This window comes from Lycorma delicatula, chromosome 4 (assembly GCF_047948215.1).
Source record: "Lycorma delicatula isolate Av1 chromosome 4, ASM4794821v1, whole genome shotgun sequence".
NCBI lineage: Eukaryota > Metazoa > Arthropoda > Insecta > Hemiptera > Fulgoridae > Lycorma > Lycorma delicatula.
The window spans coordinates 91,534,785-92,020,241 of NC_134458.1; the positions used below are offsets into that span (position 1 = coordinate 91,534,785).

The window sequence follows — 485,457 nt, forward strand, 5'->3', positions numbered from 1 at the left end:
TTGTTTTTCCACTGTCTGCGTAGATATAAAGGCTATCTGGTTTGCCGACTCGGGAACACGCACATACATGTGCGTGTTCCGCCATCCATGTGAGAAGCAATCCGCATCTAAATCTAAACCACACAATTCTAAAGATTGACCTTGAGCTTTATTTATTGTGATTGCAAATGCCAATCGAATTGGGAATTGCAATCTTTTAAATTAAAATGGTGTATCGGTCGGGATCATGGGTATTCGAGGAATGAGGACATCTTCACCTTTGAAAGGCCCCGTTAAAATCGTTGCTTCCACTACGCTATTCATCAATTTCTTAACTGCAATTCGCGTGCCGTTGCTGAGTTTTGCCTGATTAATATTCCGTAACAGGATAATTGGCACACCTATTTTCAATTTTAATTTATGTGGTGGCATCCCTGGCAGACCAAGTGAGTTTAAAAATTCCGTTGGATAATTAACTACTTCACCTGCTTCCACAACGGTGTCTATCGACTTATATGTAATTTCCTCACTTTGAATGCTGGATTGAATAACATTATTAAGTTGATAGACATCTTTATTCTTTGCGGCAAGGATAGCTCGTTCACTGAGCCAATCGTGATTTCTATGATTAATTTGAATATATGGAAATGATATTCGTCTAGACGTCTCATCTACTGGCAGCTGTCCGTTTCCAGTGTCCAGTAACTGTCGTGAGAATACCTCAGCTGATGGATCATTCTGCAACTGGACACGCATATTCGTAGTCAACTGCAATGTACGTACGTGTCGCCACAGTGTTGAATATTTCAGGCAAGCATTTATTTCGTCTGCTGGTGTCGATCGAGAAATTACAGGCAATGTTTGCCTAAAATCTCCTACGAGCAATATCAAAGCATTCCCGAATAGTTGAACGTTTCCACGCAAATCTCGTAACGATCGATCAAGAGCTTTAAGCGATTTTTTATGTGCCATCGTGCATTCATCCCAAACAATGAGTTTACATTTTTGTAATACTTTTCCCATACAGGATGCTTTGGAAATATTGAACGTGGGGGTCTCGATGATTTGCATGTTTAATGGCAACTTCAGAGCTGGATGCGCAGTCCTTCCACCTGGTAAAAATGTCGCAGCTATTCCAGACGAAGCAAGAGCTAAGGCTATGTCATTTTTTGACCGAACCGTTGCTAGAATCAATCTAATGAGGAATGTTTTCCCAGTTCCTCCTGGCGCATCCAAGAAGAAGGTCCCCCCAACTCCGTCATTTATCATTTGCATTATGCGATCATAAATGCCTTTCTGTTCACGCATTAATTTGGGAATATTTGATTGGACATATGACTGAAGATCACCAATGTCGTAACCCTGTTCACGGCGCGTAAATCCACATCAAATGAAGCAATCGCAGCTCGGGTGGGTGCTGGCATTCCCAATTGACTAAGAACTTTATTCGCATTAGCTAAGCACTTGTCTTCAATATTTATCAATGCTTCGTTGTAAATGCCTTCTGTAAATTCAGACAAAAGTGAATATTTAACCTAACAAAGGATTTTTTTGGTCATTATGTAGGGATATTATTTTCTGTGTATTTGGTTATTTCGACTTTTTTTGTTTGCATAGTCTTAAGTCTATCTGGGCTATAAGAAAGTTGGGTGTTGTAATTTAATTACTGTAAGTCATCCTTCTTGGTGGCTTTTCTTTTTGTTTTGGTGTTTTTTTTTTAAAAATAAAATAGATGTTTTAGCTGTTAAATATAATTAAAAGAAATTTGTTACTTAATCAGTTGTGATTTTGTTTACATTGGCAACGGCCATACGGGCTCTTTATGATTGGTCGTTGTGTTTGACAGCGGCCATCTTGCATTGATATGATTGGCTTTCCTTTGTTTACATTTCCATCTGATTTATTAGCCTCTTATTTATTAAAAAACTGTACAAATTAAAATAGATAGATAGATTTATTAAAAATAGATGAAAACAATCTTTGATGCGGGTTATATATCGTGCTAAAAATTTTTTTATCATGTTTTTTTAATAAAATACAGATGTTTTAGCTGTTAAATATAATTCAAATAAATTTGGTCGTTGTGTTTTACAGCGGCCATCTCGCATTGATCTGATTGGTTTTCCTTTGCTTCCATTTTCAAATTAAGAATATACAAATTAAAAATAGATAGATAGATTTATTAAAAATAGATGAAAACAATATGATAATACAACAGGGTATCTACATCACAAAAAGTAATTACATCTGGTCACAGAAAATCTGAAATTTTAAGTCATGACTTTCTAGAATAAGATACTATTTAAAATATTTAATTTTTTTCTATACACATTTATTTTAAGCATTCTATCACATTTTTAAGGTTACCTTTTTTATTGCTGTTTTTTCACCTAACTGTATCTTCACATTCATCTCACCAGATTAATTTAATTTCAATTATATTTTATTTTATACAATGATTATATTTTTCAAATGGATTCAATTGATGTCTTTTATTTAATAGTTGCTATTTTTTATTAAAACAGAAGAAACATTCTGACAAAATAAATATTTTCATTATCCGATGATGTTAAATTCGAACGGTGTATATTGCACATGAAGAAAATGGTGACAAAGAATGTTGGTTTAAAGGACATGGTGTAGCTACACTTTTTGAATATGAAGTCCAAAATAAGCCGTAATAAAAAATATCCAAGAGGAATGGTGAATAGCTTGGCTTAATTTTGGAACCATCTCTATGAAAGACTGTTCCAAACATCAAAAGTCACATTAAAATCTGCATACTGTATTCATCCAAGTTAGTGGATCGTATTGCCGATCGTAATAATTCGAACAAAGCACATGTATTAAAACTTCATGATCGAGTGAGTAGTGAAATATTATAGACTTTGAAGACACGTTTTGTCATATAATATGTACAATGATGACAATAACTTGTCAAATTAGTATAGCAGCAATTGATTTTAACAAACATTTGATGGGAAAAAATCAATCAGATATTCTTCATTAATGATCCACTTTGAAATATTGAACCATTTATTGTTACTCTTCGTAGGTGATACAAATGTATGTGAAGATAACTAATTAAACAGAAATGTTAGTAGTTAAAAAATTATTCACTGGATGGATTTTAAATATTTAATTTTAAATCAAAATGTAAAAATTTTAATTGCATGGATAAAATTGACATTAATGATAACGATACTATTTTTTTTACCAATATAGCAAAATTTCTGGGAATTTTATTAGATAACAGATTCTCTTGGGATGATCAAATCTGTTTGCAGCAAAATGAAACCTTACTGTATTAAATACTTACATATATTACCATCTAAAGCATAGTGTAATTTTGTGGCTATCGCAATCAACAAGTTTTCAAGAAACAAAAACAAGCTGTCAGACATTGTTTGGCAACCATAAATATGAATCACGCAGACCAATATTTAAAAAATATTAACTTATTCTTGTGTTTCTATTTATGAATGTGCAAACTTTGCTAAAAATAATGGTTGGTTATTTAAAAAAATAATATCCAACTCTATGAAACCACACAACAGAACTGTTTTTATATAATTCAACATACTACTTCGGCTTAGGGCCCATCCTGTTGCACTTCCGTTGGGATTTTTTATAAATTACCTATGAAATGAATTACATCATCTGAATGAATCACCATGAATCTTTTGCATCTCCATTCAACGTGCAGATAAGTGTGTATTCAAATAATTTTTATTATTGCCTTCTGAACTATGAACTGAAATCTGGTTGTTATTTTATATATCCAGTACTTTGATGTATTTATCTTAACGTTATATATTTGTATTTTAAATAAGTAATACAAACTTTAATCTCATCTATTTTTTATTTTATAATTAATTGTTTATTTGATGTACTGCTCTGATCAAGGTTTTACCACTGTTTCAGTTGATCAATCCAGACAAATGTTAGGGCAGTTCCTTTTTTAAATCGCAAAGTAGTATATCTACCCACTTCTGACTTCATCTATATAATTTATTATTATATACCAATGTGAATAAAAGTTTTAAGTTAAGTTTAATTTAAGTTTTGAATTGATTTTGGTATTTATTGAACTTATATAAATAAATAATGACAGTATTTATTTACTTTATTCTTTTACAAATATGGAAATAGAAATGTTTAGAAAAATTATGTTGTTATTTTTTTCTACATTTGCTTATTGTGTTTATGGAGTTAACTAAAATGCTCTGTAAATTAAAAATTATTAGAATGGAACCACTCAAGGAAATAGCTGTTAAATAATCTTTATGTTCAGTCCAGTTACAAGGTTTTAGATATTATTACCAAACGTTTTCCCATAACATTCCAGTATTTTTGGTTGTGAATTGTCTATTTGATTAAAACGTATATTCTAACCTCTAATCATGTGCTCATTAATAATTTTACAAACAGTCAATTTATATATATTTTTTTTAATTTCTCTTAAATCTCTTTGTTATTATAATATCAGTTTGATGTATCAGATAGTATTGTTTCCGACAGATAAACTAATGAATGCGGAGTTAAAGTTCATGTCCTGGCCTTGGTATAGACCCCAGAATGATGAAATCAAATTGTTTATGAAGGCCTCTTAACCTGTAAGTCATGTACTTTGAGAAAAAACTGGGAAAAATTTTTTTCTTTCTCCTCTTTAACAATAGACAATAATTTTTTTTTATATTTGGGTTTAAGAGTATTAATTATTATTTTTCATTTAATTTAATGTAATATAAATACTTTAATTTTATATAAATAAAAACATTTTTTGAAATTGATTGCGTAAAAATTTTGTCAAAATAGTATCTTAATTACTTACTCTTAGTTTATGGTTAGGTCATATCAGAATTGGATTTAGTCAGATCAGAATTATATATTGCGTAGATCCCATCTCGAATGGTAGATGTGGTATACTATCCCACTGATAACAAAAAGGAACAACTCCAGCAGTTTCATGGAAGGATCAAGGAAAACCAAGGAAATATCTTGATCAGTATGGTATTCTTTTCTTTCTTAAAGGGGATTAGAAGGCCCAGATTTATCCAGTTGGTTTTTTAGCCATTAGACTTTTGTGAAGAAAGGATAAGGGAGTCTCCGAGTTGATCTATACACAACTTTGCCACCAAACCCAAAAATGCGCTCGCCCCTCTGAATGGACCAAGGTCCAGGTGAGGTCCAAGTGAGGTCAGACCTACACCCACAGAATCAATAATGATCAAAGGGATTAAGGATAAAGAATATGGTAGTTTGTGAAAAGGATAGTTTAAATCTTGCCCAGGAATGTTTAGCAGTTTAACAAAGTACAAAATTAATAAAAGATTATAAATCTGCTTACCAACAAATATTTGTATAAATTTACATCCCAGCGCTTTAAGAAAAATATTTCCATCTTCAGGGACATATTGTAACTAATTATGCGTATAATAATAATAATACTTTACATATTAAATGAGTTAGATAAATAAAAAATTATTTGTATAAATATAAGTAATGCTACAATAATGCTTATGTAGCAAAATAAGTTGTACGATAATTATTAATTCTTATGCTGGCCAAACTGATTTCCTTATAATAAACATAACAGTTGTGACCACCACACTGACAAGATGCATTACTTGATTTTAATAATTGATGATCAGTTGTTATATTTATCCAAATACTTTTTTATTTATCTAACTCATTTAATATGTTAAGTATTATTATTATTATTATTATGTGTATAATTAGTTATGATACATCCCTGAAGATGGAAATAATTTTCCGAAAGTGCTAGGATGTAAATTTATATAATTATTTGTTGGTAAGCGGATTTATAATTTTTTAAATAACATTTATACCAACGGATTATGTTAGATAAAATTAAAAAAATTAATGATTAAAAAGGAATACTAACTGGTCCATATTAATACATAATAAAACTGTGCAAAGATAACAAATATCAATAAAAATAAATTATACTAAATGAAATTAACAGTTTTGAGAGGAATTGATTGCTCTCAAGTTCATGTTAAATGAATGTGGGAAAAATCGAGGTTTATTTTATCATAATTTAAAAATGTTTCAACAGAAAAATATTGTTTCTGTTAAAGAAAATTATTCTATTTACTTTTAAATGAATTTTTCTAAAGATCTATTAGAGCAATAAATAATTTAGTAAAAATGGTAAACAGAAGCATAAAATAAGGAGCTTTCTTCTCATAGCCTGTATTATTTTGCTGTGTGACTTGAAAATACTTATGTTATCTTGTTTGATAGTATTGAATATTGTTTTATTTATTTATTTTTTATTTTTTGAGATTAATAATTCATATATATTTAATGAAGGAAACATGTCTGTTGTGAATGTAAACACGTGGAAAGTATCTTACACCTGTAGCAAAAAAATGTTACCATGTGGGCAACAGAGACACTATTATCATTAGTCTGTGCAATTAGTAATGGTACATCTTCCTGTGAAACATATTGCTACATTTTTATCCATATTTAGAATTAATGGTTATAATCCATCCAGTGAATGAGCTTTTTACCTTTGATTATATTAAATCATACTTAAATATGATCAGTTTTAACCTACAAATCACATTTTCTATATTTTTGAATTGGATTCCACATTAATATTTTTTAATCTTAACTGTTAAGTCTCAAAATTTTATTTCCCTCACTTTTGACTTTTAAATCAGTTATTATATTTTATAGAAGAATTAACTTACAGTTAATGCAGCGTTGAATAGTCAAAAGCTATGTAGATTCAGCAAACATAATCACTCTTATGCCATTGATGCAACTTGAACTCTTCCAAAAATATAACTCCAACATTACTGTATTGTATCAGGTTAATATTTAGTTACTTAGAAATTATTATTATGAGTAAAGACTCTTATAAAGTAAGTTACTGTGGAAATTTTAGTATCAGGCTATTGCCCATTAAATAGTGGTACAGCATTATTTTGCATAGGACACCTGTCTGATGGATTAAGAATAAGAAATTTATTGCTTAATTAAATTTACATCTCAGAAATATCGGACAGTAACGATTGTAATATAAAGTAAGGTACCATGGGAAATTTAGTATTGGGCTGTTGCCCATTAATTAATGATAAAGCAGTATTTTGCATAGGACACTTGTGTGATGAACTAAGAATAAGAGATTTCAGATCTTTTCCATAAGTTATAAGTTTTTAAAATTTCTGTTAGAATAATTATGAAATTAATATAATATTTATGATTATTATTATTTTAACAAAATAAATAGATTTTTTTATGCTTTATTTAGGTAATTGCAGTTCTGAGAACCAATTATTCATCGGTTGTACCAATGAAGAAATGATACATAATGATTCACATACATGTTAACATGTACCAGTGAGAAATGCTTTATTAATGTTTCATCAACTGTTAGCAGTTAGCTTAAAAAAGCTGTTTTTCTGGCTCATGTTCTCAGTGAACTTCACTAATTTTTATCTGATCAAGTAAAATATGGCGCAGAGATGCAGTTACATTCCTAGAGGAACATAAAATTTTACATAATCCATTGAAAACATGCTTAAGACCATGGAATGAGTGATTTAGCAAACAGGGTAGACTTTTACCAAGGTGGATATAATCTAAATTTAAAAGGTCATAATAGGGATACTCTTATCTCACCAGATTAAGACTGTTTTATCAGAAGAGATTATCCTGCTTATTTATTGCTGAGAAATACATCTCATGTAGTTACTTTTAATTATGCAAGTTTTGTTGCTTTTAGTAGGTTCATTAACTCCTTTGGTGAATTTTATTCCTGGTTTGTCTGCTTGGTTGATTTATATGTGTGTCACCACATTTCCCCATTTTTTTATACTATACAAAATTATTACATTTAAAAATAAAAAATGTAGTTAAAGAAATTAATTTCAAAGTTAATACAAACATTTAATTATTGGTACTCATTTCATTTTTCTTCGGTAATCACATCTTTTCCACACTTAATTTTAATTGTGAGGGGGCACAAGGTATTAAAAGAAGAAAATGGGACTGATTAGTTTTCTTGAAAGATTTACTAAAATTCTCAGTTGTATTATTTAATTAACAATAATAGTGATTTTATTTTATGGCAGTTTTTTTAATGAATTATGATTCATTTAGAACAATTTTTTTGTCAGATTTAGTAATCTAATTTAAATAAAATGATGATGAGCTGTACTCCTTACTAAACTGAACAACTTAATTACAACTAAATTACATCAATGATTTAGCTTTAAGAGATGATAATAATTTCTTTTTTAGTGATGAAATCACTATAGAGGTAAGTGTAAAGTAGTTTGCATATATGCTCGCATATCTATGATTACTGCTCAAAATCAGATTCGGAGTTGATATTAATGGTGTATTGAATAATTATAAGAAAGATTGCCGATATACATGAGCTGGACCTGTTATAAATGCAGTAAAAACATTTCCGATGACATCTTGACCCACACAGAAAAACTTGTTTATGGGGGTTATTGCTTAACAGAGGTTTTATTATAGTCAGTCACTTTAAAGATGATTAAATAAATTTACAGGATCCAGGATACATTTTTGGACATGTATTAAAATTTTTATTATATTTTGCATAAAAAAAACTATTTGTAAAGTGAACATGTAATTGAGCTAAAATAAAATAAACATTCAAACATATTGCTCCTAATTTTGCACTTAACATGAATCTGTTGTTAAATATGAAAATAAATAATTTTTTATTTGGTAGGTACTTGCATATCAGATTGGCAAGTAACAATTTGTGCCTAGCCCTTCAATTACTACTTACCAAAAAAGGAAAATAAAAACATTTTAATTAATAAGTTCGTTGAAAAACCCGTGACACACAGAGCTTACCAAAAAATTCAAAATTGAACTTCTTAAAATTTGTTTTATTAGAACTCTTGTATAGCTTAAGTGGTAAGTGAGAAAAGAAATTGCAATTTTTGTATTGCTGTTGTGTAGTCAAACATGTGTGTCTTACTATAAGTAATATCAGTTCACCTGATTAATTACCAAAAATGAAAGATTTATAAAATTAATGAAAGATTTACTAGAAAAAAAAAATTGATCTATAATTAATAATACCATAACTATATAATATTCTATAATTAGCATTATTAAAATGATCAGAAGCTGTCATGACTCATCTTGTGTCTTAAGTGGGTAGCCACAATCAGAACAAGGAAGTACTTTCAGCCGCTTAACGAATTGACTAGTATGCTCACTACACAATTTCAAAATAAATTTTTGTTACAATACCCTGCAATGTTTGAACATTAAATGGTTCACAAACATAAATATCATTCACTTTTATCGTTTATTACATTTTTTTTAATTGTAATTACTTATTACAATAAAAAAATTTATCATTTTGTTTTTGTTTATTTTGAGACACTGACAAGAAATAATTTAACTGGTAACTGAGTTGAAAATTAGATGTAATGACATCTCAAAGAGGTTTTGTGTCATTTAAGTCATACCATATACAGATATAACTGAAGAGTCTAGTGGAACGCTAGCCTTTAATTACTTTTGAAGGTCATCCACAGAAACTTTTCCATTGTTACTTACACAATCTTTCATAAGGTGTATTATACGTGTTTTGCTCAGTGGTGATAATGTTATATGTCTTGATTTCCTTGAAGCTGTAAAAGTTTGAATTCATTAACTCCTAATGTACATTTTACAATATTAACATTAACTGTAGAAAAGATGTCGGTAATTATATGACATCTCATCACAGCGCCCAGTTTTTTTTCCATTGTTGTCCATGCACATTTATACTTGGTATTACATAGGAGTCATTTTATATTGAAGGAATGTCACTGAACAAGGAAGCCAACTTAAAATTAGTTTTATATATTACTAAACTTGCAAAATATCTTTTTCTAATCTTCCGTTATTTAATTCTTCGTCCTTTCTCCTATAATTGTATGTAATCACTGTTTCCTTGATATATTTCTTAAGTCTCATTTCATGTACTTCCTAATTCAGAATTTTCAGTGTTTGTTATTTCTTTATTGGTCTTTGTTAAATGTTCAAGCACCTTAGTTTTGTTCTTCCCAGTCTGTATAATAAGCTCTATATTTGTTATTTTCCACATTCCATTCCTTTTACCCAGTTTACACACATGATCTCTCCTTGTCTTACCTATCGTGCTTCCTTCCTAGGAATTACATTTCCATAGCTTCCAGAATGCTTTCTTATGTTATTAAAAAAATACTACCCACTAAAATTGTACTATACTCATCAATATATTCATGATTGGGAACAGTATCAGATCTTCTTATTATTTGGCTGTAAACCAATAATCAAAAGTTGTTAAGCGCAGTTGATGGGTTATACTCATATACTAGAAAAGAAGAAATATATAGCATTATTTAATTCACCAGTGCATCATCAGGGTTTTGTATGCTCATCTACATTTTCTGGTATTGTTACCAAAAAACCAGCCAGTTCAACATTGATGACCGCATTAGATCTTATTTTAAAGTGTTTTCCATCTCTTTTCAAATGAAATGAAGTATCATCTGAAAATTGATTTATACTGGTTATGAAACTTGATCGAAGATAGATATTTTTCAACTCTGTAAATTCTATAGAATAAAAATGTTTAAGAAAAAAGTATTGATCTTTTTTCTTGTTACAGATTTTTTTAACTGTTTTAAAAGTTAACGATTATTGTTTTTAGCCATGATTGTTCTAGTGGCTGGGCAAAGGTAATTTGCCATCACTTTCCAATTCACCTTACACCAAACTGTAATCTGCCGATGGAAGGAACAGTTATTATTGTTTATACATATTTTATGTCTTATTCTTTTCAAACAAGTAATTTAAATTCTTATTCACAGTTTGCATACTTGATTTAATTTGTTGCTTACTAAATCTATCTTCTTATGGTTATTTTATCTTTTTACCATAAATTGTATAAGCTTGTCAAAATTTATTTAAGTTTCTGTGTCAGAGTGCCTCTAACTGGATAATACTTTATGAAGATCAAACTGGATATATTCATTTCTATGCTGAGCATTTTTTGTACTTTATTTTAGACATTCATTGAGATAAAATGATCCGTGGTTTGTGAATGGGCTATTAATGGTCATAATGGGTTATTTATGTAGAAGAGAAATTTTTATTAGCATATCAATGAATTTGATGTTGGTATTAGAAGCACTGATATGTTTGTACAAACAATTTTTATTGATAAATTAAGTATGTAAAAATGTTTCATGCATCATTAGCTTGTTTTCAAAGTGAATAAATAATCATTTTTTGTGTTATTTTATACTAAATGAGAAAGAGTTGTTGGAATTAAATATTTGGGCTTTGATACTTACTTGTTTATACTATTGTAAGTAGAATTTCTGTTATTAAAAAAAAGAACTGATATGGAACTGTTCATTGTTTTGCGTTAAACATACTGGTAAAATGATAACAGATTTTTTATTACACGTTACTAGCTATTTAGGTATCAATATTTCAAATCTAGGTTGTAATTTTGAATACATATACATCATGTAATCTTATCTCAGACCTTCAAATTATATTGATTTATGTGTTGGAGTTTTCTTCTGAATCATTACTAATAAAATTGTAATCAACATTTAGCAGGTTTGTTGGTAACTGCTGCCCAAGAGACATAATATCTTATAGTATAAACATAAACTAAATTTAAATTATTTGAGAATTTTTTTGTAATCTTGAAGTGTTTAAGGTTTAGATTTATTATTTTAATTCTTAATATTTTATTATATCGTGTTTTATTACACGATAAAAAATAAATAAAATTTTTAGGTTCCTGATATTTTTTACAGCACCTCTGAAAGTTATTTGTTTGAAGATAGTTATGTATAAAGTAAAAAAATTATACATTAAAAAAGGTGACAAAAGTTGTAATACTTTTCTGTTATTGGTATTTATTTTTATACAGTTGATAAATAATTATACTTGAAAAACATTACGTATGATTTCTTTTTAGGGGAGGGGTAATTATTGGTGAAGTTTTATTATAAAATTTATCATTATGTGTTTAAATAAACCAAAAAAAGTTTTAAAAATTCAAAAAATCAGTATCTTTTTATTTTTTCTGTCCCCCACCATCAGAATCACCTTCCAAGAAACTTTTTTGATTTATCTGTTTTTACTATGATAAATGGAAGATACTAAAAAAAATTCCACAAAAAATGTACCGCCAATAAAAAGTTACCAAGATTTATTTTTTGGGGGTTGTGGTGAATTATGATGAAATTTTTTTTAAAAATAGGTTTTGAAAAATTCAAAAAATTAATATTTTTAAACTTTGGTTGGCCCCCCATCACCAATATTGCCACCAAAGTATTTTGTTTGGGTCGCTTGCACTACTACTATGCCTAGAAAGACATTAAAATAGATTTGGTTAAAAATAAACAATAAAAAGATCGCTTTTTTAAATTTTTGGGGAACGTGGAATTTTGGCATGAAATCTTTTTAAAAATGGTAAGATAAACATGTGTACACATGTACTGAGCTTAATATAAAGTGGAGTTATGTTTGCAAACCTTTGAGAAAATTGACTCTCAAAACCCTTCAAGATACTGACCCAAAATTTTACCAACAAATTGCCCCATATACATGAGTCTACAAAATTGGTTTATCCAGTCAAAAGTGTTTAAGCTTCAAGCATGCCAGCACATGTACATACATACAATTATCCCCTTTTTGTTGTTTTTGGGGGTTCCTGGGTCATGAAACATCGAGAAATGCAATAAAATCCATACCCCATTTTTTGGCAGATTACCATGCTTTCCTCCATGATAATACTTGCTGGTTATCGGGACACCACCTGTTTTTTACCCTTTTTTTTTTGTCAAAAACTGCCATTACAACACATATATAACCTTTCTTTCTTTTTTCTGTGTAGCCTCTGGGAATTACCATTCAGGTATTACTTCAGAGGGTGAATGAGGATAATATGTATGAGTGTAAATGAAGTGTAGTCTTGTACAGTCTCAGTTCGACCATTCCTGAGATGTGTGGTTAATTGAAACCCAACCACCAAAGAACACTGGTATCCATGATCTAGTATTCAAATCCATGTAAAAATAACTGACTTTACTAGGAATTGAAAGCTGGAACTCTTAATCAGCTGATTTGGGAATACATGTTCACCACTAAACCAACCCGGTGGGTTACACATATATAACCTAAAGATACTGAACTGAACCTTACAGCATTTCTACTATCACCTTAGTATATTAAAACTTAACTTAAACTTTTAAGTTAATTTAATTATCTAATATAATATCAGTAAAAATAATAATGAAGATAAAAATTCAATACCCGCCAAACAGTGTGGCATCCAGATAACTGACAAGTACCCAAATTTTTATTACAAATCAAACCGAATTTATTAAATATAGTTAATGCTGTCTGTTGTCTTTTAAGACTGCAGTTGTTCTCGCCCTGGCATCACTTTTTTTTTTTTTTTTTTTTTTTAGTTAGGCAGACATGTATTTAAAATGTAGTCAAAAGTACTTAGATTTTAATTTTCTCTATTCATGTAGTAAATTTGTGTGTTTTAAATATGAAGGTTGTTAATGTTGCTGGATGAGTGGAAAATTTTGACTCAATTTTCTATTGAGGGGTTTTAATTGTTCATTGTGTTTTTGTTTAAAGCTGATTCCAATTTGACCAGTGTGTAATATTTTGCAATTGGATCAGTCAAGTTTATGTATTTCAGTAGTGTTTGTTTGTTGACTGCATTTTATGTTACGTGGTTTTTTTTTTTTGTTCTGAAGGTTGCACTACATCCAGCTTTTTTAAATTTCTGATCTTCTTTCTCATAGTGTACTTAACTATGTTAGTATGATGTATTTTTTGTTTTGTTTATCAATGTTTTTATTTATTTTGTGCAGGTCTCAGAGTACTGTTATATCCATTTATGTATGTTAGGTATTTTATAGTGTGTTAATTTTTCCAATAAACATGCCCACAAACTAATACATCAGCTCATTTATGTTCATGATTTTATCTTGTACCAAGATAACAGATAATGTGATAGGCAACACTAAGGCAAGATAATATGATAGAAAAGAGAGTTTTTCAGAAGATTTGAACTAAATTTCTATAATTACCTTTTTGGGTATTGTGGTGCTGAGTAGAATTTCTGGAGTGGGTGGAACATGGTAGAATTAAAAGCTAACAAAAAACGTGAATAGGTTTTGCTTTGTCATTTTATCCCCATAACAGTTCTTTTGAAAAAAGAAAAAGATATTGTAATGTTATATTATAGTAATGTATATATCTTAGTAAATTATAATATTGTGTTTTGAGGGACATTCACAGACAGCCTAAAAACTTTGAAAATTCATAAAAAAGTTATGTACATGAATATATGCATAACGTTCTTGCAGACAAAGTTTTAAAGGTTTTAATTTAATGACCCCTTTCATGTTTACTTGAACCAGTGGCTGTATTTTTAAATAAAAACTTTAATATCCTAACTGTATTTTTAATAAAGTCACTCTGATCACTGAAGATCATGAATATAAAGCTTCATAGAAAGAAAACATCTCTTCCAGAACCCAGTACTTTTGAAAAGCTAACTGTATTTTTAATAAAGTCGCTCTGATCACTGAAGATCATGAATATAACGCTTCATAGAAAGAAAACATCTCTTCCAGAACCCAGTAATTTTGAAAAATTGTCTTGTTATAGAAGCATATGCTATTCTAAGATTCTTAACTGTATTAAAAGAATAAATAACTTTAATGATTATAAAAATAAAAATAAAAAATTGGAAGAAAAAATTTGTTTTTCAGTACAGAAATTTTTTTTAAACACTTATATTGCATAATGAAATCAAAGATAAATATACCTTGCTGAGTAAAAGCAGTGTATAAGTTATTGTTTCACAACATGAAGGGATACATTAATTTATTGTTTATACATCTCTGCCTGTCTTTCTTGTAGTGACACATGTAATCTACTTGAATTTAAAAAAAACGACACCAGAATTTGTTTCTTTGAGTCAAATGATGTTCATTACTTGACCAAGCCCTTTGATGAACTAGTTGAATGTATACCTGCTTGTGCAGTTGAGTTTCAGCTACACTACAGCGGACTTGGCTTGCTAATAAGCAATGTATATTTGGCTCAGTGAAAAAGGCAATGAGAAACCACTTAACTCATTATTTTTCTTGGCAAGTCTGGCATGAGACTTATTCATGAAAATGGCCGTTATATTTTTTGGAATGACATTTGTGATGACTCGTGCACATTTACTTACAACCAATACGGTTTTGGCATTTTACATACATGAACAGATATTTAAAGTTATAGGTTTTTAAAACTTCTGATTGGTTGTCTTGAAACTAGGGTGACAACCTGTAAAAGATAAAGTGAATCATATTGCCCTTTATTAAAGGACAATTCTGTTTTGTAAAACAGGATTTTTGATGTGTTTTGTATTGGCTTATCACTTTCCCGGCCACTTAGAAATAAGGTGTTATAGAACTACTGAATAAAAGTACATTTATTTAAAATTATTAATGTTTTATACATTCAGTAAACTAAATTTAATAAATGTAACATTTTCAAAACTTAGTTCATAGAATTTTCAGTCATTATTGTAATCATCTTCAGTGACTGTTGTCCTGTTGTTTCCACCATGGTGTCAATGGATGTTACTGCTAGTAGCTTTTTTGGGTTAAGTAGACCTGTTTAGAATATGGTCAAAAAGTGAATTAGATTGAAATGGTATTTATTCATTTAGAATATCGTTGTTGGGTTTATGTATTTCATATTGTTTGTGTGTATACAAGTAACAAACACTGTAAAATACTTAGAACTCACAAGTATGTACGTGCTGCACAAAAATACCCAGAGTACACAAATAAATAAACCTTTACACGCAAAATGTCACTACCAAAACAAATATAGGGATATTGTGCTGAGATCGCACAATATTTTTCATTGGTCAGGTGAAATGCAGCTTCGTAGAAAGATACATAAAAGCCCTGTATAACAACACTTAACATTTTTCAGCATCTTATAGATGCAAATAACAGATCCACCAACATTAATAATATTGACTTCAGTATTATATGCACACAAAAATGAATTCTTCTTAACACACTCAAACATTAAGACAAAAACATAATGCAAATTTTGAACATATATTCATTAATTTTGTTTAAATGTTTATATTTTAAAATAATTTTCATTGCCAATTATCAAGAAAAAACAAAAAAATATATTATAAATTAATGATATTTTAAAGGTGATATCTTTGTTTATGTAAGCCTTTATTACTTCATATATTATCCTTTATTTATCATAAATAACTAAAATCAAAAAGAATAATTTTCACTAATACAATCTGTACTGTTTAAATTGTTGAAGTTTTATGTTAATTATGTATATAATTCTTCGTTCGATTAATAAATTGCTTTGACCTATTTGACAAAATGTTAACTGTTATTCTTTATCTACATTGATGAAACATATTGAAAAGTTAGCAAATTACTGTATAAATTACTCTTTATTATCTATATCAGTCATGTTTTTTTTTGTAATCTTGAATCTCATTTAAATTGTATCTTATTTTTTAAATATCATATTATACCATCCTACATAAATATCTCGTGAAATATTTTGGCTTGATTTCAAATTATTTTATCATATTTTTTAATGTATTCATCGGTTAACATTTTTTAATTTTATTTTGTATGTTGTTATTCAACTATATATCTATCTGTCAACTGTGCTATGATTTTTTAAAACAATTTGATGAGGATATAGTACCTCTTCTTCAAATGAATATAATTACTTTTTTGATAATTTTAGCTTTCCTGTTTTGCATAACTACAAATCATAATGCCAAAATTGATGTGTATTTCTTTGTCAATTCTTTGCTACATGATATATAATTTATAATGTATATAAATATTATCAAACTTTTTTCCACTGTATTGAATTATTATAATTTAATCTATAATTAAATTATAAAACCAAAACCACCAAATACAATACATTAAAAAATAAGACACCAACTGTAGTGCTTTCGAAGTCAATATTTCAGTACATCATCATCATCATTAGCAGTTAAAATTATAAATTACACATAAAAAATATACACATATAGTGCTTAATTGTATACTACTTTTTTTTTTTAACCTCCAGGACCACTGTTGGACCTGACCATCCCAGTCTGTGGCATGACATTGAGTGATAGTTAATTCTATTTGTTTATTTTTTAGTTTATATTTATTTTTAGATTTACTAATCTAAAGAAAGATATTATATGAAATATTGAAACATATTATATTAGTAAACATAATATCTTTCAAGCATATCAATTTCTCTATTATTATTTATTTCTACTATTTCAAAATTATTGTGTACATCAGTAATTGTATGTTTGTTTTTTAGAAGGTGATCCATTACATTTGAAAATTTACTATTACCTCTTTTATAATTATTGAAGTGCTCTGAAAACCTCTTAATGAAAGATCTGTTGATTTTTCCTATCTATATATATACATGGTCACACTTATTGCATTTAATTTTATATATGCCAGAAAGTTCAAGTATATTTTCATTTTATTGAAAATTAAAAGATATATTTTATAGTTTTACTTGTTTTATATGAAATATATTGTTGATTTTTTAATATTATTTTTTTTTATATTTAAATGTAATATATTTTATAAGTTACATTCATTTTTATAGTTGTCATTATTATTATTATTATAATTTGTGATTTTAAGTATGTTTTTTCAGATATTTAATTGTTGTTTTTATATTTGCAATTTCCTTTATATATTCAATTTATCTATTCATTTTATTCTTATTTTTATTTGTATATATAAATGCTCTATGGATCATATTTTTATAAACATTCATTCTGTGTATACAAGGGTGTTTGAAGATTTGTGAATTATATGTAATAAAATATCATTAGGTTTTCTATAAACTTCAGTTAAAGTTTTTTTATTATTATTTCAGTACTTATATCTAGATACTAACAGTGTGATTTATTTCACGTTCGTGTGTAAATTAAAAATGTTTGTTATACATTTTAATTTATGTACATTAATAATATTATGTTCATTTTTTTTATTTTCATTATATATCACTAACATCTCATCAACATATCTCTCCCATAATAATATATCATCCATATACATAGTGCCATATACTATTATTTACTCATAGTGTTGAATGTGTATTTCAGATAGAATTGATCATAAAGATGAACCCAAAGCAAGACCATGTGTCTGGAGATGATATTTTCCTTCAAATGCAAAATAGTTTTGTATACATATTATATATATATATATATGTATACAAAATGATGGTTTTATTAACATTCTAAGTTTTCCTATTTATATTTTTTGTTGTATGTGAATATAGCATCAAATTCTGTGTTATCCAAATTATCTAGGCTTATTTTTGGTAATTTTTTTATACCTAATTAAAAAATGGTGATTAAAGTCTCACTTTCATTTGTCATTGATATTATATTTATCACAATTCTAGTTGAGATAAGTTTTTTAATTAAATTTAAGTTTTGTATTAAAATATCTTAGCAAATAATATTAATGGTAATAGAGTTGTTACTTTTTTCTGGTTTGGTTATACTTGAAACAACTGTGGTTAAAATTACTTTCTTGTAGGAAAAAAGCATTCTGGTAAGAAACATTTCTATGAATTAAATACATTAATAGGAAAACAAAGGTTGAAAACGCTTTTTTTGTATTTTGTAAATTTGTATGATTATATACTACGTAATTTTGTTTTACCAATTTATGTTTGATCAACCACACATTTCTAATTGTGGCAATGTTTAAAGTTTGCAATGTTTTGACATATGATAAATTATTGGTCAGTGATAATTTTATATTTTAATTTTGAAGTATATGAAACCAGTTAGCTGAAGCTGTACAGCATACGAATTTGTTTCTTGGAATATTCATTTGTGCACTACACAAATATGTACACTATAAAAGTTGTTTAATTGGTTGTCATGTACTATCATTTTGTGTAATTTTTACCACCAAATTTCACAGGCTAAAAAACCTTTGAATGATTTTTAATCATCAAACATAAACATTCACAGATAATAACTTCATGTATTGTTAATCTTTGTATTATTTTAATTGACATAATTTATATTAATTAACTAAAAAGAGCACTATGTGAGTTTTAATCTAGAGTAGCTTGTAAAGGTATTTTTTCATATTTTTTCCTTATTTTGGGAAGTCTTGGATTTTATTGTTATTAGAAATGAATTTTACCCATCACTCCAAATGGAATTTACAGTTTTTTTGTTTAAATATAATAAAGAAGGATTACATGAATCACAGATTTCTATTTTTAAGATGTGTCCTGATGTGGAATACTGACAAAAATTTCAAAGCACAAATTTTGCCCATGTTTTTTGGTTTTAACAAACTAGATGCATATTATTAAAAATATATGAATATATATTTTTTATATGTATTTAATTCACATTTCCATAAGTATTAGCAAAGAGGTTTTTGTAGCTGGATACTCCTCTTCTTATATATATGACAATATGCTAGAGCATTCAGTACTAGATATAATAACAGTTGTTACATACTGCTACCCACCATTCATGCTGGATAAATAGGTTTTATAATGCCAGAAGAGATTACTTAATGCTGAGTATAAAAAATGAGGTATGTCAGTGTAAATATTTTTCTCATAGAATATATATGTAGTCCTATTGTGACTAAAATTTTTGTATTAATGTAAAACCAATTTATTTTGAATTTATTTCATTGTGCTTAAATATCAAAATCAGATAAATACATATGTTTTAATTAAGATTTTTTAAATGTTTATATTCTATTATTTAATATTAATTTTTTGAAGTTAAGTATAATATTTTTTGTACTTTGTAGAATGACTACTTATTTTCACACTTTTTCTTTATGAAATCATTTTTATTATATTACTTTTTTATAATTTTTAATCATTTTAATACAGTTTTTAGTAGCAGTCATAAGTCAAGCGACTACTCTCCAAAATAAAACAGTGCCTATGATATTTAACTTACATGATTGAGGGGAACCATTAATTGCTTAAATTTTTTTTAATATAGTTTCCAGTTTGGAAACTTTATTCATTAAAATATAGCTGGTCACACTGGGCACAAAAGTGTTATCCTCACGCATGAAAAGTTGAAGCACAGATCATTTCCACCGCCGTGACACACTTAATATATGACAATATTTCAAGGATATGCACATACTGTTTATGGTTAGAGAGTCAGATAAGTAGTACGAGTATAATTTGGAAAATGCATAGTAACTTCAAAAGCATAAATTAAATTTTCTAATTCGTTTCTATTTGTTATAATAAAAATGTATCGGTATTTAAAACAAGAGCCTCTAAAATAAAGAATAAATAAAATTAATTGACACTGGCGATAGAATCCTGCACTTGATTATAAAAGTGCATCTGGTGAAGTGTTGAGTAAAATTCAAAAATCAAGTTAGAAAACTGTTAAAAAGGTGGGAGTGACAAAAAGTATTACAATTTTGGAATAAAGAGTAAAAGAAATTTGTATGCAATTGTAGATAGTATAACTATGTCTTCAATCTAGACAAGTTTATTTATTTCATTGTACTTGTACTACGTTTTATATAATTTTTAATTTTTCTCCTTTTTTAAATTTAATGCTTTCTATGCAAGTGTGTATTCAATGTATGGACTTATATTATTTATATTCATTTGTATTACTTTTTTCTTTTCTTTATTAATTGCAGTATTCTTTCCGTATTGAGTTCTTTTAAAATATTTATTGTTACTGTTCATTTTTATTTATTATATAAATTTATTTGCTTTTAATAAAAAAAATTTCATAAAATATATATGAACTGCGTAATGAAATGTGATCATTTTTTTAAAAAAAGCATTTAAATGACTTTCTTCCTTCAGAAGAAAGGTAATGACATTTATTTTATACAAGCCAGCTCTTGTAATAAATAGATTGAAGATCTTATTTATATAACTGAATGTTTTGCATTTCATTTGGTTGATCAGTTTGTAGTTTTAAATATTCTCATCTGTGAAGAAAGCAGTCAAATCCATTTATTCTTCAATTTTTCTGATATACCCAATTTCAGATGCTTGTTATTCTTTAACAGGAGCTCTTAATTTAACAGAAAATCATTTTAACATTTTTTATTCAGCTCCTCCATCAGGCATTATTATTAATGGGTCAGTTTTGAAGTAGTTAATAAAGACCATTAGTTACGTAGCCATATAAACTAATTGATAGCTGTTCATTTTATTCGTTGTTATTGGTATATTTAGTGTTTCTGTAAATTTCCTTCTGTTCAAGTGTGTTTTGGTATGTACAAAATTTGCATCCTTTTAACATCTTTATTTGTGTCAAATCTTTGTAAGGTGATTTGGAATAGTTGGATGTGCTGTCATTGAATTAGCTTCTAGTCTGCCTGATCTGATATATGTTGTAGTAAGTGAAGTTAGATTTGTTTACTCATGGGTTAGTATTAGTGTTGTATCTTTTTTGATGTAGTTTTGAAACTATTGTATTAACCACCTTTTCTGAAAACGCTTGCAATTTTATGTGATTTTTTGTTGATTTTATGTCACTAGATATGTTTTTGATTATGTATCGTGCTTAAAATGTTATTGCGTAGAATTCTTCATAACATATTAATAAAAAATATACCCACATTTAATTTATTGGTTTAATACTTTTTTACTTAAAGTGTTATGAATCATATTTTATGTTATGTTTGGAATTTTATTTTCTATTAAAACATATTTCACATATAAATAAATGTAACATATCTGTTACATAATAGATGTTATCAATCTAAAAAAATTAAAAATATATACAAGATCATGCTTGATTGTGCTTAGAGTAAAAGTAACCTTGATCTATTTTAAACCTGTTTAAATAGCGATAAGAATAATTTTCAGTATTACTGATTTTGAATAAAATGATTACATTATTTGTCAAAACTTTGATTACTTCATGATACAAATGTTAGTCGTCCGCTTTTAATCTTATAAATTTTCCACTGCTGAATAGAGGCAATGTTTATGTAGTAATGTGTTTCATAAAAAAAAGATAGGCTATATTACTTGTTATTTTACTTCTTTGGTCTCCATCTCATTATAGCCATGATACATGTAAAACTTCTGAGGTAAAATAACCACTAATTAGAATTATTTTCTCAGAGGATAATGATGTTTATTTTATTCAAGCTAGCCCTTGTATTAAACAGAATGGAGGTTTCCATTTGTGGAGCTGATTGTCTTGCACTTCATTTTGTACTATTAAATATTCTATCTGGTGAAGAAAGCAATCAAAAATCTATTTATTCTTCAGTTTTTCTGGTATGCACAACATGAGAATTGATTTTTGAGCAATAGCTATGCCATTTTTTAAAATATTTTTGTCACATATCCGGTCATATATATGTCAATAATAGTTAGAGAATCTAATTTTAAAAAATTAGTTATATTTTATTTTATATCTATAATTTAATTCATCTGAAAACCATTTCATATGACCCTATCAAAAAATGTTATTATACTGGGTGGGTCCATTTAAATTGAGACACATCATATAACTACACATTTTAGGAAAAAAATGTTTCCTATTAAAGTTTTCCATTTCAAGGGGGAAATATGTTTACAACCTATGTTGTCCTTGATTAGGTCAAATAAAGGGCATTTCAAGGTCAACTTAATTTTTTTAAATATGAACCTATATTTTTTATTGCAGAATAGAATTCTTTGCAAAAAAAGAATCAAAATTTCATTTCAGACTTTTTTTTCCAGAATCGATACCTTTATTGTCTTGATACTGATTGTCTTGCACTTCATTTTGTACTATTAAATATTCTATCTGGTGAAGAAAGCAATCAAAAATCATCTTCAAATATACTGTAGATGTATAAATTGGTGTTTTTAGTTTCATTAGGTCTAGCCCAGCTGACGAGTTACATCCAATTGATATTAAATTTTAAATAAAAGAAAATTAAATTTTAAATAAAAAACAATTGATTAAAGGATTAACCTAAATAAAATCCATTTACAATTTAATGAATTTTTTTAATCAAATAGTACATACCGGTATGGTACATAGCCTATATGTATTGCATACTGGTCAATTAAGTTATTTCAACTCTTTGAAAATATTTGGTTTAATGAATTACTGATACTTTAAAGTTTTTTTTATGCCCTTTATTTAAAATGATTACAAAAACTTACTCTATGTAAATTACAGCAACAAATGTCCTTCTACTTCTATGCATTTTTCGATACGTTTTAAGAATGACCTATGAACATTTAATAGAGTTTCTCTCTTGATATCTCTATAGATGTTTGTTATACGCTCTTTCATGTTTTCGAGGTTAGTTGGTACTTCTAGGTAAACCTTTTCTTTAAGGTAACCCCATAAAAAAATGTCTACTGAAGTAATGTTGGGGGAACTAGCAGGCCAATGAACTGGACCAGCTCAACCAATCCAATGATCATTGTATTCACAGTCCAAAATTACTCTGGTGATGACTGAATAATGTGCCGGACAGCCATCATGATGAAATCACATCGTTCTTCTCTTCTCCAAGGATAGTTCATCAAGCCGTAAAGGCAACTGATTTTCTAGAAAATCTGTGTATTTCTTTCTGTTCAAATTTACATAGAAAAAATGTGGTCCGATTAATGTACAGCCTATGATTCCATACCAAACATTGACAGACAGTCTACAGACATTGATGTTCTAATTCCCTTAGCCACAGTGGATTTTGCACTGACCAATAATGCATATTATGTCTGTTTACTGTTCCATGGTTAATAAAACCTGATTCATTGGAAAATAGACCATTAAGAAAAAAATTTTGATCTACCTATACTTTTTCCAGCACCCATCGACAAATTCAATTCAACTTTGAACTTTTGACTTTTTTTTACTTTCCCTTATGCAGTGAAATGTGGTGCGGATGGAATTTCAGGAATATTCTCAGAACACTGGTTTTTGATATCCCAGATTCACGCAAAATTCTTCTTGAACTAACATGAGGATCTACAGTGACTGCCACAGCCACCACTATTTCATTGTTTAGTGCTGTCACAGTATTTTGATGGTTCCTATTTTTGGCCCCCCACAATTCCAGCATCAATAAACTGTTTTCAAATTCTGTATACAGAAGCACGACTTGGATTATTTCTACCGGGGAATCGTACAGCATACTATCAGATCAACATGTTAGTGGCATTCTCCGTAAAGCAAAATTACCTCCGTTTATTCTGATTGTAAATCGTTCCATAATTTCCAATAAATAAACACTAACTAATTTAATTGTTGGCGAGTAACAAAGTAATAAAAAAATTAATTGAAGACACTGATAATACGTTCACTTAGACAAATGTCGTTTGCGACTTGAACTTTACTTTTAGGCTATTTTAAAACGTTTGCTGGTGTTTAGATGCTTAACTTCTTTTTCTTCTTCTTCATTATTGATTGCTTTTATTTAAAATTTGACTGCAGCTGGATGTAACTCGTCAGCTGGGCCAGACCTAATGAAACTAAAAACCAATTTATACACCTATAGCATTTTTGAAGATGAATAACTACAACGGTATCAATTATAGAAAAAAAGGTTTGAAATGAAATTTTAATTCTTTTTTGCAAATAATTCAATTCTGCAATAAAAAATATAGGATCCTATTTAAAAAAATTAAGTTGACCTTGATATGCCCTTTATTTGACCTTATCAAGGACAACATAGGTTGTGAACGTATTTCCCCCTTGAAATGGAAAAACTTTAATAGGAAATATTTTTTCCTAAAGTGTGTAGTTTTTGAGATGTAGATGTGTCTCAATTTAAATGGACTACCATGTATATGTGTACCTATGTACATAAATAATTTATTAATCTTATAATTATTTAATTCGGCAAGATAATAAATTTGATGAAACTCACTTAGGTAGTGTTTTCATAGTTACTTACAATATGAAATTTGATTTATAAAAATATATATGTTGAAGTAACTCTATGAAAATGCCTAAAATAAAATTGCATCAACCATTGCTAGAGACAGACTGAACTGTTAATTACATAAAATAAGCGTACCTATATTATTTTTACTTGGTTATCAATTTACATTTATCTTTTTGTAGTTTATAAAATAATTAATAATTTATAAAAAACACAAGTAATAAGTAAAAAGTACAACATGGAGCTTATAGAAATAAAACAAAATAATGGAGAAATTGATTGTGTAAAAAGTACTGTATGTATAGATTTAAAGATTAGTAAATTAATAAAACACCAAGCAAGCGTCAATTATTATATCTGTATAAACTATCAAGACTATAACATAGGTAAGCCTATTTTATTTAACAGTTCTATCCATCTCAGGCAAAGGATTGATACAGTTTTATTTTGATAAGGTTTACAACAAATTCTTTTAACCTATCTATGTATTTTTTAAAATTGATCTGATGATGTTTCAAGTGGAATCAAAATTGCTGTTTAGGTTAGTGTCATGATTTTTACTATCATTATTTAATAAATTAAATCAATACATATCATAGGTTCAGTATTTGTAATGTACAGAGTTGTGTAAAAATTTTATTATATACTTTGACTTTTAGTAGATGTAGAAAGGCGTTTGACATATCATTGCGAAGCTCTTCATTAGAGCTGTACTCAGGGGGTGCTGAAAATGTAATAAAAGTAGTGTTCTGAAAATTAACTAAATGCAATTTTTCTCCTTTTTATAAGTAATCATATCACTATTTTTTTGATTTCAAATAATTTTCATTACAATGGTATTTTTTTGTTTTGTGTTTAGGCCAACTGTAGACCAAACAAATATAGTTTCTTCTGTTTTTTTTCTTTTCTCCCAATACTCTTCCATTCTTTCTGCATATTTGGTCTTTCTCTCTTGCTACCGTTTCACTTTGGTGTGATTCTTTTCCTTCTTCATCGTTTCAAACTCATCTTTGTGTATTTTTTGTCTGATTAGCTTTCTATCTTTCATTTCCTATTCTTGGATCCCTAGGTTCTGTAATTCTTCATTTGTTATAGGTACCCATAGTTGCTGTTTTGTTCCCAGAGTTTAATGAATATTTGTTTATTTAGTCTCTGTTCATCCATTCTTTAGACACAGCCCAGAAATCTCAGTCTCCTTCTCATCGCTTTTTCTATGTCCTCTATTTCTTCGTACACTTCTCAGTTGGATTTCAGCTTATGCCTTTCTGTTGTTTTCTTGATTCGTACAATTGTTCTTGGAGTTCTATTTTCTTTAATGTTTCCAGGTCGGTGAGGTGTAACGTTTCCCTTCTATAAAATACTACCAGTCTCATCACTGTGGCATAATGTCTGAGTTTGGCCCTTTATGAGAAGTCTTGTGCCTTTTTATTATGATAGTTATTTTATATTTTAATTGCAAACACTTATAGAAAGTTGAATTTTTGAATTCATGATGTTATTAGGACTGCTTGTTTCATCATAGGAACTGAAATTTAAAAAGCTATTTACCTAATATTTTAATAAGGTTAAATAAAACTTAGTTCTCGTGTACAGAATGTTCAACAAAGATCTATAATTTACTCATTTTTCCCAACATTTAGGTATTAACAATCCTTCACTTCAAAGTTACTTCAAGATCTGAGAGCCAGCGTTGCTTATCCAACAAAATTGTAAAAATATCCTACAAAATGATATATCTTACATAATTTTATTTTTGCTCTCTCTAAACTTATCCTTCTATTACAAATCCTTCCCTATGAATTTTTAATCCATAATATTTATACTGCTAATTTTACATTCTCAACCATCACAAAAAGTCACCTTCTAAAACAAATGTTTTTATCTTTGAAATCTTTTTTTCAGTTTCATGAGTTAGAAAAATTAAATCGTTAATATATAACTGGGCTTAAATAAATTTTTTTTAGCTTACAATTAATTAATTTTTATTATTATATTAAATCATGTACATTAGTAGTATTATCAAAATTAATTGTAATTAATTTAAAATATCAATTTAAAAAATAATGTAGTTTTGCTTTTTATGGTTTTTTGAACACCTGTATATATATATATAAAGAAGTAAATTTTATGTAATCCTAGTGTAAGATTAGGCAAATAAATAGCTTTTTAAATTTTGATCGAGTGAGATTTTATGAATAAACAGGACAATGCAAAACACTATGAGTTAAAAAATTTAACTCCCTATAAGTTAGTTTGTAATTAAAATAAAAAATAACTATTAATAATCAAAAAGACATTGCAATGAGTACTAATTGAAATTAAAAGAAAATAGTGATGTGCTTATGTTTGAAAAAGTAATAAAAAACTACCTTTTCTTAGTTTTTGGAACAGCTGAAAAACTCAAATAAAGAAGTTTCCAACATCATATTAAACACTTCATTCATTAATTTAAGCTGAGATAAAACATCTCTTTAGCCCAAACCTTTATCTTGAACATATATATGTACACACACACACATACACACACACACACAATACTTGTGTGTGCGCACGCGCACATGCGTATATATATATATACACAAGTATAATATGTATTTACAAATGTGTTTTGTAATACATTATTTATTTAAGTGTTTATTTTCAAAAATATCCCTTCAACAAATTCCATCATAGCTATCCTTTGTTACTTTATTTCCACTTCCCATGTTTGTAACATTGCATATATTTCTCATTGTATTTATAATGTGATATAAACATTTAAATGTTTATCTGCTCCGCCGATCTCCTTGGTGGAGTGGTAGTATCTTGGCCTTTCATCCAGAGATCCTGGTCATGCGTGGCATTTTTCATACACTACATAATTTCATTTCAGTATCCCTCACAGAAGCTCATATATATTACTCAAAATATCTGTTCTAATATTCATTTAAAAACATTCTACCGCTTTTTTTTATTGGTTTTAATTTTTTCTCGCTAAGAATGTTCTGGGAAAAATTTTTAAATTGAAATTTAGTGTCTTTTATCTGTAGTGTGTATGTTTATGAGACTTATTGGAATTGAAGCTGCTCAACATTTTGATAATTCCTAAAAAAACGTTTTCCTGTTTATCCTGTTAAAAAACTAATGATTCTTGACTGTTACAAACTGACTTATAGGAAATTAATTTTTTTGAATTCATAGTGTTATTGTATCGGCCTGCTTCTTAATAAAAACTCACTCGGCCCAAATTTAAAAAGTTATTCACTAATCTTATAATAGGATTAAATAAAATGTACTCCTTTTATGCAGATGTTCAAAAAAATATAGAGTTCCAAAAAAGCTAAATTGATTTTTTAAATTGGGTAATTATTTAAACTATAATTTAATCTGTTGAATAAATTAATGCCTACTACTAGAGCCCTTAGCCGCCCTTAGCCGAGCTCATGTAGGTCGAAGTTGAACGTTTGGTAGAACTTCGTTTCTAAGGTCGTGTACATTTATTTTTTTCTGGCATTGTCTGAAACATTGCTTCAAAGCATTAAGCAGGTGATTGAGCTGTCGTTGTCTAGTTGTTTTGCTTAGACATAACATTACGTAATACATATTTAACAATTTACAAAAATCTTTGTAGGAATCTTTTTTATATGATAGCCTACCTGGAACAACGTATTTAAAAAAAAAATAATATTCCCATCTAATGTTCTTTTGACATGAGGTTTATGAGTTTTTCTTTCATTTTTAATAAATGTTACAATGAATATTTGATCGAATAATATTATTCAATAATAATATAAGAATATTATTGAATATTTCATCCTGCATGATAATTTCAACCACGTTTGTTTTTTTAACAATAGGCAGACGTGTCATAGAATACAATTGTGTCAAATTCACTGTATGTCATTTTTATTAGTGTAATAATACCGAGGTCACATAAGAGCTGCAACAAAGGTGAAGGTTAACCTTTAAAACGTTTAAGATCCTCATCCCTCCAAGCAATGAGGGGACTCAATTTCCCAAATCTAGTTACCTTCTTTTCTGTTGCAGTCCAGGTAAAACAATTTTTTTATTTTTCGGAAAATATGGTAATTATCTTCCTTATCTGTCCATCGAAAAACATTAAAAAATACGGAGAATAGTCTCATAGCTTCGTTTTCTTATTTAATAACATTTTATGTAGAGGATTTTTCTCAAGCAGGTATAAATAATAATCGAGATAAATACCGATCTCCGTAACAGATCGGTAGTATTTCCTTCTTTCATCCAGAAGGTCTTGAATTTTAATTTCGGTAAAGCATTCATTTTTTATTCGCCAAAGAATTTCCGTTCTATATTCCCGCGCAAGCTGTCTGGTAAATTAATCCAAACCAGTAAAATCTGTCAGATTTCAGTCTTTAAAAAATTACAATAGTTTCAAAAAGCTCATCGTTATTAAATATTCATTATTTTGCATATATATTATATGTTTTTTTAAGGGTCTTCTAAAAAGAATTGGTGAGGTTTTGAACATGGATTAAATTAAAACAAAAATACTTACAGTTTATTTATTGAATTTTTCATCTGAAACACCTTTTTACATAACTAATAAATTTCAGTTTGTGTATCATTAGTCGCTCGGCAAATTTCCAATCGATATTCAGTTTCTGCCCACACCCGAATTAACATAACTTCTGCTATGGTTACAATTGCTTCATTAACCCTTTCCCTTAAGTGACGTAGGTCGCGTATTTTTTGCGAATAAACAATGTTTTCTTATATACCTCCACAAGAAAAAATCGCAGGATGTCAGGTCTGGACTTCTTGGAATCGATGTCCAAATTTTCCGTTCAAAGCCTGGCTGACAAATGCATTAAAGTACTGGGGTGCGCCATCTTGTTGGAAATGAATTAGTTGTATCATTTTGCGTTCATCCAGTGAGGAAAGCAGTAATTGTTTAACATATCAAGATCAAAATTTCCATTAACAGTCTTTTCAGGGAAGAAAAAAGGCCCCCCGATTAAACGATTTTTCATCACACCACACCAAACGTTAACTTTAGGTGTGTCGCATCATTTGTCAAAAATTACATGTGGGTTTTCAGATCCCCATATTCGTGAATTGTGTCTGTTAACGCACCCATTAATATGGAATGTAGCTTCATCCGTAAAAATGATATCGTGTAAAAATGATGCGTTTTCATTAATTTTGTGGGCAATTTCAACAGCGAAATCGAAATGTTTTTCTCCATCATAAGGTTTCAATTCCTACAGTAGCTGAATTTTATATGCGTGTAAGTTCAATCTTTTGTGTAAAACTATATGAATTGTTTTCAGAGTATCTAACTCGAGGCTTCGTCGAGGAATGGATTTGTTAGGACTTCTGATCGCAGATCGTCTAATTCGTCTGATACTCGTGGTCTGCCGGTTGTTGTTCCTTGACAACAGATCCAGTTTCTTCGAACTGTTTGAACCGACTTCATATATTATTTTCTTGCTGTGGTTCTTTTCCATATTCATGTCAAAAGGCACGTTGAACTAAAATTACTGACTTTAATTCAGCCTGCCGCAAAATACACTTTGTTTTTTTCCTAAACAGTGAACATATAACGAACTAAACACACCTCAGCAACGATATAAAAACTGGTATGGTGGTTTGAACTACTACAACACAAACTTTTGGGTTGGAGGCTATCAGGGCTACCGACATAACCCTACTGCTTTGAGGCTAATTTTCCTACTTCCTTGGTCTTCTTTCTTTTTCCTGTTTAGCCTCCGGTAATTACCATTCAGATAATCCTTCAGAGGATGAATGAAGATGATATGTATGAGTGTAACTGAAGTGTATACAGTCTCAGTTCGACCGTTCCTGAGGTGTGTGGTTAATTGAAACCCGACCACCAAAGAACACCGGTACCCACGATCTAGTATTCAAATCCGTGTAAAAGTTACTGACTTTACTAGGATTTGAACACTGGAACTCTCGACTACCAAATCAGCTGATCTGGGAAGACGCGTTCATCACTAGACCAACCCGGTGGCCTTGATCTTCTTTCTTTTTCCTGTTTAGCCTCCGGTAACTACCGTTTAGATAATTCTTCAGAGGATGATATGTATGAGTGTAAATGAAGTGTAGTCTTGTACATTCTCAGTTCGACCATTCCTGAGATGTGTGGTTAATTGAAACCCAACCACCAAAGAACACCGGTATCCACGATCTAGTATTCAAATCCGTGTAAAAATAACTGGCTTTACCTGGACTTGAACGCTGTAACTCTCGACTTCCAAATCAGCTTTTTTGGGAAGACGTGTTAACCACTAGACCAACCCGGTGGGTTCGGTGGCCTTGATCTGAATTACAGAAACCCCACCATTCTTTTATGAAGACTCTTTATGTATCATTTTCGCACTCCTTCAAAAAAATTCTCACATGATTTTATATTAAGGAATGCGCTTAATTTCCTGAAAATAGAATAAAAATGATAATTTATCCTAAAAAATAACTATTCACCTTTATGAAACCCAGACAACCAGAAGCGATACGCTTCGCCTACGTAGGATTGTCTTAACAAATATTTCTCGTTCTTAATAAATTAATGACCTATTTAAAGCATCTTCCTAGAAACAATTTAATTGAAGAATTTTCTTAAAAATAAAAACAATATTATTCTATTAATGAGTATATTAATTAATTATAATGGAATTTTCTGTGTACTCGGTAAGTGTATAAGAATTTTATTTATTTTTCAAATACGTGCACGAAAGAAAAATACATATGCACCTGCGACCTACAGTGTTTATCTACATACTGTTGGTACATTATATACCAAAGGTATCTATGCGTAGGTCTGGATGTAATTCATTAAACAGTAATTCATAATTTTAAATTCATAGCTTACTTTCATATTTAATATATACTATATAAACATTAAGGACAAAGATGGGAGAGGCGTACGTTTAGTAACTGAGCCTGATTTCATTGATCAGTATTTAGTTTATTTAGAAACCAGTGAAGAGTTATTGTTATATAGACACTAAAATATATTTATAAAAAGCATTCAAGTAATTTCAATTATTCTCTTTTTTGCAATCTTCACTTATTTACTATATATTTCAATATTGTGTATTAATATGAACTTAGGCCGTTCTTTTTTTAAATTATTTTCCATTTTTTGTCGCTGCCCTCACAAGCCTTTCCTTAATTCTTCATAACAAATGCACGGACAATTTCTTACTTTTATCCCTGGAATACCACAGCTTGACGTGGTTTATGTAGTGTAATATGACAAAATAAAATATCCTTTTTTTTTAAAAATAATTTGTTTTTTTTAAATTCAAAAGCATTCCCGAATAATTTATCCCAGTGGCGGCTCGTAGCTAGAATTAGTGGGGTATTTTCTGGGTCTTTTCAAGGCCATAGTTAAAGTTTTCTGTAAAATAAAAGAACTAAAAAAAAAAAATGAATCAAATATAATAACTGGAAGCAGGATAATAATGTAATTCTACACTTTATCACATTCAAGAATGTGGTATTCGGTTTAACCGAGTAATTAAATAAAATGTCAATACAGATAATATTTTTTTAGTATTATTAGATAATAACTTAATAAAATGTCCGCTTAAAAACACTGTAGTCCAATGATGCTTAATTAAAATTTTCGTTGTACACAAAACAAATACGTAATTAGTTTTTACTAATTACCTTCTCTTTCGCTCTTCCAGCGTGTTTTTGGACAGATTTAGCAATCAAAGAGCCCTTGCTTTCCGCCACCTTCTGATCATTACTGAAAAAACAACTAAACCGCTTTCATATTCCTTCCACCGACTAAACTAGAAAAGGGAACGAACATACACACGCGGAGTAAAAACAAATTACCCTCCACCAGCACGCCAGGGTCGGCTCTGCGGGAACGACAGTGGTCTCTCCCTCGCAGCCTCGCGTGCAGCTTCCTATGTGCGCATGCGCATAACAGCCAAAAACCACGCTGCTGGAACTGTGAAGCGCACAGTTCCATACAAAGATTTTTGTTTCTTTTTCATAAACTGAGGGGGGGGGCTACTGACAGTAAGCTTAAGGATTATATATTGTACAAGTATAAAGAAAAAAGGATTCATTATATTAATTGTTATCGATAATATCAAGTGGAAATAAAGGGTGTTGCAATTCCACAGTGCCTGTACACGAGCCGCCACTGATTTATCCAGAATTATCAGATTTGGAATCAGGGAACAAACCGCCGTGTTAAGTGACTGCAATATTCAGGTCTTTTTATCGCGTTTTCTCAAAAGAAATGATTGCCCAATTTTTCTTTTTCAAAGAAAAATAATTTTTTAAGGTGTCGAATTTTTTACCGATTACCTTCTACGAGAAAACGGCGGAAAACTGGAAATCAGTACATTTTCATGATTTTTTTTATCAATAATCATTTAATTAAAATGAAAAACATTTAATTAAATGTTTCTTAGATTATTATCCTTAGGAATTAATAATAATTAATTATTGAATTAGTTTTCAAGAATTTGTCCCTTCAGCAATTTACTGGAAATGAAATGAAATTTTTATCTATAGAAAATTTGTGTCACGGCCTAAAACATCGTTTCTTCAAGTTAAATACTTCGGGAATAATAATGATGGGGAAATATGTATTTTACATTAAATTCCTATATGCTGTTTGCACTATCTTCAATTGGAAATCCTTGACGTCAGTATTTTTTCAACATTTTTAATTACATGGACTTTTTTTTAGTAAGAATAAATTAAGCTTACAGGCTGCGTAAAATATACGAATACTACAAAATCTTTTTTAATAAAAAAAAGAGTAAAAAGATAAAAAACAGTTTTTTAATAAAAAATAGTTTATATTTTTAATAAAAAATTACGCTAGAAAAAATTAAAAATCAAAAGAAATGTTTTTTAACACCAAAAAAAATTACAAGAAAACAATTTCAATTAAAACATTTAATTTAAATGGATTTTGTGTACAAACTACATGAAAAACTCATTGTAGTTTCTGTGATGATTATTTAAATGAAATGACATAATTACGTTTTACCCTAATTTTTTTTTGTTTTTTTTTTTATTGCCCATTTAACACAGTTAGTCAAACATTAAAAACTGGGTTTTTAACCCAATTTATTGGTTTTTATCCCAGATTTCTCAAAACCTATTACAAATATGGTTCTGGGACATACTTTATTCGAGTTTTCAGTTCAAAAACCGTACGAAATCAGTAATTCTGTTCCTTAATTGCCCTAAATTTCACTACGACCTCATTTCACCAGGGTAGCTGAAATCCGAGCGAAATCTTTCACTTGTCATAACTCGCAAACGAAGCATTTTAGGATATATGAACTTTTTCCATTATTTTCACGAGTAAAATGGGTTATGAAAATCCAGGGAGAACTTCGTGATACATTGTGTATACACAATATATATATATATATGTGTGTGTGTGTGTACAATCGCCGCCAAGTAATGGCGAGCTTGGAGTGGCGATGATTATTACCCAACGTATTATGCATCATGTTTATGCTACACTTTGATCTTAGCCAAGAGGCCGAGAAGCGATCATCATGTTTATGCTGCTAAGAAATGACTAATCATAGTATGCCATTGTTTCAGAGAACAATAATATAGCAGTGACGTGCGGGCTGATCATCCAAGTTCGCCATTACGTGGCGGCTACTGTACGTATATATTTATATCCTTAGGAAATAATGTTACATGTACAATGATTAAGTTAAAACTATAAAATGTGTATTATACATCACTCGTTTCAGTTTTGATAAAATTCATTTAAGTTTGCCATATTTAGATCGTTCTGTGAGAGACAGTACAGGGCTAGATAAATATCTAATCTATAAGTTTTGTTTTGAATAATTTTGTAAAATAACATCACGTCTTTGCAGCTATATGATCTAATCCAATTAAATGTTAATTTTACAACAATAGTTTCTTTTTTGTAATGAGTAAAAGCACATACTTGCTACCGGATATCAGATTTTATCTAGTTTGCCTCAAGATTCACGGGTAGATATGATTGTTTGATAATTAATTTACACCTTACGTTATAAATCTCCATCTAAATTAATTTAGTTATATTTTACGTAGAAATAGTAAAAATAGTTTAAACAGTCAATTGATTTTAATTAATATAGTATATTTTTGATATGCCAGATTTAGGACATCTTTAAATGCATGGTAGGCGTGGATTTTCATGTCGAATTGTTTTATTTGGAAGAATTAAAACGTACAGATACTTTATGCGTAATTAGATTACATCAATGCCATTACTATCGCTCTTGAGTATGGATATTTTTATATGCGTAATTAGATTACATCAATGCTGTTACTATCGCTCTTGAGTATGGATATTTTTATACCGTAGAAAAGATTCGTCCGATTGCCAGGTTATCGATAAATTTTTATATACAATTAACATACGCTGTTTTCATTGATAATTTGCCTTTTTAAATCGTTTTATTATCGTGTGGTGTCCCTATTGCTGGTATTACCAGCGCTTACTACAGAGAGAATCAAAATAAATGATATAGTAATACTAAAAAAAAAACAAAAAAAAAAACAACGTACTGTGATTTATTACAAACTTTTAAGTATTATTAAAATTAGATGTTATAAGAGTATCTTCACGGGCTGGTAAAAGAAAATTGTATTAATAGATTATATGAGTTTTACCAATGAGATGAACTATTATTTTGGCATTTATAGAGAAAGTTTTTTTTATTTAATCGTTGTAGAAGGAAAATAGCTTTTATCTTAATCTTAAAGGTAAAGCACTCACTTGTCTCCAATGATAAACGGAATTGTCTACATTGGCCAACTGATAAAAAAGCTTTATTTATTTGCTGAATTTTTCGACAACGGGAACAATTATAACTCCGATTGAAGTCTCAAATAATTGTATTTGTAATTAGGCTTATTTATACGAGTCGGTTACCGGTATTACAAAGCATTTTACCGGTATTACAAACTCATATGAAAATGTTTGTGAGTATAGTTTTATAATTATTTTATATTCATTTTTGGGCCATTTTTTAAAGAACCATAGTAATTTCTACTTAATTTTTATATCATTTTTTTTCAAATTTGTTATTTTTTTAATGATTTTCCGATTGAAATTTACTGTCGGACAGAAAAAAATAAAAATTTGGTTGGAAAGAGTCGTACATGAATGATACAAAGGTGATGAAGCGATGGTGTATAAATGGTGAACGTGTAAAGAATAGTTATTCGAATAACATTAGATAGATTTTAATGATATTTCTTTAACATCGCAACTTCTCCTTCTGATTTCAAACGCTGATTTTATTATAATTCACGAACACGTTTGTATGATGTAAGAAATGAAATTGCTATTCTAAATAAGTTGTCTAAATTGTTTTCTACATTATACTTTGCTGATGAGGTGCAGCTTGTTTTATACTAGTTGTAACCTATATAATTCCATTTCTTGAAAAAAGTAGAGAAATACTTTAAAAAATACTCTTTTGTGACATGTTTTCAACTTTTTTCGTCTTATATCCTTGTGAAATACGAAAAAATATTTAAGATATCTTCCATAATTAATATTTTGCGATTGGGCTGGCTCACACTTTAGACTTTTTTTATTAGTCCGACTGTTAGCAATTAAAATTAACCATTATTTTGGCGGGGACAAAGTGGTATTTGAAGAAGAAAACAACTTTTTTTAACTTATTGTTATAGGGAGGAAATTATTGTAATTATCACGTAATAATAGACTGTTTAGTTGCAAATTTATAATTATTACTTTTTATAAAGGAAAGCATAAAATAATAGTTTTCTTACGAAAATTACTTCACAGATGCGATACACTTTTAGTTAAATTTTCATTTACAAGAGTAATTTCATCTGCTACTTTTTTAAAATTACAGTATAAATATTTTTTTCAGATATTTAACCTGTTTTTTTTTTGTTTTTTTTAAAGCCGACAACAAAATTTTTCTAATTACCTGGCATTGTTTATTCTTATATGTTGGAAAAATAATGAACAAGAACAAGTTAACTAAGATTTCTTTTTTAGGGTAGGGATAATTTATGATGAAGTTTTATTATAAAATTATCATTACATGTTTGCATAAAACAAAAAATAAAAATTCCAAAAATCGTAATTTTTTATTTTTTTGTGCTCCCCACCTCGAAAATTACCTTCCAGGAATTCCTATTTTGATTTTTCTACGTTTACTATGTTAAATAGGAAAAACTAAAAAGAAATTCCACTGAAAAATGTACAACCAATAAAAAATTACCTAAGATTTCTTTTTTGGGGATATGGGGTGAATTATGATGAAATAATATTGTAATAATGTTATTGAAAATTTAAATAAACCAAAAGAAGTTTTAAAAAAGTCGATATTTTTAAACTTTGATTGGTTTCCCCACTCCTAATACTGCATCCAAAGATTTTTTTGGTCTCTTGCACAACTGCTATGCCTGGGAAGACATTTAAAATATATGCAATAAATAAAAAGATTGATTTTTGGGGAAGGAGGAATTTTGGGTCAATTTTTTTGAAAAATGGTAAGATAAGCACACACGCATGTACCGAGCTTAATATAAAGTGAAGTTACGTTTGCAAAATTTGGAAAAAATGACCCCAAAAAGCTATCTACCCTACCCCCTGGAGATATTGACTCCAAAGTTTTACCAACAAATCGCTCTGTTTATACGAGTCTCTAAAAAATTTCATCAAAGTCGATGATCCAGTCAAAAGTTATTAAGCTTAGACACGCCAACAGACGTACATAGGAACATTACCCGCAATTTTGTTTTTCATTTTTTGGGGTCCCTGGGTCATCAAACGTCAAGAAATGGTAAAAACCCAATTTTTCGACCGATTACCATACTTTCCTTCTTGCAGCATAGTTCTAAATCTATGATGCCAGAAAAGTAATCACCATTCCCGACTGAAGTAGTTATTTCTTAGCTAATTAAATAATCGATGATTAGAAAGCTGTTGATCCAAAAACGCCATCGTTAGGGATTATGACTGGATTAAGATTGCTTATTAAACAGTTAATAGGATAGATTTTTACAATTTTTTATTTTGTATATCATGTAAAAATAAATCGAGTTGTAAATTTGCTATAAAGGGTACTTTTCTTTAGTTCTTGAAGTTATATTTCAGTAGTAAAATAAAATTTTATTCTTAAAAAAAATAATTTTGAATAAATGAAGATAATATGGGCTGTTTTATCTTTATTATGAAGCGAGTAATAAAGCTTCAAATAAATCGGAAAAAATGTAACGTGACTAGTATAAATATAAACCCTTAAGATATATAAATATTCCCTTAATGTATTAATATTCCCTTATGTATAAATATTCCCTTAATATATATTTGAGTAATAATACTATCGCTGTATTTTTTTTAAACTATTGTATATACACACTGTGAAATATAAATATTTCGGCTAAGAATTTTTTTTTTTTTTACACAGAATTGCGACTTCTTTCAGACAAAAAGTAAAATATTTAGCATTAAATGTTAAAATAAAATCACACTATTGTAGAAATGAATTTATGGAGTTATAATATTTTTTTTTTAGTAAAGAGAAAAGTAATTTAAAATAAATTCAGTTCAGATACCATCAAGTTATTAAAATGTTAACGTTATTAGACGCTTTATTAAAACGATTAAAGCTGTTAGGAGTTGACAGACACTTACAATACAGTTAACTCAGTTGGCTTCGTGAACGTAAAATAGAGGTGATCTAAAATAATATGACATTTAGCTACAGGGGTGGGGATGATTAAAAGTTTGAAAAATAGCCTGGTGTAAGCTATGGACTATTGTAGTTGGCTTACTTTAAAGCAAAGTATTTAAGTAAATGTGTGTGTGTGTGTGTGTGTGTGTGTGTGTGAGAGAGAGAGAGAGAGAAAATTACAATATGTAAGCATAAAAATCCTCGTTTAGCTTGATTATTGTACGTATGTTGGTCCTGACAAGATATAATACGTGATTAAATCCTCGTAAAACTAGAATACGGTAGGTAATAACTTTTTCGTATGATATGAGACGGCGAATACAAGATCCATTGTCAGTTCGGTCGAGTTGATACTGCGCACGCATCCTGTTTACTGCTTGGTGTACGTAGTCCGACGTTAGCGGGGACATCGGTGGTTGGCGGGGATCGTGTGCTACGATACGTAGGTTAGTGTGCTCGCGGATCGCGGACGTTTCGTTTTATCAGCCGCTGTCGGTTCAGTTCGTTTTTCAATCGCTTACTGTGTCGCGTCGCGCGCTCGTACCGTACGATTCGTGATCTGTGTTTTCTTATCTTTCGTGTATTTTTTTTACGGTAAGTCATTTATGATTGTTTACCTTCTTATTTATTTAAAAATATAACTTTTAGTAAACTATGTTGATAGATACCGATATATTTACGTATTTTGCACGCACCGGTATAAAATTTTAAAAGCTTTTATCACATGTAAGATAATTAAATATCAATTTTAACATATTTCATTAAACTTCATCGGTTTTGTTTTTCATTAATTTATTATAACGGTTTATCTAATGTTACATTTTAAATTATATTCAAAAATGTTTATTTTCCAAAATGGACAATTTTCAAAAATGTTTTCCATTTACATCTTTAGATAGGAAAATCACTCACGTTTTTTAATGGAAAAGTAATTTTATTAAATGAGATAAACCGTAAGGTTATGGATTTTTTTTAAATTGTGAGCTATTAACTTACGAAAAACTAACTTTCGTTAATTTACGATCAATCTTTTCTTTTATAAAAATAATATTATAAAATTTTCGAAGGTAAACAAGTATATTTTATGGTATTAAATGGAAAAAAAAACTTACTAAATTATTTTTTGTAGCGTCTACTATTAGTTTTTAGTGTTTTAAAAGTATTTTTTTACGTAGTTAAACTTATTGTGTTTGTCAGGTAGAACGTGTTTTTGTATGTTAAAATTCACTTCATGTAAAAGTATTTTTTTTTTTTTTTTGTGTCTGATAATTGTTTTTTTTTAAAGAGACGAAGTATTTATTATTTCGAGTTTCTGATACGCTGTATCTACTTTTGAAGTATCTACTTCAGTACTACGCAGTATCTACTTATATAACTCGATACCATTGCTATTAACCAGTGTTTATTTGCTTTTTATTTTTGGATTAAAAATATACCATAAAATGATAAAAAAAAAGGTTTGATTTAACTTAAATATCAATGGAAACTTTACCGACATAACAGAAAAAATGTTTGAATTTTTACCATTAACTTTAACAGATTCTAACAAGAACAAAAAAATTATGGCTTTTCTCTTCGAGATAACGTTTTTTCCATATCTTTTTGTAAAATTGTTATTAATTATTAATTCACAATTAATGAAACGATTATGTTAAAACTATTTCAAAGGCTTTTTTTTAGCATTCTTTAAAGTTGATTGTCGGCTACATAACTTGGTTTAATTTGTGTAAAAGATATCCGTAAAAAAACATAATTGTAAATTTATTGTATATTTAATGAGCAAAAAAAATTGTTTTTTTTTTCAGAAAATTATAATAAAATTTTAACTTAGTTGGTACACACACAGACACACACACACAAAAGAAACTGAATAAGTCATAGTAGTATTTACTTTTCTCATAAAACTGTATGATATTATTACAAAATTCATTCGTTTTGTACAGATTTCAAAACACAACATAGATGAATACGTTTTCTCTAGCTAAAATTACTTGGAGTACCTTAAAAACAAGAGATCACAAAAAATTGAAATTTTATAAAAAAAAAAATTATTAATTAAGAAAAACAAAAAAAAAACTAAGTTGTATAAACTAACTTTTTTTTACTTACCTGGCATCATAGCTGTAGTGCTATGCTGCAAGAAGGGACGTATGGTAATCTTTTAAAAACATAGGCTTTTTTTGCATTTTTCGACGTTTCATGACCCAGGGACCCCAAGAAACTAAGAGTAGTAATGTTCGTACGTATGTGTGTTGGCGTGTTTGAAGCTTTTTATTCCATAAACCAATTAATTTTGTATAGACTCGTTTATATGGGGTAGTATATTGGTAAAAACTTTGGGTAAATATCTCCAGGGGGTAGGATAGATAGTTTTTTGGGACCAATTTTTTTCAAAATTTTGCAAATATAGCCCTATCGTATATTAAACTCATTTCATGCATGCATGCTTATGTTACCATTTAAAAAAAAAAATTGCTCCAAAATTCCCCCTTCCCCAGAAATCGAAATATATCTTTTTATTCATATTTTTTAACCGAATCTTTTTTTTGTTTCCTAGGCATAGTATTAGTAACCCACCGGGTTGGTATAGTGGTGAACTCGTCGTCGCAAGTCGAGAGTTCTAAGGTTCAGATCCTAGTAAAGGCTTTTATAACGATTTGAATACTAGATTGTGGGTACCGGTGTTCTTTGGTAGTTGAGTTTCAATTAACCACACATCTCGGGAATGGTCGACCTGAGACTGTACAAGACTACACTTCATTTACACTCATACATATCATCCTCTGAAGTAATACCTTACGGTAGTTCCGGAGACTAAACTGAAAAAGAAAGGCTAGTAGTAGTGCAAGAGACCCTAAAAAAAAATTCTTTAGGGGCAATATTACGGGTGGGGAATACGACTAAAGTTTAAAAACATCGATTTTTTTTAATTTTTCAAAACTTTTTTTGGTTTATTTAAACGTTTTGAAATAATAAATATATATTACAATAATATGTCATCATAATTCACCCCTTACCTCCAGAAAGAATCTTAGAAAACCTTTTATTAGTAGTAGATTTTTCAGTGGAATTTTTTTGGTTCCTTCCATCTTACATAGTAAACATAGAAAAATCAAATAATTTTCTTGGAAGGTAAGTTTTGGAGACGGGAAGCAGAAAAAAGAAAATACCGATTTTTTAATTTTTTTAACTTTTTTTTAGTTTATTTAAACATATAATGATAATTTTACAATAAAACTTCGTCATAAATTACCTTCCTTTCCAAAAAAGAAATCTTAGGTAACTTTTTTCATGTATAGTTATTTTTCCACAGTATAAGAATACATAACCAATGCCAGGAAAATATTACAACTTTTTATTACGGCTTTTTTATAGTAAGAACTGGACATTGCAATCAGTTTAAAGCAACAACCATAATTTTGGGAACCAGTTTACGAAGCGTTTAATCTAATTTTTTGTTCAGTAATTTTTTTTGAAAAATTAGTACGAATTTAAGAATATTGTTTTCAAAAAAATAAATAAACATTTTGTGAGCCGTTTTAAGAAGTTCTGTAAAAAATGTTTAAATATGTAAAATAACAGTGTAATTAATTCCTTTAACTTTGTAAAAATTGCTTTCTGGGAAAAAATTGACATAATTATTGTTGCGTAACAATAATTATCATCTTAATATACTATCAATATCGTATGAAATGTTTTGGTAAATTCCATTTTTGCAGTTGTAAGTAATGATGCAATTTAAAATAAATAAATTTTCATTTAGAAAGTGCTACATATCTGATGTCAATAGGCGCATTTACAAAAGAACCTTCATAATTCGTCATTATCAAGAACCATAGGTGACTAAATGAGAAAAATGAATTACTGAATTGTTAACCGTAAAGTATAATTATAGTAAGTATAGTAATTATTATAGTAAGTATGTAATTATAGTTACGTTTCATTTGAAAAAAAAAACACAACAAATGTTAGCCTGTGTAACCTAATTGTATGTATAAAAAACAGAATTTTAAAACTATAGTATAATTATTTTATATTAATATGAAAGGAAATCAGGTTGATGGATTCTTTTTTCAAATGTAGAATTAAAGATCGCATTTAAAAGAACGTACGTAGTAAAACAGAAAAATTCTAACGTAATTAAAAAAAAATCTCATTTTGTCTTGTATATTAAAAAAATTTGGCTAAAAACCTATTTTTAGTTTTTCTGGGTGTTCTACTAGACGGATCGGGCTGATTTTTTTTTTATTATGCTCGGAATGACCCGCAGATATGTATGTCATCAAGCATTATCGAATCCAAAACTTGAGTCTCTTCTGAGAAATTCTCAAAAAAATCGTCATTTATTGTTTAAGGAACTTTCCGTGGCTATTACTCACAGGAAAATCACTTTGAAGGTCCACCGATGAGTAATAACATATCTGCGGACCATTCCGAGCAGAATAAAAACAAAATCAGCCCGATCCGTTCGATAGAACGTCTGCATTAATTGGAAATATGTTTTAAGCACGCATTTTACCTGTAGTAGAAAAGAAAAGAAAAAAGCAAGGCAGTTGGGGGTGATTCGTCTTGTAAATGGAATAGATTTTTAACCGATTTAAAAAAAATATATAACTACTTTGTAATAATAACACTGCGGAGCAGCAAGGGACCACTAGTATATTTACTATTTTTTTTAATTTAATTTCTTTCTTCTGGTTTGTCGGTGTTTTCTTGAAGAAAACGATTATTTTCTTTTGCTCCAAAGAATCTTTTTTATCTCTGCTGGAAGTTAGTTAATATATTGTAATGCTCTTAACCTCATTAATTTTGCTCCTTGTTTCTCGTTCCATCCGATCCATTTCATCTAGTTCCTCTTATGTTACACATCATTTCTCATTCAAAATTCGCGATCTTTCTTTATAATTTCTTAAGTTTTGAACATCAGCAACGATCCTTTTTTATTTCAACTTTCGTATTCAACGTCATTAGAATATTTTCTACTCCAATTTGTTAAGTCTTCAATCGACATGTTTTCAGTTCCAGGTATATTGCTTTCAACTCAACTTAAAAATAGGTATTTCCTCCCTAATAGAATATTCATGCCTTTAAAAACGAATTAAATAGTCGTATTAAACGGTATGTTAGTCTTAATTACTATCAGTAATGACATATTTTATAAAGAATACATAAAAAATATTAGTCAGAAATTTTCGCAATATTGTATAATTCCGCTAGGATTATCATAATTGACTTGAGTATTATTTTCTGCCCTTCCTAGTATTATCACTCTTAATATTCGTTGTCGACGAGTTTCAGAGTACCTCCATTCTCAAAACTGCTTTTAGCACCGTGTCTTCCCGAGTCGGGATCGTCGAATAACTAGCAATGTTAAGCTCCTCCCACTCCTCACCCCTACTGTATGACCTCTTCTGTTTTGTCCCTCCCGCTCTAATAGTTACACAATATCTTAAAATTAATCCTTTCGATTCTTCTTTTTTAACAACAATTTTTAAATATTACATCGGATCGAATGCTTATTTCTTCATTAATTATCTCCTGTCCTTTTAATTTTAGTTTTAGTATTTCCATGCTTTCTGTAATATTTAAACGTTTTTCTTTTTCTGCATAACGCAGGAAAACATGTCTATTTATTCGACGATACCAACTCAGGAAGACTCTGTACTAAAAGTAGTTTTTAGAATGGAGATACTCCGAAACGTATCGACTACAAATAATGTTTTAGTGGCAATGCTAGGAAGGCTAGAAAATAACACTCAAGTCAAATATTAGTCAGCATAACATTGCTAAACAATAGTTGTTATCGGTTAAATAATGGAAGAAATGACCGCAATAAATTGTACAAAATTAAGGTTAATAAGTAGATTTATTCAGTCCAATATATTCAATAAATTTAATCCAAAATTGGTGCTCGTACCTGTCGTACTAAGTTGTTACATTCAGTTTACCATTTTTTTTTTTTTTTTTAATCTCTCTTGTAAAGAAATCTTACCGCTATTTATTTGTGAACATTCTATATTTATCGATAATATTTCTTATTCGGCTTTCAATACAGGGTTATCATAAAAGAATGGTGCAGTTTCAGTAATTCATAGGAAGATAGTAAAAAAGTCGAGTTGTGGACTGCACGGTGTGTAGACGTGTCTTTCTAGAGCTCCGCGTTTTTTGTTGTTTTCGATTGGTTTTTTGGTTTTTACATTGATGTGGTGGACTGGAACTATAAGTGGATTGGACAAGGAATACGGACTATCATTTTTGAGTTATTTGGTTACGGATTTATCAAGTTTTTATAGTTTTTTGTTCTCATTAGTTAGATCAATATTTTTGTGTTTTTTACTCGCTAAATCTTAGATATTATAGTGTGTTAAAGTGTTGGTGACTTTTATCAATAACGAAAAGACTACTAGTGTGTATAAAAAGTGAGTAAACTTATTGTACAATAACTTTTTAACAGTTTTTTTGAGGTTATAATAGAGCTTATAATAGCAAATTATTCTAAGTTATTCGACAGGCTAATACCAGTCTGAAATTAATTGTAAACAAGGACTTAGGACATTTTTTCGTGTATTAGTAGTTATATGAGTGAAATTTTTCTAAGTCCTTAGAATAGTTTTTATTAGGGAATTCTTTGTTCCTTAATAATTTCTGAACCACTCGTCCTACATCCCTCATCCCAAGTTATAAATCCATCCCAAAAAGTTTCCTTGACGCAAGTCTCGTCCCCTTTATCAGTTGTTACGCAGGCTACTCAGACGGACCCTATAGTTGTGGAAGATGAGATGGAGCAAATTCTTACTAAGGAACTGACAGATGAGCAAATAATAGATCTACTGCCCAAAAGGTGGCCAAATAGTTTGCGGAACAAAATTAGTTTGATTAATGAGTTGCCTTCTGAGGTGGTGGACTCTTGTACTGTTAGTGATTTAAGTAAATCAAGCCAAGGGGATGAAAAAGAAGGTATTAGTACAAAATACAAAGTAGGCGACATTCGTAAAGATGTACAATCAATTCTTGAAGACTGTGACGACATTAAGAAAAGTAAATACAAAATCTACTATGATGGTAATGCTACTGAGAAGAGCACAATGGGAGCTATATTGAGGGCTTTAAGGAAGATTATTCCTCAGGCTGGTAATTTAGTTTTTGTCGTCCCCAATAATAATATTGGAAACTATATGAAGAAATTAATATCTTATTTGCGGAGAGACGAGGAAGTAGCGGTTAAAGTGCTTACGATCTCAGTTGAAGGTAAAGCTATACAAGGCAAGTCTGGACAAGCCCATATTAAAAAGTCGACACCACCGGCAGTTGACAGTCGTACTGTGGTTATCAAAGCAGCTGGAAAATCCTATTCTGATTTACTTAAAACGATGAAGTCTGCAGTAAGTAGCGAAGATGCAAGAGAGGTCATCTCCTTACGTAAGGGCAGGAATGAAGAACTCCACGTGAGAATTCAGGGAGCGCAGAAAGCTGCAGAGTTTACAAGTAACCTACGAGATAAGGCGGCATGTTGACCTGCGTACAAGAGCGGGAAGGCGCACAATAGTTCACATCAGGGATATAGAATATGACACGACTGAGACAGAAATTTTTGCTGCAATTACTGCAAGAGTAGGTACTGATGAGGACATCAAGATATCGTCAATTAGAAAAGGGTACACCGAGACCCAAAATGTTACAGTTATCACCTCGTATAGGGCTGCCTGTAAGCTGGTGGAACAAAGGTTGAGGATTGGCTGAGTAAATTGTCGGGCATATATTAGGGAATCAGAGGAAAAGTGCTTCAGATGCTGGAATACTGGACATCGTAAACATAAGTGCAAGGGCCCTGACAGAATGGATCTCTGCTTCAATTGTGGAGGCAGAGACAACAAGATTGCTGAATGCCGGGAGCATAGTAGCTGCCTGGATTGTGGGAGCCAAGAACACCGCACCGTTGGCTGGGGGTGCTCAAAACATTTAAATGCTTAGGGTGATAATGGTTAACGCAAACAGAAGCACCATGTCTCATGATTTGGTTAGTGAACTGGTCATAGAGCAAAGGGCTGATTTACTGACAATCAAGGAGCCGAACAAGTACCTTGTTGCTAGATCAGGCTGGATGGTGGATACAAATGGTGACGTGGCAATTATGGATGTAAGTGGCAGGATAGCATGGAGATTGACGTCCAGATCTGGAGGCATGTTGGCGGTGGAGTCGGATTCATTACTAGCGATTGGTGCCTATGTGTCTCCAAACTGTGACATACATGAATTTACTAGAAGACTAGACATAATACAAGGAGTAGTAAATAACGCTAGGAAGAAAGTCATTATTCTAGGTGATTTCAATAGTAAAGAGATTGCAGCAGGGAGCGCATACACCAATCGCAGAGGTGAGATCCTTACGGATATGATGGGGGCAATTAGCTGTCATTGTGTAAATGATGGCACCCCTACATATGAGGCGAGAGGACACTCGTCAGTCTTGGACTTAACAATCATAGACGATAGATGGAGTAGGGAACACTGGGATTGGCGAGTGTTACCACATGATGTGGCGAGTGACCATCATGCCACTATGATTACCATAAAAGGCTCAGACTATGTGACTAGAGAGAAAATGCCCTATAGTAGTTTTACAACGGAACAGATCGAGATCATAATCGATAGAACGGCCGAAAGGATTATCAACATAGAGAATCTGACACCAGTTGCCCTGACTAACGTTATAAGACAAGAAATGGGCAGAGTAGCTCACAGAAGAGCTAATAGACACTCAGTGTATTGGTGGAATATGGAGATTGAAACACTGAGAGGGCTCCTACAATCGCGCAGAAGAAGGAAGCAGAGACTCAGAATGCGAGGCGGACAGGAGTACGAGGAGGCATCTCTGGCTTATAAAGAGATCAGACGGGCCTTAAACAAAGCTATTCGTATGTCTAAGAAAAAATAATGGCACAGAATCTGCGAGGAGTTAGACGGAGACCCCTGGGGACAGGCATACAAAATAATCACTAAGCGATTTGGAAGGCGTCTGCCCGTATTAAATAATGAGCAGGTAGAACAACAATGTTTGAGACAGGGTTAAATTATCATATCACGCAGTTTTTTAGAGGTCATGGCAATTTCAATGAGTACCTCCATCGTGTTGGAAGAAGGCCAGGTCCAGAATGTATGTACTGTGAGAGAATTGACAATGCAGAACACACATTTTTCTGCTGCGAGAGGTGGGCAATTAAAAGGAGGAACTGTGGCATAATAGGTATGAGCCCAGCAGAGGTCCTAGAGCACATGTTGAGGACTGGAAGAAGGTTACGGAATTTATAGTAGCAGTATTAACAGAGAAGGATATAGATGAAAGGCGACTAGGTTACTAGTGTAGAATAGGGTAGGGTGGACAGCCTCAGGGGTGAGAGACGGCACGCTGAGGTGTGTCGTTCTCAATGATCCACTGAGGACTCCAAGGGTTTAGATAGGTTCTGATGAAGAAGAGTAAGAAAAGACCCGGTGCCACGTTACGGCTATTCCAGGTATGTCGTGGTTTCCAAATGGGCAAACAGAAAATCACTCAAAAGAGCTGACACCGGCGAGCCGACCTGCCATGCCGGACGTTCAGCCGGTAGGGGAGAGGCTCGTTAGAGTTTACCAGACACTCCCCTGGGTGGCGCAATACCAACCAGTCGGACCGGCCCAGGGGAGTAGAGTGAAAAAAAAAAATAGGAAGATAGTAGGGAAATTTCTAGGTGTTATATTGGTATCCCTGAAAGCCTCCAACCCAAAAGTTTGTTTATCAGCAGTTGTAACCACAACGTCAGTTCTAGTATTGTTGTTGCGGTGGGTTTAGCGAGTTACTATGTTCTCGGATAAAGACAAAGCAAAGTGTGTTTTATTGATATCTGAATTAAAATGCATAATTTTAGTTCGACGTGAATTCGGAAGAAATCCATCACACAAAAATAACATAACACGTTGGTTCAAACAATTAGAAGAAACTGAATCAGTTAGGAAACTGAAATCAACCGGCAGACCAAGTGTACCAGACGAAACGGATGAACTAATTAGACAATCGGCAATTAGAAGTCCTGGGAAGTCCATCTCCCGTCAAAGCGTCGAATTAGGTATTCCAAAATCAACAGTTTACAAAGGTTTACATAAAAACTGAAATTACACGCTTATAAAATCCAGATACTGCAGGAATTGAAACCCGATGATGGTGTAAAACGTTACAATTTTGCTGTTGAAATGTTGGACAGAATAAGTGAAAACGAATCATTTTTAGACAATATAATTTTTACAGACGAAGCTACATTCCATGTGAATGGATGTGCTAACAGACACAATTCACGAATATGGGGGCTCTGAAAACCTACACGCAATTATTGAGAAACAATGCGATTCGCCTAAAGTTAATGTTTGGTGTGATGTGATGAAAAATCGTGTAATAGGGCCTTTCTTCTTTGCTGAAAAAACAATTAATGTAGTTGTGTATCTTGACATGTTAACCAATTATTGCTTTCCTCAGCTGGATGAACTCGTAAACATTCATCAACTTCATTTCCAACAAGATGGTGCTCCCCCGCACTTCAATGCATTGGTCACGGACGCTTTGAACGAAAAATTTGGAGATCGATGGATAGGCCGGCAAGGACCCATACTTTCGCCTCCAAGGAGTCCAGATCTGACACCTTGCGACTTTTTCTTGTGGGGATACATCAAAAGCGTTGTTTATACACAAAAAATTCGCGACCTAAACCACTTAAAAAACAGGATTAATGAAGCAATGACAACCATTAACGAAGAAATGTTAACCAATGTTTGGAGAGAAGATGAGTATCATTTGGACATTTGTCGAGCGCTAAGGGCGCACATATTGAAATTTATTAATTATGTAAAAAAATGTTTGAGACGACAAATTTGAAAAATAAAAAACATAAACTGTAAGTAATTCTGTTTTAATTTAAACCTTGTTCAAAACCGCACCATTCTTTTATGATAAACTTGTACAGTGTAGTTGAGTTTATAAGGATCTCGGGAATGGAATGATACATCACAAAGTATACATCAAAAGCTTTCCTGTTAAATATAACTCACCGAGCTGGTCTAACAGTTAACTCGCAGTCGAAAATCGGTTGTTTAACAGCTGATTTTCGAAGTTGTAGGTTCTGAGGTTCAAATCCTTTTTTTTCCTGTTTAGTCTTCGGGAATTACCGTCAGGTATTACTTGAGGATGAGTGAGTATAAGTGTAAGTAAAATGTAGTCTTGTACAGTCTCAGGTCGACTATTTCTGAGATGTGTGGTTAATTTAAGCCCAACCACCAAAAAACACCGGTATCCGCGATCTAGTATTCAAATCCGTATAAAAATAACGGCCTTTACTAGGATTTGAACGTTAGAACTCTCGACTTCCAAATCAGTTGATTTGCGAAGACCCGTTCACCACTAGACCAATCCGGTGGGTTTGGGTTTCAAATCCTAGTAAACTTTATTTGCATTTATACGGATGTGAATACTAGACAGTGGGTACCGGTGTACTTTGGTGGTTGCGGTTCAATTAAACACACGTCTTAGGAATGGTCGGCCTGATTCTGTAAAAGAATACATCGCAATTATGCGTCATACATATCTTCTTTATCTCATTGTCCGTGGGGAAGTTGCTTATTGTTTACTTTTCTTTCTTTTTCCTGTTTAGCCTCCGGTAACTACCGTTTAGATAATTCTTCAGAGGATGAATGAGGATGATATGTATGAGTGTAAATGAAGTGTAGTCTTGTACATTCTCAGTTCGACCATTTCTGAGATGTGTGGTTAATTGAAACCCAACCACCAAAGAACACTGGTATCCACGATCTAGTATTCAAATCCGTGTAAAAATAACTGGCTTTACTAGGACTTCCAAATCAGCTGATTTGGGAAGACGCGTTAATCACTAGACCAATGCGGTGGGGTAAGCTTATTGTTTACTACTTCAACAAATTGCAACGTACACATTAGGAAAAGAAAAAAAAGAAATTGCGCTTGTTAAATCCCTTTAAAGTTCTTTTGATACTTTATTTAAGATGGTTTTTTGTTAGGTAACAATAAAAAAGAATTATAATTTCGTAAAGTCCTCACTTTGGATGATTATAAGTTGCGAAATCCATGACAAGATTGTTTCAAATTAGAAGTATTATTTGTTGTAAATGGATCTCTCTTATCACAAATTAATATCTTTTTTTAAGTTTTTGAATTTTATACTTTTTCTAAATGTTTGACATCACAATTACTTCTCGTAAGGATACGGGATATACTCAATGTGTTACGAATTCAGTAATATAAATTAGATATTGAAGTTAAGTTACAATGAGAACATTTTTTTTTTTTTTCATTGCGCGCGAGGCGGGAAAGAAAATGCAACGTCGCCTTTGTTCATATACTTGCAACCGAGCACTTTCTAACATTTTTTCATCATTGCTAAATTAATGAGTATTAAAAAAAATATGTTTTACATACTTGTAAGGTAATTTTATCCATTACTCATTAACAAATATTGTAAAATTTTTCTTATGTAACGTTTCATATTATAGCCTTAATTATTAAATTACACATAGTTATTATTTACTTTTGTTTTAATCCGTAATTTAAAAGAGTCATTAGCATAAAAAGAATCATGTTTACGAATAATTATCGATATACAACTCTAAAAGCACCGTAAATATACTGTGTACAAGCTTGAATCATTTATTGCGTCACGTGCAGTTTTTAATTTCTGTTTGGAATTGGGTCCATGTATTTTGCGACTGCACGTACGCAGTTGTAATTTGTTTAGTACGCATTCTTATTATGGATATATTTAACATTGGTTTTTAATTTTTTTTATAATTTGAGCTGCTGAAATAAATAAGCTATTTGTTTATTTTTACTAGATTTATTTGAAATTGCGAATACTATTTAATTATAATTTATAATTAAATAATCATATATTTATTATATAACAATCATTACTGCCATTAAAACTTGAATAAATAACAGATTTTATTGAAGTAAATAAAATGGGAAAACTACCTTTCGGCGTTCAAGATATTGAAAGTTTTAATTATAGCTTTCTATCTTTTTAACGACCTGGTTTTGCCGCGTGAATTTGATTGAGACTCTAGTTTTGTTTATACAGATTTTCTTATATCGCTTAAGACTATAACCGCTAACTTCCTAAGGGAACGGAGATCCACACGGATCGCCTTTGTAGTCAGTGACTGTGTTAAATAAAAAATAGTCGGACACAATCAGATTTTAAAACAAATGACTTGTGCAGGATTCGAGATTTCTTATTTAACTGATTTCTTATATCGTTACTAATACTCCAAAATCGTAACAAATTTTCGGCACAATTATTTCAAATTTAAAAAATTACGCTAGCGTCGACATCGTTGTGAAACTTTACAAAATTATGTCAGTACCTACTCTTTTTCACGACAGTGCTAAAAAAAAACAACAAAAAAACCAGCACGTCCAGACGGCTGAGATGAGACTTTTAAGAAGAGTAAAAGAATAAAAAAATTAAATATATGAGGGATAAAGATATTAGAAATTAGCTCCGAACAGGAGCCGTAATGATGTCGTTAAAACGTACAGAAATAATCATATAGAGATAACTGATGATTATACGTTGCTATCGCTTGTCCTTCATTATAAAGCTGTAGGGAAAAATACGTCGGAAGACCGAGGCTACGATGGCAGGAACAAGTATAGGATTAAATCTCTAAAGCTATGTGTCGAGTAAATAAACTCGTCATCAAAACTTAAAAGTTAAGCGGATCGAAAGTAGTAAGTAAAATAACTTTTTTATTAATTTTTTTTATCGGAGTCTGCTAAATTAATACGCTAATGTACAATATTAACAGGGTGTATTTATTTTGTTAGGCGTCTAGATCTTTAACAGTACTTTCTCCGGATTAGCTGATGTATAGAGCTCTGGTTTCTGTTTACATTATCTAATAAGTAGATTTTCAGTAATAGAGTGTGTAAAAAAAAGTTATTTTAACTTTTAGTAAAAGGTTATTTTTTAAAACCTGTAATCATAAGTTTCATTGAACCGTGTCGCTTCGGACGTATAAAAATAACAGCTTGGAGGCAGATCCCGTATTTATTCGATTATTACTCGTGTTTTTTCTAGGAAAATAGGTATAAAAAATAATAGCAAAAAACTTACATCGTTCTTGTGATTTGTAATGATTATATTAGATGAGGAATCGGTTTATAAATATTCATTTAAAATAATACCTCTAAATGAAGTAACAGACTTCCTAAATTTATCAATAGATTTCGAAAAACTAGTTGCTGTTTTCAATTTCGCAAATAGGGAACATCAAAATTATTTATAAGTGCCGTTTTACTAAACCGGCAAAAACTACGGACCAGTAAATGCATAGTTTTTTTTGACATCCCACATCATTTTACCTTACAATTTACGCAAGGTCATCGGGTTGAATTGTTGCTTCTTTGATCAGTTACATGGTAAATTATCGTTTTGCATAAAAGTAACTGTTCAGCTGAATTACATTTTAAACCGTACTGTATACCGTTGAACGAGACAGAAAAAAATTGCTTCATAAAATAAGCCAAAATATAACTGTCGGTATAAATAAAAACTAGACGTAAAGGTCATATTACTATTTTAGGGTGTAGATGACTACCCCGACAGCTTTTTAATTATTATTTTTAAAATAAAAAAGTTAATTTATATTCAAACTATAATATAATAATGGATAAGCTAAACTTTAGAATTCGTTTAGATAAACAAGTGTAGCGTACGCGACTCGGAGTTATTTTACAACTTTTCCGATACGTTTGTGTCGACAGGTTTTTGAAATGATTAATACTTGTTCAAAGTAGATAAGATCGACTGAATAATTTCGGTCGGGTTGAAGTTAATTTTACAGCTACCGGATATTTATATGAATAAACCCTTTCTAATATGGCTCTTAAAAAGTAGTATATAACGCGTTTGATGAATGTCGAAAATTACAAATTCACAACAGGACCGATCGAACGCTTAGGTATAAAAAAATCTCCGCACGCCTTAGAAAATAGTTTTCTGATGCCATTTAAATGTTAATTTTGTTCAAATATTGGCGTTTATACAGTTTTAAAAATCATCGCTTGTTTTACTAGTATTTGAAATAATATGAAGTAAAAGTTTAGAAGGAAAATATGTCTTTAAGCGTAATAATAATTGTTTTAAATTATGTTATGTAACGATCAAATTTATTATTTACAACTAGCAGTTTTGTTGAAATACACAAGTAACGTGTAAAAATAGATTTTTCATGTATTTAAAGAATTGTTATGCCTTATTTTTTTATTTCCTTGCCCTATTTCTCCCCCCCCCCCCCCTAATTAGACGGGTGTACACAACACTCTATAATGTCTTATCCTGAGCCTGAAAAATTGGGCATATGCTCGTACATGGTGGTGATTTAATTAATAAATTTGTTTAGATATCAGAAATAATAGTGAACAATTTATCGCTTATTAACTAAATTTGTGTGGCATAATCGATTGCAAGTGATCCCGGTTTAAATTAAAAATTTTAACACTATAGAAAATGGTTGAACTATGAATGCATATTTGCTTCGTGAAGCTTACAAAAGTAAATGATAGTTATAAATTTCAGTAGAAAAAAGGTTTTGCGCAGTTCTGAGCCAGAAGGCAGACTTTTTGTTATTTTATTTTGTTTACATTTGAAAAAAATCTTTGAACCCTATACACAAGCATCAAGTTTCAACTCGCTCGCCGCTGTGACTTGCTGCATAAGCGCGTATGAAAGATACACCACATAACCCTTAGATAAAAAATACATACCCCAGTCATCGTGACCCTCAAAGTAGGTAACGCTACCTAAATACGCCGAACAATATTACTAACAATAGATAACGCAAATAGAGAAACGTCAACGTTCCGACTTGCAGCATCATAACGGACCACGCTTCTAACTTGCCCCCCTTATATTTTCTGTCAGGGGTGCCAACTTAAACGTCAGACAGTTCCAGTTTATTTATTAAATAGTTTTTCTGCTATAACCGTTTGTTTCTTTAATTATTGAATGATCTTCCTCCCCTCCCGTATATCATGTTAATATTTACAGATTCGTCAAAGTTTAGAAAGCTCAGTCGGCGCATGGATTACTTGGCCGGTGACTGGCTTCTTGCTATGTACAACGTCCGGTTGTGGTACACTATGTACTAATAGCAGTGTCAACACTACTTTTAGTGTTACACACTTGCTGGAATTACTGGACATCTGTGCATTTACGTTTTCTAATCTTTGACGAGTAACATATAATGACGAATTGTATGTTTACTTGTACATATATTTTATAAATTTGGAATTAAGCGACTATAAAAGCAATCCTTTTTATAACCGACGTAATTTTATTGCGGAAGAATTTGAGGTACTTGTATACATTCGTTTGTCGATACAAAAACCTTATCGATATAAAACGTACAGTTTAAAAATGGTACTCTACTTGTATCGCTACAAAAGTATCTGTTTAGTAGTCCATTGTTCTCAGTTTAGTAATAGAGATGTTCTACTCGGAAGTAATACTCGTATTATGCTGTGAATGTTATATTTGTTTTTATGAATGTAAAACTACTTTTAGACATTTGAACGAAGGAACCACAATTTATTTGGGAAGAGTTAAAAGGAGAAGATAAAACTAATGTTAAATAGTAAGTTTGAACGATCGTTAAAAAAACCGATAACAAAAAAAAAAAAGATCAGGTAGATGAAGGATAAAGGACTCGATCGAGTATCCACAACCCATATTAAATTTAACAGGATTACATTGTAATGGGTACCATGATTCGACTTCCGAAAAATTTCGACATATCTTCGCGTTTCACATCCCCCAGACCCCAAAATCACCGTCAGCTCAAAAGTTTATATATACATTTATATATATATATATTTTTTTTTTTTACTTTTTTGTGGACACGTTAACTGCCGTAATTTTGCGTCAATCACTTTCAAATTGTTCCTTAAAAGTAACTCTTCCCAAAATCTCGGTCGAGTTCGTTAACAACGAAAAAAGGACTATGGGGGTGGCTTTTTCGAAAAACAAAATATCGCTATAACTTTCTTATTACGTAAAATACCAAATTCATTTAAAGTTCCTACTATTCTTTGGATAAGGGCCTAAAACTTTGTAAATAAATTATATACATATATATATATATACACACACACACACACATACTTAAAAAATACTTATAAAAGATAGAAAAATAAAGGGAAAACTGTGAAAATCCTTTCAAATATCTAAATCCGACAGATTAGTATGAACATGTTTGATTTTTTAAACGTATAAAAAGAATTATTTTTTAAAAAGTTTGTATCTTTGCAAGTTAATTTGTAATGAAATATAGCCTGCAAAGAGATATTAGATAAATAAAGGAATTTCCTATTTAAAACGGAAGTAGTCGTCGCTATTCTAGTCTGCTATATTAAAATCCTTAATACATAGTTTTAGTAAAATTTCGTGACGTGGATACGAATTGAATAAATTAATTTTTTTTATTTTTATGGAAGGAAACTTTTGAAATTTTTATTTTTATTAATGTTGCATAAAGTAATTAAAATATAAATAAAATGCAGTCTCCGTATCGATTTTCTTTTAGTTTTGAATTAAAAGATTATCTCCTTTTTTTGTTAATTGCTAATGGATTGGAATGAAATCGAATTGAAATTGAATTGTAACTGGAATTTCCCCAGGTAATGCGAATTGTGCGCAATTTATCGCACTGTTAGTGGATATGGGTGGTGTAATAGTGGTCTGAAGGCGTTTTAAATTTCAAGTTCTACTAGATTCATTTTTAATAATTCTTTTGATTTTTACCAATTTCGCTTAGAATCTGGCCGAATAGTTCTATATAGTTTAACTTGGGAAGTTAAGAGATTATCCTATACCAGACGTAAAGAAAGTTTTTATTTATAAATCACTTAAAAGACGTCAAAAACGGATTAGATCAGGTTGTATCGATAAATCTTGAATCACCCTATGGGATGACGTCACTTGGCAATTTCGCACTGAATTTACAATTTATATTAGTAATTATTAGCATAATTTATTGACTAAAAATTAACCCTTTTGAATATAAAAATTTGTTTTCGTTTTTTAATTTTGTGATTATTAAACCAAAGTTATTTTTTTTTATTTTTAATAACATACTCTTATAAAATCAGTTAATACTTTTTTAATAACTTTTGGTTTAAATTTATGTTATATATAGATTACTAATTAGAATACGAAAATACTCTTCTTTTTTCTGCCGTTGGTTACAGTTAAAATTTTGTTAAAATAGTTACATAATACTTCGCAGAAGGATACTTAACTCGGTAAGAGGTAAGCGATGCGCTCTAAGATTACATTAATATCTTTAAGCATACTTTATAACTATGTTAAAATTATTTTTAAATTAATTCAAGAGTACTAAAAAAGATATTAGAAAAAAATCTATGATTTAGCTTAAAAAGTTATATATATATATATATTAATTTCTACGTTCTGTTTATGCTGACTTAACTACTACTTTTTAGCCGTTTTAATTTTCCAGTGAAACGTTTGTAGTTTTTTCAGGGTACCTTTTCCTTAATCACCGCATTTAGAATCAATATCATTATCATTTTACATATTTTTATTTATAAAATAAGTACTTAGTTTGGGAAATTGAGAAAAATTTATTTTTTCCATAGTTAAAATACTCTTCTACAACTTATTTTTTTCTTGAGTTTACCCTGTAAGTTCTGAATCAAATACACTTTACAAATAATAACCTACTCGTTTAACGGTCCTATCGATTTACCTTCTGATAGATTTGACATCCACAAAGACGGTGATAGAGAAATAACTCCTGCTAAATTTACGTTCTGCAAATTTAATTTGAGCATAAATAAAATAAACGTAATGAAATGTTAAATAATTTAGAATATATATATATATATATATATATATATATATATATATATAATAAAAAAGGATAATGATATTATATAAAAAGCGGAGTTTACTTAAGTAGAAAAATTACAAAGAATCGATTAGAAAAGATTTCCAGTATTACTTTAAGCAAGAAAACATACAAAAAAAAAACAAAAAACAGTTTTATCAGACATAAATGTAGAGTTAGAAAGTTTTTAAAAAAAATATTATAGATTGTAACTTTTTATGACAGGCAAATAAGATGTCACAAAAAGCTTAAATCTTATTAAGGACAATATGAAAATGGCAAAGAAAAAAATAACGTGAACTTTTTGAAAAACGTTGGTGGAACTTATAAATAAATGTACAGAATGTACAAAAAAAGTCGGTGTTTTAAAGCTATTTTTTAACCTTGAGTTACAGTAATGGATTACAAATAAAATGAAAGAGTAGCTGCTACAGTTTATCTTTAAAAGTGTTCGATGTTAGTATCTTTCGTCACGGCGGCACACATCCAACCGATAGGAAATACGTTCCGTACTTTAACCGGCATTTACGGAATAATAGAAACGACAGATGCTGTAGTCCTGCGCCTCAAATCGGATAGATCAGTAGATAGCGGACACGTATTCAAAAGATCGTTTAAAAAACCCCAAAGGAAAAATTCATTTGGGGGTCAGATCGAATGACCCTGGAGACTACATAAATCAATTTCTTTGTTATCGGGTCCGTGCCGACCGATTCGGCATCGGGAAAACCGTCATTCATCCACTCTCGTAAAAAGTTATTCCAGCGAGGAGGCGCACCATCTTATTGTCGAATAAAATTCTCTGGTCCGTCTTGCAGTAGAGAGAACAGCCGTCTACGCAACATATCCAAATAACGAACTCCTGTTACGCTAGCTTCAGTGGAAAATAACGTTAAACTTTTAATTTTGGGGATTTCCTTTCGTATTGTGAAAATTCATAGGAATTTTTGACTTTCCCAGATCCTCAGATACAGTCGTTACGTGCGTTATAACTTTTCCACTAAAATGAAATGTTTATTCGTCGCCGAATCAGATACGATCCAGAAAATCGTTGTCTTCATGCTGTAACATTTCGATCGTGAAGTAGACACGCACAGCATAGTCGGTAGGTTTCAAAGCATGTAACTGCTGTAAACGGTATGGATACATATGTTAGCGTTTCTTTAAAACATTCCACACTGCGTCACGGCATTGCTAATCGGCAACTGGCCTTCCTAAAAGATTTTTTTAGACTACGCAGGAAAAACTCCCAGACACGTTTAACACGTTCATCAGTAACCGTGGGTAATTCAATACTCGGTGTACGTACTCGTGTATGTCTGTTGCTATTATAATAAAGGTTGTAGATGATAAATACGAGATATGAAACAAACCATCTCGAAAATTATAAAGCCCTTCTTAGACATAAAAGAAGCATATCGTGCCGAGTTTAATAAAGAGAATGAGGAGCGAAACGGTATCCTATTGCCTTCTGCGGTAAGCTGAATATATTTGTTTTATATATATATATATATATATATATATATATATACTAGCGTATCAAGATCATCGAAATGCTAGTGATATTCAGCGTTGCGAAGGACGCTTTCCTTTGTTCACCACTGAGACCGGCTATATAACATCACTGATATCAGAGAACCACTTTTTGTCTTTCCTATTCTTTTTTTTCCTCCCAATATTGTTTACATTGTGTGCAATCTATTGTAACCTCTTGTGTTTCTATTTTGCCTAATAGTTTTTGCCTTTTTTTCCAGCCCTGTAAATCCACTTGATTGTTTAGTTCCAAACTGATGGAGGCTTCCCGCACCGTTGCGAATTTTAGCCACTTTCACAGGCTAATAAAATGATTCATAACTATGTACTGAGACAGATATTGTAAAATATATCCTGTTTTGTTTTGTAAAAAGGGGAATATTTTCCAACAAAAAAGGTGTATTAATCAGACATAACTGCAACACATTATATATAGAAAAAATCGAATTAAAATAACTTCTTTGCTTTTTTTTACTGTTTTAGGTGATATATATATATATAAATTAAATTAATGTTATATATATATATATATATATATATATATATATATATATATATATATATATATATATATATATTAATATTATATATATAATAAAATTAATTAATATATATATTATTGTGTAATTTGATAATTATAAGTAGATAAATAGAAATAAAATTTAGAATTTTTATATGCTACTAAAAGAATTCCAAGACAAAAAATCTGTAATCATTTAAAATAGGAAGTTTCCAAATTATAAATCGTTGTAATAATGAAACAATATTCGTAACAGGTTCATCACATATTATGAATTATCTGTGTGTTCATTGTATCAGAATGTATGATAAAACGACTTATTTGAACAAAATTGCAGAACCTTGGGAAATGTGATGTAATTTTTTAGTATCGATTCAATTTTATTTGGTAATAGCTAGAAGACAACATATATTATGAAGTTATTAAAGTTTGTTTATCAACTTCGTAAATACACTTACTGGTAATTAAAAAAAAAAACTCCTATGGTTATTGAGGTTAATTTATAAATAGAAAAACCGCTTACAAACCGTTTACAAAAAAAATTTAAACTGGATACACATTTCTAGTGATATAGTACAATCATTTTCAGTAGAATCAAAGAGGAAAAAACTGTACTAATATCCTGTTTCTAATAATGATTTATTTAACTATCAAAACGTATTAGTAATTTTTTTTTAAACGGTTTTTATATTTCGAAATAATATTTATTTCTATTTTAAGTTTGATGTGAAAAAAAGAATTTATACAGAATGATTCAGGAGGAAAGGGAAATAATTTGGGAAACGATTCTAGGGCTTGAAATATGGAAAAAAGTTCATACAAACATATGTCTGAAAAAGCTTTGTTACTGAGTTAACATTTTGTAAATTAATACAGTAAAAACCACGGTGAGTTTTCTTTTTTTTTTAAAGTAAATTAAAAGTATTTTAATTTTTAAAAGGTCCAAATTTATTTAATAAAAACAGCTGTAGATAACAAATAATTTTCAATAAATGTTCAAAAATTCTTCCGTTGTCATCGATGCGCTTTTCAACTCGTTTCCTTATATTTTCTTTTGTCAACCTAATGATATCTTCGCGTTCCTTGAAGGTAGCAGCATTGGGAATGCGAGCGAGCAGTTCATATACTTGTGTCTACTTTTTGTTTGTATACCTCGCGTTTCATCCACCCCCGTAAACAGTAATCTAAGGCAGTAAGGTCCGGTGATCTAGATGACCGGTTTACCGGCCCTCTACGTCCAATCCGTTTACCAGTAAATTTCATCTAAAAATTGTCTTACTTTATTCGAGAAATGTGTCGGTGCTTCGTCAAGTTGATAGTTCATTTCAATTCGTTTCTTCAGTGAGAAATTTTCAAGCGCTGTAAAAAATTCATTGTTTAAAATTTCCAGGTAATTTCTCCTCGTGACACGTTGTTCCGGTATGAAAGGGCATATTAATTAAAGTTGTTTTTAATTTTTACAAGTTCATAATATTTTTCTTGTTAAGTTTGGTTCTGTTTTGTTCTTAATTATAACAGTTGATATGGTTTTAGTTTTCCAAAGACTTCATTACATACATCGTTTTAGAATTAAATTCTCTACAAGTTTTGAAATAAGATTTACACATTTATTAGTCATTTAACAAAGCTGTTGTATTTCAAACGTAAAAAAAGCGTTATTTGATTTTCACAAAATTTATTTGAAAAACTATAACAGCTGTTTCGGTACACAGTACCTTCCTCAGGTGTTACGAACCGAATACAAAAGCTAAAAGTATATTACAACGAAAAGGTAATTACAAGAATCAAAAGAGATAAAATTCATAAAGACAGGTGTAACAAAAAAAAGAAGGTTTTTCGTTCTTGTATTTACCTTTTCGTTGTGATGTACTTTTAGATTTTATATTCTGTTCGTGACACCTGAGGAAGGTGCTGTATACTGAAACAGCTGTTGTGGTTTTTAAAATAAGTTTTATTGAAATCAAATAACATATTTTGTTTATTTTCTTTTGTTATGATGGATTTTCATCAAGTAACGGCTGCATCCATCGTTTATAAAAAACGTGTTTTTCATCACCGAATTTTTCTGTTTTACGTTTGATATGAAACCACGGGAGATACAGTTCTGGGACCTTTTGTATTAGATTTTTCAGGTCAAAAAACATAAGAAACCATCAAGTTTACCTCTTATATCTGAAACTGAAATCCGGGTGAAATATTTCGCTAGCTGTAACTTCATAAAGCGTTATCGGACATATGTATGTATGAACCTTTTTCCTTATCTCAAACTTTAGAACAAGTTGCCAAATTATTCCCCTTTCTTCATGAATCACTCTGAATATTTCTGTTCTGATATAAAAGTGAGGGATAATTTTCAGTTTTGGAAAAATTCTTATAGCTTTACTTCGATCTCATTTTATTCGATTTAAATGCTCATGTTCAGTTGCAAATCGGTTACTTATAGTGGAGAACGACATAAGACGTTTATTCTATTTTAACTAATCGATATTTTTAGCGTTTCCGGTTGACAGTAAACTTTTTATTTTCGTTACAAAAAATTTTTTAATTTATATTTACCAAATGTTTGATAAGTCAAACAAAGAATGTTTGAATGTCATAAGTTTATTTTATTATAATTACATATTATATTAATTACTATAACAAATTATAAAAATAATATTAATGTACAGATAGATAAATAGATAAAATTAAATTAATAACCGAGTCAACAGATACTCAAAAAGCCTTAACCTCGAAAAAATTCACTACAGCAAATAAATTATTGGAATGGGTTCGGAGAAGTATGGACGTGAAAGAATAACTATTTAGTTTGTTTATTAACAAATTAAGGGAAACATTTTAGTTTTTCGCCAATAGAGGCTTTAGTTTTAATCGCATTTAAAAATAAAAAGCACCAGCAGATAGCTGAGGAAATTTAGCATAAAAAACCTTACGGGTACTTTTTTCTACTAGCAAAACTAAGGGCGTTAGAGAAATTTACAGTAAACACCAAAATCGCGCTGTGGTAGATTAGCCTAGAAACTGGGTTCCTTCTCGTATACAGTAAGACTAAATGGATAAATTAATAATTTATTAATTATTCTCATAGAAAAAAATGTTAAAGCGTTTAAGCACTTAGTAAAGTGCGTAGTCTTAGTTTACTACTGGTGGTATTTATTTTTCATAAGATTAAAAATAAGTATACTAATATTTACTTCCTAAAACTCATTGAAAAATTAATGCTTTTGAAAAACCATCTCTGGCTTATTAAACTACATGTTTTACCTTACAAATAACAATTAAAATATTTTTATATTTGAAAAAAAAATTAATAATCATTGGTTTTGAGCGTTAACCAAGGTACCAAAACACGCTTTTTCTAAAAAATTGTAATTTCCAAATGTGATAAATAAACAATTAAATAAGATATAGAGATATCCGGTAAGGAATGAGAAGGTAGTAAGCTCAAGGACAGAATGCTGTATTGATTTTTTCATTTTTTTGCAATTTGTTAATTATTATAGGGGTGTTTTATCAGCTTTCAAATTTTCACAGTAGATCCGGATTAACGAGCGATCAGAAATGAAAAATACTTCGAAAATTTGACTCATTTATAGCCTTGGTTCGTATGAATTCTTACCTTTTTGAATTTTTTAATAATCTCTAATAGGAACAGATTTGTGGAAGTTTATTTACTGTGCGCCCTCGAGTTACACTACATATGTATGATACATCGCTATAGTGCGATTTTGGTGCTTATTGTAAAATTCGCTAGCTCCCTTAGTTTTTTTCGTAGAGAAAGTATCTGGAGGTTTTTTATGCTAAATTTCCTTATCTATTTATTGGTGCTTTTTATTTTTACATGGATTAAAAATAAATCTGCTATTGGCGAAAAATTAAAACTTTTTCTTAATTTGTTACTTAACAAATTAAATAGTTAACCGCTTATGTCCGCTAGGGCACACTTGTATTCTACATACCTTTTCGAACCCATTCCAGTAATTTATTTGCTGTAGTACATTTTTTCGGGGTAAATATTTCTATTGATTCTACTATAATGGACTAAATGAAATAATTTAATCTATTTAAATCACAGTCAGATTTAAAAATTTTATCAAACACCATATTAGTAGGATATTAAAAAGCTATTGACTAACTGAATATAAGGTAACAGCCACTCTTCAAGTAGCTTACTCTTCAAAGTTTCAAGAAATTATTTTTATTTTTGATCGGCCTGATTACACTGATCTGCAATGATTTTGTTAAATAAGATTGATTAACTGATTCTTATACTATTTTTCATGCTGATTTCAAATACGAGATCAAAATTCTTCTGTAGCCTTAGCTTTTTTTTAACTACCATTCTTATTTTCAGGTAGTATCATGCGTGAACTCCATAAGCATAGCATTAATTTATTATATTATTTATCAGCTAAATAGCTTTTGATTATTTATTACAGTCCCTTAATTGTTGTCACATTGATTTGTTAGACATTATTCGTCGTGTTTATTATTTACACGCTAATTAAAATGAACAAGAATGTGACTCTTTCTTCCTTTTTCATCTTACTATAAACATATCCACTCATTAGTTATTTCTGTCGTTATTATATTTACTTATAAACGTTCGCGCAGAATAGAGAAATATTTTTAATTCTCATTCAAGTGCGAGTTCTCGTGTGTAACATTCAATTTTGTATTTTCTTTCGTTTTTGTGTAACATTCAATTTTTGGCTTTCGTATTTGCGGGTATATGTTGTTCAGTAAATTGAGTGTATGTTTATTAAATTAGTGTGCTTGTAAAGTGTTTCTTTTTAATCGGTATTAGTTTTTAAGCTTAGTTTAATAACTGTTCTACTTCACATTGGAAATATATACCCATCAATAAACATACGCTGTTCACATGAAGGAGTTTTATGAAAATATGAAATTTGTATTGAGCAGGATTCAGTATGAGAAATATTTATGGTATATTTGTAGAGATTTGAAGGTAATAGCGCTTTTATTTGGACTGCAACTTGGATAGACTAAGTTCTATTGCTGTTTGTGCGAGTGGGACAGCAGGGATAGGAAAAACCATCACGTAAAAGAGCAGTGGCCAAAGAGTACTGACTATAAGTGAGAGCAATGTTGTTTATCAGGCATTAGTAAAACCATAAAAAGTTTATCTTCCGCCACTACACATTAAGTTAGGTTTATTCAAAAATATTGTTAAAGCAATGGATCGTAATGGTGCAGGGTTTCAGTTTGTAAAAAAAAAATCCCTTATGTAAGCGAATCTAAAATAAAGCAAAGTATATCTGTTGGACCACAAATAAGAAAACTAATGAGTGATCCGGCGTTTGAAGAATGTTTGAAAGACTTAGAGATTGCTGCATTGAAATCATCTCAAAATGTAGTAAAAAAATTCCTTGGAAACCATAAAGCCAGTAATTATACAAAACCTGTGAATGAACTCCTTCAATACAAAGAACTTGTATGTAACATGTCGCTCAAGATTCATTTATTACATTCGCATTTGGATATTTTCCCTAACAACCTCGGCGCTATTAGTGACAAACACGGAGAACGCTTTCACCAGAGATATCTACAATGGAAACACGATACCAGGGAAAACGAAATCCACACATTTTAGTTGATTACTGTTGGAATCTAAAGAGGGATCTACCTATAGCAAATTACAGCAGGAAATCCAATAAAAAATAGATTTTAGATGAGTACAAAATGCATGTAATGTATTGTCATATTACGTTCACCATACATTTCTTATTTCAAAAGAAATTTCAATTACAAAAAAATACTGAGCTCGATAGAAAAAATCTATTAAGATATATGAAATTAGCATAAAAGTACTATAAGAACCAGCCATTCACTCTCATTTAACAAACAAAAATTAAATTTTGTTGACCAGTGTTATTATAGATATTATGCTATAAATATTTACCTGTTTTTTTTTTTCTCGAAGAAATTCGTTTATGTTTCAGGATCTGATTATTATGAATTTTTGTGACGAATTGTTTGATTATGATAATCACTCTCGTTCATTGTAAATATTTAGTTATGTATTAAACAAAATCAATAGGTGTGTTTGTACATATTCAAATTTACAATAATAATTAGACAAAAAAATTCAATACTTTAAATCCTTTAAATATATCAGACAAAGATTTAAATCTCATTTGGCTTTTAAAGACAAATAAAAATAAAAATGTTATAAATTATCATATAATAATAAACAGGCGCTACAGGTATAATATTTTGTTCTAATTCACTACTTATATGTTTTTTACTTTGTTTTTATTTTCAGTTTTATATTGAATATCCTGTTCTTAAAGTCACAATTTTTTTATCTTGTGAATTTTATTTAATGTATTCATTATTTTATATGATAATTTATGCGTGTTTGTTAATTGTTTAAAACATTGTTATAAAATCGACTGTTTTTTATTTTTAATTTCTATAAAAATAGGCCTGCTATTAATTAAAGAAAAAAGAACAAGGTTTTACGAAAAAAGGCATAAACAGTGCTTGTTTCTATAATTAGTATTTTTCATACAGCTGCGTATTTAAAATAACATCTAGTGAATTATTAATATAATCAATACCCAAAACTACTGAACATAAATTAAAAAAAAAACAGCAAAAACTACTGAAGATAAATTAATAAAAATTTGTATGCATGATCTTCTCGCGGTGGAAACGGACACTAAGAAAGGGTTTTAAAGGGTTAAAATGAATAACAATGAAATTTACTATTCTTTGAATTTCTCGGTAATAAGTGTAAATATCAACTTGATTTTTGGTATCTTTAATTTTCATGTAAATATCAAAAAACCAATTTCTAAATTTTCTCAAATTCCCAGTCTAAAGAGTTCAAATGAAATTTTAGGTTTTGTTTGTAACCCGGCTATTTTTTTTTTTATTTTTCTGTAAAAATTAAAGATTCAACTTGATTTTTGGTGTTTGTACGTCATGTGAATATCTAAAAACCAATTTTTAGATTTTTAAAATTTGACTTGAAAGAGGTGAAGAAAGATAAAAAGGGTTTGAATAATGATTGAAAATTTTCCCCATTTCCGACTATATTAAACGATGTATTCCGTAAATTTGGGCTTGGACTCTTCAAATAAATATATAAAATTCATTTTCGAGTTTTTTTTAAATTTCGATTTTTTAAGGGATGCGACGGTGTACAGCACGGCGGCTCAACCAACACAGCCACTGCCACTATTACTGTGTGTGCGAAGCGACTAGTTGTTGTACCTGCCTCCGGTGACTTTACTAAAAAGCATAAAATACTGATATGACCTTGGTTGGACAGAGTTCCCCTGGCTAGACTGGCTAGCCCTACCGGCTAGACATCCCCTGACCGCTACGGTAAACGCAAGTAACTATATAGTGTGGGTTTATAAATAAAGTTAGAGTATGCTGACAAATCATACACCTACCATTATGTATTTACGTATACATTTTCCCTTTTTTTACAGAGTACCTTTTTCAGCTCATACATATTTCCTACTGTTTGTACCCTTTTCTTTTTAAATTACGTTGTATTTTTGAGTAAATGCTCATTTTTTGTAATCCAAAAAATAAATTAAGCTTGGCGTTAAGGAATTAATTTGTGTATTCATGTTTAAACTCTATGTATTTCGCGAGCGAAACCGCGACGGAAAGTGCTAGTGTATATATATATACTCTATGTGTGTGTGTGTGTGTGTGTGTGTGTGTGTGTGTGTGTGTGTGTGTGTGTGTGTGTGTGTGTGTGTGTGTGTGTGTGTGTGTGTGTGTGTGTGTGTGTGTGTGTGTGTGTGTGTGTGTGTGTGTGTGTGTGTGTGTGTGTGTGTGTGTGTGTGTGTGTGTGTGTGTGTGTGTGTGTGTTTTGTATGTACGCACATATACATTTTTCTAATATTATTTTTTACTTGTAAATAACTTGCAGTTCTCCGCTCTGGAATTCTGTTAGTTATCCAAAAATGTTGTTATTGCTAAACGGATTTGTAACTTGTTAATGCTTGGTATCATTTTAAGCAGCTTCCGGTAAATTATATATGATGTACTAAAATTAACAGTGTCATTAAAAATAGCTGATGTTGAATTTTAAACTGTCATCTTGCGTTATTTAGTCGTTCACGAGTGATATATAAATATATATATAAATTAAGCTTTCTCAATATGACGCCGTTGATATATTATATATAATATATAATATATAAATAATAATTAAGTTCATCTTACCAAGATATAAAAGTTTAATTCATCCGAGCGCTTTTGGATTATTATCCACCTTCAGGAATATCCGATCAATTATAGGATGTGTAAAAATTCATTTAAAATATGGTAAATTAAGTAAAATGTTATATATTTATAACAATTGATCGTCATGGTAATAAAATTAAAATTCATACGTTAAAGTAAAACGAGTCTTGTCAGTAAAGTAAAATATTAACTAATAATTAATATTAATTAACTGATAATATAAAATAAGAGCAGTTTGGCCAACCCGATAATCATTAATTAATGTTAACAATTTGTTTAAATAATATGTTATTCTGGAATTAATTTGTTCGTTCATCAGTTTATTATTTAAATAAATGTAAAATTTCTCAGAAAATATTATTTTTCTAAAAATTGTTAGTATATTCTAATATATCGAAGAAATCGTTTGGATTTTTATTATGTTTATATTCCAATACATATTTAGAAAAAATAGAAGAATCTCTATTTCCTTTATTTTTCAAGTTAATATGTTCTTTTATCCTAACTGAACATTTTAAGTTATATGCTCCTTGTTTGTCTAAATTATATTTGTTATTTTACTTTATTGTATTGGAAGGATCTTTATTATTTATTAGTTGTATTTAATTCAAATAATTTAAATATTTTATTAAATGTCTTTAATTTATATTATATTCAATTTTAACGTATTCTTTTCTTGTAATGTAATTTGGTAGTCTTATTTTATCTTTTATATATGTTTTATTTTTTAGTTCGGTGTATAATTTGTTTATTAAATTTGCATTGTATCAATTTGTTACAGCAATAGTTTTAATGTTATTTTGTTCGTTATTTAGTTTTATATTATGTTTTAAATATTTTATTGCTCTATAAAGTAAAGAATTAAAAGTTGCAGTTTTTTTATTCTGATTCATATATATATATATATATATATATACAGTTACGGACTTCCTATTTGTTATTTCACATCACTACATTTTCATCAAAGAATTGTGTTGCAATATAGTGGTGTAAAACCAACTTCATCCCGAATTATTTAATTTGAAGAAATATTAAATATTATAAGTTAGCCTAATTTAAGTATCATTATATCTTTGCCAATGTACGTATTGAAACTTCAATTTGTTTCACAATCTCAGTAAAAGAAAGAGATATCGCTTTATTCCCCAATCATTCTGTTAATATATGTAATTTTAAATTATTCTAAATTTTTCAAAAAAAAAAAAAATAATAAAATTGAAGGAAAGTAATTTTTTTGAATACTATCATTTAACCTTGTTCGAATGTAAAACCCGCAAAACGTTCTTTATTAATATATCCTACTAACTACTTTTTAATTTAATCGGTTAAATATTGTTGACGATAATCGGATAATGGTTTATGAATAAACTTGTAAAAGAAAACAAAGAGATTAAGCTTTCTGCCAACCTATGGTTTCATCCGACTTTTCACTTTTAGTACTTTTGATTTCAATTTTTTGAGAAACTGGCCCGACGAACACTAACCTTGTTAGTGGGGGCGCCATTTATATGTCCAGGCACTAACCGAAAATAAATTTTCTGTTTCTCGGCACTAATTTATTTTACCCATTTTTTCTCCGGAATCGGTTAATTTTTTACTTGGCTTACCAGGGGTTATTAAATACTAAAATGAAGTCATCGGTGATTCTTCTTCTCATGTGTGGGAGCTGGTGACCCGAATTCATATCCCGCTGACAATTTCCCGCCGTAGCTCACGGTCCACCGCCATTCGAATCAATGTGCCTAATGTTTCTCCAGCCGCCTCTTCAATTTAGTCCAGACATCTTTTTGCCGGCCTTCCGCGTGAACTGATGCCCTCGATTTTTTCCTAAACGACTGGCTTCACAAAATTTTAGCCTACGGATTATATGGTCAAAAAAGTGGAGCATGCGCTGTAAACATATTGCAGACAACCTCCTCTGTATACCCAGTTCGTTTATAATCGAGTTGTTCGTCCTCTTTTCCGCTCGTGCGACTTCGAGTGTTCTTCTGTTGGCCGACTTTTCGAACGCATCAATTATCCTCAGGTCTTCCACCTTGATTGTCCAGGTCTCAACGCCATGAGGAAGGTTAAGGAACTTAATTACCGAGTTTTGTTTTTGTACAATAAATATGATAGGCTTCATTACAATTTTTCATTTACATTTTCCAGAACCCTACCTCCTCGATAATCTCCAAGGGTCCATCAAGATTATAAAATAATATAAAAATATAAACAATATAATAATGGTAGAAGAACTGTTTACCTTTTGCAGATGATATGGCACCTCTAATCCAAAACATAGAATCGAGAGAAATTAAATTTAGTCTTCTCAAAGAATAGTGGAAAAGACCGGTTAACAAATCTACGTGTAAAAAAAAATTAAATTCATGATAAATGTAAAAAGGCTAACAATAAAGGTGTAATAACTCTCATGGCACTGGTTTTTATTCTTATATAATGTAAAAATAATGATACATGAAAAAGGTTACCTAAGATTTCTTTTTTGAGGTAAGGGGCTGAATTATGATGAAATTTTTTTGAAATATTATTACTAAAAGTTTACTATTTAAACTTTTAATACCATTAGAAATTAAAATAAACACAAAAAAGTTCTGAAAAATTAAAAAAGTCAATATTTTTAAACTTTGACACCTCCCTCATCTCCAATATTGCCCCCAAATTTGTTTTTTTGTTGCTTGGACTACTACTACACCTAGGAAGACATTAAAACAAATTTGGTTAAAAAATATGCAATAAACAGAAAGTTAGCTTTTTTCGTTTTTTTGGGGAAGGAGGAACTTTTGGGCAAATTTCTTTTAAAAATTGTAAGATAAGCATGCATGCATGTACTGAACTTAATATAAAGTGGGGTTATGTTTGCAAAATTTTGAGAAACCTGACCCCACAAAATATCTATTCCACCCCATAGAGATATTGACCCCAAAATTTTACCAACATATTGCACCATATACAAGAGTCTCTGCACAAAATTCCATCAAAATCGGTTTATATAGTCAAAAGTTATTATGCTTCAAACTTGCCAACACACATACGTACGTACGAACATTATCATCCCCCTTTGTTTTGGGGTTCTTGGGCCATGAAAAACTCATACCCCATGTTTTGACCGATTACCTTATGCAAGATAGCTATATATACTATAGATATGTATATATATTTATGTGGTTGGTTAGAACAAGTATGGAATATCATTTGGAAAATGTTATAAATGCTTAAACTACCTTACACAAATATACATATACAATATAAACTTATTAAATGTACATATAACACACTATCACTAATCAGCTGCAGTGATTTATTAACAAACTTTTATAGTAGTTGGATTTTAATTTTAAAAAATTCACATTAAAAAATATAAATTATCCACTTTTATGTACACAATATTAAAAAATTATGTTATTAAAAGTTTAATCATTCATTCAGTACGAGCAGAACAAAATAATAACCATAAACAGAATAAATTAAAATTACATAAATAAAACATTACTTGTTTTTGTGAAAGAATAATGGAACGTCTATAGAAATAATAATGTCTTATTATTTTATAATAATGATTATTATTAAAGAAAAATGCAAATTTTGCTAATGCTAAATGTTTAAATTTTCATTTACTAAGATCATAAAACAAAGACATTAATATATTTTACTGAAAAACAGAAACTACTGTTAATATAGATTATTCTTCATAATATGATACATACTATAATCAGTTAATTATTATAAAACAAATTTTTTTAAATATATTAAAAGATAATTTTTACTGCCATTGAAGAATTAAATCTGTTAAAAAAATAAAAGTAAGAGTGTACCTATTGTAAGTTTACATAATCTTTAAAACCTAATTTGAAAAAAGAGATTATTATTATTATATGTCATTAAAAGTTCAACTTGAAAATAAAAAACCTAATTACTCTTTAAAAATACATTATACTGACAAAATATTCTACTATAAACAAAAAATAATTAGTCTTCATCATTATCTGAATACTCATCAACTAACCCTACATCTTGAAACTAGTGAAGATGTTATACTGTTGTAAAATGCATGGTTTATAAATTGCGAAAATGCTTAAGATTCTTTGTGTTTAGCATTGTCAACCTGTTACCTTTTGGATACAAAATCTACAGATCTGTTGGTTCATTTCTTTTCCTTTTTGAAAATTTGCGTTATGAAGTGGAATTCTTTTATTATGGGAGTATTTTTTAGAAAGTTTCACTAGGATGATCATGATGGATATAAATCCACTGCATTTTCAACTACTGAACTTTGTCTTTCTGAGTATTAACTTTACGATTCGTTATGTTGTTTTGCAATTCTGTTGATGATTTAAACATATTCTGTGTCATTATGATGGTTTTAAATGGATTCCTCTTTTGTGCGTGAGCAATAACCTTTTGCCAATCATTTGGAACATAAATATCTGTATAAAAACATTTTTATTTTTCTATAATATCAAAATCATGGTCACATGCTAAGTACAAATGGCTAGATACTGAGAATTATTACACAAAATATTTATCAGAGAAGGAAATGTAAGTACAGAGAGATACTACTTTTATGTTACTACTCTCTCTTTCATATTGCTACTGCATGTTATCATTCATTGTAGTTACATAATTCTGTACAAAATGCATCAAAAAAGAGTGTATTTCTTGTGGACCCATGGATGCCTGAATTTTATTCAGCACGTACAAGTTTACATCAGTGTTACTTAAATTATGAATCCCGAGGCAGTAAATCCACAACTGTCTTTTGCAGTCCGCTGTTTCTACAGAAGGAACTGTAAAAGAACTGAAGGCAAAATTTTCATTAAGTTGAATGCAATGATTGTTATATCAGGGTCTGCTTTCCCAAGTTCAGCATCTGGTTTCGTGCAACTTCTAGCAGCTTCTACTTTTTTCAGATGAATTTATTTTTCAGTCATAATATAGTCCATTTTTTCTTTTTTAGGTGAATTTATTTTTGTTTCAAATGCATCATACTTTTTGAATTTTTGCTGGTGTCTGTCAGCAGAATGAGAAACAAAAGATTAAAATCTGTAGTAAATATTTTTCTGAAAATATACTATGGCACTGGATCAGAACATTCTTCAGTGTAAAGTTTGTATATGGTAGATTTAAATTTGGAGACAAATATTTTATATATTTTTCTGTGCGAGTTATTTGGTGAATGGTGTGATGTATAAGTAGGAAATTTTATAATAAATTCAGTACTTACATATTAACGCCACCGCAGCTACAACTTTATTTAAAAACAAAGTAGTCAATCGGATTTCGGTGGGAAATGAACAGTCTCTTTATTAATTTTAATAAATGGCTATTTATATTTATTTATTTCATAAATAATTATTTAACCAAACTTAACCTACGCTCGCTTCACTCGCTAAACTTGACGAATTAACACCATAATTTTTTGAGTATTTATTTAATAAATTCAGTAATTATTGCAATTATTTATTATTTAAATATCAAAACACGCCTGTTAGTTAGTCAAGGTTAGCGAGCAAAGCGAGCGTAGGTTAAGTTTGGTTAAATCATATTTATAAAATAATTAACCATTTATTAAAATTAATAAAGAGACTGTTTTGAATCTATGTTAAACTCTATATCAGCCGATTTTCCACCGAAATCCGATTGAGTACTTTGTTTTTAAATAAAGCTGTAGCTGCGGTGGCGTTAATATGTAAGTACCATAAATTCTTTTACTTGATTGATTTTTTCTTCAAAAGTTTTATTGGGGCAAGGTTATTTACCTGACTTGTCTGCAGGAGGTGTAGTGCCAAATGGTTTTACAACCAGAGCTCTTGTGAGGTAACCATCTAATATTCCAAATGTAGCCTTAAAGAACAACTTGCAACCTTTAATACTATTTTCATTAGATACATAATAAACAAATTAATGTTGCTGACTTTGTTAAGGATTAGCAACAAGCACAACTAGACAGTATGATTTAACTCACAATAGTTCTGCAATACAGATGTTTCCCACAGTCTTGTGGCTTGGACCATTACTGCTATTCCCAATGAGGCAAAAATAGCAATTCAATTACAAACGTTAGCTGCCATCTAGTGATAAAATTGAACAACTCAAATGCATAAATAAGACATTATAACGCATTAATTAAACACAAAAGTCTTTATGCATTGAATTCTTTAAACAAAAACAATAAAGAAGAAATGAAAAAAGAGAAAAAATAATCTTATGAAAACTTTAGAATCCATAAAAGAAAATGAAATGGAGGATATAAAAATAATTCCAAAATATACCAAAAAACTAAAAAAATTCCAAATTCGATGAGAAAGAAAAGATTAATGTTTTATGGGCAAAAATAGATCAACAAAGAAAATATTTGAATTCTTTAAAAACAAAAAACTGAATAAAGTTGGTCCTCAGGAGTGAAAGACTTGAGAGTAAAAGAAATCTGAAGAGGAAATCCAATAAATGGAAATTTTTAGAAAAAAATTTAAAAACATTAGAAGATTCCTGAGCCTAAAAAGCCACTAACCAAGATACAGTGGTTTGAAGAAAGAAATGATACAGTGTAATGATGAAGGATTATTGGAAAAAGAGAAAACAAGAGAATAAGGTGAAGTGAAAGTTGTAATGAAATCCATAGTGGCAAAATAAATAAAAATTGATAGAAGAATTTAATGGCGTAAATTTGTGCTCCATCTTTTTAATCAATAAACTGTTAATTCTGTAAATCAGTACCTCAGTTTTACTATTATAACAATTCATTAAAATCGTTCTTTTAAGATTATCATTATTTAATGTATAACAATGAACTGCTTATTTTTATTGAAAAATGTTGAAGATAAGGTATTCAAATTGAAGAGTTTTATGTGGAATCTGACAAAAAAAGAAGCTGCAGAAAATCTCACTAGAAGAGCTATGTAATAAAGAAAAAATTACTAATGCTTTCAGGATTAGCTTATTTGACGAAGGAAAAAAGTGTAAATGATGTAGAGTAAATTTTTTATAAATGCTTAAAAGTAAGATGTTGAAAATATAAAAAGATTACAAAACTTGTACAGAATAGAATGGAATGTTAAAGGCTTTATAACGAGTCAGAAAAAGATATAAAGGGTACCTGATGTACAAAAGATTGCTCCTATGTATTAAATTTTCCAAAGTTACATAACTGATGTCAATGTCATAAGCGAAGTGTGTTTTTAAATCACGTATCAGCTACAATTTTCAAAAGAAGATTGTCAAGGCTAGTAGGGGAATTTGTTGTTCCCTTAATGTAATGTATAACAATAAATTATGATCAATTACTAAATCAACTTTACAAATAAATGACGTCACTACTTATACTCTTATATGGCTACTACTTCTTCAACGACTTCATACCTCTAATATGCCTAATTGATAGTTGTGTATTGTATTAGAGTGGGTGTTTTTCTTGCTGATGAGATAAAATTGCATACAAAGAAGATTGATTAATGAATATCATATGTATATATCCTAAATTAATGTTGATCTTATGAGGTAGTTGTCACTATTAAATTACTGTAAAAGTGGTCATCATTTATTTGTAATGTTAAACTTAATAAAAAAAATATTAATCTTAAGGAATTTTTTTTATTTCTAAAAAAATAATGAATTTCCTTTGTAAAGATAAAATCATATGTTACTTATATTTTTACTTTTATTTAAACATTATGATTAAATACAGTATAATAAAACATAAAACTTTTAAAATGTTAAATTTGTCAGTAGTAACTACTCTTTGATCTTAGCCAAGTGGCCGAGAAGCGATTGTCAGTAGTAACTGTAATCATTGACTATATAATGTTCTTCATTGAATAAGAAAGCAGTTTTTGTTTAATCAGCTGTTACCTGTTATCTTTAAATAACAGCTGAATTTCAGTAATTTAACACACCATTAATGTTTTAATTTTTGATTTAGAGCTTTGAAAAATAAAGTTAAATTTAACCTTCCATTCCCTACCATTCTTATAGTTTATAAAATATGCTTCCAGAAAATTTTTATAATTATTTTCTAGATTTTTTTTATGTGCAGTAGCATCGAGAAGCGGCTTTGAAAATATTTTAAAAATGATTGCTTAAAAATATTTGTTCCTTCGTTTGTAATTATACAAAAAATATATTAATATATATATTTTTTAGGTTTGTGGTCTATTTTACACTCTTCTTTGTGGTAGTTCACTTTTCAGTCTTCATTATTACATCCATTCTTTATAATTTTAAGTTACAACCATGAGAACTATATTTTATTGTTATGGAATTACAAAAAGATTATTGAAAATGTTAATTAAAAAAAATTAAAAATTATTTCAAGATTATTCATAACAAATTTAGTTATATTTATTGACACACACAAATTTAAGGTTTATAGTAAGTACTCTACAATGTGTTGGTATAATATCCTACTGATATTTATAAAATGGCAGCTACTTTAAACTGAAAAAATTCTATTCCTTCCAGATGTTAAAAATATGCGAACCTGTATAGTAATTAATACAGAAATAAATAATTAAAAATTAATTGTTCTACAACATGACAAAATATGATAACACCTAAAAATGATTAACAATTATAAATAACTAAATTTTAAGTTATATAAGAATAATTCTTCTAGAACATTATTTTAAGTTAATTAAACAATCTTTTTCTTAGTAGTATTACAAATGGCACTGTTATTAATGTTACCCATCATAAAGCAGTTAGGTAACCCTATTGCTACTCTGTCAAGGAATATATTTCATCTTCATTGTGTTTGTCAGATTTAGCGTGTTTATAAATTTCACATTGTTCAAATTTTTTGAAATCTTATTTTTTATGTACTTTTATAAAATTTGCAGGTTGTAGTTATTTTTTTTTATAAGAGCTTATTTCTATTAATTGATTTGCAATAGTAAATTTTTTTTTGATGTGTAGCATTTAAATGTATTTGTATCTTTAGGTAAATTGTGTCTAGTCTGTCTGACACAGTATCTAGTGCAGGATTTCAATTTATGTTATGTGTTACATAACATAAATTGAATTGGGATAAATGTGTTTGTTAATACTTGTTTTATTAGTTCACTATATCATCTGTATTTTTTTTTTGTTTTAGTTTTGAAAGCAATATATTAGCCTTTTTTTCCTGAAAATGTAGGGAATCTTTTATGACCTTTAATTGACATGTTATGTTGGTAGTTTGTATTTTTCCTGTATTTATGCAGGCTGTTGTTAGTAAGTACAGGTGGGTAGCCTTATGTAAAGTTCTTTATCGTATTAGTTGACAAAGGGGTGTATTAGGTGCTGTAGTGTGTTTTAGAAAGCTGTATTTCTACTCTGTGTGGGATCAGTAGACATGTTATGAGTGGGCGAGTCAGTTGTAATGGGTTTTCTATAATATTTATATATTTTAAAACTTTGATACCTGTTTTGGATACAGTGAGGTAAAGAAAGTTAAATTATTTGTTTTGTTCATATTATCCAATGACTTTTAAACCGAGGTATATTTTGTTTGATCAAAAAGAATATAATTTATGTCAATGTGTCTTATTTTTCCTTTATACAAAAATAAGATGTCATCGGAATCAAAATTTCAGTGTAATATTCTGGCTGTGTGTTTCTTATTTTATAATACATTAGTGTTTTTGAAAAGTTACAAAAATATTTCAGCCAGGAGACTTAAAATGGGTGAAAATATTGGTAAGCCTGGTTGAATATAGCATTTGTTGTATGTAATTTTATTCTGTAGTTCCTTGTGTTCAGGTTATAATTTCAGTTACATGTTCTGGTTGTGCAATTTTTGTTGTGATTCATGAAAAAGTTGATGGTTTTGTGTATATATACATTAGTATAAAGGTCAGTAGTACGAAAGACACAAGTTTCAAGTTCTATCGAGTTGTTTTTTCAAGTGTTAAGTATAATTTAATTATTCTGCCTGTACATCTTGGTAGTTTATGTGCAAAAATGAAGCGTTATTGTTGATGTTATCATCATCATTGCAGATTAATTGTATCTTCTTTGCAGATTTTGAGTTGTGCTTTTAGTGCAGTTTCAGTCAGTGTCTTTCAGCAGATATATCTATCTTCCTAAACAAAATAAATATCATAGAACACAAATAAAGAATAAAATCAAAATAAGCTTAGTGACAGAAAACAAACAATGCTAACATACATGAGCAACAATTGTACAAAATTGCTTACATTTTCAGAAAAGGTGATGTCACTTTCAATACAGTAAACTTATTCATAAAATTTTAGAACAAATTAACAAAACACTACTGACTGACATAGTAACCTAGGATTATATAATCTGAAATAAACTCTAAACTTCATCATCGGACAGACTGGACACATATTTGTCTACAAAGTACACATCCATGGATTACACAAAACCGTAGAATCAAAATTTGGAAATTTTCTCTTTGAAACAGAACATTCATATACATAAATTACATTAACAACCGTACTTGAAAATTTTACTCGAAACAGATTTCAGCATATTTGAATATGAAATATAAAAATGCATTATTCAACATATTAAGTGAACAAACATAAAATAAATTGAATATTTTATTATATACTAACCAGTGAGTGTTTCCCAACACTTTATAATCTACATCATTAACATATTAATATATTGGGTAATATGTTATCCATGACAGCATGCAGCAGTTAAATACACTGGAAGGAGCTAAACATTTAACTACAAAAGCTCCTCTTGAAGGACAATTTCCATGTAATTTGAAAGCAAGTCATTTGAACTTTTAAGTAATTTTAAAATATGGTCAATCCTTTACAAACTGCTTTAGAGAACTTTGACTTTGAAATTTCTGTAAAAATAAGTGATCTTGTATGTATGTTAAAGTAGAAAGTTGAACGTTCAACTTTTGTCTGATAGATTACAATATGCTAATTTTCTATTTTTTCAATCTTCTACGTTTTTTTTTTGTTAATAATCAGTTTTTTAAATATTATTTCTTTAATTTTGTTTAATTTCTTTTCTTTTACTCTTTTGTTTTAGTTTACTTTCAATTTTAATTTCCCTTATCAAATAAATAAATAAATTTATACCATTCGTTTATTCATAGTAATTTGTAATGAAAGAACACTATTATTATAAAATTAATATAATCATTTGTTACAAATTTGTCCTTTGTTGGCGCTATTATTATTATTATTATTATTTAGAAGTTGTTTAATAAAAAAATCTTACGAATACAAAAATAAATTAATTCTTTTTTCTTTTTTTTTAATAAAGCGCTGTACTCTCAATTCAATCGGTTTTCGTCACGTGATGAACTATTAATTTAAATAATTCGATACCATTACCGATAGATCGTGCTGTGATGTGTATTGTACAACTGTGTTTTGCCGTTTAACGAAGTACGTTTCTTGTTATGTTCCCTTTATGAATTTACTGGTAACATTGAGGGTTTATTATATTTAAAATTAAATAGAATTTTGTCTAGCCGTTGTAAAATGAATCTGGTACTAAATTCAATAATATATATATATATTTGTTTAAATAATAAAAGGACCACTTTTTATGTACTTTTATTTAAATAATTTGAGTGACGCCTGAATTCAATAATTACTGAATTTAGAAAATTATTTTTCGATTAATAATTTGAAACAAAAGATTTTTAATTTATTCAACATGTATAAGTTTTAGAATTGTGAAAATTTTATCTCTTTTTTATTCAAAAATTTAATACATTTAAAATCGGTTAATATTTCCATCAGAACGATTAGACTATAGTTGCTTGAATGTTTTTCTGATCTAGATGGAATTTTCTATGTAACGTTATTTCATATACTGTATATCCTGTCAAATTTGAAGACGTTTGAAGATTAATGGTAAAAAAAGAAATTCATTGAAGAAAAGCGGTTTTGTGTTAGGGCCAATTTTCGTCGGCTTAAATTTTCTTTTCAGTCTTTAATTTTTTTGACTTGCTTGTGTTTTTTGGAGTAACAATAAATAGCTTCTGTTACAGTAAGTAACTTTATTCTACGTAAAATAATTATTTTTAATATCCTAAAAAGTTATTATTAAAAACAAATGAAGCATTATTTATATTTTTAAAAAAATATTTTCCAAAAGGGGTTTCAAAAGAATTTCAAATTTCCTTTAAACCAATATATGTTCCTAATAGATCAGTTTAAGTTTAAAGGTGTATTTTGCTTACCGGTTACGATTTTAACATTTACAATCGAATAAGAAAAAGCATATCCTAAAACAAATTAATGAACCTAGAAAATGGAGTATTTACAAAATCAAGATGGTAATGGTTAAGTTAAAAATAAATAAAAAATCAGGTAATATTTGATTATATATCGATTAAATATATTTTTATTTACTTAATATTTTACTTTAAATTAACTGTTATCAAGGTTGGAATTGGTTTCAATATATGTCGGATGATTATTGGGTAATTTACTGGAAAATAAAACCAAAAATGCAAGCAAAAGAAACGCTTCAAATCTTTTTTTGTGGACAAATTTTTTTTATTTCTTACTTTATAGACTATTTGATATGTAACAGAGAAAAAGTACTGCTATCAGTCAAAAATGGATATCTCTTTGAATTTTTGTATTTTATGATGTTTTGATGCCTGCGAGTCCAAATATTGTAAGATTTTGATTAAAAAAGTTTTACCTATAAGCAATTACGCGTTTATTTGATTTTATGTCTCAGGAACGATTATTTTAACCTAAACCTAATGTAATTTAGTTCAGTAGCATCCTATTACGGGAACTGATTCTATTAAACTTTTCAAATAAATGGCATGGCGGGTAAGAATACCAAAGGAATATTCTATTAAGGAAAAAATAAGAATCTGACTTCACCCGATAAATATCAGCCCCAGGATGGGCTTTTTGAATACTTATCGATTAGGATATCGATTCATCGTACAGGTCTACAAATAAATCTGCCTGCATCGATGTAAAAAACACAGTAATTCAAAGAGGTCTCCATATTTAACACAAATTCGACGGGCAACTAATAAAAACGCTCAATAAACAAGCAGAGAAAAGTTAATCAAGAATAACGGAAGGGGTGAGTTTTAATAAAGGGACGAATCCTGGAACGGAACAAACAAAGAACTATCTCAGGTTTCTTACTTCTAGGAGGAAACCTGAGAAGTAGGACACCTCCTGGAAGTAGGAAATTTTAGTAGGTCTAAAATCCCACGGGAGATCAGGTATATTTACCCGGAATGAGAATAAAGCGTCACGATCAAAGATTTTACCTAGATTAACAACAATTACTTCTCCCTCAGGTACTGCAAACCCGCCAGAGGTGAGCTCAGGCTTACTTAAGGAAAACTTTCAACTATCTTTAGAAGAATTATGTACCGTACGTATTTAACTAAATTATATTGACCGTTCAGCCTGATTCCTTCTTGAGGTTGTATTGAGGAAGTATTGTATCGTATCTGGAAGGGATTGGATTTATACAAATCTTATTCGTTCGTAATTTTTAGTCTATCTGACTAAAAATTATGAAATTAAGGATTTCAGTTGAAATTATTCATTGAAAAGTTTTTGAAAAAAAAATTCATTCCTCCTGTATATATTTTTTTTTAATTTTCCTAAATTTTGACAAATTTTTATATATCGATTAAATATTTTTTTTATTAATATTTTACATGAACTTAACTGTTATCAGGGATGGAATAGGTTTCAGTCCTTATCAGATGATTATTGGGTAATATACTGGAAAATAAACCCAAAAATGCAAGCAAAAGAAACACACCAAAGTTCAATTTTGTTATTTTTCATATTTCAATAAAAAAAAATGAAGAGAAGTACTTTTCAATAATTTTATAAAATTTGTTTGCTAGTGATAAAAATATACCTAAAATTATAATACTGTATTATTTAAAAAATATATTTTTATTAAAATTTTATCGAAATCGTTCATACAGTTTTTTAAAAATTCAGTTGAGAAATTTTCCAAACTATTCGGTGTGTATAACGTGCGTAAGTTATAACTTTTATGCTTTATTTAGATCGATCCAGTTATTTAATTTATTATGTAATTTTTATTACGGTCTTAGTAAGGGCCGTTTTAGATTTTGAAAATTATTCCTATGAAATTTTTACTACTTTTATCGACTTTTGCTTTTGTCCTACTGATTTTTTGTAGGCTGTTGAAATCTTTAACATGATAACCAGGATTATGATAATGCCGTATTTCTTATACAATTAAAATCATTTCGGTGGTTTGTACCAGGAAAAAACGAACAAACGGAAACACCAACGAAATTATAGTGTATGAGAAAGTACGTATAAATATTCAACATTACATGAAAAGGCTAAATTTGTTGCTTTACATTTTTTTATAAAATTTATCTTACGTCTACGATGAATATAAATCACTTCAGGTAAAAATATCACTCGTCAACGTTACTTACTCTAAGAGTAATGATGCCCATTATACAGCCAATCCATGTAGTTTATTGACTGAAAGTGACGTTATTTTTAGGGATGAATATAAATTAAATTTCGGTGAAGTTAGCGTGCTAGTTTGCAACGTTAGGCTCGATAAAGAAGGTACGGGAAATCACTTCACTCCTTACTTTCCCCAGTTAGCCTAATGCTGATATATAATCAGAACAATTTAAAGTTGTGAGAACTGTATAGTTCTGTACGGCGCATGCGCCAACCATTCATAAGTGCCGTCCTTCTAACATTGTCCGGTCATTGAACTTTTTATTAAAGTGCAGTACCGTTCATATTTTCTATGTTTTTTGTTGTGTACGTATTTTGGCGAGCTTGGCTGCCACCCACAGACTGTCCGGTCTGACCGCTATCAATATATAGTATATTTAATGGTTGTTATATTTTTAAATCTACGCTATTTTTAGAAGCGATCTCATGTTGCACATGCATTTATTCTCGTTTGTTTTTGTTTTTAATAAATGACAAAAAGTGTTTATAATCTATTAATTAAATCAGTTAAAATTTATATATATATATTTTTTTTTCGATTATATTTTTCTTTTTTTTGTTCTGTACTAAGCTTTTTTAACCTTGGCATATTTACTGCAGTCGTATTCGTCATTTATCTGTATCGTATATTCCAGTTTTTATCGCACTCTTCTGTTTTTACCTCTCAAACGTCCTTATATTAACAAATTAACTAAATCTGGACGTTTTGTCTTTATGCATGATCTATTAACCTAGTTCGTATCTTTATAAGATTCTGGCACAAACTTCTTTCCGAATCGTCTTAAATTTTCTTAACTTTGTATATTATTGATCCGCTTATTTTCAGCATCCTTCTGCAACACCTTATCTTTAAGGGCTCTGTTCTTTTCCTTCCTGTTTTTCGTATCGTTTATATTTCACTAATGTAAAACGCTAATCTTTACACAAATACTTCCTGTAACTACTTTAAGAGATTGTTATTTACACGAAAGATCTCCATGATTATAAATGCCATTGTGCTTTGATGTTTACATTACTTCGTCCACCCCTTATGATTTCAGTAATTAAACGACAAAATTTTCCTGCTTCTGGTATGTTTTATTTCCTTATCGTTAATTTTAATTCTTCGTTATCCTCCTTCCGGTCAGATTTCATTAATTTATTCTAGTTTTCTTTATTTTTAAAGTAAATGTTTGTCTTAAGTTATAAATTTATGCCGCTCAGTATTGCTTTTACATTGTTTCTAGTTACTGCCAAAAAACTATGTCAGCGGATTTTAACTTCTTGATTTTCTTTTCTTGGATAATTACTCTACTCTCAAATTCGCCCTGTAACACCTCTATTGATTCTCTTGTAAACATGTTGAAAAGTAACGGGGATATGCTAGATCCTGTGTTACTCCTTTCTAAATCAGACCTCATGATGATTATCATATATGTTTTATTCCAAATGTTTTAATGTCTTCATTATTAAATGATCTATTCAGATTTACAAATGATATGAACGTATTTTTTAAACCTCCCCTCTAAAATAAATTTTAAAGCTAGAATTGCCTTTTTTCTATCCTCCTTTCTGAAATCGAACTGGTCTTATTAAAAGGTATTTAACAGTTTATTATTTTTTAAGGGGGAATACAAACATTAAAAATTTCTGTAAAATGTAAAAATTAAATGTGAATAGTATATATTTAAAGACTATTTTTATTGTACGACATAAGTAACCCGTAAGTGTTCGAAATTTACTTAAGTCGATTTATGTGTTCGGTAAAATGACTAAATTTGTGTAATAATATTAATTTAAGAACAAAATCGCTTATTAAAAAAAAAATACTTATATAATACTATACATTATTTCATTATACGCTTTTGAGATGTAAATTTACGTAATTAATTGAGCATGTTGTAAAATGAACAATATTTCGTAGTTGCTTTAAAAAGATTTTAATTATATAATAAAGTTAGAGAATTGTAACTTAATAAAATCATTAGTTAAAAACATCACTTATTAAAAAAATAAAATAAATATTAATTTATTTGTCACATTTTTTAAAAATATTAAATTTTTATAAATAAGTCCGAAAAAACAGTGATAATGTTGCGTTTGAGGTTGATAAAGATAGTTTTTAAGTGCTGGTAGGAAGTCGTCCTCTTTTTTGAAAACGGGTATATTTACATGGCGGCTAGGTTTGACAGAATATTAATTGATCTTTAAAAGCATTGTTTTTTGTTCCTAATAAACTTTTTATATTAAAGTTCTGAACGGCTTGGTTAAAAATAATACTTAACGTGTACAATATACGAAAATTTCATTTGTAACCGAAATATTGTTCAGTCTCCAACAGGAATTTTTTATCCTGTTTTAGGCGTAGCTGGCTATAATACAAATTGTATTAGAGTGTGGTTCCGAGAGTCGATTTGACTAGCGTTGGAGTTATATAATACTATACAGCAAGTATATTTTGCCTCTTAACTCTATGCGCCCCATAAAACATTCCTTTATATATTATAGAATTTTTATTAATTTTTTTTCGTATTTTTAATAACGTTCTAACTTTTAAATTCTTGTCATAAATTATTTAAGCTTTATTAATTTCCGATTGTACATTTATATATGAAAATTCTTTTGTAATAATTATTAGTAACAATGTTTACCTACGGTTATAAATATATCTCCAATTAAAATTTTGAATAAAAAATTTGTATTTTTTATTAAAAAAAATTACCTAAATTACCTTGCCTAAAATAATGTTGGTAATTTTTAAAATGTTCTATTTTTTTAGCATCGTACACGTGAAGAAGTAATTGGTTCACTAATATTACCAGACAGTAGAAAGTACTAAATATAGCGTGTCTTTTCTTTGGTTAGCAGTAAAAAATACCTTTTCCTAGGGTTCTGACATAGTCTAACGAAAATTTTGGCTTTAGCAGCATTTACTTTCAGTTTTTCGAGATCCACGTGTAATGAAAATAATTTAATGGATGTTTACAGGGTTTATGTAGAAAACCTGATTCGACGTGGGCAGTTCGTTAGAAAAGGTATTAAAATATGTATTAACAATAACTCTCGAACTCAAACAAATTCTTATTAACGAAGATTAATTTACGAAAATGTAAAAAACTTTCAGGATATGTCTGCTGGTGAAAATAAATAAAAAAACTTAATACAAACGCAAGTTTGAAAACGTTTCGTTGGCGATGGTCGTTTGACGAAAGATTTCGCCCTAATTTCTGCGCCTTCGGTAAAATTAAGCCAGACTGTAATTTATAAGAATCCAAATTAATAGTTAAAATCAGTGCTTTTATATAAAATCTGGCCTGAAACACTGAAAAAAAAAAAAATAGGTCCAAGAACTGTAATTTTAGTAGTTTTTGAGAAATCTGAGGTAAAATATAAAAGATTGGGGTCGAAATCAGTAGTATATGAACAAAAGTGTAATACAAGAGAGGAGTTATTGAAACTCTCAAATACAAAACAACCCTGTTGAAATACGGATAGCCATCAAAAACATTGTTCGTCGGGCAGAGTGCTGTAATCGCTGTGGTGGAGGTCATTTTCAGCAGTTTATTTATTTGATTATGTTTGTATTTATTATTTTTCTAAATAATTCTTCTATTTTGGAATATTGAAAATTTTGTTTCGTTTAATACCTATCTGCCGCATTTTGATATGTCTTTTTAAGATATAAATTTCAAAATTCTTACGTATCTAGTTTTTATGGATATTATTCGTACCATTTTATTCAGAGTCAGATTTTCTACAAGTTTTGTTTAAAACTTTTACGTGTCTATTATCTATTTAACAAACTTATTTTACGCCAAACATAAAATTGTGTTTTTTAACCCCAATCGTTTGTCTTTTACCCTAGATTTCTCGAAAATGACTAAAAATACAGTTTGGGATTTTTTTTCAATTTTTCAGGTCAGATGTCATATAAAACACTAAATTTATCCCCTAATTTGGATCCCAAGAACTACAATCTCGCTTATTTTTAATGAAATCGCAGAGATGAAATTATTCGCCAGCCGACACTCGCTAACGAAGCGTTTCCGAATCTATGTTCATATGAAACTTTCTCCTTCATTTTCACCAGCTGATGGAAGTTTATTACATTCTTCGTGAAACATTCTGTATATAAGCAGGAAACGATTACTATAACTCTGCGTATCATTCATGAACTCTATACGACAGACTAATACAATGTACCATCTGGTATATATATATGTATATATTTAGAAATGATTTAAGTTTTCCAGTTCGTAGAACAACATTTTTCGAAAGAAGTCCTTTGTTTATTGTAATTCGATTACAAATTTCTGTCCTTTTTTATGAAAATACCGCTTCAAAAAAAAAATTAACTTCTTGAAACGATTTTTTACTTAAGCATTTTACTTGTTTTAGAAATATTTGGACCTCCAGGTCTAATTTAACAATTTACAATTATATTAAGACAGTGATATTTGAATTAATGGATTGAAAGTTTTTCTTAATAGAAAGTAAAAATTAGCATACCTTCTAACGCTTATTAAAGAACTGGTCTTATTATTTAAATTTGCATACGAATATTATTAAACAATCAATTGCAATACATGATTATTACATTATTCCGTTTTGTCTCTTTTACGTTTGGTGATATATGCTACGCAGTCTGTTCTAAAAAAAAAGTTATAAATAAAATTATTGGAAGAGAGACCCTTGGTATATCAAGATCAAGATAGGAAAGAAATTAGTTGCTTTGATAAGAAATTAAAAAAAAGGATTAAACAAACCTGCTTTCGAATGACTTAGCTCTTTTTTTATAACCAAAAGCAGTGATAAATTTAATTTTAAAAAAACGGTCTGTACAATTCTGTTTTATATTAGATGGTTTTGACTTTGGCAAAAATTGTATTGATATTACAGATAAGTATAGTATTTTAACTGCCCAGTCCCTTCTATAATTCAAATTCAAACAAATTAATTCTAATTCAAAGAATTCGAAGCACTGGAATCGAGGTGCACTGGTGGATTTGGGAGAAAAATATGTTGCGAAAATTTTAATAAATTTACGATTAAAAATCCTTTATTTTTAGGAATATTTAAGAACTGTCTAATACAACCGTAAATTATTTAATTACGTTAAAAAGAGTTTACCTGTGTGATAGAGCGTTTTCTGAATTAATATTTTTTTGAAATATAAATGATATACAGATTATTTTAAAGGATTTAAGGATTGTACCAGACTTAAGTCGTAAAATATATTTATTTACTCCAAACCTAGCGATTCTATCTACATATTAAACGTTATATTAGTCGTAAATTAAATTAGTCGTGTGATATATCATACAACTTCTTCTTCTTTTGTTTTCATATTATATTTTTTCTTAGAATAAAAATATAAAAAACTTAATTTATTATTTGTTTACTTTCAGTTCTGTTACGTCATCAGCAATCCTAATAAGAATTTTGAAAAAGGCTATCAATATAAATTCATAAATTATTTTAAGATACGCGTATTTAACAGGTAAATAATATTTACTGGATCGTCATAGATAATTTATTTTGATCCTCAAATAAATTTAAGTTTGGGAACTACACCTCAAAATTTCTATTCCGGTTGTAGAAAGTAGCTTGTGACTAATGTCAGTGAGGTCGCCTTCAACCGTTTGGTTGTGATACGTAACGCATAAATCCTTAGGAGTAATGAAATAGAGAAAGGTTTACATCGTGAGAGTTGAGGAAGTAATGGGCGCTGCTGCTAGTTATTTTTTATATTAAAAATATAAACGTTTGAAATCGTTCTCCAATTATTTTTTTAATTATGAAGATAAACATAATAATTTTTTCTTAATTAGTAACAAACAGCTTATATAAAATTGTTGTTTTAAATTTTATTTGTGACGTAATATTACGTCACGAATAAAAACACTTGATATATAATATTGATGGTTTTTTCTTTTGTGATTTAAATATTTACTGCTTTTTTACGTAAATTTAAAATACCTTGAATATCTGGTATTTCATTAAGTCCAGTTAACTCACTTATTTTTTTAATTAGTATTTTTATTCGTATTATAGTTAAAAGTTATTTATTTTTGCTGTTCATTTTTTACCGGCCATTAATTATGCGAAAAAAATATATTGTTAAACAGTTTTATGTAAATATAAAATTGAAATTATTATTTCCTATTTTGGTATTGAAATATAGGAAAAAATTTTTTTGTTATGTGTAAAATATAATGATATGAATAGAAGATAAAAAAGACAAGCTTTTGATTCAGAAAGGAGTAATACAAGGGTCTAATATCATCTCTTTTCTTTTCAGTTTACGTTTAGAAGAAGCGATACCAGAATCGAAGGGAAAATTTGAATTCTTTTTTTTTTGTTATATTCTAGTAAAAGTATTAAAATTTTTTGGTGATATTTTTCTTAATACAAAAATAAGTTAGATGAAATACTGAACGATATGATTTTATTTGTACGAGAGAAATTTATTTATTTTTGACAATAAATAAAGCAAATGTAATAAAATTTCCTATAAAGGAGGAAAATGAGGTATTAAATATTATAATAAGGAAATGAAAAATAGCAGAAGTTGTTTTTTGTTTTTATTTTGGTCGTAAAATTATAAAGATTGGATGAAGTAAGGTAGACTTCAAAAACAAACCCACCGGGTTGATCTAGTGGTGAACGCGTCTTCCCAAATCAGCTGATTTGGAAGTCGAGAGTTACAGCGTTCAAGTCCTAGTAAAGCCAGTTATTTTTACACGGATTTGAATACTAGATTGTGGATACCAGTGTTCTTTGGTGGTTGGGTTTTAATTAACCACACATCTCAGGAACGGTCGAACTGAGAATGTACAAGACTACACTTCATTTACACTCATACATATCATCCTCATTCATCCTCTGAAGAATTATCTAAACGGTAGTTACCGGAGGCTAAACAGGAAAGAAAGAAAGACTTCAAAAACAGACTGGAACAAGCAAGGGAGCTCTTTTATCTTTACAAGATGTCTAGTAACGTCACACTTAGATTTAACAATTAGAAAGAAAATATTGAAACATTTTAGCGAAACATCGAAAATAATAAGAGAATACAGGCCTTTTGAAATCCAATGTTATAAAAGGATATCGGAACAATATCTGATCGATCGTATTTTGAATTAACACATGTATCCGAATAAAGAGGCGGGAGTCAGAGTTGTTTTCTAGGAGAGTTGTGATATTTATTTTTGAACTTTTTACTGGAATGAACAGAATAAAGGGTCATTTAAAGAACTGTATTTTGTGATTCATACGGTTCGAAGTGAAAGAGGACGTTAGACTAATTGAAGAGAACAAAAACAAGTGAAAAAATCGTATTATAGAAATAGAAAAACTAGATTAGTGATTGTTTACTAAGATATACAGATTTAATTAATTTCGTTATAATGGGATGCGTATAAAGGAAGACGAAGATTGGAATATGTGAAATAGATAACTGAAAATCTATGATGTAGTAAATATGTTTAGGTTAAACCAGTGATTCTCAAACCGTGCGTCGCGGCGCCCCGGGGAGCCGCGACCTCTTCACAGGGGCGCTGCGAAATATTGTAAAAGCTTCATAATTAATTGAACCAAGACATTTATAAAATTATTAATATAATGTTAATAAAGTAAAAAAAAAAATAATGAAGATACGAGTTTTATTTATTTGTATCTCTTACTTACGAGTAGTCATACTTTTACTTAGGGTAGGGCGCCATGGAACATTTTTATTTGAAAAAAAGACGCCGTGACTCGGAAAAGTTTGGGAACCACTGGATTAAACGTTTAGCTCTGAACAAAAAGAAATGCAGATTATCGGTTCAAACTAGTCAAAGGACTAATGTTTCCTGATTTACTTTAAATTATTTTTTATTATACTACTGTTTGTCAATTTGTCTTTTTTTGCCGGTCGGCCATTAAACTGCGTAATCGTAATAAGAAGATACGTCAGTATCAGATGTTTATGGGTAAGATTTACTCATAGAAAAGGTAGGCTATTTTAAATGTTTCAGTAATAATGGATAATAAATTAAACAGGGTAGCCCTACGGAATATGTAATAAAAATTTAAAGAATTTAATACATGAATATTGAAACAAATAACTGAAAACCAAGAGGTACTCTAAACAGCTATTGGAATAAGTTAAGTAAAACATAAAATAAAATAAAAATTACTAAAAAAAATCTAGAACTAGATGGTCATTTCGTTAAACAATTATGTTTAGATTTTTAGGTAGGTTTCATAAGAAAGCTACCTATTTTAATGGATACCATGATTCAACTTCCGGAAAATGTTGATATATCTTCGCGTTTCACATCCCCCAGACCCCAAAACCACCGATAGTTCAAAAGTTTATATATATATATTTATTTCACTTTCTTGTGGACACGATAACTGCCGTAATTTTGCGACAGTCACTTTCAAATTGATAATAAAATATAACGACCCAAAATCTCGGTCGAGTTCGTTAATGGGCAGAATAGGACCGTGGGGGTGGGGAAATAGGAGGGCTTTTTTGAAAAAAAACAAAATATCGCTATAAATTTCCTATTAAGTAAAATATCGAATTCATTTATAGTTCCTACTATTCTTTGGACAAGGGCCTAAAACTTATATAAGTAAAGTTTTTTGATATACCCAAGGAGTGTCCCAGGGTTTGGAAAAAAAGGAGTTTCGAACACAAAAAAAATTGTATCTCCCTTAATAGGCACAGTATCGAATCGGTTTATAGTGATCGTTAGTCCCCTAAACATTACCTAAAACCTTCGTCTGAAACAATTTTTGGTATGACCAACCCTTATGGCAAGGAGTGACCAACATTTTGCTGGAATTTTAAGAAGATGCGGCTTGTCGTATGCTAAGCCAATGTATTGAGTAAATTTGAAGTTTTCCTTAACTTTAAGGTTGAAACATTTTTATCCCCTCATTAGCACCGATGTAATCTATCTCCGCCTTCCGGCGTGCCGAAAAGGACTTTTTTAGAAAATAGTTTATAAAGAAGTACATTTTTTTTTTGGTCTTCAGTCATTTGACTGGTTTGATGCAGCTTTCCAAGATTCCCTATCTAGTGCTAGTCGTTTCATTTCGGTATACCCCCTACATCCTACAGTAACAATTTGTTTTACATATTCCAAACGTGGCCTGCCTACACGATTTTTTCCTTCTACCTGTCCTTCCAATATTAAAGCGACTATTCCAGGATGCCTTAGTATGTGGCCTATAAGTCTGTCTCTTCTTTTAACTATATTTTTCCAAATGCTTCTTTCTTCATCTATTTGCCGCAGTACCTCTTCATTTGTCACTTTATCCACCCATCTGATTTTTAGCATTCTCCTATAGCACCACATTTCAAAAGCTTCTAATCTTTTCTTCTCAGATACTCCGATCGTTCAAGTTTCACTTCCATATAAAGCGACACTCCAAACATATACTTTCAAAAATCTTTTCCTGACATTTAAATTAATTTTTGATGTAAACAAATTATATTTCTGACTGAAAGCTCGTTTTGCTTGTGCTATTCGGCATTTTATATCGTTCCTGCTTCGTCCATCTTTAGTAATTCTACTTCCCAAATAACAAAATTCTTCTACCTCCATAATCTCTTCTCCTCCTATTTTCACATTCAGTGGTCCATCTTTGTTATTTCTAATACAGTCCATTAAAAAAAAGAAGTAAATAATTAAATGAAAATAAGGAAATAATAATAAATATTAATTAATAAATAAAAAAAAATGGAAATAGTACTTAAGAAATAATATAAACCGAATATTTCTGTTTATAGAAAAAAAAAATTATATCCAACACTGTTAGTCGTATTTCACCGTATTTCTCGTTTTAGTGTTTATTAAGATTTGTTTTTAGTTTATATTTATTATTATTTTGTTATTTTTATTTACGTTTTATCCTATTTTCTCAGTAACTACTGATGGTGATGTGTTATAATCAAAATGACAATCTAGTTATAGATATTTTTTTGTTCTGTGATCAGTTTTTTATCGATTTTTTGTTCATATTTTTCAATTTAAATACTTTAACACTAAACTATAAAATTTAATAATGAAATCACTTACCAAAACACAGAAATAAATCGGGAAATATTTTCCTATTTAAGAAAAAAAAACAATACTTTAATTAGACACATAACCAGGGTGGTTATCCGAGATGACTTGACACCTCCCAAAAAAAGAAAAAATATATGTATATACGTACCTATACATATACAAAGTGTATCACAAAGTTCTCCCTGGACTTCCATAACTTATTCTACTCGTGAAAATATTGGAAAAAGTTCGTATAAACATATGTCCTAAAATGCTTCGTTTGTGTGTTACGGCTAGTGAAAGATTTCGCTCCGATTTCAGCTACCCTGGTGAAATGAGGTCGTACTGAGATTTTTAGGACGTTAATTAAGGGGCAGAATTAGTCGTGAACTCTTATTATCTGTCTATCTAAAAATCGAATAAAATAGATACGAGAACCATATCTGCAGCAGTTTTTATAAATCTGGGATGAAAATCAATAAATTGGAGTAAAAAACCCTGTTTTTAATATTTGTCTTACAATAACTTTTTGTTAAATGGGTAATAAATACATAAAGGCTTTAAAGAAAACTTGTAAAGAATTTAATCTCGATTAAAATGGTGACGATAAGTTGAATAAAAAAAAAAGTTAGAAAAATTCGAATTTTATTTAGAAACAGTATATTACTACATTTCTAGAAAAGTCTTATTTAATGTAAAAAAAACAAATTTTTTTTAGCGTTGTGATAAATTTGTAAAAACAAAGTTTACTGTTAATAATTGCTGTTAAACAATTTAAAAAACTGGAGATTACACAACTGTAAACTAAAATTGCTTAGATAATAACTTTTATTTATTAATGACCGAAAAAATTATTAAATCACCGTCGAATAAATGTAACAGCATTTTTAAAAAACAATTTTCCTATAGGTAAAAAAGATTTTCATGCACATTTAAAAACACGATAAATATGGGGGCTATACAATTAACTTAATTTTAAAGATATAATATTGGATGTTTATTTTCACAATTTTATCAGTTAAAAAAAAAAGTAAACAGTAATTAACTTTAACCACTTAATTTAATATTTGTTTTAATCGTCTTCTCATCTAACTTTAATTTCTAATGAAATTGTGAGTCATTGTCAGAATCACGACCGTAGTCGGTTGCCTAATAGACTCCGTTCGAGTCACCGTGATTCCAGGGATTTAAAACCGTCTTCCGCATTAGATAAACAGTATTTCATAAATGATTTTTAATTTCCTGGCATCAAATCTCTAGAACATTGATTCTCAAACATTTTCGCTCATCGCCCACATTGAGAATCAAAAATTTGCTAGCGCCCCCAAAATTTTTAAACTTACAATCTGTTAAAAATAATAATTGCAATCGTTTTTAAGATGCGCTCTTAACAGTTGTTCCAGTTATTGTTTTTAACCTTTATATTCTATTTCTGAGATGAAACTTACATTTTAAATGAGAGCATTTAAAACACATACTTATCGTATTTGGAAGTATTTTTATTAAAATTGCTTTCAAAAAAATTACACTTGTGTCTATATAACAACAATAGTGATAGCATATTCAATTTAACAATACAATAATTAAAACAAAGGTTTCAATTGGAAAATTACACTTGCATTAATGTGAAGAAGTATTCAAGGTTTAATGTTTTTTTATTCGTCTCTCTAAGCCTCTCGGTTGGAAAGTTAAAGTAGTTTGAATACAATAATTTTTTATCATAAAATGTAGGTGTCCCTTTAATTTTTTGTACTACTGTAGTAGATATTTAATTTTAGTTTGAAATATCAGGAAAACATAAGTTTTGCCTTTTTTTAATCAGCCATCTCCTTCCTAGACCGCCTGAACGCCCCCAGTTTTCTGTGGGCCTCCTACCTCCCTCCCCCTGAAGACCTGCAGCGCCCACATGAGGGATTTATCGCCCGCTATTCTGCGAGAAGGAAAGTATGATAATCAGTCAAAAAATAGGGTATGGTTTTTTGGAATTTCTCGATTTTTATAACCCAGGGACCCCAAAAAACAAAAAAGTGGAGGTAATGTTCGTTGGTACGTACGTATGTGCATGCGTTGGCGTGTGTTTGAAGCTTAAAACTTAAAACTTTGGACTGGATAAATCAATTTTGATAAAGTTTTGTACAGACACTCGTGTATGTGGGCCAGTTTGTCGGTAAGATTTTGGGGTAAATATCTCCAATTGGTGGGGGTGGGTTGGGGGCCAATTTTCTCAAAATTTTTCAAACATAACCCCCGCTTTATATTAAGCTCAGTTCATGCGTGCATGCTTCTTACCATTTAAAAAACAAATTGCTGCAAAATTCCTTCCTACCCCAAAAATCGAAAAAGCTATCTTTTTATTAATTGCATACTTTTTAACCGTTTTTTTTTAATGTCTTCCTTGGCATAGTAGTAGTGCAAGAAAATCAAAGATTACTTTAAAGGCAATATTGGGGGTAGAGGAGCGGACCAAAGTTTAACAAATTTATATTTTTTGGAGTTTTTAAAACTTCTTTTGGGTTAATTTAATTTTTAATAGTATTAAAAGCTTAAATAATAAACTTTTAGTAATAATATTATAATAAAATTTTATCATAATTCAACCCCACCCCAAAAAATAAATCTTAAGTAACTTTTAATTGGTTGTACATTTTTTAGTGAAATATTTTTTATAGCATCTTCAATTTAACATAGTAAACATAGAAAAATCAAAAAGCTTTTTTGGAAGGTAAATTTTGAGGAAGGGAGCAGAAAAAAGTAAAAAATACCGATTTTTTAAAATTTTTAACACTTGATATATTTAACAAATAATTATAATTTTACAATAAAACTTCATTAGAGATTACCCCCACCTCAAAAAAGAAATCTTAGGTGACTTTTTTCATATGTAATTATTTTTCCACTCTATAAGAAGAATAAATATAAATAACCAATGCCAGGAAATTATTACAACTTTTTTGTCAGATTTTTTATGATTTTTGAAGGCAATTGTTTCCATGTTCTCCAAATACATTATGACCAATGCCAGAATTTCCATTTTCCATTATCAATTTAATGTATTCAGACATATGGCTGTAAAAGAGGTTTCACGAAACACTTTTATTCGATAAAGCTCATCCATCAAGTGTTGGCAACATCACACATTGCAACCTATTCTGTAATTATTTCGTTATCATCTATGCGCAGTTTTTTAACTCTATCAATTACATATTATTTTTTCCACTATATAAGAAGAATAAATAACCATAAATAAATCTTCGTTTGGATCTATCTTTCTATTAAGTATTATAAAAAGATTGTAGTATATTAATATTGGCAATGAGATTTACCTTAAAAAATATTTAATAGCTATTGTTAGTATTGTTTTTATTGTTATTAATCATGGCTCACGGACAATGGATAAAAAATTCGAGCTTTGTGACAGCATTAATAAAAAATTACTATTGATAAATTTGTTTAGGTATTTAAAAAAACAAATCGGAACTTTCCAAATAACATAAAATATTTTAAAAAACCATTAATAACAAAAATTTTAAATGAGTTTAAAGGTGTATTTATTAATTAAATATTATGTTATAAAAAGGAACATTTCTAATTGCTATAAAGTATTTTCAGCAGCGTTTACAGCTGGAAATCGCGTTTCCAGTGTAAATCACCTTCAAAACTATTTTATTTCTCCAAAGTACGACACAATTTAGATCTATTTTTAATATTTTCTGCAGAAATTTCTTCCAAACCTTGAATATCAAATTCAAGACTACTGTTTTCCTTCATTTTTTTTTTTTTTGTTTCGTTTTACCCATCGAAGTAACATTGTCGTCGTAGAAGGACATCCAAGCGTTCTATTCTTTAACTATAAAATCTGTTTTTTTGCAATTGTCAAGAATTATCCTGTCAAGAATATTAAATTATTATTATGTTTTTAAATTTCTTTTTAACTGGTTTATTCAAAAATCCTCTATTAGAATCTCAAAAAGCTGACAAAGTATTAGATGACTTGACCGGCATCAATACCTTGCAGAACTTTTTCATTGCAAATCAAACATTAAATTTCATTTTCATTTCAATTCAGACATTAAGTTTTTATTTGAAAAAAAAATAAATAATTTAAATAAAAATTGTTAAAATATTGAAAAAATAAACTATAACTTTTGTGAAAGTAATGAATAAAATTGTTTGTCATTTTGGGTCCGGAATGTAATACAGGTGCCAAAGCTACTTTAATTTTAATATACGTTAAAGTGAAGAAAAACATTTTTAATAATAAAAATTAAAAGAATTAGAGCCAAAAAAACAAAAAAATAGAATATTTTTAGTGGTAGGTAATAAATTTTAAGAAAAGGTTTTGTAAAAATATTCATATATATATATATATATATATATATATATATAGGTTAAGCTTAACAAATTTTCTTAAGGAAAGTTTTCTTTAAATCTAATACCCCTTGTCAATAAAGGTTAAAATAAAAAAAATAAAACTTTTAAAAAACTCTTCTGCGTTTTGGGTCCGGGATCTACAGTTAAAAAAAATTTTAGGCATTTTTTGATAGCACTATATATGATGTATAAAACAAAAAAAAATTGTTTAAAATAATAAAACGGAAGGGAGAAAGCAGAAGAACAAAAAACATATATTTTAATTTTAAGAGGTGGGAGTTGATTTTTTGGTTTATTTATTTATGCATTTTAGGTAACAAATTTGCTTTAATAAAGTTTTCTCTGAAATTCTTATGAAGAAAATCGAAATTGTTTTTTTTACGATATCCCTAACCCCTAGACGAATTAAAAAAAAGAATCATTATAATCAATACCCCCTATATAGAAATATTTGAGCCAAATTTGAAGAAAATCGGTGTGGTCAATCCTGAGATATAAGGCCAAAAGCAGTGTGACACACATTCATGTTTTTTGGTCATTTTTTCCTGTTAGGCCTCCGGGAATCACAGTCAGGTATTACTTCAGAGGATGATGTGTATGAGTGTAAGTGAATTGTAGTCTTGTAGAGTCTCAGGTCGACCATTTCTGAGATGTGTGGTTAATAGAAACCCAACCACCAAAGAACACCGCTATCCACGATCTACTATTAAAATACTATAAAGTAACTGCCTTTACTAGGATTTGAATGTTGGAACTCTCGACTTCGAAATCAGCTGATTTGCGAAGACGAGTTCACAACTAGACCAACCTGGTGGATTGTTTAAACGTATGCTAATTACTTTATACATTTCAAAAAATTACTTCTGGTTCTTCCTGAAGAACCAAAAAGTGTTCTCGTAATTGACAATGCCTCTTACCAGGACGTTTTAATTGAAAAGGCACAGACATCTAACACCAAAAATGAAATGATATCTTGACTTAAACAAAAAAGGAATAGGATTTTGTGAGAGCTTCCTTAAACCGCATTTATATGAAATAATAAAGTCAAACAAACAGAGATTCGCGCGCTACCTTTTGGATGACATGTTAGAAAAAAAAGGCCATAATTTATTACGTCTGCCCCCGTATCATCCAGATTTAAATCCAATAGAAATGATGTGGGCAGAAGTAAAACACCATTCGCAATCGAAATACGGAATCTAATATTGAAAAAGTGAAAAGCCTGTTTAAGGAAAAAACCAATTTAATGGGACCAGAAGACTGGATACTGAAATGCGATCACGTGATAGACATCGAAAATGAATATCGATCGCGAGAGCCTTTAATAGACAATGCTTTAGAATCCTTTATAATTAGAGATAGTGATAGTGACATTTATACGTCTAGTGGTGACGAATCATCAAGTGGTTTTGAAGAAATCTGACGGATGTCTCAGACATGCAAGGTAATTAGATTAAAGTAACGGTAATAGCTATTTATGTTAGTAATTATAATTAGTAATAATAATTACATTAGTAAATTGCAAAAACAGTAATTGTATTGTTGTTTAAATTATAAAAACAGAAAATGTTTAAAAAACAGCAGTTAAGTTAGTATACGTTATTTTCAGGATCGTTAATAGCGCGGTAAACCAGCCGTCAGCCTATCTGCACAGCAATACTCCGTCCGCTATACAGTATGCACAATGGAATAAACCTTTTTTCTGTTTTTCGGATTAACACTGTACTTGCATAAGTTTTACCAATAATAATAATAATTTAAAATGCTTCTCTATTCGCATACAACTACGTTGATAAAATAGGAAACAAAATTAATTTTTCAGATTTTGAATAACATTTAACACATTTTCAGTTAAACTTTCTTTTTCCTGTTTAGCCTCCGGTAACTACCGTTTAGATAATTCTTCAGAGGATGAATGAGGATGATATGTATGAGTGTAAATGAAGTGTTAGTCTTGTACATTCTCAGTTCGACCATTCCTGAGATGTGTGGTTAATTGAAACCCAACCACCAAAGAACACCGGTATCCACGATTTAGTATTCAAACCCGTGTAAAAATAACTGGCTTTACTAGGACTTGAACGCTGGAACTCTCGGCTTCCAAATCAGCTGATTTGGGAAGACGCGTTCACCACTAGACCAACCCGGTGGGGTTTTCAGTTAAACTGATTTATCTCAGTACAAATAAATAAATACATGTACGAGTATAAAAGACTTTTCCCTTTTAGTAATTGAATTCTTCAGTTCGTCTATAACCGTACTTCCAGGCGTATTCATAATAAAAACTTAAAACTTTCCGTTTTTCTCTATTTAAGTACTGCCTTAGTTCGACTAACGTTGGACTTCCTCTTCGATAGTATATTTACATAAGTTCTGTTGGCACGGGGGTTCAACTAAAAATTATACAATATCTTTTTCCTTCGTCATGTTAGTGAGGAAACAAAGTTTACATTAAAGATAAGCGAATATTTATTTAAACCAACATATCCTAAAGGTTTGATACATTCTTCTCGGTATATACCTTGAATAACCGACTATATACAGACTATACATAATGAAATAAACGCTTTTTTGTTTTTCGCACCAGCACGGTAATTACATAGTTCTTGCTTTGTACTTATTCTGTTCTCGCTTTGAAATGCCGTTTTACTAAGATGTAAGTCTTGACTATCCTGTTAGTAATTCCCGTACTCTTTCAGATTCGGATAAAGTACCGACCGTTTACTATTTATTAATTTAACTTTATAACCCGTCTTTAATTTATTTTCTACCTTATCTAGTAAATTATTGACGTCTAAATTTCCAGTCATAAAATTCCCCAAAGTTATATAATACAGGGTTTCAAGATCTTTCAAGTACAAAAACAATTTACGTTCAGTTAGTTAATTTAAGAGAAAATTTGAATAACATTGAGCTGGTAGGTTCACTTTTTTTATTTTTATAAAGTGCAGTTTTAAAGTACGTATAAAAATAGGGGGAAACCAGTTTCAAGATACAACATTTAATGAGAAACATCCATTTACAAATTAAATTTTTTTTTTTTTTTAAACTTGTTGGATCTTTTCGCCCATTTTCACTTGCAAAAGATGGAATTTGGAAATTAATTAAACAGATCCACAATTATGATGTTCAGAAATGGCGGTAGGATTAAAATAAAAATAGTGGTTTGACGGTAACGAAATCAAAGTAATAAATAATTATAAGTATCAAAGAATAAATTTAACTTTCAAATTGTTGTGGAAGAAACATTATTAAGAAAAGTCTTCTACAACGAAATTAGCATTAAATTCTTTTAATAATTTGCTGTTGAATTTTTTACAAAACTACGAATTTTTTATGCGGTTTCTAAAGCCATGGTAGGTGGTCTGAAAAAAATATCCGGAAATAACTAAAATGAAACAACGAACTAGAGATAAATAGTAGAAAACACGACTGCAAAAAAACATTGTTCTTTAATATAGTATAATTACTAATATAGGATAATTAGAGAGCGTGCGGGTGACAATTTTGTATATAGTATAATTATTTTTTTTTAAATTTATTTAACATATATATATATATTTATTTATTGATTTAGCCTGACAATCCCAGTAACGTAAGGATTCCAACGTGGATCATACTTCTCGGTTCAGCCGTTGAGCTGCTACGGCGGAACAAACATACATATAATCAATCATACACCCTAAATAAGAACTACCGTGCGACAGGACGAAGAACATCACTTAAATCAGTATAAATAGTTATTATTATGCTGAATTAAGTCTTTTTTGTCGTCACTAAATCTATGGATATAGTTTTATCTTAGAATATGCTTTCACATTAATTTCTAGTAACAGATGTAAATTTGTAAACAGTACATTCGTATGTTATGCTGCGTTAAATAAGGCCCATTTCTGATTATATCGGTTAATTTTTGTTCCGGTTTGGTTTCATCGTGATTTTGTATTATACTAAAAAATATCCCGTTTGAATTTTGAAAATCGGAAGGTTGGTCGCGAAAATGTAACATTTCCGAATAACCGTGATCTGTTAGATCGAGAGTGTACTTGATGCGTGCAAAAGTTAGCCTTCAACCTACTAACATACACCCCGTTTGAATTTTGAGAATCGATTGTTTGGAGAGACATTATAAGAGCAACCCATTGCATCTTCTAAAACAGCGCCTCAGGGCACCCCATTTATTACCTGTTATTGGTGATCGGTCTAGCCTCTCACGAAGTGCTCGCATCACCTCACCGCTCTAGCCTCACACGCAATCCCCACGAGAAGCTTTATTACATGAGTCCCGCACGGTATCTTTTAAGTTTTCGGGATTTTAGTTTTTATAGTAAGCTATCCCATAAAAATCAAATTATCTTTTTCTCGCAAAGCATTTGTAACCTTTTATCCTGTTTTAACAGTTCCTGACGAAGTTCATTATTTTCTTTGTTAGGTTTTCAATCTTTTTGTTTTATTCGTCTAGGAAATACAAAATATTTTTGTTTTAGATATTTACTTATCTCTTTCCTGACCACTTTCTCCGTATTCTCTTTAATTACATCTTTCAGTTTTTCGATCTGTTCAAATAATCGCTTTAAATCCGTTTTGTATTTAATGAACGGTAGAAATAAAACAACATTCTGTAGATTATGGATTATGTACTACGTATTATTATTACTCTTTTACCGCTACTATAATATTCGTAGAAATATTATGTCATTAGAATTTTCAAAATGTTTGTTATGAAACATAGATTTATAAACAGAATATAAATGTAAAGCGATAAACAAATTTGCCAGACTGCTTACTCGGTTATCAGTATAAACGTTAAACGTATCCGGCAGTTTGTGAAATTGGATTTATTGAACGGTCCCAGGAACTAAATCAGATGAGGATAACGCGTTCTCTCTTTTAACCAGTATTAACTTTTAACCAGACATTATAATCAGTAATAAAACTATAAAAAACAATTTGCCGTGGTTTTTTACTCCTTATAAAGATACAAGTAAAGAAACCGGAAGTAAGATCGCCCACGAAAACGACACAGGAATTGATCTGACGTAACAAGATAGCAATGTGTTAATGACGTGACTTTCTCGTTAACAACATAGCAGAGTAATACATTGTCTTGTTTCGAAGCTTTACAAGATTTTTGTCATCCTTTACATCTTCTGGTGATTTCGCTGTATCGTATTTAACGTTGATAAAAATAAATAATTATGATAGAAGACGGCGCTATCGGGGGTGTATTCGTATTTGAAAGAGATGGGCGAGAAATGTTGAAGTTTCTTTCGCTATAATCTGAGTTTGTGTTATACAAATTAAGATGCCTTTCTACTAAAAATACAAATTTTACATAAAATTAATGATCTCTTTCATTATTTTAGGCGCAGTATCTTATTAATAGCTGCACATGAATTATTAACTTAAATTATTGAACGGATATACAATTATTTATACAAAACGGAGACAATACAATGAAACGGTAGGTAATGCAATGTAATCTTAAAAACAACGCATTAGAGACAAGAAACAGAAACTGGAACGCATAGTACTGTTGCGACAGAAATTCAATATTTGTTGTTCGTCTTTCGCACGTATCATGTTAGAAGCTAACCTTCATTCTTCTAAGCGACTTCACTCTCTTATTACTGATCACATCACTCCAGTGGCCGCTTGGCCAAACATTACCCTCTGTTAAAAACAGACACAAACACGCCCGTCTTCAATCTAACATCTAACTCGATTCCTTTTTTCCGTAATTATGAAATCTGATGATGAAAAATCAATAACCTTTCATCATATTTTTTTTATAAAACTTCCTGCTAATGATGAATTAAACCGCTACGCCGTATGGTAAGCCTAAATCGACCCGTTCTTAGTCTTAAAATCTCCTTTTCCGAATTTTAGTAAACAGACATTAATTTTACATGACTTCCTATGGCTTCTCCAGTTACCAGAAATCTCTTATTTTTCATATTTCGGTAAAGTAATTTTAGCGATTGCTTCGATAAACTTTTAGTAATTTTAGTAAATATTAGGATATTACAAATAAATAGCTGAGTAAACAGAGACTCAAATAGGCCTTAACCTCGAAAAAATTCAGTACAGTAAATAAATTATTGGAACGGGTTCGGAAAAGTATGTAAGTAATTCGCTAGCGACCTTAGTTTTGCTCGTAAAAAAAAGTACTTTAAGGTTTTTTGTTCTAAACTTCCTCGGCTATCTACCGGTCCTTTTTATTTTTACATGCGATTAAAAATAAAGCCGCTATTGGCAAAAAATTAAACATTTTTCCCTAATTTGTTAATAAAAAAATTAAATAGTTATTCGCTCATATCCGCCAAGGAACACTTTTATTCTACATACTTTACCGACCGCATTCCAGTAATTTATTTGCTGTAGTGAATTTTTTCGAGGTTGAAATCACTATTGGCAGCTAATAGGTACTTGATTCGTTGTTATCTGCCCGATGATAGTAATTTCATTACCGATAATTAAAATATGAATTTTTTGTATTTGTAAATGTTTGTTATAACAAAATGTTTAATTTCGAGACCTCGTGGGGTTTTAATATGTAAAGAAATATCAAACCATCTCGGTTTGTATATATCACACTCGTACATCGGTTCAGCGTAGGTTGTACGAGTCCTTTATACTCGTACATAGTATAAAAACGATTCCTAATTTTCAATAGGTTCACGAAAAAAAAGACTCGCATTCAGTCAAATATGTATATTGTATTTATTTTTTAACATAATCGGGATACGTTTTGATTCAGTTTTTCCTAATACATGGAATAACTGCTTTTCCTTTTCTTTTTCTGTTTAGCCTCCGGAACCACCGAAAGGTATTACTTCAGAGGGTGAGTGAGGATGATATGTATGAATGTACATATGAAGACAACATGTCTTTAAAGTCTCAGGTCGACCATTCCTGAGGTATATGTTTAATTGAAACCCAACTACCAAAGAACACCGATATCCACGACCTAGTATTCAAATCCGTATAAATAACTGCCTTTACTAGGATTTGAACTTTAGAATTTTCGACTTGGAAATCAGCTGATTTTCGTTGACGAGTTCACCACTAGACCAGCCCGATGGGTCTATAGAATAATTTAATTAAATGCTGCTAAAAAAAATCCTCGAACGATTCTGTGTTATCAGAAAGATACTAATGAGGCCCTTTTAAATAAATTTTCTATATTTCAGATTAGATTGTTCTGTGTGCTATTTAGTAAGTTACTTAAAAAGATATATAAAATTATATAAATAAAATATTTTTAGTAATAACTTACTTATAAACGGTTTCAGTTTTTCTTGATGCGACTTCACTAAAAATGATCACAAAAGCGAATGGAAATATTTTGAAGTAAGTTATTAAAAAGGTTGCATTTATAAAATTTGGTTCGGTCTGTCGTTTCTAAATTTATAATGTATAAGTAATATTTAGAACCGATCGTCCTAGAGAAAAAAGATAATAAATTTTCGAAGTTTCTAGAACCATTTCTTAATTCGGGACTCGTAGGCGCTACGTTCATTTCTCATTGAGGAATTGAAATCGCATTACTTGTCGTTAGACGAATATTTAAAATTAAAGCTGCTTCATCAAATATTTAGGAGGTACTTCACGCAAGAATGTTACAATGTCTGGGAGGGGGAGAAACATTATATGGAACGAATCTTTCTTTAACTCGTTTTTATATTGTACATATTTTATAGTGATTTGACTGAGATGTAATGATTTTACTTAGGATCAAATTCTATATTAATTTTTTTTTAAACTTTTATGTGTTTTTGTCCATTTAACAAAATTGTTTTATGCTAATCATAAAATAGTGTGTTTTTCAACCTCAATCTTTTGTTTTTTAACCCAGATTTGTGGAAAAAAACTAAAATACAGTTCTGTAGCCTATTTTATTTTTTAAATTTTCCACTTCAGAATTCAATAGATTTACAGATTTACTTCTTAATTTAGTTCCCAAGTCAGGCTTAACTATAGCGAAGGCGCAGAATTCAGAGCGAAATCTTTCGCCGGCCCACACTCGTTAACGAAGTGTTTCCGAACGTATGTTTTGTGAAGTTTCTTTATTCTCAACAGTAGAATATGTCCTGAAAGTTTGTTACATTCTTCGTGAATCACTTTGTTTAAACAGAATTTAATAAGTTCATAAGTACATAAACAGTGCATTTTATACAGTACCTCTATTTGATAATTATATATCGATTTAATTGTACTTAATCTTATTTCATTTAAAATATGAATTCCAGTAACCTTTTTATTTATTTTAAATTATTCTTGTTATTATTATTGACTGTAGTTTTTATATTTATGAAATAAATAAATAATAACGCTTGTCAGAATGTACGCGGTGTACGTATGAATTTTCACGACTGTAGAACGGATCGATTGATTTTATTTATTTTATTTTAAATAATATTTAAATAAATAAACAGATAAATACCCGATTACCATGATCGATGAATTTCGAAGCGTATAAAAAAATAACAAGCCTGATCGAGATTAGAACCCGTTTATTTCCGAATGAAATGGAAATACGTCACCATTCCGCCAAAGAGGTTGATAGATTGATGTACCATTTCCTACTAATTATGGGAGTTGTTTTTCCTTAAATTAACATAGACTACAGAGATTATACATATAAATAACTTTTTATAAGGATGTGTTTATTCTAGTGTTCAAAAAGTGACAACCTTATGGAAGAATGTTTCTTTCATTTGTTGCATGTTTAATAGAGGAAAAATGTGTTACACAATGCAGCAGAGAATTTTCATTGTCTTCCAGTACATTAGATATGCCAGTTATGTCCGGACCCAGAATGCCTTCACAGAAAGGTACGGTGTGGATGCACCAAACAAGTCCTCCATCAAGCGGCTATACAAGTTCTAATAGACAGGAAATGCGGCAGATGCAGCCAAAAGCGGTCGATCGAAATTGCTAATACCGGAAAAGTTGATCGACATGCAAGCTCCATACTCTGTTAGTCCTATTCGACGCCTATCTAGCCAGTCTGGTCTCTCCGTCGGTAGTGCCCACACGGCATCGCGTAAGTGTTTAAAGATGCATCCGTACAGAATTCGTGTTGTTCATGATGAGTTGTTATCTGCAGACACCGGAAAACGTGTAACTTTCTGTCAGCGTTCATGTCTCTGTAACGCCAGATGGAAGAATTCGAAATCGGTTTCGGTCTGATGAGGCATTGTTCCACCTCCATTGATACGTGAATGGACAGAATTCACGCATTTTGTGTACGGAGAATCCACATCAGCTACCCGAAAAAAAAGTGGGTGTTTGGTGTGCAATGTCGCGTAGGCGAATCTTCATGGCACAGTGAACAGTGAGAGCTACTTACAGATGGTGCAACAATTTGTAAACATTATACCTGCAGACCGGCTAGAGTACACATGGTTTCAGCAGGATAATGCTACGGCTCATACAGCCAACTACACTGACTTTCTTGGATTAATGTTTTCACGGAGAAGTGATTTCGAAGGGGTTGTGGCCCTCTCGATCTCCTGATTTATCTCCTCCTACTTTTTCTTGCGGGGATACCATAAGGATGCTGATTACAAAACTCATCCTCACGTTCCCGAATTGCAGAGCGAAATCGAACGATGTCGCTGCAATCCCTCAACAAACGTTTCAACATGTGTTTAAGAGCAGATAACATTGTATTCAGTTATGTGAATCGCATAATAGAGGCCATTTTCCACTCCTATTGTAACATAATCATTTTCCCTTAAGATTGCATCACTTTTTGAACATCCTTATTTTAGTTTTAACGAATTTTCTCTACTGTAATTAAAAACTTCCTGTTGTGTAACTAAAAATTGATTTAGATCAGTTTTAATCCTACGTCTTTTGATTAAACATTTTTTTTATCATTTTTATATTGAAAAATTCATTCGTGTGCGTATATTTTAACCGTTACTAGATTTATTTTCTCTTTTAATAGGAATCAGTGTTATCTCCATTTCTTTTAGGTCACATTATTTATTTTATAAATTATAATATTCATAATTCTTTACCACAAAAGACTTCCTTTTCCTGCCTCTCAATCACTCTCTCTCTCTCTCTCCAGTATTTCAACAACCGGATATCGTTACCACCATACTAAAGTAACGAATGTGAAAAATCGCATTTTGCAGATTCGTCAGTTTACGACTAATCTGAACATCCTGCTTCTTGTGGTAGATTATATTTAATAACACTTTTGTAAGATTTATAAAATACTAGCAGACCCGGAAATGCTTCGCTATTGCTATAATATATATATATATATATACACACACAGAATAAATGAACAAAATTGAAAGTTTGATAAAACATTAAAAACTGAACATTACGGATCTCACAAAATTTAATCTTTCACATTTCCCTTTTTCCCCTTCTCCCTTTCTCGTTTTTCCCCTGTTCCATTTCCCTTTATCTCCTTTTCCATTTCTCGTCCTCTTTCACCTTCCCATTTCTATTATCCCTGTTTCCAATTTCCCCTTTTCCCATTTCCCCGCGCGTAAATCGGTCAAGTAGTTTTTTTTCTATAGTGAACATTAAAAAAAATTGACTTTTATATACATAGAAGAAAAAAGACAGTTTATATATTTCTTTCGTAATTACCTTGACACCAGTGACACCTAGCGAGTCCATTTTTCGAAAAAATACTTATTTTCACGTAATTAATATATATTCTGAATATGAGCCAAATCGGACCATAAATGCAATTTTTCGCAATATCTCGAACCCAGTGCCACCTAGCGGGTCCAGACTAATTCAGAAACCTCTGCGGGCGTGCGCACAACATCTCACCAAAGTTTCATCGCAATCGGATGAACGGTTTTGGAAGGCATAAAAGATATACAGACAAACAAACATTCATTTTTATATATATAGATTAAAACGACTAATTTGTAAAAAGATATATACATGGTTTTACCCGACTGAAAAGTAAAGAATTTTAAATATCGTAAAATTTTATTTTAATTTTTAAACGAGAAACCGATATAAAAAAATTTCTTTTATTAAACTAGTTTTATTTGATTACTTACAATTTCTTTGTCAGTAGATAGTTGCACGGTGTTAAAATTTAAGAGTTAATAACCATAATTGTCAATGACTTATAAAATTTAAAAAAATGGCAAAAAGGTTGCCGACTTTTCCGGTTTTTTCCTTGATAAATTTTTATTCTAAATACGCTACAAGGATTTTAAATATTAATGACTAATTATGCAGTATTTAGAGTACAGTTACAAAAATATCAAAGTTTTCAGTAAAACATTTGAGTCCGATTTAATTTATTTGATCCAATGAACGTTTTTACCTTAACTATTTATTATCCAATATCAAAACTATAATTGAAAAAAAATCAAAATTCTTAGTAAAAAATTTCAGGTACCAGCCGACCCTCTTACTTTGAATGACGTTTTTATCATTAAAATTGATATAGTGTTATGATTTAAATATTTTAAACTACTGTATTTAGACTACAAATGAAACAAAATTAACATTCTAAAAATGTTTAAAAATTTTGTCTGAACATATGGTATCATCTTTTTTTTTAAAGTTTCCATTTCTACATCAGTACTACTAAATACCGTAGGATTTTCAATTTTGAAAAGTAATGTTTTAAAAAATTGTTATTTTAAGTACGGGTCTCATTCAACCGTCTTATTTTTGGGTTTAACAATGCATTTATTGGAATAATTATTTATTTCAGTAATTTGGCCTGATTTGGTGTATTGTTATTCAACAAGCCTAAAACCGTTATTGCTTACTAAAAAAAATTGGGTATAATGAAGCCCCGTTGAACAGTGGGGTGGTCGAAAATCAGTCAAACGCTGTTTACAAATAACGTTGAATATATCCCTAATCCTTAAATCTGAGCGAGTTAAAACTTTGGAATTTTAAATAAATTAGCTTTCATTGTACTAAAACTCAATTTTCTACGACTATTATAAAAAAAGCAAAATATTAAATATTTCGAAAACTGCTAGAAGTTAGAGATAATAACTTAATTAAAAATGAATTAATAATTGGGAGAATAGTAATAATAATTATAATTTTCGTTCGGGGAAGTATTTCTAGACTTTTCATTGGTAGCTCATCTAAAAATCCACTTAACCAAGTAAATCATGAACAAGGCAGTTTTTTCTCCAAATTAAATTTTTTTTTTATAGGAATGTTTTTCAAATAATATTTTTTGGGTGTTGGGTTATTTGGTATTGGGTTTTGGGGTAATATTTTTTGAGTTTTTTGGGTTTGAAAGTTTTTTCTATAATAATCCTTCTTGAATATGTAAATCACAAAAAATTCCTGAATATGGTTAAAATTTACGTTTGAAATATGAAAAAATCTAACCTCAAAAATTATCAGTACATCAATTCATATTTCCCTATTACTAAATTAAAAATTAAGTTTTTATAGTTAATTTCAGTTTCATGTTTTTGTACCAGAAAAACGTTTTTTTTTCTTTTTTTTTTTTTAAACGAATTACCGAATCACCGATCTGATTGTTATATACGGTAATTATTATTTTTATATTCCCAGCAATAATTTTATTGCTGCTGTAGTAACAAAGTTATAATGGGAAATTACAGTGGTCGGACAAAATTGGGTATCGGAGTTCTTACAATTGGTTCCCTTCAGTTCAAAAAACCAAAAGATTGTAGAAATTTACAGAAAATATATGTATGTATGTTTATGTGTATGTGTCTTAGTCTGTATTTTGATAATATCTCCGTACTGATTATAAATTTTTTGAAAATAACTCAAATATTTTTATATATGAGACACTAATGACGTTAAATTCTGAACAGATTTAAAAAAAAGAGACATTTTTGCGTGTTTCAAACAGGTGTAAATCGAGTTCCTTTTTGTTTTGTCTGTTCAGATTTGTTAAAAGCTTAGCCCTGATGTGTTTTGTTTTTGTTTAAGAGTTTTTTAGTATACAGTAGTACACCGATGGGAATGCCACGTGTGACATTCCCATCGGTGGAATCCTGATTGAGGAGAGATCAAGGTTGAGAGATGCCTTTGAAGATGACTTCCGGTAAAGCCCATAAGGGCTAGGTACGGACGGGGTGGCATGGCTACCGAAACTGTCACATGGTAGGTGTCTTCCCCTACGGGATCAGGTGTAAACCGAGCTAGGTTAACATGTATTGAAAAAAGAGCTTTATTCAAAGTACTTTTCAGTAATTTTTTTTTTAGTGACAAATTTCAGTAACAAAACTGATACAATTAGCAGGAAAATGTTTTGAAATAAAAATTCTCTATTCGTCTTATCATAAAAAGAGTTTTTACTTGGTGACGGTATAATATATGTTGTCTACACTATGTAGTTTCTCAAACATGTATCACATGGCTCAAAAGAGTAATCTTTTTTTCAGTAAATACTGACAAAACGGATTTCTAATTCCTTGAGACATTTCTTAGTCTCTCCTTTATATTATGATTCATTGAAAAGGCAGTAAGTGACGCAGACTAATGAGTAGAGTAAGATCGCACACTGAAACAATGATCAAATGTTATATATATATATATATATATATGTGTGTGTGTGTGTGTGTGTGTGTGTGTGTGTGTTAAATGTATTACGAAATCTCCCAGGACTTTCATAACCTATTGTACACGTGAAAATAATGGAAAACGTTCACATAAACTGATGTTCTAAAATGCTTCTTTAGCAAGTTACACCTAGTGAAAGATTTCGCTCGGATTTCGGCTACCCCACTGAAATGAGGTCGTACTGAAATTTTTAGGAAGTTAATTAAGGGGCAGAATTAGTGATTTCGTATGAATTTTTAACTAAGAAACGAATAAAATAGGTCCCAGAACCGTATCTGCAGTAGTTTTTGAGAAATGTAGAGTGAAAACAAATCCCCCAATAAGCCTTTAGATTTTTGCGTCTAGGAATAGATGAATAATACAGTATTGTATACAAAACAAAAATTCTTTCTCGTGAGGAATTGATTGTCAGCAGTATGGATGAGGCTGAGCAACTTAAGGACAACCCTGCAGAACTGAAATGAGCAAAAAAAATTAGTTCAAAAGCGTGCCAAGAAATGTGTTGAAAATGGTGGGCTCGTTTTTGAACTTTTATTATAAACTGGCACGTATACCACACTAGACATTTTGGTTTAGTCTACTGTTTCTAAATAATATTTGAATTTTTTAAAAATCTTTTTGTTTTGTTGAATTTATCTTAAACCATTTTGTTCAGAATTAAATTTTCTACAAGTTTTGTTTATAATCTTTATGTGTTTATTACCCATTTAACAAAGTTAACATAAAAAAACAGGGGTTTTTACCCCAGTTTATCGGTTTTCACCTTGAAATTTCTCAAAAACTACTGCAGTTACGGTTCTTAAACCTATTTTATTCGATTTTTCAGGAAAACCCCCATAATAAAACACTAATTCTGTTCGTTAATTAATGTCCTGAAAATTTCAGTATTTCCTCATCACCGTGATAGCTGAAATCCGAGCGGAATCTTTCATTAGCCGTAAACGAAGCATTTTAGAACATGTTTGTATGAACTTTTTCCATTATTTTCACGAGTAGAATAGGTTATAAAAGTCTCGGGGGAACTTCCTTGTACACTCTGTATTTATTGCAATATTAAAAAAATACCTTTCGTTACTCCGGAAGGTGGAGGTAGACTTCACTGGTACTAAGTAGGGTATAAAAAATATTTCCACCTTAAAGTTAATAAAAACTTCAAATTTACTCAATACGACAATGGTTGCATTTGAAAAACGTTTCACATGTTTAGCATACGACAAGCTCCATCTTCTTACAATTCTAGCAACATTTTGAGCATCCCCTTCCATAAGGGTTGGTCATATCAAAAATTGTTTCAGACAAACGTTTTAGGTAATGTTTAGAGGACTAACGATCACTTTAAACCGATTCGATACTGTGCCTGTTAAGGGAGGTAAGATTTTTTTTGTCTTCGAAACCCTATTTGTTCCATCCCCTGGACCAATGGTTGGTGATATCAAAAAACTGTACATAGATAAGTTTTAGGCTTATCCAAAGAATAGTAGGAACTTTAAACGAATTCGATTTTTTACTTAATAAGAAAGTTATAGCGATATTTTGTATTTTCGAAAAAGCTTTCCCCCGTTCCCGCCCCCTTAGTCCGATTTTGCCCATTAACGATCTCGACGGAAATTTTGGGTCGTTATATTTTATGTATCAATTTGAAAGTGATTGGCGCAAAATTACGGCAGTTATCGTGTCCACAAGAAAGTGATATATATAAAACTTTTCAACTGACGGTGGTTTTGTGGTCTGGGGGATGTGAAACGCGAAGATATGTCAAAATTTTCCGGAAGTCGAATCATGGTACCCATTACAATAGGTAGCTTTCTGATGAAATCTACCTAAATGAACTTAGTTGAAATCATCAGTCAGCTGATTGATTTTAATGTTTTATTTTCCATTTTATTATAAACTAATCATTTCAACTTCATATTTACCGCATTCTACATCCTTAATTATCTCTTTCATATATTCGAATCTTGTTTTCCTTTGCAGTTTTTATCTTTTATATATCTCTTTATTACCAGATTAATTAAAACAGAATATCTTAATACAGGATACATCAGTTTTATTTATCTATTTGATAGATTTTGCCATAAACTTCTTTCCTTTTATATTCATCTTAAAACCTCTTCATTTTCTAATTTATCTTTCTGTAACACTATTTCGAAGGCCTCTATATTTTATTATGTTTTTGTTTTCCTGTTGTTACGTATAACGTAAAACGTTATTCGTTTGAAAAAATTACATATTCAAGTAACATATTCAAGATTTTTTTTTTCTAATTTTTAAATTTTTATTTGATACAGGCAGATTTTTTTTTGTATGAAAGCTCACTATGATAAATAGTCTTTTTTATAAATGCATTACTTTGCCCGTCGTTTATAATTTTATTCCCTAAATAATATTACAAACGATGTAATTTATCCCTATTATCCGCTATTACCTATCATCCTTCATTATCCCTATTTCTGTTATATTTCTTTACCTTTGTTTATTCTTATCTATTTTCATATTGAAGTTATCTTTAGCAATAACTCTATGACATTTAATATTTTTTTCTAATTTATCTTTGGTTTCTACCAAAAGAACATTTTTATTTTTTTTCTTGGATAGTTACTTAATTCTCTAAATTTTACCCTTCAATCCCTGTATTGCTTCTTTTGTCTTATTAGTAGTAACTCTATATAGGTTATGTAATGTTATGTTTATGTAATTATTGTTATAAATATAAATACGTAACTATAAAGGTTTCGTAATTAATTGATGTAAGGATTTTTCCATAAATGTTGATTGACAATCGAGGCGGGTGATTGATCAGATAGGCCGTCACAAGTTAGTTTTAGAAGGCGTATACTTAAGTAAAATTATTCATTTTCTTAAATTTATTTTTTCGTCTATGATTTTTTATTTAAATTCAAAAATACATGTACCGGTAAATGAAAGCAAGTATATGACAGTCCTAAAAACAATTATACCGTTGTGGAGCCGATATTATATTAGATTTATAGACCGGTACTATTTATTTTTATTTACCATTGTCACTTTCAAATATAATAAATTTGGGTGTGAAACATGTAGTCAGTGGTTATTAGGTTAAGGTTGCGTATGTTTTCTTTCATTTATTTGCATATTACAATTAATTATGTAAATCTATTGTAAAAACGCCCACTTGGTTTAATTTCTGTGCTCTTTCTTAATCGGATTATTTAATTATATTTCCAAGATATAATTTAAACGCGTTTTATTTATTTAATTTTAATGCGTGTAACTAAACTAATCGTATTCATAAACGTCCCTTTTGAAAACGATTAAAATAACAGAAAATCTCGAGTCATTAAATCATCAAGTAACGCGGAACCGTAGTACTAATGATTTACAACAGTAGAAATAATGACGGTTTCTCAAACATTCATAACTGTGTTATTTATTATAATATTAAAATGCATTGCAGAATATTTATAAAAATTTAATTACCTTATATTTATTTTTACGTGAATTAGTTTTATTAAGAACTTATTTCTTACACGGACATCTCTTCAAAAAATTTTATTTAACTAAAACCTAGTCGATGATTATTTATATTTACGTTCAACTTTGGATTTTTTAACTTCCAATTATTTATTACAGGTTAGTATTCCTTAAGAAAGAAAAGGCTTATCTTTAAAGCAGGAAAAAGAATTTCGATTATAGGTTTCGTTAATGTAGATATAGTCTTCCTAGAAAAAGTACAATCGCTTCACATAACCGTAGAACATAGCTTACATCTCCTAATCTTTACGACTGTTTAACTTCGAATTCGTCCTATTCTCCAGCACACGGCCTAGATTTCTGACGGTTTTATTAGAATTCTTTGCCCATCCTTTTTTCCATTCCATTTTTAAAGTGAAATTATGAAACTGTACGCACAGTAATAATTTGTTAAAATACATAGTTCAATGCAAACAAAAATTTCCTAGTTTCATCGAATGCTGAAATAACTTGTTTTTTTTTTAATTTTTAATGGCCGCTGTATTAAAACCTACCATCAGAAAAATTTGTGAAAAAATTCTTAAAAGAATGATAGAGCTCTGCTCTTAAAAATATATTTAAACGCTATTTTTTTTATTTTTTTATTTTTTAATATAATTTATCGAAGTTAATCTAACAGTTTACTTCAGCAAAGAGTAAATAAACAGCCAGGAAAGCTTGTAAATAAATTTAAAAAAAAAGTTAGTTTATTAAGAGATAACTAATAAAACTATTTCTCTTCACGTAATCTATGATAACGATCTTTAATTACTCCATGTTGATTAATAGTAAAACCATATATCGAAAGTTAGGATGGGCTCTGCTGTGAAATAATATAGGTAGAACCTGTAACTTGAATCAGTTGTTTTAGTTTCTATCGGGGATTTTTGAACGGGTTACGTATTCAAGTCGGTGGATCCAGGAAGGTATCTTTTGGTGAACGAATCTTACCGCTACAGGACCTAACGTGTTCTTTTCCATCGTAAATACTTTATTTGGTCTGAACTTCTTTGAAAATCAGGAAGAAATGAATATGCCGTTAATTCCAAAACTTACGGCTACTGAATAATAAGTAGAAAAATTTCTTTAAAAAATGTCGCGCTTATATTTATTAAACTGTATTTATGATTTCTTGATCGTTGGTGACTTAGCCCGTGACAATTTACTGACGAAACTCCACATCTTTATCCCTTTACGCGTTCACAACATAACATGAACAAAACATTCAACATATAAGACGACGTGGCAACTACCCAGACACCGTTTCGAGCTCAAGGTTAGTTTTAGGTCATAGCCCTGGGTTTATGCCAACATGTCGACCAGGTGCCAACCATATTTTGACAGGTCATTCGGTCGGACGAACATATTTCAATTTTCGTATTATTTTCGTTATTTATCTAACAGTTAGTAAATAATATTAGCTACTCGTTTGGTACGATTAAAGTCAGATTTTTTGTACTTACCTTTGAAATTCAACCACACTGTTTGGTATTTGTGAATCTCCTACAATAGACTTCAGTGAACGACTTTTAATCCTTTTTTTAATGGTTAAAATTTCTTTCAAAAAGTAAAAATGTTATCTATTATTTTTTTATTTAAATTTACCGCAATTAAAAAAAGATATTGTCTATAACTATTTTGCGTAGGCCGTCACTAGATTTGCTGGATTTGGCCAGTAAATCCTAGTGAATAAATGTTTTACTTTATTAATAAGTAATTAATTTCGGGTAAATTATTAATTAATTTTTTTGTACTCTTGCTTATTGTAATCCGTAGTAGGATCGATTAATCTGATTTTAGGACTAAGCTATAGTGCAAAATATCTAAAAATATTATTTAACGGGGTCGATTTAATGAAAACTTAACTTTCCCTAAAAGTAAATGTTATTTAATAATCTTTTATATCGTTAGGAAATATTTTCTCAACAGAAGTATATTTTCTGGCATACTTTATTTTTATTTAGTTTTTTTTTTATTATTAAACGTATTTCTGATAGGGTAAAATCTCTCCGTTCTTAACGGGGATTATAAGAATAATATTTTTAATTTATCTTCGATTTTTTTGTTTTTAAATATTACATAAAAAGTATTTTCGAAGGCTTCAACTAATGGCAGCGCTTCCCCAACATATTTTATACATATGTGTTTTATACAGCGTTGGGGACGTCCTTGCGGTACGCATCTACCGAAATTGCACCGATTTATCCTTTTATCCCGGTACTGACTTTTTTCCTTAATGCGACCGATGTTATTTGTTTGTTGGATGTTCATTTGAGTTTGTATTTCACAATTTATTTTCGAAATTTATTAATTTCGAAAATAAAATTTTATTACCTTTTAAAAATATACATCGTGAATATATCTACGAGTAAAAAGGACATTACTACATCTAGTAACTCGTATTTTGATCCCGATTAAAAGTATTTTTGCCAACAGATTCGATGGTTTAATATTTCGTTTCTTTAAATATAATTTACATTTATTTACCAGCATTTAATATAAATCTTAATATGGGATTTAGGCTTTGTCATCGTACACCGAATCAAATCCTATTATAAAATATCTTTACTGAAAAAAAAAACATTAATTAAACGTTTTCTGTCATCTTTGCGATATCCTCAGTGACTATTGCTGTAGATTTTTCCCTCTCACAGAAAAAAAAATAAAAATCTCATTGTAATGATAAGTCAAAATAAGTAAATACTCGCTGATATGTGTTATCAGAGGTATTGAATCACTACGGTTAATGTGGAACATTGTGTTAAATAAATCGCTTCAACTCATCAGCGGAGTTAAATAAGAGATTTTTTTAGGATGATTCTTTTTAGCAGTCCAGTCAATCGGACAGGTAATGTAATATAACGTGGTTTTAGTGTATACTAAAAAGAGCATAGAATTATAAGTAAAATGTTGTACAAATACTTAGGTTGCGTTTAGAGTTGCCTAGGCTTACAAAATAAACCCACCGGGTTGGTCCAGTGGTGAACACGTCTTCCAAAATCAGATGATTTGGGAGTCGAGAGTTCCAGCGTTCCAGTCCTAGAAAGGCTGTCTGTTACCTTTATACGGATTTGAACACTAGATCGTGGATACCGGTGTTCTTTGGTGGTTGGGTGTCAATTAACCACACGTCTCAGAAACGGTCGAACTGAGACTCTACACTTCGTTTACTCTCATACATATCATCCTCATTCATTCTCTGAAGTAATACCTAAACGGTAATTCCCGGAGGCTAAACAGGAAATAGAAAGGCTTACAAAATAAAAAACACAGTATTTAAAATACATATTATTGTCTGAATATAATACATTATATGAATCCAACCGAGAATAAAATGTTATTATTCTACTGCATTCATTGGGTTGTCAAGAAAGTAATTTCGGTTTTGTAGTGTGAAATAAAACTCGGTTTTATTTGATATAAAGAATGAACTTTAATCGATTATATATTTTACATTTTGTCCGTTAATCTTTTGTCATCTTTCTGGCAACTTCATGATTACGTGCTCGTAGAACTTCTGATCCTTATCGGTAAAAAATTGAATCGAGTGCGATTTCAGGTCATCGTTATTAGTGAAACTTTTACCGCTCAAAGAATTTTACAAACTTCAGAATAAATGGTAATCTGACGGTACAAAATCAGGGCTATATGGGGAATGAGACATCGCTTTCCGACCGAGCTCCAATAATATTCCACGAGTTATTAAAGATGTGCCAGGCCGTGAACCGTCTTGGTGGAACACAATTCCTTTGTGATTTGCCAATTCTGACGTTTTTCATTTCATTACTTCCTCCAGTTTCATTAATCGTTGATAGTAAACAACTGAATTGATCGTTTGATTTCTCGGAAGCGGCTAAAAATACACAACAGCTTTGTAATCCCACCGAATGCACAGCATGATCTCTTTTTGATGCGATTCAGTTTTAATGTGGCTTGTGCCGGTTCATCACGCTTGGGTCATGATCGTTTTCGATTGTTGTTGCAAACGACCCATTCATCACCGATGATTTGTTTCTAGAAAGGGTCGACTTCATCGCGTCTAAGATGTATATCGCAATTATGATTTGTCGTATGTAGTGAATCTTTTTCAATTCATGCGGAACCCAAATATCGAGCTTCTTAACGATCGTTGTGTGCGATACATTTAACCTCTCTGCGATCTCTCGCAGTTATTCGACGATTCGATTTACTCTTCATCTATTTCAGTAGGTCGACCAGAATTTCGGTCATCTTTGAATGAAGAATTTCCAGAACGGAATTTTTTAAACCGATTCTGTTAGGCGATCAACGCCATAAACTTCACATATCTGTCTGCGAATCTCAGCAGCTTTTTGCCTTTGCGGAAAATAATAAAAGTAAAATATGTCGAAAATGTCCGTTTTTACACTCTAATTTAAAATTGACCGTAACCTAACGAGTGCAAACAAAATTACGCGAAATTTGCTTAAGTATGCTAAAAGTAACGACTATCAAATGCAAAAGAAAAAAATCATAACATTGACAGATGTCCTTTAAACAAACATGCAGCTATCTTCTTGTAAAATCGAAATTACTTTCTTGCTAACGTCAATAATTTTATTCGTACTTATTTATATATTTTTTACTAACTTTTTTATACGCCCATTTGCTTTGGCTGCCAGCGTTTCCTATGTTGATGATTTATTTACTTTTCACTTACTTAGTAGTAGCGGTTGTATACATATTACTTACTTTCTTAATTCTTTTTTTGTTCGTTTAGTAAGACCGGGCAAAGATCTTGAAGAATATGTGTGTTATTCGAGCGATTGTGTGAGGAGTAGGGTGAATTAGAAAAAGATAAATCGAACAAACTATGAACTACCATCATCCGTTAAAAATATCGAATATGCTGTATATGTTTGTTTTTACGCATCGAAAGAGGTAAAGAGACGCATATATTCACTCCTGTTCTCAGGCTGCCCGAAAGCAGTTCAATAACTAGGTTAATGACTGTTGAATAGAATTAAATAAGACATCTTTTGATTTAATCCATAAGAGTAGTTATTTTACTTTGTTTTATCTTCTTATACCACTAGGTGTTGAGAGTTCTCCAACCTTGTAAATCTTGACCCTTCTGTCCCGCTTCACTCACAACCTTATCCTGATCTCCTCCCATTTCTTAAAAGGCCTTCCGCGTCCTTTTCTCCTGAGGCTATACTCGGCCACTCTTCGAGGCGCAGTTTTCCTCACAGGACATGTCCCAACTTTCGTAAGTTGTAAATCTGAACGAGAAGCATTTTATTTGAAGCCGCTCTTATACTCGGTTTCCGTATGCGTTCCCGCCTAAGTTTCCGTATCGTATCTCCGTAACTTATAATTTACTTTTATTTCGTTGGATATCCACGTTTCACCCGTTTAGATTAATTTCGAAATATATGTGGATCTTAAAGGTGTCATAAAGTAAAAGTGTATTTAAAAATACTTTAAGGTTTTTTATTTAAAATGTTTTACTCTATATACGAGACAACGAATATTTAAGAAAAAAAACTTAATGTAACATGTAAAGATGTCGTATAGTGTATGTGTTAATATTTTATCGAAACCCTTTTGTACTGCATGAAAAAAATTCTTCGAAAATTTATTGAGTTCAAGTTGCCTAAAACTCATCGTACAGTATATTCAAGTTAAACACCGATCGAGCTACTAACTGCACAACATTTTATCTATCTAATACACAGAAATTTATACTTTTTCCGTCGCCAGTCATTAGAATGGCTTTCTGCTATTCCCCAATCCTATCAGGTGCTAATGTTCTAACTTCAAAGTCATTTCTAAAACCTCAGTTATCTGTTTTATGATCTTTGCCTTCCGCTGCATTTTTTCTACTTTCTACACAACCCATTATTTTCAAAATGTTGAAACCGGAATGTCTTATAACATAGTCAACGAATCTAGTTCGTCTATTTGTAGGATTCTTCCGTAAATTTATATCCTTTAAAATCTCTTCAGTTCGTCCTTTATCAACCCACCTAACTAATTTTCAACTCCTCCTTTAACATAGTATTTGAAAAGTCATTATTTTCTTTTCTAATTTTCCTGTTGTCATATTTCGCTACCAAAATTTCAGAAATATTTTAAAGGATCTCTTTGCACTTCTTAGATCTTTATGCGATACCGGTAATATTCCTAATCTCATGATAGATCTTATTCGAACCAGTTTGTTTTAGACCTTTACCCAAGTATTAATATCGTCAATCGAAACCTTTCCTTTTAATTAACAAAATTCTGTTATTGTATGTTCCTTTGAAAAGCCATAGGGACAAACTGCAATCCTTGTCTCCTTCCTTTTTTCATCTTTAATTACTGATTTTGTTTTAAGTTTCTTTCCCTGTAATTCATTACAGTTTAACTTAAAATTGTTACATTGTGGAATAAAAAACTTATGAGAATATTTATATGCGTTTCATTATTATTAAAAACTAAAAGTAAAATATTTTTTCTCGATTTACGTCCTGTTTAGTATCTAAAAAATATTGTATCCCGGTATCCCGTATTTTTTTCTGAATAATACCTTTTAAAGGTATAATTTTTTACAGCATAATTTTACTTGTAAATGAATACCTCTTCGTGGCGAAGAGGTAGAGTCCCGACCCTTCATTTGAAGATCCCGGTCAGGAATGGCATTTTTCATACGCTAAAAAATTTCCATTTTCATATTTCCACGCACAAGCTTCGAGCTTATTTGGTGAATTAATCCATCAAGAAAAAAAAATGCCATGCCAAAAAAAGTTAATTGCACAAACGTACTTGTCATCCTTTGTTTTTTTAATATTTTTTTCATAATTTACCTGACTGTATTTACTGAATCGTTGTACATTTCAGTATTAAATTAATAAAACTAATAAACCAAATCCCTACCATTATATTATTTAAAAAATTTATATCAAATTTCAGTTGTTTTTAATTTATCTAAAACAATTTTAGTCATAACTTCGGTGACCGGATGATAACCGGAGTGTATTTCAATGTGGTACGGCCATGTTAGTAATACGTATATTATATACGAATATATAGGAATTTAAGTTACTAAAAAATTAAATCGTTTAATTTTTGTCTTCATTTATTAGGAATTGTATTTTCTTAATTTATTATATACAATAAAATATATTCTCTTGATTTATCTTCATTAAATTTAAGTCCAGTTACACTATACGTCCTTTTTATTATAATCGTTTTCAATAAATACCTACACCAAGGACAAAAAGTAGAAATAAAAAGGTACTAATTTTCACTTAAATGAATTCAAATACAATATCTACTGAAAAATTAATTTCTTTATTATTTCAACGATTTTATTTTTATTTATTTTATAACTCGTAATTTTATTGAAAAACAACAACAGATTTCGGAGGAGTCCCAGGGGTATACTATTATTTACTATTTATTTATTTTAAAATAAATCTGAATTTCTTAACGGCAAAGACAGAGTTGTTAATACAAAATAGTGATAAGAATTCAATAAACTTTAGGTGTAACTTCAAGAAAAGGACATTTAATTTATTATTAAACATTAATTATTAATTATCTTTTTGTAACTCCAACTATTTTATTTATATATCTATATATATATTTTTTTTGTGTGCGTGTGTATGAAAGTGAACTCCTCCTAAACGGCTGGACTGATTTTGATGAAATTTTGTGTGTGTGCAAGGGGATTCGAGAATGATTATATTCACAATTTGGTCCACTGGAAAATGCTTTTTAATTAATTTTTTATTTATAAGTAGTTGTTGATTTTGGAATGTTTTACATTGGATCCGGCAGACTTTTCCACCGAATACTGGATTAGAGAGTGGTGTGAATTAAATCCGATAGGTAGTGCTGTTGTTTTGCCATTTGGATTTATTTACATTCTGACTTTTATAAAGTAAAAGGTTAAATTTTGTTAAATTGCTAATGTTCAGTTTTTTAAGGTTTTATGAAACTTTCAATTGTTGTCATTTAATCTGTATGTATACTCAGATCTAGCAATAGCGAAGCATTGCCGAGTCTGCTAGAATTGCGCGCTTATTGAGAATATCATATTATATTATTATTTATTGAAATAATGTTTTAAAATTTAATTAAAAATTGTACATTGTGCAAATTTGTAAGGTGCAATATTGAAGTGAGTATTTTACATGATTTTTCATGAATTTTAATGATGTATACACGTGCGTTCAATAACAATCAACTTAACCTACAAATTTAAATTGTCAGTTCTCATTTGATTCTATGCAACTTATGAAGTATTGAACGACTCTTTGAAAATAAAAATTTAAGTTTGTAAAATAAATTATAACATTTATAAAATTGAAATATAAGTTACTTATAATATAGTTTAAAGTATATTTAAAAAATTTAATTTATAATGTTTTAGCTGATTAATTTTATAAAAAGATTTCTAAAATTATTTTTAATTTACAATTATCTAAAATTTGGTAAAATAGATGTTAAAATCAAGAATGAGAAAAATCTCTACTAAAATTTTAACTACGTTGCTTTTTTACAGTGCTTTAATTTTTTTATTGATTGATTAATTAAGCTGTTACATGGTTATGAAACATCAAAATTATTAAATTAAAAAAAAATATGTAGGAGGTACTTTTTTAGAATGATGTTAAGTGAAAATTAGTAGTAATGTGATTGAAAATGTATTAATTACACTAATTATTAATTTTACGACGTTTCGATCTTTTAATTCAATTTTCATCGGACATCTCAATATTTAGTGAAAATAAATATTAACGATACTACACATAATTGATCAATAAACCCATTAAATAATACAACAATCACAAACTGATAATATCATACTAATAGTCATTTTAATGAAATTTAGAACACATTTCTGCTAATTTTAACTTAATTAAGTTACTTATATTTATGTGTGTGCATTTATTATTACAGGATAATGTCGGGTCAGGACAACGTCTGTCGGGTCCGCTATTTTATCTGTAAATTTTCATAAATAAATATTTTTTTTTTAAATATGCAAATTATATTTACCTGTGGTACAATAAAATTATTCAACACATACTAAACATTTTGGAAAGCAGTAATTACTATCTTAATTCACGAAGTTCGTTAGAACTTCGCCGGTAAGAGTCCGCAGAACTGGATGGCCACGGCAAAGTCAACGAACTATGTTTACAGTTCTAAACATTACCTAACCTAAAAGTGAAATGAAAACGGGGGAAAAATTAAAAAAATAAGCATGAAAACGTTATATTTCAGTTCAATTGATTTGTAATAAAAAATACTTTCAAAAAATACCTCGAATTTTGTTAGACAACCTTTTTTCTTCCATTTGATGAATGTGTGGTTAATTGAAACCCAAACACCAAAGAACACTGGTATCCACGATCTAGTATTCAAATCCGTATGAAATTAACTGCCTTTACTAGGATTTTTTACGGTTTTTAACAAAATACTGATATCAAAAAAGATAAGAATACATGTTACATATATGTAATAGACAATAGATACACACTAATAGATAATAAACAATGTTTAAGCGTTCCATATTATAAGCAAAAAATAGAAAAATTTGTAACAAAACACTTACCGGCTTGATTTCATATATTAAACAACGAATAATCATAATTGTATTATTTTTGTAAATGTGATATGTACTACATATAAATGAAATCGGGCCGGTAAGAGTTTTGCAACAAATTTTTCAATTTTTTTTCTTATTATATGGAATGCTTACTACATAAATTTAACATGTATTTTTTTTTTAACAAAATTCTAAATTAATAACAGATTTTGATAATAGAAATATAGTGTCTTACCTTTTTTGAAATCATTATCATTTTGTTAAAAAACAGTTTTATTTATATTATAGATTTTTTTTTTTTGTTTTTTAAGTGGAAGAAATGATATTTCTTTTTTTTCCTGTTTAGCCTCCAGTAATTACCGTTCAGATAATACTTCAGAGGATGAATGAGAATGATAAGTATGAGTGTAAATGAAGTGTAGTCTTGTACATTCTCAGTTCGACCATTCCTGAGATGTGTGGTTAATTGAAACCCAACCACCAAAGAACACCGGTATCCACGATCTAGTATTCAAATCCGTGTAAAAATAACTGACTTTACTAGGACTTGAACGCTGGAACTCTCGACTTCCAAATCAGCTGATTTCGGAAGACGCGTTCACCACTAGACCAACCCGGTGGGTTGAAGAAATGATATCTGCGTGACTCTTACCGTACCGTTTACAATTTCATTGTAATTTTTTTTGGATATATTTACTCACAGGCAACACCTGTTTTACGTCCTCTATGAATTAATTAAATTGTACGGTTTTGTTTGATTTACTGTACCTATTATTTTGTGAAGTTTAATGTACTTTTATGGACATCTTACCTTTATATTTGCATTATTTTTTCCTTTTTTTAGGGAAATCAAAAACTAGTTCTAAGTTTTATGTAATGCCATTTCTCATATAAAATAGACTGTTACACACATATCGGTTGTTTCTGGAAGTGTCTCGGTTCATTAATTATTGCAACTACTTAAAAAAAAATATTGTACTTAAAAAAAAATATTTATTCAAAAAAGAAGTTTGTTGATACAAAATTGTTCAAAAATAATTTTACGCAGGCTGTTAAAACAACAAATATATACTTAAAAAAAAGATAAAAAATATTATAGTTTAGTGCTTATAAAAGAAAGTTAAATCATGATATTTTGATAAATTTATGTAGAAATCTCTGTTATACAAGAACAAATCTTTGTAAATAGTATAAGTATAGGAATACTTCAGTAACTTACTGTTTGGTCTCTTCATTGTTTAGCATTTCCCATGCAATATTATTTTGGTAAAAGTTTAGCATTAATTGTGGAACGTATCTTTTGGCTATTGCGGCGGGAACATAACCCAATTTTTCACGACCCTTCCATTTTACCAAAACGACCATGTTACCCGTTTCTCCCATGATGCATCCAACAATTTTCTCTGCTTCAAAACCTTTCTCGAAACCAGTATCGTCGATCGATTCATAACCAGATCTCCCTTCTGACAAACAAACCTTCATGATGACGCGTTCGTCCGACTCATCAATTACGCCCCTTCTCGGCGGGATTTCCGTCTTATCAGATTTTGGTGACGGTGCACTCATTCCGTCTTCAGATTCAGGACTTTCTACGATCCCGTCCATCTCTTCATCGTTATCAAGTTTAGGTTTCTTCGTTTCTAAATATTCTGAAGAAGAGTTAGAACTACAGGAACAGCTTCTCTTTTTTCCGTTATCATCAGATTCATCTGATTTCGATGGTTTATTTCTGTCGGCGGAAAAATAAATATGATGAAGATAATGTTCACATTCAGGACAAATCCGACCGGAACCAGGCTTCTCCAAAAAACGTTTGATGTCTTCTTCTTTTGGACCTTTATTTCGATTTTCGTAACGTTCATCCCTGAAACCGTGCATCTCATTACTGTTTAAACCGGCGCTACTTATCGCTGAAATCAGAAAAATGTGAAATCTGTTTTTATTATCTGTAATTAACATTGATTAAACTTAATACAAAAAATAATTAGAATTAAAATTAAAAAGTGATGATATCTAGCAGGTTATTAAGCCTACGCCCACTATGATTTGTTTTATCCTATGTAAAAGGGGTATTAAATTAATAGTTTTCAAAAGGACACTTCCTTTTTACCTTCCTCCCTGTAACACTATCGGTTCTATATATCAGAAATAGCTATAAAGGGAAAATATATAGATCGGTCCAATTTTCGATATCGGGATTTTTGCGAATATCGGATTTTTGTTTCACGACCGGAAAAATATTTTTAAAAATCACAGAAATTTCTGTAAGATGTGTGTTGGCTCGTATTACTATCTTGAGACTGGCTCAATTATAAATTATTCGAAAATGATTCCAAACATTTCTATATATGAGGTATTCATTTTTTGAAAAAAACTAAAAGAGGGGAGGGGTAATTTTCATTTATAAAGTTTTTTTGACTACCTGGATATATTAGTCGCAGAAAAATAAAATTTAGTACTAGGAAAGTATTTAGTTATTTAAAATTTTAAGTAAATCGGAATTAGGGGTGGTTGGATATTCAACATTATTTCTAAAGCGTTATAACCTCATATCTCGTAAATCCGTCGACTACAAAAGTAGAAATGTGTCTATATCCAGTTTTGACCTAATTTTCGATAGGATATGGGCACATTAGGGTACCCGTATTTTTACCTCCTGATAGGATGTCCCGGGAGGTGTTGGCCAAACTTAGAGACTAATTCAGACATCAAAGCAAACAAAAACGTTGATGTGAACGAATCCCTTTATTTTCCCCTTTTTGCAAAAGCTATACGGGGGAGTATCCTTGGAGATGTTGGGCAGACTTAAGGGACTAATTTAGGGCATCAAAATAAACAATAAACGAAACTTAGAAAAGTTTCACGATGATTTATCAAAAATTAATTTTAATGTTTTAAATGTGAGCGCTTGTTTCAATGTGAGTTAACTTTTCAATAATTTATTAATTTTTTACTCGCGTCTATTTGATGAAGTAGTCATTTAGAAAAGAACTTGAAGATGATTTTATAGACACTTGTTTCTAATAATTTATTAATTTTTAATTTCAATTTTTTTTCTAGGGAGATATGAAGGAAGTACAATAGAAAACAGAATTCCCCAGTGTGAATACAATGAGGGGATATGCATTCAAAAAACGAAGTAGACATGGTTCTCTCTTACCAAACACTATTAGATGTAGAACTATTAGATAGAATATAAAAACAAAAGGATTATATATTGGGACATTTTTTAAAAGTTTGTAAAGTGTAAAAATTCCATCAATTCATACAAATATCGAAATATAATTTCAAAGCGACATAAAAAGTTTAACTTTTCTGATACTCAGAAAAAAATAATGTTGAAAAAAGGATATGCTGAATATGTTCAACCTTCAATTATTTGTGCTGATAATAAAACGTTATCTTTTCCTTACAACTATAAACCAAATAAATTATTTTATTCTAATGAAGAGGAATGATTATTTTCTAAATTTTTAAAATGTATGCAAGTCTTTAATAGTTAATTTTTTTAGTTTTATTATTATTTTTTATCTATCTATTTTTTTTTTTTTTTTTGGTAATTAATGATTGACAGCTATATAAATATCATACAATTATATAAACAACAAAAGGATTATATAGTGGGACATTTTTTAAAAGTTTGTAAAGTGTTCCATCAATTCATACAAATATCGAAATATAATTTCAAAGCAACATAAAAAGTTTAATTTTTCTGATACTCAGAAAAAAATAATGTTGAAAAAAGGATTTGCTGAATATGTTCAACCTTCAATTATTTGTGCTGATAATAAAACGTTATCTTTTAGTTGGTTTTATTATTATTTTTTATCTATCTATTTTTTTGTTTTGTAATTAATGATTGACAGCTGATGAGAGAGACGATTCCCAATTGACGCCATTTACTAATCATGTGTTATAGACATGTAAAAGATTGGGGATTCCCCATTGACGTCAGTTATTTTAATTCTTTAGTAATTAATGAGTATTGTTTTATGAAGGAAACAGAATTGTGCTTACTACACTCTTTCATGGTGAAAATTTAACTAGAAAGAGGGGGTCACTCTCGTAAAACAAAACCTGAGGTTCTAGGCCAGTGGCTCGGTGCTCAGGACTGATTGGCCTGTCCTAGAACCTCAGGTCTCTATACTACTAGTATTTTATATAAAAAAAAGTAACAACATCCGCTTATATTAAACCATATAATTTTAGAGTTCATAACATACAAATTTGGTCTTCAACGACCTTCTATTTTACTATTTTATAAAAGTCAGTTACTTACTATTTACACTGTAGCTTCCAGCGGTTTCCTCCTCTTCATCAGACAAAAGCAGCGGATCTGCTTCAACTTTATGGACCCATTCATCAACACGTTCTTTCCAAGTTTTTTCCATCATCTCTTCGACTGATATATCATCGTTTTTTATATGTTTATCGATACCAAGTTTAGCTTTCTTCGGTTCTAAACATTCTACAGAGGAGTTAGAGTTCATGAAAAAGCCTTGTTTTTTACTATTATCATCAAAATGGTCTTCATCAAATTCCTGTGATTCCGATGGTTTATTTTTATTGGCGGAAAATGATGAATTACCGTGCAGATTTTCACATTCATTCGAAGTACGGCCGGATTTCAATGAAGTAGTCTTCAATAAACTTTGGTAATCCTGTTTTCCATCTTCACTTGGGATTTCGTTGTGTTTATCCTTGAAACCGTTGACCTCAGTCTTGTTTGAATCGGCTCTACTCATCGCTGAAATCAGACAAATGGAATTTTTTTTTAAATATTTGAAATAAACCCTGTAGATTTAAAAATTTTCTTCTACAACTATATTGAATTTTATACAGAAATAAATTTATTTAGTCTATATATAATGAAAGTAGGTATCTTTTTTTTCCCCCTACTCTCCCCGACCGGATATCCATTTAAGTATACTCAGTCGGGGAGAGTGTCCTTCTACTCAAAGGGGGCGTCCCCCACCCACCGGCTTTACATCCGGCACGGCAGGTTGGCCCCCCCCCGGTCTTGGATCTTTTGTTTTATTTTTTGCCTGCCTCTAATTCCCCGCGTTAGGGCCAAGGTCCGGCGATGCCGTCCCCCAGCCCCTCCGCAGGGAACCGGGTCTCGGTCTTTATGCCTATGCCTCTAACCGACGGTACCCACCCCACAAAGCGCCTAGACGCCCGCAGGGAGAAACATCGCCGGCCGGGACTCGGTCTTTTCTTTTATTCCCATCACCCCTGGAGTTCTCCCCCTTCGCAGGAACCCGCATACCAGGGCATACGGGCCCTCCACGGAGAGACTGTCCACCCTTCCCTACTTAACTTAATCACAGTCAAAAAGTAGGTAACTTAATCAAAAAGTACTACTTAACTTAATCAAAAAATAGGTATCTGGATGTTCTATAAGATTAGCGTACTATGATTTGTTTTATCTGATGTAGAAGGGGTGTTAATGGTTTTTTTTTTAGATAAACATTTCTGAAAATTCTAAAAAGTGAGTTAATAACCCCTATTATGATGGATAATAGAGAGGATTGACAACAAATCCTGAATCCACCATTCAGGTGAGTTTAGTAGAAAGGATACCAGAATTATTTCCCGTAGTTTCCTTGTTTTAAGATGAGCGGATTATAATTTTACTTCAGAAATACGAACTAGTTTATTATTCATTTTTAACATAAGTTGTGTTCCACTTTTTAATTAATGTTGTAGTGTTTGGGAATAGCAGACCTTTTAAACGGAGAAGTTTTAAAAAATCACTCGATTGGGAAGAGAAAGTAAACCCTTACTTTACGTTCCCTTAGTTAAGGGAATGTATATCGCAGGAGATACTTTAATCCATTCTAATTGCGGTATTACTGTGAATTTATCCTTACATTCTTTCTCAAACATTATATCATGTATTTTAAATGTTAGAATTATTATACCGGGTATATGTAAGGACCAAGATTGATTCCTTATATTTCCACTTAACAGCACTACTAACAAATATGACGACTCCTGGACGGAAAGGCTTCTATGTTTTGCAATTTTCTAAATGTAAATCTGTCGTTACTGTTCAATACACGTTCTGTAGAAAGTTTAAATATGATCCTCCAACTGACAATAATATGGAGACTTCAAAGTGAAATTTGAAACGACCTAATGACTACGGTAAGGGAAGAGCACGGGACGACCAAGGGTGTCTGAAGAAAATGTTGAACGTGTCAGCGAGTCTTTCATGCGCAGTCCAAAAAAAAATCTGTTTTAAACGCCGACCGCGAACTAGTAATGCCCCGGCGATAATAGTGTGAAATATTTTAAGAAAACGTTTACATATGAGTCCGTACCATTTACAGCTGTTACAGGTTTTGAATCCTGTCGACTTCGCGATCGAAATGTTGCAGAATGAAGGTTTATGATTTTCTTGATCGTTTTGTTTTTAGTGATGATCCAACATGTCATTTTAATGGAAAAGTTAACTCGCATAGTGTCCGTATATGGGGTCGAAAAATCCCCATGAACTCTTACTATATGAAAAGATCTTTCCAGAATCTTTCCAATGAAGCAAGCGTAACAGGAGTTGTTTATTTGGATGTGCTGCTTACACAGCTCTTTCCTCAATCGCTAGGTTAATCAGAGAATTATATTTGGCAACAAGATAGTGGGTGGGCCTCCTCACTGGCATAACTGTATATGGAATCGGTTTAACGATGTTTTCCTCAATTGCTAGATCGTTCGGCATGGACCCGACACAGCTTGTTTGCGGTGGTCTCCAACGTCATCCGATCTGATTGCATTTAATTTTTTCCTTAACGGTTTTTTTAAAGAATCTTGTGTATATGCCTCCTCTCCGCTACAAGATTGAAGTAGCTGCTTCCATTACTCCAGATGTTCTGATACAGTACAGGACAAACCCTCCTATCAGTTGGATGTATGCTGCGTTATGAAAGGTGCTCACATTGAACACTTGTAGAGAAAAACTGTTTGGAGTTACTCTATCATGTTATTTGTGGTCCATTTCTTTACATAAAGTTAACAGATATTAAATAGCTTTAATTTCCCGATGTATATTTTTTTTATACAATCTTAATTATCATTTATCATTGAAAAATTATTATTATTAATTTAATTAAATTATTTTTATTAAGGTTCTCTTTGGTTTCGGCCAAAATTATTGCTAGATATTTTCTAAATTACAGTGTCATGGATAGAAGATGCTGATCAATTGTACGATTGGTTTTAAGTATGAATTTTTTATTCTTATCACTTTTAGATGGTTTTGTATATTCATGTACATTATTTTTTAAATTCAAGAATTTAAAGCACTTTTGTGCTTATGCAGATTTTAAAAGATTAATGGGAAGTCAAGGTTCAACTTCGATCAAAGCATTACACCTCAAAATACGCATTTTTAAAATAGATAATAGAAGAGACTAAAATCCAACAGACTCTATTTTCCAGTTAGGGGTTGCCTTTGATATCGATCTCAAAATTTCTTTGAAAATATCGATGTACATAATTTCCAAAATGTTTATTATTATAAAAATAATAATTATAGAGATGCAATAATTATAATAACCTCTATTCATTTTTATTTCTCGAGTAAATCACCGTTTTATACGATGAGTTCCAAGATTACTGCTGTTTAAAAAAATGCTCTTATTTACTTAATAGAGACAATTTTAATGAACTAATTCAAATGCTATCCTGTTCTCTTATTTAAAAGACAAACAGCAATCTGTTAGCAACAATCAACTCTAAACAAACATAAACTGAAAGGATCTGAGACTTTTTTTATAATATGAAAATAATTTTTGATCCTTATATAAATAAATCTTACCGTTCTGATTGATATGTCTTTTTTTTCTTTTCTTTTTTTTTTAACCTTAATAAAGGTATTGCTTCAGAGGATGAGATGTATGATGTGTAGCGTGTGTGAGAATGCCATGCCTGACCGGGATTCGAACCCGGGACCTCCGGATGAAAGGCTGAGACGCTATCACTCGCGTCATGGAGGCCGGCGATCGATCGATATATGTCTATAAATTCTGTAATCTTAGTGAGAAGGGACAGATATTCTACTTTATGAATAAAACAGAGAAATACCCCGACATTTGTCTGGATATTTATGGGAAGTCAAGATTCAACTTCGATCAAAGCATCACACCTCAAAATACGCATTTTTAAAATAAATAATAGAAGTGACTAAAATCCATATTAATATTTAAAAGTATAAATACATGAAATAATAACATTAGTAAATGCGATAAATATAACAAATAACAACAAAATAAATGACGACTCTGAAAGCATAAATCATTTTGATCGCTTATTTTATTGCACAAATTTAACATAGCTATAAGAAATTCAGTTTTTAAAACTTTTTAATTAATCGAGTAATTTTATTAAAAATTACAAAATTTAACAATCGCAAAGGAAGCACAATAAGCCAAATTATCGTGTTGTGTTAATAAAAAAACATTTCTGTTGTTTGGTTTGATAGGAGTAGATAATAATATTCTTTTAAGAATAATGTACTATTCTTTTTAGCAAAAGATGCCCATCGATAACATAACAACATAGATAGACTAAAATTTTTAATTTAGTTAAAATCGGTCTACATTATTCATAAATATAGGTCATACATGATCTGATAGCACATTTTTTTCTCTTGATTTTATTGCAATCAAAATCATCCAAAAGAATTTGTCAATAAAGCATCCTGAAATTTCTCATTACATGCAACAGAAATTCTCTCATCATTTATGGGAGTTATTAACGCAATTAGCAATCCGAACATCTTAATAAGAAGCACAATGCAAAAGTTTTATCCATATTAAAACTTAGATTCTCACTTTGCTATGTGAATCGCATACCTATATAGTTTAACTGAACTATGGTTTTTAAGTACTCTCGTACTTAAACACACGTGGGTAGAGTAATGTAAGTCGGTAGAGTAATTTAAAATCCTATTAAAACACATATAATCAGATATTTAAAAAATAAAAAGCGTTTTGTTATTTTAGAGCAGGAGTTACATTTTTCTTTTCTTCTTGTTCAGGTGAAAAGATATTCTTACATAACCGTTAGCACGTCACTGTTTTTGAATTACAATATATTTTTTTTTAGTTTTTGAACTTACAAACACCACCACTCGGTTTTGAAGACATCACTGTTCTTACATTTTTATAGATCTCCTTTACGGAAAATATAAAGTTAATGATTAGGTCGTCGGTCCCTGCCCACAAACCCGATCAAGGAAATATTTTACTCTGAAGGAAATCACCGTATTGTAATTGACAAATTAAGAATACAAATTTCCTGAGAAATAGGAATCTACAGCTGTAGTTTTAAACTGCTTCAGCCCATCGGTACTCAAAGTAGAATATACTAAGCTTTAATTTAGTTTATATAAGTGATTAATCGGGTGGTGTAGGCATTGAATATTTAAAAAATAGTCTTGATGCTTTCAGGAACCTTTTTCTGAGGTCTCCATAGAAATCTTCATGTTGTGGTTGTTATTGAATCGTTGACAAGCGGCTTCTTAGAAAAAAAGAATGTTTCCTCGCCAACAGAAAATTATATTGATCATCTTTACGGTTTTGTTTTGTGTCTATTTCATAATAAACCCAGTGATATAAAGAGTTACACCCACGAATCTGAAGCGCAATTATCAGAAAACCTTAATTGCAAAATTATAATTTTGTCTTTAAATATCAATGTATGTTCAGAAAGACATTGGATTCTTAAAAGATAACAGTATCCACTTCTGTGAAAGAAAATTCAGAAATTTTTTTCATTTTCTTAATTTGTATTACTTAAAAATTTAAGGACAGTAATATTGTTTCTGTAAAAATAATTTTTTTATATTATATTTTATATAAATTGGTCGGAAGATTTTTTAAACGGTTTAGTAATTTAACAAAAATGGCAACGTAAGCGTAATAAGGTCAAGGACCTTATTACGCTCGTAAACCGAAGTATTGTGTTGAGTTATACCAAAATAGTTCCGTTGTCGGTTTCGTGAAGGTGGATATTGTTTTTTTTCTTTTTTTTAAGAATAAGCGACTATTCTTTTTAACAAAGATCGCACATTCATAAATATAAACGCAAGTTAACGTTTTTAAGCTACTAAAATTTGGTCTATACGATTCATACTTAAAGTTGCCGACCGATGATCACAAATAATCCATTTATGTAACTTGTAAACTCATTCTGACTTTGAGTCAGCCCCAAGAGATGATATTACATATAAGCATAATAAATGTTTAGTAATGATGACAAGCTTAGGATTTTATTAAAAGACATCCAAGCAAAATAGTACGGCTTGATTTTGTTGCGAACATAATTTGTCATTTAGTAAAACAAAAAAAGTTTCACGCTGTGGGTAACAGAAATCATTTGTTACAGTTAATGGGTACTTTATCGACACAGTTAGCAATATTACGTCTTCATGAGAAGTGCAATGCAATAATTTTATATTTATTTAAAGAGAGATTATTACTTTCGTATTTTGAATTTCATACCGTGATGGCAACATTTCTTTGTAGCTAAAGTAATATAAACTAAATAAACTAAACTAAATAAGTTAGAAAATTATCCAAATTAATAGAAAATTTTCTAATGCAATTCATTAGGCCAACAACCAAACAAACAATCAATAAAAACAAAAACAGAAAAAGTCCTACATCTTAGACGAAACGTCGAGGTTTTCTGCTTTTGTTTTTGTTGTTTTGTTTGGTTGTTGACCTAATGAATTACATTACAAAATTTTTTATTAATTTGGATAATTTTCTAATTTATTTAGTTTTTTTTTATATTTGTCTAACCAAAGAATAGAGGTTAGTTATATATAAAATATACGATTTCTAAGTGCTTGCTGCTGGTAGTATTACACGGTTAATAAAGATTATAATAACAAATTTTCTTAATTTCTTACCTGCAGAAATACTCGATGCGTTTTTAGTTGAAAATTAACACAGTGAAGCTGAGCAGAGGTGAAATAAGTCTTGGTTTAGTTGTCTTTCAAGAAAGTATCAGTCTGTAATTAAAACAAAAAAAGTTGTTTGTAATTATTTCACAGATCGGTAGTCTATATATATATATATATATATATATATATATATATATATATAAATGAATGTTTGTTTGTATGCGATCCTATATCATTCATCCTATTGCGATGAGATTTTGGTGAGTTGTGCGCATGCCCGCGAAGGTTTCTGAATCAATTTGGATCCGCTAGGTGGCGCTGGGGTCGAGATATTTCGAAAAATTGTATTTATGGTCCGATTTTGCTCATATTCAGAATATATATTAGTTACATGAAAAGAGAAATTTTTGCAAAAACTATACCCGTTAGGTGGCGCCGGTGTTGAGATATTTACGAAACAAATATACAAACAAACTTTCTTCTTATATATATATATATATATATATATATATATATATAAAAGACAATGTTCGTGTGTGTGTCCTCTATAGACTAAAAAACTACTGGACCGATTTACGCGCGGGTTTTTTCAAAATGGTTCGCATTGTCCGAAAAAGGTTTAAAGCTATTGAAATCCTCGATCTGATCAGTGGAAAGTTAGGGGTATTTTGAACCGACTCTGTGTTTAGTGAGTGGTTTGAATTAAATCCGATAGGTAGTGCTGTTTTGACAGTCGGATTTATTTACATTCTGACTTTTATAAAGCGAAAAGTTAAATTTTGTGAAGTTCCGTAAAGTTCAGTTTTTTAATGTTTTATCAAACTTTCAATTGTGTTCATTTAATCTATATATATATATATATACTCAAATCTAGCAATAGCGAAGCATTGGTGGGTCTGCTAGTATTTTATGAATGTTACATTTATGATAATGCTCTTAAAATTATGAACAATAAATGTATGATTAACTAAAATTTTGTATTTGAATATAAAAATATAAAATTGAAAAAGCTGCAGTTTTAATAAACACATCGGCAGTATAAAATTTTCACAAACATCTGGAAGACTGGATAAACACATAACAGCAGGAACAAAGATAATACTTAAGCAAAACAGAGAACAAAGTCAATGTTTTGCAAATCACATTACAGAAAAAAGATATACATATAGCAAATTTTATCTGCAGTGTTCAAATTTGACACAATTTATGAGTCGGCTACCGATGCACACTTCAGCATATTAAACGACAAATACAACACGTTCAGATTAATTTTTTGTCGTATACTATAAGGGCTTCCTAACCATTAATATGTTCCATCAATAATGACACAAAAACTAATAATGCCGCTGATGAAGACACTATTCAGTTTCTTTTTTTAAAAGGTTTGAAAATATATTTTGGAAGAACATTTTTTATTCACATATAAAATTGATTCATCTCATTTAAAAAAATCTGAACATTTCAACACCTATAACCGCTGGAAATGTGTAGCAATATATAAATCCACTGTATCACGGGACGACCAAATAAAATTTGTTTGGAACAACATAAATTTTATTGTATTGCTTTGACAAAGTTAAATAAATCCCTATTCTTACCGTCATTTTTAACATTAATTATATTATTATTACTATTAAAATTGCTAAGGCATAAAACTTGATTGCCTGCAGAAAACAAGTACAGGTACATAAAATATACCGATTCTCATTATCACTAAACACACAATCAATTAAAGAGAAAAAAAAAGAAGTTGTTAAGATCCATTTAATATTATTTAAAAATATAAATAAATGAAATAAAATTAAGAACATATGTGGGTGTACTATATATAAAAAGTAAATATAAGTAATAATTATGAAATAAAAAAAACACAAGCAACAATCCAGTTCACTTACAACCCCATTCCAAATGTTTGCCTAACCGATAAAGTTCAGTCGACGTTTCAGGATGTGAACGAACGGCTGCACCGATTGCAGAAGACGGCGTCAGAAGCGACTAAAAGCGTTATGAGAGTTATTAAAAATGAAATGTTTAATAAATTTATTTCAGTTTATTAATTTAAAAAAAAAAAAGGTCAACAGTTTTATATAATTTAACATTCTTGGTGCAGTGTCTCGGTCTTTCATCTAGAAGGTTCTGGTTTTAAATCTTGTTTCCATGTGGAATTTTGTTATGCTTAAAAAAAAAGTCCGTATCACATTTCTACGCACAAACTTTAAGCTAAAATGGTGAAATACGTTACCGATCTTCGTGGCGGAGTGGTAGCGTTTCGACCTTTAATCCTGAGGTTCCGGGTTCGAATCCCAGTCAGATATGTCATGGCATTTAAAATTTTTCTATTTCGCATTCCCACGTGCCATTTTCGAACTTATATTGTGAATTAATCATAAAAAAAAGTCTGTATCATATATCTATGCACAAGCTTTAAACTAATTTGGTGAACTGCTTATTAATATTAATTCCTGAATTACATTGTAATTTAAATGATCTAAAACATTTGCCTACATTTAATCATATAATGACAAAAATATCAGTATTAATGAATCTTTGTTTTTTTTAAGTTACTTAAAGTTAAGCGATCGCAAGACACGAGGTATGATCAATCATTTGAAAAAAAAAATTTAAAATGAATTTAAAAAAAAAACAAATTTTTTCATACCTTGCTAGATAATATTCTTAATCAAATGAACTAATAAACTTATAGTTTATATTACTTCGAAGTTTTAATCGAAAAATGTTATCGTTAAAAACAGAAGTATTAGATATTGTTTGTTATGAAACGCTCGTGATATTATGTTAATAGTCTTTTATCCTTAGATATTTCTTGGATCACTGTGATAACCATCAGAGAAAATTACGTATCAATTTGTTCGTCAGTCATCGTTGGACAAAAAACATATATAAATTGTTTAAAAATTATTTCTTTTTTATGAATATGCTTATAAAATATTTATTCAAGGCGTCTAGTAAAATCAACGTGGAATATTACTAATCCTAAAAAAAGTATAGCTTCTCTTCACAGTGTAACATACAACATATTGTAATAAGAAAAATTAAAGAGTATTTTTTTACGCTGTTTAAATTCAAAAATTAACTCAACATTAATCTATTTACAAATCGGTTTTGCACATCTTATATATTAAAAAAATTGAGCTGAAAACCCATTTCCAGTCTGTGTGGGCGTTCTACTGGATGGATCGAGCTGTTTTTTGTTTTATTCTGCTCAAAATGACCCATTTATGTCATCGAACTTGTTGTCGGGCTCCAGACTTGAGTCTCCTCTGAGAATTCCTCAAAAATATCCTCATTTATTACTTGAGGAAATTTCCGAGGTTATTACTCACAGGAAAATCACTTTGAAAGTCTCTTGATCTTTGATGACATATCTGCGGGCCATTCCAAGCAAAAAAAAAAAAAAATCAGCCGATCCGTCCAGTAGAACATCTCGACGGACTGAAAAAAGGTTTTGAGCACGCATTTTATCTGGGGTAACAAAGTAAGAAAAAAAACGAGCGGGTTGTGGTGAGACGGTTGTGAATGGAATAGGTTAGCCGATTTAAAAAAAAATATATTGCATTGTAATAACGCTGCGGAGAAGCAAGGGGCCATTAGTTTACCTTATTTTCTAGATTCTTGTCTATTGTGAACGGTTGTTAATGAAAATTTGATCTGATATTAATTATATTAAAAATAGTTTATGTTTAATTCTAGTTAATTTCGATTTTAAGTTAAAAAATTAACTTAATAATTATTATTTACAAACGGTTTCGTATATACATTAAAATTTTATACATGAGCATTTTTATTTTGTTGTATTTTTTTTTAAGTTTTTACCATTCACGACCTTACATATTCATATAAATTACGATTTAAAAAAAAATTATTTTGATAAATTTATAAAAGATCAGTATTTTAAATCTTTTTACTTATTACAAAAAAAAGATAGCCGGCAAAAGAACATGAGAGATCCTTCTTAATTTCTATTACATTACAGAATTTTGATAACTATTCCAAAATTTGATTAGTTTTACTTTAATTTTTTTTCAGAAATCAACGAAAATCTAGAATTATTTCATATATTTACTATGAATAGTTCAAACAAATCTAAAAAAAAAATTGTCAATTACCTAATTATCAATTTCCAATGAAGATCACTTCGGAAACTAACTGAGCACTTCTATCACTAGAATGAAAACACAATTTTTTTCCTCCGCCAAATTCCGGTCAGGTTGACCAACACCTCTTCTACATGTCTACCAACTTCAATTTTATGAATGATAGACCCTTTCCCATTTATATTGTGGTAAATTTCAGCTTTTATTACTACTTAATTATTATCTCGAAGAACTTTATGTATTTTTTAAATAATCCTCATTGCTGTAGTACGTTAGTAAAATGGGATATCGAACACTATACAACGAAAAATCTAACGCATCGTACCAACGTGTAACACAGAAGGTCCAGTTGATGTACCGATTCATAAAATATTGACGATAAAATGTTTAATTTACTCGAAAAAAAAAAATCGGTAGATATTACCGATAGTAGTTTTTTGAAATTGTTTTTACTACTCCAAAGAAGTATAATATAACGAAAAAATATTTCACAAATTATTTTTTGCCTCTCGAAGTATAAATGTCCATATCAACTTCTTTGCTCTAATCGATCAGGCGCCGCTTAATCAGTTTCTCAAACGTTGTTTGTACGGTTTTAATAGTTTAAATCTGTATGGAATATTAAATTTGTGTCCTAATGCACTTTCCACAGTATTATTGAAAATCCGTGTTTTACCTTCATTTTAAAAATACTGACAGAAGAATTTTTATTCATGCGGTATGTAGTCCACTATTTCAATCCATTAAACAAAAAATTTATTAAAATCTGTTTGAGAAATTGTAAAAACAAATGGATATAAACAGATTTATCAATTCTTCATAGAATATCAGTAAAATTTCTGGATCATCCACAACTATAATATCCGTTTTGTAATTGACTAAAATTACTTTTTTGTGTCTCCAGTATTACTAGTCGCCTCTCATTGTTTTGTATGATAAATTATATTTTAGTTAAACTCGTATCTCGTATACTGCGTTACCATATTTGAAAGTCAGTACACGGTGTAGGTATGTTTATTTTTTCACCTATTTTGGTCGGGTATCAGTCAGTTGTTTATATTTCTGAGCGGGAAAGGAACGTGACAATGCCCTCTTAACTATTTGTTTAGTATACCTTACGAAGACGGATAGACTTTTCGTAATCGGTGGAAGCACTGCTGAGAATAAAACTCAACCTTATATTTAGTCACTCGATCTGGTATTTGTGGGGTTACTATTGTTTAATTAGTATATTCATGGATTACTGTATTTGTTTGTGTATGTGTGCGTGCTATTAGTTGTTTGCAGTTTTGAAAACGATATAGCGACCTTCTTTCTTGAAAATGTAATGACAGTAGATGTGTTTTAATGTCGTTTTCTGTCACTAGAATTTTTTATTCTGTACGTTATACAACGCATAAATGTACTACGCCCATAACACATAAAAATCAACATCACGCTTTAACAAGGCCAAATTCAGCATACTTGAAACAATATGAAACTTTGTGGCCACTCTGTAGAGTGGCCACAAAGTCCCTTTCCATCAAAGAAATAAACATGAATTGTCTGTTATTAGTTTTTTTAATAAATTTAAATGTAAAACATAGTCTAAATTACAACTGTATGTGCTCCTCCATTGTCTGCACACAGTTTTATCAGTTTGCCAAGTGCGTTTAAATATTTTCTTCCGTGTTGAGGGATCAAAGTTTTAAAAACACTCAGAAAGCAGTTTTCAGCTCATCAAAATTTCTTAGTCACAAATGGGAGCGTTTTTCTTTGATTATGCTCCAAAGGGAGACGTCAAAAGTTGTTAAATTTTGGATCCAGGCAACCACTGAATTCCAAGTCTTTACTGATCCACCACCCTTCAAAATCTGATCCTATCAAATGTGTTTTGGTTATCACTGACCACATCATTACAAATGGTGAGTGGTGTATGATAGTCTCATTATCTCATTAAAGTGGGAATTTTTTTTCACCAAAAATACATATTCTGAGATCTAGTTCTCAGGTAAATGGAATACTTGTTAGAGAAGAAATCTGGCTTCTGTGATTGAATATCAGGAAAACATCATAGAAGAGCTTTGTTATAAATTTCCCTTATAACATGTCTCAATCTGAAAACTTATTCACATGAGCAGCCTTAAATACTTTGAACCAAAGTTTGAACTAAAGTGTTGGGGGGAATATTTAGCTCTGAAGACTTTATTCTGGTCGACTTTTAAAGGAAGTTGTACACAGGAAACCTCAACAATTTCAGAGATAATCAATTGACTGGAAGGACATCTAGATTGTTTCAAATCAAGGACTGAGCCGGTGGAAAATCTTTTTTCTAATTTTTTCTAATAAACGTACCACTTTTTTGAGTAAATGAAAGCATCTGATTAATTTTTACAATCACCTGATGACAAACACTGTTATCAGCCTGTATGTTATGTCATGGAAAGGGACTTTGTGGCCACTCAGTAGATTTAACAAAAAAAAACAAACTAAAAAGGGTCTGTCTTCTTTTAGAAGGGTAATAAAATTCTCACTAGTAAATGAACATCAAAAAGAAATTCTAAGTGTATAATTTTCATATAATCTTTTAAGAAAATTATTGGTAATTTTTAATACTTTTAGGTAAGAACAGTTTAACTCTATTAAGGCTATTGACAAAGGTTTATTTTTTAATTTCTGGTTCTTTGTATCTTAGTCAAACTTGATCAATTGCTGAAAAAATCTTATGGCTTTTTGTTAGCATAATAACTATCTCAAAGTAATTTCATTTTTTTAAGGTTCTGGATTTTAAAAATTTCCCAGTGATAATCAATTTGCATTTTTTTGTTTTCATTTGTTAATATTAAATAAAAAATTTTTTATTCTGATCATTACATAATGTTAAATTAATAAATTGTATCAGGAATCATTAGGTGTACTACTACTCCATTTATAAAAAAAGAGCTGTCCCAGCATTTGCTTGAATGGATCAAGGGTGACAGTGATAAAATCTTGATTAGAGCTTCATTAAAAAACATGCAATTAATATAAAATAAAATATGAAAGCGGTTAAAGTTCATATTAATAATTAAAAATATAAATATAACAGATATTAAAGTACATAGTTAAAGATGTTAATTATAAAAAAAATCATAGCTCAGAAGGCATTATTAAGAGTTTATGTATACTTGTACTTTACCGACTAAAACTCTTGTCTCACTGATTCTTCCCCTCCCGGGGCCAGTTTTGCTACCAAGCATACTTGGCCCCGAGTGGTGCCATTGAGCTCAGGAGATCCAGAGTTCCTATGCATCATCACCAACCAATCACCAAACCATCACCATACCATCACCAATTTCATTCAAGGATGAATGAAATGCTCCACAGAGGGCTGTCCATCACCCCGTCGCTGTCTGGTCCTATGCTTCTGCCTCAAACCGAGGGATTCTTATCAGTCTATCTTCTGAGATATATTTGTACATATGTTAGTTGTGTGTGAATAAAATATCATAAAATAATACGTTATACCATATATTTGTACACATATTAAATGTTGATACAGAAAATCCAGTTTTTTGTTACCTCTTAATTAGTATTATATGTAAAAATCATTGACTGAGTAATATTCTTTCTGCAAAAGAAATCTTTATTTTATTTTAAATAAATTGGTGGAAAGATCTTTTAAATGGATCTATCATTTGTTAAAAATGGCAATGTAATAATGTTAAGGCCCTTTCTTGTGCGTCAAAGTGTTATGTTGATTTGAAAACAATTCTGTTGTCCGGTTTGATAGAGGTGGAAGTTGTTATTCTGTAAGTGTAACTATTTTTTTTTCTTTTATTTTAGCTAAGTTTCTACATTCATAAATACTGACATATGAGTTTTTTTAACATTTTTAATTTACTTAACATTGTTCTTTATGATTTATATACACATATAGTCACCAAACAATGACCTTCCCATTTATGTATCTTGAAAAATTGTTCTGACTTTTTGTAGATGGAATATATGATGACTTTTTGTCATCATATATTTAATAATGATGACAAGCTTAGCATTTTATTAAGGCACTTTAAAGCGGAGCAATACAGTCTGATTTTGTTATAAAAATAAGATCAGTTATAATAAGGCATAGTTTGTTGTAATTAAAACAAGTCTATAATCTGTTATTTACTGTATTTTCCATTTTGTTATTTTTTTACTTTAAATGTATCGTGGTATATGATCAGAAAGATATTGGTTTCTTAAAAAATATCAAAATTCAGCTCTCTGTCAAAAACCAGATAACAGAATTTTGTTTTGTAACTCAATGCAATACTTTGGATTACAAGAAAGGGCCTTATTATTCTTTTGTTCTTATTTTTAATAAGTTACCAAACCATTTAAAAAATCTTATCAATCTTTTTAGTTTAAGTGCGATTAAAAAATGTCTTTTACACAAACAATATTACTGTCTATGAATTTAAATAGTTCTAAGTACAAAAACTTTAAAAGCCTGAATTTTTTACATCCTGTTCAATGTGTACAGTAATATATGCTCAAATAATTTTCATTAAAAATTTTTGAATTGTGAATTATTTTCTACTTATTTTTTATAAGTAGTATTTTCATGTACCTTAGTACCTAAATTTCATGTGTGTTTTTTATTATTAATTAATGTGGACTTAATCACATTTATTTTTTATTTTATAATTAATTACATATTTTTTTATGCTGCTCTTAACAAGATTTTTACCATAGTTTCCCTCGTTTCATCCAGATAAATGCTGGGGTATCCTTTTTTTTTATCCATTGCATATCTATTGCTGTTGAGATCTACCTCTCTCTTGCTGTTATCAATTCATTTATAGCAAGTTTCCAAAGTTTTTACATCCTTGTATGAAGTAAAGAAAGTATTGTAATCGCAAAAAAATCTAGTTATCAGATTTCAACAGAAATATCCATTTTGGCCATCCCTAAATCCATCTTGACTAGTTTCAGTGTGATGTCTGTACGTACTTATGTATGTATGTCACATAATTCAAAAATGATTAGCTGTAGAATGATGACATTTTGTATTTAGGACTGTTGTAATATCTAGTTGTGCACCTCCCCTTTTGATTGCAATTGACTGAGCCAAAAATGTGTATACAATCAGACCTCTAAAATAAATTTGGATTTTGGATTTTTTCTTAACTGCAGTAATAAGCCCTCATTGAGAGCTTATCAACGATATATCATAAGTGGTACTTATTTTCATTGGTTCAAGAGTTATAGCCAAATAAAATTTTAATTAATGTAATATTTGGATCTTACAAGGGGAAGGGGCATTGGTTTGAATCCGACTTCATATACATATATTTTTTTAACTTTTTTTTTTTAATTTAAATTATTGATTTATTAATAATTACTAACCTCTGATTGAAAAAAAAATGTTAAAAATAAATAATAATTCAATAATAACAATACAAAAAAAATATATTAAAAAAAATCATAAGTTATTAGTGAAATAAAATTTTATGTACTTTTCATTGTAATTCAAAAAGTTTTACAATCAGAGGTTAATAATAAATCAATATATTTAAATATAAAAAAAAAGTAAAAAATATATAAATATATGAAGTCGGATTTGAACCAATGTGTGCATGGATACTGATCTGACACATTCTCACTTACACACATATCTATTTGAGCAACGTGAAACAAAATTAATACATAAACTAGTATAAGATGCTGATACGGAGTTTGAACACATGCCTTAATACACCTTTCAGTATTTGAAGTATATGCCACTGGTTCAATAATACTTTCAAATAAATACCCTATACTGTGATTAATTATATATTTTTTGTAGTAGAATTAGGTACATCTTATTTATTTTATATTCTATAGTATTAATAACTTTCATATCATTAGGTTATTATTATTATTATTATTATGTATTCACAATTTAAATTACATTTTATAATATGTTTGAGTCCTTTTATATAGATTTACTTTAACATTTTATAAGAAGTGAATTATTTTAATATATTTAAGAACTTATTAGTTTTACATCTTAAGAACTGAATTGTTTACTATATAACATTTTGTATTAGACTGAAAAAGCTTTAATAATTACATAAAAAGAAGTATATTTTTACAATAGATATAATATGTATTTCTTCTTATTATAAAACAGCTGTAGAACTAGATTAACATATATAATATATCTTACATAAGTAAGAAGAAAGAGTTGTATAATTTATTTATCATAAATGATGAGAACATGAAAGTGAATATAACTGTCCATCAAAATCCCGAGGATTTTTCCTTTATAAATTTAAATGAGATAATTTTAATAATCTGTATTTGCAATCTTGACAAGTTTAACAATATAAATATATAACATGTAAAGTAAGATGATTTAGGACGCTGTATAATAACGTGATAATTATAAGATAATAATATGAAATAATGATTCTGTATAAAATATGACATCAGTGAAAGAAAAAAAAAAAATTATACATATCATTTACAGTTACATTATTGAATTAATAATTTTAAATTGATCACATCTGTTATACATAATACAGTTATAAATATTAATGATTAATAATAACTATTGTAGAGCTTAGATACAATAAATTGCTTATCAGCAATAATTCATTTATAACAAATAAGTGTATGCATTATTTTATTATTGTTTTCTAGAAAGTGGGGTAACCTGTTAATGTACCTATACCTGCTTAATTACACCGGGTTACACACTTAATGTATGCTGGGTTTGTGTTTCTAACACACTAAACATACATCGGGTAACTGTTAAATGTACCTATAACTGCTTAATGTACACCATGCTACACGCTTAATGTGCACTGGGTTACATGCTTAATGTGCACTGAGTTACACACTTAATATGCACTGGGTTACGCGCTTAATGTACACTGGGAGTAACATGCTAAATGTACACCAGGTAACCTGCTAAATGTACATGTATGTTTGTGTTTTATGTATGTATGTATGCATGTAATGTATGTTTGTACGTGTATGTAGTTGATAGCCGTCTGTAAATTCTATAAAGTAAAGAGCAATATGAACATAATGCAATAGTTACATTAATATGTATCTAGCTTGTAACAATAAATTAATTAACAGATTAAATCATAACATGAGATTACAAATTGTAACATGAAATCATAATGTAATCCATTAAATCAAATAATATCTTGAAATATCATCATTTAAATTGTCTAATTATTTATTTACATAATAAAATTTATATTAATCCTTAAAAGTTGGTAAAAAACCTAATTTATGTATAAGTCTCCTTAGTGACCCATTAGCTGTTTGTAATTCTACAACTCTGACTAAATTTTCAGAACCCAGATAAACCTGAGTTACAACTCCATGCTTCCAATGCTTGGGTGAAGTATTTTCATCGGTGATCAGAACTATATCTCCAACCAAAAGGTTATGAGTGGGAAAACGCCATTTGTTGCGTTTTTGAAGATAATGTAGATAGTCCTTTGACCATCATTTCCAAATGGATTGTATAAATTTTTAGAGCAGTTGCCAAAGACCTAATTGAATAATTTTAACCTTTTGATAATTGGGTTCAGGTAAAGATGTGAGAGGATATCCAATGTCCTGGAGAAAGTGGTACTGGATCTCGATAATCTATGAAAATAATAAAAATAGGGTGAGAATTAAGACAAGCGTACGTGATATGTAGGAGAGAACGTTGAAGTCTGCCTCCTGCATGGATTAGACCTAAATCATCCAAGAATAGATGTAGTGAATTAAGTACTTTGTTTATCAATGACCTGATTGTTTTTAAGATTCTTTATCTCATTATTGAAATACATGGACTTTAATTGACATATAAAAAAGTAAATAGTATGATCTAATTCCTTAATAGTTAAAGTACTAAAATTACGTTCAAATTGTTTTGATTTAATATTGTGAATGAATCTGAAACGGAAACTAAATGTTCTAATAAAGTGTAATTACATACAACATTAGACATATATGAAGTTATCATAGATTTACACCTTTCTAATAAAATAAGCATTGTGGATTTAAATTATCATCATTGAACGTAATATTACGATCCGTAGGCCAATGGGAAGAAGATTGTAATATCCAAGGAGGACCATGCCATCACAGTGAAATATCAAGTAACTTGCTTGTTGACCAACCTCTAGACAACACTTCTGCTGGATTATCAGAGGATTTGATGTAATGCCAATTGGTAATTGAACTGTTTTGTTGAATTTTACAAACTGTATTACCTATAAATACCTTCCAATTCAAAGAATGTCTTCGAATCCAACAAAGTGCAATGGTTGAATTCATTTATAAGTGTATCTCATCAAAGTTTATCTTTAATGCAGTAGATACCTTCAAGAATAAAAGTGAAAGTAGTAAACAACCACAGAGCTCAAGTCTGGGTAATATGATTTGTTTTAAGGGGGCTAATTTTGATTTAGAACATAATAAATTAGATTTAATTACATGGTTGGAGTATAAAGTGCATATATAAAGGCAACAAATGTAGCCCTTAATAGAGGCACCAGAAAATCCATGTAACTGAATAGAATGAATTTTACTATTATTATTAAACTTAATGGATCTACTTGTGTTAAATGACTCAAATAAATGTAAATGATTATACAGTGAAAGCCATTGTGTTATTAATGATTTGGGTGATACTTCATCCTAGTCAATTTTGAGTTGCCATAATGATTGCATAAACTGTTTGTATGAAAATATATTAGGGCCAGTGATTCCTAGAGGATCACAGACACCTGCTATGATGGAAAGAATATTCCTTTTAGGATAAATTTTAGAATTATTAGAATGAGTGATTTGGATATTTAGTGTATCTGATTTGTTGTTCCATACAACTCCTAGAGTACATATGTTGTGTTCTTGATTAGCTAGTATGGATGAATTGTGATTAGACATAGAAATACTGCAGTAGTTTGAATACCATGTGTAAAGCGAAAAGCTATACTGTTGTAATAATTTGGAGATATCATCCTTTAATTGAATGATTTCATTTAGGTTATCTGAACTTGTAATGAGATCATCTGCGTAGAAATAATTTTTAATAGCCTGAGAAGCTTGTGGAAAATTATTTTCATTTTCAATTCATATTTGAATGAGACATCTTGTGGCTAAATATGGTGTTCAAGAGGTTCCATAAGTTTCGGTTCATATTAATGTTTTATCTCTTGTTTTGGAGAATTACACCAGAGAATCCGTTGTAAATTAGAATCACTGGATTTAACTAGTACCTGTCGATACATCTTTTTTATGTCTGAGGTATTGACATAATTATGAATTCAGAATCTAAACATTATAGAAAATAAATCTTGTTGGACAACAGGTCCATCTAGTAGAGTATCATTAAGAGATAAACCGTTAGTGGTTTTAGATGAACCATCGAAGAGCTCTCAAAAGTTTGATTGTTAGAGTAGTTGATTTAAATACCGGATGGATGATGGGATGGGTAAATAACATACATTTGATTTGTCAATTAAAAAATCATTGGAGTTAAGTAATGACATATGATTCAAGTCCAAATATTCTTGTATGAAAGTGAAATAGTCACATTTAAGATTGGGATCATTGTTTAGCCATCTTTCCAATGATAAAAATCGTTTCTTTGCATTTATGAAAAAATCGCCTAGCCTTATATTGTTGGGTTTACATGGTAATGCCATTATAAATATACCTTGATTGTTTTGAATAGTATTGAGTTGAAAATGTTTTTCACAAACAGAACTCTCATTAAATGGAGTATTAGTATTAATCTCCTCAATTTTCCAGAAGTTCTCTAGTGCAGTCGAAAGATTTGTGGAATCCTTTTGAGAAATAAAAGATGTAATGGTATTATTGCTCTTATGGTTAATAGGAAAACAACCACGCAGAATATATTCCAATTTGGTCTCTTGGAGAACAGGCTATTTAAAGTTTCAAATAAATTTTGTAGGTAAAATAAAATTCAAGTAAAATTGTGTTCCAGTAAGGATGCAAATTTTATTTTTTATATTAAATTCAAAAAACAGATTATGAGTTAAATTAAAGTGCGAAATATCAAAAGTACATGTCGGTAGGCTATATGTTATTTCTGTTAAAATAGCACATTGCAATTGGAATGAAAAATTCATATATAAAGAATACAGTGTCAGTTCAACACTATTCAGAATGAGAAAGTGTATTATTTATTCCTAAGGTAGGAATATCATTTTTCATAAATGGAAGTTTTAGTCTTCATATGAATTCAAAAGTACAAATGTTCGCTTGACTGCCAGAGTCTAGTAAAACTTGACATGTTTGAGAATTGCCATGTACATCATTGGTAATACATAATGCAGTAGATAAAATTATGTTTTTATTTGAATACAATTTAAATGATGTGTGATTATTATTCTCAGATTTATTGTCTTTTAATTTAGAATTAATATTATTTATATGAATAAGAGTGGTATGTTTCTGAAAACAAATCTCACGTACATGTTTAGAATAACATTTGTCAACTGAATACCTTTAAATAAACATTTGAAACAACAATTATGATGTTTCAGAAATTCCTTCTGTTCATCAACAGAAACACTTAAAAATTTCTTACAGCAATGTAAGTAATGATTAGAATTACAAATTAAATATTGCTTATAATGAAATTTTCAATAAGAGCTAAAATTACTAACCTTATATTACTTATCATCATTTATATTAAAACATTTAGTTTAGAATTTAGTTCCATTATTGTATCGTTGTCCCTTGGAAATATGTCTTGTTGAAATATGTACTTATTTGCATTAATATGTTCAAGCATCTGTATTCTAAATTCAAGAAATTCTATGAAATCTTTGAAAGTGGGAAATCTTTGAGTTGAAAGTTTCTCCTTCCATAATCTGGAGGTATTTTAACTTGATGTTAATAATTGAACAACAATATATTCATATGTATTGATTGGATCATTCATTATTTCAAGAGCATTGACATATGAAGATACTTCAATGATAAATTTGGATAAATTATCCAATGATTCTCCCTTAATGGAATTTAGTTTACAAATACAAATACAATCTGCATTATAAGATGCAGTTAAATATTTATTGTCAAAATGCCTTTTTAATAGATCTAGTGCAAATGTATAATTTTTATTCATAACTGGTAAATTTTTAACGATACTAACACTTCATCCTTCAAGGAGGTATGTAAATAATGAAGTTTTTTTAAATTACTTAAATCATTTCTGTTATGTACTAAATCACTAAATAAACTATAATAATGTTACCAGACAAGAATATTACCTCTGAAAAATGGTAAATTAATCGGTTGTAGTTGTGTTTGCTTAGTTGCTGTAACTACATTAATTTCTGGATCAATGGTCATTTGCTTAACATTATCCATTAAACTTTGTAATCTACACTCAAAACTGCATAAACCTGTACAGGATCTCCACAAATACTCTCATCATCTTTCATTTCAAGTTGCATTTGAATGGTATCATATTTGCCTTGCAACTCTTGAAGGTTTCTTAATTTAATTCGTAAAAGATGAATATCAGTATCAAGTTGAGAAACATTATATTTTTCTATAAAAGTTCCGATTCTTGTTATAGAGGATTTAATTGATCCTCTCTGTCTAATTAATTGTTCTCTATTCATTACAGTCGTTATTAACAATGATAAATATAAATAAGAATTAAATGAGAAATAATTAAATTAATTACTTGTTGATAATGAAGAAATAAGTTGTAGGCTGCAGATAATTGGAAACCACAAAACCACATTGAGCCATAAATTTATATGTTGAAAGATTTGTAAGACATAACCTTTCTTCTTTTTTCTGTTTAGCCTCCAGAAATTACCATTCAGGTATTACTTCAGAGAATGATATTGTATGAGTGTAAATGAAGTGTAGTCTTTTATAGTCTCAGTTCGACCATTGCTGAGATGTGTGATTAATTCAAACCCAACTACCAAAGAACACCGGTATCCAAGATCTAGTATTCAAATTCATATAAAACTAACTACTAGGACTTGAATACTGGAACTCTCGACTTCCAAATCAGCTGATTTGGGAAGACGCGTTCACCACTAGACCAACCTGGTGGGCTGTAAGACATAACCTGGTCGGTCTTTAACTAAAGAATACCAAAATAAATTAAATCTTCACATATCCATGGCATGGAGGACAAAAAAAAATGTTCAAACACATGCCTTAACACACCTTTTAGTATTCAAAGCATATGCACTGCAAACTATGCACTGCAGAGCAAAGCACTGGTTCAATAATACTTTCAAATACTTTACTGTGATTAATTATATTTTTATTGTAGTAGAATTAGGTATATCTTATTTATTTTATATTTTATTGTATTAATAACTTTCATATCATTAGGTTATTATTATTACTATGTATTCACAATTTAAATTACATTTTATAATATGATTGAAGGCCTTTTATATAGATTTACTTTAACATTTTATAAGAACTGAATTGTTTACTATATAACATTTTGTATTAGACTAAAAAAGCTTTAATAATTGCATAAAAAGAAGTGTATTTTTACAATAGATATAATATGTATTTCTTCTTATTATAAAACAGTTGTAGAACTCGATTAACATATATAATATATCTTATATAAGTAAGGAGAAAGAGTTATATAATTTATCATAAATGATGAGAACATGAGAGTGAACAACGGACACCACAAACAAATTGATACAATGTGGTGTCCACCACAATGCAATTGTACAACTGTCCGCTTTATTTTAGAATTGGAGGATCGTATCTCACTTTCAAATGAAATAAGTTTAAATGAAGTGCAGCAAAAAAATGTGTATATGTAATTTAATAGGCATAGAAGGAAGGCATGTGGTGTCCACATCAGATTTTCTATTCCGTGCTTTTATTTTAAATTTTTGGTAGCTTGAGCAGCTAACTATTATTATTAGTTTTCCTACCATTATTTTACCAATACCTCTCTCAACATAACTTTCTTGCTCAAAACTACTTTTTGTGTAAATTGACGTTGATGTAATAGACGTTTTCAACAAATTATGGTTAGAATGGAACCAGTTCAGCTTGCTGTTACATTAATGTTTTTCCCAGTTAGTAATCATAGATTCAGTTTTTGATGTTCCTAAAAATTCTTCTTTAATTATTAGATGAACTGAAAGTAGATTTTTTCTAGATGTCTATTATACCACACCTTGTGATACATATAATCTTTGCTGTAGATTGATAGTCTGAGAAAGCAGAGTCCTTTCTTAAACTACGGCCAGGTATCAAGAACCATTTTGTTATTGCTTGGAAACTAGGATGTTCCTCCAAAAGTTATTTTAAAATTAAAACAATTTTTATGTTTTTGCTCTAGCCCTCACAAGTGTGTTACCAAATTACAAGATATTTTGTGTAAAAAGGAATGTATTGTAGTATACATTTTTTAAGGCATGACCAAACTCTTAGACTCATTTGCATACATCCTCCTCCACTATGAATAACAAAATGTAGAACACTAGTTCCAAGACGTTCAAGTCTTGGACCTCAAAATTATATAACCACAATTGTCTCTTATAGAAGACTATATTGGTAGGGATTCTTGGAAAACGTGAATTTTTCTCCAAATCAAATGAAGTGCACTAATAACTTTCAGCTTCTAGAAAGTTGGTACTCATTAATTTCCTGGCATACTGTCCCTATCTTAAGTGTAAATCATGGTTCTTAAAATTTTCACATTCTCATCCTACTAGATTTTTAATTTTTATACTTAATGTGTTGTAGACATTACAAGTATTCTTTTAAGGCCTTTACATGTAAGGTTGAATTTGGTTAAAGATATTTTCTATACATAATAAAAACAAACAGATTCATCACATTTTTGGCAGTAAAGATCATATATTACTTTAAGTGTGAATTCAATGTTTAAATACTGAGCCTTTAATTGTTAGTGATCGTAATGTGATTTATATTTAGGAAATATTCAGTGACTGTTTTGATTTTAATATCTGGTAGTTTGTTATGTCCTTCTGCACTTTTGCATCTGTCAATAATAATAATAATGTCTTCTTTATACTTTTTTAATTCTTAGTCAGCAACACAGCTAAACACACTTAATATCTCTGAAAACTGGTTTACACACTTTTTCATTTGCAAGAAAATAATCCCTTGAAGCAGTTCTTTTATCAGATTCAGTGGTGGCTTGTAGCTAAAATTAGTGAAAGTGCTGCTCCAGAAAGTTTTTTTCTGGGCTTTTTCAAGGCCATGGTTAAAGTTTTCTGTAAAATAAAAAAAGAAAAAAAAAGAATCAAATAGAATAGCTGGAAGCAGGATAATAATCTAATTCTACAGTTTATCACATTCAAGAATATGGTGCACGGTTTTTAAGCATATTGTGCTTAAAAACAGGCAGATTTGGCAATCAAAGAGCTCTTGCTTTTCGCCATCTTCTGATCACTACTGAAAAAACAACTAAACCACTTTCATATTCCCGCCACCGGCTAAACTAGAAAAGGGAACGAACAAGGAACGTTCCATCCATATACAGAGACAAAACTACCTTCCACCAGCATGCCAAAGTCGGCACTATGGGAGCAACAGTGCTCTGTCTCCCTCGCAGCCTCATGTGCAGGTTCCTATGTGTGCATCCACATAACAGTCAAATACCACGCCGCTGGAACTATGAAGCGCACAGTTCCACACAAAGATCTTTGTATCAGTTTCATAAATTGGGGGGATGGCTAGTGACATTAAACTTAAGGATTATATATTGTACAAGTATAAAAAAAGTATTAAAGAAGAAAGGACTCATTATATTAAATGTTATCGATAATATCAAGTGGAAATAGGGGTTACTGCAGTTCCACAATACATATAAGCGAGCCACCACTGATCAGATTCCTTTTGAATGCTTAGTTTGAATACTCTTTGCCTTGACTGGATTGACCAAAACTTGACACCTGCTTCAAGCATTCCAAAAATGTGTAAATATTGCTTTTCTTTGACCTTCTGTCACTTTTCTGTCCCACATAAGTTTGCTTCTGTATTGATACTCTCTAAATTATTTGAAAAATATGAGTTCATCCTTTACATTTATTTAATCTTTATTAAAATTAACTTTTTTTTTTTAAATTAACATTAATTTTTTTTGGAAATTAATTTTAATTTTGATTAACAAATTTTTTGTTTTGAAAAGAGATTTTTGTTTTCTTCCCTTTTTAGGCCGGCCTTCTAAAATTATTGGCATGTTCAAATGAGTGACTGTTGCTGAACACTTTCATTACTGTTTTAAGTTAACATCAGAAATGCTGATTGTCTCAGTACTATTGTTGAGTACAATTTCTATACGGTATTGTTTTAATACTGTTAGTGCTTATTTCTAGTTTTTCATTGAGTTTCCTAATAGTAATTTATTGATTTTCTCTAATAAATTCTTAAATTTAATTTTATTTTGTCTTGATTGATAGAGGTTCTTGGCCAACAAGCATGTGGTTCATTCTCAGCTCTTCCTTGGCTGTTTCTGAATGAATTATACCACTCATACAGTCTTGACAGAAACAGCCATCCCAAAACCGACTTTTAATATATATATTTTTTTATATGTAAAATATTGTATATGTGTGTGTGTGTGTGTGTGTGTGTGTGTGTGTGTGTGTGTGTGTGTGTGTGTATATATAACATAGCTTCTTTATTTACCCAAATAATCACAGAATATAAGATCTTTTTTTTCTTATCTTTTATTTTTATAAAAAAAATAACTTATTTAGCACCCTTCTAAATTTAAACCAAAAAGCAGAGCTATAAAAATCCTTAAAGTGGGGCATACACACTCATACAATTTCAACAATTAACCTAAAATCAAATCCTTTTCAGTTTAAGTATATGTGAATAGAAAACAAAAGTATCATATAATTTAGTCAAATGACCTAACTGTAACATTAAAGATTTTAACTAATGTATCATCAGTATTGTTTCCAACAGCAAGTATTTATTAATAAGTTTACCCCTAAAAATGATAAAGCAACTCAACTTATCTGGTAAAATATTTTATCAGGAAAAATATAATCAGGCTCACCCAAAGAAAAGAGCCTGCAAAAACCATTTTTGGAAAATTTTAACTCCCCCAAAATAAAGACTACTGAGATGCCTATAAACTTCACTTTACTTACTTTTCAGTAAAATGTTTTACTAACCAAATTATTTTTAAATGAGACCAACAAGGACTGAAAAATCCTTTGCACTATCGGTAGCCATTGTGAAAGCCAAATATCATCAGGCCCAATAAAAGACAACTAACTGAATCCAAAAAACCCAACTAAAATGCTTCTCTAAGTCTTCACTTAGATCCCTTAAACATTAAATAAGATTTCTTAGCGAAAATCATCAGGCTTAGCGAGCAGGACTATTCACCATCATAATAATTTCATACAGATTTTATACATATGGATTCTGTCAGTCTTGATTCCTGATGTATATATCCAGTATATTCCTTAGCAGAAGTAATAGTAATTTAAAAAATTTCAATTGCCCACATTCAGTTATATTATGTAATCCCATATTCCACCATGTACAAAAGTAGACTTTCAGAAATAGAATTGTTCATATTATCTTGGTGTTCTGGTTGTCAGACTTGCATGCCCTTAAAAGAGGTAAGATTGAGACAGTGACACCCACATTCTTGGCAAGAAAATAATTAGCTAACTTAATAGATTATGCTGAAGGTAAAAAGAAGACTCCCAGATTTACTAGTTTTTCAGAGTTCACCCCCCCCCCCCCAAACAAGAAACTAAACAGCAAATAATATTATAAAACCACTGAAAAAGATTTTCTGAATAACTTAGTATCAAATTTATCATAGACTTTAAAATTACCAGTCAACAATTTATAAAAATAAGAATACAAAAAACATGACTGCTCCCTATTACTGTGCAACATTTCTATTTACCTCTTGCTCAGTTTGCTGTGATTAACAGGAGAGAAAGAGCACAGATTAATTCAGACTTGCATGTTTTTTCAAATGAATTATATCTACCTTGTAATCTTTTTTAAGAGCAGTATATTAAAATCTCTATTTATAGTTGAATCTCGTTTGTAAACGTGCACATGTGTAAATTTACATGTTTTTTGTTTTTTTTTTATTCACTGATGCTTCTTATTTATATTTATCCAGTGCTATCAGTTTCTTGCCACTGCACTTTTGGTTTGGGAGTTTTACCGTGTACTCTAGTGTTATTATGTTTTCAGACTAGATTACAAGTTCTTGGATGACTGCTCTGTCTACCTACCTGTAATTGTTCTCATCTTCATTAATAGTGAATTAATCAATTAATTAATGAATGAATTAATTAATTAGTAAATTAATCGATTGTGGTTTTGACCAAAAACAAGATAGATGTTTACATTTCTGTCTACTTCTTTTCCTGTGTGTTTGTTATCCTTTCAATAAATTAAAAAATATTTTTATTCTTATATGATACAAGGTACAAGTACCCATGCATAAGATGATTTACAACAATTAAATAAGGAATTAGACTGTATATGAAAAATTGCCTCAAATAATGTATATAAAAAGTTATATTAAAAACTATGTAAACAGTGACAAATTTAATGTTGAACAACTTAGTATATATAATTACTTTTTAACATCCCTTAGAAAAGATTTGTATTATAAATATTGTAATTTCAAAATGAAGAAAATTATATATATATAAATAATGTACCTTTAGTGTTTAAACCATGCAACTAAATAAAAAATTAAATGTGTTTTATGAATTCTAAAAGTAAATATGACAAATGATGCATTTATTAAATTATTTTGGAATGATGTACCACATAGAAATTATCATGACAAATGGTTCTTTTAAAAGCAATTTTAATTTACATTTAAATACTTTTAAAAATAGTAGTATTAATATATCCCTATCCAGTGAGGCAAAATACTTTATTCATTACAAGCTTATCTTTGATAGATTTATAAATTTTAAAAGTAAAAATAATGGCTTGGAACACCTAAAAGTTTTATACATTCAGTTACAAAAATGAATGTAAATTTATGAACTAAGAGATAAATTGTTTAGCTATAAGTTTTTGTAGTCTGTACTATTATACTGATTTGAATAATAATGGCATTTTTTACTGGACCATATTGAAAAACAGTTTTTAATTTTCACATTAATTTTATACAAAATGTTTTAAAATTTTATGTTTTTTAACATTTATAATTATTTCTGAAGATGATCATGCTATAAAAAATTGTTTAAAATATTTAGTCCTTATTTAATTGCTGCCACTGCAAACTACATATTGATGATTCTTAGCCGACATGTAATTCTAGAACATGACTATTAAAGTAGAACAATTAATTAAGCTCAGTCTTAGCTTTTCTTCTGTATTTACAAAACTTAAAAAAAACAGTCTTGTGGATAGCAGTGTTGCCAGATGTATTGTCATAATGCTGAATTATACTTGGACGAGTGTAGTGTATAACATGGTGAAAGGGATGATTTGTTAACTAACTACTTTGGAGCGGCCAGATACTCTTTTTGCTAACATACATATGCATTACATCCGATTTCAGAACCTGACATATTTCATAAATTTAGTCCATCACTTTTTTGTGAGAGTGAAAAAGAGAATAAGAGTTAATTTTGGCAACAGCAGGCATAAAATAGAGTATTGTCATAGTGCTATTTACTAAATTTTGCACATAATATAGGCATTTCAACAATAAGTACTATATACTCTCTATTTTTACCCCAAAAAAACTAGTTTTTTTGGATGACAATTTTAATTCTTCTTTACTGTAAAGCAACTTCAAATCTCCATCACTTTCCAGTGATGAAAAGACAGTTTAATGGCAACTAATTCCAGTTATATAATGTTGTCAAAATGAAGTGTGAAAATATGTCATTTTGACTCATGTATTTATCATTTAGACTAGCCTATCAATCGAAAGGACAACTTCGTAAATTAAAATTATGGTGGTATATCTTATTTAAAGATGTAAATAATTCAGTAAAATAAATTACAAAAAAGAATAAGGAACATTATTTTTTGACTTTCCTGGTGTGTGTGTTTTATACGTACATATATATATATATTTCATTATGATTCTTACAAACTCTTAAATCTATTTGTCTGTGCAGTTTTGAAATTGTAACTGGACAGCTCGATCTAGAGATTTGAAAGTTTACATTCAGGTACATCTGTGTAGAATGCTGTAAGAGCATTGGGATTATAAAATTGTTACATTTCTAAAAATATGTATTATGTATTAAATTTTATATATAAATTATAATTTTGGTTGTGGCGTGAAATAAAATTGTTACATTTCTAAAAATATCTATTATGTATTAAATTTTATATATAAATTATCTTTTCTGTGGGTGACATTATCTTATTTTGCATGCCACATTATGCTGTTATTTTCAATGTACAGACTACTAGGATCTCGCATACTTAAAAAAAAATATCATGAAACCTAAGTTATCATTTTTAGCTAAAACCACTTCCACTGTTTCCTTTCAGTATACCAGTAGCAAAGATACAGTCGGAATATCAAACAGAAGAAGTAAATACGTACCACCAGGGTTTTTATTTTGTTGTACATTAATTAGCTATTACAGTCCAATTTTACCAGACTATTTGAATAAAAGATTGGTAACTTGTCTACTTGTATATGACAATCAAAAAATTCTTTAAAAATTTTTGGAATTTAGTGGATTTTACATTTTTGGAACTTAATGACAAACTATTTAACTGGAAATAAAGCTTCTTTGTGCCCATGACAGTACTTATTTTTAGTTTTTTTAAGGACTCAAAAATGTTGATATGAATTTCAAAAATTTTATTTTTTAAATGTACTTTAAAATGTCTTGTCCTTTAAAGGAAATTTACATAAAATGATTTTGCTTAAAGAAGTTGAAATCACACTAAGGATGCACTAAATCTAATGGTCCCAAAGCCTTAACTTTGTACAATTAGACCTTCACTCACAGTACTCAAAATGGGAAAGAACACAAGATAAACAATCCCACCCAGAGAAAAGTGCTAGGTCCCCTCTCTAGATAGTGACCACAATTGCTTGGATTGTTCAGATATTTTTTACTGATGTAGTAATAGCACATTTCTGATCAACATTGATTTTGCATTGACCAGCTTACATATATGATGTAACAAAAATTGAATAGTGTTGTTTATTATTACTATTTTATTGTAATATTTTTTGTTTTACAAAAGTTTTTTAGATTGTGCTTTAAGATTGTTTTCTATCAGTTACTATAGCAACAATAATAAGTTTTTACTGTATTGCTATGCAAACGAGACAAAGACAAATTTCAAATATGATTTAATAAAATAATGTTAATGTCTGAATTATAAGTTAACGGTTTGAAAAGTGACTGATATTACAATGTTTTTCTTATGAAATTTATTTATTAAATAATATATACTCTGTGTATAAAAAATATTTTATTTGTACAAAATTTGCGATTACCAGTTTTTTAAAGAATTTGAGATAACAATCGAAAAGAATAACTGTTTTGCACATAAGATTGAAATAATCAAAATATAGGTCTGACAGGTGTCATAACTAGAATGGTTTTAAATGTGCCACATGAAATAAGAGTCACTCTTGAAAATAGGGATATACTAAAAATTTGAAAATGAAAAGAATAAGTGTTACCAAATTACAAGGAACAAATTTTATTAATAATTAACATTTTTGAACATTTATACAAAATATAATTAATTTTTATTATTATTGACTGTATAAAATAAAACACCACAATAAAAACTGTAAAAAAAGCAAAATAAAAAGTATACTTTAGCATTACATTTCTTTATATAAAATTTTTTACTGTCAAAATGTATTACCTTGATAATGCAGTTGTAAGTTTAAAAATAATCCTTGTTGCTTGAAAGAGAGCTAATGATGTAAAAGTAGCAGTTTTCAGCTTTTTACACTATAATAATTTTTTTTTAATATTCTCCACACCCCTGGTAGGTTTTTTTATTGAAAACAATGATTTTAACTACATTATTAGCAATGTATTTTGATCAACCTGATGACAATTCACAATGGGAATTTAGTGTCAAAACCAAAGGGGTATGCAATCAGGAGAGAAACATTACGACACAGTTAATTCAAGAAACACATCGCTCACCAGACATGAAACGGCCATGTAAAACATATTATTTCACAATTAACAATTACCAAGAAAATGTTTTCTGTTTTTTTTCTAGGAATCTGAAGTCCACTGCAGTCTTTCTTCGTAGAATTTTATTACTGTCTGTGGAATCCGAATATTAGCTTGTTTCGCTTCAACTAAATCAGCTTCATCACTTCCCTTCCATTTTATTAAAAATAATAATTCACCTCCAGCATTAGTTGCTCCAAGTATCTTTTCTACTTCAAGACCTCTTTGAAACCCTCTAACTTTATGTTCTTGGTTTGATTTTGATGTCCCTGGATGTAGTTCAACGTTTTCTTTTTTAGAATTAGTTTTATTACAATGTTTGTGTTTTATATGGTCATCATCTTTCGATTTTCCTTTACCGTCATCATGTATCCTGTTGTTATTTATTGCAGTCTTGTTCTGTGAAGTACCAGGTGATAATGAAAGAGAGGATAGAGAAATAGTTGAGTCTGAATAAGTAGAAGGGTATGGTTGTGAACGATTAGAACTTTCCAGCAATTTTTCTTTTTTTTTTCTTTCCTCAAAGTCAGCTATCAGTTTATCACAGGTCACATTCTCTTCAGGCTCCCATGTACTTTCCTCATAACTATAACCTTTCCATTTCAAATAATATTCCACTTTATCGTTAACAATTCTTCGATCAAGAACTTCCTCGACGATATATACGCCATCTTCTTGTTCGTCATTTGAACTAGATGAAATCTCTTGATCGCTGCTCATGACTAGATTAAAATCGCACTCATTTCTGAAATCAGACAGATAAATTTTATTATGTAAATGAAAAGGTCAATTCTGAATGTTAAATAATAGAAATATAATTGTGATAGGAAAACATATAAATGATCGGTCAGGCTTAACACATATTGATGACTTTCAGTTATTAGTCGTTAAAGAATAAACTTATCAAAATACATGATTTAGACATCTGTAATGCCATATTTAGATGAATGACCATATATTTTTACAGAATTGATCATTAAAATAAGTTCTCAATGAGCATTACGCCTTATTATTATACAATTAAAGTAATAATTACTTCAAATCAATAAAGCTTGATGAAAAAACAAATAATATTAATTGTTAACATTACGCAGTTAATATCTTAACTGCCTAGATAATATAAATTAAAAAAGAATCGTACTCTTAAATAGAGATTCTACAAATTTTTTCTATGTTTTAAATGGAAAAAGTTTTTAAAAAAAAGAAAAAAAATCTATTTACTTATTTTAATTTGGCAAATTTATAAGATTTATTTTAGGTTTTGTAAAATTTATTTACTTTATGTTTTCATAGCTTTCTTTAAGAATATAACCAAAAATGATCATTAGTACATTTGTTATATACATGAAAATTTTATTAGGGACTTCAACTTCTGTGATGTAAGCTAGTAGCTACAATACTTGTTACCAATAGCCATTTGCTGCACTAATATCTATTTTTAATTTATATTTGTATTTGCCATTGTGGATACAATATTTGTGTATGCAATGGTATATTTTTCAGTTAAAGAATGTAGTAATGAATTTAATTTATAATATTTTCTGAACACCTTGAATAGTGTTTTTCACTATCTCAGCTTTATAAAAAGAATACGATTTCATTTATAGGTACCTATAGGTGCTGCTAAATTTATACAAAATATTTGCGGTACTCAATTTAAAAAGAATGGTAGATTCCAAAATAAAATCCTAAATTTAATGTTTAACAAAAATAGTTTTGTAAATATGTTAAAATACTTACTGGTCATAGAAACCAAAAATTATTTTTAATTATACTATTACTATATTTTTAATTTTATATAATATCATCTAAATATTTTGATTTTTATAAATAATTATTTATACATATATTTTTTTTGTTACAGGTAAGTGACTATTTTATTTGAAAATTTATTTCTTCATCTTTCAGGTATTCTTAATTTTACAAATTCTTCTAATTAAATATTTATTAACTTTAATATAAGGTAGCTGTAAATAATTGTTTTATTTCTGACAGCTCATAAAATGAACTCTTACATTCTCAAAAATTTAATTATTCAGTTTCTGTTAAAAGAACTATTTAGTGTTCTAAATTTTCCTACTTTTTCCTCAATTTTGATAAAATTAAAGAAGAACTAAACAGAAAACTAATTATGAGTTCTTATCTAACAGCGTTGGTAATGAATAAGAAAATTTCAGTGTTTGTAATGAATGTTTTATTGCTTAAAATTGTATACAAGCAAGAAATATTTCAATGTTTAAGTCAGAGATTATTTCAAAAGTCTACATCTATTATTTATAATTTCGATGGAAGTATGTTTTGTTCACCCATAACCTTGAAAGAGAGGTTACCTACCATCTCTGGCTAGTGGTGTCCACAGTTAATGATATGTAGAGTGTTTAGATGGTATGTCTGTATTTATCTGCCTTATCTGATGACAGACATAAAAGTATCAAAATGCATATAGTAATTTATAAATTTTTAAAAGAAATTTTACAGGATTAAAGTTCATATTATGTGTGACCCACATCACCGGGCAGAGTGTGTTACTAGTGAAAGGAGAGTACATTAGGTTATAGTAATATACTCTGCATATGACAATTAATTGAAATATTCCTAACAAAAAAATGATAGGATTTTCTGAAAGGGCATTTGTACCATTTATGCTGCATTTCACACCAAAAGGATGGTGCAGTGTTTTCTGTTTAACTTTTGTTCGTTTTAAAATCAAAAATAATTTATCCAGGTGCTTTTTTTTCATTCATCCCTTCAGCTGAGTTAGCAGTTAAGGCTGCTGAAGTTAATACACCTAAATATCTTTATTCAGCATTATTACAGCTGTGTTGATCTAACAAAACTTTTACTATCTTCTATGCCGGTCAGCACTTATTAGAAATTTTTTTTTATATCCTGCAAGGAGTGTAATGAGAGGCGACTGAAAAGTCTTGAGTGATTTTGTTCTCTAAGGTGTAGTTGTATAGCACAACTGTCCAAAGCAAACTAAAAAACTAAACAATTTCTTTGAATCAATTTTTTTTTTTTTTATAGATTAAAAAAAAGTAGATTATGTAAAAGTAGTACTTTGTCATTTCGCTTTTAGTAGTGTTTACTGAATCGGCACCATCAGCCTTAAGAATAAGATAATCGTTGTCTAATACCTTGCCAAAGAAATTAATATCAGCTATAAATTAATTCCTATATTTTCCTTTGTTTCTATGACGTTTACAAACTATTAGGTAGATTTCATAAGAGAGCTACCTATTGTAATGGGTACTATGATTAGATTTCCGGAAAATTTCGATATTTCTTCGCGTTTCACATTCCCATACCACAAACCACCATCAGCTCAAAAGTTTATATACATATATATATATATATATATATATATATATATATATGTATATATATATATATATATATATATATATATCACTTTCTTGTGGACACGATGACTACCGTAATTTTGCGCTAATCACTTTCAAATTGTTCCCTAAAGAAAACTTGACCCAAAATCTCGGTCGAGTTCGTTAACGGCCAAAATGGGACCATGGGGGTGGAGATGGGTTGGCTTTTTCGAAAAAACAATATTGCTATAACTTTTTTATTAAGTAAAATATCGAATTTGTTTACAGTTACTACGATTCTTTGGAAAAGGGCCTAAAACTTATGTAAGTAACGTTTTTTGATATCACCAACCATTGGCTCAGGGGGTGGAAAAAATGGGGTTTCGAAGACAAAAAAATCTTACCTCCCTTATTAGGCACAGTATCGAATCGGTTTAAAGTGGTCGTTAGTCCTCTAAACATTACCTAAAACTTTTGCCTGAGCAATTTTTGATATAACCAACCCTTACGGCAAGCGGTGACCAAAATGTTGCTGGCTGGATTGGTAAGATGGGACTTGTCGTATGCTTAACAAGTGAAACTTTTTTCCACATGCAACCACTGTCGTATTGGGTAAATTTGAAGATTTTCTTAAATTTAAGTTGGAAATTTTTTTATCCCATCCTTAGCATTGGTGAAATCTTTTTTCAACTTTTTTTCTAATTTAATTGTATTTGATTTATTAATAACTATTAACCTATGATTGTAAAAAAAGTTTTACAATAAATAATAATTCAATAATAATAATTTTAAAAAAATATATATATATATTTGAAAAACAAATCAGAAATTATTAGTGAAATAAAATTTTACGTACTTTTCATTTAAAAAAAGGAAATGAAGTCGGATTCGAACCGATATACCTTCCCCCTGGAAGAACCAAATATTTCATTAAAAATTTATTTGGCTGTAATTCTGGAACCAATGAAAATAAGTACCACTTATGATATATCGTTGAAAAGCTCTCAGTGAGGGCGTATTACTGCAGTAAAGAAAAACTTCGAAATCCAAATGTTTTGAATTTTGGGTTTTTTGGAGGTTTTGGTCAAGTCGATTGCAATCAAAAGGGGAGGTGCACAATTAGATGTTACAACAGTCCTAAATCCAAAATTTCAACAATCTACGCCTAATCGTTTTTGAGTTATGCTAGGTACATACGTACATACAGACGTCACGCCAAAAATAGTCAAAATGGATTCATGGATAGTCGAATGGAAATTTCAGTTGAAATCTGAAAACAGTAATTTTTCGCTATCACAATACTTTCTTTACTTCGTACAAGGAAGTAAAAATCGAGATTTATAAATGACAGTTAATTATTTTAATTGGTCCCAAATTATTTTTATTGGTAACTGGTCCCTGGTTATTGAATTCACTGCTGCAACAATTCGATTTCGCAGATCTTGAAGAGCAGCAGGCTTAATTGGTAAATCTACCGGGTTGGTCTAGTAGTTAACTCGTCATCACAAATCAGCTGATTTCGAAGCCGAGAGTTCTAAGGTTCAAATCCTAGTAAAGGCAAGAATAACTTTTTTTACGGATTAGAATACTAGATAGTGGATACCAGTGTTATTTGGCGGTTGGGATTCAATTAACCCCACATCTCAGGAATGGTCGACCTGAGACTGTACAAGACTACATTTACATTCATACATATCATCCTCATTCTTCATCTAAAGTAATATCTTACGGTAATTCCGGAGGCTAAACAGAAAAAAGATAATAACCCTGAAGTAAAAGGTTGCATATATATATTTGTTGTTCATATTCTAATGTCAACATATTACAAAATAGAATTATAAACGGTTTAAAGTAATAAAACATATTATTACATTTGCTTCTTAGAAATTAAATTATCTATTTAAAAATTAAAGAGATAAAACATTTCATTTAATAGAACGTAATAATATTAAAAATGCCTCATAAAAACAAAATTTATAAAAAAATACGAGTAATACACGTGTAATGAATGACACGCTTATAATAAATTATAATATGAAAACAAGTTTAAATTAATTATTATTTTATATTATAACACAATACGAATAGGATAGGGCAGCTTACATTTTAATATCAACACATGCCTTTATATTTAAATGACTTGAAAAAAATGACTTTATATTTAATAATTAAAGGCCCGATGTTTACTCTAATAAACGAGGTCATGTTTTTAAATGGACTTTTATTCGAAATCAGTAAAAGATCTTTAATAATTAAAAATAAATTATTGTTTTTATTTTTACCTAAAATATCTATTTTTCAAACCGAATGAATAATCCCGTTTTAAGGGTTGTAAATGGATAAAACCCCCCAAATTACAAAATAGTTTATTTCATTATATTTTTGGTCAATCTTATGTTTTAGGTAGATTTCATAAGAAAGCTACCTATTGTAATTGGTACCATGATCCGACTTCCGGAAAATTTCGACATATCTTCGCGTTTCACAACCCCAGATACCAAAACCACCATCAGTTCAAAAGTGTGTGTATGTATGTGTAAATATATATATATATATATTTTTTTTTTCACTTTCTTGTGGACACGATAACTGCCATAATTTTGCGCCAATCACTTTCAAATTGATACATAAAATATAACAACCCAAAATCTCGGTCAAGTTCCTTAATGGGCAAAATCGGACCATGGGGTGAAAATGGGGGGGGCTTTTTCGAAAAAAAAATATCGCTACAACTATCTCATTAAGTAAAATATCGAATTCGTTTAAAGTTCCTATTATTCTTTGGATAAGGGCCTAAAACTTCTTTCAGTAAATTTTTTTTAATATTATCAAGCATTGGCCCAGAGAGTGGAAAAAATGGGGTTTCGAAGACTAAAAAAATCTTACCTCCCTTAATAGGCATAGTATCGAATCGGTTTAAAGTGGTCGTTAGTCCTCAAAACATTACCTAAAACCTTTGCCTGAAACAATTTTTGATATGAGTAACCCTTGCGGCAAGGGATGACCAAAAAAACCGTACACACTACAGCTCTTTTTTCACCAATCTCTGCAGTCTACCAGTATACAGGCCTCTTTGGCTGTCTATTCGCTTTAAACGTGTCCTGGCACACTGTATTAATTGCAGGACGCCAAGTCCTCCGCAACCCTCGGACATACCTGGTAAATCCTATCGATTGACCTATCTTTAAACCGCCGAAGACTACTCTGATTAATCCGCCATCGTGCCGGTCCTCCAAGGGCTTGGGACTTCCCAACACGACACTCAGCCCCCGATGATCACTGCCAAGTTCAGCACCTAAAATTTCAAATTCTGACGATCCCGCCAATGAGTCAGAGGCATACAAGTGTTCTATAACAGATCGCTTACCACCCCGCCAAAAGGTTGGAGTTCCATCATTCAGACTACTAAGTCTTTATGAGGCCGTCAATTCTGCCAAACCTTCACCTCAGCGATCAGTTACTGCACCACCAACCTCCGCAATCTTCGCATTAAAATCGCCAAAGATTAACACAGGGCAATTGGCCCGCCTAACATCTTCCCTCAGTTCGTCTAGAAACTGAAGATAATCATCCCACGTACAACTAGGGAAGACATAACAACTGTAAAGGAACCGTTCCTCAACCTTGATGCGAACATATCCCTCACCCCTCTTCAAATCTGAATAGGCAAATCTGCCTGAAAGGTTCCTGATGGCGGCATCTCCTCTGAGATCCGTCCAGCAGTCATCAGCTCTTACCGTAAATCCATTTGGCTCCGAAACCAGGTCATAATCCACGCCCCCTGCAGAAGCAGACTCCCACAGCAGGTCGTGAACCAGCCCACTCCTATTCGCATTTATTTATTATATCTCCATTCTGTGGACCGTTGTTTATCCTGATTACAATCCGAACTACCAAATCTGTGCCCTTGTTGCCCACATTTGGCGTATTTAGCCGCCTCACGACAGTCCCTACTAAAGTGCCCAGCCATCCCACAATTGTAGCAGGAATTCCTTCTGTCAGATCCCCTATAGCCTCCCGCAAGATGCCCCTACTTCCAGCATCTAAAATAGCGAGGAAAATCTTCCCTAAGAGCGACCCTACAGGACAACCACCCTATGTTGATATCCTGTCTTTTGCTAAGAGAATATTCGCAGCCTTCCTTGGTAATATGACCGACGCATTTTGCGTCTGGCCATAAGCCGGTCGCACAGAAGACACACGAAAATCGTGTCTGTCCTCATCAGGAAGAGCCTCTTGAACAGTTCGCAAGACATCCTCCTTCGTAGTTTCTCCATCCATACCCCTAATATGGACTACAACAGGCCTACCTAACCTGCCCCCAGGAGTGATCAACGCACCCTGTACACTCTGTTGCACCTTTTCCGTGAGAGCTTGAGCCTCCCCAGCACCATCTCTGATACGAAATTCCAATGCCTCGCCTCTGTCTTTCCTGGCAGCAATGACTACACCAGGTGCAATCTCTCCCGTCCCTACCTTAACTTCACGCAGAAGTTGAGCATAAGTGAGCCCCTTCCTTTTTAATAATAACCGTGGGTTCTATCGACTTAGACCTACTCCTGGATGTCTTATCTTCCTTCAAGAGAATTCGATTCGCACCATCCCTCCTTGAACAGTATTCATCAGACGTCTAAGTTTATGCGATTTCCTAAAAATTCTGGATTTTAGGAATATTATGCCGTACGCTTTTGTAATCTGTGTAGATTATGCCAGGAATTGCTGCAAAAAGGCAGTGGTCTGAATTAAAAGACTGGAACATTTTCCCTTCTCAAATTTTTAACTTTTTTTTGTTAAATTTAAAATGGATCTCTTATGAAAATAAAATATGCGCAAGGCAAATAAATACCTATATAAAATCGAAACACACTAGATATCCATCGACTACGGACATACAACCAAAAGACGGTGGTAACCTCTTTAACATGATTGAGTGAGCGGAACATGTTTCCATCAAATTCATAAATAGACCTTTAGAATAATTTTTGCATTAAAAATCTGTTTGTGGACCCCATGTCACGTATTATTAATTTTGATAGTTTGATATTAGCTAAAGAAGGTAGAATTTTCCAAAATATCTAAAAAGTACTGCTACTTAAATATAAGATTTTATTTGTCTTAGTAATAAGAAACGCTTGATGAAACTAAATTTAACGTATAAATAAGCTATAATGTTTTATTTCCAGTCTTTGAATCGTGTAGAATTTAAATACATAAATGAAATATTTTAATGTTAGGCTTTTGTATTATTGTTTTCCAAAAGTTATCTTAAAGAAATCTTATGCAGTCACTCTTAAGTACCTTACTTAAAAACAAATTATTACTTAAAGAGAATTATTTGAAACGATGAAATAAAAATTATATTTGTCTTGATAAACTAATACAGTAAAACCTGAGTTAACGGAACCTGGATTTAACGTAATCCTGTCTACAACGGAAAATTTTCCTGGTCCCATGAATTTTTAATACTATACATAAAGTACAGTACTAAATTTTCCCACAATATAAAAAAGAATATGTATATTGTACAGTACTATACAATAGTAATGGGAAGAATCGTGAACGAGTCGTTCCTTCGATTCGATTCTTTATACTGAACGAAAGAATGATGAATCGGTTTGCCGGAAAACCCCATTCTCTTTATGATTCTCAACAATGAATTGGATAGGCGATAGAAAATCTTTCTCGGTTACGATTCGGCTCATATAAATCTGTCTAAGGAGTCGAATAAGAGTTGAAAAGGAAGAATCGAGGACATTTAGTAGGTATGCATGAGATGAGTCGGAACAGGATTATGAACACAGATGAACCACTAAACATGGGCGAAGAAGAGAAAGAAAGCATGCGCATTAGAGTTTACACTACTGGTAGTGGTGGCGAGGAAAATAATCGTTGAATCTGACGAACGATTCTTTTTTACAAATCGTTTCTGATAATCGAATCGAAAGAAACGATTCCTGAAAAAGAATCGTTTATCCCACCGCTACTACACATAATGTATGCAGTATACTGTACTACGCTTTGTTACAAATTACCCTACATAAACGAAAATAAAAATTAGTCATGTCAAAGTTGAAACTGATAAATTCGCATTTAACAGTACAAAACTGTTTACATTTTCATTACCTTGCCACTCATATTAGGGGATGACAGACAGACCTTGAACAGGCGACGGCATACAGTCATCATTGATATTTACTTTCTATAAATTAGCGTTTATGCCTACTGCCCTGTGAATCAACACACTCATCTTTCCTTATCTCGAGTCACAATTTTTATTTAAATTAATTATGTAATGCCGCTGTACGTAACATATCCATGTGTCGTTTTGTTAAAATGCATACACACACACGCACAATAAAGAAGAAATGCTTTATTGTGTGTGTGTGTGTGTGTGTGTGTGCATGCATTTTTATTAGACATATAATTATTTATTTATTAATTTACTTATTTATTATTTTTATAATTATTTATTTGTATTTTATTTATTAGACATATAATAATACAAAAATCATACGTTTAGAAATTTGTAACGTATTCAAATACATATATAACTAAATATTCAGCAATCATTAAAAAACAATATAGATTTAAATAAACAATACGTAAAAAAATTAATTGATATGATTATATTATGTTGCGAATGTAGTTTTTTCACTTTTAATAATCAATTTTACAAACAACCATTTGCTTTAGAAATGGATGAACCTTTATCGGCAATTATTTCAGAAATATAACCGCAATTTTTAGAAGATTTCTATAAAAAACAATCTTAACCCGACATGACATTTTATACAAACGTTATGTTGATGATACCATCATTATGTACAACGAAAACGATCAAAATGAATCGTTTTCGGTATACGTTACGGGTAGTAAATAAGTTTAATAAAATTGATATTAACATAAAATTAACTATGGAAACAGAAAATAATAATTATTTAAATTTTTTAAACATAAAAATATACAACAATAAAATAAAATTAGAAATATTTAGTAAACTTTCTTCAAACAACACAATAATTAATTACAATTCATTTCATCCATGGTCCCAAATGATGGCTGTTTTTAATGCACTCTTATATAATGTATAAGCAATACATTATTTAAAATATGATAAAGTTACTCTAAATAAAGAAATTGAAATAATTAAAAATATTGCCCATACAAATGGATATAATAGAAATACAATAAATAAATTATATAAAAGAATAAATAAATAATGGATATAATACTAATACAATAAATAAATTGCATAAAAGAATAAATAAATAATAAAATTAATACTATAAACAATGAAAAATTACCAGAAAAAACTGAAAAAATATATTAAAAAAATGAATACACGCCATATGACAAAAAATTGAAAAATTTTACAAAAAAATTAACAATACCGGTTTATATTACAAATAATAAATTAATGAAATATATTAATAATAATTATAATAAAACATTAGATAATAATGATTCTAAATTGAATAAACAAGGAATGTGTATATAATCTAAGTTGTAAAGATTGTGATATGATATATATCGGTTTGACCAACCGTAAATTTTCCATGCGCACAAAAGAACACATTAATAGTATTAAAAATAACAAACCCGAAAATTCTAATTTTACTAAACATATCTAAGATAATCATACAATCCAAATGATTTTATTAAAATTTTGAGATATTCCCTATAATTATTTTAATACACATAACTTACAAAAATTTCACATATATAGTAACAATAAAAATTTAATTAATGAAGAAACATTTTTTAAAGAAGATTAATTATTTAAATAAGTCCTAAATACAAATATAAAGAGTAAATAATCATAAACAACTAAAATATTATATTTGATAACATGGTTTCCTTTAATTCTATTTTATTTCACCAGAATTACTTTTAATACCTTTTTCCTGTTTAGCCTCCGGGAATTACCGTTCAGGTATTACTTCAGAGGATGATATGTATGAGTGTAAATGAAGTGTAGTCTTGTGCAGTCTCGGTTCTATCATTCCTGAGATGTGTGGTTAATTCAAACCCAACCACCGAACACCTGTAACCACGATCTAGTATTCAAATCTGTTCAAAAGTAAATGCCTTTACAAGGACTTGAACGCTACAACTTCCAAATCAGCTGATTTAGAAAGACGCGTTCACCACTAGACCAAACAGGTGGGTTGTATTCAGTATACTGTTGACATTCAAACGGTCGTGACTGTGTACTCATTTTAATTTTTGACTTATTATAATATTTTTAACGTCCCTGATGATGATTTGAAAAAACCGAAAATTCTTAAGAACATATATATTTTTTGCTGGTAAGGTAGTTAAAAAATGTTTAATTATTTTTTTATTATTAACATAAATCAGTGGAAACCATGTTTAGGAAATCTACAAATTTAGTGTTTAGAATTATTTAAGAACAGTTTAATTTCAGTTTTTATATAAGTAGTTTAATAAGTTTTTTTATCTTCTGTTTGATATTATTTCGAATTTTTCTGCGTCATCCAACTCACCCCCCCCCCCTCTCACCGCAGTGCGTCGAACGTCATTACCCCACAATTTATTGTTGCACGTATAGAAGACTGTATTAATAACATTTATAAGTCAAGTTCATTGTCATTCCTGCTTAAATATTATTATCTAGCAACATTATTGATTCAAGCAATTTTAGAAGATATTGCCACTTTTTGCCCCACTCAATAAATATTTGTGTTCATATATAAATAATCAATATTTCAAATATTATTACCTCAGTTTCATCTTCCATTAATTTCTATTAAATCATTTTAATTAGCAAACAAATAATTTGCAATTATTTACTATTTTTTTTAAGTAAAGTAACAATTTAAGAATTTAAAAATAATTTTCCCGAAATGCTAAGTAATTTTCTGCCATAAATACGCATAAAATAATTGGGGAGGGGTAGTACAACCTTTTTCTTATGTTGAATTCAATACGACGGCCTATACCGGTCCTCCGTAAAGATCTACCAGGTCTGAAACATAAATTGTAACAATATACATTATTACGATATATATAGAGTGATATTAAAGTACAGAAACGGCTTCATATTTCAAAACTGAGGGATACTAGGAATTAAAAACAAGTACGGATCTACATAGTTATAAAATTACTATTTTATGGTGTGTTTTTGAAAATCTTCCGCCATCTTGGATCCGCCATATTGAATCAATTTTTTTTTTAAATAATAGGAAACTGGACTTGTGATAGATGATTTTAATGTAAACTTTTACAATTAAACTATGAGGAAAACTGTTTCCCGATAAATGCCTTCGTTTTCGAGTAAAAAGCAAACAAAGTTGCAAAAACGGAGAAAAATCGCGGTAGTAATAAAACGAGGTAAAACGATGTGTAAGTAACTGTTTTATTTCGTATTATCTTCAGAATTACATCCAGTAGCAAAGTATAAACAGTTAATTTTGGAATTAATGACCCAAACGTTAGTAATAACAGCCTTCACAATAAATAATAATAATAATACACAATAACTAATAGATTACAACAATATAAATTAAATGGCTGAAAAATAGCTAATTTCATGTTGGGTAACGGTTTTCCGAATCTTTGAATGAAGGTCCTAAACAAACGTCTGCAAAAGGTCAATTGATTTTGTATCATTAGCGGCAGTTTTTGGTCTTCCGGTGCGAAGACAATTTCTTACAGTACTGGTTTCTTCAAATCGTTGTACTGTCATATTTCAAAATATGACCTAGATATTTAATTCATAGTGATAAAAATAGTACAAATTTAAATCATGGTATTTAAAAATCATTACAATATGACAACCTAAATCTTGTCACAGTCGATTTAGTTATCGGTTTTCTGTTTTGAAATCTGTATTAAATAAATCACATGTAACTTTTCTAAAAACCCTACTCTAGCACCCTGCCCGTACATCATCAACAGTTATTTTTATCGGTTTTAGTTAAAGGGTGTATTACATGATGAGACTAAATGAGTAAACAAGATGATAATAATAATAAAATTTGCACTTAGAAAAAGGATTGAACCACTAAAATTTAATTCTCCAATACCTAATTGATTAGAGACAACCAAAAATACTGTACTTGTATGGTGAAATATGAAGCTAATATAAAAAGTTAATCACTTGCACTGACGTAACGTAATATTAATTCCACTGTTGTTAAGTTACAGAGGATTAACTTTTCTAAATTTGTGATACATTTTTAAATTTCAAATCTTTTTTCACAATTTATTGCATTAAATATAATTTATGGCCTAAAACATTTAACTAAATTTTAAAATTAAATATTGTCATAATTAAAGTAAATAATATTAGTCGGCTACAAAATAAATTTTGTAGTAGTATTGCAAATTATTAGTTACTGTGTAATATTATTAATGTTGTATATTACTGTGAAGGCTTCTAATTATAGTGTTTGGGACATTAATTCGAACATTAACTGTTTAAAGTTTGTTATCAATGTATTTCTGAAGGTAATATGAAATAAAAAAATTACGGAGTTTTTGCTTCGTTCTATCGCTACCGCAATTTTTCCGTTTTTGTAATTTTGATTGCGTTTAACTCAAAAACGAAGACGTTTATCGGAAAATAATTTTTTCATCGTTTTTCTCGTAAAATTTTACATTAAAATTATGTATCGCATAATTTAAATGTAACCCCCCACCATCCTATTTGAAAAAAAAGTTTGTTTCAATATGGTGTTTCAAACATAACATTTCAAACACCATAAAGTAATAATTTTATAACTATGCACATCCGCTTTTATTTTTACCACCTAGTGTCTCATTTTTGAAATCCGTTTCCATAGTTTAAGTATGACCTGTATACGGTTTCATAATTTCAGTTAAAAAGGTAATTTTCCGTAATTCGTCTAGGGTTTTTCTCACCCAAAAAACTGAAATTCAAAATAACGCATAAAAGGTTATACGTAATAAAAAAACAAGAAATTTCATTCAGATAAATTGTATTACATATGAGAGAAAAAGTTAGGTTAAGATCCTTTAATCTAATCCTGAGCAATAATAAGGTTTTTTCGTTAAAATGTACGTAAAAGAAGTGCGGGTAAAACAAAATTGTTTCTTAAGTGCCCCAAAAGAAAAGAATTCTTTTAATCAGCGACTGGATTTGTGTAAACAGTAATTTTGATATTATTAAAAGTATTGTTAAAATATTTACTTACATAGTGAATCGCAGTTAATCCTAAACCTGCTGGCACTTTTTACACACTGTTGTATTAATGAGGTCGGTCGGGTGGTATGACGTTATACGAAACGCTATCTGTCGTTAAAACTTTGTACTACAGAGAGTAGTTTTGTAATGATTCTGCACTGAAATTATATTACCGATAACGCTGTAATTTAATTTCTCTCTTTTCCCCCTTTTCAACAGTTCATATAATTCTGTCTTTCATCGTTTTATTCGTATCAGTCGCGACAGAGGCAGTAACTATTAGTTTTAAATACAATAATTGTTTTTTTTAAATTTATGTTTACTTATCTACGTAATTTATTTAATATTCTTAGATAACGTATTATCCTCTAACTAGTCCAAATTTTATTTTCGGTTACACTTTCATTTTTCTTTTTAAATATTGTATCTAGAGAGTATTCTACGATTCGTATACGTAATTTATTAGCTACTGTACGGCCGTAGCTTTGTTCGGGTGAGAGACCTGTTACAAGCAGTCTATCACTTGGGGGTACATTTTCACAGACCAAGTAAATATTTGTTCAGCGAAAAAATGTATGTACATTCGAATCGAAACTCTCTTTTATCCGATTTACTTCCTCAATTTATATCGTTTACCGGAAACGAAAGATCGTCGCCATAGAAGTTGAAGGATAAAAGAATAATACTACTAGAATAAAAAGTCATTATGATAAGTTTATTAATTAATTTAATTAATTAATGTTTATACAAGCACACACACACACAGACACGCAGAAGTAGTTAAAGCATGATCGACTCTTTCTTAGGTTTTGTAAACGGAGAAATCTTTTAGGGAAGGAAAACAGATATTTTCTTGAAAAAATTTTATGATCTCTAAAAGAAGAGCCTACGAAAGGCCTCTTATTTACTAAATAAAAATTCAATTACCGTTTTTTGTGAGCGTTAAAAATTAATTAAACTCTTAATTCGTTTTTCAGATTATACATATTTATATACACTTTTTTTTTTGAAATACAATGGTCCAAATATATTTTAATCTTTAAAATCAAACTAGTGTCCATCATACGTAAATCATCGTATAACATTATGAAAGCGCGTGTTACCGATTATAAAATGCAAATTTTATGCTTTTATCTTAAAGGTATTTTCTGTTTGTGATAAAAAATCACGTGAGGTATAGTTAGAACGTGTAAAAATCGCGTAATTTCCACTATCAAAGATAGGTCGACTGTCTTTGTGGGTTCCACATCTCACCCGGTACTGAAAGGATTAAGATGCACAGACGTTACTAGATGGTCGAGCGGTCAAAATTTCGTGTATAATGAAGTAATACATTTTTTTATTAACCGTATTTATGTATAAATTTTGAAAATTGTTTATTTTCGTTTTTCCTGTAGCTATAAAAATGTTTTTATATATTTTGAATATAAGAAATTTTATATATTCGAATAAAATCAGAATAGTGGCTTACTTTTTATTTCTGATTGCAGAATATGGTAACGGTTTGTTGGTCTTTATTGAACATCTAGAAAATTGTTTAATATGTTCTATTATTGATTTTAACGATAATTTTTTTTCTTATATATTTGCCTAATTTTTGTTTGATTTTTTACTCTCGTCTGCCGGGATGACTGTTTATTAATATTTATGAAGAATTAAAACAAACAGCCTTTTTTAAAAATTGATAAAAAAATTAACAGTAATTAATTTCTTTAATTTTTATTTCATTCAGTATGTCGGTTGATTAACGTGAGTGAAGTGTACTGAATATCAAAATTAATATTCATTTTACAAAAAAGATCTACATATTTTTTTTACCCTGGATAATCATTATTTCAGGCGGATAATAATTTCTGATAAGTAGATTGGGTGCAATAATAATGTATTAAAATTAAAAGATAGGGTGTTTGAATGGACGTCGTCAGTTGGGAGCGCCTGAAAAAATCTCGGTCAGTTGCATCCCTCATAGTAAACTTTACCTGGTCGACTCCGTCCCTCATTGGAAATTATACCTCGGTATTTCGTAAAATTGATCATAATAATAAGTTCAGATTCTCATGTTCGTTCGTTTGTCTTCTTCTAATCATTTGTAGTTTAAATATACCAGTGAATAGGTAAAATATATTTCACACTTCTTAATAATCATCACCTTTAGATATCCTTTGAAAGAAACTACAGTATACGTTTTGTCTAGCCACTTATAACAGTTTTATCAGTCTTCTATGTTACATTTTTTTATTTAATTTTTTTACTGCTGTTTATCTAACAACTTAAATTATAAATTTTACCAGTCTTCTCTGCTACTTTATTTTACTGGTAACCGTTTCATGCAGACAGCCTCTACATACTGTATTCGATAACAGATTTTTCTGGTAAATTTATTCATTTGTTCCCGAAGATAAATTTTTTCTCTTCTATCCGTTTATATTTCCCTAGATTTTCTTTGTTTCTTAATTTGTTGATGTATGTATCAACCTGGAGATCTCTCTAAACATCAATTTCATTGCATATGTTGGATGAGAAGTGTAGAATGCGTTTCATGGATTTAATCGAGCGTGAAAATTTTTTCAGTCGTTCTCTTACAATTGGTTGAAACGCCGAAATCTGCTCATATTCTTGGAGGAAACGTAATGTCAGGAGAGATGTAATTATCGAATATGTAATCTGTGAATATTCGTAATGCTTTGTTTTCCGTCTGGTTGTAAAACCATTAGATCGTCTGTGAAATAGTCTTCCAAAAAATAATTTCAAAAATCCCGGAAAAGGTATAAATACAATAACAAGCGGGTGGGGTGAGGGTGTTGAACAGTTCTTATTGTTAGCAGTAACGGGGACGCAATTGACCTTGCTCGGTATGAATTACGTCGTAACTTGTTTTGTTTTAGTTGTCATCCTGTGAACCGTGCTGTACAGGAATTATTGTAAATTAAAAGAATATTTCTACCCAGTAGAAAATAAAGTACGAAACAGCTGTTACCTATAAATAGAAATTGTATAGTTTCCGGTTCAGCGATCGTGTAAAGATTATTTGTAACCAGTGTTCCCTCTTAGTTGTGTGCGTGTGCTCGCGGACATAGATTTTAAACATAGCGCGCACAAAACATTTTTGCGTGCAGACGATTCAAAAATTAAAAATTTATATGTTTTAAATTCAAATTAACTGCCAACTATAAAGTCTGTCAGCAATTGTCAGTGGTGACTGATGAGGCCTGGAATAGTGATTCTCATTTGAGAGCTGCGCAATTAGTTCTGGAAATCCCTGTCACGCTTATGGCGTCATGTGTGCATAAGATTGCATCAATGTTTAAGCTAACATCCTGTTTATGTTAAAATCATAATTATGTGATTTCCGACTTTTGTTATTAAATATTAATTTTTCAGTGTTTCAGTGAAATAATTTTATTAAAATAACCGGTATAATAAATAATAAGTTTTAAATATTAAGTGTTCGTTTAATAATAACCTCTGGGTTCAAAGTTTGTTAATAAATTAAATTAACAAAACCCTAAATTATCGCGTTAAAAATGGAAGGAAGTTTTAAAAGAAAAAAAAAACGGCCTACGAATTAAAGATAAACTGTTTTTGTGGAATAACCCGATTAAAGACCAGACCTGCGATTCTTCTTCAATCGTTTCTGCAATTTCTTTTTTTAATTTTTTAATTTTGTTGAGAACCAGATTGGATTTGTGCATTTCTGACGCAAAGTGATAAAGATATTGAAACTGTGGTAAGGATTGTAATTGTGGTAAGGATTGTTTATACTCTATTCTCAAGATCTACAACGAAGAGAAGTAAATTTAATATTATTGATGCTTCTAAAAATTAATTTACAGCTTTCAAGGCCATCGATGAGGTGAGGTAGTTATCGAGGCGATTTGCTGTAAAGACAATAATTAGTGATTATGAAGCATTATTTGAATACTTCAATGAAGCACTATTATGAATCGGTTTTGCTTTGTATTCTGACGTACGGTTTTTGAAGGCGGATTGTTAACGGACGTGTGTATAAAATTTTAAGTGATTTGGATAGTGGACTGATTAGTTATTAAGTTGTTTCCTGAAGTATAATATATACTCCATAAGAACAATGAGCAGCAGCAGCAGCATAACCTGTTGATTGAAGAAACATTTTTTAAGTTAATTTAAAAGATTTTTCTAGTTCAGTGAGGTAACTTGTTTACGCTTTTATGGACTTGGAATAATTTCTATAAATCCTGGTTAGCGAAATTCTTTCTAAGTGTTTGAGATCATTGTATAAGGGATTCCTTTTTTACTGTTTTTCCCGTTATTTTCCATTCCCCATCCAAATCCTCCCGGTTCTGTCCGAACCGGGACCTTTCCTATCTCCTGACTCTCCTCAAAAAACCCTCCGACCCCCCTCAAATCCGACCTCGGATTTGGCCCCCCTCTAAAATTGCCCAGTGGGTACTCGATTTACTCGGAATCGAGCTCTGAGCACGTTTCTGAAGTCAAAATGTTTTAAAAACATTTTTGTGACGAGTTAGAGTAGTTTATATGGAAGAAAATCCATTAAGGCTACAACAATACTGGAGAGGTCGCCTGTAAGGGGGAAACGCTCTATCCACGGCTCCTCATCATCGCTAGTAATGGAGCGAGAAGAGACTGGTGAGAAAGTAGTACTTCCGACCACTCAGAAGAGGCAGACAGCTAAACGAATCCGGGTAGCTTCATCAGATGAAGAGGAACGGACTGCTGATTTACGAACACTTCTTGCTAATCTTGAAGTACTTGCAGACGACCTGAGTAGTTTTATCGACCGCGGCATGAAAAGGAAGATCAATTTACTGGATAAAGAACTTAGATTGTTGGTTCATGATTTTTCCCAACTGTTGGAACAATCCCCTCCAATAGGTAACGTTACGATGGCAACATAAACAGAACTTATTGAAGAAAAATTAGAGAGAGGTATGACTGAGGAAAAATTGATATCTGTAGCTTCATGTAGATAGCCGGTATCAACTATGGTAACAACCGAGATAATTAAACAGACTGGAGGTACTGATGATATAGTACGGCTGATAGATTTAGTTGAGGAGAACTGTGTTGACACAATAGATAGGCGTTCACTTAAAGGACTGGCACTGGCTTTACTCAAGGAAAGCAGAGCAAGAAAGGGTCAGGTTATAAGAGACAAAATAGAAGTTTCCATAATACTTGGAGAGGAGATGGAAATGCCTGAGGCACTGAGTTATGTATTCTTCAACTCAAAAGATGAACAAGAAGTACTGACTGATCTATTGAATGCATATAAGCTTATACTCAGAGATGTTGCAACCCGGTTTTTTACCCGCCAGCAGATAAAAATGGTCATTCTGCAAAATGTCTGCTGGCATATCATAGGGGCGAAGAAAAATCTATAAGAATTTTTTTCTCCAAATTGGAGAAGCCGGTACCAGGAGGTAAAAAGACCATAGAAGTAGTAAAACCAGTGAATCAAGAGGGTACAATACTGGTCATAAAATCAGCAGGCCGTTCGTACGCAAAGTTATTAAAATCAATGAAAGAACGAGTATCATCTGACGAAATCAATGATATCCTTTACTTAAAAAAGGAAGCCAGGAAGAAATGTACATTAGGGTGAAAAATATGAAAGCGGCAGAGTCAGTTAAGGAGGTTTTACACGCAAAGACCGAAGACTTACAAGTTTCCATTCGATCCAGGGCAGATCGTCAGACAATAGTACATGCGTGCGACGTTGACGATGATACGGATGAATTAACAGTTAGAAGGGCGGTAGCTAATGTTATAGGTCACGAGGAAGAATTCAGGGCGGCATCACTTCATCCTGCCTACGGTTCGACTCAGAGAGCCACCCTGATTATGACATACAAGGCAGCTAAAAAATTTACAGAACAGAGGGTCAAAATTGGGTGGATTTCATGTCGCGCATTTATAAGAATAGATGAAGACCGTTGCTATAGGTGTCGGGCCTCTGGCCACGTTTTGGCCAATTGTAGGGGCATAGACAGAACTAAATTATGTTTTCGTTGCGGCAGAGAAGGGCATAGGTACGCGCAGTGTGAATTCCCCAGAATATGTGGTATATGTGGTTCGGAGAGCCACAAAACTGTGGAATGTAATAAAAAATAATGAAGATACTGCAATTAAATACTAACCGGCGTAGACAGTCCGTTGTTTTGACTTGGGAAGTGGCGCTCAGAAATAATGTAGAGATTATCCTGCTTTCCGAACCAAATCGAGGGGCTGTCACTGGACCCACATGGCTCGTGGACAGATAGGTGTATACCTATCTTACTACAAGATAAAAGAGGCAAAGAAAAAAGCATGGAAAGAATTGGAAGCTGAAGTTGACACAGATCCCTGGGGAAGAGGGTACAAGGTAGGAACAAAACGACTTAGTAGAAGATTGCCGATACTTACAGAAGAGAGGGTACGAACTTGTGTGGCTGTCCTATTTCAGTCGGCTCCTGAACCACAGAGGGATTTTATAGCCGTCGAAGAGATAGAGCCTTTCCAGATAGAAGAACTATTTGCTGCTGGATGTAAAATGAAATTAAAAAAGAGTCCAGGACCAGATGTCTGTTGAAGTGATCAAGATTATCATAGAGATAATACCGGTGGTCGTTCTTGAAGTAATGAACAACATATTAATAAGTGGAGAAATTCCAAGGTCATGGAAATAAACCAGAACAGTTTTGATCCGGAAACCTAATACTGTGGATGCACCCGAAGCCTATAGACCGATTTCGCTGGCTAACAATACATGCAAACTGCTAGAAAGAATGATAGCTAAATGAATTCTTGATGATGTAGAATTCTTATATGTAGGTCGGGTGTAGAAAACCGTATTGGTTTTCGTGAAAGTTGATCGACAATTGACGCGGCAAATTTTATTATTGAAAGAGCAGACCAGGCTGCTGCTGGAACACAGAGGACCAGGCGAATACCTGTCTTGGTTACATTAGATGTAAAGAACGCTTTTGGCTCCCTTCGTTGAGAGTCGATTTTCGCAGCCGTCAGAGATAAAAGAATACGAGGCTCTTTGCAAAGACTGATCCAGAATTATCAATCCGAACGTTTTTCAACCTATATGATAGGGGGTAGGATAATAAAGTTCAAAGTCACGTGTGGTGTTTCTCAAGGGTCCGTTTTGGGTCCCATATTGTGGAATATGATGGTGTATGATGGGTTACTGAGCACGGACTTCCCGGTAGGAGCTACGGTCTTAGCTTATGCTGATGATATTGCTATACTGCTTACAGAGAGGACTGAGAATGAAGTAAATAGGATTGCACGAGAGACAGTGACGAAAATCCAAGACTGTATGAGAGGCAAAGGTCTTTGTCTGCGTCCAGAGAAAACGTCCTTGTTACCCATGACAGGTAGGAGGAGAATTCTGGATATTGATCTACAAGTAAACGTGCTCCGGATGGAAGTTCGGAATGCGGCTAAATATCTCGGGATCTGGATGGTCCTTTACGAGGCACACAAAAGAGGTATGTCTACGAGCAGGCAGTCAGAGATCTAAGTAAATTGATGGCGAATATCACTGGTCCGCGTACATCTAAGCGGCGTCTATACGCATATGTTGTTAATTCTATTCTCTCATACAGAATACCAGTGTGGCATAGGGCTATCAATATAAAACGTAATTGCCGACTTCTGGAAAGTATGCAACGTCGAATGGCTCTAAGGGTAGCAGCTGCATACAGTTCAGTTCCAACCGAAGCCGCTATGGTGATTGCCCGAATGATATCGTTAAAACAACTTGCTGAACACCGTAAAAGAATTTATGATTTGGAAGACAAAATAGCAATCTTTTGAGATCATGATGAATGATTGGCAGACGAGGTGGGATGCCACTGACAAAGGTAGATGGACCCACAGACTAATCCCGCATATTGCGCCGTGGTTCGGGAGGGAGTTTGGAGAGCTGCGTTATTGGCTCTCCCAGCTTCTAACTGGCCACGGGACTTTCAGGACGTATTTATACTGGAGGAGAAGAGCAGATAACGAGGAGTGTCCTTACTGTTCAGAAATTGACACCCCTGAACATGTAGTGTTCCTATGTAGAAAATGGTGCGACGAGAGACAGGAATGTGAAGCGTCCGTGGGCCCACTTCAAGTTAATAACATAATCTCCAAAATGTTGGACAACGAAGAATGGCTCGTCACAATAGCAAATTTCGTGGCTAACATCATACGACAGAAAGATAGACCGTAAGGAGATGAACAGTCATGACCTGACGTTAAAAACGTCCTGAGATCAGGGGAAGAGCTGGACCGGAGAGCGAAGGGGTTATAGACAGCCCTCTGCGGAGCCATCGTTTGTCTGCGCCTGTGCGGATGGGCGATGGTGATGAAGCACGGGGACTTTTGACCCCCGGAGCTCAAAGGCACCCCAGGGGTCGTGTAGTGCTTAATTACTGATCCGACCTCGGTGGGGAGAAACGCTAAACTAGGAGTTTTAGTCGGTAAGGTGCGGGCACACATAGGCTCTTAATAACATCTAGTCGAACCCGTACGAGTCCGACACTCCCCCATTTATGGGAGGTACGTAACTGGTATTTCTCCGCAACATCGATAATATAAAAAAGGTATCAATAAAATTTTCCTATTTTTTTCATTCGAATGTCTTAACAGCTTACTTAATGCTGATTTAAAAATTTTAATTTTAAAATTACTAGTATAATTGTAATTTTGAATTATATCAAATTTACCGATGGACGCCACAGAGCTGTGCGTTAAGTGGTTAATTGCATAGGTATTTGTTGCGTAGTAATATTAGACTACTCTTGTTTTATCTTTTTTTTTTATGTCGTATGCAAACATTTTTTTTAATTGCTTCACAAAAAATTTTTATTTTTGAAAAACCTGCACACAAAATAATGCGCACACAGATCACTTAAGATTAGAGGGAACACTGTTTGTAACGTATGATTTAATTACAAAACTGCTTTTATATTCTTACGGCGAATCATTCATATATTTTTTAGACTCACAAAACAGCGTGACTGGATCTATATTAGTTTGAAAGTTCCTGATACAGGAACACAAAAGCAGAGCGCTGGAGAGATTCGTACTTAAACGAATTCTATGAACTGGTGATAATGTAGTATATTTAACTATTATGTTAACAAAAAAAAGGCGGAGGTAGATTTCACCGGTGCTAGCTAGGGGATAAAAAAGATTTCCACCTTAAAAATTAATGTTTAGAGGACTTACAACCACTTTAAACCGATTTGATACCGTTTCTATTAAGGGAGACAATGGGCCAATGGTTGGTGAATTTGAATGTGATTGGCACAAAATTACGGTTGTTATAGTGTCCACAAGAAAGTGAAATATATATATAATGTACTTATAAACGTTTGAGTTGACGGTGGTTTTGGGGTGTGGGGGGTGTGAAACGCGAAGATATATCGAAATTTTCCGGATGCGAATCATGGTACCCATTACAATAGGTAGCCTTCTTATGAAATCTACCTAAAATAAATTAATTCAAAGATAACTGATAATATTTGTACTTCGGTCACAAAATTAAACTTATAGTAATTTTTTGAAGTAAAATACCGGGTCTAAGATTATGTAATTAACAGTAAAGAAATTGTTGTAATCGGTGTAAACCTTATTTTTGTAATACCCAAATTAAAAAGCTTTATTAAAAAAAAAAAAAATCGGCTGTTTTATAATCATTATAATGAGATGTCTTTTAAGGGCATAAAACTTTCTTCGTGTTTATTATATTCCTGTTTGGCCTTGCTGACTCGTTTCTTTCTAGATTTTCATATACCGGTTGGAACTTTCGTGAGACTTAATGAAAACTTTCTAGTTGCTCGTGCATAAATATTGAGTTGGTTAGGTAAATTAAAATTTTCTGGAATCAAGTATTTAAGCGTGACATTTCAGAAAAAAAATCGTAAAATAAAATGTAAATTAAACGAAATTAAAAATAAATAAGAATAAAGTAAATAGTAATTCCATCTGGACTGTTGGACACGTTTATACTTGAAGAAAATTTACTCTTTTTTTTTTTTTTTTTTGAAGAATATATAATAAATTTTCTCCTGTCTCTTTATTTAGTTTTACATATTAATTAAATACATTTTGCTATTATTAATAATTATATGTATCACTTTAATTAAGTAGAACATGTTTTCTTTTACTGAAACTTATTTTATTTCTAGTAAAGAAAAAATGTGTGTAATATTAAGGAACAAACAAAGATTTTTCTGAGCGTTTGTAGCCACACGTCCATATGAATTAAAAAATACTTATTTTTACTTACAAAATTGAATTGTTAAAAACATTAACAAATGTGTTGTTAGATAAAAATAATCTTATCGACGTCATAGAATTATCAATCGGCTTAAATTAACAAGTAAGAGATTAGCGAGTGCATTAGATTAACATAAGTGTATTTTTCCTGATAAAATGAATTCCATAATGCACGTGATCAAGTATTGATCTCTTAACATATCCCTCACCAAGTAATTTTTCCGTCTATTTTTCTCATTTTTACTCCGTTGTAACTAAATAACGTCATTTTACCGTCTACTTTCCTTTATTCGATAATTAATTAAATTTATTAATGACATAAATGTATAACTTTCTCTTTGGCTAATATAGTTCGTAATTAAAATATACCATTATTAAAAGTTTTTAGTGTAAGTGTTGTGATAGTACGTCATTATAAATGAGGATGCTAACTTGCATCTATTCTGTCCTTTAAACTAGGCTGTTGCCTACGTGTTGTGTATTGAGCGATCGATGATCAAACGTTCGCTGATTCATTGATACAGAGCGTTAGGAAAGTTGCTGTGCACTAGAATTACGGAAGTGTTATGACGAGACTTTCTTAATTAATACTTTGTAGTTTTATTTCATTATTTTATAGAAACGGATATTACAATTATTGGGATAGTTTATATAAAGATGTTGAAAATTACTTTCTCCTACATCAGTAGAACACTGCACGTAACACTTTAACCGGCTGATGTACTGGAATTGTCTCGTACGTATGCAGTTATTGCGGTTTTTAGTTCGTGAATCGTGCGTGGTCTGTTGCGATACACTGCTTGTTTCGCTAACTCTCTTAGAAAGAATCTGTGGCAGTCACATCGGGCGATCGTGTAGGCCACAAACCGCACGAAGTGGTTCGTTAATCAAAGACATTTCGTAAAACGTCATCTATCTATTAGCTGTGGGTGTTGTGGCGTCATCTTGTTGGAACCGACCGTGATTGATTTCCAGTTCTGTTAACTGACTTATGAGTTTTTTAAAACAGCACGATAACGATCACTAGTAACTGTATTTTCAATAAAGATTGAACACACAATGCGCGTTCTACTAACACCGACCCGGACTCCAATTTTCGCTTGGAGTAAAGATTGTCCGTGTAATTCATGGGGATTAGTTGTTGACCACCGTCGTATATTTTGTCAATTAATATACCCTCCTATATGAAACCACGCTTCAGCTGTAAAAAACCGTAATGTTGAGGGTACCTACGGAACTTTGGTCAATAAAACATTTAAACTGTGGAAGATAGTTTAATCTTTTGGCATGATCTGTAGATTTCAGGTCTTGAACACGCATTACTTTGTAGGGGAAAAGTTTCAGTTCATTTCTTATAGCTTTACGTGCGGTATCAAGTCCGATAACTTGCTGCTGTGCTAACTTATGCATCGACTTTGATGGACTTTCGGCCGTAGCGCCCGAAATATCAAGCGCTTCTGTTCGTTTGGTTTAGGTGGTCTTCCAAATCGATCAGCGTTTTCGACAGAGCCTGTTGCCTGAAACTTTTCGATAAGGGCAAAGCGGTGAGGAACAGGAGTATTTGGAAACTTTTCAGAAAATTTGTGCTCCACTAAATTAGTGTAATTGTCACCTTCACGAAAGACGTGTTCAACGAGAAAAATGCGTTTTTCTACCGAAAGAACCATTACGTTTGTCGTTACTATTGATTCCGGTAAACAAAACAACACGAAACGAAACGAAGCACGTTCAATCACAAATCAACAACAGAAGTCCTGGTTTATTACTGAGCGGCGCCCAACGAACCCACAGGGCAACCAACCTAACGCCGAACAGAATGCACCACATAATTTTAAAGTATACTGCCCAGCGACTTTACGAACGTACTGTATTTTCAGATCCGTAAATCGAGATCACCATTTGATTATTTTTTGTAACTTTTAAAAGTTACTATCTTAAAATAGTTTTTTTTTTATACTTCGATTACATACATAAAAACTGAAATAAAACTTCGACATATGCAGAAGATAAAAAATAGAAATATTTAGTATCAGTACTAGAAGATGTATATTTAACGAAGCTTGTATTGAGGTTGAGGTCCTAATCGTAATTTCAGTACATTGCTTTCTTCTTGAATTCCTACATTCTAGGTTGAAAAATTTTCAGTTTACTTCTTTTGTGTCTCCTTTCATTAGTTTGATCAACGAGAGTACGGTTGCGTTGCGTACTTTGACGTTTTAGTTGAACTTACTGTTACAGTGTCCATTGGATCATTAGTCTGTCTTCAAATATCTTCTACACAGATATCGATAGACATTAGGGAGCTACAAGTTAAGAGAGAATAGTGAAGAAAAGGCGTTCTTCATTTCAAATTATTTTTATATTAATTCATGTAATTTTACGATTGACTTTTGATATATAAATATATATATGTTTTGTTTTTAATTAACTTCGAAATTCACACGTTTATATTTAGTTTCTGTGTACTTTATTCATACTATTTTACAATTCTCTACAAGTTTTGTTTAAAACTTTTATGTGTTTATTACCCAATTAAAATTATTTTATGACAAACATAAAGTAGTATGTTTTTTTCGACCCCAATTTTTCGTATTTTGATCCAGATTTCTCGAAAACTAGGACCTACATTTTTTCAATTTTTCAGGGCAGATTTCATATAGAATCCACTAAATTTACACCTTAATTTGGGTCCCAAGTATTACAGTCTGACTTAATTTTACCAAAGACGAAGAAATCAGGGCGAAATCTTTCGCCAGCCGACACTCGCTAACGAAGCGTATCCGAACTGATCTTCATATGAAATTTTTTTTAATTTTCACCAGTAGAACATGTCGTGAATGTTTGTTACATTCTTTGTGAATTACTCTGCATATAAATGTATACAAGTTAAGTTTCAAACTCAACAAGTTCTGTTTTAAAAAAAAACACGTATGTATTTATACAGTTAGTATACATGTAATCGTAAATAATTAACTGTTAACATCATTGTTCCGTACATGCTAAATGATGAATTGAGTAGGACGATATGAATTGAGTAGGACGATAGAAGAATTGAAAAGCGACTTAAATGGTAACAATTGGGTGCAGTTGAGTAAATAATGTAAGAAATCATGGCTAGTTTACTAGTTTAATTTGATACAAGAGTACAATTATTAGAGAACTTTTTTTAATTTTATTACTAGTTTTTTATGAACTTATTGTTAGTTTTGTATTTCCTATTGATAATTTTCTTTATTTCTGTTAATTAGGAACTAACTGGTATTTTTTGAACTTCATATTAATTGTTTATAATTACGAACTTGTTATTTTCCGTATTTCGTATTATTTTCGGTAAATTTATATTTATTACATTTTGCCAATTACGTAGTTGTTAATTTCTGTTTTTATTATATTTTACTAATTATGAAGTTGTTGTTGCTTTTGTATCTATCATTTTTTACCAATTATAAATTGCTTTTGTATTTGTTATTTTACTAATTATTAAACTTTTTTTACTTTATCTCATTTATTTTTTGGTCTGATTATCATCATTTGTACAACTCATTATTTTTTATTAATTATGAATATTTTCTAATTCTACAACTCCTCTTACGGTTGAGAGCACACGTATGTATGTATATTTATACATTTATATATATATATATATATATATATATATATATATATATGTGTGTGTGTGTGTGTGTGTGTAAAACAACATTTCATAAGTGATTCATAATTAAAGCCCAGCAAAAACTACTGAAGATGAAGATAAATTGATGGAAAATTTGTAACACGTTCTTACGGTGTAAGTGTTCACTAAGAAAGGATTTTTTAAAAATTTTGTTAAAATGGAGTAACAATGAAATTGACTATTGTTTTTTAATTTCTCGGTAATAAATGAAGATATCAGTTTGATTTTTGGTGATATAATCTTCATGTGAATATCTAAAAAAAATTCTTAAATATTTCGGAATTCGACCTTGAAAGGGTTGAAGAATGGTAAATAAAATAATTACGAACAATGATTGAAAATTTTCCCCATTTCCGACTACAATAAACGTCATATTCAATAGACATGGACTTGCAAAAACTCTTCAGAGAAATATCTAAAAACCATTTTCGGATTTTTTTTAAATTTCTATTTTTTAAGGGGTGGTCGGTATACGACGCGACGGTTCAACCAGCACGGCCACTGTCACTGTTACTGTACGTGCGAAGCGACTGGCTGCATCTGCCTCCGGTTACTTAACTAAAAAATATAAAATAAATAAAAAAAAAAAAAAAGAGAAGCAAAATACGGTTACCTCCGTATTATGTTTGTCGGGTAACGCTAAGAACCGGGAAAAATAGTTTTTACCCGTACAAAGAACGGATAACCAGCTGTAACTACTATTTTTAAGCTAGTACTAATAATAATACTATTATTTAAGAGGCCGACTAATTTGAAAAACCCACATTATTCAGATCACTCAAAGTTTCGGGTTCTGTACAGACCAAATTGCTTCTCTGAAGAAATTACAAAACACTGGTAGTTTTTATAAATTGAACAGGCTTTAATTTTTATCTCAGAAGCATGAATTTAATGAACACAAAGTGTCCAAGGAACAGAATCCTCTGGCTAGACGGGAAGGGCGAACGAAGCGAGTCATTACCATGTAGCACGGACAAAGCCGCGACAGGCTACATATACATATATATATATATATATATAGTAGAAGTCATCCTGCAAATATTATTACGTTAGTAAAGGCAATTATTATTATTATAAAACAATGAAAATGAAAATTCAGATTTAACTATATACTCCTCCCCCCACAAAACAAAGTAGAACAATGATACAAGAAACAAATTTTAATTTCATTTCTGTGAAATGAGGTCGTACTAAAATTTTTAGGACGTTAATTAAGAAAAATTCATATCCCACTTCTTGATAGTGGAAATCTGGTTTTATTTACAAAAAAATGATATAAAATCTGGCCTTATAAATTTAATTAGCGAGTAAAATATAATTACCTCTAGAAGAACGTGATTTCATCATAAACTAAAAAAAAACCACGCATTAAAAATGTTTAAGTAAATAAAAGTAGTATATAAACTTTTAAAAGACCGATTACAAATGAAAGGATTTTTTTAAAGTAATAAATTGTGTTCTGACTCTGATCGGATATGGGTAGATGTGGTCATGACACGATAACATTGGATAGGTTTTTTGTGGTGTAGAAGACATTATGCGAACGACTGTTAAATTTCTAGACTTATCTAATCGTAACCTTATGATATAAACCACACCCTTGCAAAGTGTATTACACACTCGATGTACTTAACCGTTTCTTGAATATAAAAATGTGAATCGTTAAGATTACTTGAATATATTGCTGTTAAGTAAAATACAAGTTAATATACAGATTGTATATTAACAGAAGTTCTTCTTACTTTCATAACTTATTCTACTCGTAAAAATAATGGAAAAAGTTCGCATAAACAAATATCCTAAAATGCTTCGTTTTAGAGTTACGGCTAGTGAAAGATTTCGCCTGGATTTCAGCACCCCGGTGAAATGAGGTCGTACTAAAATTTTTAGGACGTTAATTAAGGAACAGAATTAGTGATTTCTTATGGTTTTTGATCAGAAAATTCGAATAAAATAGATCCCAGAATCTTATCTACAGTAGTTTTTGAAAAATTTGGGGTGAAAACCAATAGATTAGGGTAAAAAACTCTGTTTTTATTATTTGACGTACAATAACTTTGTTAAATGCATAGTAAACACATAAAACTTTCAAACAAAACTTGTAGAAAAGTTAATTATGAACAAAATGATTTAAGATAAGTTGAATAAAGCAAAGAAATGTTAGAAAAATTCGAATTTTATCTAGAAATGGCGCAAAAATACATTTATCAGAAAAATAATTTTTTAATGTAAACGTAAAGCAAATTCTTTTCTGTTGATATGAAAAATTTTAAAAACAAAATTTACTGTTAAAAATTTCTGTTAAGATTTAAAAAAAAAAACTGAAAATTACACAACAATTTCAAAATAAAAATAAATAAATAACATTTTACTCAGATAATAATTTGTTTTATTAATGACAGAAATACTATAAATTATTTGAAAAACTATTATTTCATAGCTGGCAATAAAATAACAACAGCTGATCATCAATATGCAATACTGTTAGTGTTTAAATCATTATGTAAGATACATTAACTATACGGGTACTGTGAACTAGCACAGTCGTTAGTGAAGGTTTTCTGTGAATTTAGTTTGAACGTGATCGGTTTGTCATTGAATTAATGCCGAACTTATTTACAACAGAGAAATACGCTATGTGGTATTCATTTTGGGTGTGTGTAATGGTAATGCTACAGCTGCTGCAGCAGAATTTAAAATACGTCTTCCGAATCGCAGGATTCTAGATTCCAAAACAATTAGAGTGACTTTTCGCAATCTTCGGGAAACAGGTTTACTACCTAGTATTCGTAACAAATAAGATCGATCTGTCCAACATAACGCTGTTATTGATGAAATTATTATCGATGCAGTTCACCGCAGTCCAGGTGTCAGTACACGACTCACCGGATTGGTCAAGTGCTTAACGCGTCTTCCCAAATCAGCTGATTTGGAAGTCGAAAGCTCCAGCGTTCAAGTCCTAGTACAGGCAGTTACTTTTATACGGATTTGAATACTAGATCGTGGATACCGGTGTTTTTTGGTGGTTGGGTTTCAATTAACCACACATGTCAGGAATGGTCGAACTGAGACTGTACAAGATTACACTTCATTTACACTCATACATATATCCTCATTCATCCTCTGAAGTAATACCTGAACGGTAATTCCTGGAGGCTAAACAGGAAAAAGAAAGGTGTCAGTACACGACGTCTTTCTAAGCGGATCGGAGTTTTGCATTCAGCTCATTTTTGAACATTTATTTTTAACTGGTACGTACAATGCACTTTGGTCTAGTGAACTTTTCCTAAATGAAATTCGAATTTTTCTTTGTTTTATTCCCTTGTTTTACACCATTTTATTCGGAATTAAATTCCCTACAAGGTTTACGTGTTTATTACCCATTTATTGAAGTTATTGTACGCCCAACATAAAAAAACAGCGTTTTTTACCTCAGTTTATTGGTTTTCACCCCGTATTTCTAAAACTGTACTACAGATGCGGTTCTGGGACCTATTTTATTCGACTTTTCTGGTCAAAAACATAAGATCACTAATTGTGCATCTAATTCACTAATTCAACTTAACATCACTAATTCTGCCTCTTAAAAACGCCCTAAAAATTTCTGTACGAACTCATTTCACCGGGGTAGCTGAAATCGGAGCGAAATTTTTCACTAACTCGCAAACGAAGCATTTTAGGATATATTTTTATAAGCAATTTTTCCATTATTTTCACGAGTAGAATAGGTTATGAAAGTCCCGGGAGAATTTCCTTGTACACTCTGTATATATCGTGATACTTTATATTAAAATGAGCATTGTTCAAATCATTAGTCAGCTGACTGATTTGATGTTATTCTCCATTCTGTTATAAGCTAATTGGTTATAAAAGTTCCGGGAGAACTTCGTGATACACTCTGTATATTCGTGCCCTCGAGAAAATTATACAGTTAAAAATTTTGGCCTTCTTGTTTTGGCTTAAGATTTTTTTTTAAGAATATAATATACGAAAAATTATTGGTTCGATAGTAAGTAATTTCGATTATTTATAATTTAATTTAACTTCCTTATCGGATTAGGTTTTCAGCACCGATAAAACTTCAAGGTATTATGTAAAATTGTGTAATTTTAATAAAATTACCGAACCGTTAAAAAAAATCTTCCCGTCGATTTATTCAAAATACAATTAAAAGATTTTCTTGTACACATAAATCATGTGTTTATATTTTAAACAATTAATATGATTTATGATCATATCGACTTCTTACCTTATACTTAAATTGTATTCTTTGATGCTGCTCCGATCAAAGTTTTTATAATGGTTTCCCTTGATTCGTCCAGCTAAATGCGGGGGCAGTTCCTTCTTTTATTTATGGAGTAGCATATCTACACATTCCTCACGTGATATATGTAATGTATTATTGCGTAACGATCAGAACAAAATATTTATTGAATTAGTTATTGGTTACATACGGTCGCATAGTTTTATTTACTTAAGAATAATAACGTGTTCTAAATTCTTTATTTAATTTTAATTAAATCCTTTTTTCAATCTTTTGCCTCCATACCGTGATAATTTTACGGCATAAAAAATGTACTTTTTGTAGTTCTGTGGGCGAGACGAGATACACTTATCTCGTCTCGCTCATTTTGAACAATTTTTTTGAAATTGAGCTTTAAACGAAATTGAATTAATAAAGTGAAAATTAAAATTAAAAAAAACGGAATTGTTAATAGTAATTAATTGTTGATGGTTTATCCAATCGTAAACGAAATATAATGTTACCATTAGCAGTACCGTTTAATATTTCGGGGACATCGGATGATTGAGGTGAAAATTCTTTCACTGTATCTCCCATGGTTTTTTTTTGTTGTTGTATTTTTCAAAATTTTATTACGTTTTTTACAATATTTTTTTTGCATGTAATCATTTTGAAAATATTTATTTTCTAGTTAATGTTTTTTTCGTTTTTTGTGCCTCCATTGATAAGTTCTTTAGCAGAGATCTCTCCTATTTTTAAACGGATTTTTACTTGTAAAAAATCAGTTAAAAGCATTTTAAAATTGTAACAATTAAAATAATAGCGTTATTTTAAAAATGTAGTTATTCTTTAAATTAATTTACTATAATAAAAAATCGATCTCTGAGAAAGAAACTCATCAACGAAGTTACAAAAAAAAAGAAGAAAAGCATAGTTAAATTTTTTTTTTTTTTAATTGTTTAAATTAATTTTAATTATGAATTAATATTTTCTGTTATTAGGATGAATTTTTTTTAGCTATACGAGGAAATTTATACGTAAAAATAAATGGACCCATTACTGGTTACTGCTATTTAATTACTACTAAATAATCCATTTTTCCTCATTTTTCTAACAGTTAGAGCATTCTTAGACTTTATCTTCACTTTTTGACCGATTTTCAAGTAATAGCCATATTAGGTTAGGAATTGTTCATTCGAGATAATAATTTTACGGTGTTTTACTTCACTTTTGGGAATTTAGTCAGGTTTTCAAACGTACAAGTTCTTCTTTTCAATCCGTTCTGATTGAAATAGGTTTCTAATAATTTTATCAAACATGGCTCGTTGGTATGATTATATAATTAATAATTAGAAAACCCACTTACCAACAGTTCTTTTATATATACGTTGAAGCGCTTTCAGAATAAAATTACATCATCAGGAATTTAAAAAATGTATGTTATAATCTTAATAAAACTAAAAATTCTTCGTCATGTAAATTTGTTTATGTAACGTAATATAATATAACAGTAGTCGTCAAATGTTTAAAATTATGTCGTCTTAACGTCCTGTCATTATGAATGTCTCCACCGTAGCATTTGACGATTACTGTTACGTATATACGTTACATAAACGTATATAATGTATATTACGTTACATAAAGAAATTTACAAGAAGTTTTAGTTTTATTAAGATTATAACATACAGTTTTTAAGTTCCTGATTTTTTTTTTTTTTGTCTTCAGTCATTTGACTGGTTTGATGCAGCTCTCCAAGATTCCCTATCTAGTGCCAGTCGTTTCATTTCAGTATACCCTCTACATCCTACATCCCCAACAATTTGTTTTACATACTCCAAACGTGGCCTGCCTACACAATTTCTCCCTTCTACCTGTCCTTCCAATATTAAAGCGACTATTCCAGGATGCCTTAGTATGTGGCCTATAAGTCCGTCTCTTCTTTTAACTATATTTTTCCAAATGCTTCTTTCTTCATTTATTTGCCGCAATACCTCTTCATTTGTCACTTTATCCACCCATCTGATTTTTAACATTCTCCTATAGCACCACATTTCAAAAGCTTCTAATCTTTTCTTCTCAGATACTCCGATCGTCCAAGTTTCACTTCCATATAAAGCGCCACTCCAAACATACACTTTCAAAAATCTTTTCCTGACGTTTAAATTAATTTTTGATGTAAACAAATTATATTTCTTACTGAAGGATCGTTTAGCTTGTGCTATTCGGCATTTTATATCGCTCCTGCTTCGTCCATCTTTAGTAATTTAACTTCCCAAATAACAAAATTCTTCTACCTCCATAATCTTTTCTCCTCCTATTTTCACATTCAGTGGTCCGTCTTTGTTATTTTTACTACATTTCATTACTTTTGTTTTCTTCTTGTTTATTTTCATGCGATAGTTCTTGCGTAGGACTTCATCTATGCCGTTCATTGTTTCTTCTAAATCCTTTTTACTCTCGGCTAGAATTACTATATCATCAGCAAATCGTAGCATCTTTATCTTTTCACCTTGTACTGTTACTCCGAATCTAAATTGTTCTTTAACATCATTAACTGCTAGTTCCATGTAAAGATTAAAAAGTAACGGAGATAGGGAACATCCTTGTCGGACTCCCTTTCTTATTACGGCTTCTTTCTTATGTTCTTCAATTGTTACTGTTGCTGTTTGGTTCCTGTACATGTTAGCAATTGTTCTTCTATCTCTGTATTTGAACCCTAATTTTTTTAAAATGCTGAACATTTTATTCCAGTCTACGTTATCGAATGCCTTTTCTAGGTCTATAAACGCCAAGTATGTTGGTTTGTTTTTTTTTAATCTTCCTTCTACTTTTAATCTGAGGCCTAAAATTGCTTCCCTATACTTTTCCTGAAACAAAATTGGTCTTCTCCTAACACTTCCTCCACTCTCCTCTCAATTCTTCTGTATAGCATTCTAGTTAAGATTTTTGATGCATGACTAGTTAAACTAATTGTTCTGTATTCTTCACATTTATCTGCCCCTGCTTTCTTTGGTATCATTACTATAACACTTTTTTTGAAGTCTGACGGAAATTCCCCTTTTTCATAAATATTACACATCAGTTTGTATAATCTATCAATCGCTTCCTCACCTGCACTGCGCAGTAATTCTACAGGTATTCCGTCTATCCCAGGAGCCTTTCTGCCATTTAAATCTTTTAATGCTCTCTTAAATTCAGATCTCAGTATTGTTTCTCCCATTTCATCCTCCTCAACTTCCTCTTCTTCCTCTATAACACCATTTTCTAATTCATTTCCTCCGTATAACTCTTCAATATATTCCACCCATCTATCGACTTTACCTTTCGTATTATATATTAGTGTACCATCTTTGTTTAACACATTATTAGATTTTAATTTATGTACCCCAAAATTTTCCTTAACTTTCCTGTATGCTCCGTCTATTTTACCAATGTTCATTTCTCTTTCCACTTCTGAATACTTTTCTTTAATCCACTCTTCTTTCGCCAGTTTGCACTTCCTATTTATAGCATTTCTTAATTGCCGATAGTTCCTTTTACTTTCTTCATCACTAGCATTCTTATATTTTCTACGTTCATCCATCAGCTGCAATATATCGTCTGAAACCCAAGGTTTTCTACCAGTTCTCTTTATTCCGCCTAAGTTTGCTTCTGCTGATTTAAGAATTTCCTTTTTAACATTCTCCCATTCTTCTTCTACATTTTCTACCTTATCTTTTTACTCAGACCTCTTGCGATGTCCTCCTGAAAAATCTTCTTTACCTCCTTTTCCTCAAGCTTCTCTAAATTCCACCGATTCCTCTGACACCTTTTCTTCAGGTTTTTAAAGCCCAATCTACATTTCATTATCACCAAATTATGGTCGCTATCAATGTCTGCTCCAGGGTAAGTTTTGCAGTCAACGAGTTGATTTCTAAATCTTTGCTTAACCATGATATAATCCATCTGATACCTTGCAGTATCGCCTGGCTTTTTCCAAGTGTATATTCTTCTATTGTGATTTTTAAATTGGGTGTTGGCAATTACTAAATTATACTTCGTGCAAAACTCTATAAGTCGGTCCCCTCTTTCATTCCTTTTGCCCAGCCCGTATTCACCCACTATATTTCCTTCCTTGCCCTTTCCAATGCTTGCATTCCAATCTCCAACTATTATTAAATTTTCATCTCCTTTTACGTGTTTAATTGCTTCATCAATCTCTTCGTATACACACTCTACCTGATCATCATCATGGGCGCTTGTAGGCATATAGACGTTAACAATCGTTGTCGGTTTAGGTTTTGATTTTATCCTTATTACAATGATTCTATCGCTATGCGTCTTGAAATATTCCACTCTCCTTCCTATCTTCTTGTTCATCACGAAACCTACTCCTGCCTGCCCATTATTTGACGCTGAGTTAATTACTCTAAAATCACCTGACCAGAAGTCGCCTTCATCTTCCCATCGAACCTCACTAATTCCTACTATATCCACATTTGTCCTACCCATTTCCCTTTTTAAATTTTCTAGCCTACCAACCTTTTTTAAGCTTCTAACATTCCCCGCTCCGACTCGTAGAATGTTATTTTTTAATTTTCTGGTGACCCCTTCCTTAGTAGTCCCCACCCGGAGATCCGAACGGGGGACTATTTTACCTCCGGAATATTTTACCAAGGAAGGCGCCTCCATTATTGCTATGTGAAAATGCAGAGAGCCACATTTTCTTGGAAAAAACCAGCTGTAGTTTTCCATTGCTTTCAGCTGCGCAGTACTCAGAGGACTGAGTGATGTTGATACGGCCGTTTAAGTCATTGTGACTCACGCCCCTAACAACTACTGAAAGAGCTGCTGCCCTCTTTCAGGAATCATTCCTTAGTCTGGCTCTCAACAGATACCTCTCCGATATGGTTGCACCTTCGGTCCAGCTACTGTGTATCCTTGAGCACTCAAGCCCCCTCACCAACGGCAAGGTCTCATGATTCATAGAGGAGGAGTTCCTGATTATGGAATTTTATTCTGAAAGCGCTTGAATGTATTTACAAAAGAATTGTTGGTAAGTGGGTCTTTTAATTATTAATGAAATAGGTTTCGCTTAAAAAACACTTTATAGCACTGAGTTAGTACATAAACACCCGAATCAGAAAAAACTCATAAGAAATGATTGATGATTAGGTGTTTTACAGGATATGTGCGTGTTTCATCCGAGCGTAAATTCGAATTAGATTAAAAAGTAATAAAAAAGGGTGATTTTCTCTAAGGGTTTTTAAACCACCCTTGGCTTTTACAGTTATTATGAAGCGAGTTGTTAACTTACAGATTCAGTGGCAAAGATGTAAAGCAACAACTATTTCTATCAATAAACTCTCTCTCTCTCTCTGTGTGTGTGTGTGTGTGTGTGCGTGTGCGTGCGTGCGCGTGTGTTCGCATTACATAGAACATTTATAACAAGCAATTGAGTATGTTTGCCAAAAAAAAAAGATTCAGACATAGATGAGAGACCACACGGTATAGTTCATGAAATGAAAACTTGGCTCAAATTTTTGAAGGCCTTTATGTTTCAAACACTTGTTCAAGTTGTGCAAAAGTGTAACACAGATAACGAAGACTGATTTCAAAGTCGAGACTTCCAACGTTCAAATCCTAGTAAAGGCAGTTAATTTTATACGGATTTGAATACTAGATCGTAGATACCGGTGTTCTTTGGTGGTTGGGTTTCTATTAACCCCACATCTCAGAAATGATCGACCTGAGACTGTACAAGACGACGTGGCACTTACACTCATACATATAATTCTCATTCATCCTGTGAAGTAATACCTGACGGTGATTCCAGGAGACAACAGAAAAAAAAAACGAAGTCTAAATGAAATTGTCTTTTAATTTATGGGACATTAGTCAGTAAAATTATTATTATTTTTAATGGTGACTAAACATGCTCTAAAAACATATCATAATAAATAATCAGTGTAAATTTTGGTAACAAAATTTATGAACTGATCACAAAGTAAATTTAACGTGACATAGTAAAGGCGTGTGTGTATGTATACATTTAAACGCAGTATACTTATGTATGCTATAAATTCTTAGGCGAAGTGGGTCTGTCGCTTAATCTGCTCTTATTTATGACAAAAATACACTAATGCCACGTCCAATGGAAAGTCAAATTCATAGAACAATAGCTCCTTACTTACCGGTCATGAATGACAAGCACCAAAGATATAGTGAAAGTTGTTTTTAAGGTAGTGTCTTCAAATCATATTTTTACAGGTAATAAATTATTACCATGATAACTGCAATATATTTACTTATAAATGTCAAAAGTTTATTGTGTAATCTGCATCTTATATTTTTGTTGCATACGATAAAATTTTTACACGTGTGTCTTTAATTTCTTTTGTGAATTATGTTAAAATGGCATTATTATTGTTATTAAAAGGTTGAATTTTAATTACTGTAATTACTATCAGATGTCATCACCTAATTTTTATTTAAATAATTAGAAAATTCGCTAATTCGATCAGAAACTATTTTATTATTTAAAATCAACGCCACTCGCACACCTTATTTCATTAATAGATCTAAACGTTTTTAGACAATCATATATTTTACCACTTAACACGCGTAGTTTATTTTTTGGAATGCGGATTCTGTTTTTGTTATCAACCAGTCGACACAATCGCTAATGAATCTCGTAGTGCTATATCCGTTGGTTTGAAAGATAAATGAATCAAATAGCTGGATCAACATTATTAGTTACGTGTTTCTTGTAAATTGATTTACTAGTTCTAAACAAGATGGACCTAAGGTTATAGAATAAGGTTATTTCATGTTTTTCCTTTAATTCATTGCTTAATGTTATGAACGAATTTTTTGTGTATAAACAATGCTTTTGATGTACCCCCACAAGAAAAATCGCAAGGTGTCAGGTCTGGACTCCTTGGAGGCCAAAGTATGGGTCCTTGCCGGCCTATCCATCGATCTCCAAATTTTTCGTTCAAAGCGTCCCTGACCAATGCATTGAAGTGCGGGGGAGCACCATCTTGTTGGAAATGAAGTTGATGAATGTTTTCGAGTTCATCCGGCTGAGGAAAGCAATAATTGGTTAACATGTCAAGATACTCAACTCCATTAATTGTTTTTTCAGCAAAGAAGAAAGGCCCTTTACACGATTTTTCATCACACCACACCAAACATTAACTTTAGGCGAATCGCGTTGTTTCTCAATAATTGCGTGTGGGTTTTCAGAGCTCCATATTCGTGAATTGTGTCTGTTAACGCATCCATTCACATGGAATGTAGCTTCGTCTGTAAAAATTATATCATCTAAAAATGATTCGTTTTCAATTATTCTGTCCAACATTTCAACAGCGAAATTGTAACGTTTTACACCATCATCGGGTTTCAATTCCTGCAGTATCTGGATTTTACAAGCGTGTAATTTCAGTTTTTTATGTAAACCTTTGTGAACTGTTGATTTTGGAATACCTAATTCGACGCTTCGACGGGAGATGGACTTCCCAGGACTTCTAATTGCCGATTATCTAATTAGTTCAACCGTTTCGTCTGGTCCACTTGGTCTGCCGGTTGATTTCTGTTTCTTAACCGATCCAGTTTCTTCGAATCGTTTGAACCGACGTGTTATGTTATTTTTGTGTGGTGGATCTCTTCCAAATTCACGTCGAAACGCACGTTGAACTAAAATTACGGATTTTAATTCCCCCATCAATAAAACACACTTTGTTTTGTCTTTATTCGAGAACATAGTAACTCACTAAACTCACCGCAACAACAATACAAGAATTGACGTTGTGGTTACAACTGCTGATAAACAAACTTTTGGGTTGGAGGCTTTCAGGGATACCAATATAACATCTAGAAGTTTCCCTACAATCTTCCTATGAATTACTGAAACCGTACCATTTTTTTATGATAACTCTGTATAATAAATGTTACTTTATTATCGGACTAAATTGTTTTTATGTGTATTACGATAATAATACAAATGTAGATAATAACATTAAATTTAATAAATCGTATAATAATTGTCTGAAGAAGTCGGTTTTAACATAGACAACGATCGATATAGAGATAACTATTATCGATATAGGCAATAACGTTAAATTTAATAAAAGAGGTTTTATACGTTTTTTAAAATTAATTTATGATTTATCAGATCGGTGAGGTTTGGACTGTGGTAAACATTTCGGGGATCATAAGAAAGTTGTACTTAAAATTTCGTATTGATTGGTTCAGTAGTTTTCACGGTTATCGATAACAAACGAAAAATACGTCGTTTCTTTATGTAGTAGTGACATAAATAATTTTGTGAAATCTAAGTCGAGATAGCGACCGCAGTCAAAATGCTTAATAATATTTTCTTAATATTAAATTTGTTTTTTCTCCTTTTTTGTAGTTAATTTTCTAGTCCGCTTGGCCAATCTAGTGGTAAACACGTTCTTGCAAATCACTTATTTAACAGCTGATTTTCAAAGTCGAAGGTTCTGAGGTTCAAATCCTAATAAAAGTTAATTGTTTTTATACGGACTTGAATATTAGACTATACCAGTGTACTCTAGTGGTTGGGGTTTAATTAACCACTAGTCTCAGGAATTGTCAGTCTGAGTTTGTAGAAGGCTACATCTCTTTCAAGACATACATATCATCCTTATCTCACTGGGCCACGGGTAGTTTATTTTTCACTAGTTGAACAGATTGAAACGTACACACTAGGAATAATAAAAAAAAATGTTATCTTTTTACAATCTGATAAAGTTATAAGTTATAATTGTTAGCCTAACGGTCGCAGTTTAATATCACGATCTCATAACTTTAATTTACTTATATTACCAAAAATAATTAATAAACATTATTTTAACTAACTGTTTATTATGACTAATTTTTTTCGTTATGAAAGAGTGGACATCAACAGCTTGACATTGATCATTGTCATGGTCATTAGCCCGGTGGAAATGGTAGCATTTGAAAAGACACTATACCTGACCCGGATTTGAACCCGGGATCTCTGCACGAAATGCCGAGATCACTCTAATGCCAAAATTACGTTTATAATCGAAATAGCTTTAAAATTTGAGGCAATTTTTTTCATTATGATTTATTCTGTAAAATTGCCACTAGTAAAGGTATTAATTAAATTCGTGGAATTTTATCTACTATGGTGTTTGAATGACAGAAATCAACTTTTTTTTAGAAGTAAGGATATAGCGTGTAGTATAAAAAACGAATTGTATATAAATAATCAAACATCCAAAAATAAAAATAATTATAATATTTTTTTAAATGTCAAATTGTATTTTAACGACTATTCATGTAAGAAAAAGAAAGTATTTTTAAATCTACTGCAATTAATTTTATTTTAAGATCATTTAATTTTTTCGAGATTATTTGATTGTTGGAAGAAAATTATTCCCGCAAGTAGAACTTAGACGTACTGGAAGTAACGTGATTTTAAATTTAAAGTAATTTATATTTTTGAATTCCCCATTGTTTTTTTTTTTAAATTTAGAATTTCATTAATTATTGTTCATAATTGGGTTGAGTTGAAAACTTTTAACAAATAATTATTTTATGTTTATGGATGCGTACTTTTATAGAAATCGGTAATAAATATATTCGGGTGACGATTAAGAGTAAGCTCTGTTAATAGACATTTTATTAAAAGTTAAGTTAGTATGTGTTGTTGCTAGTAGGTAGCGTGTGTGGAGTATTTATGTGGACAACGTTTAGTTTGTAATAGTACATTTTAAAATATTACTGTTGTTAGTTCTTGTCTGTATTAGTTGCGTATTTTTGAACAATAGATGGCGTTCGCAGCCAAATAAGCAATAAACGTAGTGCAGTTATTTTTTTACGACGACATTCCTTCGCGACAGGACTGAAAACTTCCCCTAAAATGTTTGTTTAAAGTCGTTAAAGTAACTAATTAATTAATAAAATACCGTAATAAATTATATCTGTAAATGTCTACAATCACATTACCATAAAAATTTATACCAATATTACTTTTACTACCTCGTTTTTGTTACCGGTACCTGTTTATTATACCGTAGAAATGTCCTTGACGTTTTACAAGTTATGAAGCTGGAATAATTCTTTTTATACTAAACGATTTATAATTATTATTTATATACATATTTTTTTTAAATTACGGCTTGATATATTTTTATGTTTTCATAGTTAACTAAAATAAGCCGAAATAAAATAAATATTACTTATATATTTATTTTGGTTCCATAACCAAATGTTGCAAATAAACTGACATGTGCAGTTATTACTGAGAAAAAAAAATTACAAGTGCAGGGATTATTTAGGAATAGGAAAGCGAGGAGTGATTCCCACTTTATTTATTTTCTGTGACGGTTATGTATTGTTGCATATTAGTGTATCTATCATACACAAATGTAGGTGATATCAAGCCTGAAATTGACACTTTCCGAGGGATCTTCCTATTTAATGATTGTCATTGTCATCGGAGAAAGCAACTCTGATTAGTACCTTTTTTACATCGTACGGGTATTCTAAATTCGTCACAGTCATAAGAAAGACTGAAAAAGATAGTATAAAGAGAAAAACGTAAGTGTGCCCCTTTTTTTTATTGAGATTTGGCAAAATATAAATTTCTTCTTCTCGGTAGGGGAAATTAATTATTTAATTATAAAAACTAATGTATTTCTTATTATAATTTTATCAGACATGGTTTTTATAAATTATTATTATTGTATTTGTTATAATATGAAACATTTAAAATTATTATATACATCGCTTTAATTGCCGGTAATTCTGTATCGAATGACTGTCCTTCAGTACTGTCTCTGCGATAAAAAAACACTCTCTTTCAAACGTCCTGTAATCGACTATAAGGTGACAAATTCATGATTTGTCGTTGATCCTGATACCATATAAGACGTGCACCTGGAATATACAAAACAGCATAGCCGCCAGGATTAAAGAGCTTAGGCCGATGCAGTATTTTCATTTTATAAGGTCATCAATATAGTATTATTTCATAATATGCCATTTATGTATATATATATATATATATATATATATATATATATATATATACATATATTCATCGTCCATTCTGATATCTTATCTTATCTATTAAAATTTATGTGTATAAATATTGCAATTATAAATATTGCTTAGAAGTTGCCATTTAAATATTTATAATTTATTATTTCATACGTAATTTATTTTTCATAATAATAATTACGATAATTTTAGTTCATATAGATAAAGAAGAGGTCATTGGTTCATCCATAATAAATATTAAAACATTTTTAGATTGCGATTTAATAGTTATTTTTTTCACGATAATTTTTTTCTTTTTTTTAGAAAGATTAGCGCTGTTATCTGTAATCAAATTAGCAAAAAAGTTGAAAATAATTTAAAACGACGTTCTTGAGTCTTTCATTTTTTTGTTGGCGAGTAGAACTTGATTTTATGTTTATATTTATAGATAAGTGATAGATTTCTGATAGTCCTACCAAGCGGGATTTTTTTTATTACCGTTTCTCTAGAACAAAAATGATATTATCATGAGATCGAAAGTTATGCGTGATACATATGTGTTTTTTTACCGAATTGTGTTTTATAAGCTGAAATATTACGAGATCCAGTTTTACCCATAAGTAAGGGCTCTTTCAAATTGAGCGCAAATAATTGAGAATGTGGTGGCGACGTTGATTTTTTTTTAAATTATTCAATCGTCATTTATTTTCAGTAGTTCATGACAAATCATCATGGAATACTACACGCCTCAACAACGTTTACAAATCGTAAAAATTTATTATCGAAATATGGAATCGGTTACAGCTACGTATCGTGCGCTTCGCTGTATTTATGGTGTGCATAATCGGCTAAACAAAAGCACAATTCATCGTTTGATTAAAATAGACGAAGAGAATTTTTTCTACTTGACGTTGAAACACCAACTCGCAAAAGAAATGCAAGGAATCAAGAATAGCTGTTGTAAACGCAATTGTTCAGGAAAATCGAAATTTATCGATTTTACATCGTTCATAAGAGTTACGCTTTTCGTCAACAATAACACGGCAAATTTTGCGTAAAGATATTGATCTACACTCGTATAAAATTCAACTAACTTAAGAATTAAAGCCACTGGATCATTTGTTGCGTAGACGATTTGCTGATTGGACAAAGAACAGCTCGAAGCGATCCAAATTTTCATAAAAAAATCTTCTTTTCAGATAAGACATTTTTGGCTTGATGGCTTTGTGAACAAGCAAAATTGCTATATTAGGGATGATTCCAAAACACAAATGATTCAATAATGACCGTTACATCCGAAAAAAAATCACTGTTTTGTGTGGTTTATTAGCTGATGGCATCATTGAATCATTCTTTCGAAATTCAGCAAGGAAATGCTATTATAGTAAATGGTAAACGCTATCAAGCTAAGAATAGTGACTTTTTGTTTGCAAATTTGAAAAATTTTGATTTGAATGAGATATGGTTTCAACAGAATTTTACCGCATGCGATACAGCTGCTGAAACAACTCTGCTATTGCGTCAAACGTTTGGTGACGTCATTTCAAGAAATAGTAATATAAATTGGCTAACAAGATCGTGTGATTTAACTCCCTGGTCGTTCTTCTCTGGGGTTATGTTAAGTCACAGGTTTATAGCGACAAACCACGAACAACTGATGACTTGAAAGCAAATATTCGACTCGTTATCAGTGGAATTCAATCTGATTTGTACGAAAGAGTCACCCGCAAAATTTTGTTCAGAGACTTGAAAATGAAGGACCCTTTACTTCAGTTATTAATCTTTCCACTAGTAATAAAGTTTTCCAGAAATTTTCACTGTCTCCTTCCTCAAAAAACCAAATAGAAGGTTCTCGGAATTTATTTTTCGAGGTTCCACGCAAAGAACACAAATTGGAAGGATGCAAGGACAAGGAAATCGACGATACATTAAAAAAAGTTACCTTCTCCACTTTTTTTTTGAACCTCCGGGACCAGCGGTAGGTATTGCTTCAGAGGATGAGATGAATGTTTTGTAGCGTGTGAAAAATGCCATGCTTGACCGGGATTCGAGCCCGGGACCTCCGGATAAAAGGCCGAGACGCTGCTACTCGCGCCATGGAGGCCGGATACCTTCTCCACCTGGAGGATGATTTCAAGGTTACTTCCAGGCATCTACTTCCGATTCCGCGCGTTACTCGAGGATGTTTAACCCACGTCCGGAGCTGTACGTCTCTGATCTAGTACTGACGTGTCAAATATATGAAGAAAAAAAATTATTTTCTTACAAGAATTAGAGAGTTATCCGAGAACTGATTTGTGATTTCTAAAGGAATATGTTGCCATCTCATCCCAAGAACTGTGATAGTAACTGACGATTATTTGAGCATTTGACTCTACTGTAAACTGTTCAGCTAAACTTTCATCTGAGGTTTCGTTCTTTAATGTAATTAATATAACATATTACGTAAACAATAAAAACTATTCACTTCTTTAACGAGAAACCGAACGAGATTTACTCTAATTAACTTTATTTTTTTTATCAAACCGATTTAATCACTCTTACGGTCTTTTCATATGATACTTATCACTGGTTTTTGCGCTATGGAACTCATGAACTACTATTATGGAGCATAATTTTCATTATTATTATTTCATTTTTATTATTATTATTTATGAAATGTCGGTCAAAGGCAACTTGGAAGCTCGGCAACAAGATGTGAAAAATTAAAGTTAGTGTTAAAGCGGAAATTGTGTATGCGAGACAATCCCCTTGAAGGAATTTTCCTTAGTCGTTTTTTGTTTGGGGCACAACATGCTAACACGTAGATTTTCCACGTCATCTGGCGGTGCTCCAGCATTCCTTTTGGACGAATATCTTGTATCAATGCGTCACATTTTCTTTGTACGTTACGCGGCATTGCGGAACAGAATCTAATATAATACACAGAATTAACATATTTTAGGTGATGGTGTGATTGAATTGACCATGTTTTTCCACAAACGAAAAAATGTTTGAAATCTTTTAAAAGTATGTTTGGAATGTAATATATTTTTAAGTATTCGTTTATTTTTATAAATGTTAAACATTTAATTTTTTTTATTTTTGTGCTTTTTTTTCTTTTAAAAAATGTAGATTTTTATACTCGTCTGTATTTAATTTTTTCGTCCTTTTGTTCGATTCCTTTAGAACTGTTTATTGTTGCATTTGTTAGCTATATGCCCTACTCAAAAAATTTGTTCTATGCTCTTTTATATTTACATCTGGCTGAGGTTTTCTTAAAAAGTTTACATAAAGATTTTCTTTTATATATAAAACACTACCACCGTAACACCACCGGATGTAAGCGAGTTTACGCGAGTCAAAAAATCATTTCGAAAATAACGCAACCATTCTCAAGAATAATAAACATTGCCTATCTAATTATGAAAATCTGGAGTGAAGTAGAGTCCCTTGCCGTTTTCACCGTCCCAAATATGTAGTTTCATATCATCGTTTTCCAAGCGCAGTAAAATACATTCGGCTTTACAAATTACAACTTCACTCGGTTCACCACAGGGACTGGATATATAATGAACATCATTATTATAACAGAAAGCTACTTTGATCGGTGAATTTTGTATCTTGGCTATTTTAAATGCACCATGGCCATGAGAGAGACTGGGATAAATATTATAAAGGAATAAATTTATTTTTTCTAATGCGATTGCTTCATTTCAGTAGAGGAAAATATTTTCTTATAGTTTTTCTAATTCACCTAAAAAATGTGTAGCTCATGTTTTTTTTCTGTATATAATTATCTGGTTAAAAGGGGAAAAAACAAATTTGGTGTGATTCCAGCTAAATTTCTTTATAACGGTTATCGTTTTATTAAGACACTTCAGTTTTATGTACGATAAAAAGCGTTAATTTTGCTTATGTTTTTTTTTTTCATTCAAAGATATTACGTTTTCTATACAATATTTTTTAATATCAATTTACGTTGAGATGTGGTTTTTATTGGTTCTGTATATGTATGAAAAAAATATATATATATATATATTTTTTTTTCTAGTAATGTAAAAAAAAAATCTAGGTTAAACTTAGTGTAGGCTTATTTCTTATTTTGATTTTATATCTACATAAGGTAGCTCGCAAACAAACATTAATATTACTGTAAATTGCATTAATATGTTCAATATAATTTATTTGAAGAAATTTCAAAATTTTGCACGTAGAACGATTTACAATTTGAGAAGTGGTTTTTTTTTTATATATTACTGAAGGCGTTTTGTAAAGTGAATGATTGTTTGCTTCGGATCTAAACGCTCCATTTTATTTGTTTATTTTACTAATTTAAAAACATTTTTATAGTGTCTGTTTCTTTATTAGAATAATCTTTATTTAGAAAAAAATCAGTCACTTTTATTTTTAAATCTGACAAGGTATAACTTCGCTTCGTTATTGTAACCTGTTGATTTTTTGTTAGCTAAATAAACGCAAAATTGGTAATTTTCTATTATTTCTCAGGTATCATCGATTTACTTTTTAGATGTACACGTTAACATGATTTAATGAAGATATAATACGTTTTATTTTTCATCGTCAAGGCTTCTAATAACTTAGTTGTTTTTCTAGTGTTTTTACATTGTTGAAAAAAATACCTTGAAAGATTCATTTTAAGTAATGATAATTAGAATCGCCCAGAAACCAATCTGAATAAAAATTAATTGTTTTGAAAACTATTTTTAAAAAGAGTTGAGAAAAACGTAGTTGATGTTTAATAAAAATAAAAATATATATAATCTCTATGTTAAATAAATATTAATGAATCCGTCGGAAGAAAAATAGTATTGATGTAATCGTGTTACGACATCGAGGAAAACAATTATTCTTTATGTAAAGAACATATAAGGTACTCGGTTATGATAATGAGTAAAATCACTTAAATCTACTTAATGAGTAAAATTTCTTATAATTATTTTTTTTCATATTTTATTTAAAAGATAATGTAAGGTTTCTATCTTTCCTGTAGATAATATTCCATTAAATCGTATGTGTAGTAATTTGTTGAATATTTTTATTTCCTTGTTTTATGTTATTAGAAAAGAATATTCCAATAATCTTTTTCAGAAACTCACTTTTGTAAAGTACGTAATTGTAAGCTGTTAACATCTCTCTTTTTCTGTTTGCCTCCGGAACCATCGTAAGGTATTACTTCAGAGAATGAATAAGGATGATTGGTATGAACGTAATGAAGTGTAGTCTTGCACGGTCTCAGATCGACCGTTCCTGAGACGTGTGGTTAATTGAAAACCCACCACCAAAGAACACCGTTATCCATGATCTAGTATTAAAATCGATATAAAATAAACTGCCTTTACTAGGATTTGAACCTTAGAAGTCTCGACTTCGAAATCAGCTGATTGCAATGACGAGTTCACCGCTAGACCGATGGGTTAGCATATTAATACCTGAAGAGATAAATATTTTCTTTTGATGAAAGTAATAGTGGCTATTAGACGCCGTAACCAAACGATTGTAGGCGACTTAATAGGTAACGTAAATCTTTTCCTTACTGTACTCATCCTTAAAAGTAACAAGAGTCCTATGTTGGGTTATTGGGGAAAGTAGGTTGAAGTAGTTTCCCGTCCCTTTTTTCACTAAGCTGAGTACGCCGATGCACTTCAACATGTCAAACCCATCACAGTGTGGTTGGTATTCGATCTTGAAGATAAGGCCTGCTTTTTTCGATAGGAACTTGCAGTATAGTGAACATATAAATCGGTTTTCTGTCTTGAACTATTATATCCTTTCGATTATGAAACGATGCGTTCTAGTCGCTAGGAGAAGAAAATACTTAACTATATAAATAAAAATGTAAATGTTCGTTTGTTCAAAATCTTAAACCTGCGAAAGTTCTTCACCAATTGCTTTGAAATTTTGACACAACGTTGCATTCGAATACACGCGTGTTTTTATATACCTACTATTTATATACTTAAGATGTCACACCTGTGACAGATAAAAACATTTTTTTTTTATTAACAGCTCTATCTGTTGAACGTAAAAGCAACGCACGCTATACTATATATTTTACGATTCCATTTCAATGTTTCCGATATGTGTGTCCGTTATAGACTAAAATAAACTACTGGACCGATTTATGCGCGGGGAAAAAGCAAGAAAGGGAAAAATCGGAAAAGGAAAATCGAAAAAGGTAAAAGGCAAGAAAAGGAAAACGGGTAAAAGTAAAAACGGGAAAGGAAATGGAAAGGGTAAAGGAGAAAAGAAAAGGAGAAGTGGGGAAAAGGAAATAAGGGAAAGAGAAATAGGGGAAGGAAAGGGTGAAAGGGGAGAAATGGAATATAATAAAGATTAAAATGGGAAAAGGGGAAAAAGGGAAAGATTAAATTTAGTGAAGTTCCGTAATGTTCATTATGTTAATGTTTTATCAAACTTTCAATTGTTTTCATTTAATCTATACATAGACTCAAATCTAGCAATAGCGAAGCATTGCCTGCTAGTATTTAATATGAATCTTCTTTTTATCTAGTATTATACGAGGTAGATTTTTCCAACTTTAATCCATTTTCATCATTCTCTCTCCTAGGTTTTCTCAAGTATTCTGCCTCCTCTTTCAGGTTTTCTGCCGCTGTATTCATTCTTCCCTTTTTACTTGAGTCTTCCGTCTTTCTTTACACCGAAATCTTTAACTTCCAGACCTTGTTTCCAACGGATTTCTCTTTCGTTCCTTCCGAACGATCAAACCTTTGCAGCGTATAATCCTGTATGTTTTTATCCATAGGATCTACTTTAGCCGTTTTTCTATTTCTTCGCATCTTATTAATCCATTCATCCATTTCAGTACACTTATCTTCTACACCTCGACTTTCTTTACCTCTGCCTTTGTGATTGTCCATATCTCCGAGCAATAGTTTTATTCATTTTTTCATTAATCTTGCTTTTTTTTAATCTTTTTACTACAAGGAATCATGTACGTCTTTTTCGATCCGTCAATCAAATTTTATTTTTGTAAGCCTCTACTTTCCATCCTTCTCTAAGTTAGATCCCAGGTGCGTAATTTGATTTACTACCAGATATTTTTCCCCCTCTCGTTTCAATAGCCATCTTTACTCTGATAATTTTCATCATCCCGTCTTTTACATCACTTTCGTTTATTCCTTCAATATATTGTTACATTTTTTTTCTTATGTTTAGCCGACAATTCACACGATACAATATCGTTTCACCAATACATCTATTATCCGACTGAATTGATACGAGCTAAATTTGATCCCTGATATATCCTAACTTCAACGATAAACACTACACTCACCCTACCCTTTACCTGAATTATCGCTCCTGTTTACGTTTACTTTGCAATTTTACCATTTTAAGTGATTTCTAATATTTTACCGGATCGGTTGATGATCGTTTCGTTAGTGGAACCTATCGTGTTACACTTGTCAAAATATATTAAGATACTATATTTAGCTATTTTAGCACACCATATTTGGGTACTAAAAAGTAAAATAATTTATTTTTTCATTAATTATTTTTAATTATTATTTTATTTAGGGATTCAAACAATTAATGGCTTAAGTCTGCGATTGCCTCACGCGACTCAGTGCTACCTAGGCCTGGCCCTTGGAAAAGATGTAAGGGCTCAGATCTACGACGGCTCTGTCTAGGGTAGTCCCTTGTAGTTCATTCACCGTCATAGACCAGCACAATATTAGTGGCAGCATACGCCGTTCCGCATTGCCCTGTTTTCCCTAAAACATCAAATTCGACAATAGTGGGCTCAATCCGTTGCTGACAGCATTACCTCTAATCGTACTTTCACAAAATTCTACAAAGACCGTTTGTGGGAGTTCGCCGGGCTCAAGCTGGTCTCGGCGTAGCGCAGGCCACTAGACCTTTCTATGTGCATCAGTTAATTTTTGTTCTGGTTTGTTTCCATCTCGATTTTGTATTATACTAGCAAATACCCCGTTTGAATTTTGAAGATCGGACGATTCTTTGCAGAGATATTATAAGACCACCCGATTGCATCTCCTAAAACAGCGCCTCAGGAGTATCCCGTTTGTTACCAGTTGATGGTGATTGGTCTAACCTTGCACGAGGTGCTCGCATCACCACACCACTTTAGTCTCACACGCACTCTCCACGGGAAGTCCATTATTATTATTAAACGCAGTTTTTTTAAATATTTATTTAATATTATTTAATGTAAATTTAATTATATTATTTTTGTAATGTTATTCATTCGATTGATTTGAATCATTCAGTTCAAACCCATCCAACACAGTGATAGAGGCTCACAGTTCACAGTTCATTAATTCAGTTCACTGAAGTTTGTGTTTCAACCGGCAAATCTTCACTGCTACCGGAAACGTAAGGATTTCAACGCGGAGTCATAATCTAAATCGGTTCGGCCGTTGAACTGCTAAGGTGGAACAAATATACATGCATATATACATACAGTCTGAAAACATTATACTCCTTTTTGGGCAGTCGTGTAATTAAAGACATAGTAAAAGGATTAGGATATTGAAAACTTCCTTTTTACCATCAACCATTAGGCATCCCTGCCTGTTGCGGCATATATTATTGAAAATTTATGTGCCTTTACAATCATAAATCTATTATTTAAATAATTTAAAAAACAATATCATCGGACTTAGTCGTAAATGTGTTAAGTTGCAATGGAATCCATGTTTACTGGATAAGACCGTAAATTATGTAAATCGATCGGATGATAGAGTTCTGGCGAAATTAAGTCAGTTTATGCATAAAGATGTAAATACAATTTATGTGCATCGATTGCCATGTGAATCTTTAATATATTTGCGTCGGTCGCCGGAATTCGAGTTCGTAATAAGTGTTGTTTTATATTAAAATGAGATGAGCTAGATAAAATGCAATGAGTTAGCGATAATTTATTAAAAGTTCGTGAATCGCGAGATAACGATGTAATAAAAACGATAAAGTAATTCACGGGTTAGTAAAATTAATTACACATTCTTGAAATGCTGTATTAGTTGTTTTTTTATGCAGAGAATTATCATTACTATACGAATTTTACTAGCGATAGGAGCCGGTAATCTCATATCGTTAACGTTCATCTACTGTAAATCACAGTAAGCAGTTTAAGTATAGTTTAAGCAGGTTTAGATAATTTATCGTAAATTATATTTTGCATATATAATTCTATTAATTTTATTCTGTAATCTCCATTTTAGTTGATGAAGAAACCAGACAGAAAATTGTTAAAAAAATAATACACTACTGGACTCGGAAAACCATTATTAAAACAGTTTTCGCATGGACTAGATCATCTCAATATCGCAAACGAAATAATGACATAATATCGAGAACCGCTTTCACACCAGAAAGGTCGTCATATGTTATTGACATTATTTTTTGATAGTATTTAGTTAACTATAGTCATTACTTTTAAATTTATATTATTTAATAAGTAATTATTAATGCCTTGATCGTGATAATACATGAGTGACAATCTGTATTATATCAATTTTTTAAAAGGTATTGTTTTTTCCTAATGGTTGTAAAAATTTGACGTTATTTAACAAAAAAAAACCTTTGAACAATTTTTCTACAGCAAAAACCGATAAATGCGAAGTTTCAAACTAAAGAAGTGATTTTTGTTGAATAATTTTGTGAAAATCTCCTAAAGGAGTAAAAATATATCCAAAAATGTTGTATTTTACGTAATTTAAAGCTTGTTGAAACTTAGTGAAAATCATTAAACCTTTTTGATAAATTTAGCTTAAAAAGTTTACAATAAGGTTTTCTGTCTTGCAATTTTTTTTATTGGATTTGGCTTAGTTTTTTTTGCTTTTATGATGCTTATGATTGGGTGTTCTTTCACAACACCCGAAAGGAGTTCAACTCTTCAAGGAATTGCAAAATTTATGTAGGTCGTTTGATTGTTTAACGATAAAAAAAGAAAGTTTTTATTCAAATATATTTCTAGAAGGATATAATATTCTGGTGACAAATTTCCTTGTTTTATTTTTCTTAAACATTGTTTCAGTTCCCTTATTTTCAGATATTTAATTACATTTCGCTTTCTGAGTAATGCAAAATAAAAAAGATATACACAATTTGCACATGTATTTTGTTTCGCTTGGCGATTCCGCTGGAATATTAAACAGAAAGGTTACGTACTGGTAAGGCCGGTTGCTTGTTTCAACTCTGTGAAATTTTCACCTATGACGCAGTCGAGAGATGAATATATCAATTTTTTCCCCTGTTTGGTAGATGCGTTTAATATATTTAACGTTACTTTAGTGAATCTAGTCAGGCTACGTCATTAATAAATAAGAAACTTATTAAGTGAAAGCTATAATGTCTCCCTTCGAATTAAGTAATAAAGTCAAGAAGTGTTATATTTTATTCTCCGGTTACTTTTCTGTTAATCTCTGTAATTTCATATCGTTACTATAATTTTTGAATATTTTTAACATTAGTCAATTTATGTAAAATACGAGCTAATTGTAACCACCTAATAACTGATCATTTGGTCAGGAATGATTGCCTACAAAAATTAAAGAAATAATTTTTTTTATAAACTTAATAAGAAAATGTGTATAGGTAATTTGATGTAACTTACAGGGATGAATTTTACTTAGCAAAAAAAAAAAAATGTAATTTTAAAATAATTGATGGGAAGAAAAAAAGGTAAATATTTAATCACGTTACTGTTTTAATGTAATGCGTAACCACGAGAACTGTATTATTTTTTTCATAGTTATTGGGCATCGACTACCAAGGTCATTAGGCCTTGTCAATTCCTAAAACAAAAACTACGAATAAAAGTTAACACATAAATAAAAGTATAAAATAACAAAAATTATGCAGACATACTTGTATAATCACTTAGTCGTTGAGAAAAACTCACACAACCGAATGGGTTGTAAAAGGTCCCATTCAGTACAAAACAAGAAATAAAACAAAAGAAAAGGAACATCTAAATATCCTCTCTGGACATAGAAAATATTCCGGAGACATTCCTCTGAAAATTAAATTTAAATACAGTAAATTTAAGTACAGGCTGCATAAAGAAAAAACAGCAGGTTTCTAATAACACATTCGTTTCTCAAAATTTTCTTTACTCCTACTTCCATTTTAAATTGACGACGCAGATCCCCATGTACGATGCAGTCTTAATAGATTACTTCCAATAAGTAGACTGAGTAATCTTGTAATCTTGATCTTCCAATCAAGATTACTTCTAATAAATATGTGAGTGTCAACGGTTGCTGACACTCCTCATAAACCGGTTGATTGCTGCCAGTCAACATATAATTCGACGTTAGGTTCGTGTGTCCTATTCGCAACCTTGTTATTACAATCTGCTCTCTCCTATTGATTGTAAATAGAGTGGTACAGTATAGTAAACAGAGTGGCAAGAACAGTTTTTCACAGCGTTAAGTTTCGTTGTTAACCCTTTCCAAACTATGTGCCATTAACGTCTGACACAAACAGATACGTGACACTTACCATTGCCAGGTCTGACGGGATTTTCCTCGGACTCAGGCGCGTCATCAGCCGCTCGAGTTGCTTCATCCGCAGCCTCGTATCCAGCAATACCGGAGTGTCCCGGGATTCAAATCAGTGTGCTCTGTTGCCCCTTTTTGCTTAGCACGGAGCAGTGAAAGTATCACTTTCACCAAGGGGTCTGTTGAGAACGTATCCTGCAGTGCTTGAATACCATTCGTTGAGTCGCTGCAGATCAAAAAGGATGGTACATGATAGTGCTCACAATACATCAGAACTTGCCAAATAGCATACAATTCCGCAGTATAAACAGATGCAACAGCCGGCAAGGACCACGAATGACTAACGCCCGCACAATGGAAGGTACTGCCAACCCCGTTCGCCGTCTTAGAGCCATCCGTGTACAAAACTAGCCCCTGGTTTGTTTGCTCACAAGCTTCCGAAAACGATGAATTATTTCCTGAGAATTACATTACTTAAAAGGTGCTAAATCCCTTCGAAAAAAGGCCGATGGAAGCGGCCGCCGTTGCCGCTTCGGATTCACGGTATGTGAATCACCACCGTGGTGATTCACATAGGTGGTGATTCACATACCGTTGATTCAACAACTCTTGGAAGCACAATGTCGTACTTGTCCATCAATTCTCAAGCTCTGATTCCGGCCGGCCTGGTATAGGTCTGACGCCGGTTGTAAGCTTTTTGGAAAGGATGTCTTATGAACGCTGGTCAATTTACATGGGGCGGTGATGACGTGACGTTGACATAGCGCAGTAACAGGATGTTTTTTTCGAAAATGTAGTGGAGACAATCCTAATTCACATATAAGACTGTCGATGGGACTGATGCGAAACGCTCCAGTCGCATATCGAATTCCGGCGTTTTGTACGATGCCCAAGGCTTTTAGACAGCTCTCTCGAGCCGAGGAATACATAACACAGCCGTAGTCGATTCTTGATTGCATCAATGAAGTATACAGACGTAGAAGAACTTCTCGATCCGATCTTCAATTGATATTCGACATAAATTTGATTACGTTTAATGTTCGTTTGCATTTAGCTGCTACTTGACGTACATGAGAACGCCATGTAAGACCTTTATCGAAGATTAGTCCCAAAAACTTGACTTCTTCTTCATCTGGAACTTCAACACTCTTTATTGTAAGTCGTGGGCTAGGGTGTGCTTCTCTAAAGCGACAGAAATGTACGGCGCATGACTTTTCGGTTGAGAACCTGAAGCCACACCTTTCAGCCGTATCAGCAATATCATTGGTTGCTCGTTTTAACTTATACCGGACCATTACAGTTTTCGTGCCGGCATAGAAGATCGCCAGATCGTTTTGACATACATACATTTACCAATTTCCACTGTTATTGGTTGTAGAACCCTATTGACAGCAATTGTAAACAAGGTACCGCTAAGAGGTGATTCCTGCGGAATTCCATTTTGTAATCGCCTACTTGAATAGATGTTGCCAACGCGTACTTTTATAGTTCGCTGAGATAAATATCTGGCGATAATCATGGGGAGATTTACACGTAGTCCCCATTCATACATTTGTTTTAAAATTCCATACCTCCACGTCATATCAAATGCGTTTTCAAGGTCAAAAAATACCCCTACGAATTGCTTCTTGTTAATAAAAGCATTCTGTATAACGTTCTCAAGAATTATCATATTACCAATTGTAGAATGACGTTTTCTATATCCGGTTTAATACGGTAAAAGAAGTCGCTTTCTTTCTAATAACAATACTAAACGAGCATTTATAATTTTATTTAAGAGTTTGGCTATACACGATGTTAGAGATATTGGTCTGTAACTCTTAATGTCTAAAGGATCTTTTCCTTGTTTCAAAAGTGATCACTGCTTCTTTCCACATTTGTGGATATGAGGCCGAGATCTATATTCTATTAAGTAAGTGTAATATCCACGCTTTATTATCGTCGTTAAGATTTTTGACAAATTCATATGGAATATCATCATATCCAGATGAAGTATCACTGGAGTTTCGTAGAACATGATTGAATTCGACGAATGAAAAGTACTGCTTGCTCTCTTGAGATGCGAATGAAATTGATGTGATGATTTTCATTGCTACTCACAGTTTCGAACTGATCGGCCAACAATTCAACTATAGCTTGTTGATCAATTATGACGACACCGGCTTGTTTAAGCGCGTTTAATGAACGACTGTCGGACTGGCCAGCTATAGCTTTAACCTTCTTCCATAATTGCGTAGCAGGTGTTTTGCTATCAATGGAGGATACATATGCCTCCCAGGATGCTTTTTTTCTCAGATAATATGGGGCGTCTGGCGTAGGCACGATGTTTTTTTAAAAGATATTAAATTCTCCTGGGTAGGACATTTCTTGGATAAATTAAATGCTTTCATTTTCTTACTAATTGCTATATATATTTCGACGCTCTACCACGGTACACTGGGTTTTGTCGACGTTCCGGTGGTTTTAGGAATGTTTTCCTCCGCTGAATTTAAAATTGCCCGTGTTGCTACTTTTATGTCTTCATCGATGTTTCCAGTATAACTTTGGCATAACGACGTTGTTTCTGTAGCCAGTCCAATCGGCACGTTTAAAACAACATCGCCGAATAAAATTTGGTGCTTTTTTTCGTACATTTGTTTTAGTTATAATTGGAAAGCGGTCGCTTCCATGAAGGTGTTCCTCAACATTCCAATCCAACGAAAGCGACAATGCTGGACTGCAAAATGACAGATCTATCGCCGAAGTTTCACCGTTTCGTATGTTGAAAAACGTTCCTGTACCTTTGTTTAACAGGATTAGTTCCTGCCGAAAAAAATTACTGTTTGGTGTGGATTATGGGCTGATGGCATCATAGAATCATTCTTTCGAAATTCAGCAAGGAAATGCTGTTATAGTAATTGGTGAACGCTATCAAACTAAGATTCGTGATGTTTTATTTGTAAATTTGGAAAATTTTGATCTGAACGAGATGTGTTTTCAAAAGAATGGTGCCGCATTCCAGATAGCTGCTGAAACAATTCAGTTATTGCGTCATAAGTTTGGTGATTCGATATTTCTCCGGGTTATGTTAAGTCGTTCTTCCCTAGGGTTTTGTTAAGTCACAAGTTTACAGCGACAATCCGCGAACGGTCGATGACTTGAAAGCAAGTATTTGACACGTTATTAGCGAAATTCAAGCAGATTTGTTTGAAAGAGACTCTTGTAAACTTCGGTGATAGACTCGGTTATATCAACCAAAGCTGTGAATGAAATTATTTTCTAACATAACATTATAAATTTCATAAAAAGTTTTTTATGGTTTATATTACACATACTTTTTGTTTTATTGCAGATATACTTTTTGCGTTGAAATTTTTTCATTATATATCGCTTCAACCTAATAAGAGGGCCTATCGATTGATATATAGATAAAACTGTAAGATAACATTTTTGTGAAACAAATTTTAAAGATTATTATTTAGAACGTATTTACGAGTTAGCTTTCATTATTCTGATTTTTTTTTTATAGATCAAAATATTCGATTTTACAGATAGACGTTAATATTTACCCACTTGAGCCATGAACTTTTGAACCAGGAACCAGGAAATAACAAATATTCACCTGTATGAGTTAATGTGTGGGTGTGTATGTGTATGTATATACGTACGTGCGCACTGACACACACACACACACACATTTATATAGGTTTGTATGTTTGTTATTTTTCTTTTATTTAGTTGCGATCTATCATGTATTATACTCCTAGCAGACTAATCGAATCGGTTCTTTTTCAGTTGAATTGTTTGTATTTTCTGTTGCTTCTTTTATAGTTTAAAAATGATTGATCGATTATGTCTCTTGTCCTGGTTATGAATATTTCCGACCTAAAATGACAGGATATGGATGGACCGCCCTTGGCCAGTTGTGACGCTTTCCAATAAATTATCCTGACAGGGTGGTTTCGGTACAAGGACGCCGTCGCGCGTCGCCTTTCTGTGCGAGTGACAGTATGGCGCTTTATTGTTTTAGTGGTCGGGTTGTTTCACCGGGGACAATTTGTTGGAACCAATGGATTAACGAGTCGTTCCAAGCTTCTCATACTTTTCCCTAATCGAGCAGGGTGATGTTGCCGTTTATATTTTTATTAAATAAGTATTTGTAAATTTTATAAAATAGCCTTCTATTAATACACTTTTTTTAATGCAATCTTATCTTTACACGAACATTTTCATTTAGTATTTGGAACATATTTTTGGTAATATTAACAATTTTGTCGTATTTATTTTGTAAGTACAGTATTGCACTTATGTTAATTTAAATTATTAATAAATTTGTAATATTTTTATACGAGTATATTATACCTGGGTGTTAAAAAGTTCTTTATATTAACAAATTTTCTGACAGTTTATCCTCAAATTAAAATAAAAAAATAACTATCTATATTTTTTATCTTTTAAACCGTATTTGAGATAACTTCTATCAGCCTTTAAAAATATATCGATCGGTTCAAATATGTTATAAAAAAATCTTAAGAGATACTAACGATCACTCGCTGAAACTGAATTATTTTTTTTTTTTAGTTTGACAATGGTTTAAAAGATTATTACTATTGGTATCGATCTAAAATTTTTGGAAGGAAAAATCAGAGTTAAAAAAATATTTAACGCTTTATTGTAATTGCGAATGTTTCTTCAACTAAAAATGATTTTACTTTTATTTTTTATTTTTAAGACGTGAATTATCCTAGTATTTAATAAGATATCTCAAAATGTATGTAACAATAAAAAATAAATATTTTGTAAATTCAGCGCGATCAAGACTTAACTCTAATCTCTAAAATAACTAACCTCATATTATTTAACAAATTCAATAAAGAAAAAAATATTTTTAAACATTATTTAGTAATTAAAGGATTTTCGAAACATTTTAATTTCTCATGTTCCAAGCAGATATATATGTATTTATTTATAGAGAAAGAAAGACTAGAAATGAGAGATCCTTTTATCCAAAAAAATATGTTTCAAATATATATATATTTGTTTAAGGGCCTCTATATATCCTCACATCCTATACCATTGGAACTTCTGTTCATTTTCTGTATTAGGCATCAGTACTCAGTGCTGTGCATGATTCTATGACTGGAAGCCAACCTTTTTAGACCTTACTTTAAAGTAAAAATTAAAAAAACAGAAATAAAAAATGTTTTTCTTAAAATGGCTTTTTCTTGTTTAATATGAAGTAGCTAACCAAGAAAATTCTAGAAGAATCGCGTTTTTTTTTTGTAAATATATTTTTAATAAAGTTTATTAACTGAAAATCTGCGTTCTAGCAAAATTATTAATAAAAATAAATGATAAAAATCACTAAAAATGTTATGACAATGTTTTATTTTTAAAAATTTATTTATTATTTATCTGTTAGTCGTAGATTTTTGATCGTTGCTTTTCATTTGCTTATTAAGTTCTGATATTTTAAAGCACGATCAAAGTTTTTATTACATTATTTATTATGTCGATAATTTAATTAATACATTTGTTTTGTTAATTCACCCGATAGAATCAGAAAACATTGGTTTTTATCTTTCCTTAGAAATGTAATCCTGACCAGGAAAAATAGCATGTAATTCTGAGTTGAAATAATACGACTACTGTCGTAGAAAATTACGACACTTAGTGCTATATACTTCATACAACCGCCTTTAATATATCTAGTCCAAATTCTAGATGGATAACTGATACGCATTACCTTGTACTAGCTTAAACTTGCTCTTAGCCAGTCACTACTCACCAAATGGTATTAATTATCAATCAGTAGCTGTAAACAAATTAACTAGTTTACCTCTTGAACAATTGCTACCTGAAGTATGTTTCAGTGTTAACAAAAACCACTGGTTGTTATAAAAAAAATAACCATAAGAAATGTTAGTTTATATTTTAAAACGAAACTAGTTTTATATATGGTAATTACTTTATCTCAGCAATTTCTGAAAAATAAAGTATGAAACAATTTTCTTTCTAATTAGATATTTAAAAAATTCAGATCTGTGTTGCGAAATTCTTCATTTTACATCGGGATTAACATAATTAATGCGTATTTGGATTTTCGTCGTTTTTAATCTTTCTAATACGTAAAATTTGTAATCCTTACAAATGTTATTAACTTTCACTTGCATTAAACGAAAACTATTTACACTTTGATAACATTATACAATATGCACATTTATGATAATTACTTTACGACAGCTTTATTTTATTAATAAAGTCAAACAGTGGTTATACGTAAAAAAATTCCTTACTGAATGAAAACATTGTGTATAACGGTTATTCAATCACAACACGGACTAAAGGGGTAATTTACGTTATCTAATGTAGTCCTTATTATAGTTTTAACGCAAATAAAAGATATGTGGTAGAAGCTGAAATAGGTAGTATTGCTTTCTGTGAAAGTAATGATGTTCATTATTAACCAGTTTTTCTAATGAACAGAATGAAGATATCATCTTTAAGGCCTAACATCACTTCAAACCTTAAGGGGTAAATTCCGCTCTTTGAAGAATGAAACTGAAAATCACTTGTTAAACACTTCAGTCTCCCTAGTAAACCTGGCATGGGATGCTTATTTTTCTTTGTAATAAAATAACTTGTGTCTTTTGTCGGGTTATTTACACCTGCTGGATTATTTTATCGATATACGTGAAAATTGTTTGATAGTTAAAAAGGGTATCGACTCTTAAAATGATCAATAAAGGTCGGTAAAATAAAATAGAAAAAGATTTTGGTTATGAGGAAGTTGTACAAAAAATTCAGAATAAATTTAAATAGTTACAAAAATACTGAAAATAGTAATTGTAGAATATTTGTTAATATTTTATCAAAGAAAATAATGAGACGTAAAAGAACTATTTTTTAAAAATCTGACAAGCTTAATATACTCCTGAAATCGGTCATTTATTCTTATATAGTTGAAAAGAAATTATTCATGACAAAAGTTACCAAGACTTTTTTTTATTGGAAGGGGGTAATTTTTGACGAAATTTTATTATAAAATTATCACTGTATGTTTAAATAAACGAAAAAAAGTTTTAAAAATTCAAAAAAGTCGGTATTTTTTTATTTTTTCTGCTCCTCCTGCAAAATTTCCTACAAAGAATTTTTTGATTTTCTACGTTTACTATGTTAAATGGAAGACACTAAAAAATGTACAACTAATTAAAAGTTAACTAAGATTTCTTTTTTGGGAGTGGGGGGTGAATTATGATGCAATTTTATAGTAATATTATTGCTAGGAGTTTATTATTTAAACTTTTGATAGTATTAAAAGTTTAAATAAACTCAAAAAAATGTTGAAAAATTAAAAACTCGACATTTTTAAACTTTGATCAGCTTCCACACCCCAAATATTTTGTGTCCCCAAAATATTTTTTTTTTAGGTGTCTTACACTACTACTATGCCAGGAAGACATTTAAAAAAAGTCGGTAAAAAATGTACAATAAATAAAAAGATAGTTTTTTCAATTTTTTGAGAAGGGGGAATTTGTTGAAAATTTTTAAAAAATATGGTAAGGTAAGCATGCACGTGTGTACTGAGCTTACTTTAAAGTGGTGTAATTGAAAAATTTTGAGAAAATTGATGCCAAAAACTATCTATCCCACTTCCTGATGATATTGACCTGGCGATGTGGTATCCTAAATACCCTCAATGAATGTGGAGTAAAGGGCAACACGCTGGCTTTTATAGAGGTTTCTTAAATGACCGAACTTTCCGTGTTCGTGTTGGAGATTCTCTACCGGGTATCGTCACTTTAGAGAATGGAGTCCCTCAAGAAAATGTTTTAAGTGCCACTTTGTTTTCTATAGCCATCAACAGTATTACTGATTATGTGCACCCATCTGTTTCATGTTCGTTGTTTGCTGATGATGTTGCCATATATATTACGTCCTGTTCAACAGCCACAGCAAAGAGACTACTACAGAATACAATATTTCGCCTTGAAGCTTGATCCAGGGTGACCGGCCTCACATTTTCACCTGAGAAAACAAAATGTGTAGTCTTTTCTCGCTTGCGATTTCATCTTCTCCGCCAGTTTTTCTCAACGGAGAGCAAATTACTATCACTCCTGTTATCAAGTTTTAGGTTTGATTTTTGATAACCGTTTTACGTGGGTCAAGCACAACAAAGAACTAAAAACAAAATGTTCCAAACTGCTGGATATGCTACGAGTAAAGTTCGAACACCAATTGGGATTCGATAGGTCACGATAAACGTGACCAACTTTCAGCATCTTACTTTGCCCGTCTTAAAGGGCAACTGAATCACCTGGTTTTTACCGCAGTTCTTGCGAATCCTAATTTATAAAGATGTGAGGACCATCCACGATCCACTGCACCTATGGGTGTACCTATCCGGCGGTTACTACAGCTTTTAGTCGTAGACATACGTGCTATTTTTTTTGTATGTCTAATGTCATATATAATGCACCAACATGCGTACGGTGCAACTGCCGCTTTACTGTGCGCCACATTCTGTGCGCCGGCATTGCGTCGTAAATTTAAATTGCCCAGGACCATTCGTCAAATCCTGGGCAATAATAAGGAAGTTTTGGACCGATCTTTTTATAACTTAGGTGTATTAATATTTTACATACCTTTTAATACTGGTTTTCTTTTTTTTTACTGTTGTATGTTTGATTTTTAATTATATTTTCTTCTGTTATCCGAGAAGGAGCCTTTTACACTCCTCTCGGAGTTTGATAAATTTATTTCAATTTTATTTTGTATATACATATATATAGTTTTTTATATATATTTTTAAGTTTTGTTATCTGTGATAGTAGTTATATTTATTTTTTAGTGATATTAGTTTTAAGTTTTTAGTTTTTTTTAATGATATTTTATCTGTTATTAATTGTTAAGTTTAGCCTTTTTTATTTTACGTTTTTAACCTAGGTTTAGTTTTTTCTTTAATATTTTTATTTTTAGTGTTCCCGTTACCCAAGTTGGGCCATTTACCCCTCTCTTGGACTTTGTTAAATTCTTTATAGTTTTAGTTTGGTTTTACGTTTTTAATTTTACGCTTATTTATAATTTTAGTTTTAAGACTGTGATACTAGTTTTAAGTCTCTTTTAAAAACGAAAGTTTAGCTGTGATATTAGGTATAAGTTTTGTTTTAATTTTTTTAGATTCAATATTTTAGTTTTTTAACTATTTATTTATTTTTTCTTCTATAAAATTTTATATCCGGGCGATGATAACGCTAAGGCGTTTTTCACCTACAAAAAAAAACTACGCCCTAGTTTTCTAAAGGAGGAAAATATGAAGATTTATCTTGACAGACGCAGATAAAAACTTTCAACCGTTGAAAAAATATGTCTATCTATTAAAAATGTAGGCAAGATAAAATTAAGTATTTATTATTAAACAATAATGTTTTTCTCTATCATCGTAAATAAAATGTACTTATCAAACTACTTACTTTCATTACTGCTTATTACAATATTTTAATAAAATTAAATCTAATAAATTTATTTTATGGAAAAATAAAACAGCGTTGTCAATTTCTTTATTTTTATAAGTGTACGATGAGTGAATAGTTTCTTTATTCTTTCCCTATCCTGAATTACAATTATTTCTTTACAAATTGATTTATAGATGTCTGCTTTCTTAACCGGTTTAGTTTTACGTTTAACTTTTCCAAGAGAAGATTCTAATTTCCTAGAAGTAAACTCAGTAACGTATATTGTAAGTCTTATTTTTATTAAAATTGAAATAGAAATAATAAATAAATATTGGTCATTTATCCTGTTCATTCTTTTCTATTATTCGTATACAACTTTTTTTCTTTTGATATCTTTTTTTTCTGTAAAATGTGTTGTCGATTCTTTTACCGATTTCTCTATTAATCCTTTAAATTCATTTATATCTTTGGTAGAATTAATTTCTTTGTGTAAAATTTCAAACCGATTGTCATCCGTTTTGCCCTGAAACTCATAGCATTCAATTCATGTTGAATAAAAAGGAAAGAGATGTTATTTTAACTTATGATCGCTCTCAATTATGACGGATAAAATCAACAGCTGAATAATAATCGGCGGTTATACAAACTTTTCTATCGCTCTTTTACTTCAAAATTTGAGTAAAAAATAATTCTGATGATATTCCATTTTTGTCAATCCATAGGATTTTGAATTTTTAACAAAGCTTTTTAAAGGATTAAATTTACCACAGTTATAAAGAAAGATTTATAGTTAATACTTATTGAGATAAATTTATAAATAACATCTCAAAAAACCATTTACCAATAAATAAAAATTTAAAACTAAGTTAGGAGTTTCATTATTATATCATCAGAAAAATGATAAATTTAGAGAAATTAACAAAGCTAAAAAAAGTAAAAGTGAATAAAATTAAACATTTATGAACAAAAAATCAGTAAATAAATGCTAATAAAAATAATGAGTAATAAATAAATTACCATAACGCATCAAACATAAAATAAATATTTATATCTTTGTTTGTAAAATTAAAATAAAAAAACTTTTTTTTTAATTTTCTTTCTATTGATTTATTAGTTTATTATTATCAGTAATTATATTTTGATTGTAAATTTTTATTTTATTAATCTGTTAATATAACCTTGCTTCCCTTGTATGTAATTGATGATCATCATTTAACATTCGAAATGCGCAATTATTTAAGATTTTTATGTATTTTGTATTATAATTTTTTTTTTAACTCTTTTCTGTTTAAAAATTTTTAAATGGATGATGGTTCTGGCGGCTTTTTGTTGAATTATTTTGTAGAAATACTCGAGGCGTGATTTTTTTCCCACAAACATACGCTAATTCTTAGATTCAAAAGTTTTACGATACATCCGTTATCTAGATTTTTGTTTTTTTTTTTTGTTAAAAAAGCGTTTACGATTTTAATAGGGTATATTTTTTTCCACGTTACAGAACGGTTTTTTAATCTCGGTTTTCTTTTTTGAGATATGTTTTTTAATTCTTTTTTACTTAGATTACTATGGAATAATTTTCATTTTTATAATATAAATCTTAAATATCATTTTTATGATATAAATCGATTGACTTTGCGAATGTTTACAAATAGAAATTCATAAGCTAGAAAGTTATACTACGATACTACAAAATAGTAAGTTGCCCGGAAACCTTATATGCAAGCGGGTGTTTAGGAAAGTTTAATGAAAGAAATTTTTTAAAAGAAGAAAGAAACATCGTAAGGAGGATTTTTGGACTGAAAATAATAGAGGAAGGCTTAAATCTAACAAAGAAATTTTCAAAATAGAAGATTTAGAAACGGAAATGCGGAAATGAGGTTTTTCGTCCGTATTTATAATAACAGACTTACAAACCGTTATTTAACTTCAACTTTTGCAAAGATAGAAAACTGAAAATAAGGTGGCACTGGCAGGTAAAACAAGATTTTGGAAAACTAAATGAAAATTAAAAAAAAATAACAGAATAGAGTTTTGAAAAACAGTTGAGAATTTCAAACTACATGAAAAGGAAAACCAAACAAAGGCTTCAGAAAATTTAGAGAAGAGCACAAACTAGCACTCTTAAAAAGATTGAAAACTTACTGGAAACAACGGAATGAAGAGGGAAAGAAGAAAGACAATGTAACGAGGTCTAAAAAGGTCTATTCGAAAGTAAAAGAAGAAAAACTGAAAGTATTCAGTTAATTATATTTAAGGTTTTTTTTAACATCTAACATAGTATTATATAATCTTAATTTGGCTTTTAAAATAGTTAAGTGTAGAAAAATATTATCAGGGACGTTAAATATAGTCGTCCAAATCACTTTTCGGCACAGTGCCTCTGAAAGGTTGCCAATCCTGACACGCTTTTTTAGCATGACTTAAATTTGAGTGATAGATGTAATTCTTTATTCGTTCTTCTGTACACTAACAACATTTTAAGATGAAAATATTTATAATCTCTGCATCCTTAATTATTTGTTTTATATTTTCTCACTTTTTATTTCTGTAGCGAATTTAGACTCTATTAAAATTCTGACGTGGGCACCACATGACTTCCTTGTACTCCTATTAAATTACGTATACACATTTTTCGCTGCTAAAAATGTCTTTAGCATTTTGTATTAGTTTATATATTAATTTTGTTTTACGTCGTTCAAGTAGATATGTGGTGTAAGTGAAAAAGTGTCGGATCCGTAACCATGCACATATCGGTTCGAATCTGACTTCGTATATTATTTTTTAACTTTCTTTTTTTAATTTATAAATACAGAAGAAAGACAATGTAACGAGGTCTAAAAAGGTCTAATCGAAAGAAAAAGAAGAAAACTGAAAGTATTCTGTTAATTATATTTAAGGGGGGATTTGTTTATGTTGATTTATTAATAATTATTAACCTCTGATTGTAAAAATTTCTGTATTAAAATGAAAAGTATATAAAATTTTCTTTCACTAATAACTTCTGATTCTTTTTCATATTTTTTTTTGTACTGTTACTATTGAACTTTTATTTATTGTTAATTTTTTTTTACAATCACAGGTTAATAAATATTAATAAATCAGTACATCTAAATTAAAAAAAAAGTTAAAAAATATATGTATATGAAGTCGGACTAGAACCGATGTACCTTCCCCTTGTAAGATCCAAATATTTCATTAATGAAAATTTTATTTGGCTATAACTCTAGAACCAGTGAAAATAAGTACCACTTATGATGTATCGTTGAAAAGCTCTCAACGAGGGCTTATTGCTGCAGTTAAAAAATAATCCAAAATCCAATGTTTCAAAATTGAAACCCCGCTTTATTTAGAGGTCTTGACTGTATACACATTTTTGGCCCAGTCGATTGCAATCAAAAGAGAAGGTGCACAACTAGATGTTACAACAGTCGTAAATACAAAATTTCAACATTGTACGGCTAATCGTTTTTGAGTTACGAGAGATACATACGTACGTACGTACAGACGTCACGCCGAAACTAATCAAAATGGATATTTCCATTGAAATCTGAAAACCTAAATTTTCCGCGATTACAATACTTCCTTTACTTCGTACAAGGAAGTAAAAATAATTAATTCTTAATACATGACTCGCCCCACCAATTTACCTGATTTTACGAGGATCCATCACAATTTTCTTTATATTTTTATCTGAAACAGGAAAATTTATTGAATCCGACTCGGAGTTTGCTGTCTATTAAGTTTATAAAAATCTGGCGGTTTCTTTGAGTCTGTTACTCTTTCACGCAAAAACTACTCGACCGATTTAGCTGAAATTTCGCTTGAACATAATTTTTATATCCGGAAAGAACATTGCCGTTAAGAAATGTTTATCCGTTTCAAGATGGTAGCCGTTTTAATGGCTTGCGATAACAAACGGATTATGTTCCTTGCCGATATTCAACTTTACTATGGTCAAATCAAGTTTGGATACCGCTTGCAGTATTTAAAATGAAATTTTCTACAAAAAAGGTCTCTTTTTTTGTTTTTTTGATAATTCTTTTTCGTTATCGATAAAAGTTACCTTTTAAGATGCGATGATATACGACAAGGTGGCTCAACCGACATATCCACTGCAAGTGTTACTGTTGTGGCAGTGGCTATGTCACTGCCACACACAAGCAGGTTCAACCAGTTGTATTACAACGCGACTGGTTGAACCTGCCTCCGCTTACTTGACTAAAAAACATAAAAAGTAAGAAACGAAGTACGGTCACCTCCTTGTGTTGTTTGTCGGATAACGCTAAGAACGAATAACGTTAAAAAAAATACTTTATTTTCAAAGTTTCCAGTCCTATGCTGATCAAACTGTTGCTCTTTAGAAATAACAATAGACTGATAGTTTTTATAACAGGCTTTAATTATTATTATTCATCAGTATTATTCTCTCAAACATGAGTGTAATGAACACGGTGGGGGTCTATAAGGCGAACCCTCTTGGCTAAACGGTATAAAATCTGTCTTCCAAAAAATATGTAGGTTATCGATCGTATTTTCAAAAACTGTTTCATATTATTTACGTGTAAAAGAGACTGCAAATTTGTTTAATATCATAATTACGTTCTTGTAAAAAAACGACATTAACCAGAACAGTGTTAATCGAAGCAAATTTCTCTGTTAGAACAAAAGTAATATTGATTGGTTTAGTTGTATTATAATGTTGTTGTGTAAATTGTTTATTTAACTGCATTACTATTAAAAAAAAAAACAAAAAAAAAAAAAACTAAAATACCTGCTAATATAGAAATTAATTCGGCAGATTTTTTTTTTCACTAATCGTGGAATGTTGGCTGTTTGGTATTGCTTATAACTTTTCACTGTTTGGTTTATTGTAGCAAACTTAAGCTGTCTTTGACGGCCCACATTGCATTCTATTCTCAATTATGGTCTTCTGATAAACTATGCGTCACCATCATAAGTGAGGTAAAAGCTAAATACTTGTACATATCTTTCTTTTTAGAAAAAGCCTTTTAAGCAAGTTTGTTTCATTTACTTCCTCAAAATGTTATGTTAGCTCTTATAATTCCTTATTTTTTCGATAATTAATGGTAGACCGTTTTAAATAATTTCGTTAAGTTATATGTACTTTCCTGTCATCATAGTTCTAGACCATGCTGCAGAAAGGAAAGTATAGTAATCCGAAGGAAAAATGGAGGATGGATTTTTTTGCATTTCTCGACGTTTCATGACCCAGGGACCCCAATAAAGCAAAAACGTGGAGGTAATTTTCGCACGTATGTACGTGTGATTGGCGTGGAAGCTTAGTAACTTTTGATTGGATAAACCGATTTTGATGAAAATTTTGTACAGCGAGTCGTGCATATGGGGGCAATGTGTCGGTAAAATTTTGGAGTCAATTTTCTCAGTTTTGCGAACATAACCCCACTTTATTTTAAGCTCAGTATATGCTGTGCATGCTTATCTTACCACTTAAAAAAAAAGTTCTCCGAAGTTTCCCCTTTCCCAAAAATCGAAAGAAATCTCTCTTTTTATTTATTGTATATTTTTTAACCAAATTAAAAAAAAGTCTTCCTAGGCATAATAGTAGAGCAAGTGATCGCAAAAAAAAAATACTTTGGGGGCAATATTGGAGATGGAGAAGCCGATCAAAATTTAAAAATATAAATTTTTTTGAACATTTGAAATTTTCTTTGGTTTATTTACATTTATCATTATTTTTCCATTATATAAGAATAAATAACCAATGCCAGGAAAGTATTATACGTTTGTTGTCAGCTTTTTTTCACGTTAGGAACAATATTTTTGGTAAACCCCCCCCCCCCTCCAATAAAATGTGGGTCATAAGCTTTGTCATTATTTTATTTACTTTAAGTGGTCTTATAAAAAACGAGATAAAAGGGAAGGCTGTTAAAAAATGATTATGGCATCTACAAATAAAAAAGTACGTTTTCAAACGAGAGTTTTTGTTACGAGTACGTTAGTGCTTTAATATACATAGATACGTGTGCGGACACACATATGCATACATACATACACAACACACACAACAAAGACAAAGAGCTTCCCGTATTAAGGTTAAAAAAAATGTTCTGTTTTACTTTCAAATCCGATTATACTATTTCTATAAACAAACTGCTAATCTCATCGTAATATAGGTAATCATAAAATAATACATGCAGTCTGTTCTCTATAATAGTATTTTCAGAAGTTCTGTGAACCTTTCTTATTGATAGCGCGTATTAAAAAAGTAATTTACCTCTTTATATCGTGAAATATTACGTTATATATACTACCTTTAATCAGTAGAGGAGAACGTTAGCTTCAATTAAGACCTTTTAGGTAATCTGATCCTGATCTTGCAGCAATTAAACCACCTGTTATTTTCATCGAATGTATTATGCCGCTTCTATTGACAGCTTGTTTCCTATTAATGTATTGATGTTCCTATTTTGGAGTTGTGAAAAATTTGTTTTGGTAAAAACTAAAGAATTTATTGAAATTCATTTTAAAATAGGTAAGATAATAAACATAATTTTTATTTAGCAGACAAACATCAACAGATATATAAAACGTGTACCGAAGTAAATAATTTTCAGTGGTATTAAACGTTACAAGGTTAACTTAATACAACAAGGGTTTTTCTTTTTACTAATCAGTAATAAAAAAATGTATGTACATATATCATAAAACAATAATATTTAATAAATCTAAATTAATTAATTTATAATAATTTTAATTATTTGTTTTTTTTTATTATTTACATGAAAGGTCAGAAAGATTTTATTGAGGGATGGTCAGGAATTTTCTCTAGACAAAGAAGGTCTATTGTTGTATTGACCAATGTACAAATAAGTTACGTAATAATACGTTATTAATATTTTTATAATTTATCAGTTGCTTTTAATTAATATTATCATTAATTAATTTAATAAATATTAATAATATTATTGCAATATTAATTTATTAAATTTAATCTAATTAATTTACAAGAACAATGATTAAATTTATTAAAAAATTGATACATTTTTTATTTTGTCTGGGATTTTAGAACACACTTTGTACTTTGACTGAAAAACATTAAAAGGTCTTAGCTACAACTTGTTTCACAACTCGTATCTCAAATAGTCACATTAATTTTGTGCATGATAATTTGATAGCGTAAAGTTGTTACCGATTTCAAAAAGATTTTTTATACGATTTTTCTTTTAAAAAAATAATTTTGTTTAAAAAATTACTCTTTAAAAATGAGTTATGACATAATATCGAAGAACGGTGGACTAAGCCTTTTAATGATTTCATTTTTTGTCGGTTTCTTCTTCACCGCTAATTTTGCTATGAATATAATTTACTTAAAATTAAATAAATAATATTTAAATTTTCTACTGAATTAGTTAGATGACTTGTTTTGTTAGTTATGAATGAATTATTTAGAAGTTAATAAGAAGGCGGTTTAATAGGTAAGTAAATGACGCATAGATAGCAGTATAATTGACAGCACTCTTTGTCATTTTTTTTTTTCATTTTTGAAGCGATTTAATCCTAAATATCAGTTCAGTACGTGACTTTGTGTTTTATTGTTAGGTGAAAAAGGAAGTTCTTTTGATCATAAAATTGTGTATTTTGATAGAAAAACGGACCCAAATAAAAAAGAAAAGTCTGCGCTGTTACTTGAAACCGGTGATACGTAGATCGCCGAGTTTAATGTGAAGACGTCCAGACGATTGATAACGGGAAAAATTATAAAATATTAGTAAAATAATTTTGGTTGACCGTAAATTGAATGTTAGTAAAATACGGTAAGCATCTCGACTGAAAATGTGTTGTAGAGCAACCTAGACGAACATTTCCGTATGAAGAAGCTTTGCACGCGACAGCTTTTACGTTTTCTGGCATTCAAAAAATATTGTTATGTTGAGTGTTTCATGACGTAGTTTAAAGTATTTCAGGTGAACTCCAAATAAATATCTGCGTCTATTATATCTTGATTGATCATTATACACCTGAAACAAAGCAAAAACAGTAAAACAATAGAACCCCCAAGGGATGATTTTGACAGAAGGGTGGAGTTTTGTGAGAAGTTTATTATTGTTTTGAAACAGACCTGAAATTCTCACTAATATGGCCTGATGAAGAATACTACTAATTGAATTGCCCTGTAAATTTTATTCACAATTATGTTTGTGGTATGATGAAAATCCTAGTATAATTTTGAAGGACATCAATGTATCTGAAATTCACGGTTGATGTTATATCAGAACGAAAGGAGTTTTGGGATTTTATTTTTTTGTTTATCAGCGATTCATATATTTAGATGTTACAAGGTGTTGTTATACCCGAGTAAACAATCCTGTGTTCGAAATCCCTATATTTAGCAGCAAGATGGTCCATCATCTCTATCTCTCTTTCTGCTCTCTTTTGAAGTTAGAGGCTACGTAGGTCAAACATTTTCTCAATGGATAGGACGCTGAGAAGCAGTGGAATAGCCACCACGTTCATACGATATCTTCTTGTGATTTTTAATTTTGGGGAAACGTCAAGTATGTGGTACTTTCTTTAAATCTAAATGATTTGAACCGCCTTGAGCTATCGATAAAAATACAGTTCAGTCGATGAAATGTGTAGTTCAATGGTTAATTGCTGTCACGAATGCAAAAGGCAGAAGGACAATACTTTGAACACGTCATTTACTGTGTTTAAACATATAATAAAATGTTTATTTTAATTAGTAATTGCAGAATGTTTATGGATGTGTGTGTGTTTTATGAGGTCGCACACTAACTTACACTACGCGCGCGCGCGTAGTTAAGTTAGCCTGCTGTTTTGGTTATCAATATGTCTATGAGATCAGATAACACCAAATGGAAAAAAATCGCCCTAACTAGTGTCTTTCTTTTAAATAAAAAATACGGCCGTATTTTAGCGTAACAAAATATTTTTTTCTTTCCAACACCTGTTGGTCAAATATGAGGAAAATTAAATCCATTATATTAATATTCATGTAATACGTACAACCAACTTTTAAGAAGTCCACTTTGGTCAAGTTAATTGAGTAAACGCGTTATATATTTCATTTAAGGTTTTATATTGGGACGCTTGCTTTAAAATAAATATCGACAAATTTTAATTTTTAATTGTCCATAATTTATATGGAGAAAACAAGATGAAGCTAACAAGATAATTACAAGACTTTTGCTTAATTTATACTAGTAGTAATTTTTATTTAATTAAAACGAAAAATTAATTTTCCTGATTTGTTACAAAGCTGTAAAAAATTATCATAATTGCGTAATATTATTTTTAAATTAATATAATGTTGGCGTAATATATTTATTACAGATACCTAATTATTAAATATTTCAGTATTTTATTAATTTAAAGCTTAAACACGAATAAACAAGGTCACACAATAAAGAATGTAGTGTAGGTACATTGTGATAGAAAGAGTTCGTGAGGCATATTTTTAAGGACGGCAGGCAGTTTACTACTAATGTTAATAGGTATGTGAGAGAGGTACTTTTATAAGTTTTATGTAATTACAATAATATAAAAAATCCTTAAAAAAATTCAAGGTTTAACCGAGTTACTTCCTGTAATCGAGCAGGCTTTAAAAACTCCTAATTTTTTGTTGTAAATCAAAAATGATTAACTATTTATCTACGTATCTATATCTGTTTGTAATATATTTTGAATTTCCGGGTATAGATAAAGGTTGTGGATTGATTTATTAAAAAAATAATTGTTACCGTTACCTTATATCGAACAAAAAGATCTTACTATTTGATAATAACTAACGTAAATCTTTTCTCCATTTGCTTCCAATCTTTCCTATTTCTGTTCACCGAGTAATGAATTTAGCACTTCCACACCCGCTTGATATAACATGAAATCTTTTTACAAAATTTACGTGTGATACATTTGCAATGTAAAAAAAATTAATACAGTAAATCTTTAATTCATCAACCGTCTCGATGTGTATTTTTTTATAACCATGCCCGTACATAAAATATAAAGTATTAATTTATTTCATTTGGTAATAATTATTATAATTTATTACGCCTAATTTTTTAATTCAATAATTAATAACAAATATGTATTTACTAATGCTAGTAAAAAATATATCATTTTTTTATAAAGTATCATCTTCGGGTTTATATTAAATTCATGAAACATTTAATAAAATTATTGTATTTAACTATTATGTTTACTATTTTCCAAATACGTGTATATATGTTTACAAAAAAAAAAAATATTTTGTATGATAATTTAAGGGTATCATAACTTTCCCGATTTTATCCTTGACAGATTTCTATTTCAAATATATCAAAGGGTTTTTAAATGTTAATGACTTCATTATGTAGTATCTAGAGTACTATAACGAAAATTATCAAAACGTTTAGTAAAAAAATTTGGGTTCGATTTGACCCGCTTGATCAAATAACACTATCTTAGAAATTACGCAGAATTAAAAGAATAATTGAGGAAAAAAATTCCTAGTAAATTTTTGGATACCAGTCGACTACCTTGACTAAATTACGTTTTTACCATCAAAATTATGCTGAATTTTAGAGTATAATTGCTAAATATAAAAAGAAGATATTCTAATAAAACAATGCGGGTGCCGTTTTACCTTCTTGCTCGATAACTACCTCATATTATTTTTATGAATAACTTCAAAAACAGATAAAGCTATAGAAATTATAACAGATTCAAACATTTAAAAAAAATTATAAGTCGGGGGTCTTTTTTTAAAAAACTTCCACGTCGTCTTCATTAATACTATAACAGTATTAATTGGAACAGTATAGTTGGATTTTCAGTCTTGAAAATTGAAGTTAAAAATAAAATTGATATTTTAATCACGGGTTCTGTTAAATTTTTTGAGCTTAAAAGTTTATTTATTGGCTCCTTTTCGCTTCCGAAGAAACAGGTTCTCCAAGATCACCAAAAATTTACAATAAATTGCGTTGCAATTTCTCAGTAGAGGTCTGCATTAAGATTGTTCTCAAAGAATATGGGGCCGATTATTTTTCGCCTGGAAGTTGCAAACCACACACCAATTTTCTGTGTCTGTATAGGCCGTGAACGGATGATGTGAGGATTGTTGGAGCTCCAATAGCGATCTTCCCTACTATTAACGTAACCACTCAAATGAAACCAAGCCTACTCTGTAAAAAATACACTATCCCACACATTAAACTGATTAAACCATGACAGTATTGGAGCCTAGCAGCATAATCAACCGGATGTAATTAATGTGATACATGAATTCGTTATGGTAATTCATGTGTTACATGAATTTGGTATGGCTTTAATTTAAGTAGCCGGGTAGCTTTGAAGGCACTGTACAGAGATATTCCTTTTTGTTGCTCAAGTTTTCATAATGATTTGTTAGGTAAGTTTAGAAAGCTTACCCTAACATCTTCCATTGTTTCTTCATTGAGTACTGAACGTTTTCGGCTATGCCTGTGGTCGCAAACAGAACCAGTCGCTCTATATTTCTTTATCAAACGATGAATTGAAGATTTATTTGGTACATTCTACCCGGAAACTGCAATCGAAAAGTTTCTTGGCAAAAAACAAAATATTTAGTTGTTAAATAATTTTTCACAATAAAAATCTTTTCTTCCATGTTCAAAACCATTTCTTCTTAACAAAAAACAGAGATAGCCAAAAGTAACTAACTGTTCACAAAAAAGACATAAAAATTATATCAACCGATTATAAAATAACAATAGGCAGTGCTGTCACTTCTTCATCCGATATTATTGTATTAGCTTTTCTAAAAAATATTTTGCTTGGGTTGCGTTTTAAAACACTCTGTATGATTTTAAAGGAAATTTCTTTCGTCCCATACACGTGAAAGCGCTTCCTCCTCAACCCTAGCAACAACATATGTGATACTTTGTTCATCCAGATATTTTTGGAGCTCCAGATAATATGAAGCTCCATATTGTAGGATAATTAAATTCTTAGATTACAGTTCTTGAGTTGAGGTATTAGCCATTTACTTAACACGTTGACACAAATTCCTCCAGTAACTTCTGTTTGTATAAAAAGAACTGTCAGTACATCTTTTCGCAGGAAAAGACTTTATCATCGTCACTTAATCTTATTCTTTTGACACCGCATGTGTTCCAGAACTTTTCTTTTTAAATTGGCAATCTGTGTTTTCTAATAGCTTTTTCCAATCAATCGCCTTGTTACTGGTCATTAACTGTACTCTGTCCTTAAACGTCTCTGCAAGATAGCGCAACCAAGTTTATTTTTGCTAATTCGGATAACACAGAAAGCTTTTTCTACACGAGTAGGATTCATCTTGCCACACTGATTATGTGACACAATAGTTAATGTTGATCTCAACAGCTGTACCAACTTTAAAACATTTCCCGTAAAACTATAATTAGTTACTATATCTTTACATATAAAAGTTATCTTTTTTTTAATATTTCATTTAAAATCAACCTGTATATAATAATAAATATAATATTATTAATAATAAGATAATAAATATATTTATATATATTAATTATCTCATTAATATAATACAATTAGAGTATAAATAATCTTATACGTCCTTACATTTAACTTCAGCACAAAAACCATGATTGCAAACGATGGTCCTTCTTATATATTTTTTTTGTATAATTACTTTCAAAACTTGCCTTTCACCAGATGGACCGATTTCAATGATTATTTTTTATTTTGAGGGGAGTTCTTCCTGGTAGTCCCGTTATAAACTTTTTCCAAATGACTTATGGTGAATTTTATTTTAATCAAAAATTTCATTAACTGTTTGAGGATATTCATATTTAATTTTGTAATTATTTCTTAGTACTGTATTTTTATATAGTATAATAACGCATAGTCTAAAATCATTCTTTTATTTAAATTAATTTTCACAAAAATATTCATGGAAATTAGTAGGAAAATTTAAGGTAAAAAAATATTAAATATTTTTGCATTCCGAATAGGTTGCTCAATAGCAGCCTCTTTACATCGTTTATCTGCATTTTTCTTCATTTTTGTCAAAACTTTTCTTGAAAGTGTTTTCCTTTTTATAAAATGGCACAAACGAATTTATAGCGACTTACAGGGAACGTGAATTGAATTGCGTTTATTAATTGTAAAATGTAACATTAAACGAAGACTTATTTCATTTTTTCAAGAGTAACGCTTTACGGCAATAAAAGACAGTCAAAGAATCTGAAAATTTGTAGTGTTATATAATATAATTTTTAAAGTTAGGTGGTAGACAAATTTCGAAATGATGTAGTTATTAAATGAATAAAGAAAATTGTGAAAAAGTCTTATGAAGAGTAGAATCAGGTCAGTAGGCATACATTAAGATACCCGAGGTTAATCGATTTAGCTACTTTAGATGTGTTAGTTGATAGAAACTGTTGGACGGGACAGAAACTAGAATACAATAAAATTAATAATTGACAGTGTAGGATACTAAATATATCTTCTATAAAGTACGTGCAAAGCTAAAAGGAATTAAGTAATCGATAAATTAACCGTTGACTAAAAAAATTGATGCAATATTTTTATATCTAGTGGAATGACATTAGTAGTAAAATTGACATTAGTAATAACTTCCTATCTTATGTAAATCCAAGGATTTGTTTTTTAGACGTTTTTACAATTGCTGTATAAAAATTTACATACTTGATATTTATATACTTTGGTTAACATAAACTACTAATGTTAATAAAATATATGTAATTTAAGAAGTACAAATAAATATATGTAATTCAAGGTGAGAAGAAGGCTCATGTTTATTTTTATTCATCAGAAGGAAACAAATATATAATTTCCAACTGGTAACTCCAGCAGAAATAAAATATTTTTGTTCTCCAATCATATTTTATATCTACAAACGCGTATTTTTTTTGTAGAATTAATTATTCGATTAAAATAGATTATTTGACAGTAAAATAATGTAAGCAATAAATATTGTCTTATTTATTACAAAATTATTTATTATTATTTTATTAAATATAGATGTACGAGTATGTCGTGCTAATTATTGTAGGATTGATTTAAATTTACAATTTAAATCAAATTAATCAAATTAAATCAAAATTAGTATTCCTAAACATAAGAATGTTTAGGAACACAAGGAAAATTCACTTTGTATAAATTTATTTTTTATTTAAATAATTATTTTGTTGTTCAGTGTTTATGTGTCTTTCAAGGCTATATTTTCAGTTTGGTTATTTATTTATTTTTTTTTGTGCTACATCTATAAAAGACATTGACGTAATATTGCGTCCATTTTCTAAAATTAATTTTTAATTAAATTATTTTTACAGTTGGGGCTGGAAACATTTAATTTTTACTTCGTTAAGGTTTAAAACGATAATTTAATATATATTTTTTTTAATAAGGTAAAATTATTTCAATTTTGTATATTCAAATTTACTTACCAGATTTTAGCAGCCGTAAGACTTAAGAGCGCGCACGCGTGTGTGTGTGTGTGTGCATACACAGCCGGTCGGGGCTTAATTCTCTCGCCCGACCGTCTAGCCAGTCCAGGGGTCTGGCAGAATTTGACGGGGGAAACTTCTGTTGTCGTGGTGACAGAAATTAGTTTAATTTTTAAGTATTAATTAATTATTAATTTTATTCTTCTTTAACAAATATAATTAAAACTTCACCCCCAAGGAGTCTAGGGCCTCCGTCTATGGCTTACCTGGGATAACACAAATGCACTCTGCAAATTTGAAAGCAATCAGTCGGTTGGTTCTCGCATGATGCGAGAACAAACAAACAAACAGACGGACAAGCAAACTTAGTTATATATATATATATATATATATGTGTGTGTGTGTGTGTGTGTGTGTGTGTGTGTATGTGTGTTCCAGTAGCAAAAAAAATCTCGTATTTAAAAGGAAGTTCATTTCCCCATTCTCGATAAATATCGTAAAATTTCCTAGAGCATTCCAAATTATTGTAAATTTCTTTTATTTTTTCCCCAGATTATTACCAAAACATCAGTAGTTTTGCGTAAAAATACTCTTCTACTAGAATAATGTATTGCTCTTCAGAAAATATACTGAGACAATTTTTCGCCCAGAAGAACTTTATGTTTGAAAATTTCTTGCGGATACTGTTATCCACATAATAGCTCATAAAATGAAGTTATCTTTTGACTACGAGTTGTTAAATAATTCGTAAAATTATACTCCAATACGCTTTAGCATATTTTTGATTTGCAAATTGTGACAAATGTTATAACAAACAATATTTATTTTAAGATTCATTAAAATATGATATTTCCGATTACAAAGTTTTAGAACTTTTTTTAAATTCATCTGTAATAAAAACATATTTTTTTTGCATTTAACATAATTACTGAATCAATCTTTAATATTCCCCTATTTAATCGGGACAGTGCACAAGATACATTGTTTTTTAAAACAGAAATAAGTAGATTGATTTGTTAAATACGCTGTCGTTCTCGATTTTACTTATTGCTGTGACGCATGGAAAGTACCTGCGGTATAAAAGGTACAAATCAAAAATTACTTTGTCTGAAAATAATGATATTCATTGCACGACCAGTGCCGGATTGAAAAGAGTGAAGGTACCAGTTGTAGGGCTGAATATCTTCTCTAATTTAACAGGCTTGGCATACACTGATGTGCCAAGGTAAAAGTCTATGATAAAGCACAATGAAGAAGAGAAAGGGATAATTTCTCATTTATTATTTTTGGAATTTTAGGGTTCATTTATGATAGATAATTAATGTTATTAAACAAGATTAATTATTTACCAGATTAACATAAGAGTGTTTGTAATTATATATTTCAATTAAAAGAAATTTAAAAAAGTGCTTATACCCTTGATTTAAGTTGTAACATATCTTGTTTTGTAAATTAGTTTTTTCATAAGTAAAAAAAGGCTCTATTGTATTATTAATATATATTTTTGAAAGAAGAGAGAGTTGATTGAACGGATAGGAGACTGGCCAGTGAATTATATATGAAGCAAAAAGCAGCTGTGAAAATAAATGAGAATCTCACAGTTTGGTTAGAATTAAGCAGAGTGAGGCAAGACTGCTGTTTATCACAAACACTGTTCATCCTTTATGTTGAGCAAATATTGAAACAAATATTAGATGGTCAAAAAGGAGTAAGCATAGGTAGAAGAAATATAAATTGTGTCAGATTTGTTGACGATCTGTTGATTGTAGGTAGACACTCAGATAGTAAAAGGACTAATAAAAGCACTGGAAGTAGGGATGAAGGAATACGAGATGAAAATAAATGTGAGAAAAACGAAAGTTACGAAGATGAATGAGAAGGAAAATATGGGTGTTGTAACGGCAGAGGAAAAAATTGAACAAGTAAAAAGATAAAGAAAAGATATCTCGGGACATTACTAACTGAAGACTGAAAGAGTAGAGAGGAGACTAAGCGAGAATTGTAACGGAAAATAAAACCTTTTTAAGAAAGAAAAACCTATTCTGCATCAATATGGATCTAAACCAGAGGAAGATATAGGTAAAATGCGAAATTTTGGAGAATATTTTTGTACGATAGTAAAGCATGGACGATGAGGAAAAAGGAAAAAGATAAGGTGGAGGCTTTTGAGATGCGGGTCTGGAGAAGGATGAAGAAGATAAAATGGGTGAAGAGAGTGAATAAAGTAGAAGTATTAAGAAGAATAAATGAAGACAGATAAATATTGCCCACTATCGGAAGGAGGAATGGAAACTGGATCGGGGATATAATTAGGGGAAAGGATAATAAATACAGTTCTTGAAGGCTCCGTATAAGGTGAAAAAGAAGAGAAAGGAAAAGGCTGAAATTAATAAATGATATAAAGGGTAGTGAAGGTTATAATGAGACGAAAAAAAACATGAGACAGAAACAGATGGAGACAACAGTGGTGCCAGAGACCTGTCAACAGGCAGAACACCGCATCATGATGATATTTTTATACAAACACTTTTTGATAGTCATGTTTCATACGATTGTGATTATGTTGAAATTTTGTTCAGTAAAAATCAGTGTTAAAAAAAAAAAATCAAAGGTAATACGGAAAGAATATGTAGAAATTTAAAAGATTTATCTACTAGAAGATAGAAATATCTCAAAATTAAAGATAAAAATATGTCTTTACGGTATCGATTGGTTTTGTTTTTTTTTTAAATACTCATTCTGTAATATAAGAGAATCTTATAACTGCTGTTAAATCGATTTACCGTCAAGTATTACAATTTTCCCCAAAATAAAACTAATTGTTTCTTATATCACTATCCCCCCTTAGGAAATTGTAATAAAATTTTTAAATATATTTTATTTATAGAATAAAGTTTTATTTTTTTGTTTATTATCCCTTAAAAAGTCATTGAAAATCTTAAGATTAGCTTTGTTTCATGTCCAATATCTTATTTTAAATTATTTATTGTATCAAAATCGACGTTTATCGCAACGCTACCAGTTTATTGTGATATACTAAATACTGGCAATGTTAATAAGAATTTTTTTTTAATTTAAAAAGAATTTCAAGAATATAATTTCGCTAAGTAGAATGTAACAGTAATTACTAATGTATAACGAAAAATATATCATGATGAAAAATAATTAGTTAACAATGAAGTATTCTAATGTAATTTAGCTAGTTTACATATTGTATAATGTAAAAAGGTTTTATAAAATCAAGATTATCATATTGAATACAGAAACTATGCGTCATTTCAGTTTTAAAAACAAAAAAAAAATAATTGTTTAAATTAATTTAATCTGTAAGTAGCTTTGTTTTAATTCCTGCATTAAAACAAAGCTGTACGTGATATTTGTTTTTTAGTCTGCGGGAAGTAACGAAAAATCCTATTTTTTGTTATGAAAGTACATTCTGTATTAATATTATATCAGGGTATTCTTGGTAATTTTTTTATGTTTTCCTTTGAGTTAATGTAACTCAAAATCTTTGTTTTTAAAAAAATTAAAATTTGTCTCCATCTATTTTTCTATTTAATTTCTGTAAACTTCCAAGATCGGGTTTTATATGTAAAAATCGTTTTTGAAATTTCTTCTCAGTTTATTTTTCAATATTTTCTTAGTCATTTGATATAAGATTTATATGTATGTTATCAAATAAATTTTTTACGATTAAAAAAAAAATGACATCACTCATATTTTGCAAACGACTCTCATATTGCCAGTTTTTAAAAGTGTCGTATTTAGAAACTATTATTCATAACGTATTCAAACTTTCGCGGCATGCTAGGTAATTTTTTGCTTTATAGAGGGAAATTTCATTCTTATTTTCTCTGCAACCCTGATCTGTTATAAACAATACAGTTTGCTAGTCTACTTAGCGGTGATTTTTAGGTTTAGTCCGTAGTTTCCATGTTTATTTTTGTTTATAAGTTATATTGTAGGTTGGTGTATCGTTAAAATATCGAAAAATATATTAAAGTGACAAAACTAGAGGGCGTTTTTAAAAGTAAAGTGTTCAAAGCAATAAATACATAAATATCAAGAAGCCTTCTACATCGAATGTTGAGGCTAGAAAACGATGTGCAACTCCATTTCAAGAAAGCAGTTTTTCATTCAATAAACTGTCTCCTTATATTGAAAAGTGTAATATCCAGTAGTCCTTCTGTAAATATTATTGTTGATTTGATTGTAGTTAGTAATGCAGTTAGAAATGTAGTTGTAAATATTTTAGAGTTGCTGAAAGTATGGTTTTAAAGGATGTACAAAAACGAATATGGTTGTAGAAGAAGATGTACAAAAACGTGTACGGCTTGCGTCAAACATTTTCATAAAATATGATTCTTGAAATTTTAATACGCCATTTAGTAGACCAAATTAAATACGGCCATTTAATAAGACTTCTAGTAGACCAAATTTGAATAACTATATGAAATAAATACTAGAATTTTATATGGATTATTATATGGATTATGTTCGATAGGCAAGGGATTTGTAGGCGGTAGAATATTCTCTAGCTTGTTAAATTTACTAGAACCACCACAAAGATTTAGAAAATTTATGAAACTCTACTTCCTGTTGTGAAAGACGTTGGTGCATTGAGTACGAAAGGAGCTGCAAGTGCAACTCTCATAATCGTACCCTTGTATACACCCTTCCATCATACAGTTGAATGATGGTTCAACAGATTTGACAGTAGCTGTAGATGGAAGTTGGTAGAAAAGAGGCCTCACATTTTTGAACGGCCTATGTCTGTTAGTAGTGTAGATTCTGGAAAGATAGCAGACGTAGATATTCTCACCAGTACTCCCAGTTCTGTAAAAATCTTAGAACAGAAGCCCATGAAAATGGTCACAAAGCAAATTATGTTGGAATCAACGGTGGAATGGAAGTCGCTGGTGCTACATCATAATTACACAGATCACTGCAAACACGAGGCGTTCGATATGTTTAAGTATGATGGTGATAGTAGAGGATATACTAGCGTAGTAAATTGTAAGCCATATGGGGGTAGACTGTGAAATTAAAAATCTAGATTTTATAGGGCATCCACAAAAAAGACTAGGTTCAAGACTACGCAAGTTAGTGACACAAATTAAAGGTAAAAAGCTGGATGATGGAAAAGTTCTTGGTGGAAGAGGTAGGCTATCACAGGTAGAAATTGATAAACTGTAAAAATTATTATGGCTTGGCCATCAGAAGAAACACGAAACATTTACAAGGAATAAAGCAGGCCATCTGGGCAGTTTATTTTAACAAATTGTCTACGGATGAATATCCATGCCATGGGGTTGTGTCCTAAAGGAGAAGAATCGTGGTGCAAATATAATCCTGCAATAGAAACTGACAGTTCTTATTCACACAGAACTTCTTTCCCAATGTCTGTTCTTGGAACTGTAAAGTTATTATTTCAAAGTTTATCTAATGAAGATTTGTTGAAAAAATGTCTCCATGGACAGACGCAGAACTCCGGGTCTCTCAACCACATAATTTGGAACCGGTTGCCAAAAAATATTTTTGTGGAAAAGGAAATACTTGAGTTTGTAGTACGCGGTGCAGTGTCAACATTTAATAATGGAAGCAAGTGTGAAGTTCTGCAGCATCTTGGAATCAATCCGGGTCTTAATCCCGTAAAAATTTTTAAAAAAATATTGACGAGAAACGGGTAACCTAGATGGAAAAAACAATTAAATGAATTCAGAAAAAGACAAGATAGACAAGCAGAAATTAAAAGCTTAAGCTAGAAGATCAGGAAGCTAACACTGATAACCCAGACTATGAAGCTGGGCAGTTTCAAAACAGGTAACTTAAAAAAAACCTGTTTGTGTAATTTTTAAATCCCGTTTTAAAAAAAAAATATTTGTCTATATTTATGACCCATTATCTTAGGAACCACTGAAGATAACTTGAATTTTTTTTATCATTATTCTATATGTATGTATCTTTCAGTAGATCTAGAATTATGAAGATGTGTAAACGTTAAAAAAAAAACAGTTCCTAAAAAATTGAAAAAAAAAAAATTATAATTAAACTATATTTTATAAGGGAAGTGGTTTATATTTATAATTCTAGATGGATCTAATCTGCTAAGAATACCAAGTTTACAGAAAAAAATGTGAAGCCTGTAGCATTAATAATTCCTGAGATAATGGGTCTTCAATATAGCTAAAATTAACATAGCAATGGTTACGAGTGCCCTTATGTTTACTATTTTGGTCATTTTTTTAAGTTTTCCTTTGATTTAATGTAACTCAAAATCTTTTTTTTTAAATTAAAGTTTCAACATGTTTTTCTATTTAATCCATGTTGACATCCAATACTGAGTTCAGGAGTTAAGACTAAATACATATAATTTCATGAGACATAGATTATCTCATCGCACAACACTTTCGCCCTTTCCTTGAATCCTCAGTGATGATTTACTGGATATTGTCATCTGGCTATATTTTTTCCTTTAATGATAGGAAAAGATGAAAATTTGATGGAACCAAATCCGACCTTTACGGAGGATGGTTTAATACATGCTACCGAAACTTTTGAAACCTTTCTGCCGTGTTTTGAGTAACGTGAGAAAGCGCGTTATTATGAAGCATGCCCACCTTCTTAGTGATTAGTGATGTTCACTAATAATTTCTTAAACAATATAACTAAACACATCAGGAGAACTCATATTAAACTAATCGATTGTTATCTTCCTGTTTTATCGAGTGTTTGTATCAACAGTTCACAATTCTTTGTTGACAACAGAAGGGCGTCCAGATCTTTCTTCATGATCTGTGTTTTATTCTACGGTCGTTAAATAACCGAAACCATTTCGGCATATTTTCTTCGTTTATCTCATCTTCTCCGTACATTTCAACTAGGTATCGATGATTTTTGGCCGGGTGAATATGTTTTTGCATCTAAAATGAATTACCAATCGCATCTCGCAGTCGATAGGACTCAACGATCGATATTATTAATGAATCGTTACAGAAAAATAACATCTAATGCAACTGATAACTTGGATCGATTTCAGCTAACGACCTGGATGGATTCCAAAAGTCAGCTTGCATTCTTTACTCGTGCAAACGATTGCTAATTACAAATTACCCTCGCAGTATAACAAAATCAAAAAAATACAGTTAGTTATCGTAATGCTAAAAATGATCTTATATTTAAACTAATCTATATTAAATTTTATTTGTGACTGTCTCTACAGTAATTGGTGTTATCCCTCCTGCAAGAGATGTAGCGTTTATCTATCTGTATTTTTTTACGATATTTATTCTTAAAATGTTCATATTTTAGTCAGAATTTTGCAAATTTAAATTTTAAAATACGTAAGGAAGTATTTTGATACAAACAGAATGTATCGTGTTTATTATAAACCAAAATTCAATGGTCGTATGTAAAATGTTCTTTACATTATAAAAAGAACATTAATATTTTAATAAACCTGATTAAAGAACCTGAAACAAATTATTTATGATGTATATGTACGTGAAGTCAACTTTAAAAGAAAACTTTCCAAGGAAACTTTAAAAGAAACATTTTTCTTTACACGCTCGTAATGACTATAATAGAAAAAGGAAACCTTTTCTATCTACTCCCCCCCCCCCACGACCGGATATCCATTTAAGTATACGCAGTCGGGGAGAGTGTCCATATACTCAAAGGAGGCGTCCCCCAACCACCGGCAGCACGTCCGGCACGGCAGGTTAGCCTCCCCGGTCTCGGATGTTTTATTTTCCATTTGCCATGCCTCTAATCCCCCACCTCATGGCCAAGGTCCGGCAACGCCGTGTCCCTCAGCCCCTCGTCAGGGAACCGGGTCTCGGTCTTTATCTTTTGCCATGCCTCAAACCGGCGGCACCGACCCCACTAAGCACCAAGGGACCCGCAAGGCCGACACCACCGGCTGGGACTCGGTCTTTACTTTACCCCACAGTTCCCCAGGAGTTCCCTCCCTTCTCAGGAACCCGCACATCTCAGCATGCGGGCCCTCCACGGAGGGACTGTCCTGCCTTCCCTACTTTAACTACGACCCCCGTCTTCTGTTCGTCTTCTTTAATACGGAGAATTTCCCCCGCGAAATTCTTGAACCAATTTTCCTGACTATACACCATCTAATTAATTAAATTGTCAGGGGTTAGTCTATTAATTTAAATTTCCCTTCTATTATCAGCCCATCTGGGACATGCAAAGATGGTGTGTTCTACATTGTCGATCTCCTGACAATAAACGCATAGTGGGGTGGCCCTCTTCCCAATTCTGAATAAATATTGACCAAAACAACCATGACCTGTCAATAGTTGCGTCCTATAGAAGTTCACGTCACCCAGTCTCTTACCAACCCATGTATTTATGTTGGGGATTAGCCTTCTCGTCCAATCCCCAACTCTTGAGTGCGCCCACGCACTCTGCCAATCTTGCTGTATTAGCTCTATGGTCTCGCCTCTGGGAAGTCCCGTGGCTCTTAATGTCCTCTCTCTAATTTGCAAATCTATAGAGGGAACTTCTGTTATTATACACAACGCATCATACGACACTGTTCTGTAGCCTGCAGCCACCCTAAGCAGAGCGAGTCTATGAACACTTTTTAGTTTAGTTTTATTTCTCTGTGTATTTATTGCATTTTCTCATACCGGGGCCGCATACAATAACGCCGATGTGGTGGCCGCCGTTATCAGCCTCCTGATTTCTATCTTAGTTGTGCCATGATTTTGAAATGCCCCCTCAAGGCCTTAATGGTGGGGGTAACCCTGTTGCAAATCATATCGACATGTTTACTAAATTTTAAGCGTTTGTCTAGCAGAACACCAAGGTATTTTGCTTCGTTGACTTCGATGACTCTTTCTCCTCTGATGTTTATATTTATGTTTCTGATGGGTCTTCTACCAGCAAGAACCATGCAACAAGATTTCCTAAGGGAAATCTGCAACTGATTTCTTTCCAGCCACTCGTCAATTAGACATAGCGCTCGATTGGCTTTGTCCTCTACGATATCTACATTTCTATCTTCCACTAGAACCGCTATGTCGTCCGCATAGCCGACCACAGATACCCCTTCCGGGTAATTTAATCTAAAAATCCCGTCATAGAAGACGTTCCACAGGGTAGGTCCAAGCACGGATCCCTGAGGAACGCCTCCAAACACGTGATATATAGCTTTACATTCAAGCGTTTTAACTTCGATAAACCTAAGATGGAGGTAATGATTAATCAGATAGTCACTTACATGCATATTTTGTTGGGCCTCTATTATAGCTATCCACGGTACTGTGTCAAAAGCGTTTTTGATATCGAGCATAATTATGAAGGGAATTTTCCTGACTCTCCAGGATCCACTTCTAGTTGTTAAAGCCCAGTTTTTAACTCTTTCAATAGCACTTATAGTAGAGCATCCTCTCCTAAACCCGTACTGTTCTGGGTGTAAGCATTGCCTCTCCTCAATTTGTTTCCTAAGCCTGGTTTCAATAAGTCTTTCTACGACCTTCCCCATATTGTTAATTAGCGTAATTGGTCTATAACCTCCTGTTTCATTGGCTGGTCCTGCCTTGGGGAGAAAGACCGTCCTGGCTGCCTTCCAGCAGTCAGGAAAACACCTGTTTTGTAGGCCAAAGCTGGCAATGTCCACCATTTCCCAGGGTATTATTTTTGCAAGACCTTTAATGATGGCAGCTGTTATGCCATTAGGCCCTGGGCTTTTTTTATTCTTCAATTTGCCGATAGCCTCCATTACCTCTTGCTGAGTAAATCTGCCGCCTTCGCAACCAATCAATGATCTGTTAGGATTTTCCGCTCTGGGGAAAATGGGGAATGTTTTTACTAGTTGTGCCGACGTTTCATTACTCAACGTCGGCACATGCCTGCCCAGACGTTTAGTGATGATTTTAAATGCCTTGCCCCAGGGGTCAGCATTAAGTTCATGGTACAGTTCCAGCCATTTACTTCTTTTCGCTTGTTTTATAAGAAAGTTCAATTTCTTTCTGGCTTGTCTGTAGTTTTCTACAGCTAGATTGCCTTTCTCTATCATGCCGTTTCTAGCTCGTAAACGTTGTGCAATTCTTTTACACCGTTGCATTATCTTCCTTTGGTCTTCTATTTCCGGTGACCACCAGTATACCGGAAGGTGTCTATTGTTGTTTTGCGGTATCTTGTCCATTTCTTCCTTGATGATGTCTTGAAATATCACCGGGTCTATTTGTGCTCTATTTGTGATTTCCTCATTGAGGACTGCGAAATCAATTGTAGTAATATTCAACCTGCCGTCAACTAAAACTAAGTCTAAGATCGATTCATGTCCTCTCGCACAGTACGTGGCAGTCCCTTCATTCATGCAGACGCTCCGGTGGCCTCCAGCAGTTCCTCAAGAACTCTTCGCCTAGCATTGGAGGTGGTGGCTCCAGCCAATGCAGTCCTACAGTTAAAATCTCCCAACACGACTGTTCTTTTACGGGAGCGTGTCATAAGTTGTTGTAAGCTAAGTAATTTCTGCTGAAAAAACTCCATGTCGCAATTCGGGCTGATATATATTCCTATAATTATTATATCATTTAGTTCTATGGCTACAATGCCATCTTCTCTATGGTATAAACTATGATCCACGTTGCCTACGATTCTCCTAATGGCCACGTCCCCGTTTCTGTCGGGCAACCATTGACCCCTGGCCACCGAGTACACGTTGGGTTCCGTGGCCACCAGAAAACTGAAATTGCCTCTTGTGGCCATCTCTACCGACAGCTCCTATTATTATTGATTAGAAATATCTTACACATGATTTTTGTTACAACTTGTATTAGCAGTTCTATGTGACGTAGATTCGCAGTCAAGGCATCTCGTTGCTTCTTTGCAATCTTTAATAACGTGTCCCGGTCTGCCGCAATTGAAACATAATTCTGAACGATCCGGACCTCTACGTTCTCTCCTGCCATGCCCTGTATTCCAGCAACGATAGCATTTCTCGACTTCTGTGCGTATGTATGCTCTACAGCACACCCAGCCAACCCTCAGCCTTGATGCAATGAGCTTAGTAGCGTTTCTTTGGTTAGTGACCACAGTGGCATTTTTTGTATTGCCATATGCCTCTCTTATGGTTGTGATTTGAAAACCTTTCTATCTACTTGGGAAAAATCTAGTCTACGTTGTTGAACTGAAACTGCGACTTAAAAAGATTTAACATAATTTTACATCGTGGAAGTTAAAATGAGTGATATTAAATTAAAATTAAGTTCGTAACTATTTATAATTTAACGTTAAATTAATATTTAAGCCGGATCATTACTAGAATTACTATCAATAATTATGCAACTTTGTTGCAGATTATTTTTATTCGTGTGACCATTTTCAGTTTTTAAAGAACTGAGATAGTGTTAAACATATTAAAAACCTTGAAATCGTATTGTAAATGACAATTTTTCATGAGGTATTTCTAGTCAAGGTTATTGAAGGTTGTTATTTACAATTACTGGTTTGTAACAGGAATATATATACTTTGTTAATTCATTATTACGAGTTATTACGTTGTAATTCAAATAATAATTTAATTATTTCTTACTAGTACTTTATATTCTATCTCTTTGTTATCAATTACTGTTTCAGCTTAAGTTATCTACAACTGTGCTCTTTTATAAAGATGCAATTTTATATAAAGGAAAAAAAAATTGAATATTTAAATTCGTATTTAAAATTTCTGTAGCCATGTATCATTTTTTGTTTAGACCGATTTTGTAATTTTTAATTTATTTCTTCTTCTATAAACTGTATAAGGAGCAGTTATATATATATATAAGTACGCATATATATATGTCGGAGAGGCGAGGAGATTTGTCAGGGATTCAACGTTTTGTGCTTCACTCATTCCCACCATTACAAGTGGAGAATATATCAGATTACAATAAAGTTCAATTAATAAAAATGAGTAGATAACTCGTAGAATGAAATAATTACAAATGATAATTATCACTTATCAATAACTCAGTAGCACACGAATTACAATATAAGATTAATTCAATTTAGAATTCAAATAATATTAAAACAACTTGCGATAGACCGAGGCTCAGGGAAACAACGAATTCGCGATCACCAGGACGTCTGTTCGATCTGGGTTCCAAAGCAAGACTACCCTTTCTCCATATTCTCAAATAATATACCTACTGCATATTTCCTTTTCCTTATTAATTTTATGATACCCCTATCGTCCTGGGATCCCGACTACGTTGACAACCATGTGCCTACCTAGCCTAAGCCTACCGCAATAAAACAATTTAAACCTTATTTTACAAAATATTACTAGTAATAATACATTTCTTAAAACTACTAAAAATACAGACATTCTAAAGAATATTCTCATCGTTTTGTCGGAAGATACTCCACTGTACTTTATTCTCCGACACGGCCATTCTGACAATCACACGCCCTCGGGTGTATCTAAAACATTGAGTTACAGTGGTATTTTAATTTTTGTTTTCAACTGACCTCGGTCATTATAAAGCGTTTTACAATAGTTAAAGTACAAAAGATAGATTCAGAAGTCCTCTCGAGTAACAGAAATCCATTAATTATTCATTATCCTAAATAGTCATCGTACAGTACTCAAGAGATCGAAAAGCCATCAATCATTATTCCTTATCAGTTAACTGTCAAATAAGATTTTATTTCCTCCACCAATAGACCTCTGCACTATCTCTAGGCTACCCTGTATGCCACATACAGTATCATACATATTCTGTAGTTGCCACAACTACCTGCCCGACACATCATCAGGTGCCCATCGCGCCCTGATCAAACTAACATTAGCCACTAATTTAGTTTGCAGTTACGACTACACACTGATGCATGTGCGAAAAATAAAAATTCCAGGTCCACGACCTGCTGCCAGCCATTAGTGCATTGCGTCATTGGTGGTCTCTTTTTAAACCATAGTCCCTGTTTCAGGACCAACATCAACAGTCTCCTCGGCACAACTTTCATTGTCCGAGGAAACATCCAACTCATTAGGAATATAATTCTCAGGCATTTCTCTCAACTTATCATGACTATACTTATAACTTCTACTACTACTTAAAGATTTTAGTGTGTACCTGTCGGTACCAAGTAATTCTGTTACTACGAATGGACCTCTAAATTTCCTATCGAGTTTCGTTTGATTACGTTCTTCGTTCTTAATCAAAACGTGATCTCCTATTTTAAACTTATTAACCTGTTTTGGTAAATCGGACAAAGGGTTTCGAGAGAAGAAATCCGCGTGCGACATACGTTTGCCTTCTCTATAAACTATATCGAACTGAAAAGCCTGTAAATAAGCCCACCACCTATGGACTCTATCATTAAGATCAATCTTATTTTGAGAAGATTTCAATGAATTACAATCAGTTACAACAGTAAATTGTCGTCCATGCAAGTAATGCCGAAAAGGTTTAATAGATTTAACAACGGCCATAGTTTCGAGTTCGTAAGAATGATACCTGGACTCGGCTGGGCTTGTCCTTTTACTAAAGTATTCAATAACTTTATTTTTACCGTCTACTTTATGCATGAGTATTGCTCCGTACCCATCGGTATGCAGTTCTATAGGGTAATCCGGGTCAAAGATAATTAAGACGGGTTCGTTGGTCAAAGTATGAATTACTTTTTGTCGGGCGTTTTCATGTGTCTCAGTCCACTCAATATATTTTTTACCTGAGGTAAGAGCATATAATGGTTTCATGATTTGTGAAAACTTAGGGACAAACCGTCGGAAATAAGATGCAAGGCCAATAAACTGTCTAAGCTGAGTAACGGTCCTTGGAGCGGGTAACATTGTTAAAGAGTTTATTTTACGACGGTTTGGACGAACTTGTCCTTCTTGAATCTCATACCCAAGGTATGAAACAGATGTTTTGAGAAAAGAACATTTTGAAAAATTAAATGAGAATCCCGCATCTATAAGAATTTTAAATACCACTCGAAGTCTTTCAAACGCTTCTTCTATCGTATCTGCAATTATAAAAATTTATAATTTCGAATTTACTACATTCATTTACTACTTTAGATTTACAGATTTTAAAATTATTTTGAGAAATATTTACTTCAAAACCCAAGCTCAAAATTTCTCGACCAATTAAAATATTATAACTCAAATATTCATCTGGGACAACGTGAAAAAGAATCTCTAATGTAAACAAATCCATAATCACAATAGATAAAATTTGCATGCTACAATTTACTACAACATTTCCGATGCCTTTCAAAATTATTAATTCATTAATTCTACGTCCAGAAAACTTAATCGCTATCGATTCCTTTATTAATGAGCATTCCGCTCCTGAATCAAAACAATATGGAAGCGACTCACCAAGATGGTTTAGAATACCAGTAGGGGCTGCAACTGTGCAAAGATTCACACGGCGTTCGACGCTACCATTCTCCTTGTTGTTCCCTGGACCGCTACGGCTGCTGAACCTTCCAAAGCTTTGCTAAGCGCAGATATCAATTCACTGCCTTGAAGAGGATTTTCTAATAGACACAATTCTGCTGCAGAGCACCAAGCAACAGAATCCGATCCCGCACTCTCTGGATTAAATCGTGGTAACGCAACACTTTTCTTTGTCGATAATGGCTTTTGCATACAACACTTCATAAACTCAAACAATGTATTCCAGTGATCAGGTGATGGACCAGATGGAGACGATCCCACTTCTGATGTCGGAGAGGCGAGGAGATTTGTCAGGGATTCAACGTTTTGTGCTTCACTCATTCCCACCATTACAAGTGGAGAATATATCAGATTACAATAAAGTTCAATTAATAAAAATGAGTAGATAACTCGTAGAATGAAATAATTACAAATGATAATTATCACTTATCAATAACTCAGTAGCACACGAATTACAATATAAGATTAATTCAATTTAGAATTCAAATAATATTAAAACAACTTGCGATAGACCGAGGCTCAGGGAAACAACGAATTCGCGATCACCAGGACGTCTGTTCGATCTGGGTTCCAAAGCAAGACTACCCTTTCTCCATATTCTCAAATAATATACCTACTGCATATTTCCTTTTCCTTATTAATTTTATGATACCCCTATCGTCCTGGGATCCCGACTACGTTGACAACCATGTGCCTACCTAGCCTAAGCCTACCGCAATAAAACAATTTAAACCTTATTTTACAAAATATTACTAGTAATAATACATTTCTTAAAACTACTAAAAATACAGACATTCTAAAGAATATTCTCATCGTTTTGTCGGAAGATACTCCACTGTACTTTATTCTCCGACATATATATATATAACATAGTTATAATAACTGCTAATGTTAAGCGCAATTTTGATACATTATTTTAACGAAGTTTATGACTTCTGACTTTTTTTTGTTCTTTACCAAGTATCTTTTTTTATGCTGGATTAGGTCCAGTTGAACATAAAATTCTTCAAATTTTCTACACTTTTTTTTAACTCTCAACGTTTCCAATGTTCTTCCCAATTTTTTATTTCCAGTGACCACAGACATCTGTGCATTTGATCATCTAGGTTTCTAGTTCTGAGTCTTACTTTTTTTACAATGTGGTCGATATGAACATTTTTTTTCTCTTCCCATATAATCTAGGTATCCCGACCATTCATGTTCTATTATCATTTTCTAATCATTTTTTATCGATATCTAGGTCCTTGTACTTTCTTGGTCTCAAATGTCTGTTTTGAACCAATCCAAAATCGGTTTGCTTATCTTCCAAAGTATTTGCTCTCTGTGTGAAGTCCAAGCTTGTTTATTTTATATATATTTTTATATTTATTGTTTTTTTCTAAAAATAACTTCGGAATACCTTAACGGACTTTAGTAAAAGTTTGTAGGAATTTCCCTTCAGCCTTTTCAAGAATTTAACTTATTTGAGAGAACATTTTATTTGAAATTGGATCTCTTTATTAGAAAATAGTGATCCACTTCTTTTGTCAACTTCTATTTTTGTTGTCGAGTTTTCTTTTCTGTTTGTTTAAAGTGGAGATTATTAAAACGAAAATTAAAAATAATTCAAGGTATTGTAATTTACCAAAATTTCTTTCACGTCTTGGAAGATATTTAATAGCTGGTATTACAAAATGAATTCTTCAATCCCAGTTTTTTCATTTTCATTATCAAAACTCTCTACTTTATTGTTAGTTAAAAATCAATCTATTTTTTTTTTTTTTTTTACCGTGCGACATCCACGGACGTTTGGTTATACGACACCGCATTAAAACGCTCACGTTAGGATATTAAACTTTTTCTAGATAAATTCGATTTCGTTTTCCAGGATTTTAATACGCCAGGCACTTAAAACTGTCCCTATATTTTTAAGTATTCTGATTTAAGTTTCTTACCTAATTCATTTGTTACTTTGAATATATTTACAGATCTTTTCCGTTAACAGTCAGTTTTGTACTCCTGCATGAAAGTACCGTGCAAGTTTTCCTATTCTACCACACAATCGCCAGTGTAATGTAATTCCCATAGATTTTTACTCCCGGTCTGCTATAGATTAATCTCTATTTCCCACTCTTTAATCAAAACTTTTTATATAAAGCAGTACGGCGAGACACACGCCGATCAATGATTTCATTCTACGCCATTGAATTTTGATAACAATATAATTATGTTGTTCTTTCCGATTAAACAGTAGCCTATGTACGGTAGAATTAATGCTTCCTCAATAAATTCACGTCTATTAGAATTTATGATATTAGAAATGGGATGTCTTTACCCGAAGTAAATTTATCAAGTAAATAGTAAAAAAAAATTAAGATTAAAAAATTGTTATCTTGTAATAGTGTCTTTTTTATTTTTAATTATCATATCATACGCTATTTTATAACTCCATCTTTCCGTTTCTGTAATGTACGTGTACTTGCATCTTTTGTACACTTCTTACATTTTCTACGATTAACATAGAAAAAAAAAGTAGATTAATTGACAGAAAAGTGAATTGTTAGCAATTAAATACGACCACAGACATATACGATTAATTTATTACAAATCTGAAATATCTATGTATAGCAAAATTAATTTTTTGATAGCACGGCGGCAAAACGTAATGGTAGACATAACTGAACAATATGATAATTTTACATGTATTGTGCACTTGTGAACACCTCATTTACAATCTATACATCATTATCAATCGTTAGGAATATATTATAAATAATTTTAATGAAATTCCTTTGCATTACTAGATTGCTATCTTCTTGATTACTATTTTGACAGCCCGATTTGCCTGGTACAGTAATGTAATATAAAAACTCTTTTGTCTTGTTCTTAGATCGAAAAGTTAAAAATTAAAATAACACACTATATTAAGTACGTTGTTAAAGGATCTTTAAGGATTTTAGCATATTATTTCTTGTTATCTTTTTGAACTGGATACGAATCGGGAGATTCTTCTTATATTTATTTGCTAAAGACAGCAAAGCCGAGCTAGGCAATACATTAATCTACAAAAATAAATAGAAATGTAATTAAATTATTTTTTTTGTTTCGTCAACTTTTCATGAAAACATTGCAAAATACTTCCTAAAATAGTCCTTTCTTGCCACGTCAACTACTATGGGATTACCATTACGGTACTAAACTACCACTACGGCATAAAATGAGAAAGTACCGTCTACTACCTTTGAAGAGGTAATATTCATCAATTTTGTATCGGAGTTAGTGATGCGTAGTATAACTCATGTAGTATGTGAAAACACATTTCTACAGTGTTTTGGTAGTATATATCTATCAACAAACATTATGTGTGGAGGGAATTTGTGAAGTAATGTATGTAAATGATTTTTCGTTGTTTGTAGATTTTTCAAGAAACGTATAGTTAGCTGGTTTTTTATAAGTGGTAATATCCCAATTTGTACACACACACACACACACGCAGACACAAATATATATATATATTATTTCAGTTGTTTATATGTAAATTTAAAGAATAATCTTAACATCATTTCTACAATAAAATATTATATGTGATCGAGTTTTGCTAGATCATAGTGCAACTCTTAATCAAATTTTTTTTTAACTACTAATTAAGTAAACAAGTTTTGAAAACTAAGTAAGCCTTGAAATTAAGTAAATAACTTTTGAAAACTGGTAAAATTCCAAGAAATGTGTACTTGACAGCTCAATTATGTAAAAATTAGTTTCATCGGTTTTATTAAAACATGTTGTGCTTAATTTTTGCAAAACAAGGTGACCACAAAAAAAACGGGAACTTTTGAAATGCGTAGTGGCAACCATGTACAGTTGGCAGCGCTGCTTTATGCAAAGTCAACCTGCCACTCGGTCATCATGGAGCAGTGAAAGGATCAGCAACGTGCTTTCGCCATAAAAATGTTTTACAAAACCAGTGATAGTTCAAAAGTTTCCGTTTTTTTGTGACACGTGTATATGCACCACATCGGTACATTATTATTAAACAATCAATGCTTATCAAGAATGGTTAGATGAGGGGCTCTGTGTAAATAAAAAGGAACTGCCCTGGAGGATTAAGGGGAATTGGTAAAAACTTTATCAAAGCAGTATTACAAGATACACAATAAAAACCCTTACAAATGTTAAATCCACATTTATATATAAAAATAAAACATATCTGAAATCATAAAAAAAAAATATGTGATTTTTGATCGTCAGAAGATGTATTGTTTTCTTTCCGTTAAAATCTTAAATGTACTCTAAGAAAACGTGATTTTATTTTTGTTATCGATAGAAGAAAAATAAACAAATTATTATTATAAATTTACAAAATCCTGATAAGGTTTTTATAAATTCAGTAGAAAAAAAATCTGCAATACAATATTTTTCTAATAAAAAGGAAAATCGTATTGCAAGTTATACCGGCTGAACTTAAAACGAAATACATTACTTTATGCTACGTTATGCTTACTTAGTTATGTTACAATGTTGATATGTTGTTAGACATTTTAATATTCACTGAACTAAAACAATAGTATGGTTATTTAATATTCTATTGTTTTTTTTTTTTGTTGTTTTAATTGCACAATATCATCTCAAGTACATCTGTAACATCTTTATCGTATTATATTGTTAATTTATTATTAGTATTGGTATTATTGTAATTACTACAAACAAATGTGACCTCATTTATTTGGCATACTTGTTACATGCTCATTGCTACCTTAAAATAATTCGTTGATTTTTTTTTTTTATAAGCTTTACAATAAAACTTATTGAAGGAAAGCAATAAATTTTTATATTAAAACTGCCGTCTCACTGTGTATTGTTGCTTTCAATTTTATCTGAAAATTGGGGTATTTTTGCTGGATACAAAATTTTGATTATTGAAGCCTTAATTCAAAAAATATTTATAAAGCATAATTGTTTATTAATTTAAAACACTGTAATTCTCAGATAATAATATTAAACTGAAACATTTGTGAGATAAATATTTTACATCTTTATTATTTTCCCGGATGTAATGAGGTCAGCATAGCTATATAAAGGGAAGCAGTATAGCGATCGGCCAAAATTTTGGATATCGGGGTTTTTAAAAATGATATGTTTCAAGACCACCCTTAGTCCAAAAGAAGCACAAAAAAGTTATACAAATTTCCGGAACATATACGTGTATTGGTTAGCCTGTTTGTTTATTAATATCTCGAATTGGCTGAACATAAATTAAGTTATATTTTGCTATACATTCGGTTAGAATATATATTCCAATTTCGGCATGATTTTCGACACCTCCCCGTTGGGCAAGGGGCTATTACGGCACCTATATTTTAAAAAACTTTCATTTAAATAAATTATTTTTTGTACTCTGTTGAATAATATTGCAATGAGTCGTGCAATTATTTTATTTAAAAAAAATACTAAATCGTACTTTATTGTAGTAAATAATTATTCCAATAAATAAACTTTTAAGCCCTCAAAAATAAGGGGCTGAATGGGAGCCGTACTTAAAATATAACTTTTTTAAAATTTATTTTTCAACATTGAAAATTCCACTGTATTTTGTATTAATGTAGACAACATGAAAACATTTTATTAAAAAGAGTTTCCGGATTTAAGAATTTTAAAAATATTTTGAATTAATTTTAATTTTAGACTTATCTTTTTTTAAATTTGTGGCTGTTATTAAAAATGTTATACGAAGTTTTTCTTAGGTAGCCTATCAAACATTGGGATTAATACATGAGCAGTTATACTACATACTTTTGATGATAAAACATCATTTGGGTCAACTGGGACCCAACCCTTTTTATTAAGGATTTTGATTTTTTCTCAGTTATACTTTTAATACTGCATAATTTTTAAGGTAAAAATGTCATTGATCAAGAGGCCCAAATCGAACCCAAATTATTTTGCAGAACATTATTATATTTTTGTAATTGTGGGTCAAATCTTATTCTTGTACCTGGCTAGCCAAACCAATAGAAGCACCATTTTCACTATTATTATTATTAATAGTATTAATAGTAATATTCACAATTTGTATTTTTTATTTTATTTAATAAAAATTATTAACTTCATGGCTCTAAATATTATTTGATTTTCCTTTGCTAAAAGCCAAATAATATTATTAAAAATTAAATAAATTTTACTTAATTTTATTGTATACATTTTAAAATTTTGTTAAACATAAGGAAATCGCTAGGAGAGTTTTGCAGTTAATTTCCGCCCTTTTATTTACTTATTATTATTTTCTTTTTATAATCAGACAGTCAAAAGGTCTGATACTATTTTTCATTTCTGCATTCTTATAATATTATAATCTCAACACGTTTACCGCAACCTACATCCTAAATTATCTCTTTCATGTATTCTAATCTTTATCTTCTGCGGTTTTTACCTACTACTTATATCTCTATTAACTTAACCAAACCTGTATGTCTTAGTATTCGACCTACTGAGTTCTTTGCAAGATTCTTCTGCAATTTTCTCTTTTCTTTGTTCATCTTAAAATCTCTTCGTTTCGTATTTTATCGACTCATCTTTTTAAACACCCTCGTGTAACAGTACACTTCAAAGGAGGTTCTTCTTTTCCTTTCTGTTTATTTTTCTTTTTCCAGGTTTCATTACCGTAAAACGCGACACACCACACAAATATTTTTTTGAAAATTTACTTCTAATATGTCTAATTCCTTTTTATTATTTAGAATAATAATTAAAATAATTTAATTGTTTTTATAACTACGTCTGAATGTATTCTGTACAATTCAGTATCTCCGCTAAATTATTATCACTTAACGGTGACGCATGCGTACGATTTTGTAGAGCCATAAATCAGAACCGATGTACAGTTTATCGGAACTACTGGTTAGATATCGGAAAAAATCATTGCGGTAAGAGCAAAGGACTTGTAGGTTTGTACTAGAGCGAATTCATTTGACGTTAGCGTGACAAAAACGTTAAGTAAAAGTACGTTTTGTTATCGCAATGTACCGGTCTCCGACTTAAATGCCATAATATTAAATTACGTAATTATTAAGTTTATAAATGATTTACTTCAAGGATGGTAGACAGATAATGAACGATTAAGGTCACTACAGAATATAATCTCTGACACTTTCTCCCTCCATTTAAAGAAAGTTAAAATTGTAGCGTCCATGCTTTTCAACCAGAAGTTTCTGGGTTTAAATCCAGAGCAGATTTAACCCTTTTTCACGTTATATTTTTCTTACACCTGAATCCTACTTTCACGCACAAAAAAAAATATTAATGATTGGTCCGTAGGCATATAAAAATGTACATAATCAATCGATCATTAGCTACCCAGATTTACAGCTCCGATATTTTGTTAATAATTAATCTAAAATTTAATTATCAGAAAAATCTGATTTACAACATTTTATTCCTTTTCTTATGACAAGTCGGGAAAAAATAAATTTCAGTTTAACACGTTTGAATTAAGCTTTTTCTTCATGATTCATGTACGAATACGTTTTTCGTCGATCTCGTATCATTTTTATTCGTTCAGCAGTCATGGTAATGATCGTATCATGACATCGTTTCACTTTTTCGATAAGACAAATTATGCGGGTGAAAATATTGCGTATCCAACGGTTTTTTCTGACTGTAAAGGTAAAGGTAGAGAGTATTGTTTTAATATTTTTAGGGAGGATAATAAATTAACGTTTATTTAGCTCATATGAGCTAAGACAACACAAAGACTATTGTGTTGTAGTTTAATTTATGTGTGTTTTCGTGTATGAGTATTTGTCACTAATAGTTGTTTATTTTCTTTATCTAATCTTAAGGAACGTGTTGTAATAAATTTATATATCTTTCTTTTTAGCCTTGATCAATATAATACTATAATTGTTTGATTCACTATTTTTTTTTTAAAGAGATAATATATAGGAGAATAAAGTTACTTTTTTTTATACCGTTAATTTGATCGGTGTGATAAAATGATTTACCCATGGATTGATTATTTTACGGGTTCACTGAACTTAAGAGAATTATAATTTGGCTTTATGTAGCTGTTGTGCAGAAAAATGTAATACATTTTTTTAATTGCATTATTTATTAACATTTTCGTTTTACCTTTCTTAATATGCTGTTTGATAATTTTAAATTTCTTAAACGGTAGGTTTTCTGTTTCTGTTTTTTTTTCTAACAATTTTACTTTTGTAACAGTCAGTTTAAGTTGATATTAAACTTTACTTCCGTCAGTCACTGGACATTCAGTACATAATGTTTATGATAATTTTGACAAAGTTTTATCGATCGGGAATCTGTGTTAATCCGAATTTTTCTTCAGTATAGCGTTGGAGTTAATATTAAACATTTTTTTAATACAAATTTTCGTTCATTATTTCTTCCTGTTCAGTCTTAAGTGAACACATTGTAAAAAAAAAAAAAAAAAAAATAGTAATATATAAATAATAAAAAATACTTATATAACTACCTATTGAACGGATTTCACATACATTCACCCGCAGTTACGAAGAACCACGTACAAGCACCGAACTCGTCAAAGTTAACCTTAGCAAATCATGTCATAAAAACTGAACACACGGATTGAAAGGTCCGCAACATATAAATTTTACATGTAATGACTTTTACCTCTCTTTTCTTTTTCCTGTTTAGTCTCCGGGAATTACCGTTCAGGTATTACTTCAGAGGACGAATGAGGATGATATGCATGAGTGTAAATGAAGTCTAGTCTTGTACAGTCTCAGTTCGACCATTCCTGAGATGTGTGGTTCATTGAAACCCAACCACCAAAGAACATCGGTATCAACGATCTAGTATTCAAATCCGTATAAAAATAACTGCCTTTACTAGAACTTGAACCGGACCTCTCGACTTCCAAATCAGCTGATTTGGGAAGATGCGTTTACCACTAGACCAACCCGATGAATTAATGACTTTTACCTAAAAGTCACGAACTTAAGAGACCCGAAAAGTACAAAATTTATAAAAAAAACCCCAACTATTTGACGATAATTATAATAACATAAGTAAACCAACCAACACAGTGTGAATTTCATACAATATTCACTAAATGAATTTTATAATTAGTTTAAATAAGCAAAAATAATAACAGCATAGTTTAAAATTTCACTGAAGGTGATGCTGGATCGTAGTTTCGAAAAGATCTTGTGGTAGTATATTTTTTGGTATTTTTAATGCGAATCATGATTTTTATAATTTTGTTTATTTCTACTATCCTGGCATCATAGCTATGCTGCAAGAACGAAAATATGGTAATCGGTCAAAAAATTGGGGTATGGGTTTTTGTTTACATTTCTGGATGTTTCATGACCCAGGGTCCCCAAAAAATTAAAAGAAATTAGGGATAATGCTTGTACGTACGAATATGTGTGTTAGCGTGTTTGGAGTATAAAAATATTTGAATAGATGAACCGATTTAGATGAATTTTTTTATAGACTCGTGTGTATGTAGGAGTCTTTTGGTAAGATTTTTGAGTAAATATCTCCAGGGGATGGGATATGTAGTTTTCTGGGGTCAATTTTCTTAAAATTTTGCTAACATAACTCCACTTTATATTAAACGTGTGCAAGTTTATGTTAACATATTTAAAAATATTTTTCGCCAAATTACCCTTTCCCCAAAAATTGAAAAAAATACTATCTTTTTATTCATTGCATGTTTTTTTAACCGATGTTTTTTGTCTCCCTGACATAATAATTGTGGAAGTGATCAAAAAATATTTTGGGGGTAATAATGGGGGGAAAGCCGATCAAAATTTAAACATATCGATTTCTGAATTTTATTACACTTTTTTTGGTTTATTTTTCTACTGTATAGAAAAAGTAACGATGCCAGGAAAGTATTACAATTCTGTTGTAAACTTTTTTATTTTTTTAAAAGCGTAAATAACATCTCGTTAATCTAATATTAAATCTGAAAAAAAAACATTCTTTTAACGTTTTTACAAAAATATTATTTATATTTACAAAAATATATCTAGGGCTAATATTTTTATCATTAAATCTACACTCTGAAATAAAAAAAAAATTATAAATCTCAAGAGAGATACCTCAATGTTAAATTCATTTAACTGATCCCAGAATTCATTTCATTTGCAGGTATTGGAGTTCGTATTATTTTAATACATTTTTATGAGAAATCGAATGCTGCAGTCTTCAAAAGGTAAATTTATCTTTATTCAAAATATATTTAGTAATGATCGTTTAAAATAAGTAGTATTATTTCGAATAGTCAAGTAATTAGACTGGTTTATTTTTGCTAAAGGAATAATTTTTTTTTTAATTTGTTATAATATATAAATAAATTTTATAATCGAATAAAAAATTCAATATTTTATTAACGGATATTGTTAAACACTGAGAATGACATACGTGTTACATTTTATTCTACTTTACTTTAAAATATTTGTCCCAGTTTTACTGACGGTTTTGATGCGTGTAAAACCACTTGAGATGCAGGAGGTATCAACGAGACTCGTTTTCTATGATAATAATGATACTCACCTTTCAGCTAATCCCTGTAGTGAATAGAGTGAAAGTGTTTGTTACTTACTTAACTAAATAAAACTTTCATTTTGGTGGCGGTGTTCGCCACGATTTTTTTTCTTCTACCTTCCGAACTGGATACCGCAGGATTAAGCTTAGCACAGATCAGGAGGTTGTCCTTTTAACTCAAACGGGCCTTCCCGTCCGCTGGAAGTTCGTCTGGTACGACAGGTCAGCTCGCCGGTTTGGATATTTTATTTTTGCTTGTCTCTAACCTTTGAAATAAGGTGGTCAAGCCCAACTTGCCGTTTCTGGGCCTCACCCTAAAGGCCGGGTCTCGGTCTTTGTGCCTCACGCCTCTAACACGTACGTTCCCTAGAGAGCGCCGTGGCGGGTCTGGGTCTTTTCTTTCCCGCAAGGGGTTTTGGGAGTCGCCCTTTATCTACAGTGTGTTATTGTGTCTGTAGGGCTATCCCTCATCCCTCGCCATTTCGTCCTCCCTGGTCTTCTGCTGCAGGATTTGTGTAGTAAGCCCTGCAATGGCTTTAAAATTCTCCTCGTTGTTCAGCATGGTTTCAATTAAAGTATCAGTGGTGAAAGGTCCGGTTTTGAGTGCATCGACAACGCTTGTCGTCCCACTGTTGACAGTCGAACATGACATGTTTAGGGGTGTCTGTTTCTCCATAGTAACGGCAGAAGTCATTTTCTGCCCTTTCTCTTCCGTATAGGTGCGCCCTGAACACACCATGTCCTGTCAGTAGCTGGGTCAACCAATAGTTCAGTTCTCCGAACTTACGCTTGACACACGGATCAATCTGTGTTATATGGCGATGAGAGTCCATCGCCCTGTTGAAGATTGGTCCCATCGCCCTTGCCACTCCTGTAATATTTGCCTCTGTCTTGTCTGTTCCTTCTTCCACATTCTTCCTCATGTGGGCCATCTGTTGAAGAGGAGGCATGCCAGCCAAAACTAGTGTAGCCTCAGTCAAAACCGAGGAGTACGTGGAGACTACTCGTAGAGCGATCCGTCGCTGTACCTTCTAGTATATGCTTATGTTTACTTATCTCTAAGACCTTCCCCCATACTGATACTCCATACAGTAGTATGGACGATGTGGCCGTAGAGCTTCTTTTTGCTCGTTCTGGGACCCATGACGTTTCCTAGTAGTCTGCTGAGAGCTGGCACTGTCTGCAGCTTTGCCTGACACTTGTTTCACATGTGACGAGAACGACTTTCTGTGGCCCAGCCATATCCCCAGGTACTTAGCTGTTTCGACCTGGGTCATTAAGGCGTCGTCAATCCTTATCGGTATGGCCGGTACTGGCCGTCTTTCATCCAAGCAGACGATGGTCGTTTTGGCCCCAGAGATGGCTAGACCCTTGTCCAACAACCGCATCTGTACTCGCCTTATGGCCTTGTTAGCCGTCGTTGTCACTTCTTCAATTGTTCTTTCCGAGACCACAAGAGCGAGGTCATCTGCGAAAGCTACTGGAGTCACTATCTCAGGTAATTGAAGGCGGAGGACATAGTCGAAGACGGCATTCCAGAGGGTGGAGCCTAAGACTGAGCCTTGTGGCACCCCGAATGTGATGGGAATGCGGAGCCTCTGGTCAACGGTGTCATACAACAGATACCTATCCTCCAGGTATCTTTGTATGAGCCGTTTAGTTCCGTTATCGATCCCCCTATCCTTAAAGGTCTGGAATACGGCCTCCAAGCGCAGCGAGTTGAATGCATTCTTCACATCCAATAGTATGACCACTGGAATTCTCTTCGTGCGCCTGGATCCTGCTGCTGTCTCTGATGCCAGACTGAAGACTTTTTTCACAGCGTTTGGGGCAGATCTCCTTTTCCTAAAGCCGTATTGGCTGTTTGAAAAGCCTCCACTGTTTTCTATGCCCTGTTTCAGCATGACGTCTATCATCTTTTCCAGTAGCTTGAACAATGTGTTAGAAATATTGGGCGGTAAGCATCAGCTGGAGCTCCTGGTTTCGGAAATAGTACAAGTCGCGACTCCTTCCACTGTTCGCCACGATATTGAACAATAAATTCTGCTCGATAAAAAAGCGACCGGATAGCAACTTTACTTCTTACTTACCCTATTTTACCGTAGACAGAATGCCGGTAATTACGAGAACAGTTATGCCACTTACAGGAAGGATGGAGTTGTGTATTTTTATTAGATCGTTTACGAAATTCAGTTATTACACCAAACAAATAAAAACATGTTAAATTGACCCCCTTTTTACACTACAAATCATAATATCATTTACGTCATCACTCCTCCTAAAATCAAGTCGTAATTTATGGATGTTTACGTACGAATACATTAAACGCTCTGCGGTTAAAAAATGCAATCGTATACAAGACTTTGGTATAACAAGATAAAAATAATTAACTGACAATTTTTTTATCAAAAATCAGGTAAACACTTTTGTTTAAAAACTACTACGAGATAAGTTTAAAATAAATAATAAGAAAAAACAGAACTGGAATATTCCATTGGCCTTAACTTACGTAGCGTTAGGATGAAGATGAATTGTAATTACGTCTGAAGTACTGTGAACGCAGTAATTACGTTAACAGGTTTAATACATGTATTATTTAGCGCCAAGGTCAACTTAAATTATAATAGATCTGTCGTATAATAGTTTTTGTATCGCCATGCTTGTATATGCGGTGTAATAATAGTGTACAGTGTAGTTAACGACGAAGATGAAATTCGTAAACCGAATTTATTGTGTTTAAAACTTTTTCCCATTTTTTTGAACCTCAAAAATTGAAGAAAATTCTTATAAATACTATATATTTATATGTAATTATAATTTTACTAAAAAAGAATTATGTTTTTTATGGTAGTCTTTTATATTAAAAAAAAAATTATATATTTTTTTTTTTTTTTTAGATTAATAATATTGAATGGTATTGTTCGCTGATAAAGCTGTTTGTTTTAACTTGTGTTAATGAAATATTTCATACTTTCTTTTATCAGTCGGCGACACTCGATGGTGTTGCAATACAGTCTAAATGATTATTTAATCTCTCGACATTTATTGTTTTTTTTTTGCGATTACAATAATTTGGGGTGGGGTGAATTTAATTATAAAAAAGTGTGGATAATATTTATATAAATTAATTATTAATATTATTATTATTATTATTGGAAAAAATTAAGTATTAAAATATTATAGTGAAATTAAATTAATTTTTTCATCAGATTAATTTACCAGCTTTTAAACCGATCTATTTTTTAGAAATTAAAATGGCCTTAAAGAAAAAGGATTAACTTTGTTTCTTCCCCTTTCCTGGATATCTCTACTAATACGTCAGTGATTGTAAATATTAGTGAAACAAGCAAATCGATTCCATTCACAATAAAATCAAACCATTTTTTCCTGTCTGCTTTTTGCATAAAACGTTAAACTTCTATTCATTATATATATATAATGTAAATATTATGCATACTATATATATTTTCCTTTAAACAAAGTTCAGAATGAGTTTCAGGTTATGAAAGTGGACTATCAGATCATTTATTGGGTCTATAAATATAAAAACATAGATCGATATTTTAACTAATTTCCGGAAGATGTATATTCGAACACGTGTGTCGGCCTGTATTTTGATTAATATCTCCGGATTGACTCAACATAAGTCCTTCGAAAGTAGTTCAAAAAATTTCTATAAATTGTTGTCATTAAATTTTGGACAAAATTAAAAAAAGGGGAGGTAGTTCTCACCATTTTGAGTTCATTATTATTATTATTTTATTATTTTTTTTTTATAGTAGTCGTAGGGAATTGAGGTTTATTACGGTTAACCTGTTTATTAAGTTATTTAAAATTACAAAGTTTTAAGTCCATCGGATATCCTTATATCCGATGGACGAGGATATTCAACATTATTTTAAAACAGTTTTTTTTAACGGAAACTGTACTTAAAATATAAATTTTTTTAAACTTATATTTTCAAGATTGAATAACCAACTGTATTTAGTATTAATATATACGACGTGGGAATTTTTTTTTAAGAAAAAGTTCTCCGACTTAAGAATTGAAAAAGTTTTTTAATTTTTCATAATTTCTGAAACAGATGTTTTTTTTTTAATTTGTGGTTGTTATTAAAAATGTTATGTGAAGCTGTATAACAAGGGGATCAAATGGAACCCTATTGTATTATTAAAATTCTAATTTTTTTTTTAGAATTATATTCTAAATACAATATAATTATGATGATAAAAATGTCATTTAGTTAAGGAGGTCGACAGGGACCCAAAACATTTTACCAAAATTTTGATTTTTTTCTCAGGTATAATTTTAATACTGTATAAATATTAACATAAAAACGTCATTTGATCAAGCTGTTAAATCGAACAAAAAAAAATTTCCGAACATATTGATCTTAAGTCATATTGCATAAATGTGTCATATTAAGTCATATTAATTAAGTCATTAATGTTTAAAACCTCTATGTTGTGTTTGAAATAGAAAACATATCAAAGGCAAACGGGGAAAGTTATGCAACCTTTTTTCGGTTTTTATAAAAGATAAGATTTTCTTGAAAAAATCTTATCGATGTATTTAAAATTATTTAATATTGTAAAGTCTAAAGGATCACTAATCTTATTTGTTAACTTCTTTTATTATTATTAGGGTATACGTATGTATATATATTTATTATGATTTCATTTACCCGTAACTATGATTTTTCTGCGGGATAAATATTTAAGCCTTGATAAATTTAAGCCTTATTGATAAAATGATCTTTCGATTCAGGGTGTACTTTTCTGCTCAAATTTATTTTTATTAAGATTTTACCGATTTTTTTTATTAATGGTAAATTCCCATTAGTTTGTTTTCGAAATGGATGAACATTTTTTAGTAAGATCTGCATTTTTTGGATATAGTAATATTAGTTTAGTTATTCCACTTTAAATTTTCTGCGGTTTTGAATGAAAATCATGATAATTTTATTTATTGTGAATTTTTTAAAAAGTAGTATTTAGTTAGAAATAGTTATACGTAGTGGTCGTAAATTAAATTTAGGAAGTATTTCGACTTCATTAATCTACATGATTGTTTGTCCTCTTGTTCGTGATTTTTTTTAAACCACTTTATTACGAGGAAATTCGTTTTCAATTTGCCCATCCTCGCATTGTGCGTAACCCATTACCTTTTCCTTTAACATTGTAGCCATTTTGGTTTTTGTTTGTGTCCCGTCGTATTCTCCGATTTTTGTTGATTCTACTTCCTGATTTCTTCGTTCTGTTTTTTAATCACGATGTTCTTTGTTCTTCAGCTACCTTTCTTGAAATTTGGCCTATTAATGCCTACTTTTAACGATTTTATTCATTCTACAACAGTGTTTTCTGTTGTTTTTTTTTCGAGTCATCAGTAAGTTCAGTAGTTTGATGCTATTCTCTGTTTCTACTAGACCGCTCATTCTTGGTTATCTGTTTTTTATGCAGCATTATTTGTTTATTGGACCGTTTTTATCTTCTACATACCCTTTATTTCAGAATAAAGTTAACCTGGATGTCTTAACATGTATAGCCCGATAACCTCGATCGTCTTTTTTAAAGGTTCTATCAAATATTTATCCTACCCTTTATTCGTCCTGAGATCTCTTCATTTTGAATCTATCGCGCCACCTAATTTGTTTTTAACACTTTAAACCCCAGACTTCACAAAACAGTTTTTTCTTATAATCTTCTGTGTGTATGAAATTTATACACATAGGGGTAAAAGTGTTGAGATACACAACACCACATTTTAAAGACCTCTATTTTACTTTCATTTTTTCGTATTGTATACAAATCTGTTCAGAAAATAACCGAACAGTTTTAATTATGCGCCAACGGAGATATTTAGTGACGTGCGGTTGGCAGAATTCTGTTCTCCTCCGTAATCTCATGTTCTTGGATTTTTGTTGTCTCGTTTAGTTTTCGTGTTATTGTTATTTCCGTGCAACGTGTTTAAGTGATAGTAGCGATTTCTGTAATGTGCGATTTTCGGAAGCAACGATACAATGTAAAATTTTGCGTGAAACTGGGGAAAACTTTCACGGAAACGTTTCAATTTTTTGAGACAAGCTTACGGATATGAGGCTCCGGGTTGTACGCAATGTTACGAATGGTTTTCACGATAAAAGTGATCGTCCGTCAATTGAAGATGACCAACCAGAAAGGCCTTCGACTTCAACTGATGACACCCACGTTCAGAAAATCAACGATCTGGTGAGTGCAAATCGCCGATTGACTGTTGGAAAACTTGTAGAAGAGGTTAGTATCTCAATTGAATCATGCCGTGACATTTTGATTGAAAAATTGAACATGCTTCGAGTTGCAGCAAAGTTTGTTCATCGTTTGATGACCGAACAGCAGAAAGAACATAGAGTGGATATTTGTCGGCAACTTCTTGAACAAGCCGATGACGAATGCAAAGTTGCAAAGTTGTGGAACACCGCTTGGAAAAGTGTGTGAATAGGGGAGGAGAATACTTTGAGGGGATAAGAACCAACAATCTATAAAATTACTAATAAACATTCAAAAAATAAACTTCGGTTATTCTCTGAACAGACCTTCGTACGTTTCATAAATATTAACCGCTACATTACAATATTCATGAATTTCTTTCTAATTCATAGATCTATTTTTGATATAGATAGAATTTTTTTTGTTTTGCGTGATAAAGCTCTTTGCGCATAATGATAGTCTGTATTTAGTTACCTTACTTCGTCTGCCCTTTGAGATTTATATAAATTCTACAACTTTGCAAGCCGAAACATTCATGCAAAGGATCATAACGGGAGACGAAAGTCGGGTTTACGGCTACGACATGGAGACAATGTTCAATCATCAAAATGGATTGTCAAAGGATCTCCACGGTCCAAGAAAGCACTTCAGTATCGATTCAGTGTCAGAGTGATGCTGCCTGTTTTTTAGATTTTAATGAAATTGTACATTTTGAATTCTTGCCTCAAGGTGAACAATGAACCGTGCGCGCAATATCAAGGCGTTTTACAACGGTTACGTGAAAAAATCTGCAAAAAGAGACAAGAGTTGTGTTGAGACAATTCATTCACCACGTCAGTGCGCCCGCACTCTCAGCTTTGTCAATTCGTCAGTTTTGTGCCAAAAATCAGATGCATGTCCTCCCTCAGTCTCCCTACTCGCCAGACCTGGCTCCTTGCGATTTTTTTCTTATTTTCGAAATTAAAATCAGTGATGAAAGAACGCCGTTTTGAGACTACTGATGATATTAAAGCAAATTCGTCGCGGACCTTAAAGATCATTTCAAATTAAGTTATCCAGGACTGCTTCGCGAAGTGGAAAGACCGCTTGGAAAAGTGTGTAAATAGGGAAGGAGAATACTTTGAACGGGACAAGAACCAACAATCTATAAAATTAGTAATAAACATTCAAAAAATAAACTTCGTTATTCTCTGAACAGACCTTCGTAAGTTTCATAACTATTAACCGCTGCATCACAATATTCATGAATTTCTTTCTAATTATAGATCTATTTTTGATATAGATAGAATTTTTTTTTTCGTGAAAATGCTCTTTGCGCATAGTGATAGTCTGTATTTACCTTACTTCGTCTGCCCTTTGAGATTTATATAAATGTTACAACTTTGCAAATTTCTGGTGTATTTTTCCGTTATCTTAATTCCTTGTTTTTCATCATTCATTATTGTTATTCTAGGACATAAAATCTTTTGATTTGTCCTTGAATCTGATCTCAGCTTTTTTTCAGTTAACTACATTAATTATTTCTAAAGTAATTTAATTTACAGAAGTGTTTTTTTTTTTAAGCAATTAAACGTTTCTTAATACGTATTTTACATATTTTTATTTATTTTAAGAAGCTAAATATGTAAATAAAGCTTTTTTTTTAATTGCCAGAGTTATAAATCTTCCGGATTTTTATTAATTCTTTATTTATTTATGTAACTTATGACTCATTATATATATGCAATATATGCATTATATATAATTTGTTAAGTATTATTAAGACTAATACTGTCATATTTGACCGCTAGATAATGTTTCTAAATGTATAAAGATTTATCTTCATTGATATAAAAACAAAAAAAACCTCTTAAAATTTATTACAATCTAATAAAAATTATAGAGTTAAACAATACTATTATTACTTAATACAATATTTATTACTATAAAAATTAATATCGGGTGATTTATATTTTAAAAGAAAATAATAATACTAATTAAGACTTAATGGGTCATTTAATTTCAGATATTATAGCCTAAGTAAAGTGATAAAACATGATAATGTTATCATATTGAATTATACGACCCTCATCGTGTCACTTTTTTTAATTGTTGCTTAGTTGACAATATGACAACATAAATGTGACTAGCAAAAATAATTTGCAATTAATTATATATATATATATGTATACATATTTATTTTTTAAACATATATTTATCATTTTAATAGTTGTGCTTTTATCTGGTATCTTAAATGTCTATTGAATTTAGTGTTATCATTGTTATTTAATAAGGGTCAACAAATAGAAACAAGGGCTTCAAACTTTTAGGTCAAGTTGAACATCGTTTCTTTTCTATACCTTTGTTTACTTATATTAGTTACTTGTACTTTTTTTTCATTTTCACGATTGATAATTGTAATATAAATTTTATACATATCTGTGCTGTACGATGCAGTCATAAAACAAGAAGCGATTAAGATCTAATACTAGTTCTTTTTCGCCAATAAGATTCAAATGAAACTTTATAGGCAGGTTACAGTTAAACTGGTGTTTATTGTCATATTGGGTTTACGTTGAAAAATTTTAATAAGTCGCCGAATAATATTAATTTCTAAAAATGGTGGGGTAAGGGAATATTTTTTGGATTTATTGTACGATTTGGCAAAAACGAAAATGTATGGGGAGCGGTGAATACGATACCAGTCATCGTTACCTGCTGTTCGGCCTGGCGATAGGTCCTTTCGCCACCGCTATCTCCATCATTCCTGTCCCAAGCCTTCTTCATTCCCTTGTAGCTTCCAATCTTCAGTTCATTTATTAATTTTATCCTTCCTCTTCCTCCCTTTTACTGATCCTTCCGATTCAGCTGTCAAAATTCTACTTCCTTCAACCACACCTCCTAACCGGTTTCGTTTTCTTTTGTGTACTTCCCGCATAAGTGTTTTTTCTTCTTTAATCCTCTTCATTATTTTCTAATTTCTCACTCTATCCGTCCAGCTTACTTTCTCCATATCCTCATCTCAAAAGCCACGATCCAGTTTCTCTCCCCATTCCTTATCGTACATGCCTTATTCCCGTACAAGACACTCCATACATAGCATTCGGCTAACCTCTTTCTTAACTCGTAAGTTCAGACTTTTTACTACATCGTATTTTCTTATTGAAGGCTTCATTTACCATCGCTATCCTTCCTTTTATTTCCATTGGACTTTTCCAGTCCTCAGTTAGAATTAATGTATCATCAGCAAAAGTTATTCATTCTATTTTTTATCCTGCTACAGTTATTACTTTTTTTCTTTCTTCGAATATATTCTTATATCTAGAAAGATTAATATAATCAAGCGACTCAACATATACAAGAGTATCGGTAAATCGACCGTAAACCATAAATTTGTTTTCTTACATTTGATCTCTCGCTCGTTTGTTCTGCGCATCTCACTGTCGATTTCGTTTTTACAGAATTATTTGTTTTGAGGCGTTATTGTGTTTATGTGTAACTTTTTCCCCCTAATATACGATTTTTATAACTCTATTATATCAAATTTAATGGATTCGTATATTCAGTGAAACATGAATGAATAAATTAGCAATCAAAGAAATTATGATAATGTAACATCTTAAAAAAGACTATTAATACGATCGTATTAGATATATAATGTCGATTAATACGATAAAAAAATCGTATTAATACCGATCGATTGTGATTAAAACCCTGGAAATTCCTGGATAGCTAAAATTCAAGTACAGATTTTATTACTTAAAATTTCAGATTATTATCTACTAATTTTCTTGTTCAATTAACACATATACGTAACTTTATTTGCAATGTATGAGAGCAATAAAAGAACTTAATTGCGCCAATCGATTATGATTGAATTACAAACAAAATTCACAATCTTAATTACTTGAGATTTTAACGTCGCATTTATTAACGGCCTTCTTTAATTAGCATATATTATTTAAATCATAAAAAAATTAAAAAGAATAATTATATCAGGACGGTTTAAAGATAGATTGAACCCATCAATGACGGTTAACATATGGAAAATTCTTGGAAATTCATGCATATACTAAGTAAATTAAATTCTTTGGTTCGATCTGATAACTTCTTGTTCAGTTAGCCAATGCTATAAAAATTAATTTTTATAGCAAAATTAATTGTGATTTGCAAAAAAAATATGAGAGCTTAAAAAATTAGAACCGATCAATTACGGTTAAAAGCGGAAAGTTCTTAGATTGTTAAAGCTCATGTACAAATTACATTACTTAGCATTTCAGAGGCTACCACTGATATCTTCTTTATTCAGTTAGCCAATGCTATAAAAATTAAAAAGTACTGCTCAATTACCGATGTAATTTATGACGTAAACTTATTTACGTTAGGTTATACTAACTTCCATGTAGTTTTTTTTGCATATAATGGCTTACAAAATAATTTCACCGTAAAATTATGGTTTTTAATAGATTGGAAATTATCCATTTAAAATAAATATCCTATTCTAAATTTTATCTGCTCACCGAATGACCTTTTTTGTTATTACCTGATGTAATAACAATATAAAAAACATTGACTCCTCCTGCATAGCAGTTTAACGGATGTACAATGAATATTTTTATGATCAAGTTGTGCTCATGGAAACTTCAACATAAGAAGTGCATTGGTACTTCTCTTTTTGCATAATTATTATGCTAACAACATAGATTATTATTAGAAACTATTATAAAAAATTGTATGTTTTTCTTATTTTTTATGCTTTGTATATTACAGCTATTGCGTATTAAATACTGATATTTTCTTTTTTTTAATCGGTTACGAGGGCCGCCTTTAAGTTTTTTTTGGTACAAATCGTTTTATTTTTCGAATTATTCACCTCTAACATTTATACTCTTTTTCATACGTTCGAACCCATTCTCGAAACATTTTTTTCCACTCTGAAGTTTGTACCTCAAAAACAAGTTTTTGGAAGGATTCAACAGCTTCTTAATCGCTTTCCATGCATTTTTTGTTTGATATTCGGGAACAAAAAGAAGTCGTTAGGCGATAAATCAGGTGAATACGGGCAATGAGACATTAATTCAATGTTTTTCTCCGTCAAATAATCAGTTGTTTGACGTGTTGTGTGAGAGCTGGCATTGTCATGATGATGAATGATGCGACGTTTTCGGTTGTTTTTCCTGATTTCATTGATACGTTCTGGCATACAAATTGTATACCGTTTAGCATTAACTGTTCTTCGATCCTCTAAAGCGGTGGTTGCTGCATGTCTACTGTAACCGAAGAAACAAGCGATCATTTCCTTGGAAGTGCTTCGCGAACGAACCACTTTTGTTGGATTCGGTTCATCTTGGAACATCCAAACAGTTGGCTGTTGCTTAGTTTCCGACTTGTACGAATGTATCCAAGTTTTGTCTCCTGTTTTGATGTTGTATACGGATTTTGCATTTTTTCGGTCGAATCTTTTGAGCACTTCCTTACACCGATTGACACGAGCCTGTTTTAGAGCATCGGTCAAAGTATGCGGAATCCATCAGGAATAGAGATATTTTTCAGAGCTAAATTTTCATGCAAAATCGAATGTACTGTAGTTTTCGATATGCATAAGGATGCCTCTGTCTCACGGTAAGTCACATTCTTCAATCATGTAGCGCACAAAATAGATTTTTTTTGGAACAACAACCGATTTTGGTCGACCGTCGCGAAATTCATTGCTGACGGAAGCACGACCACGACGAAATTCTGCAAACCAATTGTAAATAGTCTTTCCCGATGGTGATTCATTAACAAATGTTGAACGAAGCGTTTCGAGGCATTGTTGTTGAGTTAGGCCCTTACTAAAACCGTAAAAAATCATCCATAGTAAGGCACGTTCACGTGAAATTTCAATTTTTTTTCACAAAACTGTTTTTTTAAATGCTCACTATAAACAAATTATACAGCCGATTTTTGAGGTACCTCTGTTGTAGCAACAAAAAAAGTCAAATTTTAGAACAATAGTAACGTAAAACAGTACAACCGTTCACCTCTCGACAATTTCACATATTAAATCAGTTTTCTATCATTTACCTGGTTTGTTATGTGGTAATTATCACGATTGCTTGCATTATTGTTATTTTACAGTGGCGATCAAATTAATCCGAACACATTATTTTTAAAATAAATTTTATTTTTAAAAGAAAAAATGTTTAATAATCTAACTTACTCAAATTTAATAGTTTATGTGTCCTCCTTTGTTTTTGATTATCTCATAATTCTCTTTGTTATAGATTCCACTAAGACAGAATAATGATTTTTGATTTCTTCATCTCGAAACCAAATCTGTATCACTGAACTAATAAGGTCAGTGTTTGTGCTACGATTCATTTTCCCAAGACTTCTTTTTAGTACGGCCCATCAATTTTCAATGGGATTCAGGTCGGGGGAGTTCCCTGGCCACGAGAGCACTCGAATTGTTTTGTTTTTGAAAACTCTTTTGCTTTCTTTGACGTGTGACATGGTGCAAGGCCCTTTTGGAAAATGAGTTACGGGTTCTTCTGCATAAGTGGGACTATTTTTATTTGGCATATGTTAATGTATCGGTCCGATTTCATCATCTCACCCACAGACATAAGTTTTCCTCGACCTTCATGTGCAAAAACATCCCCAAAACATCAATTTGTCTGAATGTTTGGGAGCTTATTACAGGTGTGCTGACGTAGTAGTCTTCTCATCTGCTGACTTACGAATGTAGGGTACTATCCTCTGAAGACTCTTTCCTAGGACAAAGAAATTAATCTCGTCTGAAAAATTAACTTTTTTCCACATCTCAATAGTCCATTCTTTGTGTTACTTTTCTCATTGAAGTCTTTTTGTCTTCATAACCTGTATCAGTAACTGCTTCTTTTTAGGTTTCCGAACAATCCTTCTCACTGCCAACAGTGTTCTACGAACTGTCATATCAGAAAAATTAGTCCCACTGGCTCTCACGTCCCTATTAAGGTCAACAGCTGAATCGATCCTGTGTAGGCGTGGTTTTCCTTTTCTGTCCATATTTTCCTTTTCTCTTTGGAGAGACGGAACCTGTTTCCCTAAACCTTTTTCACGATTTACAGTATCGAACCCCACATTACACTCACTGACAATCTGTCTTTGAGTCATATGTGTATGTTGGGACAGAGCAACACTTTTTGATCGCTTTCGTGGTGTTATATCCACTGTATTAACTAGAATCGAATAACAAACTTATAACAGAAACTCACAAGATCACCAAAAACTAATTGACAATGAATTATAGAAGCACATAAACCACTAATTTTGTTATTATATGAACTAATAACATAACCTGAAATACCAGACAGCAAGCAGTCTGCCATGGAATGAAAATTCCCTAGAATAGTACAAAAATTCCCTTTGTTTGGATTAATTTCTTCATCTTTATTAAAAATAATAATAGTTTTCGCGGAATGACAAACTATTAAAAAGACAGTATGCATTAATAAAAGAAAAATTACTATTAAATTTAATATATATATTGATTTATTTGCATTAATTAATTATTGATTTATAAACAATAAATGAAAACAATAAACTTGAAGTTAGGGAAAAATTTGCCAAGCCTATATTATTTAATAGTAATGCAATAAAGACGATGACCAAGTTTTACATGCACGATCCATTACAGTAACAATCTTCTCGCAGTGAAGATTTTATTTTACATTAACGTTAATACTAACGTTAATACATTAACGTCAATAGTACTCCCTGTCACCACCAGGAGCGCTAGTGTAGGACTGACGTAGTCGTCTCCTATTTTGTGACGTCACAGTTAAGCAGTAGAATTAAATAAATGAATAATATTTAAAGTGTAAAAAAGCATTTAAAGTGGCCGCTAGTACCGCCACACCCGCGTAAATTAAATACGGTATGCGCGCACGCTTTAGTTAGAATCATTGAATTAGATAAACAAAAATCATTTTATTTAAATAAAATGATTAATATTTTTAATTAAGTTATGTGTGTATGCCGTGCATCAGAAAAAAGGCGCATGACGAGATAATTCTACAACTGTGTTGTCAGATTTTTTTTGATTTTTTGGCAGTCATGGTTTATAATTACTTTTATTATTAAAAGCAATTTAATTACCGATAACTGGAAATGTATTTCCTTATCTGTAGTGAAGAGTTTATATGAATGAACTCTTGAACCTGTTTGATTTCTTCAAACCGCGATTGTTAAGTTCTTCAGAATACTTATATTATGAATAACTTTATTGTAACATTCTACATATAAAGGAAAAACTTTATGTAGATAAGAATTAATTGAAATTTATTTTAACAGAATATTATTTTCCGATACTAATCAATGATCTCTAATTAAAGTAAATCGAATTATTGTGTAAAATACTTGTAAACTGAAGTTTATTTCTTAAATCGATGTTTTTAATTTCCTCATGATACAAGTTTAATAAAATTAAAGTTTATTGGAACGATACTTTAAGAGATATAAGGTGATCATAAATTATTCAGCGCATTTTAGGTGTTAATACAAAAATACAAATAAATAAATACATCAGTATTTATTGCCTGTTTTATTGTTCAACAGGGCATTTTTGTTTACACTACTTATTAACTTCAAAGAAGTTCCACCTGAGCACTTTTTATCACGCGTAAAATGTCTAGAAGGTATTCAGTATCACGCCACACATTACGAAGAATATCTGGAATTATTCCATTAATTACACCTTCGATTTTTCTTTTTAGTTATTGACAGTTTTCGTTGCGTACAACCCTATCTTTGACAAACCACCAAAGAAAAAATCCAGTAGCGTAACGTCAGAGAATGTAGGGGCGGCTAGGAAATAGGTCAATCACGGCCGATCCAACGTCAAGGAGGTTGTATTTGCAGGTAGTCCCTAACATGTAAACCCCAGTGTGGTGGTGCGCCATCTTGTTGGAAGTAAACAATGGATTGCCGATGTTCAATTTTTGGTACTGCTCACTCCTGTAAAATGTTAGATAACTAGCGTTAGTAACCGTTGGCTCGGCGAAGAAGAATGATCCGATCACTTCATCAGCAGTCAACGCAATCCAAACGTTAATTATCGGTCTATCACATTGTGTTTGTCGAACGGAATGAGGGTTCTCGCTATCACAAATCCGAAAATTATAACTGTTAACGTGACCAAAAACATAGACGATTGCTTTGTCAGGGAAGATTACTTTTTCTAAAGACACATTATCTTCGTTCATTTTATCAAGAATGTCCATAGAAAAATTGTAACGGTTTGGTTTATCGTCAACTTCAGTTGTATGCACCTACTGAATTTTGTATGCGTGAATTTTAAACGCTTGTGTAGAACCTTCATGATTGTCGATTGCGGTATTCCCCGTTCTAAACTTACACGACGAGTCGATTTATCCGGGCTTCTCTGAAAAGTTTTTCTTATTCGATCCACAATTCCTCGGAGATGGAAGGTTTACCAGCATTTTTTTTGTGTACTACACTTCCTGTATCCTTAAACTGCTGATACCAACGTTTAATAGAGTTCTTCATTAGAAAGATCACGGCCATACTCTAAACTAAAAAGTTTACGAACAATAAAAACAGATCCGCTCTCATGAAATCGTAGTATCCATAATGCTTTCTCCTGCACAGTAACCATTGCTCAACCGACGGTGTTTCCCTGTCATTACATTGCAACGGCGTGTTCATTCTAGGTTATCTGTAACTCTCGTACCTACATTAATATTTGAAAAAAATCAGCGCGCGTTACATTGCTTTGTTCATTTTTTATTAGCTTCTAAAATACTCTGAGTAATTTATGTTCACCTGTATAATTTTCAGACATTGTCAAATTTATTCTTGTATTACTTACATGTAGAGTTTATATAAGAAAATAGAAAAAAGATTGCTTTGTATTTGTTTCCCCAATGGCACCTTCCAGAAGCTGTTTTGTATTTTGTGATATATTCCTTCTAACTAGAGTTTTTATTTTTTTGCCTTCTCGACAAAGTTTGGGATTAAAATCCTTTTTTACTTAGGTCTACCCTTTAATATGAAAGCTGAACGTTACTTATCAATATCTTCTGTCTTCATTATAGTTTTCTGTTTTGTATTGATACAAACAGTACACATACACAACATGATACAAACAGGAACATAACCGGTAAAAAAGAAAATTCGTGTTTCTTCAGGTTTCTTAAACTAGTTTTTTTTGTTAATCCATATTTTCTTTCGTTACTTTGTTTTCAGCTATAGCAAACTTTATTTTACTTCTTATTGAGGAACCTTATTGAAAAATTCATTCCTTATTGGTGATTGTCAAGTTGGGCGGGGAAAATAATTGCGCTGTTTTACAGGATGTTCACTCGGCTAAGGGAAAAGTAGATCTTCTATCACATCTTATTTAAGTTCATGACCGTATGTAGCGACGGTAGTTTCACCGAATAGTATCCGAGAGCGTGAATGAAGACTAGGATAGAATATTTCGGCTCTTCAATTTTTCTCTTCATTGGCTGTTGAGGCGAAGCGAATAGAAAACTATTCACTTTTTCTCCATCCACGGTTACTTTTTTCAGACATCTCACGTTATGTCTTCGTTTAGGGTCGTTTCAGTTTGTTCCCTTCTGTTCTCTTTTTCCTCTTTCCTTCACTGGACAAGAACTTTAACATTTACAACGTTTTCTTTGAAAACGTTTTTTTAACCGAATCTATGTAAATATTTACGTATGATTTTGTGACAAATGAACTTATCTCCACTACACCTCCGTAAACTAATCTATTATTGATCAACCAATTGGACGGTCCAAGGACTGATCACAATTACAAGAAATTAAAAATGTAGCAACTACTTTAAATTATACTTCTTCTTGGACTTTGTTTTTCTTATATTATTATAATTCTTTTTGAAGCTATATTTCTTTTTGCGCGTTAGGAGAAACTGATCAGAGTGTATTTTCAACAAGTTACGAAAGTTGCACTCGCCAATGTAACACACCACGAAGATTTGCGCTGGCCCAAGTGGATCAGTTTGCGCGTACATGCGTGTAGTTCTAATTGAGTCAGTCGTTCAATGCAATTAAGTAATTAGCACGTGTTGTAAACATAACAGATATTGAGTCGTAATAAATATATATTTATATACACAGATTTCTGAAGACGGATATTTTAAACTGTGAATATTTTTATTCATATTCATAAAACTTTATTTATATTGCAGCGTATATTTATTTACCTTTTATTGTGAAAACTGTGTGTCAAGATTTGAGGTTATATTTATGTAAGTATTATTTTTTATGAGTTAAATTATATTTTTTAATGTTAGAAACTAGCACACATTAGGTAAATTCTTGATTTTGCATAAATAATTTTAAATTTACCAAAAACAAAATTTTTGATAAAATATACTATTATAAAATGAAACTATTCCTATCGCATTTTTCATATCATAAGCTGCTAACAAACCTCGTGCCTATTCAATAGCCATCAGAACAATTAATGGAACTAAACTAATCGAAGTATATTCGATGAACTTTGTTTTATACGACAACGAATACTTCAGTACTTTTTAAACTGTATAAAATAAATATTATTTAATTTAAGTGTTATTTATTCAAACTTTTATTCAGGTTATTTAATGTCGTCATCAATCGTTTGACTGAGTTCAAATTTGTTTGAATGCGTAAAAAAAATTATTTTTTTATTCACGCCGAAGAAGTATAACTTCTTACGTGCGTACATAAGTACGCACGAGCTTTTTTTTGAGTAAATAAACTTTCTTCCTTAATTGTATATTTTTCACGTAATATGCCTACTGTTATCTAAAAACCTTGTTTTCAAGAAGATAAAAAAGACATGACAAACCTATGTATTCAACATTACCTTGATTTTTTTCCTTAATTTAGCTCTCTGTAGTTACCAGAATTCTTTTCCTAGTAAGCGTTTTTTCCTAAGCTGAATTGAAGGATTTAAAAAAAACCACGTGACGTTGCTTGTGGATAAATTTTAAGCAATAAAGAAATCGCAGTTCACATTTTAAAATATTGAAAATACAGTGTCGTTGATTAATTAATAGCTTATCATATATTTTATTTTATTATTTAAAGTAGATGTTTCATTCAATGTTTATATTGTAACGTTCAAAATAAGGTGGAATCATATATTTTTACATTTTATTTAAAAAGTTTTTTTTTAATTTTTCAAAAATTCTAAAAATGAGACTGTAATATTTAAATTTAATTCTTATGATAAGTTGCATAAACTGTGATCACTGTATACAATCAGATGGTTTTCTCAGCAGATAATTAATCTATCTACCTTTATTGTAGTTTATGTATTGTTACATCCTGTTTCAGATTATTGTAATACAACCGATGCTACAGGATATCATATACTTACATTAAAAGTTTTAGTAGATGATCTTCTTCATCTCGAATTAAAGTCCAAAAATAATCAGCTGGTTTATTAACATTCCATTTGCCTTTGTAACGGTTTTCCAACAACGAAATACCTTGGTGGAAACGATTACCGTATTCATTATTTATTACCCCAACATTTGGGCGCGAGGAAATCAAAGATGCGAATCCAGGAAATTAGCTTTTAGAGACATATTACATCCCATAGCTTTGTATGAATTTATGTACAATATCCTGGTAATTTGTAATTTATGGAAAACGTCCAGAAAATTTTCGGTAGGATTTATAAATTTTGTCGAAGCAGTGAGTTCTACATCGGTCAACAGAAAGTTAAAACATTTCATCTCTGACTGGTATCCTTATTTTTGGGCCAATAAAAATCCCTTTTTTTTCTTTAACATACTTTTGGGAATTTCTGGTTTACGTGCAAGAATTCATAACCGTCCTTCTTCATAGCTTTTACAAAATATTTCATTGATCCAAGCTCGATATGAATGGCAGGTCAAATATCTTTTCTGGTTTAACTACAGCCTCATGAATAATGCTTTTTTTTTACCAGGAGTTTAGTTCTCTCGTTTATTCCGCTATTTTAATACATGATTCTAATCCCTAGCTTGGCTACCCGATTCACAAATAAAGTAACAGTATTTTATATATCCTAACTGCATGCCTAACAAAAATCTATAAATTTTAAATCTGTATATACGTTCCGAATATGCTTTTTATAATTTTATTTTTTTAATAATAGTTTTCATAACATCATACGTTTCTTTCATATTAATTCCTTAAGAGATCCAATCTTGCAATCTTGAGTCTAAAAGTTTAGCATCATTTTTTGATAAGTTTAAATCTCTTACCGAATCATTTGGATGACCTTGTGATGTAAGATATGGCTCACAGGATTGTAATTCAAAGTCTGAGTCATAAATTCCTTCTTCCATCAGTTCACTAATTCATCACTGTTTTCACGAAACAAGTTTTTAGAAACCTTGAGAATCGGAATGGATTTTTTGTGAAGAACAGGTCTGGGTGTAGAAGATAGTGAAGGGTAGAGTACAATATGTTAATACTGTACAACTTATCGAGGAAAAAAAACAAATTGCAGAATAAAATAAGACTTTTCTTAATTTTTTACAAATTTATGAAACAAGTTTATTTTATAAATATCAACAATTGATGATATGTATGAGTGTAAGTGAAGTGTAGTCTTGTACAGTTTTAGTTTGACCATTCCTGAGATGTGTGGTTAATTGAAACCCAACCACCAAAGAACACCGGTAACCACGATCTAGTATTCAGATCCGAATAAAAGTAACTGCCTTTGCTAGGACTTGAACCCTGGAACTTTCGACTTTCAAATCAGCTGATTTGGGAAGAGGCGTTCACCACTAGACCAACCCGGTGGGTCGGTGTACGTTGCCTGGAGAACAATATCTGCCTACAGATAGCACGGGCGATCAGCTTACGCTTTTGAATATCTTAAATCATTCGGGTTGGTCTGGTCTCGAATTTTCTACATTATTATGGCTTTGAATATAATAATTTTGAATAAAAAAACTGTTGTTATCGTTTTGTGTGGTTTTTTTTTTCACTTTGTAGTGCATCAAATGTCAATCTATCTGCATGTTTGCTTGCATAAAAACATTTCCACTCTATCGTTTATCTGGTTTTGTTGTAACAATACATATACTTATATAATCTAGGCTGAATTATATATTTTGGTACTTAATTTTTTTTTATTCTGATAATTTCATAAAGCAAATCATATGACATTTTTTTATATTAATTTCATTTAATATTGCATAAGATTATTAGTAGAGGTCAAGTTATTTCAATTTGAACTATGACGGGTAATCAGTAGTTCAGGAAAATCTGTAATGAAATCTTTAATATTCTCTTTTTTATACCGTATATTTATCAATAAATTGCCCTCCATGTTTGGCGTTTAACCAATAAAAAATAAGTTATTGTCGTTAAACAACTGGATATAATCCAATTTTTGTAGTGTTTATTAAAATATTGGTAATCTATTTAATTAATGTAAATGTAGTTATTTATAAATACTGCAATAAAATTTAAAACAGGGAACCGTTTCATCAAAGTCGGTTGATAATCTATCTTGGTAATCTAACATCGTTAATTAAAATTTCTTATCACTATCGCGACAATATTTTAAAATATATGAATTTATTTCCTATGTATTAATATTACGACGAAAACTATTATATGTTCAGTTCTGTATATACAATAAATTGAAAAAAAAAATATTAAATTTTGATTATTATTTATAATTAATTGTATCTATATTGAGGTGGTAAGCGTATCTGTTTTAATTGAAACATTGATTTGTTTATATGAATCCTTTTTTTAAATAATTAATTTTACATTATTTCGTCCAAACACTGAATTACATTGATATTATTTTGCTTAATATTACATTAGATCTTAAACAATTTTTAAAATTTGCTATGATCGTACTTCGCTAGTTATTTTGAATCAAGAAAAACAGGTTTCTCCTTAATACATTATATGAGTTTGAAGTTTAATAACTAGCTTCGTAATTAAATTAAAAAATATTGGGTAGACCATCTGAAAAAGAATTAAGATTTTTATTTCTCTATCAGTTTTCTGGTGAAGTATGGAATTTAATTTCATTAATGAAATTTGTCTTTAAAATATTAAAAAACAAATATACGCTTTTTGAATATTTTTAATCTTCTTCACAAGAAAATTTGTTAAAGAGAGGATTATAAGAATTTTTTTTTTGACGTTTTACATCGGTTTAAAGTCGAACTAAGTTGAAAGGTAATCAATCATTAAGGGGAAAAAAGTTCTATCGGAAAATAAAACAAGACTGCTCTCGATTTTTTTTATCATTATCAAGAAGCTTCAAACTAATCAGTAATTATATAACCCGTCTAGTAATTTGAATGTATGATATTAAAATTTGGAGGAAACTTTAGACGGTACAGATTTTATGGAACTGCTTTTCTAAACGTCTCCTGACTCTCTTGGTTACTAGAAATTAAAATATTCTATGGAATCCTCACTTAAGATATAAAAACAAATTTTTAAGAAATAAATATGACATCTAGATCTCTCTAGGATATTCCTACTCGAGCGTTATGTAAAGACTTTGCTGCACATAAAAAAAAATCCAAGTAATCTTCAAACGTCGTTTTCCGAAGAAGAAATTTCGATGATTTATAGTTTTCGTTTATTTAATTCAATTATTCTAACTAAAGCGCGCGGGCATACCGTATTTAATTCGCACGGGTGTGACTGTACTAGCGGGGACAGTCAGCACTAACTAATGTAATTTGACAACTTACATAGATTAAATTTTGCTTGTACGGTCGGCAGACCGGTGTAGCCACGAGACTTAACTTACCAGGTACCGAGTCGACCGGGCGATCGAGTTCGAGACTCAGCCAGACCGAGTTACTTTCTTTCACTTAATTTCTTTCATTTAATTCTACCGTTTACCTGTGACGTCATAACATAGCAGTAGTTTAGAGCATGATTTGGGGTGCGGGTGTGATTTTGCAAAACTTTTTTTTTGCAAATACCGTTATTTTTTAATTGTTAACATTAACATCCAGAAAATTTCCATCCGGTTTTTTGGGTTCCTTAGATGTCAAACCATCAAGATCCGGTGAAAACCGCATATACCCAAATCGGACCGATTACAATATTTTCCCTTCTTAAGCTATAGTTCTGCTATAGCGCTATCTAGACGGGAAAATAATACACCATTGAATTTGGTACAATTTGGTACAAAGTTAGCTCAATTGATTTGAAAGCGATTAAAAATATTTATAATTTGTAATTTCAGACTAATGGTAATTTAAATGTTCTCTTTCAGCCGCAATGTAGCGGAAATACGACTGTATTTTACATAAAGATGCAATGCTGGCTTAGTGGTTGAGGGTATCTCAGAATCTTATGTTATTATCGGCAGAGTTCGACCTCGAAATAATTGTTAGGAATGCTGTGTTAGTACTATAGAGAGGGAGTGAATTTGTATTAATAATGTTTTACTAAAGGTCTCTTTGTAGCGGTAGATACTAGTTACCGACTAAAATGCAAGCTATACATATATTTATGAACAGAAGTTGATTTTTACTTCCCCCCACCCACTTCATACTGCTAGCTCGGATTCTGGCAGTATATTCATTTTCTCAATATTTAATTTTGTTCGGCTAAAAGGATAACAAAACTTGATATAATTATTTCTTGAATATTGGAAATATGATTCTTTGGGTTCAAAACTGACATATATTATTTTACATTATATTATTATACGGTTGACCCATTATTTATTTTCAATTTTCAGCCAAAATATTTTGATTAACCATAATTCTATTTTCAATCTTTATTTTATTCTGCGTTACAATCAGTGAATGGAATTATTAGCAGTTTTGGCATTAGGAAAAAATTGATTATTCCAAAACAAAAAAAAATGTTTGCTTCAAAAGGAAAACTTATACACCAGTACTTATCACATTATTTTGTATTATAATGAAGTATGTTGTACATTCTGTGCTCACAGAAACAATTATAAGGGGATCACTTTTTCTAATTTTTCCGACTTCCCGGACCAAAACTTCCCAGACCAAAACGCTTCCGGTTCTCCATCGATCCCGGCCTCCGCTATCTCCTGCCCCAAAATTCAAAAAACCCCAAAAAATTACCCCCTCCATCAAAAAAAAATCTTCGCCAGGTCAAATCCTTCTGTTTAAAACCGTTTTTCGCCATTTCCGACCTTTGGCCCAAAAAATCTCTATCAAAAAAAAAAAATTAAACGTCTAGAAACGGCAAGATTTTGGCGGCGAAAATTTTTTGGGAGGGCGTATTTTTTTGGGTTTTTAGGATTTGGAGTCAAGAGATGGCGGTGGCCCGGATCGGTGGAGATCCTGAATGGTTTTGGTCTAGGATGAACAGGAAGTCAGAAAAATAAAAAAAAGTGATCCTCCTTATAATTGTCTCTGTGAGAACTTTTAGAATAAATTTCGTGTTCTAGACATCGTTGATACGCCGACTCGCCGCATAACCCTTTAGCTCGCGTATCCTGCATGTTTCAGTGGCTGGGAATTCAACCTGTGCCCACGAGCCTCCCTCGACCAGCAGGAGACCACCAGCAGCCTGGTTGTTGTGTTCCATGCGAGTTCTGACCTATTTTAAGGCGTCTAATCCGAAAGCAGTTTGTTTACTGATTTCTCTTCGTGTAAGGTAAAAGAATAATAGTATATGTTCATCGTTTGTGCAAATGCCGCCAGTTTGGACACACAGCTGAAAGGTGTAAACATCTGGAGGTAGTGTGCTTCCACTTTGTGGATGAGAGTAATAAACGAGAGGAGTATACTAAGAAGACGTCGGAGGCACGACTTGTGTTAACAGCAGACGTCTTGGGAAGGACCACAAGCACTCTGTAAATAAGTAGTGTGCGCGTTATAATCGGGCTTCATAATGTAATACAATTTAAAATCGTTAGATGGTTAAAATTCAGTAAATAATTGCGTAGGGGTCTTATATTGCAGAGATAGAACTTGGCGAGATCGCCACGCGTAGGGGGTTGGATGTTGTCTTGTTGCAGTATCCTATGTTGTGTCCGGTGAACTGCCAGGTTTTTCTCGTTGGAAAAGTTTTTAGTTTGTTTCTGTTAGCATGTCTGCTGCAATGTGAAGAAACGAAATCATTCTACAGTACGCAAACGATCATCACTTTGTTGTCCGTGCGATGATCAGAACTTGCAACTGTATTCTTCAAGTTCATATTTTCATTATAGAGATACTGCTGATCTCATTTTGAGGTCTGGTATTCCTACGTTTCTCAGGTGGCAGTCGATTCTTTGTTTGTGCGGATGTGAACCCTAAGTCTCTTTTTTGGCATAGCGGCTGTATTATGAAATCTCTATATATATATATATAAAAGGAGTTGATTTCTTTGAAATGCAAAATTAAGGACCCGATAGGTATACAAAAAAATCTATTCGGCAGAAGGTTTATATTTATTACAAGGGTGGTTTTTATGTTTTTATTTTATACTCTCGATTATCGGTTGTCTGGTTATCCGGTCATTCTCTTATTCCGAAATTCAGTTATATCTACGAGACGGTATGATCAATTTTAACAATTTAAACGGCTTATTTTTTACCATGTTGAGTTGTAACATTTGCATAAAAAAGATGCACGCTAGACCATTCGGTTATCCGTTATTTTTCCGAAAGTTCTTATATATCCGGAAAGGTATAACCAATTTTAAAAATTCAAACAGTATATTTGCTATCAGTACAAGGAATAACGTTTGCATACAAAAGATATACTCTCGATCATCCGGTTGTCCCGTTATGTATATTCATATCTACGGCAAATAGTTTTTATTTATTGTAAGGGTGGTTTTTAAGTTTTTCCTTTTTCGATGCTACTGCTTAATGCGGTATAAATGTGCGGTATACTGCTCATGCGGCAGTATACCACACATTTCTATTGTACAAATCCGGCTATACAATTTTTTTTTCTGAAATAACCAGAAGATTCATTTTTTAATTATTTATCGATATGCCAAATAAAAAACATATGTTGTCGATCGTTATTTAGTTATCGGTTATTAATTATTTTAAAATTTCTGTTGCGATATTGAGTCGAGGGTCCAGGAGGCAGAGCCCCCTGGTTAGACGAAGCGAAGTCAGTCTTGACCAGCTAGTATTTTATATAATAGCTTTTCCGATATCTACAAGTTTTTTTTTTTTTTAATAAAGGAAAACAATAATGTTACTTGATTTACATTACTATTAAATATAAGCGAGGACTGCATTTATTATTTATTATATAAAACTGCTGGTAAATATGATTGGATAAATATCAGCTAAACAAGGAAGGGCATCGACACGGAAGAAATTAAAGATGTAATGAAGGAACCGTAGAATTCATTCAGGAGGTCATATTCTGAAATTATTGATACTGCAGAAAAAAAAAGAAAGTGGACGTTAAGTTGCATTCCCCAACAGATCGACCCTGTCTGTGCAACATAGTTAACAAAAACCAAGGATCTCTGTTTGAAACCTTTCCTTGACCGAAATATTGGGAGTTAACTCGCTCTGCATGTCGCATGGACAGTTGATGGTTTCTCTTTCTTTAATTCCATTATAAATTGGAGGAACGTACTTTATACTTTTATTTTCTTTTATTAAATAAATGTGTACATTATTTAATAAATGTATTTGTCGTGTGTATATTATTATTACTACTGTTGTTAATATTTAGACATTTTTATTTTCTATGAATTATTACATGTGAACAACACTTAAGTTACTACACTTAAGTAATCAGACGCCGGCCTCAGTGGTGCGAGTGGTAGCGTCTCGGCCTTTCATCCGGAGGTCCCGGGTTCGAATCCCGGTCAGGCATGGCATTTTCACACTCTACAAATCATTCATCTCATCCTCTGAAGCAATACCTAGCGGTGATCCCGGAGGTTAAAAAAAGAAAACAAAAAATTAATCAGAAACACCTTTTCCTAAAGTGATTGGTACATAGAATTTTTTTAAGTATGTAACTGACCGATGAAACAGAAATTGTATTTCTTCAAGATTTTATGATATAATAGCTAAAAAAAAAATCAAATGCATGTTTATTTCTTTGTAAAATTGATTACTTTGTATAAGTTTTTTTAATTTCTTTAAAAAGTTATTTTCGTATTTCAATTACTAAAATAACCTATTTATCGATTTTAGATTATGGGATCGATTCTCCGATTTCGAACTAAAAACCTTTAATCCTCTTATTATGTATAGTCGAAAGTGTGAATGTAGGAATCACGAATTACAAATATAAGTTTTAATATTTATTTACCAAAACGGGGATTTTGTTCTCCTTCTTAGGTTAAACCGTTAGTCCGATTTTAAAGTAACCGACATCAAATTATTTCCTCTGATTCCAGAAAATAGATGAAACAAATTAGCTGATATAGAAGCCAATACTGATTTTTTTTCTAAGGTTTGTCTTTTTTTTAACCTTTGCTATTACAAAGTACTAGTTAGAGGCGATTTAACAAGTATCATAATAAGTAACTTCCGAAAACAGTATATCAATTTTCAAAAATAATCTGCATCCCATTCAGGGCCTACTAGGAAAGTGAGAAATGAAATGATTTCCGTTGTCTTCACCGAGTTATTTTACGTATTATTAAATGAAATTACAGTAATATTCAGCACCTCAAAAGCACCTTCATTCTGTTCAACATAAGAAATTTGTGAATAGTGAACATCTTTACTTTCATAGAAAACAACTCTGGTGTCTCTTTGAACTCAAGTCCATTACTGTATCGTAGCTTTTAGTAAAATTAGGATAGATAGTATAAGTGTTCGTACAAATTGTTTCCATAAGCTATTATTTTTATTTATTTTCTTTTCTATTCAATTAAATCTATTTAATGTTAACTTCTCCGTTTAGATGAATGGTTTTACGTTTGTTTTATGGAAATCAGTCTAGCCGTTTTCGATCAAGGAGAGTATAATTACTATGCTTTTATGACTGACTTCTCCAAATACAAAAATTATGTATCCCATTTTTAGACGAGCATATTCTAAATTATTTAATTAATACTAAGCTGTTTTGGGAAAACAAGATGGCGAGAGTGTCAATCATATAGTTTTTCTCAGGTACTACTTTTTTATTCTTTTCATAGATATATGCAGTAATTTAGTAATGATTGGTAAATATGATGTCGTTTTCTGTTACTATCGGTTTTTAAAAAAATGTTTAATATTCCCGATTATTTATTCTTTGATTCTTAGAAATTATTTTTCTTATTAAATTTTAAGAAAACTTAATAAATTTATGATGGAGCAGAAATATTTTACAAGTACATAAATTTTATAATTGAAATTTGCATAGATTGTGCATTTACCTTAAACACAAAATGTCAAGGGTTTTTTTTTATTTAACTATTCTTATTTTATTAGTAAAATGCCATCACTTATGCTTGAGTTATCTTAATCATCATCTATAGTAAAGTCATTTAAAAAACTGATCTTTACAACCAGACCGATTAAAGCTACTTATATTACATTTGGGAATGAAAAAAGTTCATTTGTACTTTCCGGTCTAGCACTATAGCTGTAGATGGGAAAGTATTGTTATCGGTACAATTTCGGCATATGCGGTTTTTCACCGGATCCTGACGTTTTGACACCTAAGGAACCCAAAAAACCGGATGAAAATTTTCCGGATGTTAATGTTCGAATGTACACGCGTGTGTTCAGTTTTGGCCTCTAAATCACCTTATATCTCCAAAAATACTGGACCGATTTTGACCAAACATGGACAGATTACTTCTATATTGGGATATTTATGCCATTAAATTTTCAACTTAAAAGGTCAAGGGGATGAGGCTGTAGAGCAAGGTCACCTGTACAGGAAGGTCTCATTTTCTAGATTTCGCCTAATTAAGGTCATATTTTTCTTAGACACATTTGTTAACAATTAAAAAATAACCATATATGCAACAATTGTTTTTGAAAAATCGCACCCCCACTCAAAAAAATTCTCTTAACTACTGCTATGTTATGACGTCATAGGTGAGCGGTAGAATTAAATGAATGAATAATATTTAAAGTTTAAAAAAGTAACTCGGTCTTGCTGGGTCTCGAACTCGATCGCCCGGTCGACTAGGTACCTGGTAATTTAAGTCACGTCGCTACACCGGTCTGCGGACCGTACAAGCGAAATTTATTTTATGTAAGTTGTGCAATTACATTAGTCTAATTAGCGCTGACCGTCACCGCCCGCGCGAATTAAATATTGTATGCGAGCGAGCGCTTTAGTTAGAAAGTTAAATAAACGAAAAAATATGATATTTAAATAAAATGATTTTTAAATTAAATTCGAGTGTATGAGTGTGTAAGTCGTGGATCAGAAACAAACCACAATTGTAGGACTTTTCCGGAACTTAGCCGCGTGACGGGAAAGTCCTACAATTCTGTTGTCAGCTTTTTATTGCCGTATAAGGATTTAAAATAATGAAAACTGAAAAAAGTAAGTCGAGAAACGTGTTTGAATAGTTCAAATGTTAACTCTTTTACGAAAATCTTTTTTCCGTGCTCTAACTTTTCCTTATTTAACCTTTAATTAATGGAAACACGAGAAAAATGTTAACATTAAATATAACTTATCATGCAAACAAAATTGTCTATTATAAGTCCTTGTTTAAAGCAATTTCCTTGCAACTTTGTGTATAATAAATAACCATGTTCTAGTTAACATTCCAAGTGAATTGTTATTTTTCTGTTTGTATCGACATAAGTGCTTTTAAAAACATTATTCTTATCTTGGATAAGAAGAGTAAATTTATCTTAAAAATTGGGCTTCGTAAATTTATCTTCCGAAACTACTGAAGAAGTTGTAGTTTTACACATAGCGAAGTTAATGATTGAGGATTTACAAGTCCCTTGGTTTACTAGAAGAAAATTGTGCTTTGCTGAATTTGTCACTATGCGCAACTGTCAAAATACAGGCAAATTTAGTTTTTTTACGATCATCGTTATCTTTTATACTGTTTTACGGCTAGCATCACTCCATTTTTTGTTTAAAATTTCTCGGCAATTACAAGGAACTGATTCTGGCCGACACAGCTGGGATATCTAGTTTCCTTCTTTTATTAAAAAAAAAATTCCTTCACCTAATTTAACGTAGTAAATTCCCCATAATTTTCATCGTTTTGTCCGGTTTTTTGTTTTTAGTGTAAAGTACGTTGTTTTCATCGTTTTTAATGGATACTTACCTTATAAATAGTCACTTATTAGAATTTTAATAATAATTTAGTATACCGAAAAGCTTTAATTTTCAAGTATTACAAAGATATATCTTTTATCGGTAAATTAAAAGAAATTGCTCCATTAGATTCAGCTACATTGTTTTTATACAGGAATTTGTTAAAATGATTTTTAATCTGTTTTCGGTAGGATAGCAATTTTTTTAATATATTTACATTTATATTTTATCGATCAGTGCTTATAGTCGTGTTTATGGCTAATAGTACAACTTTTATAAATTAGGAACCCACATTTTTGTTAAAAATACAGCTCGTGTAAGCTTAATTAATATAAAAATCATTTTTGTACGTAATTTATCGTTACAGGAAGACGATTTAGATTTAAGACCCTTGCACGTATCAGTCACCCGTACCCCCACAATCTCTCAGAAGACCGGGACATTTTTAGCCGGGACGGTAGCTGCGCATTGTTGATTAACGGTTTTGCAACGACTGGATTTATTAAGCGTATATGGTGCGATAAAATTTAATTTACTCTTGAAATTTCTAGGTCACTTGAAAGTAGACTTTCTAAGGAACAGCTAGAATATTCATTGATTATATATAGCGTAATAATATATCTTTCTCTTTCCTGTTCAGCCTCCGGTAATTACCTTTCAGATAATACTTCAGAGGATAAATGAGGATGATACGTATGAGTGTAAATGAAGTGTACTGTTGTACAGTCTCAGTTCAATTATTCCTGAAATGTGTTGTTAATTGAAACCCAACCACCAAAGAACACCGGTATCCACGATGCAGTATTCAAATCCGTGTAAAAATAACTGACTTTACTAGGACTTGAACGCTGGAACTTTAGACTTCCAAATCAGCTGATTTGGGAAGATGCATTCACCACTAGACCAATCCGGTGGTTTGTGACAGTATATCTGGCTAAACCTAATAAAACGCTTATAAAGGGTTTATAGGAAAGATAACCGATTCTAGAATCGAGTTGATCTTAAATAGTTTTTGGATAATGTGACGCAATCAAAGTCGCATAGTTAGGTACTTTAAAAAAATAATACATTGGTTAAAAATATACGTACAATTTGCAATTAAATGGAAAATAAGTTAACACTAATGACAATGAATGTTCTTTTCCGTAAGATGATATTCTGTAGAAATCGCTGTAATCCGAGGTATTCAAGAAAAATTACTGGATAGTCTGTGGTATATTAAACATATATATTTTTCACTAATAAAAAGGAAACCGAGTACTTAAATCCTATTCAACAGTCGGCTAGCTAGCACGATTGTATTAAAAGTTATATTTTTAACTCGGTTCACCTGACATTCTTGACTCGTACAATCAACTGAATGACGTCAGAAGTCACGCGATGTACACACCTCCAGTTTGTGACGTAAACAGTGATCCATATTCCCTCTCAAGTTAATTTAATCTAAGAAGACGCCTGTTCTATCCGGGTTTTTTTTTACAACATTGTCTATCAGTACAAATGTTAAAATGATTTATCTTCGTATCGACTAGTTAATAATTGCTTTATTTTTTTTATTATTGATTGTTTTATGTTAAATTCGTTATCATGTAACATGAAAATTGTTTTGTCTTTTTTTATGAAATTTGGAAATATTATTTAACATAAAAAGCAATTTATTTTTATATGAAATAAAAACGGGTGAACTAATATTTAAAAATTAAATGTAGGCTCCTTACATTATCAGTGTTGTTGAATAATCCTTTCATGTATTATGAATATATTTAAAATTGAGCCAAGAGAATATTTTTTTTTTTTAAAAAGGAATTTTTTAATAAATATTTCATTTTTCTTCCTCTTCAAACATGGCTAATTCTGATCAAGACCAGTACTAGAAAATGCTTTTTACGAGCGGAAAGTTGCTATCTTATAAGTGTATATTGCGCATTATTCGTTAGTCCTTTAACGTTATGATACATAAAGGACAAACTCAAAACTTAACTTCAGTAAAACTGACCGGGCTTTCCCGGTATTGATTTGCTTCCTTATTCTTACTTTTAAAAATATTTTGACATTTGTAATATTCATTATTTTGTTTTAAACTGATTACATCCGGTTATTAGAATGTAAAATATTACCGATAAATTATAATAAAATATTCTAGATCCTAGAGATACGACACGTAATTTGCATGAATTTAAACTTCTTAATGATAAAATTACTTTGTTATAAACTAGTAACTACACAAATTTTCAAAAGTATATTTTACTCATAAAAAAGATTTAATTTTTTAAGAGTATAAAAATTCAATAAATTTTTCGTAGAGACAGATTTTTCCCCCTCTGTAGGCAACTGAGAAATATCAAAAAATATCTTAACATTATTACTAAATATCATTGTTATTAATACTATTAAATATCAAAACAATTTTTTTTAAATGTTACAGAATATGCGTTTTCCCTGCCGTTAAAAAAAGGTGTGTTGGTTTTTACCTGAAACCATAATAAATAAAATACAACCAACATATAATTTATCTTAAGAAAGAGGAACCTCGTGGATAGAAGAAAACTCAGACGTTTTAATTACCTACCGGGTTGGTCTAGTGGTGAACGCGTCTTCGCAAATCAGCTGATTTTGAAGTCAAGAGTTCCAACGTTCAAATCATTATACGGATTTGAATACCGGTGTTCTTTGGTGGTTGGGTTTCACTTAACCACGCATTTCAGAAACGGTCGACCTGAAACTGTACAAGACTAAACTTCACTTAACACTCATACGTATCATCCTCATTCATCCTCTGAAGTAATACCTGACGGCGATTCCCGGAGGCAGGAAAAAAGAGGACCGTTATTGTTAACATATTTAATTTTTTAAGTTATCTTAAAAAACGCAGTAATTATACTAAAATAATAATTAGCAAAAAAGTTTCAAGTAAAACTTGAAAACTTAATCTAAAATTTAAAAGATTATTTGGAAATTTACAAAAATTCTAATTTTGTTAACAAAAACTAACAGTTTATCGTTTCCACTGTGGTTATTAGTGAATTAGTCATGAGAAAGCGGTGAAAGTTTTTATTGCATTTATAATATCGTACGAAGTGTACACATTATTCCTTAAGCTTTTGAAATAGCAGAAGCATGTCTTTTAAATATTCTCGCTGATGTAAAAATGTACTGCTTTATGATTAAGCATTATCGTAAAACGCTTTATGCTTAAGTATTTTTCTATATATGTTGTAGATAAAATATATTAGAATGACAGAATTAATGTTGTGTGAAAAAGTAACTTAAATTCAAAGTCGATGATCCAGATACGGATACCAACAACGGATAAAAAAGTTATGGTTTCAGATAAAAACAAACAGAATCTTTTTAAAAAGTAAAACGCATATTCTGTAACATATTTTTTTTATTTTTTTGTAAAACTATTATATTTAACACAAAGCTGTGCTCTTTTACAATGTTACGACAGTTTTCGATATCTCTCAGTGGTGGACATTGAGGGGGGGGGATAAATCTGCGTCTAAGAAAAATTTATTGACTTTTGATACTCTCAAAAAATTAAATATTTTTCTTATGAATAAAATATTTTTTTCGAAACTTTTTATAGCTACTAGTTTATCAGTAAATTAACCTTATCTTTAAGAAATTTAAATTCATGCGATTATCTTTATAGATAATAAAGATAATCGCGCTTAATAATAAGATCTAGACGCGCTTTATCTTTGCCGATAAATTTAAAGTTCAATAACTATAATTACGGTAAATAAATTTTTTATAGCATAATCAATTAATTTCTTAAAAGAAAACTATAGAAAAATTAAAGAAAAATACCCTTTTTGACTAATTTTTAACTTATTATGATTTAACTTCCATGTAAAAGGTGCAAAAAAAAATTAAAGATATGCTCTGTTTACTAACTTTCTCTCATTATTCTCGACCAATTCGGACGTTTTTAAAACAACGGTTTTTCGTATTGTCATAAATATAATTTAGTCAGGAATTAATATAGTTTATATTTCAGTCAGGAATTATTAAGATATATATACTCGTTTTGATCAGCTAATTAGGAAATGTATTTAAGAATTGTAAGTATCCGTTATTACGAAGGGATAATTCGATATTAAAAAAATATAACATATATTTTAAATTAACAGCTGTGGGAAAAAAAAAACTCTGGCGGTCACTTCGTATGATTGATTAATACTGTAGTAAAATGCTGTTCATAGGCTATCATTCTTCTTGCTACAGTTACTGTACATCCGCTTGTTATAGTGCGAAATATTTCATAATTTTTTTTTATACATTCTCGTCATCTACGACGTAATAATGAATGGTTTTTCATCACTGGAAAAGAAACTAACGAATTCTCGATTAATCGTAGATATTTATGTCCTGTAATAATAATTTTAAAAAATTTTAAAAAATTGATGATGTTCTCGTAATAAAAAATACCTGTGAAAATGTGTAACTTTTATTTTTCATAATTCGGAAAATTTAGTGTTTTATAAATTATTTTATAAAATTTAACTACGTATTTTTTGTGAAGAAACTGTTCAATAATTATTAATTAAAAAGGCTGTACTAGATTAGTTTTAATTCATTTTAACATTTTAGTTGGTCATTATTTATTAGTGTATCTTGTAATAGATCTATATTTAGTACGATGATTATTTACTCGTATCTTTGTTACCTCAGTTTTTGGTAATGCGTCATTTTAAAAAATTTTTTATTGCGACTTTTCTTAATTAATTGTCGATAATATTATTATGAATTTTTTTTTAAGCGGTTAATATTCTCTTATTATAATAATATCAGATTTATTACACGTCTTACAGGAGTATAGCTTGTCCGAATTGGCACAGATCTGATCGAGGCGATGGTTGCTTAGCAACCGTGGGGCTGTATACGCTGGAAGACAGTATATATACGGTATAATAAATTTTAGGTATATACACAGTATAATTTTTTTAAAATTATTTTATGGTAACTTTTCAACTTAGCTAATTTTTTTATATTAATTTACGGTATAAATTTTTTTAGTATTTTTTATACTAATGTTTATTCCAATCAATAAACAAATACAAATCGTAAACTTTTTAATTATTTTTAGTCTTATATTTATATAAAAGAATAAATAAATTCATAACCGAATAGAACAATACATAAATATTTTGTTAACTTATTTTTAAATACTTAAAGTAAAAAAAATAATAAATATAATTATTACCTTGAAATGTAGGTATTGCTTGTTTTTCTGTGTTTTTATAATTGTTTTTACTAGCTCGACAATCCTTTTTTCAGTGCAACTTTTACACTTTTCGTTATAATGTATTTCGTTATGAATTTTGTAACTAGCACTAGCATAATACAAATAACTAAAGTAAAAAATTACAAAGTTGCCGAATACATAATACTTCACTCCCTACTGCATGTTTTCGTCTTCTTCTGACGATTCTGTTGAACTCTCCCTTCTCAAACTGATGATGACACGTTCAGTTTGTTGTTGTAGAGGTCCTTGCAGCTTACGATAATCATCTTCGTTTTTTTTCAACATGTTCACAATATTTTATCCAGTCCTCGACTCAGATTTCTGCTAACTTTTTATGACAAATTTCCATTGTTGCAGCTGTCGAAAATTGTGCATTTTCTTCTGCGATCCGGTTCTTCACCCGTCCCCATATCATCTCCATGGGATTCAAATCGGGATGATATGGAGGAGGCGTAAAACAGGGAATCAGCCTTCCTCCAATGTCTTATCTATCTTATATATTTTCAGATGATCTTTATTATTTTTTTAATTGTCTCATACAACTGAACTTTCGTCAAGTTTTCATGGAATGGTAAGCAGTTAGTCCGCAGCCAGTCAATTTGTTGATGCTGAATTCGGTGCTCGACTTTCTTCAGCATTGTGATAAGAAGCATTATCTAAAATAACGACACTGTTTACTGGCAAGTTAGGCATTCCTTTTTCTCGTATCCGCTTTAAAATCATGTTGCAGTTCATGTAAGAACGATAATCACCTGAGGAAGATTTGGCTTTCCATACTGTCAAAAACAGTTGGGAATGAATCCCATTTCACCACCGGCGTGGATAATTATTATCCTTTCTGCTTTTGAAATTGGCACTGTAAAACACTCAGACGCATTTGAAGGTGCCAAAATTTCTGTTGGCAATGAGAACTTAAAATATAAGTCTCATCGACGTAGACGACTGGCCTTCCTTCAACTCGACATTCTTCAACTTTAATCAAATACACGAATCGTTTGTACTGAATGTCGTGTTTTTCAATAAGAATTGCCCTGTTATTTCTGATTCTCTTCCATTTTAAGTCCATTCTTAACAAAAGTGTCCGTAAGCTACTCTTTTGCCCATTACCCCATCACATTTTAGTTTTGCGGTAAGTTTCGTTAGAGAAGGCAAGCAGTCGTCGGTTAAGTAAAATTTTAACACTACGTCGTATAGCATTCCGATCAAAACTGTCCGGGTTTGTCATTTCCTTTTTGCGTTTTATTCCTTTGCGAGGAGAACTGAATTTTTTCCAAAGCGATTTCACCAGTAATTCGATTAACTTTTCTGTTTGAGACTCCTGTGGCACACGCAACACATTCTACAACGTTTTTGGGGGCACTAACAGACATTCCAACTACAGCTTCTCCTGTCATGTAATTAAAAACGTTGTGTATAATTTTTTCCTACACGTTGTGCATAATTTTTTTGATTTGAATAAATATTAGAGCGTATATTAATTTTTTTTCTTATAATCAATCTTTTTTTAATCCTCAGATTTATGTACTATTTTCTTTCTCCTTTATTGAGATTGTTATAAAGATCAATATATGCAAGTACGTACCCATATATTTCATAAATAACTACCTTAAAATAGGGTTTAAAAACAAATAAAAATGTTGAAAATAAAGACTTGGGGGACTTGACTTAAAAAAAGGTTTGTTGAAATCGATTAAAATAAATCAAGATAATAAAAGTTTGATATGTTTCCGTTAGAAAAATTCCTTTTTTTCCCATTAATTAGTAATTTTTAATTTTATTGCAACATCTGACTCTATACAGTTACCGGGGATGATAAACAAAGATTAGGTTTAATGGATAAAATGGAACTCAAAAGTTTTTAGATGTTTTAGTTAATTTGTATGCAAAAATTACTTGTTCCTTTTTTTTAATAATTTAATTTAAAAGTAAATTATAAAAACTTTAAACTTTTAGTCTCGAAAGTTTCAGGGTTAAAGTTAACAATTTTCCTTAACTACTGATAAATTTATCAGTATAATTGTTATCTATATAATATTACCTCGTTTTAACATATTACATTTATTACGATAGTAAAATTATTGTGTCTGTTATCGTGTGTGCAATTTTATCATATTTTACATAAAAATATTTTTATTTTGACTTATACTGTTTTTTATCTCTGTGGACGTCATTTGTCATGTTTCTTATATGACAGTTTATAACATAAAGTGTTTATTACACGTAGATAACTTATCACAGTCCACAATTAAGTGTAAATTTGTTACCTCTTTCTTTAATGGTATATTTATCATTTTTCATTATTATTTTTTATATATTTCCTAGTTTTATTTTAATTTTATTTTTATCGTTATTTCTAATGTACCCTAAAAGCTATAGTTGTGCTCATACAGGAGGTGTATACATGTATGATACTATAACCTGGTACCACAAAATGTAATGGACATGTACTTTCATAAAAAATGTTCATTTCCCACCCGACCAGTAAAATAATTACCATTAATTCTTTTATCATTATTGTTTTTAAGTAGCTATTATTGTAATATATAATGAATATTTTTATTAAGTGAAAGGAAACATTTAGCAGTCAAACCTGAAGAACCATTCGGGTATATTTTACCGTATACTGTTTTGTATTGTACACATATTGTATTTACACATTTAGTTTAAGTATTAACAATCCAGTTTTACTAATCAGCGCAGTAATACTTAATTTTTTGAATAATATTTTGTCATTATAACTGAATACTTTTGTTATATACTAATTATTGGAATATGATCGTTTTTTAAATTACGAAAGGGACTTGATATTTTTGTCATAGGTTTAGCAAAAATATGTTGAAAAAAATATTTTTATTAAACTTACTTTTCAAAAATGTGTATTCTATTTTATCTACAAATTAACAATGAAAAATAAATTACAGTTTTATCAAATTCGTATTAAAGTTGTTTTTTTAGTTTCCCATAACAAATGTTTTTGTGACTTTGAACGTTCTTTCTTTGTGCCCTTCAGTGCTCCACATACTAGTCTCTGTACAAAATTTCATAAATTCCAGTCAAACGTTATTATGCTTAAACACGACGACATACGTACATTACGTACGTATGTACGTACCAACATTACCCTCCCACTTTTTTTGTTTTTTGGGGTCCCTGTGTGATGAAACGTTGAAAACTGTAAAACAAACCCATACCCCATTTTTTTTACTAATTGATTATTATACTTTCCGTCTTGCAGCATAGCTATAATGTCATGAAAGTAAAAATGTATGTATTTCTCCATACTAGGGATTCCGGGAAATGGATTTCGTTAAATGCAAATTCTTTGAAATTTTAAACCCAGATCTTACACAAATCTTGGTAGTCTGAATTAACAATAACCAACTGAGAAGGCATTAAAAGATAAAAAAATTTATTAGCGTATAAGAAAAGCTGGATAAAATTTAATTTAATGTTTAAGAAAAGAAACCATTATGAATATATGAATTTAATTTTTTCTTTCGTTATAAACGTCTGAATAATTTACGATAAAATTAATTCTTAGAGAGAAAATTACACACCGGAATGGAGTTACAATTAAAAAAGGGATCTGTGATTATATTTTCTTTGCTATACTTAAATTATAAATTCATTATTATCATCATCATCATAATAATATAATAGACTTATAAAAATTATTATTATTATATTGAAATAACAGTATATATATTTTTTTTTAAATACAATATAAAATATTATATTGCACAATTTACGTAATAGAGTACACACAAATATATGTATTTATTAGTAATAAATATTGAAAATGATTTTGAAATTCCCCCCTTTTAAATCTGAAGAAAAATGTTTGACAAAAATTGTTTAAAGTTAGATTTTAACGTCGATTTTCATTTTACAGTTTAGGTTGAATAAAATCCAAGTGGACAAAAAGATTAATCAACAATAAGTTTGGGCCAGAATATCAGAGAAAATTTAAGATTTAAATTATACAGTATGGCTGAAGAAAGATTTACATCTTTCATTGGCAGAATATATTTATTTACCTACCTAATTAGTTGAATGGTTGTCGAATCAATGTTGCATGGATTCGAAAAACAAGTCATGAAATACCATTAAATATCACACTTTTTTTTTTTGTTCGATATAAACAAAACGGGAACCGTTCAAAATAAAATTAAGTTTTAATTTATTAGGAAAATTTGTTTTACAACATAATAGTCTTAACATTGCTGAAAAATTTAATGAAATTAATGACATTTATTAGCTGAAAGTTTCTATGTAAAAACGGAGGACGTCAAACTTTTTTTCGTAGCAGGAGGGAAAATCGGCAATCAGCAGCCGCACTGCTGGGCGTGTAGGGTTTCCCTCCTAGTGCAGTAACCCACTAAAAACACCTCCCACTTATAATAGCATGCCCGATACCCGTCTTACCGGCCCGAACGGTTTATCAGTAGTAGTGATCCGAGTATTCAAATGGCCACTGACCACCTCCGCGCACAGGCTGTCCCTCATCTACTCTCACCCTCGTGGCTTAAGAGCTCCATAAAAACGATTAACTATAAAATACATACGGATATAAGTTACTAATACAACAGACACGAGTAGCATAGATAACTACAAACGATCCACAGGTTACTTACCAGCCTGTCTTGCCCTCTCCTCCGCTGACATGGTCCTAATTATGTCCGCCACGCTACCCGAAATCCTATTCCAACTGGCGTGATCTCGCAGGATAACCTCGACAAAATTGTCCACCTGGACCTCGTCGAACATTGCCAACTCATTTCTCTTCTCTCTCCACCTATCATATGAAAAGATCACATGTTCTGCAGTATCTACTTCACCGCAGTCGTAATATACCGTGGTAACGCATAGACCCATTCTTGATAAATATTCTTGGAAGCACCCGTGCCCGGACAGGAATTGGGTTACTTCGAATCCAACATCACCGTGTCTGTATCTATGCCTTGACATTTCGAATTACCCTGTACGTCCACCGCCCAGTTTTAGTTACGCGCCGTCTTTCACTCCAGGCCTCAAACATTTCCTCTTCAGACATTTTCCTGCCGCTGCCATTTGCAACTGCCGCCCCCGCCTTGGCCAGCAGGTCGATAGGAGGAATACCTGCTATGAATGATGCCGCCTCGGCTCCAATGATCCGGTACCCCGCAATGACTTGTAGATTCAGGCTCCTTTGCTGTCTTGAGGATTTTTCTCTATTACGACTCCGCTCAAGTACACCTATCCATTCAGAAGCTCGATAAAGCACTACTGACAAATAAACATGGACAACCAAGCGCCTCTTTCTCGTCCTGGGCCCGCTAACATTGCCCACAAGCCTGGTTAATGCCGTCACAGTGCACTCGCCTTTCTTCACAGTCTCCTCAGTGTGCGAAATGAAAGACCTGTTCTTGTCTTTCCAAACCCCAAGGTACTAAACAACGGGGCTAGATTAGATTTCGACACCTCCGACGTTGAACTTAATTGGCCCAGCTTCTTCCAACCCGCCATGACTACCACCTGGGTTTTTTCCCTCAGCCAGTGACAGCCCATTATTCTTTAGCCAAGCTTTCACTAATTCTACTCTATCTTCACCACCCGTCATCAATTCACCTTCACACTTTCCATCAACCACTAGAGCGAAATCATCAGTATATGCTATAGGGATCACACCCGTCGAAAAATTCAGCCGAAGAACTCCAGGTATACTAGGTTTCACAGGGCGGGTCCAATAACTGAACCCTGTGGAACACCTCTCTCCACGGGAACTCCGACTTCCCCATCTTCGGAACACTATAACATATCTGTCCTCCAGATATGCCTGGATAATGCGCCGTAAAAGAGCCGGATTTGCCTTTCTTCCAATTCATTAAAAATAACGTCTCACTAAATACTGCTGAATGCATTTATTATGAATGTTAAGCTGTATGACGGTAGGGTGGTATTACAACTCATTAGTGCGATCTAAGCCCCCAGCGTAGACCGGCCAGCCCTGAAACCAAGCTGATTCTCATACAGACCACTTCCTGCCTCCAACTCCAGATTTAATAGATTTAACTATTGATTCACCCAACTACTGACAGGACATGGTGTGTTCAGGGCGTACCTATACGGAAGAGGAAGGACAGATAAATGACCTCTGCCGTTGCTGTGGAGAAACAGACACCTCTGAACATGTCATGTTCGACTGTCAACAGTGGGAAGGCAAGCGTTCTTTTAACTACAACTAAATAAAAACTGTGCAGTTCACTGACAGGTTTCGAACGTCGTTTATACTTTTTCGGCGTGCTGAAAGAACACGATTGGGATGTTGATTGAAGAATCATGTCTTTTTTTTCTCTTCTGAGTTGTTGAACCTGTGTTCTTATCCCACAAGCAGCAGCAGTTCTTTCTTTGCATTTTATAATGCCAATTATATGTTTGTTGTCATTTAATTTACTTACTTTTAGAGCTTCTTTTTTATAAAATCATAAACATTATTGATAATTTCACGTGCTTGACTCCTAAATTTTTTTCTTAACTAAAGATTTAAATTCTGCCATAGCAAACCGCACTAATAACACACGAACAAAAATAAAACAAAAAACAATATATTACAAAAAATTTGCGAAAAACAATGAGTAAATTATAAAATAATATGACCGCCCAAAAACTCTATCCGAATACCTTCACTGAAGACGATATAAATTGGACTAAAGTTTATTTCTTTATACACACATTGTGGACTACGAATGACGGATCTAAATATAATCGTGATAAAAGACATCATTTCTAACTGCATGTATATATTTTTATTGGTCTGTACATAATACCAATCAGAGCATTAAGGAATTGTTATTGTTGACAAGATTGAATCATTAAGCATTTTTATACATGTAATCAACTCAAGTGGAAAGAATTGAACACACAACAACATAAATGTATTGTTTGGACGCCCGTATTGTTTGTAAGTCGAAACATGAAATAAAAATAATAATTACGCGCAAAAAATAATGTTTTGGAAAACATTAATATAATGAGATGTCAGCACGTGTCGTCAGAAGCTCGTAGATTCTCTGGGGCAACTATATCTCACTTTAAAATGAAATAATTTTAAATGAAGTGACGCAAAATATGTGTACATGTAATTTAATAGGCGTACAAGGAAGTTATGTGGTGTCCACATCAGATTTTTTATGAACCGATTCAGATTAAAAAGGAGATAGATTGGTGCATTTTACTCTTATTTGATTTATTTTGTTGTATCCGAATTAAATTTAATTGATTCTTATAAAAGTTAGAAGAAAAAAAATCATCTACAAGATACATATTCCGTTTAAAATTTAAATATCATAACTTGAACGCATTATTATAATGATAAGAGTTTATTTAAATCAATTTGTGGTTTAACTATATAAATTTTGAGTGTTAATGTTGCGCCATAAATTGTGTGTATGTGTGCGCGCGTCTTTAACCTTGTACTTTTGGTGAAGGTTTTCATGTTATAATTACTTAACCTTTAAGGTATGATGGTACAGAGTTCATATGGAGCTTGTTATACAATTATTCTCCAATGTATAAAGTACATTGAAATTATAATTTTGAAAGAATTGTATTTATAAAACATTTATAACTTTTATTAATCACGTTACGTCTATCATTTTGCGTACATTTGAAAGTTACAATGGGATATTTTGAAAATAAGAATATGTATTTTTACATTCTTAAATAATATAATTATTTTTAAAAGTAAATTGTTATTTAATGTCTGCTACCTGAATAGTGTGCCAATACGAGTTGTGCCAAGTAATTAGACATAAATAATAGTAGAACCTAGCAACAGAATGACGTCAATAAAACCTGACCTTGACGATGCGTTTGAAAGTCTGCTGGTCTTGTGATACGCTCGTTGGTTCTTTTCATATTATAAACGACTCACGTCATTAATCTGAACCGGTTCTGTTAACCACACCTCTAGTTTTTCTTTTGAATTTGTTTAGGTTTTATTTAACAATTTTATTTTTTTAAAGTAGTTTAACGTTATATAACACGTTGTATTGAAAGATAAATAAGTAGTGGGAACGTAATCGTTAATTCTTTTGGAAATATGCCACAATCCGGACAGTTATTTTTTGTACATATTGCCATTTTGTTTTTTTACATAATATTTTTGAAGATATAACTTGTTTTTCTGATAACTTTATCAAGTTTAGTAATATTATTCGGTCGCAGCAAATATTAATTCAGTCGATTTAAAATCGGTATAGACTTTTAATTTTTAATTTCTCAAACATGGTACCGCTGATATGTTAAATAAATAAATTAACATTTAATATAATTCACCTTACCATGATGATATCTAGATCTTTCGGCTTACTTGGAACCCACCATCAGGATTTAAAATTAATGCTAAAGTCAAAAGTTTAAAAAATCATAGTTAAAATTTAAAAACAGTCATGACTGTCCGGTCCAACTAGTATACTCACTAGTATAGAGTATACTTGTAGGACCGGAAGTTTTTAACTTTTGACTTGTAAGTCAAAAGTTAACTTGATGGCTTCCAAATAAGCCTAGAGATCTAGAAAACATATCAACGTGCTGGTAAGGTGGATTATATTAATTGTTAATTTACTTTTAATTTTATGTAAAATATATTTCATTTAATTGAGTTATAACATTTTGGATGAATTGTAAGGTTGCTGTTAATTAATTTGTAATTTTATTAATCGATTATAAAAACCTTTTTACATATTATACGCTATTAAGAAATATCGAGTTTTTCGTTAAATTTTGAAGTATTTTTTTAATACATTTTTCATTTTATTCCTTTTATTATTAATTTTACGTCTTTTAACTAATTTTATAAGATCGAAAATAATCACTGTCCGGTGTACTTTTCTTGGTTCTCATTGGCCTATCTAATGATTAAAGGTCAGAACCAGAAGAATTTCACAACTGTATAATTTATTATTACTTTTTTTTATTAAAGAAAAACATTTGGTTTGAAAAGTTGTCTCTTATAGTCCAATAAATAGATAAAATTAATATTGTTCTTTTGTGTTTTATTCTTGAATGAATTAATTTATTTGAAGAAATTCTTTACCAATTACGATAAATTACGCGTAAATAGATCCTGTTTTTCTTTTCTATTTTTCCCGGTTGTGAAATTTCAAGTTTAATTATTTAACATACAGTTAAAACAGTTTTTTCTTTAATAAACTGAAAATTTCAAGTCGTAGCTCATTAAAAAAAAAAAACAAAAAAACAACTTTTAATATGTTATAAATTACTGTTTTTTTTATTTAGTGTTTCATAAGAGATAACTCTTTAAAACATGCTGTTTCTTTGTGCCGAATATTATAGTTAACAATACTCAAGTTTTAGGGTAACCTACAACTGATACTTTGTTTTACAGTGTAAAATCTTAATTATTCTATTTATTTGTCTTTTAAAAATTTTATAAAATAATGCAATATTCATAATAAAAATAATTTCTATCGATGAAAACCTTGATTTTTAAATAAATATTTCTTTAAATGTTTTTAAAATCTATTACATTACCCTTTTTTTATCGATGAAAGTTATAAAAAAATTAACTTGCTCTTCAGTTAGCTTTTTTCTATATTAAGTACCTTAAGCCTCATAAGTAAAAGCCAGCTTTTTTAAAATTTATTAGAAAAAATAATTTCCATGTTAAAAAGTATATTTTTTACTAGTTTTCAGATATTTTAAAACACTGTGTTAGCAATATTAAAAATATTTATTCTTAATATAATTATTTATTTTATAAAATCTTGTAATAATACATATTTTATATTTTATGTCATGAGAGAAATAACATACTGTTATTACAAATCAAGATTACATATCTCTACTATTTATGATGCAGAGTATATCCTATGTTCCGCGGTAGAAACTGGGCTAATAATTATAAACATTTAACGCTCCGTTAATCACGCTTAAAGAACCGTTATCCGTCTTGTTAATATCTTTTGCAATATGGTTAGAAATCATAAAAGCCATTTATTATGCGGTTAAGTAAGACCTGGATAATGTAATATACTGTATTAGCTGCCTTTATAAATTGTACTACGGTCAGCTTTATAAATTCAATATATATAAGTCTACATTTATTACTTTTATAGTAATTAAACGGTTTTTTTATTTATTTTTTATTTTGTGGCTTGGCGTCTGAAGCATGTAGCCTGTTTATTGCATTTAATCACAGTTACAGGGAAAAATTACATTATTTTCAATCACAGTATTTTACAGACTGCTAAAAAGCTTTACAGCCTTTAGAAATCCGAGATTGCCGACTATTGCTAGCTGGTTATTCGCAAGGTCTTCTTTGATTTTGTTTTTCAGCCCGCATCTGAATCTGAGGTCGGAGTGGAAATTGCAGTCTTCAGTGATTTGCTTCATTGCAAGTGGACTATACATTCCAGGTATTGGCCGTCTGTTGACACTTTGATTGTGTTTAGTTTTATGTGTACTGTAGTGCAATTCCACTGCCACGCAGAGAAAATGTTGGTTGCGGCTGCATTCATTACATCTTCCGGTCTTATAGCAATTTCTTCGACTAGGGAGTTGTTTGCAGCATTCCTAGCGGTAGTATCTGCTTCCTCTTTGTCTTGAATGCCTGTATGGCTATTGCACCAGATGAAAGTGAATGACGAGCCTCGGTGTTCTAGGTCGTGGCACAAATCAAGAATCGTTAATGAATAGGCTCCCAGAGGATTTCAAACAAATTCCCATTCTGAGTCGGTTTAAATCTCGACTAAGACGTCTTTTGGTGTCTAAGGCGTTCTACTAGTTCATGGATGGCTGCTGGGATTATTATTCAACATTTTATAAGGATAGAGCCTGATATCAAAAGATGTGAATTGTGCATGAATGATAAACGTTTTGTATGTTTGAATGGGACTTTAAAATTTTAATAATTTCTGCAGACTTTTAACCACATTTTCTAGTTATTGATTGTTGACGATTTTTATGCAATTTTTTATTATTTTTACGCAATAAAAAGATTATTATTTTCATCGTTCCAAGTAATGGATCTGTTGTATATTTGTCCAATACGGCTAATAAGCTTAAAGAATCTGTACAGATAACAAATCTTTTAATGTTACGGGTTTCACAGTAGCACAACGCTTTCAGCACAACACATTTCAGTAGCGTACACGCTTGCCTCTCTTGGAAGCGTCCATGTATGGGTAATCCCGTTAGTTACAATGGCGCCCACTACTCCTCTTTCTGTTTTCGATCCGTCAGTATAAATGAACGTGTGATCCGACACTCATTCATCAACAACTGATCTATTCAAAACCCTCAGTTCTATTGGACAGCATGCTGTCTTGTTGCCATCTATAATATTCAAACTATAGTGAGGACTCGTCATCATTCAAGGTGGGGTTTTACAGAGTTTGTACGGGAGTACTTTCAGCATTGTATTATTGTAGAATTAAGCTAATGCAATAGCACGGATGATGGCTGGACGAGTGGGTGTTCGCGTCGGTCGTAAACTTCTGTCAACCTTAGCCGTGCCACAGATGTACGGCTTAAATGGTTAGGAAGAGATGAGATTTTTGCTATTTATTTTAGTAACATCTTATTCCGTCGAAATAGACTGTTTTTGTTTTGCTTTTAAGGAAATAAATATCTATATAAAGAAAAATCTATGTTCTTTATTAACTCAGATAAAACATATGCCCTAACAGAACTGATTTCAAAAGTATTGAATTATATTGATTAGTTTCCAGCCGTTTAACGATCGGATCGTATTTATTATGATACTGCCGTTTTGGTTCTAGCGCCGAAAAGAATTCAGAGGAATCACGCCGGGAGAACGAAGCTCATACGCGACTAGTCTTCCAATGTCAGCCCCGGTCTAAAGGATCGGAACGCAACAAATAATTCTGCTCATAAATAAAACAAAATAAATATAACCGCCGTTAAAAAAATAATTACCCGCCCGATATAAGAAAGACACAGCAACAAGGGACTTGTCCAGGTTCTGCGATTAGTAGGGAAATACATAACTCTCCCGCTATCCTAGCATTCCGTTCCGTTCCGTTTTGGTGAGACAGAGTCGTGATCATGAAATGGTGTCTTTAAACGGCGGTTGATCTTTGAATTCATGATCATATTTGTTTTATTTACTAAAAAAAAACAAAAATAGTAAATATTTCTGTATCTGTTTTTCCAATTACTTAGATATCGATCTTATATTACACTAAACAAAATAGCAATTTAACTGATCAGATATGTTTTGTTTATAAATTGCGCATACAAGTTGTGTGTTTTTACTTGGGTTTTTAACCTTCAAAATATGTTAGTACATTTTAAAATAAACATTATATTATTAATTGTAAAATTTTGCTGTTAGAAATTTTCCCAAGTTTGATTGTATTTTTTCTGAACGTAATAACATGACGTTATTAACATAACGTAAATGATATTTCACTCATAAGTTAAGACTTTGATAAAAAAAAATCACGAAAAAGTTAATTTTAGGACTAGAATGATCATTTTTACTTGCTTTATTTTAACTCAATGTTTTTTTTTTCATGTTTTCCTCAAATCTTGCATCTTTAATTTAACATACTTCGTGACATTGCCTATTGATGAAATTTTGCACAGTTACTAAGGTCGGATGACAATATTTGTTTAAAATAAATACTATAAATGACAATATTATAAATGTTTAAAATAAGGACAGAAGTTCAGGATTTGTTTAAATTTCAATTCTGTTATACATTTTTAAGAAAGTTAAAATAAATCAAAATATAAATAGCACAATGTTTTCCATAGTTATGGTTAAGGTTTTAAATATAACTACTAGTTTTAAAACTCAGTTTATGGAAAGGATTTGAAAAAGTATTGAAAAAACGTTAAAACGTTTTCACCTTCAAAGGGTTATGAATAAGGGAATTCAAATTCAAGATATATGAATCATTTGAAACTTAATAACTTTGAAAATTAATAACATCATTTTGATGCAGTCTTTAACCAATATTGATTTCTTTTTTAACGTAATCGGATAGAAACTTTTGAATATATATATATATATATATAGCATCATTGTAAATATATATATATATATATATATATATATATATATTTACAATGCTGCTCTTTCAAAGCAGTGATCTTTCAGTTAAAATTAATTATTGTTTACTATTACTCATCAAAATTTAAAAATATATAAACATATAGATGCGCATCTGAAGTAGTATTTTGGTATTGCATAGTACAGTAGAGGGGATAAGGATAGTGTATCGCGATACAACGTGGTTGAGTAGCAATGTCAGTTGCTTTGTTGCACACGTGTTGCTAAATTTACGTTTTTCGTCTAAATTTTGTATAAACAGTATTTTTCAGTTCTCATCACTAATAGGTTTTTTTCCTTTTCATTCATGAGTACGTTCGAAATGCCTCAATCAAGTTCTAGCCGCAGAGAAGGGCAAGATGTGGCTTTAAAGGAAATATATAATAATCAACGTATAATAAAATAACTAAAACAAAATTCAGAAAGGTTACGTTCAGAAATTCAAGCTACCGTAGTTAACCTTTGCGTCATGTATGTCAGTTTGGTGAGTAAAGTTATAACAATCAAATAAACTAGCAGAAAATAAAAATTTCTTTACTCCCGGAAAATCTCATAAAAGTAAAGGAAGAAAGTTAACATCAATAACTTTCAAAGATATACGTTTCATAAAACGGGAGAGTTGCCTACTTTAACGGAGTTTTTAGCAATTTAAAAAACAGACATCCGGATTTTGAGATATTGCACCCGCAGAATTTTACGGAAGATTCTTAAAAGTTGGGTTTTAAATGAAAAAAGACTGAAAGTAATAAGAAAATTTTGATAGGAAAAAATATGAACGTTTCAAACAAGTAAACTGGTTAAAACGAGAAAAACTGGTTGGGAAAATTTACGGACGAGAAGGAAAAATCAGTTTTTTTTTAGGGTAGTACGTTAATCCAACACATGTAAAATCGTTTGGTTAAACTGATTAGTTTATTAATGACTGCAAAAGAATATGCATTCATAGGATCGAAGTTGATATCACTGCACATCAGCAGTGTTGCAGGAGAAATTTCGAATGCACTTTTGACATTTAGATCGGACCAGAAGCAAGTTGAATACGAAATTGAAACATTAATTTTAAAAACGATAAGTTGCTGGAAACAAAGTTAATACAAACCATCCACTTCGTTCAATTTTGGTTATTGACAACGCTCGCTATCGTAACGTAAAATTAAACAAGTCACCGAATTCAAATTGTATAAATAATAATTTATACAACTTTAATTTTAAAACAGAAATATTCCATGTAAAGCAGATATGTTAAAAACTATGGTGTAAAAATTAATGCAATTAAATAAGACCCGCAATGAAGAGTACCAGTTGGAGAAAATATTGAAGAATTACAATCACAGCATATTAAGACTGCCATCGTACCCCCATAACTCAGGTAGAACGAGCTGATTCGAATGAAAATAAAAAGTCAGGTCGCGGTAGAAAATGGCCATATCAGTAAAAGAAACGGCTGAGAAAAAACTTTCTGAACTACTGCCTAAATTTTGGAAGCCGTGCCAAGAACACGCCTTAAAAATAGAATAGAATTAGAATGAGACAGAGTTGCCGACATGCAAACCGAAAGGTTTACCATTGGAATTTGTCGCCAGTGACAATACAGATAATATGGACGAAATAAAGTGGGTTAATTAAAGAAAAATATCGTTTTTTCTTCCTACATTTACTCTTTGTTAAAATAAACAAATGAAAATATTAAAACTTAAAAAATAGTAAATAGCAAAATGCAAACAATAAAACTAAGTTGATAAAATATTAAAACAATTTATTATATAGAATAAATATAAAAATAAAGTATCATTAAGTTAAATAAAAGGCAACAGATGCGTTCCCGCACCGCGCACTCACGTGCATGCGTGTACGTAGTATGTGTTGAGTTTCTTCATGCTCACCACCGGCCCATCTTCAACCCGCTCGTCAACTGAACCTTGTAAACTTTGATAAACAGTAATTAGTTTTAATGATACGCAGAGAATTCTGAACGATATTAACTCGGTATAATACAGACTTATTCAGGAGTAAAGGAAAATATTTGGTAACTGATTTTAGAGCTTGAAATAAGAGAAAAAGTTCATAGGTCACCGAATTTTTCTGTTATATTGGATACCATAAAAATACGGGAGATACAGTTGTAAGACCTATTTTATTAGATTTTTCTGGTCAAGAAACATATAAAACCGTCACGTTTACCCTATATGTAACGCCTTAAAAATTTCAGCGCGATTATATTTCACAGGGAAAACTGAAATCCGGGCAAAATTTTTCGCTAGCCGTAAACAAAGCGTTTTTGGATATGTATTTATATCAACTTTTAGGTACATTTCATAAGAAAGAAAATTATTGTAATGGGTATCATGATTCGAGTTCCGGAAAATTTCAACATAGCTTCGCGTTTCACATCCCCCAGACCCCAAAATCACCGTCAGTTCAAAAGTTTATTTTAACATATATATATATATATATTTCACTTTCTTGTAGACACGATAACTGCCGTAATTTTGCGCCAATCACTTTAAAATTGATACATAAAACATAACGACCCAAAACCTCGGTCGAGTTCGTTAATGGGTAAAATCGGACCATGGGGGTGGAAATGTGGGAGATTTTTCGAAAAAACAAAATATAGCTGAAGTTTCTTATTAATAAAAATATCGAATTCGTTTAAAGTTCCTATTATTCTTTGGATAAGGGCCTAAATTTTATCTAAGTAAAGTTTTTTGATATCACCAACCACTGGCCCAGGGAGTGGAAAAAAGGGGTTTCGAACACAAAAAACATAACTCCCTTAATAGGCACACTATCGAATCGGTTTAAAGTGGTCGTTACTCCTCTAAAAATTAACTAAAACTTTTATCTGAAACAATTTTTGATATGACCAACCCTTACGGCAAGGGATGATCAAAATTTCGCTGGAATTGTAAGAAGATTGGGCTTGTCGTATGCTAAGCACGTGAAACTTTTTTTCAAATGCAACCGTTGTATTGAGTAAATTTGAAATTTTTTTTAACTTTAAGGTGAAAATCTTTTTTACCCCCTGCTTAGCACCGGTGAAATCTACCTCCGCCTTCCGGCGTACTGAAAGGGATTTTTTCCTTATGTCAAGCTCTTAATATCAGTTCCCAAATTATTTCCCTTTCCTCCTGAATCACTCTGTATATTGTGTTTATTATTTAAGCTTTTTAGAATTTAATCGAATTTCAAAGTAAAAATATTACTCCTTCATTTTGTTATACTTTTGTTTTAATAAATATCAATCACAATTCTCTTATTTTTTTTCATAATTTTGTTAGACAAAATTTTTTGTACCCGTTGGTATATTTCTTTTATGAAATTTCAAAAAACGTTTTTCTGAATATTATTTATATAGTCTTGATAAACTTTAAAAAGATTTACTGATTCATAATGTTACTGGCTTTTATTATCGAGTTTGATTTTCACCGTGCCTTTAAAGAAATACTCGTAGCGTTTTATATCTTCACCGATGAGTTGAAGCTAAGTCGATTTATTGCTCCGATAAAAGAAGACGAGGATGGTGTTATTTAATTTCTTTCAGATTATTTATCTGTTAATCTATGAAATTTCATTTCATTAATAAAATCTGTGTTTAAAAGAAAAATAATGAGCGTATCCTTTTTTGACTATATTACGAATACGAATTTATAATTTATTTAGTTACATCTAACGAACATACAAGATATAATTTATAAAAATAACCATTCCTGACTGAAATAGTAAGTACGAGTATTTCCAAATATGGAGAAGATAATTACAAAAAGTTAACTTATTATTTTTATATTAAAAAAAAAAAGATGTATTGGACAAAAAGTGAACTTAAATCTCATTTATGTTTCCATAATAATTATAGAAAGCTTTGGCAACACTAAATAGGTACTATTATAATAATTTGTTAATGTTGAAAAAAGAAATGACAGGTACAGTTGTATCTAATAATTAATGTAAAATTTATTTTTATTACAATATAAGTAACAAAAAAAAATCCAAAATATTGAATTAATATCTTTATATATATATTTATATGTTGTGAAAATTTTTAATTAATTAATAATCGGTTCATAAACTGTTTTATTCATATAATAAGAATAATGATTATAATCATGTCACGTAGAAACTCAAAAGGAAGGGCCTATAGAGAAACGAGCGCAATATTTTCTAATGCGCACAATTCATTCTGTTATCGAATGTGGGCGTAATATTCTTGCCAATTTTAGATTACATCTGTGCCATCTGTATTACTAACTAAGGCAAATACAAATAGTCTGTAGTTTGAACTAGTTCTAGTGAAGATGATGATGAATAATTATCTAATTTATCTATTTAGTCTGTTTTTATGTGTATATTACGGTGTATACGTATGATGTGAATTGCTGGTGATAGACTCACGAAATTTTCCACTGTAGTTTTATAACTGACTGAACAAAGCGAGAAGTCTTTCATAATATTAAATTATAGGGATTTTTAGCACATGTTTGTGTTCGCCTGACCAGGTTAATTTGCAAAAATTAATTTTATATTTTAGTGGAAATTTGCTGGAACGTTTCTTCATCGGATAGAAAAATCCTGGTAGGCAGATTGGAAATGATGCAGGATATCTGATAATAATTCGCATGTTTAATTTCTTTAGAAAATTATTATGAGTTCAATTTTTTATTAACCAGAATCGAAAGGAGATAGTCATGTTTACTGAAAAATGGTATGGATTAGTATTTTATTTGAATTTATTTACATATTAAATTTATTTACATTAACTATTAAAATTAATTTTTGAATCCTAAAAAAACATTTACTTTGAATATCATGAAAACTACGGGATATACAGTTCTGGGACCTGTTTTATTCGAGTTTTACGGCCAAAAAACATAAGAAACCGTCAAGTTTACCCCTTACATAACATCTTAAAAATTTCAATATTTTCACCGGGGGAACTGAAATCCGGGCGAAATATTTTGCTAGCCGTAACTCGATAACAAAGCGTTTTCGGACATATTTTAGTATAAACCTTTTTCCTTTTTTCAAACTGTAGAATCAGTTCGATTGTTTTCCTTTCCTCCTGAATCATTCTGTACATTATATTATTTGTTTTAGCAGCTGATGGACGAATGAAGTTTGAATTGTATTTATTTAATCGCAATACATAAAAACTTCCATTTCATCCGATCCGAGCTTACAACTCGACTAAGTACAAGAAATAAAAATGTTAAGCGAATTCTGTAAAATCTCTACATCAGATCTTCTTTTTTCATAAGAAAAAATAATCACTTGGTATTATTTAGAACGCCATGTAATTAAATAGAACCGGTTTTATCGTTTAAAACTACGAGGAAAACCAGTCAGAAGAGATTATCTCCTTGAAGACAGTTCGTAGTCTCAGATTTTGAATTAATGAGATTTAAAAAAAGAAAAGAGCTTGTTTAAAAATACTGGTTAGCATTAACCAATATCCAACATGTTTTCTAGGTTGGATTTTTATCTTAACTAATTTTTACTTATGAAAAAGATTTTAAGAAAAGATTCGAGAATATAATTAGTTATAAGCAGAAATATTTTCGAAACATCAAACATGTTTCCACTTAAAATGAGTTTTCTTCCCGTCTAAAATAACTGAAATGTATACCGTAAACTTGCATGTACAATTTTTATTTCTTAATGTAGTGTCTGTGAGATATATGAAAACAATTTCCTTTTCGCAAATTATATATTACAAATAATTATGCAATGTTTTAACTACGTAGCTTAAAACAGCATTATCCTCATTTTTTATACGCTTTACTTATTTTACCAGTAATATGATTATTTTATGTAGTTTTATATTTCCATTAAAAAGACAACATAAGAACTACCGCCTTGATTTTGTTATTTTGCTTATAATGTTTTCTTTAATTTACAATCCTTTAGAAATGTCACTGTCGTAATTTCTAGTATTACCAGAAATTAAGATAGTGATTTCAGATAAGGCGGAGACCACTGGTTAAAACAATGGAATACGATACGGAGTTCCTGAACAGATCTGTAGGAAAGCCACCTTTATCAAGCCTATAGTTTCTTCTATAAATGAGTTGAAAAGAAACGGTTACAGAGTTTGTCTTAATTTTTTTCTGTGCCTTTAAGTTGTAGGGTGCATAACAATTTATAATCCATTCTGATGATTCCACACCCCACACACTTTTCATGACGAGGTTTTTATTTTAGGAACCACAAATCTATAATAAGCAGTTCTTTTTATTTTCTGGCGGAAAAAAAAACAATATTTATAGCAGAATATATTTAATCTGGTCAACGAAAAAGCGATGTGCTGCTACTTTCTTGGATAGAAATTTTCCGATTTTCTACAGTTTGTGAGCGGGATGAAACTGCTACCTGGAAGAAGCATCCACTGGATGGGATTGTCGGTCTCATGCTGCGGTTCATCCGTAGATTAATTATCCTTTATCACCTTTCTCATCTTTTCTTTACCTTTGATCTCTTCTTCCCTGTTTTTCGTCCTTTTTTTAACTCTAAAAACTACCGTTTTTTTTTTAAATCTTAAAAACCATCTTGGTATACGTGTATACAGTAATAATCGTCTAACTATTTGTGAATAACTATTGTATAGGGCAATAAAATTCAATGTAAAATCTATAAACATTAAAATATAAAAGTAATAAAATTATTTAAGTGCACTGAGAAGTAGTAAAATTACGTAAACATTAAAAAGCTGTTTTGGTTTTATTATGTAAATGCATATTGCATTTTACCGGTTATTCTTGTATGTAGCGTACTTATATATTACATTTTAAAATAGAATGACACTCGCGTTTTCTACATTACTTTTTTTTTATTTAGTTAAATTAATTCAACAGCTTTCTTTTCTTTAAATTTACCTCGAGTCTATATTAAATTAAAAGTTTACACGCGTGCGTGCACACACACAACACTTTATGAAGTATTCGTAAAGCATTGGATTATTTAATTTTGTTTTTTCTGAAAAATTCCTTCAATTACACTGTTTTACGTATTTAGTCATATTTGTATTTTATAGCAATAAGCTGGATTATTAGTTGTTTTAATTATTTATTTCTGTTAACAAATAGTTCGTCTGCAAGCAAATTATTGAATTGTACTGTAGTTATTATATTAATACTACAACCAATCAGTTTGAAGTTATTGCATGTGATGCGAAAGAATTCCGCAACAAATTTAGATGATGCAATTAAATTCATATAAACATCATTTAATAAGAGAACACCTATTCACATACACACACACTCTGTTTCTTTTTTATATTAATGAACATAACTTGTTTTCATCGCTTTAATTATTTGGAAAGTTACATTAAAAGATTAATTTCGAATCTTTTATTCTATGATAATATAGAATTAAGCCTTTCCTTAGAAATAGTACTATGTGACATTATGAATTACGATCAGAATATGATAGTCATATATCTGAATTCCCTTTTCTTTAAAGGTTGTAAAGGTAATCCGTAGATTTTTTTATGTGAAGTGTGTAGTCAAAAAGTCGTTTAAAATCAGTATCGTTTTTATATTCGTGCTATGATTCAAATTATTTGAGTGACGTCTGTAACTGGATATACGGAAAAGCAATCTCTCTTCAAGTAAATCAGAATAAAAAGTATAATATTTATTCTTTTTTAAGTTTCGGACAATTAAAATCTCTAGCGAGGATATATTTCTGAATGTTTTACATAGTTCAGTAGGGTACTATTCCGCACCATGTAATCCTACGGATGAGCAATCCTGAGTTCAGCCTCAGTTGGCTAATACACGGAGGAAAAACTTTTTAAATTTATCTAAGCGAAATTTTTTACCAGATGTGTTATGTTCCCGTTTTCTGTTAAGATATCGTGATGGATTGCGAGTGAAATGGATCTGTGTTAACCGGACGGGAGGGCTGAAGTACTCTTAGTTGGATTTATTTTCTTGTTTCATTGATAGATCATTCTGTATCCCTATCCTTCCTTTATCAATGATTCGTTTTGCCTTTCAGCTTTTTGATAGACGTCTCTGTTAGATCCGTATTAAATGATTATGGATATCAATTAATGTAGCTTAGGTATCTGTATCGTTTGAAGGGTTCGACTCTGCCTGTGCACCTGTCTATTCTTTATACTATTTACTAGGCTTTACCTAAGCGTGACGTTCGTTTGAGATGCTTTTTGATTAAAGAAGGGCCTCCTAATTCTATTTAATACATTATAATACAATAAAACATATGGGAATAGGAATATGAAAATATGGGAGTATGGGGATATTATTTTTTACTTAATATAGAATTGAATTAATTAAAATTTTTTATAGTAAAAAAAAATCTGAACACGGTCTGGCATCTTAATTACGTGTAACTGGTTTTAAAAAAAATTGTTTAAATTTGCGCATTTTATAAGGCGAAACTCATTAAAATACATAAATAAAAGAGATATACACACTTAATATAAAATTGAATTAATTAAATTTGTTTATTGAACTTTAAGAAGGAATAAACAATTTAAATATTTGCCTGCTTCTCTTTTTCATTTAAATCAAAAGCTTATATAAATTATTTTTTGAATTTGATGTTTGGTTGGGTAATTTATATAAGAATTTACTGTAAAACTTCATTAATAAGGGATAAAAATAGTAGTAATAATCCGGATTAACTGAAATATATTTAAGAATTGTAATTCTATATATACTAAAAAAGAAAAGAAGAAAAATTTTTAGTAGAAAAATTTGCGCATTTATTGTAGGTTGAAACTCATTAAAATACATAAATAAAATAAATATACACACTTAATATAGAATTGAATTAATTAAATTTTTTTTTATAGTCTAAAAAATCTGAACACGGTCTGGCATTTTAATTACGTGGAACTGGTTTAAACAACAAAAAAAAGTTTAAACTGGAACCGTTCTTAACGTGATCAGATACTTCGAAACCCAGTTGGGAGGAAATCAGTTGGCAACACGATCAGCAGTCTTTCCTGCCAGTACTGTTTAATTAATTAAAGCGAAATAAAGCCAACACGTATAATATTATTAATTAACATAATTTTAAATAATTAATTAGTTTTTACTTTTGAAGTATAATTTTTTTGCGACAATTCACCGTGAGAATTCTGCGATAACTTTTCCTCTACTTTTATAGTCCGAATTAATGGGATCGGATGAATGAGGATTTTCTGTAATTACAAAAATTTAAATTTTTTTTTATAGGTTGATGTTTATTGAATTAAAATTGTAATCAGTATTTTTTGTCATTTGTTATTTTTAGTAAAAAAATCAATTTCCATGAATGCACACACCCGCGTGCGCACACAGCATGCACACACATTCTCTCTTTATTGTTGTCTGTCTCTATATAAGTATCTATCTATCACTTTCTCTTATATTGATGAAAAACCCCTACATTCTTATTTATGATTACTGATGAAGTTTCCTAAAATAAGTTTAAAAACGTAAATTTTACTGTCAGCAGGTAAACAATTAGATTTTGTTGAATAAATTGATAAATTTAAGAGAAAATAAGCTAAAATTTTTATAAAAATCGTTGAAGTGATAATTGATTATGACGCATAAAAAGTGCTGCTAACAGAGCATTTTTAACTCAAACGAAAATTATATTAATAAATCTAAATAATATAAGAACAATCGTACTCCGTTTATCCAATAAGCGAAGAATTTCTTGAAGTAGGTGATAAGAATCTGTGTTGTCACTGTGACGTTTCTTGGTTACGCAACAATCACTCGATGCGACTGTTTCGCTTTGTCTGATTTTTCTCTACTCCGTTCACATGCGTAGAGAAAAATCGCATAATGCTATTACTTAAATACAATGTATATAAAAATATTGTTAATTAAAAGAAAATGTGTAAAATTAAAACTAAAATATAATACTTTGTAAATAATTTTTAAGTTTGCTAAAGAACGTTTATTACACCTACTAGACTACTAAAATTTGCTATTTTGTCATTAAGCGCAACTACGATATTAACCATACCTTTCTCTTTACTGCGGTAATGTATGTTATCACTTTCTAATATAACTCAAATTTACCTTTTTAAAAAAAACAATCCGATAGAAAAATAAATAATTTCTATAAATGAAGAACAATCGTATATAAAAAGTAAAAATAACCAAAATTACGTCACGAATAGAGCGACACTTAAAATTAAAATGTGATTTAATATTTCATTTATTTAGGAAAATGTATAGTAATTCCTAGCGCGTTAACTTCTGAGCAGTGAATCACAACTGCAATCTAACTGTGTATAATATATACAAAATATTTTTTTACAAACAGAATAAATTTTTAATTTCCCAATTTTCTATTAATTTTTCTATAATATTTAAATTAATATCATCATGTTTGTGCGGTATCGTACGGTAATCTTCCTTTTAAAAAACCACTGTATCTCTACCGTAATACTGGTTAATTTTAATTACTCCCTGCATTTTTTAGCTTGCATTTATTTTAACAAAACAGCTCTATAATTTCTTTTCATAATTTTTCAAAACCTTTTTTAACTTAAGCAGTTATTCTACTCAAAAATCGGGTGATATTTATAAAACCGTTTATTCAAACACACTCAAATTGTACCGTTTGTGATAAATAAGAGAAGATTAGCCATTTTTAGGTAAAATTTTAGATTTTTTTTCCTTCATTTTGTACCGGCGTAAAATTGAAATAGCGTTAACAGTTATTCAAAATAGAGTTCAATATTCTTTAATAGTTTAGCAGTTTTTTGGGTACAATTTTTCGTAATGAAATTAAAATGTGTAGGTTAAAAGAATAGTACTAGTAATTGAGAAATGAAACTAGACCATGTGATTTTTTTCCTTTATTATTAATATTTAGACAAATATATAATGTGACTAATATAGGTATGAATAAAATAAAATAAAATCATCCTAAAATAAAAAAATTAAGATAACTTTAATTTTGACAACTTAATTTGAATAGTATTCTACAGGATAGATTTCGTTTAAAAAATTTATCTTAATATTTTAAATAAATTTCTAACATCAGTGCAGTACTCAATATGTATGTAAGAGAGGAATAAGTGTTATACGTTTAAATGAGATTTAGACAATAATTATATTCCGGTTTTCCTCAAGGATAACACGAAAAGTAAATAATAATGGCAATTAAAAAATTAAATATTGTCGCGTGTTCACGGTTTGATAAGAATATTGAGACTATCAAACATAAACATTTCTTATAAATATAATTCACTATTCTAGAGACATACAAATATTATAATCATCATAAAATGATAATAATAATAATGACAATATGTATATATATAACATATAAATAGTAATTCAAATACAAAGACAAGATTTATTTAATGTCAGTTAAATTATAAATACCAAAATGTAGTCCAATTGACTATAAAATGACTGACAAAAACTAGTATTGCATTAACATCAAGATAACAGTCGAACGGTGTTAAGTTTATACAATTCACTTTCTGCAAATATTATTACTTTTACTGTTTACGATAGAACTACTCTACACTTTCTGAATGAATGGAATACTGCCACTTTCAAGACTGTTTACCAATAACTCACCGAAAAACTTCCTGCATTTACCCATTGTCCACAGTGGAATACTCTTGACGTACCCTTCACTCGTTGTCGTACCCTTCACGCTTACTGATATCGCCGTCACCACAGCCGCATCGAACTCGGGCTTGCGACACTTCTTACTGTTATTGCTTCTTATTACCACTGCGCCGAACACGGCCTCGCAGAACTACTGACTGTTATCGTTATTACCACGACTACGTAGAACACGGCTTCGTGAAACTACTGACTCTCTTAGCTGGTCCCTGGCAGTATTTATGTCCCCTGGCCTGCAGAACCAGTACCCGCCACATCCCTTTAATTGTTGAAACGTAATAATTTTTTTCGTTCGCGCCCATACGTTTTTTTATAAATTCTTATTCGATTTGGTAACTCTTCTGGTCGAACAGCAGCTTTTGGAGCTGACATTGTCTGTATTAAAAAAAAAACCAGATTATTATACGGATCTGTTACTCTAAGAAAAGGATTTTTTAGTTCTTTCTGATTCTTCTTTTCATTATTATTTTCTCTTTCTTTCTTTTTAATTGGAAGAAATCCATTATCTTGGTTCGTTATACTGGTCCTGTTACAGTATTTAGTTTTAACAAAAACTAATAATTACGAGTATATACTAGTGAATTCAGTACTTATGTATATCCTGCGGTTTACGTACAATCACAAACCCGTACGTATTAGAAGACATAATTATAAACTACTTACAGGAAAATTGTTTAATGTTTATCCCGTAATCTAATACATTTTTGTTTTTAAAACCTATATCATAAGGTCTTCTGATTATACGTGATTTTATTTTTATAGAGCATACCTTTCTTCCTATTGTGCTGTATGGAACTACATATCATATGTGGTCTGTAGCTGTCTCTAAAAAATGGACATTGGTCAGTTGCGTCCCTCATAGGAAATTATACCTTGCTATTCCGAAAGATTGACCTAATTGATAGGTGTAGATGCTAGCGTGTCTCCCTCTAATGATTTCTACTTTTCCTGAAACAAAATTGGTCTTCTCCTAACACTTCCTCCACTCTCCTCTCAATTCTTCTGTATAGAATTCTAGTTAAGATTTTTGATGCATGAATAGTTAAACTAATTGTTCTGTATTCCTCACATTTATCTGCCCCTGCTTTCTTTGGTATCATTACTATAACACTTTTTTTGAAGTCTGACGGAAATTCCCCTTTTTCATAAATATTACACACCAGTTTGTATAATCTATCAATCGCTTCCTCACCTGCACTGCGCAGTAATTCTACAGGTATTCCGTCTATTCCAGGAGCCTTTCTGCCATTTAAATCTTTTAATGCTCTCTTAAATTCAGATCTCAGTATTGTTTCTCCCATTTCATCCTCCTCAACTTCCTCTTCTTCCTCTATAACAGCATTTTCTAATTCATTTCCTCCGTATAACTCTTCAATATATTCCACCCATCTATCGACTTTACCTTTTGTATTATATATTGGTGTACCATCTTTGTTTAACACATTATTAGATTTTAATTTATGTACCCCAAAATTTTCCTTAACTTTCCTGTATGCTCCGTCTATTTTACCAATGTTCATTTCTCTTTCCACTTCTGAACACTTTTCTTTAATCCACTCTTCTTTCGCCAGTTTGCACTTCCTATTTATAGCATTTCTTAATTGCCGATAGTTCCTTTTACTTTCTTCATCACTAGCATTCTTATATTTTCTACGTTCATCTATCAGCTGCAATATATCTTCTGAAATCCAAGGTTTTCTACCAGTTCTCTTTATTCCGCCTAAGTTTGCTTCTGCTGATTTAAGAATTTCCTTTTTAACATTCTCCCATTCTTCTTCTACATTTTCTACCTTATCTTTTTTACTCAGACCTCTTGCGATGTCTTCCTCAAAAATCTTCTTTACCTCCTCTTCCTCAAGCTTCTCTAAATTCCACCGATTCATCTGACACCTTTTCTTCAGGTTTTTAAATCCCAATCTACATTTCATTATCACCAAATTATGGTCGCTATCAATGTCTGCTCCAGGGTAAGTTTTGCAGTCAACGAGTTGATTTCTAAATCTTTGCTTAACCATGATATAATCTATCTGATACCTTGCAGTATCGCCTGGCTTTTTCCAAGTGTATATTCTTCTATTATGATTTTTAAATTGGGTGTTGGCAATTACTAAATTATACTTCGTGCAAAACTCTATAAGTCGGTCCCCTCTTTCATTCCTTTTGCCCAGCCCGTATTCACCCACTATATTTCCTTCCTTGCCTTTTCCAATGCTTGCATTCCAATCTCCAACTATTATTAAATTTTCATCTCCTTTTACGTGTTTAATTGCTTCATCAATCTCTTCGTATACACACTCTACCTCATCATCATCATGGGCGCTTGTAGGCATATAGACGTTAACAATCGTTGTCGATTTAGGTTTTGATTTTATCCTTATTACAATGATTCTATCGCTATGCGTCTTGAAATACTCCACTCTCCTCCCTATCTTCTTGTTCATCACGAAACCTACTCCTGCCTGCCCATTTTTTGACGCTGAGTTAATTACTTTAAATTAAATTTTTTATTTTATTTTTTTTGTGTCGTCTTTCTTAACTAATTAAAATAATTTTGTCGATCTTCTGTGTTACTTTATTTTATCGGTAAAAATTTCACGCAACATTCTCTACATACTGTATTCGAGAAGAGATTTTTCTGGTCAATTTATTTATTTGTTCCCGAAGATACATCTCCTTATATTTTCTTTGCTTCTTAATTTTATGTATGTATCAGCCTGCAAATTTTTCAAAACATCTATCCAATTTGACAATTCTTACTAAAGACAACTAAATGAAGATTAGATCTCTAAAAGTTATAAATACAAGAAGCTGGGCGGGTAGGGGTGTTGAACCGTTCTTATTGTTAGCAGTAACGGGAACGCAATTGACCGGTTTGAAAAAGGGAGTCGGGTAGCAGCAGACGGAATTGAACGAGCTTATCTTACGAGAAAACTTTAATATCTATTGCTTCGGGTCATAATGATTTTTAGTAGGTTTTTGCTACCACGCTTATGAATACACCTATAATAATATTTAAACCATCAAAATTTCTATTAATGTTTTATTTGAGTTTTCAATATGTAGTTATCATACTGTAATACGGCTAGACAATTATTTCTTTGTGTTGAATATATTTTTTTTTAATTCTGAAAATTGATAGAAGTTTATTATAACAATTTTCCTAGATTGAAGAAGTTATTGTAATCAAATGACTAAATGAAAGAAAGGTTTCTGTGTGAGAAATACCATTATGTAGGCTTAATTTAAAAATGTAATAAATTATTTGCCTTGCATGAACTTATTTTACGCAGTGGTATGTATATAAATTCTAAGAAAATAGTCGCTCAAACAGGTCCGTGTAATCTTAACATGTATTCGATAGATGTGTGATCAAAATCTATCGAATATTATCGAGCAGGAATGGATTGATAATAAGGAAAAACATCGATTGTAAAATGTCATAATCTAATCGCGGAGGTTCCTCAAAACAAGATGAATTACCTTATCGCTAGAAGCGCTTGAAGTCCTAATCAGATAGTGAGCATGCAACACGTATATAACACTGAATAACTACATTTTCCTTGAGGTATTAAAGAATATCATTACCCAGGATGAGCTACTCATTGTTGATGAACGATTTTGCGTCGACCTTATTACAAAATAACCGCTAGAGTAAAGTTTCAGAATTCCTTAAGGCTAACCATCGTTACCAGAATCATATGGAATGTAATATTATTATTCAACTGAAATATAAATATTCGGCTAGATTCCCATTAGAGAATAGATTAAAATGAATTTACTGCCCTTGTCTTCCATCTCATCTATTGTTTGAAGCAGATCATAAATCATTGATTAAGATGGAGTTAGAGTTGAGGAAGCATTAAGTTTAGAATCCGAACTTTAAGGATGTGAATCATGAATACTAAAAAAAAGGGAAACAGAAAGGCTGGAAGTTTTGAAACGTAGGGGTGAAGAAAATTGATGAAGATTAAATGGAAAAATAAATGAATGAAATGAAGTTTGAACAGAACAGAAACTCAGAAAAATGAAGAATAGGAAAACTCAACTCCTTAGCTCATATCACGAGAAGAAAAGGATTAACTAAAACAGTCCAGCAAGATCCGAAAAAAGGAGGCCGATAAAGCAAACTTTATAGACGATCTATAAGGAAATTTGAGTTATCAGGATCGTAAAAGGTTAACTACGAATAGGTGAGAATAGAGATGAGACATGGTGCGAGAGACGTGTCTCACTGCAGAATAATGATTACATATCATCAGCCAGCCGGAAATGACATAGAAGTACAAGCGTAATTTTTTTTTCCTGTTAGGAAATATTGTCTTACTGAAGAACTTTTTCAACGTATGCTTTGCGTAACATAAATTGTTTCTTGTACTACTTTCTCGAGTAAACTTTCATGAAATCATGTAATTTTAAAGAAACCTTATTGATTTGCAAGTTAAATAAAATTTATTAATTAGGGGGTAATAAATAATAATAATAAAGTTGCTTTAGCTAAAAAGACCGAAGAATTCTAGTTAAAATGGTCATATACTTATCAATTTTTGTTCACTTTTCCTTCAAGGAAAAGTTTAATTTTTAGCATAATTTATTGACTTTTTAATTCTCTTGATACTATAAGTAGAAAATAAAAACAAAAATACACAAATATGTTCGGGACAGCCAGAGAATTTTCACAGAATTTCATTCACAGTATCGTCTGGAGAGTTCCCGTCAAATTATTACTCCCACCGCCCTTACTGTTTACTTTATCAGACGGTACAGTTGCCGCTGGAAGATTCATGTAAATTTTTGGGAGTATTCTAATTTACATTGATGAATATGAAGACGTAGGCGCTTGTACGGCAAAGTATATAAACATTTTACATTGATGTGCTCGACTCAGTTAAGCAGTGTTTTGACAACCAAATTAAGTTGGAAGTACCGTCTCTTAAAACCATAGTAACTTCTTCAGTTCTCGTTAATTCTTTCATCAATTCTATTGTGTTCTACATATTTATGAAAATTAAAGTAAAGACTTTCCTTGTTTCGTCAAGGCAATCAGGAAACTAAATATAATACAAAATTTCCTCCCAGGTGTAAAATTATACAAATAAATTAAAACTGCTTAAGGAAAAAAAATATATATATAAAATCAAGTACTTGTAAATATCTATATTCAAAATTTAACCCTAATTATTATTATTTTATTTTATAATTATACAGTGTAAGGGTAATTTATATATGTATTTACATATCTAATAGTAATCATTATAACTTGCTTGTAAAATGATTCGGCTTGCTTGAACTGTGTGCTGTGTGAATGACCGTAAAGTACTACTTTTTTCGCACGTTTTCGGTACATTTATTGACTTCATTTTAGTGAGCTCTCTAAAAAAAAATTAAATTATTCCTCTCCTTTAAGAAAATGTTTTCTTAATTATTCTCAAATTATAAATAAGATTTTAATTTTTATTTTCGTTACATTTTATGAGAGAACTCTTATTTCTTCTTCTACAGGATTTTAATTTATACACTGTATTGACCCAGACAAATTAATAACTTTCTCTTAGGTTATCAGGTCTCTTGATGAATTACTTGTAAAAATGTATATTTTTATGTAAAACTTTTTAATGACATAATATCAGAATCAATCTCTTACAATTATTATACTTATTTTAATTTATATAAGGTATCATAATTTACGTAATTTACCATAAATTTTTGAGGAGGACATCGCAAGAGGTCTGAGTAAAAAAGATAAGGTAGAAAATGTAGAAGAAGATTGGGAGAATGTTAAAAAGGAAATTCTTAAATCAACAGAAGCAAACTTAGGCGGAATAAAGAGAACTGGTAGAAAACCTTGGGTTTCAGACGATATATTGCAGCTGATGGATGAACGTAGAAAATATAAGAATGATAGTGATGAAGAAAGTAAAAGGAACTATCGGCAATTAAGAAATGCTATAAACAGGAAGTGCAAACTGGCGAAAGAAGAGTGGATTAAAGAAAAGTGTTCAGAAGTGGAAAGAGAAATAAACATTGGTAAAATAGACGGAGCATACAGGAACTAAAGGAAAATTTTGGGGTACATAAATTAAAATCTAATGATGTGTTAAACAAAGATGGTACACCAATATATAATACAAAAGGTAAAGTCGATAGATGGGTGGAATATATTGAAGAGTTATACGGAGGAAATGAATTAGAAAATGCTGTTATAGAGGAAGAAGAGGAAGTTGAGGAGGATGAAATGGGAGAAACAATACTGAGATCTGAATTTAAGAGAGCATTAAAAGATTTAAATGGCAGAAAGGCTCCTGGGAAGACGGAATACCTGTAGAATTACTGCGCAGTGCAGGTGAGGAAGCGATTGATAGATTATACAAACTGGTGTGTAATATTTATGAAAAAGGGGAATTTCCGTCAGACTTCAAAAAAAGTGTTATAGTAATGATACCAAAGAAAGCAGGGGCAGATAAATGTGAAGAATACAGAACAATTAGTTTAACTAGTCATGCATCAAAAATCTTAACTAGAATTCTATACAGAAGAATTGAGAGGAGAGTGGAGGAAGTGTTAGGAGAACACCAATTTTGTTTCAGGAAAAGTATAGGGACAAGGGAAGCAATTTTAGGCCTCAGATTAAAAGTAGAAGGAAGATTAAAGAAAAACAAACCAACATACTTGGCGTTTATAGACCTAGAAAAGGCATTCGATAACGTAGACTGGAATAAAATGTTCAGCATTTTAAAAAAATTAGGGTTCAAATACAGAGATAGAAGAACAATTGCTAACATGTACAGGAACCAAACAGCAACAGTAACAATTGAAGAACATAAGAAAGAAGCCGTAATAAGAAAGGGAGTCCGACAAGGATGTTCCCTATCTCCGTTACTTTTTAATCTTTACATAGAACTAGCAGTTAATGATGTTAAAGAACAATTTAGATTCGGAGTAAGAGTACAAGGTGAAAAGATAAAGATGCTATGATTTGCTGATGATATAGTAATTCTAGCTGAGAGTAAAAAGAATTTAGAAGAAACAATGAACGGCATAGATGAAGTCCTACGCAAGAACTATCGCATGAAAATAAACAAGAACAAAACAAAAGTAATGAAATGTAGTAGAAATAACAAAGATGGACCACTGAATGTGAAAATAGGAGGAGAAAAAATTATGGAGGTAGTAGAATTTTGTTATTTGGGAAGTAGAATTACTAAAGATGGACGAAGCAGGAGCGATATAAAATGCCGAATAGCACAAGCTAAACGAGCCTTCAGTAAGAAATATAATTTGTTTACATCAAAAATTAATTTAAATGTCAGAAAAAGATTTTTGAAAGTGTATGTTTGGAGTGGCGCTTTATATGGAAGTGAAACTTGGACAATCGGAGTTTCTGAGAAGAAAAGATTAGAAGCTTTTGAAATGTGGTGCTATATGAGAATGTTAAAAATCAGATGGGTGGATAAAGTGACAAATGAAGAGGTATTGCGGCAAATAGATGAAAAAAGAAGCATTTGGAAAAATATAGTTAAAAGAAGAGACAGACTTATAGGCTACATACTAAGGCATCCTGGAATAGTCGCTTTAATATTGGAAGGACAGGTAAAAGGGAAAAATTGTGTAGTCAGGCCACGTTTGGAATATGTAAAACAAATTGTTAGGGATGTAGGATGTAGAGGGTATACTGAAATGAAACGACTAGCACTAGATAGGGAATCTTGGAGAGCTGCATCAAACCAGTCAAATGACTGAAGACAAAAAAAAACCATAAATTAAAAAAAACAAAACAATGAAATATATTTATGTATAAAGTATTGATATAAAATTAACAATTCTCATTTTGTAATTAAAACAAGGGATGATCTTATGGTACAGCGTCGGACAAACTATCTTTGGTCTGCACATGTGCTTGAGTTTATAGAAGAATGTCTAAATTCCTACTCATTTTTCGATACCACGCGCAGACAATATCTTCCGCTGCACTTGTGAGGGATCGTTTAAAATTTTACGAATGTAATCGCTATTCAGAATGATTTTACTTTGAAAAGGTTCAGGATTACCTGTAATAGTTTGGTACTTCAATCGCGTTTTATCAGTAATTAAAAATTCTGACTTGGCCTTTACCTTTCGTTTTATCATCTTCAAGCATCGTGAGTCGGAAAAAAACGTGTCAATAAACAAGAACTTTAAAGAAGATTAATAAATAAATATTTTTAGAATAAATATTTAATCGAAATTCGTTTCATAGAATTACAGATTGTGAAATCTCTGGTTAATTTATGTAGCATAACGATTTTTAATGGGAATAAATAAACCTGATCGCCTAATAAAATTAAAAATATCTTAATTATTGCCATTAAAGATATCCCCCTATTATTTATCATTTTATTTTTATTTATTTATTTTTTTTTTTGTAGGTTTATCGCTATATTTTCCACTATTGCAAATAATGTTATAATTACGTCTAATGATGTTGTTATAAAATTCTTTGCTTATCTGTTGTTGTAAAAAAGTTTTTTTCGATTGCAAACAATCAATATTCGTTTATAAAACTAGATTTAATAACACTTTAGATTTTTCTGATTAAACTGTTATACCGTGTGCTTGATATTGGGAATTATGTATTCATTACTTCACATTTTATTAGGCTACAAATTGCTGTGTTGATTTCAAAAAATCGTTATTAATTAACGAGCATAAGTACGATAATAATACGTGTACTTCAAACAGTTTTTTATTAATCTATGTTTTTTTTTTACATTATGCGTCGTGTATTTGGGATTGTGTTTAATGTTTAGCGTAAGAACTTTTTGTAGTAAACAAACTGTTGTAGTACGTGCAAACTACCTCGTAATATACTATTCGTCATACAGAATATTAATGAGTAATATTAAAAAAAAAAACCCACAATGTTTTATTATAATAAATCAGTACTACAAACGCGTTTAGTCATCAAAGGGTAATGATACACGCAGCTGTTTTAACGGAAGTATTTATCGAGTCGTTCTTGAAGAATTTTAACATAATTTTCGTTTATAATGACATTTATAGCGTCGGATTACAATGCTAGTCTGATCGTGAAAGGAAAAAAGACAGGGAAATTCCAGAAGAAATTTAAAAATGTGCGATAATACAGAATAAAAAATACTTATGTTATTATTGTATTATCGTTGAAAAGGAAGAAAAACATAAAACGTGAAGGAAAGAAAAAGGATGTGGGTACACAATCAATTATAACGGAATAGATCAGATGAAAGTAATTTTTATAATTTATTCTCCCATATAAGAAAACTAAGAAACATAAGGCAATGTTAGTAGCCATTTTTCACGAATTGATTATGATTATTAAACACCAGGATGATTTCGAATCATCCATTAATCATTCATTAATTAATTGTTCAAAGTTAATTTTTCCCAATTTTTTCATTAATCTTAATTACTGTAATTTAATTAAATTAAAAAAAAATACCTTCAGGTATACTTAAAAATTATAAACAAAATGAAATAAAGAAAAACAATAAAAAGTATAATGTAAAGAAATAATAAAAATTGGCCGAGCAGTTTTCAGTCCATCGGCTCGGTTTGAAAACCTCTAGGCCATTCGTTCTCAAAGTGGGTGATAACGCCCCTTGTGGGGGCTGGAGGCCTTCACTTGGGGGGGGGGGGGGGGTAGAAGGCCCACAGAAAATTGGGGAAAAGCACATTAGATTCATCCTTCACATTGATGTAAGTGTAATTTTTCAATTGATAGCTTTGTTTTAATTATTGTATTTTTATATTGAATATGCTATCACTATCTTTATTATATAACTATAAAGATACAATTGTAATTTTTTCGAAAGCATTTTTAATAAAAATACTTCCAAATATGATTAAATATTCATTTTATAATTGCTCTCATTTAAAATGTAGGTTTCAACTCGGAAATAGGATATGCCACGTTTAAAAACAAAAAGTGCAATTGCTATTTTTAAGAGCGCATCTTAAAAACAGCAATTGAATTATTATTTTTAACAGATGATAAGTTAAATAATTTTGGGGGACTCTAGAAAAGTTTTGATTTTTTAAAATTTTTTGGAAATGTTTGAGAATCAGTGGTCTAGGCGGTGCCATCGCTGTATGCTTCACGGTAAGCGCGTCAACCGTTTTGTCGTATTGAAGAAAAACTGAATATTGTATCGATCTATAAACCCTTGATTAAAACAGTTGCGGGTGTACTCCCTTAAATCAGGGTATTGAAAACGTGTCTTTTCATCAAAAATTTTTGTGTACTACCACACACACATCCTACAATATTTCTTACTACTACAAGTTAGCACGTTCTCACTTTCGACGTACCGTAGTGTTCTGATACGACCAAACAGGAGAAGTGTGAATATAATGGACCATACTTTCATGCACTTCTTTTATCTATATAAAATACTAACTAACGTCTCTTATTCGATGACTGATTATTATCTTTAACTATTTCTTCCAGATCTTCTTATCAAAATACATCTTCAACTTATTTGCCTTCTTATCCAGTTCCTGTTCTTTTTTTATAATCTCAATTATCCTTCTTTATTTCCCAAATTTTTTCATCGTTCATTCTACAATTTTTTCCGGTTTAATCCTCGATAGTTATCATACACGCTTCCAATACTCTTTCATAGTATCTGTGTCTCCGGCCAGTCTAGTTTCATTCTCTGTACGAAACATTTTCCATTTTTATTTCTCAATCCTTTCTATACAGTCCTTTATATAAGCCTAAGTTTTATGTAGCTTTTTGTATTTACAGTTTTTGTCAGATTTTCCTAGATACTTGAATTCTGTATTGTTCTCTACTTTTTCCTTCTCGGTCTTGTCTTTTATTCTTGTTCCTGTTACGCCTATAAACCAAAATTTCATTTTCCTTTTATTAATTTTCATTCAAAATTTTTGATAAGTTTTAGTAAGATGTAGCATCTGATATTTTCCTTATATCTTCTTTCCCTCATCCTGTCATCAAAAATGTATCGTGTATCATCCTATTTCTCTGTAAACGTATATTTATATTTCCGAATTTACATTTATAGAAAGATAATTTTTATAAGATATATTTATTATATTTATTTAAAAGGGATGAGCTATTTAAATGGTGCCAAAAAAACTTGTTTCTTATTTTTCTTCTAACCTCTTCTAATTTTTCTTACGCAATTTTGTCCTGTCATCCCAAACTGATTAAATTCAAGATAAGTGTATTTTGCTACGGAAACAGCTAGACGTACATAAGTAAGGAAAGATTATTCTGTCAACATGACGATTCAATCGATTACATTCATCTTGTTCTTTAACGAGCAATATTTATTACCTCCATACACAATATGCTTGTTTTTAGAGCGATTAAATCTTTCATTTTGTTTATTAATAATAATAAAAACTTATTTTTATTCAAAATGTGATTAATACTTGTAAATAATAGAGTAGTGTTTTTAATAAAAGTTAAATGATACACATACGGTGATCTAATTAATGTACTATGATATTTGATACAAAGCACTGACGTGTGTGGAATGCCTTTTTTTTGGATCGATCATGCTAAACATACAACTAATTGCGTTGACGTATTGCAAGTTATTACCACTATCAATTTAACTGTGATTTAGGCCTATTGTAACTAATTTAATAATATTATTAAGATAAAATACGGAATAACGTACTAGTTATTGGAAATATGCAAATTATTATTTTTTTTTATGGCAATTAAATAAAAACATAGAAGAATTTATGACTAATTATAATTTTAATGAAATTATTTCCACATATAACTAATTACAGTCATTAATGTTTTAAAAAGATTTCGTATAATATTTTTTACTTCAATCTGATTACGGGAAAATTAAACTTGTAATAGAAATCTCTCGAGTGACAATTCATTGTCATAATATTTTTATAATTATATTTAATTGTTTCTTTAAGAAAAAAAATTCTCAATGAAATAAAATAATTAATTTGTGAAATATTATTTAATTACTTGTTTCAACAAACGTTTAAAATTTTAGATAAGAATTTTTTTGAATTTGTTTTCATATTTGTATTTAATTACTGTATTTGACCTATCGATTATAATACGATTATAATAAAATCGTTTTCTCGTTATCGAATTGCATAAGCTACAAAATATTTAACGCATATAAATTTTATTTAACGCCGTTCATAATTATATTACATCTGATAGCTAAACATCAACGTGTGCGGGTTGCATTGTGAAAGATTTAGGCGTTATGGGTTTTTTCCACCATTTCTGTTGCAATTCGAATAAATAAAATTCTTAATTGAAGGAATTTCTTTTAATAATATTTTTACATAAAAAGAAAATAAAATTTTCAGATAGTGTGATCTCGTAACATTAATTAAATTAAGTACTGATTACTCGTATAGTAGAAAATATAGTTAGAATAATTAAAAACTAGAAAATTTTAAGAACATCATTGCTGTATGTAATCGAAAATATACCGTGTAATTTAATTGTTTGCATAGATTATATGTTTTTATTTTTATTACGTTTATGAATTTCGTTGTATTTTAAAGTAAACTAGGTAATTTATTGCTCCCTTAAGACGTAACGATTTATTTCAACTGTTGAAAAAAATTAAACTTTTTAGTACCTTTTTTAAAAAAATTACAATGTATTTAATTTTTGTTGAGTTACATTTGATAAAATCTGAATAAAATAATTATGAATTAAATGCTGAATTTTTTGTTTGATTTCAGCATATTCGTTAAATAACTTTTGTTAGCGATTTTATTTTGTGATTTTTTTTAGCAGCTGAATGATTTAATTTTATTTTTAAATAATTTTCTTCTCGACTCCTCCGAAATTTCATGAATTATTGACCAGTAATGCCGGAAAATATATAATTTTGATAAATAATTTTTGACAGTTAAAAAATTAACAGATTTATAAATGTTGTAGAATTTCAGTTTTTCGAACACGGTTTGACTTTGAAGACTGAAGTATACATTATCACCCTTTAGTTTTTGAAAATTTCAAATCTTATTAGGTTCTTAAATTCTTCCTAAGAAATTCAGTCTCAATTTTCTAACAAGATAGCAAATCCTTTCCGTTATTTTAGTGTAATAAGTATTATTTTTTTTTAATTTCTATTAACTCCTTACTCCTTGCTTATATGGTAACGCTATTTCATATGACAATGAGTTATAATTACTGCAATCTCCACATTCTGATTATTTGCGATTACAAGACATACTGATTAGAAGACGCAGCTCTTTTTAAGATGTTAGTTGAATTTATGTAAAATTGTGTTCGTACATAATGCATACTATCTACCGAGTACCAAACATTTTAGTATTATTATTATTATAATATATATAATACGTGTAAATACAATTTCAATACAATACTACTTTCAATACAATACAATACTTGTAAAAAAGGATTTCTCAGCTTTAAAAGCATATAAAAATTTATTTAGATAATTTACAGATTCGGTTTAAGTCTTATTTCATAGCAAAACATATCGAGTTTTGACTCGCGTAGTTCATTAGTACCGAATTCGGCCACCAGTATTGTTAAAAATGGTTACATTTACCGATGCAGAACGTGCTTGTTGTAAGTTTTGATTTCACAATTTGCAGCCAACAACTGCAGTCAACGTAATTTTCGTAGAGTACGGTAAGGAGCCTCCTTCAAGGAGTACAATTTACTTTTGGTACCAAACTTTCCTTAGGATAGGTTGTTCTGTTAGCCATACAAAATCACCAGGACGCCCACGCGACCCTGAAGCTGTTATGAAATAACTCAGGGAAAGCTTTGCACGTAGTCCTAAGAAGACTGTTTGGACGATTGCACTTAAAGCTATACAAACTAACCGCAGTTCAACACGCTACAGATGACGGCTAAGTTGCTCAGCCGTAATTTGTGTGGAAATGATGGATAAAATTGCAGATAACGATACATTTTTATACGATGTAATTTTTAGTGATGAGTCAACCTTTCACAACAGCGACAAGGTGAACACAACTGTCGATTATGGGGTAGCGCTCGTGAAACTTTGAGCGCATGCGTGATAGCCCCAAGGTTAATGTTTTTCGTACCCTAAGCAAGCAAGGACTGTACGGCCCATTCATCTTTCAGGATGCGACCGTAAACTGTATCGTTTATCAGGACATGTTTCAAAATTGTCTAATTCCTCAGTTAAACGATGATGACCAAGATGAGCGCTATTACTGTCAGGAAGACGGGGCACCACTTCACTACCGCTTTGAAGTCGGAGATTCTCCTGATACTCGATTCCCAGGTCGGTGGATCAGTCGTTAAGGTCCAATAGCAAGGCCACCTCGCTCCCCAGATTTGATCTTGCTAGATTTTTTCTTGTGGGGTTTCATTAAAGATCGGGTTTATTTACCACCTTTGCCTGTCGATCTTGTTGAGCTAAAACTGCGAATTAACGCCACAGCTGCAGAGGTTATGCCCGATTTGATGGCTACAATCTGGAATGAAACCGACTTCAGTTAGGACGTATGTCGCATTACAAATGAAAGCCATATCGAACCAAAGTGAATGTCGGGCGACAAACTTTGTGTATTTTTTTATGAAATGAGACGTCAAACGAATCTGTAAGTTGTCTCAATAAATTGTTATATCCTTTTAAAATTGTGATGTCGTTTATGAATCACTCTGTATATAAATGTATTTGTGTCTTAAATAAAAGCGTATTTTAATTTCTTTAACAGATTAAATTGCATTATTTTTTTCGAATAAACAATAACTAATCGCAGATCTTTAGGGTTTTACTCGTAGCTGATTATTCGCGCAGTTTTGTTCACATATTGGATATTACATATAAATTAAATAAGAAACAAAATGCTTTAAAACTGAATTCACTTCTTATGACATATCGTTGATAAAATACGTACCTTCAAATCCGTGCTTGGACTTCATCTTTAGTTTTACACACTATAACTGCACGCATTTACGAAAGAAAAAAAATTGAGATTGTGCCCGGTTAATAGGAATGTATTTTATAATGTTCCTTAAAAGGAGAGTAAATCAAATAATTATGGGTTGGTATAAGGATCAACATGCTAGGTTTAAATTTAATTTTTCCCTGGGTTTAATTCTCAATGATGGTATGGCATTTTTTCATCGTTTTAAGGTAATCATTATGGAAGATTTCATTAAATAAATCGATGTGAAAAAAATTCATTTTTAATTTTTTTTGTAGTTGAAACATTTTTAACAAGTGAGAAGTAGCCGACTCTGTTACCGGAAACCTCCGATAATTGAGACCTTGACCTTAATAAAAATACAATTTTAAAACCAGAAAATACTCAGAATTAATTAACCGAGTAATTAAGCCAATTGTGAATTACTTTTCATTAACTTGCAATTACAACGACAAAAGAATGTTTTTCTTGTCGTTATGCAAAAGTAAAATATTCGAAATTAAAATCAGAAGCCAAACTAAACTTCAGTCTTTAACGTAATTTGTTAAGATTAAAGTAAAAATAAAACTGTAACTGTTAAATACATTTTTTTTTAACTTAATTTTGAATGACAATTAAAAACAGAACGACCATGTCTGTGTTCAAAGTGGATTGCCTTTTCGTTATCACTGCCCCTTCTACATCGATTACTAAATATCATCGATCTGTCTTCATCTTACATAATTTTCTTCACGTAAGTTATAGCCCCTATTACGTATATAATTTTGTTATCATTAAATACGCAAAATATATTTTTTATTAATCCGTTTTCAACATTCCAGCCGTTCGACTTTTTCAAATATCGATATTAATCCGTTATTAGATAGTGCTTGTGGGGTTGGAGTTGTGTAATAATTTTAATTTTTGTTCGTATTTTATCGAAAAATTTTCTATTTAAATAGTATTTTAGAGTAAAAGTGAATTTATTTTAACTACCGGATATATATTCGGGCTGTTTTTGCAATCGTTACTTGTATTATAGGTCTTACATTCGACAACTCGATTAATTTTTGTATTTATTTTTTAATATTTTTTTTACTTCTGACTGTTATGTCGTAACCTTAACGCAGGTGGGAACCAGAAATTCGGCTAACTGAGACCTCGTATTTATAGGAGTTCGGTTAAAAGAGTATCTGCGCATTTATTTATTTTATGATTTGTTGAATTTTATGTTATCACCGGCAGGATTTATTACAATTATTTTAATTTGTACAAATTTTTTTATATAATTCTTAAAATTATTTAAAACCTTAATATTTAATTATTTGTTTTCCTTATGCGGATATCACGGTACAAATATTTCCTCGACTGCACTATATCGAGGAATAAATACCTAGAAGGATGATGCAGAAAGTATTTGATAATAAATCCTTTTATCGATATACGTAGTAATTGTTTTCGCTAGGCAGAATTTCGACGTTTGGCGTATGTAATAGCTACTGCTTCTAATTATAAACTTACGGTCGGCTGGCACTTGCGGAGGTGTGTTTAAACAGCCAATGAAACGTATGGAATACGTAGGCTCGCCTGATATTTAACCAGTTAGCTTTTACGCATTCTCCCCACTACAGTTTATGCAACCGCTTTCAAAGATAGCTGACTTACTAATTCAGTCTCTGTTGATAACTTAACTCATTTGGTTTTCTCTTGCTACAGGAACCGACATGGAACGGAGATGAGGTCGGGAAGTGAACCCTACTGCTACAACTACTGTTTTCTGCAAATCAGTATTTAGTGTTGTGTTTTCTGTGTGTGTGGACGACTAAAATGGCAGAATACTACTTTATATACGGCTTTATATTAAGGCTGATCTTTTCTATTATCATTGTGTCCGCCTATGAATCTCTTCCACCAACATGTTCCAGGTAATTAAAACGTAAAATTTATTATCGTAATATACTTTAAAATTTTATTTATTGTTCTTATTCAAAAATTAAGACTTAATTTTTTTTCGATACGAATAAAGTTTTTAAATTTGTGTAAATCTGCCACATTTCATTCAATTTAATTGTTTACATATAATTTTTGAAAATTTTCAACCTGTGTATAAAATAAATATAATAAAAAAAATAATTTTTATTCAACGTTTAAATTTCGACAGTTTGTAATTTTTTTCTAACATTAATATAATTTTTATATATGTGTATATATTTTTTTAGTTTATTTCATACCAGATTAAATTACGTTTGGTACACACACACGATATCAAACATTTCAAGTAATTTAAGATATTATGTAATAACTGTAATATATATATATTTTTTTTTTATTTTCTACTTTTCATTAAAAGATTTTTATATTCTTTCATAGTGATCTAATATTATTTTTAATTGAAAATGAAATCTATCAAGAATTATCTTTATTAAATTTCTCTCCGACCTGCATGTAATATTTTAAATTATATTATAAATTAATAAATAAGAAATTCTTGTTATCCTTTTTAATAAAAAGTCGATAAAATATATTAAAAATATTACATGTAATATCTTAAATTAATCTTTACTATGTTAAATTCGTACAATAAGTTTTCTTTTTATTATTATTTAAATAAAAACTACGGCGCAAATTATTTATATTTATTAACGCCTTGTTTAATTTATATAACCGATGAAAATAATATTTTTTTTAAATTTATACCTTCGTAAATTTAAAAAAAATCTCCGTTTCTAAAAATAATGTAATAATACGACCTTTTAATGAGTCGTTTTATTTTAGATTATTCTAAAATAATTTCTATATTCAACTTACATGGGAAATGTTTTATTTCATTATTAAACTCTTTCCGTCACTAATAAAAAAAAAATTACGTTCGTTTATTATTGTCGATAATTCGGTAAATTATAATATTTTATTAGATGTTTTAGTTTCAAGAAATTAACCATTTTAAGTGTTATTATTTATTTTTTTATTTGTAGTAGATTTTATAGTTTTCATACTTATGGATTAATTTAGATAGATATTTTAACTTATTTTACAGTTGTTGAAAAGGCCTTAGATCTAGACTATACTGTACTTTCACAATTATGGATGCTAATTTAAAGTTGTTTAATTTAAATATTATTGTTACGTGATATTTTTATTTATTTTTATCTGAAATTAGAATTAAAAAATAAATAAAAAATTCATCCTATATCAAACCGTATAACAAAATTACTTTCTCGTACGATGCCTTATTTACTTACTTTCTCATCTTATAATGCTTCGTTTGCCGTTTTTACTAAATTACCGACCCGTTTAAAAGATCTTGTCAATAGTTTATTTTGAAATTACATGAAATATTTTCTGTTGCAGTTACAACACGACGTTTCAGCGAGTTTAGATAAAGATAAATCTTCTGTATCCTCGTTTAATGTGTACAAATAATTTTAATTCATTTATTTTTCGGGAAATTGATTTAAACCATTTCTACTTTTACCTTTTTATTAACATTTGTATCTTCCAACTCTGCTCTGATGGAATGTTATATCATGAATTTCCGTGATCCTTTCGGATAAATGTTAGAGCAGTTCCTTTTTTCATCTTTGGAGTATCCCATCTAATAATCTCTGCTCTGATCGACGTGATGTGTAAATTATTTAACAGTCTGATTAAAATCCTTATTTATTAATAAAATGTAAGATAGGTTATAAAATAAATATACTATTTTAACTAAATTGGAATAAGTGTTCACCAGATGATAAATTAATAAAAATATTGAAAATTAATTAACAATTTTTATATTTAATAAAAAAAATTAGGTACCGTGTGTTTCAAAATGAATATCGGGGTTAAAGTTACGTAACATTTATTAAATTTTCCTTACATTGATAAATTATGTATGAAACGAAAGAGCAGCTCAAACAGGTTTTCTAAAAGTGTTCAGTACGGGCACCATTCGTCACATTCACCAGATAGGAGAGTTAATCCCGTAATTTAAACAGCAAGTGTGGAGTAATCGATGCGACAGCTGCTTCGATCCGTGTCTCAAGTCAGGTAGGTCAGCCGGTAACTGTGGTACACACACTTGATCCTTTATAAACCCCCAAAGCAAACCTACCGGGTTGGTCTAGTGGTGAACGCGTCTTCCCAAATCAGCTGATTTGGAAGTCGAGAGTTCCAGAGTTCAACTATTATAAAGGCAGTTACTTTTTTTCGGATTCGAATACTAGATCGTGAATATTTAATAGTACAAGCAACAAAATTTTAATTAAAAAAATTCAGTAATGAAATAAAATCGCACAAGCTAATAGAAAAGGAATAATGGGGAGATGAAAAATTACCGTCCTCGATTGTTCAGTTTTATTTTGAAGCGAATCATTGATTTTAAAATTTATCGACAGCACGTCAAGTATAGCACGTACTTACACGAATAAAATTAATTTATTAAAAATAAATGATACGTGGAAATTTTTAATGACGTGATTTAATTTATGAAGTAATAATTCAAATATTCGATAATTCTTTTCTTGAAAGGGAATGTGATATTAATTTTAAAAAATTATCACATTTATTCGGTGGTTGGGTTTCAATTAACCACACATCTCAGGAATGGTCGAACTGAGAATGTACAAGACTACGCTTCATTTACACTCATACATATCATCCTCATTCATCATCTGAATACCTGAACGGTAATTTCCGGAGGCTAAACAGGAAAAGAAACCCCTAAAGAAAAAATCGCACGGGGTCAGGTCAGTCGAACGTGGAGGCCACGGCAAGCACGCCCTGTCATCTGGTCCCCAGCGACCGATCCAGAGGTTGGGGAGAATTTCATTCAACCGATCGATCGCGTACAGCGTTGTGCCAATTAGGAGGTGCCCCATCTTGTTACCAGATAAAATTCTGTAGTTCGTGTTGTAGTTGAGGAAAAAGTTGTAGAATATCAAGATAGTTCGTTCCAGACACACTTCCTTCCGCGTAAACTTAACGTCAAGATACGGCAGAAAACATTCAGTTTTATTCGTATTGCAGTATGTCGTGAGGATTTTCTGATCCCAGATATGCAATTATGAATGTTTACTTTTCCATTAACATAAAATGTTGATTCTTCACTGAATACGACGGGATAAAGAAAGTATTCATCGTCACTGTGCATCGTTTCATTTGTAAGGCTAGCACGCAAACCATAATCTATAGACTTTAGAGCTTGTGCACAGTTAAAACTGTTTGAGTTGGTTTTTCATTTCATCTATAATTAATCAATGTACGTGAAACTTGAGAAATATTACACAGCTTTAAACCCCGATATTCATTTTGAAACACTGTATAAATTATTTTTTTTAAAAGAAATTTTACGTTTTGGTGTATTACCGGTACGTTTTTAATGAGTTCTTTGGAAAAAGATATAAATTTTATTTTCGAGTGTTAATGTTTTCAAAATAAAATTGAATTTCTCTTTTCATTTTATATACCGTATATAATGATACGCGCACAGTTATATTGTTTTGAATCACCCAAAATATTAACTGTGTCATTGATTGCAACATTATTCTAGATTTTGAAATCCAGTCTTATTTTGTACAAAAAAATAAGTGTTCATTTTAGAGCTGTTAATTATGTTTATTTAAATTTACTTTAGTTTGTATTTTTATAATAAAATTTTATATGAATTTTTTATTTGTAATTTTACATTTACATTTTTTTTGTGTAAAATTAATTTGACATTACTCCCCATTTTGTGTTAATTTACTTTTTTCTTATTCTGTTATATCATTACATGTATAAAACTTGAATTTACTTCTTTTTTTTTAATACTAAAAGCTTTAATATCCCTTCTTTTATTGTTATTTTAACTTAATATAACATTAAAAAGGTAAAACATATTTTTTTGCTAGATATCAGGATAATAATAGAATATCATAATATGTCTTTAAAGTAACGGTACTTTAAAGTAATATTATTACTTTTCTTAGATCGATACTTGTAAAAAATGTTTTAAATTAATATCAGATTCCCTTTCAAGAAAAAAATTGTCGAATATTTTAAGTATTACTTTATACAGTAAATCACGCCATTAAAAATTTCCACGTATCATTTATTTTTAATAAATTAATTTTATTCGTGTAAGTACGTCCTACACTTGACGTGCTGTCGATAAATTTTAAAATCAAGGATTCGCTTCAAAATAAAACTGAACATCAAGGACGGTAATTTTTCATCTCCCCATTCCTTTTCTATTAGCTTGTGCGATTTTATTTCATTACTGAATTTTTTAATTAAAATTTTGTTGCTTGTACTATTAAACTTTTTCAGCTGTTAACGTCAAACTCATCGATGAAAATGTAAATCGACTAGTATTATCAATATTTTTTTTAAAAGTTAACATTTATTTTGCAATATATAACTCGATAAAGCTTCTTGGTAAGCTTTTCTAATAATTTAAAAACGATTCCGTTATTTTATATTACAATAGAATTCTATTTACCTAATTATGTTTTATGAAGGATCATTTTAAACCCTGCAAATAATGTAACCGTCTTAACTTTTCAAGTATATATATTTAGACGCATTTTAATTTTTTTTTATTTTTGTCACTGTAAGAATTTTTTTTACGTTGAATCTGCATTTAAAAAATAAAATACAAAATGGTTATTTAAAATTTACCTTTTTTTTAAAATAAGTTTGTGAAAGTTCCTTATAGATGATTAAAAATATGTCAAAAATTTAGTATTACAGAATATAATATTTTGCAATTTTTTTTCAAACTCTAACAAACCGGTTTTGTTATATTTGATATATTTTGCATTTAATATAAATATTTTTATATAATCTTATGAAAATTAATCGCAGAAAGTATTTAGTATTCTACAAAGAAAGAAAAATCTTTTATATAATTTTATAAAAATTTAATTAAAAATATACTAAATATTTTTAAAAAGTTGGCTTAGAAATTTTATAGTTCAGTGGTGATGCGTTTCATAGAAAACTAACTTTTGAATTCGACCTTAATAACTGATTAAAATTATCATTATTATATTAAAAAAAGTTTTTTTTCTTACAAAAAATATGATACTTGACTTTAATGATAAGTAGAGGTAAAACTTATCTATATGTATTCTAAATATGATGTTTGCTTAAGATAAATAAAATGTAATATTTATTTACGTTTAATATTAATGTAGGTTGTCATAGTACTTGATGTATCTGTAAACACGTAACATAAAATATATTTTTTGCAATATAAAATTATTTTTTTATCTTATAATTTTTTTTTATTAGATAATATTTCAATAATAAAGCGTTCATTTTCAGTTTAAAAAAGGCATTTATCATTACACTTAAAGTCTTTTTATTATTGTTACTCACATTTATGTTATTTAACATTACTGAAGATTATAATTGCGCAATATCTTTTCCGATGAGTTTGAACCTTAATAAGTCGCTTCTTAGTAATGATGAAAAATTGCGGGTGATTTTATTTTATTACTTAATCACTGTGTCGGCGTGTTTGAAGCTGAGTAGATAAACCGAGTTTGATGTAATTTTTTTACAGAGACTCGTTTTGGGATCAGTATCTCCAGGGGATGTGGTAGATAGTTTTGTGAGGTCAATTTTTTCAAAATATTGCAAAGATAAACACTTTATATTAAGCTCAGTAGCATGCTTATCTTTTCATTTCTAAATCATCCCAAAATTCCTACTTTTCCCGAAAACCGAAAAAAGCTATCTTTTTATTTATTGTATATTTTTTAACAGATTCTTTTTACGTATTCCTAGGCATAGTATTAAAAGTAGTACAAGTGACAAAAAAAAATACTTTGGGGTATATTGTAGGGGGGGGGGGGGAGCCAATCCAAGTTTAAAAATATCGATTTTTTAATTTTTTAAAAACATTTTTGTTTATTTAAATTTGTAATAATAATATTACAATAAAATTACATTATAACTCATTTCCTCACCCAAAAAAAAGAAATCTTAATCAAATTTTTATTGATTGTACATTTTTCAATGGAATTTTTTTTAATTTTTCCATTTAACATAGTAAACGTAGAAAAATCAAAAAAATTTCTTGGAAGGTGATTTTGGAGTTGGGAGGAGCAGAAAAAATACTGATTTTTTTAAATTTTGTTCATTTTTGGGCTTTTTAAACATATAATAATAATTTTGTAATAAAACTTCACCATGAATTACCCCTACCCGAAAAAAGAGTCTTAGATAATTTTTTCATATATAATTATTTTTCCACTACTTAAGAATAAATACCCGATGCCAGGAAAGTATAACAATTTTGTTGTTAGTTTTTTTGACTACTTTTTATAACCTTACTATAACCTTACTCTACTTTACACTTGAAATGTCTCCAATAAAAATTCTAAAAATATGCCGTATTAACTGCCTAATAATAAATCTTTACTCATTGTCTTAATGATTTAAGAGTCTTTTGAGAAATATTTTTTCGAGATTCAGGCATTTATTTAGTTACAGCTATTCCGGTTTGGAATGGTTAATTTTAAAACTAAATGTTATGTTTGTTTTTTTATTAATTCCTAATCTTAGAAATGTGTACTGTAATTACAAACACCCATCCACACACGCGCGCACACACACACACACACACACAAACACAAGCATACATATAGACATATATATATACAGAGGGGGAGAAAGAGAGAGATGTTATCCCTCGAGAAGAGAGTTGCAGAAAATTATTAGGCGACACGTTGTTATAACATTTTACAGCAGCAGCTTTGTAGTCATTGTTATACGAGTAAGTGAACATTGCAGTACTATTTGAGTTGCTTAGTTAAAAAAACGAATGTAATATTTGTTCTGTCTTTTTTTAATATTCATTCCCGACTGAAATCATTATCAGTTGATAAATGACCGTTAACAGAAAAATGTTTTGTTGAAAACCATCCAAACTTGGGCGAGAACAATGAGAACAGATTAAGTATTATTCATTTAATAGAGTCTTTTTTTTATTTTCCCCTCTTTTAAATTTGATGTAAATCCAAATTCACTTAAAATTTAGTTCAAAAAAGGTACTTTCTATAGATTTTTTTAAAAATTTTTATTAATAAATTTTAGCCGTGAAATAAAATGATACGGTTTCATATAAAAATAAGTTAAATAATAATATAAAATCATCCTAATTTATCACCTTGTTATGTTTTTTATTATGATTTTAGCTTCAATTCAAACTCACAGGCAAAGATTTACTGTGATTATTTTCATGATATATTTCAAAATATAATACAGGACCTACTTAAGAGTAGGAACAGTATTATTTCGATGTAAAACATCACAATAATGTAGTTGAAAGTAATATATATTGAAATCATTTGCCTCTTATCTAATAAAATGTGTATTTTAAAAATATACAATTTATTAAAAGTTTAAAAATAAAATATCCTTAGATATAAATATTTTTCGGTGAAAACACTGAACACTAAGCTAAAGCTTAGTGAAAACACTAAGCTTTATAATACGTGTTTTATCTTAAATAAACTTGTACTTTCTACTATAACGAAGAACTTTAAACGGAATAGCGAAAATATTTTGGCAGTAATTGATTTCAATTGTGGATAAATAAAAATCCAATTAAAGAAAACGGTTTTATAACATGTTTCAGTTCAAATATTCTAATTTTTCCTTTTCATTATAAACGAAATCTATTTTATAACAGTCCTTGATATGTGTTTTGTTTCTTTTGAGAACAGCAAATTTTACCGTTAGAAGATAGGGATTTATCGTAAGTTACTTACTGTTAAATCTGACCGTTCATTTGTAAGTTGTTTAAATGTAATTTTAGTTATCATAAACTGTATTCAAATGCTCGTTTTTAAAAATAAAATTTTATGAAATAGTAAAAAAGATAAACAATAAAATAGACAAAAAACGAGGTAACGGTCATAGAAATTAACAATCATTAAGGTAAAGGTCCTTCTAATTTATTTGCTGTTGCATTTTATAGAATGCAAAGGCAATAAGAAACAAATTAAAATGCATTTTACGGATGAAAATTTAATTATATAACTTAATATATACGTAGATAGTCCTTTTTACAACCCACCGGGTTGGTCTAGTGGTGAACGCTTTTTCCCAAATCAGTTGATTTGGAAATCGAGAGTTCCAGCGTTCAAGTCCTAATAAAGGCAGTTACTTTTACACGGATTTGAATACTAGATCGTGGATACCGGTGTTCTTTGGTGGATGGGTTTCAATTAACCACACACCTCAGGAATGGTCGAACTGCGTCTGTACAAGACTATACTTCATTTACACTCATACATACATCCTCATTCATCCTCTGAAGTAATACCTGAACGGTAATTCCCGTAGGCTAAACAGGAAAAGTAAATAACCTCTCTACAAAAAATCGTGGTACAATGAAATTTTCTGTTAAATAATTTTATCTTGAAAAATGTTTATTCTATTTTGATAAGTGCGATTACTGAAAAACTTTACAGTATTTATAAAAAAATTATTCGCGAAATGTAAAACCTATGTCTTACAGTACGTGAGAGTTAGTAAAAGATATGCTCCCTGATTACGTTTTACTTTTCGTCTAATAATAAATGTATCAGGATCGATATACGCCTAAAACTAATAAAGTTTAAAATTCAATAAAAATCTTAGAAAAAGAATAATTCAAATCGGCCCAGCGGTTCTTACATTTTAAGAGAATATATATATACAAATAAATATACAGCCCGACATTGTGATTTATATATATTAAAATAAATGAACGAGACTTGTAAATAGGGTGTTAAAGTGAAAAAAGTAAATTCTATCGCTACCTGCTGTATTGTATTTTTTTGTCACTTTATTTATTTCTTAGTTTGCAAGGTCGTACACCATTACCTAGTTCACCTATATCTAAAGAAGGCGGCCTTTTTTATGTTATAGTGGCATACATATATTTTTTCTTAATAATCAATTATTTTTCTTATTAAAAATAATTAAAAGAAAGCACATTATAACTTGTATGTGCCCTTAAAAATATGTTAACCACATAGAGAGTTATTGTGCACCTAGAAATCATTACCCTTTACGTCTTTCACAAGGGTATGTGTGCTTTGTTCTCTGTTTGTGACACTAATTCAGCATCTAGGCTACAACAAATACTCGTACATATGCTGTTAACATTTGAGTGTGTTATTGTTGGTTACTACACATGTGTTTTACGGTTTACTACGTAATAATATTGTACGCTTAACACGTTAAGATAGCTGTAAAATAGTAGAAATAATCAGCACTTATTATAATGGAACTTTATACCTTGTATTTCAATTAGTTTTATTAATTCAACCTTTCAGTGTTGTATTTATTCTTATTTAAAAATTGTACGTTTTATAAATAAATGCAATGACATTTTATCGTTATCCATGATTTTTTTCAAGGAAATTTTTATTTTTTATTAATTGTTAAAAATTTTTAGATTTCAATATTTGAATGATATATTGTTTTTTTTTTTCTTTAATCGGTCGCATGACGGTTTAATGCGCTCCATTATAGCTTTTTGTTTTGCTTTAACATTTAAGTCGCAATATGTATAATACATAAAGCCTCATTTATTTACTTTTTAGGAGAATTAAATAATAATTTTTATTTAAAATAAACAGCTTTCAGAATAGAAAGGAATTGTTCTTCAAACCGATCAATTAGATTACGACAAAAAATATTAAGAATTTCGTAGTAAAATGAACATTTTTAATCAACTATGATAACATCTAAAAAAAAATTTTTTTAGATATTGGTTAAGATATGTAAAACATTTATGTATTTTGAAATTGTTTATTAAAGTAACTTTCCTCGTAAGCCCCTTTTCAGTTTTGATCGTATATCTTAATAATAATATCCGTTAATATTACACAATAGTTTTAATTTTTACTAATTAACTTAAAAATTGGTGGCCCAATTTATCTTTATACATACGCTGAAAAGATAATATTCTAGTCGTAGGTGTATTAATCGAATTAGATTAAAACTGCTCATGGGTTACGTTATTCATCTGTTAGGAATGCTAAATTTGACCTTTAAATGAGAGTTCATAGCTTAAAATAACTTAAGAAAAATTATATTATGATTTTATACGTTGTTAGTCCATTAATTTTTAACTGTATAATTATTCGTACTGTACAATTCTTTTCCTTTAGATTTCAGATAAAGAATTATAAATGTTGTTTTGTTAATTTACATTTCTCTTTAACATTTAAATCTGGATCTTTCCATAATTTTTTTTTACGTACTTATTGTTCTCCTGCAAATTTTTATCTTGTATGTTCTCATTTTTATCCTTTATAAGGTTTTCACTTAATCCTTTATTTTACAACTTCTTTATTTTGTAAAGAGTCCTGTAACCCTCTTTCTTTTTCTGTTTAATCTCCGGAACTACCGTTAAGATATTACTTCAGAGGATGATATGTATGAATGTAAATGAATAGTCTTGTACAGTCTCAAGTCGACCGTTCCTGAGATGTGTGGTTAATTGAAACCCGACCACCAAAGAGCACCGGTATCTGCGATGTAACATTCAAATACGTATAAAAGTAACTAACTGTCTTTATTAGGATTTGAACTTTAGAACTGTTGACTTCGAAATCAGCTGATTTACGGCGACGAGTTCACCACTAAACCAACCTGGTGGGTTTGTTTTACCACCAAAATCTCTAAAATTGGTGTTTGGTCCACCGACCTACTTCTTCCTTTTACAATATTTTTCTTTATTTCTCTCTTTACTTATTCATCGTTAAACTCTACAGTTTAAAACGTATCAGTGTATTAATTTGTAAAATTTTCTTGCCTTTTAAAGATTTCTAGATTCATTTATACTTTTTTTTTGTTTAATCTACGAAATTAGATGTGTGATTGAATTTTTAATGCTTTACCTTTCCTTGAGCAAGAACGATTAACAAAGTTGAATCCTTAAATCACTCTATGTTTATAATGATATTATAAAAATCCAGTCGTCCTTTCATTTCCCATTTTAAAATTGTTAAATGGACGGTATCACGGTAGCCATTAATATGCAGTAAATAATTGGAATAAGGGTCCATCTCTGAAATGGATCCCGAATTAGGACATTATATATTACATATGAAATGTGTACCGTTTATTTGAATTGTTTTTTCCTCTCAATTATTGAGCCTTATATTACTTGGTAAAGCAGTAAGGTAGCTGTAATTAAACAAAGAATACAAATGAAAGACTGAAATTACAAAATTTTTTATTAAATTTTAAAAGTAAGTCTACAGGTATAAAAGAACAGCCAAGAGGAATAGAAACGAAATTCGGGAATAATAAAGTCGTGGAAAGATTTAAATATCTAGGCAAAGTTAATCCAGAAAAATGGACTAGACAAAATGCGTTTAGAAAATCGGGCAAATAAAATGGAAGTAGCTTTACAGTTCACCAAAATACTTTACAATAAAAATTCGATTTCGTGCAATGCGAATTTCAGATGTTACAATGCGGTTGTAAAAGTCTACGCGAGAGAAATTTTACTATTAGTAATGAAGGAAGACTAGAGACTACTTTAAGAATAGAATATTTTGAAAAAGGAAAAATAAATATTAGGTCCAAAGTGTGAAAATAATAAAAATGTTTTAAAGTCAAATGAACAGATTTATAGAAAATCTGAAAACATAATTGACTCGATTTAAAAACATAGAATACTGTTTTACAGTCATTTAAAGAGAATAAGTGAAGAAAGATTTTCAACTTCTTTGATATTCTCAAAAGAAAAAAACAATCGGCTTTTAGAGATATGAAAGGATTTCCAAGATGTCGGAATAAAAGAAGAAGAAAGTTTACATAGGAAAATTTTCAGGAAAAAATTATATGCGGTTAAAAGATTTAAAGTGATTCAGGATAGAAGTGAAAACAACAGGAGAATCATTGAAGAACACAGAGAAGGATTAAGGAAAATAATCACAGAGATGAAAAAAATTAAAGCCTCAAAGGAAAATAAAGTTCGTTCATGCGGTCCAGAGATGGTCAATTCGAAAAAAAATAAGTCTTGTTAAAACTTTTATTTGCTTCAAAATTAAATTAACAATAAACTAAATTATTGTTTATTAGATTATCCAAAACGTTTAACATACTACAGTCTACCTGTTTCATTATATTGAATTATTATTTTTTTATAAACATATTTCGGCGATTGGTTACAGGATCATTTTCAAGTTTAACAACATCATTCACACTTTTTAATATATGTTTGAAATTCTCAATGAATATTTACAAAGTTATTCAAACATGGTTTGGGCATTCTACAAACAATCTTAAAACCATTCTAATTATTAGAGGTAAAATAAAGAAGAATAGAATTCTTTTTTGTAAGAATCTTAATTACCCTGATAATTTAAATACATAATATATAGTTAATGATAATTTATAATTAATTCTCTTTGATTTTGGTTTTTTTTTTTTAAATTTTATGTAGGCAGTTTGTTCTAATATAATATTATATTTTATGACTGCAACAGTTATTCCATTAATGCAATAACAAAGGCGGAAAACTTCAGTATTGTTATCACGCAACCGCTTGTTGATTGTGTTGTTAGTTTCCGGTTTTCCTTCGTTATATTCGTATTCAGTCTGTTATTATGGCGTAAACGGGTCAGAATGAGCCTATTACTCACTGCTAAAATCTTTTTTTCTAATTTTATACATTATCGGTAGTTATACGTCCTGATACATTTCTATGGACTATGATAAATAGTGTTTGTTATTCCCCTTTTTTATGTTAAAACATAATTGTAGTAGTAGTGGAAATAATAATATATTATTTTACTGTTGAAACTACAAGCAGTGCAAACAGTTTTACATTAATGCATTATTACGCAGTAGGAACATTACAGTTATTTTATATATATATGTCGCGTGTTCGCGGTTCGACCAGGACATTGAGAGATTAACAAACTAAAAATTTCTTACAAATAAAATTTATTACTCTAAAAACATAAAAATAAAATAGATAAATAATAATAATAAATAGATATAACATACAGAACAGTAATTCAAATAAAAGAACAAAATTTATTTAATGGCAGTTAAATTAATAAATATCAAAATACAATCCTATTTACTAAAAATGACCGCTAGAAACTAGTATTTCATTAACAACAAGATAACACTAGAGAGTCTAAAGTTCATATACTCTTTCTGCAAATATTAATAGTTTTACTGTTTACAGTAGAACTAACCCTACACTTTATGAATGAATGGAATACTGTCACTTTCACTACCGTTTACCAATAACTCACCGAACAACTTCCTGTATTCACCCATTGTCCACAGTGGAATGCTCGTGACGTACTCTTCACTCGTTTGTCACGCAACCGCATCCAACACGGCCTCTCAAAACTACTCTGTTATCGCTTGTTATCATGACTGCTCCGAATCCAGCCTTGCCAATCTACTGACTCCCTCGCTAGTTCCTGGCAGTATTTATATCCCCTGGCCTGCAGAACCAGTACCCGCCTCATCCCTTTAATTGTTAAAGCGTAATAATTTTCATCGTCCGCGTCCTTACGTTTTTCTATAAATTCTTATTTCGGTCCGACAACCCTTCTGGTCGAATAATAGCTTATGTACGTGCCATTGTCTGTGTTACAAAAAACAGATTATAAAACGGACCTGTTCCTCTAAGAAAAGGATCTCTTTTAGTTCCTTTTGAATTCTTCTTTTCATTATTATTTTATCTTTCATTCTTCTTAATTAGAGAAATCCATTATCGTGGTCAACTATACCGGTCCTGTTGCAATATGTATGTGAAAAACACTTATCATAGAGTTGTTAATAAAAAAAAGGTATTGAACAACCTCCAATATGTAAAAGTTTAAGTATTACTGCCCGAAACCAAACTCTATGTAGTGCTATGGCGGAGACAAGTGTGTGATGTCTTAATAATAACATTACTATTAGCGTGTCCCATAAAGAACGCAACTTTTGAGTGCGTAATAACATACAAATTTATTGCAGATCTTCTTTCAGAATTCGTTGCTTGCTGGTTCTGGAAATATTCAATCGTTATGAACGTCGTCGAATAGATTTCACCGGACTTATGACCCACAATGGCGATGTTTTATGCAGAACGAAAAACACAAGGACGCCCCGAGGGTTTAATGTTCACTACCGAACCGGTTTTCTCAAATTTAGCAATCAGTGTCATCACAATCGACTTATTCGGCGCATTATGTTGACCAAACATTTTACGGAGTTTACGAATAGTCTCTGCACAACATTCACCAATACGTTTTTACTATGGTAACAAGCTGTTTCGTCGTGAAGCGCTCCATTCCTACCTGTACAGAAAACAGATGATGATCGTGCACTATTCGGCGCTCCGTGACTACTAACCACAAAGACAACAGATGAAAATCGTGTAACGTTCAGTGCTGCCAACTTACTAGAACAGAAATGGCGGACATTTCAAAAGTTGCGTTCTTTATGGGATTTCTGTATTACAAAAAATAGTCAACTTTTGATTACCAACATATTTACAGCGATTCATTTAGTCGGTTATCTAGCCAAATTACTCCGGGAAGTAGTATCTGGCACTAAAAATACAGCTTTATCAAGATATTACTGATGTAAACGCACTGTTGCAATTACTCACCGTATTCCATCCAACTAATCAGAGCTTGGTATAGATTCTTACATTACGGTTCAAAAAAATTTCTTTAATTAGATATCACCTATGGAATAAGATACCGCGGAATTATTTTCCCTTTATACTGGCGACTAGAAGTTAAGAAAGGAAGAAATACAGCATTAAAATGAAAAGGTTGCTGTTATTTTGTTATTAAAAAAAGAAGTGAAAACTAAAACATCAAACTGGGGTAAAACAAACCATATATTGTGTTACGGTTATTACTCAAAACCTAGCTACCGTAAGTAAAATTAAATCCACCCGTACAGATTTAAATACCTCATTTCTGTTTTAAAATTATCGGAGAATAAATTATATGGTTGAGGAACAAAATAAAACTAAGTTCTGATCTAGGCAGTGGTAATTTTAGTTCGCATATTTTAAACACAGATTATTCTTGCCCGTTAATGGCGTAGGAAACCTGTAATATCTTACAAGTATACAGGTGCCGATGAGATAAAAAGGTTCATGGTAAGAATTAATCTCGAAATTTATACTTGGGTCCGATAATAGATTTTTTTACGAACTTTATAATATGCCCCGCCTCAGCACGGCAGTCCACCAATCGAACTTAAGAGCTACCGTCCTCCAGTCAGTGAGTTTGTAAGGTGTCCGTCTTAAAATTATTTGACGAAATACCATTACAAATTTTTCTCGCTCTTAGTTAACGTAATAAAAAAAAATTAAAAAAACTTGTTAATTTTTGTAAATTTTAAAAAAAAAAATAAAGATTGCCCGGTAAATTTTTTCCTGATATCTTAGGCGCCAATTATTGGTCTGTTTTAGTTATAAATAACGTCATAAATTAAAATTAGTATTCCCATTTTCTCAAAATATCAATCATCTGAAATCTTTTGAATGCTATTTTTAAAAAATAATAAATAAAAATAATAATTTAATTTTTATAATTTTATTAGCAGTTTAAAGTTTTAATCCCGGAAAATATTGTTATTGAAAATTTAATAGCTATTTGGTTTTCTGTTTTAATAACAAATTCATTGTTTCTAGTTTAAAATATGAATAAACAAGCGTATACTTTAATTAAATTTTTTATATTAACCAGGAAAAAAGTGGAAAAGTTTGAGAGTAATTTATACTGTTAGTTATAGAAAAGTACTGTGATAGCAAAATAAAGAATTTTCTGTTTAAGGAAGATATATTTACGCGTGTATAAATAAATAACTATTTAAGGTAGGTATTCGTAAATTTGCTATTCGAAAATTCTAGCATCGTTTATTTTATTTTTTGTATTATTTAATAATTTTTAAGTAGTTATTAATTTAAAACAGATTAAGATTAGAAAAGAAACATTATTTAAACTCCTACTTATAGTAGTATTTTCTCGGAGTTTGTCTCCTTTAATTTTTTTTTTAGAGAAAATGTAAAATCTATTTAAATCTAAAGTACCTAGCGACGTTGAACTCCGATCGTGCATGGATGATCGAAATATAGTAATGCCCCTTTGCTAACAACCTACATTATTGCATAAGTTCCGCTTGTGTGTGCTTATTTTAGTTTATATTTTCCTTCACCTACTTTTTAAGTTTAACCGTTCTTTAGTAGTTTTTTGTGTTTTTTAAATACAATTTATTTTATTTACAAGATATTGTTGCTGTTATAATGACAAATAATAAGACTGCTGTTTCTTAAGTTGGAGGTTTTATTGTTTATTTTGAGTATTAGCAGGTTAAAATATATTTATTTATTTTATTATTTTGTTTTTCTTAGAGTTCGTAAAATATGTTTTAAATTTAATTGCACCTGTTTTAAAATAATTTAAATTTTCCTTCAAATTTTAATGTAATTAAGTAAATAATACATCTATTAGTTAATTTTCTAGGAAACAATACCTAGATAAAACATTTTCCTTAAAATAAACGTCACGAAAGTATGGAATACAATAGACTTACTCGTTTTTATATAACTAACTGAGTTTTCTGGAAGTATTGTGAAGCGATTGCTTTCTTTTTTAAAAGAAAGTTGAAATTCTCAGTAGTTTTAATTGAAAATCTTTATTCCTTCATAACCTTTTTTTTAAATTAAAATTATGACCTTATATGAACTCTAATTGTGTTGTTAAAAAAAGGTTTACAAAAAAAGACATTGTCTATCTTCGGAAACCGAAATCTATCTACCTTCGGTTTTTGCCGTATTGAAACAAACTACCGGATAAATTTTGTTATTACGATAAAAAAAATACTGATATTAAATGTATTTAAGTAATAACTTCTTTTATAATCTCTCAACGAAATTATACTACTCAAGAAGACTGTGAAAGAAGGGGTACTTTTTCGTAATTGCTAAAAGTTTTTTGAATCGTAATTCACAAAAATAATCAAATAATATTTTGTAATATTTTGTTTAAAAATTTTTATAATCATAATAAAGAGGGACGAATATTTTTATTTAAATATAGAAAACTAATCTAAAGGTTCCGATTCGTAGAAAAACTGCATATTTAATGTAAATAAAGGAAGATAAGTTGTAAAAGTTTTACGTAATGTGTAGTTTAAAACATGAAATTCTATCATTACGTATTTCCCGTCAAAGTTTAAAAAGCTCAGCGGTGAGGATGGATTACTGAACCGGCGATTCGCTTGCTCTTTCCTCCACTGTATTATTAGCGATGCCAACGCTTTTTCAGACACCCCAGGTAAATTACTGCACATCTATGCGGTTACAATTTTTAAACTTTGACGAGTAATAATTAATCTACTATTCCTAAGATTTAATAAGGAAGCCAGCTAAATTTTGGGACAATTTAATAACTTATTTTATCGTTATATTTCTATAAATAAATACAAGTAAGCTACTAGTATGACTTTCTCTCAAATCGCTATCGATCGGTTTTCATACAGAAATCAGGCTAAACTTATTTCAGATCTTAAAAGAATATATTGCACAATATTTTTATGCGTTCCCTTTAAGCCGGTGTTGCCGATTTCATCACGATAAAAATATACATAAATAACCCAGATTATTATTACATTTTACGAAATGAATTCGTTATATTCATATAATATCACATTCCTTATCAACAGTGCAGTTAATTCAGTCAAGTTTTATTATAAAACACTTCAGGTTTTACTATAAATAATTTTATTGTATATTAAAATTATGATTAAAAAAAAATTATTTATAATTCACTACGGTAATAAAATTTTCGCGTATTTATTTCTTTATAATCATTTTTTTTTTTTAATATTAGGCACAAAAATAAATGTGTGACGCGGTAGTGTAATATTTTATAATTCTTTAATATTTGTATTTTTATTATTTAACAAGAGTGTAATAAATAGATCAAATATATTGACGTAAAATTTTATTTAAATTACGGATTAAGTTATAACTTGGAGTTACTGATGTATAACGTTTTTTAAAAACGTTATTAATTAAATTTTTTTGTTAAATCATAAAAGGTGAATTGTTTTATCTATTTTAGTATATACCAGGAATCCCAATTATAACTCAAATTTTAGTTATAGTTTAAAATAATCGATAACCTTCTATTTTAATAACATAATTTAATTTCATTAAATAAACCTTTATAACAGATGTAGTCGTTGGTTTGAATCCAATATATCTGGAATAGGTCACATTTTTTTGATAAAAAACAAATAAATATTTTTATATAGGTATATTATTGTAGATATCTTTATTTTCTTTACTTAAAAATAATAATAGATGGAAAGAGGTCGAATAAGTCACTCGGTTTTAATTAAATTGACCTCGTATTACATCACAAGAAGTTACAGTATTACATCATATAACTTGTAAAATAATTATTACTTAAATATTATTATATAGTATAAAAGAGCTTTTGGTTAAATATAATAATGATAAAAAGTGAAACTTCGTTTATTTGATTTGGTTAAAAAATACGGTAATTAAAATAATAATAATTGTATTATTATAATAAATATTCCGTTTTTACTTTTTTTATTTTAGCAAATTTTATTTCGTACGATTAAATTTATTAATTTGCTTGCAGCTCTATTACTTAGCTTTTCTTCTGTGGTGTGTATTTGTTAACTGAATCTTGTTGTAGTGTCATTATTGTTGTAACTTTCAAATTTTTTTATGTTAATTTTACCGCTTCTCGGTATTTATCAATCAGTTTGTAGCCGGTGTATATATATATAATTAAATATACTATTGCAAAATTCTTGCTTTAAGCTATTGTAAGTTAGAAATTTCTTTGCGTAATTAATTCTAATAACCTTGCAATTTAATTACTATCATGGCCGAGAATAGGACATTTGTTGCATTCACCAGCGCAGCGTTTAGAAACCGTGAAAACCATTTTTATCCGGTAAAAAAAACTGCTTCTTTAGTTAATAGTAATTGGAACTTAGCAGATTTTGCCTACGGCTTTGCCTGTTTATTTTTTTCGCAATTATGTTCTTTTCTCTTAGTGTTGTTCTGTGAATAAAAATTTTATTAAAAAATGTCATAATATTTAAAATACTATACTTTCTGAAAAAAAATTCGTGTTTAATATATACATAAAAAAAAACTATATAATAGCCTCAACGTATTTTAAGAGGTTTTTACATATTTAATTATATGTTTTTCTCTAATAAAATATTTAAGAAAAAGTACTTTTTTATATTTGTTGCTTTTAAAATTGTATATTTACGAGTATATAGCCCGACGCCCGTGTTATATTTCAATCTTGCTGAAATTTATTTGAATAAAAAATTTTTTTTTAAATGCAATTTGTTGACCGTTTTGAATTCACATCAGTTGTCACTTTGTTGATAATTTATTTTTTATACTTCCCTAATATTTTTAATTATTTTTGTTTCGTTAATGATAAACCCTACCTAAATCGTGGCTAACCAGAATTTTATAAAAAATGTAATGTACTTTAAATTTTTAAATATTTCTTAAAAATAATGTATTTTAAAGTACTTAAAAAATCTATAAATTTTAAAATATAAAATACATGTTCGTACATTATTTAAATATTAGCACGTGTACTCGTACATTCATTTTCATATAAGCTATTATTGATATCGTACAAGGTGTTAAAATATAATATTTGGCGTTAAAAGCTTAAGATAACAAACTAACGAGAACAAAACTCTTACATTACAGTCGACATCATCAGGGCGGTACGACTTTCCTTTTAAATTAATTTAAAATTATCATAATATATGTTGGTAACTCAATTGTAGAAAATAAATTTAATGGGAAACTATAATTTTTTTGACAAAATTGAAAAACTGTTTGTTATTTATTTAAAATGCGTATTACCCGTCAGTCATCTTGACAGTAAATTTCGAGATCATATTGTATTACAATACGAACAATTTGTAAGAAATAGTTTAGGGATGCAAACTTATGACTCCTTTTAAAAAATAATTTTTAATAGAACGGTATGGTACGTAGATGAATTGTGGTTAGTAAAATCTCAAACAGCTATAAAAAAAATCTCGTATTTCTTTCATATTCTTTTTCCAAAAACATATAAAATTTTTAAACTTCTACTTAAAAAAAAAAAAAAAAAAAAAACCATTAGAAAATATATTTAAGAATAATTTAAGTAATTATATTATTTTAACTGCTACAATATTTAGTAATATTTTATTAGAATTAACTTTTTTTTTTTAGTAATATAAATGGATCGTTGACTTAATCTTTCTAAATGTAAAACATTTTTATATAAATTTAAAACATTTAAAATAATTTCAGCATATATGGAAAACAAGAATGTAGAAAAAGAAGAAAATATTACTTAAAATCAAATACTAAATGACCATTCCAAATCGAAATTATTTAAAACGAAACTTCTTACTAAGTAAAACGAAACCATTTTTGGTCAACAGTTGTTTTTATTTATTTTGTTTTATTCTATGAAATCGAAAGAATCTAATCGATTTTTAATGTTTCATAAATATTTTTTATTTGTTACTTTATTATGATTTCTTCATTATCATTTACTTTACGTGCTAATTCCTAACATATCGTTTAAATTTTTTTATCGCTTTCCTGTTTTTCAATTTATTTCAATAACGGTTTAATATTGAATTCGACATATTCAGTAAGTACTATAACTTCACTTATTTATTTTAATCGAATTGTATAATACGTGAGCTAAAAGTTTGCCCCTCGCCGAACTGCTGTGTCTAGTGTACTAGTCTGTTGTGTTTTCATTTTATATATATTCATAAATTTGTCATATTATTAGTAATCGGATGATGTCATCTGGTTAGATAGTACAACAAACCCCGCTCGCCACGCCTAAGCACGCCGCCAGTTCGTTTGACAAAGACAGGGACAAACCTTCAGCTTATTATAGTGTACTCTATATCAAATTTAGGAAGCTACTTTTATTTTTTGTAATATTAGGATTTTATGATTATCGAACTGATATAAAAGAGTTTAAGAGTATATTTACTTAAAAATTGTGTGATTATTGTTTTTATTGTTTTATGCTGTTTATTAATAAAATTGTAACATACGTTAAAAGCCATAAGCTTCTCTTTTATTCAATTAACAGTTAATGCATATCCATCTTTTTGTAATAACACTTTAAATACAACTATCTATCTCTCACAAATATACCTACCAAAAAAGAAAAATTTTAAATGTCTTATAATTCGAAGGTTTTTTTTTTAAACAGACATATTAATACGTATTTGATGAAGACGTAAACAACAGAGAACGTATGGTAATCTTAGATAAAAAATAATACATTTTCAAAACCTTTCTGTGTAAATTCAAAATTTTTAAAATTACTATAAAAGTGCGTTATTTAGTTTATTAGTAGAAAAATAATTTCCTGAAAAATTAAATATTTGTTTTCACTTCGATTTTTTTTAGACTTAACTGAAAGTGTAAAAAAAAAAATAAAATTTATCGGTTAAAATGAAGTGAAAAATGAAATCAGTAGCCAAAACCTTATAAATTTATAATCCGATTAGTAATAAAATAATTTATCAGGGTCAGATAATCAGGTAATGTAAATCTATTCATATAAGCAACAGTTAACAGTTATAAACTTTATATCATGTAAAAGAGAAATTAGCAGTAAAAACATGTGCTACTATCCTTTCACATGTGCCAATTATTGATCTTTGCAATTATTTAATTGAAAATCTATTCTGTGTAGTTAATTTATTTGCTTTAATTTTATTTATTGTAAGATTCATTAAGTAATATTTTCAGTTTATAAATACATGTTTTTAATTACGTTTGATATAGCTTATAATATCGATAGTCTTATGAACCTACCCTCTTCTGTGTTTAGGAAAATAACAAACGGAATGAATAAGTCAAGTTATTTTTTAAATACGATGTAGTATTTAAAAAAAAAAAAACATAGTAGACGAGACGTCAATGTGTAAACCAGGGATTTTTATTGAGTTTGAGCGGTGAACAGTTTTTTGTTTTAACTGTTTTAGAAACCTAATACTATTTAACTTCAATCAATTTAATAATCTCTTTAAATTTGTCGTTATTCGAAATGCGTCATATTAAATTAATCTTTCTTTTTAATGGAAAACATATTTTCTTTAAATGCCCTATAATTGTTAAAAATACTAATAATATTGAAAAATATAGGTCATTAATATTTTTTTAACTAAATCACTATTCTCTAAAATCAAATTTACTTCGAGGTAATATGAACTGAATTAAATAAAATATCTTTTTACTGTATAATCCACATATTGAATTTTAATCTCATGTTTAGGTTGACTGATAATTATTAGTTTGTTTGTAATTAAAAATGACATTTTTAAATACACTTAACGGTCACATATGTATGTATAAGTCGTTCATAAAAACACACACACACTATATATATATATATATATTCTACTGCACGTTTTCAACTCGTGTGAATTACAGATCGTACTTATCGTTTATAGTTAAAAGTAAAAAGTAAACATTTTGAGATCTTTAACCTTAATTAAATATTTAATCATTTTTCATACAGAACTTATTCGTTCACTTTTAATCTTAAAGAAAAGGTATCCTAATGATCCGTTATACTTTTCTAATTAAATTAATTTAACCGTAAACAATTATTCTGTTAATCTTATTACATAATGATAAACTGATGTTTATTTTTAATTTTATTATAAAATTTAAGTCTTATTTTTAACTTATAACTGACAAATATGAATTTTATTTTATTATTAAAATGAAAACCTTTTTTTATGTTGTAACGTTCATGATTATTAAGCAGTTCTGCCTTTCTGAGAGCAGAAATAAGTTATAAAGAAAAATCTATAATCTATTAATTTTTTTGTTAGATTGGTTTAATATATATTGAAATCAGAAATGTTAAGTTTTACTAATGGAGGGACATTAATGAAAAAAAATTACAAAATTATTTGCCAGGTACTCCTTTATTTTCAATAGGAAATTATCTATTGAATATAGAAAAGAACAGATTTAAGCTATTATTTTAATTTACTGACAATTCATTTTAGTAATCATACCAACCACCAGAAATTTTTTAAAAAATTTTCGTTTGCTTTACAACTTTGGTTATTCTTACTCCTTACTTTTTTTTTCATTTTGATTTATTAAGGGATAAAATTTGGTTTATAATTGTTCATTTCTATATTAAATTAATATTTTATTCTAAAAATAAATTAAGGATATGTGAAAATTTGTGTAATTAAAAGAAATTTCTCTATTTAATTTTTTTATTAAAAAGAAATTGTTACAAAATGAGTTTTAAAGAATGGAACGTTGTTCGTAGTAGTCTCTTTTCAGTTAATTCTGCATGCCGATCGAAAGTTTATTTACTTTTTGACAATATATTATATTTGGTTAAAGATTAAATCCGTATCGAAGTAAAGATGAAATGTTTATACTGCATTGATTTTTATAACTCCAGTAAAATAATTGAACGAAATTATCGATAAAATAATGAATAAAGAAAATTTTGTAAGTATTATAAAAAAATATTAGTTTACATTTTACTGTCTCAGCTCAAAGATGAATTCAGTCAAATTTTTCTCCTTTTTAAAATTCATCTTCGAATATAATTCAAATTTTACTTAAGGGAAAATGCAAAAATTTTGAAAACTTCCCTTTGAATTAAGTTTTAAATGTCTATAAAATTAAATTTTTTTCTTAAAATGGAACGAGATAGAATTTTTTTAACACGGTCAACTACATTTTATAATTAACTAAAAAATTTCAGGCAGAAAAAAAATATTTTTGTATTATGGCATGTGTAATGTAATATTTATTTATGGTAAAGAAGTGGTATAAATCTTGAATATTTTACATCCTGCTTTATATAACTATTTAATATTTTGTCTTTTTATTTATATCCTTTTATAATTACACCCGTTTGCATTTTCAAAGATCTTTACACTTTTTTTTTATTATGATATACAAAATGTAATATAATTATATTTTATTTACGTGTTAAACTTGGAGAAAAGCTTGATTTTTCACTACCATTATTATGAAGCAAGTTCTTAAGATCGGCAAATAATCAAGAAACTTTGGCAAATATAAAACGCGGCAAGCACGAGGTATTCTTTGTAATCAGTATGTATATTTGCTCATAGGTATACTTAAAAAAAACCCCTTACTTATTACGTAGTGAAGATAAGATTTAATTCTTTAAAGAGTAGAATATGGTTTTGAATTATAAAAAAAATTACATGTAATTTTTTTAATAACCATTTAAAAGTTTTTTTTTTAAGTCTACATGGATATATTACAAAACCATTTGACCATGTAGATTCTGAAAAGTAATGATGGATTAATATTTTATGGCCCTCATTATTTTATAAATTTAAATATTTTTTTCTATCATAATCTAAAAAAAATGAGGCTATACGAGGTAGATTTTTATATTTTTTCCATTTAAAAAAAAAATCTTTTTAGTAATTATGTTTACCCGTACTAATTTGTTACTATGTATTTTCATTACACTCATGCATGCTGCTTACGAACAAGCCTTTAATTTAATTCTTTTCTTTTTAATAACTGGGTGTAATAGATTTGAAATACAAAAGGCAAAAGTGGTAGATAATTTTATTGCATAAGCCTTTTGTGTTGAAAAAAAGTATATTGTCTTCTAACGGTTTTCAAATATATTTTTAAATTCCCTTAAGTTTATACTCACTTTTTTTACTAAGACTTCCCCGTTTTTCTTAAGACCTAAGTGAGATAGAGGTCTAGGACCCCTTTTATTCAATTTCTTCAATTGAAATACAAAAGGAAGCGCCAAACTTACCCTTTCATTTGTATCTTGAGTATTTTAGTACGGTTTAATTTCACAGAGAGCAGAAAGCTGGGCTAACTGTTTCACGAGCCGAACTCGCTATGTTTATATGAAGTTTTTTTCTTATTTTTGACTATAGAATTATCTCCAGAGAGATTTGGAATCACACTGGTTTATATATAAATTTTTAAGCTTACCAAATAAATAAAACTTTACAATATTAATTAATACCAATAAACATAGTATTGAAGCTGCCAGTAGAAGAAAATCTTGAACTCTGGCAGCGAATCACAGTCAGAAATTTTCTTATAAATCAAAGTAATCAATTTTCTTCACCGTTATTAAAGGTATCATTCACAAAACCATCAGCATCACTGCCTCATATAATAATCCCATACTGTAAAATAAAATACATAAAAGCAAAATTTATAATTCTGAAGTAATCAAATCTTATTATTCTATTTATCTTTTAAAATTAATAGACCATAAATTTAAGATTATCACAAAAAAATTTAATATGTCGGTTACTTTTCAAGTTTTCATCTATTACAGCCCCCAGATATTTAATATAAGTTGTCTTACGTATAAACGGAGACTTTCATGTAGACACATCACAAAAGAAAGAGTATGAACTATGGATCTTCAAAATATTACTCAAAGGTTGACCAAGTGAAGTAGAAAGAAGGTAACATATTTTGTTTTACTGTAGTAAAACATTAAATAGTGCTTATCCAGCCACGATTTCTCACTAGAAATACCTTTTTCTGCAAATTTTTATACTAAATTCCACGATTTTGCATTAAAAATTAGTGCAGTATCATCCGCAAATGAAAATACTTTACCATTAACTATTTCTAACTTCGATAAGCCATTAACATACATCAGGAACAATATCGGACTCTCCCTTGAGGGAGGCGATAACTAATTAAATAGGCGTGACATGGCCTTTTATAATCTATTATATTCTGTTGTAATTATAATTTTTAAATAAGGCACATATTTATATTAAGATAATTACAACCCACCCAACGAATGAATTTTTAAATTCAGACGTATAAATTTCTAATTCTGTTAAATACGGTGTAATCTGAGAGGATTATAATAATGAATAATAATAATTATTATTGTTATTATTATATTATGACTTTTATCGATTATCAAGAGATATCCTACAAGAGATATCCGGGACGTTTTTAAGTCTTACATAAGATGTTACATCGTATTCCTTACCCGATCGCGGTAAGAAATTGTTAGATTTTAGCATATCCTTACCTCACCATAAGGATTTTTAAAGTCCTTACGTATTTAGTATACGAGTGTTTCCTTTTATGTAAGTTACGTATAATTAAATTTCAGTTACAGATCGTTACGATTTTTTAATAATTTTAAATAATTACCGATTAGGTTTTTAAGCATAATTTTTTGTTGTATACAAAATAATATTTAATTACACAGCTAATTTCATAAAATTATCTTCTTATATTTTATAGTTTCAGTGGTTATTTTTAAAACCAATACAAATAATTAGAATTATAGAAAAAAAATTTTTTTATTTCTACAGATATCTCAGTTTTTAAATTATTTGCTTTATAATCGTCATAATTGTTATTATTATTTATAACTCAGTTACTTTATATCGTATTTTCAGTCATGAAATCAAGTGTATTAAAATTTTTGCTAGATAATTATTTATCTTTTAAGTTAGATTGTTCATTCATTTCTGTTTTGATTTTATTTTAGGCTATACTGAAATAGTTTCTGTATTTTATTATTAAAACATTTGTTATCAGTTAGTTTTATTACAATTATTTATTTATTTATTGTAAATAAAAGCAAAATAAATATTAGTGTAAAAATGAAAAATGCATTTGTAGATATTTTATTATAGAGAGAAATGTAATGTTTTGATAATTAGGATTCATTTTACTGTATTTTCATATAAATTTCATCGATCGATTTTTGTTTTTACGACTTAAAATAAATAAAGCCTCATTTCTCTCTTTGGTTGTCTTTCAAGGATAGCCATATAATACGATACATATTTAACATTTGCCGTGACCAAAGACAGATTTTTCTGTCGGTCATTAACCCTGTCAATTACCCCCGATGATTACCTTGAAAACTCTACGAAAGGATAACTGCGCGACCGAAAAGTAATAAGATATAGGCCGTATGGTTTGTGCATTTATTTATGGTACATCACTAGAAAGAGTAGAAGTCAAACTTAATAAAAAGTAAAAATAAAAAAAAAGGTGAAATTGTCATGATTATTTATACTAAGATCGATTTTCAAAAGTTGTTAAAAATTGCGAAATCGTAACTGTGCCATTGACGCAAGTAGATCCGTTTCAGGTTTAAGTGATTGTTTTTTGTCGCTAAATTTGTTTACGCTGTTTTGTTAAATATGTATTTTTTATTCTAAATTCCGTATTTAAAAAACTGGAACAGCGAATTTTTAATATACTTTATTTTGTTTTAATAAAACATTTTACTTTAAACTGTTATTCAATAAAACCTAAAAAGAAGAAATAAACATGAAATGAAGTCATCTAAGATTGTAGTGGAGTAGTGGAAATTTCCATTCACCTTTTTGTGTAATAATATTATGTAATGAATATAACATGGTTGATATTAATTATGATTTTATTGACTGGAGATTTTTGTTTCATGTGATAGAAAATATGGGTTGAATTGTTGCCGATTTTCAAAAAGAGATGTTTATAAAATTAAAAACTTACTATTAAGTTTATTTATTAAATTTTCTACATAAAAAGAAACAGAGCTATTTTGTATTCAGGTATATAAACGAAGGCCGAATTTCGAGGTCGATGCTTTTCGAGCGTGTGAAATTATATTGCTTTTTTCTGATGAGAGTAAAATCCTATCTATGGCCTCGCATAAGCTGTTATTTTAATAAATAATTTAAATTAATTGAGCAAATTTAAGTTTAGGTAATCACTATTTTCCAAGTTTTTTTTTTACGATTTAATTTAATTATAGCATCTATTTGTTAAAAAAAAAATAATAATAATAACAGATATATTTAATTCCGTCATCTTAATGTAAACTGATCAAACAAACCCCCTCCACAAAAAAAAAGAAGATTTGGTATAATTATTGTCCATTTGCTATAAAAAGTAAAAACTACAAGTGTTTTTTTATTTGCACAACATTGTATACCTAGATAAAAGGATTTTTATGATATAATATGTGATCCTAGAATTTATATTTTTACAATTCTAAATATGGAAAAAACATTTCTGATGTCCATCAGGTTTTAACATTTTTATTATTATTTGTATTTTACTTTCCTGGCTACTCTAGAATACATTTGCTAAAAAATGGCTTTTCCAGGAATTATTTTTTAATTGCTTCATATTTTAAGAAAAAAAAACTATAATTTCTAAATTTTTAGTAATATAAAAATAATGCACTCCTTGCCGAAGTGGGGAAAAATTAGCTAACTTTATCAGATTAACTTTTGACTGTATTAACCGATTTTGATGAACTTTTGTACAGAGACTCGTATATACGGGGAAATTTGTTGGTAAAATTTTTGGAATCAATATCTCCAATTTTTCTCTATGAAAAATTATTTTTTTTTTTTTTGTCTTCAGTCCTTTGACTGGTTTGATGCAGCTCTCCAAGATTCCCTATCTAGTGCTAGTCGTTTCATTTCAGTATACCCTCTACATCCTACATCCCTAACAATTTGTTTTACATATTCCAAACGTGGCCTGCCTACACAATTTTTCCCTTCTACCTGTCCTTCCAAAATTAAAGCGACTATTCCAGGATGCCTTAGTATGTGGCCTATAAGTCTGTCTCTTCTTTTAACTATATTTTTCAAAATGCTTGTTTCTTCATCAATTTGCCGCAATACCTCCTCATTTGTCACTTTATCCACCCATCTGATTTTTAACATTCTCCTATAGCACCACATTTCAAAAGCTTCTAACCTTTTCTTCTCAGATACTCCGATTGTCCAAGTTTCACTTCCATATAAAGCGACACTCCAAACATACACTTTCAAAAATCTTTTCCTGACATTTAAATTAATTTTTGATGTAAACAACTTATATTTCTTACTGAAGGCTCGTTTAGCTTGTGCTATTCGGCATTTTATATCGCTCCTGCTTCGTCCATCTTTAGTAATTCTACTTCCCAAATAACAAAATTCTTCTACCTCCATAATCTTTTCTCCTCCTATTTTCACATTCAGTGGTCCATCTTTGTTATTTCTACTACATTTCATTACTTTTGTTTTGTTCTTGTTTATTTTCATGCGATAGTTCTTGCGTAGGACTTCATCTATGCCGTTCATTGTTTCTTCTAAATCCTTTTTATTCTCGGCTAGAATTACTATATCATCAGCAAATCGTAGCATCTTTATCTTTTCACCTTGTACTGTTACTCCGAATCTAAATTGTTCTTTAACATCATTAACTGCTAGTTCCATGTAAAGATTAAAAAGTAACGGAGATAGAGAACATCCTTGTCGGACTCCCTTTCTTATTATGGCTTCTTTCTTATGTTCTTCAATTGCTACTGTTGCTGTTTGGTTCCTGTACATGTTAGCAATTGTTCTTCTATCTCTGTATTTGAACCCTAATTTTTTTAAAATGCTGAACATTTTATTCCAGTTTACATTATCGAATGCCTTTTCTAGGTCTATAAACGCCAAGTATGTTGGTTTGTTTTTCTTTAATCTTCCTTTTACTATTAATCTGAGGCCTAAAATTGCTTCCCTTGTCCCTATATTTTTCCTGAAACCAAATTGGTCTTCTCCTAACACTTCCTCCACTCTCCTCTCAATTCTTCTGTATAGAATTCTAGTTAAGATTTTTGATGCATGACTAGTTAAACTAATTGTTCTGTATTCTTCACATTTATCTGCCCCTGATTTCTTTGGTATCATTACTATAACACTTTTTTTGAAGTCTGACGGAAATTCCCCTTTTTCATAAATATTACACACCAGTTTGTATAATCTATCAATCGCCTCCTCCCCTGCACTGCGCAGTAATTCTACAGGTATTCCGTCTATTCCAGGAGCCTTTCTGCCATTTAAATCTTTTAATGCTCTCTTAAATTCAGATCTCAGTATTGTTTCTCCCATTTCATCCTCCTCAACTTCCTCTATAACACCATTTTCTAATTCATTTCCTCCGTATAACTCTTCAATATATTCCACCCATCTATCGACTTTACCTTTCGTATTATATATTGGTGTACCATCTTTGTTTAACACATTATTCGATTTTAATTTATGTATCCCAAAATTTTACTTAACTTTCCTGTATGCACCGTCTATTTTACCAATGCTCATTTCTCTTTCCACTTCTGAACACTTTTCTTTAATCCACTCTTCTTTCGCCAGTTTGCACTTCCTGTTTATAGCATTTCTTAATTGCCGATAGTTCCTTTTACTTTCTTCATCACTAGCATTCTTATATTTTCTACGTTCATCCATCAGCTGCAATATATCGTCTGAAACCCAAGGTTTTCTACCAGTTCTCTTTATTCCGCCTAAGTTTGCTTCTGCTGATTTAAGAATTTCCTTTTTAACATTCTCCCATTCTTCTTCTACATTTTCTATCTTATCTTTTTTACTCAGACCTCTTGTGATGTCCTCCTCAAAAATCTTCTTTACCTCCTCTTCCTCAAGCTTCTCTAAATTCCACCGATTCATCTGACACCTTTTCTTCAGGTTTTTAAACCCCAATCTACATTTTATTATCACCAAATTATGGTCACTATCAATGTCTGCTCCAGGGTAAGTTTTGCAGTCCACGAGTTGATTTCTAAATCTTTGCTTAACCATGATATAATCTATCTGATACCTTGCAGTATCGCCTGGCTTTTTCCAAGTGTATATTCTTCTATTATGATTTTTAAATTGGGTGTTGGCAATTACTAAATTATACTTCGTGCAAAACTCTATAAGTCGGTCCCCTCTTTCATTCCTTTTGCCCAGCCCGTATTCACCCACTATATTTCCTTCCTTGCCTTTTCCAATGCTTGCATTCCAATCTCCAACTATTATTAAATTTTCATCTCCTTTTACGTGTTTAATTGCTTCATCAATCTCTTCGTATACACATTCTACCTCATCATCATCATGGGCGCTTGTAGGCATATAGACGTTAACAATCGTTGTCGGTTTAGGTTTTGAATTTATCCTTATTACAATGACTCTATCGCTATGCGTCTTGAAATACTCCACTCTCCTCCCTATTTTCTTGTTCATCACGAAACCTACTCCTGCCTGCCCATTATTTGACGCTGAGTTAATTACTCTAAAGTCACCCGACCAAAAGTCGCCTTCCTCTTCCCACCGAACCTCACTAATTCCTACTATATCCACGTTTACCCTATCCATTTCCCTTTTTAAATTCTCTAGCCTACCAACCTTTTTTAAGCTTCTAACATTCCACGCTCCGACTCGTAGAATGTTATTTTTTACTTTTCTGGTGACCCCTTCCTTAGTAGTCCCCACCCGGAGATCCGAACGGGGGACTATTTTACCTCCGGAATATTTTACCAATGAAGGCGCCTCCATTATTGCTTTTGAAAATGCAGAGCCACATTTTCTTGGAAAAAAAACAGCTGTAGTTTTCCATTGCTTTCAGCTGCGCAGTACTCAGAGGACTGAGTGATGTTGATATGGCCGTTTAAGTCATTGTGACTTACGCCCCTAACAACCACTGAAAGAGCTGCTGCCCTCTTTCAGGAATCATTCCTTAGTCTGGCTCTCAACAGATACCTCTCCGATATGGTTGCACCTTCGGTCCAGCTACTCTGTATCCCTGAGCACTCAAGCCCCCTCACCAACGGCAAGGTCTCATGATTCATAGAGGAGGAAAAAAATTATTATTATTATTTAACTAAGTTCTTCAGCAGAAAGAGCTTTGGATAATATAGTTCCAATATTTAAAATTTTACTTAGCAGAGATCTCTGATGGAACTTGCTTGAACTCTTCTTCACCGATGGTAACTCAGTTTATGTAAAACGATAACTTTCCAGTGACGTTAAGATTAATTAGAAAATTTTATACGATTGCGTTTTGGAGACTAGAAGAAAGAAAGTTTGGTAAAATGAAGCCATTTGCTTTATGGTTTTACTAACGTTTTGTAAAATTATATCCCGACTTAATCACATTAGTTTTTGGTCTGCTTCTTTTTGTCCTTTGTTTTTACATTAAATTCAGTTATTAAAATAAATGTTAATTAACAAAAAATTATCTCTGGATTTCTATTATTTAAATTTTATGGATTTTTATTATTATTTTAATAATGAAACAATGAGAATATTATTTCTTGTTTCTTTAGTAATAGGTTTATAGTGTACGTGAGCAAAAAAAATTATTAATGAATTTATAATATTACGATTATTTTAGGGATGCATCCCTAAAAGGGATGCATCCTTAGGAATAGTATTCTTAAGTTAGGGATGCATCGTAAACTCAATTACGAAAATTTCTATTAGTTTGAATAATTAAAATGCTTTTAGAAAAATATATAATTTCAAATAGTTACTTTTGTTTTTTAATTACTTCACTTTTTAAATATGAAACTTTTTTTTATTGAAAACGATTCTGAAAAAGGATGACACACGACATTGTAAAATAACAGGCTGCACTACAGCTTACATTTACTCCATGTCTCAAGAGTTAACAAGATTAGTGTCGCAATAATGTAATGTTCAGTTAGCATACATATCACTGACATTTCCTATCCTTCGTGTAAGGCGATGTGCGGATCGAGGTAATGTTTTCAGTTCGCTCACTAGTATACAAAATGTTTCCAAAAAGATAGTAGTTAGATTCCTTACCTTTGTGCTAACTCTAGCGCGGATAACTTTATTTACTGTTCATTTGTGTTTCACATTGGTTCCTCCACCCTACTTTTAATAGACTACATCAATTGACACCATTTTTTTATTTTTATTTTTACATAGTTTTTTTTTTTTTTAATTTAACTATACAGCTAGGCAAAAACTATTGTTATTAACGTGACTAAAATTAAATTTATTTGAAAATTTCTTTGTAAAGAGCTTATTAGTTTAGTGTTACATCACAAAGTTTTATTATTTATATTGCTAGTCAATATTTTATATACTAAGTATTTATTTTTATTACAATTAAAAATAATAAATAAATTCTTCATTTTTGTTCTGTGTATACACTCATCATTAATTATCGTATTATTATAGATGAAATATGTCTCACGATTCGGAGTAATTATAAACCCTATTTATCAATTATTGTGAAGGTTAAATAAATACAAAAGGAAATAATACAATATAAAATGAAACTGGTAAAAACTGTTTTTAAATAATGAAATTTATTAAGGGTTATTCAAAAAGGAAGATAAATCACTTGGTGTAATTCGCCGTTCAATAGCGGATTTATTCTTTTTATTAATTACTATTTAAATATACTGTATTTTAAAATTTTATTGAGTTGTTACGAGAGTGAACTATAACCATAATCGGTTTATGGTTGTGACCTTGATAGATTCGTGTTTTTACAGCGTGACTGTTTAGTTGTATAACCTTGCGTTTGTACGTACATAAATATACAAAAACACACGCATACACTTAGATAACCCTCTCTTCTTATTTCGCTAGAGATTTTATGGCGATGTAATTTTTTGTATTGCTAATAAATAAAATAAATAAATAAAAAGGAATACTCTGAAAAAGAGGAAAAAACCATAAAAATGGAAGAATTAATGAAAAGAATGCGTACTGGATGTTAACGTCTATTACGTAGCTCGCTAACAGTGATAAAATATAGCTTGTTACTCAAGGGCGGGACCAGGTCTTCTGTTTCCGGCAATTATTATTGTGTCGGAAAGGTGAATTTTATTCATCTTTTGTTAACTTGTTACTTAACAGCGTAATCTAAAATATTTAAATTATCGATTTCCTTTAAAAATTAATTTTTTTCGTGTTCATCGATAAAAGGAATATTTAAACTTCTCGATATAACTTTATTTTCTTCCTTTTTTGAATCCTTAATACAGCGGTTTCTAAACTTTTATTCAATTTCTTGCACTTTGGTAGCACATTTCCATAAATTTTACCTTGTTTATCGCAAGCTTAGTAAAAATATTTACTGTCTAATGAGATAAATAGGGTAATGGAAAAAAATAGAAAAAGAAAAAGAAGATGACTAAGTTTATCTATATTAATTACAAAATTACAAAAAAGACATAGATATAAAGGAAAATATCTGTCGTTGCAGATTTTTCGTGATAATTATGTATGGGATCATAGAATATACCAATAATGTTTTGGTGGACATCATTTATAACGACCAACCCGAAGAAATAAGGAAAAACTTTGAGTCGGACCTAACCAGGAGAAAGTAAATCCATGGCAAAGAATCCAGGCAATGGAAAGTAGAATAAAAGCGTAAAGGTACTAAAATGTACCGATTGCTTGCCAAAATCCAAATGGATTATAAGATAGAATATTTAGAAAGAGCCATCTAATAAAAATCTTTTTTGTAATCTGATGTAAATGTACTCGTTCAGTCAGTTCATAATCTAATTCTTGTTTACGTATAAATTATCGATCCAAAAATTTAACTTCACTTCAAAAATATCAACATGATCTGTTGTACAAAAACTGTCCTGGTTATCACTGGCAAGTTATACTTAGAGAAATATTAAATGGGAAAACTGGATCCTTTCTATCAGAACATCTTTTGTTACATCCATAAAACAACCACAGGTACAGTAAATTTATGTTAGAGGAACACGTGCGTTAAAAAATTGAAAAGGATAAAGTTATTAACTCCTAAAAGTTTATTACGTTTAGAGTATCAAAGAGTAAATTATCATTTCTTCAATAATTATACCGCTGAAGGCTTTTAAAACGTTCTTTTATGTTTACCTTTTGCTTTATTACATTTTTACCTTTTTGATTTGTTGTAAAGATCATTGGGTTAGCTGTTAGCAGTCGAATTCGCAATTTTTTCGTGTAATTATAATAAATAGTTAGTCCGTAACTATTTATAAAATACCATGCGTAAACTATGAAAGTGAGGTCAGTCTTTTAAGAATAACAGAAAATCCTGCCTGACGTAAAGTAAATAGCTTTAATTTTTTTATCTTATTGCTTGTTTCTCAAGAAGGATTATCTTGCGATTTAAATATGCCCTACTCATTAATTTTCGTAATCTGCCTTGGAATATATGGTTAAAAATTATTTATTATCTTTTAAGTCTTTCAATTCTTGACCTACTTCTTCGTCGAGTTACGTGGTTTTTAACTTTTAAATGTTCACCGACATTAAAAATCATCATCCTTTATTGCTACAATCATCCTTTATCCTTTTTTTTTTGTTAAAAAAAAAATCAAATTGTTGAAAACAATCTCTGTTAGGGGTGGAGGAACCCCATTTACGGGCGCCGAAGCAGTGTCGGACTCGCTGACAGGTTTCGCAAATTATTAGGTGCGTATTGTATTCCTGCGCACTACCGACTAAACTTCCACCCCTGGCAACCCCCTTCCTAGTACAGTTGGTTTGCATTTCATCAGGAAGGGGTAAAACGCCCATACAATCAAACGACAGTCAGAAAGTCACACACGAACAAGATTATATAAGGTAAAAGCACAACACAACTTAACAGCCACCACAAACTAAACACATTGCTACACATCACAAGTCACATCCATATCTCCTTAACAACAACACATTTGTCAAAACTTACTCGCACACTATGCCCCACACACACACACACACACACACACACACACACACATGCACAGTCGCATCATAGACACATCCCTTAACAACACACACAGTCATAAACAATCACTGACATACTTACTACGCATCACTTACCACAGACCACCATCGGAAGACAGTGAGAGGGGTCGATGGTCGTACCCATGATCAGGGGACCTGGAGAGTTCCTAGCCGATTCTCTTACATCTTCCTTTTGACCTTTAATATTTTGTTATTTACTCTTCGTAGAACTTCTTCAGGACACATTAACCGTTAATACTAACTGTTCTATTCCTTTTTCGGCTTAACTGATTTTTCATTACTACTTTATTTGTGTAAACACAATCATCGTATATTTTTCTTAACATCTATGTTTTAACTGCGTAAAGTGACCCACTTTTTATATATCGCTTCGCAAATATTTTCTCAGTTTTTTTTTTACTGTAAAAAAATAATTGTAATTTTCAAGACCTAGTATAATCCAGCGATTCCCAAACTGTACGCCGCGGCTTCTTCACAGGGGCGCCGCGAAATATTGCAAAAGCTTCATAATTAATTGAACCAAGACATTTATAATTATTAATTTAATGTTAATAAAGTAAAAAAATAATGAACATACACAAGTTTTATTTATTTTTATCTCTTACTTACGAGTAGTCATACATTTACTTAGGGTAGGGCGCCATGGAAAAATATAAATTGAAAAAGAGCGCCGCGACTCGGAAAAGTTTGGGAACCACTGGTGTAACCTATAAATATGTTACATTTCTATCTGCCTACGGTTTAACGTAATGTATGTCCTTCCGTATTTATAACATCTTGGTTATGATATTAACGTGTTATAAAAACCTACCTAAATAGGTTATGTTGAAATGATAAAATCTGTTTTATTATCTCGGAAATTGTTTTATCTAATCTATATTGTATTTAAATAAACTGGCTAAAACGATATTGTTTATATATTCGTATATGTATATGTATAGTCTATATGATATATACATGTGAGTGTGTGTTTTACTTAACATGTCAGAATTGTATTAACTATACAAAGACACACGCACACACACGTGTGTAATTCATGCTCAATGACCTTTTAATGGTTCCATGAAAATATTCTTTTTTCCATTTAATAAAATTGTTGGATTTATATAGTTTTTCACAACAGTTGACTAGGTAAATTACATTTTTTTGACAGGTAAATTCGATTTTTTAAGTAAATATTATTTGTATTCAAAGTGAACTAGTCTACGTTGTTTCTTAAAGTGTTACTTTTTTTACAGTTTGTTTCAGTGGTAAGCGATAATGTAAACTATTTCCTTTGTACACTCCTATAACATAACAATACGTTTTTAACAGTTAAAAACTCTAATCCGTGCATTTATTTCTTAATTTTTTATATTTCTTTAACTTATCAAAAAAAAAATTTGAGGATTACGTTGTGTATTATGCAATACGGTTTATAAGAATTATTAAAAAATACAAAAATACTCGTTTATTCACGATTAAAAACTTATACAATAATTTAAAATAACATCTTCTACTTAATTTTTTTTACGATATGATTTGTTATTTGTTTCACCGGCTGTTCTAATTTTTTTTTCTTCGTTTTGTATAGTTTTGTTATTGTTCCTATTAGGTTGGCACGAGAATACATTTGTATAAAATTTCGGCCAACTTCTTCTTGTCTTGCCTCATAGATAGAATTTGTTGGTTTAAAGCCAGTAATTTATACTAAATCAAACCAGAATGGGTTGTAAGGATATGAATAGAGAGTTATAAGTAAACATTTAAAAATTTATTTTTTATCTTAGAATATTTTACTCGTAAAAGTTATTTATATCATATAGATAATTAATTTTATTAAATTTAAATACGAAATGAATAAGGGATATGATTAATTATTTTCTAAAATAGTTAGTATACACAAATATCTCACGATTCTGTTCAACCTATTTTAATAAAAATTGATAACAATCAAGCGATAAATCTAAATTGAAAATTGTTCTATAAAAGTTAATTTAAGAATTAAATAACGAAAATAAATGTACAACTTGCCGATTATAATGGGCAAATATCAAATTTGAAATATTAAATTAGGGTTTAATTCTTTCTTGATGGCATTTTCCTCCTAATCTTTTTAATTAGACTTGTTAAAAATTAAATTTACAAATTATTTGTTTTACTCCCGTATACGATTAGCGGAAGTCATATTCTGCCTTTCTATTAACTTCACTGCATAATAATACACGCTACATTGGCAATAAAATTTCTATTCGGGTATAATTTAATTATCCTTTTTTCACTTTTATTGAGTTAAAGTATGTAGTTTAAAGTCTCCAGTCATTCTTTTATACGTCCTGTCTGGAACAAAGCATTTAATAAAAAGAACTCCCTGCTAAATTTAGCGATAATTGTGTCGCTAAACTGCTATGGCATAGAAAAGAGGTTTTTACCGCGATAATACAGTCGAACCGTTTGCCGATTACTAGATGACTTTGTATTGTGACGCCCACTTCTATTATGCGTTGCAATTCCGGTACATTAATAAATTAAATTAGCTATTCTTCTCAAACTATACAGTTTCTTAACCGATACGCTAATATTACTGTAATTATTAAAAATTAATAAATAATTACATTTGTTTAGTTACAAAATGTGACCGTCTATTAAAAAATCCTACATCTATAAATTGAACTAAAAATTAATATTATAATTAAAACTACAATAAAGCCAATGGTTCGTGTATGTGTGAGTGGTATGATTAAATTTAAAATTGACTGATATTTTAGCAGAAAAAATGTGTATAAATGCGTCCTTTATTCGTGAAGTTATTGTGTATGTTTGCTGAATTACATTTTAGATTCAGTGTACTTTTAATCGGAAACAAACAAGAGGCTGAAACACACAACTTTGAAATTTAATTTTTTCCCATAGGTCTTGATTTTTCTATGTTTTTCTCGGTGTACCATTTGTTTAATTTTAATACTAACTCACCGAATTTGTATATTTTCCTTCAATGAGAGAAGATATCTGATTCAATGGTCTGTAACTTGTTCGAATAAACCCACACGGTACAAAATCGTGGGGATGAGATCACATTTACATTAGCTGATTAGCGGAAAATCGTTGATTAATAATATATTCCGTTCTGAATAAAAAGATATATCGATCTCCCTAGGGATTGTGATGCTTGAAGCGAGACTTAATTCATTTCTTTTAGTTTGATTATTGACTGGTTTCGTGATAGGTTGTCCTTTCCTACTATCTACCATTCTTCGTTATCGTTGATCCTTATGTCATGTTTTATGGGTTTCGGTTTAACGATTATCGATGCTGAGGATATTAGAATTTTAGAGGCACTACTATTTTTTATTTTTTATTTATTTTGGTATGGTGAGGGTAGACATGCGAATAAACTTATTTTACGGCGATACAAAAAGCTTAATTTACTTATTAGATATTTATCGGGTAAAGCTTACGTCCTTACGTTCTGTATTGAAGTGTAAACGGAAATGTAGGACGAGTATTTCTCCCTCCATATTTCTTTATCTCAAAAAATTGAAAAAAAAAAGCTCGTGTGTACTTATGTTCGCACGTAAGAAGTTATACTTCTTTGGCGTGAGTAAAAAAATATTTTTTTTTACGCATTCAAACATATTTATACTGATTCAAACTATCGATAGACGACATTAAATACCATGAATAAAAGTTTGAATAAATAACACTAAAATTAAATTAAATAATATTTATTTTATACAGTTTAAAAAGTATTAAAGTATTCGTTGTCGTATAAAACAATGTTCATCGAATATTTCGATTAGTTTAGTTCCATTAATTGTTCGGATGACGATCGAGTAGGCACGAGGGTTGTCAGCGGCTTATGATACGAAAAATATGATGCAAATAGTTTTAGTTTATAAAAAATTTTGTTTTTGGTAAATTTAAATTATTTATGCAAAATCAAGAATTTATTAAAAAATATAATTTAAATCATAAAAAATAATACTTACATAAATATAACCTCAAATCTTGATACACAGTTTTCACAAAAAAGGTAAATAAATATACGCTGCCATATAAATAAAGTTTTATGAATATGAATAAAAATATTCACAGTTTAAAATATCCGTCTTCAGAAATCTATGTATATTTATTACGACTCAATATCTGTTATGTTTACAACACGTGCTAATCACTTAATTGCATTGAACGATTGACTGAATTAGACTCTATACGCATTTACGTGCAAATTGATCCACTTGGGCCTGCGCAAATCTTCGTGGTGTGTTACATCGGCGCGCGTAACTTCCTTAACTTGCTGCATATACACTCTGATCAGTTTCTCCTAACGCGCCAAAAGAAATATAACTTCAAAAATCTATGTTAAAAGTTTGGTTGTAAAGAAAAAAAGACAATTTTTTTATAAAATGGGCTTAAACGTAATGTTACTTTACGATGGGGGGTTGGTATGTTGATAAATAGTGAGCGCGCGTGTATTTGTGCACGTGCACCTGTGCGGATAATTAAACTGTTGTAAAACTGTTACTACAATAAAAACAATGAGTAATATTATTGTACTTTTGCCGTAATAAATAATAAAACATTAATTATTACGTAACATTTATTTCATTCCTTACGTAATTAATTAGCATATCACATTCAGACTGTGATCAATTAATTAATAAAAAAAAACAAAAAAAAAAACACTGAATATAATTTACGATCATTCAGTTTTTAATGTCGACATATCTGATATTGATGAAATTAAAGCTATTTCTTTGGATCTTTTTTTTTAATGATAATCTGTAATTGATGATTGACGATATAATTACTTTTCTGCATATGTTTTTTTTAATGCGTAGTTTCTATTTTAACCCGTTTATCAGTAATTTTATTTTTAACTGATCTCGTAACTTAGCAGAATTTTCTTTTCAAAAACTGAAAAAAAAACATTAAAAAAACCGATTCTACTTAACGTTCTGCGACATTTGTAAAATGTAAAAAATGAAAGAGAACTTACTAAAATACTATTATTTAAAGACGTCACAAATCAGCGGATTTTGAAGAGAGAATTAGCAAGTTGCTATGGAAACGACCACAATCAGTTACACCATAGTGCAATAGTATGCATTTCCGTGGCAATTCTATTTCTACAAATTAATTCACGCTTTAAAGTTTGGCCCGTCCAGAACGGTTCTTTTCGGATTATATCTATGATCCTTTGCGGATAATTTTACTTTAAATTTAACTATACTAAATCGATTTCATAAATGTGTCTTTCATCACATATTTTCTGTTTTTTGTCGTTAGTTACTACACAGAGCCTAACCTGCCCTTGAGAATTGTTCTGGAGTAAAATTTATTTAGTATATCAGATTCCTACCCACTTTTATCGTATATTTTATTAAGTTAATGAATAAATATTATTTTTTCGTTTAAATTATGCTACATGAAGCACAAAATAATCCTGAAATAACACGAAAGCCAAATTTTTTTTCTAGTAAATTTTCGGGAAAAAATCACTCGAAATATCTATATCATTATACTGTATTTTTACCGTGGTGATTAGCAATCAATGTTTTCCTTGTGGGTGTCTTCCTCAAAGTTTTTCTCTACATTCATCAGTGATTGATAATCATCAGTAATTGAAAATTAAATAAGTATGATTTACTTCATATCGTTTATTTAGATTAATTACACGTTGGTATTCTTCTAAAATTATTTTTATGAACAAAAGTGTGTGACTTTGAATGAAGTTATAATAGAAAAGGAGATAGACAGCATTTTATAATTCTTTCCTGGCTAAAAATGTTAGTTTAATTGTTGACACTCAGTCACCTGATTCGCCAGCCTAATAATAAGTAAAAATCTTCTCCGTAGCGTTATCTGTTATTTAAAAAAAAAACCGTTTATAAAAACCGGACAGATTCTAAATACCCAGACATCACGACAAAAATTGGTAAATCTATATATACCCATTATGTTTAAATAGGGTATGAAAAATAGGGTGTTTTTTCAAAAGCAAACCCATTAAAAATAGTTGGAATATTGTTTTCCGTTTAATTTTCGTTCTTGTTTTATATTTTAAAATTAGCTTAATATTCATTCATTATGCTACATATTTAAAGAATGGACTTTTATTGATTCTGTTTATAGTTACTTTTCTAATGTTCATATGTAGTAATTTCAAACAGGTCTTGTTTTAAAATGAACTTCATACAAATTTGTACTAATTTTAGTACTTTCTTGAATGAAGAAACTGATTTGGTGCCAAGTAAACACTGTTTTAGCTTTTGACGTCATAAGAATATTTGTTTTTTATCTTGTGATGCCAGCCTGCAATCTTAAGTCGCATAAAATATATTTTACCATTGTTACAGTAATACTGTTTAAAACAGTGTTTGTCAACCTGTGGGGCGCGCCTCCCTAAGGAGCGTGATAACAATAAATGGGGGGGCGCGAGCATAAAAAAATTATTAATTTATTGAAAGAAAAGCAAAAAAAATACATTCTGACATAATAAATAATAAAATACACATTTACGCTGATATAGTACACTTATAAATAGCATTGTGTCCGTACTGCACAATGTATTTAATAATTAACTTATCAGTACTAAATTAAAAACAAGTTTAATAATTATTAGTCACTCCCTTGGCCCTGTCTTGTACAGCAAAGTTTTTTGAAGGAAGGCTTAATATTAGAAATAGACACTGTTAGTTCCTTTTCTATATTTAGCTGAGATCTATATTTTGTCTTCAAAGCAGCCACCGCAGAAAATCCGGTATCGCAAAGGTAGGATGTTGAAAATGTAATAGTATAAGAGATACTCTTGTTTTCAGTACAGAAAACTCATCATCCACCCCTGTCCAAAAAAAATTCAAAGAATGATTTATTACTAAATTGTCTTTTGATTTCGCCACTTGCCGTGAAGTTTATGAAGATTTCTACTTCGATAGTTGAAAGCCCTTCGGAAGTATTTTGAAATGGACCCCTTACTCGCTCGTAACTTGCTACCAAGTTGTCGTCAGCAAGAAATTCTTGCTGAATTTTTAAAATTCTTTTCCAGCTTGGCTAAATGATTTTCAGTGGTTACAAAAAAAACTTTCACATGTTGTTCTTCAGCCTCGTTAGTTTTAACACATTCATTCACATTTGCAAACATTTATAGGATTTTTTATTTAAATTTCTGCTCCAAAATTCCAATTTTCTACAAAAAGCATTAACTTTATCATTCGTATCCAACATATGTGTATTTGCTCCTTGGAGTTGGAGATTTAAGGTATTTAATTTCTCAAATAAGTAGCTCAATTTCATCACAAGTAAACCATCTCGAAACTTCGGTTTTCCTCTTTTAGAAAAATGGTGATTTCATCTCTTAATTCATTTTATTGCCTCGCAATAAAATAGTAACGCTATATGTACTGCATCCATGTCTTTGAAGTGCAGAAAACATTCTTGATTTTACGTGTCTCATTTTTATATAATTTACTTCAGTTAAAAGTTTTCAGCAAAAGACACACAGGGACCTTTCTTCTTCATTTACTTCAGTACTAGTAAACCCAAAATTTAAGTATTCTTGAGAATATTATCTTGATTTTATTTTCGGAACCACGCTCGTCTGTGCACTTGTGGATGCTTACGTCCACTTAAAAATTTATCCATTACTCTGTATAAATCTACTGCTGTGAATATTTAATACCGTAAATTGAAATTAACAGCAAATTACAACATACACGTTTGCGATAGATTCGATAGCGATAGAAGGATCGACTCGATTGAGACTAGCTGGAATTGAACGAGGTAGCATTTATACAAGTTTGTGCAGACGTTCCAGAATGTTCTAGACAAATCGGAACTTCTCGAGAATCCGCGAGAATGTCCATTTGATGGACGTAAGAAAGAGAGCAATAGAGAGGTAACGATTCTGGTTTTGTCAATGCAGCGTATCGGTGTTGCTAAATATCAATAAATTTACTTATTCTTGATAATTTGTAAGGTTTTTAATTAAGGTCGTAGTGTAGCTTTAGCGTCAAAATACTCAAAATACATTATTATTGTCCACATTGTTATTGTATTAGAGGAGGGCGCGATGAAAATTGTGATTGAAAATTGGGTCGCAAATACTGAAAGGTTGAGAAACGTTGGTTTAAAAGAATGATTTGTACAATATTTTATATTTATATTAAAGGTGAAATAGTTAAAAATAAATTACGAATTGAGTTTTTAAAAAATATTTTATACCTAATTTTTCTGGGTTTAAGTGGGTGAACGATTATGAAATTTTTACGTCCCGTGCTGTTCTTGGTGTTTCTTTCAAAAGATGTTCTGTAGATTTACGGGTAAGTAATCTTTTAAACCAGATATATATATATATTTCCATTCGGCTTTGTTAAAATGTTATTGTTTGGATTAATAAGCGGTTTAGCAAACGGTTGTGGGTTCATTCCTTTTTTCTACTGATAATGAGTTTAATTAGCCTTTTCAATGGTAATAAAACGTGAAATAGTTAAATTTTTAAATTAAAATGTAATTAAACAGCGATAACATGTTTTTTATTGTTGTTTTAATGCGTAATATTTGCAATTTTTGTAAAATAATTAGTAACGTTAACTGGTTCTTTATGTTTATAAATAACTCTAAAATAATTAATAAATACTAATAAAAACATAATTTACAATGAATATATATGTGTATTTTTATCTTTGTTTTCACGAGTAATATTCGCGTATAACGATGTATATATTATACGATTAATGGTGTATGATTAGCGTATGTATTTAATTAACGAGATGTGATTACGCAATTAAAAAAAAAATTAATGCATTCTAAAATTACTTATTTGTTTTTTTTTTATTAACAGTCCCGATTGGATAATGTTCTATACTGGTCAAACGAGTCGCAGTTTTAAATAGATACAATATACGTAAAGCCCGCCATAGCACATCACATTCAACAATTACTAACCTCGTATACATGAATCCACCGACATTGACGACAACCTTGACATTCTAGATGTACACCAAAAAAAGCACAACATTTAATACACTTGAATATTTTGAAATTATATAAACGTAAAAAAATACGCATTGAACAAACATATACGTATTGAACAAACGTAATTTGAACCGAACAAAATTTTCGACCACATTTTCAACGTCTATATGATTAAAAAAAAGCTGACGTCATTATACAAAAAAAAGAAACCACCAATCACTGAGGTTGATCGTAAAGACAACTGAAAACGTTTTGAAATGAGTTTATTAAAACGTTTTACTGTGAATTCTATTCTGTATCCTTAGGTATTTTATGTGATCTTAAGTATACATAGGTGGAATTTGCACATCCTAAAGACTGTTCAAGACTACACTTCATTTAAATTCATACACATCATCCTCTGAAATTATATCTTACATTGGTTCCGGAGGATAAACAGAAAAAAAAGAAACAAAAAGTGGAATTTGCATACTGATATAATACGATCTTATATTCAACTCTGTGAATTAAGTAAAAAGAAACCGTTTTTTACTTTTCATATTTCTTACTATACCTGGCGTGGAATATTTGTTATTATTACTGTTAAACGTTGCTGCTAAGTTACCGGTTGAGATTCACGACCGGCTCGTTAAAATTCCTGTCGATAAAACGTTACAACTACAATTTATAACTGACGATTTAGTCCAGTCAATTTCATCTGAAGGTTTAGGTTTTGGCTTGCTCGTCGAAATGAGTATGGAAATTTAGTCACAGAAACATTGAAAATTAACGTTAATCCCTTTCGTCACGTCTTACCTCTGTGAAAAGTTTTTCGTCTACGGTTGCGATAAAAATTAAATACATAGGAATCGTCTTTTATCGTTTGAAAACGGTTTTCTTTTATGCGTTTCTTTCCGCGAATAGTGTAAATTTTAAATGAAAATCAAACGCAACCATCTCATTAATTTATTTTCTTTACATGTGTGTTTATAAATGTAAGTAAAATGTTTATAATAATTTTTTTTTCTCGTAAAATGTTTTCATTATTGTTTATGTATAGAGTTGTAAGAGCTAATTTCGCGACCCCATATTGGGTCGCCACCCCCAGGTTGAGAAAAGTTGATAGAGGTATTACAGTTGTAGTATTTAATATATATATATATATATATATATAAAAATAGAAATTACGTATTAAAAACAACTTAATTATAAACAGCTTCATTTTTAGGCCGTAAAGTAATGGAAATACGAAGTTAAGCAACACAGAATAGATCTTCTGGATTTAAATTATTTAATATATTAGATTTTATTATTTTTAATGTTAAAAAACCGTTAAGGGCAGTCGCCTATCTTTGCATGTTAATTTTAGCTATATTAAAGACCTCTGGAACTATTGATCCTACAGGTTTCACATTTTTTCTGGATACTTGATATTCTAAGTAGATTAGATGTATTTAGAATTATAGCTATAAACCGCTTCCCTAATGAAATATAAATTAATAATTATAATAATAATTTTTTCCAATTTTTTAGGAATTGTTACTTTTTTAACGATTAATTGTTCACATATTTTCATAATTCTAGATGTAATAAAAGATATATATATATATATATATATATATATATATATATATATATATATATATATATATATATATATATATATATATATATATATATATATAATAATGACAAAAAAATTGAAGGTATTATCTTGAATGGTTCCTAAGATAATTGGTCATAAATATAGAATTACATAAACGATTTTTTTTTAAGTTACCTGTTTTAAAATTGCCCAGCTTCATAATCTGGGTCATCAGTGTTAGCTTCCTGATCTTCTAGCTTTAGCTTTTTATTTCTGATTGGCCATCTTGCCATTTTTTGAACTGTTTTTTGCCTCCGTTACCCATTCCGCATCAGTATTTTTTTTAAATTTTTACGATATTAAGAACCGGATTGATTTTAAGTCGCTGCAGAACTTCACACTTGCTAATATTTCCATTATTAAATAAATGTTGACACTGTAACTGTACTCCAAACTCAAGTGTTTCTTTTTCCACAAAAGTATTTTTTGGCAACCGGTTTCAAATTATGTGGTAGAAAGACTCATTGGAGTTCTGCATCTGTCTATGGAGATATTTTTTGAACAAATCTTCATCAGATAAACTTTGAAATATTGGCTTTATAGCTTGAAGAACAGACATTGGGAGAGACGTTTTGTGAGTAAGAACAGTTTTTGTTGTTAAATTAAATTTGCAGTTTTACTGCCAAATTTGAGCGTCGTTGTTTGCAAAACAGCTGGGACGCAATTTTTTTTTAAAATCATAAAAAATTTATTCGTTAACTAACATACAGTTATTAATCTTGTATCAAATGACTCAGAAAATATTGAAAAATAAACTGAGAAGAAATTCCAAAAAAAAAAGATTTTTTGACCCCCTTACCGGTTACAACTGCTCTTAATTTAACTTTCCCAGCTGTTATAGATCAACAGAAGAAAATATTCCTTTCCTAAAAAAAAATAATCTTTTCCTCTTCGGATTTTTGTAGTATTTCTCGACGGTTTACGGTCCGGTGAATTTAAAAACACAAAACTTTAGTTACAAAATTTTCTATAGATGGTTGTTTTGTGTTTAGGGCAGAAGTATCCAATCTTCTCCATAAATTGCGTAATGGTATGTTGCGGGATTCTTTCTTTTAATTTTTTTTTAAAACAGGTAGTGGATAGATATATGCAAGAGGCTCCAATTTATGTATATTTAATTCTTATTTCATTTTTAAATTATAAATAATATAGTGCAGTTGTAAATAATACTTTTGGAGATTAAAAAAATATTCCTCGTCTAAAAATTTAATCTCTTCATATTTTATTGACTTTCTACTCTTTTAGCTTATCGACTTGAAGCTTTTTTATTTTAATCTCTTCGTGGCGGCTAAATATTTATTTCATTATTAAATTAATTTTATTTTTTAAATTTCATTATGAATGATTTTACTTCATTCGGCCGATTTATAATTATAAACGTATAAAGAAAAGAAAAAAAAACCACGTATTTGGTGGATTTACTTTAGGAACGGTTTGAAATGGTACAAATAAAAAGTAAACGGTAAATTTGATGTTTACCTACTTAGTTATTATATTATTTGACAATAAGGCTGCATAATATTCAGGTTGAATGTACTCACGGTGTGGTTTTTAGATGCACGCACAGTTGACTGCCGCGAGTAGCTTTCCATTTCTTTTAAATTAGTTACACTCTTTGTTAACCTAGCCTCCGGTTATCGATCTTAGCAAGTTTCGCTGCACTGATCAATGATGATATTACATCGGGGACAATTGTAAAAGATAAAATCGAAAATAAATTTATTACTTTCTCTGTAGAATTGAATAATATATATGAGCAACATTTAGGCGAGTATTTTTTAGATTTTGTCTTAATTATACTCTTTGTACAATATTTTCCAAAATATATAAATTTTTGAGATAAACAAACCAATTTTAATGCTGTTTTTTTTTTGTTTTAATATTTTAACGGTTTTTGTATAGTAAAATATATATTTTAAGAATTTCGTAGGCAACTTTATTTCTTGAAGATAAACCCGTAGATGACCTAGATTTTAGCTTAATCATTTTTATAATCTTTAAGGGACATTGCCTATGATCTTCCGTATCAATTTAATTACATGTTGTAAACATTATTTCTTTCATCTGCAATTATTTCCAACGTTAGTTTTAATGCGATGATCTAAATGACACAATTAAATACAAGTTATCTTTTTTTTTGATTGCTTCTGGGTGATAATATCTTTTAAGTTTAGTAAATAGTACCCGCAAAATTCTTTAATTTTGAAGTCATATAATGGAGATTTTTCAAGAGAAACGTAATTTTTTATAAGTGATGAAAGTTTTGATCCGGCCGAGAAACCTTTTATCACTTCATTACAGTTAAAAGTGATGAAACTGAACAATAGTTTTTGCATCTGCTTAATAAAGTTCATGACTAGGCAATGTCCCGTAACTTTTCCCCAATTTTCCATAATAATATTTATTAGAAGACGTTGTTTTATTTGTGACAAAATAATTTCTAAAGACAACGTTTGTTGAACTTTTAAAAATACTTGGATTTGAAAATATTATACTTTTATTTGTATTATCCGTCGAAAAATAATGTATATACAGATCAATTTACCAATAATGACAAATAGTGAAGATAAAAATCTTTAGAAAAATTTTTAAGAGTACCTTTGATAAGGTTGCGTATATTCATCGGTAATGTTTCTAAAAAATGATAAAATTTTTTATGCTGAAATGAAGTTCATATGCAAGACGTTATCTTTCTATCAGGAAATAAATTTTTGTTATTAAATCCTACATTTAGAATCTCTTACTATTCAAAAAGTGAATAATGAATTTAATAAATATTAAAAAATGTTTAGTTGTAAATTATTGAGTGTGATTCTATTTTACTTGACTTACTTACGTGACTTACTTGTTTCTTATAACTGTTTTGAAAGGAGTTAGTTATAATTAAAATTGAATGTGTGCCAGAATTAGTATATTCATTATTAAATTCTTTTTTATTTTTTTTAATAACAAGTTTGTGTTGTTCCAAATTAGGCCTGTTATATGTTTTAATTTTAATATTGTACTACATTATTTTGTATTATCCTTAACAAAAAAATATAAATAAATTTTGAAATAAACAAAATATATACGACTCGATATCAAACGTCTTTAATCGGAAGATGATCCATATGTAAACTTCCTTCATTTATTCTTCAATCGAAATTGTGGCTAACATCTTAGCTAAATAACAAACTGGCTAAATAATAACTTAGCTAAATAATAAATTGTTTTGAAAATATCTTTCCGTAATAATGATAGGAAGTTAGTCCGTATATTTTTACTGTTTTCGAATTAATTAATTTATTAATATGAATATGGATGTGTAAAATGTTGATATTAAAAACAAAAAGTTTAATTACGGCATATAATTCTCTTTGTTTTTTCCAAACTGGATAAATTCAATTAAATTATTCCTTTCTTCATTCCAATTTTCATATAATTAAGTGGCGAATAAAATTAAGACGTTTAATTAACTGGATTGCGTGCCTTGCGTCCGGGTATATCGGTTTTTACGCTATATTGTACATATGGTTCTTTTTAAGGAGATGAAGCGCAGGATATTTAGTAGATGTTTCCAAAATTGGAAAGCGCTATAACAAAATATGGAATTAAAGTGAATGTTAAGATATCAAAAATAACGAGGACAGAAGACAGTAAGACGATGAATGCTACACAAAAGAAAAAAGAAATGAATAAAACGGTATAGATACTTGACTACCATTTGTTAAGAAAAGATCCCAAAAGTGAAAACGAAAAAACAAGAATATTAATGGGTAAGAAAACATTTAACTTGAAGAAAAAGTTATTGTATAGTAAGATAAAGTTTATTCGAAGAAGCGTCTAATTTTTTCAGCTAAATTGTTATGTTTGGAGTTTAGTTCTGGATGGACGGGAAACTTTGTCGTTAAGGAAAAGATAAAAGAAAAGGCTAGAGACATTTGAAACGATAAGCGTTGTGGAGACTGACGAAGTTTAAGTTGGCAGATAGAATGAAAAAATAAATCGATGGGGACATATCGTAAAAAGAGGATCGATTAAAACTATCAGGTGCAAAAAGACAGGCCGGAAAAAAGTAAAATTATAGACGATCTAAAAAGAATAAATGATATTAGAATCTTAAAAACTTAGCTATAAGTAGAGGAGAGTGGAGGACCTGCCTTGGAGCAAATAACCATACGATGTTAATATATTTACAATGCTGTTATGATGTAAGAGTCAGAATTTATATAATGATTTTGTAAGGTGTGCTAGCACTCTGGAAAAATCCGTATAGGTTATCCAATTATCCATACTTATTATTATTTTTCTTAATTACTATTATTATTATATTTAATTATTGTTTATGGTCGTAGATTTTTTTTTATTGACATGCTTTACCAGGTGAAATAACTCCTCGCTAACGTACGGGATTTTCCATTTGAATGTTATAATGTTAATTAAATAATGCTTTAATATATAAAAGAAATAATGATCAATTTTTTTTTATAAGAGCAATATTTTTATGAGCAAGAGGTGTGGCTTTTAATTCCGGGTTTACCAACACTAAAAATGTATAATGACAGTTTACAAAACGTTTATTTCGAATGAACCGAACTTTATGAATACTTTCTGAATAGTCTACGTATATAAATATATTCATCCTCTAATATATATATAAAAAAAAATTTAACTTTTTAAGTTGAAGTAAAAATATTAAAAATTTCCTGCAGTAAATATTAATATAATTATTATAATATAATTTTAATATGGATGAAAATACTGTAATCGCGTTACCTGAAAATATTTTTTTTATTTTTATTTTTAATAATTGCATTTAGGTACTAAAAATGTATGTACAACGTCGCGTCGGTTAGTATATCTACGAACACATTTTAGTTTCATCAAACTGAAATAAAACTTTGAAGTTTTGATATAAAAAAATTAAGCTCTTCTATTCAATTGTACAATAAAGAAATTCAAACGATTCTTTTTAATTTAAAAAATTATTTTTTTATCGATTGATGAAATAAAAATTGTAAATTTATTTGTACAGAGATTGTAGTTGTGGTTATCTTTTACATCCGGTTTTTACGCTAGTTTAAACAATTTTAAGTTGTTAGGAATAAGCATTTTTATTTGAATTTTATTATTTATTCCCCAGTAGTTTTTTCGGTTCAATTTCATTTCATTCTTCTAAAACCTAAAAAGTTATCTATTTTTTACCTTCCCTTATAGTTTTAATGTTTCGGTATATCTTTAATAAATAATTTTGTATAATTATAATGCAAATAAACATGAAAAGTATCGTAAACTTAGATGTATTATTTATATTTGTCAATAGAATACTTTTTATTGTTTTTATTATTTAATTTACAGACAGTTAATATAGTTTTTGTAATGTAAATAATCAACACATGCAAATAGAAATGGTATTAACTTACGTACAATATTTAATTGCCAAGTTCTAGTTAATTATTCATCATAAACGTAAAAAAGTTTTTCTTTTTTTTACAAAAAAAAAAAGGTGAATTCTGTTTTATTTAACTTTTACGGCAAATTATAGGAGACATGACCTTGAAATAGTCGCATTATTTGAACTGCCGTATTTGTTCGTTAAAATTCCATTGTATCTGTTTTACTATACCAGTTACTATTCCAGTCTGTATGTTAGTTATAATGTCAAGGTTAAATAGTTATTTCGCGCCCGCCCTCCGTAAATTTTCATTATCAAATTTTTATGTTATAAATAATTGTGAAAAGATTTTTAAAATTACATGGAAAATATTGCCTCACTTCTAATCGTATTTAATCAATATATATCGTATTACAACAATATGCATTATATCTGTTTTAAATCTAATAAATATATTTATTGTTGGAATAAAATTTCCGTAAACGCCAAATTAATTGAAGATAGGTAGTAGTTTAAATGATTTTAATCAAATTTTATTTCCTTGAAAAAAAAAACTGTTAATCTTATACATAAATGCGAAGTTTGTTTGCAACAGCATAAAGCGAGAACCAATTTACCGATCGCTTTCAAATTTGCCGGATACATTCGTGTTATTCCAAAGAAGTTTTAAAGCTGTAGATCTAAGCAATAGTCCCCTTGTGGGTGAAGTTGTAATTAATGATATTCATTAAAGAAACAAAAATTAATCCTTTTACTTCATTATATTTCTGTTTCCATGGCAACAGTAGTATAATGAATTCTTTTTTCTTTAATGAATTTCTGTAAAATATTTAATATTCACTCTACTATACTATTCTATCTTTTGTAATTTAATTTTTTTTCAAGTATTTGTAAAATCTGTATGATTCCTTCGTCGTCGTCAATTCTTCTCTTTACTTTTTTTGTATATTACACCCATTTCATTATTCATTTTTCTTCTTCCTTCCACGTAGTCTTTTCAATCTTTTTCATTAAGCCATCTAAGAAATCGAATCTAGGACGATCATCACGTGACGCCAAGCGTAGCCGGGTTTCACGAGAACAAGAAACTAAAGAGGAAAAGATCAGCGCCTGGAGGTTGAACGAGCATATAATGCTCACAACCATGATAACAAACGTGTCCGAGGTCCAAGCTAGACGGTCGGGCGAGTGAAGGGAGCCCTGATCGGCTAGTTATGTAAATAACTTTAGCTGATTTAGTTATAAGCAATTTTTTTTAACTTCATAACTATTTTCTTTTCGTGTTAAAAAGCTGGTAGGTCAATTCCTGCTTGTAATTAGTCTATGTTATCATAAAAAATTTAATTTACCAACATGTCACGCTCTCCTTTATGTCACTATTTTAGATTAATATTATAATTTAAATAGGTTATAAAATGCGCATTTTCATGTATTTTATTTTTTTTTTGTAAATTATTTTTACGCAAACTACAAGAAACGATCAGAGGTTGGAATCGAGAAATAAATCTTATAGTGTTTTCGGAGGCCTGATTTGCCCGACCATCGGAACATAGGTTTATTGTGGATATTCCATTTATTATTTTTCATCAGATCGACCTGACGTTTGATCTAGGCCACATAAAATGCTCGGCGTTACAATCTATTGCTGTAGAAAGACCTTGAATCTGCTATTCATACGATAAACATACAGTAGAGTGCAAATTAATCCGAACACAGGGTTTTTTTTTTATTTCTCTGATGTGGTTACACTGCTTGACCACACCCATTCTTTAAGTTGTCTGTGTAATATGAGGTTATTGTTCTTCGGTGATTTAGCAGTTTTCATGTTATAAATAGTGTTTTGATAGTTTATTTTTTTTTTTATTACAAAATCAAATTTTCGTATTTTTTTGTTCTATGTGTCTTGAATGTATAATAATTCATAACTTCAAGAAGCGTTTTGACAATTATTTTTCTTTCTGAGCGTACCAGTATGATACAACGACAAATAGCTTCTGAGCATGGTGTTGGACTAGGGACAGTGAATGCTATTTTAAAACAATTTAAAGAAACTGTTTTTTATTCAAATCAAAGGAAATGCGGCCGTAAAAGAAAAACTACTCAAGCACAGAATCGGTGATTAGTGAGAAAAATTAAACATGATCCAAAATTATCTGCTGTGGACTTAAATCGAGAATTAGCAACCTGTGAAACAGATTTACACCTTGCAACTGCTAGACGCCGACTTTTTGTAGCTGGATGAAAAGCTCGTCGGCCAGCTAAAAAGTACCTTTTAACACCGGCAATGTGCAAAAAAAAAGCTCTTGCGAGCCAAAGCACATGCTAACTGGATCAAAGAAGACTTGAAAAATATGTTATATTTTCTGATTAGTCATATTTCTATGTTCAGAGTCAAAGGGTCCATATGTTGGAAAAGCATCAAATGAAAATACATCGCTGACTCATTCCACAATCGGTTAAACATTCCCAGAAAAAATGGTTTTGGGTTTGCTTCACATTTAAAGACCCTTTGTCATTACTTCCACTGGAAGACGTAAAGGAAAGGATATGTCAAGATTCTGAAGGAAAACGTTTCACAACTTCAAAACAAACTCCCACAAGGCAACGGCGTGTATCAACAAGATTTAGCATTATGCCATACTGCCAAAAAAGAGGAAAAATTTTTCAAAGAATGAAACATTAAAGTGCTCCTGTGGCAAGGTAACTGTCCAGACTTGCCAGCCTCCGTGGCATGATTGGTAGCGTCTCAGCCTTTCATCCGTAGGTCCCGGGTTCGAATCCCGGTCGGGTATGGCATTTTCACACATACTACAAGTCATTCATCTCATCCTCTGAAGGAATACCTATCGGTGGTCCTGGAGGTTAAAGAAACACAAAAAAAAACTTCAAACTTAAACCCAATTGAAAATTTTGGGTGATAGTAAAAAAACAACTCTCAAAAACGAATTGTATCACAAAAATTGACCTCATTAAAACAATAACATCGATATGGTTTCATGATGAAGAAATCAAAAAAAATGTGTAGTACACTTGTTGGATTAATGCCAAATTGTGTATATGAAGTATTTAAGAATAAAGGAGGACATATTAATTAATAGATAATAACAAATTTTACAGGTATGATTTTTTCTAAATAAAAATACTTTTTACTAAATAATATTGTGTTCGGATTAATTCATATGCTATTTTAGAATCATAGCATTTCTATCTAGGCTATTATTTATGTCATCAGTACAATATCCATGTTGTATCTTAATATGTTTAATTACTTACCAACTTTATCACAGAAACAATAAATCGAGAATGTTCTTGTTTTATTCTCTAATCAATTTTCTATTAATCTGTCCAATTTAATTTCATTACTAAAATTTATCTTCAAAAAGCTGAAGAAAACTAAAGAAAAGTATAATTTTTACTAATTTTTCAATTTACTTTGACTCTATGCCTCTGTGAAATGTATAAAAACAAAAATGAGAATTAAAAATGAATTAAAAAGAGAAATGGTTATGGATAATATTATTAACTGAAAATATTAAATTATTTGAAATACAGAGTTGTATTATTCCTCTAAAAGGAGACCTTTTAATATAATCTTATATTAACTGGTCAAAAGATCATTTAGTTCTTTATGTAATTAATTGCAAGTAAAAAATGAAGCAAAATGGAACTTTCTGAAGTATTATACTACGTAACATAAAAATAGTAAATTGATTTAATACTAGTAATTTTTTTAAGGAATAAATTACTTCTTATTTTTGCTTTTAATAAATAATGCAGATTTGTAAATACTAACATATGAAAATAGTAGAATGTTTTATTTACTTAAAATCAGTCTATATTAATCGATCTAAAGTAACATTTAAACCCCTACACGGTATTCAATTAAAAATGTAACAGAATGTTTCCATAGAATAATTCATTCAAAATGTTTATAAATAACAGAATTATTTCAAAATTAATTGGATAATATTAGTTACTTTAGAAAATAATACCATTATTTTATGAAATAAAAGAATTAAACATTTTTGGTGATACATACATAAGCCGGATACTATAATTTATAGTAACTCACTCACAAGTTCATTGAAGTTGTATAGTTGGATATAATGCTAGGTAGTAGGAAATTAAACCCTATTATGAAATTTTCAAAATGTGAGATTATAATGTTAGCATTAACTGATTGAAGATTGTGCAATAATAAGCTGGTTTAAAAAATTTGATTGATAATAGTAGTAATAAAATAAGTTGAATAAAATTACTTATTTAATTTTACTATTGTTGTAATCATCTGATGTAGATATAAAATATAATTAATTGGTGTTATGTTGCTCTTTTGTTTTCAAGTATTATTTCATAACAGATAAACTGCATTAAATACGGCCTAGGTAATTCAGTTGCTTACTGCCTTCAGTTAATGTTATGAAAAGATAAGACCATTTTAAACTTAATATAAAAATTATCTTTGAATTAAAAACAATTTTTTTTTAATGTCAACCAAATAATGTTTCAAAACACCAACGAAATAATTACATTTTTATAGTTTATTATTTAATTAAAATTTATCAGTTCTCACCTCTGTTAATGTATTGACAAATTCTAGATCTATTTTTTAACATTTAAATTAGCTGCTTTTTCCTTAGAGGTAGTGAAGTTAAGCAAAAATTAATAAACCTTTCTATAGGTAATCACACCGCATTTATATTTTAAAACGTATCAGCTAGAACCCTCCCAGCTGGAAGACTTAAAATGTTAAATGTTGTCTTAATTACCTTAAATTAGATAATTAAGTCAACATTTTCAGCTCGTTCACATTTTTATGCTAAAAATTTTATTCTGCTTGACCTGATGTATTGTTTCACTCACCTTTAACAAAATGTTTTCTATCACTTATGGAAGTATTACATATTTAGAAGTGTAATTTTTTAGTGGCATAGATTTAATTTCATATTAAAATATAATTTTATTCTCTGAAAATATTAGTTTAAATTATTTTGTTTTTATGTTAGATATAAATATACTTCCAAAGATGTCTAAAGATAAAGTAGAATATTTCTTACCAGACACAACTACTTTACAGTTAACACAAGAAATTATTATACATGCTAAATAGAAACCACCAAATATGAAAAAGGACCAGTTTTATCATTTGCATCTATTTCTATAAATAAAATGAAAAGAATTCTTTAATTTCTGTTAGAAATATACATCAGTTTATGTCTTCTTATTGATCTCATGATAATAAAGTATTAAAATGATTTATTGATATGAAAAATGAATTTTTAAAAAACATCAAGTTTTATTAGACAACAAAATCTGTACTGACTTCTACCAAATGATAGTGTGTACCATATTTTACTAACATGCTTCTGTTTGTATGAGAAAATATTATTGTTGTTAATGATCAAACGACAGAAATGTATAAGATATTGAATACATTACACCTAAAATAGGTTCACAATATTTTATTTAAATGTACTGTGAAAAATGTTTTTATTGATTCTATATGTATATGGATCATTAACAGAAAACTGTTATAGACATAAAATGTTAAAAATCAACTCCACATTGAAAACAGTTAACATTATAAAATTTATTTTTATTATAAAAATTATTTGTGATTGATGCCTAATTATAAAAAATATTTTTGATGTGTTTCAAATTACTTTAACATAAACTTTGGTGCATTGATGAATGAGCAACTATGCATTTGTACACACAGCTTATTGTTACTTATGATGCGTAGTCACACGTTACTTTTATTGTTACTTAAGACACTGAGTCACGTATATTACTAATGATATATGTGTATTTATAAATCAGTAATTTATGTTTATGTACATCAACAACTTTTGAAAAATCCTTGAGTGCACTAGTGTCAGTTATCTGGCAGTCCCACACTTCTTCCAGCTACCAATTTCCTGTACTGCAGTTGATCAGAATTGCTGCTGCTTCCACATATGCGTACATCAACAGTTATATTCGTAAAATCTTCTGTAAAGTTCTGTAATTATTTTATTGTTAAAACTGCTGTATTATTATTATGACATTTACTAAAGCAACAGTCATATAATGTAGTTTGATAAAATAACTTAGGGCTAGCCGTAGTGTGAAGTATGCCATTGCAGTAGAAATAAAAAAAATAAATAAATAAATCTGTCATTAAATTCTTTTTTATAAATTTTCATTAAATATGAAAAAACTTATCCGATCTTGAATATTGTAACTAACTTTCTCTCAAATAGAAAGAAGTTTTTATTGAATGATCTAGTATAGATTCACAAAAATTCTGCATCCCTAAGTATTATAGAAATATATTTTATTTTTAATTAAAATCTAATGTGTTTCTTAACATTTTTCATTTTTTTGTTACAGTGACATCTACTGTCATGGACCACTCCTACATACCGTCCAAATGGCATCGATATATGAGGATTCAAAAACATTTGTTGATATGAAAATGAAATATGACCGTACTGAAACATTAAGAAGGTTCAAAGAAATGATGAAAGAAACTAAACACACACCTACACGGATTGATGTTGAACGTTTTGTAAATGAAACATTTGATCCGCCAGGAAGTGAATTTGAATCTTATGAACCATTTGACTGGATCCAGAAACCTTCATTTTTAGAAAAAATTGTTGATCCGGACTTAAAAGAATGGGGAAGCAAATTAAATCTTCTTTGGAAATTTTTAGGAAGAAAAATGAAAGATGAAGTTCGTACCAATGCAGACCATTATTCAATTATTTATGTTCCGAATCCTGTTATAGTTCCTGGTGGTAGATTCAGAGAATTCTATTATTGGGATTCTTATTGGATAATACGAGGTTTACTTTATTCAGAAATGTATGATACTGTAAGAGGAATGTTAGAAAACTTTTTATCAATTGTTGAATCATATGGCTTTATTCCAAACGGTGGACGAATTTATTATGCCATGAGGTCTCAACCACCTCTTCTTATTCCAATGGTTAAAAGTTACCTTGATGTTACCGGTGATAAGGAATTTTTGAAAAATAACATTGCTACTTTAGAAAAGGAATTTCAGTTCTGGATGACAAATCGTACAGTGCAAGTAGAACAAGATGGCAAACTTTATAAGTTAGCAAGATTCAAAGATGAATCTTCTGGACCACGGCCAGAGTCTTACAGGTAACTTATATATTATGTACCTTTTTTGGTTAGATAATGTATAAATAAATATTTTCTTACAATTTACTGAAGTGCTGATCTTAAAGTCATTTTAAATAGTTGTTTGTGATTATAATTCATTTTAATCAGAATTTTAATCTAGGACTAATTAGAGAATTTCCATTACTCGGAATATCATAATTATCACATTTATTTTTTCTTTTCTGTTTTTTTCATCAATTTGTTCCAATTTTTCTATTATATGATGTATAAAGCAATAGGAAATTATTGCTTCTTGTATAATATACTTGTATGAATTTAGTATAAAAATACATAATGTATTTGCTTTTATTGATCTTTTGTTACGAGTATTATATGTCCTCACAGTTAATTGTTGCACACCCATTTATAATTATTAATGACTGGCCTTATCCAAACATTTCTGAGACTATGCGTTAAACAACTAAACTACACTGTATTCATATTTAAAGAAAATTAATTGATAACGTTATGCAAATTTGCAGCATTACTGAAGAGCTGTGATAATGGTTTTATTGATAATGATATTAACAGTTTACCAAATTAACTGTTTCTAATTATTTTTGCTGAATTCTATCGACCTCACTGCATTTTATTCTTTATTTTTAAATTGGACATTTTTATTGTATAATTAATATCTTTGACAATACTCTGTAAAGATTAACAATGACTGTCTCAAGTTTTGATGAAATAACTATAAAACAAATCTGACAGCTTAGTTAACATCTTATGAAACTAATACACATCAATTTAGAATTAACACTTTTATTTGAGGATATTATCACAGTGAATATGCTCATAATAAGCTTAAAAGAATTATTGTTTAATTTAAGTAACTGACAAAGAATTGTAGTATTAAACATTTGAAATAATAGGTATGATGCTTTCAGAAATTTAAATTTAGCATTTTGTCATTCAACATTCAATAACATCATTTAAAATTATCTGTTCCATTAGGGCTTTTGAAAACATTGTTTTTATAGCTGTTACAAAACAGCAAGTGTTCTTAAAATGTGGATTTTTAAAAAATAAGTGTTCAGTAAAAAGATTTCTGGTTAATTGTGTTTTTAAAGGGTGCAGAACTATAAAAAAAATTGTTCTTTGATGTTTATACAATACATTATTATGTGAAACATGAATATTTTTACAAGCAGATCAATTCATTTAAAAGTATTGAAAAAGTTTTAATGATGATTTATGTGGGAGATAACATATTGATGTTTCAACTGTAGCTATGGAATCTTCCATTGATAAAGGTATAACAGGAAATAGATGATTTACAATTGAAGAAATTGTTGAAAAGTGAAGTATAGGAGTTGTCATGGTTTATGCCATTGTTGATTAGAAAATAAAGTAAAAATTTCTTCAAGTTGTGTCAAGACATGTTAGAGAAAGGTACAAAGAAACCAACTTGTACAATTAAGGAACTGAAACATTGTTTAATTGATTTAAGCTGATTAATTTTTGAAAAGAACAGAGTCTTGTGATGCTGTTGATACATCACTATAAGTGACAGTTTAGAAACATTATGAAATGGTATTATCAGACATTTAGGAAAAAATTAAAAATCCAACTATTGTTAATTGGCAAAGTTTTTCTCAGTGTCTTTTGTAACACAAGCCTAATTTTTTACAACTTTTCAGTAAAACGATGTAGCTTGGAAATAAAAGTTGAATCTGGAATACTGATCTGGGCCACCTTCTGTGGTAGCATCTCAGGTTTCATTTAAAAGGTCCAGGGTTTAAATCCCAGTCAGACTAGATCGGCATTTTTCATGTGCTACAAAATTTTGGTGCACAAGCTTCAACCTTTTTTTATTAATTAATCAAAAAATAAATGATTTAAAAATAGAAGGATTGCTTATGTTCATGACAATATGCTCTCCTGCATGGGCACAGTGTTTGGAAACACTGAAAACAAAGCTGGAAGTTTCTTTAATCTCTATTTCATTTTCACGCTCTTTCTTCATGAAATGTCTTCTTCTCTGGCCTCCTCAAGAAATCAGTAAATGAAGTAAAATAGGAAAAATAAAAAAATAAAAAGAGGTATTCTAAACTGACTCAGATTTATAGTGAAAAATTTCTTTGTTGTTTAAAAATGCTAGTAATGTACTAAAATATATACTCGTATATGCTTGTAGAAGAACATGTTGAAAAAGAAATTAACCGTTTAAAAAAAAATGTTTGTTCCCTTTACATATTGAATAGCCCTTATAATAATAAATTTTCAGAAATAGCTATTTGAAAAATTGATTCATGTCACAAATTATTCAATTTAATAAATTTCTACGTAATATAAAAACAATTTAATGTAGTAAAAATCAGTTCAGTAGGTTGTTGAAAATTATTTTCTGTTTATAACCAATTCGATTGTGTTGGTATAACTGTACTTGCCATATTGAATAGATGTGTAATATTTGTGCATGATGTTACATTTACTTTAATTTTTCTTAAGAAGATTCTATAAATTTTTTATGTATAGTATAAACTTGTTTATCCAGATCCTGTTCATTGGGACATCTGAATATCCAGAAAAAATCAGCCTCAGGATGTTACTCATATAAATACATACACAATTTATTTTTTACAAAACTTTAGAACTTTTATTTCATTGTTAATTTTAATTTTTTTTTTATTTCAAGTCGGTACAATATTTTGAAATATATACAATTGAATAAATTTAATTTATTAATTTTTTAAACGTGAAAAATTGTTTTCATATTAAATGTTGCTATACTCACACATTGAACTCACCCTTCACAAAAATGAAATCACATTGTTTACAAAAATGTGAGTGATATAGTAATTGTATTGTAATTCTACTTATTATGTTGGCTTATTTCTTTTAATATTGATATTACTGTTAGTAAAGCTTATATTTACTAACAATAATTAAAAACTATTACATTTTCCTTAAAAATAATCTCAAATAAGCCTCTTTATGTAATACTTCACAATATTTGTTATTTGAGTCAGCTATCTGTCATTTCTGGATTATCTAGACTTTCAATCATCTGGATCCATCTAGTCTGGGTTAATGAGGTTATACTGTATTGATTTAAAAAAAAAATTAAACTTATTTAAAATAATTATTTAATCCTTTTTTTTTCTTTTTTTAGAGAAGATATGATGACAAGTGCCCAGACATTTAGAACAGAAAGTGAAAAAGAAAACTTTTATTCAGAAGTAAAATCTGCTGCTGAATCCGGGTGGGATTTTTCAAGCAGATGGTTTATTCTGAATGGAACAAATAAAGGTAAGCTTTAATTTTTATTAATTATGTGAATGTTTGTGTTTTTTTTTTGTTTTTCATTGTAATATTTAGTCATTGCAAGTAGAATTACTTTTGATATATTTAACTTGCAGAATATTTTATTTATTTATATTATTACTATTCAGATGAAATGAGATAATAAAGTAAAAAATAAATTAAAAATGTTACATTGCAATTTTCCCCTTTTATCTCTCATGTTATAATACACATTAATAGATGAATTTCTTTATCTTCTACATGAAAGTCAGTTAATCTTTTTTGTATCTTATATCCTGTTAACTCTGTTTTTTGCTTGTATCAGAAAGGAAATATGACAATTGAGGTATTATTCAGATGATAATGTTTCAGAAAATATAAATTTGACTTATGCGTGGCATTGAAGTAAGTATTATATGAACGAATGGGAGATATTTCTCCATGCTTCAAAAACAAAGCATTTCTAAAATCAAAATTTCATGCACGTTCCTCATCGTTTGTAGTTTGACTATGAATATATTTTATTTGTTATTTCTGAATAAGAAACCCTGTCCAGAGAAATATAAAATTCAAAATTTTAAAACTTAAGCAGAGTAGAATTATGTAATTATATAAAAACTGTTAAGTCAACATGACCAACAAACCCGGAAGCAGAAAAATATTTGAGCAGTTTTAAGTATTGTAATGGGGGTTATTTTAAATGTAATGTCTTTCGAATAAATATCAGAGATGCAGATTTAATAAATTATTGTATGAATCATAATGGCAGAAAAATTGTAATATGTTGGCTTATCAGAAAATTTAGACTGCATTTCTACTACTAGCTTCTTTATCATTGTGATAGATAAAGGCATGTTATGGAAACAATGTATGTTATGTAACACGAGCAACAAAGAAATAAATAAAAGGCTTAATTCATCATTACTCTGATGGAAGGACAAGCAGTGTTGTACCTTAAGAAATCTTGTACCTGCTATTGGATTACTCTTTAATTCTAGTGGAAAATCAATCTTGGATGCTGCAAAGAATCCTTCCTCAGAGGTGGGGATTGTTTGCCTTTTATTCATTTTTTTCAAGAACAGATAATCCTTTTCCATTGTACATTCCTTTTTTTTATCCTTAACTTCTTGTTACTAATTCTTTATTTTCTGTATATAGATTTGACCCTGCTAAGTCAATTCTGAGGGTGCAGAACCTGTAAAAACAATTCATTTTTAATGTGGTTTGGCAGGGGAGGGCGTTCTTGGACTGACATGGGGGCTGTGTTTCGTGTCTGATCAAATTGCCTAATGGGTCAGACATCCTAATCCCATCTAAAATAAAAATATCTGTAATTATTTCACTCAATTTTTATCACAGTTCATGAGCCCAAAAAATTTATTGACAGTATTTCAGTTTATATATATTCCCTATTAAATTATGACATAATATTTTCGGGTATCTCCTTAAATAACCTTTAAGTATATAAAATTCGGAAACAATGTACATGGATTGATTAAAATACATCTGTAACATTTATGTTGGCAAAGTTTTAAAGATTTGTATAATAAATTGATTATTCCTTGCATTTGTTTGTACTGGATAAAAATAAATCCAGTACACATACAAGTTAGTTAGAAACTAGTATTTTCTAAGTAAAGTTTTATAAGCCCAAAATTAATTAGAAAATTTTCTAAATTTTCTAGGCCCAAAACGCATCTAAAGTCACTCATTTCTGAAAATGATGACTAATATTCTTCATAGAGGTATTTTCTAAACATAGAACCACTACGTTCATATAACTATTCTGTTACACAAGTATACATTGTTATAGCAGGCTTAATAATTATGTTAAAAGAATAATTACTTTGGTATTTAAAAAAAAAATAAAACAGCTATTATTCAGTGGTTAAACCTTTAATTGTGTACACTATAAATGCAATTATCATTAAGTACTATCTATAATGTGAACTGTTTACTTTTTGTTTCAGGCAACTTAACAAATTTGAGAACAAGATCAATTATACCAGTTGACTTAAATTCTATTATTTACTGGAATGCAAATCTGTTAGCAGAATTCTATAAAGAATTAGACATGGGAGACAAACATTCCATGTATTTAAAAATTGCAGAAGATTGGTTAGAAGCAGTGACTAAAGTTTTATGGCATGAAGAAATTGGTGCTTGGTTAGATTATGATGTACATAATGAAGTAAAAAGAGATTATTTTTATCCATCAAATATTGCTCCATTTTGGACCAACTGTTATGATGTAAATAAGAAGGATCATTATGTTTCAAAAGTAATGAAATATTTAGAAAAATCACAGATAATGGTTAATCTTGGTGGAATACCTACAACTTTGGAACATTCTGGTGAACAGTGGGATTATCCAAATGCTTGGCCACCTCTTCAGTATATAATGATTATGGGGCTAGATTTGACTGGTGATAATTGGGCGCAAGATCTTGCCTATGAAATTGCTGTCAGATGGATTCGATCAAATTATAAAGCATTTAATGAGACTAATGCTATGTATGAAAAGGTAAGATTTTGTAATTTTTTGCATTTCACATCAGTTTTAATGAACTATAAACTCTCTAGTTTAATAATATTAATAATTTTTATTTTATTAACTGATCACATATTGAATCCATGCTTTTAATTTTTGCATATCTTTACTTTGTTTATAAAATATGACTGACTGTAAGCAGAGATAATTTATAACTAGTCTATGAATTTAATCTAGTTGATGAATCTATAATTTTAGTCTACCATTCGATTGCGGATTCTTTTGTGTGTTCGTTGAAAAATATCTGAACATCATTTATGATGATGAGCTTCCAAGTAATATGCAGCTATAAACAGATTTCACAGATAATTTTCTTCTTTATTTTGTATATTAGCCAATTTTTCCTCTCTTAAAAATTTATATTTATATTATTTTCATTAGAAATAAGTATTTTTTTTAAAATTTCCACTGTTGACCATCACAGACCAAAACATTAGATATATATATTAATTTATATTACTACTATCTCCTTAACTATATATGTTGTCCAATATTATTATTAAAATATATATTATCTTGCATCAATAAGATGCAAAATTTGCTTAGAAACTTTTTAAATTTCTTATGATTTTCAGTGTCATATTTTTTATATACATATTAAATTAAAAATATTTAAATGTTCAGTTGATAGTTTACAAATATTTTAAAAGTATTATTTATTATATGGTTAATTTAATAACGATAAATATTTCATTTTTTTACCAGTTCCTTAAGATATTTATAATCAATCAGTATTACATCAAACTTAGCCTCACCAACTTCATATTCTGTGTATATCAGTGACCAGTATTAAGTAATTTTATGAAAGAATTATTTAATTTTTCACAGATAAAGGTTTATGTTAAAGTAGACTGAATAATACAACATATTTTCTTTTACATTAGTATTTTTATTATTAAACAGTTGTTTATCAGTATTGCATTTGACAGTTAAAATGTTTTTCATAATTTTTGCTAAACTACTTACACAGCATGATGTTTAAATTAAGTACTACAAATAATCAGATTTTAAAATTATATTATTTACTAATCTGTGTAAATATTTGTGAAAATTGCTCATGTTTATTTTGCTTTTGTAATTATGTTATCTTTATATAAGATTACTGATATGTAGCTAAGTAATAGAAGACACATTTGTAAATAGTGAATTTTATCAAATTAGTTTTTTTTAAACTAAATCGTATGCCTGTTCTGATGACTTATTTTCTAATAAATATGTTCTTAAGATATATGAGATCTGTTCAGAAAGTAACCAAATTTTATTATTAATTTTACATATTATTGGTCCTTGTCCCCTTCAAATTACTCCCTCTCCTATTCACACACTTTTCTGATTTCATCATTGACGTATTTCAGTAAGTCCTCAATGATTATCGAGGGCCTCCTCGAACGTTCTTCATCATGCACATTAATTCTGTTATTTCTAAACCTTTCATGCCATTTTTGGACTTTTCTTTCATTCATTACATTACCACCATACACAGTAACCAGCTGCCTGTGAATTTCAGCCGACTTAACTTTTTGATGGTTTAAAAAATGTATGACTCCAAGTATTTAACAGTCGGCGGCAACATCAATTTTCCTATTCATGTTATAATGTAATAACTTACAGATAATCAAAGATACTATAGCGCGACAACCTACAGACAACAATGCAGTGTGTACATTACTAGTGTGGCCATGAATAACATAGGTTCGTCAACCTTAAGGAGAAAAATTTCCCAACGGTCTTTACTTTAGAGATATCCCTCATATGTAGAATAAATTACAAAATTTATTAATAAAACAATCATTTTAATAAAACTACCATCAAAATTACAAAAATGTAATGATCACATTGCACTAATTTAAAAAAAAAGTAAAATGTAAAATCTAAATATCAGAAGTACTAGGATTATATTTCAATCTTTTACTTCAATTAATGATGGAAAAACTGCAGTAACTTATTGTAGTCTCTTTGTTGGTAGATTTGGTAATCTCTTTGTTCTGTAAATTTCAGATTCAAAATGCAGACAACATTTTTTCATTCCTTGTCTTTCTCATATTTATAAGGTCATTGTTTTACATAGAATGTAATAATCCTCATGCAAGTTCCTCAGAACTTCCAGGTTTATCTTCTCCCAAAAATAAATATGTATTTAATGGATCTGAATTCAGTTATATTTTCTACAAGAAAAAATTATTTTGGTTCCATTCTAGTTACTCAGTTAAACATGGCAGTTTTCTTCTTCTTGACTAGAAGATAGATGGTTCATAATAATAATAATAATTTTTTTTTATTAAATAATCGATTTAAAGGTAAAATAATTAAATATAATCATATAATTAAAATTCAAGTTTAAAATTGAATACTACTCATGAGGTTTTTTTTACTTTAAAGATCCCGGTAATCAAATGGAATAAATAGAAATAACCTTGCAATCACCTTTTCAACTTTTCTTGTCTTTTAATCAACCTTTCACCACCTTTCAATGGTGTGAAAGGTTTAGAAATAACAGAATTAATGTGCATGATGAAGAACGTTTGGGGAGGCCTTCGATAATCATTGAGGACTTACTGAAATACGTCAGTGATAAAATCAGAAAAGATCGTTACTTAACAATTTCTGACCTGGCCCTTCTTTTTCGTGGCGTTTGAAGAGCTGTTATTGGTAGGATTGTTCATGATCATTTAGGTTTCAGAAAGGTTTGTGCGCATTGGTGCCACTTTTTTGCTTTTTTTTAGATAGATTAACTGTTGACAACTGTTTATCAAGTGACAAATAATAAGAGTATATAAAGTTCATTTATACTTTAAGTTAATAGAAAAGCGCTTAGTTAATCATGTTTACGTCTAATTTTTTTGCATAAGTGAAACCCAGTCCATATAGTTACACTTATGGCTGTTATGAACCACCTATCCAAAATGTTTTACTCAGTATATGTAGAAGGCTTCTAGTAATAAATACACAATAAAGAGAATATGCAGATCGAATTTAGGATCTTGGTTTTTTTATGGGTTTTTTAAATACAATTCAAAATAAATCAGTTAGAATCATATTTTTTTAAAAATATATGTTTAAAAAAGGAATAAAACTGTTTTGTGTATGTGTCTCCTTTCTCTCACTCTCTCTTTCCCTCTATGAAAATTCACGTGTATGTAAGAGATGTTGGGTCTTAGATAGTGTCAGTTAAAACTAATTAATAACTTCTGATTAGATCTTAAGAGATAAACAGTTTAATGCCAATAAATGAATTTCTTTTTCTTTCTTACTAACAAAATTAACATTTTCAGAATAGTTGTAAATTTATTTAATCTGAAATTTAGTTTTATTTTATCTATTAAATTTTTTTAAATACAGATTTTTACTTCTACATTTTTAGGTTGTTGATAGTTTTTAATAAAAAGGAATTATTTTCACACAACAAGATTATTTCAGTGTTAATGAATTAAAAATAATAAACATCTTTTTAAAAATACATATAAAATTGATGATATTAATTTGTGATTTTTTTTTAATTTTAGTATGATGCAACTGTAGTTGGTGGACATGGTGGGGGTGGAGAATATGAACTTCAGTTAGGGTTTGGTTGGACAAATGGAATCTGTATGGAGTTGTTAGATAAATATGGAGACAGATTAACTGTTGAAGACCATTTTACATCTTTACCAGCTCAGACTGGTGCTAGTGCAACTGGTATGGCTATCCAGCAAGCTTCCCTTTCAACTGTCGCACAAGTCCTCACAGGTCTTTTAGCTCTCATCGCTACCTTTGCTGCAGGATGCATAGGGTGAGGTATGTATTACATCAGTACATATATTTCAGTCTTTATGTTCAATTAAATATTCTAATTATGTCCCTATTCATTTGTTTAAATGTAATTTATTTTAATGAGTGACTTCTACTCCAAAGAGTTAATTTATTTATACAAAGAATTTTATGATATACCCTGCAGATTATCCCCATATTCACATAGAGGCTCTCATTTTGAGAATGCAGAGAACTTGGACCCAAGCTGATTGTGGGTTTTCTGTAATTGTACAACAAAATCAGTGAATCAAACCCACACTATAAAAGAAATATAACAGACTTGTCAATAATCACAATAAGATAATTGGAACTGACCGAAAATGTGGTTATGTTAAAAATTCAACGATATACAAAATGGCTTAGAATCGAAAAAAGACAGTCCCTTTCTACCTAAAACTCTTGTTATTGGATCGATTTCCCACACAGGCTGGAACATGTTTTTGATCTGTTTTTTATTTTACAAAGTACTATGCAGTATAGTAATATGAAAAGTGTTTCTCTTATCTGAATGAACTGTTCAACGATTCCTTTCAGAAATTATTGCATGGGGAAATATATATATACACCTGAAACCTATCAATGCAAACTTGGCAGGACACACTACACTCTAGAATCAGCAAAAATCCAGATTTACTAGGATCTACCTTTTAATGGTTTAATTTTTATTTACAGTTACAATACTCAAACTTTTAACTTTATTTTTTGATTTGAGTGCTTAAAAAAAATTTGTAATATAAGTGTAAATACTAGTAAAATATTGTGGTCAAGAACTTTACATACATATTGTTTCTCATTAAAAGAGAAATCCTTTTACTCTATTTTGTAATCTGTCTTTGACCACTATTTTTCACTATACTTTTCAGTCACCTTTCCACACTTTTCTTCCAGACATTAACAGTTTGTTTCACAATCCATTTCAAATACAGTATTTTAACAAATTTATATATATATATATGTGTGTGTGTGTGTGTGTGTTTATTACATATACAAATAAATAAAAATAGTCACAGGTATATTCTCAAAAATAAGGAAATGATTATAATATTTGAGTGAATTTTACTGTTTTTAAGTACAGTACAAAAATTATGTAATATTATTTAATATGTTGTTCATTTGCCTAAAAAAAAAGTGTAAATCAATCATTTCAAGGATGTTGATGATTGTGTGCAATAACATTTTTGTATATGATTTGAAAAATGATGGTTAATGAAGTATTTTAACTAATTCATAATTTGTAAAATTTCACACCAGTAATATTGTGAATAAGTACCACACTCAATTTCTATACTAAATTTAACTAAAAAATAATACACATAAAAATAAAAAAGATTTATTTCACAGTTCACAACAGTTTCAGTTACCTTATAGATTTACTCTATAGATTGTATGAAAATGCATTATTTTTTCTTTTTTACAACAAACTTATGAGGTCAAAGATTTTGTTTGTTTTTGTATTACTAAATAGGTTAATACTTCTTATCAAATGAAGAAGTATATTTTCAGTATTTGGTGTTATACGCATTAATTAAATACTTATTACATCTTATAAGTGTATCTAAATGTTATTTATTAAGATTAGTTTATCGTTAACTGATAAGATTTCCCTAATATTAATAATTAGGATTGAAAATTTTATTGTTTGTTAACAAATTTACATACCACATTGATTTCACCACCATTGTACTTTTAAATTAATGATTAATGTCATTATACCTGAAGTTTTATTTTCTGTATGTTTAATTTCCATACTAAAAGGGATTGACTGTACTTTTATATCACCATTTGTCTGAAACTTAGATAAGAATAGATTGTTATTTATTACTGTTAATGAATAAGGAAATGTTTTAACTTAATGACTATGAATTATTCATTTGTTTTTGAAGTGGGTTGTCTTTCAGATGGAAAAATATTTTTGCAAGAAATTATTTACATTTTATTTAGTGGATTATGTTCTAGAACTCTGTCGATTTTGATTTTAGTTTTGAAAATTTTGTTAATACTGGTATTACTAAGTATTTAAATTTTAAATAAATTCCCGGTACTGTCGGTATTTTGATAGATAAGATTTATAAGAAAGAGGTTTGTAGATTGGGTTATGAAAAAATAATTTAAAGTTTTTCTTGAAAGCCAGCGATTTGCAGCTTATGCAAAAATATAAATGAAATATTAAAATTAATCTTTAGTTACGTAAATTGATATTGTAGACTGCTGTGTTAAATATATTTTCTATTACTATTAAAACAGTAATCAGAGAACTTATTATTTTATAATATTTATCTTAACAATACCAGTACATCTGGGACATGAAGCTCATGTAAGAAGTTAGATGAAGTTTGAAATTGTAGATAGAATGAGCTGCTAGTTTTATTCAGTATATAGCTAAAATACTACTTTCACTTTCTATACAACTCCTGAATAAGAAGCAGAATCTCTAGACAGTCTCACTGGGAGTTGTCAATTCCCCTTAAGTCTTATTAAAAATGCACTTCCTCATTGATAATTAATTAAATCTTTGACAACATGTCCATAGTAACTTTTTCATATGAGAACAATTATTTTGGCAATAGCATTTGTAACTACGATCATTGTTTACAGATTTAAAGAGTCTGTCCACAGTCTGATTATTTATTTTACCATGGAAATTGGACATTTTGATATGATTATTCCAATTATAGGTGCCATTCTAATTTTAGTAGTATTATAGAAGCTGCCAGATTGGTACCACAAATGCAGACAAGGTATCTCATGCAGTTTCCATTATACCTAGTCAAGAAAGAACAGTTTCAGGAAATAGTGATCAACCTACTAAGGGAGTACCTTTGATCCAGGTTGTTTGTTGTTTTAGCCATCATTTAAATAGCCTATAAGGACCTTATACCTATAAGGACAGCCTATTCTAGCATTTGTTTTTAAAAATTATAAATATATTGTTATTTTTTGTGCATAACAAAATCTTTTTTTATTTTTTATTTTGTTACAGATAACTTTACATTTTGTTGAAGTGTCAGTTAAAGTATTGGTAAGTTGGAACAGCCTAAGATCGCTGGCGATCCATTAAACTGCAGGTCAGAGGTTGTAGGAAGTCTTCATTCGGCTCTCCTATCCATTGAATATTATGTTTAAGTAGAACAATTGAACTGTGTTTGTATGAATGTGTTTTCTATTTTTGAATGTATATGTGTTTGTGTACTGTGTACATCTGAGTGAATGTGTTGTGATAATGTGCATGTGTATGCATTTTATTTATGTATGCACGTGCATGCATGGTGTGTGGTATTACTTTTTTTTTTCACTGTTTTCATACATTTATGTCCATATAATTTTGGATTTTTGTGTGTCCATTTTATTTGTAGTATGATTGTTCTTGCATTAGGATGCTAGGTAGGCTTAATGAAAATATTTGACAAATGTAGTATATTATATGTATTTTTAAAGCGATGTTTTATTTGATACAAAATAGTTCACAGTTCCTTCATTCAGAGCCAAAAATATTTGGTAGATGACAAACTTTATAAACGTTTTGTTAAGACAGTACTTTCTTCTGTTCCTTACACCATTTTCTCTTCGTTTCTCTTTAAAAAAACTTGCTTATAAAATATTACTCTACTCTGCATCATATCTTATATATTTGTTTTTAATACTCATTAATTAATAATTAACAAATGCTTCTTTTCTTTTAAAGTTAAACTAGTTTATTACTTTTCAGTAGTAATTTATTTTTGCATGGCTTTTTTTATTACTTACATTTATTGTAGTATTTAGTCGAAATATCTTTTTCATTATCCAGTTAAAATTATAATGGCTAATAGTTCATTTTTCTATACATACGTATATATTTTTAACATTCACATCTATTGCATTTATATTTGCTAACATATATGCAAAAATAATAATGTAACATTTTCCATCATTGTTAAATTATGAATATAATGGCTCTTTTAACTAATATTTGATTGGTAAATGATTTGTGCTTACATAATTATTTTTGTAATAATTTGTCACGTAAAAATAACAATTCTTTTTCTTTAGTTTATAATCATTTTATTTTTGCTTGTTAATGCTCTTTAAAAGAATATAACCATTTTAATTTTTTTTAAAAAAAGATTGGTTTGTTTTATCTATGATAAAAAAGGTATATTTAAAAAAGTATAGTTTTTTTAAATAAAAAGTAGTTTAAGACATGATAAATTGAAAAACATGTTGTATTTTTCCACTTCTATAGTTTCTACCGATTGCATTTCCTGTGCATGGGCGCAAAAGGGGATTTCTTCAAAATTGACTGCATACTTCTTCTCTGCACTGCTGTGGCTGCTTATCTTGCTTGATAAGTCAAGAAATTTGACTCTGAAATGTTTATTTAACCAATAAAAATAAATTATAAATCTATTGCTTGTAATTTCTAATGATCTGGCAGATCTTGTTTTTATCTTTATTGAACTGTGAATAATTATTTATTAAATAATGGAAAAATAAATGTGACAAAGTAATGAATTAATTTTCTGTTTCTTTTTTAGATGTAGTTAGTTCCTAAGTGCTAGATAAGTAGTTATTGCTAAATTATTTTGTTCCTATCTTTTAAATTTATGCTTTCTAGATATAATGTACAAATGTTTTAAGCACTATATGTGATTTGTCACAATATAAATTATTTTTTTATAGCTTATATATAAATGTATGGACAAAAATATATAATATATATATATATAAAATTTTGTAAAGTTTTTTTTTGTAAATTAACAAAAATTTATGTATGTAAATTAAATTTATTAATTTTATGTATGTTTTATTATTCTGTATGATTGTGTTTAGATTTTGTATAATTTTTGTTATTAGGATTAAATATTTTAGATGAAAAAATAATCGTGAAAATTTTATTTCTTTTTGATTTGTGTTCAATAAACAATACAGTTTGTTTATTTTTCCAATCCATTATATAAGTAAAAGTGAGTAAGTTTCATTTGTATCGTTATTAAACATATACCTAATATATTAAAATTTTAATAAATATTAATATTATACATAATTTTTTTAAATAATTTTTGTGTGGCAGATTATGAATTAATTAAAACATTGATAACTTCCAGATTTCATTATGGGGCTACATTTTATTCATAATTTTCAATGTTTTAACAGCTCATATTTCACTTAGAAATTATTATCAAGTAAATGAAATAATATATATATATATATATTTAAATATTATTACTGGTTAATAGTTTTAAGTTTTGTTTTTCAGGAAATGGTACTCTGACTTGTACATTGAAGGTATATTTATGTTTTGCTGTAAATAGTAGTTATAATGGTAATAAAATTTGATAAGGAGTAACAATTTATAGTAATGATGGTATTTGACCCAAAATGTGTATAAAATTTTAGTTAAATTACTTTATTTGTTGACATATTTTTAAGTAGGCCAAATAAATTATGAGTAATTGTATTAATTACGCTGAAAGAACTATTCTATATATACTGGCAGGAATTGGTTACAATATTATAATATATAATTTTCTAAATCAAAAGGATTATTTTTATTTATCAGTTTTATTAATTTTTTTCTTTAAAGAATTATTTAAAATAGCAACAACAATGCACAAGTAAATGAGTTTGGAAAAATTATTGGTTTATATGAAACTGCTAACATAAGATTAGTCCTACCACTTGATGTATTTAGCCCATCCTTTCATCCTCTGTGTTTACTTCTTGCCTGTAATTAAAACGTTAAAGTTTCAGTTCTAGTTTATTTAATTTTCACTAACATGAGCTGATCTTTTGTGTCACTCAAATCATTAATTTGACAATAAATTAATCTGCGATACAGCTTCTTTTTATGTATAGATTCTTTTAAAATGGATTGAACCAAGATATTTTCTCTTAATTTTTAATGAATTAACTGAAGAATAATTGGCTTACAAACTAGCTTTCAATAAAAATTAATCTGTTTCATAATTTACGTACAACTTATTAGTTATATGAGTCATCTGCTACTTCTAGAACATTCAGGAGAGTAAAAGGTCTGTTACTTTCTTAGGTATAGTCAAAATTGATTATTATAGCCATTAAACAGATAGATTATAGGAGAAGTAGGATTTCTGGCATTACGTGATAGGATTCTTAGCATGTAGTTTGGTTTTTTTGTGCAACTCTCACCAACAGAGTTACTGTAAACTACAAAGTTACTATAATGAAACAGTTACTACCATTTAGGTCTTGTAAAATGAGCTAGAGTGATGGCTGACTTAATTCCCATAGGATCTATCCAGAGAAGAGGGAATCAAGGCCAAGAAAAGAAATGGCGGAGGGAAGGGACGATCGACCCACAGAAAGATTGTGAGCTCTTCACTTGATCATTGTAGTTTTCCATCATCCTTAGTATTCATGCTACTGTTATTAATCACAAACTGGATTTGCAAATGGTTAGGACAACACTCTAATTCCTGTTGCTGAGGCCATTTTGCTGCAGATAACATACAAAGGATAAGATTGATAATTGTCCATGTTGTTCCTTCTCCACATATCACATGATATTTACTCATCCATGTTACAGTAGAGAGAAGTTATGTCAATATATCCGTCTAGCATTTGATTAAATAACAAATTTTACTGCTTTTAGTTATTTTTGCTTTTAAGTGTTTGAGTATATGTGCATATTAGGCAATTTGAGACAATTCATCCTTAAGACATATAATTTTCATTTATTTATAATATTTTTTTTATAAATCTTTGAGTTAACTGGAATTTATCATCCAGGTAGATAAACTATTAATGAAAGCATAATAACGTTTTTTGTAAGACAAAGTTAATAATTGTTTTATAAGACATAGTGTTTTTTTAATAAGACATTGTTTTTTATAAGACAAAGTTAATAATTTTTTTTAGTTAATAATTTTGAGATTAATTTCAATATTTTATGTGCTACAGATTTTTTATTAATAATTATTACTGTTTATTAGATCAAGTATATAAACAATAAGTAATTATAATACTAATAATAATACATTACACATATAATTGCTGTAATAAAAATAAAGTTTAATAATATAACATTATGGGTTGTAAAACTGACCACCGTATGGAAAGAAAAAACTCATATTGTTATCAGTTTTCAAGAATTTCACACACACACACATGCACACACACATGCATGCACACACACACACACACACACATACACACACACATATATATATATATATATATATATATAGTTATCTGAATTAATCTGATATCTACATGGAATATCTATAATCTAACTTATATGGTTACATTTTTTTTATATAAAATTATTTTTTTCTAATAAAAAAACTGTTAACAAAAATAGTGCAAGTATAAATTAGAAATCAAATAAGGACATTCAGTTTAAAATATAAGCCTTTCAGACTTAACGTAAATTTATTACTTTATTTAATTCAGATTAAAGGGAGAAGCAAAGCGAAAGGAAGTTCATTTATTTTGTTATACAACACCAAAGGATATAAAAGTGTACAGTGGCTTACAAATAACTTTTTTGGCATTGAAGGTTTGTTAGCTGGTAAATGTGTAAAAACTTTTGTTACCTGATCATTTGTGTGTTTGGTTTTGAAAAAATTTTGTTTATGTATGCATAAATATAATATCCATTAAGTTTGTTGCAGAGTGTTCTAATTAACATTTGTTTGGTTAAGGATAATTCTTAGTGAAAAAATGTAAGTTTTTTGATTAAAATCTAAAAAATTGTTTTTGTATGATTTATAAATTATTATTAGTAATTAATAGATAAATTTGTAGGCGCAAGATACAGTCACTGAATTTAGGTTTTATTTATATTAATACAGATTCTTAATTTAAAAGATTTTATAAATGATTATTTTTTTTTATAATTAAAAAATTTTTATGTGTAATAGAGGTTTTCTAAAAATTGATTTTTTAGAGCTGCATGCAATTAGTCAAGAGGATTTTGATATGAATGAGAAAGTTAGATTATATGTTAAACTTGGTTCAATCATGCTTTCAATTTTTGGCTTGATTGTGAACAACAAATTATTCAATATTTAATTAAAAATGATTGTGTGTGTTTTGTAGAAATCATTTATGACATATAAAATTTTCTGCTGTCAGTGCCCATTAGAATTAAATTTAATTGGATATTATAACTGATAATAACAGCTGTAATATACGAATGAGCCCTATTTTTAACTTATTTTGTTATTTATTGACCAATCAATCAACTGGTTTTGACATTAAGAGTGATGTATAATTATTTTTATAGTTTGTTATTTAAACCTTTTGTATATTTAAAAAAATTATTTCAGTGTTTTTTGTCAGTTTAAAGAACTCTGTTTTATTTTTGTTTGCTTATTTTTTTTAAAGATTCATATCAAAATCAATTACTATGCATAAGGAACCATATTGTCTGGACATCATGGGATACATTTGTTCCAAAACAAAAGAAATTCTGACTTTAACCAGAAGTTCTTTTAATGTACCATTTTTATTTTCAGTTAGAGTATTCAAACTTTAACCTTATTAATGCATTTTTAACTGCTTTATTGAACTATTTAAATTATAGATTACAACTTGTAATACTGGTTCCAAGTAGTACAGAATTGCATTTATGGAAAGTACTAGATTCAGAAAAATATGCTATCCTCACTCATATCATGGGACAAAAAACTGGCTTTTAATAATTAAATTTGGTGCATAGTACTCACAAAGATGTTATTTTTATGTTTCTGTTTTTATTTTTCCTCAAATATTTGTTAGAAATTTCATATTAATCAGTAATTCAGATTGTTCAAGTCTTATATAAGGCATTCTCTACAGAAAGGCCCAAATTAGTTTATTGTTTTACAATACTCGTATCTGGTCATATCTTTGTTATAGCTGTGACATTTGGAAATCATGTGAAGTACACTAGTCAGATATTTTCTTTCACTGAGAGTAATGATGTTGAGTCATTTATTATGATGTAGAGAAAGAAGGTGTCATAGGGCTAAAGATTACTTACATTAGTGGGCTTCATATAGTAGTTCGCTAAAGTGTATTCAGTTTTGTGAAAAAGGCAATAAGAAATCACTTCACTTCTCACATTTCTTAATCAGGTGGAGACAGGTCTTGTTATTTGTGAGAATGACCATTCTATTTTTGGGAGTGACTTATATCTCACATCAGGTTACTTGCAACCATTTGGTTAAAGTACGTAAAAAATACAAATAAATAAATAAACATAAAATCTGGCTTGTGAGTTTGTATTATAATTAATTCTTATTAAAAACAGTACATAATTATGTTTTACTTTAATGGTTTGCACATTATGAAAATAATTTTTACATTATGTTGAAATGAGATTTAAATATTTTTAATTTTATCTTAAGCGATCTAGAAAATGCTGTTTTACTTCAGTAGCTGTAATAATTTCACAATTAAATTATGGGTATGATGCTATTAGTGAAATTTTTATTTAATGGTACAATGCATTCTGTTTATTATGAAATGCTTTCCACCATAACATGTATTTAAGTATGTTTTTGCATTCATAAAATTTGTTATACTATTTTAATAAATAAAATGCAAGTCATTTCATTCAGTATCCAATTTGCTTGAATTTAATATAAACTGAACAAATTAATCCTAATTTACTTTCAAGTATGTAACACAAATCATTTTAAGATGAACTCTCAGATTAACGTAAAACATAAAAAAATATACAGTAATTAGAATAAGTTTATTTGTATTAATGATACCTTGTTAAAAAGGGAAGATGCAGACTCTCATATATAAAAATGTAGATTACTTTTTCTTTGATAATGCAGAGATTTGTTATAGTATTTGAGTTTTTAAAAATATGTGAAGGAAACACTTTTAATCTTCATAATTTACTTTCTGCACATTTTGTTTAGTTTTTGAATAGTCTATATTCTATTCTTGCAGGTATTTTCTTTACTCTCCTACTTTTGGCCTCCAGTCTCAATTCCTTGTCACAATTCAGGTCAACTATGAATCCATGATCTTTTCCCTTTTTGCATTATGTAACCAGTTTTTTACCTTTTTAATACATTGAATTCCGTTTTTAAATGATAAGTTGATAACTTGTAAAAAATATTAGTAGTTGTTTAACTGGAGCTGTTGCTCTGAAATAAACATTTTTTCATAACTCCAAAATGCTATTCTTCTTTTTTTCTTTAGTCTAACTTTTAGAGATAAAACAACTGTACTTTAACTAGCCATTCTCTAAACTTCATTAGGTGTATTAAAAAAAAAAATTAAAAAGAAAGTTTGGGTGCAATCAGTTTAGATGATAGATAAGAAAGCACACTTCATTTTATGGCATTAGTAATAATTTATTTTATTTTTATAAAAATGACATCAACCTCCAGTATGCTACTGGCTATGATGTGATACCTGCCTTTTCTTTGATGTCTTCATCGGGTACAATCTTTGGTTGAAGAGATTATATTAATCCATAAGATTTATTAATTGTTAGTAATTACGTTTATTATCCATACTACTTTGAAGATATAGAGAAGTTTGTGTTTAGTTATTGTGAAGAATATAATTAAATAGATATAGTGCTGTCACTGTATAAATATATATATAAGATCTATGTTATTAAAGTGCACACACAAGAAAGTCTGTTTGCAAAGTTCAAACGTTATTGTTTAGGAAAGTTTTGATTAAGTATTTGCATTAAGAAAGCTTCTATTCATTATTTATTCAACATTCAAAAATGTTAAGGTTTGATTTCTGTTGCATAATAACTGAAGTAGATCTTCATCTTCTGATAAGTGTATCAGTTACATGAATTTGCTTGGCTTAATGGTTGAAAAATAAGTGTAAATCATTTATAGTTACAAAAATAGTCTAAAAATACAAAGATTACAAAAACATAGAATTAAAATATTGTTGCGTGTTTGTGGCTTGATCAGGATATTGAGATATTGACAAATGAGAATGTTTATATAATTACAATTTATTGGTTTAAAAACATAAGTAAAACCAGACAAATCAGTAATAATGACAATAGTAATAATAATAGTTCGACAATCATGAAATAAATAATTTAAAAAAGTATAGTAATCACAACCACAATAATAATCATAATAATAATAATAATAGACAGTAATACAAAAATTCCACAATAATAATCACAATAATGACAATAACAAACAAATAATCATAAATATCAGTAATAATAATAAACAGAGATTACATACAAAACAGAATTTAAAGTAATTGTCAGGACTTATCCACAGGTAGTTAAATAATGAAAACCAGAATTCAGGCTCACTAACAAAAGACAGCGTCTTAACACTTTTAACCACTACTCTTGTATTAACAACAATAGTACAATAAATAAGACAAGTATGAAGTTCTTTTACTGCAAATACCTTTGCTGTTCACAAATAAAATTACCATATCAGTTTATGAATGAAATTTAGTACATTATCTCTTTCACTTGTAGTCTTACTGTAAGTTACCTAACCATTACTTGTGACGTTACCTTAGTTGCATCGAACCTGCACTCAAAATTCACTCCTTCACTGACCTCCTCGCAGAATACTCTCGCAAATTGATTCGCAGAACTCACATCGCAGACTCACATCTGCAGACTCTCACCTTGCAGAACTGATTTTTAACAGGTCTAGAGTATTTATACTCCTATCCTCTTTACCTGCCACACCGGACCTAACTTGAAACGTGAGAATGATTGACCGAGCCTTCACATTTTCCCATGAAATTCCAAACTTTGGCCCAGTAACTCTTCTCACAGTACAGCATTTGTTTAGGTGTATCTCAGTGGGCAGTGTTACAAAAGACGATTGTTAAACAGACCTTATTACCTTTACTAAAAGAGTTTCTTTTAGCCCCTTTCTGGATTCCTCTCATTATTATATTCTCTATTACTTTCTTCTTAATTGGTAGGAATCTATTACTCAGGTCTGTTATACCAGTCTTGTTATGCTGCCCCCTCCTTAAAGCTGTTCATCCCGAACAGCTCCCTGATAAGATGCCAGGCGATTCAGATGAACCTTCATCTTCTTCTTTCTTGAACTGTGCTGATTCCTGTATACTACGTCATTGTTCAATGCAGTGTAAGATCTCTCGAAATGGTCTGGTGTTTCAGAGATCTTGGCGTTGTCTTCCTGACTTGATCTCCTTCTCGAAACCTAGGCAAATTTGCCCGGAGGTCGTACCTTGCACCTGCTTTGACTTTATCTTCTTGACAGTGTTCTATGCAGCGAGTTGTTTGTTTCTTCCTTTTCAGCACCTTCTCTTCCAAACTTCTAGGAGCTACCCAGACTGCAGGCTTACACCTTTCCAATCAGCTCCTCCCACTACAGTCTTCTTAGTAGGTCCAAACTTGAATGGAGGTAATAGACCTCTTCTTGCAGGCTACTTTTTTGTGGCCTCGTTTGTCACACAATTCCAGCAGACTGGTCGACCCTTGTTGTTTGATGCTGCAGCAGCCAATCTTTGATCTCTCGCTATAGTTGTTCCAGTAACTCTCAACTTCACAGAAGTTTGGATGTTGCCCACTGACTTCTTGTTGGAGCCAACTCCCATTCTTTGAAGATGAGCAGTATTGCGAGACAGCACGCTGGATTCCTTCAGTCGCAGAGCCTGAGTAAAGGTTGACTGACCTCACCGACCCCAGAAGAAGGTGCTTCTTGGTGTCCTGTCAATGAAAGTGTGTGCTGCCTTCTCCTGGGTGTATCCAGGTGAAAGCCCAACTAATCCATGTTGAGCTGGCTATTAATAATGAAGGCAAATGTTATTCTTCTGGAATTGTCCCCATAGCTCACACCTGTAGCTAGCTGCCTAGTTGTGCTGTCCGAAGTGATCCTCTAGTGCCATGATGACTTTGTCATAGCCAGTCATGGATGGTACACTCTGAAGAACTTTCACTGCCTGGCCTTGAAGTGTGGTGATCAGGAATGTGTTCTTCTCTGGTGCTGGTGCTGTCCAACCATTTTGAATTGATGCCGCTTGTAGACAACCTAAGATATACTCTCGTTGAACTTGGGTGGCTTCACCGCAGTAGAACATCCTACCAGTGCACCTTGGTCCTTGGTCCTGTGAACTGTTAACATAAGATTACCCGGCGCTACAAGCTACTTCCATTGCCCATGCCTTGTCCTTATGGCTAATATCTACAACGTTATCTACATTAGTTTCTAAGTTAACATAAACTAATTGTTCCACTTTAACTAACCTATCCTATACTCTAACTTATTGGAGTCTATCTTAAACATATCTACATCAGACTTAGCACTTTCTACATCTTTTCTAAATTCTGTACACTAAAGACTACTGGATTTATCCATAATATGAGACATACATTCTATTCATTTCTTCATTTATTTGTATTATCAGGGCAATAATGCCCTCCTTAGTAGCATCCATCTTATTACTAGTAAAATTACTATTACAAGCCCAAGAATAAAATGAAATAAATAGAAAAAATGTATCAACGTATACAGCTAACTACTACTGCTATTGAAAATTTAACAATACATAAATTATAAAGAACACAAGAATAAATCAACCAACAACAAATAAATCAACAATAAGCAACTAGTATCAACAAATAAAAATAAAATTTGACCAATATAAACCGTAAACTAACATAAATCATAAATAAATAAAAACTGTTAAAACTTTATGTCCCACTTCTGACACCAGTATTGCGTATTCACGACTCAATCAGGATATTGAGAGATTGACAATTGAGAATGTTTATATAATTACAAGTTGTTGGTTTAAAAACATAAGTAAAGCTAGAAAAATCAATAAAAATAGTACAACAATCATAAAACAATAAAAAAAAGTATTGTAATAACAACCACAATAATAGAATAATAATTAGACAATAAAAAAATCCCACAATAATAATTAGAATAATAACAATAACGGCAACAGTAAACAATAATATTCAATTATTATTTATTAACATAAATGTCAATAACAAACAAATAATCATAAATGTCATAATCAATAATAATATTAAATGTCAATAACAAACAAATAATCATAAATGTCAATAATAATAATAATAGTCAGGATTTATTCACAGGTAGATAAATAATGAAAACCATAATTCAGTCCCAAAAGACATAGTTCAGTGACAAAAGACATAGCATAACCACGTGTGACCGCCATAGTATGACCACTATGTCATAGCTAGTCTTAACACTTTTAACCACTAGTCTTGTATTAACAGCAATAGTACAATAGATAAGACAAGTTCTTTTAATTGCAAATACCTTTTTGCTGTTCACAAATAAAACTACCTTAACAGTTTATGAATTATTTTACGAACAGTTTATGACAGTTTAATTAACAGGCTTTGTTAGTGTCACCCAATGAACCACCATTGCCAGTAGGATATGTAGTAATTAACTTAGTCTTAAATATAATAAAATTCTCTCTATATTTAAAATTTTGGATTATATCTGTCTCTCTAATATTTACTGTTTGCAGTTTTTTATTGAGGGGTATAAATCAGCTATGCCCTGTGTTTTTATATATACTCTTTCTTTTTTTTTATATATGAGTATGGTTAATTTATTCATAAATTAAAGTAAATAATTTCTTATAAATTTTGCAAATATGATTTGTATTACATTAAATTGTGAAATGTCTGTCTGTAATAACTTCTTTTGAATTTTTTGTGATATTTTTAAGTACAATTATTATGAAATAATGTACATCTCAAATTTAATAATATATAGAGTTCATCTCAGAACTTTTTTAATATTGGTATTTATTTGAGCACAGTATTATTATTTAAAGTTCAGGTGTAAGTTCTATGAACAAATAATCTTTTTACAACTAATTTTTTTGAAAAAATAATTAGTTTTTACAATGTTTAGGTGCTTGGTGGTATTGTTTAAGATTTAATTAATATTACTACACTTTATTAGTTGTAATGATTATTTTATTGCACTATTATTTATTGTCATTCATTCTTTGTATGTAGATTGTGGAAATTTGCTTCAAAATATATAGGTAACATGTTTCTGTGATATTTCTGGCTGTATTTTTGTCAAGAAAGCAGTTTATCTATAGTAAAATGTTTTTTATAGATGATTTCTTTGTTATTATTATCTGTTGTCATTGTTATTGTTATTAAGTTTTAGTAGGATATATTTTTGGTAGATATTCAGCTATAAGAGTTATTATTATTATGGGTTTTTTTTACAAACATATCTTAATTTATATGGTTAATTTGATAAAAATCATTCTAAATTAATAATCATTGTCTTGTAAGGTAGCTTATGGTACTTGTGAACCACAAGTACCATATTAACTAACTATTTGTTAGATCTTAACTAACTAATATTAGTTAAGTTATTAACTAACTATTTCTTAGATCACAAAGAAAAATGTTTTTAATTTTGTTTTGATACAAAAACAACACAGTAAAACAGTATGAAAAAATTATACATAAAACAATTTATGGTAAAGATATAGAAAAGAATTTATAAAATTTAAATAATCTTTATGCACTGAAGCAAAAATTCTTTTATCATTACTCATCACTAATTTTTCAAATAGGTATAAAGCTGAAAATTTTCTTATTCATTCTCAGTGTCATTAATCTCTGAATTTTTAGTGCTATAAAACTTGATTTACAAGTGTTATACGAGGTGCTACCCAAAAGTTCGGGGAATTTTACCATAAAAATAAAATAGCTTACCATAATAATTATAATTTCCACTGTCTCCTTCAAAGTAATACCCTTGGGCATTGATAGTTATCCCAGCGTTTTTCCCATGATTCCATGCATCCCTGGAAGGCTGCAGGTCTTCGAAGCACGTTCTGCGTTTCTTCCTGAATCTCCTCAATTGTGTTAAAACGACGGCCTTTCAATTAAATTTTATTTTCGGAAAGAGAAAAAGGTCGCACAGGGCATGGTCAGGCGAATAGCGTGGGTGGGTTATCACTCCCACACCGTCTCCAAAAAGATACCGTCTTTTTGGAAGGCAAGAAATTCCGAACGGCTAGCGATGTGTGCGCGGGCGCGTCGTCATGGTGCAGAACCCAGGTGTTGTTACCCCACAGATCTGAACGTTTGCGCCTAATGCTTTCACGTAACCGCTTCAAAGCTTTACAATAGAACATCCCATTGACAGTTTGACCAAGAGGAACAAATTCCTTATGGATAATGCCTTTGATGTCGAAAAAACAATCATCATGGACTTCACGTTGCTGCGAACTTGGCGTGCTTTTTTTGGCCGCGGTGAACTTGCCGACTTCCACTGCGACGCCTGCTGCTTAGTTTCAGGGTCATACCCGTACACCCACGTCTCATCACCGGTTATGATGTTGGAGATCAGGTTAGCGTCATCTCTTGCTGAATTTTTTAATTCACTACAGACATCTACGCGATTTTGTTTCTAGTCGCTGTTCAACAGTCTCGGGACGAATTTTTTATCCGACAATGCACGGACCCATATGACATTTGTACGATTGCACAAACATCATGGATTGTTTGTCTACGATCTGCAACAATAGCCTCTAACACTTTCGCGATGTTTTCCGGTGTTGGGCTTGTTGATGGTCTTCCTGAACACTCATCGTCATCGATTGTCGTTCGTCCATCTTTGAATCGTTCGTACCACCAAAAAAATTTTACTTTTACTCATAGCATTGTCACCAAATGCTTCCACAAGCATGCGATGGGTTTCTGCACCAGTTTTTAAGCATGAAGCAAAATTTGATGCAGGTTCTTTGCTCTTTAAAATCTGCCATTTAGAACTTCGCCGAAGCAGTAAAACACAACGTTACACAACCGCACGAAAGTCAACAATGCAGCCTCTCACCGTCACAGCTGTTGGAACACTGATTCACAAAGAGTACTGTTAGCCACATCTAGCGGCAGCAGGTCGTACCAGCAATTGTTCGCGCGCGAAATTCAAATTCCCCAAACTTTTGGGTAGGACCTCATAGCTTCAAGTACATACTTTAAGTCTTGAAGTCAAGATTATTAAAAATCATTTCAAATGGTTCAACTTAAAACTATTAATTTGTATGATACTATTAATTTGTAATTTTCTGTTTCTGTTTGTGTAGAATTAAAAATCAGGATTAGTAAAAATATGTAATGTCTGTTATTGTTCATTTTACTTTAATATTTAGTACTGTTCATTCATTCATTTTGTGGGATGTACTTACAAAAACTTTCTAGCCAAATGTTTTGTAACAATTGAAAAAGAAGTTAAGTAGGCTGGTAGAACACATTTTAAGGCATTCAGGACTGGTTAATTTGCTTGTAGAAGAATATTTAACAAATGAAAATTGTTCAGAAAGACGACTATTAAAGTATATAAAATAGAAGGGCATAGGAGGTTCTTTGATACAAAAAAAAATTAACGAAGTGTAGAAAAGAATAATTAAGTTCATCAGATTAATCAAATGACTGACTACGAAAAAATTAGAAGAGGGTTCACTTTCTACAAATTTACTTTCTAATCTGTGCTAAAAATCTGGCATACACTTAATTATTCCTTAAATGTTAATATTTAATTAGTAAATGTTTTTAAAAAACCTTTTTGGAGTATGATAAAGGATGTGTAACCCTTTTGAAATAAATAAATACTTCCTTCTGGAGCCCAAGGGCCTAGCCCTAAAGCAAGATTGAAAGATACACAAAGTGTGCTGGACAGCTAGCACTACATAAAGGGCTTTGTCATCACTCTAAAATTTTATGTGGTTACTGTATCATTCCATTCTTGGATTGTTTGAGAAAACATTTTTTGATCTGTTTTGCATGTTAGTTTAGTCAGGGACATTTAATAACAGTTATAGCTGTTTTCAATCTCAGTATAATCCCTGCTTAAATACAAAAGCTTTACCCATTTAAGGTTGTGTTTATCATATGTTTGAAACATGATATATGAAATTTGTAGCAAGGTCATCATCGGTATGTAGTTAACCATATTATAGCATAAGTTTTTAGTTCATCATATTATAGCACAAGTTTTTGAAGAAAAATTTTATTGCAAAGTAATGTAGTTGATAGTGATACATCATTTTTTAACATTTAATTGTATTAAAGTTAAAGCAGATGTATTTTATATTCAATGGAGTATGTAAAAATAATTGATCCATGCTGTTGTTGAACTGCATAAATCAAAGGGATCACTGTGTACTAGATAATATCCTAGTGTCCCTGAAATTTCTAAGTCAGTATTTTAACACTAAGTTGCTTTGAAAAACAGTGAGTGATTCTTGTAAATTAAACACTTTTTACTTTTGTTGTACAGTAGAATGGCTTGATTAAATTATATATCTGAATGACATTGCTTTAATATACTTGTATTTAATATTTTTGGCACATCAGGATTTACTGATTTTACTGCCCTAATACTTTGATTGGTGGTAAAGAATATATCAGTATTATGTCTGTAATAGTCTGAAATCTGGTTTGACTCTCCCAGTACTACTGTCAACTGTTACATAAAGCCAAGACAGGATTGGTTAAATGTAATAGGTTAGCTATAAAATGACTATCAATTCCTTTCCCTCTTCCCAGAAGTGTTATCCTAGATCCTAGTGAATGAAGTTTGATGCAGTAACTGAACAAAAATGTATTTGGCCAAATTATTATATCTATACCATATGCTAACTACTATTGATCAAGTAATTAGGGAAAAATTTGCTTAGATAAGCTTCTTCAGAGAATGACGCTGATTGTCATATTCACCTTTTTCCAGCATTGTGTTCAGAATGTTCCTATACACTTAACTTTATAAAATAATTCATATAAACAGATTAATTAGATTTCTAACAGATTACTGAAGAATAATAAAACATCTTTAAAAAGTTTTGTAAGATATCCTTGAATGGATATCTTGATCTGTGATTTGCGGTACTGTGGGGCAGCATCTTGTTGGCACTTGCTATAATAGATCTTAATTATTGTGAGTTGATTGATGTAACTGATTTGTGTTGATGTAATTGAACAATATTCACTATTAAGTATCTCTTCAACAAATATAGGAGGTTTAGTACTATTCAAGAAAATTCTAAACCTACTCAAATTTTTAGGTCATGTTTAAGACCTTCATACAAACTGGGAACATCTCAGAGCTGCAATCATGTATTCTGGAGAATTTACTTGTACATGCAGATAAATGACTCTCAACTTTATCTTTAAGTGATGTGAAATCTTCAAAGTTTTGTAGAGGCTGTGGAATAATTATTTGATTTGTGAACAAAGTGCACAGTGACTACCCAAATGCTTTGATTATCTGATTGTGTACACTTCTTTGGAAGTAATAAAGTAATCTAATTATGCTTTACAACTGTGTTACAAGTTCTACCTAGGTTTTACAAAACCTATCTGGTGATAGCATCAGTAAGAACCAAACCGACCTGTAAAATAATAACATATTTTTATATACCACACATATATGATTAAAATTAAATGATGAAGCCTTGACTTAACTGTGTATTAGGGCAATTTTCTCCGTGATGATTAATTTTATTCATTAGTAACCTTTTACTATGAACAATAGTTCATAATTGTATAATATAGAAAATACTATCTTTGCATTAATTATTACAACAAATAGTCACTCAAAGTATACAGGAAATATAGTATTTAATAAAAATGCATCGTACAGTACTACATACTACTTTGATCTGTTCAGTTTCAATGGAAAATAACTGCTTACAACATTATATGAAATTTCATTAATGTTTCCAGGCCCGCACAAGATTTTTAAACTTACAGCACAATAAAATAATTTTAATATAATATCAGTATATACAGTATAAAAAACAGAATTAATTTTTTAAAATAAGAAACACCTCAAAATAACCAGTTGCAAAACAAACCTAGTTGATATATTCTCCTAAAAATTTCTAAGATTGTTTTTCAGATTTTAAAAAATCTGAGGTATGACATTAAACAAATCTTAAACTTAAATTATGACAGTTTAGTGACATAAGCATTATTCTTGCTTGAATAAGATAGTAAATCACATTCTCGTTTTAGGTTCCAGAACGCCTCAATTATTGCGGGGAGTAACAATACAAATGAAAAGAACATAAAATAGGAATTAATTTCAACTATCAAAGCCATTTATAATAAATTAATTCCTATTCAATACCAAAGTTAAATAGTACTGGGTGCAGTTTTGATTTAACTGTTTACTGAATATTGTTGACTCTTTTGTCTAGTAAATTTTTAAAATCCCCAGATTATTGATTCAGTACCAAATAAAAAGAAATTATATATTCACTTAAACAGTGTATTTGAATTTATATCTCCAGTAATGTTATTCCTGCTATAGCAAATTTTGAGTTTATAACTCAGCAATTTAAATGATGTCTCATGAACTGTCTACTATCATGTCTGAACTGTCTACCACATTTATACAATTTTAATAGTGATTAGGATTCATCATTGTAATTTGCTGTGCAAAATGGAAATTCTATATCTGGTTGTATTTTGAATGAATTATTTGTTTTATTCCGTGCTATGTAACTATTCAGCCTGTATATATACAGATTTTAAACAAATAAACCGACTAATGGAGAAGAAATGAGAGTAAAAATTGCTTAATATAATATAAATATAATTTATTAATGTACGAAAATAAAGAGAGTTTCCTTTTTCTGTTTAATAAAATACATATTCTCATTTTTGTTGCAATGGAATGTTTTTAGATTTTTACTAATTTTAAAAGTTTTGTTTTCAAAACAAGAAAGAAAATGTGTAAATTTGCGTGGATTAAAATTATATTTTTGGATTTATATCATACAAACTTTTAAATCGAATTTTCTTCATTTCTAAAAAACCATTATATTCTTAAAGTTATGAGTAGTTAGACCAAATATGTGTATGTGTACGTGCAAGGACTACATCTACCAGACAAATGACAGAAGAGTCCTGAGACCTTCACTGTTTAAGTTCTCAAGAAACTTTAATGAAATTATGCAATAAGTCTCTCGTTGAATCCAATTAATCTCTTTATACCTGTAGTACATATGGGTCTGCACACATGGCATGTGTGTTTTTGCTTATTGTATAATTGTAGGATTCATTGAAAAATTTTGTATGACTGAATTGAATTAATAAACTATCACACATTTTGAAGATTATTTTGTTGCATCGAAAAGAAAGTGGACTTTTGTATTGTAACAATTATTTTTCATTTGGTTGTAAGTAGATTTTATGATGAAAATGTTTATGTTATTGTAGTAATAAATATAACTCCCAACAAGAACTATGTGAGCGTTCTTAGCAAAAAATGCTGTGATAGTAATCCAAATTTTTTTAAGTCAATGCAAAATTAAAATACCATGAACATTGCTTTGGAATTCTTCTACTTTGTATTATTCAAATTACTATAGAAACCTAGTATACCAAACTTGACTGAACTACACTCAGTCTGGATTAGTGAAAGTTCATGCAGTATTAACCAGAAGTTATCTTTAATATCCTTTTTTATATACAGTTAAAAAATTTTAATATCATTTTGTTTTTGATTGGAATATTTAAACAAAACTTTGAAGTAGAACTTATAATTTTTTATTCTGGCTCTAGAGTTCATGGCACCAAATATGGATGTGGAACATTTCCAGAAAATATATTATGTAGCTCTTGGTTACACGTTACAATCCACCAAGCACTAGCTTTTGGTAATTAATTGAGTGTGTATCACTTACAAGGGCTTTATGATATTTCTGTTAGTTATTTTTCCTTCAAAATTGTTAGAAATTTCATTCTGCTGCCTCTGGCTGGATTAACTCCAAATTCAAAGTTTGGATTGGTGGATATGTGCTCTATATGAAAAGAATATTCGGATCATTTCACCAGAATCTAAACGCTGAATTAATTTTTTTAAATATCCTGTATGCAATGTACACAGTTAGCTATCCTGTGTTATATCTGATTATTATAGATATCGTAGATTATTAGAATTTTGTTTACTAATCTTCACATTATGTTCACTAACACTGAATTGTGAAAAAATATATACTGCTATAAACATAATTAAACAGGACCCTTATAGTAGCCAATAGATTAACTAAATCTGTTAACGTCTAAAGGCATAAATTTAGAAAAAATGCAATATCATTTGTATCAGTATTATGTTTTAATAAATTACTATTTTGTAGTGAAATATTAGTTTCTTGTCAAAATAATAACAGTTAATTAAAATTTAAACAAATTATTGCGCTGGTAGCCTTGTTTTGATGAATCAGTCTATCTAAATACTACATATCCAACTAGTGAGAGTAGTTGTCATAGTTCTGAAATATCATTTACTAATTTCTTTATAAAGGTGCATGTTCAACAGCTAATGAATTATATTAAAAAAAATTATTTTAATTGATCTGACTTAAATTTAAAGCTAACATATATCAGAAAATAAACTTAATGGAAATTTTAATATCAGTTGATCAATAAAATTATTTCAAGCAGATCTACAAATTCAAATGTGGTAGCATGAATCTATGGTTACTGAAAAGCATATACTTTTGATATTATATTTATAAATTATCTCTAACTTTTTTGTCTTTATAACAAGTTTTGAAAAAAATCTTTATTTTTTAATGAATACATGACTTAATTTATGAATAAATTATAGATATTTTCACTGTGACCTTCAATTAAATACGATAACTATGTACTTCTTATTTAGTTATTGTATATTTTTGAATTAAGCACAGATATACCTTTTTGTGTGTATGTGTGTGTGTGTATATATATACATATATATATATATATATATATATATACATATATATATATATATCAAATTTCAAGGTCATTACAACATGAATTATTTGTATATTTTTTTTTTAGAAATATAATTATACACCTTTATTCTAGTAATTCTACTTTTTGCATTCATTATTCTGAAACAACTTTTTGTTTTTGCTGAAAATGATAGTATTTATTGTTAATTCGTTTGGTACAAAATATGTTAATTTTACTGAAGTAGCAATACAGGTTTTTTTAGCTTGTGATAGTAGTAAATGTATCCATTATTTAAATAAGTTTTCCTGTTTTTGTCTTTTGTTTTATAGTGTGATGTGTATCATTTTATTTTTTTTATATAAAGCCTCTTAATGTTTTAATGTAAATTTATTTTGTTTATTTTTTTAGTATTGTGATACTTATTCTATTTCTAGAAATGAAAAGTCCCCATTCTGTTGGTTTAATGAAAAAACAGGCAAATATCTTGACCTTTTTTCTTTGCATTGCAAAGTCTCAATAATGATTTATTTTATTTAGTATTGATGTTGGTAACAAAATGAGTTAAACAATCTGTGAGAATCATATAACATATTACCTTTTTTATGATATATGAAAAAATTGTTTTGTAAGTTTTTTTAATCATCTCTCTTTTTCTAAAATGATATATGTTTAATTAGATTTAAATTACAAAAATTAAGTGCCTCAACTTTAGCAAATAGGCACCTCAGCCTATATTTTGGCATTTTATGTAATCCTTAGAAAGGGAATGTAATTTCTTGGCCATCTTATTTTTTCTACCTACTTTGGAAATGGCTATTTCATTGGCTCTTATAATTCCACCCTTGCAGACTGTAGACAGAGCCAGTTTGGGAATTGATTCATTTTCTATGTCATCTATTCTAGGTAGAAAGATTTAAGAATTATAATAGGAAATAGGGTAGAGGAAGGAGACAATTTTTCAGCAGAGTTACTGAATGTTTATTGGGAGATCAGGTCAGGTCCACTAATTTATGTGAAAATAAACTGGACAAAATGATAAAAATAATAGAATTTCCATCTGCTCGGTTCATTATACTCGTCATTCTAGTCTAGCATGGAAAATTGAAAACAATCAAATGTGTGCTTGCAATTGTTTTCTACTTGATGTTTTGTAATTGTAATAAGATGATTTAATTCACTATTTTTATTATGTTTGTTACTACTTGTTCATATTACCATGAAGTAAATACTTGGATTAAAAGTTTGTTTTGTGTGCAAAATCAATTTTACTCTACTTTATGATAATGTTATGTATTCACTGCGTTGAGTGAATACATTGTGTATTGTGATACCTACTAAACTGACAGCATTCCATCATACCAAGCACCTGGTTACTGTAAAAGAAGTTTCCAAAATAGTACTGTGCTATATTGAAGTAAAGTTATGTTATGGTAAAGGTTTGCATAAGCCTTTACCATAACATTTACATAAACTGTTATAACAATTTTTTTTAAATATTCAACATAAAATGTGTAAAAGTAACATTCAGGATTGTTAAGTGTGAGTAGAAGTATATCTATAATAGAATATTAATATTTTATTATAAAATAACACTTGTATTCAAATTATAGAAATAAATTATTTTTAATTTGAAGAGAACACAGTGGTGTGTCAATGACACTACTCGCATAAAACAGGATTACTGATGTCATGCACACATATCTACCTATTTGATCGATGCTTGATCCTTTAAATGATGTGTATTTTAAGACAATACTCCCATCAGAATCTGATGCTTAACAGCAGTAAGTAGAAAGAAAAAAGAACTAAATTTCAGCAGTTGATAGTTTTGCCAATTGTAATTGTGGCAATGGTTTTAGGTGGGTATAGTATCCATTTCATACCATCTCTTTTTTTCTGTATTTCTTTGAAATGTTTTACTGAAGGTTACTGCAGTAAATATTAAACATAGATGCAATTCCTTTATCATTGGCTTTTAGAAAAAGAATTGTATTGAGAAATAAGAAAAGTTGAATTATATCTACTTAATAATTAATGCTGGAAATAAAGCTTGAAAATGGTAACTTTTTACTTACTTCTTTCTCTATATCTATCTAGCTCAGTCTATCAGTGTTAAACCAAACTAATAGTTTTTTATATAATTTGTGTGCAATTTGAAAAATTATTTTCACATTATTCTGTTCCAAAATAAAGTATTCTTTTTATATTCTAAGCATGCATTTGATGAAACCAAAAGAGATACATTATTAAAAAAATGATAATTATTTGGTATATTTATATTTACATTTTTTTATATGTTACTGTAGGCACAGAAACTAGATTTCTGGTTGTTTTTAATTTAGGTTTTTAGAAAGATTTAGTAGACATCCTTTGAAAATGATTAATACAGTTTGAAAATATGTTTGTATATTCTTTTATTTGTTTTAAGTAATTTTACTTCTCTAGTAGCATCAAACTTAGTCAGTGAGGTCTGTTGTTTGCAAAGGTACAAGTGAAAGTCATTTCAGTAACCATTTTTTAACTATATATGCCATGAAATATAACGATTAATTCTGCAGAATAAGAATGTTTTTCTAAATTAGTACTTGCAATAGCATTGTTTTCAGATAATCTCTTTATATCAAGTTGTTAATATAATGTAGTTATTATTGTTGTTATTTTTTATTATTATGCTTTATAAATAACTTTGAATAACCTTATTATATCTTATTTATGACGTTATTCTCAACAGATATTTTTACATAGCATTGAAAAACTTCAAATATTGATTGAATAAGCTATTGTATATGTAACTTATAAAACATATTTAGATTGGATTTATTATTTTTTTAATTGGAGGAGTTGAAATATTTGTAAATCAATTACCTTAAAATTATTCCTTTCTGAAGGTACACAATTAACCTAGTACTGTTTCAACTGTTTGAAGCATTTTTGAAATCATCTGTGAAAATCGGAAAAAAAATTCCTTCATCACATTCAGTTTTATTGCTTCTACATCATAAAATATTTTTCATTTTAAGTGCGATATCTTATTTTCTGAAAAACAAAAAAGTCATGGGGCGTATGAGTTTGTAAATAAAATGGTGAACCTGTGGAGTACCATCTGCTGTGGATTACAAGTTGCAGTGTGTCGATAGACTTGTAATAATGAAGTACTACTTATCACTTACATGCATTGGTGATGTTTTATGACATAATTCATCTCCACAAACTTGAAAGTTGTATTCCTTTTTGATTTCTATCCTGTTGAAGTATCGATGCTAATAGATTCCATCATGATAAAAAAACGAGATAACCATAATTCTGAGATTGTACCTAAATCCTAGTTAAAGTATGAATACAAAATTACTAGTTCTAGAATCATCATTAGATACTAGACTGTAATGTTGATCCATCATTAGATATGAGCTGAAAAAAAACTTATTTACCTTAGACTCAATTGAGTAGGTCAACTGAATTGCAGGCCTCTTTTTGATTATCCAAGAACAACTGTGACACAAACTTGGATGAGTTGAAACATACAAGGTCTGTAAATAAAGTAGTGAGACTAGTTTTTTTGGCAGCCAAAGTGTCAACACTGTAAAGTTAGTAGTAAACATATGGTTATACGAACAGCTGATTGATATTAGGTATTAATATTTTTAGTCTATTGTTGCCATGTGAGACGTAAACAAACTTTTTGTGAAATGAGTTTTTGTTGTGCATTACAAAAATGAGTGATGCTAATTATGAGCAACATTGTGCAATCAAGTTTTGTGTTAAACCAGGTGAGAATGCTACTGAAATTCTTTCAAAATTGAAAAGAGCGTATGGAGATGACGCTCTGTCACAAGCCCAAGTTTTTAGGTTGTTTAAAGCACTTTCAGATGGCCGGGAATCAGTTGTGGATGATCCATGCTCTGGAAGACTCTTATTGTCAAAAAGTGATGACAGTGTTGAGCATATCAGAGACTTGATACGATATGACCAGCGATTAACTGTCAGAATAATTGCAGAACAATTGAGTTTGAACCATATCACTGTCCATCAAATTTTTGACAAACAAATTGGACATGAAAAAAGTTTGTGCAAAATTGATCCCAAAAACCTCACTGTTGAACAGAAAAACAACAGGGTGGAAGTGTGCTGCAATCTTCTAGGGTGAATTGAAACTGATCCTGATTTTATAAAAAATGTTATTACTGGTGATGGATATTTGAGTACGACCCAGAAACAGAACGCCAGAGCAAGGAGAGGCACGCTTCAAACTCACCACGTACCAAAAAAGCAAAAATGAGCAAATCAAAACCATGCTATTTTTTTTCTTTGATAGTAATGGTGTTGTCCATAAGTTGTTTTTGCCTACAGGACAGACTGTAAATCAATATGTTTACCAAGAAATTCTTGAAAGACTGCAGAAAAGAGTTGCTCGCATGAAGCCAGCCATCAAAGATAACTGGATGCTACATCATGACATTGACCTTGTCACACTGTACTCCCAATTAATGAGTTTTTGGCAAAGAAAAACATTCCTGTAGTTCCTCAACCACCTTATTCACCTGACTTGAGTCCCTGTGACTTTTTTCTATTCCCAACTTTAAAAAAACACCTCAAAGGACACCATCTTGGAACAATAGAAAACATTTTAAAAAATGTAACTGACCATCTGAAGGCTATTCTAGTTTCTGAGTTCCAACACTGCTACGAAGAGTGGAAAAACCATTTTAAGTGTTGTGCAACTTCCCAAGGGAACTATTTCGAAGGTGATAGAGTCCATGTATAACTGGATTGTAAATAAAATGTTTTTATGAACCAACCTCATTACTTTATTTACAGACCTCTTATCTCAGGTTCAACTTTTTCATATGAATCAGTAGAACTGGCCTGTGGCATATTTCAGTTCAGATAACTCATGAATAGCAATTAAGCAATTTTCAACACAGCTTCATGAACAGGTTCTTTATTTTTTTAATTCTTGCTGGTTTTGGACCTTCCAAATCATTTGTTCCCCTGATAACTTTTAAAAATATTATTATCACCAAAAAACTTGAATATTACTTACAGAATCCTTCACATAAACTATCTGTAATATTAAGAAAGTTCTTTTCATATTTTTAAGAAAACCTGATGTAAGTTTGTAGCTTACTTTTTTCTAAAATGACAAAAATGAAAAACAGGCATGTACAAGCTTAAAAACAGAACACCCCTGCAAGTAAACCAGACAAGCAGCAGGAACATAATACACAGGATTTATGTGGTAGAATGTCTGCATATGCTGAGCTTGTTTCCGGTCACGTTGTTCACATTGAAATATATATATATATATACATACACCAATTGAACCATTCAACCTCCAGAAAACACAATATTGTAGCAGATATGATCTTACTAATAAATATTTTCTAATATTGCTATATACGTGGTAATATATCTGCCAAAGAATATTAATTTTAAACCTGCTTCAAAATTGAAAAATTTTAGTTCATTTTTTGAGGACACTTCACATTATTAATATTAATCACTTATTTACAATTTTCATTCTTTTGTTAAACTTCTGGTTTCTGTTAAATTGCAGATATACTTAATTGTGCAAAGCATTTAGTTTCATTGCTTTGGAGGTATTTTTTAGTTATACATCTATCTCTGGTTGAGGTCGTAAAACTTAAAACTATTAAAGTTTAAAAACTGTGCTTTGTAGAAATTTGATTTTTTTTTACAGTCTGTCATTTAGTTTAGTGCTACATTTCTTTTCTTCAAACGATCTACTACTCTCAAGATGTGTTTTGATTATTTAGGAATAATTATTCTATGTATTATATTTATCTTAAGCCACTGCACTCATAATAGCTTTTTTCACGCTCATCATCTGTCAAAGTACAATAAGAAATTTTTCAAGTTAATAAAGCTCTATGAATGTTTTCAGGTTATCCATATGGAATCACAAGTTACACCGAGAAAAAACAAAAATCAAAACTGTTACAGTATGGTTTTTTTCACTTTTTTATTCTATTTTGACTGTTATTACTGTATTATTTGTTATTTCTTGACTGATTATTATGATAACATAATAAAAGTAATACAATTTTATGTTCATTGAACCTATAATAATCAGTTTATTTGTTTTGTAGTTATTTATAATGCTTGTTTTGATATTGATGAATTACGTACATGTACTGTATGGGGTGTCTTAAATTTGTAACATCAAATTATACCCTTCAATTACTTTGGTTTTTACCAAATTTATTTTTAAGCATAATTTGTGAGTGCAAGGCAAAAATTAAAGATTGGCCTTAACTGACGTTAAATTGACGTTAACTTTGATTAATTATTATTATTATTAATTGGGAAAATTAAAAAATAAACTTATTCAAGTCTTAAAAGTTTTCTTATTTTATCGATACATTTCATTTGAATTTTGAAAAAAAAATTTTGTAGATGGATAACCAGTAATTGAAAAAATATATTATTTTGTGATTTTTTGTTCACGCCAGCCACAGCCAATATGTAGAATTATTAATTTTTAAATGACAGATTGAACAGATATATTTAATATAATGTTATAAAAAACTATTATAATAATTTCAGTCTTTTGTGTGGCCATCTTAGTATCTGGTGCGGCTGTCCTTCATTCTGGCTTCAGCTGATGTTTTGCTGGCATATTAGTTAGACACATATTTACGATTAGGTTTGAATTTATATATATATGAGTTTTATTATATACATTAAAGAAAAAGAAGATAATGTAAAAAAATTATTAGCATACTTAAGAAAAATCCACCATATTTTAAAAATAACAGCTGAATATGAGCATAATGAAAAATTGTTATGTCTCACCTACATTAAAAAAATAAACAATAACTTACTTAAAAATATACTGTTAATCAGCATTAATTCAGAACAGCTCAAAGATTTCATATCTCATAAACTACTAGCTTTTAGAAGTATGTTCTACAGTTATTCACTGTATCCATATCACCTGAAGGACTTAACAATACAAAATATATGGTTCAGCATGCACATACTAATGTAAGAGTACACACACTGACCACTCCTATACTAAATAATTACAAAAATAAATAAAACTAAAATACATCGTACTAACATACAGAAATAAAGATAAAAAGAAATAGCTTGCAAATTTTTAAAAATCTTGATAAAATATATATCAAGATTATAATACATTGAGATATACAGTATTAGATAAAATGTATCAAGATATTTTATAAATATATAAAATATATTTATCTTGATAAAAATCTTGTCTTCAGAACAAAGCAAAACAAAACAAACAAAGATAAAATAATCATGAAGCAAATACAAAGCCCCTGGGGTATAAAATTGAGCTACTCTGACTGTACAATATTTTACATTCGATAAACAAGACACAGCTAAAAAAGATAAAATGAAAGCATAAAAGTATTCCATATATTAATAAAAGAGTTACACTTACTTAACAACCTCATAAATGAAAATCACAAATTTACCAGTATTAACAACCATGTCTTAGTCACATCCAAACCTTATGAAACATACAAACACATAAATTGCATTAAGACAGAAATAAAAATTAAAAAAAGAGCAGTAGCAATATACTAAATGAACAGACATGATACAGATATTTAACACAATATTTTTCAATCACATCCTAAGTATGTGTCTTCCTAACTCAAGAAAACAAACAGAAAATAACATCAGCTAACAGTAGAGTGGAAAACAGCCATGTGTATTTGATAATGGGTGTAAAAGTGGCTTAAAACATAATGATGTAAGTTTTTATGTTGTTATATTAATTTTAAATAAATTTGATTAAATATTACAAAATCTCTGTATGGTTTCTGGAATAAAATTATAGATGATTGCTAGTGTTTAATAAATCGGTGACAAGGTGAAGCTGATGGATTGTTTAACCAGATTTCATATGAATAAGTGATTTATGTGATCAATGTTAAACCAAAGCATTAAAAATTAATTACTAAAACTATTTGTTAAAATTTATTCTGTTGTACCTTCATCTCAAGGCATTTCATTAGTAGTTTAATTAGGGCTTCAGAACAAATACTATATGAAATGTAAAAGTCATTCCCTTATGTCTAAGAGTGATAATTTTCTTATTAGTTCTGTAATATTTTTGTACTTTGATTAAATATCAATTCTGAAGTTCTAAATTTCTTCATTTTACCCTTTCTTATTAACACTTGCCTAACCACCTTATTTTTTAGAGTTCTTATTTAACATATAAAATGTATATTTAAGTGGCAGATTTATATATTAGATGGTAGATAAAAACTTCATCAGTAAATATACAAACAGAATAAACATTGGGCGTAGTTAGTAAATAAGTGGATGACAATTCATAAACATCATATGCTAATGGCATCCTCGAATAAGTTAACATCTAAAAGGATGCATAGAAAAACTGTAAAAAATTGACAAAGTGAGTGGGGAAAAATACAAATTAGTACTACTTATAAAATATTACTACATACCAGATTATTGTACAATTACTTATGACAAATTTGATCGAGTCTTTGGTTTATTTTGAAACCAGTTTGGTATAGCAATCTGCCAAAATCATATCCAGTTTATCTTAAAATCATGTTCGTTTAGCGACATAAGTTTAAAATACTGAACATTTATTAAAAGAATGACTTTCATATTTTATTGACTTAATTTTAATAATTCTTACTCTTTTATGTACATAGTTAAAAAAAAATAAGTATGTCAGAAAACCATTTTGATTTATCCTTCATCTTATAAAGCAAAATTACTTCAACATAATGTTGTTCAAAGTTGGTTATTAATGCTGACCACAGATAGTGTATTTTGAAAATTTCTGAATGTTACTGTATTCAGTATGGAACTTGATTTTTGTACTAATTTACATAAAAAAAGAATGTCCTAAATGATTCAAATTTTTAGAATTTTTGTATGGGTATATCTTAACTTGTTACATGTACAAAAAGGTCCTCATTCAAGAAAAAAATGTGTGGGAATTGGGAAATAAGGTTACTTAAAAACATTCAGATTTGTTTTCAATAATAGATCTGCAAATACTTTTTTATCCTATTTATTATTTTAAAATTTTAAATAGTTCAGATTGCTGCTATGATCATAAGCGACAAAAAATGCCAACAGTCTTTTTTTTGTGCCATAGACTTCACCAGTTCTTTAACTTCGGTGTTCCACAGGAACCAGTTTATTAATCAGACTCCAATTTTTTTTATATGTTACCCTTACTTCACTCCCTGCTGTTTCTAGGATGCTACTATTTGAGATATTCCAGTTTTGTGGAATTATCAAGTTGTAATAGATGAAGTTACAATTTTAGGACAAAGTAAATGCTTTTGATTATTGCACAAGTAAAAACTAGTTATTCTTTAAACCAGTGATATTTTTGTGATTTTTTAACATGGATTAACAAAATTGTTCACTTTTGTTTTGCAATAAAATATATAATAATCTTTTCACTAACATTCTCCAAGGAAAAATTTAGAAATAATTATTTTGTATTTCATTGTTTCCTATACATCTCACTTCACTTAAGAAATATTCATCTATTTATTACAATTTTAAGCTTAAACTTTCTTAATTTTCTAGCTATTAATGAAATTATTATAGTTCAGCCTCATAATTTCTTCATGGTACCATATTTTCTTTAATTATTTGCTGTATTAATTTGATTATTTTCTCTCCAGAAACAATTCCTAACATAGTTATTAACTTCTAGAGTGTTTTTTTCACATTAGTTATATCATATTATGAATGGCAAATAACAATATAAAAAAGAACACAGTAGGTAATTCTTGGTTAGCTACTTTAGTAGTCTTAATAAATTGATAAATTTCTGAATTAGATTTAAAAAACAAGTATTTTTATTTGATTTCCATTTTTCAGTGTTTCATCAAGTTTAAAAGTACATATCCATCTGTATAATATATAATATATACCAGGTAGTCATTTGAAAAGTTACCACATTTATTATTTAACAGCTATCAGTCCCATTCTATTTCTGTTTGCAGGCAGGTATACCATTCTTGGAAAAATTAGTTTCAAAGGGATAATTAGTTTCAAAGGGATTAAAATTAGTTTCAAAGGGATGAAACCCATCCTTTCCGCTACACTTACTCCAACTCAAAGATCTTAAATAGCAGTATTAACATTTAATTACATTAATTGACAACCCCAAGATTATAATGAAATTTGGTGAAAAGAAAATTAAAATCTGCCAACCCCTTCGCTCAGTAGGTGTAAAAAACCGTTTGGGGAAGTACTTTTTTTAATTTCAGTCCAACAAAAATAACTATAAAATTACGTGATATTACTTCTTAAACCATTTGAAATAATCATAATCTGTGGATTAAAACTATGAAAATTATTTTTTAAATTGTCAACAGAAAATTTTGCCCTTAAATGTTTTCTAAATTTTCAAGGATTGAAAACTTATTTTTTTAAATGAGACAATGGGGCTTATGATACTCGTTGGAAGACCCTTTGAATGATAAGTAATTTGATACAAATAAAATAAAAATTGGTTCTCTGGTATTGAAGTTATGATTAAAAATTATTTTTTTTTAGGTTATGTTGACCCAAAACAGTAGGTCTGAAGTCTTGAATACTAGATCTTGGATACCAGTGTTCTTTGGTGGTTGGGTTTCAATTAACTATACATCTCAGAAATGGTCAAACTGAGATTGTACAAGACTACACTTCATTTACACTCATACATATCCTCGTTCATCCTCTGAAGTATTATCTGAAAGGTAATTACCGGAGGCTAAACAGGAAAAAGAAAGAAAGTAGGTCTGAGGTCATCTATTCTTCTTAAAAATATGGGTTTTAGATTTCTTCAGCATTGAAAAAATGTACCAGTAAACGCACTATTATAACATCAGTTAAACATATGAAAACCAACAATTAGGTTCCTACTTCTTTGCTGGCAACATGTTGAAAAATTTGATTATCTTGTTATAACAGATTATAATTTTCTGCCAATTGTTGAGATCTTAGTTTCTGTGGTAAATTTTTGGTAATTGTTTTCTTTTGTATGTAATTAGTGACAAAAAGTATTTATTGTATTTATTTCATCATCATGTTTTATTTAAATTGTTGTGTTCTTTAGTTAAAATTGGCATTTGGTTTGTGTTATTGTTCTACAATTTTGCCTTTTAGTTTTTGTCTTTAGTAAGTTTGTCTTGCTAAAATGACTTACAATCTGGAAGAAAGGACTGAACTAATTTTTACATACAGAGAACAAAATAAATGTGCTAGAACTGCCCAGATGTTTAATGAATGGCAACCAAATAAAAATGTTTTACACTCTTACATTGTAAAACTTGTAAAAAAATTCCTAGAAACGGGATCTGTCATGAATAAGAAACGCAGGGCAAAAGATGAATTAACTCTGGTTGAAAGCTTAGTAAATGTAGTAGCAAATCCTCAGAGCTCAATTCGTAAAATATCCCATGAAACTGGGGTTTCTTGTGGTTCTGTTTTCATTACATTAAAATGAAATAAGTTTTTCTGTATAATATTCAACTGCATCAAGAACTGAATGAAGATGATGCTGACAGAAGGATTGAATTCTGTGAAGAAATGATTCAATTAATAGATGCCAATCCAATGTTTATGAAAAATTATTAGTAGGGATGTAACTAAAGAAACTTTAATAAAACTAAGACGTGAAGTTCAACAAAGACTTATTATTGTTTACAGGAAAATAGGAATCATTTTGAACAATTGATTTAAAAATTGATACTTTTATTTTATTGAGGTAAAAAAATGTGTTTCATTTATTATTTCTTAAGGACTCATATTGTTAAAAACTTTGTTAACAAAATTAACTAATGAATAATTTAAGCTTTATTTTTTAATTAGCAATTATTCGTTTATGAATTAGTTTTTATTTAATTACACTGATCAACAAAATTTGATTTTTTGTTTGTTAAATGAGAGTGAATGGCTGTTTCTTAAAGTATTTTTTATGCTGATTTCACATATGTTAATGTATTTTTTCTACGGGCTCAGATTTTTTTAATTGAAGTTTCTTTTGAAACAAAAAATGTATGGTGAATGTAATATGACAATACATTACAAGCATTTTGTACCCACCTAAAATCTAAAAATCTATTTTTTATTTTTTTATTTTCTACTGTAGGTAGATCCCTCGCTAGATTCCAACAGTAGTCAGCTAACATTTTTGGGTTTCATTTTCCCTGGTATCATGTTTCCATTGTAGATATCTTCTGGTGAAAGTGTTCTCCATATTCATCACTGATAGCACTGAGGTTGTTAGGGAAAAAATCCAAATGTGAATGTAAGAAATGAATTTTGAGTGACATGTTACATCCAAGTTTTTTGTAGTTTTGAAGGAGTTCACTCACAAGTTCTCTATAGTTATTGGCCTTATGGTTTCCAAGGAAGTTGTTTGCCATATTTTGGAATGATTTCCATGCAGTAACTTCTAAGTCATTCAAACATTCTTCAAACACCAGATCACTCATTAGTTTTCTTATTTGTGGTCCAACAAATATACCTTCCTGTATTTTAGAATCGCTTATATTAGGAAATTTGTTTTTTACAAACTGAAACCCTACACCATTACTATCTATTGCTTTAACAAATTTTTTGAATAAACTTATCTTAATGTGCAGTGACGGAAGATTAACTTTTTCTGGTTTTACTAATACCCGACTGACAACATTCTTCTCTCATACAGTAAATACCTCTCTCTTTGGCCACTGTTTTTTTATGTAATGGTTTTTCCTGTCCCAAAAAACAAAAAGCAACAGAACTTAGTGTATCCAAGTTACAGTTCAAGTAAAAGTTCTATTACTTTCAGATCTCCACAAATATGTCATAAATATTTCTCAAATAATCCTACTCAATACAAGTTTCATAAGACTCCTTCATGTGAACAGCATATTCTAATGGCATTGATAGGTGTTTATTTCAATGTGAAGTAGAATAGCTTTAAAAAAACTAAGCTTTGACGAGTCAATAAAAAGCCGCCATTTGTCAGGATGGTACACATGTCCCAAAACTTCCACTAAAGAGTCCATATCATTACAGCATACTAACTTTTTGTACTTTTAGAAGAAATATTCAAATTCTGACTGCCTGCCATGGAAAAAAGTTACTTTAGTGTTTGGTTGTAAAAAATGCCATCCTTTCAGTATTGACACCAATATTTTTGCTTGATTCTTTGATAAATTTAGATCATGAACCAGATCATTTAATTCTGACTGATTAATTAAATGGGGTTTAGTATATCTGTTTTCTAAAAAGTTTGGATATCTTTCTTCATCGCCTGATAAGTCAGCACAAGATTTGACATTTTCATCTTCATCTAAGTTCCATGTTTCTGGTAATAATGGAATTGGAAGCTCTTAGTTATCTGGCACTGGCCGCATGGCAGAGAGAATATCAGGGTATTTAACAGTAAGTCTAGTTTTAGCTGTTATTCCAGATACCTTTATTACACAAAAATAACAGTCTGTGGTGTAATCCTTTGGTTCTCTCCAAACCATTGGAATTGCAAATGATATGTGATGCGATCCATTTAGCCAACCAGTCAACAATATTACACAAGAAGCACAGCAAATGTGAGGAGCTTAAGATTTGTTCTGATCACCTAATTTACATCCAAAATACAGATCTTATGACTTTTTTATCAGTGGAGTTATATTTATTTCTGAGACTTCAACGTTACCTCGCAACAGATGCAATAGAAATTGTTTGGATGATTAATGCAACTGTGAGGCATTGTTAATACATTGCAATAACTAATATTGTTTAAAAAGAAACACTTTACAAACTCACTAATTTAATAAACATCGGTTACTCACTTTCCTGAACAACATATACTCGCAAACATGAAAGCCAGCTACAAAACTCAATATTACACACACAAGAACTGGCACTTGAATGAGAATTAAAAATATTTCTCTAGTATGAATGACAGTTTATAAGTAAATATAATAACGACAGAAATAACTAATGAGTGAATGATATATTTATAGCAAGATGAAAATAGGAAGAATGAGTCACATTCTTGTTCATTTTAATTAGTGTGTAAATAATAAACATGATGACTAATGTCTAATAAATCAATGTGATAACAATTATGGGGCTATAATAGATAAACAAAACCTATTTAGTTGATAGATAATATAATAAAATAAGTTTACAAAATTATATGCTTTGGAGTTCATGCATGATACTACCTGAAAGAAGTAGGTACCTTATAACTGGTTTTTCATATGTTTCACTGATGTTATAATGATTTGATAATGATGATTACTGGTATGTTTTTTTCAGCGCTAGAGAAACTAAAATTTATATTTTTGAGAAGAATGGACGATTTCAGACCTAATGCTTGGTTCAGTATCCCAACATAACCTAATAAACCATATCTTTAATCATACTTCAATACCAGTCAACCAATTTTTATTTTATTAGTACCAAATTACTTGTCACTCAAAGGGCCTTCCAATGAAATGTCACAAGCTATATCATCTCATTTAGAAAAATTAAGTTTTCAACCCTTGAAAATTTATAAAACATTAAAGGGCGAGATTTTGTGTTAGTAATTTAAAAAATAATTTCACAGTTTTTATCCACAAATTATGATTATTTCAAATGGTTTAAGAAGAATATCACATAATTTTATAGTTATTTTTGTTGGACTGAAATTTAAAAAAAAGTACTACCTCAAATGATTTTTGCACCTACCAAGCAAAGGGGTTGGTGAATTTTAATTTTCTTTTCACCAAAATTCATTATTTTTTTTTTTGGTTGTCAATTAATGTAATTAAATGTTATTGCTATTTAAGATTTTTGAGTATAGGGTAGATGTAACGAAGAAGGTGTTCCATTTCCACCTATTTCACCTATCCACCTATTTTCAAAGGGGTTCCACCCCTTTGAAAATAATTTTGAAAAGGTTCCTTTCGAGAATGGTATACATGCCTGCAAACAGAACTATGATGAGACTGATAGCTGTTGAGTAATAAATGTGGTAACTTTTCAAATGATCACTCAGTATAATAATAGTATAATATAACAGTGTATATTGACTTCAAAAAATACACAATTTGTGGAAATTTACTGTAATCTTATTAAACTTATCTCTTTCTATCTATATTTTTAAAAAAATCATATAAAGGTGAAAAATGATTATTGTTAATCATATTTATTTGAAATTTAATATATACATTTTTTTATTCTATCAGACAAGTAGAGTTTAAAATTCCTATTACTCATTGATTGATTATTGCTTAATTCAGTTAAAAAAAGCAAAAAAAATTTAAGTTGACGATAATCATCTTAACGGCTTCATTCTCTATTTATTTATTTAAGACTTATCTGTTGATAATTAATATAGATGAACAAAAATGACAACTAAGGTCAAAATTAATTATTGTCTTATGCAGATTTATTTATTTTATAAAAAATTCATTGCAGTGTACTATTTGATTTTTTTATCATTTATTTGTAGGTTTCTTGATTTTTATGGATTTGATTTATAATTTCCTTATTTGCTAATATTTTGTTTTTTCTTTCCACCATTCAACAAATTTATTTTTTAATAATCATTATTATTTTTATGTAAACCTTTATGTATTTTAAATGCTCACTTATATAGGACCTGTGTGCTATTTGTATAAATAATATTATTTTTTTTATTGGCATCTTTAGCAAAATCTGTGTATGTGTTATGTGTTTTATTATTTTTATATATATATATATATATACACACACACACACACACACACACAAGTCTATTAAATAAACCCCTAGAACAGTATTGATATAAGACATATCTTACCTTAATTTTTCATGAAAGTACTTTCACGGATCCCATGTCCTCAGTCATGATTGAAACAATTCCGTTACTCTAGAACAAAAATTTAAAAATGAATCTTAAAAAGATTAATTTGAATAAAATGTATATATTTAAACCAATATATATATATAATTAGTTATTTTTAATTGTTTGAAATATATATTTCAAATAATTAAAAATAACTAATTTTTGATAGTTTAAAAATTTTTTAGGGTTAAAAATCTTTTTTATCAGTTTTTAAAAATATATTTATAAATTATAAATTTTTATAAAATCTGTTGAAATAAAATTAAAATTATAATTAATAAAAAGTTATAAATTAAAAATATTTAAAAAAATTACATTATAAAATTTTTTAAATTTATTTTTAAAACGTGATGACAATAAAAAAACTATATTAGTAATTTAAAACCTTTTTATATATACATATTTCTTAAATTTAAAATTTTTATTTCTGTTAAAGACATAATAAAACATAATTTGACTTAAATTTTGTCACATTCATATAATACTTTTAATCACAGCTGCTTTAAATAGTTTAGAATTAAATAATACATATATTCTAACAAAATGAAAACTTACAGCAAAACATTAATAAATATATTTAAATATTTCCTGTATCACCGTTTTAGTCTCTTTGTCTTGTCGTAAGTTCTTTTAAACTTCACTATTTTTTTATCAGACAGTTCAATAAAATATGTAATAAAAAATTTTACAGTTGAAAATTTATTCTAAAGTAGCTCACTCAATCAATTTTGATAAAATATTTTAACAGAGAGAACATGTTTGTTCTCCCTGCTTTTTTAAATATATTAAACTTTGAATATTATGTGTTTTTAACTATTGTACAATGAAAATGCTCATAACAGAAAAGTAAGACAATGATTAATATAGGGTATTTAAAGATTTATTAATATACAAATAAATGCCAATTCTGAAATTGTCTGACATGAGTTGCAAGTCAATTGTGAAAATAACGTAGCTCTTCTCAGTGAGTAACATGCATTCTTTGTCAGATATAATATAAAATGCATTGGTTGTTTACATGCACCATTGTCTAAAGTAACGTCTAATAAAGAAGTAATAACAGTAAAATATATATATTTCTCTTGTTGAGTTGAAGTAGTGAATACTATACTTCTCATAGAACTCTTTTGTGTATACCCCCTTTTACAAGCTCTGAATCGTAGTTCCAGAAATATCTGTGTTTTACTACTGTTTATTTTAAGTGTTTAATTCTTTTAACACTTCTTAATATTACTCATTAGCCTTGGCTGTGTGTTGAGTTCTAAAACTGATTTATCTGTATAGATTTTGAAACATACAAATGGTTGAAGATGATTTCCTTCATCTTAAGGAAGTTGTTAACTTTTATGCTTATGTGTTTTAAAATAAATATACATTTTAATTTACTTCTTTGGTCCCTTTAATGTGGTATGTATGTTGTAATCTGACTTTCTTTAAGTTATGTAGTAAAATTTGGAAACTAAGATTTTTTGCCAGAAAATGAATCCGGGATATCCTGATTGTGCGGGAACATTTACTTGGTGATTTACTATATTTTTCATTGAAGCCAATTCAAATTACTTAAATTTTTAATGACACATGATTAATACAATTTATATTATTAGTTTACATGATTGTAATTTGTCAGGCAGTTGGAGGGTGACGCTAATATCTCAATACTAAATGTGCTCTTGTTTTTTGGTAAATACTACACCTAAAGTTTATAATTTTTTGTTTTTCTAAAATAGATTTTTGTTATTTGGTTAAAACAGAGATAAAAAGATTGTTTTGTTGTCATTACTTTTTTAATGCATTATATAGTAATCCCAGAGATATGAATAAAAGTCTGTAAACCTTTAGTGACAAAATTATTTTGTGTGGCAATATTTTGTGTATATTTCATCAACCATAGAAAGAGAGAGATTTGATTTATTACCTTTATTTTAGAAGGTGAAAATAGAGAGAGATAGATAGAGAGAGAGAGAGAGAAAGAGAATATGTGTGTTTTCTTCTTTCATTCATTTATTTTGACGTATTTTTTTATCGCAAAAATATGTAGGTATTTTTTTGATTATGTTTACTGTATAACATTTTTTTCAAAAATGTTTATTTCCTCTCTAAAATCAATTTATATTGTGTTCTTATCCCATGAATTATTTTATTTTATGAGGAAATTATATAACAATAATGATCACTAATCTTAGCACTAGTATGACTAATTAATGCTTTTTTAATCTTAGATTGAGATAGACTTTAATCAATGATAATTTTAACTAATTAATTCTTTAATTTATTTCATTAAGTTTGCTAATGTAATGTAAATGGCTAGAATTCAAAAAAATTTATAAATATTTTAACTGACTATTGAAGGAATGATGGGTCTAAATTTAAATACTTCTCACTACATATGCATATAATATTAACATAATGACTTGCCAACAATAAATAGAAATTTGTTTAATTTGTATCACTTCAAATAACTTACATGAAAAAAATTTGAAGCTGCATTCAGTAAAACTGTTATCAATGATAACCAAGATTGGAATATATCAGAGCTGTCAGCTGATAGTGGGTAATCATTTCAGTTAATGCCACTTAAAATTAATAAAAAAGAAAAGTAATATCTATTCATAAACACATATTTTATTTATATTTTTCTGATCTATCCTAATCAAGAGTATTCTCTTGCTAGGTTGATCATTTCCTTTCATTTTCCTGTACTCCTTCTTTCTTGCATGAGTAACTGGGAATTGAGTAGCCATCAGCCAAGTTTCATCTGTGACATCATGCTAGCACAATCTAATTGCCAGTATGGTAACCTCATCTTTATTCGGGCTAAATGGGAGGACAACCCTCCCATTGCCAAAACCAAACTAGTAGTTCAAGTGCCTGCTGATTTACCATTTAATATAATCTAAACATTATTATTTGCCTAACAATGTGAAAAAAAAATTAATTAGGACCCAGAAGAAACTGTGTTTTTAACATTTATTTTTTCATACTTATGTGTATGTTAAAAAAAATCATTGTAAACTAATTTAGTTAATTATTGCTAGTGAAATTCACTAATTTTGGAGTGGTGGACCAAGACACTTTCAAGTCTGACTTTGATAATGATAGCATAGGAAGAAATAATACAAAGCAGGCTTCTATGTGTAAAAACATGTATTCTGTTCATTTTGTTTGTTTCTCATACATATTCATTTTGTATATAAAAGGATTTAGGGAGTTGAAAATCATATAAAAATTTGAGCTTCTTTTGTCTTTCCACAGGAAATGGCATTAAACTCACAGCACTACAGATAGTTAAATATATATTATTATTTGTGATGGATTATAATTGTGTCCAACTTTATTTTTAAGATTAAATAACATTACCTAGAAAATAAATAGATTTTGTGGACTGTTTCAAGTGTTTTATTTAATTTTATCCAATATCTTATCATTTTTAGCCTTGTCCATAAATCCTACCATTGAAAATAATCTTCCCTATCAAACAATTGTTTAAGTTGCATTTATTGAGCGTTTAGTTCATATTTTTATTATTTGTATTCTTTTTTTGTAATTAAATTTTATAGCAGATATAATCTAATTTATCTGTTGTGTCGTGTATAATACATTTGCAAAATTAAGCTTGAACATATTTGCTTATGAGAAATTAATATCTATACTTGATGATGATAAATAATTGAGAGCAGCAGCATCTCATGGACTAATAATCATTCATGTTCAATAATCAGTACTGTTTTTGGGATCATCTTGCACACAAAATTTAGAAAATATTTTTAGATTATAAAAAAAGCATGTTAAATATATGGCTATAGGAATACTATTGTTAAATAATGTTGTGTGTGGTAAGTAAAGGATAGTAACTGTTCATGTTCACTTACATCATGTATTGCTGGATTTTCTAATAAAATGGAATTAGAAAGAAATTCCATCCATAAAAAAACTGCCAAACACTCCCACCTAAGCATAGAAAAAAATTAGAGAATAAAAATGTTAAGGATAAAAAATGACTTGATCGAGGGTGAACCATCATTCAGATTCTGAAAAAGAAAAACTGCAGCAAAATCTTGAAATTTTTGGGCTGGTTTCATGTAAGTCTAAATTCTAGATAACCAAAAAATTTGAACTAATAATGATTTATTAGATGTGGCAATGTATGTCGACTAGCCCTGCAGATGTAATGGTTAAAATTACAATTAGAATGCTCTAAAACGTAATGTCATTTCTTTTTTTTCTTCTGCTGCTACATACCATCATTATTTACCATATTTTTCTTGGCAGAATTTGACTGAATAATTGCAGTTGGATATCATTCCTCATAGCAGAAAGTTAAAGGATGTCAGCAATATGTCACAAAAATGAACAGTTACATTCATTTACTTATATCCATTGATTTTTAACTTTATTGTTCATATTAGAACTAATATGGAATTCATTCTGCATGAAAACTAGGTAATTATTTTACTAGCATGTCTTTTGCCACTTTCCTTTGGGTCCCCAGATAACATTAACCTGGGGTCTTTCCTTGGAGCTCTTACTAATATTAAATTAGTGGCAGTCATTTAATCATAATAAAATTAAAAACTAAGTGCAGTTATAAGATAAAAGTATTAGAAGGTGGATATGGCTGAAAAGACCCTAGTTAGAAGGTATGTTCACTATTGTCACTTACTTTGTCATAACTGGGTCTATGTTTGCAGAGAGCCATACTCCAATCTAAAAATAACAGTTGAACAAGGAACTTCCACATATTGTGACACTGCAGCTCATGCCGTAATGGTTAGTTGTTAATGATTAGCCAGTTTTCCCTTAAGCTTGAATCTCAAGGTATATGGCCTTTAGTCCCTCCAAGAGCAGGGCAGTCAACTGTAAAATGAGAGCTTCACTGGATCATCCTTCCACAGTTACAAAACTCATAGCTGTTAGGCCAAAATCTCTTAAAGCTTAAGTGGTAAAGCTTAAGTGACAATATTGTATCAATTGGCATACTATCTCTTCAAGTGTGGTATAAATTTAACACTGACCTTCTTTCTCTATGTGAAGTGTTTTACTTGTTTTAACATGTGTCCAGAGCAAGGATTTTAACCTTCCTATTCAGCTCAGTATAGGGAAATCTGGAACAACAGTAGCAGTAACTACACCTCTCTAGACCAATGTTTCACCAAATACCTTCACCTCCTGCCACTTTGCTGTTTTATAATATTAACAAAAGTTTCTTTATATAACATAAAATTAGTAGATATAAATATCAGGGATGTTTTCTCTATTTTAATACATTAGTATATTTTTTCTCTACTTTTTAGTATGTTATACTAAAAATATTAACAGTGTTGTGGTCAACCTGAATTCTGATTGATCTTGATTTAAGTAAGCATGATTAAAGTATTATGCTAAGAATGAATTCATCCTCTTTTTGTTTATTTGACAGGTTTACAAGGGTTTTTAGAAATCTCTTTAAATTTTTTAGCTTCCATTTTTTCCCATATGTACTTTCTAATTTGAATATGAAAAGTATATATATTATTAGGATTCAAAACTTTGAAACACTTAGAACTCAAGATAAGCTTATTTTTTCCATAATATTATTGTTGAATTTAGAAAGTGTCAAAGCAGAGTAACATCCAAGTCACCAGCAATGAGTGTCCAGAGTAGTAATAAATTTTATTATGGAAATAAAAAAAGAGCAATGAAAAGTTTAATGTGTACATTTTTTATATGTGTTGCTTTATAGAGTTTTCTGTTCATGTATGAGTTAAAAGTCAGCCTATGAGAATAGAAAAAATACGGTTTTAATCCTTCCATTGCTGTAGAATTACCATTTTATTTATACTGAAACTGAATTTCTTTGTAATATCAGAAATTAGCTAATTTATTAGAATACCATGTAATAACAGATTTTTCAAAAATTGTTTGAAAAAATTGGGTTTTAACATTTTTTGCTATTTTAGACAACTACTATGGCAAAATAATTTGTATATGCTTATGCGTGGGTAAGAACTTGCAACATATTTCTTCATTCAAAATTACTGTGGATTCACTGTTTTTAGTTTTAATTGCAAAAAAAATGGTTAACTGTCAAATTAACCATATAATAAGACTTCATTTTTAGCAATGAATGGGTTAAAGGATGCAATGCAGACAGCATTTTATGAAAGTAGTAAGATTGCCTCCACATAATGCAAATTCCTTTTTTTTATTTCAAGTGGCTTTGACTAATATATGATCATTAGCCACTAAAAAAACCTCCAACAATATGCATTGAAACTATACCTACCTATTTTTGTTTAACTTAAATGATCTACTGCAACAAATTTATTAAATGTTGCTTGGCCATTGACAATATTTTCTTTTACCACAATCATGTCTCAATTTGAAACAACAGGTTAAATAAAGAACACCATTTGTCTCTCCCAGTGAGATATCCACATTGATGGGTAGCTTAGTATTATAATTATGTAGATTGGTTACAATTTTTTTTTTTTTTGTCTTCAGTCATTTGACTGGTTTGATGCAGCTCTCCAAGATTCCCTATCTAGTGCTAGTCGTTTCATTTTGGTATACCCCGTACATCCTACATCCCTAACAATTTGTTTTACATACAACAAACGTTGCCTGCCTACACAATTTCTTCCTTCTACCTGTCCCTCCAATATTAAAGCAATTATTCAAGGATGCCTCTATATGTGGCCTATAAGTCTGTCTCTTCTTTTAGCTATATTTTTCTAAATGCTTCTTTCTTCATCTATTTGCTGCAACACCTCTTCATTTGTCACTTTATCCACCCATCTGATTTTTAACATTCTTCTTTAGCACCACATTTCAAAAGCTTCTAATCTTTTCTTCTCAGATACTCCAATCGTCCAAGTTTCACTTCCATATAAAGTGACACTCCAAACATAAACTTTCAAAAATCTTTTCCCGACATTTAAATTAATATTTGATGTAAACAAATAATATTTCTGACTGAAGACTCATTTTGCCTGTGCTATTCGGCATTTTATATCGCTCCTGCTTCATCCATCTTTAGTAATTCTACTTCCCAAATAACAAAATTCTTTCACCTCCATAATCTTTTCTCATCCTATTTTCACATTCAGTGGTCCATCTTTGTTATTTCTACTACATTTCATTACTTTCATTTTGTTCTTGTTTATTTTCATGCGGTAGTTCTTGCGTAGGACTTCATCCATGCCATTCATTGTTTCTTCTAAATCCTTTTTACTCTCAGCTAAAATTATTATATCATTAGCAAATTGTAGCATCTTTATCTTTTCACCTTGTACTGTTACTCCGGATCTAAATTGTTCTTTAACATCATTAACCGCTAGTTCTATGCAAAGATTAAAAAGTAACGGGGATAAGGAACATCCTTGTCAGACTCCCTTTCTTATTACGGCTTTTCTTTCTTATGTTCTTCAATTATTACTGTTGCTGTTTTGTTCCTGAAAATGCTAGCAATCATTCTTCTCTGTGTATTTGAATCCTAATTTTTTTAAAATGCTGAACATTTTATTCTTGTCTACGTTATCGAATGCCTTTTCTAGGTCTATAAATGCCAAGTATGTTAGTTTGTTTTTCTTTAATCTTCCTTCTACTATTAATCTGAGGCCTAAAATTGCTTCCCTTGTCCCTATACTTTTCCTGAAACCAAATTGGTCTTCTCCTAACACTTTTTCCACTCTCCTCTCAATTCTTCTGTATAGAATTCTAGTTAAGATTTTTGATGCATGACTAGTTAAACTAATTGTTCTGTATTCTTCACATTTATCTGCTCCTGCTTTCTTTGGTATTATGACTATAACACTTTTTTTGAAGTCTGACGAAACTTCCCCTTTTTCATAAATACTACACACCAGTTTGTATAATCTATCGATCGTTTCCTCACCTGCACTCCTGCACTGCGCAGTAATTCTACAGGTATTCCGTCTATTCCAGGAGCCTTTCTGCCATTCAAATTTTTTAATGCTCTCTTAAATTCAGATCTCAATATTGTTTCTCCCATTTCATCCTCTTCAACTTCCTCTTCTTCCTCTATAACACCATTTTCTAATTCATTTCCTCTGTGTAACTTGTCAATATATTCCACCCACCTATCAACTTTACCTTTTGTATTATAAATCAGTGTACCATCTTTGTTTATCACATTATTGGATTTTAAATTATGTACCCCAAAATTTTCCTTAACTTTCCTGTATGCTCCATCTATTTTACTAATGTTCATTTCTCTTTCCACTTCTGAACACTTTTCTTTAGTCCACTCTTCTTTCACTAGTTTGCACTTCCTTTTTATAGTATTTCTTAATTGTCGATAGTTCCTTTTACTTTCTTCATCACTAGCATTCTTATATTTTCTACCTTCATCCATCAGCTGCAATATATCGTCTGAAATCCAAGGTTTTCTACCAGTTCTCTTTGTTCCACCTAAGTTCGCTTCTGCTGATTTAAGAATTTCCTTTTTAACATTCTCCCATTCTTCTTCTACATTTTCTACCTTATCTTTTTTACTCAGACCTCTTGCAATGTCCTCCTCAAAAATCTTCTTTACCCCCTCGTCCTCAAGCTTCTCTAAATTCCACCGATTCATCTGACACCGTTTCTTCAGGATTTTAAACCCCAATCTACATTTCATTATCACTAAATTATGGTCGCTATCAATGTTTGCTCCAGGGTAAGTTTTGCAGTCAACGAGTTGATTTCTAATTTTTTGCTTAACCATGATATAATTTATCTGATACCTTACAGTATCGTCTGGCTTTTTCTAAGTGTATATTCTTCTATTATGATTTTTAAACTGGATGTTGGCAATTACTAAATTATGCTTCTTGCAAAACTCTATAAGTCGGTCCCCTCTTTCATTCCTTTTGCCCAGCCCGTATTCACCCACTATATTTCCTTCCTTGCCTTTTCCAATTCTTGCATTCCAATCTCCAACTATTATTAAATTTTCATCTCCTTTTATGTGTTTAATTGCTTCATACACTAGAGTGTATATGAAGAAATTGATGAACATCATCATCATGGGCGCTTGTAGGCATATAGACGTTAACAATCTTATCAGTTTAGGTTTTGATTTTATCCTTATTACAATGATTCTATCGCTATGCATTTTGAAATACTGTACTCTCTTCCCTATCTTCTTGTTCATTACGAAATCTACTCCTGTCTGCCCATTATTTGAAGCTGAGTTAATTATTCTAAAATCACCTGCCCAAAAGTCGTTTCGTTTTCCTCTTCCCACCGAACCTCACTAATTCCTACTACATCTATATTTATTCTCTCCATTTCCCTCTTTAAATTTTCTAACCTACCAACCTTTTTTAAACTTCTAACATTCCATGCTCCGACTCGTAGAATGTTATTTTTTTTATTTTTTGGTGACCCCTTCCTTAGAAGTCCCCACCCGGAGATCTGAATGTGGGACTAGTTTACCTCTGGGATATTTTACCAAGGAAGGCATCATTGCTATATGAAAATGCAGAGAGCTACATTTTCATGGAAAAAAAACAGCTGTAGTTTTCCATTGCTTTCAGCTGCGCAGTACTCAGAGGACTGAGTGACTTTGATATGGCCGTTTAAGTTGTCCTGACTTATGCCTTTAACAACTACTGAAAGAGCTGCTGCCCTTTTTGAGGAATCATTCCTTAGTCTGGCTCTCAACAGATACCTCTCCAATATGGTTGCACCTTCGGTCCAACTACTCTGTATCACTGAGCACTCAAGCCCCCTCACCAAGGCAAGGTCTCGTGATTCATAGAGGGAGTGGTTACTAATATATATATATATATATATATATATATGTTATTTACTATATTTTGTTTTTATTTAAGGGGATTTGGGGAACGACTTTACTCAAAAAGCACTTCTACTATGAGTTACTGTATAACCACTAGATTCCCATATCTGAATTTGTCAGATTATACCAAGAATGCACTAGCTGTACACGTATCTGGCATTCTTATTATAGATTTAGCTGATCTGATCTTCACCCACAAAGCCTAAAATGGGAAAGAAGGGTTCAGAGATTAAAAAAAGAATAGATCGGGAGAAAGGATGAACCATCATGAAGGAGCTGTACATAACATAAACAATCCCACCCAAAGGATAATGCAAGGGTCTCTGTTTAGTTGGTTTGATTGATTTGTACAGTATTCCAGAAGTCTTCAGATAATTAGGGCAGCTTCTTGTAGGAATCACGATCAGTTACATTCATGTACTGAGTGTACGTGTATTTTTTTCATCCCTGGATCACCAGACCAAAATATGTTCTAAATTATAATTAACAAAAATATTGTGGCCGCAAGATAGTATCAAGGAGCTGATAGGATTAAAATATAACTACTATGGTCAGATCTTAAACTATCTACCTCCCATATGAGAAGGTAAGCATTTGTGCATCACCCTATTACTGTGCTTAACTAAAAGATGGGTATTGTTCATTGATTTATATACCACTGGTGGGATTATGGTACCAGATTAGGAATGTTTCATTAAATATACAGCTCAGAATTTAGTTGATACAACTCAACCATTATATTGTAGTTTATATTAAAAATCAATGCCTAAAAATATGAGATTGTGTAATCTTATGTACTAAGAAAGATGGAGTTAACGTCTGAAATTTATTATACTTATGTTATGAAGCTCCTGTTAACTCACTTAAATTTGATAATTATTGTAGCAGATGTGCGAAAAAAAAAAATTTTTTTAATCTTTCTTTGAAAGCTTTTAGTGTCATGGGTAGTCAAATGGATGAACTCACACAGTGTGGACATGTATTTCATTTGCTCTGCGATTTTATAATTTTTTTTTTGTTTCTCGATGTATTTTTTGGTACGAATGATTGGGATTGATTGATGGAATTTTAATGGAAGTGTCTTGTGAATTTTTTGATTATCAGTTAATGGACTTACTTTTTATTCTGCCTGTTACAAGATTGGCTCTATTGCCTCTGGCAAAAGAGACTATTTTCACTGTTTTCGCTATATTCATTGAAGACTGAAGGTTTTGTTATCTATCGATAACATTGTCTTTTTTATTAGTTAATGAACAATACTTAATAGTATTATATTATCTTATCTTGTGAGATAATATTATTTCTCAGTACTGATTACATATTTTATATTATTTACTGGTGTTATCGGTTTAAACAATAGCTTGGTTAGTAGCTTGACTACTCAAGCTACATTATTGACATTTAATTAGAATATTTAATTTATTTTATTTTTGTTTATCTTACTGGTCCCTCCATAATAATGGAAGGGAAGCCGGCAGAAGAACTGGAAGTCCCCCCTGAGCCTACTTCATTGAGACAGGAGCCAATGGAGGATCTGCCCATCCCAGTTACCACCGGTGCTGTAACATCTGACTTGTTGGTGGAGGGCTTGCCCCCCAGAGTGACTGTGGAGGGCAGGAAGGGAGCCACAGCTGAAGGCAGTCCTCCACCGAGGAGGAGGACATCCTCCACCGAGGAGGAGGACATACCACTTAACATGGAGATGATGGTCCGGCGGCTTGAAAAGCTAGTCAAAGAACTCAGGAAAAAATGTTAAAAGAAGTATAAAGGAAATTGATATGAAGTTCACAGGTATGAAAGACTTACGGAAACTGGTTTGTTCTTCAGCCAGAGCTACTAGGAAGAACTAAACGGTCGAGGCGACTACCCAGACATCGGTGGTTACGAGGTGCCCGATACTAGATGGATTGGACAATGATGTCAGGGTGAAGGATTTGGTTGACTTTATTAAAAGTAAACATTATTATTAAAAGTTATTATAGTAGGCCCAGTAAGGCCTACTGTAATACGTACACAAAAATGCCAGATAGGAGTGACCCCCCAAAGAACATAGTAGCAGTTATGGACATCAAATAGATTACTGAGGGCAGACTGACGGACAGCTTGGTGATGAGGCATCCTCAAGCAGCATAGATGATGAGCACCCCGAGGCTAGTAACAGGGAGTGTATTGTCGGCAGCCATGGAGGTCACGCTTATTGGCGAAGAGTCGGGAGAACGGGTACCGATTAGGAATGTTTTTCACATGGTCTTTGTTGATTCCAATAATGAGAACGATCTCTCCCAGGCGCTGGTTGACGCATTTCAGAAAGTTAGTAAGAACAATGGAGGGAACCTTGATGACATTCAAGCTCAGATCTACGGAGGGGAGACTTCGGTATACGTAAGAAAAATACCAGAGTGTGAAGGCAAGAGGGGGGGAAGTAATTACTATGTCACCGTCCCGAGTGGTAGAACTCCCTCTGTCTGGCGGTGCGAACCACTGGCGGAAAAAAACGCATAGGACGGAGACACTTATTGTAAAGTCTAATACGTCTTACGCTGACTTACTTAAAACCGTGAGATCGGATGTTGGCGTTGCAGGCACAACCGAGATACCATCCATAGCTTAATCTGGACAACGTATAGAGATTAGAGTTAAGGAGGAGATTATTATTGGTTTGCTTGGCATTTCAACCGCCACCACCCCATTTGGTCGCCCTAAAGCATAAGACCGAATGTCTATGTCACAAACGGCTACTGAGCCTCGAAACAGTTTAGTGATCAGTGTCCTAAATAGCTCCTAGAGCTTACCTAACAGCGTGAGCGGACTAAGCGCGGTACCATACATCACCGGCTTACGTGTCCTAACCGCTCACTTGTCATATATTTACTAAAATGCGTAGGCGCACCCTAAAAATATATATACTAAAAATATATATAACATCCATAAATTGAAATCTACTTCTTCTAGATAGGAATTCGCTGCCACGCCTAGGTCACTGAATGTCAGGAAATACCTGTTCGCCATATTAAGCGCTTGGAGCCTTAATTGGCTGGTGGTCAGCCATATATCTCTAGGTTAACTTCCCACAGCAGTGCGGTAGGAGTCTTTCCCTTAAGTAAACTACTGATGTCGGTTGAACAAAGTAACCGCATCAAGGAACTCCCACACGGTCCGACGATCCGGCTCTCGCCACTTATGAGTGGCCAACTTTCCCCTTGACCTCTAAGTTCCAGGGTGGAACAGTCTCTGACCCCCCCCCCCCCCCAAAGCATAGCAGTCAAACATCAGGTGTTCATTTGACTGGATCTCCTCGCAGACGCGCAGCTCATCAGCTGCCAGACAGAACCGAAATAGATATTGATTCAAATTAACATGGTTGGTGAGCACCTGGGTACCCGTTTCCCTTAAAAACGAACTCGAGGCATACCATCCCCCCAGATTCCGTATAAACTTTACAGGGATCTTCCCTTAATCGTGGTGTCCCATTCCAGCTGCCATGCATCCATCGCGAGCCTTTGCAACCTCTTCCGCAGACGGGAGATCGGCAACTTAACGAAATTTAGATCCGGTGTATTTTGTATCACCGTTCTGTTCCGGTTCTGGCCCGGCCCGAAACTGCATCCCAAATACCTAGGCCTCCCGGCCTCTTCGCAATCTCCACATGACTGCTCGAACTTTCACCACTAAACCGATTGGAAGAACCTTTCCCAGTACGGTGGTAGCCTCTTAGGAGATTGTTTTAAAAACACCAGTGCATACAATTAAGGCTCTGCGCTGGGCACTTCTTAAATTTTGAAAAAGTGCTCTCTTCATATCCAACCTATACGCTCAAATGGGCGCCGCATAAGAGGTCATGCTTTCGAAGACATCTCGGTACACCATGTACATTTGACGGCCCGACAACCAATACTCTTTCCGAGCAATCCTCCTAAGTTTGTGCATCACTGAGACAGCGTCCGCCGCTACTTGCCTAATGTGGTTGCTAAGCAGCAAATTTTTATCAAAGGAGGAGGTTAAAAACGATGGGACGTTTAAGCAGGCAGTGACGACTGGCATCAAGGATGACACCGTACAGTCAAGGACCAGAACTGTTGCTATTCGCATACGAAATCTAGAGGGCGATATGCAGGCGGAGGATGTAATAAAGGGGCTTGTGGAGGTAGGTGGCCGGCCCTGAGCTACCTGATGATTTACGGATTACGATGCGACCCGATTACGGAGATACGAAGATTGCAATCTGCAGACTGCCGGCCTCCTTGTCTGCGCACATAGTACAGAAGAGTCGCCTTCGGATCAGCATAGTGTCATGCAAGGTTGAAACCGTGGATCAGCCTCTGCGGTGTTTCAAGTGCTTCGAGGTGGGGCATATGGCCAGAGGATGCCGAGGTGAAGACAGGTCGGGCTTCAATTGCGGAGCCGAGTGTCATAGAGCCATAGATTGTAAGGCGGCAGCAAGGTGCTTGACCTGTGGAACTGAGAGGTACAGAACGGGCGCTTCCTCACGCTCTAGAGGACCCGGAAAAGAGACAGTTGAGGAAAGTCGGGAGAGGACTGTCTGCACAACCGCACGAAAATGAAGGTCATCCAGATTAATCTTAATCACGCTAGGCTGGCAAATGACCTGGTGGCCGGATACTCGTGGGAGAAGGACGCGGATGTTGTGCTCATCTCCGAGCCGTATGACACCCGCTCTCGATCAGGATGGCTGCTATCCTGGCGCGGGGGGTCGGCTTTATGGCTTAGTGGTAGCGTATCCGTATATGATGTGCACCTCGATAGAGGCTAAGTTCGGGCGAGAGTCGGCGGCATCTTATATTCGTGTTATATGTCGCCGAATATTACGATGGAAAAAATTGAGGAGGCACTGACTGCTTTGGCCAGAGACATTCTTACGCACCGTCCTGCTCTTCTGGCTGGCGACTTCAACTCCTAGTCTACGGGTTGGGTTTTTGCCAGAATGGACATCAGGTGAAGGATCCTTGCGGATACAGCTGCTACTTTGGATTTGGTTTGTCTGAACGTGGGCGGAATTTTCACGTGGGCGGAACCTTCAGGAGGGGCACAACTGGATCTGTGGTCGACCTTACGTTTGTAAGTTCTGAGCTGGCCCCGCGTGTCTGTGAATGGAGGGTGTGGGAAGGCCTGTCTGGAAGTGACCACCAACCTATTGTCACTGTGATCTCAGAGGAGGGAAACAACGGGGATGGACTTCCCATATTTGTTGGGTGGAGTACTCGGGACCAACCTAGACCAGCGTCCTAGTCAAGCTCCTCTACTTCGTAGAGGAGCTTAGGAGCTTGACTTAAGTGAAGTCTGCCCCCCTAGCTCAGCGGAAGAGAAGGTCAACAGGTTAGTGGCTTCGTTAGAGATGACCTGCGGCGCATTCTGTAGGAGACATATTAGAAAGGGGCGACCCCCCGTCTATTGGTGGCCATTGGAGATTGCCAACAAGAGACGGGTGTGTCTAGCGGCCAGAAGGAAAATGACTAGGGTTCGTTTCCCTGTCCTGAGGGATACATGTATGGCCCAATACAAGAAGGCCAAGAAGGACCTTGCATCATGCATTCAAGAAGTAAAACGGAAAGCATGGAATAAGCTGATTGTGGAGGTAGAGCCAGACCCTTGGGGTAGACCATACACTATATTGGTGAAAAGGAGGATGAGACCCAGGGTCCCTGCTATGTAGGAAGCTCAATAAGTACGGGGCATAATCAATGGCCTTTTTCCGGACGAACCAGAGGTAATCACTGATGACGGGAACGATGGAGAGATTCCACCCCCTTTTACACAAGAGGAGTTATTGGATGCAACATTACGCATGTCCCCGAGGAAGGTGCCAGGCGTGGACTGGTTGTTGAATTTGGTGATAAGGGTGGTGGTCCGAGCCGCTCCGGATGTACTTTTTGAGATATATAATGCTTGCCTCACAGAGGGGATATTCCCCCACAGGTGAAGATGCCAGCGGTTGGTGTTAATCTTCAAACCAGGGAGACACCCGGCATTACTCCTCTCGTACCGGCCGCTGGCCATGATAGACATCCTAGCGAAAGTGTTGAAGCGTATGTTCCAACGTAGAATATCCGAGGTGGTGGACTCTCCGCCAGCCAATACAGCTTCCGGATGGGGAGGTCCGCCATTGATGCAGTAGGCACTGTGTGCCAGGTTGAAATGATTCATTCACCATAAACATTTCGTAAAAAACATCGACTGCTGTGGTGCCATCTTGTTGGAACCAACCATGATTGATTTCCATTTCTGTCAACTGATAAATGAAGTTTGTTAAAACAGCACAATAACAATCACTATTAACTATATTTTCAAAAAAGATTGGACCCAAAATGTGTGTTCTATTCACACCAATTTTCCAATTTTCGCTTTGTGTGTAGATTGTTTGTGTTGTTCATGGGGTTTAGTTGTCAACCACTATAGTGTATTTTGTGAGTTAATATACCCTTCCAGATGAAAAAATAATGTAAAAAACATAATGTCGCGGTTACCTACAGAATTTTGGTCAATAAAACATTTAAACTATTGACAATAATTTAGTCTTTTGACATGATCTGTACGTTTCAGTTCTTGAACACACATTACTTTGTTAGGAAAAAGTTTCAGTTCTTTTTTAACTGCTTTACATGCTGTAGCAAGTCTGATGACTTGCTGCTGTGCTAACTTATGAATTTACTTTGATGGACTTTCAACTGTAGCATCTGAAATATCAAGCAGCTTCTTTTTGTTTAGTTTAGGTGGTCTTCCACTTTGATCAGTGTCTTCATTGATGAGCACTTATTGATGGGCACTTCAGCCATTAAGCTATTCTGCAACTGGACAGGGAATTGAATCCTCAGTTTGTACACTCTTCAGATCAGATCAAGAATTCAATGGCTAACAGGTCCTGGCAACTTCAGCAGACTAAACCACAAAATAGCCAGACATGAGCTTACAAAATAGGGATAAATTCCTGTGAAGAATTATAGTAAAAGACAAACAATTCTACCCTAAGGAAAACAACTTTACCTAAGTTCATGTTTAGAGACCCCATCCCATCTACAACCCACAATTCTATGAAAAATCATGATATTTTACTCAAATCTCATCAGCCAGATCCATACTGTAGATCAAATTAAATTAAATTTTCTTTATTTTCATTAATTTTGCAATAAAATATCAGAAACATCTCAGAATATATGTAATTATGATAAAACTTAATTGTAGAATTCCAATTTAAAAATTGTATTAATAATTAACATATTACTGTATATACCGTGCATTACATTATTATATATTATTATATAATTTTTATTGAAAAATTTATTATTATATTATAATAAGTAAATTAATTAGTTAGAAAAGTATAAAACAAATATAGCAAATAATAATAATAATAACAATAAAATGTTAGCTTACTACATTAGTAAATACTATAAGCTATACATAATGCTCTTGTTAAGTTCGAGTATTATATTACGCCTCTCTTATTACATACACTGTTTTAATCTGCAACTAATTTTAATAAAAGTGCATACAGTTTCCAGAATAAAAACTGCATAACATACTGTTATCTTTATATATATATATATATATATATATATACTATAGAAATTATTCAGTTATTTATATTAATATTCATATTAAATATGTGTATGGTAATTCTTATTATACTGTATTAAATAATCAAATTAGTGGCATTTGAATGTAGATTAGAAAAATAGAATTATAATTAATTTTTAATCAAACATTTTTATGGAAGTGAAAAGTTTATTTGTTAAAAATCTGAGTTTTGCCTGATTGAATAGCTTTGTTCATTTAAATTTAACTAAAACTGGTGGCTACATATGATAAAGGTTACTATGGTTTTAAGTAAATGAAGAGAAAATAATATTAGAATATGATGAGACTAGAATAGAAGCTTACATGATTCAGTATAACCATGCTTAAAGTTCAGATGTATCATCTTATTTTACGATCCTGATACCAAAATTTAATTCTACAAGTATCTAAAGAATGAAGACCCCACATTATATGATTAGAAGATAATCTGTGAACATGTAATTAAATAGTATTCTATAAAGAAAATGGCAGATACAAATTTTACTACTGAGATATTGAATCCAAATCAAATGTAAATCAAGAATTACACCTAGGAATATACACTATAGGAATTACACCTATAGTTTCTTCAGTAAACAGATTTGATGGAATTTAATTACAGCAGATCTGTTTTGGACTAACGTTAAAGTATTTAAAGTTAACGGACTAAACAAGTTATGTTAAAATGAATTTATGTTACTTCTACTAAAGATTAGTGTAATATATAAAATTAGTTGTAGATTAACAATGAAAACATTTGACCTTCTGTTCTCCTTCTAATTTATTAATTTCCATCTTCTTACATATTTGCAGTTGCCTTTGTATTTGATTGATATTTTATAAGTTTGTCTGTTTTACCAAAATTCATCTATTTTGATATGGTATTTTTATATACATAAACTCATTTTATTAACTGAGGGGATTTATGATCCTAAGGTCCCTGCAGCCCCTGCAAACATACTACACAGAAATTTTGTATTTTTGGATTTTTTTTGTTAGATATTTTGTTAATAGAAGGAATTAATGTATGATGTTTGACTTTTGTAGCCCATCTGAAATTTACTTAATATCATTAAATTAACATGCTGATATAATTATGCTAAAACATTGTATCAGATTTTATAGTGTTATTGACCCCTTTATCATAAAATGTATAATTTTTCATCATGCATGCCAAACCAAATTTTTAAAATTTATTTAAAATAGCATAGCATCTGATGAATAAAATTAATTTGAAGGAAATTACTTTGCTTTATTTAAGTTTCTTCTAATGAGTTGAAACAAAATATGTTGTTATTCAATAGTTTAATTTCATTTCTTTTTCTCACCTGACCTTGTATATCAGTTCTTTTTTATTTTCATAACAAACAATAATAAAGTCAAGTTTTACCTGTCATCCATCTTAATTTATTATTTATCATTGTAAATCAGTATAGAATATTAATTAACATTAGATTCTTAAAATATTCAAATACTGTCCAGTCTTTTCTTTATCAAGATCATTTATTTATTTCATCTCTTTAAATTATGTTATTTTATTATATTTAAGTAATATTTGATGTATTCTGTTTAGTTGTTTTTTTATTTAATCACTCATTTGACTAGTTATATTCCCTTCAATGTGCTTGAATGCTTTTATTGTTATACGTGTGATATGCTCTATATATTCAAGAGATAAAGATTAATTATAATATTTATCTTTCTTTTATGTTTTTACCTTATGCTTCTTACTAACCTAATCAACTCTAGGTCCATTTATGTATCATCCAATAACTTATTTCTTCTGCAAAAAAGATTTTACTATAAGTTTCTGTTTTCTCCAGTTTTTCTAATAATTTCTTGTTTTAGAAGATAATTCTGTTCCTGGTTTCCTATTGTATATGTTTTGCTTACATAAAGTGCTGCTTTTCATAAAAATATTTTTTTTAAATTCCAATAAAGATTTTCATAGTTTTAGAAATTTGATATTTATTGATTTATATCTCTCTTTTTCTTTCTCTTTTCTCTTTTTCTGTTTAGCCGCTGGAACCACCATAAGGTATTACTTCAGAGGATGATATGTATGAATGTAAACGAAGTGTAGTCTTGTACTGTCTCAGGTCGACCATTCCTGAGATGTGAGGTTAATTGAAACTCAACTGCCAAAGAACACCAGTATCCACTAGACCAACCCAGTGGGTTTATTTAATGATTTACCTGGTGTTACTCTAGATACAGAAGTCTTAAACAAACTGAAACAAGGAATTATTTAACATGGATTTTAAAAAAATTATCAGCCATGAAAGAAAAGATGGGGATTGTCAATGTACAATAAATTACTTATTTACAAACAGATGTTAAGACCTGTCTGAATTAATATCACTTGATCATAAAAATGGGCAAAAAAAAAAAAATAAAAACCTTTAAAACTTTTAAAATTAAAGTGTTTTATATTATAATTGATGTGCCACAGTACTGCTAAAATGGTGGCATCCACGAGATCTAGATATGTAATTATCCATCAAATAATTCTTAGCTATTATATATGAGGAAGGGAATGACTTCATGAACAGTACAGTAGAAAGAAGGTTGGAAAGTGAAACCTGTTGAACTCACTTTACTGGGAACTTAAACGCTTTTCTTAACTAAGATAACAGAATTTATTTACACAACCTATTTGAAACAATATTATCTGATACTCAAATTAAATTTTTTTAAATGTTTTTGTTTTAAAATAGTGTAATTTAGAAAAATGTTATTCAAATGTCTGGCAAAAGACATTTTCTATGATATTGATGATTTTTACAGAGCAGTCAATGAACTGATTCAAATTAAAATCAGTCCATGCTTTATCTAGTGAGGATTTTTTTATGTATTATATATTTTATTATGTATGTATTTCAACTGTGAAGTAATTCTAATGGTGTTAATTAATTAATATGGGTTATCAAAAAATACAAGAATAACAAATTAAATCAGATCTGGATTGTTGTAATCATACAATGTTAAATAAAATCCTTTTATACAATTAATTGAAAAGATTGGTTTATCCATTTCAAAGTTAGGAGTGAATAACAGAGTGTGTGCCTGGTCAAACTAAACCAAATTGAAATAAATCTTTGTAGTTACTCTATAGGTATGTGCTTAACATACACCAACTTTATTTTCAATTAATAGTAAAAATATATTATTAAATTTTTAACAAAACCATTTCTGCTTTTATTAGCAGTATATACCGCTGTATTTTTTATAGCAAAATTTTTTAAAGTTGTATAAGTAATTGGCTTCTTATATAACTAAATTTATTTAACTTTGACACAGACACACATACACACACACACTCCCTCAATTTCAATAAACATATACACTTGTGTTTTTTAAACCAATTATTAAAAAACCAGTCATATGTTTAAATATGTCGTCAATATTTAAAAGTTCACGCATTCAGAAGTTACATAATTGGTTTTAACGTTGTGTAATTTACATAATTGAAAACTAAAGTATAATTAAAATGAGTTTCATTCTGAAAGCATGTAGTTTTATTGGAGAAAACCTGCCTTTATGTTTTCATTTGAATTTCAAAATTATGATGTAATCTTTATGTAAGGTTGTCCATTAAAAATTTATAATTAATAATCTATTTTCCTGTGGATATTTTTATTTTAAAATGTAGTTGTTTTTCTCCAACAAGTTTTCCAGTTACTGTCAGGTCTGGGTGTGTGTATATAGGCAAATGCTATTACCGCTACCAGCTTGCCATGCCTGATATAACTGCAATGCAAGTATAAATGTACCAGTAAACATGTAGTCTGGAACAAACTCAGGTCGACCACTCCCGAGATGTATGGTTAATTGAAACCCAATCACCAAAGAACACCGGTATCCACAGTCTAGCATTCAACTCCATATAAAATCAACTGCCTTTACAAGGACTCGAACCTTAGAACTTTCAACTTTGAAAATCAGATTCGATGGTGATTTTAAAATGTTAATTTTATTCAATTCTTTTTAATCTAGAGACAGTACGGAATAAAAATGTATTTTTTAGAAACTTACATTAATTAAACGTTTTAATTCAAAACTTACATTATTGGGATTTGGTAAACAGTGTCCATAAAAAATAATGAAGTCTGTTCAATTTTACTCCTATTTGATTAAATTCTTATAGAAACTTATATTCCTATATTTTCATAGTAAGTACTTCATCGCAGATGTATGTTAGAGTGATAAACAAAAAACAGAGATACTGTGTGTCTGGAATTACAAGTATGATGTGGCACTACATGTAGGTGTGTGTTTGATTTGTTAATTCATATGAATGTGAGTGTGCGTTATTGAAACTGATATAATGATGCCCTGTTTACGACGTACCGTTGCTATTTTAGTTTTTGTAATTTTATTTGTCTGTTTAATTTACTTTTTATGACCAACCATTCTCTATTCTGATACACCATAAAAGTATTTTTAGCTATTGTTGATGTAATTATGACTAATTAATTGAAATTAAAATATATGTAGCATAAACAATTTTTAAGGTTAAATTTTTTTATTTAATATATTTGTCTTCTTTTATAATAATTATTTAGTTATTTATATGTAATATTTTTAATAATAATCAGTTTATTAGAAGCTATCAACATAACTGACCTGCAGTTTAAAAGAAAGTAAAAAATTATTAGAAGAGGCTATATTTTATTCTTAATATCCATTATTAAATTTCTTTTTATGTTTTATTTAACAGAAAATTGGAAACTAATTATGTTTTCACCTTAACTACATTTTTTTTGTGGTATATTAAAGTAGTGATTTTCTTTGTATTTCAGGATGCTGGTGTATAAGAAGAGACATCACTACGCTGCTGTTGATAAAAGAAAATTTTGTCCTAAATTATGTGGTGGATATATGGAATTAAAAGACCTTGCTATCGATTGATAATACTTGATAATAGGTATTGACAAATAAAGATTTATTTAACATTGGAATGTGGCCTTGGTAGATTGTCTTAAGGTCTTCCTATTGTTAACGAATAATTTTTTTGCAATTTATTTATTTTAATTTAACGATTTATTTAAGAGCCATTTGATTATTTAGTTAACGCTTTCCATTGTAAGTGTTTTTACTAATAGTTCATTGCTATATTTCATTTTAAATAGAAATATATTTTATGTTATTCATGTAATATACTAATTGTATTTAGCAACTGTATAAATTTGCCTTAAAAATATGATTTATTGACTTTACCTTAAGTGCACTTATTAAATATTTAAATCATTTTCTAATAAGTAAAGATTTTGTTTATCATTGTTTTGTTACAATAAAAATTTTGATTGCAAAAATTGTGATCAGTTTATTGTTTGTGGATTGTCAGTATGATACAAATTTTTTCACCGCATGTGATAATTACTGTTAGAAAGTTTATTTTAAGAAATTTCAGTTGACTACATTTAAATCATCTAATGATGGTTGTTCAGATTACTGTTTAAATAAAGCAAAATTATAAGATGCATATCACGTAATGTGTATAATTTATGCATATATTTCATATACATGTTGTATATATTTGTTATATATATATCTTTTTTACCACGTTATTACCCTTCTGCACTGGCTAGCTATACTTAAATCTTTTAGGTTTTGGAAGTACATATTTTTCATAGGATTTTTTATATTCAAAATAAAAATTGTATATTTGCAATAAAAAATGACTATTTGTTAATGATTTAACATTGACTAAAATCAAGAAATAAGTTGTTAATTATTAAAGATTTTCTTAAACATGGGAAAATTTAATTAAAGATATTATTTTTATGTTATATTTTGTAATATAGTTTCAGAAGAATTGAAATCACCATACTTATTATTTTGCCCAAAATGATGGGTATTGGTAGAAACTTTTACCTGGAGAAAGTTTAGATTGAATCTAAATTGAACCGGGCTTGCCTAAACTAAATCCACTGGTCGTATGATTTCAATCCATCTGAAACTATATTAGAAAATATAATATAAAAATAATTTTTACCAAGATTGTAGTATTTATCATGCCATGAAGTAAACAATCTATCCAATTCGTAATATGGACCCATATTTGCTATTTAATGTCCACAACTTTTAAGACTTTCAAAAGGTTTGACCTCTGAACCCTATTCTTATACATTAGTCTTATTCACTTGATGCTGATCATTATTTTTGGCTTCAGACTAAGAAAACATAAACGTAAACATAAAACATACATCAGTATAAAACTTAGATTTATACTACTATTGTTAGTATATTGATAATTATACAGTTTTGCAAAATATATAATATTTTAAAAATATTTACAATTATACGTGTAAATATAAATTTTCAAAGAGAAATATATTATTAAAAAATTATTTTTTCATAAAAATGTTGTGATTTATTAATGTGAGATATGAGACCTAAATGCAGGTTTACTCACTGAAAAAAGTTTTCTGTTTATTAAAAATGTGATTAAATTTATACTGATCTACATACAATTGGTAATATAATCATATAAATTGTAAAATTAAGATTTAGTTAATTCTAGTAGTATTTTATTCAACATTTTGTATGTAAAGTAATTCTTTAATAAATATTTCAGCTGATTTTTTTTTATCAATTTCCTTATTCATAAGTATATAATCAAACTAATTTTCATGTTATTCGTGCCATATCTATGTAAGTATGAAAGATTCACTTTGTGTAAGTGAACTTATATTTATTTTTTATTTTTTTCTTATATTCACTTTAATATGTGTGTATAGTGGAATATAATTAAAGTTAGTAATGGTGACCCTGTACATACGGAACCTTGAAAATAAAGAATTCAGTTTGTTACGTATTTACCTTTTCTGTTTAGCATACTTTATAGTAACAATTCTCAAAATGCACATATTCTATTATTCAGTTCTGATCAAACCCTCTTTATCCATTGAGATAATCAAATGTAATATATCATTAAAGAATTCTAACATACTCAATGTTGTGTGTTTATGATTTACTATAAAAAAAGTGGATTGAAAAACTGGGTAAATTCAGTTTTTACAAGTAGTAAAACTTAATCATAATTAATTTAATAAATCATTGGACTCTAATATCAGTGAATTTTATTACCTTACACTCTACCTATAACTATTCTGACACTAAAAGAGTTGTTAGTGTTAAATGTTATATATTATTGCAAAATTCAGAGTTGTATTGAAAGTTGTGATGAAATATGATATATATTTTAGAACGTGTTCAATCAAACAAAATAAAAGATTAGTAATTATAACTGAACTAGAAACTAAACAACTTTTCAAGGATAATCACAAAGTGTAATTGAAAACACAGAAATATTAACAAATAAATCACTTGATATTATAAATGCAATTAATCTGGGAACACAATCAATTAACAACTTTTGTGTCACATCCCATCATTCCATGATAACTTTTTCATTATAGGATAATTATTTTTTTGATAATGTACATTATTATGGACAATGGATGTTACCAGTTTTCAGCAAGGTGTCAACATGTGAAATTACAATATTATTTATCACTGCAACTTTCAGTGCAAATATATTTTTACTAATAGATTACTAAACGAGTAAATCCTTGCGCTAGTATCATACCTGTGTTTTTGAATAATTTTTACAAATAATGTACAGTCATTATAATAATATATACTTTATTAATATATGTATATTAATAATAGATATTTGATATATACAACTTGTTTTAATAATTTTTTTCTTTTAAATTTGATGATATTTTTGAAATTAATTATTCAATGTCAATGTGATAAAATAACAACATGGATAGAAATAAATTGTGATAATGGAGCAATTAATTTCATATGTTAGCAGGATGCTTTACATTTATAAAGTATTAGGATAATGAATATTACATTAAAATATATTCAGGCATGTTTTGAATAAAAATTATTATTATTGTTTATACATTTTCATTTAATTTTAATGGTTTTATTTTTACATCTACATCTGCAGTAAAATTAAGGTATATTTTCCTCAAATTTATGAATTAATGAGATTTTTTTCTATCCACCTGTGATTTAACTTTATGCCAGGTTTGTTAAAATATACGCATTTTTTTAGTAATTACAAATAATACTTTGTCCATATATATGAGTATGTATATATATAAGTATTTGTATATGTGTGTGAGTGTTTTTTCTTTTTTGTAATTTATATTAGTTTTTAGTTATTAGCTCATAAATCATACAACATAAGTTAAAAATATAATTTCATTGTAAGTAGGATTTAATTTATAATTTAGGTATAATCTTTTGAAATTTCTATTATTATTATTATTATTTATTTATTATTATTATTACTATTACGTTGTGTTTTCAGTAAACAAATATGGTAAAATATATCTTATTAGTCAATATAATGTATAGACATTGTTTCTCAAAACATGAATATTTTAATATATATATATATATTTAGTGTGTGTGTGTGTGTGTGTGTGAAATTAATTTTCTGTATGAATGTTTGTTTCAAATTTTTCAATCAAATGGCTCTTATTTCTGTTAATAAATTATTTTTTATGAGGTATTTTCAATCTATTTTTAGTGAATTAATCATGTAAATGAAAATTTAATGTAGGTTATAACATGCCTTACATAATTATGAAATAAATTAATTCAGTTCTTTCACAGAAGTAATAATTAACAAATATATATTACTGATCTATGGATTACTTTAATTAATAATAAAGCCGATTGTTTCTGGAACCGGTCTGTATTTATCTTGTTTTGTACTTCTGTAGTATAGGCCTATATTCGTTATAATGGTACTTCATTATAACTCCATAATGGAGTTATAATGAAGTACCATTATAACTCCATTGTAATGGAGTACCTACCTCCAGTGTAGGTATAACAAACTCCATTCATCTGGGTTAGACAGAACTGGATATGGTTTGGTTGGATGATGGCCACATAATCCAGAAATGTCTACAGTCTGTTGACATAGCAGTAAGTGTGAAGAGCAAAATACAGAAATTTATTAATAATCATTTTTAATGTATATATTAACAATTTAACAATTGCACACATTCTCTTCAAACAAGATATGGGTGACTTCAGTATGGTTTGACTACAATAGTTTATTCTTGTATACATTCTTAATCTAACTATAGATGGGTCTATAATCTATAGTCTTTAATTTACTGTTGTGCTAATATGAAAAAATATAAACTCTGGTTAATAAATTTCTTTTATGGTGTGTATTTCAAAATACTGTACCAAAACTTAAAATTAAAATGTCAAACCAAAATTAGAAAAGAAATGTTATTCTAAGTTGAATAAAAATTGTATGCATTTAAAATAACCCAAAACCAATGTGATCTAGACTACCTGGATTTCCGATAAAGTGGGTGTGTGTTGTATAATTTTTTAAAATATGTTTTTATAGTTTGAAAACACACATTGATTTATGGTTTATAGTAATTATTATACAATAGGCTATTAAATCTGTACAATGTAAGAAATATTTATTCTCTTTATTTTTTTACAATAAATTTTTGGTTTCTGTTTTTATTTCAAGTAAGTTTTTATTTTTATAGTGCTGTATTCTTTATAAATAATTTCCAGTATCTATTATCACTCATTCTTCTTTACATGTAATGCAGTGTAACAAACTGAAGAGCAAACTTGCATCTACCAACTGGGTTTTTTATTGTTGAATAAAATTAGAACCACAACTTTAGAAACTAAAACAGTACTATTTACTAATTAAAACAAACCATGCATGGAACTTCCATCATGCATAAATGTTTTGAAAATCTTTCTCCATTTAATTAATTTATATTTGAAAAAATATATATATAATTTTCATTGTCTCTTTCTCCCTTGCGCAGATAAATGATTCTGTATCTCTTATTTTTTTTTATTTTTTGTATTTATACATTAATTCATTGATGAAAGAGTTTAACCTTTAAAAATAAATATAATTTTATTTAATTCAATCAGTAAAATAAGGTATTTTGTCAGTTGTAATGAAATGTCTGTTGAATATTTGATTTTATGTCAGATTTTTCTGTATAGTTCAGATTTATTTCAACTAAATGTATTACCATAATTACAAATTTTAAGATTGTAGTTCTTTATTGATTAATTTGTAAAACATTATGGAATACTCTAGGATATCAGGTATAGATTTATTCAGAAGAAACTTTTATGTAGTTGTGTCTTGATAATGTTAAAGTGTAGTTGTAATTGTTGTATTCGTTCACTATCTGGCAAGAGTATGTTTTAATTAAGACCTATTTTCAATTGGAGTATGAGAGATAGTTTTGAGTACTGATGTCTTATAAATAAATTATTTTAGTCAGTTCAGAATCTGTTGAATCATCCTTATGAAAAGGTAATTTAAAAAAAAACATCAACACAATTGCTTTTTTAATATCAGATAAAATTATTCAGATTTTAAAACTAGGAAGATGTAACAATGAAGCTAATTGTACAGAAAAATATTCTGTAAAATAAAAACAAAGCAAATCAGGAAAGAATTTATAAAATCCAGAATTACTAATTTTTTGCTAATTCAATAATGGTCAAAGATTATTTTCTTATTATAGATAGACTGGTAAAAAAGATCCAGTAGATAAATTGTAGGTTAGGTCTAAAAGATGAATTTTTCAAATATTTTTGCCAGTAACAAAACAACTCCAAATTGAATGTTTTTGTTCACTAATGACATTTAATGTGAGTTAACATGTTTTTCCCACATCACATATTTCTTACATTATATAGTTTAATAGCGTGTTCCATAATAAATTTTAGTTACATGTATTTAAGTTTATTTATATACATGAAAATATTTTAATACTTATATGATGTATATGAATAATGGGGATTATATTTGAATTAATTTAGTGTTTGTGTATAAGTTGCATGGATATTCCATAACATTATGATTAGTCTCACGTTTAAATTTGTATACATATTCATAGAGTTTAGTAGATATTTGTTTTGTTTATTATATAAGCAGTTATAGTTTAATACACCATGAAGCATGACTTTATTTTTACAATGTGAGTTGAATATACAATGTCAATTTAAATTTAAACTCTTAAATGGGTACTGGTGCTGTTGTGTATACTTTGTTAAATAAAAAAAGTTATATTATGTCATATTTCAGGACTTACATCGCAACATGTGATATTATTAGACACTTACTGTTTGTTTAAAATCTTCTGAAATACTAAATGTTGTCATGTCCAATAGAATTTATTATAATTGAGATACATTATGTCTTTTCTTAAGATATGAACTGTTAACTATAGTCCTATTGCTTTATATCTTTAAATGCTTTATTATTTATATAGTAATAAACAGAAAGAAATGCTTTATATTTTGATATTACAATAATATTTATAGTTTTTATTAGTTTACCTTAGTTATAGAAATGAGCTCTGAAAGTTATTTCTTATTTAGTGTATTAATATATATATTTAGAAGTGTTTAAACATATTTAAAAAAATTTAAAAATTACTAATCATGAAGTATTAGTTTTTTTTTTAGTATAAACTTATTGTAGATTAAAGAGGATAAAAATTGCTTTTAAATGTTTTACTTTTCAAAGTAATTCATTGATAAAGCAAATGGAAAATTTATTAAGGGTAGATATGTATTTGGAATTAGTATTAAGATAAAATATTTTCTTGAGATTATGACCAATTTTTGTGATATTAAATTATAAAAGAAAAAGAGAAGATAAAGTACAATTTTGCTTTTTGTTTTTTTTTTTTTTTTTGTTTTGTTGTCATGATTTACAACAAAACATTAACTTTTACTATAAATGTTTAATTTAAAATCACTGTGATAACTAAACCATCTTGTATAAATGATTTTTTTTAATATACTTTGATTAAAAAAAAAATAATGAAAAGAATATCCAGTTCAAAGGTGAGAAGAAATGTATTAAAAGGAACAATTTAGAAATTACATCATTCTTTGATGGTGGAAAGTAAATTATCAGTAGAATAAGAGTCTTTTATTTAGGAAGGTGGATGGATAACCTCATGACAAATATATTTGTTATGTGATTGATTATTAACAAAATTACAATAGGAAACTAACCAGTTTTGTAAAAAATTAGTTACTTATACTATTCTGACATTTTACCAATTGTCACCACATAAGTACTAAATGAAAATAGTTTGTATTTAGTAAAGCCACCAACTTTTTAAAGATATATAATTAAAAATTAATATAATTCTCTAAAACAAAATTAAAATTAATTAAAAAATTACTTCAGTAGATCAGAATTGATAATTATTTCATCAGAAAATTGTATTTTGAAACTTTTTATTTAAAAACATTAATTCTGTAAAAAAAATTGATAAAAATGTGTTTTTCAGAGTTAATGAAACATTTCAGGAATTTTTCCTTTAAAAAAAAAATAATTTGAACATCATTTAAATTGAAGATTAATCTTCTTTTTTTTTAATGAAGAAATTAGAATTTATTGATCTAATAAACTTATTATAGATGTACACTAATATTTGATATGCTTACAAAGAGTATTACAAAGAATTATATCCCTGCCATGGAAATTGTATGATTTTTTTTACCTAAAAAGCATACAGTATGATAGAAGACCATCTGAATGCTTGCAATGTAATGATTAGATGTTACTGAGGGGAAAGATGTATGAAAAAACAAGACAAAAAAAGTGACAGAATGGGTTTAAAATGAGGTAAATAACATAATGTCATTTCTGATTGGGTTCAAATTCAGCAAAATACTGTTTGTGAAACTTTTTTAATCATGGACAATTAGAATTAGTAATACAATATTTAAAAAAATGTTTTTATTGTCTAAAAAAAGGTCAGGCTAGGTTTTATAATCTAGCATTAATTTTATTGTATGTGACCTGCAAACAAAACTTACAAATTTTATAACAAATTAATCTTTTTATTTTTATTAAAAAATAAAATCTGATTTTTAATTGGTTGTATAAAATATAGTTGCAAATTTGACTGTATACTGTGACAATGATTTATCCAGTACTAAGCTGTCATCAAAAAGGTGAAAAAAAAAAAAAAATATATATATATATATATTAGCACATTCAGGCAGAGATGTACATGTAATTATAACTCAGTTTAACAAAATTTCATTATACAGACTACAGAAAGAAATAGAATTTTCATTACATTGAAAACATAATTATTGCTGTTACTAGTATTAACTAGTCGGTGCATGCCTGTTTGCTTGTACTGGATTCTAGTTCTAAAAGTTTTCACTATACTAATTTTTTTCTGATTAGCATCCTACATTTAAATAAATAGATATATCATAGTTATAAATAGTTTTGTTTTGACAATCAGCTGATCTCTAGAATAAGTTTTTCTGTTGATAATTTATTATGAAAAGAACCATTTAAACCTTATATTAATTGATCATTAAGATGAAATGTGGTTATGTTTTTATAACAACAAATTTTAAAATTACTCACTTTCTGAATTCATGTATGTTGTTTTTAATGAATTCTAGGATTTTGTTAGGAAGTAACAGTATAACTATTTTTGTTTCCTTTGTCAGTCAGAATAGAGTTATATGCAATTATGTTCTGGATTTAGTCTATTGGCAATTTTAATCCATACTTTGATGAGCTTGAACTGTTTTGTTTTATTGTAAGGAAACATTTGGTTCTGTGCCATATATGTTCTAGGCTATTAAAAATAGTTTTAGAAAAGTCATTTTTTGTTTTCAAAAACTTTATAAAAGTTGTATCATAAGTATAGATACTATTTTTAATGAATTGTCATGATCTAAAGTCCCATTGAGCAAAAATGTAAACACCCTGAATCTGAGCCCAATCACATCCAGAAATAAAATGGAAAATGATTGTAAAAAAATGATACAAAAAATATGATTTATACATATTAGCTGAATCAAATTAAGTTTACACTTTATATTAAATATTTTTTCACATTAATATATATACAACTTTGCATAGGTAATCTTCATCAGCTATTAGCGCTATTTTTTTCTAATTTCATAAATAAAAATGTCTCCCTGATTTGAAAAACCAACTTTTGGGAATTCTGCATGAAGAGCACAGAATTTTTTTGTGAAGAGCAATGCATGTAAGCAATGAAGGCCAGTTAGAGCCTTCAGAGTTGTGTGCATACTTAAGAACAATTTGGTTTGAGTTAAAATCATAAATTCAGTTTAAAATTTGTTTTGGTTTATTTTAAAAAAATAATCATTTTTGAATAATTTTACTTTCCATTGTAGTGAAAACAAATCTATTAGGCCAAGATAAAATAAAGGTATAATTCATTCTAATGTTTTAGCAAACTGAATATTTTATCAGAAAATTCTCTTATGCTATACCAAAATAAATGTGTAACTGTTTGATTTGTTTAAAAAACAATCATTACAACAAAATAATAACAAATAGAATCCATTGTTGGAAAAGTTTCTGTTTTAACAGTAGTAGAATTATAGGAATTTGAAACCTTTGGTTTATGATTTTGTATACCTTTACTGTTAGGAAAATAGATAGTGTGTTAATAATTTGAATTAACTAAAACTAACAGCTTTCCTTTTTGAAGAAAAGGAAAGCTGACCATTTCCAATTGAAAATGGTCTGTCAGATTTTCATAAAGTGTCTATAAAGCCCCTTCAGTTTAGGTTTTTTTTTTTTTTTTGTTTGCTTATAAATATTTTTTGAATACATTATTTGAGGGAATTTTAGGTAAATCTGAAAAATAACGGATTCCAAAGCCATTCCTTTGGCTAATTATAACTTGCAAAATCCATAAAAAGATTGTTTCAAATTTTAAAGCAACATTTTTCATATTATTTTCAACTGATTTTCTGAATATCTAATTAACAACTTATATGCTTTCCAATTTTTGTTTTTTATGAAAATGTGAAGCCCTAGGGAAGAGATTCAAGTTTGCCAGATTTTTTATGGATGTAAAAGTAAGTAGATTCTTTGCAGTTTCTTTTGGATTGGTTGCCTGATAAGAATATTGAACCTCTTCCTTGAAATATAGACTATTAAAAAATAAACTTTTAAAGTTATAATAATAGTTCTGCTCAACATAATTCTGTTTCAATATTTAATATATAACACTAAATTCATAATAAAGCCAACACACCATGTTCCATATCTGTATGAGTTGTAGTTTTCAGAAGTATCACATTTTTATACAAAATGGAAATATCAAAAGTTTGAGAACCTCTGAATTCATTTAAAACACTACAGTTAATAACGCTTTATTATTTAAAACTATCTGGTAATGGATTTTGTGAATTATAATCAGTAAAAGTAAGCAATTCAAAGTAAAAGCTTTGTAAAAAAATACACTTATTATAATCACATTATTTTTACAAATTTCCCAAAAACCTCTCAAATAAAGTGTGTGGAAACTTTTTAAAGTAAATCGACAGATGAAAAACTGAATAGACTGAATTTATGAGTTTTTTTTATGAAAATCTGACTAAATACTTCCAAAAGATTTTTCCTTAAACTCATTTGCATGCAATATGCAATCAAATAGTAATATGGTGTTATTACAGGGTATAAAAATATTTAAGTATTTATACAGAATATTAAATATTAATTAATGAAAAAAAAGTTGGTTAGTTCTTTGATATTTTTGAATTTAATTTCTTTGTGACTAGAACTTTCATTTGTTTTAAAAAGGGACAATCATGTATGGTACTATTTCAGTTGTGTTTAAAACAACAGTATGAACATTTCAATTGTTTAAAATCTTGTTTAGTTTTATAATTGATTAATCTTTATCATCATTGATATCACATTCATATTGTAATTTTGAGCTGCCCTTAGTTTTTATTGCCCTTGTAGAAGTAATATAAAATGAAATGGGAAAATAATGTGAATCAGATTTTGGCTATTACTAAATATGTTTAGTGCATTATGATTTTTAACAGAGTTTATATTTGATGTTTCAGTTTTGGAAACTGATGTATAATTAGTAGAATAATTTAAAACAGTAAGTATATTTTAAAATTACTCTGAGTTTGCATACTTTAACATAAAAAGTATGAATAAAGAATATTTCATCTATAAGTTATTTTTTAAATTAATTTCAAAATGAATGTCATATTTAGCTAATGAATAAAAGAGGTAACATTTGTTATAAAATATTATTATTATAAAAAAGTATTTTTAAAATTAAAAGTATGGTTCTTCTATAACTATTTAACTGTTTTCGCTCAAAGAAGTCAGTGAATGTGTTCAAATCTATCTGTAATTAGGTTTTTGTAGGATTGCAGTTCATTTTATCCACACACATCAGTTTTTATTTTCATTTAATAAATTATTTGTTTTTTGTAAAATACAGATTCAATTTAATTTTGCAGCTACTTTTAATTAATGAAGTTTAATTATACATATTTTTTATTTTAATGTGATAGCACTTATATATTCTTTTGTATATAATAAATACATTATAATGACAATATAAATCATACAAACTGTGTGGTGGGTTTTGAAGGTAAATGACAAGATGGACACAACTCTCACTTAAGGGCAGGTTGTGGATACCATATCCAATCCAGTATTTATTCTGCCAGAGACTTGTCTGAATAATCTGCTGGATTGCTACTTGGTTGAGTCGCATCTTTGAGTAGGCATGGTGTTTATGAATAGTCCTCTAGTTTCCTATGAATTGTCCCCATTGTGTCCTTTACTTTAGATAAATAGTTTATTTGTTAGATGTAATGGTTTAAAGAAGAGATTTAATTTGTTGTGTTTGTTTTAAGTAGTAATTTTATTAAAATTAGAATGTAAAACAATTGTAAGCATTTTTGCCTATACTTAACTGTTAATAATTTTTAATGATTGCAGTAGTTATTACATTGAAGAAAAAATGGAATTATTTTATTTTTAATGAATGTTTTATAATTATAGAAGTGTTTTCTAAATTATATATATATATATATATATAATTTGTAAAATGAATAATAATTAATAGAATATTGATCACTTATATTTTATAATTATTTCTAAAGTAAATTAATATTTTTAAACTTTTTGTATGATTATCTACTATTTGACATAAAAAATTGTATTATGTTGTATATAATTTATACATTCAGGCCTGTTCAAATAAGACATAAGAAGGTTAAATTTCCAAATCTAGGCTCTGGTTCTATACTTTTGTTACAATCATAAGCCAACTTGGAAAAATATGAATAAAGCCCCTGCTTTTATTTTTTTGTTAGAACTGTGAATATGTATTAAGATAAATACATGTAATAATATAACATCTATGTTATAGATATATAATTTTATTAAGATATGTATTAGTCTGTTTTAAATTACTGAAATTATTTATGTTGAAAAAAATTAACTCTAGTAGATAACTTATGATTTTCTGTTGTACAAATTATTCATTTAGGATCATATTTATTGAAATAAATGAAAATGTGCCACTTACATGTCATGATAGAACTGTTGAATATTGTGTAATTCACTAGGTTCAACTCTTAATTACTAATCTGTTTTAAACTATAAATAAATCATACAGTTGTAGAGCTTATTGTTTACAAATAGGCTTTTACAATCTAATGTTGAACATTTTCATTGTTTTTCTATATTAGTGGATATTAGTGGATTTAAAAGTAAAATGAGAGAGGAGTGCAATTTAAACAAAGTATGTATACAAGATATTGTTGGTGAGAAGGCTATCTTTTAAGTCTTATGATTCTGTTAAGGAAGCAAATGAGCATTATAGAACTTTTTATAAAATGGTAGCAAGACATTAGTATGTACTATCCATAATTGTCATGGCTATAGGTAAAGAGCATTAATAATTTTCTCTCTGCTGTTACATATACATACACATACATGAATAAACATGTCTGTGTACAGACATACATGAATTTGCATACACACACAACAAAATTTACAACTAAAATTTTGTTTTCTTACCAGAAACTAATATTCTGGTAATTATATAACTGCATCAAGTTACTATTTAAGCCCTGCCTGCTACATATCAAAACTTGTTTTAGGATTAAATTGTGTGCTTTGATTAAATGGACTGTAGTATACATATATGAATTGAAATATGTTTAGTGGACAGATGGACTTAAAAAGTAGTAAAAGGTAAGTTTATAAAATTTACCTGATGGTCTGGTTTTGCTTCTTGCTGACTTCCTTATATAATATACATTTTTTTTTTATCAAACATACTAAGAAATTAAACAAAATTAAAATAGTTAAAAAAGGAGAATTCCAAATAATCTAGATAATATTGTATAGCACCAGAATTGTCAATTTACAACAGTTTACTGATTCATGAAATGTGACTGGTTTGATGCACTTCTTTATTCCTTTCTATTCTGGGCTAATTTTTAACCTAAATACATGTACTGGATTCTCATAATAGTATCTTGGATCCCCATTTGTGTGTTTTATATATTGCAACTGTTGTTTTCTTACTTTTTAATTTTTTTTCTAAGCTCCACCTTTTATGGCCAAATTACTATCCTGGGTACTAAAATACATAGTTATAAATTCAGCTATAAATTCATCAGTAAACAAGATTTTTCCATAAACTGCTTTCACTCTCTCCCTCTCCCTCTCCTCCCTCTCCACCCTCTCTCTCTTTAACTCAGCATAGGTTTCAACTTTATCATATAATTTTCAACAACATTTTTGGCTTAGACCAATTGAAATTTTATAACTAGATCATCATTGATCAGTAATAATTCAGCTGTAATGAATACTCAGTTTCTTTTATTACTTAATCAAAGCTAGACAGGGTAGTGCAAACTGTATTACCACTTATGTGTCACTGTCTATAAAGATCAAATTTTATAATATTACAACTGTTAGGACAATTTCATACTATTACTATACTGGTTTGACATAAAACTATTTCTGTCTTACCGTTAATATCTCTGTATGCAGTGTTTCTCTTTGAAGAATAAAAAATGTGTATGCTACTTACTCTGCTTTCTTTTTATTCTTTCTGTAACCAAATGTGATTAAAAGGTTAGCTATCATAAATTTACTCAGCCACAGCTTAATTGTTTTGGATAACTGATGTTCAATTGTATATTTATATAAATTTTGTAATCTTCACTTAAAATATTATTACTATAATTGTATTTGAACTTACATATTGTTAACTATAATTGAAACTGTAAGAAAACTGTAATTAAAATTTAATTCTTTCAAAATGTTGCATTTATATTTATCTATTGAGTTACTTTAGTAGTTGCCTAATAACAATTAATACAAGTATTTATAACAAATAGAACATTACCTTTTATTAATATATCATAAGCCTTAAATGTTATTAAAACTTATAATGCTAACAATAAATGCCATAAAAAATGTTATTAACAATACATAAAATATAATTAATTCTCATGAGCTAAGAAAAAACTGCTTTATTTGTTGACAAAGTAATATGTTCCCTTTATTAATGAAATGTATTTACCGATGCTTGTTACATGGAATGTGGTGAAGGTATGTTGATTACAGTTTTATTTCACTAATGTACTGATTATCATTTAGTAATGTATGTTTCTGAATGAGAAAGGAAATGGCCACATTCCATAACATTTTGCAAAGGACTCTTCTCTAGTGCTACCTAGGATTTGTATAAGAACCAATTGTAATATTAGATAGATTAATTAACCAGCCTTTGGACTGATGACCATCCTATATACAAGAAATACATGTATGTAACGGTATATCATTTTCAAGAGTATTATTCAAATTTAAAATTGAGTAATTTAATATAACATTCTGTTTTAGTTCATGTATGATTTTTGTTAATTTATTGTAATTAATAATGTTATTTATTGTTTATTAATATTATTCATACTGTTATTAATTATGAGTAAAACTATATTTGTAATTGAAATTGCCATAACATATGATACATGTATATGTATATATAATTAATATTGTTAAATTAATTTATGTAAAGTACTGTTGAGTATGAAGGCAATGTAATTTACTGGTATACAAGTACAAATAAATCATAAAAATAATTCCTATTTTTGTTATTACTTCTTAACTTCTTTCATATATAGTTTTTAAAAGTAGGTAAATGTTTTGTATTTGTTTTTTTGTACATGCTACACCTTATATCTTAGTGAACCATCTGTATTTTGTATAATCTATAAAATGTAATTGAGGAAAGATTATGTAGGAATAGGTTTCAAACCTGATTAAAGATATGCCTCATTCCTGGTAATGAAAAAAAAATAGTCAGTGTCCTTGAATCACATGTCAAGGCATACTGCCAAAGTCAGTGTGTCTTGGGAACTGATAATAACTGGTTGTATAGATTGTGATTTCATTGTTTATTTAATCTGAAACTTAACATTTTCTTTCAACAGAAGAGACAACTGATGATGAATCCACAACTTCTACTATACATGTAGAAATTACACCTCATTTGAAAATTGTCAGAATCATTTGATAGATATTTTTTAATTACTGAATCTGAAGATTTCAGAAAAATAGATCATTATTCCATTCCATTAATTTTTAGAAAATATTAAGATAATGAGCTGAGGGAAGATCTTATTAATTTACTAACAAATCTGGTCCACCCATTTTAATTTGAAACAGTACAGTAGCATGCAAATTAATCCGAATTCAGATTGTTATTTAATAAAAGGTAACTTTATTTAGAAAAAAAATCATACCTGTACAATTTGCAAATGTGTAGTAATTAATGTCTTTTGTCTTTTATTTTTAATCACTTCACTTTCACAAGTTGGCATTGATTCAATAATTGCTCTACACATTTTTTTAAATTCCTTTATCATGAAACTATACTGATATTATTGCTTTAATGAGGTCAATTTCTGTGGTACAATTCATTTTTTAGAGTTGTTTTTTTATTATTTCCAAGATTTTCAATTGGGTTTAAGTCTGGGGAGTTGCCTGGCCACAGGAGCACTTTAATGTTTTGTTCTTCCAAAAATTTTTCCACTTTTTTGGCAGTTTGACATGGTGTCAAATCTTGTTGGAACAATGTTTTGTCTGGTGGGAATTTTTTTTGAAGTTGTTTCACAACTCTTTCCTGCAGAATCTTGATATATCTATCACTTTTCAACATACAATCTAGTAGAAGTAATGAACAAAGAAGGATCTTCTAATGTGAAACAACCCAACAACATTTTTTTTTGGGAATGTTTTACTGATTGTTAGATATAAGCCAGTGATGTATTTTCATCTGACGCTTTTCTAACGTATAGAAACTTTTGCCTCTGAACATAAAATTGTGACTAAAACATAACATTTTACCAGTTTTCTTTGGTCCAGTTATTATGTGCTTCGGCTCAGAAGAGTCTTTTTTGCACATTGCTGGTGTTAAAAACTACTTTTTAGTTGGCCGACGAGCTTTCCATACAGTTGCAAAGAGTCAGTATCTAACAATTATCACATGCAAATCTGTTCCACTGGTTGCTAATTCTCAATTTAAGTCCACAGCAGATAATTTTGGACCAAGTTTACTTTTCTTACTAATAACTGATCCTGTATCGAA

The 485,457-nt window shown here is 30.1% G+C and overlaps 4 protein-coding genes across 11 annotated transcripts; 2 read left to right on the plus strand and 2 right to left on the minus strand.

Annotated features, from left to right (window-relative positions):
- Positions 1–39,214: 39,214 nt before the first annotated feature.
- On the plus strand, positions 39,215–470,544 carry LOC142323643 (trehalase-like). 5 transcript variants are annotated; one of them, XM_075363646.1, is made up of 8 exons: positions 39,215–39,280; positions 263,107–263,170; positions 339,440–339,648; positions 397,672–398,454; positions 401,591–401,727; positions 403,692–404,245; positions 407,776–408,041; positions 436,660–436,798. In XM_075363646.1, the coding sequence occupies exons 3-8, from the start codon at positions 339,551–339,553 to the stop codon at positions 436,781–436,783; spliced, it is 1,962 nt and encodes a 653-aa protein (XP_075219761.1). In that variant the 5' UTR covers positions 39,215–39,280; positions 263,107–263,170; positions 339,440–339,550; the 3' UTR covers positions 436,784–436,798. The 5 variants fall into 5 exon arrangements, 4 of the variants coding, with proteins under 4 accessions (XP_075219761.1, XP_075219762.1, XP_075219763.1 ...); XR_012756144.1 differs by lacking the exons at positions 39,215–39,280; positions 263,107–263,170; positions 436,660–436,798 and adding exons at positions 411,042–411,126; positions 412,284–412,921 and having other exon boundaries at positions 339,367–339,648; positions 407,776–408,046; XM_075363647.1 differs by lacking the exons at positions 39,215–39,280; positions 263,107–263,170; positions 436,660–436,798 and adding an exon at positions 468,763–470,544 and having other exon boundaries at positions 339,365–339,648.
- Positions 46,689–47,621, plus strand: LOC142322669 (uncharacterized). The gene has a single exon (XM_075361746.1). It carries the CDS (start codon positions 46,689–46,691, stop codon positions 47,619–47,621), a length of 933 nt encoding a protein of 310 aa, XP_075217861.1.
- On the minus strand, positions 124,424–134,396 carry LOC142322902 (uncharacterized). Its single transcript, XM_075361993.1, has 3 exons — positions 134,292–134,396; positions 127,653–128,120; positions 124,424–125,283 (listed from the first exon to the last, which is right to left on the minus strand). The coding sequence occupies exons 2-3, from the start codon at positions 128,116–128,118 to the stop codon at positions 124,589–124,591; spliced, it is 1,161 nt and encodes a 386-aa protein (XP_075218108.1). The 5' UTR covers positions 128,119–128,120; positions 134,292–134,396; the 3' UTR covers positions 124,424–124,588.
- Positions 159,020–174,179, minus strand: LOC142323642 (chromobox protein homolog 3-like). 4 transcript variants are annotated; one of them, XM_075363641.1, is made up of 3 exons: positions 174,041–174,179; positions 171,604–171,849; positions 159,020–160,282 (listed from the first exon to the last, which is right to left on the minus strand). In XM_075363641.1, the coding sequence occupies exons 2-3, from the start codon at positions 171,612–171,614 to the stop codon at positions 159,580–159,582; spliced, it is 714 nt and encodes a 237-aa protein (XP_075219756.1). In that variant the 5' UTR covers positions 171,615–171,849; positions 174,041–174,179; the 3' UTR covers positions 159,020–159,579. The 4 variants fall into 4 exon arrangements, with proteins under 4 accessions (XP_075219756.1, XP_075219757.1, XP_075219759.1 ...); XM_075363642.1 differs by having other exon boundaries at positions 171,787–171,849; positions 174,041–174,177; XM_075363644.1 differs by lacking the exon at positions 171,604–171,849 and having other exon boundaries at positions 174,041–174,173.
- Positions 470,545–485,457: the final 14,913 nt, after the last annotated feature.

Coding starts and splice junctions, on each gene's coding strand:
- LOC142322669 (XM_075361746.1), top strand. CDS start 46,689: ATGTCTCATGATTTGGTTAGTGAACTGGTCATAGAGCAAAGGGCTGAT.
- LOC142322902 (XM_075361993.1), bottom strand. CDS start 128,118: ATGAGTAGAGCCGATTCAAACAAGACTGAGGTCAACGGTTTCAAGGAT. Junction 125,284..127,652: donor TGGAAGCTACAGTGTAAATA/GTAAGTAACTGA, acceptor TTCTGATTTCAG/CGATAAGTAGCGCCGGTTTA.
- LOC142323643 (XM_075363646.1), top strand. CDS start 339,551: ATGGCAGAATACTACTTTATATACGGCTTTATATTAAGGCTGATCTTT. Junction 398,455..401,590: donor CCACGGCCAGAGTCTTACAG/GTAACTTATATA, acceptor TTCTTTTTTTAG/AGAAGATATGATGACAAGTG. Junction 404,246..407,775: donor CTAATGCTATGTATGAAAAG/GTAAGATTTTGT, acceptor TTTTAATTTTAG/TATGATGCAACTGTAGTTGG.